Genomic DNA, 570505 nt, shown 5'->3' with positions numbered 1-570505 from the left:
AAGGTGGATTTCTGTGCAACCTACTAGGAATCGGCTGTCTGCTTCCTACTAGGAATTGACTGTATGAAGCCAGGAAGGATCTAGCAAAGGCTTGGCAGCTCTGGGGGCTTGGCCTCAGGCACTACTCCTGCCTATAGAGAAGTTTACACTCAGGAAAAAGTTTAAACATTTCCCCAGCTCTGAAACCTCCCTCACCCCCTACCACTGATCCCCAACCTTCACTCCAGACATTCTGTCGGCCATGCTCTCACTAGTTCCATATCATTCCCAACATAGGCTTCCTCTACGTCTTCATACAAGCCAAGCGCCTTCCTAGCTCAAGGTTACAGAGCATGTTCTCCCCTTTGCCCATATACAGCACTTCATGCTTGCCCCTGCAGTGTGCCTCCTCATTCGAGACATATTCCCTTCCCTTCCCCACTCCTGTCCCCTTCCCCTGCTGGCTTTGTGTGCACAGTATTTATTGCCACCTGAATATTTTCTGTAGCATAGGAGCTGGGGTATGTGTCTCTCTATGGGGGAAAACCATTCCTTTTTCCTCCTGTCTCTGGCTCCTGGGCTAGTACTTGGCATGTGGTATCCCAGGGACATTTGCAGGTCATATGGCTGGTGACAGTGTGGAGAGCAGGGTTCAGTGGGAGTGAGCTTCTTGGGTGTCAGAGTAAGTTAGGGAAGGAACATCAAGAGGTTGTCTCTGCTCACACAAGCCCTGGAGAGTGGAGAGTGGTACTCAGCTACTTCTAGACGGTTCTGACCAGGTCCAAGTTTCTGGGAAAGGATGCTATACAGAGCTTTTCCAAAGTGCTGAGAGGGAAGGAAGAACATTCTTCAAGATTAGGGTTCTTAGTCGGGCATGGTGGCATATACCTTTAATCCCAGCACTTGGGAGGCAGAGGCCAGCCTGGTCTACAGAGTGAGTTCCATCCAGGACAGCTGGGATTACACAGAGAAACCCTGTCTCAAAAGAAAAGAGAAAAGGGATTAGGGCTCTTGAGCTTTGGAAAGAGCTGTTGCTAAAGTTCTTGCCTCAGAAGGACCTAAGTTCAATACCCAGAACCCGTGTAAAACCCAGTGCAACAGTGCAATACTGTGTGATCTTATAATCCCAGCACAGGATTCCAGCAGGCAGGCGGATCCCTGGGACGTGTTAGCTCACCAGCTTAGCCTTCTTGGTGAGTGAGTTCCAGGCAAGTGAGAGGCACTGTCTCAAAATATCAAAGTGGGTGTCACCTACAGGATGACTGCTAAAGTTGTACACACAGGCGGGCACACACAAATCAGGATTTGTTTTTCATTCTCAGGACTGCTATGTCAGTGCCAAGAGTGAACTGGGTCCCCAGGGAAAGTGAGTCTGCTGGTGACAGAGGGGATAGGGGTTCTGTCACTTCACAAATACATGGCCCATGGGCTGGACCTGGTCTTGACTTTGCTGTAGGTTATCCCCTAGGGAACTCTTTGTTCTCTTTCAATGCCTCAGTTTTACCATCTCTGAAATGGGCACAATAAAACCCAAACATGACTTTGATAGTGTTGGGACTTGCAGATAAGGAAACAGAGGTCCTGGCTCCACCTTTTATCCCCTGCACCTCTGTGTTCAAGTCATCTGATCTTTTCTCATATTTAGACTTGTCTTCCCAAGTAGGCCTTGGACCCCTCAGGGCAGAATCATACATGGTTCCTGCATCTCCCAGATCTTCAAGATGAAGCAGTCAACAGATGCCAAGTGAAGGTTTGGCTAGGAAGAGGGAAAGATGGGTTGCCCGGGACTATGAACAGAGATAGAAGCAAAGGTAAGATTCTCACCAGGACTTCTTGATCCTCCAGATTCCCTGGAATCTAGGACAGAACCCACCAATTCATTTTATCATCTATTAATAAAGCTAAGCACCTACTACATGCCAGTAGCTACTGTAGTACTTGAACCAGAGTGATGATCAAGCAAACAAGTCCCTGTCCTCTCTGGGAGCTTACATTCTACAGAGAGAAGCAGCAAGCAAGCAATGGGGAACAGGGTCAATCCATGCACAAAATACCTGAGGTGAGGAAAAGCAGAGGTGGAGACTGGGGTGGCCCCTGCAGATCAGGAGCCAAGACCTGTAGAACAAAACAGGGGAAATCATCACATCAGAGCAGATAGGAGAAGAGTGTGTGCAAAGGGCCTGGGGCCACCTGGATCTTAAGTGACTCTGAGGAACCAATAGCAGGCTGGGTAGCTGAAGGTCCATGGAGTCAGAGTGAGGAGAACCAGGCTTGGAGACTGGAGAAGCAGACAGGGGCTAGACCACGGCCTCAGTGAGAAATGTGAATTTTATGAGCAGGGAGATAGGAAGTCAATGAGAAGGATCTAAGCAGGAATTAAAAGATATGATTGGCATCTTGAAGGATCACCTTGACCCTGGAGTTCTTGCTGGGACTGGCGGAGGAGCCCAGGGGATCTGTGGCCCTTGTTCAGAGGGAAGGAAACTCTACAGCCTGAGAACCAAGGCTATGTATGGGCAGCTGCCAGAGTTCAAGAGTCTTTCCAGGGCCCTGGGCCCAAGGTTCTGGTCCAGAGGAGCCCAGCCAAGCTCTCCCCCAGCCCCTCCAGCACCCCAGGGTGCTACAGAAAACCTCGCTTGCAAGATGTCTGGGCCCCCACTCCTTGATTATATTAATGCCAAAATGTATTAAAGAAGCGTGGTAGAAATGCTATTCTAATTGTTTCCTACACAGGCCACTGGGAGGGAACTGATTGGACACAGCTCACAGGCAGTATGTTAATACGCTATTTTCATATGATGATAGCTTTGCATAATCTTCCCTTCTCCCAGCTTTGCAGGGACCTGTTGTTAACCAAGCCCCAGGAGAGTAGGGGAAAGGCAATTTGACTTCAAGTCCACTCCCCGCCACATTAATTAGTCATGTGGCTGGGGAAAGGTGTGCTCAGTCAGTACAAAGTAGACTTTATAATTTATACACCAGCTGTTTCCGTCCATTCTCCTCCCTGCCTGCCTCTAATGAAATCGTGTTACCAGAGAACTGACTGGCGTGAATTGAGCCTTTAATCCCATTGACCCTGGCCTGGCTGCTGGGGCCCAGGGGAGGGGGGTGGGGCCTTTCAGCAAGGGGCTATGATGAGAAGACCCCAGCAAGCTGGACCGGTCACCCTCCCCACACCCGCTCTGCAAGCCCACACAATGGAGCAGCTTGAGGTGGGAGCCCCCCGCCTGGCTGAGCGGCCCTCTTGGGGATCCCTGAAGGCTGGGATGGCTCCCGTTTATTGCCTCATCTTCTGAGATCCAGCGAAGCACAGCATTCTCATCTAGGTTGTTCCTTTACTTAGAGAACAGGGCAGGCCAGACTGCACAACCAATGAGCTCATGCTTGCTTTGCTGGCCACGGGGGCTGCTGGGAAAACAGAAGCATGAATCCATGGAGAGAAAGGCTGCCGCCCAACCCCCCCAGCTGTAAGCTTGTGCTCCCCAGATCCACACCAAAGCCCAGCAAAGAGATGGGAACAACCCCTGAGCCTGGTTCTGTGGCCCCAGAAGGGCAGTGCTATAAAATATAGGTCAAAGGGATATGCTCCCCAACTCCCATTCCCCACAGAAGAAAATCAAGCAAGACCAGGCACCCAGAGTCATTGGAGCAAATGCCTACAGAACGGTGTGCATTTGGAGAACAGGAATAAACAGAGCAATTAGCACCATGGCAGCCTCTTAAATAAACACATGGGACCAAGTCGTGGCTGGGGAGGTTCCTGCATGTGTTAGGGGTGAGGCCACAGGGCAGGCTGATTCCAGGGAGGCTGGGAATGAGGGTGCTACGGTGCTTGTGTAGGGGCTGGAGTGCTGCTGGAGGGATGTTGGCAGGATAGGATGATATGGGGTAGCTTCTTGGCTGCCATCTTTCATTTGCTGTGAACCCCAATTCCTTCTTATGGAGGGCTCCTGAAAAGTTGCAGTGGGGTGTCTTGTGGCACCCTGGATTTCATGACACACGAGAGCCTTGTATGGGCATCACTGACCCAAGATGACACCCCAGAGACTCCTAAAGTTAGGTTTCTGGACTTTGCTGCCACCTTCCCTTGTCCCTTGAATAGAGCCTTCTCCTCTTCCACCTGCTAAGTCTTAGATCCTTCTAGATGGTCCTGGATATTTCTGCTGCCATCCCCTCTGCCTAGCCTTTTTGGATCCCTCCAGTTATTTATGCATAACTCATCACAGCCCCTCCTGGATGGTAGGAACATCTCTTGTTATCCCTTGTACCTAGCATTCACAGGACAAGAGGCTTCTGAGTGGCTCTTCTGCCTCAGCCAGTCCTCAGTTTGCCCATTTTTAAAATGGGTCAATGATCTTTAAGAGTCACTCTGTCCACCTCAGATTCCCCACAGGATCCTCTCGGCCCTGAAACCACAGGCTTTGCCCTGAAATGCAGAAGGGAAATGCTCCAAGCCCCTTGAACTTTTGGATTTATTAGCTCTGGATAGCCAAAGCTATTCTTTTGCTTAATGGCATTGGAAAAAACAAAAAGCCAACCTTACACCAGTCCTCTTTTTAATGAAAGTACAGGGAACATCGGGGGGAACCTATACAGAGAGGGAAATGAAGTTGTCATTTTTCAATGTAATTAAACTTGGTTTTTCAAAAAAAAAATCTGATCTGAAATGTGAATTAAGCTAATTACTTCTGGTGGCTGCAACATTGATTTCAGTGTTAAAGTTAATGGACTTTAATGGGTAGTGCCTTTCTTTTAGATGCAGCTGAGCCTTCTTGCTCAAGGCCAGGTTTGTCTACCAAAAAGGCCCCCCCCCAGGACCCTCTAAGTCCAACTTAGGGCTGCTGCCGCCAAGGCCCTTGCAGGGTTGAAGCATCCCAGGCAGGCATGGGTCTGGGCTCGAGGCCTTAGTTTCTGTCTTCCTCTTTGAAGTGTTCGTAGTCCAGGCACTCAGTTCACACTCTCATGGATTAATATCCTACCACAGGGCACAGAGAAGGGAAGGCAGGAGTGTAGACACTGGAGGAGCCATGCAGAAGAAAGGTCTAGGGCCTCACCCTGAGGTGTTCAACTTACCCCTGGATGGCTGTGTGTGCGTGTGCGTGTTTGTGTGCATGTGTGTGTGTACAGGAACACAGAGGAAAGAAGGAGATATGGGGGTAGGTTAGGGAGGCTGTCTCCTAGAACGGGTGGTCCAGGAACTGGCTAGCAAATAAGTGACAGGGGTGGGAAGCTAGCCCTCTGAGACCAGGACGGAGGGAGAATTGGCTTGGCTACACTACAGTCTCCTTGCAGAAGAGGGTGACAGGGTGCTTGACGGCCAAAATGGGAAAGCTGAAGTGAAGCTCATATTGACTGTTAACTTGACCAATCTAGAATCATCCTGGAGACAAGTTTGCCCATGAGAGTTTCTAGATTAGGTTAACTGGCGTGGGAAGAATGTAGGCACCATCATTCCCCAGGCTGGGTCCCAGGCTGAGTAAAATGAGGGCAGAAGATGGCACCAACATTCACTTCTCTGCTTCTTGGCTGTGAATGGCTTCTGACCAGTTTTCTCTCTGTGTCTTGTCTCTGTCTCTGTCTCTGTCTGTCTCTGTGTCTCCATCTCTGTCTCTGTCTCTCTTTCTCCTGTTTCTGAAATCTTGCCTTCCCCACCAGGAAGAAACGTGTTCTCGAACCTGTGAACCAAAATAAACTTTCTTCTCCAGGTTAATTTCTATTTTCAGGCGTTTTGTTGCTGCAATGAGAAAGTAACGAATACCTGTAGCTATGGTCTCTAACCTGTTGGGAAAAGAGACCAAGACAGCACCTGGAAGACCTTCCATCATCAGGAACGAAGGGTGACTTGTGCCCCGAGTAGGACTGACTGCCTCCCCCGAGGACTTGAGTAACCCCCTTAAAATGTCATGGTGTCTAGCTGCCTGGAGATCTTCTCCTGCAGCTCTGTCTCAGAGGTTTCCTGTCCAAAGGGTAGCAAAATATGGGCCAGGAAGTTAAAGTCCAGAGTTCACCAGCCACCTTCACAAAGGGATTCTTTGGTCATGGGTGGAGATGTTGGGGGTGGGGATCCTTCATGGTCAGTAGAGCCACTTACACATAGAGAGAGGTATTGGTCAGCCAGAGGGCATTGCTCTGAGCCTGCGACTGCTGACAAATCAGGCCCTGATATGGGGCTTGAGCTGCCCAGGGGGCAGTCCTTGAGTCACTGGCAAATGGAAGCCCTAGGGTACCAACCTGGAGGTGTACTGGGGAGGATTGCAGGACACTCGGGGAAAAGCCAGCAAACAGAAACAGAACATTAGGGATGGATCAAGAGATGGAGTGAGGTAGTGAGAGATAGCTCCCTAGTGACTGAGTACGAAGGGGCTCAGCTTCTAGATGAGAACTGGGAACCAGAGCTTTCTGGCATCCTATCAGACAGTGCTCTGAGCTCAGCAAAACACACATGCCTGAAACATACACACTCAGAAAGATGGGCTGAGACCTTGGTAGGTACAATAATACTAAGTAAGACAATTCAGAATTGTGCAGATGATGGGGAGCTGCCCAAACTAACTTCTCCACCTGTCCCTTGACTCCCCACCACACCCACTCTGCTCACACCCTCCCAGCTCTCTATTCCATCTATCCTTCTAACCCTCAGTCCAGGACATCTCTGCGTGGACACTGCATGGGCCTCTCTCTTGGTTCTCTCCCCTCCCCCAAAGCCAACCCCGAAAAACATGAGAGCAGTCAATGACCTGTTTCCCTCTCTTCTAGAATAGCAGTAGCGAATGCTTACACACCACCTGCCACGTGGGGGTGTGTTCACTGTTTTAACCCTTGTTACAGAGCTTTATCAGCCTGGTTGTATCCCTTCTCTGAGGCCCAGAGTAGATAAGGTAGTCTCTGAAGCTACTAGGTGGCTGATCAAGGATTTGAACCAGCTCACTGTGGTTCTATTTTTGGTCCCATTCAGTTTTCCCTCAGTCACATAGTCAGAAAGATCCAGACTGTATTTGAGCCTTTACAACCTAGGCCTACCCAAGCTTATCTCCATTATTGCTCTGTCTGCTCCCTGTTGCCTCCCCTGGCCTCAATGTACAGTGGTTTCATGGCTGTTCCCTGATTGTGGCTGACCTCAAGGTCTTTGTACACCCTCTTCCTTCTGCCTGGAATGTTCTCCAGAAAATCTGCTTGTTGTACTTGTCTAGCCTTCTATGTCTTGTCGCAAATATTGTGTTTCTCCAGGTCTGTTGCAGTTCAGATCCTGTTGCTTTGATAAACACCATGGCCAAAAGCAACGTGAGGAGGAAGGAGTTTATTTCTGAGTTACAGTCCACCATGGAGGGAAGTCAGGCCAGGTTCAAGGCAGGAATTTGGAGGCAGGAACTAAAGCAGAACTGTGGAGCTGCTTACTGGCTTGCTCAGCTCTCTTTCTTTTACAGCCTAGAGCTATCTGCCTAGGGAGTGCACCACCCACAGTGGGCTGAACTCTCACACATCAAGTAGCAACCAAGAAAATGTTTCACTGATACACCCAAGGGACAGTATATTGAAGAAGTTCTCCAATTCAGGTTTCATCTTCTGGATGTGCCAGGTGACCAAGACTAGCCATCACAAGGTCCCTGACTACTCTGTTTAAAATTGAGATCTCTGCTTTGCTATACTCACACCTTCTGACTTATTGTTTAGTTGGCTTATTTAATTGTATGCAGATACACAGTTTGTTTTTTTTTTTTTCACACAATTTATTTGGAGTACTTTCCCCTTCCTGGTGAGATGGAAATTTCAGGAAGGCCATGGTATCTGTCTGCTCTGTTTTCTAAAGTGATTGCACTGCCTGGTGCACAGTTGTCCCAGTCAGTACTTTCTGAATTGAATGAATGAATGAATGAATGTGTATTTGTTCTTCATAGGACATAGACATAAGAGACAGACCTCTTACTGCAGAGGCCCACAGGGAGAGGACTCACACACACCTTTGCAGGGGCCCTGGTTCCTTTGGTTTCTAACCTCCACTTCTGGGACCTTTAGCTCTTCAAGTCCCCATCTTCAAATGGTTCCGCTCCCCTCACTAGCTTGATCCCTTTAGATCTGGGCTCACCACCTTCAGTTGTAGAGACTGTATATTGCTCAGTTGCAAGAGAGGACACTCAGTTGTGGTCGGTGTTAGAATTATGTGGTGATTATGCAGTGCAAAATTAACTCAAGACAGATTTAGATAGGCTGAGGCTCTATCCGTGTGACTGCATGAAGACAGTATCAGGGTTATACCTCGGCCCTTCTCCACCGGTGACAAGAGTTTACACACTGTACTGCCCACAACGAGCTAACCAGATTCTGGGCCTTATATGTTTGCAGGAAAGATAAGAATACCTGGTGGGCAGGGTTCCTTGGGCCAGTAAAGACTTTTGATTGGGTTGAACTACACTTTGCCACGTGGGGTAGGGACAAAATGTGACCATCACCTCTCCCTTCTAGACCTCTAGCATCTTTGATTGGTCCAACTTCATCTCACCAAGCCACCCACACCAACCAAGTGTCCACAAGTTCTGCCATTTTCCTCTTGAGGCAGAACCCACTCTGATTATTATAACAATGGTATCAGTGTCCATTTATGAGTGTTAGCTAGACACTAGGTGCATGCTAACTTTGAGATGGAGACCACCAGTTTCTCCACCACATGCATGAACAAATGGAAGCTCACAAGGTTGTGCAACAGCTCACTTCCAGTCAGTGGTGAGGAAGGATCTGAATTCAATCCATCTGGCACTATGTTGGTACAGTTGACCATCGTCTCCTGCCTGCAGTGCTTCTGGATACCAAGCATCATGTGGAAACTAACTTCCTGGCAGTCAGGTGCCAGACACAGAGCTTGCAAAGAGAGCTCTCGCCGAGTAGGTGTGGCCTGCAGGTGAGGGATGACTGGGTCTGGTCTGTGTCTGCAGATGTCCTCAGGCTGAGGAGCAGAGCAGGGTAGCCTGAGTCAGCCCCTCCTGACAGAGGTAAAGGCTTGGGCAGATCTCTCTGTGAGTCGAAGTCAAGATAAATCTGCTTGCACAGAGGTATAAGGTGTCTCCCACATGCTGGAAATCAGATCGTGGTTGATTTAAAACCTGGCACCCTGTGTCCATCACCCCAGACTCTACCCTGATTATCATCCCTATAAAGTTCCTAATCCCTGTACTTATGCGGTGTCCCTACCCTCTGACAAGGCCGGACCTATGTGAGCGGGGAGGTTTGGTTATTATGTGGAAGAGTTATAATAAGAAATATGACTGCAAAAGCCAAGTCAGTTGAAATTGGACTATAATTAAATGCTTAGAAAATTCTATGCTTGGCTCATTTTAAAATCAAGTGCTTCTTTGTAGCAATTTCCTTTCTTTAATTACAATTTCCTGTCTAGTTTGACATTTACAATGCAATCTTGGGGGACATGTTTGTGATTTATTATTCCTGCTCCTATCAGGATATCACTGTGCAGAAATGAGTTTATAAAATAAGAGCTCAAATTATTATGGCCTTTGACCAATAAAGCAGGCTCATAATTTCAGGCCTGAGAGAAGATTACCATTTTTGACAACCCAAGGCAGAAATACTAGAGAGGGGGAGGGCATACTTTGGGGACTTTGCTCCATGTTTGAAAGCACTGCATTGTGTCCTCCAGGAAGGCCAGTGTTGGAGGCAGAGAGCACAGCAATAAACCCTCAAATTATGCAGGGCTTTGCAGCTTGAAACAATAATCACTCTTATTGGTTCTCATCATCCTTGGGAGTAGACAGGCATGTGACTCCCCATCACACAGATGGGGAAACTGATGACCAGGCAAATTAAGTAACTTGCAAGGTCATACAGTCTCAAACAGTGGTTGTAGATATAACACCCAGGCCCAGTTCTCTTCCTATGCTGCATAGCTGTCCTTAAGACTTGGAAAGTGATCCAAGACAGAAGAAACTCTCAGGACATCTCTGGGGAGAGGACCTGTGTTAGACAGTTTTTCATTACCATGACAACTACCTAAGCTCATCAACTTGTGAAAAGAAAAGGTTTGCTTGGCTCACAGTTTTTGAGATTCCAGTCTGCGAGTGACAGGTGGGCTTCTGATGAGGCAGCACCTTATGGTGGAAATGTATCAGAGATCAAAACTGTTCCCTGCACAGCTGAGAATCAAAATGAGGAGCAACAGGAGAGGGCTCAGATTCCCTTCGGAGCATGCTTCCAAGATCTAGAGACTTCCCCCAAGGCCCTGCCTCTCCACAATTCCACTACCTTCCAATAGCCCCACCCAGGGATTAGACTTGTAATACACAGCTTTGCTGGGACATGCAGCATGCAAATTGCAACAGAGCCCTTCTGCTTCAAAGGCCTGTGCTTTGCCCAACCCCCACAGTGACATGTGGCACATGACCCCCAAGTGAGGTGCCAGCAGTGGCCACCTTGGAGTTTTGTGCCTCCACTCATAAAGTAAGACTTACCATTTTCTCCACCCACCCCCACCCCTTTTTCACCTACCACTGGCTGCGGCATGCTGCTTTCTCCAGGGTCTGCAAAGCAAGACTTCCAAATAAATTGTAAGAGATTTGCCTTTGTAAGAACATGTGGGCATATGGTGGTTTGACAGACTGTGTGTGCAGCCTGCATGTCTACATGTGTGTGAGGGGTGCTGTGTGACACCCATGCACATACATAGTGCAATATATACAATATATGGATGCTTGTGCAAAAGTGTGTGCTGCCACCTCACCCATTCAGCTTGGCCTGAAGGGAGGCCAATGAGGACTCCAAACAACATGCTCCACATCACCGAAGATGCATTTTCAGAGCCTCTGGGAAGACTCCAAGGGAGATGGGAAGGGCAGGGCAAGGTAGGTTTCCCCTGGCAGGGGTATAGGCCTTGATCAGTCTGGTACCCAGGTAGGGGTGAGCAGTGACTTGGGTCGCCATTATTATCGGTGTCTGAGTCCCCAGTGGGTTGAAGGGAACTTGTGAAGCTATGGGCTAGTTTTGATTGAAGGCTCCTGGGCCTGGAGAAGGGTTTAGAGGTTCTCTCGCCCAGACTTCTGCAGGACCCAGGAAGGATTGCTGCAGGATTCTGCTTTGTCTCACTTCAAAGGTACCATTAGGGGAGGGAAATCCTGCTCTCTGGCTTTGGGCACCAATGAAGTCTGTGCAGAGACTCATCTGATGCCTGTGAAAATCGCTTTATTACTTCAAAACAATTTTAAAGCAGAATGCATTAGGTTTTTTTTTTTTTTTTTTTTTTTGAAGAAAGAAAGAATCATATCCCTGAGCTGAGATGAGGGTTATGAAATTCAAATGGATGGCCACAGCAATCCTCTTATGGTCCCTCCCCCAAGTCAGACTCCAGGAGATGAAGAGGGGACTTGGGCCCACTCTGCAGAGTGCTAAGGACACATCTGGTGGGGCAGCTGGGCAAATCATCACCTTGCCTAGATTCCTAGACACTTGCTTCCTTTCCTGCACACTCAGAGATGAGTACACACACAAATACTTTACACACACACACACACAAATACATACACATATGCATATGTACATACATACATACACATATACTCAAATTATCTATCTATCTATCTATCTATCTATCTATCTGTCTGTCTGTCTGTCTGTCTGTCTATCTATCTATCTATCTATCTATCTATCTATCTATCTATCTATCTATCTGTCTGTCTGTACATGGGTATGCAGATATAAAAGATATCCATATATGTATATACACACATGCAGATACATATCCACACATATACAACAGATATATCCATATACATATATCCACAGGGACATATAATATGTATGCATACATACATGCCTAAACACATATACATATACTTGTATACTTGCATATATATATACACACACAGGTGTACAGATACAGATATATCTATATACACATATACATAGACATACATGAATACATATGCATGCATACACATAAACAAGAACATATACATATGTAAGTATACAATTACACACATTTACCACACACACACACACACACACACACACACACACACACCAGTCCCATGCTGCCTAAGCTTTCTTTCTTAGCTATAATACTATTTGGGAAGAAAACCTGAACCATTGTTTGAGCCCTATTGTTTAAAGAAGAAAATCAAAGCTCAAACTGACCCTTCTGAGGTAATCAGGACCAGGTCTGTGATCTTCCCCTACCAAGGTCAGGACTCTCCTAGATTTGCTCAGACTTACAAGCAGCTCTGAGCTTGTAGGTTCTTGACTCTACCAGGCAGGCCAATCTAGGCCCAGATGATCTTAGTACCACCAAGTACCGCCCTGCTTCAGCTTGTTTAAAGTGACAGAAGTGGGACCCAGGGGAATGCTAGGTCTTGGCTCTGCCTGGTTTGCTAATCAGTTTCCCTTTGCTGTGGTGATACCTGGTGTCAGTCAAGTCAAAGCTTCATTTTGATTCCATTTTTCAGCCTGTGGTTGGTCAGCATCTATGGTGAAACAGAACATCAGGGTGGGATTATGTGTTAGGCCAAAGCTGCCCACCTCCTGGTGTTCATTAAACCAGAGGGATGTAGACAGAGGGAAGGAGTGGGGAGGGGAGGGAGAGAGAGAGAATAGAGAATGGAAAGGACCTGAGTTTCAATCTCCCCTTCAAGGGCACACCTTCAGTGACCTAACTTCCTCCCACCTTTTAAAGGTACTACTAGCTCACAATGGTGCCATAAACTAGTGACTGAACCTTTCACACATGGTCTTTGGAGAAATTTGAAGATCCAAACTGTAATACTGTCTATCCTCTACACTGATCTTTTCAAGGAGGAAGGAGGGAGGAGGGAGGAGGGGGAGATGGTTTTGAGACCCTTCCATCCTTCTTCCATCCAGCAAATTCAGCTACACCCTGCGAGGAAAGCACAGCTCTGCCCTTTAACTGGCCCTGGGCTTGATAAGACGGACAGGAAAATGATCATTGCAACCCAGCATGTTAAATGTTATGACAGAAACAGCTTGGGAGCCATGAGAACATAGATATGTCACCTCTGCCACTAGAGATGAGGTCTCCTAAGCCTTGGCAGGTAGAAAGGAGCCAACCATGACAGGACTAAAAGGAAGAAAAGGGGAGGGAAACAGTGTCTGGGGGGCAGGGAGAAGAGGAGGGAAGGAGAGGGCCATTACTGAAGAAGAAGGACATTGGACAATGTTGGACCAGGTTTTTTCAATACATCTGGTTCAGGGCCAAGGGACCTGCCTCTGGTATGTGGTCTTCAGACCTCTAGAAAATATTTGGCAGGCCAGGTCTTGAGCCTACAGGTCCCGACTCTACTCCATACTCCTTAAAATTTTATCATGGTACATCAAGATGCTGCTTAAAATTCAACCGAAAGGAGCATTCCAACAATGTGGGCCACACCTGATTCTAAGTATTTTAGGACTGCCATGTCCCTTAGGCAGAATAAAGCAGGTACTAACTGTTCTATGTCGCTTGGAGTGGAAGCAAAGTCAGGGTTTCTCATTTGCCTAACACAGATCAGATTCACCAAGGTTGGCAAAAGCCCTGAGGGGAGGGGGGCTGTCTTCCCTTCCTTTTAATTTAAAAGAATTCCAGGGGTCACACATTCCAGAAGATCCCAGAAGACCAGGTAGGACTTTGTTCTTAGATATGGGGACCTTTGTTCCCAACCATGGCCAATTTAAAGTCAGCAGTTCTGCTGAGACTCACATTCACGGTGATGGAGCCCAGGCTCTCCCTTCTAGCTTGCCTTCACCATATGGAGGAATATCACCTCTCTGATGGTTAATGCCACTGTCAATTTGACTGGCTTTAGAATCTCCTAGGTGACATAGTTCTGGGAACGGGAAGATTCACTCTGAATGTGGGACCACAAGCTGTGTCTCAAGACTGAATACAAAGAAGAAAGGGGATGTGCCAGTAACCATTGCTGCTTACTTTTCAATTGAGGGCACAATGTGTCCAGCATTCTCATGCTCTAGTCCCTCTACCATCATGGACTGTACCCTCCTCTAAAGACCTGAGCCAAAATATGTCCCTTTTCCTTTCAGTTGCTTTAGTTGGGTCACAGCAACGAGCAAAGTAATTGATACTAATACATAATGATCTCTAGGGCTCTCTTGGGCCAGGGGTAGATTGTGGGCTAGACCACCTGAGGGACTGTCCATCTGAGACTCATAATTGGGCTCATAGGCCTGATGACTCTCTGTCCATCCATGATCTTGGATTGTGGACAAGCCTGGTGCTCGGTGTCCTCACCAGCTCCCTGGGAATGGCTCAGGCTTCTTCCATTCCCTCTCCTCCCAAAGTCTCCACAGCCTCGTGGTCCCTGCAGGCTGACCCAGCGCTGTGACAATCCAGAAATTGTTCATTCAATGGGAAGATTAGGGCTGATTAAGAAATTTGTGCTAATGAACTGTGCTTAATTGGATTTGGGGAAGGACACAGAACGGGCTGTTTGACATTCCCAGGTCCCCCACAAAACCCTGGTCCTCCATGGCTCCTGCCCACAAGGCCAACTGTACCCCACGGCCCCTTCACCCACAGTGGCCCAGCCTTTGACCTCTCGGCCTAGCAACAGGGAAGTTATCTGCCTAATCAGACTAATTAGCGCAAAGTCATCATCTACAAAGAATGCAAATGCCACTTTTACGAAATGAAAACGCCATATGTGCAGTAATTAGCAAACCACGGGCACATTTTATAAATCATATTTATTAGTTTGTAAACAAATCAAGCTCTAAATGAAATGAAAGATGCCATTAAATGGGGACTATGGCCATGACAGTTCTGAGCAGGTCTCCAAACAGGGACCTAGGTGACAGAGCAGAAGCTGACCCGGGAGTCCTGCCTGGATACCACCAGTCGTTACTTCTAAGAGAGCCCTGATGTGAGCAGCAAGGCCTATATCTCAGTGACCCATGGTCCAAGGCCTGCTCGTCTTCTCCCCAGAGACCCCACCACATTGTTCAGCCTCCCATGATCCTAAGATGGTTGTTCAAACTGGGCCGTAAGCAAATGATCATGTCTATCCCGGAGGAAAGCTAGTTCCTGCCCCCACGACATAGTGCTGGGCTCTTCATTGCTTTGATCTGGAAACACTGGCTTCTTTTTCCACAGTCCTGTATCTGGAGCTAGAGGACAAATGATGAAATAACTCAATCTTGGAAACTATCGGTGGCCAAGCCACCTGCCCCACCCTCTCCTCTGTTATCCTTGGGTAGAACATGGGGGAAAGGAGAATCTCAGATTGGCTGTCTTATCTGTGGCCCTGGTATCTTGTCATCTGGCCCAGTCAAAAAAGTGCTTTCCATATAAACACAAAGACTCAAGTTCATCACCCCAGAATCATTTTAAAAACTACATGTCGTATTTCCTCCTTATATTAGTGTTGGGGAGCTGGAGACAGGCAGCTCCTGGGGCTCACTAGCCAGCTAGCCTAGCCTGCTTGGTGATTCCCAGGTCAGTGATGGATCCTGTCTCAAAATTAAAGGTAGATGGTGCCTAAGAAGTGACACCAGAAGGCCAACCTTTCTCCACATACAATTATACACACCAATGTGTTTCCCCAGTAATCCAGTGGGGCTCTCACCTTGTACCCAGTACTCTACTGGACACTGCAGAAATGGAAACACAGTAGTAGGTATGTTTCCCAGGACTAGAGACCACAAGAACCATGGCTCTCCTTGTGGCTGTGGCAGCCACTCCTGTGTTCAGCTCAGCATGTGATCCCATCTCCTTTCTAAGGGACGCTGTTTCTCCTTTATACTAGAAACTTCTCCTGGTGCTATATTGTGGCTCCCAGCCTGGATACCCAGGCTGCACCTTCAAGAGGGCATATTCTCTAAAGTGAGCTAGTGATTGCCCTGCTGAGCCCTTCATGATCTCAGCTAGGTTTGTAGGATCAAGGTGGGGGTGCTGGTATAGCTTGAGAAGTGTTGGCTCACACTTCCATTGTCTGGTTTTGGCTGTGTGAGGAACACTGATAGTACGTTAAGAGAAACTTAAATGTTCATATGCAGTTTCAAAAGCAGGATTAACATCTCCACTTACAAGAAACAGAACAGAAACTTAAAACAGTGAATCTCAGACAAAGGTGTAACTTTACAAGATTCTGGGTATGGCTTAAACAGTGAAGCAGAGAGTTCAGCCCAGGCATTTGAAGGGACTAAAATGTCCCTGAAGGATGGGAGGGTGCATCTGCAGCTTTAAAGTCAGGAATGAAAGCCAGCTGCCTCCTCTCTCTGTGACTTTGGGTAGCACATTCCACTATGACCAAAGGAAGGAACTACAAGCTACGGTTTCATGGTGTTGTGGTTTCAATGAGAAATATCCTCCCATAGACTTGTGTATTTAAATACTCCATTTCCAGATGGTGGCAGTTTGGGGAAGATATGGAACCTTTAGGAGATACAGCCTTTTTAGAGGAAGTATGCCACTGGGGGTGGGATTTTCATAGAGGCACCCTACTTCATGTTCCCTTTCTCTGCTTCCTGTGTGCAGATGAAATGTGATTAGCTAGCTTTCTGTTCCTGCCATTATAGATTCTAGCCTTCTATACGCCAAACTAAACCCTTTCCCATTCAGTTACTTTTGGTCACAGTATTTTATCATGGCAACAGAAAGTAACTGATACACAAGGGCCAAGCTACACAGACATGGGTGAAAACAGAGGAGGGAGAGGGGAGGAGGAGGAGGAAGAAGTAAATGAGGAAATAAAATGGAACAGAGAACTAAATTCCACTTGAAAACATGTCTGCAAATCAGGATTCTAATACATTGGAAGGAGAACATTACAAAAACAAATCTACTCTAGATACAAATACTTGGACAAATGAGTTGGACAGAGTTCAGGATGTTTACAAGTTTGAAGATATAATGGGTAATGTTTCCTTGAAAGGAAAATTTAAAGATTATAAAATAAAACAAGTTATAAACAAGAAGTAGATTAAAAAGAGAGAGCCAACTTAAAAATCATCAAAAAGGAAGAAAATAGCTATTGAAATCAAATGCCCACTAGAGGAAGCAATCTGCAGCCTGGCCACTCTTAGCATGTCTGGAGAGACAGAGCTGAACCAGAAACTACTTTTGGAGGAATTCATCTAAATTGCACATCAATGTGGATGTGGGTTTAATATGTTTATGTAATATTATGCACAGAGGCGGTGTACACATGGGTGTAAACAGCTAGGAAATGTAAAGGTTAGGCTGCTGAGCTATAACATGCATCTAATAAAAGTTACAAAAGAGAGTGAGTGGAGGCTACAATCCCAGCTATGAGGGAAGCTAAGGCAGAAGATTCCATGTTCAAGGACTTCTTGGGGTATAGAGCAAATTTAGGTCAAGCTGAAGTAACATTAAGAGTTGTGGTGTCAAAGTCAAAGGCATTTTAAGGGTCTGGGGATATAGTAGAGTGGTTAAAGCACTTGCCTAGCATGCACAAGGTCCTAGGTTTGATCCCCTAGACTTGAGGTTAGGGGCAGGGAGAGAAGAATTAAATAATATTAAAGGAACACATAATGCATTATGGTCAAGAATTATTTAAAATGGAAGTGTTAAAATTGAAGAAAACTGTGAGTTTTCCTGTGTGAAAATGTATCTTGTTAGAGAAATAAAAACAGAATTCTCTTTCAGAAACATAACCACATCATTTCAGAACATCAAGATCATTTGAAAAGATTATTCAAAAAGCTATTAGAAAGAAGAAACTCAGCTCAGTGAGAATACAAACTATATCAATAGAGAATCCTTTTCAGCAATTGGTGCCAGAATAATTTAAAATAATATCTTCAAGTACTGAGGAAAAATAACTGATCTGCGTTTTTGTGCTCACTAGTTTATTAACTAGGGTGAAAGCATCAGTAAAATGCCATATGGATTCATGAAGACTAAGCCAATACAGCTCCATTGCTCTTCAGTACAGTAGAGATGCCTCCAGAAAAGAGTAATGGTGGACATGGAAAGAAAGCAAGTGGGATGTGAGAAAGCGTGAGAACCAAGGGAAGCTGGCTGGACACAGTAGTTAACACAACTGGGAACTGCTTACGAAAGTTATACTAGAAGTTATACGTCACGTGCTTTTAAAAATCCAACTGATTTTTAACGAAACTAACTTCTTTGGTTTGAACAAAAATAATGAAGTGAATGAAATATTCAAGATGACAGCACACTGGAGGAGGAGGAGGAAGGGGAGGAAAAAGAGGAGGAGGGGAAGGGATGAGGAGGGAGAAAGGGAGAGAGGAAGGGAGAGAGGAAGGAGGGAGAAAGAAGGAGGGAGGGAGGAGGAGGAGAAGAGGAAGGAGAAAGAGAAGAAGGAGAAGGAGGAGGAGGAGAACAGAAGGAGAAGGGGAAGGAGGAGGAGGAAGAGGAGGAGGAGGAGGAGAGGAAGGAGAAAGAGAAGAAGGAGAAGGAGGAGGAGAACAGAAGGAGAAGGGGAAGGAGGAGGAGGAAGAGGAGGAGGAGGAGAAGGAGGAGGAGAAGAAGAAGAAGAAGAAGAAGAAGAAGAAGAAGAAGAAGAAGAAGAAGAAGAAGAAGAAGAAGAAGAAGAAGAAGAAAAGAAGAAGAAGAAGAAGAGAATGAATAGTACCATAGGCAGAGAGCATATACTGCTGAATGATGGTAGTTGTGGTAAATGAGGGAGCTCAAAGCCACCAGGGCTTTAACTCTGTAGAGAAATGGGAGACTTAGCTCTATATGACTAGGAGCATTGAAAGGCTGGCATCTATATGAAAACTGAAACAGAAAAGTTAAATTCATAAGCTCAGAGAACATCAATAAAGTATATCATATGTTCATGGCAGGGAATGGAGTGAAAAGGAGCCCATGAAAAACTGACAGCTTGGGAATGGGGATGAAGCAGGCATCAAATCCAAACGTGTTCTATGTATGGCACAGAAGTCACAAGACACAGGAGCAAAACCAGGTCTGGGGAGCCAGCCACAGCAGTGACTGACTTATAAAGAGAATGTTTTGGTAATTACAGCACACAAGACTCCAACTGGCACTGGATCTTGTAAAGGTGAGTTCCACACACCGTTACAAAGCACACGAGGGAACATGACGTCAGGAGTGAGAAATAAGATGGTTCAGATATTCCTGAATTGGTTCTAAAAGCAGAGAGCAGAAAAAGTGGGAAAAGAAAAGAATATACCTAGGAATTTCCTGGAACTGAAGAAAGAGCAAGGTCTTCAAGTTCATCCTCCCTCTTAAATCCCGAGGTAAATAAACCCACACCTAAGAGACAGGACATCAAAAAGAAGGGCAACAAGTGTGGAGAATAACTTAAAAAAACAAACAAAAAAAAAGACAGCAATCAGACTGGCTGCAGACTTTTCAGCAGGAAAATTGATTCCAGGAGACAATGGAAGATTATTCACAAAGAGAACAATGGGCAGTTTATAATTCTCTCAGAGTAAAGATCAAACATATCTCTCACATTCAGAGCATTTGTTTACCACGTGTGGCTCTTTCTGAGCAATCAACTAAGGGTATATTAAATTAATAAAAAGGAAATTCAAACCGAAAGAAAAGGACAATAAGCTAATGAATTAGAAAGCTGATCTAGTTAATCAAAATAACCGCTGGTCTCAAAATTCAAAACGAAGTTTGCAAAAGAGCCAGGAGAGGATAGAACTAAATATTTTCATAGCCACAGCCAAAAGGCAGGAGGTGTGAGAGGTAAAACAAAAGCACTTAAAAAGATATTTGTGTTTTAGGAGGTGGGTAAAAAATATTGATTACACTTAAACTTTTAATGAAACATAGGACATCCAAACCAGTAAAGATCATCAAAGAGTAATAAAAAAGAACTCAATAAACAGAAAATGAATACAGAAAAAGAGAAGTGGCCAAGAAAAATAGGTGGCAGAGTTTTAAAATATTGTATAAAAAGCCAAGGTTTCTCAGTCTCCCCAGTACATTTAAATGGATTAAAGAGAAGTTCTGAGACAGCCTCAGACATGATTTTAAAAATCCAGTTATAACTTCTTTATGAGAGGCATAATAACTAAAATGTAATTATACAGAAGCTTGAAGACTAAAGGATAAAAACATGTAAGTGCTCCCCCAAGGAAATGAGACACAGTAATATTAATAGCGGGCAAAAGAGAGTTTTAGGTAAAGAAAAAATATTTAAAGAAAGTGACTATTGACCAATTCAACAGTACCCACCAATAGTAACCTATGGTAACACTAAACCTGATGCCTCTGGGGACATCAGTTTAAAAATGACAGAAATACGAGGGAAACAGCCGAGTAAGCTAAAGAAAACACACAAAGAAAATGTCAGGAATTGCAGGAGAAACTGGAAGATGAGGTTTAATGTTCTTCTTTTAGGAAGAAAGGCAGCAGAACAAAAAAATAAAAAAATAAAATTAAATTAAAAAAATCTGTGAAATTGAGTATCCTTGATTGAACCACACAATCACCAAGAGTTTAATATGTATATGTAAGATCCTACCCTTTCTTTGTAAGTATATGGAACATCTTTTAAATGGACTAAGTAATGGCCCTCAAAGGAAGTCTAAACCGATACCAGAATTTTGCTGTAATTAATGACACATTCTGTGCCTCTCATGTAATAAAACTATAAAACAATGCAAAAGTTATGTAAAAAAATCTTTTCTTTTTTTATTGTGTTTTTCTTTCATTGTTGTAGTAAAAATACTGTGCATCATGTAGACAAAAGCATATAAGGTCAGCCCTTGGCATCTCAGAGGTAATGATTCCAAAACTGTCCTCAGATACGCAAACCCCTTGTCTAAAACGAGGTAGACTGCATTTGTATAAGGCCCATGCACATCTTACTGCATCCTTTAAAGCTCATCTAGATTATGCCTACTACCTAAAGCAATGTCAACGTTATGTAAATAGTTCTCTTGCTACATTGTTTAGGGCCTAGTTTCTGACACTGGTTTGAGATCCCATGGGATCAGGAAAAAAAACAGCAACAGCCAAAGGTTTCTCAATGCAGGATGACCAAAAGTTTATTGGAAAACAGATACATCATGAACCCAAAGGTCTTCTGGAAGTTCTTGCCTGTGTTGTTTAGGATAACTTCAGCATAGCCATACCTCTGAACACACACCAGGAGTTCTTTGAGTTCACACACCATCCCAGCACATAACAGCAACAATCACTGCCAGGAACACCTCAGCTCAGAGGCAAGACTATTGTATGTTATGAGTTGAGGTTTTACTGTGCATAGAAAGTTCTCTGCTCCTACAGAAGCACAATGGTTGGATCATTAAAACCAAAATCTTTTAATAGTGATAGTCCTCAGTATGCAAGTATTAAATTCATGTATCTTTGGATTATTATTATGCTGGAATGTTTGAGTTCTTTTACAACTGCATTTGAGTTGTTGACTTGAGTTTCACTTTAAAAAAATTGTTACACTTTTAGTTTGAAATTAGACAGAATTCTCAACAATGTCTAAAAAGATCCTAAACATATTTCTGCCATTTTGTAGCATGCATTTAAGCAAAGTGAAGTTCTCAGCATTGATGACTATATAATCAAAATAATGATTCAAAAACAGTTGAACCAGCGAATATAAGCCTAAAGATGTAGAGAGCTATGTACCTAACATACAGAATTTAATAAAGTTAACATCTGCATAACCACACCAAGATTAGGAGCACTGTCCTTCAAGAATGTCAGATATCTATCTGTACTGGCTAGTTTTGTGTCAACTTGACACAGCTGGAGTTATCACAGAAAAAGGAGCTTCAGTTGAGGAAGTGCCTCCATGAGATCCAACTGTAAGGCATTCTCTCAATTAGTGATCAAGGGGAAAAGGTCCCTTGTGGGTGGGACCATCTCTGGGCTGGTAATCTTGGTTCTATAAGAGAGCAGGCTGAGCAAGCCAGTAGGGAACATCCCTCCATGGCCTCTGCATCAGCTCCTGCTTCCTGACCTGCTTGAGTTCCAGTCCTGACTTCCTTGGTGATGAACAGCAGTATGGACGTGTAAGCCGAATAGACCCTTTCCTCCCCAACTTGCTTCTTGGTCATGATGTTTGTGCAGGAATAGAAACCCTGACTAAGACACTATCCTAATGCCAGATACACACTCGGTTACAAATGAATCTTTATGGATACACAAATAGAGAGTTGAAAGAAAATGTAGGTGTTATGTGTGACATATGTATAAAGCTGTAAGTGTCTTGGGACCATATTGCCGTGGTCTCAACAGATCAATTGAAGAAGTCTAGGACTGAGCTAGTGTGTGTTGAAGGGTGCCAAGATTCTAAAGTTCACTTTAAGGGCACACTCCTAATGACCTAACTTCCTTCCAGTGGGTGCTACTTCTTAAATGTTTCACTACTTCTCAATAATGCCAGAGACTGCTGGCTGATTTAATACATAGACCATTGGCATTCCTTCCAAACAATAGCATCTTTGCATCTATTTTTATCCATTTGTGTATATGGAATGGCTTTCTGTGTGAGTATGCACACACATGTGCATGCTTGAGCATGTGCTCTCATGCGCACGCACACACACACACACACACACACACACACACACACACACACACACACCATCTGGATATCTCCAATATCTAGTCTTCTAAGCCCAGGGATCCTAATGTCTGACTAGCTAGGTGGCTCCTCCCCTGACATCAGCATGGTGGAATTTCCTTAGGTAATCTTCTCTAAGATTTCTAGAGAACATCCTGAGAGGCTGGAGTGTCAGAACCCACACACTGGACCCTACCACCAGAGATCACACTTCAGTGAGAGACCTACCTGGTCACTGCATCATGTATCTGCAATTCTACCTCTCCACTTGCCTAACATTCTACGAGGCAGTTAATAGCTTCAATTCATAGAGGAAACAAACTCCAAGTGGCCACAATGAGTCTGTTAGTTACTTACGGTCCTTCATTGATAAGGATGCTGTCCAGGTGTGAGGTGTAATACGATCCTTGGGGGACTCACTCTTCTCACATCTGTTACCAGGAGACAGCAGCCTGACCTGGTTGGATTGTGGGCTCTTTGAAGAAGAGGAGGCAGACGTGCTTTGTAGGGCATCTGCCTTCCTTTCCATCAGAGTCTGGACTCCCAGGGGCCCATGCAGAGGATGGTGTCAGGCTAGAGAGGCTGGCAGAGATGAGATGGGGGGAACAGTGGGTGGCTGGGGTGGGTTAATGCAGCTGCCTTATGAAGGACATTTTTCAATTGAGCCAGTAACTGAAGGCCCTGAGCGTGTGTTCTGTCTCAGCAACTCTCCAATCAGAGGATATGAACTGACGGTGAGAAAGCCATCAGGGGCTGGCTATTCCCAAACTCTTGGAAGGCACAGAGTGAGATTTAATAAAACGAGAAAATGGAACATTTTCATTAGCACCAAATTTTCCATTTAATTTGGACTTTTGCAGAATAAGTGGCCTAATTACTGCTATGATTTGAGCATCTCTATAGAAAGTTCCTCTAAGAAGTCAGGCTTCATGTGAGCTCCATTTCCCAGCACTGGCCCGAGTGCCACCAATCCTCCCAGACCACCTCATCCTCTACAAGAAAGAAGGAAGGCCAGATGCCAGGAAGGGCCACTGCCTGCAGTGCCTGTCACCTGATTCTTCTCTTCCCTGGTCCCAAGATGCCAGGGGGAAGGTGCCATTTTGAGGTCTTTCTACTTCCATACTTGCTTCAACGTTGTCTAGCTCTGGCATGTTCTTCTTTCCTGCCTCAGCTTGCATCTGGAAGCTGACTGACCTGAGGGAATCCTGAATACCTTCTTCCCATGAGCCCGACTTCTGCTCTGATTCACCCCCTCCTCCCGACCCCCAACTTAGTTCTTCATTCATGAAAATGTCTGCTGCTCAGCCTCACAGGTATGCGGTCTGTTCACACTGATGTCAGACATCCTTGAGAGATGGAGAAGGGGATGCTGTCCTGGCTGTGGGCTTCATAGCTCCCATCTGCATCCCTAGAGCTCTTGCTGTCCCCACAGCTTATCAAGCCTTGGCGCTTCAGACCAGACGACTTTCTTCCATCTTTTTAAATCTCTGCCTCACCTCTACTCCTAACCTCCCACCTCGGGCTCTCTGCTTTTCCTCTGCTTTCTGCGCTTCAAAAGAATCAGGGATTAAAGAAACGAAGCAAGAAATTGCCAAAACCTAACCTAGCAGACAATCAGATAGAGTGGTGAAGGTAAGGGGCTCTTCCCTCCACCCCATCCCCAGGAGGAGTCTGCAAATCCAGACAGATAGCAGCTCTAGACAAGGTATCACAGTGGGCGGGGTTCACTTCCACTTCCTGCTGTCTCTGACCTAGACTCTAGGCTAGGGTCTATCCTTGGATCTTCATTTCCAAACACATACCTCTCCAATCCACTCTGACCGGCTAAGGACAACACCCGTATCAAACTTTATACCCTAGAACCTCTCAGTGACCAAGACCTGGCCTTGTTCTCAGCACCCCAGTCCTGGGCTCATTTCCAAGTGTGATAGAGTCCACCCCAATCTCCTGGGGAACTACAGCTGGGAGCGAGGTACCCAAAGGGTTATTATAACTGGGGTATGGTAGGAAGGTTGTTTGGTTCTGTCTTCCAGAGCCATGGGTGTCCCTTGACCATGCTCTGGGGACAGATGCTTACTACATTGTCTGTTTCTAAGGTCAGACCTTTAGGAGGAGCGAAGGAGAACACAGGGTCGAGTCATGGTTTCTATACTGTGGCATGCTCAGGCCATGTAACCTGACGGTGTATTACATCCACGTCTACCCCTGCAACCACCAGCAGCTCACAGTCTACAAGGCCTCCAACCTCCCCCCCCCCCCAAGAGGCTCCAAAGTGCTCCTTTCCACTGCCCAGTTACCTCCTAAATGGCATCTCCAAGTCTACAAAGCCTGCAGCTTTTGCTTGTAGAGTGACCATGAGGTAGCATGTGATAGCTTGGCAAGGCTCCCCCTGGTGGCCAGTGATTAACTCTTGCCGGAATATGGCCTGGTCCAGCCCTGGAAGGCTCAGTGGATGAGAAACTTCCTGGAGCAGAGAGGTGCTGCTAATGATGTCGATGGCACAAATGTTAACTGAACAAGTCCAGTCTCACTACTTTGCCCATGAACTGCCTCCCAGCCTGCAGAGAGAGAGAGAGAGAGAGAGAGAGAGAGAGAGAGAGAGAGAGAGAGAGAGAGAGAGAGCGCTCAGAAGCTAAGGAAGGCTCTTGGGGGAGCTGTGAGCAGGTGAGCTTCACCTTATTTTCCCACCATCCTCTTCTAGGGTTGTGTCCACCTTGGGACTCTGCAGGGCTCGTGCCGGAAAGAACACATTCCCGACACCTAGGTATAGAGACTGTTAGCAGAGTTCCAAACTCCCACAGAACCAGGTACTGCAGAACCTTGGTGTCCCAAGTCCCTGGGGGCCCCAGAAACACCACCAGCAGCCCCCATCCAGGCCCATGCCCACCCAATTGCACATAGACCAGATCCTCCCTGTCTTGGGACTTTGGCCTCAGCCCCAATGTGCCATGTCACTGAGCTAGGCTAGCCAGTCCTACCGTAAAGCTCCCCAAGTATCCAAGGAGACATAAAGAAAGTTTAGAGACTTTTAATTTGCCAGCACGGGCTCTCCTGCCGGCCAGCAGGTTGAATGGTTGAGGAGAAGGGCAGCCGCAATAAAGGCTTATTGTTTCTCCTGTGAGTCACTGCGTGGTGATGCCTTTCTTAAGTGAGACAAAGGGACCCGCGGCCGATAGGCATCCACAGGCTTGGAGAGCTAGACCCACAAATAGCCACTGTGTCCTCTGCTGTCTAGAGCCAGGTCTGGGAGTAGGGAGCCAATGACATTCCCATTCGGGCTGTATTCACAAGGGAGGGAAAACCTGGGTACTAGCCATTGGAAGGGACCCACATGTTAAAGAGAGTTAATGGGAGGGACCCAGAAGTCTTCCATGGGGGAGTTGGGCCTCTGGAAATCAGGTTGGAATACACAAGACAAGCCTTGTTCTCTGAGACCCATCTCTAGATATCCCATCTAGGAAAGATTCCCAACAGCAGAGTGAGGATTGCCCACAGGAGACATGTGAGCAGAGGACAGAAGCCCCTCTTCCAAAAGGGTACCCAGAAGGTCACTTCTATGACTGATAATCAGTTTTAGTGTCCCCAGACTGGCCCTTAGGTTTGACAGGAATGTGGGATGTATGGGCCTTCCCTGAGACATGGTATACACCCAAGGCAGCCAGTTGGAGCCAGGTCCCCGTCAGTGGACAGAGGAAGCTGAAAGCTAATACCATGCCCTCAGCTACCTCTTGTTGTGAGCACCCAGCACCGTGCTCCACATCAGCACTGCTCTAGGGCCTGGAAGGGAGCCACACTGTCTGTTCTGGTCCTCACCCACCACGAGGCCTAAGACCTGACAAATGCATTCTACCAGCTGGTGATAGGAGAACATCCTTTCTCACCCCCCACCATCCTCTCTAGAGACTTCCTACTTCATTGCTCAGGACATTAATGGCTTTGGAGACTTTGTTCAGCCAGTGTATCACTGAAATAATGGCATTTCAGGCCTTGAGGCTGCTGGCAGGGGATAGGGTCCTCCTGTAGAGTTGTATGGGTTGTTCGATTCACAAGGACCGAGGAAGTAAATGAGGGCAGCAATCATTGGGACTTGGTGGCACTTGTCAATCACAGGCTCTGCCTCTAAGAAGAGGCATCTTTTTCTAAGTTTAGCATACATGGAGATAATATGAGGGTGAATGGAATTCCCAAAGAGAGGTAGCAGTTTGCACCCAGGCAGCAACTATCTGGATCTGACTGGCTTTGTCAGTCAGTGTCCGGCTCTTCCTGCTCTGGGACACTGACACACGAATGACTTCCTGACATTTTTGTGGCAGGCACAGACCCAGTTCTGAGGACTCAGGGTTGGCACCCTGACCCTCCATTCCATACCATGCATGCTTTTTGCTGGGGTTGTCAGACCCAGTCTGTGCCTGTGACTTTTACATCTGCACCAGAGGCAGGGTGGGAGCTACTGCCTAGGCCTCCCGCCTCCCACCACCTCTCTGCCTTGGGTAATTGGATTGGGGCAAAGGGAGTATTATTTACTGGACACGAGGACATGTTCCTCTTAAGGCTAGCCAGCCCCAACCCCCTTTCCACTGCCTTTCTAAAGAACAAAGATTGGGGATGAAATAAATTTGATAATAACCAATAAGGACCCCCAGAGAAAATAAAATGGCTTTTATTAAACTTCTTCCAAGACCTTTTGTGCTGAGCCTCTATCTGCTCCCTTGATGGAACCCTCTCAGGCCTGCCTCCTTGCCTGGCCAGCTAGGCGAGCTCCTGGTGGTTTCCCGATGGCCAGCCATAAACACATCTCACAACAACTCAGGCCTTCCTCCTTTCTGTGGTCATCCCAAGTCACCTTCTTGAAAGACAGGATTACAAAAAAAAAAAAAAAAAAAAAAAAAAGCCTTCGAGCTGTGTTGCTGTATTCTGAGGTTCTGGTTGGACTGGCCTCCCATGCCAGGCCAGGGCTCTGGGTGGCTTGTACTGACAGGTCCCCAGCTCCAGAGGGGACCAAGTAGTGGATTGGGCCTGCTGCCATTCATCCCGGGAGCCATCTCTCCAGGTTGAGTATGGCACGATTTAATGCCCCCCATTCCTCCATTCCTGCTCTGCATGACAAATTGTTTTAATAAACATAAACCGAGTAATAATAAAGTCATAATAAGCCCGCGACTCACCTTATATCACTGCAGTTAAATCCTCCCATAAGCCGGCGCTGGTTACAATGACAATTATGGCCGGGCCAATCCGCAGGCAGGCCTGCGTGTGGACAGATTTAATATCGTTTGTAAATATGATTAGTGGGCTGTCATGTTATTGCGAGCTGCTATTTACATTTCTCTCCGGGGTTATACACTCCGCCAAATCAACATTAAGTAGTGGGTCTCTCTTTCCTCCTTAAATCATGCATTCCCTCTGCCTGTGCGGATCCTGCGTAATGAAGAAAGGGAACCCTGACAGCAGGCTGGGCAGGACGGAGCAGAGCCTGGGCATTTTCTTTAGATGGATGGGTACTGAAGCCCCTCTGAAAGCTCAGCCTGAAGACTCTGGTGGGCGCCTGGGCCTGGCCTCAGCAACCCCCTCCCCTCCCACCGCCACCCCAATCCCTGCCTGCTGGCTTATGAAAAATGTTCAAATAATGAATGGTTGTTGTTTACAGAAGTAATTTCATGCTACATTTCCATTATTGCCTGGATTTGTTTAGCTCCTCACACTACCCCATTGCCTACGATGAACTTTTAAGGAAATATTGCCTGCGCTTCCCGCTCTGCCGTTCCGCTTCTAATGGAACCCGCTTGCATTGGAGACATATCGTGACACTTCATAACTGTGTGCAAATAAGCATTCTTAAACTGCTAGGGCCGGTTAATCATTGTTGCAGAAGCTGGTGTGCCCTGGGGTGGGGCAGGGCAGTGGAATCCACCGTAGTGGAGAGCCAGGGTGGGCGGGAAGGGCTGAAAAATGGATGAAGAGGGGGGCTTGAGAGCCAGGTGGCACAGGTGTGCTTTGAGAGCCCTCCTAAGTCACAAGAGGCACCACAGGTGTGCTCTCCTGTTTCGCAGCAGCTTAGTGAGCTCCTAGGCCCAAGGGTGTAGAATATCAACAGCGAGAGCTGCCTGGAGGATTCAGATCTAAAGGGAAGACCATATGCTTTCCTAAAGACAGCTCTCTAGACAGGACTTAATCTTCGTGTGCTGGTCAAGGTCATGGAATGGCGTGTACTTGCGTTTGAGGCTGTCATGTCAACAGGGCTGTCCTAGTTAGGGTTACTATTGCTGTGGTGCTAGCAACTTGGGGAGGAAAGGATTTATTTGGCTTTCATTTCCACGTCACTGCTGATCACCAAAGGAAGTCAGGACAGGGACTCAAGCAGGGCAGGAACCTGGAGGCAGCAGTTGACACCGAGGCCATGAAGGGGTGTTTACTTACTGGCTTGCTCCCCATGACTTGCTCAGCCTCTCTCTTATAGGACCCAGGACCACCAGCCTAGGGATGGCACCACCCACGATGGACTAGGCCTTCTCACGTCAATCACTAATTAAGACAATGCCCCACAGGCTTGCCTTCAGTCTGCTCTTATGGAAACATTTTCTTAATTGAGGGTCCCACCTCTCAGATGACTTTAGCATGTATCAAGTTGACATAAAACTAGCCTGCATGAGGGTTATTTGTGTGTTCAGAGAAATGATACAGTGCGATAGTTTTTGAGCTCTGCATGTGGATGCCCACATAGCTTCTGTTTTCTTTTTAGATATATACTGGACCCCAGGCTACAGCTGCCAGGGCTTCTGCCCCTGATGACCTCATAGCTCTTCCTGATCCCCAGTGAGCTTAGAGACCAGGAAGTCAGCTTTGGAGAATGAGAACGAGAAGGGCAGAAGCTGTGATAGGGGAGGAAGTAGATTTTAGCTGACAGTGTCAGAAGGGTCCTGCAGGTAAGGCTTGAGCCATGGATTTCATTTAAAGCACTTTGTTCCCTTCTTGGCTCTTGGATGAGTTGAAGCCAGGAGAGGATCTAGACAGCTCTGTGTGTGCAGGCAATTCCTGCATTCATTCAACAAACCCTGGGTATTTTAGGCACTGCTCTGGACACTGAATCCACTCCTACTACTCAGTAGTTTAGACTTTAATGAAAGAGGGCTGTAGGGTCTTCTGTGTTTGGTCACAAGGGTTGCACACTGCACAAATCTGGGACACAGGTACAGAGCATGAAAATTGTAATACGACTAGTGCTCCCTGAAATCATTTAACACTGGAGCCCTGAATACAGATGAGACAGACATCTAGTGGTTTGAGAGCAGGGTAACCACTCTAGAAGAAGAAGGCAAGTGCACAAAAGCAGAAATCAACTGGGAGCATGGAGTTGCCTTCATTCCCGGAAGAAGGTGAGGGTTCAGCTCACATGAAAGCCCCCACAGGGCACAAGTCTGCACTGAGCCCACAGACATGCACACCTGTTCACACTTCTTCTTTATTAATGGCTCCTGAATGACAAGATTCCTCCTCCTAATGGCCCGCAGTTATCAAGCTTGGCATAATACATGTTTATTCTTTCAATAAAAAGAAATGAAGATACAGGGTTTGTGTAGGTCAAGCTAGAGTTGGAAATGTTTAGGGAAGGGTTTCATCCAAAGGGCTAGAATGATAAACAGTTTGCTCTTAGGCAGCCACACAGTCCTCTCTCTCTCTCTGATCAGTGTGGGTGAATCTGACCAAGGGTAGGATGTGCCCTACGATTAGGGGTGCCCCAGGTTACAGGCAGTACAAGACAGACCACAGACCACAGACACACATGTTAACTGAGCCTAGAGGCCCATGCAAACTAGAGCAGGGCTCATTGCCTTGACCCATGATTTTCTGGTCCTCAGCAGCAGAGAGGAGGTCTGAGCCTTCTAACTAAAGGAGTTTCTTGACCACTGGAAGTAGAACATGGTATGGATTTTCCCGTGCTTGGCTGCTCTAAATCCTGACTGGCAGGCAACTTTGCAGCTACCACTCCTTGCCTGGAGGACCCTCTAGGCCTGTAGTGTCCCCTGCCTGTTCTGCTAGGCCACTCCTCAAGGCTGTCCAAACTACCCTTGCCGCTGAGAACCCAACGAGAGGCCAGAGAACCTATGAGAGACCTTGCCTTTGGCCTGCTGACCTCCAGGAGGATCCAGAGAGTAGGACAGAAGCATTTTGGTCAGGCACAGCTTTGGGTCTGGCATGTTAGCTGAAGGCCAGTCTGCTTCCCCCTCTCAGCTCTGCATTTATACCTTGAACTAAGACAGTGGCCACCAGGTTCCAGGGGGAGCCCTAGCACCTGAGCCTAAGGGAAGAGAAGCAGGTTCTGCTTACGGGCAAGGAAGAATCACTGTGTTCAAGTGATTGAGGAGGAGAGATATATTTATATAATCAATGTCTATCCTGTTTCTTTTCTTAAACAACTTAAGAAGGCAGCCAAGGAAATGGGATGAAGACAGAACAGGTAAGCATAATCTGCTTCTATCACGATTCCCTAAAACAGTTCACCTCCAAGACCTGTGGGAAAACACACCCTAAGCAGCTGCATGGTGGGGACAGGGAGGCAGCATGAGATGCACTCCAAAAGGTACAGGTAGTCACTCTTGGTGATTGTGTTCAGAGCTGCCCTGACCCTTGCCCCACCTCTGTGTTTCATGAATACATTTATGTGGTATGTGACACAGACAGCATACGCCTGTGGCGTGTCTAGTGAGTACATGTTCACTTGTGGATGTAGCACTTGAGTGCACAATTTATACCATGTTGGTGTACACATATTGTTCTTTCTTAAAAATCACAAAGTGGATCAAGAATTCTGATGAGGAACACAAGCGGCTTGCAATGCTCTGACTGAGCATCAGAGCCCACAGCTGCTCAGTGTTGTTATGTTTCCAGGCAAGTTATCAAAGCCAAAGGCCTGTAGCAGCAAGGCCAGGAGATGCCCTCCAGCCCTTGCTGGCTTTAGAGGGCTAATTCCAAATCCCTGGCAAAGGGGAAGGCAGCAGCTGGTGAAGAACTGATGTTCCTGGCTCTGGAACTTTCTGCCCAGCATCTTACCCTGCAGCTCTTAGGGTGTCATGATGACTAATCTTGACTGTCAACTTGACTGGCTCTAAACTCAACTAAGAGACACTCTTCTGCAGGGAGGACATTTCCAGGAAGGATTGACTGGGGGGAAGAGACCTTCCCTTAGAGTAGGCAGCACCCTGGAAGTGGCTCAGATATAGCCAGTGGTCCTTGGCAAAAGCAGGGTTGCTCGCTCTTCTTCACTTCTTGCTGGTGAGTCGATCCACCCCACTGTTGCTGCTCACATCAGAAGCTTGCCTCCTTGGTCTTTCCATGTAGACTGAAGATCAGCGGATCTCCAGAAATCCTTCTATGCTCTTCTGCTTGGCTCTTCCAGGTGTCGCTGAGTTGAGTCTCTGCTGGCAGAGACAGGCTCCCATGCCAAACATCTCTATGTCTAGGTCACCAGGTAGCAAAAGACCTTTACAGTTTTCATAGGTGAGGCACAGATAAGGTACATGGGATTTCAAAATTAGGCAAGTTCTGTCCGGGCTGTCCCACTACTCATTCTCACCCTGCACTTTGCTGTGTAACTACTCATTGCTGGTTCTTACAGATGCCAGAAAGTAGTGGGACCTCTGTGGGCTCAGTTTCTGGATTTGGCATTAAGAAGGCTATAAACAGAGCTAGTGATATAGCTCAGTTGGTGGTATACTCACCCTAGTTGGCAATCTCCAGCCCCTGCAAGTAAGGGAATCAGAAGTTCAAAGTCGTTCTTAGCTACACAGTGGGTTCACGGACAGTGTGGGATACATAAGACTCATTCTTAAAGATAAAATAAGATAAAATAGAATAAAATGGCTATTGTGCCATTCTTGTGGCTTAAGTGTCTCCTGAAACAACTGAAGGTTTGGCCCCCCAGGGACCTTAGGCAAGGCATTTAGCCTTTCTGAGTTCTAACTGACAGTGGAAGGGGCTTGGTAATAGCACTAACTGCATGATATTGTTACAAGGATTAAGTTAAACCCCCAAATTTGCTTCATACAGTGTCTGACATTGATTGGACCATTGAATAATGATAATTATATAGGCAGTCTTCTGTATCCATGAGGTCCCAATCTGCAGAATCAACCAATGATGGGTGGAAATGCTTGGGAAAAACCTGCAAACCAACTACATCTGTACTGAGCAAACACAGTCTTAATTTCCCTGCATTGCTCCCTAAACAATACAGAACAACTATTTACCTAGCATCTACACTGGATCATGTGTCATAAGTAGTGTAGAGATGATTTAAAATGTTTGGGGGAATGTGTGTGGGCTATATGCAAACACTGTACTATTTCATAGAAGGGACTTGACCCTCTGGGATTTTGATATCTGTTCTAGTTTGTTCTCTATTACTGTGGTAAAACATTTGGACCAAAAGCACCTCAGGAAGGAAAGGGTTTGGCGGGTTCACATCCCCCAGGCACAGATCATCATGGGAAGAAGTCAGGTCAGATGCTCACGGCACAAACCTGGAGGTAGGAGCTGAAGCAGAGGCTGTGGAAGAATGCTGCTTACTGACTTATTCCCCATGGCTTGCTCAGCTTGTTTTCTTATACCTACAAGGACACCACCCACAGTTAGCTAGGCCCTCCCACATCTATCATTAATAACTGTCTGATGGAGGCATTTTCTCTGCTTGAAGTTCCCTTTTCTAGATGACTCTAGTTTCTTTCAAGTTGACAACAAAACAAAACAAACAAAAACATTAGCAGCTAGGAATCCAATGGGGCGGAGGAGGAAGGCCCTGGAATTAGCTTGTATAAGGATGACTGCAATGACAGCTGGTGTTGTATCATACTTTGTCCCCAGTTCTATCTTAGTAATGTAAGTGTGCATGTTTTCTGTATATGTATACACATATACAATATATATGCCAATTCATTTCATTTTTATCATTATTACAAGGTAGGCTCTTTTCTTTTTAAAAAATTTATTCTCTCTCTCTCTCTCTCTCTCTCTCTCTCTCTCTGTGTGTGTGTGTGTGTGTGTGTGTGTGTGTGTGTGTGTGTGTGAACCTGAGGTGTCCTCAGAGACCAGAAGCATCAGATCTCATGGACTTACAGGTAGCTGTACACCACCACTTGACATGGGTGCTGGGAACTGAACTCAGGTCCTCTGGAAGAGCAGCAATCACTCTCAACGGCTGAGCCATCATTCCAGCCCTGGTCCTTGTCTTAATACCCATTTTATAGATAGGAAACCGATAGCCAACAACATTCAGAACAGATCTCAATCCATAGAACTGGTAAATGGAGGAACAAGGCTCATGACCATAGGTTGTTTGGCTTTTATTTATTTATTTTGTTTTTCCTCCTACTGGGCTTGGTGGTGAATACCTATATCACATTGCTCAGGTAGGACAGGCAGGAGGATCTCTGTGTTCAAGGCCAGCCTGGTCTACATTGTGAGACCCACCCTGTCTCAAAAGAAATGTCTTTTTCTTCACATATAGGCACATGCTCTGTACTTACCACCCCTCCCTTCCTCTGTCCTCTGATGTATTCATCGTTGAGGATTTTTCTCTGAGGTGGTGGAAGACAGATCTGGGGCTCTGCAGTTATGCTAGGAAGTCACTTCTGAGAAGCAGGGAGTTAGGGAAGCTGCTACAGCCTTAGCATGCCACACCTCCCCTCTTGCCCAACCAAGGGTATAAACAAGAGCCAGGGAGTAGAGGACAGAGCCAGACATTTAGCCAAGCCCATGCAAAGAGTGAATGGTCATGGGTGTCACAGAGGCCAAACTCCAGCAGTCAAGGCTCTACTAATAAGAACTAGGTATCTGCAAGGTGTGTTACTCCATGCCTTCACTACCAATCCCAGCATGTATGCAGCAGGAGCAGGTGGATCTCTGAGTATAAGGCCAGCCTGCTCTACATAGTGAGTTCCTGGACAGCCAGGGATGTACATTCTTCTAGCTCAGAAGTCAGAGCAAGAACAACCCGAGCCCTTTATTACAATGTGGAATGATAAGGGAGAAAGCTGAGTGTAGGCTTCTGAGGAGAGAGTAAGAGACAGTAGGTGTAGAGCCCTTTCAGGGTTCCAGTTGACCTGTGTTCTGGTTACATCTCCAGTGACAGGGAACTACCACTTTCTGGAGAAACAGTGATAATGTCATTTGTCAGCCTAATGACCAATCCACTCTCCCGCTGTTATTGCCTCTGACCCGACAGGGTCCCTTCCAACCTCTCAGGGCTTTGTAGGAGCCAACTGTTGCTGCCTGGGAACTCAGTGGCTCTTCTCCTCCACCCCAAGCCAAGACCTTTCCTCTTTCTCTGGACCCCCTCAGCCAGGTCATTCCTGTAACAGGGTCTTGAAGACAGCGATCCACTGGAGTCAGCTAGTAAAATTCAGGAATTCTATAATCTGGCCATTGAATGTTTAAATCCTGAAATAAGTTACAGTGGGGATATAATGACAAAGAAATCCTTGAACAGTGCAAACCAAGGCTTTCCCCCTGAAGAGTTGGTTTAGTAGTGTACCACTGCCTGGAGAGGCCCAATTCCCATGACCTAGATGTGCAAGGGATCACATACCTATAAGTGTGTGTACATATACATTTGCTCATTTGACTTTCTCTATGTGTGTGTACATGTTTTAGTGAGGGGCTCTACACAGAGAATGTGCCCCATACCTGCAAAGGCTCACACCATTCGCAAACACAGGCCTTAACACAGCTTAACTGCAAAGGACTCAGGCACTCATGCAAAGCAGTGAATTAGTTCAGTAGCTACTTGATCTGTTTAACCATTGTGTTCTGATGCATTTAGTTGATATCTATCTATCTATCTATCTATCTGGAGCTATAAATAGGGCCTTATGCATGGTAGACAAGCACTCCACTCACATTTTTCAGTACCATGAATTGAGAGGGGAGGGGAGGGGAGGGGAGAGAGAGAGAGAGAGAGAGAGAGAGAGAGAGAGAGAGAGAGAGAGAGAGAGAGAGAGAATTAGTTTTGAGATAGTCTTGCTATGTAGCCCAGGCTGGCCTTGAACTGGTGATCAGCCTTTTGAGTGCTGAGACAGCAGGCATGTACCACCATGCCTGGTTTTTATTTTTATTTTTAACTTAATAGTCACAGGAAACAAAGTCCAGTCCCTTTGGAAAGTGTTAAGTAGGAAGCTGAAAGGGAAAGGAGACTCCTGGAAGTTAAAGGATAATCTAAACTACCAAATCCAGAGTTGATCCATGGAAAGGTGGTAAGGGACTGGTTACTATGGCAACAAGCATTTCTGCTTACTAGAAGTGCAGGTGAGAGCCAGGGCTGAGTCAGGCCAGGCACAGAGAAAGACTGCAAACTTTCCTCTGGGTCAAAACAAGTGGCCCAGACCCAGCTGGGGTGCTCAATCCAAGGGCCGAGGGAGCCTGCCATTCCACTCTCCTGCGTCAGGTAAGGTCTCAAGGAATGTGTGTGTGTGTGTTGTGTGTGAGTGTCTGTCTAAGGGTGTGTGTGCCTTTGTGGGTTGTGTATGAGTGTCTGTGTGAGGATGTGTGTGTCTTTGTATATTGTATGACTGTGTGAGGGTATAAGTGTCTGTATGTGCTGTGTGAGAATGTCTATGTGTCTGTGTTGTTGTGTGTAAGTGTCTGTGTGAAGGTATGTGTGTCTGTATATGTTGTATGACTCTCTGTGTGAGGGTATATGTGTCTGTGTATGTTGTGTGTGAATGTCTATGTGTCTGTGTATGATGTGTGTGAGTGTGTGTCTATGGGTGTTGTGCATTGTGTGAATATGTGTGTCTTGTGTGAGTTTTGTGTGTTGTGTGAGTGTCTGTGTGCCTGTGTGTGTTGTGTAAGGGTGTGTGTGTGTGTGTGCTGTGTGAGTGTCTGTGTGAGGGTTTGTGTGCCCATACGAACTCACATGGAGGTTGGAAGAGGACATCAGGTGATCTGTTCTATCATTTTCTACCTTACTCCTTTCAGACCCTGAACTTGGAGGAAGGCTAACAGGGAACCATCCTTCTGTCTTCTTCCTACAGAGCTGGGCTTGGAGGCACACATGGTCTTTTGACATGAGTGCTGGGATCTGAACTCATGTCCTCACGCCTCTCTCCAGAGGCATGAACTTATGTCCTACTGAGCCTTCTTCTCCAGACCACTGCTTTTCAAAACTTGCAAAATCTATGTAGGAGCAACAGCCTTCCAAGGGCAGCTGGTTAGTGTTCCTTAGGAACCAGGCTTGGTGTGTGTGTGTGTGTGTGTGTGTGTATGTATGTATGTGTGTGCACAGAAACATGCTCTGTAAGGGGTACTCAGGGAACTCTCATACACATTGTTTGTGAACAAACAGAGGAAGCCGAGCCAGGCGGCTCCCTTTAATGTCCTTGTCTCACGCTGCCCATCTTCCTCTGCTTGGGTTCCAGGCCTTAAGGTCTGCTCATGTGGCCTATGTTTATGTGGGGTACCAACCTGTGGCTTGGCCTAGGCCCTCCCACATTGGGGAGAGGCAACAGCTCTTCCCTTCCCTCAGGGGCGCCTTCACAGGGAGTGGCCCCAGTAGAGGATGTTCCCAGCATCCACTGACACCTCAGCCAGATATGAAAGGGAGGAAGCCTCTGAGTTGAGAATATATTCTGAATTCCCCCATCTTCCCTCTCACAGACAGGATTTGAAAACCCCAGGAAGGGGATCCCTGGGACAGAGAGAGTTAGGGATCTACTCTGGAGGAAGCTGTTTAAGGTTGCCACCAGGCCTGGAGTGGGAATGGTGAAAGGCAGGAGAGTCGGGCAGGAGGCAGGCTTGAGTGTTCTGACCCAGCTGTCCTCTCAAAACCTGTGAGTTTTATCTGCCCCCTCTCCACCTGCAGAACCTCTCCCACCAGCCCATTCCCGACAGGGATCAGGGTTTCTTTCTGTCTGCCTCTACTCCTGCCCTCTTGTCAGGGATGAGCTAATGCCAGAATCCTGTAACCTCTAGGAGGCAGCAGAGAGCACAGACTGAACAGCTAAGCAGCTATTGGGCATTCATTTCTGCCTCTGCAATGCTGGGTACCTGGGGAGAGCCCTCAGGCCTCTCTGGGTCTCTGGTTCTAGTTTTTTCTTATTGGGATGATGACTCACAGTCCTGTCTCTGCTAGATGCACAGATGGGGAGAATCTGCTGAGAATCTAAAGAAGGGGTGGGGAAGAAGGTAGGCAGCCAAGGAGAAAGGAGGACCAGCTTGGTGTGTGTGTGTGTGTGTGTGTGTGTGTGTATGTGTGTGTGTGTGTGTACAAGCATGGGCGCTGGGGCAGAGTTTCACATCGCCAAACCTGGAAAGCACAGTGGCTGTTGCGGGGGTACTAGCCTTGAACAGTGAGACCTGAGTGTCAGTCCTGAGCGAGGAGGAGGAACCTAGTACCCAGGGGCCTCGCATGCCAAGAGCCACTTTTGTACCCCTGCCTGCCCCCCTCCATCTGCCTGACTTTACCACTAATAGGTTTAGGATTTCTCTTTGTAAAGAAATATAACCCAGCAGGTGGGAACTGGGGTCCCCAGCCCACCCAGACTTCATGCCCCACCCAGATCTCCCCTGGGAGACTTGGAGTTGGGCTTCATTCTTCCCAAGAGGGCTGGGAAGTAGAAGAAGCTGGAGGGCCCCATTCTGGCCTCTGACAAGCTTCATCGGGACGCCCGGAGGGGTTTATTTGGATTTTTTAATTATCATTTTTTACTTTTTTTCCTCCTCATGAAAAAGTTTTAATATACACAGTAAATTAAGCCCAGAAAAAAAAAGGAGGGGGGCACATTTCATCTTTAATCTATTTACTTCTGAATATTTAACATACAATTCTGGCACCAATCACCAAATTTAACTGGAAAATTACTCACTAATCTGTTTGCTTATTTGGAATAATTGGGTCGGCTGCCAGCGCGAGGATTTCCCCCCCTGTTTAATATCTCAGTTAGTAGTCCAATTTCAGCTTGGCGGCATAATTACTCTGACAGAGCTGTAGCCACGGGGCCTGTGAGTGGGGCTGCTTTTAAACCGTAAATTATGAAGGATTAGCATTTATGAATTTTAAATCAGGGCTGGGGTAGGAGACACTAAAGCTGCTTAACGCTGGGGAACAGCAGCCTCCACTCAGAGGCGTCTGCCGTAACCCTTCCGCTCCCAGGACATCTGAATGATGGGGAGCCTGGAGTGGTGACCTGGTGGAACACAGAGATCGACAGGGTGGGACACAGAGGTGCAGAGGGGAGTGGCCGAGCAATGATGGAGCCCCTGAGGGTCAGGATTCCTGGCTGATGTAATGGGAGCAGGGTTCAGCCAATGCCATCTACCCCTGTGGGAGGCAACAAGACTCTACTTTTCATTGCATTAGAGGGAGGCTAGGAGTGACAACCCAGGAGCTGCGGTCAATCCCTGCATCCCCCTGCCTCCACACGGACCTCTACCCTGTGGTAGGATGGGTGTCTTTTCTTGAGACTTTTCTGGCAGCTGGTGTTAGTTTCTGGTCTACTAGCTCTGGATGACAGGAGGGCCATCTACACCTTCCCTAACAGGTCACAGCACTTCTTTTTTTTTTTTTAAAGATTTATTTATTTATTATATGTAAGTACATTGTAGCTGTCTTCAGACACTCCCGAAGAGGAAGTCAGATCTCATTACAGATGGTTGTGAGCCACCATCTGTTGCTGGGATTTGAACTCTGGACCTTCAGAAGAGCAGTCAGGTGCTCTTACCCACTGAGCCATCTCACCAGCTCCGTCACAGCACTTCTAACTATCCGTCTTCCTCTTTTTCCTTCTCCACAGGCCCCTCTCTAACACCTGGTGGAATGCGCCTAGCTGTTAAACTAGACCTAGTTAATTTGATGCGGAGCCAAATCTCTTGGTAGCTGTGTGACCTCGGATAAATTTCTTTGTCTTGCTGAGTCTCCATCCGACCTGAATGAATCAGTAGTTCCTACCTGTGGGGCTGCTGGGAGACTTGTGGGAAATTCCATGGGTGAGGTGTAGGACATTTTGATTGACACATATACGCATGGGTTCAGTTGACTCAATGCCGTTTGAGGTCTGCCTCTGGATGGGAGTCAATGTGCTATATACACTACCATCTTTTTGTCCCTCACTCATTCTTAGGGGAAACTTCAAGTTCCTGACCCCCAAGACTCCACAGGCTCTTCTCAGGAGAAGTGCAGTGGTCAGGAATCTGCCTCTCTGGCACTTGACCTGGTTGGGGCAAAGAACCTCCAGCTTCCGAGCACGGTTGAGTTGGGCTTGAGACAGTAGAGTGACCTTAATCAAGTTGTATAACTTTTCTGTGCCTCTCTTCCCTCTTCTGAAAATTTGGTATGAGAGCAGAAGCATCCCACCACAGTACTGTTGAGAGAATTAATGAGTTAATCAAGTACAAATCCAGGGTCACCTTTGGGGCACAGGAAGTGTCAGCAATGCTAGCTATTCATTATCTATACAAGGGAGAAGGGCTGGTCCTATCAGTGGAACCTGCCTATTCTGAGGCTCCAAAGTGGCTTTCCTTGGCTTTGGGGAGATTCCTTTCCCAACTTGTCTACAAAGCAAGAAGGAAAAGGACAGGACCCAAATGGGTAGGGCATGGTGGAGACCAATCTGGAACACATGGCACAGAAGGCCACACCTCTGCCTGTCCACGTGCTGATCATATTACTATAATCATCTTCCTGTAGTTCTGGTAAGGGGCTGCTGAGTGATTTGGTAAGATCACCAAGGTCCAGGAGAGAGGTAGAACTGTAGAAAGAAAAAGACATAGTCTCAGCCTAGAGACACCTGTGTGTGTGAGTTAGCACTCCTCAGGCCGGCCCAGACTTCTGTGCCTGAGGCTCCCAGGCCAGAGCTAGCATAATGCGTCCGTCAGACAGTCAGGCAAGGAAAAGAGAAGAGCCAGGCCAGGGAGCCCAGCATGAAGAATGGGCAGGCTGAGCTGCTGAACTGAGGGGCCTGGAGTCAAAGCTTGTTTGACTCTCTAAACCTCTCCTCTTTCTACTGCTGCCTCCCAGCCTCAACCAAACTGGGGTCTGGATTACAGTGTATACCCAATGTAACAGAGTAACATTGTCTTAACTCTCCTATGGCAATTCATTCCCCTTTCTGGGCCTCACCTTGCTCATGGGAAGGGCTTGTCTGTTGGTGGGCCTAGCATTCAAGTTCACACACTGCTATGTCCCAGAGTAGACTTGGCACACCATTTGCTGTCTTCAGAAGGCCTCATAGTCTCACCCCAGGACCAGATTGGACAGAGTTGAACTTCAAGATGTCACTGGATGAATCTGACTGCCTGACATCATCCATGACCTTAGGCCTAATGACTAGTCAAAGACAGTCCAAGTAGCCCCAGAATTGCTGGCATTCAGGGCTCTGGGACACAATGAACATACATATACACAATGTATATACATACAAAGTACACACATAATGCATACATACAATGTACACACAAAATGTACACACACATGCAGGCACACACACACACACAGGCACACTGGCTTCAATGAGCCTCACATGCTATGCTAATGTTTTCCTGTTTGTTTGCTTAAAGGTGGCCTCCGCAATCATTTTACTCTAGCAAATACATCTTAAGGATCTTCTCTTTGCTTCCTTATACCATGTCCCCAGGGGTTCTGGCTCTCCAGGGCCACAGGATTTGGGGGAATAAGCAGAGAGGGCAGGGGGTGGTCTCAGCAGTTACACACATGCACATCCAGGCCCAGGCGAGGCTGCACCCCCAGTGGCCACACAGGATTTCTGGCCCTGCTGGTCTTCAACCACGCTAGGATGCTTGATGGATGGGAAGTGCCCGGTTTGTCGAGTCCTTGCTGGGCTTTGTGATAACTCATTATATTTCTTTCTTTACAAATTGCCCCATTAGCACTCCTGAATTGAAGGGAATCACAAAGCCGGGAGCGTCCCATCCCGGGCTGAGCCTGGGCTATGAATTACCTGCAGAGGGAAGGCTGAGTTTCGAGGCAGGGGCTATAGGGGCAGATGGCTGAAGTGGGTCCCAAATCCTGCAAGGGAAATGGGTTTGTTTTCTTTAAACTTAAGAGAATAAAAGAGTTCTAACCAAGCCTTGCTGGATTTAAATAGCAAGCTCTGCCTCGCTGCTCATTGGCTTTCAAGCTGGGGGCGCTGATCCCTGTTTGAGGGGTTAAACTCTAACCCCATTAAGCCATTTATGGAAAGCTGACCACAGGGAAGTAGGCAGCCCCTCTTCCTGCAGCCTCCCTAAACCCCACAGATTCTGAAATTGCTTGTCACTCTCAGTCAGAGGGTTCTAAACAAGTAGGCACTAATCCTCTCTGTTAAGGAGATGCTTACTTTGTCTGAAAAACTTCAAAGAGCCCATGACAGACACTCAAAATCAAAATTAGCATTCCAATGAGGATTTAAAAAAATAATAATTCTTACAGTGCTGCAAAGGAGAGGGGGAGAGGTGAAGAGACTTGGCCTGGAGGCTGAGGAGGGGGTAGGGGGAGCAGCTTTTATCTCCCACCCCAGCCCACAAGCAAGCTAGGAGCTTGTGGGGTCAGCCCCAGCAGGCTGAGATGCTGGAGCCCCCCCACCCCCCATCCACCAAGGGGCAAAGGCTGCACCACTGGCCAAGACCTCCAGGATGGATAAGCAATGGCCAGGACCCCAGAGGATGAGAAGACCAAGGCTTAGAGGGGGCCTCAGGCATCTGTAGAAGCCTGCTATCCACCCTCAGGGTGGCTTGACTGTAGGCCACAAGAGTGTACTCTGCTCACAAGGCTTGGAGGAGTGAAGGGATGTGGACAGGTGTCCTGGGACAGCTGAGTGGCAGAGCATGAGCTCCAATTGCCTTGATAACACATACCCATGGAAGGGTTTTATCTGGGGACAGATTTAAGAGTTCTACTACTCCTTTTGAGTCCTGCAGACTCTCTATCTATACCTGATGGGTATGTAGCCTCCTTCCACCCTCAGGCTGACCCTGGCTCTTAGCTGAAGTATTTCACCCCAACTGGCCCTACAACTCATCTCCCCACCCTCTCACCAGAATCACTTGGAATTTTCATCTCTCACGGGACTCCACTCTTACAGACTGAAGCTTTCAAGGTCGTTGGGAGCTACTGGACCCCAGACAGGCTGTTTCTCCCTCCCTCTTGGTTTCTAGCGTCTTCCTTTCTGTAGCTGTTCTGATGAAGCTGAGCTTCCTGGTCCCTGCACCAGCTCCTCTGGCTCCTCTGTTGGCTCTTGCTGGGGTGGCCTGGGGTGTCATGCTCCGGGATGGGATGGTCCTGAGGATGTTTCAGGATCTCACAGATTCTGGCAGGAGTTGCCAGGCGAGGCATAGGACCATCCCAGCTAGTGGGCCAGCACAGGTGCAGAGAGGACAGATGGGCTGTGGGACCTATCTCAGCCTAGACAGCTCTGGCGTTCCTTCTTTAGCCCTAGGATGGGTTGCCAGGCCTCTTCTGGAGACCAGTTGGCCCTAGTTACCTGTTCTACCAACAGTATTTATGGTGGTTTAAGCTGGTCCTTGTAAGCTCATGTATTTGAACATTTGGTGCTCAGCCAGTGCTGTGTGGAGAGATGAGGGAACCTTTAGGGGGTGCAGCCTTTGTGGGAGAAGCATGTTACTGGGAGTGAGCTTTGAAGGTTGGTAACCTCGCCCTGCTCCCCGTTCCTTCTCCCAGCTTTCTCTGTGTGGCACTACCTGCTGTTGCCACCATGCTTGCTCTGTCTCCCCACCATTGTGAGCTCTCTCTCTCTCTCTCTTGAACTGGAAGCTCAGTTAAACCCTTTCTAAAAGTTGTTTTAGTCATGGTATTTTACCACAGCGACAGAAAAGTAATTAATACATTGTTTGTCATCACATACACCTCAAATGGAAGCACCTGGAGCTTTCCTCTTCTTACTTATGGCATCCTCTGTCACCAATGGGAGAAATCCTTTGAAGGTGTTACCTCATCCATTACATTGGCCATTGGCTCCTGGTACTAGAGAAATCTGAAGGATATTTCCACAAGGCATATCCTCAGGCATTAACCATCCTCAGGCGGGAATGTTCTCTCTTAGCCACCTGGATCTTCTCTGTGAAACGGTGTGATTCCAAGTTCTTTTATACCCACCACATATATCAAATATGCCTAGGACATTCATGATTAGAGACCTTGGAGTTCATAGTCAAGTTAAAAAAATATCCAATAGGTTTTGATAACTTATTTAGCTCATAATTTTATTATTATTACTACTAGTAGTACTATTATTATTATTAGATTTTAAAGCTCAAAACCATATCATTTTAATATATAATTTGTGTTAGTTTTTTTTTTTGTTTTTGTTTTTGTTTTGTCACTTTGACAATCACCTGAAAGAAAATTTAAAAGGTTCACAGTTTCAAAGGTTCTAATCTACTTTTGGCTAGCTCCATTGCGTTAGTCCCTTGGTAAGAGAGGGAGGGAGAACAAGAAAGAAGCCTAAGACAAGACAAATCTTTCCCAGACATATCCCAGTGGCCCTTCCTACAAGAAGGTCCCACTTCCTACTTTCTATACCACCCAAGAACTCCATCATGTCATGAAGGCATTGATGGGACATGTCAAGGGACTGATCCACTGATGAACTCAGAGATTATGCCCCAAAGGCTTCACCTCACAGCACTGCTTGCATGGGCGACCCAGCCTTCAATACAGGAGCCTCTGGAGAGTTACTTGGTATTCAAATCATAATATGGTCCAGACACATTCTTTTTGCCTTGCTGGGGATTGAATTCAGATATGTCCCCTTTTAGTAACATATTTTACATTCTTTTTGTGTATGTGTAATTATGACGTAGGAACGTTGTGTGGATTTTACACTTTCAGCTCATCTCTATGTCAACCAGCTGGGGTTAAATCCCACAGCTGGGCTGCCATACTGGGCAGAAAGTGGCATAAAGGAGACCGGGAAGGAGGATAATGGAGACAAAATGGAACTGGGCTTTGGGATAAAGTCTCCTGTTTCAGCTTCCAGCCCTGCTTCTGCTCTGGAAGACCCTTATAGGACTTTAGGTACCAAGATCGAAGAGCCCTGAGCTAAGCCACTGCCCATATGACATGAATAGCCTCTTTTTTCACCAAACACATATGACCTTGGCAGATTAGGAACTGCCTGACTCTAGCTGGTCTTGCCCTCAAGCCATGATGCTAGAAAAGGAGACCCCATGAAGATGGTAATAGCACCTGCTCTGTGAGAGGCTCTGTGCCCACCCTACAGGAGCTTGCAGTTGGAGGGTGTCAGCACAATGCCAGTGTTGAGATGCTCTGGTTGGAAGAACAACTGAGATGAGGGAATTTCTTTTGTATATGGATTTTTTTTCTAAATAGGGTCTCCTGTAGGTCAGGTGGGTCTCAAGCTCACTATGTATCTGAGAATGATCTTGAACTCCTGACCTACTTGCTAAGTGATGGGATACCAGGTATGTGCCATTGTCTCCCACCAGATGATGACCACAGAGGTATTTGAATAGAGTCTATGGGAAGGACAGAGAATCTGCCTAAGGTGGCTTTTCCCTATAGTTAGGGACTCACTCAGCTTCCTGAAATTGTCCCAGGACTCTAGCATTTCCTGTCAGGGTGGACAACCCAGCTAAAAGAGTCCCTTAGACAGTACCAAATGGATGGCCCAAAGTCTGTCTAGGCTAGAACTTGGACTTGCTGTTCCCAGTGAGTCCTGTGAGCAAAACTCAACCTACACTTACTCTGCAGAATCCTTGGGCTAAAGAAATGAACTGGGTCTACTCACGGGCGAGGCTTGGGTGGGAGAGCCAGCCTGGGTCCTGTGGGCCTATTCTGAGGAAGGAGCTTGCTTGCCTCCTGGGCTTTGAAATGTATGCTGTAAGGCCCATTCTCTGCACACAGGGCCTTGCTGTCTCTTGCCCCTACCTGGTCACTAAGCTCTGCTGTCAGTAATGAGCATCCCCTGCTCCACAGAAACTCAGAGGAGGCCTCCTGGCAGCCTGGCCTTGTTCTCATTGTCCCGCTTCAGGCCAAATGCACCAGGCCCAGGCCTCAATCGTGATCAATGGGCCGAGGATATGCTGACGCGGCACTTTCATCTTTTCTCAAGGCCGGTGTTTGAACTTCTCCGAGCTAGCAGCCTTCCCAAACGGGCTTGTCTTCTAAGAAGGCGGCCAATCTCTCTTCCCTTGCTTCCTAAGCAGGCTGATCCTGAGAGTTATTGAGGCACAAAAAGGAGACGTTCAAAGGCAAATCTAAATTACCGTCCTCTTCAAACTGGGGGAAAAGTCTTATTAAGTCGCCTGCGTGTGAATCCCGGCCTATTTCTGTCTGCAGACCTTTCTTCCTTTGTGCCACATAAATGGACACATCTTATTGATTTTCTTTCAACCTGGATCACCTCCATGGCTGTGAATATAGGCGGACAAGTGCTGTTCCTTCCTTCTCTGTGAGGATGAGAAAGGCTGGGGAGGACAGTCAGAGGGGCCCAGCCTGCTGGGCCCTGCCTTCTCCTCACCACCTGCTCCAAGCCTCTTTCCCTCGGGATTCCATAGGGCTGCCTGGGGGCCAGCACATTCCTCAGAGGAGCCAGGGCCGTCACTGTGGGCCTGTAGGGAGGCTTGGGGACCATGGAGCTGCAGGGACTTGAAGAAGCATGGAGTTTAGAGAGGAACCCTTGCCTATTCTCATTCATGTCCTGTGTCAGGGCATCTCTTCTGTGACTCACCAGCCCTCACACTTTTTTTGCTCCTCCCAGCCCTGACCTCCTTATTGCATAAACACACACAAACACACACACACACACACACACACACACATTCTCTCTCTCTCTCTCTCTCTCTCTCTCTCTCTCTCTCTCTCTCTCATGCTCCCACCTAAGGGACCTAACAGAAATCTGTTTTAAGATCCAGAAAGCCCTCCCAGGCGTGGTCCCTGGGCTCATTCTCTCACCTACTCCACATCTTCTCTCAGATGCCAACTTCTTAGTGACAGTAACACCAGCCAGCCCACTTCAAACCTCCCACATCCACTATACTCTCTAAGGGACTTGCTCTGTTTGTCTGAGCAGCTCTGATCACTGTTGTCTGAATAGCTCTAACCACACACTGTATGCCTTCTTGCTATGTTGTCTGTCTTTCTTACTTGGCTGGATGTGAGGCTCATCACTATAGTCCCCGTACTTGGGAGACTAAGGTGGGAGGATTATTATGAGCTGTAGGCTACCTGAACTACATATTGAGTTCCCAGAAGGCCTGGGCTAGAGGTGAGACCCTGTCTCAAGAAATGCAGAAAACACAAAAAAGCATTCCTATCTGCAGGATTTCTTACCCTGTTGTCATCATCAGAGCTTAGAGCAGTGTTTAGGACAAGCGGGGGCTCCATGGGCGATTTAATGAATGACTATTACCGGCCAGTACAGGGACACTGGCCACTCCTGATAGAGAGTGCAGCACAGACTGTCCAGGCTGAACTCAGCCTCCTAGAGTGTAGGTCTAGGCCCTTCCCTAGGCCTGAGGCTGGGCCCAGATATTGATTGTCATTGCATTCCATCTAGGACAGATGGCTTCTAAGTCCAGGCCAATGTCACTGATCACTGTGAAGCGAGGAGATGCCTACAGTGATAGTGTTTCATCCCATGGGACCCAGCGGGATGGACAGGATGGCATCACATAAGTGTTCTGACCCCTTAGGTGCCCTCCGTAAACTATGTCCAAGTATCTTGTACTGTGGATGGGGAATTAGGTATAGGAGTTAACATATTAACAGTCCTGCTCCCCAGCTACTCCCTCCGTGACTCTCTCCACGGCAACTCAGTTTCCCTTGTACAACAGTGAAGGGTTGGGCCTCATACCAATGACCTTTTGTATGTCCTCCCGCTGGGCTGAATCGTCTTTGCAGAACAGGACTGATTTTTCTCCTGATCCATTCCCAGGCCTGGCTCCGAGAAAAACAACGTGCTCATAGGTGTTTGTTAACAGAATGGATGGAGGAACTAAAGAAAGACCCCACAAGTGTGAAGCCCATAAAAGAATGGGCCGTTAGTCCCCAGATCAGTGTGAGGTCCCAGCCACAGAAACCCTTTGTGGAAACCCTGGTGCAGATGTTTGCTGAAGAGAAGACAGACAGATGGAAGCAAGGCCTAGGAATCCTTAAGGGAAAAAAAGCTCATTTCCAACCACAGCTATAGGCTGCGGGAAGACAAAAAAAAATTCTCAAAATTAAACCAAAGGAGGGGCTTGGGGAGCGATGGGGCTCCGCGGGATTTATTAATGCACGCCTCCGAGTGATTCTTCCTCTTGCAATCTAGCCACTGGGTTAGCACCGACTTCCAAATTATATTTAATTGGACAATTATTCAAACTGAAAAACCTGCACAGGAAACGAAGGCGGTCCTTAATAAACACCTTGTCTGCTCAGCCCCAAACAGGCAAGTCGTTTACTGACCCAAGAGGCACAATTTTGTCTTTGGTAAATTTATTTTGAAGTAATTGCCGACTCAGGGAGTAACCATTTTTCAAAGAGAAACTTGGCTCCAGCTAGCAGAATAATAAATTGTTCCCTGACCTGTGTGACGCCTTATCCCATTAGAAAGATGTGCGCTCTGAGGGCGGAGGACGGAGGGCGGAGGGTGGCACGCAGTGGACTGGGATGGACCCGTGCGCCGCCCCCTGGTGACCGCGGGAGCCTCCTGGGCTGACCTGGGAACAGTCACAGGCCAGCCAGGCTTTCTCTGCAGGAGGCGCTGCAAGACCAAGGGCTGAAACTTATAGGCCTACACTGCCCTACTCAGGGATGAAGATTTCTTCACCGGGTCCCCGCCCCTCTTTGCCCATCCCTGCACCTTAGTTCTCCGTGCTGCGCTCAAAGGCCCTGTCTGGACTTTCTAGGTTGCTGCCTGTGACTTTAGGCAAGGCAGACCTGGGCAGCCAGGCCCTTGTTAAGCAGCAGTGAGCATTAGGAAAATTTGCTCTAAGGAAAAGAAGGGTGTTTCCATATGCAAATGCGCACCTCCAACAGCGAGGGACAGGGATGGCCTCTGGTTGCTTCCTTTCAAGCAATTGATAAAAAGCTGTAAGTGGGTTTCCTCTGGAGATCAAGGTACCTTCCTTCCATGCTCAGGAACTCTCCAAAGGTCCCTAAATGTATGCTTAGCTGAAGCTGTCTCTGTGTGACAGGGCACCCTGTTCTGGTGAAGATATGTCCCAATGTCACAAGACTTGAGATGACATAAACAAATTCCTTGAACACCACCTCTGGATGAGCCAGATGTCCTTCAGCAGGGGTCCCTTCTTCAGGGAATACAGATGTTTGAGAAGCCCCTCCCCTGACTCTGCCCATTTCTTCCTTCTCCAACTAGAAAAGCCAAAGTCCCTAGAAGTGAAGGGATTGCTTCGACTTCAGGGCAGGTCAGAGAGCAAAGCAGGATGGGAAGCTGGGGCTCTAATTCCCAGGACTCTTTTCTCTATGTCAGACACCTCCCGGCACCAGCTTGCTTCCCTCAGAATTTTGTTGGGTGAGCTATGCATAACATTTTATAATCTGGGAAAACAAGGCTCCCAATCTGTCTTGCCTCAGGTCAAACTTGGATGATCTATGCGTTATGCATTTTACATAGTAGCAGAGCCAAGGCTGGGCCCTCATCGCTATCCTTGGACCCTTTGGAGGTTCTAAGACTTGGGTCCCTTGGATCTTAAGGGACTACTTTGGCTACTTTGAAGAACTTGGATCCCATGGTGTATGTTGTTATTATCCCTAATAATCTGGGCCCCCAACCATCCAGGCAATCTCTGGATAAGTAGGTGGATCTGCCCCATACTCCCCACCCCACAACTCCTGTGTCTCTCTGCAGTTATCTTGGGTCTTGCCTTGGCTTCCTAGATCAACCCTCTACAAGTCCAGTGTCATATTCCATCTGATAGCTTCCTTCAGGAGTCATTGACTCTGACTTCCCCTGAGGTATAGGAGAGCAAAGCAGCTGACACACCCTCAGTGTCCCACTACACGGCAACCATGGGAAGAACAAGAGCTATCTCATTTAGAGGAGAACAGATTCTGGGAGACTGTGACCAGAGAGGGCCAAAGGGAGAAGCAGTTTATTTGGGGCTAAGAAAGTGGATTCTAAAGTGAGGCCCAGCTATTATTGCCTCTTTGCTATTGCCATATTACTTCCCAGAGACCATTTTCATGCCTGGAAAATGGAATGAACATTAATTTGCTAAGTTGTGCTAATGAGAGCAGGGTTATTTTTAATATTTGCTAGATACCACGTGTGACTTTAAAAATCTTTGTCTACTCATTGAATTTTCACTGAAAGGCTGACGTAGGTATGAGTTCTTCACTTAAAAAATGAGGACAAGACACAGAGAGACTAAGAGACTTGCTTAAGGTCACATAGTTAGTAACCCCTCCTCCTATTAGATATAATAGGCCTGCCACACTGTAAGCTCTTGATAAATATTAGTATAGTTACTATGCAAATCTGACTCATAAGGAGCTGGGGGTATGGCTCAGTGGTAGCATACCTGCCTAACATGAGCTCTATTCCAGCACTGAAGAGAAAGGCATAGCCTAACAGATGCAACTCTCCCTGTGCCATCTAAAAAGCTGAAGAATAGCAAGTATATGGGGGATTAAGAAAGCAAGGTGTGTGTCTGGGAGAACATGATGGGACAGGAGGTGGGCAAGAGCTGCCTCTGGCACCCACTTGTGAGGTCATTTCATGTGCATTCACTGACCCAAGACCTAAGAAGATTCCTGGGGAAAAGACTGAACTTAGACCACAAGACTTCAGGGCTCTGATCTCATTCTGCAGCCCCAGAATGGAAGGGGAAGGGTGTGGCCTTCACAGCAGGTAAAGGCCACATACCAGAGGAGTGGTAGGGCTTTGGAGAATTCTATTGGGCAAAGAGGAGAAAGGAGGGCCCGGCTTGTGCACTCAGAAGATGGTCTTGTTAGAGCCAGAAGGCTGTGTTTCCTTCTTATACCTGGATACCCCTGCCTTCTGTAATCCTAAGGGTGGTCTCATAGCTAGCTTCTATGCATCTGCTCCTCTTCTCTATTTGAAAAATCACCACCTGTATTTCACCGTTCTGACCATGCCTTGACCCTGGCATTGGTCTTCTGGAAGCAGTACCTCAGGTTGGTCTCATCTCCCACAACACTACACTCGCCTTCCTTGCTGGCACCAGTCACCGCGCACCCCTCCTTATTCCCCCAGAGGACAACCTAATTACCCGCTCAAGCTGTGGCCTCCGCTTTCAATACTCTTCTCTCTCTTCCCCTCCACGGGGAATTATATTAATCCTTCAAAGCCCCAGCGCATGGCTCCTTCTTCCATGCAGCCTATTCCAATCCCCTTTCTTCTTTAGAGCTTCCAGGCAGTCATATAGAAATAAAAGGACTCATTTCTATGGCACTTAATATCTCCCAGCTCCATTGGAAAAGCTTTGTACCCTCAACTTCTCTTACCCTTACAGCTGTATGATGTAGTGGCCATATCATACCCCATTTTACAGCTCAAGCGCAGAAAGGTCATCTAGTCTGTCCAGGGCACACAGCTTCTAAGGGGAGGAAGTGATCCTCAAACCCAGAAAGCAGAACTCCAGAGCCTTAACCGTAGTAGTAGTCTCTCATTTATTCAGTTTCCCTTCCCATGGTCAGAAATTGTTACATGGAATATTCCAGAAGTACAATGTATTGATTTTTTTTTTCTTGAAAACTTTCTGTGTTTGGGTGTGTTGCCTGCATGCATGCCTGTGCCCCATATCTATTCAGTGCCCATAGAGGCCAGAAGAGGGCAGAAGATCCTCTGGAACAAGAGCCACAGTGGGTTGTGAGCCACACTGTGTTGGGCGCTGGGACCCAAGTCCCAGTTCTTAGGAAGAACAGCCACTGCTCTAACTGTTGGGCCCCCTCTCCAGCTGTAGTTCATAGGCTTTAAGCCACATGCTGTTTCAAGCAGCTCGTGAAATCATACACTTCATTACTCGCCTTTCCCTCGGTTGTGACAACACTCCTGACTTAATCAAGGAACAGTTTCTATTTTGTCTCAAGGTCTGGGAGTACTGTCCACCATGACAGAGAAGACATGACGGCTAGTGCTACTTTATCTGCAGCAACAGGAGCATGGGGCATGAGACGACTGACTGGTTACGTGGTTGTAGTCACAGGCAGGAAGCGGTTGCGTGTGGATGCTGGTACTCAGCTTGCTTTTTCCTTTCCATTCACTCCAGGACCCAATCCACGGTACAGTGCTGCTGTATTCAAGATGGGTCTTCCTTCCTCCTTTAACACGCCCCCACCCCTCTCTCTCTCTCTCTCTCACACACACACACACACACACACACACACACACTCATTGTGCTTCCACATTGAGTCTAACCCAGTCAAGAAGTCAGTAAAGATTACTCATCCGTAGCACTCTGCTGTCCCAACTAAGCTATGACTTATCTTTTTGTTCAATGTATTTTCATGGTGCACACGACCTGCCCATCAGCCATTTCCTGGCTGTATAGGTTAATAGATTGTCTGCTATCAAAAGGCCTGTATTGAAATGACCCCTGGTTACCCAACAGAGGCCCAAAGCACAAGCGTAGTGATGCAAATGAGACACCAGGCTCCAAACGTGGAAGGACAGAGTAACTCTGGGACTGTGCAGCTGTGGGACACATGGGGAAAGTAGTGCATCTATGAAGGCTTGGTACTATTCAAGGTCTTGGGTACTTGCTTGGGAGTCTTAGAACATATCCCTCACGGACGGAGGCACTATTTCACATTTGTAGGTTTGGATATGAATATATGGCCTTGTTTCTTTCTATGGTGTGGAAAGGAAACTTTGAATTGTGTCTCAGTAGAAGCAAGTTTCATGGTTGACTGCTGACCCTGGGAACAGGGGATCTGTGATAGGCTACTCCCACGCTTGTGCTGCCTCGCTAGCAGCATCCTATAAGGCCAGGCTCTCCCCAGGCACCACTTCCACCTTCCTCCAAGCTCCCAGGATCTCACAGTTCTCGCAGGCCCTGGAGCTGCCTTGTCCCTGACTGCCAAGACTGCCTTAGGTTGGACCACTTCCAAATCAGTACAAGCGGAAAGGCCCATCTAGAGACTGCCCCCGAGTAACTGCTCCCTCTCTTCACCTCTCTTTAACCCCACCCCACCCTGTACCATACCATGCTCAACCTCAAAAAAAGATGAGGTTAGAGCCCAGGAGGTATCTCCACAGAATTTCCTGGGAGGCCAAGTTTCTCGGGTCACACTTCTTCTTTCAATGGAGACATTTACATCTTAGTAGAGCCGGGATGGAGTTTTCCTCTGTGGAAAACTTCTGCTGATGCAGAAGTTCCTACACTGGGTAGATGGGCCTAAATGGAAGAGATCAGAGTTCCCTATCTAGTGCAAGAGGTCATGTGGGCTTGGTTTCTGAAGCAAAATTCCCAATATCTGTGGATAGGCTAGTCCGGGAGGCTGAGAGAAACTTGGCATCTCTCAAGTTGTAGTGTACCATCTACAGTTTCAATCCCACTGTTGCCTATCTCCATCGCCAGTCTTAACGTCCCTCAGAACTTGTGCCTAACAGCAGCATGACACTGCTATATCTACGTCAGCACTATTAAAGGCCAGGCAGCCTTCTGTAAATGGAAGACAGTATAGCTAGGGCCTGGGCCAGGGGAGAAGTTGTTCCACGTTTGTCTCTCTTGCTTCCTTGTACAAATATGTGCTGAACATTTATGCCAAGGCCTCTGATAAAGAAAACCTGCTGAAAAGACATTATTGTGGACTTCTCCAGGTTAACAGCCTGTGGGAGGCAGTCAGGAAATTCGACTCTACACTCACTTCAAGAGTATAGGCCAAGGCGAAACTAAGGGCTCTAGCTCACGGTACCACAGCAGGAGCAATCAAGGAAGGCTTGTGAGGACAGAGTCAAGAGACAGCAGGGCCTTGTGAGCTACACCGAGGAACTCTGGCTTCCCTGGGGGTTCTCTACATGGGGAGCCTCCTGGGGATTTGAGGGATATGAGTTTTAGCACAGAAAGGCTCATTCTGCAGGAGAGCAAGGGGTAAGGGTCTGAAGGCTGGACACCCAGGGAACAATGATGACTCACAGGGGAAAGATTGGAGCCCCCTCTCCGAGAAGTGGCTGCTAGGGATTGGTGTGGTGGTGCTGAGAGCTGTCTGTGTGAGGCGGCTGCTGACTACAGCTGCTGTGGCTCCCGTGGTTCTTGTGCTGGTATCTGATCTTCAGTTTGAGGTAGATACCAGCAGCCTTTGTAGAGGCTTCATGAAAGCCGGTATCTGTTCCATCCTGGCAGAGAGCAGGTGGTGTCCTCCTAAGTGCCAGGTGAGGCGTTTTGTCCCTAGACTATTTTCACAGGTGTGAACATGGTTATGGATGAGACTGGTAGGTATCGTGCCCTGGGGTTAGGAACAATAGGGAGTTGGGAACCAAAGAAGGGAGCAGCTAGTGCTACAGAGAAAGTGTGGCCCTTTCTCTGTGTCCTTTGTGGACACAGTGAGCCTGAGGACCTTGCTGGGGTGGGAAGCTAACCTGGGAGGAAGAGTAACAGAACAGTGTAGAGGCCATCTATGCTTCCCGTCTCCTGAAGACTTGACATGGTAAAAAAAAAAAAAAAAAAAAAAAAAAAGTGCTCTCTAGTTCCTAGTTCCTGAACGTGAGGGCTGTATATGGCAGGAGAAGTCAAGATTGACCTGGACTCCTGACATGGGAGATGGTGGCAGATGATGGGGTGGTATTCTGAGGCGCACACCAAGAGAAAGGAGCGTTGGCTGAGCAGACAGGCCCTGTGTTTACCCTGAGGCTCTGCATGTCCCCACTGGCTCTGTGACTCTGAAGAACTATTTCATGTCCTCCTGTCTTTGTTTCCAGAACTAAGAGCCTACCAGCCTCATAAAAGGGGTCCCTCCTGTATCTCCCACCTCCAGAGCAGCTCTCATCTCTCTTGTGTCACTTTTCTGGACCAGGCACAAAATCTCCTGAGCCCCTTCCTTCATGGGCCCAGCACTTGGCTGTATATGAGCTATCTGAGGTTTGTAAGGGACAGTCAGGAATAGATGGGAATCACACCCACCTGAGTCCAGCAGTTACAATACTGTAAGATTCTATACATCCAGTTTTGCAAATTTGTGGGTGTTTTCTATAATTCATCTCATCTTGCTCTTGGTCTTACGTATGCAAGCACTTGAGAAGAAACAGAGAAAATACTTTAACTCCTCAGTTAAGTGGTCCAAACTATCTCTTTCGGATTAACAGCATTTTGTATTTTGTGCATAAATACTGTCTTTCAGAACTCAGTCTTTCCTTGAGCACTGTTTTTTCTTGGTGTGTGTGTGTGTGTGTGTGTGTGTGTGTGTATCCTCATGTTTGTGCAGGTACATGTATGTATGCAGATTCCATGCAGGAATGTGCTTGTACATGTGGAGACCAGGGGATAATGGGATCCACTCTTGTTTGAGGCAGTGTATGGGCCAGTTTTGTGTCAACTTGACACAAGCTAAAGACATCAGAGTGGAAGGAGCCTCATTTGAGGAAATGCCTTCATGAGATTCAACTGTAAGGCATTTTCTCAATTAGCCATTAATAAGGAGGGCCTGAGCTGGTGGTCCTGGGTTCTATAAGAAAGCAGGCTGAGTAAGCCAGTAAGCGGCGGCATCCCTCCATGGCCTCTACATCAGCTCCTGCCTCCAGACTCCTAGGCTGTTTGAATTCTTCTCCTGAATTTTTTCAATGATGAACAGCAATGTGGAAGTATAAGCTGAACAAACCCTTTCCTCCCCAACTTGATTTTTGGTCATGGTGTTTCATCATAGCAGTAGAAATTATAACTAAGACAGACAGGATTTCTCACGAGCCTAGAACCTTCTAACGAGTCTCAGCTGGCTGGTCAGTGAGTCCCAGGGGTCTGTGCCTCCCCAGCCCTGAGATCTTAAGCATGTGCCCACACTCAAAGCTTTATTTATTTATTTATTTATAGCACAGATCTGGGATTGAACTCAGGTCTTTGTGCTTGCAAAGAAAATGCTTTACCAACTGAGCTATGGCCCTGTTTCTTTTATCTTACCTTTTGTGTGTGTGTGTGTGTGCGTGCATGTGATTATTTTTATTTGATTTTTTTTTTACATTTCTTTTTTTAAAAAAATTTATTAGATATTTTCTTCATTTACATTTCAAATGCTATCCCAAAAGTCCCCTATACTCTCCCCCTGCCCTGCTCCCCTACCCACCCACTCCCACTTCTTGGCCCTGGCGTTCCCCTGTACTGGGGCATATAAAGTTTGCAAGACCAAGGGGCCTCTCTTCCCAATGATGGCTGACTAGGCCATCTTCTGCTACATATGCAGCTAGAGACACGAGCTCTGGGGGTACTGTTCATCTTACTTCTTTCATTTGAAGAAGGCAGCCTATGGTCCTCATGGTACAAGGGAAAGGCTTACATGCTACCCTTTGGATTTCATTTGTGTTGCCCAGGTAACTAGGCCAGTGCCTGGTGCCCACGGAGATGCTGCTCCCCAGAACACTGCCCACACCTCTGGCTGTGAAGTTGGCGACAGCCACATGTAAGCCAGGTCATGCTGTGATGACAAACACTTGAGTTTATCATTCACAGGTTAACTTCCTGCTTGTGCTATGTACCAGTAGGAGTCAGCTTTGGGTTGACTGTGTTATTGTCTTCACCTCAGGTCTGGCTGATGAAGCCTCTCTGTTCTGCCACATTGGTAGTGGCCACGGCAAAGAGCGGTGGCAAATATGAGATATGGAGAACTCCAAGTCAGAGATTAAATGCTCCACCTGGAAGCGGTCCATGGCACTTCTGTTCACAGTGCCTGGGCCAGAGCTTATCATGTGGTCCCACTATAAAATAGGAAGCTCAGACTTGCCATATGCTAGGAGAAATAGTGAATCATAACTGTCCCCAACAAGCAGGGCTGGGGACACAGCTTCATGGCACATGGCACTAACCTGCATAAGGCTCTGGGTTCTATGCCAGGCATGGCAAAACCAAATAAAAGCAATCACAGTGGTATAAAAACCCAAGCCACACTAATACCTGTTCTGCAGCCTCTGATACCAGACCTACGCACTGGCCTCCTTGAATCCACCACCACTGTCCCCCAGGGCCTCTTCAGAGCTGTGAACACCGAGACAGCTGTGAGAATGCCCTGGGCTATTGCCTTGACCTTCTCTTCAGCCATTTCTAGGCCACTGCCTGGAGTGATACACAGGAGCACTGCAGGGTGGGAGGATCTTCGCTGGGGATCTGGTCTCATTCTTTTATCTGAGTCTCCATCCAGGCTGATAATTCATCAAGTCTTTCTGGAATGAGGGGCCCCACACCTGAATATACACCTCATCCCCAGGCTGAGCCATCTTCTCCCTTCCCCACTGAGCCATCTCATCAGTCCTTCCATCCTTACTCAGTCTTACTCAGCCCACATTCAGGGCAATCAGTTTTCCCTTCTCAGTTAAATCTTTCTGGAAACACCCAAACAGATATGCTTGGAGGTGTGTTTCTATAGTGATTCTAAATCAATGAAGATTAACATCACATCCACCCTGAGACCTGGGTCCTGATTCAAGCCTGCAATTACCAGCTGTCCAGGGCCAGGCTTCACAGCACTACCTGGCTGCTGCGAAACCACACTGACGGTTGTGTGGTCCCATTAGGGCTACAGCGGCTCTGAGTGGTTCTGGCCATCCCTGCATGGGTGATGAATGAGCTCTGGGGTTATCAGCACCCTGGGAGGGAGTCACCAATTTCCTGGCTGTCACTTCACCATAATTTCTAGGACACAGGAAGCTGATCTCATCTCTGGACACCATTTGACTGTTTCTGCCCCCCTCCCCAAAGGCTTCTGTGGCCAGGCTCAGAAGGGAGGGTCAGGAGTGTGAACATTTTTCCAGATGCTGACAAGCACTCTCAGCTGGCCTTCTGGACAGATGGCATATTAGACCCAGTGGGTCTTGGCCTCAGCATAGGCTCCTGGCTCACCTGAGACCCTGGTGTCACTGTGAGAAACAATATCTATGAAGCTGCAGGAGGCAGGTAAGGCAAAGGCCACCAGGGCCATTGACTGTGCAAGCTGCTCCCCAAGATGTGACAGAAGTCCTAAATCCTCCAAGGGACCAAGGATAGAGACCTGCCAGGACAGGAAGTCTTGTGTGGCTCATCACAGTGGTCCCAATAGACTGAATGTGAGTCACTTCTGCTTCTATCAAGGTCTGAAGGGCAGTGGGCACAGCTGGTGGGTGAGGCTCTGTAACCCCCTTTAGAGCATTGTTTGGAGGAAACATTGCCTGCCAGTAACAAAGCAGTGCGGATTGGCAGCTGGCAGGATCGGCCCCCAGGCAACCAAACAGGCAGAAGCCTAGCCCTCCTGGAAGATTAAAGCACCTGGACAGCTCATGAGTTTCAGATCCAGGCTCAGAAGCAGAACCTTGCAGGAAGAGAAGAGAAGAGAGGGGTCTCTGGGGCTAGAACCTCAGTTTCTGTTGCCTCCAGGGGGTGACAGGCTAAGTGCATGTTGGGAGTTAGAATCCAGGCCACCTCCTCAGGTCAATAACTGAGGAGACCAGGGGCTCCAGGCTGGCACAATGAGCAATCAGGGTGTGGGTGGGGAGACTTCATCTCAATACAAGATAAAAACTTCCAACTGTCAGGGCATCCAATTTAGCAGAGAGTCTAAAAGGAAGACATGCCATCAACCCTCTGATTGTCTGCGAGTGCTGAAGACTGCCTGTAAAACCTCCTCGGTAATTAAGTAGAATGACTCCATTTTGCCACGTAAGTATGGTTATTGCTCCTTGGTGGCTGCGATTAATATAAAAGCAGATTAAGGAAGCCATCATCAAGGCATAATGAGTTTTTAAATATTAATTAATATGTTAATAACCATTCTAGGTTGAGGGTGAGGTTTGGGGGCTGTTAGAGATTATTTCTGCTAGGGACCCAGGAATGCCAGCATCTGCCCCCACCTCCCACTTCTCATGGGCTCCAGAGGGAGCACTGGAAGGATGGGAAGCAGGGCTCTGTTTTATTAATAGCCACATGCATGTCCAATGTGTCCTCCTAGAGTGCTCTCCAGCTCATGGAACATGGAGCAGCGTGTGCTGAAGATCCTTGCTGGTACCCGTCACTCCTGCACACTTAACTGTAGCCGCCACACCTCCAGTGAAGTCTGGTTAAAAAAAGAGAACCCCAAGAGAGGTTCCAGGCACGCTTTTCCCCCAGTGTGGTGGTTTGAATAGGCAATGGCCCCTGTAGATTCATGTGCTTGAATGCTTGGCCCTTAGGGAGAGGCACTACTAGGAGGTGTGGCCTTGTTAGAGTAGGTGTGTCCTTGTTGGAGGAACTGTGTCACTGCGGAGCTGGGCTTTGAGGATATGTGCTCAAGCTACGCCCAGTATGAGACACAGTTCTCTTCTGCTGCCTGCGGATCAAGATGTAGAACTTTCAGCTCCTTCTCCAGCACCATGTCAGCCTGGATGCTGCCATGTTTCCCACCATGATGATAATGGACTAAACCTCTGAAACTGTAAGCCAGGCCCAACGAAATGTTTTCCTTTATAAGGTGATCGTGGTGTATCTTCACAGCAATGAAACCCTAAGATACCCAGCAACCTGGAACAAAAGTTGTAAGCAGAGGAGAGCTGAGAAAACAGCACAGAGCACATTCCCTGCCCAGGTCAGTAAGATGCCAGGAACCCAAACCGATGCCCACACAGCTATGACTATAGTGCGCACAGCATTGTGGATTCTGACTAGCAAGGTCTGGGAAGACAGTGATCAGAGGATATGTGACATAAAAAAAAAAGAAAAAAGGAATGATTTCTTCACAGGACTCTAGACATCTGGTCTTAGGACAAGCCCATGAGACAGTTCTGTTCCTAGCTGGGGAAGGCTCTCCCTAGTACCTGAAGCCAGTGAGCTGGGTTAGAACAGGACTCAGATGATCTCAAGAACGTCTACACACTTGGATCAAGATTTCACCTCCTCCCCTTCTTTCTTCTCACCTCTCTGGAGTAACAACCACACTGTTCCTGGCTAGTTCGTCGTGTGACCCACCAGGAACCCCACAGACAGCAGAAGCACAGGTGTATTCCCAGCAATAAGAAAGGCCCCTGGAATCTGACCTCTCATCCTGAGTCCACCATGATGTTTCTACAGAGAAGCTGGAAGTAAAATGGAAATCCCTTTCCACATGTTAACCTGTGTTCAAAATTCCCTCCCTGTCACTGCCGGTGTTTCAGAGAGAGTCTCTTCCTTGGAGATGCTCTAGGGGTTCGAGGGAGGCACCTCTTTGTCCTTACAGCCTGTAAAGGATTCTCCTAGGTCATTCTTGAGGCTGATTTGAGTCAGTCACATTCTCTTATCTGTGTCTTTAAACTCCATAAAGAGCACAAGCCACACCCCCAATCCAAGCCATTTGGACGCACATGCGACTGCTGTGACAGTGGCCTTTCCTTTGGCAGCGAAGGCCTCAGCTGGTGATAACAGCCCAGGCTGGAGAGTAAAAACAAAGGGGCCACATCTGGGCCCTTCCTGTGTGTAGCAACCCGAGGGCCAGGAATGTACAGTACTGCCTATTGGCCCACCAGAGTTGCGAAGAAAAACCAAAGGACTCTGCAAACTGTAGAGCGCATACCAAGATGAGGCGTGTGTAACCATGGCTCTCCCTGCTTTCTAGAGCTTGTTTCCTTCCTGGGGACCATCTACAAGGGAGAGGCTACACTGCTGAGAAGCCTTGCCAGGCCCAGGTGTTTCCAGGATATTTTCTACCCCCAGTCCAACATCCACTCACAACCTCAGGAGCCACCTTTTTGATGCCCCTCCCCCACCACTGCTATCGATTCTTGCTTCTCTGGATAATGTTTGGATCTGAACCCACATGCTCATCTCTGGGGCTAGAAACACAGGTCCCAGAAGCCTTACATTCCAGAACATGCCTGTGAAACCTCATTTGGCACATGTCCCCCCAGGTACCCACATTTTGCTTAGCCCAGCTTAGGTACATATATAGGGAGCCCTGGGGCGCGGGGAGTGGGGGGGGGTTGTGACTTCAGCATTCTGTCCCTGCCATTCTGTTCCAGGACATGATGAAATTCTGGATGTTGTGATCACAGAGCCACCTTGCATCCAGAGGGTTTCGACCTTGCCAGGACATGAGATTGAGCCCCATCCCAAGAGTGGCAACCAGGTTCAGTGGAGCCTAGAGGAGGCCAGAAAGGCCTCTGCACCTATTAGAAGGTGATCAGCAGGGAGGAGGTCAGTGGGCTTATGACTGTGCACCTGCTGTTCCCAAACTGAAGCCTCCTACCACAATGGGCAGCCTTGCCTAGCAGGTCTAGGCACTGGCTTCATGCAGAGAGGTTCTAGGCAAGCCCAGCCTGAACGCTTGCTTCTAATCTCTTCTTGCAGCACAGGGGCCATGTTGCTGAGAGGGACTGGTGCCGAAGAGTGAACAGGGCTGTCCCCTGCTAATCACAGCTTCTGAAGTACAACTGGGAGGCAGGTATAAGGGTGACCCTAAGCCACAACTTTTAAGAGCATCTCCTTCAAAACCCCCACCATGAAGTTATTACTCAGAGGTCCACTGGGTACCAACTAAAGGATCCCTAAAGGGTTTGGACTCAAAGATCTAACGGACATTGGGAGGCTCATGCGTGCTCAGTAGGAGATGGTCAATAACCTCAGAGGCTTATATTCTATGTGTGACCATTGAGCGTGGAAATGCAGCTGGTGTGAATGAGGAACCAAGCTTGCATGTTTATTTAATTCGTGTAAATACCCCAGTATGTGTGGTCATTGGCTATGAACTGGAGAGCATAGCTCTCAGCAGAAGAGAGAAAAGCTGCCCAAAATTCCCTTGGGACCCCCAGCTGCTGCCCAGTTGATAGAGACTATGAGGAAATCCATAGCTGCCCGAGAGCCTTGTCCTTTCCACCAACCGAACCAGAGGAGGGAAGAACGTTGCTCAGAAATACCGACTGATGAGGGAAGCCGAGCTTCAGAGGACAGAGGTTTTCCTGAGATCGTTTGGAGTGCAGACAGAGTAGCTGCTGCTGGAGGGGTGCATGAGAGAGATGAGAAGGTAGGTTCAAGGCAGAAGAGTGGGGGCACAGTTCTCTAGCAGGCCTGTCCAATCTGTAGGCTATAGGGTGTAAGCATCCCAGGGAAGTCACCGGCATGCCAACACATTTCTAGATGACATCATGCAAGTTGCTGTATGAAAGGTCATACACATGGAGAATGGCTGGAAGGTTTAGGTGACACACCTCAGAAATTGTGCAGCCCCATTAGCGTTCTTGCTAGGTACCCTGTTTTAAAAAAAAATGTTCGCGTGTGTTCGTTTTGTTTTGTTTTTTGTTTTTTTTGGTGTTGTTGTTTTGTTTTTGTTTTTGTTTTTGTTTTTGTTTTTTTCCGAGACAGGATTTCTCTGTGTGCGTTCTTTTGAGTCGTTTTGGAAATGCCTGGCTTGGCCCACTGTGCTAGGGGAACTATGTGGAATTGAACAGGAGCCTGGCAGGGTTAGCAGATGAGGCAGAGGAAACTGCCCCTGGGTGGGGAGGGGCCCATACAGCTGGGTGGCACCAGTACCACAGAAAAGTGGCTCTACGCTGACCCCTAGAGGCCGGGGACGAGTCCCAGAAGCTAAGCCTCCTCCCTTCCCTCCTCAGATCAGGGCTGTCATCAGACTCATTGGCTCCCAAGTTCTGAGATGAACTCTGCTCCAAGTAATTACAGCTCTTCAAGTTTCCCGTCCTCTGTTTAAAGAATTCGTCCTCTCGCCCTCAATGCCCCATCAGTTCCCTAATTAGCAGCGCGCGGCGCGATTACACATTCTCCGCAGCTCGCTGGGTCCGGCCCCCCTAATGAGTGTTTGTGGACAGCTGGGAGCCCAGTCCGCCGCCCACGAACCAGGAGTCAGGGCCCAGGAGTGTGAGCTGTCAGCTCCGTGATGGGGCTGGAGCTGGTCGCAGCCCTGCGGGCCTCCAGGAGGAAAAGCCTTGAAATATAAATGAAGATGAATATTCATATTTGGTTCAATAAGTGCCAACTATTAATATACATGTCTGTCGGGAAGAGAAGGTAGCGTGGAGCCAATTGTGCAGGGCATAATTGGGCTCCTAATTCACAATTAGCCTCGAGCTCCAAGCCTCTGCATAGCTCAGGACCCAGGAGGGTAGGGGTTGCCTGCAGGGAAGGCCAAACACCCCAGGGCCTCCCATCCTTAAAGTTCTCTAGAGAAGAGGAAGAAGAAAACGAGGCCAGGATCCCTTTCTGGAACACTTCAGGAGTTACTGGGAATGCAGCCTGCTGGTGGCCCCTGCTTCCTGGGTCACCTTTCGCCAAATACAATGCTCCTGAAAGCTGGTGGCCTGCACTTGAAGCTGTAGGCTCAAAAGTGCTGGCTCTCCACCTTCAAAAGTCCCTCACAGTGGGAACTGTGTGCAGATCCAGGGGAACTGAAGCCAGAACACCGGTGCTGGCCTGTTTGACTGTCACTCTGAAGTCTTTTTTTACTGAGCCCAGCCCTGGTAGCCAGAAAGACTCTAGTACCTCCCTCATCCAGGTTCTGCTGATACTCAGCCACTCTCCCTGGCTCCTACTCAAACTCCCCAGATTCTGCCCTCCTCCACCAGCCATGTCTGTCTTTCAAGGTCACTGCCTGGGAGTAGCCCAAGAACCATGCCTGAGCCGCCTTCCCCTGACCCGACCCGACACCAGCATTCATCAGGGTATAGAACATGAGAATCACAGCCGCAGGGGGAGGGTGTGTCCCACCTTGGGCATGAGCTAAAATCCTGGGTTGCCCACACCTGGAGAAACTGGATGTGTGTGTGTGTGTGTGTGTGTGTGTGTGTGTGTGTGTGTGCCTGAAGTTGATGTCACCCCCTGTGGAAAAACACTGATAATTGAAGATCGAAGTCTACCAATGTCCAGATAGCCTTCTGAGCTCTGCACAATATGGAGGACTCCCTTTATTGGAAGGGCTTCCCCTTCCTTCTCTGACCTTCCCTGGGGAGTTTACACACACACACACACACACACACACACACACCACCTCTACCCGCAGAATGCCATGTAGCCTTGGTTAAGATTACAGGTTAAACTTCCTTTCTCCCAATAAGAACCTGGTCAGCCAGCACCTGAGATTCCTGAAAAGCTTCTCCATGCTAATGAGGCATTTTGGTACCATAAGCCTTCATCCTACCCTGGACATCTGACCCTTGTTCTCCAAATTATATAAGCCTTGAATCACCCCAAGTAAAGTTGCTCTGCCTCCACACAGCAGGTCCCAGTGTCATCATTTAACATACATACTCACCGGGCTCCCAACCCCCTCCCCCTTCTCCCCTCCCCCATCATCGCTGCTCCCTTTGCCCTCACGGATGAATATTGGCTGATGATTTCGGAGTCAGGGAAAGTCACAACCTCTACCTTAACTTTTAACCAGGTTCTCCCACTGAACCTAGAGCTTGAAGTTCTGCTAGGTTGGGCAGCCCCAAGGTTCCTCTGTCCCTGCCTCCCCAGTGCTGAGATTATAGGCTTTATGTTTCTGTCCCCAATCTTCCCCACCAGGTTAGGCTGTATCCCCTTGGACTGTGAGCCAAAGATAAACCTCTCCTTTATGTCAGTTGCCTCTTGCCAGGCAGAAAAGTAACGAACACAGACCTTTCCTCAGGCTGCAGCCCAAGTCAGTCCTGTGATCAGGATGGTAAAGCCTGGTCTTCTGACGTGTACCATGTTGGTAAGGAGCAGGTTTGAAGGTCTGGTGTGCTAAATGCATTTTCCTCCAATGGCATCTCCATTTAGGCTGTGTTTAACAAGTTGAGGAGCCACTACAGATCCAGCTCAGGAGACAGAACAAGCATAGATGTAACATGAAGTTACAGAAAAGGCCGAAGAACTGTGCTACATGGAAGAATAAAGAAACAGGACAACCAATTGAGACACGTGAGGCATCGACAGGCTCCTTTTACTATGGAGGCCATTACTGGGGCAACCAGTACAGTTTGAATGGGAGTCGGGATCAGCCTGCAGACCTTGCAAAAGGGTGCTAAGGCATTGATGGGTGGTGGAGGTGACAGGGCCATAGTACAGCCATCTTATTTTCAAGTGGCTCAGGTAAAAACAGTTATGTGTACTGACCTGCCACTTTAAAGTTCAGGTCATTGCAAAGTAAATTATAGAATGTCAGGAGTTAGTCTTGGTCTACACTGAGGTCCAAAGTTAGGAAAACAGAGGCCTGGATACCCAAATCCCAAGGCAGGGACTCCAGGAGTACTTGCCAGGAATAGCCACTCTAACTTACCTAGGCATTTGCCCCCAGATAGAGAACAATGCCAAGAACAGTTTTATGAGTGAGGATTTCTCTGGTGAGATCTGGCCTGAGGTGTCTGTCTGTCTTTTCCTACACACACACACACACACACACACACACACACACACACCTTGGTACAGGGAATGTTTTTCTGGCAAACAGAAGGTTTGTTGGGTTTTTGTTGTTGTTTTTAAATTTTTCTTTTCTTTCTCTTTTTTCTCTCTTTTCCTCCTTTTTTCCTTTTGGCTTTTTGATATTGGGTCAACCTGGTCAAGGCCCAGGTTTGGCCTCACACTTCTTCTGCCTCGTGAGAGCTGGGACAGCAAGCATGTGTCATTAGGCCTACCTTAAGAGGGGGAGGGGAGGTTGAGGGGATGTGGTCTGGATCCTCTTCTTAGGGACAGGCACAAAATGACACGGCCAGAGGCAAAGTGGATCTGTGCAGCCTGGGCAGCAGAAAGAAAAGAAGCTGCTACCCTGGGGTGAGGGTGGGGATCAGCTCAGCAGAGTTTACCCAGGGGGAGATATATGTGTCTCCAGAAGCAAGGTGAAGATGTCAGAAACTCCAACTGTGTTGAATGAACCTCCACAAAGAGGCTGCTTGCAGCATGCATAGTGACTTCAGGTGATGGCACAGGATATCCCAAGAGGTAGTGAGGGCAGTGATGGCTTCATGCTCTAGCCCAGGATCCCTCAGTCGTCATCTTGCTGAGTTTCTCCAAGGATCTGTGGGGTGACCATCAGCTTCTCCACTGCCTCCATCTGCTGCTTGTATGAAGGTGTCTAGAAAAGTCACTAATTGTGACAAGCCACCCTAGAATCCTTGCATGGGAGACTGAGCTTTGATGCTGTTTCCAGGGCTCTAGATCACCTGGACAATTACCCCTCAGGACACAGGGTGGCTTTGTATGGCTGTATGGTTCTGCTGGGATCAAGGCTGCTCCTCTAACCCAGAAAAGAGGCCATTACTCCCTGGGTATGAGATCCTCAGACCATCATCATATAACACAAGAGGCTATGCAAAATACACAGTGCCTTGACCAGAGCTCACTGTTACTACCTCTGTCCAAAAGAAATCTCAGTGCCTATTAGTCTCCCATTCCTTCATAGTATCACCATCAACTCCGTGGCTTACAGCCTTGACCGTACACCATGCACACTCTGTAGACACCATAGCTCTCTGCCCAGGCTAGAGTCAGGTGTACTGGCTGCATCTAACTGGGATCTGGGATTCCTCATATAAGTTCATTCTTACTACTTTGGCAGCAGAAGCATCCATGCACCTGTCAGACTGAGGTCCCCATGTCCCTGCTGGCTGTCATCCAGGGGTGCTCTCAACTTCTAGAGGCTGTCTTCATTCCTAACTCCGGGTTTTCTTTGTCTTTAAGTTAATTACAGTGAAAAAAAAACCCCTATGTACTTTAAAACTTCCTGACTTCCCTTTTTGCTGCTAGTCAGAGCTTTCATTGTATAGAGCTGGGCTCACCTGATGGCTCAACCCAAGAATCTCTGTATTTTAAGGTCAACTGACTTCAATTGTAGTCATAAAATTCCTGTACAGAATAGGGTTTCACTGGATACAAAGGAGACAGCAATCTTGAGGAGGCATCTATGGGTAGGAAATCACACTACATTCCCAAGGGGAAGGGAAATAAACAGACGTGACATATCACCTTATCCATCCCAAGGCCTCTGGGACCCCTGAAAATCCATTCAGCAGCCAGCAAGCCATGACCCAAGGGAGACAGAGGACTGCAGGTTTCTGTCAGAGAATCTGTCCTGGTATCTGACCTCTATCCCAGCCCCAGAGACTCTCCTGAGCATCCTTCCTTTAGCTTCTGGGTTTCCTCACTGTGGACAACTGCCCAGGTTTCACTTCAGTTCACACTAAGTCTCTTGTTGCTGTTTGAGTGTGAAAGGCTCAAGTGTCTGAGGACTTGCTCTCCAGCTGGTGATGCTGTTGGGACCTATTGTGGAAATTTTAGGAGGTAGAGCCTTGCTAAAGGAAGTGGGTCACTAGGGGTGGACTTTGAGATTTTATAGCAAGGCCTCATTTCCTGCTCACTCTGTTTCCTGTGTGGTATGCAATGCCTATCCTCCTGCCACCATACCTCCGTCTTAGAGTTTCTATCACTGAGACTTTAAGCAGCATGGACCAAAAGCAACTTGGGGAGGGGAGAGGCTTTATTTCAATTTCTACGTCCTGATCACAAGTCATCATGAAGGGAAATCAGGGCAGAAACTTGGGGCAGGAATTGAAGCAGGGACCATGGTGGAATGCTGCTTACTGGCTTGTTCAGTTTGCTTTCTTATATACTCCCAGGACTACCCACAATGGGCTAGGCCCTCCCACATCAATCATTAATTAATAAAATGTCCCATAGGCTGTTTACAGGCCAATCTTGTGAGGGCATTTTCTCAATTGATGTTCTCTTCCCAAATGACTCTAGCTTGTGCCAAATTACATAAAACCAGCCAGTACACCTCCCCAATCAGCCTGTTGTTGTGTCCTTCCCACCATGATGGGCTATATCTTCCTAGAACTGTAAGTCCTCTCCCCCTTATGTTGCTTTTATCAGGATATTTTAGAACAGCAATTGGAAGAGAGAGTAAGACACAACCTTTCCAGGCAGCTGTCACCCCAGGCCAGACTCACTCACCCTGCCCTCAGATGTCCCAGGTCACTCTACCCAACCCTGTGCTCTTTCTCTTGCCCCCACCCTACTGTCTTCCTTCCAGCATCTCCCCTTTGCTCTATCCTCTACACCCTATCTCAAACACTTTCAAAGCGCAGGGCACCTTCTAACCCCCAGGCCTATTACACCCTGGGCTGTGGCTTCGGGGATCTTTTCTCCTGTTTGTGTCTCCAGACCTCTCGTAGCTGTTAGGGTCTGGTTAGTCTGTCTGGATCCTTCAGTCAATCTGCCACACAGGCCCCCTGGGCCCTGAGAGACCTCAGTTGAAGAGTGGGTTTATGACCGGGTGTACCATGTCTGCCTGGCACCACTCTGTTTAGCTCACCACACTGCACCTATAGACTGTACTACATACTGTGCTGCATTGTTGGGAAGTCCCCAACAATGGCTCAGAGAATGACAGTAACATCTTTTCAGAATAGTCTGTCTCCCCATAGCCCTGTAGCAGGCTCAGTGTGAGTGGAGCAGGTTGCTGGCTTCTCCAGATCCCCCCTGTAGATCCTCAGGCAGCAGAGGCTGGAGCAAGGGAGGCGGCAGAGCAGCCAAGGGGCTTCAAGAGCAAGGTCACATCTCAGCAACTGGAACCAGCCAAGCTCCCTCCATCAAGTTTTTAACTAGAAAAATAGTGTGCCCATTTCTCTGTAATACACCTCTGGGCTTTTTTATTATGACTTCATTTCCCCTTGTAATATTGGAACGCCTCTATAATTGTAAAAGTGTAATAGAATCTAATAGAATTTCATTTGGCGCCCGGACTGCTCCGTGCCATGGTCGCTCATTCGGAGTGAAATAATGACGTCTAATGCCCACACACGGCTCCCCGTGACCTTATTCAATCTTGGGGCTGATCGGGAAATATATTGATTCAATTATACACTGATGACAAATGAACTCAAAGAAAGAGGAAAAAAAGGTCAGCATATATTTGAAAATGTAAATCTTAGCAATGTCTTTGGGGTTTGCCCAAAAAGAAAAAAAAAGCCATTTCAAAATGCCATTTGTGGCTAATAGTGTGGAGTTCCAGACTCCATCAGGGAGACACAGGGTGGCTGGGAAGGCCTTAATAGGGTGTCACTTCTCTAGAGCTGGGATCAGGCCTAAATCCTCTCTGAGATCCTCCTGCCTCCAATGACTTCTAGTCCTCGCCTGGTCGTTTGAACTTCCTCTTCTTTTTACCTTCCTCTCTCCCACCTCCCTCCTTCCTCCTTTCTTCTCTTTGCCCCTCCCCTCCTTCCTACCGTCTTTCTCTCCTCCTTTCCTTCATTCACTTCCGTCCTCAGTCTTTCCCTCTTCTCCCTCCTTCCCACATCTTTTCTCTCCTTCGCTACCTTGTTTCCTACTTCCCCCAATCCTCAGCTTTTCCTCCCTCCCTTCAAACCACTGACTGCAGGCCCACAGAGCCAGGAAGGACTGTAGCCTTAAAACAGAGGCACCGTCAGATAAGGCAAGTTCAGGAGGGGACCAGTGAAGGGAGAGAAGATGAAGAAGCCAATGTAGAGTCAAAGGGTCAGCCAGTGAGACAGGAGGGGAAATAGAACTAGGCAAAGAAAAATCTAGAGGAAAAAGAATACCAACTATACCTAATGTCTGGTAGAAAGAGCAAACCCCTCAAGGCACTCTCAAAATTTTTCACTTAAAAAAAATCCTGGAGACTGGAGAGATGTCTCAGAAGAGCACTGGCTGCTCTCCCTGAGGACCTGGGTTTGATTCCCAGCACCTACATGGCATCTCACAGCTGTCCGTGATTATCCTGACACCAGCCCAAGATTATCTGACACCCTCTTGCTGGCTTTTGTGGGCACAAGAAATGAAAGTGGTGCACAGACTCATGTGCAGGCAAAACACCCATTCATGGAAAGTAAAAACAGGCCTGGTGCTCTAGCTCAGTGGTAGTGTCTTGGCCTACCACATGTGAGACCCCAGATTTCACCCTCAGCATCACACATACACACACAGACACACAGACACACAGACACACACACACAGACACACACACACAGACACATACACACACCTCTTCCTAACTCTCTCTCTCTCTCACACACACACACACACACACCACACACACACAAAGACAGACAGACACACACACACATCTCTTCCTAACTCACACACACAGACACACACAAAGACACAGACACACACACACAGACATACACACAGAGACACACACAGAGACACACACACACACACAAGTTTTACTTGGAGATCAGATCTAAAGATACAGATCTTATATACAATAAAGTACAGAAAACTCAAGTGCCTGGCTGGGCAATGTCTTCTTATAAGGCTGGAAATCACGATGTGAATTGAGATCTAGAATATTCCAACACCTCTCCCTAACCCCCACCTCCTCAGGCAGGCACTTTCTGGCTTACATGCCACTACATGCACTACCTGTTTTTGATTGTGTACATGCAGGCACCTGATTTTCTTCTCTCCAAACTGTCTCTGCTTCCTCTGTCTGTGCCACTGTGTACCAACCATCCTGGCTTGGCACACCATGTTCGGGACTGTGAAATGACTACAGAGGTTGAAGCTACACAGAACACTGTTCATGATCAGTGGGGAGGGGGGAATATAGAATTATTTTTGCAATATTTAAAAGCTTCTGCAAAAACAGGAAAACCTGTGTCGTTCATCAGAAATGAGGATTGCTCTAGCATTGCTCTAGCAACTCTGAGGTTGTTTTGTTTGTTTTTCCCATGGTTTCTGGACATCAAATCTGGGTTCGCAGGATTTCAAGACAAGCTCCTTACTTCCTGAGCTATCCCCCCTCCTCTCCCAACTCCCAGCCTCATTTCCTATCCTGTGTGTTTTCTGTGTTGTGAATTATTTCTTAGAGTCCAGTGTTTCCCCCTCGAGACATCTTCATCTTAATTGTCACAACCACACTCCCTTGTGCATGTTAGAAGTTCCTTCAGACATCTTCAGTCCAACGGTGGCAGCCTCAGCAGCACTGTGCCATGCCTCTCATAACTCCACTGACATTAACTCTTCTGTCACTTAGAGTGCTGCCACCTCTCATTCCTTTCCTGGGCTTTATGCCTTCTTTCCCCTAACCATTTTTGTAAAATATCACACAAGCTTCTGACTTGGAAATAAGGAGGTACCACAGCCTCACTCTTGGTGTCTGTGCATGAAGCAAACAGTGAATGCCTTGTCCAATCACAGGCTTTAGGAGATGTGACAAGATTGGTGACAGATCAGGATCTGCACCTGCAATCTGTGAACTGAAGAACTAGCGTGGAAATGTGTGCTTTATATTATTGCTCATGGTTAATAACGCCCCATGCTGGGATGGCGATATAGCTCAGGGGACAGTGTTTGCCGAGCATGCACAAAGCCCTGAGTTCAATGCCTAGCACAGCATTAAACAGGTGCAGGGATGGGTTTCTGTGATCTTAGCACCGGAAGGTGAGGATACCACAATTTTCTCGTCCCTTCTTGTGGTATATTGACAGCATTTCCAGTCTGACTCTGTCATGAGCAGTACCACTTTGAACTTTTCTCCACATACACACTCACCCCTGGTGGCTGAAGACTTCTCTACTCGAGTTCCCCAGTTAGTTCATGTGACCCTAAGTAAATTGCTGCTCTCAGAGTGTTAGGGGTGTCAGAGCCACCTGTGTGAAGGGAGAAGACATGATTGGTTTGAAATGGGAGGGAGAACCCAAGAGGCCATGCTCTTTCCCTGGGCCCACTTCACAGATAGGAAGACAGACTTTAGATGCAGAGGGATTTCCACTGGGTCACACAGAGTCACACTTGGCCCCTCAGCCACTGTCTCCCTCTTAAGGTCTTTAGCTGTGAAATTGGATCTTGCCTTGTTCTTAAACCATGGGCCCGGGACTCTCATTTTTCTCCAAGGGAGATAGGCTCCCCAACTCATGTGAGGACAGAGGCCAAATCAGAGGTAGACCAAGAAGTCAGGAAATTTCCTTCTCCCTGATACCCTGCTGGGTGCTTTCAGCAAAGGCTCCACTCAGCCCATTCCTTAGCCCAGGCTGGCTGCCCTATTTAATTCTCATAATTAGCTGACAGCTCATTACCAGCTCATTAGAAGCCCTGGAAATGCGGTGACAGTAACAAATTCAGTGCATCCAGGCAGTCTGGGGACATCCCCAGAAGGCCTGACCCAGGCTGGGCTTCAGGGGGCAGCTGGGGTTGGACTTGGCTGGGGGCCGCTGGCTAGATACTCAAAGCTCAAATCCCATCTTGTAAACATGATAAAAGGACCTTCTTACCTCCATCCCACCCCTACAGTAAGTACTGTTCTAGCTTCAGGGCTCTCAGCTCTCTTCTTGGGAGGACCAGATAAAATGGGGGACCCTGGTTGTAAGAGAGACTGGGGGACCCCAAAGCTTTGAGAGGAACATAGAACCCAGATTCCCAAATGTGGACACCAACCAAGCCCATGTAATAGTCCCCGTGTCCCTTGGTCATTCCCTGGCTTCTAGGCATTTGACCTGCCTGCTCTGGGTTCTTCACCTCTGTCTGCCTGCCTCAGTCTATCTATATTTATTCATTGTCTGTTAGGTAGTAGCACTTGCTTGTCCTGGCCCACGTGTAAAGCAGCTACAATGGTCAGCTAGACAAAGTCAATCCACAAAGAGCTGTGTGACACAGTGGGGAAGGAGGCATTAACTCCCACAAGAGGGGCTGGGGAGGAGCCCACACTTCAGGCATCAGAGGAGGGACTGTCTGGAAGGGAGGCTTCCTGAAGCAGGCTGCACTTGGGAGGGGCCAGAGCTCACTGTCTGTCCTCCTGAGGACACCTTTGCCTTCATCCTTCTCCCGGAAGGCCAGGCCCTCCACCTTGTGGTCTCTCAGTCTGTTGAAGACAGAGGACAGAGACTGGGAACAGAGCCAGGGAGTTGGGAGACAAGAAGGAATTGAGTGATTTTGTTCACTGAAGGTAAAGGGACTAGACTGGAGACCAGAATGGGGAGGAGGAAGGGAGGAAGAGGAGAAAGGGGATAGAGCAGGGAGGGAAGAAGGGAAAAAAGGAGAAAGGGAGGAAGGAGAGGAGGAGGAGGAAGAAGAGGAGGGAGAGGAAGAAGAAAAGCAAGAGGAGGAAGAGGAAGGTCAAATGGGAGGTGCTGTGTCCTACTTAGCCAGTGGGAACCAGTCTCTGGCAGCCCTGTGGCTAGGGGAAGTTGCTTATTGCCCTGGCTTTATATTTGCATCCCACTCTGTGCTCTGACTGCAGAGTAGACCCTCCCTGATGTGTGGAGAGAAACCAAAGGTCAGGACGCAGCAAGGGAGGCCTGGACCCAGCTCTGGAGCTCCCAGCTCTGGCCATACATCTGCCACAGGGATCGATGGAAGTCATTATCATTGCCACATGTTAATGACACCAATTAATTCTCCATCTGTGGGTCCAATGCAGCCTTCAGCACTGAAGGTTAAAGAGAGGGGACTCTCTCAGGGTGAGTTTCCCCAGGGTCGACAGTTCTGGGCTTGCATGTGTGGTTGCTGAGAGCTGGGGCCTTGCATTAGGGGCTATATGGTATGTGCACACACTGTGTACTATCCTGCCTTACCACTAATATAATTAACAAACATGTCATGTTTGTACACACATGTATTCTAAGTATGCATACATTGTGCATATACAGTGTTTGTGTCCAAGGTATAAATTCTGTATATATGTGCAAATAACGTGCTGTATGTCTAGTTTGTGTCCCTTATCTGTGTCCCTAGCATGTGCACATACAGTTTTACCTCTATTACTTATTTTTTCACAGCAAGGGGCTTATGTTAGTGTGCAGTACATGTGTACAAAAGCTGTCCTGGATGTGTGAATGCTAATGATCAAGCCTTTGCCCTCCTACAAGTGGATGGTACCTGGGTGTCTATCTTGCCCACATGCCTTGTTGCACAGGTGTGTGGAAGCCCATGTTCACGTGTTTCCCTGTCCTATGGGTCTCCTCTCTGATCTCTGCTTCTTTATATTCTCAGATCCTGCCATGGAGGCCAGGACTCCAAAAAGAGATCTCTGTGTGCTATGTCAGGGACTGGATGCTGCCCAGTCTTCAGATAGGTCGGGTCAGGGGGGGTGAATAGGTGTTTACCAAGCAAATGGAGTCAAACAGGAGGGAAGAAAGGATAGAGGTGCTGTTCAAGCAACTAACAACGGTAGGCACTTCTCTATGCTAGCTGAGTCCCGAAGCGTGCCTGTGCTGCTATGAAGTGGGTCCAATCAGTGTCCCCATTTTACAGAGGAGGAAAATGTATTACAGAGACAGGGATGGCTTGCCCAACAACCCACATCCTGAGAAGGGTACTAGCATCCACACATACTCACAGGCATGCCCCTGTACACATAACATTGTATGTATACCACATGAGTATAGTAGACCATGAGCACATATGTCACATGAGACAAAAGCTATTGCATACACCTATGCTCAGGCTGCCTCTGGTGTTTTTGTCTGTTCAGAGCACCCTAGGAAAGAACTCAAGCTCAGCCCTAGTTTCTTTGGGAGAGAGGGAAAGGGAAAAGTATAAACATGCACAGTGACAGAGGGAGGCATCTAGGGGAGCCAGCTCATCCTGCAATCCTCCCCTAGAATGGAGAAGCAAGGGGCACGCTCATCTACCCACTGCACTCAGTAAGTGGCCATACTTGGATGTCCCCAGCTCAGCCTCCATTTCTCCATTGACGGTGGGAGAGAAATGTTATTCACGTCCCCTTGGACAAGTGTGTGGGGGCACTCTGGGAAATAGAAGGCCCCAGGTTCTCACATGTGTGCAGCCTCCAGGAGGGATGGTAGCCACCAATAGTCACAGAAAGGAAGCCTAAATTTAGTTACTGTCTGTTACTGGGCAGGGAGGCTCCCTGAGGGCCAGGTTGTCCCTAGTTTGTGCCATCAAGGTCATACTGTACCCTGGTGCCCCCAGAAAGCTCAGGATAGGCAGCTTGCCAGGCCTGCCAGTGCCAGAGCGCCTGGCCGGCTGCCTCCCCTGGGCTCTAGTGCTTCTTAATTAACAGAACGCCATTATGAATACTAAAGAAGAAATTAGCACATGCCAGTCATTTCCGGATGTTTATAGATTTCTCAATCCATCTTTAATTAACCCCTCCAGTCCTGAAAGCCTGCCACTGCCCACCAGGAGCTGCAGGCTGGTTGGTCCTGTTTTCCTGCTTGCAAGTGGCTTCCCATCAATCTTAGGACCAGAGATTTCCTGACCCTAAACAGCGCCCAGCTAGCCCAAGCTGTAGGGAAGTCAAGGTGATTATAAAGATCCACACCCTTTGACCTGCAAGGCTTCATCCAGGAGCCAATGGAGAAGAGCTATTCACACACACAGGAGCAACTTGCAGAAGGTCTGACCCTGGGTGAATTATCATAGCAAATTCATGGCCATCTGTGCCACACAGACCCAGATTAGTGGGACAAGACCTGTGTGTATTGATAGAGGAGAATGGCTTTTGTGCACTGTTGGGGTAAAACTGTAGGTTACAAATACATATTTATAATGTGACACAACACAAAATCATATTCACTGAGAGGAAAAGTGTAGGGGGTGGGTGTTTGGAAGCCATCCAAATACTATGTGTCTTTCATAGTGAGCTTTTCTGTGTATGCGTACTTAGCAACATGGCTCCAGGAGACAAGTGCAGGGCTCTGAAGACCTAAGGCGACCTGGGGACTTTAGGTAGCTGCTGAGATCATGGTCCCTTCTCTGAGGACCCAAATCGTCAGGAGTGTCGGAACCTGGTGACCTGGTTGGACTTTTTCTACACATCCTGCTGGTCCTTGGGCACAGAGGGACCACTGGGCTCTGTGACACATGATTCTTCACCCCATAGAAGATGTATCTGGCTTGTTCTCACTATAAGACAGAATGGTGGGGCAAGAGGCCTCTGTTGGCTTAGGCGTTTGTGTCTCTGGCTGTCCACTGAGGCCCTTTGCTGCTATGCTAGTTGGACTGTCAGACAACCTATGCTGTTCCAGAGCTCGGCTGCTTTCTGAGTTTCCGGGCTGGCTTTCTGGTGTTTCACTTCATGTAGGCTTATCCACCCCTCACCTGCCTTAGGGTATTCTTAAACTGCCCCAGGGCCTGTCAAAGCCACCCTCCCCATACCCACAGCCCTTCCATGCTTTCTCTACAAGTCCTCTGAACCTGGATCCCTTCAGTTCATTAGATGTAGGGAACTGTTTTCATCAGCTTAGCAGCTATAATAGAAGGCCACCCTAGTGGACTAAACCATATGCATCCATTTTCTCTTAGTTCTAGAGTCTGGAAGTCTAAGGTCAAGGAGCCACAGGCTTGTGTTTCTCCAGAGCCTCCTGGTTGCCAGACAGCTGCCTTCTTGTGCTATGGATGAGGAACCCACAAGCATACAGGGGAATCCTCTCTCTAGCATCTCTTCTTTTAAAAAGCCTTCGTGTGTGTGTGTGTGTGTGTGTGTCTGTTGCATGAATACATAGTGTGAGTGTGAAGGTCAGAGGATAGCTTGCAGGAGTTGGTTCTTCCCTTGCACCACGTATATTCCAATGCTGGAACTCAGGCCATTAGTCCTGTGCCTTTATTAGCTGAGCCATCTCATGGGTCCTAGTGTCAAATCTACTGTTGGACCAGGACCTCATACTTATGACCTCACTTAAGCTTACTGACCTCTGGAGCTCCCATGTTTCTAGGCGGAGTCACATTGCAGGCTGAGGCTCCAACAAGGATATTTATAGGGGCACAAACATTTAAATCCTATCAGATTTTCACACAGAGACCTCAGTCGAAGAGAGGCATCAAACACATCCAGTTCCTCCCTGTGTCCTCTCCCACAGCAGTGGACACACTACCCCTAGCCCATGACTGTGCCTCCTCATCTCCCTCAACAGCTCTCCCTGCTGAGCCTAGGGATCCATAGATGGTATTTTGCAAGAAGTATGGTTCCTTTTGAGAAGTTTTTGTTGTTGTTGTTTATGATTTTTATTTTTAATTGTTCTTTTTTTTATGGTGCAGACATTGGGTTACATAAGGACATTTTAACATAAGTATACAACGTACTTTAAGCATATCCTCCATGCCTGCCCCCACCCTCTCCTTCATCCCCCCTTCCTCCTGTTAGTCCCCTCTGTTCCCCTACACGGTTTCCTTTCTCTGTCATGCCATATGTACATGCATGGCTTTGCATATCTATATAAAATCTAGGATCCACAAATGAGAGAAAACATGCAATATTTGTCTCTCTGAGTCTGGCTTAATTAGCTTGATATGATGGTCTCCGGTTGCATCCATTTTCCTGCAAATGATACAGCTTCATTCTTCCTTATGACTGAGATTCTAATATACTAGATGCCCTCTGTAGATGGGCACCTAGGCTGGTTCCACAATTCAGCAGTTGTGAATAGAACTGCAGAAAACACTGTTGTGCCAGTAACTCTGGGATGTGATGGATTGGAGTTCTTTGCATAAATGCCCAAGAGTAGTGCAGCTGTATCATCTGGGAGATCTAGTATTACGTTTCTGTGGAACTCTAGAAAGAATTTTGACAAATACTATTTCCATCATATAAAACAGACTAGCTGTCCTGTGTTTCCAGAGCCTGTGGAGAACTGTGATGCCAATCTTCCTAAGACATCTGGTAGCACTCGGGCACTGTGGGGCTCTCCATAAATGCTCACTTGTGGTGTTTGCAGGGTTACTATCCTGAGTGGTAATGGTTTTAATTAGCTGCCATTGCTATTCTGCCTTTTAATTAGAGACTACTATTAATTTAGCTTCATCTTTATCCATTTAGTTGTTTGTCAGTTAACCCTGTAACACACAGTGATGCTTATATGCAACAAGAGGGTTCCCAGGGGTGCACTTTTGCAACCATAACCACTGAAGGTAGGTCTTTGCACCCTAAAGTGTACAATCCTCCCTACTCCCTCCCCTACTGCGTATACAGAAACTCATTGGTAACAGACTCTGAATCTGTGTTACTTAAGAAACTAACAATACATCATCAAGGTAAAAATAATAGAACTACTAGATGATTTTCAAGTTCACAGAAAGTAGCGTTATAATGTGTTTAAGCTTCTATTCTTTAATACAATCCAAAGAGCTCATACCCACAGCCTGCAGCAAATTGTGCAGGCTTACTTCTTTGCAACTTCTTTGTTCTGAGAGATAGAAGCAGGCATGTGAGCCTTGGGCTTGTGGGGCCATCGTCAGCGAGCTGGGAGAACACAAACCCAGGCCATGCACTTGAGCTGCTTACAGATTTTCAGATTCCAGAGCAGATGCAGCTTTCCTTTTGTCCCGAGCCAGACACCTGTGGAATATTCCAGAGAGGCCGCTGGAGTGGTCTCAGTACATCCAATCCAGGAACTGAGCCAGTCCCAGAAGGGAAGGGTTCGTGGGAACAGAAACCTCAGAGGAGCCACTGAAACTGTATCCTGGGGCGGATAAGCAAGTGTCCTTGGATGTCCAAGCTCCAATCTGTCCCTTGTAGCAGTGATGGCCAGCAACTGCACAAGTATGTGCTCACGTATACCATAGGTGGAGAGCGAATGCTAGGATCTCCAGCCAGAACTAGAAGACAGGAGACTGGGAGCACTTGGGGTTCAAGGATGCTATGTGGCTCTCATCTTGGCAAGTGGAGAACAGTTGCCTTCAGCTGGGCTTTGTTTCTGCATTTCTTCCACCTAACAAGATGGTGTCTGCTGACTGCCAGCACCCACTTCTACCAGTCCTAGGGCCACCCAACAGTCTCAGGACAGAGCAGCTCCTTCCTGCTGGCTAAGGGTTATGGTTTCCTCTGCTTGTTCAGAAGGAAACGGGGAGCAGCCAGCTGCTGGGCTGTGGGAGGCTAAGTCACAGGAGACAGGATCTGCCTTCACTGTGTATGAGGTCCAGAAGACCAGCTTCCAGCCTCAAGAGACTCCCCTGGTACCCGATATCCCTTCCATTCTCGCTCTTTGCCTGGAACCACAGAAATACTTCCCTTGAGCCTTGCTGTGTGTGGTACAGACCACTGCCACCCATTCATATCTCTAAACCTTTATTACTTCCCCACGTAGGCTCTATCTTCTGAAAGACGTTGCATCTCCCAAATGAGCCAGCCATCTCAGTCAGATATGGATTTTTTGCCATGTCCCTTGGAATTTGTATTGAACCTGAAGGTTTCTGTGCTTTGGTGCCCCAATAGGAAGCAGGCCTCTTGCATAACAGAATTACTGGTGGACTTTTGGAGACCCGGTAACAGAGCTGGGAAAGCCCAAGCAGTTTCTGAGGGTCCCTCCAGCCCATGTCACATAAGACACCTCTGCCCGTGGACTTCCAACCCACAACGTACATCTCATGCACCTTGGTGTTCCCTCACCATCCACACACACACACACACACACACACACACACTACCTCACGGGGACAACCCATGTGAGGCACTCTGCCACAAAGGATTAACGAGTATCTAAGGGCTCAGGCTACTGTACCATGCCATATTGGATAGGACCTGGCTCTCATTACTTTAAACACATGGCAGCTTTGAACCTTGGTTGTATGGTTCCTGGCCCACCAGAGCCTGCACAGTAGCTTGGAAAGCTGAAGCCATGGTAGTGAAAATGAGAGACAAGGACATCAGAAAGCACACTTTGTTTAGAGGGTAACACTGGAGCTTCTGCCTCAGGCAAAGCCTAGCACAGAAAGTGAACAAGGTTGTATATGGTCACATGTGAATCTCTGGACCAACCAGTTGGGTAGGGCTCAGGATCTCCCCTTACTGCTCTTCCACTAGTAATGAGGGAGGAGGGCTTGTTACCAAATACAGGCACAGACATCAAATGCCTCCCAGTGTCTACAGATAAGGAAGCCCACATACAGAAGACACCCCACTTGTCCTGCTGGGGACCCAGGACTGGTGGACTTGGAGCTTGCAGGCCTTTTCTGTTTCTGACCACTCCTCCACAGCAGCGGGACTGCTAATGTGTTCTCTGGCAAGCTGTCCATTAATTCTGCTTGTGCCTCCTCTTTCCATATATCTCCTCGAATAATTAGCAAGACAGACACTTAAGGAAAATGAGTCTGCCTTCCTGGGCAATCTCAGGGCTCTGTGACTCAGATACAACCCAGGCAGGTCAACACTCACATGGGCACCACACTGTGAAAAGGCCCTTTAGTGGTCACAGGAAGTCTGCCACAAGGACACCGATAGGAAAAGAGGCATGCCCCAGGGCTGTGTCATCAGTAAACCTGGCTGCCACAGATTCTTGTTGATAGGATCACAAGGGTTCACTCAAGAGAGATCCGGTGGGCAGAGTACTGGGGGCCAGGCACATTTGAGCAGGCTGAAAAATGTCTGAGGGAGAGTCTGAGAGAGTGAGGGTGGCTGGGCAGAGGGGTGCAGAGGATAATCTCCTGGCTTTTGTTGAAGGTTCTACAGCAGTAGGACAGCTTCTACATAGCCCCAGAGGTCACATAAGGTGAGAGAAGGGTTTTTCTCACCTGTTTCCATGGTAGAATTCATCTGCCTCTGGAGCAAGTCCTGGAGGTGGGAATTCATAAGGCAGGAGCTGAGGTAACATCCGGTCTGTGGTGCTGTAAGTTCGGCTTAGGAGAAAAGACGAGGTCTTCTATCTTCTGATTTGTTTTACTTTTTGTGTATAGTGTTGGGTGCTCATGTTTGTGTATGTGCACATTTGTGCGCCTGCATGTTCAGGCCAGGGGTTGATATAAATTATCTTTCTTCTACCACTCTAAACCTTATTGATTGAGACAGGTCTCTCATTGAGCCCAGAGGCCACTGATTGGATAGCTGGCTGGTCCGCAAGCTCTGGTGATCCACCTGTCCTGTTTGCCTAACACTGGGGTTACAGATGTATGGCACCATCCACAGTTCTCATGTGTGTCCTGGGGATGTGAACTGGGGTCCTCATGCTTGCTTCCTAGCAATTAAATTTAAGTTAGTAAATACCATCTGTCCTTTATGTTGCTTCCACAGGGTTAGGGGGATGAGGACCTCTGAGCTGTCATCCCTTCCCCAGAGTCTAGCTCTTATGCTTGGTTCAGCTCTGGGGAGCATGGTGTCAGGGAAAGTGCCTGGGCAATGGCACCATTCATCTTCTTAGTATCCCACTTCCTGCTTTGTACTGCTGTTCAAAGTAAGGCTGACCATCGGCCGGGCAGAGCTGGGACCCACCATGCCTGGGCCCCTGGAAGGCTGCCCTGGGAAACTTAGGGAAATGCTGAGGACTGGCATAGCGAGGCACACACAAATGCAAGACAGCCACTCAATGTGGCTTTCCTTTGAAGAACAAAGGCAGAGAAAATTGGTTCACCAACGAGAATTAAGTGGTAACAATACACAGCATGGAAATCAAAATCAGTTCAAAACTGGCTTGCTCAGAAAAATATGATTCTGAAGAGGAAAGCTGAATTATGTGAGGCCTTTGAATAGTGGTGTTTTAGTTTAAAAGGCTTTTGTAAGGAGATTTTAGTGCTCAGAGAAAGAGAGGGTGGAGAAGCCCAGCCCAGGCTTCTGACTCACTGCAAGTTCCCTGGAGTTCATCTGTGCACATCTATGGAGGCTGCATGTGTGTGTGTGTGTGTGTGTGTGTGTGTGTACATTTGTGTGAGTACATGTGTATGTGTGCACATAAATATGGAAGCCAGCATCTAGGCCATTTTAGACCTGAGGTTCACTGGCCTGGCTCCAACCCCAGGAACAGCACCCCTGTGTCCCTCCTCCAATCCCTGTGGCTATCCAAGTACATCGTGTCTTCAGGAAGGACTCATCTTGGCTTTGTGCTTCTGACTTTCCTATAATTCGGTAGGAGCCTGGCAACCAGGAACAAGCTGTCTTAGGTCAAGACACCTGAGGGGTGACCGAGGGCAGAGTCTGGGTTGCACTGAATCACCGAGATCCCAGAAGGTGGTCCACCAGGATGGGAGGGAGAATGCTGGATGAAGGGCTGGCTTCTGAAGGGACTGAGGGAGTTGCTGTTCCTGGCTCATGGCACTGGCCTTTCCCTGAACGCCCCCACCAGCAGCATGCCTGCAAGAGGGTGCCATCAAAAGAGACACACACAAAGCCCAGCAGTCCCACAGGCAGGGACATGGGCAGCTGTAGGGGAGGTACCAATGTCGGGATCTCCAGTCCCAAATGATCCAGGGGCTGGGGGAGCCCAGTACTGCTGTCCCCAAAGCTCAGCAGGGGTGGCATAGCAGGGAGGACATTTTAGAAGGGCAGGTAGAGAACACCCAACTCTATTGGTGACTTTCCTCCTTATTCTGGCTTCTGGCTTACAGCTTGAGAAGAGATATACAACCATAGCAAGGGAAGACACATGGCAGAGAAAGGGCGGGGGCCTGGCTGGACCCATTACACCTGCAGTCAGGAAATGGGACCAAGTTATAAGACTCCAAGACTGCCCTGAGTGACTTCCTCCAGCAAGGCCACACAACCCCTTAAAGGTGCTACAACAGACAGCGCCACCAGCCGAGGACCAAATGTTCAAACACTTGTCACTTGCGGGATATTTCATATTCAAACCACAGCAGCAGCCCAGGGTCATTTCCCAGAGGCCACAGCTTCTTGGCCTCCAGCCAAGTGCAGCCTTTATAAGACACAACTTCTCTGGCCAATTTCAAAGCCAGGCTTCCTGCTGGGAATACCTGTTTGAACAAAGCCTTTATTGTCTGTTCCAACAGCAGGGCTGGAATTTAAAAAGCTTCATTTTCAAGACTGACTGGCTTTGGTCTGTCCAACCTGGAACTTACATTTTAGAGTCAAATAGAATTATTTAAACAAAGTATTTCTATGATAAGCACAAAGTGGCTTTTTTTTATCTGCTTCCCCCTCCTCAACATTTCTAATAAGAAATTGAGGCTCATTTTGTGGCTAACTCTTAAAACCCCAGTTTCTCTCAGCTTCTATTTGCCTGGTCTTTGTCTCTTTGGCCTGTCTGGTTTTGCTTGTGTACAGGCTGTGGAGGGGGCTCATCTGATGTCACCTGCCTGAAGAACATACTGTCCTTGAGTGGCGTTCCTACCCCTGACATCTGTTTCTGGGCTTGACACAGCCACAAGCTGGCTGGCATCTGTTTTCGTAGACCACACACTTTTCCTCTTGTTCCTTGTTCTTCTCCTTCCTTTCCTAAGGCTCTTCTCCATTCTCAGCTGCACTGGTCCCCAGCTCTAGGCCTGCATTCCTCTGTTTGCAATTCTTTGTCTCTTACCTGCCACTCAAGGTGGGGTGTTGGCCAGTCTTTGCTCTCCTTGGAGATCACACTTGTTCTGTACTGTCCTAGGTGGAGGGTTTCCCTCCAGGTAACAGCCAAATTCAGGTCTCTATGCCATGGGGCCCAGAGAGATTGGTGTCGGGCCTCAGAGGTAGCCCACTGGCCATGGGAAGAAGGTGTGCCTTGAAGAAACTGGTTTTCCATACCCATGGAGGTAAATGCAAACAGAAGAGCATTGGAGCTCAGACACTAAACAGGGGCATCAGTTAGACAGTCTGTGCTCCATGGCTTCCATGTGAATAAATAAATAGAAGTGATGCAGCCATTCTCTCTCAAGAGTGACATAAATTCCATTTAATGCTCCATCCAAGTCAGAGGAAGGTACGTTATAGGCCACCTTCTATTGTTAGAAGGCTGACAGAATGTATGCTATGACAGAAAGACACTACTACCCTTGCCTGGTGTGTGATGAGAAAAGATGCAAACACACTGGGCAGAATCAAAGCTGCTATTGTTCCTACAGGAAAACCCACAGCTGGCCCTTCAGAGCCACGCTCTGACCCCTGCTCTTTCTGTCAGGATGAAGGTGTGTAGTTCCTCCAACATCACCTTCCACCTCCTAGAGTATTCCTCTGCAGGAGAGCGCTCCCCTGAGCTGTTGGGCCAGGGTCCTCCATGGATAGATGGTCTGTATCTTCAAGGCTGCCTGACCAAACCCTTGAGGAGACATCAAGTTTAGGAGATGGACTATGAGCCCCCTGAGACCCCCAAGGCAGAAGCCCTTGAAGAGACCGTCAACTCCCAATTTAGCTTCTTCTTTTTTTTTCTTTTTCTTTTCTCTGTGTGATATGGTGTGTGGTATTTTTTGTCATGAGTGTACATATATGCTCATGTGTGCATGTGTAGACCCAAAGGTGACACTGGGTATCTTTTTTCAACTGTTCTCCACCTCGTTTTGTTGGTTTTAATTTTATTTTTCTGTGTTTGTTTGTTTGAGACAGAGTCTCTATATAGCCCTGGATGTCCTGGAACTCACTGTGTAGACCAGGCTGGCCTCAAACTCACAGAGATCCACTTGCTTCTGCCTCCCAAGTGCTGGGATTAAAAGCATGTACCTCCATGCCAGGTCACAGTTTGGCTTTTAAAATTAATTAATTTAGTGTGTGGGTATGTACGCACACATGCATGCACGTGCATGCACATATGTGTGAGACATACATGCCACATTGGTGAGGGGCTCAAAGAACAACTAGTAGCATGTAGGATGTTAAAATCAGGTCATCGATTTTGGTGCCAATGCATTTACCACTGAGCCGTCCTGCTGTCCCTCTACCTTATTTCTTGAGTCAGGGTTCCTCAGTGAACCTGGAACTCACCCTGCTTAACCTGCTGTGGCAGAGCTGTTACCCCGAGAGGACAAAGAACCCTCCCACACCAACTCATGATGTGTTTCCTGTCCAGTCTCGGTCCTTCCCCAGAGACAGAAGGCCAGCATTGGCCATCTAGGAAGCACTCAGAGGACTTGCTAAAGTCACCTCTCCTTTACATGAAATGGACGTGCATGAAGGCATTTTAGTTTATTGATGAAATCAATAAAATGAGAATATAGCAGCAAGCCAATGCAAGCAATTATAAAATCTCCTACTTTTCTATGTTTAAACTAAGTTGTCTTAAATAGTCTATAGCAACTAGAATCACAAGGACACATGAGGGGCTGCATCACTTCTGCCACAATGCCTGTGGCCATTTTATTAGTAATCCTCTAACAAAGTCTCCCAGTGCAGAGTGCACATAATTATTTAGAACCCCCATCACTGCATTTGGCCTCTTGTGTTCTCTTATAAATAACTGTGCCTAAATATAAGGATTTGAGTAGAACTGAGCAAGCACGGCCCCAGCACTTATCCCTTAAACAATCCTGGAACAACGCCTTGAGCTGGCGAGGGCAGCAGCCTGCCCCAAGCATACCCATGGCTGTCCTTTAGTGCCCTGTTCAGGCTGTGCTGCTTGGGGGTAACTAACTTCAATTTTAAACTGGTGTAAACAGGTAGGGCTCATGAGAGCCGGTGACTAAAAGCTCGGTGCTGGGCTGCTCCCTCCTGTCCCCTCCCTTCGGTGCTGGAAGAGTGGTCTGTTCTCTCAGCACTGGACAGAACCTTAGAGCCTTTTCTTGCCTCGAAACAAGGTAGTGGATTTCAGAGTGGTTTTAGCCACTGCTGCATGGCCTGCAGTCTCGGAGCTTTTCTCTGGTTCTGCTTTGATTTCAGCAGACAGGAGTTTGCTGGATGATGAGTTTGAAGAGGTCATGCCAACACTCTCTGCAGCAGGCTTCTTGGCTGCATCGGTGGGCTACGAATTAAAGAAAAAGCCTAAATTAATTTTCAGGTGTGAAAAGGTATACATACATATAGTAACTGAGGGAGCAGGAGACAACAGCATTCCACAAGACTGTGATGCAGGGGCATGGCCCAGAGCTTGGGTAATACAGATCAAAGCCTCTTTACTACTTTCCTGAGAACCAGGGTGTTTAGAGCTTGTTATGATGAAATCCTTAATTATTTAAAGTTCTGCTGTGGGAAACTCACTAAAGGCTCTTGAAGGTCTGCACAGGGACGCCCACCTGGACACAAACACACCATCGCATTCCATGTCTTCAGACTTACAGACATTACTCTTCCCAGCATGAGTGCAAAGTGGCTGCACTCGGCCGGCCCTCACACTCTCAAGCCCGCCTCTGCATTCACTCCAGGGACAGGCTTCTCTTGCCAGTCAAGTGGGCAGCTTTGTGGACGTCTGTGAGTCTCAACTCCTCACTGGTGAAAGGGGTAAAACAATATTTGAATGTTCACTTCATGGGACTGAGTAGCGCTCACTGAGAGAACTGTACAGGTTTTTCAGCAGGAAAGCATCAGGCTGAGGTGACCTTGTTCTCTCAGGTCATCCCACCCTGTGGGACAGGAAGAAGCAGGCTACAGTCCTACAGTCACAGGGAGACAAGGTTCGCTTTGACCTTAGGCTCATTTAAAGAGTGATCATTTTAATTAAGTGAGGCTGAGCGGAGAGTTCTAAAGAGCAGGGACTGTCCCAGGGGACCTGCAAAGCAGGTCAGAGCAAGCTTTCACCTACACAGAACGACACGGGAAAGGGCATGCATGCAACATTTTAGAGAGCACTGTTTTCAAAGAGTGGGAAAGATCACACAAGGCACTAGACAAATTGCTCAGGTGTTTTCTTGATCTTCCTGCCTTTTGGGATACAAAACGTATGCATTTGTCTATTGAACAGAAGTTCCTAGGGCTGCAGCAAAACTTTAGGGCATCTTCACCCAGGTACCGTATTTGAAAAGGAGGTGTGCTGACGGGTGTGTATTGTAGACACTACTGAAGTAGGGTTTCCTCAGAACATCCCTCAGGCCTGACACTACAGGACTGATTTTTGATCAGGCAACACGCTAAGATGTCCTATGTCTTGAAAAAAATTATATAAAGTTTGAAATGTAAAAGGTTGTTTACTCTTCTCAAGAAAATATGCAAATTGCCTCCATTGAATTCTTTCAGGAAACAGAAAATTGAAAAGAAAAACCCCTACCATTTAATAAGGTAGCTCCTATCACCTCACCAAAAACCCAGGCTCATTAACAGGACACAAGCACAACACCCTGAGGTGCTGCTGCCTGGCTGGGGATCGCCTGCTTTCCTGAGACATGGGAGCTGTCTGGAATTTTCAGTTCATAAAATTTAACTAACTTTACACATAAATACTACCTAAAGGTGAAGCTGAATGCAACCCTTGTCCTACTGGGCGTGCCAACTTGGATACTGAGTCGGTGAGGAACTGCTTTACTGTGTATCCACTCCAGCTAGCACTCAGAAATGGGAGCAGAGGTCCAGTCATTGGCTTTTATGTGTATATTCATGTCTCGGTGGATGTTTCTATTCTTCAGTGTTCTGTGGTTTTTTAAAAATACATTGATTGATTGATTGATTGATTGATTGATTGTAGAGGCTATGTGTGCTTGTGCCATGGTGCATGTGTGAAGCTCAGAGACAATTTGTAGAAATCAGTTCTCTCCTTCTACCACATGAGTGCGGTACTGTGAGTCCCAGTGAAACAGTGGCAACATCTGGAATGTCTGCTGTGAAGGTAATGGCCAAATGACTATGATGTATCCAAAAACCCTGACATTCCCTGCCCAACCTGAAGAGAGTACAGGCAAGAATTTGGGCAGAGTGGTCTTCAAGATAACCGCCAGTTTATTAAAAAGACGTCAGGTGTGGAGGCATGTTTGCAGTGCACTACCGTGTATGGGAAAGGGTAAAAGAAAGCTGAGGATGAGTTAGGCTGAGCCATCAGAGGTTTTCTTGCTTCCGGTGGAACTCACAAATGGGTGTGTGAGCCTCCCGCCCTGCCCGGAAGGGGACGTACACTGTGCATCCACAGCATTGGTTGTGCTTTATGATGATGCTTTTGAATTAACTAGGAGGCAAGAAAGATATTTTTATTAAACCATGAGAATGTTTTATGTATTTTTAAAGATCACTAAAAATATAAATAAATACACGTGGCTGATGGATGTAATTTTCATTTTGCTACGTAAGAAAACAAAAATATGTTTCTATGTTAATAGCAACTAGACATCTTGGTAGTTTCAGTTCCCCTACCATATTTTTTTTTTCACAAAATTCCAAGAACTACACCACAGTCATTTGGCCAGTACCTTCGCAGCAGACATTCCAGATATTGCCACCATCTCACTGGGACTCACAGTACCGCAAAGCGCAACTCCGAGGCAGCTGTACCCACCCACACTTTCACCTCAGCACTAAGGGTCTGCTTTCTTTGTCAGTTTTGTGTTCATGTGTATTAAGGTTGGTATAGGCAAAGATAAAGATTTGTTCTTATTTATGTGTATGTGTGTGTAAGTGTACGCTGCATGTGTGAGGGACTCAGAACTGGAAGGGGGCATTAGATTCCCTGCAATTGAAGTTACAGAATTCTGTGAGCCACAAGGGCACTGGGAACTCAAACATGGTCTCTTAAGTGATAAGCTGTCCCTCCAGTCCCAACAGCCATATTTTAAATAAGTCTCAGAATCTGCCATTAAGCAGGTGTACTGAAATCATGGTATCTGTCCCTTACTACCTGTTAGCCTCAGTGCAATTACACTGGCCTTTATGTGAACATTTACTGCGTAGAAGCCTCTGTGTCTATGGAAGGGATTTTCTGTGTTCTCGCCACTTCTCTTTGCTCATTGCAGTTGTATCAGGGTTAGCTCGCAATTGTTTAGAAAGCTGAATCCTAAGGGTTCGCTAGAGTCTGTGCCTCTGCCCTGCTTCATTGCTGGAACCATCTCTGATGCTAGCACATCACAGGTGCGGAACCACCATGCTGGTGCCCGCGCCCTTGGACACACTCTCTTCACAGGGCTTCTTTTCTCCTTGGAGTATAAATGGCTGAGGCCAACTTCAGCTCCCAGAGTTTTTCTAGAATTGTGCCAACCTTAATTTTTCAGGGATTTCTTTGGTTAGAGTATAGGTCATCTAAGTCTGGAATTTTCCTTTCTTCTCTCATGGCTGCCTGGGTTCCCTTGGGGATCTTTGTTGTCACTGACACAATTTTACAGTGTTATAAGTAATAGGACAGAGAAATGAAAAGTGAAATTGCCAGGGCTATGAGATCTTACAGGTCACAAAAGACAAACAGGAGAGCTGCTCCTGCAGCTTGCCCGGAGCAGGGGAAAGAGGGCAGCTTTCCCTTCATCAACTCCGGGGGAAGCTCCTACATGGCCATCTACTCACCAGCCCATGAGGGGACTGAAAAAATCACGCTGTGTACTGTAAGCAGTGGACAGCAAAGCAATGGCCAGGAAAACCTGAGAATCTGCAGAATCAGGAAGAAAGCCCTTTATCCTTATGTAAGCCACGGGGAAGCCATAGCAGCCCACACAGATAGAGTTGCTCTACCAGCTGGCTGCTAATGTGACTGCCGGTGGGGTGTCTTTAACGATTCTTCAGCCTAAAACGAAATGGAGAAGACTATATAGGAAGGAAAAATCCTCAGGGCTTGGGAGATTGCTTCATGAGCTCGAGAACCAAGGTTCTGTTGTAGAAAATATTTAACCTCAATCTGGGTTTCTACCCCGCCTTTGACCATTCAGTTCCCACATAAAAGACACGAATTTTAGATTTATAACAGTCTTGATCAGCACTAGAGCTGGGCAGATGTCTACACTCTAAGCTATTTGTTTTTACCTGTCTATCAATAGCCCCAAGTTATAACTTGCCATAGTCCACATGGGCCACTGAACTCCAAGTTAGGATAAAAGTTGAGTTAGTTACGAAACTTTAAATATATGAAGATAGGACAGATAATAGAAATTTTTCCTTAATTGCCAAATGCTATGGATTGGACATTATAAATGTATATCATACCTTATAGTTTTCATAATTGTTCCATAATTGTTATAAGTATTCAATTTATACTAGAAAGAAAAGGAGCCTTTTATTGTACTAAAAAATGGAATTGTAGAAAGAATATCTTGTGTATTGTATGAACATATCATTTGTCAATTAAAACCCATGGCCTATGGCTTAGGCAGAAAATGAGGTGAGACATCAAGAAAAGAGAAAGGACTCAGATAAAGCCAGGGATAGAGATTCTCTGGGAATATGTGAGGAGACAGGTGCATGGTACCTGAGCATAGGTAACCAGCCATGTGGCAGAATGTAGGTTAAAATAATTAGGTTATTTTAGTTATGATCTAGTCAGAGAAGAGCCTTGCTATATTGCCAAGGTATTTGTTAATATATTTTGAGTCTGAGTCTTATTTCTGGGAGCAGAGATCTGGGAGGCAGAACCAGGCATAGCTTCTACAATGTTCAAGTCTCTAGGAGCCATGTGACAGCTGAATAGCCATCTATAATCACAGAACTTTTGAGGCAGAGTCTGGGGGTCCCTGGAGCAAGCTGGCTAGCTAAATTTGCCAGGATGGGCAAGCTTTGGGCTCAACAAGAGAGGTGAGCATGATCAAGGACGGTACTTAGTATTAACTTCAGGTCCCCAGTACACCTGCACACACACATATATGGGAACACACACACACATACCACATCACATCACACTGCATATACATGCAAGAATAAAAGAAAAACAAAACTACAGTGTGGCATGAAGAAGTGGGAGACCCAGCGCTGTGGAGCTGCATCCTAGTTCTGTATGCCACTGGTCAGGGCAATCATGCCAGGGCCACTCCCAGTAGTGTCGTGATTGGTCATCTGATAAAGATTCTTAGCATTTGAGACAGCTAGAGTGCAGGTGGTCTGACTGCATACAGAAATGGGAAAGATGATCCCACAAGTTCCCTTCAGTTTTGCCTTTTTCTAATTCAGCACCCTTGGCCTGATTTCCGCCGTTCATATTATTAATCATGAAAGGGGTCCATGTGTGCGAGGAAGATATGTAACAAGAGACTGGGATGAATACACACATTTCAGTGCTCACTGGTGTAACTTCAACCTGATGAACTTATCTGGTGATAATGGATGCAAAGCCTGTGAGCTCTCAGCACATCCTGCAAGTTAATACCAAAGTGTGATTACTAGAAACTGTTACCATTCCTCTGAATTTTGAGTAAAATACATGCTATTTAAGTAAAGTGGTTTATCACCATAGCAACCTCTTCTAGAGTCACACATTCAAATTATAGGCCTGCACAAGGTCCAAATGACAAAATTCTGATACAAGTTTTCTGCTATAGTTTTGCTTACAATGGCCACCCATCTTATATCTTGTTCCTGTGGTTTTCAGAAGTCAGAAGAAAGGAGAGGGAAAGCAGGAATGTGGGAGATCAATGTGAAAATATACAGACTTTACCAGGTGACCCACACAAAGATCTGGGTCTTGCATAGAGTTAATGAAAGTAAAATTTAACTTGCAAATTAGAAAAAGATGTAAATAGCTTTCTTTTCTTTGCAGTAAGAGTATAATTTATATACAGTAGGATACAAGAATCAAAAGTATGTTCTGAGGAGTTCTGACAAACACACAGACTCAGGTAACCAATGCCACCATCAAGGCATAGCAACTCAGGGTGAGAGGCCTTGCTACACAAGAGAACACTGAGGGCACCCAAGGCCCTGGCCTCAGTCTCCTCTCTAAAAATCAATCTTGCAAAGGCCCTTCATGGTCCCACTCCATCCTCTTATTTTATTCTGGGGCCACAGTGTTCTGATATTTTTAAACATAATTAGTTTTGACTCTTAAAACATCACACAAATGAGAGAAGAGCCCAATGTGTGAATCTTTGTGTCTGATATCTTTTGCTTAAAATGTTAATTGAAATTTAACTTGAAAACATTGTGGTGCTAGAGAGATGGCTCATCAATTAGGGTGCAAATTGCTCATGTTTAAACAAAAGTTTGGGACATAATATCCATGTCAGGTGGCTCCAGAGCATGGGACACCTTTTCCTGGTCTCTGCAGATATCTGTACTCATAGTCACATAACACACACAAACTTAAAGTTAGTTTTTAAAATCCTACATTTTAAAATTGCATGCATGTGTGTGCATGTGTACAGTTTCCGCACATTTATGCAGGTGTGTGTACCTGTGTGTGCCTGTGAAGGCCACGATTTACTTTAGATGTCTATTGCTCATCATCTTAGTGTTACATGTAAATTATTTTATATATATATATGCATATATATGTGTGTGTGCGTATGTATGTTATATGTGTATATGTATATGTATATGTATATAATTTTATATGTATGTATGAGTGCCTGAACATATGTATGTATACCATATGTATATAGGTAACAAGGAAGACCAGAAAAAAGAAGATCCACTGGAATTGGAGTATAGGAAATTGTAAATTGCCATGTTGATGCTGGGAACCAAACTCAGGTCCTCTGGAAGAACAGTCGAATCATCTTTCCAGTCCCCATCTTATTTTTTGAGAAAAGGTTTCTTAGCAATTGGCACAACTGGTGGTCCAGCACTCCCCTGACATCATGCTGATTCTACCACTCAGTGCTAAGATTATAGGCATGTGCTACATTTGGTTTTCTACATAGATGCTGGGATCTGAACTCAGGGTTTTATTCTTCTTTTTTTTCTTTCTTTTTTTTTTATTACGTATTTTCCTCAATTACATTTCCAATGCTCTCCCAAAAGTCCCCCATACCCTCCCCCCCACTTCCCTACCCACCCATTCCCATTTTTGGCTCTGGCGTTCCCCTGTACTGGAGCATATAAAGTTTGTGTGTCCAATGGACCTCTCTTTCCAGTGATGGCCGACTAGGCCATCTTTTGATACATATGCAGCTAGAGTCAAGAGCTCCGGGGTACTGGTTAGTTCAGAATGTTGTTCCACCTATAGGGTTGCAGATCCCTTTAGCTCCTTGGGTACTTTCTCTAGCTCCTCCATTGGGAGCCCTGTGATACATCCAATAGCTGACTGTGAGCATCCACTTCTGTGTTTGCTAGGCCCCGGCATAGTCTCACAAGAGACAGCTATATCTGGGACCTTTCAGCAAAATCTTGCTAGTGTATGCAATGGTGTCAGCGTTTGGAAGCTGATTATGGGGTGGATCCCTGGATATGGCAGTCTCTAGATGGTCCATTCTTTCGTCACAGCTCCAAACTTTGTCTCTGTAACTCCTTCCATGGGTGTTTTGTTCCCAATTCTAAGAAGGGGCACAGTGTCCCCACTTTGGTCTTCATTCTTCATGAGTTTCATGCGTTTAGCAAATTGTATATTATATCTTGGGTATCCTAAGTTTTGGGCTAATATCCACTTATCAGTGAGTACATATTGTGAGAGTTCCTTTGTGATTGTGTTACCTCACTCAGGATGATGCCCTCCAGGTCCATCCATTTGCCTAGGAATTTCATAAATTCATTCTTTTTAATAGCTGAGTAGTACTCCATCATGTAAATGTACCACATTTTTTGTATCCATTCCTCTGTTGAGGGGCATCTGGGTTCTTTCCAGCTTCTGAATATAATAAATAAGGCTGCTATGAACATAGTGGAGCATGTGTCCTTCTTACCTGTTGGGACATCTTCTGGATATATGCCCAGGAGAGGTATTGCTGTATCCTCCGGTAGTACTATGTCCAATTTTCTAAGGAACCCCCAGACTGATTTCCAGAGTGGTTGTACAAGCTTGCAATCCCACCAAAAATGGAGGAGTGTTCCTCTTTCTCCACATCCTCGCCAGCATCTGCTGTCACCTGAATTTTTGATCTTAGCCATTCTGACTGGTATGAGGTAGAATCTCAGGGTTGTTTTGATTTGCATTTCCCTGATGATTAAGGATGTTGAACATTTTTTCAGGTGCTTCTCTGCCATTCGGTATTCCTCAGGTGAGAATTCTTTGTTCAGTTCTGAGCCCCAGTTTTTAATGGGGTTATTTGATTTTCTGGAGTCCACCTTCTTGAGTTCTTTATATATATTGGATATTAGTCCCCTATCTGATTTAGGATAGTTAAAGATCCTTTCCCAATCTGTTGGTGGTCTTTTTGTCTTATTGACGGTGTCTTTTGCCTTGCAGAAGCTTTGCAGTTTCATGAGGTCCCATTTGTCAATTCTCGATCTTACTGCGCAAGCCATTGCTGTTCTATTGCTGTTCATTGCTGTTCAGGAATTTTTCCCCTGTGCCCATATCTTCAAGGCTTTTCCCCACTTTCTCCTCTATAAGTTTCAGTGTCTCTGGTTTTATGTGAAATTCCTTGATCCACTTAGATTTGACCTTAGTACAAGGAGATAGGAATGGATCAATTCCCAATCTTCTACATGATAACAACCAGTTGTGCCAGCACCATTTGTTGAAAATGCTGTCTTTTTTCCACTGGATGGTTTTAGCTCCCTTGTCAAAGATCAAGTGACCATAGGTGTGTGGGTTCATTTCTGGGTCTTCAATTCTATTCCATTGGTCTACTTGTCTGTCACTATACCAGTACCATGCAGTTTTTATCACAATTGCTCTGTAGTAAAGCTTTAGGTCAGGCATGCATAGCATATTTTTCCAACCGAACTACCTCTCCATTCCTAGTTAAATTCTTTATTGATACATTTGCAGATTCTTATATTATTTTAAGGTTTAAAACATTCATATAGGCATTGGTAAATCATTTTTTTAGCCAAGCATTATTCTATTATAGTGACATGCTATATTCTACTATACTAATGTATCATTTACCTGTTCTTTAATTAATGGACATTTAGATTGCTCCTGCTCTTAGGCTGTATAATAATTTGTTATAAATATATCCTAAAATATATCAGATACTTTACAATCTTTCTGTAAATCTAGGATTGCTGGGTGAATGACAACTGAATGTTTAACTTTATAAGTAATACCAAACTGTATTTTGAAAGGATTCTTCAGATGGTGCATTTGAATTTTCATCAGCAATGTAGGAAAAATACACTTTTCCATGTCCTTGTCATGTCCATGGCTGACTAGCTAGCCTAGCCATTCTACTCTGTAGGTAGGATGGCTTGTTGCAGTATTGACAGTTTCCTTACATCTGTGGTGAGGAGCATCCATAAGATGCTGTTGGCTCTTGGCACTCTCTGTTCAAGCCTTGTAACATTTTTAAAACCTGAGTTGCCTTATCACTGTTTAGCAATAGCAACTTTCTTAGTTATTTTTCTATTGCTGTTAAGGGAAAGCATAGACAAGAAAACTCTTACAAAAGAAAGCATTTAATGGGGGCTTGATTATGTTTTTAAAGGGTTAGTCCATTGTCATGGTGGTGGGAAGCAGACAGGCATGGTGCTAGAGCAATACTGGAGAGCTTTAACTCACACTCTGATCAATAAGCAGGAGAGAGGGAGAAACAGAGACAGAGAGAGACAAAGAGAGGGAGAGACACACACATAGAGACAGAGGAGAGAGAGACAAAGACAGAGAGACAGAGACTGAGACTTGGCCAAACTTGGGTTTTTGAAACCTCAAGCCCACTCCCAGTGATATACTTCTTCCAACAAGGATACACCTAATCCTTCCCTAGACAGTGCACAAACTAGGGCCTAGACACTCAAATACATGAGCCTGTGGGGACCACTTTTTTTCAAATTGCCACAGTAACAGCAATCATATTTTGGATACAAGTCCTTTGCTAGATGAATTTTTGAAAATGTTTTCCCCTGCCGATTGGTCATTGTTTTCCCCTTATGCTTTCAGTGCTCAGGAGTGCTTACTTTGTATGAAGTCCATCCTATCAACTTTTAAAAATGCTCTCTGCACCCTAAGAAATCTTTGTCTACTTGTTGGATGAAAATAGTCTCTTGGAATTTATCCTAGCAATTTTATGATTATGTCTACCTATCACAAACTAATTTCATTTTCATCTAGGAGATCCAATGTCAATTTCATTATTTAGATGGCCTAACATTCTAGAACTACTTATTAAAAAGAATATTTCTTCTCCATTGAATGTTTTTAAAACTTTTAAATCAACTGGTCATGTAAGTATGGGTCTATTTATGTATGCCTACTTTTATCCATTCATCTACCTGTCTGTCATTAGACAATCACCACATGCTATTGACTATTGCAGCTGTATAGTAAGTTGAAATCAGACCATGTAAATAAGTCCTGAAAATGTAGGCTTTTCAGTTTGGTTGAGCTGATTTGGGTCTTAATGTAGCTACAAATAAGCTTTAATTAGAAAAATTTATTCTAATTTTAATAAGAAAATCACATTTTGACAATTTCAGTTGGAATTGGTTTAAAGTTATAAATCAATTCAGGAAGAACTGACACCCAAACAATACTGACTATTTCAGTCCATGAACATGGTATATCTCTCCTTTGTCAGCCTTCTTCATCTTAGCTCAAGAATATTTTGTGGACTTGGATGCAAAATAGTTTGTGAGTAGTTTGTTGCATTTATCACGTTGTTTTGTAACAGTATTCCAAACGGCATGCTAAGTTTTTGTTCAGGGTTTCTGTGTCTATTAGTGAGAGATACTGGCTAGCAACTTTCTTCTCTTATAACATCCCTGACATGTGTATATTAATATCATTCTTACTGTATAAATTTGTTGTTCAATAGTCTCAAAAGATTATATGAGTTTCCTCATTTCTATATTAAACACTTAAAGAAATTAACGATTGAGTTCTCTGGGAATGTTAACTATTTATAGGGAAGATTATAATTTAAATATTTTATTTACAAATAAATATAAAATGATTTAGGTTTACCATGTCTTCTTGTATATTTGTTTGTGGTTTTAAAATAGACATTGGTGGTTTCACTTAAATTTTCTAATCCAAGTGGTGATAGTGACGCAAGCCTTTAATCCCAGCACACAGGAGGCTGAGGCAGGCAGGTCTCTATGAATTTGAGGCCAATCTGATCTACAGGGCAAGTTCCAGGACAGTCAGAGCTATACAGAGAAAGCTGTTTCAAAACAAAACAAAAAAATGTCTAACCTGGCTGGCTGACTCACATCTGTGACCTCAGCATTCAGAAGCAGAGGGGGAGAGTCTCTTCAAGCTCGAGGGTGGTCTGCTCTACACAGCATGCTCCAGACCAGCCCGTCTCAATGATCTCACCTCTCCAAAACCCCTCAGAAACAATGAAAACAAAAAACAAAAAACCTCCTTTCTACTTGATGACATAGTTTGTGTGTCAGTAAGCCCGAAGCTTGTTGTTGGGAGCCAGGGTAAAGGACAGATGGTAAGTAACAACCTAAGTGGAGCCCGAGGGAGCTGTCAGAGCAACCGTAAGCTGCCTGGTGTGTGAGTGCCTGGAACTTGGGGGAAGTGAACAAGAATGGCAAATCCTCCCCCCAACAGCTGACAGTCAAATCTACACATTCACGATGCATAGCCAACCCCAAGAAGGATGGATGTGAAACCATGCTTAGCAATAACATAGCACTGAAGATGAAGAGAGAATCTTAAAGAGGCCAGAGAAAAGGGCCATAATGCACACAGAGAAAGAACATCTCGATCTAGCAGACTCCTAAGAAAATCTGACAGCCAGAAAACATGGAACAAGCTTTAAAGTGTGGACCAAAAAAAAATCACTAACCAACCAAGTACACAGATTAGAAACCTGTTAGACCCTAAATTTCACAAACAAGAAATCTCCTAAAACATTGAAGGCAAAGCCAGACTTTTCCAGGGAAAGAAAATGGAGAGGATTCAGCATCAGAGGAGTGGAGGGTGGCAGAGGAGCCCATGGACCTGAAGGAAAATGATGGCAGATGGAAACCCAGATCCTCGGAAGGAAGAAGCATAGCACAAATGCAAATGGCTGGCTAAATAGAAAAGACTTTTTTTGCTCTTAATTTCTGGAAAATAGACATGACAGTTTAAAATTAAAAAGATACTTTTTTCTGTGTAGTTTATAATTGTGTAGATAAAATACATCCAACAATTATAGTATAAAGGCAGAGATGAGGAGACCAGTAGAATACACGTAGAAGGGATGCATTACTCATTATAGTCAGTGTTCTTGTGGCACAGTCAAACAGCCACAAGCCCTGGGTCAGCTGAGCAAACGCTGGGCTTGGGAGGCAAGGAAACAAAGGATTTGCCAACTTGTCCTTCAGTTAAGGGACTATAGGGACTGTAGGTAAGCTGGCAGTGAAACCTTAGCCTGGTCCCAGAGGCTCCTGGGTGGGGATGGGGACCAATAGTTCCTTTGGAATAGCAGACTTGAGGTGAACAGGAGTCAAGTTTGCTTCCTCACAAGGCTTCCAGCTATTACAGCTACTACAGCGAAAAGATGCAAAGCTTGCCAGAAAAAGAAAAGGTGCACCAGGCACAGGGCAGTGCATAGCTCCAAGTGCCAGCACTCAGGAGACAGAGGCAGGGGAGCGCTGTGGATTTGAGGCCAGGCAGGACCACCTAGTGAGTCCCTCTGTCAAAAAAACAGTGGGGGAGGGAAGGGGGAGGGGAGGAGAGAGGGAAGGAGGAAGGGGAGGGGAGGGGGGAGGAGGGAGGGAAGGGGAGGAGGGGGGAGGGGAGGGGAGGAGGGGGGAGGGGAGGGGAGGGGAGGGGAGGGGAGGGGAGGGGAGGGGAGGGGAGGGGAGGGGAGGGGAGGGGAGGGGAGGGGAGGGGAGGGGAGGGGAGGGGAGGGGAGGGGAGGGGAGGGGAGGGGAGGGGAGGGGAGGGGAGGGGAGGGGAGGGGAGGGGAGGGGAGGGGAGGGGAGGGGAGGGGAGGGGAGGGGAGGGGAGGGGAGGGGAGGGGAGGGGAGGGGAGGGGAGGGGAGGGGAGGGGAGGGGAGGGGAGGGGAGGGGAGGGGAGGAGAGGAGAGGAGAGGAGAGGAGAGGAGAGGAGAGGAGAGGAGAGGAGAGGAGAGGAGAGGAGAGGAGAGGAGAGGAGAGGAGAGGAGAGGAGAGGAGAGGAGAGGAGAGGAGAGGAGAGGAGAGGAGAGGAGAGGAGAGGAGAGGAGAGGAGAGGAGAGGAGAGGAGAGGAGAGGAGAGGAGAGGAGAGGAGAGGAGAAAGGAAGGTTCTGTGCCTGGAGAAGTCTAGACACAGAAGGCCCAGGCCTCTGAGTGTCCTCTACAACCAGAGTCACTCAGTTTGCCTGCCATCTGCTGGAAGCCGGTTGTGACTGTGTGAAATAGCTATCAGCAGGCTATGTAGACATGTAGACATAAACTAGGACTTTCACCATGGGCTGATCATACATGCACACTGTTTTCACAAATAATTTAGACACAATGGTATTTTAGAAACTACCTGAAATCCAAGTTCCCAAATATCAGCTGAGAACAAACCTCAAAAATAGGCCTTTCCAGGACACCAGTTGAAGCTAGCAATCCAACTCTTACATGCATGAGCCTCTGGATCTGATCTCCAGGAGCCCAATGAAATAAACAGAACATAGCCATCTGACCTGCTATACTAACTCTACTACATAACAAGCAACTGTAAAAGTGTCCAGTTCCCTAACAACAGATATTCCTTCTTTACAAACCGCAGAGCTTGGCCTTTCTAGGCTGGACTTAAGGCTGTGGACAGAGTTCAAGTGTGTTTCAAAACCTTCATACCTCAAGTGCATGTGGCTTCCCGTGGCAGGTGGCAGCAAACCCAGAAAGCATGTTACCTCATGCAGACACTTGGGGTCTCTGCCTCCATCACACTCCTTGAGGCTTGTCCCATCAGCCAATGTACATCACACAAGCACCTGCACTAGAGGAGAGAACAGCCCTCCTCTGGTCCTGCAGGGAACCCACTACAGAGGCAAGGGCATTAGTGAGACAGCTTCCTGGTGAGGTTGGAAAGAATCAGAACAACAACAGCACAGAGCCCTGTGGCTCTCACAAAACTGAGAGGTCAGAAGTATCACTTCACCCTAACATTCCTTGGCTTACTAGCTTATTCCCATGTACTATCAAAATAAATGATATAATTAAGAAAAACTAAATTTTGATAATATTCTATGTAAAATCTCTAGTAATATGAAAATTTAGGCAACACTGTGTTTAGAGTGTCACATGACTGATTTCATTACCCCTGAGCAGAGGATGGTATACTATTCACAAATGAGAGAATGGAGGCCTAGAGATGACCCACAGCAAAATGATGGGGATGGTAAAACATGGTCTGAGACCCAGCAGCTGCCATGGAGCACCTGCACAGTTCATTATTAAGACACTCCGGGTTCTGTTATTGAACATGTCTTATCCAGGGTTCTATTGTTATGATAAAACACCAGACCAAAGCATCCTGGGGAGGAAAAGGGTTGTTTGGCTTACACATTACAGTCCACTGAGTCAGGACAGGAACTCAAATGGTGTAGGAATCTGGCAGTCAGGAGCTGATACAGAGGCCATGGAGGAGTATTGCTTAGTGGCTTGCTCCTATGGCTTGTTCAACCTGCTTTCTTGTAGAACCCAGAACCATCAGTCCAGGGAAGGTGCCACCCATAATGGGCTGAGCTTTCCCCCATTAATCACTAAGAAAATGCCTTATAGGCTTACCTACAACCTGATCTCATGGAGGAATTTTATTAATTAAAGTTCCCTCTTCTTAGAAAACTTTAACATGCGTTAAGCTGACATAAAACTAGACAGTAAGACACATATGCCCTACTGAAATGCTTCAATACTAGAATATGAAAATGAACAAAACTTTTACATTATAACTGATTCTTTTGGACGCAAGAGGCTAAAATTTAATTTTTCATGAAAGAAAATGTTTTATGATATTCAACTACAATTCAAAGAAATGATGTTTTTCATCATGAAATCATAATCAAGATGTCTGTATGATTCAGTGATTTAACTTAGGTAGTATGAAGTTGAAGCACTTTTCTCTTTGGAGAGACTCCATGAGAATACCTATCATCCATCACAATAATTTTTCAGTTTCCAAGCAACCTAGCTTTCTTAAAATAACCACTTCATATGTCACCTCCTACAACCTTGAGGCCACATTTTCAGTCTATGCAAAAAGATACCTAACAAAAGAAAATAATCATAAAACAATTTTCATTTTCATTAAACAAGTTCATTCAAGATTGTGTCCAATAAACAGTTTAACGTCAAAGAGGTTTCCTGTTATGAAGCAAGAGTTCAGGTTTGCAAAGGAACTCTGCTCCATCTAGAGTCTAGCCGTCTTTTCACTGTATGGGAAGCTACATTTTAATTACAGAGGTTTGTTCCTCTCCAGCTGCTTTATGGGATTATGAATAATAAAAGAATGATGCCCTGTATAAGGAATGGCTAAGGGCCTACTGTTGACAGTCACGCCACTGCAGTAAACAGTGATGTGCCAGTGTCCTTTCTGAAGATGAGCACCCACTGCTGCAGGAGTGAAAGCTAATGCACCTCTAGTGCAGGTACTTGTGCGATGTACATTGGCTGATGGGACAAGCCTCAAGGAGTGTGATGGAGGCAGAGACCCCAAGTGTCTGCATGAGGTAACATGCTTTCTGGGTTTGCTGCCACCTGCCACAGGAAGCTGATTAAGGCTCTGTCTCGGCAGTTAGAGGATTGCCAACAACATGTCCTCCACATATACAAAACAACATGTACACAGGAGAACAGTGCTGCACCAGACTACCATCACATAAAGGAAGTAGACATGAAGAGGGGCCTTGTTGGCTGGGGGGATAAGGGGAGGAATGACTAACACTTAGGACCATTTGAGGGGCCATAGTAAACCTACTGAAGAAACTTCCTAATATATGTGATACAGGTACAAAATAATGGGAGAGACTGTGTCCAACCAGACCTCACTAGCCACCAAGTGAAACACTCAATGCCAGAAACGGATTATACCTAGTTGAGTTATTAACCAAAGGTGCACCAAGGAAACTCAGAACATCTCAGACAATTACCAAGGCTACTGACTGCTCTCCACAAATTGATGGTATGGCCCTATTTCTGAAGACAACATATAGAAGAAGAAGTTGAGCTGGTGTTTAACTAGAGTCTTCACCACTACTGAACAGCATTCATGGTGCTGGAAGGTAACCTGCACACTATCAGTGAAGAAATTTAACTCTCAACACAGCTACAAACACTGTGATCTTGCAACCTGCCAGCAAGATGGGCTGGTGCAATAGAGGTATGAGCATTGGGGTAGTGAACAGCTCTCTGATTGGATCTGAGGACCATTCTATGAGAAAGAATTCACATCTGACAAAGCTTGAGAGATCAAGAACCTGAGACTGGATAGGGTATGGGCCTAAGGGGACAAAACCAAATACTATTGTTTTGCTAAAGGAACAAAGCAATAAAATTGCTCCTAATGATATACTGCTATCCCATAGATCCGTGCCTCACTTAGCCATCACCAGAGAAGCTACATCTTGCAGTAGATTGGAACTAACACAAGGGATCCCAAACTGGATAATATGCAGAAAGTTAGAGACTTTAGAGCACTTGGTCCTAATGGGATATCCTGATCAAACTTTCCTTTCAGAGCTCGGGTCGCTGTGCTCTGTGAAAGATGTGGACAGACTGTAAGAGCCAAAGGGGTGAATGATTACAAAGAACCAGTGTCTTCCAGACAGAATGGGACTGATGGACATATGAACTCAGGGAGACTGAACGTGCATGCACATGTCTGTACAGGTTCAAGCCAGATGGCATCTCAGTGCTGAAAGGGGGAAGTAAGCACAGGTCCCACCCTCAGCCAAAAAGCTATCTGTAGTTGATACCCACTGGCAAAAGAAAAATTACTTTTCTCCAGTGGAGTCTCATGGGTATATTAACCACACTCATGCCCAGCAGTAAATGGCTAACACAAAATAAACTCAATGGTATTTCTAGAGACTTTTGTCTTAGATTACTCTGTTTGGGCAATTTTTTTTTTCTTATTGGTCTTTTGTTTATATATTTTCATTTCCATTTTTGTGGGTTTGAGCATTTTGTGTGTGTTTTGTGTTTCTTCTTTGGTTTTTGCTTGGTTTTGTCTGTGCTTGTTTGTTTTTCAAAGAAAAAGAAAGGGTGTAGAGTTGGGTGGGTAGGGAGGATCTGGGATGAGTTTGGGGAGGGAACAGCTATGATCAGAATATATTATATTAAAAAATTTCCGTAAAAATGAAATCACTGTCAAGATACTAGGTTTACTCAAAGGAAATACTAATGCAGAAGACAACTTTCTTGCTATTTCAGTGCTGAGTTGGAGATTATTAAGATGCTTTATTTAGGAGACTTTAAGGCCTAGCTCTTACTTTCATTAGAGTTTACATACACAACTTGAATTAGAAATAATTTGCTTTCATTAAGTCTCTCATCATTGAATATACACACGATATATTAGGGCTTTGTCAGATGCCACCCATTTGAAAAGAATTTGAAGTAGTACAGGACGAGGCCTCCTCTGTCCTGCATCTTCCCACTGTGCCCGAGGAGAGTGGAGGAAGGGCATCTTTACTTAGGGAAGGAGGAAAGCTCTTAGTTCAGCTGTTCTGGTTTTAAACAAATTCTTACTTTCTCTGCTTTGCCGGGATCTTAAAGGTGTGACTACCTTGGCTTCTGAGAAAAAGAATTTGGGGACTTCTGAGACTCCATAAAAAGAAACAATGACAGAATGGAATGCAGACACACTGGGGGCCTTCCTTTTCAGCTAAAGCCAATTTTCAAATAATTTAATAAACATAAATCATATGTTTATTTCCTTAGCCTTGTTGGCACAAATTATATATATACAAAATTGCTTAAACCAAATTGTCGATAAAATCTAATCTTAGACAAGTCCCTTCCGGTCCACTCCAGTACCGGGGTGCCTTGCCCGTGGAGTCTCCAGACACCCGCAAGGACCCACACAGGATCCCCCACGGGATCCTAAGACCTCTGGTGAGTGGAACACAGCGTCTGCTCCAATCCAATCGCAAGGGACCTGAGACTGCATTAATTAGGGAAGCAAATAACCTGGTCTGAGCAGGGACACAAGTCCCTTCCGGTCCACTCCAGCACCGGGGTGCCTTGCCCGCGGAGTCTCCGGACACCCCCAAGGTCCTCACAGGACCATCCACGGGAACTTAAGACCTCTGGTGAGTGGAACACAACTTCTGCCAGGAGGCAGGTTCGAACACCAGATATCTGGGCACCTTCCCTGCAAGAAGAGTGCTTACCTGCAGAGAATACTCAGACCACTGAAACTAAGGAGAGAGCTAGCCTCCCAGGTCTGCTGATAGAGGCTAACAGAGTCACCTGAGGAACAAGCTCTAACCAGAGACAACTATAACAGCTAGCTTCAGAGATTACCAGATGGCAAAAGGCAAATGTAAGAATCCTACTAACAGAAATCAAGACCACTCACCATCATCAGAACGCAGCACTCCCACCCCAACTAGTCCTGGGCACCCCAAAACACTCGAAAAGCAAGACCCGGATTTAAAAGCATATCTCATGATGATGGTAGAGGACATCAAGAAGGACTTTAATAACTCACTTAAAGAAATAAAGGAGAACACAGCTAAACAGGTAGAAGACCTAAAAGAGGAAACACAAAAATTCCTTAAAGAATTGCAGGAAAACATGACCAAACAGGTAATGGAATTGAATAAAACCATCCAAGACATAAAAAGGGAAGTAGACACAATTAAGAAAACCCAAAGTGAGGCAACGCTGGAGATAGAAAACCTAGAAAAGAAATCTGGAACCATAGATGTGAGCATCAGCAACAGAATACAAGAGATGGAAGAGAGAATCTCAGGTGCAGAAGATTCCATAAAGAACATCAGCACAACAATCAAAGAAAATACAAAATGCAAAAAGATCCTAACTCAAAACATCCAGGAAATCCAGGACACAATGAGAAGACCAAACATACATATAATAGGAGTTGATGAGAATGAAGATTTTCAACTCAAAGGACCAGCAAACATCTTCAACAAAATTATAGAAGAAAACTTCCCAAATCTAAAGGAAGAGATGCCCATGAACATACAAGAAGCCTACAGAACTCCAAATAGACTGGACCAGAAAAGAAATTCCTCCCGACACATAATAATCAGAACAACAAATGCACTAAATAAAGAGAGAATATTAAAAGCAGTAAGGGAGAAACGCAAAGTAATATATAAAGGCAGGCCTATCAGAATTACACCAGATTTTCACCAGAGACTATGAAAGCCAGAAGATCCTGGACAGATGTTATACAGACACTAAGAGAACACAAATGACAGCCCAGGCTACTATACCCGGACAAACTCTCAATTACCATAGATGGAAAAACCAAAGTATTCCACGACAAAACCAAATTCACACATTATCTGCCACGAATCCAGCCCTTCAAAGGATAATAACAGAAAAAAACCAATAAAGGATGGAAATCACGCCCTGGAAAAAGCAAGAAAGTAATCCCTCAACAAACCAAAAAGAAGACAGCCACAAGAACAGAATGCCAACTCTAGCAACAAAAATAAAAGGAAGCAACAATTACTTTTGCTTACTATCTCTTAATATCAATGGACTCAATTCCCCAATAAAAAGACATAGACTAACAGACTGGTTTCCTGCTGCTTACAGGAAACCAATCTCAGGGAAAAAGACAGACACTACCTCAGAGTGAAAGGCTGGAAAACAATTTTCCAAGCAAATGGTATGAAGAAACAAGCTGGAGTAGCCATTCTAATATCTGATAAGATTGAATTCCAACCCAAAGTCATCAAAAAAGACAGGGAGGGGCACTTCATACTCATCAAAGGTAAAATCCTCCAAGAGGAACTATCAATCCTGAATATCTATGCTCCAAATACAAGGGCAGCATCAATGGACAGATCATGGAAACAGAAACTAAACAGGGACACAGTGAAACTAAAAGAAGTTATGAAACAAATGGACTTAACAGATATCTACAGAACATTTTATCCTAAAACAAAAGGATATACCTTCTTCGCAGCACCTCACAGGACATTCTCCAAAATTGACCACATAATTGGTCACAAAACAGGCCTCAACAGATACAATAATATTGAAATTGTCCCATGCATCCTATCAGATCACCATGGACTAAGGCTGATCTTCAATAACAAAATAAATAATAGAAAGCCAACCCTCACGTGGAAACTGAACAACACTCTTCTCAATGATACCTTGGTCAAGGAAGGAATAAAGAAAGAAATTAAGGACTTTTTAGAGTTCAATGAAAATGAAGCCACAACATACCCAAACTTATGGGACGCAATGAAAGCATTTCTAAGAGGAAAACTCATAGCTCTGAGTGCCTCCAAAAAGAAACTAGAGAAAGCACACATTACCAACTTGACAACACACATAAAAGCACTAGAACAAAAGAAAGCAAACTCACCCAAGAGGAGTAGACGGCAGGAAATAATCAAACTCAGGGGCGAAATCAACCAAGTGGAAACAAGAAGAACTATTCAAAGGATCAACCAATCAAGGAGCTGGTTCTTTGAGAAAATCAACAAGATAGATAAACCCTTAGCCAGACTCACTAGAGGGCACAGGGAAAGCATCCTAATTAACAAAATCAGAAATGAAAAAGGAGACATAACAACAGATCCTGAAGACATCCAAAACACCATCAGATCCTTCTACCAAAGGCTATACTCAACAAAACTGGAGAACCTGGATGAAATGGAGAAGTTCCTAGACAGATACAAGGTACCAAAGTTGAATCAAGATCAGGTTAATGATCTAAACAGCCCTATATCCCCCAAAGAAATAGAAGCAGTCATTAATAGTCTCCCAACCAAAAAAAGCCCAGGACCAGATGGGTTTAGTGCAGAGTTCTATCAGACCTTCAAAGAAGATCTAATCCCAGTTCTTCACAAACTATTCCACAAAATAGAAACAGAAGGTACTCTACCCAACTCATTCTATGAAGCCACAATTACTCTGATACCTAAACCACAAAAAGACCCAACAAAGATAGAAAACTTCAGACCAATATCCCTTATGAATATTGATGCAAAAATCCTCAATAAAGTTCTTGCTAACCGAATCCAAGAACACATCAAAACAATCATCCATCCTGACCAAGTAGGTTTCATCCCAGGGATGCAGGGATGGTTCAATATATGAAAATCCATCAACGTAATCCAGTATATAAACAAACTCAAAGACAAAAACCACATGGTCATCTCGTTAGATGCGGAAAAAGCATTTGACAAGATCCAACACCCATTCATGATAAAAGTCTTGGAAAGATCAGGAATTCAAGGCCCATACCTAAACATGATAAAAGCAATCTACAGCAAACCAGTAGCCAACATCAAAGTAAATGGTGAGAAGCTTGAAGCAATCCCTCTAAAATCAGGGACTAGACAAGGCTGTCCACTTTCTCCATACCTATTCAACATTGTACTGGAAGTCCTAGCCAGAGCAATTCGACAACAAAAGGAGATCAAAGGGATACAAATTGGAAAAGATGAAGTCAAAATATCACTTTTTGCAGATGATATGATAGTATATATAAGTGACCCTAAAAATTCCACCAGAGAACTCCTAAACCTGATAAACAGCTTCGGTGAAGTAGCTGGATATAAAATTAACTCAAACAAATCAATGGCCTTTCTCTACACAAAGAATAAACAGGCTGAGAAAGAAATTAGGGAAACAACACCCTTCTCAATAGTCACAAATAATATAAAATATCTTGGCGTGACTCTAACTAAGGAAGTGAAAGATCTGTATAATAAAAACTTCAAGTCTCTGAAGAAAGAAATTATAGAAGATCTCAGAAGATGGAAAGATCTCCCATGCTCATGGATTGGCAGGATCAACATTGTAAAAATGGCTATCTTGCCAAAAGCAATCTACAGATTCAATGCAATCCCCATCAAATTTCCAAATCAATTCTTCAACGAATTAGAAAGTGCAATCTGCAAATTCATCTGGAATAACAAAAAACCTAGGATAGCAAAAACACTTCTCAAGTATAAAAGAACCTCTGGTGGAATCACCATGCCTGACCTAAAGCTTTACTACAGAGCAATTGTGATAAAAACTGCATGGTACTGGTATAGTGACAGACAAATAGACCAATGGAATAGAATTGAAGACCCAGAAATGAACCCACACACCTACGGTCACTTGATCTTCGACAAGGGAGCTAAAAACTTCCAGTGGAAGAAAGACAGCATTTTCAACAAATGGTGCTGGCACAACTGGTTGTTAACATGTAGAAGAATGCGAATCGATCCATTCCTATCTCCTTGTACTAAGGTCAAGTCTAAGTGGATCAAGGAACTTCACATAAAACCAGAGACACTGAAACTTATAGAGGAGAAAGTGGGGAAAAGCCTTGAAGATATGGGCACAGGGGAAAAATTCTTGAATAGAACAACAATGGCTTGTGCTGTAAGATCGAGAATTGACAAGTGGGACCTCATGAAAGTGCAAAGCTTCTGCAAGGCAAAAGACACCATCAATAAGACAAAAAAACCACCAACAGATTGGGAAAGGATCTTTACCTATCCTAAATCAGATAAGGGACTAATATCCAATATATATAAAGAACTCAAGAAGGTGGACTCCAGAAAGTCAAATAACCCCATTAAAAAATGGGGCTCAGAACTGAACAAAGAATTCTCACCTGAGGAATACCGAATGGCAGAGAAGCACTTGAAAAAATGTTCAATATCCTTAATCATCAGGGAAATGCAAATCAAAACAACCCTGAGATTCCACCTCACACCAGTCAGAATGGCTAAGATCAAAAATTCAGGTGACAGCAGATGCTGGCGAGGATGTGGAGAAAGAGGAACACTCCCCCATTGTTGGTGGGATTGCAAGCTTGTACAACCACTCTGGAAATCAGTCTGGCGGTTCCTCAGAAAATTGGACATAGTACTACCGGAGGATCCAGCAATACCTCTCCTGGGCATATATCCAGAAGATGTCCCTACCGGTAAGAAGGACACATACTCCACTATGTTCATAGCAGCCCTATTTATAATAGCCAGAAGCTGGAAAGAACCCAGATGTCCCTCAACAGACATAGTGTGGACACTATGCCCCTTAGAATTGGGAACAAAACACCCATGGAAGGAGTTACAGAGACAAAGTTTGGAGCTGTGATGAAAGGATGGACCATCTAGAGACTGCCGTATCCAGGGATCCATCCCATAATCAGCTTCTAAACGTGGACACTATTGCATACACTAGCAAGATTTTGCTGAAAGGACCCAAATATAGCTGTCTCTTGTGAGACTATGCAGGGGCCTAGCAAACACAGGAGTGGATGCTCACAGTCAGCTATTGGATGTATCACAGGGCTCCCAATGGAGAAGCTAGAGAAAGTACCCAAGGAGCTAAAGGGATCTGCAACCCTATAGTTGGAACAACATGATGAACTAACCAGTACCCCGGAGCTCTTGTCTCTAGCTGCATATGTATCGAAAGATGGCCTAGTCGGCCATCAATGGAAAGAGAGGCCCATTGGACTTGCAAACTTTATATGCCCCAATAAAGGGGAATGCCAGGGCAAAAGATAGGGAATGGGTGGGTAGGGAAGTGGGGGGCGCTATGGGGGACTTTTGGGATAGCATTGGAAATGTAATTGAGGAAAATATGTAATAAAAAATATTAAAAATTAAAAAAAAGAATAAACAGGCAGAGAAAGAAATTAGGGAAACAACACCCTTCTCAATAGTCACAAATAATATAAAATATCTTGGCGTGACTCAACTAAGGAAGTGAAAGATCTGTATGATAAGAATTTCAAATCTCTGAAGAAAGAAATTAAAGAAGTTCTCAGAAGATGGAAAGATCTCCCATGCTCATGGACTGGCAGGATCAACATTGTAAAAATGTCTATCTTGCCAAAAGCAATCTACAGATTCAATGCAATCCCCATCAAAATTCCAACTCAATTCTTCAACGAATTAGAAAGAGCAATCTGCAAATTCATCTGGAATAACAAAAAACCTAGGATAGCAAAAACTCTTCTCAAGGATAAAAGAACCTCTGGTGGAATCACCATGCCTGACCTAAAGCTTTACTACAGAGCAATTGTGATAAAAACTGCATGGTACTGGTATAGTGACAGACAAGTAGACCAATGGAATAGAATTGAAGACCCAGAAATGAACCCACACACCTATGGCCCCTTAATCTTCGACAAGGGAGCTAAAACCATCCAGTGGAAGAAAGACAGCATTTTCAACAAATGGTGCTGGCACAACTGGTAGTTACCATGTAGAAGAATGCGAATGGATCCATTACTATCTCCTTGCACTAAGGTCAAGTCTAAGTGGATCAAGGAACTCCACATAAAACCAGAGACACTGAAACTTATAGAGGAGAAAGTGGGGAAAAGCCTTGAAGATATGGGCACAGGGGAAAAATTCCTGAATAGAACATCAATGGCTTGCGTAGTAAGATCGAGAATTGACAAATGGGACCTCATGAAACTGCAAAGCTTCTGCAAGGCAAAAGACACCATCAATAAGACAAAAAGGCCACCAACAGATTGGGAAAGGATCTTTACCTATCGTAAATCAGATAGGGGACTAATATCCAATATATATAAAGAACTCAAGAAGGTGGACTCCAGAAAATCAAATAACCCCATTAAAAAAATGGGGCTCAGAGCTAAACAAAGAATTCTCACCTGAGGAATACCGAATGGCTGAGAAGCACCTGAAAAAATGCTCAGCATCCTTAATCATCAGAGAAATGCAAATCAAAACAACCCGGAGATTCCATCTCACACCAGTCAGAATGCTAAGATCAAAAATTCAGGTGACAGCAGATGCTGGTGAGGATTTGGAGAAAGAGGAACACTCCTTCATTGTTGGTGGGATTGCAAGCTTGTACAACCACTCTGGAAATCAGTCTGGCGGTTCCTCAGAAAATTGGACATAGTACCTCCGGAGGATCCAGCAATATCTCTCCTGGGCATATATCTAGAAGATGTCCCAACCGGTAAGAAGGACACATGCTCCACTATGTTCATAGCAGCCTTATTTATAATATCCAGAAGCTGGAAAGAACCCAGATGCCCCTCAACAGAGGAATGGATACAAAAAATGTGGTACATTTACACAATGGATTACTACTCCGCTAATTAAAAAGAATGAATTTATGAAATTTCTAGGCAAATGGTTGGACCTGGAGGGCATCATCCTGAGTGAGGTAACACAATCACAAAAGAACTCAAATGATTCCCCCAATGGAGAAGCTAGAGAAAGTACCCAAGGAGCTAAAGGGATCTGCAACCCTATAGGTGGAACAACATTATGAACTAACCAGTACCCCAGAGCTCTTGACTCTAGCTGCATATGTATCAAAAGATGGCCTAGTCGGCCATCACTGGAAAGAGAGGCCCATTGGACTTGCAAACTTTATATGCCCCAGTACAGGGGAACACCAGGGCCAAAAGGTGGGAGTGGGTGGGTAGGGGAGTGGGGGCGGGGGAGTGTAGTGGGGACTTTTTGGATAGCATTGGAAATGTAAATCAGGAAAATACCTAATTAAAAAAAAAGGAAAAAAAAAGAACTCAAATGATATGTACTCACTGATAAGTGGGTATTAGCCCAGAAACTTAGTATACCCGAGAGATAAGAGACAATTTGTAAAACACATGAAACTGAAGAAGAACGAAGACCAAAGTGTGGACATTTTGCCCATTCTTAGAATTGGAAACAATCACCCATGGAAGGAGTTACAGAGACAAAGTTTGGAGCTGAGAAAAAAGGATGGACTATCTAGAGACTGCCATATCCAGGGATCCATCCCACAATTAGCCACCAAACGATGACACCATTGCATACACTAGCAAGCATTTGCTGAAAGGACCCTGATATAGCTTCCTCTTGTGAGACTAGGCCGGGGCCTAGCAAACACAGAAGTGGATGCTCACAGTCAGCTATTGGATGGATCACGGGGCCCCCAATGGAGGAGCTAGAGAAAGTATCCAAGGAGCTAAAGAGATCTGCAACCCTGAAGGTGCAACAACATTATGAACCAACCAGTACCCGGGAGCTCTTGACTCTAGCTGCATATGTATCAAAAGATGGCCTATTAGGCCATCAATGGAAAGAGAGGCCCATTGGACACGCAAACTTTATATGCCCCAGTACAGGGGAATGCCAGGGCTAAAAAGTGGGAATGGGTGTGTAGGGGAGTGGAGGGCAGGGTATGGAGGGCTTTTGGGATAGCATTGGAAATGTAATTGAGGAAAATACGTAATAAAAAAAAGAAAAAACTAACTCAGTGTTTGATTGAATTAGTGAGTAAAGAGGTATGTCTGCCTAGGGCAAAGGATTCAGTGTTTTTTCCTTTTTTGAATTCTATCAATCACGTGTATTAAGCAAATGTCTAAGTCCATGCATTTCCTCTTTCTCTAAGGGAGCACATTTTGTAATAGAAACTGTCTTAATGGGATATTGTAGTTTAAAAGACAATGATGTTGTGAGTGTAAGTCAAGGATACAGTGTGGGTAGCAATTCACATGGTAAGGGTTCAAGCTTTGTACTTGTTTCCATTTTTGATTCTCATATAATAATTGTATGTGCTTGTGTGGAAAGTGTAATACTTCAATAAAGGTGTATAATAGTTATAACTTAAATCTAATCTTAATGTGCAAAACTTTTCCCATAAAAATGTCAAATTCATAGAAACTTTTAATAAACTTAAATTCTCACTTTTAAGAATATTGATACTGCATAATCCTATATGAATGTTTCTAGTTATCATGTTTTAATTTTACTGTTTTGCACATATTTATCATGTACTATGTGATGTGCCAATTTATGACACCCTGGGTGATGATCAACTTGTGGTAATTAACCTGTCACCTTAAAGTTTTATCATTGCTTCATCTGTGTTTGTTTTCACAGTCTTCAGCTTTACTGTATCACTTTCAATTTAAGCACTTCTTCAGTCAATTAATGTATATAATTAATACATGACCATATATTAATTATATATTAATTGCATAAAACAATACATTTGATCATCAAAAAATACATACTTTGATCATAGTCACCACCCAATAACCTATCCTATCCTTCCTCCCCAATTCCTCTAATCCCCTTTTCTTTTTTCTTCTTTCTTCTTTCTAACTTTTTATTGATTCTTGGTGAGTTTCACATCATGTACCCTGATCCCTCTCATCTCCCTGCCCCCTCATATCTTTCCTTCACTCTTGCAAAGTCCTCCTCAAAATACACACACACACACACACACACACACACACATACACACACATACATAGAAAAACCTTCTCATTGTGGAAGCTATACTATGTCGCACTATATCCCACAGTATATTCATTCCTCTGTCCAAACATCTTTACTTGCAAATGTTCATTGCAATGAGTCATTGGCCTGGTTTGAGGTCTCTGGCTTCTGTGATACCCATCAATACTAGATAGATCCTTACTGGAAGTCTTCCTGATTATCCTGCTGTTGCCCTCTGTCATGGAGATTCTGTAGCTTCAGATCAGCAGGACTGGCCCTTTCACAATCCAGACTGGCCCTTTCACACACTTACAGATGATATAGATTTGGGGGTGGGTCAACTCAGAGCCCTGGATCTGGGCCTGGGTAGTAGCTGAGCTGGTCAGCATGTTGATTCTCCCTTATCCAAACCACCAGGGCAAACTCTCCAGTACTGCTCCAGCTAGGCAACCTAATGTCACCATTAAGTGGCAGGAGGCAGGTCAGGTCTCCTGCTCTCATGTCCTCAGGCAGGCTCACCTGTACCCACATCTCCAGAGCCAGCTCTACTTTGTTGCCCAGTCAAGACAAAGGGCTTACTCCCCTAAGTGTTGTAGCTGATGGACGGCTGGGCCAGCTCTCCCCCTCTCACACCCTTGGGGCTGACTCACCCATGGAAGGCCCTCTCTCTGAGTGCTACAGCCAGTGAGGTGGCAGGGCTTGCTCTCCTGCTTCCTCCCCCAACCACTGCAGGTAGCAAGTGGGGAGAGGGAGAAGCCATCACCCTGGTACCTAGGCCACTTCACAACAGATGAGTGTGGTAGGGACCAGCTCTCTAAGGCTCCTGTCCTTAGAGCTGGCTCACCAGTCCTCCTCCTGACTCCCCCCACTCCCACCCCTGTCATCAGGGTCAGTTCTGCTGTGCTGTCATCCAAATAAGGTGCAAAGGCCCACTCTCCCAGAATGTTGCATGATACATGCAGCTGGTGAGGAACAGGGCTCAGTCTCCTATGGTCTTGACCCTGTTGGCAGATTTCCCAACTGCCAGAGTCAATTCTCCCACACTCATGCCCTCTGGGCTGGCTCACTCATACCCCTGCCACCAGGGCCAGCTCCACAATTGCTGCTGGGAGTAAGAGCTGGGGTTAGCTCTCCAGAGCACCCCAGTCAGTGAGGGGAAGGGCCCAGTTCTGCACATCCCTGGACATCCATGTGATCCCAGTGGCCGCCCTGACAAGAGATGTCCCATGTTCTCTAGTGGTGATATGAGCCTCTGACATCGACATGAACCGTTACATAACCACGGACCCAGACTTGGCCCTCAGTGGCAGCTTGGGCTGGAACCTCACCATGGCCCCGAGTGGTGGGGCTGGCCACTCACTGCAGACTACTCCTCTCCCCGCTTGACTCTCAGTTCCATTTCTCTTATAACGCTCAAGCTTCTCCACTCTCCTTCCCATATTTGTCTGCCACATATTTGCACATTGTGGTGGCTCCTGTTGTAGGCTGGTCACATGGCTGGTGGGTTCTAGGTGACATCCTCCATCCATGCTGGAGGGTGTGGTGACCAGTGGGTACCTACAGCCTGCCTATGCTGTCCTCAGAAGGGCAGGTCTGTGGGTGGCATGTCAGTCTGCAGGTCTCTGACTGCATGGTAGTAGGCAGGGTTCTGTGCATCTGTGGCCTGCCTGTGCCATGGGGCAGAGGGCAGGTCTGTGGGTGCCTTTCCTAACCAGCACTGTGTGCATGGTGAAATACAGTCTCTGTCTGTCTGTCTTCTTCCTCCTGTGCTGTGCTGCCTAGATTTGATTTGATTTTTACGTGACCACCAAGCCAGCCATCAAGCTAGAATGAACAAAGGACTGTCATCTTCTCTGTCCCTGACGGGTACAACAACATCACCTACAACAAGGTGTCTCTTTGCCTGTTGCTAGGGGGAACCTTTTCTTTCTTAATAGTACACTTTTTTCTTTTACATCATTGTTGCTGTAAATTTTATATACATGAAAAAAGTTTTAATGTGTCTTTTTAAGTTTTCTTGTTTCACCTGATTATCTTGTTCAGTCTACATTTCTGAGAATCATAAGATTTCATTCTTTATGCCCGAATACTACTCTATCGTGTATAGCTTTTCTCCTTCTCCTCTTCCTCCTCCTCCTCCTCCTTTCCTTCTTCTTTTTGTTGTTTGTTTGTTTGTTTTGTTTTGTTTTCTAGATGGGGTTTCTCTGCATAGCTCTGGCTGTCCTTGAACCTGCTCTGTAGAGCAGGCTGGCCTGGAACTCACAGAGATCTGCCTGCTTTTGCCTCCAAAGTGCTAGGATTAAAGGTGTGCACCTCTACCACCTGGCTCTTGTATATATCTTATACCAGATTTTTTCTATTCAATCACTCAAAGGTAGCCACCAGCACTGATTCTGTACTTGACTTGCCATTTGTGACTAGTGCTGTGGACATGCCTACTGTGTCCTTGTCTTTCAAAACAGTGTTTCATGTATCTCAGGCTAGCTCCAAACCCCCTCTGTAGCCGAGGATGGACTTGAACTAATACTGAGAATCATAGATGTAAGCTACCATGTTGATGTAGCATGTTACGTATTACTGGGGAAGGAAAACGGGGCTCCATGCGTTCCAGGAAGGCACTCTACTGAGTGACATTCCTAGATCCACTTGTGCTATGTCTACATGTTTCCCTAGGTTTTCAACTACAAGTTTCAAGCCATACATTGAATTGATTTGCACAGGATGAGACACAGATTTAGTTTTGTTCTACATATGGATATTCAGTCTTCCCAGCCCTGCTGTCAGAGGCTGTCTATTCTCCAATGTAATTCTGGAGCCTTTGTTAGAAACCAGGTGGCTGTACCTGTATGGGGTTTTTGTCTGAAACCTTTACCTACTGAATTTGTCTACATGCCTATTTCTGTGCTGAGAACATGCTGTTTCATTCTGCATGGCTTTGTAGTATACCTAGAACCAGGTACTGTAATTCTAACACTGCTCTTTCTGTTTAGGATTCCTTTAGCTATTCTATCTTTTGGGCTTCCATGAGAATTTTAGGACTGCATTTAGTTCTGTAGAGAATGTTACTGGGATGTTGTTGGGGACTGCAGTGAGATCAGAGATTGATTTCAACCCTGAAGTCATTTAACAATATTAATTTTCCCAATACATGAAGATGAAACATATCTTTAGTGTCTTTGGTTTCTTTCTCAGTGTTGCATACTTTTCATTGTAGAAGTCTTTTGCCTCCTTGGATAGGTTCCTAGGTATTACAGATTCAGGCTATTGTGGGCAGGATGGTATCTCTACTTCCTTCTGAAATGTTTGTTATGGTGTACAGAAAAGCTACTGATTTTATATGCTGAATTTTATATCTTGTTACTTTGCTGAAATTATTAAAACTAAGTCCTTTAGGATCTTTTGGTGCAGAGTATATCAACTGCAAATAGAGATAATTTGAATCTTATCTTTCCTATTTATATCCCTTTTATTGCTGTGTTGTGCCTAATTGCTCTGGCTAAGGTTGTAAATGTTATATTGAACAAGGGTGGTGAAAGTCAACACTAGAGTCTTACTCTTGACTTCATATGAATGGTTTGTTTTTCTCTTTGCAGTAGAATGTTGACTATATATATATCTATCATATAGGGTCTTTATTTCATTGATGTATAGTCTTTCTAGTCCTAGCTTTTTCTAAGATTTCACCATGAAAGGATGTTGAATTTTATCAAAGACTTTTTTAAAAAATCTATTGGGATTATTATGTGATTCTCCACTCTGTTCGTGTGCCATATTGTATTTGTTGATTTGTACATGTTGAACAACCCTTTTACCTCTAGAATGAGACCAACTCTACCACAGATATGATCCTTTTAATGTACGGTTAAATCTGGCTAATGAGAATTTTATTGAATATTTTTAATCTATACTCATCATGGATACTGGCCTATAGTTTTCATCATTGCCATTGTTTTTCTAACATCCTTATACAGTTTTGATATGAGAGTAATATTTGCTCCATATAATGACTCTTCTAACATTCTTTGCCTTCCTGTTTTATAAAATAGCATGAAGAATATTGATGTTAATTGTTTTCTAAAGAACTGACTCAGGGCTTCTGGTTGATGGAGAACTTTATTACTTCAGCTCCATTGTTAGTTCCTGATCTATAGGGTTATATGTCTTTTTTTGTTGTTTGATCTTGGAGAATCATATTTTCCTAGAAAATTGTTCAATTTATCTAGGTGTTTCAACTGATTGGAATATAAGTTTTAAAAATAATTCTTAGCAGACATTTGGGTTTCAGTGATTTTTTTTCATTAAACATTTTTTATGTGTATGGAAGGTTTGCTTGCATGTATATCTGTGCACCATGTTCATGCCTTGTATCTATGAAAGCTAGACTATGGCATCTGATATCCTGGAACTGGAGTTATAGAGCATTGTGAGCCATCATGTCATGCAGAGAATTGAACTCTGCCCTTGTCAATCAGAAGAACATCAAGTGTTCTTAACCACTGACCTTTGAGCTCTGGTGCTCCAGAAGAACAGTGAGTGCTCTCAACCACTGAGCGACCTTTCCAGCCCCACTGTCTGTGGAGTTAACCCCTCTTCCATCCTAATTCTATTAACTCAGGCCTTCTTTTTTTGATGAGTTTGGCTAAGGGTTTGTCCTATGTTTCTCTTTGTTTACTGGTTCTTTGTGCTGGCCTATTAGTTTCCAGTCTATTAGCTTCTGAGCTTATCTTTATCAATTATTTTCTTCTACTAAATTTGGCTTTGGCTTGCTTTTATTTTTCCAAGGCCTTTGGATACATCATTACATTATTTATTTGTTACCTCTCAGATTTTTAAAAATGTAGCCACTCATATCTATAAACATCCCTTTTAGAACTGTCTTGATTTGTACAGATGCTGATGTGTTGTGTTCCTGTTTTCACTTAATTCTAGAAAATTTTCATTTTTTCCTTTGATTTCTTCAATAGCTCAATTGTCATTCCAATGCATATTGTTTAATCTTCATATGTTTGTATAATTCCTGCAATTGCTATAACAATTAGTTTCTAGTTTCATTCAATTGTGATCAAATAAGTTACTGATAACAATAAATTACTTTAGTTTGTTTGCATTTGTTCAAACTTATTTATTTTCTACAATATAATCTGCTTGCTGACAGTTCCATGAGCTTCTAAAAAGAATGTGGAACACTCCTTCATTGCTGGTGGGATTGCAAGCTTGTACAACCACTCTGGAAATCAGTCTGGCAGTTATCAGAAAATTGGACATAGTACTACCGGAAGATCCAGCAATACCTCTCCTGGGCATATACCCAGAAAATGTTCCAACTTGTAATAAGGACACATGCTCCACTATGTTCATCGCAGCCTTATTTATAATAGACAGAAGCTGGAAAGGACCCAGATGCCCCTCAACAGAGGAATGGATACAGAAAATGTGGTACATTTACACAATGGAGTACTACTCAGCTATTAAAAACTGAATTTATTAAATTCTTGGGCAAATGGATGTATCTGTAGGATATCATCCTTAGTGAGGTAACCCAATCACAAAATAAATCACTTGATATGCACTCACTGATAAGTGGATATTAGCCCAGAAACTTAGAATACCCAAGATACAATTTGCAAAACACAAGAAAATCAAGAAGAACAAAGCCAAAGTGTGGATACTTCATTCCTCCTTAGAATAGGAAACAAATACCCATGGAAGGAGTTACAGAGACAAAGTTTGGAGCTAAGACGAAAGGATGGACCATCCAGAGACTACCCCACCCGGGGGGATCGATCACATAATCAGCCCCAAAACCCGGACACTATTGCATATGCCAGCAAGATTTTGCTGAAAGGACCCTGATAAAGCTGTTTTGAGTGAGGCTATGCCAGTGCCTGGCAAATACAGAAGTGGATGCTCACAGTCATCTATTGGATGGAACACAGGGCCCCCCAATGGAGGAGCAGAGAAAGTACCCAAGGAGCTGAAGGGGTCTGCAACCCTATAAGTGGAACAACAATATGAACTAACCAGTACCCCCAGAGCTCCTGTCTCTAGCTGCATATGTAGCAGAAGATGGCCTTGTCAGTCGGCCATCATTGGGAAGAGAGGTCCTTGGTTTTGCAAACGTTATATGCCCCAGTACAGGGGAATGTCAGGGCCAAGAAGTGGGAGTGGGTGGGTAGGGGAACAGGGCGGGGGAGGGTATAGGGAACTTTTGGGATAGCATTTGAAATGTAAATAAAGAAAATATCTAATAAAAAAACCAAAAAACAAAAACCTAGAAGACCATGAAAAAAAAAAAAAACAAAAAAACAGAGTACTCTGCAGTCATTGGACTATATATGTTGTTGATGTCTAGCAAGTCCATTAGATCTATAATGTAGGTTAGCTCTGATATCAGTCTTTTTTTATTGATTATCATTCAGCTTTGATTTTTCTTTTATTCTTTGTTTTTTTTATTAGATATTTTCTTTATTTACATTTCAAATGTTATCTCCTTTCCTAGTTTCCCTCAGTATTCATGCCCCGCAAACCAATATACTGGTGAGAATGAGTAATGAGTATTATACTTTTGTTATATAAGAGTATATCTCTCTCTTTAGGTCCAATAGTATTTGTTTTATAAAAGTTGCTACATAGATATTTGGTGCATACATACTTATAATCATCATGTTCTCTTTAGTAGATTGCTTCCTTTGCCAATGTGTAATGGCTTTTTTTTTGCCTCTTTGGACTGGTCTTGGCCTGACATAGTTCTTTTAATGTATTTGTATAGCTATTTCTGTTTGCTTTGATTTGCTTGGAACATTATTTTCTCTTCTTTAACTTTCAGCCAATACATGGAATGTCCCACAAGATGGGTTTCTTGCAGACAGCAAAATGTTGGATTTCATTTTTTTTAAATCTAATCTGCTAATCTAATCCTTGTCTTTTAATTGGATAATTAAGTACATTTTGGGTTATTATTGGAAAGTATTTACTAGTTCTTGGCATTTTTTGTTCTCCTAATGTTCTATTCTTTCCTAATTCTTCTCATTTGCTTACCTATTACTCTAATGAAATTCATTATTGCCCATGTTCTCATAATGTATTTATCTTCATCTTCTATGTGTAAGATCCCAGAAATATCTACTGCAATTCTGGTCATGAATAACTTTTAGATTCCAGTTCATGCCTAGAAGGTACTTATTTTCTTTTGCATCCTGAAGGATAATTTTTCCAGATATAATAAAACAGGTTGAGTTAATATTTTGTAGAACTTGAAATAAATTATGCTATATCTTACTGACCTTTAGAGTTTCTTCTCAAATATTTGCTGTTAATTCCAACATGTTTACCTTTATAAGTAACCTTGCAGTTCTCACCTCTTGGCATTCTAAGTATAATATGGCATGAGGAAGTTCTTTTTCTGGTCATGTCCATTTAGTCTTAATGCTTTCTGTGTCTGAATATTCATATGTTGCCCTCAACTTGGAAGATTATATGTGATCATTTCACTGAATAGATTTTTCTATGTCATTATTCTGTATCTCTGTATCTGCCAAGATTCCTAAGTGTGTCTTTTAATCTTATCCCAAAGTTCTTTCATGTTCTGTTTATAATTTATTTTTCTTGTAATACTGTCTGAACGTTCTAAGCCATAAATCTTGCTTCAAGCCTTCTTCCCATTGATCCAGTCATTGGTGAGGCTTTTAACTCAGCCTTTTATTTGATTTATTGAGCTTTTCACTTCCAAGATTTCTTCTTGACTTTTCCAGAACCTCTCTTTATTGAATTTTCTTTCATATAATAAATTGTCTTATTTTATTTAGCTGTCTATTCGTATGTTCTCTGTGTAAACATCCATGTGAATTCAAAGAACAACCTTGGGTGTTATTCTAGGCTGGTTGGCTGAACAGTGAGTACCAGGGAACCATCTATCTGTCATTCCTGATGCTGGGATAACAAAAAGCACCAGGCCCGCCTGACTGGCTAGATTTCCTTCCTTCCTTCCTTCCTTCCTTCCTTCCTTCCTTCCTTCCTTCCTTCCTTCCTTCCACTCTCTCTTAATCTCCCTCCCTCCCTCCCTCACCCTCCCTCCCTACCTGCCCCCCTCCCTCCCTTCCTTCCTCCCTCCCTTCCTTCCTCCCTTTCTTTTTCTTTCTTTCCTCTCTTTCTTTCCTCTCTTTCCTCTCTTTCTTTCTTTCTTTCTTTCTTTCTTTCTTTCTTTCTTTCTTTCTTTCTAATTTGGGTTTTAGGGATTGAACTGGAAATCTTGTGCTTGCATGGTTAGCACTTTGCAAACACATTATCAATTGAACTATCCTTCTAGCCATCTCCCCACTCCCATCATATTTTCCCTGAGTTTGTTGATTTTTAAGTTCGTGTTATAAATTCTTTTTGCAGTAGTGTATCCATGTAAGTATCATTAGATTCAGTTACTGTGGATAATCAACATTGTGGAGCAAGGGAGGGCCATGTTGCCTTGCTTTTCATATTTACTATATTTTGATATTGAGGTTTGCATACCTGGGGTTAAGTCATTGTCTGAGAGCTTTAATCTACTGTAATCTTTGAATTGGAGTATTTGCCACAGTTCAGATGGAATTAAATCATAGTTGGGTTGGGGTTTGTCACACCTGGACTTGAAGTTCAGCAACAAACTCCCCTTAAAATGCTCAAGATAATAATCTCAATCAGCAGTGCCTTTTAGAAAGAAGCACACAAACTTTGGTGACAGTCATAATATATTAGCAAATTGAAAATGTAATCATCATTTAAAAATAATTATCCACAACACCAATAATAACAAATAAGAAGGGGCAAAGATAATAAAGAATACACTAAAAAGCTGCTGACTAATAAAGGGGGGAAGGAAGAATAAAGAAAGAAAAAATAAAAGGTGTATAAGGAGAAGAGAGAAAATCCACTTAAAGATGTAAAAATGAAAAAGTAGAAAAAGAAAATGAAACAACAAGGGAAAAGAAGAAAAGAGGAAGCAATCCAATTAAAGTGTTTTTAAAGGAGGGAAGGGAAAGAATTTAAGGATAGAAGAGTATTAAAATTAAATAGTGAAAAGGAAAAATAAGAGAAAAACATTAGATATAAATATTCAAAGTAAGCAGGTAAGGTAAGGCACAAAAGTCTTTTTTTGTTTTTATTTTTGTTTGTGTTTTTGTTTTTGTTTTTTTTCAAGACAGGGTTTCTCTGTATAGCTCTGGCTGTCCTGGAACTCACATTGTAGACCAGGCTGGCCTCGAACTCAGAAATCCACCTGCCTCTGCCTCCCGAGTGCTGAGATTAAAGGCATGCACCACCACACCTGGCTGGCACAAAAGTCTTAATGGTTACAAAAAATACAACCCCTACCCCCAAAGAAAATAAAAACAACCATAAGTCCCCTTGCTAGCAATGAGGCCAAGTATATGGGTGACATGAACATTCTGTCTGTGCTAAATGGACCTTTCTAAAATCTTGGGCTATATGCTCTTTGGACGGTACCTATAGGCTTAGTTCCACTTGTCTTTTTCTTCTTTGATTGAGACATTCTACACTCATCTGTCCTGGCTGAGAGCTCCACCAGCAGTAGTTCCCTTTTATTTTCTCTGTACATTCCTAAGGCTGCTCAGGAATGAAAAGGGTCTATTGGGCTTCAACCACACACATTGAATGGGGACAGTGGTGGGTCCCATATGACACCCTCATCTTCCACCTGGTGTTCTGAAACTTGTTTATCACATATAATAACTTGTAATGGTTTGTTCTGAACCTGTTCCAGCTTCCTTAATCAAATTCCCAAATAAATGGCCCTAGATGGCAAGGGATCTTTGTTTACCTTTTGTGTCTCTGTCTAGGTTCCCACTACAAAATGCTCTTAATGATTCTGAATCCGAGAATTTCTCCCTTAGCCATAATAGACCTCTAGGCCATGACTCACTGAATCAGTTTATGACTATAAGCTGGAGATAGGGAAAATATAGAAACCTTTGATTCCCAAAGCAGTAAGTTCAGACAAGAACTCAAAATGGTGTCCTAACTCAACAGGAAGCACTTCCCCTGAGCCAGTGTGCAAATAGCAAGTCCTCAGAGAATCTGTTCCTTAAAAAACTAGCCTGTTTTGTTGTTTGTTTGTGTTTTTTGTTTGTTTTTAAGATTCATTTTATGCATATGTGTCTTTTGACTGCATGTCTATATGTGTGGCATATTTGTGCCTAGTGCCAGAAGGGTACGTTGGATCTCCAGGTACAGGTAGTTGTGAGACACCCTATAGGTGCTAGAAACCAAACCTGGATCCTCTTTAAGAATAGCAAGTGTACTTAACAACTGTGCCATCTCTAGACTTTTGGCCTTCATTTCTGCACAGTGAAGAGGCTGGTGCTAACTGCATTTTGTGAGTTTCTTTCTTTTGGGGGAGGGTTATGATTTTTTATTACTTTATTTTTTTTACAGTCCCCCCCTCCCACAGTTCCTCATCCCATTCCTCCTTCCTCCTGTCTCCAAGAGAATCTCATCCCCCCTCCCCCACCAGACCTCCCCACTCCCAGGGGCCTCAAGTTCTAGAGGGTTAGAGACACTACTTTTCCTACTAAGGCCAGACCAGGTAGTCCTCTGCTGTATATGTGTCAGGGGTGGAGGAGTTGGGGAAGGGGGTGCTGGGACCAACTCCTGTATGCTGCCTGATTGATGGTTCAGGAATCTGGGTTAGTTGAGACTGCTGCTCTTCCTATGGGGTTGCCTTCCTCCTCAGCTTCTTCCAGCTTTTCCCTAGTTCAACCACAGGGGTCCCTGACTTCAGACTGTTGTTTTGGTGTAAGTATCTGCATCTGTCTCATCAGTCAGCTGTTTATTGGGCCTTTCAGAGGACAGCCATGATAGGCTCCTGTCTGTAAGCACACAGTAGCTTCAGTAATAGTGTCAGGCCTTGGAGCCTCCCCTTGAGATGGATCCCAAGTTGGGCCTGTCACTGTACCTCCCTTCCCTCAATCTCTTCTCCATTTTTGTCCCTGCAGTTCTTTTAGGCAGGAACAATTCTGGATCAGAATTTTTGACTGTGGGATGGCAACCCCATCCCTCCACTTGATGTCCTGCCTTTCTACTGGAGATGGAATAATAGATATCAGAGTTGAAAGTATTGAAAGATTAAAAGAAGATATATCTTCATCTTATCTATCTATCATCTATCTATCTATCTGTCTATCTATCTATCTATCTATCTATCTATCTATCTATCTATCTATCTATCTCAACAAGGTCCCTCTCCCCACTGTAGGGCATTTCATCTAAGGCACCTCCCTTTGAGTCCTGATAATCTCTCACTTCCCAGGTCTCTGGTACTTTCAAGAGGGTCCCTCCACCTCCCACCCTTGAGGTTGCATATTTCCATTTATTCTGCTGGCCCGCAGGGCTTCTCTCCTGTTTCCCCCGTCCCCCAGTACCTGATCATGGTCTCCATTTCCCCTTCCCCTCCCCTCTCACCCAAGTCCCTACTTCCCTCCTCCCATGATTGCTTTCTTCTTTCTCCCAAGTGGGAACATCCTTACTTGGGCCCTTTGGCTTGTTATCCTTCTTGAGTTCTGTGGATTGTATTCTAGGTATTCTGTACTTTTGGGGCTAATATCCACTTACTGTGCATGACCTTTTGGGTCTGGGTTACCTCACTCAGGATGATATTTTCTAATTCCACACATTTGCCTGTAAAACACATGATGTCCTTGTTCTTAATAGCTGAACAGTATTCCATTGTGTAAATGGACCACATTTACTGTATGCATTCTCGTTTGTGGGACATCTGGATTGTTTCCAGCTTCTGGATATCACAAAGAAGGCCACTATGAACATAGTGGAGCTTGTGTCCCTGTGGTATGTTGGGGCATCTTTTGGGTACATGCCCAAGAATGGTATAACTGGATCTTCAGGTAGATCTCAGTGGAATCTCTGGGTTGTTTTGGTTTGCATTTCCCTGATGACTAGGGACTTTGAATATTTCTTGAAGTGCTTCTCAACCATTTGAGATTCCTCTGTTGTGAGTTCTGTTTAGCTCTATACTCCTTTTTTTTTTAAATTGAGTTGTATGTTTCTTTGGAGGTTAGCTTCTTGAGTTCTTTATATATTTTGGATAGTAGCCCTCTATCAGATGTGGGGTTATTGAAGTTTTTCCCAATTTGTAGGTTGCTGATTTGTCCTATTGACAAGTAAATATGTCCTTTGCTTTACAGAAGCTTTTCAGTTTCATGAGGTCCCTTGCTGATCTTAGAGCCTGAGCCACTGGTGTTCTGTTCAGGAAATGGTCCAGAGTACCTGCTGCTGGTTTTGATTTTTAGCTTAGTTTTATTTTGTTATTGTTGGACAAGATGCTGGTAGAATGCTGATATTTTGGATTTACTAAGACTTTTTTTTCCCCTAAAGTGTAATCTAGTCCCTTTCCTTGTGAAGTTGGGAAGAATGTGTATTCTTTGGCTACTTGGTGGTTTGTTGTGTAAAGACTACTAAGTCTATATGGTCTAGAGTAGATCATATTTCTTGTTATTCTCTCTGGATCATCTGCTCACTGATAAAAGTGGAGCTTTAAAGTCTCCTACCATTACTGTACCACTGTGTCTCTCTCTCTTTTGGTCTACTGATGCTCATACTCCAAGGTTTGTGGAGTGCATATCCACTTACAATGACTAGAACATGTTGTGTTGATTTATCACTGTGTATTACCTTTTTCCTTTTTATCGGTTTGACTTGCAGTCTATTTTATCTGACAGAACTGTAGCTATTCCTGTTCTTTTGTTCCCTATATTTCTAGCAATTAAGTTGCAATTTCTGTGGGTTCCTACTAGTGAAGCAAGTCTCTTGAGCACATTTGGATCGTGTGTGTGTGTGTGTGTGTGTGTGTGTGTGTGTGTGTGTGTGTGCGTGTGTGTGTTACTTCAATCTGCCATAGGCTTTTTGTTAGAAATCTTAATTTACTTACATTCAAGGTAACGTGGTAGGAGAAACTTCTGCTATTTTACTTTTAGATCTCTACATTTTTCTATCCTGCATTTTTCTTCCTCTATCAGCTAATTCTTTTGCAGTTGAGTGATTTTTCTGTAGCACTATACTACAGTTCTTTCTTAATTTTATATTATATTTATTTTAGTTTGGTATTCTATGGTTACGATGGGGTTTGCCAAACACATCTGTAATGGCTTTGTCTGAAATATTTCCTGCAGGCTTATTTGTTCGGGCACTTACTTGGTCCCTGGGTGGTGGTGCTGTTCTAGGCAGGTACTGAGCCTTTAAGAGGTGGGCCCCACTGGTGACATTAGGCTATTAAAGGAGAAGCCTTGAGGGTTCTTTGTTATGAGTTTTGGTAGTGTCTTCTTGTGTGACATGGGAAGCTCCTCTTTGGGGTCTATTTGAGTTCAGATATGTGAGCTTCCTTTGACTGGATGCTGGCTTTTCCCCCAGATTAGGGAAATTTTTTCTTAATACTGTATCTATTTATCTTTGAGATAGAGTCTCACTATGAGACCTAGCTGGACCAAAACAAAATAATATAGACCAGGCTGGCTTTGTACTCACAGAGATCATCTGTCTCTGCTTCGTGAGTGCTGAGTTAGGATGTGCAACCATCAAACCTGTCTCATCCTATACTTATTAAATATGTTTTCTGGCTCTATTTAGCCCACTTCACTTTCTTTAATTCCTATTACACATAGATTAGGTCTCTTGGTGGTGGCCCACAGTTCCTGTAAGCTCTCTTTATAACCCGTCCCTTCTCTTTGATATTAGACTGATAATTTCAAATGTTCTGTCTTTAACCTCACTGTTCCTCATCTTTTTGTTCATTGATTTATTCACTTTGCATCCCCATCGCAGCCCCCCTCCAACCTCTCCACCCAATCCCATCCTCACACACACACACACACACACACCTGCCCCAATTCATTGCTCCCCTTCTCTGAGAAGGAAGGCTCCCCATGGGTTTCAACCTACCATGGCACATCAAATCACAGAAGGACTAGATAAGGCCAGACAAGGCAGCCCAGCTAGGGGAAAGGGATCCAAAGGGAGACATCAAAGTCAGAGACAGACCCTGCTCAAATTATTAGGGAGACCCACATGGAGACCAAGCTGCACATCTGCTACATAAGTGTATGTATGCCCATGTACGCTCTTTGGTTGGTGTTCCATACTTTGTGAGCCCAGGTTAGTTGACTCTGTAGGTCTTCTTGTGATATTCTTGACCCCTCTGACTCCATCAATCTTTTCTCCTACTCTTCCATAAGACTCTTTGAGCTCAATCCAATGTTTGACTGCATCTGTTTCCATCAGCTACTGGATGAAGCCTCTCAGAGGCTAGCTATGCTAGTTTCTGTCTACAAGCATAGCAGAACATGAATAGTGTCAGGGGTTGGCTCTATCCCACGGGATGGGTCTCAAGTTTGGCCAGTCATTCGTTGGCCACCCCCTCAATCTCTGCTTCATCTTTATCCTTGCACATTTTGTAGGAAGAACAAATTTGGTGTTAAAGATTTTGTATGTGGGTTGATGTCCCCCTACCTCCCCTAGAAGTTCTACCTGGCTATCGGAAGTGGCCACTTCATCTTAAGCTTCTATTACATTTTTTCTTCACTCATTATTTATTACTTCATTGTTTAAATCCTCTCCCTCCCTCAGCTGGTTCCCTCTTATTCCCTGCTGTCCCTCCTTTCTTGCTTTTGCAAAACTGTCCATACATTGTTTTCAAATTTCACTTAATTTTTTATGCATATATATATTCTTGGGATTCAGTGGATTTTTAAGAGGATTATTGTGAATTCTCTTTCCTGATATGGCACAGTTCTCCCTTTCTTTTGTGTCTATTATTATGGTTTTATTGGAAGTTTTGATAATCTACAGTCTTCGGTTTTTTGGTTTGTTTTTATTCTTTTAGGGTTTTTTGTTTGTTTGTTTTGGGGTTTTTGTTTTGGTTTGTTTTTTGGTTTTGAGACAGGGTTTCTTATGAAGCCCTGACTGTCCTAGAACTCATTCTGTACCCAGGCTGGCCTCAAACTCAGAGATCCACCTGCCTCTGCTTCCCAAGTACTGGGATTAAAGGCATGTCACTATCTGTCTTTGTAATCCTGTGCTCTGTCATTGGGCTTTCTTATTTGCAAAAGCAGCTATTTTGGCTTCTGTGGACACTTTGGAAACAACGGCCTTTACTTTACATTATGATGATAGCTACTCCTGCTGGCAAAATCACTGGCCAGCCAAGATCTCTAGATAGCTAGGCTGCTGCCTTTGCTTTGAATTCAACTGTGGTAACTGGCGTTATTCCGCTTTCTAGTGAGACAATTGGTTATGCCCTGTGGTTAGGCTGAGCTGCTGGGTAGGCAACTGCCACTAATGCAGCTGGGCACAGAGTGCTTTTCTTGCCATTATGGTAGCCTTGCTACTCCCTTGATGAGTGTGCTTTTGGGGTGACTAACTGCCCAGCGGCAGGCATAATAAACTTCCGTGTCCATGGTGTATTGGTCTCTGCAGTGGACTTGCCTCCTTGCTAGTTTCTCTCTGGCTGCCCTTTTTTCTCTAAGCTCCCCATGAACTGAGAATGGAGGGCGCACCCCTGCAGTGTTTCAGAATATCTAGGAGTGGCTGGTTTCCTGGTTCTCTCTTCTCTCTGGAGAAGCCTTGGATCCTGAAGACTTGGGGGTGGGGTGGGAGGGGGTGCTGCATGTCCCCTTGAAAGAGAAGAACAGTGGTAGTGGTATGGTCCTAACAAGACCACTTGCATTACCCTGCGGCTGAAAGGTTTGGCTTTGGTTTTTGGTTTTTGGGTTTTGGGTTTTGGGTTTTGGGTTTGGGGTTTTGGGTTTTTTTGTGCTTTTCAGTTCTGTGAACACAGAAGTGACAATCTTGATCCCATGCTTGGGAATTCTTCCACTTTGTTCAGGATTTTCACACTCTGCTTTTAAATGTTAATAAAAATTTGAAAGACTAGAAGTAATTTTTAGCATAAAGTTTGACACAATTAGGAAAAGAGTATATTCACTTATAAAAACCAGTGAAACAATATGTATGAGAAATATGTCTTTTTAAAGGTGTAAAACTTCAGAAAAATTCCCCAATATTAAGTTCCTCCCTATATATCACAGACAAGCCTAAGCAAGGGAAAGTTCCTTAGAAGATACTGAAGGCAAAATGCTGCCTGCATTGCAGGAACAGCCACAGAAGCAGGGCAACGAGCAAGCTTTCTAAGTCCATCCTGGGAGGTGCTGCTCCTGCGGCCCAGCCTGTTCATTGATGTTGTAAGCTATTCTTGCTAAAATGAAATGCTCTCTTCTCAAGTGTGTGACTCCTGAAATTCCTAGCATTGCAGGACAAAACTCACATTATAATCCTTGTCTCCCTTACATGAAGTATCTAAGACCAGAGCAGATCACGTTAACCAGGGATTTGCAGGATGACCGGGATAGAGAAGGAAAATGGAGAGCAGTGGTAAAGGACAGCGAGTGCATTTGAGCCACAAGGAAATTTTATGTCACATTGGTTGATAATTACAGACATAACCCAGCACTACAAAATATGTGCTGTGCAGATACTTATATGTGTGTACATATAGATGCATGTGCATATGCAATACCCAAACATGCACACATAGTGTGTTATATATGTGTATATATGTAACTATGAATATGTGCATGCTGCCATGTCAGCCAACAGAAAATCTTCAAACTATGTTCAACAAAAAAAGTAAACATTGGCTTAGGATATTATTTTTAAAGAGAATATAAAATACACATTGTGCTAGACAATGGACTAGTTATCAGAGGAGAGAGGAAGGGAATTCAATAAGGTTATGTTTACATTGTGGTAAAAGCGTGGTTCTTTCACACAATCTAAATCACAATGTCAAGCTTCTAATTCAGGCTTTTACTACTCAGTAGACACAGAACTTCCCAGCCAACAGGCTACTCTCCCAGGTGTCTTCTGCAAGGTTCTGGCAGGAATCTTGGCTAAGAGTGGATCACCCTTGTGCTCTGCCTATCTGCTGCCTACGGGGAACTGGAAGGCAACAACAAATTAAGAAATCTGGACTGCTGAGCACAGGATGCAGAGTTTAAATAAGAGTTAGCACACAAGACAGAGGAAAGAAACCCAAACTGAAAAAAAAAAACTTATACTGACATATATAAAAAGCAGAGAAGGGGTTGCTTGGGCAAACCTTTGGGATATCTGGTTAATAGACTACAACCTAGAATCAAAATGCTAACAAGACTATACTACAGACATGAAACTGTGTTCAGATCTATCCCAGTAACATGGCAAACCATGTAGTTTAGGTTTGTGTGAAATAATACACAAATACCTGGATGACATAATACTTACCTTTTGCATATAGTACATAAACCAATTATAAATTCGGTAGCTGGATAGAGTAAAAAAAATTATGAATTTGGAGCCGTGGGTCAAATCTGGCATGCTACCTGCTTCATCAGAAAAGGCTGCGCTGGACGCAGTTGTGGTCACTCATTTGCTGGCTGCGCCAGTGTCTGTGCGACAACATCAGAGCCAAGCAGCTACAACAGAGGCTAACAGACCTATAGCACTTAGTACAGTTTGTGATCTTTCATCGGAAACTGCTAGATGTTCAGGTTAGGGATGCTTAGTCTGCATGTGTTCTCTCATAGAGAAAGGTCTGACAGCTCCACTCCAAAGAGCCACTGGCCATAAGAATGAAGCCCCAATGGTAAATCTCAGGGCTTAGAAGGTAGAAGGACCTTGCCTGTTGACTAATGCAGGCCTTTGTTACCAACTCACAGTGAGATGATGGAGCTGCAACAAAACGTCCCATGAATGAAAGTGCCAGAGCCTGTGCATGTCGCAGCCATTCCTCCTACCTGCTTTGCTGTGTTTGCAGATGGACTGTAGACAGCGCTCTGCTCAGTCTCCTCATCTGTGTTGGTCTCCTCATCACTTTCTGGGTTATTTTTCCATTCTTTCATCATTTCTAATACATTGGTTGGTCTTGCTGAAGAAAGGGTATTGCCCTAAGATTAAAAACAAATATTTTCACATAAACAGTTCAGATAATTGAAAGATTCTTAAACCTCTTAATATATTCTCCCCAAATCAGGAGTAGTCATATGGAAAAGTATAATGCTGGGTAATTAGCAAAACTTTAGCCATATTTTGGAACACACTCCCTGTCCCACAGGAGCTAACTTCCACATACCATCACTTACAATGTGAACAATGTTAGGAGGCCACTCATAAGTCAGGAAGAAGTAAATGTAGCCTGCTTATGCCAAGGACACAATATGGCGATTGTGTGGCAGCTATGACCCCTTTAGCACTGTTCTTAGAAAACTGGTAAGACACTGCCCAAAAGCTAATGGGTCCAATGCTAAAGGTGAGTTTACACAACACCAGCATCTATAGAAAACATCCACACCTAATAACTATTAAGTAAACAGTACATCTACAAATATAGACTGTTGATTTAAATGCTCTTTCCTGGAATATTTCTATGTAATGTGGCTATTTGCTTATAACTGAGTCAATTTGCTGTACCTTTCCCTGTTATGACTGTATCAAACCAATATTGGCCATTTCACACTAACTCTACTTACCAAACATCCCAAATGTGCTCAGAGACAGATAGGGTCAAATGTCTCCTACTTGACTTAATTTTTTTTAATTCTAAACTTCAGTTGTTAGAGAACATTTGTACAGGATATTTAGGTCACTATCAGGTTAAAATGAGACCTTCAGGTGTGGGCACATGTATATAGAAATTCTAAATAGTCTTTGTATGTAGGTAGATTTAAGTGCTGTGCAGTAATAACACAGAAATCCATGAGACAGGGCACATTAAGGACAGCCATCTGAATACACTGTGGAGGATTTATTGAGTTTAATATAGTCATGGTTAAAAATAGATCAGCATCAAGAACAGAATGGTAATAACAAGAGGAGATCATTAGGAGACCTAGTCCCATGGCTCTTCTGCCCTCCTAGAAGGTCAGCGCCTTACTTTTTACCTAGCACCTGAGTACTCTCTACATTGGCTGTACTCGTTTCTCCTCTACCTCCCAACTTATCATCCTGTTCTGACAACCATGGCCTACACTGCCTTCAAGGTCCAGTTTAAAAGTCATCTCTATTAGGTGTCCCAGAAGTAGGAACATACACAGGGCTAAGGAAGCAGTCATGGAGGGCTAGAGCCATCTAAACTGCCAGCTTGCCTCAGAGCACCTGTCAGATTGAGTCATGATCTCTAAGGCTTGCAATTTTCATCCTGACTTCTGTCAGAATTCATAGTATGTAGGGTCCTCGACTTTGAATATTCACATCTTGGGCTCAATTTGATTCTCTCATTAGCAAAGAGACAATCTGAAATATCTGTCTGTAACCTCAGTCCTGTTCAAATAAGTGTTCTTCAGGTTAATTCTTTGGATATTGTGAATTTCAATTTTCTCCCCTCTTTGAAAAAGATGTTTATCAGAATAAACATATCACTTTTAGGTGATACATTTTTGGAGCTAGTACATAGTTCATGATGCTCCCAGTTCCTACTTGGTACCTACAAAGATCTGGAGCAGCTTAGACTCCTGCCAGGCAATTTTCAATGGGAAATACTAAGCACTGGGACCTGGAAGTCATTCTTTACCATACAACACGCAGCCTGCCCTGATAGGAAAAACAAAGGAAATGCTTGCATCCTGCAAGTCACCTCTAAGAAGCTTTAGCAAGATAAACCTGTCTACACATGACCATGCTCAAACAAACAACAATCACGGTGAAGCTCATATGCTAGCTGCACAATGTGACAGCAGCTCACTACAGCAATCTTTGTTTTTCGAAGTCTTAATCAGCATATTATGATCTAGCTATCATGATTTAACTAACAGTTTCAGTCCCTCAAGAGCACAGCTCAATCTTCACTCACTTTGCTATATTAAATGTCATTAGATAAATTGCAAACCTCACCACTGGCTTTGCAGCCCACATCAAACAGGTACCCATGATGATCAGTGACCAACTGTATCACTGCTTTCAAAGCGTGCAGGTTCTTGGGAACTACTTATCTGCTAGTCAGTTCATCCATGTGTCTCCTTCATGATGGTGTAGTCAAATTTTACTTCTTTAAGGATTTATTTTTAGGTGTGTATGTGTGTGTACATGTGTGCATGTGTACATGTGCATATGTGCATGCTTGTGTATGAGTACATATGTATACATGTGTGTGTCTGTCTGTGTGTGTGTGTGTGTGTGTGTGTGTGTGTGTAGGTTTCCAGAGTTCAAGAGTCCAGCAATGTACAGGAGAGGTTACTGAAATTCCTGGAGTTGGAGTTACAGGTGGTTGTGAACTGCCCAATGTGGGTTCTGGGAACCAAGCCATGGACTTCTCCAAAGCTGAATGAGCACTCTTAATACTGAGTACTCTCTCTAGACCCAAGGAGTTTATTTCCTTCCTTCCTATGGCAGGCAAATTATCAGTAACCTATCAAAATGCACAATGCAGTCTCTCTGACAAATAATTTTATCATTTGGAATTTATTCTATAGATATGCTATTTATGAGAACATTTGTTGTGACACTGATTGTAACAAGAAAGATCTGAAACAATTTATTTATTCCATATTCAGAGGGAGAAATTTACAAAATACTATAGAACATCCAGACTTTGAGATGTAATATTGCATTTTTTCTTAATAAAGAAATCTTCCCACTATATATTAAATGAAAAAGAGTAGTTTACAGGATATTGACCCTATTTGTGTAATGTATACACATAAAACTGCATAAAAAGCACATGTAAGATACTAAATGATAATTATCTCTACTGAAAGGGGGTAGAATATTATTTTCCTGTTTTGACCACCATTTACATTTAAATGGTGAACCATTTACCATGGGCAATCCCATGGACTTCATATGACTAAAAAGCAATGTAAGCAGCTGGAAAAGGCATGTATGAAGTGTAGAGAGCCACACAAAGATGAATGACCAATCACCTCGATGGCCTGGATGGTAACAGTGGCCCTAAGGGAAGCAGCTACTTCATTGATTTCTCACAAGTGTAGCTTCAAATGCATGGATGAGGCTAATGTCGGTAATCCTCGTCTTCAGGAAAAAAGGAGCCTGAGAAATGACTGAATTACAGAGGCACAACTGCCAGCAGAGAATTTCTAGTTAGAGGTAAAGCTGAGCCTTCAAACTCAATATATTTCAAACCAACACTCTTCAGACTGGGGTGTGCACACACCTGGATGGCTTGAGGAATCAGTTTCACACCCCCAATCTGCTTGAGCATGGAATTGTAGTAATCATTTCCATGCTTTTTCCCTTAAGTCAGCTTCTTCCACTTAACAAGAAAAAGAAAGCATAGTTTGCAGCCATCATATATATGTACATATAATATATGTATATATATACATATATTGTGTGTACATATATATGTATATATGTGTGTATACATATATATGTATATATGTGTGTATACATATATATGTATATACATATATATACACATATATGTATATGTGTGTATATATGTGTCTATACATGTGTGTATATACATATATATGTATATATATGTGTGTGTGTGTGTGTGTGTATATATATATATATATATATATATATATATATATATATATATATATTTAAATCTCTGAAGTACCAAAGACCATTCAAAATTTCTGTGTAGGTGTTTGGGAAGCAAATGAACCTAATGACTTGGTGGAAAATCTTTTAAAAGTGAGATGTTTTGTGTCTTTTCTTCCATTGAAAAATGCAGAAAGACATAATTAAATTATTCGAAGGTACAGAGTCCAATATCATTTTTGTAATTTATTTTATTATATGATTCTAAATACTTTTCCTTGGGCTCTGTGTACACTGGAACTGCATTTATATCTTTGTTGCTCAAAATGTATTTTCATCATTAATCCATCATTCGCTCATTTATAATATAATGCATTCCGAGGTGTGTCTATACAAGGTGAAATGACCATCTAAACTGTATCCATCCACTTGGTTTTTCTCTACCCTGTCTTCCTGAGGAGACTGACAGCCACTTCCTTGTTGTCTTGCTTATATTTTAATCATGTCTGTGTGTATTCAAAATAGAATGTCTCTTTAGTTGTTTTAACTTGATACAATGAGCATCAGACCTTATATTTTTTTCATTCAAAATGACACTGGATATCCCATCCTGGGGATATGAATCATGAACCTAGATTCCTACATTACAATATATGTAAAAAGAACTTCATAATATAGCAAATATATAAATGTTAGGCTAAACCTAGAAAATCTTGTGAAAGAGACTTAGGAGACCATCTTTATGACCTTAGAGTAGGTTAAAAAAATATATTGGGCAGGACATAGAGACTATTAAGTATACAAGAAAAAATAATATGTGGAATTTTTACCAAAGTTGTAACTGTATACCAAAGACAGCACTAAAAATTGGAAAAGATACATTATAGACTAGGAGGCTCCTGGATAGAAGGGTGGGCAAGCTTCATATGGTAATAGGATCTGGGCTGGCCTGGCCAATAAGTCAAGGGCAGACACAGAGGCAGGACTAGGTAGAACCACAAACTTATCCTGTAGCTGCAATAGGGGGGATTGACCAGCATCCTTTCTTACCAACTCTGTATTCTAGAGAGAGCCACAGAAGGAACAGGGCTTAGTTTCTAGGAGAGGGAGGAGCAGCCAGAGGGTCTGTGACTTAGCAGCATGTATTAAAAACATGTTGAAGGATTTACCCATGTTTGGAAAGTTCTAATAAAGCTTGGAACTGAAGCTATCTTTTCACAACCCACACAAGAGAAATAATTCTACTAATTTATACCAGTGGTTTTAAAATGTAAGCAGCCAGAAGAAATTCCTCAGACATATGTTTTTTAAGTGTAAATTCTTGGTGTTAACCTGTGTCCTAGGGAGTTGAAGAAAATAAGAGGCCACAGAAATGATCTAGTAAGAAATGTCCATTCTCTGATCCGATGCTGATGGGAAAGAGGAAGGCAAAGCAGCTAACAGAGGAAATAACCGTGTCCTGGCAGCCAGAGGGGGTCTCGCCAAACTCTGCCCTTGCTGGAACAGTCACCACAGCTGATTTTCCTCACAGCTACCACTCAGCTTGTGAAACCAGGGAGGCACTTCAAATTTATTTGAAATTCTGCTCACTTAAATGTATACAGAAAAATAATTCTTTTTCTTGGAATACTTTTAAGATATAAACCATGCTTCAAAATGCACAATACATGGGTTAAACTACAGACACTTTTTTGTCCAATAAAGCCCTTTATTGGAAATTGTTACTAAGCATTAGGTATTGAGAAAAACAGGCTCTGATATGAAGCAGTAAGGCTCTGAGGAAACCATCTTCCTCTCTTTAGACTATTTCAAACAGAGGACATGAATTGCAGGAAGGAAGACATCAAGTGTTAGGAAGAAACGAGTCACGCCTTTCAGAAGTTTGCAAAATGCCAGCATTCTAAATTTCATACACTGAACTTAAGCGAGTCCGATATAGTACACAATATCTGTCACTTCTATCCATTTGGCAAAGACTTCAGAGAGACAAATGTTAGAGGCTTGAAAATGGAGACTTCTGGAAAAATGACCAAAGCCAGAAATAAAGCTGTACTAATTAGAAAACAAATAATTAAATGGCCAAACCCGAATGTTGTGTGATGCTGGGAGGAGATAAATTCTAAGGCACACCATCTGTTTTACAACTTTTTATTTTCCTGTACCACAAATCTACCCCATACATTTTTACAATGATCTCGCAGCTAACTCATTTGCACAACTACTTTAGGCCAGAAATAATTACAGCACAGAATCCCAGAAGAGATCAAAATAGTTACAGAAGAGGGCAGATATAATACACTCTTGATTGAAAACTAGGTTTTAGCGTTTAAAAAAAAAGTAAAAGAAGAACTGTTATTCAAAGAAATAACTCAAATTTGTCAAAGGAAAATTAGAGAATTTAAAAAACTGATACCACAATATATTTATGATATTTAAAAGTATCTGGGCCTCTTCTGTCTTTGCTTGTTTCCTAACTTATCTCTTCAGCCCAGTGGTTTTACATGGCATCCACGTACTCGTGATTTTCCTGTTTATAACCCAGTTCCTGACCTCTATCTATTTATTTGTTTGACATGTCTACTTTCCTGTCACATAGCATTTCAATGCTAACATACCTAATTTGGAGCTCTTGTCTCACTACCCATGCCCCACAGGAAGAATCTACTCTTCAATAGCTGTCCACATCTTAATAAATGGAACCACTGTTCTACCAGCTGTTAGAGCAAACCCTCAATTTCATTCACTCTTCCTCCCATATCATTATTATTCATGTACTCCATCATCATATTCTATGGTTCACATTTCCCCAGCCCCTCCAACTCTCCCTCTTTTTCTTCAGTGCTCAAGATCAAACCCAGGGCTTTGGCACACTGTGCAAGCATCCTACTGCTAAGCTACATCCACTTTCAATCACATTTCTAAAGCCTCTCCCATGTATTTTTCTTTTTTTCTGTTATTGCTATGCTTTTTAGACTGCCACCTCTCAAAAATGGTTCTTCAATATTTACCAAATTCTCTGTCTCTAAGGCATTGCCCACCTCAAGGCTGGAATGACTTTTAAGAATATAACTACACAATAATTTTCAGTTCAAATATAATTGCATTTGTGTCCTTGGTGCCTAAAATAGTGCCTAGCTAAACATATACTTAATTTTTAGTGGGTGTTGTCAATAACTCTCGTACAGCACTAGTAACTTCTAGTATTAAGTCTCAGACTTTTCTGGAGATCTCTGTGGACCTATTGACTTAGTGATTTTTCAAAAAAAATCATTCAGAATTCAGTAATTCATCGCTTAGTGATAATTGTAACAAGTGGGATTAGGCTTACTTGCACATTTCAAAGTGTTCTAAAGATTAAAAAAATTGCATTCTACTAAAATAAAAAAGTCTGGAATGGGTTGGCATAGTGACTGTAAACTACAAGCCCTGGGGCCCTGTATTTTACTGTTGTTTACCAACCCCAGTTTGTAGTCCTGCTTTGTTGTCCAGCATGGCTACTCAATCAACAACCATCACATTCCAAGTCACCAGAATAGAGGAAAGACTGGAAGAAGGCCTATCCTGCTCCACTTCCTTCACATGTCATTAGGTGACAATGGTGACTAACACAGAAAGCTGGGAAATAGAGACACTCAACTGGATAGCAATGTTTCCAACTAAAGATTCAATAGCAGCCTCCCTCGAATTCTGTCTATTACTGGGTCCTGTTCGATTACAGGAATGCAGAGACCAAAGGGTCTACACCCAAGTTTTGTAGTCTACTGGTGCAACATGCAAATAAATGAAGACTAAATGTTTCAGCCCAGGTAATGAAGACCATCTGGAGACATGTTTTCCAAGGTCCCCAAAAGACTCTCTGTAACCAGAGAGCTGAGTGAACTATAATTGGTTCTAGAGCTTTACATCTGGAACCTGTTCCATATCCTTTTCTCTGCATCGATTTCATAAGACATTTCTCAGTTCCATTCTACTGGACATGAAGCATCCATGACAAAGAACAAACAAAGTTCATTTGAATGTCTATAAATACACACAAGCAACTGTGGTGACAGTCGTAACCATTTGGGAATGTCCATTTCAGAAATGTGTCAAGACTCACTACTCCTTTTAAACTTGTCAGAAGATGGAGCTAATTGACGGTTCTAAGACTAAAAGACCATGTAAAATGAATGATGTCAGAAAAAAAGATTTTTAAAAAGAGTGTCATAACTTACTGTCAACCATTGGTTATCTAGAAGTTCCTTAGCTGTGATTCTGTGAGCAGGATCTACTTTCATGAGTTGTTTCAAAGTATTTTTTGCTGCAAATAAAGGGGAGAAAATCTTGAAATCTTATTTCACTTAACCTCAGTTAATGTTACACACACCAGCTGGTCATGGTGACAAAGGCTGGTAGCCCCAGCTACTTAAAGAGGCTGAGACAGGAGGATTGTTTGAATCCAAAAATTTGAGATGAGCCAAAAAATTGAGACAACTCAGAGAAAGACATCCTACAACACAACCAACAAGGCAAAATAAAAATTATACATTTTCCTATTTACTTAGGTTATGATTGCATAATACAACAAAGTGTGCCAAGTTCCATCAACACCAGGCCTAAGAAATAAGGTGGAATGCCTTTTATTGCTGGGTAACCTGGATTAATGATCTATGGTGAAAATTGGGTTCAAAACAGCAAGTTTCCCCTTTAATTTTTTAATTGATATTTTTAGTTCAGTTTTGTTTTATTTTGTTTTCTGATGAAGATATCACTATTTCCACAAGCAAATATTGTTTAATTCTAAAGTAAATTTATGACTAACTAGAGATTTACAACAGTTTTATTAGTGAATGATTAATTGCTTTAGTAAATCATAGCAAGTCCATACTCACCAGAATCACTAACAGATTCCCAGACTGGGTTTTCAAATCGCAGTTCTCCCTTCTTTATTAATTCATAGAGCTTTTCTTCTGAATTTGCCAAAAAGGGTGGCTCTCCACACAGTCTAAAGGAAAGCAGTCATTTTGTTCAAATGTTTTTAACATAAGACCATCACAAATCAACTTCCTATAGGACTTGGAAGCAGTGATGCTTGGTAGGTAAGTAACAGATGAGAAGGAGAAAGGACTGGCTCTCTGCTGAATGTAGAAGCAATGGAGCCATCAAGGCTCATAGCTGGTCTCCTCTCAATGCTGAGAGAAATGGCACAGTAGAGGACTACCTATGAACTGAGGCCTCAGATCTACAAATGCCCCAAGGCTTCTACAGGTTGGGGAGATACTAGGATTAAGGGGTTCTAGGGCAGGAAGGTGTGAGAGGACAAAGGCACAGTAATAGTGACATGAGCAAGGAGAGATGGCTGCTTAAAGTCCGTACTGTACACCGGGTTATAGAAGAAGCACATGGGTTATTAAACTCATCAGCGTTTGATGGCCAGGCAAGCGTTTTGTCTGTGATAAATAATAAATCAAATGTTAGTAGTGGTAACAATAAAATAAAAGAATAACCCTGGAAATTTCTGTAGGTTTTGAGCCAAAGCTGAAAGGGATTAAAATGGGCACAAGTTCTCAATAGTAGTATTCAAAAGAAGTAAGTCAGGAGGAAATCATCAGTAAGAAAGGGTGGATGTTGGGTAAACAAAAAGTCAGCACCAGTACAGCCCAAGCACTCTGGCTGAAGCAAGCATGGCCTGTCTGCATCTATAACACAGGCTCTATTTGTCAGCTTCTTTTTAACAGAGCTTGGGGAAAGTCAACCAAGCCGATTCCCTTAGCTGATCTAGGCCAGAGCTGTAACAGGGTACTTCTGAGCTGAGCTCAGTGCCTCAGTCTACTCTCAGTTACCATAATCATCATCATCTCAGGACAACCTAAAGACAAACAACAGCTATGCCCAGGGACACACCAAGCAGGAGGTGAGAGAGCAATGACTCAACTCTCAGGCACATACCTTCCACCTTCACTAAAATCCAAAGGGCATTTCTCCATTACACCTACCAAGGTGTGGTCTATTTCCAGCCTAAGAAAGCCTGAGTCTTTTACACTTCATGTTCCATTGACTTTATTCAGTTGTATTTTCTAAGCTTTATTCTAAAAATCCAATTGTAAACATTTTCTGACCAAGCTAGATTTCTGTATTTTTCATAACGGTAACAAAATGAGGGAACTTCCCCAGCAGTGAGGGCCTTAGGCTGGAGCAGAGAGCTTCTCCTGCAAGAGCTTCTTGCTGGTGGATCAGTAGTTGTCAAGCTGTTGTACAAATTCTGGCTTTTATACTTTTTATTTCTCAAGCTCATTCTGACACTTCTTTCTTCTTACTTGCTTTATTATTGCTTAGTTTTAAAATGGAATTTTAAAAGCCATAGGACACAAAAAGAAAATAACCAGGGAAATGGCTGTGTGGGCAATTACTATCTATTATAACAAGCCCAGGCTGGCTAAGGCTCAGCTCATTGAGCCCGTTATCAAGCAGTGATCTGCATGGCCCCCAATTTCTTAGTGGCTTCTGCATGCAACTATAGCTTAAGGGCTACATTTTAAATTTTCCACTTTTTTCTGTCCTTTGCAATTTTATTTACGTAAAATGTATCTAATGGTTGGTCAATCAGGAGCATATGGAACTTTATGACAGCAATTTCCTAGCACATCCAGAAAAGGGAAGCCATGACATGAAAAAATGCCTCTTAAGGCTTTCTATTATTTTCTGTTGCATTCATAGGACTCAGGACAGCAGAGGGCAGGAACCATAAAGAGTATTTATTTATGTTAATTTCATGTTGTGAACGTATGTTATCATTGTCCAATTAAGTAGAAATGAATCCAAGTCAAGTGGTAAATAAGGAAACAGCCTCGTGGAGAAGGTACTGCGCTGTGCTGGGGTGAAGGGAATTGTCTACAGTGCCACAGGGCTGAAGCGCATTAGTGAGTAGGCACTCCTGAGCTAAGCGAGACTCTTCTGTGAGGAGAGGAAGATGCCTTTACTCAGATGTGCAGCTACACTCTGGAGCAGGAACATTCAAATTAGATATTTAGGAAAGAGGGAAAAATGAAAGGTATGTAATACACTTGGCTTTTCTTAACAGCAAACTCAAAAAGTAGCAAACACCATATGGATTTTGTAATGATTCCTTATAAAGATTAATGTGGACTTTTGTTGTGTGGACACTCTTAACAGTATGAAAGATTTATTTAAATAGTTACATTTTAATTAAAGATGAAACTCTGGATATTTGGACCATGATTCTAATCAGCACAAAACAACAATCAAAGCTTTATGCATCCATTCATACTTCATGCTGTCTAAGCAATGATGCATGTGGACCAACCGTCTTCCATTTCACACAACTGTGAAAATGTTACTACCCTGATGTTAGTATTTAGACATGATATGGAAGAGGTGGTGCACAGCGAAATCTCCAACATGACCATAAAACTAATGTTGCATTGACATTAAAGTGTTCAGATTCACTGAAAGACAAGAACACTAGTCACTAACTTTTCAGACTACCTCTTAGACAATTCACTTAATTCAATTTAACATGTGTATTGAGCACTGAATATGGGCTGGCTGTTGTATCAGATGCCAGAGAATGATGAATGATGATGCCAGAAGATGGATAATTTGAACTTCGACAGAACTTAAAACAAAGAAACAGATAAGGTAGAATATTATAATATTACCGTGCAATGAGTGCAATCAAAGCTACATTTGTTCAAGCATGCCTTACTGTTTAAATATTTCTCTATTCGTATTGCTATTGTTACATTGAGACAGGGTCTCATGTAGCCCAGCCTAGCCTAGCCTAGCCTAGCCTAGCCTAGCCTATGTAGCCAAGGTAACCTTGAAATTCTGATCCTCCTGCCTCCACTTCCCTAGTGCTGAAACTGTAGGCACGAACCACTACACTTAGAGTATACAATGCTAAAGATCAAACCAGGAATTCTTTTGTGCTGGGAAGGCACTTTACCAACAAAACTAACATCCCAGCCATATTGGGGGTGGGGTGGGGTGGGGTGGGGTGGGGTGTTACTATTTTGTATGATGCCTTAAATACTATGTGGAATGCAGGAAAGTTTATACATAATAAATGAACATCAGCTGTAGTAGGAGTTAGGAAAGCAGGAAGCTTTAGTGTTGGCCCACCTGGGAGAGAAGTCCAAAGAAGAAAAGAATAAGCACTCATGGCACACACATATGCGTGCACAAAGACACACAGAGACACACACACAACATAGAGTGCGCGTGATAAAGAGCAGCGGAGAGTCATCACAGAAAAGGTAAATACACGAAAACACACAGGCAGCCCAAGACTGGAAAAACAAGCTAGAGTTAGTTGTAAATGATTTGCTAAGTCATACCATGTCAAATATTCTTTAGAGCAAGGAGTATTCATCAGAATGCTTTAGTCCTGAGAGAGTGTGATACAGACAGACAACCCTGAGAGCAGTGTAAACAGCAGACGAGGTGGAGGAGGAACAGAAGCAGGAAAGACAACCAGAAAGATGAACCGATAGGGCGGAAGAGAGGTGAAGATGCTCTCACCAGGAATGGGTGCAGGCACCTCACAGGCAAACACTTCAGGATCTGGGATCTGACTGAATTGTGAGAGTGAGAGGGAAAGACAAACAAGAATTATGGAGGCTTTCACGATGCTGTGGGAACTGAGAAATACAACACCCTCCCTTAATCCTAAAGTAACCTCAGCCTAACTGGGCCCAGTCCCCACTGTGCCAGCAGCACTAGGGCCAGGCGGCCCCAGTGCCCTATTCCTGATGGGCTGCAGATGAAGCTCTAAGCTGCGGCGAGGTACCGGGGAAAACAGATTTTCACTTAGCTCAGATCATGTGGGACACTGTTGCATTTGTAGATTAGTGCAAAGCAAAACTGAACAATGTGAATGTATAAATTAAACAAATACTTAGGAGGTGATTCTGAGGCCTAGTGAGAGGGCACTCAGGATGCAGCTCGGTTGGATTTTAAACGACTCCTTTGAAAATATATTACTTAGTTTTCATTTAAAAATCTATGTCAACCTACAGCCAGAGACTTCACTTTTATTTACACTGGGCATTCAGGAAGCTACTTACAAAATGTACATTATGACACCTATGCTCCAAATGTCACACTGCTGGCTGTAGTCATGGGCATTGATGACCTCTGGTGCTGCCAAATAAGCAGAAATAAAATAATATTAATAATACAATAAATTACCTTTAAATGCTTAAACACAAAGCAAGAAAAATGTGCTGATGTGTTTTGTAATTTATTCCTCTGGAGCGAACAAAAAGAGCCAACAGCAGATGCTGAATGAATAATGCACAGGCCTTCCAACTGGTGTCACCAACTCCTCACTCCTATCAATTAGCTCCTAATGGGACAATGGCATCAACTGCTTTCCTAAGTGTGCACTTCTTTACTCCTAGGAAATGATTAAGTGATTTTTACAAATACAGTATAGTTATAGTAGAAGACAATGATGTCTTAGATTCTCCCAAAAATAGAAGGAAACACAACTTTGCTAAACATTATTTAAATCAAGGCAAATATGTGCAAATCCAAACTCAAAGAAAAGCTAATATTGTGGTTATAAATCACTTCAGCAGAATAATGATGATAATGATTATAATTTCACAGCACTATAATGACAGAATATATATTATTTCCCACATTTTCTAGGTAAGAAAACTGAGATATAAAGCACACTCACCTAAGACTGGCAAAACACTAATGAGTGCCGGCACAGGGTGAGCTTCCAAGTACGTGGGACTCAATTCTGCCCTCTCTGCTTAACAAAGGGGTTCACAACATGGCACTTGCTTTAAAGATGAAGGTTTAGGGGTTTGCGTTATAGTTGCTATGGGAAAGCTGTGTGCTTATCAAGAGAACACTCCCAATCTTCTCCACGAACATACTGGCCATGTGCTTGCATACTTGCGCACACACACACACACACACACACACACTTTTATAACAACTACTAAAAGCAAATAGAATTTTAATTTTACCATTATGATTAAAAGGAGTGGAAAACAACAAAAAGAAGCCAAAACATACACAGAACTCTAATAGTTCACAAGTTGAACAATTTGTCTTCAAATAATTGAAAATTTACAGTATTCCTTTTTTAGTATTATAGTGTGTTCTTGCAGTCCTTAATTGCACGTAAGGCTTTAAATACAGAACCATCAAAGTGCAAGTTGCTCCATGGCTGTGTCTTTTTGAAGGCAGATTCCGAGTTCAGATTCATCTCAGGCTGCTGTACTTTACTGCTGCACCACAGAGCAGGGACCTAGGACTCCTGGCCTCCACTTTTCAGAGTCTTCTTGATTATCAGGGGCATTTCAACCTGCACTGTCACCCCGGCCCTCGGGGAGGCAGGAGCCCGAGGATCTGTGCCAAGGAGCCATTTAGGAAGTCAGCAAAGCTCCACAGCCATCTGTCTTCCCTCTTGTTCTCTCGCTTGTTATCAGTGTAGACAACTAATAAGCAGGCATAAAGCTCAGGGTGCTGGATATATTTTCCCCATGTAACTACAGACCAGATGTCTTTTGCCAATGGGAGGATATGAACAGAATCTAAAGTAGCCTTTTCCCTTGTAAGATAAAACAATTTAAAAACTTTATGCATCAAGTAGGCAAAAAAAGAGCAATGAACAAAGTATACTTTTCAGCAATAAAAACAGATAAACTACTGATACAACAACAGCATGATAAAGTAGCAAAACCGTTCCGTGGAACAGAAGACACAAATGAGTGCACAGCGTACGATTCAGGCACAACTGAGTTTGGTGGTGGAGAACACTGGGAATTACTGGGAACGAGAGGGGAAATGGGGCAAAGAGGCAGGCTAATGAAAGTGCTGTGGCCCCACTGGCATGGTGAGCCTATGAATCAGAGCTCACTGTGGATGGAGCCTATGGCAACCCTCCTGTCTCAGTCTCCCACATGATGGGATCAAAGGCTGCCACACCCTTCAGGAGTTCTCCTCACTTACCCATATAGATAGGAGTACCACATGTAGTCTGCATCATGCCTTCACTCCTGGAGCCATGCTTCCGCACAGACAAGCCAAAATCAGTCACCTAAGAACAGACACATGAGCTCAGTCATCCAGTGACTTCTGTCCACTTCCTGGGGACGGGCTTTTCCTTCTATCACCAATAAAAGACTTAATTTGCCTCTCTGCCCACCCTCTCTGGGTGGAGAGGAAACTTAATACAGAGAACCCATGATGTTGACCGGTTCACACCTTTTATTAACTTCTTGGTAAAGATTTTTATAAGTTCTTGCATTGCAAAATACAGCCTAGCCTTGGATTATGTTCTCTATTTTTCTGATAATAGAGTTATGGTCCACTGAAAGCACTGTTTAAATCCAAATAATTACCCTTATCACCACTCACTAAGACTTTTAAAACTATGTATAACTCACAAATACTTGGTTTCCATTACAATTATTTTTCTTGTGAGTTAGAGTATACTAATTAAAACATTACTACACTATTTAAAATTAAGTAGATTGGCAAAGAGAAAAAGGCCCACTTCTACACAGCTTGGCTACAGATGGGCTGAAGGCCTTTGCTGTAACTTCAGTCCCCTACTCCACTCCAAAGCTCAGTAATTACACCTTCAGTTATTAAATATTTGGAGTGTACTCTTGGTTGTCTTTCAAAATAGAATGCCCTTAGACCCAACACAGAAACACAGGCTCATTTATGTATCATACAGGCAAAGCACAGGTTCTTTGTTCATACTGAATGCAAAACTGTCAGTACCTTACCAAGTGTAAGTGCCTGGAATTAATCTATGAGATTGACAAATCACATTCTACCCATCTCTCTCTCTTGCTTTTTCTTTGACCCAGGGTCTCACTCTGCAGCTCAGATGACCTAAACTCACTGTGTAACCAGTTTGCCTTAAACTCACAGCAGTCTTCCTGTTTGGGCCTCTCCTGTGCTGGGCATGCAAGTGTGCATCAGCATGCCTTGAACCAATTATTCCAGAGGTTTCCGTAAATATCCCACTTGACATATAATATCTATCTTTGTCCACACAACATCTCTACAAATACAAAATAGATTAAAGCCTTCATGATCTAGTTCCATTCTTTGGAGAGCAATGAGTCACTTGTTTACAGAAAGTAACTGAGCATATTTTGTTTCAGGCACTCGTGCACAATCTAACAAGGAATAAAATGGCCGAAATTCCTGCCTGCACAGAGTTTACAGCAGAACAAGAAAGAAAATTCACCAAGGGACAGCAGCAGTGTTGCTGAGACTGTTTATACTGCATACAGATTTAGCTTCAGCAACCGCAACTTAACAGACACATTTGAGTCTAAAGTTAACACTTGCACACATTTTGAAAGCAGCCACTATTAAAGTGCTAAGTAATAAATAATGTATTCTATCATTTATTTGACATTAAGGAACACTTAGTTTGAATAAAATCCTCAAGAATAAACACTTGGCACATTAATTGTAGTTAAGACATAAATATTAATACCCAGGAAAAATTTCAATGAGAAATTCAGACTGTAGCATTAATTTAGTATCAAAAGCACAGCCAAGGTGTGTTTTTCTCTAAATCTGTAACACATTTACATCAAATTACCAGACATAATTCTGAAATTAATTAGAATTCAGAGCATCTGTTTGCTTGCTATTAACTAATGCTTTAGAAGGAATATTCATTTTAAAAAACACATTGGGTAGCATCACTTAGCTCATGAAATTATTTTCATCAGTTAGAGCTTCTTTTGTAAATTTTTAACTTCTTAGCACAAATGGGTTAGATTTAAAAAGTCACCAAAATGTGTCTAAGATGTCTGCAGCTACTTTGTTGCCAGTCATTTTCTGGATTTTGCTGTATCTCTAGGCTCTTACCTTTATGTTTAAGTTCATTTCATTGTTATCATCTATAAAGCTGCTTTTAACCATTATGTTTTCCAGCTTTAGATCTCTGTGCACTATATCTACCAAGAAAAAAAGACAAGCAAGGTGAGCAGCAGAAGGCTAGAGAGGACACAAATAGGGCAGACAAGTAAAGAATGAGGGACGGCTATGTGGTGCTTCCCTCTTCTGTTTTTACTTACTTACTTCTCTGCATCTCTATCAGAAGCCATTTTCTCATCTCTGCATGTTCCCTGTTGTGCCAGCCTAGTGTCTCAGCCTGGTGAGTGCAGAAAGGGATCTACTCCAGGTTACATATTCCCAGGAGAATGAAGGCAATCTGGGTCACACCACAGGCCCAGACAGGTTTCCTGTATCCTTAGGTCTCTAAATAGGGATTGTGCCTGTGTCTAATGTTACTGTCAGCATAAACATTTTAACACTTTGTAACTTGTCTGTATAGAAAAACTGTATTTTTCTAAATACAGTTTTTAGAAAAACTGTATTTTTCTAAAATATCATCATACATTTTCTGACTGTTTATCGGTTAAAATAAGAAATGCGAATCTTGGAACACAAATTTCTAGTTGAACAGGTCAGAGTTGAAATGAGATTTCTATGTGCATTAAAATAATGTATCAAACATTCCTCTGCAAATAACTGGCTGAGTTCACAGCCACAACAAACATTTCTCAAGTTGTAGAAAGTGTATAACATCTAGGGAAATGCAGCTGAACTGGACCTGAACTGCCAATTGCAGCTAATCACTGATGCCTCTCATATGTGACTCCCAGGCTCTGTCTTGGAACTCTTACTGATTCTGTTACTCTATCAGTCTCTACTTACTTATACCATACCATTTTAATTGATGTTTTTTTATCATATGTTTTTATCCTTGAGAGTCAAATCACCCTAATACCCCACATTTTTATCTTGGTTATTATCACCCTTTTAGAATAATTAAACTCCCCCCCCCCCAAAAAAAATGCAGTTAGGATTTTCTAGAACTATACTGGGAAGAAAATGTATCACCTGACAAGGGAGAAGCAAGGCCTTCAGCCTTGGCAAGCCTTTTCTCCCCTAAAATCCTTCTCTTTCGATTGAGTCTGTATCCCTCAAATCTAATTCTGACACACACATGTGCTCCCCACACGTTACACAACTCTCTATTAAGAAACTGCCACACTGGATCACAAGCTGTTCTCCATCCTCCTTCTCCCCCTAAGCCTAAGACCCTGGAGGTGCAGGGCCTTGATTCTTAATTCCTTTGATTTTGTGACTCCAGGGATAAGCACAACACTGTAGGTGCAGAGGAAACTGAGATCTCAAAGCCGGTTGCTGACCTTTGTAGAATGAGTGCGTTTCTCATGTGTAAAGTGAGAACATTCTAAAGTCACACCTAAGGACCTGAGGAGAGAAGAGTATGGAACAAAGTGGCAGCGGTGATGCTGGAGACAGCAAGGCTGTTATGTTAGAGAATAAGTAGACTTCTTTTTAAATGTGTGTGTGTGTGTGTGTGTGTTTAAGAACTGGCAAATTATCCCAAATGATAAGTATCCCTTAGTGGATAGTGTTACTCTTCACTTGTCAAAATCAATTGGACTTTTTAAAAAATGGCAATAAAAAATCCTAATGTAAAATATACACAGCTTAGGGAACCATGATGTGAGTCCCTCTGCACATGTGGCCCCAGGTGTACACTGGAAACTTGTGGTACTTCTGTGTTGAACCCAAGCTGCTCTAAACTGAAGCCTACTGTTTTACAAGGCTAGAACATAAACATTTTCAATGACATTGGCATACAAATATTTTAGGAAAATTCACTTTGATTTTTCTACTTTAATTTTGATCATATTAGCCCATTTTAAACTTCTAAAATAAGAATGATCATGACATTTTCACCGACAGTCTGATTTTATGACTGCATTGTTGCTAATTAAAACGTCTATAAATACAATTAAAAGGGGAAACTATGGAAAATGTACCTGTTCTCCTCTTGCATTTCCAAGCTCTACCAATGTGATTATGAGTCCTAAAGGGCATCCCACTTAAACAACAGTGATGTATTCCTGTTACAGAGATGGTGAGGAACACAGTTCTTTTCTTACCCTTGTTATGAAGATATGCGATGGCTGATGCAAGACTTTGAATTATCAGCCTTGTCTCGTTCTCTGAGAAGTGCCCTCTTTGATCCATAACTGCTTTGAGTTCTCCATCCTCACAAAGCTCCATCACTAGATACATTTTCTGACATTACAGATTTAAAAGGCATAACAAGAGAAAGTTATGAAGTTACATGTGTTAGATATCAAAAGTATGCTCACAATTCTAATTTATTAACGTGAAAATGTCTTATCTACTCTTTATAAGCTACTGTCCTGAATGCATGAGGAACAACGGGGCAAGCGACATAGCGATGACCTCAGGAAGCTCAGCAGACTTACAATATCATGTGATATATGCTAACAGCCAGCATGCCATGGGTCTGTGGAAGAGAGGCAGCCTCTAAATAAAGAATGCTCACTGAGCGAGAAGAGTTGAGACTGAACGTGTGTGCAGTCATTTCTGGGCGTGGAAAGTGGAGGAAAACCAGGCAGAGCTGGTGGCCAGCACACAAAGCCCCTAAAGCCTGGAACGGAGCAGCATTAAAATAACATGTAGATCTGTACTAACAGTACTGGAAGCTGTGGGGTGGAAAGAGGAATGTAGTGAAGGTTAGAACAAGTTTCTACCGAGCCTTGGAAAACAAGCTCAAGACTGTGCACTCCCCAAGCCCCTTAGGAAACAAGGCACTGGAGGTGTTTTAAGTCAGAGTCCTGAGGTAGAAGTTGTATAATGTCAATTTTTCATTTCTAGGTGAACACTACAATATGAATGTACAGCAGGACTCAGCAAAATTTTTCTATAATGACCAAACCTAAGAGTAAACACCCATAGTCTCTGTGGGTGACATGGTCTCTTTTACAAGAATGCAGTCAGCAGTTGCCTTGATATCACTCATAAACAGTACAATGCTGTACTTACAGATGCAGGAAGCCAAATTTGGTGTAATTTTAATGTTACAAAATATAAGTCTTTTAAATATTGCCATTTGTTTGGAAATGTAGAAAACTTCATTTATGGGCCCTATAGAAAAAGACAGAAGGCCAGACTGAGCTCACAGGCTGCATGTGTTTACCAGGGGGCATCTGTGAGGCACAGGCTGGGCAAAAAGGGAGGTGGGTTCTCAGTTACTTTTCCTGTTGTGATAACCTATCCTGGAAAAGGTAATTTAAGGATGAAGGGTGTATTCTAGCTCACAGTTGAAGGTACAGTCTATTACGATGGAGAAGCCAGCACAGCAGAGCAGAGGTAACTGACCACATTGCATCCACAGCCAGGAGCAGAGGACAAGGAGAGCTAGTACTCAGCTTCCTTTCTCATTTTTGAATGATTTTTAATTCTTAAAACTGATGTGTGTCTGTGTATGTGTGTGTGTGTGTGTGTGCGCGCGCGCGTGTGAGCATGTATGTTCCTGTATGCCCCAGCATACCTATGGAGATCAAAGGACAATCGCTTGGTTCTCTTCTACCATGTAGATCCAACTCATGTCATTAGCCTTGGAAGCAAGCACCTTTGCCCACCAAGCCTTCTCATTAACCCCAACTGTCTTCTTTTTATTCGGTCTATGGCCCCAGCCCATAAAATAATGCTGCCCATAGTGGGTGGGTCTTCCCACTTCAATTAACCTAGTTAAGATAATCCCTCACAGGCATGACCAAAGGCTCATTTAATCTAGATAATCCCTGACAAGTATGCCTAGAGGTTTGTCTGCTACATGATTCTAGACTCTATCAGGCTTATAATATTAATCATCACAGGAGAAAGAAAAATATATGAGAAGGGCCAAAGAAGAGACACTGGGACTCAGGGAGTGAGTGGGTACAGTGACAAGGAAGCAAGGATGAAAGGCCTCCTGTGTCTGTCGTTCTTTTGAGGCATAGTAAGATGTCCCACAGTAAAGCCACTTACTGAGTCTAAGATTTCTCCTCAACTAAAAGGCATACCTTTTTTCATGGGCCTGCCATCACATACCATTACCCTCCATGTTCCCATTCTAACATATGTTCTAGAGTTTTGTTGCTCTGAAGATTTGGGGGTCTGGTTTTGTTCTTGAAACAGCTACTACCAACTTCTGTATTCATGCAGTTTGCATTAAAGCAGGAAGAGAGGTAAATATCTTTATTTAGAATTCTGGTTCACTGAATTCCAGGCTGCTTTAGGATTCTAAAGTGTCTGAAACATCTGACAAATAAGCTTTTGAATACTTTTTTCATTGACAGCGCCACAGGGTGACTAAGAACATGAAATGGCAAGTGGACTACTTAGAAGGAGAAGCTGCATTGGCAAGAGTTATGATACAAATTGACATCAATTTTAAAATGCATGAGGGGCCAGACAGACTGCTCAGTTGTTAAGAGCACTGGCTACTTTTCCAGAAGACCCAGGTTCTATTTCCAACACACACATGACAGCTCACAGGCATCTGTAACTCCAGTTCCAGGGGGACCTCTTCTAACCTCTGAGGGTTCTGCATGCAGGCAGTATACAGACACATACACATAAAATACAAAATAAATCCTTAAAAAATGTTAAATGCATGCTGATCAAAGTTATAGTATTACTCAAGTCTATTATGTGCATATTTAGAGCACAGTTAGACTTACAGGAAACCACTATACAGTCTGAGTGGCTGATCAGCAGTGTACAACCAGTTAGACATCCATCTCCTTATAATAGTTTCAGGGGAAAGTCTAGACATGTGTGTGTTTATGGGCAGATCTAGCTCATGTGAATCAAAATCAAGCAATATAGAAAGACAAGCACAGATAACCAGTTCTCTTGCCTTCAAACTCTTGAGTATTTGGGCTCCTGCTTGTACAGATGGTAGAGTAATAGACTAGTTTGCCCCTCTGCTTAAATAAGTAAAGGGAAACATTTATAAAACGTAATTTTCAGACATTAGCATTTGCCACCATAGAGTAGTGTTGTCTGAGAGAGAGAAGCCCATAAGGCAAGCCCCTGATTTTCCTAGCCTTGGAAGAGTTGCCACACTCCAGGGCAAGAATAGTTGTCATTCAGAGACGATGAGAGGATGAGAGAAGGGTATCTGTGGAATGAGGTAGCATCATAGAGTCTGCAGAGCATTGCAGCAGTTCTTCGAGGGTAGGAAGCTGCTTGCAACTGCCAAGCCAAGAGTGCAGCCCACAGCAGTACATATTGGAGAACTTGGAGACCCAGGAACCTCCAAGAGTCAGGACACGGGAGTCCAGGAAAAAACAAGACAATTAAAGTTTCCAGGGAAGAATACCAAAGAGGGAAACTCTAAACATGCAAGCATTCTCTCTTCTTCTCTTCTCTTCTCTTCTCTTCTCTTCTCTTCTCTTCTCTTCTCTTCTCTTCTCTTCTCTTCTCTTCTCTTCTCTTCTTCTCTTCTTCTCCTCTCCTCTCCTCTCCTCTCCTCTCCCCTCCCTCTCCCCTCCCCTCCCCTCCCCTCCCCTTCTCTCTCTCTCTCTCTCTCTCTCTCTCTCTCTCTCTCTCTCTCTCTCTCCCAGATGAGAGAGAGATTGATTCTTCCTCAAATCTTCAGCAGAGAAATAATAATCATAATGTTTTGTCACAAAATTGGGGAACTAAGCATGTGAAAGGCCAGACGGGTGTAGCTCAGTGACAGAAGTAGAGCATCATGGAACACGAACAAGGCCAGGGTGTGACTTTCGGGGTCACCACAAAGAACAACTGTGGCCCTGTTGCCAAGCAGCTGTGGTTAATAAAATATAGCACATAACCCAGATTGACTGTTAGTAGCTACTTTTGAGTCTGGCAAAGAAAATGAAGAACAGTAGCTAACTTCTGGTGAGGTGGATGTATCATATCCACAGACCCATTAATCTTTAATCCCTCAATAGCCAGATGACTCAGCACTTCACAGGTGAGACAGTTACTCAGAGAGAACTAGAATAACTTAGCCATGTTCTCATGGCTAACAAGTAATGGAATCAGGATTTAACGAAAAAGATAATCTGTCCACATGCCTAGTATACTGTTTCCAGGTAGTAGAAGTGATTCCCAAGTTCATAAACAACAACAACAGTATATGGAGTTGATAGTCCTGGGAGGCCTGCTCTTTTCTGAAGGGAAATGGAGGAGAAGTGGATCTGAGGGAGAAGAGATGTGAAGGAGACTAAGGGGCATGCATGGAGGGGAGACTGCAGTCAGGATATATTGTATAAAAAATAATTTAAAAAAAAAAACACTGAAAAAGCATTTGACAAAATCCAACACCCATTCATGATAAAAGTCTTGGAAAGATCAGGAATTCAAGGCCCATACCTAAACATGATAAAAGCAATATACAGCAAACCAGTAGCCAACATCAAAGTAAATGGTGAGAAGCTGGAAGCAATCCCACTAAAATCAGGGACTAGACAAGGCTGCCCACTCTCTCCCTACCTATTCAACATTGTACTTGAAGTCCTAGCCAGAGCAATTAGACAACAAAAGGAGATCAAGGGGATACAAATCGGAAAAGAAGAAGTCAAAATATCGCTTTTTGCAGATGATATGATATATACATAAGTGACCCTAAAAATTCCACCAGAGAACTCCTAAGCCTGATAAATAGCTTCGGTGAAGTAGCTGGATATAAAATTAACTCAAGCAAGTCAATGGACTTTCTGTACACAAAGGATAAACAGGCAGAGAAGGAAATTAGGGAAACAACACCCTTCTCAATAGTCACAAACAATATAAAATACCTTGGCGTGACTCTAACTAAGGAAGTGAAAGATCTGTATGACAAGAACTTCAAGTCCCTGAAGAAAGAAATTAAAGAAGATCTCAAAAGATGGAAAGACCTCCCATGCTCATGGATTGGCAGGATCAACATTGTGAAAATGGCTATCTTACCAAAAGCAATCTACAGATTCAATGCAATCCCCATCAAAATTCCAACTCAATTCTTCAACGAATTAGAAAGTGCAATCTGCAAATTCATCTGGAACAACAAAAAACCTAGGATAGCAAAAACTCTTCTCAAGGATAAAAGAACATCTGGTGGAATCACCATGCCTGACCTAAAGCTGTACTACAGAGCAATTATGATAAAAACTGCATGGTACTGGTATAACGACAGACAAGTAGACCAATGGAACAGAATTGAAGACCCTGAGATCAACCCACATACCTATGGTCACTTGATCTTTGACAAGGGAGCTAAAACCATCCAGTGGAAAAAAGACAGTATTTTCAACAAATGGTGCTGGCACAACTGGCGGTTATCATGTAGAAGAATGCGAATTGATCCATTCCTATCTCCTTGTACCAAGGTCAAATCTAAGTGGATTAAGGAACTCCACATAAAACCAGAGACACTGAAACTTATAGAGGAGAAAGTAGGGAAAAGCCTCGAAGATATGGGTACAGGGGGAAAATTCCTGAATAGAACAGCAAAGGCTTGTGCTGTAAGATCGAGAATCGATAAATGGGACCTCATAAAGTTGCAAAGCTTCTGCAAGGCAAAAGACACCGTCAATAAGACAAAAAGACCACCAACAGATTGGGAAAGGATCTTTACCTATCCTAAATCAAATAGGGGACTAATATCCAATATATATAAAGAACTCAAGAAGGTGGACTCCAGAAAATCAAATAACCCCATTAAAAAATGGGGCTCAGAACTGAACAAAGAATTCTCACCTGAGGAATACCGAATGGCAGAGAAGCACCTGAAAAAAGTTCAACATCCTTAATCATCAGGGAAATGCAACTCAAAACAACCCTGAGATTCCACCTCACACCAGTCAGAATGGCTAAGATCAAAAATTCAGGTGACAGCAGATGCTGGCGAGGATGTGGAGAAAGAGGAACACTCCTTCATTGTTGGTGGGATTGCAAGCTGGTACAACCTCTCTGGAAATCAGTTTGGTGGTTCCTCAGAAAATTGGACATAATACTACCAGAGGATCCAGCAATACCTCTCCTGGGCATATATCCAGAAGATGTTCCAACTGGTAAGAAGGACACATGCTCCACTATGTTCATAGCAGCCTTATTTATAATAGCCAGAAGCTGGAAAGAACCCAGATGCCCCTCAACAGAGGAATGGATACAGAAAATGTGGTACATTTACACAATGGAGTACTACTCAGCTATTAAAAGGAATGAATTTATGAAATTCCTAGGCAAATGGATGGATCTGGAGGGCATCATCCTGAGTGAGGTAACATATTCACAAAGGAACTCACACAATATGTACTCACTGATAAGTGGATATTAGCCCAAAAACTTAGGATACCCAAGATATAAGATACAATTTGTTAAACGCATGAAACTCAAGAAGAACGAAGACCAAAGTGTGGACACTGTGCCCCTTCTTGGAATTGGGAACAAAACATCCATGGAAAGAGTTACAAAGATAAAGTTTGGAGCTGTGAAGAAAGGATGGACCATCTAAAGACTGCCATATCCAGGGATCCATCCAATAATCAGCTTCCAAACACTGACACCATTGCATACACTAGCAAGATTTTGCTGAAAGGACCCAGATATAGCTGTCTCTTGTGAGACAATGCCGGGGCCTAGCAAACACAGAAGTGGATGCTCACAGTCAGCTATTGGATGGATCACAGGGCTCCCAATGGAGGAGCTAGAGAAAGTACCCAAGGAGCTAAAGGGATCTGCAACCCCATAGGTGTAACATTATTATGAACTAACCAGTACCCCAGAGCTCTTGACTCTAGCTGCATTTGTATCAAAAGATGGCCTAGTCGGCCATCACTGGAAAGAGAGGCCCATTGGACTTGCCAACTTTATATGCCCCAGTACAGGGGAATGCCAGGGCCAAGGGGTGGGGGTGAGTGGGTGAGGGACTGGGGGGGGGGGAGTGTATTGGGGACTTTTTGGATAGCATTGGAAATGTAATTGAGGAAAATACCTAAAAAAAAAAAAAAAAAAAAAAAAAAAAAAAGAAAAGGAAGGGAAAGAAAATATTTTCTATACTATGCCAAGTAAACCTTATCAATTTAAGCATGAAGCTAACCTTGCAGAGTCATGGCAATAGTCACACGGTCTCTAGTGTATGGAGCAAGGCAAGTAGGGAAGGATGCCATCTCTGAGGAAGTGCTACTTGCTATTTGATTTGCATGACATTTTTCTAATCTTGAACCTTTGTTTCTAATGTGCCACCCAGAACATGTAACTAAAGACATCAATCTAATCATTACACACCTAATTATACAATCAATAATAGAAGTCCTTCAGAATGTTCTCATCAATCTCTAGTGACAGATTTTTGCCAAGGACATGAGCAACTGTGCCCCAGAGGGCTACTTTGGAATGGAATGATATTCATTTTGTAATAATAACAAGCTTCCAGCTGCAGCTCCCGACGGAACTTTACCTGAGGGGACTCAAACACTTGTTCCAGGTGGATGATGTGTTGATGTTTGACAGTCTTCAGGATGCTCACCTCCCGCTCCAGTAGCTTCATCGCAGAACTTCCAGCCTAAGCGATGAACAAACAGGTTGCTTGTGGGAATCCGCTCCTACTTTCCTCATATGAAAGTTAGCTATTTTATACCCTTTCCTACAGTTTTGAATAGTGTCTTTCTTAAGGCACACTGGAAAGACAAAGATAAGAGCCTGTTACGTCATGTTGAGTTGGTATTCCTTGGAGGCCTGCTCCTTTCTGAAGAGAAATGGAGAAGTGGATCTCCCATTCCAAAATCATATCAAATTACACCCCTTCTTTTCTTAGTCCATTCTCAAGTCTTATTTCATTTGGCCTTGATCAATCTCTTGAACTGTTTCCATAAATTTGCTAAACATAGCCTCTGGCCCTCATTCCAATTTTAGCGTCCCTTTTTTGATATTGCTTTCAACCACAGTGATCCTTGTGCATCAGCATAACACAAACAAAATCTTCTTGGGATCTCAATCAGAGATGCTTTACAACAAAAATAGTTCCTCTGTTGTTGTCTTGTTTTGATTTAATTAATGTGTATAATACATATGTGATATATTATATTATACTATATTACATTATATTAACAATTAACCTAGTATTTATGTTACTTCTGGGTCTCCCTGGTTAACTGAGAAGAAAATGAGAGGCAGAGACCTTACTGTAAGACTAATCCAAGCCCAGTGTGTCTCCTAAAATCTAAGCCTTACTATGCCTGGAACAAAGGGTAAAATGAAGATATCTCCAGGGAATACCTGGATATTCTTCAGATGTCTAATCATCTAGAATATTCTAGGGTGCTCTCTATCTGTTCCAACTCTAGCCCAGACCATCATCTCCCCTCATTCTGAAATTGCCATTATCTGAAGATAAATAGTTTCCTCCTTTATGGGTCTTTTCTCAAGATAAAAATATTTTTGAATGAGGTAACAAAGAATGGATTTCAGCACACACCTTTAATTTAGCTCCAGTTTGGGAAAGTACATAATGATTCTAAAGGAAAGAGACTGATCACAAAGCAAACATATTCTAGTTAAAATTTTTACTTAGGGGCATTCTTTTTCCTGTTCAACCTTCGTTGTTTGTTTGAAGAGAATACTGACCACTCTGCTACAGCCCGCTCATGTACGATGAAGTCACATTTTAAGCTTAACCTAGAGGCTCAGAGAAATAGTGACCATGAGGCATGAACATTTCTGCAAAGAGTAGATCTGGAAAGTTAGAAATTGTTCTCCTGCTATTCATCTGTTCTCATCTCGTTCCCAAATGTCTTGACCTGTACACACTACAATATAGTGTCCAGTTCCTGTATGGAAAGGTATCATTTATTTCACCACTTCAGTATACTGTATTACCAATGTCTGTACATGAATGAGAGAGTACTTCCTAAAGGTGCAACTATAATCCCCAAACTAACCTTGAGCTCTATTGACAACAAAAAAGCAAAGAAACAGCATGCCAGGAAGCCCTGTAGTATGATTCAAAAGAATTGTAAAAGATGCTAAAAGGACTCTTAATTGCTTTATTAAAGTTGATATGTCACCTCATTTAACTCAGGAATTTAAAAAATGCATATAGGTTACTGCTCAGTTTTATAGATCCAATACTTATTATCACAAATCCAAGAAGAAAACACCACAATGGTGTCATTTTGCTTCTTTATCCAGACAGAGAAATTTTCAAAAGTTGATAATGAGCTGATGTAAAGTTTGAGGTCTTAGATTTTACCTTAAAGAGAAGCCCAGTCCTCTGCCAACTACTAATACAGAGAGCCAGCAGATGCACAGGGACAGTAGACACGACTGGAAGGAGGATTGGCCAACAGTAAGGAAACACAATTAAATGAGAAAATAGAAGAGAAGTACAGCAAACAACTCGGGGCGGGGGCGGGGGGGCAACAGGATTTACTTCCAACTAAGACTTCCATACTTATAGCCCTATATCTATACATGCTCAGCACTAGTTCTGACTTCAATTTTACTTATAAAGTTTACATATTTAGTTATAGTAGTTCTGTTGACGCTTTTGCATTTTCCAGACAGCATAAATCCACCTGAGTACAGGAATTAGTGCCTTCACAGGAGATTAGAGTAGTCCCCACACTTCTCCAACAGTTAGTCCAGTCCTGGCCCTCATGGGAAGACACAATGGGGTTAATGAGGGAAGCTGCATTGCTCACTCCTACCCCACCCTGGCACTGTACCCTGGGAATGCCACACGGGAAAGTCTTACTTTTTCTTTATTCACTTTTTTAATTGCCCACTTAGCTCCTGTTTCCTTGTCTGTAGCTTCAAAGACCATTCCAAAGCTCCCCTGTCCCAATATTCTTCCAAATGTATAGAATTCCTGGAAACAAACAAACAAATAAAAAAGTTCCTTTACATCTGTGGCATTCACCAGGCATTAAGAATGAACATACAATACTGAAAGATTTTCAAGGGAAAGGAACTCTGTTCTAGGGTAAGATCAAATAGAGACACTACGCATTTGCTTCAGTAGAACCACTGATCTAAACCAAGCATCTTTCTGATTCATCATTTAGCTTTTGTTTTCAAAGAGAGAATGAACTAGTTTGGCCAACAGCAGTGTTCTGGTTCAGAATACAAAACAAAAAACCACACAACTCCTTTTCATTTCTTGAGGATTAGCATGTGTAAGTTTCTGTGATGCAAATCATCAGCAGAGGACAGATGAGTTTCTGAACCAATCACACACAGGGCCTGGAACACATGGGACACCGGCTGGGGCAATGCCACCAGTGAAGTCTCTGTGGGGTCAAGCAGCTGAAGAAGCTCCCCTCGAGATTCCTCTCTGCTGTGGTGGTTGGCAGTGCAACTACCTTTGTCTGCACAACCAGACAGGCCTCACCTCCTGTGGCCTGCTGCTTACACTTCTCTCTTCCTCTCCCCCAGCACTGAAGCTTCAGGGGCCACTGCACCCACTTTCTATCTACACAGGAGCCGGGATCCAACTCTAATCCCCATGCTTGCCCTCAACGCACTTTACTGAATGGGCCATCTCTGCAGTCCTTACTTCATATTTTTATGTTAATTGGAACCCTAAAAAGAATGATGAGGGCATTTATCTAAACTGAAAAAATGGAGAGGTCACCAAAGCAGTGAGCAGATGAGCTATGTAAAATTGGCCTCTGAATCATCAAAAAGTCTGAACAAAGAGAGCACTACTGCCTTTAGGAAAAGATTCTTAATGCAAATACCCCTAGTTTAGGTGAAATCCCTTGGCCTTGCATGAGCAGGAAATAGTCTGCAATTCCTTTAGTTAAAACTTCAATATGCTTAAAATGTTTACAGTAGTCTTGACTTCCTTTCTTCAGGTTTACTTTTCAATTGTCTCTGTCACAAATCATTGGCTTAGAGGACACCTGAAAGTTTGGGTATGGTGTGCCTTTCCTTGAGGCGATCCATCACCTCTGGCTCTTACAATCTTTCTGCCTCTCCTTCCGCATAGATCCCTGAGCCTTAAGGGGGTGGATTTAATGAAGATATCACATTAGAATTAAATGCTCCAAGTATCTCAGCACATTGTCCAGTCATGGGCCTCTGTTAATTCCCATCTACTGGAAGAAGCCTCCCAGATACCTATGGGGATGGCACCATGCCATCAGAACTCATTTCACTGCTATGTACCTTTAGCAGAATGATAGATTTAGGTTTTTCCACAGGGTCCATGACCTTTCTAGTCTTAGGTTTACATATGAATTTACAGGCACTGTGGCAGCTCTCATAGACCTACACAGGCTCAAGCCAGTCAGTTCCCCACACTAGAGGGAAAAGTGGACACAAAGTCTAGTCTTAACCAATATGCTATTTACAATTGAAACCTGCTGGCAAAGAGAAAGTCGGTTTTCTCCAAAAGGAGTGAGTGTCACTGTGCATATATCAACTACACTCCAGGGAAGGCCCCATGCCCAGGAATACTTAGCCAACATAAAATGGACTCCATGGTTTGATTTTTGTTTTTTTACTGGTGTGTGTGTGTGTGTGTGTGTGTGTGTGTGTGTGTGTGTGTGTACATGCAGGTGTGTGTATGTGAACTTTTCATATCTTTGTCTTTTGGGTCTTTGTTTATTTTTGGTTTTGTGTTTTGTGGAAGTTTGTTTTGTTTTGAAAGACAGACACTTCTCTCTTCCTCTCCCCCAGCACTGGAGCTTCAGGGGCCGCTGCACCCACTTTCTATCTACACAGGAGCTGGAATCCAACTCTAATCCCCATGCTTGAAAGAGAAAGAACAAAGATAAAGTTGAGTGGGTAGGTGGTGATCTGGGAGTAGTTGGGGAAGGGAAACATTAAAATATATTGTGAAATGTTTTAAATTAAAATAAGTAAATTTTGTTTAAAAAAAAAAAAAGATGAAACAAAATGCTAAAGAGAAGAAACCCGAGCCTGTCCAGCAGCTTCAGCTTGCTTCCTGCATACCTCGATACCTGCTCCATCATCCATTCTTATGTGTGGGATTTTTCCTACTGTGACATTGCTCCGACTCCATTGTGCCTGAGGTTTTCTCTCCACATTTGAAGTTCTTATGGACTAGGGCCAAAAGATAATTTTGAAAAACAACTCTTAAGATGAAATATTCTTTTAATGGTGAACTCTTAAGTGGGATAAGCTTTAATGGATACCATACATATAGCATTTACTGTATACAAAATAATTGACTGTCATGTTCAAATCCAGAGTACAGTACAAGTCACTGGCCCATTAGGCTAAAGAAGACCTTCAAGTGAGGCTGCTAGTCTCAGGAGGTTCAGGTGAAGAATCGGGGTCTGACTTTTCCTAACCTTACTGTTCCTCTTCACCAAACTTACACTAGATGGACTACAGTCCCCAGCTGCGCTCTTCACACAGATGAGTGCAGTCAAACCACTTCGACTGGGAATCCACACATTATTTGAAAGTCATGTGGACCAGCCTTGTAAAGTATATTTTATATTCTAGATAGATAACTAGAACTTTATCTTAGATAATGAAGCTACAGCTTACATGTTAACTTTTGTTATAAATCTTAACTCTGTATCAGTTGAAGAAAATGATCAAAAGTCCTATTTAGTTAAACTTGGAAAAGAAGTTTTTCCTTAAAACTAAGTGTTAAGCTTTGACGAGCTGGACTAATAATCTCAACTGTCTGGGATCCTGAGAAGTCATTTGACAGTGACTGAAGTATCAATCAAACAGCATGTAACTAAGCAACTTTGCTCATCGTCTGTGGGAAACAAGTAGTTCTTTAGGAACTCTAAGAAGGCAACGGATTGGCTGCCAAGGGCTCATAGGATAAGGAGTGATTTAGATGGGAATACAGAATAAGCTGTCAATTTGTGTTGCAGAATTTTCAATATTTACCAAATCTTTTAGAGAAGATTCTCTGCTGGTATTTCTTTCTTTTTTTCTCTCTTGTGAAGCAAAAAAATCTGCACTACCAATACTCGATGTCTGTGACATTTCCACCACCAGGACTGGAGACTTGCCTGCTGGACATACACACAGTAGGCCAGCCCGAGAGGATGCACAGTGGGGGCACGCTGTAGGGTTGTCATCCAAGCTGGGGTCAGCCATTAGAACTCAAAAGAAGGTTTCCACTTTTTGAAAAAGAAAACCAGATCAAAAGGGATGTGGTGGGTTGCTGGTAAAGAATACAGCTTCCTGTTGGTGAAGTCCTTGGGTTAATGAGGTACCACACTTCACACATGGGAGCTGTGGGCAGAAAAGAAGGCACCGATTAGCAAAATCCTACCCTATCACCTCCTGACAATCTCAGGAAAACCAGCAACTAGAACCAAATTATTCCACCAAGAAAAGTTCATACTTAAAACAAAACTGGACCATAACATGGTTACTACCAACAACAATAAGACTAGATTATTTCTGAATGCGAATATAGCTAAAAATATAAAAAATATTGGTGTAGAACATATTGGTTTCATAATTTAAAGCTCTAACCTACAAGCAAATATCTCAGCCAATATCTCTAATACACTTCACTAAAGGAAAAGAATAATTTGACTTTATAAAAATATTTAATTGTAAAAGTTCAAAGGAAATTATTAAAAGTAGCCTTACTTTTAGAGGGGAATAAATGGGTATATGGCTTTCTTTTTTATTAGATATTTTCTTCATTTATATTTCAAATGCTATCCCCAAAGCCCCCTATACCCTCTCCCCGCCCTGCTTCCCAACCCACCCACTCCTGCTTCCTGGCCCTGGCATTCCCCTGTACTGGGGCATATAATCTTCACAATATCAAGGGCCTCTCCTCCCAGTGATGGCCGGCTAAGCCATCCTCTGCTACATATGCAGCTAGAGACACAGCTCTGGGGGATACTGGTGAGTTCATATCATGGTACACGGTCTTCTTAAGTTTAGTATTGGTATTTACAGAATTCTACAAAGCTGGGTCTACTGCTTTCATGGAAGCAAGCTGGAGAAGTAGGAGCTGAAGAGGAAACAAGAATGAGCCCCATGACACATATTGAAGAATGCCTTGGGAAACTTGCAGAAGCAAAAAGGGGCGCATTGTTGTGGCTTTATGTCACCCTAGTTCAGATATTCTTTTAAAGTATATTTTATAGGCAGCTTCACCTGCTTGGGAGATATAAAATATACTTTTATCCTTTGAAGTGGAAAAAAACTTGCTAGCATAAGAAATTAAATATTCTTAATTTACTAAAGAACTATAATTCTAGTCTCAGATACTTAGGGCTAGCTATTTCTTTTTATTAATTACATTTGTTCTTTGACAATTTCATACAGGTACAAACGCATGATCACTCTAACCCCCTACTTTCTCCCTCTTCCTACAACCTGCCTCCCATCACTCCTTCCCCTATACATTTCTTCTCTAGTTCATGTGCCGTGTGGTATGCATTCTGGGGTTCAGCTGTGGTTCTGCATCCTCTGTTTGATGCCACTGCACACTAGAATAGAAGGATGAAGCAAAGTCTAGAACAAGTGGGTTCTACAGGATCCTGGTCAAACTTTATTTAGGGTGGGCTTGAATGCATACACTTTATTTGGGGCAAACCAGGGTTACATATGGACCTTACAGAGTGGGAAGGAGTTCTTGGGGTCAATGAAAATAATTGGCTGGAGTTTTAAAATTCTGTAAATGCCTTGTTTGCATGGAGAGGCATTCCAGCAATCCTAGGTACTTGCTAGGCATGTTCTTGAGGGTTGGGGTGAAGGAGGGAAGGGGAAAAGAGGAATTTGAACTTGGAGTCTGCCAATCACTACTCCATCTTTCCCACGTATAGGATGTTGGGGGTTGGGATCCCCAGACAAGGTCAGAGAAGAAGCCCTGCTGGTAAAGGGAAGTCATCCATTTTGTGCAGAGCTCAAAACTGTCTGGACAATAATAGACTGTGACCTTATTTAGCAAGGTTTCCACACATTCATGCCTATCCATTTTGTTCTGTGATCCTGTCCTTCCCTTGAGTTTATCCAGGGTTGTCTGTATGACCATGTATTTGGAGCTGACAAGCTTAGGGGTGGCTACACAACTGAAGACAGGGTTTCTCCCTCCCAGAATCTAGCAACAGCCAACAGTTCAGCAGTAAGGGTGGGTTCCATTCGCTCTCCTATGACTGATTGATAGGGCCAGTCATGTGCAGGTTCACTACTGTGAACTGATGATGACAATGTTTGCACGGAGTCTAGCAGATGGCATTCACAGCTCCTTCACCCTCTTTCAGCTCTTACATCCTATGTCCACCCCCTCCTCTGCAATCTTCCCTGAACCTGAGAGGGAGTGGTGTAAAAATCTTATTTAGGGCTGAACCCACAACTGTTGCTTATTCTCAGTACCTTGGACTAAAAAGTGATGTTTCTGTGATTAGGGTTGATGGGAGTTTTTATCTGTGGGCATGAACAGAGGTTTAAAAGGCAAGGTGATGCTATGTAAGATGATTTTTAACCAGAACTAAGTGCTGACCTCTGTCAAGTCCTTTATCAATTTTGCTTATCATATTTTTTATTACTGGGACTTTGATATATAATATTATATTTGGATTTATATTTTAATTTTCCCAATATTAAAAGCATTTCTGATTTTATTACCATTATACTACAGATCCTAAGTGATCCTGATGAATTTTTTTTTAGGATACTGGAAAAATGACATGTTTGTATTTTGAGTTTTCAGTTACATTAAAAAGTTTAACTTTTTTTTCCTTTTAGACATATTTATTAGTTTTTGAGATGAGATGCTGAGTCATTTCATAAAACAAATTGGGACTCTTTCGATTTTGCTGTACTTGATATAAAAGCACTCTGTATAGTATGGGAGTCACCAGGCCCACAGGATTTTATAAAAGGTACTGGTAACTGTTTATCCAATATTTATTGTCCCATTCTTCCTTACTAACAGAATCCTGGTTTTGTTAGAGGCAGCAATGTGCTCCTTAACATCATTCATATACACACACACACACACACATTTCTTGGCCTTATGAATAGCTATGTGACTTATATAATATCATCACTACTGCTCTCAAAAAGAGATGTGTGTTCTGAAGTGTGGAGAGATGGCTTAGTAGGTAAAGCACTTGCCATGCAGGTGTAAATATCCAGGTTTAGAGCCCAGAACCCACATAAATCCAGACATGGTAACACACATCTATAATCCCCATAATCCTACATCCAAATGGGAAGTGGAGAAAGAAGAATCCATGCAAGCCTTCATGGAAGCCAGAGAAAGAAAATACTAAGCAAGCAGTCGATAGAAAACTTTGGTTAAAGGAACAAACTTTAAACTCTGTTGAATCAAATAAATAGGCCCATTCCTACCTCTCAGGCCTGATCTTATAGCTCACTTTGCTGCTCTAATTATACTCAGGCTTTTGCTTTCTGCTTCCTCAGTAAGGATATGCTCCCTCAAACAGTCACTAGCTTCACTGCAGCTTCTACTCATGTGAGGGGCTTTCCTATCCATCTCACTGAAACAGAAGGCCTGTGCCCTCAATCCCCTCACCTCACTTTAACTTCTTCAAAGTATTAATCACCCCACTCAGAGAGTGTCACAGCAGAGTTCATTCCCACACTAAGTGGGTGTGGTGATCTAAGCAGGTTTGGTTCCTATAGATTCATGTGTTTGAATGCTTGGCCATATGGAGTGTGTGGCCTTACTGGAGGAGGTGTGGCCTTGTTGGAGGAAGTACATCACTGTGTAGGCAGCTATTGTGGACTCCTCTGCTCAGGGTCTGCCCAGCTCAGAAGATAGCCCTTCTTCCTGGCCGCCTGTGGAAGACAGTTGCTGCCTTCAGATCACCATGTAGAACATTTTGGCTTCCCCAGAACCATGTCCGCCTGCATGATGCTGTGCTTCCCACCATCATGATAATGGACTGGGTCTCCGAAACTGTAAGACAGCCCCAATTAAATGGTTTCCTTTATAAGAATTGCCTTGGTCATGGCGTCTCTTCACAGCAAGTAAACCCTAACTGAGACAGCGAGTGAGTGATTTTCATACAAACTTTGGAGCCCAGGATAGCCATCTAGCTCCATTCTACCCAGGTCACATAACCAAACTCTTACCATGGCAATGGCCCTCCCAAGAAGGAAGGGATCCTATTAGTCAATCTCATTTGTGAATGAAAGCAAAAACTTTTCAAGTGCTATACTTGTTTTTACACAATGTAATATGTACTGTATATTTTAAAATCATTTAGAAATAATAAACAAGTCAGTCCAGCAAGTGTAGCCTTTCATCAAAGCAGCAGAAACAACTCTTGTTTGAACTGACAATGGCAAGTGTGAGGAACAGCACATGTAAAGTACCCTCCAGAGGGGCAACGAGACGGCGCCCTGGTAAAGCCACTGCTGCACCAGCCTGTGGACCTGAGTTTGATCCGAAGCACTCACATAAAAACCCATATGTGGTGGTGCACACTTGTAATTGCAGCTTTGGGGAGCAGAAACAGGAGTATCCTGGGCTAGGTAGTCCAGACAGTCTAACCTAATCAGAGAGCCCCAAGAGCCAGTGAGAGACAGTATCTTATAACATAAACAAAAAAGTCGATGGCTCCTGAGAACGACATCTAAGGTTAACTTCTGGTGCATATACATGTAAGCCTATTTACTTGTACAAACACACAAAGAAAGAGAGAGAGAGAGAGAGAGAGAAAAAAAGAGAGAGACAGAGAGACAGAGAGACAGAGAGGCAGAGACAGACAGACAAAAAAAAAGAGAGAGCAATCTTACAAATGCTTGACTTCATTTTCAAGTACATAAAGCAAGACAAAGATAATTTGGAATGTTCCTGCATACATTTTATGAAGTGATTTTACTTCAGACCTAGAAGAAATTGTTTTGCATTACAGGATAAATATAAATCCTGTAACCATCAATGACTCAGAGCAATGGAATAGATCGTCAAATAACAGCTTTTATGTTCAAGCAAATAGTGCTTTTTCTTGGCAGGTGTAGAAAGTCCCATGTCAAATGCATAAGACATCACTCTATGGATGTGGTAATGATGACAATGCTGCTATGGGTTTTATTTTTTAACAATGAGAAGCAGAAAATTTTTACAGAAATCTATAAAATGATTTACAATGAAAAGACTACTTAAACTGTAGCTGAGTTTCTTCTCATTAAACCCTGTTCTAACAGCATGTTTACAAAGGGTAAGGGGCTTTGGGGATAGCACTGGAGATGTGAATGAAGAAAGTAGCTAATATAAATAAATAAATAAATAAATAAATAAATAAATAAATAAATAAATCAAAAAAAACAAAGGGTAAGGAGATCGCTTGGTGGGTAAAGCACTTGCCGTGCAGGAATGAGGGCCTCAGGTCAGATCCTCAGCACCCAAAGCCAGGTGCAGTTCCATGTATCTGTAGCCCTGGTGCCGGGGCCAGCTGAGGCTGGGGTAGGGAGGGAATTAAGAGTCAGGTGGATCCACAGAGCTCATTGGCCCAACAGCCTATTCCAATGAGTAAGGGCTCACCAGGTTCTCAAACCATAAAGTGAAAAGCAACTGAGGAAAATACTCTACGTTAAACTCTGGCCTTCACATGTGCAGGCACAGGCAAACATACCCCCATACTCAGGAATATACCACATACAACACACACATACACACTCACTCACACAACATACAACATGCACACTCACTCACATACACACTCACACACACATACATTCACATACACATAATATATACACATGCACACTCAGACACATACCACACATTCGCACACAATACACACTCGGAACATACTCTCACACACACTCACACAACACACTTCACACAATACACACACACACACACACAAGCTTCTGCTTTTTTGGTTGGTTGGTTGGTTGGTTCTTGTGGGTATTTTCAGGACTATGTTGAACAGAAATGGTGAGAGAGGGCTGGTTAGGTGGCTCAGCCAGGAAATCCTGATGATCTGAGTTTGGTTCCCGAGACCCATGTAAAGATAAAAGGACATGTGCATCCCGTGTACCTCTCCCATCATGCTCCTCTCTCTCTCTCTCTGTCTCTCTCTCTCACACACACACACACACACTAATAAAATAAAACTTAATTTAAAAAATAATGAGAGTGAATTTGAGAATTGCTCTTTCTAACTCTATGAAGAATTGAGTTGAAATTTTGATGGGGAGTGCATTGAATCTGTAGATTGCTTTCCGCATGTAGCCATTTTTACTACATTAATCCTGCCAAACAATGAGCATGGGAAATCTTTCCATCTTTGATTGCTTTCTTCAGAGACTTGAAGTTCTTGTTGTATAGATCTTTCACTTGTTTGGTTAGAGTCACAACAAGATATTTTATATTGTTTGTGACTATTATGAATGGTGTCATTTCTCTAATTTCTTTTTCAGCCTGTTTGTCCTTTGTGTATAGGAAGGCTACTGATTTGTTTGAGTTAATTTTATATCCGGCCACTTTGCTGAAGTTGTTTATCGGGTTTAGGAGTTCTCTGGTGGAATTTGTGGGGTCACTTAAGTATACTATCATATCATCTGCAAATAGTGATATTTTTACTTCTTCCTTTCTAATTTGTACACCTTTGACCTCCTTTTGTTGTCTAATTGCTCTAGCTAGAACTTCAAGTACTATATTGAATAGATAGGGAGAAAGTAGGCAGCCTTGTCTAGTCCCTGATTTTAGTGGGTTTGCTTCAAGTTTCTCTCCATTTAGTTTGCTGTTGGCTACTGGTTTGCTGTATATTGCTTTTACTATGTTTAGGTATGAGCCTTGAATTCTTGATCTTTCCAAGACTTTTAACATGAAGGATGTTGAATTTTGTCAAATGCTTTTTTAGCATCCAATGGAATGATCACGTGGTTTTTTTTCTTTGAGTTTATTTGGTGGATTACGCTGATGGATTTCTGTATATTAAACCATCCCTGCATCCCTGGGATGAAGCCTACTTGATCGTGGTGAATGATTTTGATGTGTTCTTATGTTCTCAAATTCATTTGGAATAACAAAAAAAAAAAAAAAAAAAACCACAGGATAGCAAAAACTATTCTCAACAATAAAAGAACTTCTGGTGGAATCACTATCCCTGACCTCAAGCTGTATTATAGAGCAATAGTGATAAAAGCTGCATGGTATTGGTACAGCACCAGGCAGGTAGACCAATGGAATAGAATAGAAGAACCAGAAATGAACCCACACACCTATGGTCACTTGATCTTTTAGGTATGAAGTTATCTGGTCATAGGCTTATCTTTTTGGAATGGCTTAAATTACTTGTTTAATTTCTTTATTCAATAACTTAGTAAAAGGCCTGAAGAAGTATTTATTCAAAACAAGACATTAAAAGTTGCCAACAGGAATATGAAAAGATCCAACATCAGTAATTAAAAAAGAAAAGAAGTAAAAACACAACAAGCTATCATTCTACACCTATGTGAAATTTAAGTTTGAACATGTAATGTCTCCTACAGGCTCCTCATTTGAATACCTGGCTTCCAAATGGTACTATTTTGGTAGTTGAGGAAACATATAAGAAGAGACTAAAAGAAGGTGGTCAAAGAGAATGGATCCTGGTTCATTCTCTGCTGTCCATCTATTATATAATATTATATTATATTATATTATATTATATTATATTATATTATACACAGCTGTCTTCCATAACATAATGCTTTTCCCAAACACATGGAGATGAAAAAACTATAGACCAAACCCTCTGAAACCATGAGCTAAAATAAATGTTTCTTCCCCTATGTTGTCCTGCCAGATATGTTTGTCATAGCAACACAAAGCAAACATAATACAATCCATAAAGAGAACCATTACGTAAACAAACAGACAGACAGATAAACAGACAAAAGTTTGGTTAAGGAAATCACCCAGTTAGTAAACCTGAATTGGGGACTTGAGTTCAAATTCTCAGAACCCAAGTAAAAATACTAGGCATGGTGGTTCAGGCTTGTGATCACCGTGCTGGGGAGGCAGAGACAAGAGGATCCCAGGGATCACTGACCAGCCAGTCTGGACAAACTGGTAAGTTCAAGGTCATTGAAAGTTCCTGTCTAAAAGGAAGAGAATTATGTCCCCAGGATGACAGCTGAGAGTGTCTTCTGGCCTTCACACTCATGCAAACACACACAGCCACTAGAAAGTCCCAGACACCAGGGAAGCAAGAGGCTGCCAGGACCCATCATTGATGACTTTAGCCAAAATACCCACCAAAGGGGAGAGAGAACCTGTAGAAACCACCTCCAGTAGATAGGCATGACTACCAGTTGAGGAATGGCACCACCCACCCATCTCAAACTTTTTAATCCAGAAATGTTTCTGCCCAAGGGAAAGACAGGGACAAAAAATAGAACAGAGACTGAAGGAAAGATCATCCAGAGACCGCCCCACCTATGGATCCAAGAAGCGTTTGCTGACAAAAGCCTGATAAAGCTGTCCCCTGAGAGGTTCTGCTAGCACTAACCAATACAGATGCAGATACTCACAGCCAACCATTGCACTGAGCCTAGGGACCCCAATGGAAGAGCTAGGGGAAGGGCTGAAGGAGCTGAGGGGGTTTCAATCCCACAGGAAGAACAATATCAACTAACTGGACCACCCAGAGCTCCCAGGAACTAAACCACCAACAAAAGAATATATATATTTCCCTTCTCTTCAATAAGCTCTCCAAAAAAGAAAAAAAGAACAAGAGAAAACCCATGAGGAAATAAACAGTAGAAAAAGAAAAGAAAAAGGAAAACATAACCCTCTGTATAAAAGTCATATATTAATTGGATATTTTATTTATTTACACTTCAAATGTTATCTCCTTTCCTGGTTTCCCCTCTGTAAACCCCCAATTCCATCCCTCCTTCTATGAGGGTGCTCCCCCACCCACCTACCCACTCCTGCCTCACCACCCTCTACACTGAGACATCAAGCCTTCACAGTACCTTTGATGCTGGATAAGGACCCTTCAGCTTCTTCAGTCCTTCCCCTAACTCCTCCATTGAGGACCCTATGCTCATTCTGATGGTTGGCTGTGAGCATCTCCATCTGTATTAATCAGGATCTGCCAGAGCCTCTCAGGAGACAGCTGTATCAGGCTCCTATCAGCAAGCACTTCTTGGCATCAGTAATAGTATCTGGGTTTGGTGTCTGCATGTGGGGTGGATCCCCAGGTGGGGCAGTCTCTGGATGGACTTTCCTTCAGTCTCTGCTCCACTCTGTCCCTATATTTCCTTTAGGCAGGAGCAATTCTGGGTTAAAATTTTGAAGATAGGTGGGTGGGTCCATCCCTCAACTGGGGGGCCATGCCTAACCTCTGGATATGGTCTCAACAGGTTCTCCCTCCCCTTTGTGGGGTATTTCAGCTAATGTCATCCCCGAGGGGTCCTGGGAGGCTCTTGTTTTCTTGGCATCTGAGAGTTTCTGGATGATACCTCTAGTTCCCCAACTTTGGGTCTTCTATTCCATTCCATTGATCAACCTTTCTGTTTTTATGCCAATAACGTGTGTTATTATTACTGTTGCTCTGTAGTACAGCTTGAAATTGAGGATAGTGATAACTCCAGAAGTTCTTTTATTGTACAGGATTGTTTAGTTATCCTGGGCTTTTTATTTTTCCATATGAAATTGAGTATTGTTCTTTCAAGGTCTGTAAAGAATTGTGCTGGAATTTTTATGGGAATTGCATTGAATTTGTAGATAATTTTTCAGTAAGATGGCCATATTTACTGTTAATCCTAGCAATCCATGAGGCTGCCCTGTCTAGCCTCAATAGGAGAAGACACACCATGTCTTATTGCAGTTCGATCTGCCAAGGATGGTTCTTATCCATGGGAGGTCTCCTCTTCGCTGAAGAGCAAGGGAGGAGAAGCAGATGGGGTTAGGGATGGAAGGAGAGGAAGGAGGGAAAACTACAGTAAGGATTTAAAGTAAATAAATTCATTTTAAAAAGAAGGAAACCCTGCCATTTGACACAATTTGGATGGATCTAGAAGATGGTATACTAGATGAAATAAGCCAAACATAAATACGCCCCATATACATGGAGGGAGAAGCAGAAAGATCTCAAATATACAGATAGAATGGAATGCTTATCATCACAGTGTCAGGAGAGAGAAAATAGGCAAATAAAGTTAAAGGATATGAAGCAGATGTGCAGAATAAACAAGTCTGGAGATCTAATGCACAGTGGGATCTAAAGATAATAAAACTGTTGTATTAGAGAATCCTGTTAAAATAAGTCGCTTTTAGTTGCTTCTTTCACAAAACAACTACACAAGATAAGAAATATGTTAATCTGCTTCACAAGGGTATATGAGTGTGTGTGTGTTACCATTATGTTGTATTCCTCAAATATATACAATATATGTTAAATAAGTAAGCAAATAATTTTTCATCTTAAGATGGATGTGGAGTATCTAACAGCCGTTGTTACCCTAGCTTTATTCAGACAGCATTTCCTTTGTGTCCACCTGTCCTCAGTAAGTCAGCTTCACAGTGTCACCCACAATGACATCAGCTTCGCAGTTCTTTCTTGCTCCAGCTTTCTGATTTGCCTGTTAACAAAGAAGTATCCAGTAGCTGCATCCAGAACGTGGAGAGCTTCTATGAGTCACCCAGGAGCTTCATTTCTGTTCTCCAACAAAACAGCCAATACATTTGTCAAAGGGAGGCTCTGCTTTTCACCACAGCAGGGTCTGTTCTGAAACAATAGATTGAATGGATACAGGCAGAATTTCTGGACAAGAACTAGATTTCAAAGTTAGCTTTTTGGATTGGAGGGGGTAGCTAAATTCAAAATGCATTAGATTAACAAGAGCCAAAGTAGGACAAATGTTTATTCACATGGATTTCTTTCTCATCTATAAACTGATCTGACATGTTTATTTACAGAGTAAGTCCTAGTCTAACCAGTCAATGTTTCTCTTATTTTAGAAGCATAAAATTAAGCATCACAAACCTTCTTTATGTAAACAAGAAGACTAATAGCTCTTTCCTATAGAATCATGAAATTATGTTCAAATGAACATAAATATAAAAAGATCTATTAGAAGCCAAAGATGCTCCTGATATAATGTTTCCTTGTGTCCCCCAAAACTGGACATATCTAAGAATAAAACCAAGCAAGTAAAATAAGTTCAAATCCTGTCAGCATTGACTAATGATGAGCTTTCGTTGGCTAAAGATATTCCCTTCATTTTCAGAACCAAGCCAAGTCAATGGAACATTTCTGATACTAAAAATCTCTGAGTTTTTATTCAATCATAAAAAAGGTTTCTTACATATTGGTCCTAGAAAATGCACTTACAGCAATTTCCTCAAGAAAATGAACACAAGAATGGTTTTATGAGATATAACTAGCTGCAATTTTCTTTGCCAAAAGCAATTTTTTAGTTTTCTTTGCTAGGACTGTGTCTACAAGAAACCTAAATAGTCAGTCAATTCAGTCAAAAATACGTTCTATTCACATCAAGAAGAAGCGCCTTATAGGCTGCACCTCGACTGACTGACTGACTGGATACTCACTGTTCACTCTGTACATGTTCATTCGCCTAGAGAGGAAGCAAATGAGCTTTCCAGGGCATGCTCTTAGATTTACAGACACCAGCTTGACCACCATCCCACTGAGGGCATGGCTACAGAAATTATGCCTTATAAAATTATTTGTAATATATTAAAATTTTTCATTATTTCAGAGATTTTTTTAAGTTACTGGAGGACTGGAGAGAGCTCAACAGTGCTTGCTATTATTCCAGAGGACATGGGTTCAGTTCCCAGCACCCACATCAGGCAGCACACATGACTATAACTCTAGTTTGGAGATCCAATACTCTCTTCTGAACTCTGCAGACAACTGCATGTATATGGTGCACATACATGCACTGAGGCACACATAGATACACATAAGTCATTTTTAGATTGTAACTGGGTGAGGTGAGCTACTAGTTGTGTTGTGTTGTGTTTATTTGTTTGTTTCTATTTTGAGTCCTATAACACCCCCAACTGATTAAGCTACAGAACGGAGAACAGTCTCAAGTGTGGTCTCTGACTGGTAGTTAAAGGTAAGAACAGAGAGTTATTAAAGATAGCTTGGTGGGGCTGGAGTGATGGTCCACACTGCTTTTCCAGAGAATACAAGTTCAAGTTACAGCATCCGTGTCAAACAACCACCATAACTCCAGCCTCAGAGGATTTGAAACCTTCTTCTAGACTCTGTGGGCACTCATAAATGTGCATTTACCTACACAGATATAATTTAAAATAAATAAATCTTAAAGTTATGACTAAAAAAAAGAAAGGTTGGCTTAAAGAGCTGGATAAAATCAGAATTCTCCTCTCTCTCTCTCTCTCTCTTTCTCTCTCTCTCTCTCTCTCTCTCTCTCTCTCTCTCTCTCTCTCTCTCTCTCTCTCTCTCTCTCTCTCTCTCTCCTGTTATCTAATGTCTTTCTTCCTATAACACCAGTACTGGGAAATGTCATATACACACAGGCCCTTCTTTGCACACACTAGGCACTCAGTGAAAATCTGAGTGTCAATTTATGAGAAAGGGCTAGAATTACAATTCACCCATGTGAAAACATGGCAAAAGCCATCAGGGAAATGGGGTGTGTGTGTGTGTGTGTGTGTGTGTGTGTGTGTGTGTGTGATATAAGGTAAGGCTTCTCAAAGTAAATGCTGAGGGCTTCCTTGTGAGGCTGAAAAAGACTGGATTAGACCTCCCTGTGGCTTGGGTGGGGTGAGGATGTATGAGAAGCTTCAACATAGCATAAAGGGCTTCCTAACATTCAAGGTTGTCACCCATGCAAGCAGGATATCTCAGCCAACAGAACTGTTAGAGGTGAGGCAAGAAGGCCAAGTGGTTGGGAAGCTAGAAAGGAGTTCCTAACATCTTGATGTTTCCTATATATATCCCTAAAATGAATTATCCCTTCTAAGAGTCACCTGAGATGTAGCAACCTGTGAGAAGAGCAGAAGGCAGTGGACCTCACCTCTGCAGAAGTCAGTACTCCAATGGAGATCTTGCTGTCCTGCCACAGACCAAAGCAGTTACAAGCCCTAACGTTTACCTCAGCCAGTTTGAATTCTCTGTAACAAAGCAATGGCTTTAAATTTACCGTGTGGGTCTGGTGGAGAAGGGATGAATTGAAAGCTTGGTGTCCTGAGAAATGACCTTGCTAGAAAAGAAATGGAGAAAGAGTAGAAGAAACTGTAAAGAAAAGGAAATCAGCCCACTTTTTCTTGTCAAATTGAAGAACAATCAGTTTAAAAGTAAGAGTGACTCGGGAAGGAGAGGCACCTGATGCCAAGTCTGGTGACCTGGTTTTAACCCCAGCACCCACGTGGTGGAAGGCAAGAACCCATCTCTTGACCTCCACATTCATGCTGTGGCATGCCCACATCTACCCACACATAAATATATACACATATGGAATAAATATAATTTTAATCTTATTATATTGAAAATGTAAGTCCAAGTATTATTATTATTAGAGAGATAGATAACTATTAATATAAATATACACTATAACATTTTGTGGTTTCTGCCTGTCATCTGTATCTTGAATGTTCTCTGGAGCACTACAAGAGAGGAACTTCCAAATGGCAACAATTTTCCATGAAATTACTTTGTTGGCTAAGAAAATGTGTGATGTGAGCCCCCAACTCAGATGTGGGAAATAAATTCTGACCCTCAATATCATCATCAAATCTGAGAAGCATAGCTCAGAGGGGTGAGAGTCACAACCCGGGCAACACCTAACTGCCTACAAGACACCTACAGACGCCACAACCAGTTTTAAGGAAAATAACATTAATAAAATGCAACCAAAAGCAAACACTACTCTGAACTATCAGCCCTTCCAAGACAGAAACCACTTCCTCTCTAACACATTGTCTAATGGTCAGCAGGACACTTCCCATTAAATAAAGATAACTTGCAGTGAGTCGCTGGTAGGAATCGGGGTCAGAGCTTACAAACACAGTATACATTATGACATACATAACACTGCTTTATGACCGCAAAGTCAGAACCCGTGAAACCCGTCACCAAGAGCACTGCACCGTAATCCAGCCTCTGCTTCACTTTTTCCTTGTATTCCAAAGAAAAATGACCCAAACCTACAGAAGCCAGGCTGCAATCAGGTTGAATTTCCACCTGATTCTGAGGTTTCCTCTCACACTACATTCTCACAATAACTGTAAGAGTTTGCTCAAGACTCGTTTTTCAGGCATCTAGAAGAACATAAGGGAGAGATTTCTTGACATTTTTTCTTGCTTTTTGCTTGGTTTGTTTGTTAGAAAGACAGCGAAAGAACATAAAGTTGGGTAGAGAGGTGAGGAGAATCTGAGAGGAACCAGGCAAACAGAAAACATGATTAAAATACAGTGTATAAAAATTTGTCAATTAAAAAAAATAAAACCTCTATATCAGGGTCCTTTCAGCAAATGCTTGGGGGACTTTTGGGATAGCATTGGAAATGTAATTGAGGAAAATACGTAATAAAATAAAATAAATAAATAAATAAATAAATAAATAAAACAAGTGTGACATGGAAAAAAATAAAACCTCAAAGGGAGGGGCTTTGATATGTGGCAATGGGTACAACTGTGGCATGGCTGTGGGGGTGAAGTAGAGGGTGAGGTAGGGGGTGAGGAGAGAGGTGAGGTGGGAGGTAAGGTGGGGGTAAAGTGGGGGTGAGGTGGGAGTGAGGTGGGTTGAGGTGGAGGTAAGGTGGGGATGAGGTGGGGGTGAGGTGGGTTGAGGTGGAGGTAAGGTGGGGATGAGGTGGGGGTGAGGTGGGGTGAGGTGGGTTGAGGTGGAGGTAAGGTGGGGATGAGGTGGGGGTGAGGTGGGGTGAGGTGGGAGGTGAGATGGGAGGTAAGGTGGGAGGTGAGGTGGGGTGAGGTGGGGTGAGGTGGGGTGAGGTGGGAGGTAAGGTGGGGGTAAAGTGGGGGTGAGGTGGGAGTGAGGTGGGTTGAGGTGGAGGTAAGGTGGGGATGAGGTGGGGGTGAGGTGGGGTGAGGTGGGAGGTGAGATGGGAGGTAAGGTGGGAGGTGAGGTGGGGGTGAGGTGGAGGTGAGGTGGGGGTGAGGTGGGAGGTGAGGTGGGAGATGAGGTGGAGGTGAGGTGGGGATGAAGTGGGGGTGAGGTGGGGGTGAGGTGGGGGTGAGGTAGGGGAGAGGTGAGAGTGAGGTGGGAGGTGAGATGGGAGGTGAGGTGGGAGATGAGGTAGGGGGTGAGGTAAAGGTGAGGTGAGAGATGAGGTGGGGGTGAGGTAGGGGTTAGGTGGGAGATGAGGTGAGGGTGAGGTGGTGGGATCCAATGTTTTCTGACTGGATTTCAGGTCTGCTCAACAGGAAGGACTTCATGCTTGGTACACTAAACCTGTCCAAAGCTCATGGATGGTGGCATGACTTGAATGAGAAATGTCTTCATGTGCTCATATAGTTGAACACTTGGTCCCCTGTTGATGGTGTTCTTTGAGAAGTCTGTGGAACCTCTAGGAGGTAGAACCTCACTGGGGGAGGAGTCTGGGGATTTTCAACCAGATCCCACTTCCTGTTCTGTTTCCTGTGTGAGAATGAAATGTGACCAGCCCACTCTCTGATGTCAGCTGGCTTCATGCTCCTGCTGCCATGCCTTTTCCGCCACGATGAACTATACCCCCCTGGAATTGTAAGCCAAACAATGCTTTTGCTTCCTAAACTTGGTTTTTGTCAAGGTATTTTATCAAAGTAACATCAAAGCAAGGACCACAGAAGCAGAGGTCATAGTCCTTAGGCACAGAGCCTACTGTTGTTTTTGCTAAGCAGACATGTTATCAACTGCCTTCTACATATTTCTGTCTCTACTTATAGATTCTCTCAGTGTGGATCAGAGAAAAGTCTTTTTGCAGTGGGCAGCAGTCAATGCAGACTTATAACTGGTCAAAGTGCTGAAAATTAGTGACTGTTGAATGTCCATCCCTAAAAGAGACATCTATAGTAACCCACGAGTCAGGGAACATTGCAGAAGCAGAGAAAGAATGTAAGATAGCTGTGACATGTCTTCTGCATATCATAGGGCTGTTGCACTCATGAACTCACAGCAGCTGTAGTCATCAGTACAGGGCATACACAAGATCAAACTAGTTAATAATTACAGCATGGATTGGGGGGCACGATTCATGAGACCCCCCTAGCTGAGGAGCCACTGGCAATTATAATAGCTGCTGGGAAAGAGCAGTCATTTTTTCTTCAGAGGTGTAACCACTCTCATACAGGCAGCACTAATTGGACTCAATAGGTTACTTAAAAACTGAGGACATGAAGATTAAAGGGGCAAATTTAGGGGGTCAGAAGGGTGGGAGAAGGAATTATGGGTTGAGTACAATCAAGATACACCCATTGTATATACATATAAAAGCTATAAAAAGGAATAAAAATATTTTAAATGTGCCCTACTAAGAATGACTCAGATAATGAAAGTAAGTATTGCAAAGTACACACAAAAGAGGAAGAGGACGTGACTAAGAATCAACTGCTAGAATGAGAGAGACGAGGTTTTAATTCAACCTCTGTCATTAGCTCAGTTCTCCATTTATAGTGGAGATAATAATCCCAACCAGTTTATGTAATTCTTGTAAGGATTAACTAAGTAACATTTGAAATGCCTCACATTTTTGACCATTTTATTGCTTTAAGAGATCATTATTACTTACACTACCACAGCAGATTTCATGAGGCACATCATATGTGTGTGTGTGTGTGTGTGTGTGTGTGTGTGTGTGTATACATCTTTTTCATTTATTCTTCTCTCATATATTACATCCTGACTGCAGTTTTCTCTCCCTCCAAGTTTCTCCTCTCCCCTACCTCCCCTTTTCCCTCAGACACATCCCCCTTATCACCTCACCTCAGGCCTTCCGAGGACAGCCATTAAATCCAACATAACAAGCTACAATAAGACCAGGCACATATTTTTATGTCAAGGCTGGACGAGGCAACCCAGAAGGAAGAAGAGTCCCAAAGGCAGGCAAAAGAGTTAGAGACAACCTCTGCTACCACTGTAAGGAATCTCACAAGAACACTGAGCTACACAACCATAACATATATGCAGAGGACCTAGGTCAGACCCATACAGTCTCTTTGATCTCTGTGAGCCCACTTGAGTCCAGGCCAGTTGATTCTGTGGACCATGTTCTTGTGCTGTCCTTGATCCCTCTGGTTCCTCCAGTCTTCCTCCTCCCCCCTCCACAGGACTCCCCAAGTTCCACCTAATGACGACTGTGGGACACTGCATGTTTCCATCAGTTTCTGGATAAAGTCTCTGGTCTCTGAGGAGGATTATGCTAGGCTCCAGTCCCAACACATCCTATGGGCATGACAAACTGTAGGTTAAATGTTTTTTGACTGGGTTTGTATCCAATCCCTGTGAGGCACGTCTTTAATCATGGGTTAGAGGTCACAAGATGAACAAATCAAGGAGAGGCTCCCAGTCAGACAATAGAGCACACAAGGGGCAGAGTAGTAAAAGAAGATGGCTTTCATTTGAAAGCGTGATCAAAAGGAGAGCGAAATCCATGTCTTGGTTGAAATAAAAAGGAAGAAGCATTTCTAGGAAAGATTAAACAATGGTGCCTTCACTGACAAAAATCGTACTGGGCACAGAAAGGAGGTATGATAGTGAAGCCGCAAGCATAGGGGATAGCTTAGCCACCTGGAACTCCACCTAACTTGGGCTATCCACACACCTGTCTCCTTACACTGCATCTATTCATCTAGGACCTCAGCTCTAAACATTAAGTTCCTCCTTCCTCTAACAATTGTCAAAAACACCCCCTTTGTGGAGAGTTTCGATTCAAATGTATTCTACTATGTCTGGGTATGAAAGTAAGGGGGCTGATACAGCCTATGCTATTTTGGGACACATTAATAATAAGGTAAGCTATGTTCTCTGGGTGAATATTTAAGAGCAATTCTCTATTTACCATCTTAAGCCTGTGCATAATTGGATATTCATATGACTAAAATCATACACATTATGGGAAGGATATACAAAGAAAGCACAAGCTCTATAACCCCAACCTGTCAATCAAAATACAGAAGTGCCCTACTATACCTCTTAACAAGCAAAGCCCTCCTTCCTTTAGACCCTATTTAAAAAAAAAAAAAAAAACTCTACAATAGCCCTAGCCTTTGCAGAATCTCTTGCTCAAGTGGCCAGATATCCTCTTGACAATATATCTGATCAGTACTATGGCTTTGCTTTAGAACAGTGTTTCTTTGTAACTTTGTAATTTGTGTGCACTTTTCTTTCAATTCTTTGGATAAGATGCCAAGAACCTGGAAACACGCAGCCACTGTCAACCACTGTTAATAGAGGAACTGGATATATGGCTCTTGTTCTGAGAGAGCTGCCATGAAAAAAATGGTTGCAAGAGCTTAATTTTGAGGCAGTGTGTCCAGCTCTGGCATTAATCAATCAGACTTGAGTGAACAGAGTGGCTACAGATTGCCTACAGTAACCTTCAGCAAACAGAAGCTCAGCCGTAGAGCGCCTTCTGAAAATACAGACATTCAAAAGTGCAGAGACTAGGCTCTAGCTAACACATCAGTCCAAATCTATTGCCATATGAATACATTATTATTCAGTGACAAGTTCACTAGAGCCAGTGTTTCAGTGCCATAAAATACATGGCTTATTTCTAATTTGTGTCAAAATAACAAAAAAAATACCAAAGGAAGAATTCCCCTGTAACTTTCATGATAAAATATTAACTTTGTTGTTTTATACACATCTCTATTTCAAATCCAGCATCATTGTCAATAAAGACACATCAATCCTAAGCAATGTACTGTCATTTGGGAGTAAAAACTCCCCAACCCTTAAACCAAACATGAACATTAAACACCACAAGTTGTCAGAGGCAATGATTCCCTGTCACATGTACAGAAGTCGAAAAGCGTTTGCTGTTGTTAATGGAAGAAGAAACCAAGCTTCAGTATTAGGCTGACCAAGACTCAGATTGCTCATGGGCCCTTAACCCACACACTCTCAGCTGCCTCATTTGCAGCATACACAGGTAGTGCCTATATGCCTGCACAGCAGAACTGTTTCAAAGGCATAATGCAGGTAAGACTCTGACACCGTTTGCACTCTCAATAAATGGAGGCATTTAGTGCTACCATACATCTTTACCAAAACCCAATGGATGCTAGCAGCAGAAAAATATTGTACCAGTTTTAATCTCTAAACCTATGCTCTACATGTATTCTAGCATACAAACCACCATCTAATGAGATCATAGCAAGTTTAGAATACAACTTTAGGGACGTCTGCTCTGGCTGTGTGCAGCTGAGCTGCAGAGGAAATGTTTTGGTAAAATAACCCACAAGCAACTTGTCTTATGCTAAATTAAAAATGCACAAGGCACTCAAATCTCACATTTATAAGAATTTTGTTTAAAATATGTAAATGTTCAATACGAAGGGTAAAATTTTAGCTTAGCTAAGACCACAGATTAGGCAATAAAAAATTTTGCTAGTGTATATTGTAACTTAACCACTGATTGAGAAGGAGCACTATGCAAATGATTGGGTTTTCAGGGAAAGAAGTCATCAATCCACAGATTTATTTACCTGATTAGTTTCTGAAGCCCCGCAATGGTACTGAAAACCATGTGGTTGAAATCAATAGAGCACACCATTTGCAGACACTGTCGCCCAAGGAAAGGCAATGAGCCTTGGGCATGCTATTAGTAGATTGTATGATTTTACTGACAGCTTCAATTTTTTTTTAAAGGCAACTGAAAATAGAGAGGATTTCTCTTTTGGAGCCAAAGGATTTTTCTCTTCAATTAAAAGGAAATAATTACTGCCCTTTGATTGTGATGATTCAAATGTCCTCTTGTAGCATTTCAAGGGTAATATTGACATTACACTTCTTTTTATCCATTAACGTATTTATTCACTTTACATCCCTCACACAACCCTCCCTCCCCTCTATCCTTTCTCCTCTGAGAAGTAGGAGGTCCCACTTGGGCACCAACCCACTCTGGCACCTCAAGTCACTGCAGGACCAGACACTTCCTTTCTCACTGAGGCCAGACAAGACAGCCCAGCTAGCAGAACAGAACCCACAGGCAGACAACAGAGTCAGGGTAAGTCCCCATTCCAGTTGTTGGGGTGGGGACACCTACATAAAGATCAAGCTGCACATCTGCTACATATGTGCAGGGGAGCCTAGGTCCAGCCCATGTATGCTCTTCGGTTGGTGGTTCAGTCTCTGGAAGCCCCCAAAGGTCCAGGCTAGTTGATTTTCTTTTACTTCCTGAAATAACTGTTAAGTATATTTACAACTGTCTATAGTCCCTGTGGTTTGGGAGGCTGAGACAGGAGAATCATTTGAGCCAGTCATTTGAGGTCAGTCTGGGGAACAACGCAGAAAGTCTTTATCTCAAAACAAACAAACAAAAAATCCTCATTAAAATTAGAGCTGAAAGCCACTTTTGTTTGGCATATCTTTATCTAATTCAATATCCTTTTTAACAAATACAATGATTCTTTAGTAAACAATGATTACAGGTTTATTTATAAAAGGCCCATATAAATTAATATAAAAATCCAAACTCTGAGCTCCTAGATCTCTCCTCAAAAACTAACCAATCTCATGCTTTCCATGTGCTGATGATGGAATGATATACTTTGAATAAGCTCTTCACATTCAAAGCATTTGGTAGCTTTCCCCAAATGCACAGTGGTTGTGCTGAAGTGGAACTTCATAGATACTTTTTAAAAAGGAAACTACAGGGCTGGTCATAGTATTGCACACCTTTAATATCAACACTCAGGAAGCAGAGGCAGGCAAATGCATCTCTATGGGTCCAATGCCAGCCTGTTCTATATAACAAATCTAGGTCGGGGCTGTATAATATAATTTTGTCTCAAAAAATCAAACCAAACAAACAACAACTTCAAAAAACAAAGAGGAAACTACAAAATATCATCTAGTTTCTTGTCCCTGACGTATATATTTATTTACAGTACAATCCAGAACACTTCAGCATCTAAATAGACAACTGCCAAGATAGCTTTATAAATGGAATAATGCAAATAATTTTCTCTCTCATTTAGTCTCCACATTCAAGACAGATCCACTGTATTTCCAAACCCTTCTCAAACCCACGAGCTGGTTATTTGGGTATTTTGTGTTGTGTTGTTGTTGTTGTTGTTGTTGTTGTTGTTGTTGTTGTTGTTGTTGTTTTGTTGCTTCTATACCTTGCTATACCATCTTGTAGCTCTCTTGAAAGGGCTTTCTAATTGGTCATCATGACTCCACCTCAGGCCTGTCATGCCTTCCCATACTCTATCCAGGGAACAATGGTGATATGCAAAGCTCGTAGTGTTCCTTCACTCCCATCAAAACCAACAATACTAAAGCAAATACTTCAACAGGGAATGAAAGAGCCTATAAGGTGTGCTTTTCATTCTTGACACAGAGTTGCAGAATTTAATGACTGCCCTGAGGGACTGAAGTCTTGCTTTGATCCAATATTTTCCTGCTAGGTTCCATTTCTCCATCTTAGAATGAGAATGTTACTTCTTTATGTTAGAGGTAAGCAACTTTCTTTTTGATTTTGCAAAGGTTCACAATTAAGAGTATGTCTTGAGTCTTGGAAAAGACTTGAGACTATATATTTTTGATTGTCTGAGACTTCTAGGGTTATATAGACGCTGAAAGGTGAACTAAAAGCAGTTTGCATTATGAGGTGGTGACGAGCCTTCTCTGCTGCCATACCAGGAGCATGGCCACAGAAACACTCCAAGTCACCCTCCCCACCATGAGCAGAGATCTCTCTGAAATCATGAGCCTAAACAAACCTTCCTCTCTGAAGTTCTGAAGTTGTCTCTGTAAGGTTACTTTGTCACAGCAATGAGAAAAGTAACCAACAGATACAATAAAGTATCCAAATATATGCATCATGAGAGAGTCTGCCTTTAAACTATATACACACAAAAAACAAAATGGATTCAGCAGGTTGTAGTGTGTGTGTGTGTGTGTGTGTGTGTGTGTGTGTGTGTGTGTGTAACAAACAAAGAAAATGAGGGTATCAATTTAAACATAGAAAGGCATGGGAGGGGGTTGAGAGAGAGAGAGTTGCTGGGAGGAGCTCGAGGGAGGAAAGGAGGGGAGTGATATAATCTTTTTCAACTAAGAACATTCAAAGAAAAACAAATGCAATTATCACTCAAAGATGAAAGATTGCTAGTATACTATAAGTCAAAGATATCATACATAAATACACACAATTCATGCACACATGTACACATATCCTTTTATTAATTAAAAAAGAAAGCTCAAACTCCTATATACATATAAGCCAAACTGTCAAATTTAAGACAAAAAATGTAAAAGCAGCAGGAGAGAAGCAACTCGCCATATAGAAGGGCTTCTCAATAGCTTAGTAAGATTCTCAATAGCAACTGAAAAGGTCAAAAGGAAATGATATGACATATTAAAAGTTCTGAAAGGAAAAAACAAAGAAATCTGCCAACAAAGAATTGTAAATGCAATTATCACTCAAAAATGAAAGATTGCTAGTATACTAATAAGTCAAAGATATACACAGACACAAACACACACATTCATGCACACTTGTACACATATTCCTTTATTAATTAAAAAGAAGAAAACTCAAACTGAATTGAGCAGGATTTTAAAGTGATTATATACTGTGATGAAATGAAGATGTATTTGGGAATGCAGACTTGATTCAATATATAAAGCTCAATGTAACAAACATATTAAATAAACATGTGTAAAATGATCATGGCCATATTGACACATGCAGAAAAACACTTGATAAAACTAATATCCTCTCATGACAGGAACATTGAATACAGTGGGTGTTTTCTCAAACTGACACAGGCAGCTGTGCACCTCACTCGGCTGTGTGCCTCACAGCTAGCATGCTCAGTGCTGAAAGACTGGCCTCTACCCTTACAGTCAGGAATGAGACAAGCCTATCTACCCTCACCACTTCTATTTACCACTGTGCCAAGATCTACATCACTGGGTAGACATCTAGATTATAAAGGAATAAGCAAAGAGTCATCTCTATCTTTAAAAAAGGACATGATCTTGTATATACTAACCTAAGGAATATACATATACAAGCTAGTAAATGGCATTAGGTTACAGGTCAGAAGATCACTATACAAAAATGCTTGTATTTCTAAATACTAGCAATAAACAAGGTGAAAGTAAAGTTAGAAAACAATCTAATCTAACAGTATTGAAAAGCAAGAATGAGCAAATAAATCTAAGTCTAGAATGCTGAAAATTATAAACTCTGCCAAAAAATTGAATAAACAAATGAAAAGGTGTTTTCTCTTAATATACTGGAAAATTTAGTATTTCCCAAATTGATCTATCAATTACTTGTGATCCAAATTTTCAAATGTCTTTTTGCAGAAATTGATGAAGTAATCTTAAAAATTCATTAAAAATGTAAGAAAGCCAGAATAGCCAAACAAATCTTAAAAATAAACAGGATAAAATGGGTGGGGTAACTTTAAGGCCAGCCTGGGCAACATAATGAGATTCTCTTTTAAAATATGAATTTGGAGAGCCATATTTTATGATGTCAAAACTGTAATAATTAAACCTGGAACAGTGGTGCACACCTATAATCCCACTTACTTGGGAGCTTAAGGAAAAGAATCAATGGTGCTCACCTCTTCCAAAAAGAAAAAACTAAAAGTTCAAGCAGTGGTGTGGTGCTAATCATTGGCACAGGCAGACCTATCAATCCACAGAATAGAACTGGAATTCCAGAATACACCTATACATCTATAATGAATTGATTTTCAACATGGTACCAATTCCATAAGGAAAGAACAGATGATTAAACAATTAGTACTGAGATAACTGGATATGAATCTCAACCTTAAACCACACTTACAATGCAAAAACAAGTCAAAAACCTAACGTAATAAATAAATATGGATAATATTTATTATTGTCTGTGTGTTGTTTGTGTGTGCATGTGCTTGTGTGTGCATGTTTAAGTGTATGAGAGAGAGAGAGAGAGAGAGAGAGAGAGAGAGAGAAAGAGAGAGAGAGAGAGAGAGAGAGAGATTGTAAAAATGGAGGCCAAAAGGCTGATACTGAATATCTTCTACAATTGCTCTCCACCTTTTTAGTTTAAGATATGGTCTTATTCTGCCCCACTTGGGGATCCATTCCATAAACAACTACCAAACCCAGACACTATGGCAGATGCCAACAAGAACCTGCTGACAGGAGCCTGAAATAGCTGTCTCCTGCAAGGCTCTGCCAGTGCCTGGCAAATACAGAAGTAGATGCTCACAATCATCCACTGGACGGAGCACAAGATCCCCAATGAAGGAGCTAGAGAAAGGACCCAAGTAGCTGAAGGGGTTTGTAGCCCTATAGGAGGAACAACAATATGAACTAACCAGTACCCCCAGAGCTCCTTGGAACTAAACCACCAATCAAAGAAAACACATGGTGGAACTTGTGGCTCTAGCTGTATATATAACAGAGGATGGCCTAGTCGGTCATCAATGGGAGGAGAGGCCCTAGGTCCTGTGAAGGTTCTATGCCCCAGTATAGGGAAATGCCAGGACCAAGCATGGGAGTGGGTGGGTTGAGGAGCAGGGGGAGGGGAGAGGGGAGAGGGGATTTTCAGAGGGGAAACTAGGAAAGGGGATAACATTTGAAATGTAAATAAAGAAAAATATATATATATATAATGATATGGTCTTATTCTGAAATTGAAACTTATAACTCAGCTAGACTATCTGGCCACTGAACTCTAGGGATCCTCCTGCCTCTACTTCCCCCGTGGAGAGATTACAGGCACACATCACTACACTTGACTTTTTTTTTTTTTTTTTTTTTTGCATAGGTGTTGGGCATCAAACCCAGGTCCTTGTGAGCAAGCACTTTACCAACAGAGCCATTTTCCCAGTCCCAGTAAGTCTTTTTGACTTTGGTTAGTCAACCATTTTTAGATATGACACTTAAAACATAAACAACTAGAGGGGAGAAATAGATAAATGGAGTTTATCAAAACTTAAAACATCTGTGCTCTGAAGAGCACTATCTAGAAAATGAGAAACTAACCCAAGAATTGAAGGAAATATTTGTAAATCCTACAGTGAATTAAGGTCTAGTATACCACATGGCTCAGCAATTTCATGCCTAAAGCAGACAGAACTGGAAATCTTCTTTTGTTTGTTTGGTTGGTTTTTTTTGTTTGTTTGTTTTTCAAGACAGGGTTTCTCTGTAGCCCTGGCTGTCCTGGAACTCACTTTGTAGACCAGGCTGGCCTCGAACTCAGAAATCTGCCTGCCCCGTGTCTCTAGCTGCATTTGTATCAGAAGATGGCCTAGTCGGCCATCAGTGGAAAGAGAGGCCCATTGGTCGTGCAAACTTTATATGCCTCAGTACACGGGAACGCCAGGGCCAAGAAGTGGGAGTGGGTGGGTGGGGGAGTGGGTGGGGGAGCGTGTGGGGGACTTTTAGGATAGCATTGGAAATGTAAATGAAATAAATACCTAATTTAAAAAAAAAGAAATCCGCCTGCCTCTGCCTCCCAAGTGCTGGGATTAAAGGCGTGTGCCACCACGCCCAGCAGAACTGGAAATCTTATTCACATATATACTTACACAGGAATGTTCATAGTAGCAGTTTGTAATTGCCAGAAAGTTAGGAACATCACCAGTGACTGCCAGCTGATGAATAGATAAAAGAAATATAATCTCATACAACAGAATATTATTTAGCCACTGATATAGGTACAAACCTTCCAAACAGCCATGTACAGTCTGAGTCTACAAGTATATGTAAGTGAATTCACAAGGACAAAGAGTTGATGAAAGACTATAGCACAACATTGTGGCATGCCCCACTCTGCTCCCTGAAGCTACTTCTGTAAGGTACAAGGGGAGCAGTAGATATGTCAGAGGGGAAGTGACTGTCAATGGAGGAGGACAGAAATATTATTTGTTAGAACATAGTAAAAACTGTATTAATATGACCATAGAATTGCACACTTAAAAGGATAAGGTTTCACCTAAAATTTTAAAATTTAAGGTGTTCCTAAAAATTCACAGAGATTAGCATAAGCAAAGTGGTGAGGATTGGAATGGCTCAAGGATCCAGTGGGAAATAAATCTCAACAAGATTGGCCTTAAAGGAAGGAACAGAACAAGAGCCATGCCCGACACTGATGGAAAACTTCTTATGTAATGACGTGTGCACACGCATAAACTGAGCACTGAACAGCAGAAATGGTAACTTGTCCTAGACACAAAGAAAAAGGAAGGAAGGAGAGCATGAGGAATTGCACACTTAAAAGGATAAGGTTTCACCTAAAATTTTAAAATTTAAGGTGTTCCTAAAAATTGGAATGGAAGAAGGATGGAAACAAGCATTTCCCTTAAGGCCAGGGTATTCCTTGGAGCTATCTCCTCCTGGGTTCACTTTCTAGTGTCTCTGGATTCATCTTAACGGAATCAAGTTGGGTCTCTAGGCCTTCCTGAAACCATCACTCAAACAAAATCAAGAAAACACCCAGTTTGTCAAGCCCTTGTCATTTGCCTATCTTCCAATTGACCACTTTGATAAGTAGATCCAGTACTCGATGCTAAGGTATGAGTTGTATGTTCTACTTCTGAGGTGAGTTTTGTTAACTTACAAGGAAAAGGTGGCTCCCCTAATGGAAATCAGAAACCGTTAACAGAAAAAGAAAAATTCTAGGCAGGCATAAACAATAAAGGTAGTCTCAGTTTCTGCCTGTGTTAAATATGATGACATTTCACTACTTATGGAAAGAAAATTATACCAGATTTCTCCTTATAGGAATCAATACTATAGAAACACTCATAAATGCAGACATTTACTGAACTGTTGTTTCAAATAGTAACATGTGGGGGTAGAAACTAAACTTCTACCTACAGGAGATGGGTGAATTAATGTTAGTAATTTATTCGTGCTGTGGAATAAAATTATTTAAAATATGGGCATATCAAAAGATCTCTAAGATATTGGTTTTTATCTTAGTATTATTTTTAAGTTAGCATACAATATAACGAATTCCATTATGACAGTTTCATGTGTATCTTGTTCTTATTCATCCACGTTCCCTTTTCCCCATGATCCTGACTTTGTCTGCTGCCCCTGCCTCTCCTTAAGGAGCCCTTCCCGCTGCCCTCCTGTCGCATCTCCCTCTTACTTTGGATATCTTCTTCCCCCTCTCATCGTTTGTGTCTTTCTGACATATTTTACTTAATATAATGATTTCCTGTTCCATCCATCTTCCTGTAACTGTCATGATTTCATTTTTATTTGTCTTTAAATTTGTATTAATTTACTAGGTCAGGATATGCCATGGGCAAATGTGGAGGCCAAAGGATAACTTATGAAAAGTGGTTCTCAAGATGTGAGTCTTGAGCATCAAACTCAGATGTTCTGGCTTGGCAGCAAGTGTCTTTCTTTACCTGCAGAGCCATCTCACTGGACCATGCTTCCATTTTCCCATATGGCTATATGAATGTGTGTGAGTGTGTGTGTGTGTGTGTGTGCGCACACGCATATATCCTTAATCCATTAATCTGTTAATAGGCATCTAGAATGGCTCCATGTCTTAGTTATTGTGAAAAATACAAAAATAAACATGAATGTGCCAGTACAAGACACTAATTTTAAGAGAAAAAAAAACATTCTCAAGGGAATAAGGTGGAAAGCAATAAAGGATACCTGACATCGCCACCCATCTGGCCTCTGCATATGTACAGACCCTACAGCAACACACGCACATGTACAAATGCAACACACAAATACACAAAAAAAAGTAAATTAAAATTTTAAAATATTTCTCATTTAAAAAATTATTATTTGGTTATTACATCTTATCTTTTGGAGAAATCCATAGAAAGAGATATTTTAGTTGAAACCTCCTATGTAACTCTACTTCATTTTTTTATAACTGTACAAATAGCATTGCTTCTTTCCAAAATCTGTGATGAATCAACACTTTGAACAACACTTAGACCCATGTTTATCCAAATAACACAGGGACATATGATTTTTTTGAGACATGATATCATTCTATAGTTCAAGTTGGTCTGGAAATCACTATATAGCCCAGACTAATCTCAAACTCACAATAATTCTCTTACCTCCACCTCCTTAGTGCCAAGATTATGATTGCATGCACTGTGCCTAGATTTAGAAGTAGAATTTAATAGTGACTTTCCAGTAGATTCAGAGACTTATAATGATCATGTCTTAATGCTCTCATAATCTTCAATTATTATAAAATAGTAATATTTTGAACAGTTTCCTCAATATAAGAGAATATATAACTTTATAAAATATAATTCCACAAAAGTTACCAAAGCAAGTTGCTTATATGGAATGCAATATGCACATTTGTTTTTGAATCATCTATTGTTTCAAATAAAGATTGAGGGTAAAGGTAAAGAACAGTCTCTCCTGAGTAGCTGATCATCACAGATCAACAAGCTAATGGATTTATAATAAAAAAGCCTCCTGTTCAGCCCAAAGCCTATAGATTGCCTCCTTTATTTCTAGTGACGTCTCATGTTTTCCTTATACTCATACTTTCTTCCAAAACACAAAGATTAATACAGCAGTATGTATGTTCATTTCTTCATAGTTCAAACTTATTTGACATCTATTTTATGTAAGCATCTGCTCTTGGCCTTGCAGAAATAGAGGGCACAGATATAGAAACCCTGGCCAACATCCCCATAACTACAATGCAAGGTAAAGGCTGAGAAGTAGGCAAAGTTACCATGTTACCATTTTCTCAAGAAAGGAGAGATGATTTTTCAATAATGTGTAAATTAAAAGTTCTTAAGAGGCCAGGCACAGTGGCAGACACCTTTAATCTAAGCACTTGAAAAGCAGAGACAGGAGGATGTTTGTGAATTAGAAGCCAGACCAGTCTACATAGTGAGTTTCAGGACAGCCAGGGAGACACAGTAAGACACTGTCTCAAATAAGCAAACAACAGCAGAAAAGAGTTCATACAGGAAGTAATATTTGGCCTAAATCTTGAAGGATGGTGTAGGTTCACTGGCAAAGGCTAGAAGGAAACACATTTTCTAAATAGCCACAAAGGGCCTTCAAAATGTTGTTGGACACTCACTTAAGACTTCCTTAATCTTCTGTTTTTTTTGGTTTTTTTTTTTTTTTTGACAAGGTTTCTCTGTGTAACCCTGGCTGTCCTGGAACTCACTCTGTAGACCAGGCTGGCTCTGAACTCACAGAGATCCAGCTGCCTCTGCCTCCTGAGTGCTATAATTAAAGGTGTGCGCCACCGCCACCTGGCAAAGCTTTCTCTCTTTCGGATTGCTTCCTAGATGAGAATTTCTAGCTCAAAGTGTATATCCTCCATTACCGTGCTTATGGGATACTTACTAAGCAACTGTTAGGTGTTAGGTACCATCGGGGTCTGCTAGTGAACCAATCTTCTGGTTTTTAAATGTATAGTCTTCCATCTAACATATAAGATACTTGCTAAACATGGGCTGGGGAGGTAACTGAACTGGTAAGGGTTCTTGCTGCTGTTGCAGAGAACCCTAGTTCAGTTCCCAACACATGTATTTGACCATCTCAAAACCAACTGTAAATCTAGATCCAGAGAATCTGACCCCCTCTTCTAACTTCCAAGCCCACCCCCCCATACATCCGTGACCCTCATATCTGATGCATTAAACCTGAGGCATTATTACATCTGATACTGAAGCTCTCCCTTCTATATGTTTGCTTGTGGTCACCCTAACTTATCTATAGTGCTACTCACACTGCCAACCAAGATGAAGTTGGTAATCTAACTAGAATCCCATTCCAATAGCCACAGTGCTACCAGACTCTACAAGTGCCTGTAGACCAAATTATCCCTTCAAAATCCTGGTGACATCTCCAATTAGGTTTTTTCTGTATCCTAAAATCATGATTGCGTTTTAAAAATCACAGATACTCAAGATTTTGAAATCTTACTTCAGTTGTGATGCTTCTTTTTATAAATTATTATAATCACTACTAACACATTTTTCACAACTTTTTAACATTTCATTTTTAGCTTAATGGTAGATTGAGTTTTCTTTGAGGGTTAACTCAGAAACTTAACCATCAATAAAAACAGGCTGGGATGGGAGTTGGGGGATTTAGTTAGAAACATTGTATTAAAACAAATACAAATTGATTCTATTTGAAAATGTGGAATTATCTATAAACTAAAATAATAGCCTCATGACTTGCAAGCCCCCCTAAAAAAGGTTTGGAATACCTTTTGTAATATGAAATTCAACTAAGAAGATCACAATCTTGAAAGGTTGTTTACAGCGGCAGGAGAATAGAGGAAGTATAAATAAAATATAACACACACATTACTTGTAATAAATACTATACAATTCCCATAAGACTGTGGGGAGAGTGATTAATTCTACCTGGGGGGGGTGTCAAAATATTTCACAAGGACAGTGACATTTGGGCTGTGCATTACAGTGTAGTTCAGACTAACCAGTGTGCTGAGACCAACTAAAAAGGCAGCCCGAGAGGGAATCTGTGAAGGCACAAAAGAGCCGGCAAGGAAAACAAAATCACCAGGCCACAAGTGGGAAAGGATGGCAGTCCGGGGAGAAGAGCACCATGACTTTCTGAAGATACAGCTGGGAGACAGAGATGTTTTTGATATCCTCCTGGGGTCCAAGAATTAAACGCATGCTAAAGCCTACAAAGGCTGAAAGCTCCAGGAAGCCCCACATCACTGAGGTAGATCTCAGAAGGATTTGTAACCTACAGTAGTAGGCATCAAATCCTCTCAGTCCATAAAATTGGTCCTCGATTGGTAGTGTCCTCAGGAGACATCAAACATGAATATGATCTGCCTCTAGGGGAACGTGACCTCCCTTGAATTGTTTCTCCAATTTTGCAAAGTATATCTGACACACAGCTGACATTAAAATAAGAAACCAAGTACAAAATCAAACAAGAATAAAACCTAGAATAAAAACTCAACTGAGACTTCAGACATTAAATTATGAAGCAGACCTTGACTCAAGGAGATAAAAAGAAAGAAATTTGGTTGGTAATAGAACAGTTACAAAAATTAGCAAAAAAATACTCTTTAATGAAAAGCACTGCTCTTATCTCAAAGGAATATGGAATAATTATTCAGTAAATATGATTGACAGTGACCCTAATAACATGTTCAATCATGGAAACAGTTTTCTGAAGATTTTATAGTTATAGAATGAAAGAAGGTCATAAGTCAAGAGATTTTTCCCAGTACACTGGTGGGAGCTGCAGGCAGGCAGGAAGTCTCTGCTACAGGTCTCTGCTAGTTGAGAGCCTTGCTGGTTCAGGGTGGGAAGAACTAAGTGGTCTAACAATGCATTCCAAAGACTTTGCACGAGAGTCAAAGGCTGTAAGTAAGGCACCAAGGTAAGGTGAGCAATTAAGGGAACCATACATAACACAAAATAATCTTTTGTTCTGGATTTACAACATTAACTCTCTACAATCTTCAAGTTCTATCAGCATTGTGGAATCTTGAACTTGGGTGTGGCTTTTTTCCTTCTAGAAACTTTAGTTCACAAAAGAATGCAGGATCTGAGAATTTCAATTGCAAACCCTAAAAAGGAATGAGCCTACCTGCCAGAGAAACTCAGCTGGGTTGTAATTAGGAAATTGACCAATCAAAAAAGGTCATCCAGGAACATCAAGATGTCTCAGTGGATAAAGGCACTTGCCACCCAATCCTAACATCTTAAGCTTGATCCCCAGAAGGCAAGGAGAGAACTGATTCCATAACGTGGTCCTCTGAACTTCAGATGCATAGCACAGCATGTGTGGACCCATATTCTCTCTGTGTGTCTCTCTGTCTCTGTCTGTCTCTGTCTGTCTCCTTCTCTCTCTCTTTCTCTCTCTCTTTCTCTTATACACACATACACACACACATACACAGAGAGAGAGAGAGAGATTTGACTCTTAATAAACTAAGAAAAGCGAACATTTAAATAAAATAAGAATGCCACTAAACTGAAGAGAAGCCTAAAAGACCAATGTGAATATTCATGCCAACAAACAAAACTCCCAGGAAAAAAAAAACCGGGAAAATTATTAGTAACCCGTAACTTACCAATACTAAATATTGAGGAAACAAAAAGCTGAAGCTAAAATAACTGAAAGTCACCTCTGAACAACAGAAGTTCAGAATCAGGCTTCATGGAGAATTCTGCCAAATGTTTAAATCATCAATCCCAGCCTCTTCATCAATCCCAACCCTTCCAAAGTGCAGCAAAAGGGAGACTTCCAAACTCATTTGGGGATGGCAACATTATTCCAAAAATAAAGCCAAATACACCACAACAAAACTATACCCCAACACCCAGATAAAAATAGGTACAAAACCTCAACTACAAAATACTATCATATTGAGTTCAAGAGTACATTGGGTTGGAGAGACAGCTCAGCGGTTGATAGTGTGTACTGCTCTTGCAAAGGACCCAAGTTCGATTCCTAGAAACTCACAGCTTCCTGTAATTCCAGCTCCAGGGTATCCAAAGCCTCTGGCCTTCAAGAGCACTTACACACACACACACACACACACACACACACACACACACACACACACACACTTTTAAAATAATACAAAGAAACAAATAATAAAAGGTAACATAACACAACCAAGTGAATTTTTCTTTGGAATACAAGAATGGTTCAACACATAAAAAGAAACTCACGGGGGGGGGTGGGGGGGGGGGCTGTGGAGGGAAGGATCAGAGGTTAAGAGCACTGGCTCTTCTTCCAGAAGACCCAGGTTCAATTCCCAACACCTACATGGCAGTTCACAAGTATCTGTAACTCCTGTTCCAGGGGATCTGACACCCTTACACATACATACATACATACATACATACATACAGTCAAAATACCAATGTACATAAAATATAGAAATAAATAATTAAATAAAAATCAACTCACGTGATATAGCATATTAACAAAAGTAAGAATAAAAATCACATGGATAACTCAATAGATGCCAAGTACAGGATAAAGATATATGATACAACTTATATAAAGAATCCAAAATAAGCAAATCATAGGAAAAAATAATAGAATATTGGGGTGAGAGAGAATCAAGGAGGTATGAGTTAAAGCATACAAGTACTGGTCTGTCTGTCTTACATATGAGTTTCTTAGGAGCTTAGTATTATATCTATCTATAAGCTTGAATCCAAACTACCCTAGGCTACAGATAATATTATATTTATGAGCATTCACAACTAAAGCCAGAGCCTAAAACCTAAGTGCCAAGCACCAGCCTCGGCTTGGAGAGGGGTTCTGAGGAAGGGTCTCTGGGAGCAGCAAAGAGAATGACCAAAGTCAAGTGGTGGGTTACAAGCTGAAGCCTGTGCTGTGCTCACGACAGCTTTCCTTTCCTAATTGCTCTGTCTTTGTTCTGTTCAAGACAGCTTTTTCTTGCTATTCTAAAAACTCTCTGGATAGCTCATCTTTTGCAGATCAAAAGGCCAGTCTTTTAATTACATATCAATTCAGTCATTACTCCTTTGATTATCCCATGAATCAGCATCCCATGACCCCAGTAGCTAGAAAAAGACATCAAGCACATTTTTTTTTAACAACAAAAAAAAAAAAAAGAATTCAGAGATAAGCCTGCCTCAGGTAATCAAACATTAACCTAGGTGGGTGGGGTCCTGCCCTGAAGTTATCATTCCTATCATGCCTGGGCATGGACATAAACCCCTCTGTCCCAGGATGACCTTAACCCAGGGATCTGCCAGCCTTTGCAAGTGCAAACAAACAAACAAATAAAAAACTTAGCTGGATGGGATCTTGCCCTGAGATCACCACTCCTAAATCCCCTATCTCCTTCCTTAGCATCTTTCGAACAAGCAGGCTCATAGTGCATGTAGCTGCCTCTGTTCTTTTAGATCTGTGAAGTTCCTCATAAAATTCATATTGCATCCTTATATTTTGCATAGCTGAAATTATATATTTTTGAACTCGTGTTTTCAGAGTTCTTTCCCATAGCCTTAAGGGCTGTCCTGAAGGTCTCAGCATTTACCATTTTGCTCCTAGATTCCTGCTGTCATGGAGTCATTAACCTTGGCAGGGAGAACAATCCCTGAGAACCTCTGCAGGGAGAATATGAAGTAACAAGCCTTATACCCACAGCAGCCATCAACACTCGGGGAGGCCCATGCCCTGCTGGTTCTATTCCAGGGATGGGAGCTATGTCACACTGTCCCTTACATGGCAAGGCTGGACTCAGCAACTAAGTCCATCACCAAGATAATGAATAAGGCATCTTATCTATTTGGTCATATCACTCTGAGTTACCCTATGATAGATACTTAATTCAACTCAAAACATCTCTAGGAAGTTCTGTGGGACAGTAAAACCATGCCAGGAAGCTTGGCAAGGTAAAGTGGGTTTGAGTCCCAGAGACTCAATGGGCACACACCTGAGACTTAGGTGACTCCCCATTCCCTGCCAAGTTCCTGGCCTGGAACTTGTGCCGCACTCCCCAGGTAAGGGCCAGAATAGAGTTCTCCATGCTAAAGAGATACCTAGAGGCCCTGAGGGTTTAGTCAATAAGCTTCCCTTCCCAGACATTACTCCCTGCAAAAGTTATTTAATCTCAGGTCCTCCCTGAGAAGTACGAATGCACCCATTTTCCATAATGAACAGCCAATAAAAAATATAGATAAACATAGATTGTCTCTTTTATCTACCTCCACCATGGGGAACATGTAGAAGGTCTTAGCCTACAGAGCCACAGCTTAATTCTCTGGTAGAAGGCCTCTCTGTTCCCACACAAGGCCGGCTGCCAAGCTAAGGACAATCACCTCACTGCTGAGCTAAGTCAGAGCTCCACACTCCCACTCCTACCCCACCCCACACCACCACCCAGCCCAGCCCTGGTCCCAGGCTAGATGCCAGTCTCCACTCCAAGGGCCCCTGACTCTTTGTCAGCTCCTCCAAGACTCCCAGTGGCTCCTGGATGTCCAACAGTCTGAGACCCCCTCCCCTCCCCCCCCCAGCCCTGGCCTCATCACAAGCACAGTGACCCCAGAAACCAGCTCCAACTTTCCACATCTCAGACTGCATTTCCCAGCCCCTGGAGTGTTGATAAGCGCAGTCAAACTCCCTGAATTTCATCTCCCCAGTCGGGCCCAGAGCAGGCAGAATTCAAAACTCTGTGATACGGCTACCACAGAGTGGTAGATACACACAAACTAGGTGTTTGTGGTATATGCCTGTAAAAGGAACATGAGTTTGAGGCCAGTGAGATGCTGGCTCTATCTCACATCCAAAAACACATGGGGAAAAGAGCTGAATCTTTTGTGCATAATCCCATTTTAGTCTACTTATAGAAATAACACATATCAGACAGTTGTCTGAATACTCATTATATGTAATCTTGGCCAGGAGTAGGATGGCTTTGAGGGGTAAAGGTGCCTGCTGTCAAATCTCAGGGCAGGAGTTCAGTTCCCTGGGGCTCATTTAATATAAAGAGAGAATCAGTTCTCTCAATTCATCTTCTAGTCCCCAGGAGCAGCACCCCATGGCACACATGTGCCCCATCCCATACAGACTAATAAATAAGGAAATTCATGAAAAATTGTCTACTATGATCTTTATAATATTATTTAGAATTAATATTATTAACCCCCATTATTTAGAAAAGGAAATTGAGTCACTGTGGCTATGTGACTTGCCCAAAGTCGCAACTAGTAGAAAATGAACTGGGATTTGAACACCAACAATCTCTGTCCAGAGTTCTTGTGCTTAGCCACCAAACTGAATTTTCTGCTAAAGCCTCAAGTTACTTTGCACAAAATGTCCTTGATTCAGTAAATACTTTTTACTGTGTAGAGAGAACATTTTCAAGAAAATGGCCACTGGAAAATTAAGTGTAGTCTTTTTGCCTAACTTCAGCCCAATTATTTCTCTTAGTTTCTAGAGCCCATAGGCAAATAGGACCTAGAGAACATGAGCAGGCATTGTATCTGCTCTCACATATGCATCAGAGGAAGCTAGAACCGGACTTTTTCCTAAACCAAAGTGTAACTAGAGCATCAGTGACAAAGAGCCATGGATAAAGTTCAGTATTAATGCTTCCTAGAAAATCTTGGCCTTGAGAGATCTGTGATTCATTACTGTTGAAAAATGGACCCTCAAAATATCCATGCTGTAGTCCCCAGAACCTGGGAGTATGAATTTTGATGATTGGATTGCATTGCAAATTACAAGATGATTATCCTAGAGCCTAGAGGATCTAGGTAGGTACTGGGGAACCCCAGGGGTCTTTAGAAGAAGTTATGTAAGAAAACAGTGTCAGAGTGATACAGGGGCAGAGCTGTTAAAGATCTAGAAAAGAGGCTCTGGCCTCAGGAATTATGTCACTTCAGAAGCTGCAAACGCTAAGGCAGTTGATTTGTCCGGAGAGCCTCCAGAAGGAACCTGGACTTTGCTGACACCTTGTCTTTAGCCCAATAAAATTGATTTCAGATTTCTGACCTCCAAAACTGTATGATAATAAGTTCATATTGATTTAAGTTTGTGGTAATTTGTTATAATGGCAAGGAGGGTAAGCTAGTACATTAATCAAGGAGAGTGGCAGAGCTGGGAGATTCTCTGTGGACATGCTGCTCTCCTGGCCACAGATAAACTGGTGAGAGTGGGGCTGAAAATGTGCTAAGCCCCCTTGCCTAGAACTGAAGAAAGACTGCACCATAGCAACAAGAACATGGGGAACGCCCCACAGTGCCTGGAAATGGAATAAAAGTATTTGCATACTAGTTCCATGTGTGAAAAAAATGCTCATAGACTGAAACAAGGAATTGCTAAGCTATTTTTCCTTACACTTAAACGTTAGGAAACAGATCATAAGTATTAAGATCAGGCATGGGAAAACAGTAAGTGCAAAAATACTTAAAGGTCACATGGTGGAAAGTCAAAGTCCCCTAATGTAAAATAAAATTTACTAGTAAGGAAAGAAAAGAAAGTCTTGATAGGAAAATAATTGGAATTTTATTATTGAATAATAGTAGACAAATGCATACTAGTTTTACTTGTTTAAAAGTTGGAAGACCCTCATAACCCACTTCCAAGAAAAAAAAAAAAAGAAGATTTACTATTTGAAAACTTGGAAATACTTTCCAAAATGTTTTGATAAAAATAAAATTAAAATTGAAATAGAAATTATCAATGGTGAAAAAGTCAATGAAGAACACATGTCTAAGAAACATATGGGACACATGTGAGCTATCCCCAGGGGAAACTTACTGCTTCAAGAGCATTTCTGGTAAAGAGAGCTGAAAACCAAAATAGCCTAGTGTTCATCTCTGGCAATGGGATGAGAAGGAGTCAACAGCAGAAAGTAGAAGGGAGAACGAATAAAGGTAAAGCTCCCTTAGTGAGCCTAAAGTCTCAGAAGGTAAAGTGAATACACCTAAAGACTGATTCTTTGAAAGGTTGTTCCTTCTTCCTCCCCACCCCCCACCCCCACCCCTTAGGCAACAGGTTTATTGGCTCATAGCCCAAACTGATGGCAAGAGCAGAAAGCTCAGGGACAGCCCCAGAAGCCCACAGCCCTGCATCCCTACCAGGAACCCCGAGGCCAGCCTGCTGCTACCAGGAGCTGAAGTCCCCAAAGCCCCGACTGGGCCTTTTCTTGGCCATGGGGGTGGCCGTGCTGGTCCATGGTTCTTCCGCTGCTGATGGGTTCCTGGCTGCAGGGTGGATGTACTTGCCCACCCCATAGCGGTATGTCTGGGGTCCCTGGTTTCCAGGCTGGGGATGATTCATCTTGACCTTGGCCTCTGGATCCACCTGATGCTGTGTCTGGGCAATCTGGGCATCGGCCTCCTCATAGGGGTCCACAAACACTGTGGTTGTACATATGCGCACTTCCTCCTTAGGGCTCTCCACATTCTCCATGGCTGTCAGCGTGTCAAAGCCCCCAACAACCCGTCCAAAGATGGTATGCTTCTTATCCAGGTAAGCACAGGATCAGAATGTGATGAAGAACTGAGACTTGTTGGTGTTGGGCCCCGAATTGGCCATGCTGAGCATCCCACGGCCCGTGTGTGAAAGGTTGGGACGGAACTCATCTTGAAAGGCTTGCCCCAGTATGACTGTCCACCTGTGCCTGTACCTGTGGGGTCACCGCCCTGGATCACAAAGTTCCTGATGGACCTGTGAAAGATAATACTGTTTCTTGCAGAGCTTGATGAAGTTTTCACAGGTTTTTGGTGTCAGGTCACAGTGCAGCTCTAAGTTAAGGTCGCCCTTGTTGGTGTGAAGCCTTACATAGCCCTTTTTCTTCACAAATTGGTAGCGCAGTACATCTTCATCAATGACAGCTTCTTCATGCGTGGTCTCAGGTACCATGGCAGTAGAGGTGAAGGATGCACTGACCTTCCCTGTGGCTTAATGGGCCGCATTCAGTTGGTCCACCTTCTCCTTCTCAGGTGGCCTCATGGTAGCTACTAAAATCTCATCTCCTTTGAACTCTTTGTAGAGCTCCTGTAGCATCTCTCTTGTCTCCGCATTTGTATTTTTCAAATAATAAGATGGGTCTTGTTTGGCCTTTTCCTCATCTGGGTCTATTATTCTCATGTTATTCTTCACATGGAAGAAGTTGCTAACACTGAATTTGTCCAAATTGGTGGGGTCCTACAGGGTGATGATGTCTTGCCTGGAAAAGGGCTCATCGGTCAACAGATCCCTCAAGTTCTTGGCCTTGATGTTTACCTGCTCCACTGCCTCATAGGTGTAGACATTGCCAGTTGTCCTGATGGCCACTATATGGGTGTTGTCAGTGAACACGGGATACAGCACTGGACAGTGGTACTGCCCTTCGCTGTTCTTTGCAAAGTTCAGCTTGATCAAGGACTTCCCATCAAGTTTCTCTCCAGTGCTGGGATTCGTCCCATACTTCTTAAGCCAGGGAACAATGTTCAGCAAGTCAAAGACGACACCTTCTGGGGTGCAGACTGGGTAGACAAAAGGCTGGAGAGAGAGACTGCAGTGGTCAAAAGGTAAGCGGTGAAAACTTGTCTGTGAGATACCTGGCTTCCTGCCACCCTAGAAATGAGTGTGCTTAGCACAAGTGAGATACATCTTGTCCTTCTGGTGCTGTTGCTTCCGCATAGTGGCAACGAACAGAAGAGACCACAGCAGACACTGACTATGACTCCTCTGCTTTCTCAGCTACTTCGGTTGTTCCTTCTTTAACTCTGATAAAAGAATACTGAGAACAAGTGCCTAAAATACTAGAGAGGGTGAAGGAAAGTGACACATACATAGAAAAACATGAAGACAATTAAAAAAAAAAAACAACAAAAAACAAACCAATACTTGGAATTGGGTCCCAGTTACAGCTATGCTTAAAAGAGGCTTAAGGCAGCCACTGCTCCTCTCTTTCACCCAGGATGCTGTGTGTCAGGCATCCTGGAGAAGGTATCCTCCTAGGCATCCTCCTAGGCTCAGGTCTCCAACATGGCTGCAGAGTTAACAGCTGCCCTGCAGTTATCTGAAGATGCAGGGTAAAGGCCTAGCCCAGATGGCTGAGAGAAGCAAAAAGCAAAACAAAGGAAAGAGCCAAAGCTGCTCACTAGCAGCAGCGACCAACAAGATGCTTTTCTCAGGGTTGCAGCACAGTGACCTCAGGTAAATCTCTGCTAAGGCCGCACAGCCTTCTCCACAGTCAGCACCCCCAAGTTGGGTAAAAGCCTGCATGGCTTTGGGAGTCACACAGCATCGTTCTGTCATATTTTATTAGGAGCTTACATTCAAGAAGAATGGCCAAAACTCTGTTTTGATATAAAGAGTTCACAGTTTTACAGAAATGTGAAAACACCTCAGAAATAAGATTGATGCTGACAGCAAATAATTCTCTTCCTTTTTTAAGCTACAGAAGTTATTTATTTATTTATGAACTAGAAAAATGACTGTGAAATTATTTTAATTATTAGTATGTACCCATGATACATAGTATTATAAATAATCTTTATAAATAATTTTGTAGCAAAACTTAAATTTCCAAATGTGACCCACAGAAAACTTAGGATAGGAAAAATGACTCAAGCTCAACTATAAGAGAAAGAACTCAGCAGTTTCACAGATGAGCTCTGTGAGTTTCAGCACTAGGAAGACATTGCTCTCTCTGACTTCATTGGGCACCAGCGTCATCGGATCAGCTAGTGACGATGAAGAACCACAGACTGCACTCCCAGACTCTGGAACTGTATAGTCTGGGACAAGAATCCATATTTGTAAGCATATGAGTAATTTTGCTAACATTGGTCTTAGAAGATGTTTTTTTTTTTTGAGTAACAGTGATTTACTCCAAGAATTAAACCGAGTGCTCACAAACTATGGTCCAGGAGACAAGTCTGACCTTACAAGTCCATGCTTACAAACCAGATTTTAAGTTACAGAGCCATGCTCATTCATGCAATGCTAACTTTTACAGTGGTAAAGCAGCTACAACAGAGACTGAACAGCCCATAGAACCTAGAGTGTTTACCATCAGGCCTTCACCAAAAGAAGGCTACCATCCCCTGCCTCAGCTACCACCTTATTCTGTCATTCTGTCTTCCAAAGTCTTTGCATCTTCTACTGATACTCTCTCTCTCTCTCTCTCTCTCTCTCTCTCTCTCTCTCTCTCTCTCTCTCTCTCTCTCTCTCTTCTAATGGTTAAAGTTTAAACATCAAGTAGCTTTCATCTAGAATCTATGCTCAGTTTTAGCAATTAACCTGGACCGCTATGTTGAAGAGAGTGTGAGGTTGCCATAAATTAAAGGTGTCTCCCATCAACATTGAAAAGGTGACTGGCAGCATGGAGTCTGTAGACTCACTGAGCCACCTGTAAAATATACAAGGTTTCAGGTTTGTTTTTCAAAAGATGGCTAGATAATTCCCACAAAATATGGAAGTACTGCATCCATTTTTAACTGCACCATTAACAATATATAGCTTTTGTTTCAATGGCTGTGCAAGCTATTGTAATAATATGCAAATGTTACACATTCATAAAAATGTAGAGAAAATAAAACCACTTTGTGATTTTTATCAAAGTGTAAGACAGACCAATTTTGTCATGTTTGTACACAAGATTTCTGAGATTGATGTCTGCTCTTGAAAGAACACTAATAGCATTTTGAATGCATGAGCCTATATTTTATCCATTGAAATTGTCCCCATTATTAAGACATCTTTCAAAGATCCTAAGTCTAAACTTTGGGGTGATTTTTGAACATTAACACTATTTTCCTATGATTCTAGCTCCAAAACAGTGGCCCAAACATATCAACAGCATAAATTGTACTTTATGATTTACATATTTATATGATTACTTAAGAAGAAAAAAATGGTTGTTCCAGGCAAAAGAAAAATTACACAAGAAAATTTATGTTTGTGATTGTTCTTCTGGGCAGAAGAAAAACTGCAGACGATCATTTCAAAGGTGGATAACAAACAGTTAACATTAAAACCTAGAAGAATCAGAAACAGTAGCAGGGATGCTGCTGAGGGCACTGGTGCTGCCACAGCATAGGGAGGCACCTCTAGAGGAAGGTCCTAGAAGAATCAGGGTCAACTGCACATAGTCAGACATGAAAGCTTTTTCCACCAGTGTGTTCCCTACATGAACAAAACCTGACTCACAGAAAGAACTTAATTAGTATTTATGGAAGTAAAGATGAAAAGCACAAGGGGACAAAGGAAGGGAATGCTGAAGTTCACACTGAAAGTCAGAGTATTGTAAGCCCTCCCAACAAGGCTGTGGCTTGGGTCTCACTACCAGGTGGCATTTGTACAGAACAGTAGGGCAAGGTAACTAGGAAAATAAGGCTCTCTACTGGAAATGGAGGTGGCCAAAGCATCAGCTGCTGCTAATGGACTAACTTGTTAGGGACTGTGCCAGCTCTGTGAATGACAATGGCTCCTTATACACCAGAAGCAAATCCATTTCTCCCAGTCCCAGATAGGCAGACTATAAACACAACTACCCAGCCAAGAAGAACCAAGAATCCTGATAATTGTAACCTTAACAATCACTGATTTATTTCGTGTGTGCATGTGCGTGTGTGTGTGTGTGCGTGTGTGTGTGTGTGCCACAGCGCACATGTAGAAGTCTACACCCTAGCAACTTTTGGGGTTTCTTTCTCACATTCCACTATGTGGGTTCAGGATTCAGACTCAAATTATCAGGCTTGGCAGCTACTCTTTCACCTGCTGAGCCATCTTGCCACCCCCTACTCTCAAGACTTTTAACCCCGATACACAAGATGAGGGTTGTATTTATTTCACAGTTTTGTTTATGGCTTTATTTATGGGTTTTATTTATTACATGCTTTTTCTAGCAACCCTTTATCAATTCTACTTATCAAGACGAAGAGCAGAATATCTGCTGTGCAGCTGATGATATTTGTCCGAGCATGCTGAGTGAAATATGTCAGCAAAGCAAGATAATTCTAAGGAGAGAAGCTTTAGAACTAGGGAAATGTTTCTGCCTAGAAACTGCGAATCTCCTAAAAATGTATATAAATGTGGACATCCTTATGGAGAGAGACTCTAATACTGTTCTTAGAATCTACAAAGGGTTCAAACTACACCAGCTGTCCCAGAGTATAAAGAATCACACGGTAGTGTCTTATAAACATTAGGCTATTTGTGGGGAATATGGTTTAAAATTAAATAGAAATTTAAGAGTATAACACCAGCCATAGGATGCTATTTCTTCAAACTTGCTTAAGGTAGGTGTGTGTGTGTGTGTGTGTGTGTGTGTGTGTGTGTGTGTGTGTGTGTGTATGTGTGTGTGTGTAACAATGTAATTTTTCACATTGTTATGTCTGGATGGAAAAATTTGGAAATCTCTGCTCTAAAGTATAAAAATGGCTATATTCAATGAGTTTCCAAGAATTCAACTTTCTGACAAATGAAATTATCATCCATCAAGAACAATTAGATAATTGAGGTTCCAGGGGCATTACACTGTGCTGCTCTAAGAGACATACGATCTTCCAAAATGAAGTTGCTATTATTAGAGAACAACTGTCTACAGTCATCAGAAACAAAAGAGCATCTCTGTGAAATCATGTTCAACAACTGAAGACCAGGTTCTGTGCAGAGGCTGCCATGGAAAAGATGTTACACACTCAAGTTTCTCTGGGAAATGGAAAATACCAGGTAAATGTTTAGGAGTTAAAAGAGGATAAATACTTCCTGAGAGCAATGAATTGAGTTTCCCTAAGCACCTTTGAGGGAAAAGAAAACATGAAAACTCATTCCTGAACCTGGACAACCATGAGCTTTAGGAAAAGGAACATTTTCTTTACCCTTTCCATAGAGAGAGAGTCGAGCATGGGAATTCTGCCATGACTACTTCATAGGGGTGTCATCCCAGTGCATGGTAAGGCAGTGTTTTGTACTGTCATGTACTCCACACAAGAAACATACAAGGACCAGGTACTGAGTTATTGGGCCTTGCTACAGTTCAAATCTGAACTGCCCTCCCACAGGCTCACGTTTTCCATGTTTATTCCTTGACTAGCAGCCCTGGAGGTTTGGAATCCTCTGGGTGTCAGGAGCGGTCACTGCGGATGAACATTTGAACCTAACACTCTCTTTTGTGCCTGCCCTAATTGTTTTCTGCCTTCTAGTCCACACCACATGAACAAGACCACCTCTCTTGACACCGTGCCTTCCCCTCCACTATCATGGACTGAAATCACCCTGAAACTATGAGCCAAAATCAACCTTCTTCCATGCAGGTCAGGATTCTAGTCATAGCAACACAGTAAACAGACTTGCTGTGTAAAGTATTATAAAAGCAATCATTACCCTTCCCTACTTTTTTTTGAATCATCCTTCCAGATAGGTCCAACTTGGGGTTCAAGGATATCTACAATCAAAAGCAAAGCCTTTGTGGCTCTTCCTCTTTTCATTTCCCAAAGCACTCATGGGGGAAACTATCCCAGGGAGACAGATGTGCCCCCAGGAGCCTTATCTTGTTTTCTGGTCCCTGCACTATTTGATACTATTTCTGGTGAAATTTTAATACTCAAATCCTAAAATAGAAAAGATAATCAAGGGTAAATCAATGTTTTAAGAAAGACTCAAAAGTGAGAAAGAACAAGACAAGTACAATAAATAGATATTAACACAACACACCCAGGACTACACAACCATGGGCTATCCTCCGGGAGATAAACAAGGCCCCATCGTCCGTGAAATAAAAAACACAACAAAAAATTTCAAAAACTAGAAAAACAACTTTAAAAGTTTCATTTAATTTTTGATTAACTCATAAAACTGAACACTGTTATTGGACACTAAGTGATATTCAATATATGTATATATGCCATTCAAATCCACTTAAATACATCTATCTCAGCCAATATCCTTTCTTCTTGCTCCTTTGAAATATGCAGCACATTATGATTAACTATACCCACCTTATATGCTGTAGACTACTGATGTTCACTTCTTTTAAGTGTAGTGAGACCTTAAACTTAAAACCAGAAGGCTAAAGAGTTAAGAGATAAGTTCAGAGACCTGGGAGGTGAGAGACTCCCACAATTCAAAGGGAGGGACCTTAGATGAAATGCCTGACAGTAGGGAGAGGGGACTTATAGAGCCCACCTCCAGCAAGAAGACAGGACATCAAGTGAGGGATGGGATTGCCATGCCACAGTCACAACTCTGACCCATAATTGTTCCCTCTGAAAGAATTACAGGGATGGAAATGGAGAGGGGCCTGAGGAAAAGAAGGTCCAGCGACAGGCCCAAAGTAGGATCCTGCTCAAGGGGAGGTCCCAATGTCTGACACTATTACTGAGGCTATGGAGTGCTCACAAAAAGGGATCTATCATGACTGCCCTCCGAAAAACCCAACAAGCAACTGAAAGAGTCAGATGCAGATATTTGCACTCAACCAATGGACAGAGCAGCTGACCCCTGTTATTGAACTAGGGAAGGCTGAAAGAAGCTGAGGAGAAGGGTGACCCTGTAGGAGGACCAGCAGTCTTAATTAATTTGGACCCCCGAGATCTTTCAAACACTGGACCACCAGACAGCATACACCAGCTGATATGAAGCCCCCCAACACACATACAGTAGAGGACTGCCAGGTCTGTGTTCACTCAGAGATGATGCACCTAACCCTCAAGAGACTGGAGGCTCCATAGAGTTTAGAGGTCAGGTGGGGTGTGGGTGGGGCATCCAAGTGGAGATGGGGTGGGGAGGAGGTGTGGGATATAGAGCAGTCGGAGGATGATGGGAGTCAGGGAATGGAATATGGAGTGTAAAAGATGAATTAAAAATAAAATAAAAATTTTAAAAGATGTTTCAAGAATAGAATAAATGACAAAAAGATAGAAAATTGGAGTGAACACATGAGAAAAGTTAAAGAATTGGTCCAGATGGTCTAACATTTACCTTATTAGAGTTGAAGTAAACAGAAAAAATGAGATGGAAAAAATATGAAAAAAATACAACTAGACCTTTCTGAGCATAAAGAACATGAATTTACAAGTAGAAAAGACCCACTGATCTGATGGCATATTAATTAAAATGGGTACATATCAATAACAATTTATAGTTGTAGAACAACAGGAAAAAAGAGACAAAGGTCACAAAATTAGGGAAGGCATTGTTCTGTGCTCAGGATGTAACTCAAGAAGAAACATAGCACACGAGCAATAAAGTGCTGCTGCTTAACTACTGAGCTAGAATCAAATCAAGCCTGACTACATACTTGACTTTACTGATTGGGTCATCACTCAGGATCTCAACTCCATGTGTATCTTCCTTACATTTCTCTGCTGAGACATTTGGAGGTCTTCTTTTGTTTCGAGTGTACTCTGAATTACTCACTGAAGCATTTTATCTTGGCTTCCTAAAAATTACCATCAGTAATTCCAACACCTATGTAATCAAGTGTTGTTGTCTGCTGCTGTCTTCTTTCATAGAACCTAAGTTTTCTTGACTTTTGGTACAATGAGTTACTTTCAATTGTATACTGAATATTACTGTTTAGTGAGAAAAATGGACATGAAGCTGATGAGCATGTAGTTGATGAGTGGATATACAACTGATGGGGAGTCGTGCAACTGATGAATTAGGACAGTTTTGTCTATTTTTCAGCTTTTTGATATGGGGTCTTCTGTAGCCCAGGCTGGCATCAAACCCACAATTTGCATTGAACTATCGTCCTGTCTCTACCCCAACTGCTGGGATAACAGACATGTGTCACATGTCCTATTTATACAGTACTGTGGGTTGAACTAGAATTTTGTACATGCTAGGCAAATACTTTATTAACTGAGCTACAGCCCTGGCCTCAGAAATTGCTTTAATGAATAAAAAAGTACATATGTATGCATTACATGTTTAATGTATACCTATTAAGGCAAATAATAAGAAAGCAAATAATAGGCATGCAATTGATGAATTAGGTGTAGTTTTCATAAGTAATACATATTATATATAAGGGATATACATATATATTAGTATAATAATGACAAAAGTAATACTAACAAATTGCTTCCTATGAACCAGGCAATACAATAAGAATCTTATATGTGTTAACTAACTTAATTAGGCAATCCTATGAAGTAGACACTATAATTACCTGAATTTTACAAAGAACATGTTGTCAATATCACACAATCAGTAAATGGCAAACATCAGTTGTTCTAGATTATGAACCCATCAATTTGCTGAACCCCATCCTCTTGAAATTGGTATGTCATAATGTCTGCAGGCATTTACCACTTGTTTCCCTGCATACAGTAATAATAAGTAAGGGTGAATCTTGTCATTTCAGTACAGTCATAAGTATGAACTATATTGTGACAACCAACCAAAGAAAACAGCTAAAAACAGACATTTTTCTAGAAAACTGGCAGTTTCCTGTAATTTTTACAATGAGCTGCCTGATATGTTTCCTCCCACAGCAGTTTCTGGTGCCCGAAAGAGGGAGTAAGAGAGCAAGTGAGTGAGTGAACACACATTTGCCTGTCTCTGCAGACTTTAAAAGAGGGACAAGGTCTACTCCTTATAAAGATACCAAGAGGATGAGTAGAGAGCACTAACCCTTCAGGAAGAGTTCCTCAAACACCGGGGCTCAGGAGTTTGCTGTCTCAGATAATCTCTGACCTGTGAAGCACCAGTATCTGGCCAAGTTACTATCTGACCACAGCATGACATCTAAGCCCTAAGAAGGAAATACTCAAGTACGCTGATGGATAAATGGGTGTACTTGCTAAGGGTCTCTTCTCCCTCCATATGTAAATACACTCAGGATGAATCAGGTCTAGACAGAAGGATTTTACTACTCAATAACTTAGTTTACAGAAAGGCCTTGAGGGGGAAAAATCAGAAATGACATCTGAACAAATAAAGTTTTAGATAGCTTGGTTAATAATACAAATGTAAATCTAAGTAAAAGCTCAGACCACCCAGCCCTTCCCATAGAGACTGGCACTGCTATCAAGCCCAGCTCTGTGATGGGAGCCTGCTGGCATCGTGCTGCATCTCAGGGCTTCTTCTCTCAAGAGAAGTGATGGGCTCACTAGTGCTGGTCTGGCAAGGCCCTGAGTATCACTTGAGTGACGGTGTAAGGGAACCAACGTGGAAATGAAAAACAGACCTGCAGTCTTATGGTGACTCACTTGATACTGAGGGCTACAGAGTGAGAGCCTTTCTCAAACAAATACCAGCATAAAAACAAAAGAAACAAAGAAACAAAAAACAACTGACCTGGAAACTCACTTCAAACACAAACTCAGCAAAACAGTTTACACCCTGAACCAAGAGCCTTTTCACTGTCAGCCTAGAGCAGTGGAGCACCCGAAATCACCAACAGCAGTAAGAGCAAGCTATTGAATAATTTTCCTACACAACAGGAAGAGCTTTGGGTAGTATACCCATAATTCTTAATTTTATTTCATTTTGGTTTGAGATAGGGTTTCTCTATATATAACCCTGGCTGGCCTGGAACCCATTCTATAGGTCAAGCTGGCCTTAGACCAACAGAGATCCACCAGCCTCTGCCTCCTCCTAACTGCTAGAACTAAAGACATGAGCATCTGGACGCTACTTCTTTATTATTATCCTGTGTTATTTCACTTTATTATGTGTATGGGTATTTTGCACACACAGCTGCAAGTATGTGTACCACATGCATGCAGTGCACATAGAGACCAGGGACAGCATCAGAACTCTTGGAACTGAAGTTATGGACATGTATGAGGTCCCATATGTGTTCTCTGGAAGAGAAGCCAGTGCTCATGACCTGAGCCATCTTCTAGCCCCTACAATTGCTTCCTTATGTTAAAGAATTCCTCTTAACAGCTCAGACAAGAGCTATTTGGGATTAAAACAGACTTAAAACTGAGTTCAGTTCCCAGTGATGGCATGGTTGCTCACAACCATCTATAACAGAACACCCTCTTCTAGCATGCAGGCACATATGCAAATAAAACACTCATATACATAAAATACAATACATTTTTAAAAGACAGACATCTGACTTTGCTGGATTTTAACTACCATGTAAAAGAAACTGCTAAAGTTATTATATGACCTTAATAGCTAACTCATAACTACAGTGATATATAATCACATGCTAATTAAAAGTTAACATTTTCCCAATTTGTTGGTTGCCTTTATATCTTATTAACAGTGTCCTTTGTCTTACAGAAGCTTTGCAATTATATGAGGCCCTATTTGTCGATTCTTGATCTTACAACACAAGCCACTGGTGTTCCTTTTAGGAATTTTTCCCCTGTGCCCATATCTTCAAGGCTTTTCCCCACTTTCTCCTCTATAAGTTTCAGTGTATCTGGTTTTATGTGGATGTCCTTGATCCACTTGAACTTGAGCTTTATGCAAGGAGATAAGAATGAATCAATTCTCATTCTTCTCTCACCGCCAGTTGAGCCAGCACCATTTGTTGAAAATGCCATCTTTTTTCCAATGGATGGTTTTAGCTCTTTTGTCAAAGATCAAGTGACCATAGGTGTGTGGGTTCATTTCTGGGTCTTCAGTTCTATTCCATTGGTCTACCTGACTGTCACTGTACCAATACCATGCAGTTTTTATCACAATTGCTCTGTAGTACAGCTTGAGGTCAGGGATGGTGATTCCACCAGAAGTTGTTTTATTGTTGAGAATACTTTTCACTATCCTAGGTTTTTTGTTATTCCAGATGAATTTGCAAATTGCCCTTTCTAACTCTGTGAAGAATTGAGTTGAAATTTTGATGGGGATTGCATTGAATCTGTAGATTGCTTTCGGCAAGATGTTCATTTTTACTATATTAATCCTGCCAATCCATGAGCATGGGAGATCTTTCCATTTTCTGAGATCTCCTTTGATTTCTTTCTTCAGAGACTTGAAGTTCTTATCATACAGATTTTTCACTTTATTCGTTAGAGTCACACCAAGACTAATCCTAAATCTGATGGAAGGCTAATATCCAATATATACAAAGAACTCAAGAAGTTAGACTCCAGAGAACCAAATAACCCTATTTTAAAAATGGGGTACAGAGCTAAACAAAGAATTCTCAACTGAGGAATACCTAATGGCTGAGAAGCACCTAAAAAAATGTTCAACATCCTTAGTCATCAGGGAAATGTAAATCAAAACAAACCTAAGATTCTACCTCATACCAGTCAGAATGTCTAAGATCAAAAACTCAGGTGACAGCAGATACTGGAGAGAATGTGAAGAAAGAGGAACATTCCTCCATTGCTGTTGGGACTGCAAGCTGGTACAACCACTCTGGAAATCAGTTTGGTGGTTCCTCAGAAAATTGGATATAGTTCTACCGGAAGATCCAGCAATACCACTCCTGGGCATATACCCAGAAGAGGCTCCAACATGTAATAAGGACACATGGTCCATTATGTTTATAGCAGCCTTATTTATAATAGCAAGAAGCTGAAAAGAACCCAGATGTCCCTCAACAGAAGAATGAATACAGAAAATGTGGTACATTTACATAAGGAGTACTACTCAACTATTAAAAACAATGAATTTATGAAATTCTTAGGCAAATGGATGGAGCTGGAGGATATCATCCTAAATGAGGTAACCCAATCACAAAAGAACACACATAGTATGCACTCACTGATAAGTGGATATTAGCCCAGAAGCTCAGAATACTCAAAATACAATTCACAAACCACATGAAACTCAAGAAGAAAGAAGACCAAAGTGTGGATACTTCCATCCTTCTTAGAATGAGGGAACAAAATACCCATGGGAGGAGATAGAGACAAAGTGTGAAGCAGAGACTGAAGGAAAGGTCATCCAGAGACTGCTACACCTGGGGATCCATCCCATATACAGTCACCAAACCCAGACACTATTGTGGATGCCAACAAGTGTTTGCTAACAGGAGCCTGATATAGCTCTCTCCTGAGAGGCTCTGCCAGTGCCTGACAAATATAGAAGTGGATGCTCATAGCCATCCATTGAATGGAGCACAGCGTCCCCAATGAAGGAGCTAGAGAAAGGACCCAAGGAGCTGAAGGGGTTTGCAGCCTCATAGAAGGAACAACAATATGAACTAACCAGTATCCCCAGAGTTCCCAGGGACTAAACCACCAACCAAAGAATGCACATGGTGCGAATCATGGCTCCAGCTGCATATGTAACATAGGATGGCCTAGTCAGTCATCAATAGGAAGAGAGACCCTTGGTCCTGTGAAGGTTCTATGCCTCAGTGTAGGGGAATGCCAGGGCCAGAAAACAGGAGTGAGTGGGTTGGTGAGCAGGGGGAGGGGGAAGGGAGAGGGGGTTTTCGGAGAGGAGAATCAGGAAAGGGGATAACATTTGAAATGTAAATAAAGAAAATATCTAATAAAAAGTTAAAATTTTGTAGATTAATAATATTTGATGTATCATCCTTCCATGAACCTTAAACTAAAAGAGTATATGATTAATTTAGGTTCTAAACATTTTACAGTAGAAAAAGATGAATTCCCTAAAGAATTCAATTCTGTTATTATACCTTTAAGTTATTAATTGGATTAAATTCTATCGATTACTTCAAAAATGTGTACATTTCAATGAACACACTATTTTTAAATTGACCCAATTTACTAATGACAGAACAAAACAGATTTTCATCACTGCCTTTACATGGCAGTGTGTGTGTGTGTGTGTGTGTGTGTGTGTGTGTCCATGTTCATGTGTGCATGGGATATTTATATGTGTGTGCATTTGTGTGTGTGTGTTTCATGCATGGGTACAACCATGAACATGTGTGTGTGTGCATGTGTGTGTGTGTGTGATATCAGAAGACAACCTTCATGTCATTCCTTGGGTACCACCCATCTTTTGTTTAAAACAGGGTTTTTCATTGGCTTGGAATTTTGCTTTGTAGGCTACACTAGCCTAGCCAGCAAGCTGCAGGAATGCGCTTTGTTTTCACCTCCTTCCACCTTCAAGCACACTCCACCATGCCCAGATTTTTATATAGGTTCTGGAGACCCTCACATTTGCAAAGCAAGCACTTACTGAGCCATCTCCCTAACCCCAGTTATAGATACGGTCATGGTTTCCATATTCAGTGTTTTAATGCAGTGCCATACCTTGTGCTTTATCTGCTAAGGCAAGATAACTCCGCACCTCTTGTCCAGGGAGTGATTCAGTTCACCTAAACCACAGCTTTATACAAAGGAAATTTCCTAACACAGAGAAGTTCACAACTACTTCTAATCAGAAAATCTTCAGCAGCTCCAAAAGAACCCAATGAAAGAAGACGTTGTGTGCAGCATAAGAAACCCCTGATGAAATAGCTTTTCTCACCAACCAAGTGTGTTTCATGCATATCGTTATATCATCAGATACTTTCAACTTAAAAACACACAATTCTAAGTCCTGAGTCAGTTGCTATTTTACTTTTCATTTGTTTCAAATGTTTCACAACTAAAGTCTGTGATATTACAAGCCCCTTCAACAAACTTAAATAGTATTAAAACACTACTTTCAATTTAAAGGGCAAAATATCTGGAAAATTAAGGTCATGGTGTTAGAGAGCCTAATGGAGTATGGATTTCTGCTTGAGGTACTTCAACCAGAAACCTCAGCAATCTTCAATCTGTCTCTCCTGGATATAATAAGTTTTAAAGCTGGGAATGAATTTTCAGAATATGTTTCACATCTCTCATAACTTCAGGAAAGGATGCAGCAGAGGCGCAAAGAGAACATACTCTACAATAATGGAATTTTTATGCAGTGCCAATAAGTTACAGAGCCTTTAAAACAAAAGATGAATAGGATCATCCCTAAAGGAGAAAAATAACATTCATTGAAAGGATTCTTTGTAAGAATTTCTTCTTAGGTACAAAGACCTTTCAAAAGATCACGGAATAGTAAGTCTTTGATTCAAAATGCTATTATTGTTATTGGATCATGCTTAAATCAATTATTAATTTCAGTATGTCTGTGGTAAATATGGCAGGTTTCATATGCCATTATAAACTGAAGTCACTTTCAGAGGGGTGATTCACAGGAAATATTGATAGAAGTCACAAGAATATGTCCAAATCTGAAACAGGAAAACAATGCAAAATACACTTCAATTCTCTCTTTTCAAATGTGTATCGTCTGTGGAAGTGGAAAGGGGGACAGAAGGGCATCAGCGGGAAGCAGGCAGGGAAATGTGGGAGAGGAGTGAAAACAGGAGGGGGAGTGTGAAAACGCCATAAGGAATCCTTGTTACTTTGCATGATTTCTAAAACAGTAAATAAATAAAGTGTGCCATCTACAACAGGGTTACAAATAGAGGTGCTTTTGTCTTCCAGGGGACATTTGGGAATGTCTGAGGACATTTTTAGCTATCGCAACTGGGGAAATAATACTATCATCCAAATGATAAAGATCAAGGGCATTGTTCAATACCTGCAATATACAGGACAACCTTGTAACAAAGAATTATCCAGTCCAGAATACAGATAGTACCAAGGTCAAGAGAGTCCAGCCTAACATGCTACAAGCACATCACTGAGAATGCTTAAACAATGAGCAAATATTTTTGAGGAATTTTAACAAATAAAACCTGTGGTTTCCACCTGCTATAGGACCTTACTACTCACGTCCTTTTGAAGCTGCTTAATGAAGACTACTTGTATTCTCAAGGTTCTAAGTTGTCACCCACCAATTCTCCTATGATGATAAGTAGGGCCAAACAGGTAGAAAGTCACATGGACAGTAGCCACATGCTTCTACATGATTCCAAGGAATCCAGAACAAAGACAGGATGTTGGCCATTTAAATGCCATTCAGATTATCAGATGAAAATATTTTGAATGCCTTCAGTGATTAAAAGCTCAAAATATATGATTTTTAACAAGCTCTTTGTTTGGTGTGTGTGTGTGTGTGTGTGTGTGTGTGTGTGTGTGTATGCCTGAGTCACAATGTGATTTCAAATTTGCAGTTCTTCTGCCTCAGTCTCTTAAGTGCTTGAATTATGGTCATGTGCCATTATGCCTTGCTAAAGATATATACTTCTTAAATAATAATTAAAATGCTATAATTTTATTTGGACTCATATGTTGATAAGAGAGGGGGGTTCAAATTCACAAGTTAAGACCAAATAACTAAAATTGAAATATGCTAAAAATATATATATTAATTGTGTGTACATCGAACCAGAAAGTCTTTCTATTATTCTCTAAAATAACTTGCAATTTTCTGTTCAACATTTTTTTAAATTCCAATGTTCCCAAATTACTCTTATCTGAAATTTCACCCATAATAAAGTCTAATTTTGCTATCTTTTTATCCATACTTTTTATTTTTATTTTTCCTTTACAGTTTCTTTAATTTTTCAATTGTTTTACTATATGCATTATGATAATTTTCAAAGGAAAGTTAAGTATTTACAGAGAAAAGCCTCTTATAATTTAATTCATTCATTAACTTATGTAGAACTATATGTTATTTTAGGACTAATTTTAAGAACAGCTGAGAGTCCTAAGCTGGTACTGACCTGAAAGCATCCTCCATGAGGATTCGCTTTCATGATACCAGAAGCACCATGCAAGCTTCCAAAGGAGGGAAGCAACATCTATCAACCACAAGACCAGCATCACAACTATTGCCTAGGGGCGCAATAGTAGTACACATATCTTGGAGGTAACTAACAGCTCTCTAGTTAGAGTTAAGACCTACTCAACCACAGGGAAATCATGCCTGATACTGGAAACCTAGGCAACCACCTAGGGCTAGTGAAGTCATGGACCACGGAGAAGCTTTTACAACCACTACTTTACTGAGCCAGACTAATCTCTAACTACATCCTAAACATCTATGCTAATACCCACAGATAAGGGTAGTTATTGCCTTTAACTGAAGGCTTTAACATCTTTTTCACAGAAGAAGCCATTACATAAAACCACAACCAACCAAAATTCAGAATTGTAGAGCCCAGTTCAAAAAATACATCTACAATCCCACACCTAAGGCTCAAGTATTATTGTGGAAAAGAGAGAGAGAAGATTGTAAGAGACGGTGGAACCGGGAGTTTACTGTAGGAGCGTCTCTTCTAAGAATGTCAGAAGCTACACCCATAAAGTCTCACTAATATGACTACCTAAACATGAGCTGAACAAGAACAAAAACAATAGGTGTGCAAATGTGTGGGCAAGGAAAAGTTTACTAACCTCGACCATACACACACAAAAAGAACAAACAAACAAACACAACAAAATAAAACAAACAAACAAAAACTACAAACAATTAAAGAATACTGAAAACAGGAGAAACAGTCTTCCCCAGGGGAAGACAGCACGTCCATTGATCATCTACTAACAAATGGTGAGTCCTGAAAACATACATTTAAGTAACATTATACCAACTGAGAAGATCATATTTAGGAACATATTATATAGATACATGTAAGCATTTAACAATAATTAATGAAAAATGAGGCCATAGATTTTGAAAAAGAGTAACGATGGGTGTATGGAAGTATTGGGCAGGGGAGACAGAAGAGCAACAATGTAATTATAGTACTACCTCAAGAAATAAATAATTTTTAAAAAGAACAGAGCCAATCATAAAGATAAAGAAATTCCTGAGAAATTTCCTTTTTAACAATTCTATTACTTACACAATGGGAAAACAATGTAGCTAAAAGAGACTTACAAAGAAAGGCTTCTAGACAAAACAGAAATGTTACATGAATTACAAAGAATAAATCCATCACAAATGTTTATGCATTGTTTAGCTGTATACTTCAGTTTAGTTATTCTTAGAGAAAACTACTTCCATGAAAAGCATATTATTGCCCTGTATGGTTAAATACTATCTGAGATAACATTATTTCAATAAGAAATATCCCAAGTAGTACATTATCTGAAGCCACAGCCTGGTCCTACCTATCTCTTTTAAACTGAAGAGCAATCTAAAAGCCATTCAAATGTTTATTCAGACAGAAGGAAAGGGCACAACTTGTAATGGGAAACAGTTTTTAATAAAAACTTACAAATAAGAAGTTGTCTACCTGAAACACAAGTCCAAATGAACCACTGAATAAGGAAATTCACTGTGGGGTTATTCTAAGCCCATCTAGACTACATGCACAGAAAAGCCAAAACAATCAGAGTAATACATTACCAAGATGTGCTTTCAAATCTATTTCTACCCACAGGGAATCAACTGGCAGAGAGGACACTGATTTGTTCCTGTCATTCTCTTTACAGCTAAATGAGCATGTAAACCTTCCAAAGAGAGGCAACAGTGGAGATGACGGCACCATATGCAAATCAAAAGTGACCTAGAAAAAGGGGGCACAGAAATGGGCCAAAAAGACCATGGATTCCCAATGAAGGATATATTCTAAAATAGTAATTTCTAATCATTAATATTACATTAATATTAATATTACAAAGAAGCCATGTACATAATCAAGCTCTTGATGCATTTGTTAAAATTGATTTTGTTTAAAAATCAGCAACTATTTTAGAAGAACAATCTAGCCATGGATAATCAGCTTATAAATTCACCCCACATATTTTTATTTAGAGCCTACCACCTGCAAGAAACTGCTTTAAGCACAGTGAGAGAAGCAAAGTTTCAGCCAGGGCTTTGGCCTTAAGCATTAATCTAGTTATAAGTATACAACATGTTAATGATAATGTCAAAACAGGGAGAAAGAAAAAACAATGTAAGTGAAGGGGAAGATAAAAGCCAGATAAAACATAATCTTTATTTCAAAATACATTATAAAGTTATTGTAACTGAAAAAGCATGAGCCTGCTTAACTAAAAAGTTATTGACAGTTGACAGCTCTGGTAATGGGAGAATGGGTTTTTTAAGTCCTTGTAGGTTAACTACATTTCAATGGATGGCCATACACCCAAGAAATTTGGAAAGCACAAACTGGATTAACAAGACTGGCACCTTTAGTCAAATTAAACATGAGATATGGGGGACTTAAATTAATAAACTAAAGATGAATAGGAAGACAATATGGTAGACATTGAGGAAATGCTGCATAAGGATATACTTCAAAAATCTATAGTCCACCAAGCTGGAAATCAAAAGATATGTATTAATTTCTAGATGTATATGACCTACCAAAATTAAATCAAGATGAATTAAGTAATTTTAAACAGATCCATGACCGCTAATAAGATAGAAACAGTAATTAAAAATCTTCCAACTAAAAAATGCCCAAGGCCAAAAGGACTCACCTCAGATTCTAAATAGAGTTTCAAAGAACTAACACTAATCCTCCTCAATTCATTCCATAAAATGATAAAGGGAGGAACACTGTCAAATACTTTTTATGGGGCCAGCATTACCCTGATAAAGACTCAACAGCAAAAAAGAACATTATAGGCCAGTGTCTCTGATAAACACGTAGACAGACAGACAAACACACAAACACACACACACACACACACACACACACATCTCAATAAAATATTTGCAAATCAAATTCATGAACATATCAGAAAGATCACACACCATGGGTAAGTTGGCGTTACCCCAGAATTCAGGGTTAGTTCAATACATCTACATCAACAAATGTAACCCACAGCATAAACAAATTCAAGACACATGATCAACTTATTAGATGCAGAAAAAAACTTTTGACAAAATTCAATATCACTCCATGATAAAAACCTTAGATAACCTAGGAATATAGACAACACATTTCAACATAATAAAGGCAATACACAGCAAGCCCACAGTCAACATCATGAAAATGAAGAAAAACACAAAGCATTTCAACTGAAATCATGAACAAGATAAGGAAATCCACTCTGCACTCCTCTTCAATATTATACTTGAAATCTTAGCTAGAGCACTAAGACAGATAAAGGAGATAAAGTGGATACAAATAAAAAAGGAAGGCATCAATATGTCCTTATCTGCATAGAAACCCCATCTCAAATAACAGGTGAAAGATACCTAAGGATGGACAACCAAGGTTGTCCTTCTGGCATGCACACATGCATTAACTCCAACATGTGCACCTATACATAAACACACACACACACACAAATGTAGAACACAGACAGTTCATCTGCTAGCTAGTTTTATGTCAACACAAACTAGAGTCATTTGGGAAGATGAAGGGTCAGCTGAGAAAATGCCTCTATTTGATTGGCCTGTGGGCAAGACTTTGGGGCATCTTCTTGATTGATTATTAATATGGAAGGGCCCAGCTCACTCTCGATTGTGCCATTCCTGGACTGCTGGTCCTGGATACTATAATAAAGTGGACTGCAAAGTCATGAAGAACGAACCAGCAAGTGGCGCTCCATCTATGCCTCTGCTTCTTCAGCTCCTGCCCCTCCCAGGCTCCTACCTTGACTTTTTGATAATGTATTATGACCTCAGAGTTGTAAGCTAGATAAACCCTTTCCTCCTCAAGTCGCTTTTGGTCATGCTGTTTAACCACAGCAAGAAAAACCCTAAAAAAGACAATGCTTCATAGATCCAGTGTATCAAATGCATTTTCAATGCTCAGTGATTTCAACTGTCATCCCAAGTCAAGGAACACCTGTATACTCACAATGAAATATTATTTAAACCTTGAACAAATGCTGTCATTTACAACATTGATATATTAGGGGGACATTATACTAAGTGAAATAAGCAATTCAGAGAAATACAAAGACTGCATGATCTCTCAAGGCCAGCAAGATGGCTCAGCAGATAAATGCACTCGCTGCCAAGCCTGATAACCTATGAAGAAAACTGACAGGTGCATGTTGTCCTCGTCTAGCCACTCTATGCAGTTGGCACATGTGCAATGCACACACACACACACACACACACACACACACACACAAACCTGGTTTTTAAACCTAAATAATCTTGCTAAATTATGAGTTTGAAAAAGTCCAACCCACAGAAATAGAAATTAAAATGATGGGTAGCAGAGACTGCGGGGTAAGATGGAAGAAGGTAACAGCAAGTTAGTTATTGGTCAAAGTGTATTAAAGTGTCAAGCAAGAGTAAGTTTAGAGGTGTATTGCATTCAGGGTAACTACAGGAAGTAATAGTGTAGTGTAGTCTTCAATATTGGGATAAATCTCATTGTTTCACACACACACAAAAATAAAAGATAGGTAAGGGTAGCCAATTTCTTTATTAGCTTGATTTTGCCATTCCACGCTATATCAAAACAAGCACTACTCTTTAAATGTATAAGATTATGATTTATCAGTTTAACAAATCCAGGAAGAAGTACTTAAAAGCACTGAAAATAAAATGATTCAATGAGAAGGAAAAGGTGATTTCTAGCTGAGTGATGAGATGGGACCTGGAGATGGAGTGGCAACGGGGGAGGTGGCCTGGGAATAAACACAGGATTTGGACATTCTTACAAGGGAAGTGAACTGGAAGGGCAGTGAGCAAAGGCGGGCATGGGAAAGTGGCCCTCCTCATTCAGAAGTTATGCAGCTGAAACAGGAGTAATTAAAGCTGAAGCCGGCCACAGAGACCAGGGCCAATTTAGGAGAACTTGACCAGGAGCTGAGAAGTCTAGATTCTATTGGGTAATTGGGGAGCTGGTAAAGATTTCTAAGCAAGAAAAAGCATCATCAAAGTTGTGCTTTAGAAAGATCAATCTAGCAGTAATTGAAGTAACTGAACATCAATCAAATGCAGATGATACAGCACAGTGAACATAATCTAAGCCTGCAGGAATTCAGGAATTCATTTATAAAAATGTAATTTATATGCATCTTTTCAGTAACACAGCTCTATAAACTGTCTCACTCATAGACTAGTACCTAATTATATAAGCATCTAAAAAGGTCATAAGTACTATAAAATGATATCACAAAGCCTCTTGCCTCTGCCTGGAAATCCTTCCACCCCCTTTCCCTTCCGGTAAACCCTTCATCCTGTAGGTCTCGGCTTGAAATGTCACTTCCTCAGAAAGGCCTTTTTTAAATCATTTATCCAAACCAAGTCCCTGTTTCTCTCTTCCAAAGAAGCTTTCACTTCTCTTCAAGGCACTTATACAATTTGTAGTTAGATAATTTAGTCACTAATTAATTGAAGTCTGTGTCCTTTGCTAGATTATAGAGAGGACTGTGATTTTGCACATCATGGTTCTCTCCAGAGTCTAAAATGATGGAACTTAGAGCAGGAACTTAATAAATATTTGTTCTACTAACAATGAATAAATGGCTGGAAATGGAGGAAGATCATGATGGCCAGCCTTGACCTTAAATCGTGAGATCCTCCTGGGAGAGGGATTAATGAAGAAGAGCTATGGCTCCCCTTTGCTGTATGTGCTTGAGTGGAGATACTTTATTTCAAAGTGAAAATTTACAGAAATCTTGCATTTCAACTCAAAGCCAAACTCCTATGTGCAAAACTGAGAGTGAAACCCTGAGCTTCTACAAAGGAAACAGTAAAGCAAATGTTCATGTCACAGTGTGCTTTTCTATCACCCAAGTCTTAGTGGAGATGGCTCACAGTGCAACCAGCATGTGCTAGAATAAGGAACAGACTGGGGTAGAAAGCAAGCATTGTGGGTTTGCTATAAAGACAGTGATTATAGACTTATGGATCCTTGATCCAAGAATACCATGTCAGAACCGCTACAAGAACTTCAACATTCAATGTGATTCTGTTTAACCTAAGTCGTCACTAGAAGAAAGGGTGAGAGGAAGTGGGGGCTGACTCAGACCCAGCTTTTTCACAAAGAATTCAAATGAATCAGTTTCCATCACATGGTACTTATGTAGCATGTGCCACAAACCTAGTGTGAGACTTCCCTTGTGTGGTAAGCATGGAGAAGACTAGCAACATGATGTACTTTAAGTCAAGAAGTCTAGAAGAGTTCACCAAGTTCAGCCTGAGCCATCTGGGACCTTATTTCAAGGTGCTGCCCTTCACAAAACTGTAATTTAGAAAAATCACTCAATTTGCTGGTGCACATGAACTTGGAAAGCTAAACCAGCTGTCAGTAAGGATCTAGAGAAGTTGGTATAAAATTGGAAATGCTGAACTAACTTGGCACAACAGAGTGCCTACACCAAAGGGAAAATGCAATTTCCATCACTCATTTAAGGTTGTTTATGCAATTGGATTTTATACATCAGGTTGAATACATAAACTTCAATTGAAAGGGGAAAAAGACCAACAGAAAATTGTTCAAGGAAATAGCCAGCTTTGCTGAAACAGATACCAGGTTTCAAAGATCATTACACTGTGAAAAACTCACACAACAGAAATCTAGGACTCCTGGCAGGAGCAGTTAGGAACACAGGCTAGTGTTAGGAGCACACATACTACATAGGAAGTGAATCAATATATACCACAGCTTTAAACATATTAAATGGTTAGGAAACAAACAAAAATACACAGCTCCTTTCCTTTAAAAGGATATGAAGTTTATGTTGGGTGTGGGGTGACTTTATTGCGAGATGCTAGAAGGAACTCAAGCCATTTGAAATCAAAGGGAAAGGCCTAATACCAGAGAGGAGAGCACATGGCTTACAATGTGCAGTGGTGAACTGAAACCCCTTGTAGATACTACATATGTCCTTGTAGGTGAGGGTCTTCTTTTCTGGCTGTTGGGTCCTACTGGGCCCAGCACTGTGTGTTCAGCTAGGGTAGCTGTGTCCCAGCAAAGTTACCATTTTTAAAAATGTTTCAAGGGTTTCAGACTCAAACTGATGATTGTAAGCAGATCCTTTACACGCTTGTGTTCTGGTGTTGTCCCCAATGGAATCACATTGTAAGTAGATCCCTTACACGCTTGTGTTCTGATGCTGTCCCCATGGAATCACCAAGCTTTGAAAAATAAGAGGCCTCAAAATGGAAAAAAGTCAAATTCCTAAATATATATATATATATATATATATATATATATATATATAAATTATGTGTGCAAATTCTAGAAAATGCTGAGGTCTGCATGGACACAAGCACATTCTTCATAAGGTCACTGCCTTGACTGTGGCCAAGTACATAGCCACATCACAAGGAAACAGCATTTGATCAACGCTGACTACTGCTTAGGAAGACTGATCTTTCCCTGGCGCTATCTGTACCATCACCAACATACCTGGTCAACTATTTCCAAGACTTTCAGCAACCAGTGTCATGATAAACCAAGCACATAGCCAAAAAGTAGTAAGGCCAAACTCACAAACCTTAGCACCAGCTTTTTCCTGCCCTTGGTGGTAGTTGCTGATGTAGTATCACAACAGTGGACAAGCAGTGAATATACTGCTCACTAGATCTCACTTTATCTGATTTTAATTAGGAAGGCTAACCTCCAAGGAGACGTGCCTACACCGACTTACAGAATTATGAGATATGATCTGTAGCACAAGTATTAAGAGCTTTTATCTGAGTGTGTCATACAATATAGGGTCTTATTCAATTGACTTATTTTGATATTTAAATAATTTTATTCCCTAAATATTAAATTCAATCTTCAAAGTCAGCACAGATACCACCAACTGCAATATTATTTTTGTTTGATTTGGGCTACCTTAAAATTAGAATTCATATAATAAAAGTTAGAATAGTCAGGACTGAGAAGATGGCTCAGTAGATAAAGTGCTTGTTATGAAACTATGAGGACCAGGGTTTGATCCCAAACACCCACATAAAAGAAAAGAAAAGGCCAAGTGTGGCAGCACATGTCTGAAATGCCAGAGCTGCGGAGGGAGAGACAGATGGATCCCTAGAGCTCCTTAGCCAACCAGCCTAGCTGAGTTGGTGGGCTCGATTCAGTAAGGATCAGGTCTCAAAATGTAAGATGGGAAGTGACTGACAAAGACACCAGACATCAATTTCTGACTTCACCCTGCACACTCACACTAGCGACTAAACACATGTACACACACACAGAGACGAGAGAGAGAGAGAGAGAGAGAGAGAGAGAGAGAGAGAGAGAGAGAGAGAGAGAGAGAGAGAGAGAGAATTAGAAAAGTCCAGAGCACGTCAAATGAAAATGGGAGTCCACATCTCCACTCCTTCCATGCCTCAGAGGCCACTACTTTCTCTGGTACTCATATAACATTCTAGAAATGTTCTATGCAGCATAAACATATAAATTATGTATTCATTTTAGTGAATAAGTCCATGTTGTACCTAACTTCATATAACTTTTCTCCTAGGCATTAGAGACTAACATTTTACTGTTACCAATATCATTAGTATCCATGAAGAATCCCGTATAACAAAAATCTATGACTGCTCAAGTCCCTTATAGAAAATGATGCAGTATTTGTATCCCCCAATATACTTTTTCTACTGGCTATCTGTAATACCTAACACAATGTAATTCTACTAATGGTTGGTACACTGTGTTGATCAGAGAATAATGACAAAGTCTCAATGTAGTCACTACAAATGTGACTTTTCTCAAATACATTCCATCCATATTTGATTAAATCCATAGATGGAAGATTCACAGAAATATAAGACACAAAGAGGGCCAACTGAATATATTTACACATGTTTTAGGGTATACAAGATTTCTAACAAGTCATCTCAATGCTCAAGTAAATTGTTTCCAATTTGCTTTTGTTACTAATGACCCTTTACCTACACATTTGTACATTAAGATAAATGTAGTTGGAGGATTTATTCCTAGCAGTAGCATTGCAGAAATAGAAGAAAATAACAAGCACTCACAACTTTGGCAAATGCAAAGTTGCCCTCCACAAAGGCTAGTGGTGCAGGCACGCAGTAGCATCTGCTTGGGAGTCTGAAGCAGAGAGAATTCAAAGCCAGCTTGGACAACTTAGTGATAGCCTGCCTCAAAATAAAAAGGAAGACTGCTAGGCCTACGAACCAGCAGTAGAGCATTTACCAAGCATGCATGAGACCTTGGGTTTAATCCATACCTCCATTTTTAAATAGAGGAAAGAATGGATACAAGTGTCTCTTTCATAGCACCATTAGACATACCCAAGCATGTTCATACTTACCAACGTGAGGAATAAAAATTAGCACCTCCTTAATTTTACCCTTCTTAAATTTCTATCTTCTTCATTATAAGTGGGCCTATGTTTTCAACTTTTCACTTTCTGTAAAACATCTGTTCCCATTGTTTTTGCTCTTCTTCTTGTCAACTTATCAGTGACCCCTCAGGATTAATGATACCGATTGCTACTCTGTCAAATACATTGCAACTGTTCCTCCCCACTGGACTACTTGCTCATTGATTTTTATCATGGTGATTTTACCATGTAAAAGCTTTGCATTTTTATGAAGCCAAATTATTAATCTTCCATTCTATTTCTTCCTTACTGGGTTTAGTGTTACACTTACCAAGGTCTTCTCTGTCCCAAGATTACAAAACTATTAGTCCGTGTTTTATTCTTAAAATGAAAATACTAAGCAATAATTTGTTATTGACTGGTTACTGTGAGCACAGTTCTAAGTACCTCACATATGTTTCTGCATCTAATCCTCCAAACAACTCTACAAGGTTCAGAGTCTGTAATTACACAAACCTCACAGGATTCACAGCCTCGTCTGTGTCCAGGCCATGATTTCCACACAAGCAAAGTCACCATAATTGGGCTGTATCTACTGACTCCAAAGAGTCACCATAACCAAATCTTAACCTGTCCTGTTTCCCCCACTTTTTATCCAGTTGTATAAACCCTTTTCTCATTGTTAAGCTTGGAGTTTTTGCATTTTCTGTTTTCAGTAAGGGTAATTTTTCTTAAATTAGACAACATCTGACTAGATTCCATATGCCCTGACAGTCCTTTCACACTTCTGCTTCTGCATTTCCCTTAGACTGTGCCTTTTATTCAAGAAGGTGGTTTTCTCCAGGATCAGTCTCTGAATGCTTGGGAACAGTGCTTGCTACTTTTGTGCAAAACAACAGATTGACTACCAAATAGATTGATATCAAATCTGTGAGACATCTCCTTGCCCATACACCCCACCTACACACACACACACACACACACACACACACACACACACACCGAGGAAAGAGGAGAGAGGGAGAGAATGAGAGAGTAACACTGGACACACTACTTCATTGACTCATTGACTCCTGGCTTTGTCAAAATGATGTACAAAGCCATCATTTTCCTCTATTTTTCTGCTGCACATCCACTGTTTACTTCATCAAAATGTAGTTTTTCTAGAGCACTCTGTCCTTTTGCCCTGGACACTATTTCTTTAATTTCTGAAGATTTTTTTCCTCCATCATGTCTGAAACCTTGCTGTCCATTTGCTCTGCTCTTTGTTCTTGGCTGCTCTAGCAGTGTCAGGTATGGGTTTCATAGCACATACATTGGCTTTTCTCTGCCTGTGTTTATCTTTATGCTATATATCTATGACCTACTATATATAATGTTCTATTACATATAAGTAGAACTCTTAGTTATACCCATGGCAGAAGCTTAGCTTAAACTGAGTGCCTCATATGTCTAGGAAATACAAAAGGACTGCTGGGCCTTGGGGGTAATGAGAGGTTCAACTTGTAGATCAACAAGCAGGAGCATTTAGCTCTGGTGCCTGCACCACTATGTTGATTTGGCTCTCACTACTGCAGAAGGACTACCTTCCTCTGTGATGCACGGCTTTGTCTCTCCTATTACTAGGTGACTCATTTAAACTCCTTTCATATATGCATATATTTGAGGAAGCTTCTACAGTGAAAGGTTTCTGTGTGGTTTATCAAATAGGCTTTAGTGGTAGCTGTCCGTCCCCACATTCCCTCCTTCACCCCTCACTATCATCCCCCTCTGTAGTTAATGCTTCATGCCAGTTTTTAATTAATTCATTTTCTAATTAATTCATTTATTAAAATCTTATGTTTCTTTTCAATTTCTTTAAATGAATATTGTTTCTGAAATATTTTCTAAAATAATTTGTAATCTGTTTTTATTATTTTATTATTGGTAGTGGTGGTTGTAGGGTTTGTTTTGTTTGAGTGCATTTTTTATTGGTTGGTTTTATTTTGCTTTTTGTTTTAGTTTGGTTAGGTTTAATTTGGTTTCTTTACAGCAGAGTCTCTAATTCATGGTGACCTCCAAGTCTTTACATACTAAGGTGGACTTTAAACACTCTGCCTCCTTTGTGTTAATATTGCAGGCATGCACCATCATGCCTGGTTTTAGGAAGTGCTAGAGATCAAATCATGGGCTTTGTGCACTCTAGGCAACTATGCTATATTCCCAGAATTTGGGGGGGGTTAATGGTTTTTTCTTTTCTTTTTGTTTTGGTTTGGTTTGTATGTGTGGTGTGTGTGTGTGTGTGTGTGTGTGTGTGTGAGAGAGAGAGAGAGAGAGAGAGAGAGAGAGAGAGAGAGAGAGAGAGTCTAATTTATCCTAAAATAGCCTCAAACTCATTATGTAGACAAAAATGACCTTGCACTGTTGGCCATCCTGCCTCTACCTCCTGCTGCTGAGATTACAGGATATGTCACTTCCAGTCCAGGAGGATTCTTAGTCTGAAGTGTATATCATCTTCTTGCTTAGAATAATAGGTTATCCAACTTGGGTGTGGTAAGTTCTTGTTCTCTCTTTTCTGTTCATCTGAGTATGGACAAATTGTGCAATGCTCATTGTCATATTTTCTTCTTTCTTTCTCTTCTAAGTTAGAAGAGAAGTTTAGAAGTTTAGAAGTTAGTTTTCCCTGAGACCTGCCTTCAATCCATACGTCACAGGATGAGAGTCTTCTCACTTGGTTTTAGTAGAATTTGCACTGTTTAAAATGTAAAGAAGCAAATACATGAAACTCAAGGAGAAGGAAGACCAAAGTGTAGATACTTCAATCCTTTTTAGAAGGAGGAACAAAATACCCATGGAAGGAGTTACAGAGATGAAGTTCAGAGCAGAGACTAAAGGAACAACCATCCAGAGACTGCCCCAACTAGGATGGCCTAGTTGGTCATCAATGGGAGGAGAGGCCCTAGGTCCTGTGAAGGTTCTATGCCCCAGTATAGGGGAATGCCAGGAACAGGAATGGGAGTGGGAGGGTTGGGGAGCAGGGGGAGGGGATAGGGGACTTTCAGAGGGAAACTAGGAAAGGGAATAACATTTGAAATGTAAATAAAGAAAATATCTAATAAAAAATGAAATAAAACGTAAAGAAGCATCACCTTCTAGCCTCTTCCATGGATTTGATCTGAATTTTATAGACTCCTAACGTACCAGTCCATAGTTTGAATTGAACTACTTCCTAGTTTCATGGATTATTTTTTCTTTGAAATGAAATGAAATATGTGCTCATCCTATCTGCTGATTTCGTGTTAGTTTCATAACAGAAAATATGACAGGCCTACCTTTACTTTTCTGAGTATCTTCTGAAACCTTAGATTATCTACTCTGAAACTTAGAACCTTCTCATTATCAAATACACCTGTCATGCCAACTCTGCACAAGACACACTGAGATGCATCGAAGATACAACAATGGAGATTAGTCCCTGTATTCTGAGATATTGTATTGTGATGGTGGATACAGAATGCCCTTATAGGCCTTATAGGCCTGATCACAAGGGTATCCGGACAGGGATTAGAAGGCGGTGGTTTAAGCAGAGATTACAGTACTAAAGAGGTGGAGATGAGATGATTTGGGTGGAAAATCTCTGAACTGCTTTTCTCAGTTCCAGGAGAGGAAAGTCTTCCTAAAACTAGTTTATTTTGTAAAGAGTCACTTAAATGACTTCTACATCTTGAGTGACGGACTGCAAAATGAGAAAGGACCCTGTCTCTGAAAGTCACAGGACTTGTCCTGGGTGTCTAACCCATAATAACTACATTCATTCTTGGGATCCATGACCAATTAGCCTTTCTGAGAATGTTCTTGGGATTCAAAGGTAAAGAATCCTGCTCAGATAAACCTGACATGGCCCAGATTCAGGGCACGAGACACAAATGGCATGAGAGTCTCACTAAGACTGAGTTTAAACCAACCCAACTGGTCATAAGGAAAAGGAACTCTAAGAATGCAACTCCCATGACCAGGTTATACCTTAGAAAATGGCTAAGTATGTTAATGTAAATATGTATAAATATGAATGCAAGATGTAAATTCTACATCTCAGAAAGGTCACCAGAAACAGTACATAAGTGGCAGTGTGGCAGTTTGAAAGAAAATAGTCCCCATAGGCTCATAGGTAGTAGCACTATTAGAAGGTATGGCCTTGTTGGAGTAGGTGTGGCATTGTTAGAGGACATGAGTCTCAGTTCTTTTCCTGCTGCCTTCAGATCAATATGTAGACCTCTTAGTTCCTTCTCCAGCACTATGATTGCTTGCATGCCATCATGCTTCCTGGCATGATGATAATGGACTAAGCCTCTGAAACTTTAAGCCAGCCCCAATTAAATGTTTTCCTTCATAAGAGTTGCTGTGATTATAGTGTCTCTTCACAGCATTAGAAACTCTAAGACAGCAGCAACCTTCCCTAGCACGTCAATTGAATCCACCATGTTTCTAATTCACTCTCCACATGGCACACAAACTTGACCTTTCTTGGCATCTCCAGGTTCTTACACAGCACACAGAGTAAGAGTTCTCAAAAGATAAATACTGAACTGCTATCAATAAAAGCATGTGAGACAAATGGTACTGGCCAAATTGGGTAGCTCCATGTAGAACAATCCAAACAGATCCATATATATATTGCACAAAAGTCAACTCCAAATTGACTAAAGGCCTAAGCATAGAAACAGATACACTGGCTATTATAAATAAAGCTACTATGGTCCCTGTGGTATGGTGGAGCATCTTTGGGATATATGCCCAGGAGTGGTATAGCTGGGTCCTGAGGCAGAACTATTCCCAGTTTTCTGAGAAACGGACAAGTTGATTTCCAAAGTGGTTGTACAAGTTTGCACTCCCACCAGCAATGAAGGAATATTCCCTTCACTCCACATCCTCACCAGCATGTGCTATCACTTGAGGTTTTTGTCTTAGCCATTCTGATAGGTATAAGATGGAATCTCAGACTCAAAAAATTGAAACAACATAGATGTCTCTCAACTGAAGAGTGGATAAAGAAAATATGGTACATCTACACAGTGGAATACTATTCAGCTATTAAAAACAAAGACATAATGAATTTTGCAGGCAAATGTATGGAACATGAGAATATCATCCTGAGTAAGGTAACCCAAAATGACATGCATGGTATGTACTCACTTATAACTGGATATTAGCCATAAAATACAGGATACCACAGACCCAAAGAAGATAAGCAAGAAGAAGACCCAAGCAAGGATGCTTGAATTTCATTCAAAATGGGGAATAAAATAGTTGTAGGAAGCAGAAGGAAGGAGGGAACTGGGTGGGAGGGGGAGGGGGGTCTGGATCAGGTGTGGGGAGAGATAGGGGGAAAGGCCAGATGACCATGAGAATGAATAGAAATCTGCAGTTGGTGAGGGTGGGGGCATCTCAAGGACATGCCAGAGATCTAGGATAAGGGAGGCTCCCAAGAATCAATGGAGGTTATGTATCAGAAGATGGCCTAGTCGACCATCATTGGAAAGAGAGGCCCATCGGTCTTGCAAACTTTATATGCCTCGGTACAGGGGAACGCCAGGGCCAAGAAGTGGGAGTGGGGTGGGAGGGGAGTTGGGGGGAGGGTATGGGGGGGACTTTTGGGATAGCATTGGAAATGTAAATGAAGAAAATACCTAATTAAAAATATTCATTAAAAAAAAAAAAGAATCAATGGAGGTGACCTTAGCTGAGACTCACAACAGTGAGAACCTGGGACCTGAAGAGGCCAAATCCTGTAGCCAGTCAGGAACCCCAATGGAGGTGATAAGGATGCCAACCTACCCACAAAACTTTTGACTCAAAACTTATACTGCCTACAAGAAATGCATGAACAAGGAATGGAGCAGAAACTGAGGGAATGGCCAGCCAATAACCAGCCCAACTAGAGACCCATCCCATGAGCAAGTACCAGTCCCTGACACAACTAATTATACTCTGTTATGCTTGCTGAGAGGAGCTTAGAAAGGCTACCCTCTGAGAGACTCTACCCAGCAGCTGACTCAGACAGATACAGACACCCACGGCCAAACAGTGGATGGAGCCTGGGGACCCTTATGGAAGAGTTGGGGGAAGGATTGAGATCTGTAAAGGGGATAGAAACAAACAAACAAAAAAAAAAACTTTTATTAACTACACATGTGATAGAGGATTAATATCCAAAATATATAAAGAACTCAAAAAGTAGCTATCAAGAAAACAACCCAATTAAAAATGGGGTACAGATCTAAACAGAATTCTCAAAAGAGAAACTCAAATGGCTGAGAAATACTAAACACTTAAAGAAATGTTCAACATCCTTAGTCACCAATGAAATGTAACTCAAAACTACTTTGAGATTTCATCTTACACCCATCAGAATGGCTGAGATCAATAAAACAAATGACAGATCCTGCTGTCAAGGATGTGGAGTAAAGGAAACATTCATGTATTGCTGGTGGGACTGCAAACTTGCCACTATGTAAATCCACATGGCGGTGCCTCAGGAAGATGGGAACCAATCTACTTCAAGGTCCCGCTATGCCACCAGGCTGTGGTGACAGGCCTTGGGAGGCAAAGGCAGGTGGATCTTGGTGGATTTAAGGCCAGTCTGATCTACAGAGCTAGTTCCAAGATAGCTAGGGATATACAAAGAAATCCTGTCTTGAAAAACAAAGCAACAAATAACAAGAAAAAAATCCAGCTATATCACTCTTGGGCATATGTGCAAAGGAAGCTTTATCCTACCACAGAGATAGTTGATCAACCATGTTCACCGTTAATCTACTCAGAATAGACAAAAACTGGAAACAACCTAGATGTCCCTCAACAGATGAAAGGATTTGTAAAATGTGGTACACTTATACAATGAAATATTAATCAGTCATTGAAAAAAATCATGAAATTCACTGGTAAACAGATGGAACTAGAAAAAAATCATCCTCAGTGAGGTAAACAGACCCAAAAATACAAATTACATGTGTATTCACTTATATGTGGGTATTAGCTGTTAAGTCAATGATAACCAAGCTACAGTACATAGAACCATAGAACTTAGGTATAGAATAAGGGACTAGAGGGAGAGAGCAGGTGTCAGAGCTCCCTAGGAAAGGGAAATAAGATAGTTATAGGTAGATAAGGGGATGACTGGAACAGGATTACCAAGTGGGGCAGGGAAGAGGACGACAGGGGAGGAAATACAGGGAAAGGAAGCTAAAACTAAAGGTTAGTTGAGGAGTATATATATATATATATATATATATATATATATATATATATATATGATCTAAATGAAATCATCAGATAACAATGTAGACAGAGCCCCAACTAGACCTCTCTTGCCACCAAATAAGTCTTCCAGTACCAGGATTGGGTTACATCTAAGTAAATTGTTGGCCAAAGGGACCCCAAACAACCCAGAATGTTGCCGAGAGTATCAGTTGCTCCCCACAAGCTGAAGCAAGGTCCCATTGCTAAAAACAACACGTACATAAATCATTGAACATAGAGAAGGCCACCTGAGATCTACATAGAGCCTTCACCTCAGTGGGCTAGCGTCTTTGGTACAGAAAGGTGCTCTGCATGCTAACAAAGGAGAAATGTAAACACCAACATACCCACAAATGATGTATTTGATCTACAGTGGTGTATTAGTGGCACACAAGGCTGTGGGAGTAACCAACCACTATCTGATTTGACTTAAGGCTGACTCCATGAGATGGAAACTATAATCAACACTGCTTAGATAACCAAGAACCTGAGACTAGATAGCCCAGGGTCCTAGTGTAAAACCAAATGCTACTGTTTAAAAAAAAATGTGTGAAGAAAAAGGCTATTTTTATTGGATATTTTCTTTATTTACATTTCAAATGTTATCCCCTTTCTAGCTTCCCCTCCAAAAATCTCCTATCCCTTCCCCCCTCCCCCTGCTCCCCAACTCTTCCACTCCCATTCCTGGTCCTGGAATTCCCCTTTACTGGGGTATAGAACCTTCACAAGAACTAGAGCTTCTCCTCCCATTGATGAGCGACTAGGCCATCCTCTGCTACATATACAGCTAGAGCCACAAGTTCCATCATGTGTTTTCTTTGATTGGTGGTTTAGTTCCAAGGAACTCTGGGGGTACTGGTTAGTTCATATTGATGTTCCTCCTAGGAAAGTGCAAACCCCTTCAGCTACTTGGGTCCTTTCTCTAGCTCCTTCATTGGGAACCTTGTGCACCATCCAATGCATGATTGTGAGCATCTACTTCTGTATTTGCCAGGCACTGGCAGAGCCCCTCTGGAGACAGCTATATCAGGCTCCTGTTAGCAAACACTTGTTGGCATCCACAATAGTGTCTGGGTTTGGTAGTTGTTTATGAGATGGATCCCAGGTGGGGCAGTCTCTGGATGGTCATTCCTTCAGTCTCTGCTCCAAAGTTAGTCTCTGTAACTCCTTCCCTGGGTATTTTGTTCCCCCTTCTAAGAAGGATTCTGAACTTCTGGGCTAATATCCACTTATCAGTGAGTGCATACCATGTGTGTTCTTTTGTGACTGGGTTACCTCACTTAGGATGATATCCTCCAGATCCATCCATTTGCCTAAGAATTTCATGAATTCATTGTTTTTAATAGCTGAGTAGTACTCCATTATGTAAATGTACCACATTTTCTGTATCCATTCTTCTGTTGAGGGACATCTGGGTTCTTTCCAGCTTCTGGCTATTATAAATAAGGTTGCTATGAACATAATGGACCATGTGTCATTATTATATGTTGGAGCCTCTTCTGGGTATATGCCCAGGAGTGGTATTGCTGGATCTTCCAGTAGAACTATGTCCAATTTTCTGAAGAACCACCAAACTGATTTCCAGAGTGGTTGTACCAGCTTGCAGTCCCAACAGCAATGGAGGAATGTTCCTCTTTCTCCACATCCTCACCAGCATCTGCTGTCACCTGAGTTTTTGCTCGTAGCCATTCTGACTGGTGTGAGGTGGAATCTCAGGGTTGTTTTGATTTGCATTTCCCTGATGATTAAGGTTGTTGAACATTTTTTTAGGTGCTTCTCAGCCATTAGGTATTCCTCAGTTGAGAATTCTTTGTTTAGCCCTGTACCCCATTTTTAATAGGGTTGTTTGGTTTTCTGGAGTAAAGGTTCTTGAGTTCTTTATATATATTGGATATTAAACCCCTATCAGATTTAGCATTGGTAAAGATCTTTTCCCAATCTGTTGGTTGGAAAAAGGCTATTTTTAATAAAAGGAAAAAAAAAATAAAAGCACCTAAGAATAACTCAATGAACCTGATAATTTAAGATATGATTACACTAGAATTTACAAAAAAAAGCTATCCAAGCAGTCATGCAAAGGACAGTAATATGTTCTCTTCAGAAAAGAAAAACATGTTGTAAAAGAGTGTGGATCTGAGGAAGTCAGAGTTCCTATTTGGCCTATGAAGAGGCACTAGAGACTGCACCATTGTCCGTAAGTCAGAAGGACCAGATCTTTAGGGCTCATAAACTAAAGATGTGCAGCTCTACTGTAAGAGCAATGTAAAATGGCAACTCAGTCTGGGTAATGAGTGGTGTGATTATATTTATGTTTGTGATATGGCCTTAGCGGCATGTAAAGAAAGTAAAGAAAGCATGAAAGCAACTAGAAAGCTTGTTAAGGAGCAAGGCTGCTGATGGAAGCCAGCTGCCAGTCAGGGGTAGATGCTTAGGTACTCCATATCTAACTGCCTCTTTCTCTACTAAATGGCAAAGAGGTAAAACAAAACAAAACAGGCATGCTTGGACACTTGCAGACTAGATTAAGAACAGATACAAGTCATTTCATCCCCAGCTCCTTCCGGAAGCAAGCAGGCACTCTGGCCTTGAAGCAACATCTGGGCCTTTTCTGCAGAGTAGCTCTGGCATGTGGGGATCTGGTGCTAGCTTATATTTCGAGGTTAAGAATTTTGTGCTATTTTGTCAAAACAAATCAAAGTTTTGCCCAAGAGAGTAAAATCCATTTAAAGAGAAGAGCTTTCCATTTGCTTGCCCTGGTGTAACCCAGATGTATTCCTTCTAGTATCATCTTTAAGCAACTTCAGGAGCAAAAAGTGGAAAGGAAAAAAAAAAAAAAAAACTTGGGAAAGACTTTTTGCAGTTGACCGAAGATAGACCTTAACTCAACCTCAAAAAAGAAAAAGGAAAAGAAAAAGAAAAGAAAAAAGAAAAGAAAAGAGGCCCTGATTAAAGCATTCTCAGCTGATGGACCTTTTACCATTAACCAGTCACTTGGGTCAAAAAACAAAAGATCAATGCTATTCGCCAGGTCTAGTGTAACCATCAACATGGAGGGAATGATGAAAGTCCTGGATTACAGGGGAAATTCAGCAACCAGTGCCTTTGGGAGAAGAAAGCTGACATTCTGTCCTCACCTCTTCAAAAACATATGCCAAGCAGAAAGAGATCTAGGATCAAAGCTATCTTTAAAAGACGGAAAGGTCTCAGAAGCACTGCTGCCTGCAGGTGTAAAAGTAAAGCGACAAAAGTCCATGCAGCCCAACCCGTGATCCTGCAACCGCCCTGGTGGCTGGCCCACTACGCTGGCTGGCCCACTGCGCTGCCTATTAAGACTCTGCCAAGTCCTTGAGAGCCACCTCCAAGAGTGTCATTTTTGAAAAACGAAGCCAACAGAGGGAACACCTAGTAAGATAATTAGCGGATTTCAGGAGAAGAGGAAACAACAAAGTAGGGAGAAGTGCAGGCAACGGGTCCATCACCAGCCATCTAATCAGAGCACGGAGGTCCTTGTGGTGAGAAACTTCCAATTTTTAACAAAAATATCCCCAATCTGCCTCCCGGCAGAAGTTATAACCCTCTACTTTTGTTGTAATTGAGGTTTACCTATGGGGTTAATTTCACACTGGATGTAAGCCCCTACAGCTATCCTTACTGCAGACAGGATGGGGGGAAATGGGAGCAAACTAAAAAGGAGACAAGGAGACAAGAGTTTCATAGCTGGGTCACAAGCCCTGGGTTCAAATCTCAATTTAGTTAAGTTCTTGAAACTCTTTGAGCCTCGTCCATCTTGTCTGTAAAGGGGAATTTGCCAAGCATATGGTTACCGCAAGGAGAAAAGGGGAGTGCGGTAATTCAGTAGTTACAGAGCGGGGGTAAGACTGCTGAGAAATCACTAGCTCTTGTCTTCCTCTTCGTGTGTTCCTGCTGCCTCTGGAGACTTCTTGGTCTTAGAGGCAACTTGTTTGTCTATAATTCTACTATCCTGTCTGATCTGCAGACCTCTGTGTATAAGACCTCCTCATTCCTCACTCCACTCAAGATGCCATGGCTTTAACTCACTGACCATCCAGTACTACAACCTGGGCCAACCCACCCTCCTGTGTGTAGCTCTCCTCCTTGTTCTAGCCTCTTCTGCATGATGTCATTCATTCTCAGTGTGACAAATCTGGAGCCAAGTGAGATTGTTTCAGTTAGTTTGAAGGCTGACTAAAAGGCTTTATTTAACCTACAGTACCCAGAACCATTGCGTACATCAAGAGCAAGTGGGTAATTACTGTGTACCAACTAGACCTTACAAATGACTATGTGTAATGCCTCCACAACAAAACACTGCTTTCACAAGCACAGAGGTAGGCTCAAAAATATTGCTTCCAAAAAACTTCTTAATCCAAACACCATGTTACTTTTTTAAAAATAGGTGCTGAGAAATAAAATTCTACTTTTTAAGAAAAAAAGAATATATTCATATTGCCCTAAAATTCTCAGAGTATCTTTTAGTGAGCACCAAATAATCTCATTGCTTCATTACCCTCTGGGAATGTCCTACAGCCTTGACTGATTAAATGAGTCAAGAAAAAGGAATTTGAAACACTAGTAATGAAAAAACTGGTTTAATATTTAATGTGAGTAATTTATAGAAAACAAAGATCAAGGTCAATACGTAGTCTTTCTATCCCAGATGTCATTTCACCAGGGTATCTTGATTGAATTCTGCAAATATAATCTATTGAGCCAATATTGGGTGTTATAATAGTCATGCATGCTTTTGCTTCTGTAAAGATGACTCCGAGGACTCAGGGCACAGCTCAGTGGCAGAGTGACTGATCCCCAGCACCACACATGAAAAAGGATTCTTTGACTATGTTTATAATTCAAATTCTATTCAGCTACATTAGTCTCTTCCATAACACACTGCTTAAATAAACAAAAATTTCACTTTGAAGAAGAGAAAGCAACAATATTCATATTCCCAGGTAATAGACTGACCTCTAGTGGAATTTTTAAAAATTACTGAACAAGCTGTCTTGTTAACAGTCACGGCTGTGTGTAACCTTTACAACATTGTTGAAACCAAGTTTGCAGCCCTGAAAACACTGGGTCTGGTGGCTCGGGCCTGCAATCCATGCTATTCCTATTCTAGGACTGAGGCAAGAGGACTTAAAGGTCAAGGCCTGTCTGGGCTACAGAGTGAAGTAAAGCCAGGCTGGGTAACTTACTGAGACTGCCTCAAAATGCAAAGTGAAAGGGTGGCAGGGAGGTGCATACACCTTAGCTCCTCTGGTATGCATGAGGCTCCAGATTCAATCCTCAGCAGTAAAACAAACAAACACAAAACCATTGATAACAACAATTTTTAACTCTTTAATCTCAAACAAGGTAACAGAGAATAGAGTTAAAGCAGTGGATCTGGTCCGTTACTTACTTCCCTCCATCATTGTCTAGCTGTGTAACGTTAGTTAGGCAACTGTCTATAAAATATGGAAACTTGTATGACCAACTTCATGAGATCTGCGTGAAGATCTAATGAGTCCAAACATGAAAAGTGTCCTTAACACCATATGGCACAGACATCAGCTTTAAAAAACCATTATTACTTCTGGCTGTAAGAAACTATGGCCAGAGGAAGAAGATATTCAGAAGATATTGGGAATAACAATAGTAGGAATACAGTTCTTAGAGGTTTAGCTATAGCAAACCCAGACAGAACCAGTTCAGTTAGCTTTCCCATCTCCAAAAGTATGTATGAGCTATACCTATGTGTAACAGAACAGGGCCCTTTATCTGAGTGGTGATTTGTGGGAAACACGGGGAAGTTTATGTGCTGCCCCAGTATGAGCATGGTGAATTCCTCCAAATACTGCCTCCTAAGCCAAAACAGAACAAGCTCACAGCCCCATCCTTCCAGGTTCGGAACTCTTCCTGTAGCTCCCGCTGACAGCAGACACAGTTAGCCCTCGCTATGTGGCACACCATCTCTTGTGTGAGCCATGCGATATAGATTTTACTTTTTCTACAATTAACTTATCTCTCTGGAGCTTTTTGTTTTGTCTTAGTTTGGAGTTTAGTATTCGGAATGTCTGTCTGTCTGTTTTTTTGTTGAAATATAGCCCAGGCTAGCCCCAAATCCCCAATGTTCCTACCTCCAATGCCCAAGCATGGGAACACTAGACTTGCACTACCACACCCGGCACTTTACAATTATTTATCTCTTGCCTGAGCTTATATTATAGGATTTAAACTTTATAATATTCTACTGCTTCTAAGCAATATATCTGATTAATGACCTAAAAACGGTTTCTTACAAAGTTAATAATGTAATTGTCACCTCTTTTCCCAGGGAAAGTCCAAATCAGCAATTATTTTAAACTGACAAAAATGAATATAAAATTGAAAAACGACCTATAATTTCAAGATATTTCTTCACTACAAAATAATTGTCACTTAGAGTAAAACAGTCTGTTTTTTACCATAAAACAATATGATCACTCAAATAAAATGAGCAGCGTTTAATTCTGTCCTAACACATCACTGTCCTGACACATCCTGATTCATTTCACTATTTCAAATTCTTTATTCCAAGCTGAAATTAAAAGTTGCAATTCAGCTATCCAATATATGCATAAGCCCATTAAAATGACATAAAAGTTCCTCTCAAATCTTATTCATAACGTTTACACATATTCAGTGCAAGAAAAAAGAGAGATTTATGTAAATGCAATTGTAAATTGTGGATAAAATGCTATATTTATTAAACTACAACTCAAAAATAATTACAAAAATACTACAATATGGTGAGATAGATTCCAGAGGATATACAGACTATAATATAATTCTCTCTGCCATTAATATCCACTAACAAATATAGTATTACTCAAACATGTATTTCAACCTAATAGCAGAAAATATCCTTAATAATCATTTATATTTGGAAATATAAAAACAATAAACCTATTATTATGGGATTTAGCATTTTGCTAAGTGCCATTAAACCATACCCATCAATACTTTCCTAATGCCTATCTAGGAACTCCAGTCAGCAGAAGCAGGGCAGATGTGACACCACAGAGGAAAAATGTTCTCCTATGCATCATTTGCAGGCAGACTTAATCAATTATGTGTAATGACCTTGTTGTTTTTCTTGTACTAAATCAACACTTAGATCCTACCAGTTGTATAGCCTACAACTGGGACAATAATTCAGTTCTACCAAAGATATGTAAATGAGTTAATGAAAAGGCAAAGATCTGAAAAGCATTTGCTAGTCTGATTCTTTCTGAGAAGTACATGGTAGCATGTATCTATAAACCCAGCAACACAAAAGGCTGAAGCAAGAGGACTGCAAGTCTAAGGCAGTCGTCCCAAGCCATTTAGCAAGACCCTCTGTCAAAATAAAAAAGAAAAGTCTAGGGATTTAGATCACTGACAGAATGCTTACCCAGCATTCAGGTGCAACACCAGTACCAAAATAAAATAATAAATAAAACCTGGATAGATAAATACAATGGTTTCAAGCATTACATGGCAGGCAACAGGGAGAAAGGGAAAAGAATATGCAGAATCCTATCATACCAGCTTAATTAACACCAAGAAGCAGTTTCCTGTAAGTCTTGGATCCTCCCCCCCACCCCCACCCGAGAAGTCTAGCCTATTTGAGGGAAGAGAGCACAGAAACTAAGATCTACACAAATAAGGTCCACATGAGCCTCTGGCTGATGGGCATTTGGTTAAGACCAAAATCACAGTACGAAAAATAGTCTAGGTACAGAAGAATGGATGCTGTAAGGTTTCAATGATGTAAACTGTCGAGAATAGGCAAACTTATAGAGAAGGAGATGGGCACTTGGCAAAGATGGAGCACTGGTCCTCTTCTTCTACCACGTGGGTCCCTGGAATCCAACTCAGACTACCGGGGCTTGGCAGCAAGTGCCTTCACCCACTAAGCCATCTATCTCATCAGACCAAGTGTAAAGATTTTCAAAATGGAAAGTAAATAGCATTATAATCAACATAAACATCAAAAACTTTAGAAAAACAATCAAAGAGGCGCAGAATCTAATCATGACAACTGTCCAGCAGCCAGGTCAGCTTCCCTCAGAAATGGGCAAGCAGGAAGAAAGATAGAGAAGCTTCTGTTACTAACGGAGGAGAGGCCGTGAGCAATGGCATCTCCATCTAAGCCTCTGGAGGCAAACATACAAAACTTATCTGAAGAGATCCTTTAAAGATAACAAATGATATTGCAAACTCCCAAATGGCTACAAGTTGTACCACACTGCAATGAAAAATCAATGCCCAAAATGCATACAGTCTGACAAGCACCAAATTATTAATTAAATATTAAATTCCACCTGCATCTTAATAGTCAATTCCCAGCTCCCTTATTTCTCCGGCCTCATACACGAATCAGTTCCTCTGTTCCTCTGGGTTGGTAGTACTCTATGTGACTCTGATACCATGCTTGACCGTAATTACTTAGTACCTTTCTCCCCTCACCTGACTCTTGGGACAATGCATGCAAGTAGGTGATCAGTGTTTGCTGTTTGCTGAAAGGGAAAAAGGGAAGGGAAAACCGAGTATAATCTAATGATACAAATTAGTCAGAACTGAGCAGGTAAGCACATGGAAAGTTCCTACCCCAGCCCTCTGAATAAAGAGTAACTAAGGCTAAAACAGGGCTCCCATACGGGACAAAAAGAAATCTAACTAAAAGCAAAATTGCCGAAGATAAGGTAACTCAAGAACTTTGCAATAATATGAGTTGGTAACAGAGATAACGGGCACCCAGCCCATCCTCACCCCCACACTCTGAGTAAGCCCACAAGGCAAGGAGCTCTGGAAATTTTGCATACAATCTGTGGAGAAGAAGAGGCCACTAAGTCGTTGGAGGAATGGGATTGGTTCCATACCCTAGCTAGGTGCCTAAGCCACAAATATGCAAAAACTATTGCTCCAGAGTCAATCTTACTATATTTTCAGAAAAATATGTGAAAGAAAGAAAAGATCTTGTATATTTTCAACAAAAACTCTTTGTCATGTTTTTACTCCACACTGTTATTGAAATGTTTAGGCGTAAAGTGAGAAAATCCTCTGCTCAGTATTCACATCAGATATCCAAATTTGGGGGAAAATCATTATTTCAACATTTTAAGATTACTATTTACATTGCACAATATTCAGGCTGGAATTTGAAGATCATCCATGAAATTTTAAAATTATTTTTAGCAGAGATGAAGAATGAATGAATGAATGAATGAATGAACCAAGGTAGACAAGTATTTGCCTCACTCTCCAGTGAACTTAAAGATATTTCTCATATTCTCTAATACCAATAGCCTGGGCTATGTAGGTATTCAAGAAAAACTGATCCATCATAATGTCTCAAGTTCTTTGAGTAGAAAATAATAAAGAATTCTAAAGATGTCTATAAAACTTATATCCTTGTCACTAGGGAACATCTTCCAGTTTGTGATCTTCTTCTTCACAATATCAAAGCAAAACATTAATTTAAAAACAAAAATAGGGCTTCAACTAGTCCAGACTGGCCACATGTGCTGTGTAGCCAAAGCTGGCCTTGAACTCTGTATCTTCCAGCCTCCACCCAGCACACCAAATGCTGGATTGCAAGCTTCTGTCATCACTTCTAGTCATCATCTTAAACCTTTAATAGCACTCATGCTGAGCTCAGGCTCAGTTCAGAAAACAGGGTTTTCCACTGATTTAGAAGAGGACCAAAGATTTAGACAGAGGCTTACCACTTAAAAAGGAAGAGAGAGACCTCTCTGTCCCTGAAGTCTGGGTCCTTACTAAAGAGAAAATAGAAATCTTCCCTGCTTTATTAATCTAATGGCTTGATAACTTGAATCAATATAAAGGCATTCATCTACAGGGAGAAACTGTTTGAAAGCTAAATGCACTAAATCTTCTTTCCTGGGGCCCTAAGTATTTTTTGAAACCTTACTGGTTTCACTTACTGCTTTATTTTAAAATCAGATTGAATCATTTTGTAACCAGTCATTCTTCATGAAGATGGATTTCATCTTACCTGCACATATATTACCCCTGGTCAGCACTGCAATGAATTGTGGTGCCATTTAAAGCTCTAATACAGTACTCTACAATCCAATTAGTAACTGACTCTGAAAACACAATTTCAAAAATGACTGTAGCTCTCCCGCTCTCTACTCTTGAATATCAAAGACACTAATTGAATGTCCATACTATTTCAGTTATAGATCTTCCTGAAATCACCTCATAGTAAACTAGCAGTTTTCAATTGCTACTCCTACCAGAGCTATTTGAGAGCTCCGTTTTGAAGACTTAGCAAACATGTATTTTTTAAGGAAATCAATGTGATCAATAAAATAAAAAGCATTTTCTGTGATAGAGAGCTCAGTAGCCTATCAATATCCCTTTATAACAATAGGAATAGATGACAAAACTAAAAACATAAGTCAATATATTAAACATATATACACATATATACATATATGTGTGTGTATGTTATATATATGTGACTATATATATATAGTCACATGTGCAGCACCAGGGCTTGGCTACCTACAAATCAGGCATATATTTGTGTTTCTCTCTCTCTCTCTCTCTCTCTCCTCTCTCTCTCTCTCTCTCTCTCTCTCTCTCTCTCTCTCTCTCTCTCTCTCTCTCTCTCTCTCTGTTTCTCGTCTTTTAATTCCACAGATAAAATTCAATTTGTCAATACAGTCACTGAAAACTGGCACCTAGCACTAGATGTTACGTCTACAAACTGATCAACATTTACTCACTAGTGAATAGTCACATGGAAGGGTCTCAAACTCAGGAATCCCCTGCTTCCAACATGGTAGGGTGTAATAAGCACTGTGAAAAGTGCCAGGAGACTAAAAAAAATATAAATCAATACTAGGCAATTCATTTCTTTAAATAAGTTCTTTTGAACTCATCTAAAAAATCAACTATAATAAAAATACTAGATGTAATTAAGGTTTTAGTTCCCCTGAAGATTCTAGCAATCAGCCATTTTAAACATTCTGGTAATAAAACATCCAATAGAATTTAGGGAAATTCTACTAAAAACAAATTAGCCTGTAAACCAGAGATAACATGGGACCAAGGAAAGGCTTATTAATAACTCATTCGGAACTGAGTATAATAAATACAGCTATTACAATTTCAATTCACTGATGGCTGAACTCAAAAAGCTACCACGCTGCTACTCAATCTGCTCAGCATCCAGATCTCATCAGTACAGGCGCCGCATGCTAGGTTTCTGACGACACAATTATTTTAGGCTGAAAGGAATGTGGATTAAAAAAAACAAAACAAAACAAAACAAAAAAACAGGTACTCAGTAGCAGAGCCAGAACATAAGACATATTGGCCTCTGTCGAGTGTATTTGAACAACTCTTCAAATGTTATAATAAAACAGCTGTCTTCCCCTCTCTTCCCACAGCTAACCAATCTCATCACTTTCCCTGTCCTCCTCAGCCTCTCATTGGTCCTGTTCCCCCTCCCCCCAGTAGTCTTGCCTCTATTGCCATGTCAATATCAGTGATTCTTTTAAAAGGTAATTCTATGTAGTCTTCAACACTTAGAAAGGGTATTTTAATTAGTTATTAAAATTATTACTGTCACTTTATAAATGTTTTTAAAAGCAGCATTGAGCCATTAAAACCACAAAGACTTAGGAGGTGGTTCATTTCTTATGCACTGTACAATTTAGTTAGTAAATTTAGAGCAGATATATTAATATAGTTTAACAACAGTGTGCCCATTATTCACATTCTAGAACCCTAAAGATAAATCCAAGCAAAACATAATTAGGCTCACTAATATGCAGTGGCAGTCAGAGGGGGGAGGAACACCTCCTATAAGCACACCAGAAAGGCAGCAATTAATTTGGTCACAGTTTCCATATTTAAGCGTCTATTTTAAAATAGACATTATTTCTCAGTATGTAGCAACTGTGAGTGTGTGAAACACTATGAAGAATCATCACATTGATAAAAGTAGAAAATATCTCTGGGATTATATCTTCTCTTTCAGAAGCCACTTCTCAGAGTCTCACAGATAAGAAACAATTCTACAGGTTTACAGTATCTGGCAGCCACTTCAGGAAGCCGTCCTTATCCTCCCTATACAGCCCAGCTGGTCCCTTCCCTCTTCAGTCAAACACAAAGATGACCTGAGCACCAGCCTTTGGAGCTCATTTTTTTAAGAAAAATTTTTTATGGGGAAGTATACTGTTAACTCTGTTTGTGTTGGAGGTGTGGGTAGGTGTGGAGTGTGTGCGCACTCCATCTATGTGTGCCTGCTAGCACAGTCACAGAGGCCAGAGGAGGACATCAGGTGCCCTCTCTAGTTTTTCTTTGAGCCAGGGTCAGTCACTGAACCTGGAGCTGGGCTAGCAGCTAGCAGTTATCCTGTCTTAGCACACATACTCCAACTCTGTGACGTTACAGATACTCCATTGGCTACACACAGCCTTTTAGGTAGGTGCTGGTATCTGAACCCAGGACTTCATGCTTGTATGAAACTGTTGTTACCCTCTGTACCTTCTCCCTAGGCTCTCTGTCATTACCTCTTGACTTACCAGTGTCAGAAAATAAAAAATTTAAAGAAAATATGGTTGTTGATTAGTCTCTACATAAGAACGTTCTAAGAGATATGGAGTATATAATATGAAGCCCTGCGTTCACTTCTCAAGATTCCCCAGAACAAAAAAAAAAAATTGTGTGTGGGGGGAACCTTGTATGAAAAGCAAACTGTTAATTTAATATTCTTACTGTACCAACAGTTCTCACATAGTGGCCACATCACCCCTTTTCTTCCACAGATGAATCTGCAATGTTCCTATGGAAAGGCAATGAAGTTTCTACCTGCTTGAGCCACGCACAGCCCCAGTCATCTCCCTTGGGCCTCTGCTTCCCACCTGGATGTCTTCTCTCTTCCCACTCCTGTTGTACTGAAGGTCCACATTGCCTACATTTCAGATTTCACCCGAGACTTAACCTCTGAAACATTGCTTTCTACCTTACTCAGTAGCTGTCTTAGCTGGGATTTACATTGCTACAGCAAACCACTATGACCAAAAAACAGCTTATACGTCCACACTGCTGTTCAGCACTGAAGGAAGTCAGGGTAGGAACTCAAACAGGGTAGGATTCTGGCGGCAGGAGCTGATATAGAGGAGTGCTGCTTACTGGTTTGCACCCTCTGGCTTGCTCAACCTCTTTCTTATAGAACCCAGGACCACCAGCACCATCACCCACAATGGGCTGGACTCTCCCTTACAGATTGCTAGAGAAAGTGCCTTATAGCTATATCTCATAAAAGCATTTCCTCAAACGAGGCTCCTTCCTCTCTGATGACTCTAGCTTGTGTCAAGTTGACACAAAACTGAGTAGTACAGTAGCCAACAGGCAAGTAACAACCTGCCCTGGGCCCACACGTTAATTCCTGCCAAAGCCCAGGATACAGGGTCCTGCATAGGCCAAGGAGGACAGACAAGGTAAAGAAACCAAACAAACAATGGTTTAAAAAAAAAAAAAACCTGACGGTATAGTAAGTGGGTCGGGGGTGAAGCTGGATGGCAGGAATGACTCCAAATTTTCCCAGCTCAATCAGACAGCTCTATTCAGTGACAAAGAACTTAAAATTGTGAGATTGAAATGATACATGCTTGAAGTGACAAATATGTCAGTTGCCCTGATCTGATCATTACATGCTATGTGCATGTATTCAAGTATCACACAGTAGCACATGAATGTGTACAATCACTATATCTAGAAAATCTTTCAAAGAGCTTGTATAGTCAATTTGGATGAAAGAAATAGCTAATAGCTAATAATGATATTTTTAATCTTTAAACAAATAAATAATAAAAATATGAGTTAAAATAAGGAGGAACTTTTATCTGAAGTGGACAAAGGTTTGTTTGGTTTGGTTTTGTTTTGTTAAGTAATGCTAACATGAGCATCACATAGCTGATAGTGGGACTGAAGACTGTACAGTCTTTTTGGAGAGCAGAGCAGACCTGCAATTCAAGAACACTACAGCATCCCTGTTCCTTTGTAATTCCATTTTTGAGAAACTGATTTTAAGCAACAAGGACACAATGAAAAGATTAAATTATGAAGACATTCATCATTACATTTGGTAGTTCACATATAAATATCCACTAATAATAGCTAATAAAGCTTCATTCCTGTGTGATTGTGGAGCTAAGAAGACGGTATAAGGGCAGATCCTTACACGTTACTAATCACCATTCACTGTCCCAAGTAGTTCACATGGAGTAATTCACTCACTTCTCAAAGCAATTTGGCATTCAACGATAGGCAGACCAGTGCTATTGTCATGTCTGACTTCCCAGTGAGGAATCTGAGGCACTGAGAAGATGACTGAACTAAGGTTACACTGAAACTAACTCTGACACTCTAGGCTGAAATTCAAAAACTCAATTGCTATGGAAACAAAACGGTATCATAAATTTTTGGTAAGTTATTCGTTGCTAAACCTTGCCATAACCTGATATCAACCTATATATCACCTTTATCCCAAGTAAGAGTGGATTCAGTTCACCATAGAAAGGTTAATGTACTTGATGACACTCAGGGTTCACTTAGCTGGTGTTCTACTGCTACGAGGAGTCACCATGACCACTGCAAATCTCAGTGAGGAAAGCACTGAATTGTGGCTGGCTTACAGTTTCAGAGGTTTAGCTCATTACCATGGTGGTGGGGAGTGTGGCAGGGAGCAAGAGCGGTGACACAAAGGCACACATGGTGCTAGAGGAATAGCTGAGAGACACATTGGGCCTGGCTTGAGCTTTTGAAACCCCAAATCCCACCCACAAGCATTCAAAGATATAAGCCTATGGGTGCCATTTTTATTCAGACCATAAGGGTACAATATATACACACTCTGGATCCCAGAGGTACACTACATACACCATATCACCCTTCAATAAAATGAAACATCAGCCCCCACAGGTTTCAGGCATGGAACTGTGATAGAACTAGAATGAACATGTAAACCATCTGTCTGGTTCTGTAGTCTGTGCTTCTAGGCACAGCATGATATTTTCATATACGACTGAATGCCATGGGGAAACAGTTGTAACTCAAGCATCCAGCTCGTTATTAACGCCCCTAGCCCCCGTGTGCAAGACACACAAATACTACTGAAGAGAGATAACTGTGCCGGAAGGGCCAATGTTGAGGAGGTTTGTTCCAGATAAATTAATCAAATATAGTGATCACTTTGAGGAAACATTTGGCCTTGGGATATTAAGGGTGACCAAGAATTAATTAAAGAGAACAACAATGGCAGGGACAGGAACATGTGCAAAGGTCCTGAAGTGAGACAAAAAGTCATGATGGAAAACTGAAGAAGAGTCTACATATCCCCACGCACAGAGGCGCATGCTTGTAATCCCAGCTACCTGAGACTACATCAGGAAAAAAACAAGTAGAAGCTAGCCATAAGGCCTGGCCTAAATTTATTTGCTTATTTATGTATTTATTTATTTAGAGTGCTAGGATTGAATTCAGGGCCCCCCTGTGTGCTATGTGTGTATGTATGTATTTGTTTATTTATTTATTCATTTATTTATTTTGTGTACAACTTATGGAGTCTGTTCTCTCCTTCCACCACGTGGATCCTGGGGATCAAATTCATGTCATTGGGCTTGGTGGTAAGCACATTTATTTACCTAAGGAGCCATTTTTCTGGTTCAGCATAATCAATTTGTAAATTTTAAATATTGTTCCTGCTGTAGAGCAGGAGAGAAAAAATAGATAGGAATACTTTAAAATGGGATGCTGACTTCAGACCAATTAAGAGGTAACTTCAAGAGACACAGTAAGAGCATGGTAGCCCAGACTAGGGTGATAGAAGAAGAAACAGAAGTGGTTAGATCTGATATTTGGTTTGAAGACAAAATGAACAAAAAGTCATGGCAGTATGGACATAGGAGAAAGGGAAATGGATACTGATGAAGGCAAGGTTCCTGGCTTGAAAACGAAATAGATATATGATTCACTAGGAAAAGAACACTGGTGACTTACACAGACTAGAATTTTACATATGTAGTATCTCGGTGTGGTGCTCACAATTTGAAGACATGACCTGGAGAACAAGGAGAGCAAGCTTAAGTTCAAAATCTGTTGCTTTGGCATTCCATTCGAAGATCCTTCCTCCTACATAGGCTGGCTGGATCTTGCTCTGATGTTGAAGGTGGGTGGTTAGACCAAAAAACAGCAGGGGGTGGGGGCGGGGAGCACCCCGAATGTGCAATTATCCCCTACAACTAACTTAACCACTTTCTATTTGTCATTCACAGGGCAATACCACATACAGGCTCATTTCACCCCACAACGGTGTGTGAGAAATTCTAACGTGAGTCTAGGAAACAGAGGCAGCAGGTTTAAATTCCCTGTCCTCAGAACCATCTGGAGACTGCTCTTAACATCACCCTGCCTCCTGAGCATCCACTCTGTGCAAGGAAAAGACTTAAGAGGCTACCACATAACGAGGTCCTAGTAGATGTCAGGCTCTTAGGAAATTAAAAAGACACCAAGCCCTTACAACTCCACGGCTTTTAAGGACTTTTTCCACACACACACACTTACCCTGAGTGAGATCACATTAAACTTTCAAAAATGTTTCCTGTAGCGAACATGGGATGGGAGTGAGGAAGTGAAGATGGACCCAAGAAGCAAGGGACCACCCCAAACACCAGACCAGGGAAAAATGAGGTCCCAGCTGCTAAAAGGGTCCGTGGTCATCCCCAGGACCCTCCTCCGCGCAGGATGCCTGGCCGACCGCTGGCTGGAGCCCTGAGGCCCGTTTGCCTGCGGTTGCCATAGCAACAGAGCTCGAAGGCTGCCTAACCCTCCCGCGCACCTTTTCCCTCAGGGTAGGGCGAGTCGGCGGCGTTGCGAGGCCACTCACCACACCGGCCGGCGGGCTGCCCCTGACAGAGGCACACACTTGGACCCGAGTGGTCCCCCAGCCCCGAACGCCACACCTAAAGAAGCTGAACTTTTCTAAGGCCCGGGATGCCGACCCAGGAGGTGGACGGGGTCTGCACCGGGACAAAGCGCGACAGCAAACGCGAAGCCCCAGCTTTCCGCGCGCAAGTGAGGCCTTTGAGAACAGCGCGGGGGCCGCACAACGGCGCCCGCGTGCCCGGGAGCCTGGTCTCCGCGGGCCGCACCCCAGACACGGAGCGGGGAAGCCTGCCTCGAGCACGGTGTCAAGTAAAACGCTTTTCAACAGCCCTGTCGCTATCGTGACGGGATGTTCCGACTTAATCTCAGCCATGGCCCAGGCGGCCGGTGCTCGTGCGGCGAGGCTCGCCCGTCCAGGGGGCCTCATACCATGTGAACGTGGTCAGGGCGTCTCTGCTGAGAGCTGGGTGTGGATCCTCACAGAAAGGCTGAAGTGGCCCGTGACGAGTCAAATAACATATCTCTAGACTTGTCCCAAGCCTCTGTGGGACCATCTCCAATGTATGTCGCAAGCAATGGAGCCGTGAAAAGCTGGCTACAGCTGTATGCTAATGTTCTCTTATTGACCTGAACTAGGAATGGCTTCTGTGGGCGGATCCTGCTCTCCAGCAGCTGTCGGGAAGAAATTCAACTCTACTTGGACTAGCATAATTATTCAAGGCAGATGTCTTCTAAAATTAAGGTGATTGATAGCCAGTAACAGTACAGCAGAGCAATTAATTTTATTGCTTACAGGTGTACATTTGGCAACTACTTAATCCTGTTGCTTTCATAGGAGGGGGAAAAAAGTGCTCAAAATGGGCACAAATAGTTGGTAACTTCGTTTTGGAAACCATTTTTCAACCACAAATACTCCCTGCCATGTACTATATTAATAGAACTTTGGGATCTTGGCCAAGCAATGTTCTGGAAAATTACAGAACTGTCGTCTAACAAGAGTCTGGAAGAGATGTGAGAATTTGCACTCTGTATGTCCCCCTTGCCTGTATAGAAAGATGGCATGATTGCCCATCCAAGCCTAAGTCCGAGCATGAGTTTGAGGAGATAAACTAGTATCTACTTCACTGAACTGTGACGTGCATGGATCCGCCTTTAACAAACCCCTACGAAGGCTTTTAGACTCCGGACCCTTCCAAAAAACAACTTCAAACATCTGACAAAGCCTAGTTAAGGGACAACACTGGTAGGAAGAATTGTTGGAAAGGCATGCTGGCGAGTCCTCCCCTGCAGTCTGTCAGTGATGCCCAAACTTGCTCAACACCAGACATCTGCCAGGAATTTTTGTTTTGCTTTATTTTGTGTTTAAGTTTAGATTCACAAATTATACACTCAGAGGTTCTGATTAAATAGGTCCCAGTTTTGAAGGGGTGGGTAGGGGTGTGTGTGTGTGTGTGTGTGTGTGTTTCTAGCACTGGTTAGGAACCAGTAGGCTAGGTTTTTTGTTTTTGTTTTTGTTTTCTGAGTTGGGTCAGACCATCAAAACACACTGTGTTTGTAGTCTGGGAAGATAGTTCAGTTGATAAAATACTGACTTCAAGCATGAGTACCTGAGGTTGATCCCCAGAACCCAAGTTAAAAAAATAAATTGAAAACTGGGCACAGAGGCACATGCTAATAATCCCAGCACTAAGGAGGTAGAGACAGGAGGTTTCCTGAGGCTTACTGGCCAGCTATCATAGACTAATTGGTAAGTTTCAGACCAGTGAGCAGTGAGGGACCCTGGGTCAAAAACCAAAGTTGACAGTTCCTTGGAACAACACCACCTAAAGCTGACTTCTAGCCTAAACACACACACACAGGCACACATACACACAGGTCCATTTATTTGGGTGCATATGAACATGTATCTCTGCCGTGTTTATATGGAGATCAGAGGACAACTCTTGGGGCTCAGTTCTCTCCTGCCACCTTGTGGGATTTGCAGTTCAAACAAGTTCAGGCCTGCATATGTGCAACCTCTACCCACTGAGCTGTCTCACTGATACCCTCCAAAATGTTTAAAGCTGAATGTACCACCCTATCTTCCCCTTGGAACTCTGCCTATTTCAAGTCTTTAGCATCAGCCTTGCTCCATTTGCTTATATTAAGAAATGCTATCAGTGGCTTGCAAGCCTGGCTTAGTAGATAAAGATACCAACCCTGACAACCTGTCCCATTCCCAGAACACATGCAAAGGTAAGAGAAAGCCAACACCTGTATGTTGTCCTCTGACCTCCATACATGCTTCGTGGCACAAGCACATGTGCACACATGTGCAGACACAATAATAAAAATAAGTTTTAAATAAGAATGGAGCTTTTTCCTTGACAGTAAGTAAAATATTTGTGACATCTCTGCATTTGTTAGAGGGTTTGTTTTGTTTGAGACAGGGCTCACTATACAACTCTAGGCGTCCTAGAACTCAATGTGTAGACCAGGCTGGCCACAAACTCACAGAGACCCACTTGCCTGCTGGGTGCTGGAATATAAGGCATGCACCACTCTGCCTGACTTTAAAGCGGTTTTAAGAATGTCCCAACCCTGTAGCAGAATCTTTCCAGCTTATCTAAGCCAGGGTTTCTCCTTTTTTTTGGTTCATAAGCCACTAAAAAGAAATATGTTTTATATTGCCACCCACTGTATATGTATTTAATAACAGAAACACTTCTGAGATTTAGTTGGCCTCTAATTCCATCTGGAGAAGGTTCTAGGCTCTACAGGACCAGAGTGAGTGCTGGGGATGTAACTCAGCAATAGAGGACTCACCTAGCATGTGTACCGCCCTGGGTTTGACAGGACTACAAAATAAATGAACAACCCATATGATTAGATTAGGCCCATCCAAATATTCAGGATAGTCCCCCACTTCTATAAAGAAATAGCTGTGGGTATAGAGCCCTTGCCAACTAATATAATTACTTTATGCCCACATAGGACAGTCCACGCAAGAAACTTTCAATTCTGTTAGGAAAAATAGCCATGCCTTATCCGTATGAAGGGAGAAATCCATGAGATCAACTTCATTTCCCTTCTTAGCATGGATTCCAGGAGATGATGGGGCTCAGATTTGCAGTTCAGTTTTAATAACTTGGCTAAACTTAGCAGCTCACATGTCTACAGCTTTTATCCTCTTTTATCCTCTTCCATGTTCCCCTCATTCTGACTTTGATTTTTTATTGACTACTATATTGATGTTTATCTTATGCTGCCCCACATGCTTTGCACTTGCTGTTTTTTCTGCTTCTAAAGCTCTGCTCTCATAGCTCCCCCCAAGGCTGCTGCTTTCTCATAATTCAGACTGTACAGTTGCCCCCTCCTCAGAAAGCCCACCCCGACCTCCTCTCTAAAGGATTCCCCCACACACATACCCCCAGTCTATTATCTTATCTTGTTTCATCTACAAACACCATATAAAGTGGTAGACCCCAACAGAAATTAAAACCTCCTTAGGAAGAAGTTAAATTTTGAATTATATACTTTTCAAATAAGCCCCCCTTCTAAAAAAAATCTTAATACAACATAATCTAAACACCTCTGCAGTTGTCTTCAAGAATAGAAAAACTTAGTAGTATTTTGTGTGTGTGTAATATAGAACCTTTAAACTATTTTTTTCTGTTTGTTCAATGCTGGGGTATTTAGCACTTTGCTAAAATACTTTTTAAATAATAGATAAAATTTAATATATAAATCAGTAGGCCTGGTAGCATAGGTTTGCAGTCTCAGGAGGGTCAGGAGTTCAAGGCCAGTCTCAATTTCTGCCCTTACTAGAAGTAGCAAGATATTAAGAACCTGACCTCGTCATTCTTTATAATGGAAGGAAGGGGGAAAGGGAAGGGGTATTTTATAGAGTATGGTAAAATGTAGATGGATAGGTAAATATGTAAATTGATTGATAGACAAATATTAATTTCTAATGTGCAAATGTCACTAACATTTATAGAGAGAAACCAATGAAGCTACCCAGGAAGGTGATGCACTCGGAAGTCTGTGAAACCCACACAGAGACATCCTGGATCTTCTTAGGAAATCTTGGTGTTGTGCCAGACAAAAAACATTTTTCAGAGTATTCAAGTTGCTCAAAGCAGCCACATTAAATATTATGGCTAGTTACCAGAGCCCAGGTCCTCAGAAAAGAATTGCAGCACCATAACCATTAACACAACAAACTCTAGACACTGCCAAGGACCTCGCTCTATTCCAGGGGTCACCTCAGCACTACAATATGCGCTCCTGTTCCTGAAATTATTAACGTCACCATTGGCAGCAAGTATGATATGCCATTTACGTAAACACTTCAGGGTAATGCCAGGTACTGTAGAGTATCAAATTGCTGACATTTAAGAGAGAGTGGTCAGAACTGAAGCGTGGTGAGAGAACAAACACAAGAGTAACTAGCACAGCTTGTTCCAGCTTTTGTTGACCCTGTTGATAAAGCCCAGAGTTTGGGCTTGGGCAGAGAGGTAGATTTCTTAAGTCAAGGAACGGTTGATTTGTGTTATTGTTTTAGAAGTCTCTCTCTCTCCTCTTCTCTCTTCTCTTCCTCTCTCTCTCTCTCTCTCTCTCTCTCTCTCTCTCTCTCTCTCTCTCTCTCTCTCTCTCTCTCTCTCTCTCTCTCGCTCTCTGTGTGGTGTGTGTGTGTGTGTGTGTAGTTTTTGATTTATTTGAAATAGATATCTCCTATAGCCCAGATTGGCCTCACACTATGTCATTGAGGCTGGCCTTTAACTCTTCCCAGTGCTCCTGCCTCAGCCATCCAAGAGCTGAGACTATAAAGCTGTGTGTGTGCCACCAATCCCAGCTAATTTATGCATTAATTAAATTTCATGTTTTATTCAAAATATCTTAGCACATTGCTAAAGTACTTTTCTATACCCTGCACTGCGCAAAAACAAACACAACAACAAATGCTTAAGCCTTCATGTTACAACAAACCACTCAATTTCTCTGATGTAACAAAGTCAGAGATATGTAGATTATTGCATGCTCTATTAAGGTTTTCCACCCATGGCACTTGTATTTGGAAAATGTGTAATTCAAAATGTAAGATTTTCGTAATGGGACTTTTTTTTCTAGTAGGCTCTAGCAGTCTGTGTGAGTCTTTGCATTTTTATTTTATAAATAGAATCCTCACTGTTCAATTGACAGAAATATCTGTCCATAAACTCTGTGTCCCTGATGAGTTTTTGAATGTTGGGCCTAGCCTTCTTCATCAGATAAAACTTATTAGAGTTCAAGTTGGTACACACTAAGTCCTCTTCCTGGACATTTAGGGTGGTTAAAATGGCAGTGCTCCCTGAGTAGTTTATAAAGACAATGCTACTGCTAGCTAAAGCTTTAGTCTCTTGTTATTGAAATTAATATCTCATACTAAAATCCATATGAAAGTGAAATGATATCAGAGCAGCCAGTCTTAAGAGGAGAAAAAGGAAGAGGAGGAAGAGGAAAAAGAGGAAGAGGAGGAAGCTGGAGGATTCACACTTCTCAAATTCGCAGCTAACTATAATCAGGACTGAGTCATGTTGTCACAAAGCCAGACATACAGATCAGTGAGAGAGAACACAGAGGTCAGTCGAAGCATTTTTGTTGAGTGGTCAAGGTGCTAAGACAATGGAGAGAAGAATCATTTTTTCATCAATTGCCCCAAGGATAATTTTCCTCCTCCATTACAGGACCCAGTCTGGAGTCAGACATTACACTTAGTTGTTATATTAATTTGCTTTCTACTGCTGTGAGAAAACACTGACCAAAACCAATCTGAGGAGAAAAGGGTTTCTTTGGCTTATATTTCCCTGTCCCAGTCCATCACTGAGGGCAGTCAGGGCAGGAGCCAAAGCAGAGGTTACAGGGGAGTGCTGTTTGCCAGCTTGCTCTCCATTGCTTAAACATCCATTCCTTGATTTCTTATACAACCCAGGACCACCTGCCAAAGGGTGGTACCGCCCACAATAGGCTGGGCTTTCTCACATCAATCATTAATCAAGAAAATCCCCTTGGCACTAAGGCCATTCTGATAAGAAGCAATTCCTCAATTAAGGTTCCATGTTCCCTGGGTGACTCTAGTTTATGTCAAGTTGACAAAAACTATCAGTCATGTCTCTCTACCTTCCATTAGGCTGGAACATTTTCCCAACTTTTCTCTGACCCTAGCAACAGGAATTATTTGACTAAAAGAGATGACTCGGCAGTTAAAGCATGTTCTGCTCTTCCAGAGGAGCAGAGTTCAGTTTCCAGCCTGTATCAGCAGTTCCAGGGAGATCCAGCACCTCTGGCCGCCTCAAGGATGTGCACACAAATCACATAGCCACACGTAGATGCACACATACAAGATTAAACATTGTAAAAATAAAACAATTTACAAAAGAGTCCTGCCTCCTGCCTTCATGTGATATACAATTTCTTTTTCTGATGTTTCTCTGTGGTCAAATTCAGGTCATTTATTCTCAGCCACAAGACATCCTACATTCCTGTGTGAGAAACACATCTGGATGCACAGTGTGTCCACCTGTTACTGCTTGGCAATGCAATTCTGAGCACACAGTCAAGGTGTTATCTGATTTATCCACTCTGTAATTTTTCCTTCCTCGAAACTAATGAAGAATCGTGGGGAGCCAACTTTAGACTATGCTCATCAGGCTCTCCCTAGAACCACCCTACCAGTCTTTGCCTTCCAGGGAAGTGAAGAAAGTGCCTCAGGCGCCATCTACAGGGCTGTCGTCACACTACAACAGGGCCAAGAACCAAGAACTTTATGACACCTGCCTGATGCTTTTAGTCTGAGGCTCAGGAACAATTTCAGTCTCAGACATTTTGAAAGAAGAAACTACAGACTCCTGTGTAATGTGGCTGAATTCTAGTCCAACATTACCATGAAGCTTAGGAAACTTACGATTTTCCATTTTAAAATTACATTTATTTAGTGTGTGGGGGTATGTATGTGGATGGGTACATACATGTCATAGCATGCATGTGGGAGCCAGAAGACAACTTTGGGACTAGTTCTTTCCACCACGTGAGTCCGGAGGACTGAACTCATGACGAGCCTTTTTACTCACTGAGCCATTTCACCTAACTGTTACTGGTTTTCAGGGTTTTTGGTGCCTGAAAAGCTCTCTCTCCAGCCGGAATACTATGTTTATTACAGAACATGTTGCAAGCCTGTGTGCTGGGGCAGGAGAGGAGACAGAAGCTTGCAGTGGAACCAAGAATCAGCACACAAAGGCTCAGTGTCCTAGGGACCTAGAGAAATAACCCTGAAATGAATGAGAACAAACAGACAACAGAACAGGAAAGGGGGAAGTGTCAGGCACTTGCACAGGGCTGGGAGAGAAAGGGCTGAGATTTCCAGGCCTCACTTGGAGCATTAAAACCATTAAAAGCATGATCTCTCTCACCTGACACCACCTACCTTCCATCCCCTTGCCTGGCTGCTATGGCAAGATGAGAGGAAGAATATGTTGAGGGCTCCTGTGTTAGGTGACATTGGGACATATGAGTGTGCAACTGTCATAGGATGTATAGGTCTGGAGCACAGAAAAGTTGGTCTATGCCTTTTATCGGACTCTCGGGATTTATGTGAAATGGAAGTTTCTGATAGGTCAGGTGACTCATGTGGTGTTTTACTGATACTGACTCACATGACGTTTTGCTAAGGTAAGATCCATGGGAGGACACGTGATGTTTGGAGGGTCCTGGTTCATCCTGGTCGCTCTTACTGACGTGTGCTGATTTGGCAGAGACCTGGCAGTTTCTGCTACATCATGCCACCCCTGCTAATTCGTGTTTGGTATCCTGACAAACAGATTAAAATCACCCCCAAGGAACTACTTCTGAACAGGTGCACACCCCCTTGTCCTGTTTACCACCTTTTCTCCCTACCTGTGGGTGATGGGCTAGAAGGGTATTAGTAAACTCTTATTAAAAGTAGGCTTCAAAAAAAATCTAAGCCTACATTTCTGCACCAGGATGGTTAGTCGCAAGGCATAGAATCCAATTCTTACTAGTTTAGACAGAAAAGGGATTTATTAAAAGGGCTTTTAGGTGATTTCAAAGATCAAGCTTGTTGGAAAGTTAGGCTTAGAGCTCCACTAAGGCCAGGAACAACTCCTGGAGTCATCCATAGAACTGCTCTGCTGAAGGAACCATCTCCACAACCAGAACCTAGTCTTCATCCACTGCTGCTGCCGTGGGAACTCCACGGCCTCCAGCCACATGCCCACCCTGGATATGCAGTTTCCGGATTGTGACCGGCTGAATGTGGGTTCTGGGAGCTGGAACTCAGTCCTATGGAAGAGCAGTATGAACTCTTAACCACTGAACCATATGTCCAGACCCTTATTTACTTCTTCAATTATGACCAGTGGCTGGAAGGGATGCTTGGAAATCAAGATTCTAAAGTGTTTAGTGTGCCCTCTTCCTCTCTCTCTCTCTCTCTCTCTCTCTCTCTCTCTCTCTCTCTCTCTCGTGTGTGTGTGTGTGTGTGTGTGTGTGTGTGTGTGTGTGTGTGTTATGCTTGTATGTGTTTATGTGGGTGTGGATGTGTGAAGGCCAAACCAACAGCTTGGGTCTTCCTTAATCTTTTTTTTTTTTTTTTAAGACAGGGTCTCTCAGTGAACCTGGAGCTCACCAATTCTGGAAGGCTGGCTGAGCAATAAGTTCCAGCAATCCTCCTGTATCCACTCCACCCACTCTCAGCACTGAGATAACAGACACAGCCTACCACACCCAGCCTTTGCATGGGTGCTGGGATTCAAACTCTGGTCCTTGCGCTTGCACAGCAAGCGCTTTACCTCGTGAGACATCTCCTGGTCCCTGTATTAGCTTTCACAGTGAAGAGTAAGCTGCGCCATCCAAGATTCCTGAGGTGGGGAGTCCATAAATAGGAATGAAGTTGCCTCAATTTGTGTTCTGTTGCTGTGATAAAACACTGACCAAAACCAACACTTACACTTGCCCTGTCTCAGTCTATCCGTGAGGGGAGTCAGGGCAGGAACTCCAGCAGGAATCGAGGTAGACATCATGATGGAATGCTTCTTACCATCTTGTTCAATTGGCTTGCTCAGCTTGAATTCTTATACAACCCAGTACCAGTTGCCCAGGGGTGGCACTGCCCACTGTGGGCTAGGCCCCTCCCAATTCAATCATCAATCAAGAAAATGGCCCATAGACTCATGGGCTAATTTGATGGAGAAAATTTCAACTCAGGTTCCTCTTCCCAGGTGACTCCAGTTTGTGTCAAGGTAACAAAAACTAACCGGGGGGAGGGGGGGTAGTTCAAAGGTCAAGGTAACAATAGCTAGCACAAGGTAACAATAGCTAGCACAGGGAGTCAGAGGTCAAGGTAACAATAACTAGCACAGGGGTTCAGAGGTCACTCCAAATGAATAAAAACCTTTACATTCACCAGAAACGATCCCCACCAAAATGTGTGTGCAGGAAGACAATGAAGAGCTGAAGAGCGTCACTGTATCAAAAAGCTTAACTTTGTTTCTTGTTTTTTCCTTTTTTTGTTTGTTTGTTTGGTTTTTTGTTTTTGTTTTTGTTTTTTGTTTTTCCTTCAAGACAGGGTTTCTCTGTATAGCCCTGGCTGTCCTAGAACTTACTCTGTAGACCAGGCTGGTCTTGAACTCAGAAATCCACCTGCCGCTGCCTCCTAAGCGCTGGGATTAAAGGCATACACCACCACTGCCCGGCTTAACTTTGTTTCTGTTTACATATTTATTCAGTTTAGGAAGGTTGCTTGGGGTGGGGGGGGGGAATGTTGCTTGATTTCTTGTTTTGAAACAAGGTCTCATTATGTTGCCCAAGCTGGATTAGGCAATCCCCCTGCCTCAGCTTTCCTGGTGCTGTAATTACAGGTGTGCACCACCACACCAGACACAAGGAACTTTGAGGTGTTTTTGCCTGGCAATGAGAAGCGGGTTCTCATAAGTATGTTTTTCCTAAATCTACCTCAGGCCTATTTTGAAGAGCAGGCTGTGCTCATGCAGACCCCTTCCACAAGGTCTTCTGTAGTCCATGTTCTTACCGACGTTGAAACCCAGGTTCCAAAGGGCTATGAAGCAGGTCTCAACAGTTTTCACTAAAAAAACACTCTAGGACATGGTTGCTGGTAAAGGAAAGTGCTATTTTTTTATTTAATTTTGAATGTGTAGGTCTATTTAAAATCAATTATGCTTCCCCTTAAATCCTTTCCTTGTGCCTCTAGCCACTTTGGATCACATGACCACGTCTAGGAGGAACGTGTGCAGACACCAAGAAGTGTCCAGCTTGAGGTATGGGCATATGGCTCAATGAAGCAGCGCAATTTGGCCTGTAGAGTTTGTTACCCTCCCTGGTTTGGACTTCTCTAGCTGTGTCCCCACTCTCAGGGTTCCTCTGACCCTATGTGGTCTGGGCTTCAGAGTTAGAATCATAGTTATCATCTTTAGAACTACAGATCTCTGAGAGACCCCTAACTTTATAAATGAAAGAACTATACCCAAGGTCATACTTCCCATCATTGACAATGCCAAAACAGATTCCAAAACTCAAGCCAGATGTCCTTCTACAGTACCTCCAAGAAAGCAGCTACCATGTGCCTCCAGCTCTGTAACATCTAAAGCAAGCAGATGTGGAATGATCAGCACAGGTGGGAAAAACCTGTGGGAGGAGTCAAGCTGAGCCAGGCTCAGCTCAGGTGAGGAACCACAACACTGCTCAGTCTCCTGCTCCCTCAGGAAGGTCATAGGAACAGACCCCACCCTGCCGGGACTGTCCTAGCTGCAGCACTGAACCATGCATGGAAGCATGCCTTCCCATGATCCTCAGCTCCCTGATGACTGAGGCAGGTACCAACTGGTACAGATCATAATGGTGAGCTGTCCACCAGTGTGGATTCCCAGCTGAGCCAGACAGCAGGTTGCATGCTACAAAATCCAGCTCCCACATAGGCTGACTGACATGGGGGCTCTTAACACACTGGTGTGTCTCTCTGTGTCTCCTGGGAACAACAGAGGGAAGGATTCACTGACGTAGAACAAGCTCACCAGAGGAGAACCAAATCCAGGAAGAAGGGATTCATGAAAAACAGAGAGGAAGAATCAGGAGCAACTATGATTCTTCTTGCTCACCCAGGCCCTGAGGAGGAGAAAATGATGACAGCCAGGCACATCCCTCTGTCTAGGTTTCCAGCAAGCACAGCCTCTGCGGCTGAGATAGAGCTAATGTAACAACATCGGATACCCTAAAAGACGGTGAAGAGAGAGCTGCACAGGGGAATGATGGGCTAGGGAGATGCTGTGAGGAGCTCGAGGCAGCAGAGAAGTGAAAGGCATGTCATTTGGTAGCTGGTGGTCACTCTCGTGAAAACCTACAGAGGACCGAAAAGGAAGAAGAATCAAAGAAAAGTATTCTCTCTTGTCCGAGCCAGGGTCTTACCGTGTAGCCCTGGGTGATCTACTCACATGTAGACCAACCTGGCCTTGAACTCCCAAGTGCTAAGATTAAAGATGTACGCCATCACACTCAGTCAAATAGTTTATTTTAAATGAAGAATAATGGGCAGGGGAAAAGGTCTATGACACAGATGTGACAGTTTTGCTTTAATCTTGAGAGACCTTTGTTAGGCTGTGTGGAGAGGGGTAAGCAATGGAGAGAGCCTACAGAGTCCTGGGAGTGAAAAACAGAGCCTTAGAGAACATAGCCCGGATCAGAAAACACAGAACCAGAAGAGCAGGGAAGGAAAGGAGGTGGCATACACACACAGGACAGTAGGAAGAACGGCAGGGGCCAGGAAGCCCTTGCCTGCAAGCTCTCTTCAGTGAAACAGATGGTGAGTTGTCATTGGCTAACAACAAAGACAAGGGACATAGATCCGAAGCACATAATACCAAGTTCAAGAATTTCCCATCAATACTGAGGCTGCAGCTCCAAACCTGCCATGCTTAGAAGCAAAACAAAAACAAACAAAAACAAAAAGCAGAAATCAGGCTAATATGGAAAATGGAGAAACTGGAAGTTGGGGAGGTTAGGAAAGTTCGAGATGCTAATAAGAACCATGTGGTGGGGCCTGGGTTCAGGCTGGGAAGAGGAGGGGATCCTAGATAAGACTGAAAGTCTGGGAGACAGGGGAGGGATATAGCCATGGGATGGGCAAAGGGAGAGGGCAGGTGCTCAGGAGTGAGTGGACTGGAGAAGAGGGGCCACAGGGACAACTCCTCAGCTCAGAAGTGCTTCAGTAGGTGACCAGTGCAGTAGGGATGGAAGTGGAGCACAACCCAGCAAAAAGGGGGACCTAGATATTACAAGGCACACAAAGACCTGTGGCTAAACTAGGAACAGGAGCCAACATTCTCTGACTTTCCAACCATGTCTCCCATGGAGCAATGTGCAAGGAGGGCCCAGTAGCTGCCATTCTGTAAGACTCCTGAAGCAGGCATGTACCTGTTGCTAGAATTCCGGAGGATCAAAATACCCATATTTTGTATCAATCTTTGTACTAAAATCCCCTTGGTGTCCCCCAAAGCCACCCTACCATTGCATTTCTCAGCACAGCCAGAAACAAGTTTCTTATCTTCTACGGCTGCACAGGACAATATAATAACCAGAACTCAGTTCATTCCCATTGCCTGACTTTGACTTAGCTGACTTTACAATGGGACCATATGGAAATGAGTCACTGCAGGATCCAATGAAAATGAGCACAAGTCACTTAGTGAACAGGTGATTGCTTTTGTTGTTAGTTTTTTTTTTTTTTTTAACTTTTAGTTTTGTTTTCTGCATGCAAAAAAAAAAAAAAAAAAAAAAAAAAACCCAAAAATTTAACATGACTTAAAACTTGGTCCCAGGAGAAATCCCATAGGCTAACCAGTACAGGAAAGGAATGATAGACCAGAGCTTCACAGCCTTAAAGAAAAAAAGGCATCCCTCTTCTCTGTCTGCCCTGCTCAGATGCCCAGAGGGAGTGTCTCGCCACAGAGGGGCCCTATCATAGCAAGGGAACAGAGACGTGTCTGCTGCATTTCTAACATCTCTGGGCCCAGAAGCTGGTCCTTGCTCTAATAGGACACACTCAAGCTATGAGCTGTACCAAGAGAGGAGAACCCATGCTTTGAACCAGGCATTTCCATTTTATGGTCACTGTCTCCAGCTGGTCCAGGAAATGCTGTTAGGTTTCAAGCTATCACAGTGTTCGGTGGCTTTCCAGTGCCAAACACCATGAAGACTATAGTAGGAATATAGGCCACAATAAGGAAAGATGCCCATAGACAGGAATTAGGAAGGTAAGAACAGAAGGAACCTCATCAGACCAATCAGAGAGAAAGATGCAAAAATCAAAAGAGAAGCAGCCTAAGCCCCAACCCAAAAACTTTGTGAACACAAGGAGCGAAGACTGCTTTCAGGGGTTACCTGGCTAAGAGTGAAGTAAAGATTCTGCTGCCTGGAACTAGACAGCAGGATATGGAAGCCCATCTACTGCGGAGAGCTTGGCAGCAGCACTGCTGAATGACAAGACAGTGGGCAGGGCTTGCTTCAAAGGGAAGTAGCTCCCTCAGCCCAATGGAGAAGGGATCGGGTGCTCTTACTGACTCACGGGCAAAGAAGACGTTTTTGGTAAAAAGAAAATTGCTTCCTAGCAAAGGCTCTACGAAAAATCACTTCCTTAAACTGCACCTCTTCACAAAAACAAAGCCACGACCCAAGCGTCCCCTGAAATCAGCCATGCCATGCCTCAGGACCAAGCCACTGAAATGCCAGGCCCATCGCTCGATCAGCAGTACAGTCGACAGGTCCTTCCTCAGCCAAGCCCTTGCTTGGGAAGAAGCCTGTCCCTGTATGTGTCTCAGAGGCATCCTCACAAATGCCCTGCCTATACTGTAGTGATCCTTCCACTATGTGGCCTGTAGCTCTGTTGCCACCACCCCATTCCCATGATGGGCCTTTCTGCATTCTGTGAGGACTACAACCCTGATGTAACCTCAGAGTCACCTAAGGCTTCTCACCTCCCAATTTTCCCCTTCTCCACCCTTAGCCTACTAACACCTCAGCAGACTTCTACCAGTCACTGTAGCCTTCTCCAAGTTCCAACACTAAAGGGTGACAGTGTTTGCCTGCTTCCAGGCTGTGAGCATCATGGCCACAGTTCTGATCTTTGGCTGAGTGAAAAAAGCAGAGACCTAGAATCGTAGGCAGGAGAGGCCTGACACTCTGCACTGGCTGTGGGTCATCCTTGCCAGGGACCTCAGTTCCTGCAGCAGACATCATGTCACATTAGTCCCAAGTGGAACTCAAGATGCAGATGTCTGAAATCGAGGAAGAACCACTGACACACATACCAGTGACTTCTGGGAAGGCAGGCTCTGAAGTGCTATTATCCTAGAGTTAGGACACAGAGGGACAGACTCTGAAGCTGGCATCTCCTGGGTGTGAGTGGAAACTGATCTTTACACTGCCACCCAGCTCAGCCAAGAGTGCCAAACCACACACAGCATTTCACAGTGACCACCTAAGTCCTACTCAGGAAAGGGGACACAAAAAGCCAATACCCTGAAAACCTTTAGAACCCAAATAGGCACTGATTGAGACCTAGGGCCTCGAGAAGCCTCCATTATTCTGCCAGTGGCAGACACCTCTGTCCCAACAGGACGAGCAAAGGCAAACAGTGACAATCTTTGGCTGTGCTGGGACAGGGACCACAGGCCTGCCATATATCCAAACCTCACTTCCTTTCTTGTACCCGTGTCTAAGCCAGGAGTTCAGAGACACAAGGTGTTCCTGAGCCCTGGCTGCAGAGAGGTGAGCCGAGTGTGCTCCACTCAGCTGAGAGAGCTCAGCAAGAAAGCCAGGTCCTCCTGAGCCCGAAGAGGCACAGAACCTCTATGTCCGGTTACTCTGGCAATGAGGAACACCTCCCTCTTCCCTGTTTTACTGAAGTCTTCTTTATGGTGGATGCACTATGGCTCCCAAATAAACACTGGAGATGCTAATGATGAAGGGAGCGCTGCACGCTCAACAAGACTCATCTCACAGCCACATTCTGAAGAGGATAAGCTGAAGGATGGGGAGGGATGGTCTCAAGGACAGGGACATCAGCCACCAGCGTGCCCCATCTCCTCCCAGCTCTCACACCTGCGAGATGCTGTTGGCCAGACGAAACGACACTCTCTTTGTCTTCTCATTCTCCTGAGATAAAAGAAAAATCGGAACACTCAAATCTGGGTTTATTAAACTAGAGGGGATCAGGGTCAGGATTGGGGTTCCCCAGAGCTAATTAAATGCATTCTACCCTGGAAATGCAACCACAGAGCTCACTATGTACTATGCACAGAGTGTTGCAAATAATCAGGGGCTGATGGCCAGACCTTGGCACACAGGAGGCCAGCAGCGCATCTCAGTGGAATTTAACAGAATGGCTGCACGGAGTAGCACATGTCTATAATCCTAGCACTTGGGAGGAAGAAGTTTAAGGCCATCCTGATCTCTATAGTTAGTTCCAATCAGCCTTGGCTACATAGTAAGAGCTTATTTTAAAAGGGGGGGGGGAGGGAGGAAAGAAGAAGGAAGGAAGGAAGAAAGGAAGGAAGGAAGGAGGGAAGGAAGGAAGGAAGGAAGGAAGGAAGGAAGGAAGGAAGGAAGGAAGGAAGGAAGGAAGGAAGGAAGGAAGGAAGGAAGGAAGGAAATTGATCTTTCAAGTCCACACAGGTGAGACCAACCAGAAAGTGCTAAGGTTCTCTCTATTGTGAGCAACCTCCCTGCTCCCTTTTTTATATCAAGAAGCTAAAAGGGTCCCTTTCTGATCCCCCTCTAGCCACGGTAGGCACTGATACCAGGTAATTCTTTCTATGGGTATACAATCATAGAGTAGTCTAACCAGTACTGAGCTGGGTGTCAGAACACTTCTTCACCCGAGATCTGTGAACTTGCTAGAGGACCCTGGGCAGGAGCATAGGCCCCCTCAGGATTTTGAGCTTCACTGACAACTGGAGTTGGTGACCTCTGTACCGCCATAAAGGGATGAGAGGGAAGTTTCGTCAGTACCACTCTGTCCTGTGCTCTCCATATCCTCCCAGGTGCCCCTTTGTCAGTGCCCTCACCCATCCACCTTACCCACTGGCTGGCAGAAGCTCTTTACCATATGCCTCCGTCGCCTCTTGGGCTGGATGCCTTCCTGCATGTAGGGAGGCCATGGGAAGCCCTGAGGAGTGGAACAGCCACTCTCGCCAGATACGTCCTCAGAGTCTGAATCCTCTTGCTGGGGCTGGGCAAAGCATTTGTCTGGGTAGATCTCCTTTAGCCAGCCTTCAAAGAACACTTCCAGACAGCGGCCAGCCTCTGCAACCTCCGAGTCAGGCTAATGCAGAGAGACAGTGCTGTTCTAGCCTGCTTCTACCAGGCCATCTCCTCTTGTGCCCTCCATCAGGAGGGACACGGGAAGTACAAGCCTGACTGGCCTATCCTGAAATATCATCCTGAGAGACCTGGAGCTTGGCACATTCTCCTTGGACTCAAGACAACCCATTTGGCAGCTGTCTTGGTAGCTACCCACAGTTGACCAGTTATGAGCGCCTCCCAGACTCCCCCATCCTTCTGAGTCCATGCTTAGGGCCCACATTTGGGACAGGGCTTTTAATCCATAGCAAACTCCAGAGCTCTGCTTCCAGACTCTCTTACCCACCCCACGCCCATCTAGGACAGTCTTGGGGTCACTGTGAAATAATAAAAATAAACCCAACATACATAGTTGAACTTAGCACAGTTCCAGAACATGAGGCGTACATCTGACACCACTTCCTCTGGAGTGGTGTAATGAGCCGGGTCTTTCTTTTGCAGTTTCCTCCGGATGATTGACAGGTCCATGGGCCTCTTGATAATCTGGTAATAATGCCTGGCCTTGGGGAAGGAGAGAAAGGGAGAAGCTGAAGAGGAGAAAATTAGTGTAGGAACAGACAGAAAAGAAGAGGAGGTGGGGAGTGAGTTGGGATGTAAGTGGAGGTGATGAAGAAATGAGGAACAAAAGTGGGGGAAGAGGGAGAGATGTCTCCCGCTAGGTCAGGTCTGATGCAGTAGCAGTGAGGGAGAGGAAGAAGCAGGAATGGCCCCTTGGTGTCCCCTCAGCAGAAAGGAGAGCAGCAGGCAGGACCGGCAGGGGCCTCCTTACCAGGGGGCTGACTGGTTCATGGAAGGGCAGGCTGAGGCTGTTGCAGCACAGGGACAGGACCAGCTTCTCACACTTCTGCAGAAACCACAAGGGGCACCTCAGTGAGAACTAAGGGTGGTAACCCTGGATAACTGTCTGGCTCTGACCTCAAGGATGCCAGCCACCCTAAGAAGGCAGTTTGGACTCCCACGTCAGAGGAAAACTGTTTGGAAAGGGGCACTCACATACATTCCCACAGGCCGAGTCAGCAGGCTTAGCTCACAGCAGAGCTTTAAACACCATGCACACGCACGCACTCACGCATGCACGCACACACACACACACACACATGCACGCACACACACTCACGCATGCGTGAAACTCTTGTGTTAAAGGTTTGGTCCCAGGGCAGCAGTTCGGAGGCAGAGCTTTTGGAAGGTGACTTAACCAGGGCTCTGGCCTTGCAAGGGGATTAATCCACTTCTGGACTGGTGAGAGCTGGGGGAACTTTTAAGAGGTGATGGCGAGTAAGAGGAAGTGGGTCATCTGGGCCATATCCTTACAGGGTATAGTTTGCCCCTGGAGCCCCTTACCCCTTCCTGCCCTCTAACAGATATGAGGTAAGCGCTGCTCTCCCACATGCTCCTCACTGTAATGTCTCTGCCCTACCACAGACCTGGGAACAATAAAGCCACGTAACCATGAATTGAAACCCTGAGTCACAATAAACCTGTTATGCTTTATGTTGGTTTTCTTGATTATTTTGTCACAGTGATGGAAAGATGACCAACAGCCCCACCCCCAAAAGGCTTGCCATCCCCTTGGGAAAAACCTCAGTCTCTGTAGGCACAAGGGTACTGCCTCACATAGAAAAACACTATTTCCCCAAGCCCTCCCTACCTTCTGGTCATACATGCTCAGGCCGGGAAGTACCCGCACTCCAGGGTGACTGTAGCGCGCGTTCTCACAGTCGTACTCCATCTCAGGCTGCGTCAGGCTGCGGCACAGGGTGCACACCCATTCTCCCCTGCACAGCAGGTGGGGTCATATTAGAACTCAGCATCCTTCCCTGACCCTCTGCCCAGAACAGACACAAAGAAGTGGGGTGGTGAAGGAAGAAACCATGTCCCCAGCCCTGCATCAACCTTCTAGCCACAGGCTCAAAAGAAGTGAAAGAAGTAAAAAGGCCATGACTACAGAAAGGATAAGTGGGGAGCTAGGGCCAGCTATGGGGCAAATCTGTTATAGAAGCCGTGCAGGGCCACAGCCTCACAGAACTGGTCTCGGTTTGGGCCCAGTAAGCCCATCCTGGAGTGCTGTGGGCCCGGTCAGAATCATGATATGGCCCTGGAGTTGATGCTGCTAGTCAGGTGATGGCATGACTCACCCTGGGAAGCTGAGCAAGGCTGGCACGTGGCAGGAAAGGTGATACACTTTGGGGCAGCGGTCACAGCATAGCAGCTCCCCACCATTGATGCACACCGCACAGAAGTCCTCATTCTCTATGGGGGCTGGGGTCATCTTCTTGGCTCCTGGAGCTCGGGGGATGAGTCTGTGTTCCTCAGATGTGCTCTCCACCTCTTGTGGCCGCTGTCCAGTCAGAGATGTGACAGTGACCTTTCTTCCCCCAAGACCTGGGCCCTGGGTGGCATCAGGCTGGCTGTTCTGGCTGACCTTGGGGAAGAAGAGAGTCTGAGCAGTTGGAACACAGTATAGGAAAGTGGTTGTCAGGGCTGGGGACGGGGAAGACTGACAGAGACTGAGCACTTGCTACGGAGATCTCTTACTCCAGGGCCACAAACCAGCCAAGTCCCAGCTCAACTGTGCTGTATCTCACAGAATCCACACAACAGAGAACAGTCCCACTGGGGATCACAAAAGGCCCTAAAGCAAGTATTCCAGCAAAGAAAAAGGCTCCTAGCCTGGACTGAGCACATCTGAGAGGTACCTTAATGGACATGCTGGAGGACTCAGAGCCACACTCAATCACCAGGAGGAAGCTTCCATCCTGGCTATTTTTCTGGGGCTTCAGCTTAAACACAGGCATCTCTCCTGATGAGGCAGCACAGATCTTGAGCCGCTCCAGTCGCACGTAGGGGATCTTGGGCTCACTACTGATAGCTCTGTGGTGAGAGAGACACCCTGGGTCTCAGCAGGAGCTGCAGTGAGCCTAGATCCCTAAGTAGGTCTCCTAAGTTAACCCCTTCCAGATCCACATTCTGCCTCCTGCCAAGCCCCGCCCTGCCAATCCTGTCAGACACGGGAAAGATCTTTCCATCTGTAGTTAGAAGAGGGCTCCGTGAAGAGTGAGGACGATTACCCAGAGTGCATGCCTAGTCATGCCTGGAACTGTCCCACCCCCATTCTAGGCACCCAACCCTGTTCTAGGCACCCACCCCCATTCTAGGCACCCAACCCTGTTCTAGGCACCCACCCCCATTCTAGGTACCCAACCCTGTTCTAGACACTCACCCCCATTCTAGGTACCCAACCACAGCCACCCACTTGAGGCCCTGCAGGAGGTGACAATAGGTATAGACAAAATTCTGCTTCTAGTTCATATACAGGATTACTTCCTGTGCCAACCTCTCAGGACAGGAAGCTGAGGGTGAGAAAGTTGGCCAAAAGCCATTACCTGATGTCTGAATTCTCCTTTGTATCCAGCTCTAGGGCTCCTTGTTCAAAATTCTCATATTCTAAGACAAAAGACAAATGAAATAGCTGTGACATACATTTGTGACAAGACTCTCTCTCTCTCTCTTAGACCTTCCATTCCTGTTATTTGAACTTTTGGCCATACACTTGCCACACAATTGTTATCAACTGTGTGTTCATTCATAGTGGTAACAACAGTCCTACCGTGGGTCTCCTTCCTGAGACAGGATGAAGGCCATTATCTTTTTGGCAAAGAGGAGTACAGATGATTCTCAGAGGCTGCCGACAGGTAACAGCCAAGAGCTTAGAAATCACCTGTTTCCCAGGCACTCGTGTCATCTCCTGTCATTCTCTGCAGTCTCTGCAAGAGCACCACCCCGGAGGCCGGAGCACGGCAGCGTCAACACAGATGAGCAGAGAACAGAGGTGAGGCACACACAGGAGCTCCCGTTTATCAGCACTGTCCTGTTCACTTTTCTTGGGCAAAGCTGGGTCTAAAATGTTAATTTAGTTGCATAGCATATAGGGTTATTCCTATATGTAAAAAGGACCAATAGTCTTCCAGTTGGACTGTCAGTATAAAGAGAAAAAATAATCCAGTTTAGTGGAATTGTTGTTCTTGTATGTATTAAGGGCCTACAAAATAGACTGATCCATTTCCAAATAAGTCATATTTGGACCACACATGGAAAAGTCCTAAGTGGCCAGTATTTCACTCAGTATTTCAGTATTTCTTGACTCGCCCTGATCAGATGAAACAAACCACTGAACCACTTGAAGAAAGGGCTGTTGGTGGGCTGGCTAGACAGCTCACAGGTATAGGTGCTTGTTGCCAAGTCTGACAGCCTGAGTTTGATCCCCAGGAACCACATGATGGAAGAAAAGACACTAACTCCCTGGGAAGAAATGCAGAGCCTATTTCCAGTGGTCCAGTAAGGCATTGCTCAAATGAACATGACTTCTGAGTACTTGGAAAATACTTGCCATTGTTACAGAGTAAGAGGCTGAACGATTTTACTGTGGTTGTTTGTCCCCCTACCCTAGGCAGTAGTTTAATGAGTCCCATTTACTGAAGCCGATGGCATTCCACAAACCACATCCATCAGACACACCTTTTCACTCAACATTTTGCCAAGGCTAGCTCTTTTGGAGTGATTTCTTCCATGGTGCCTACATACAAAACTGGACTCCCTAGGATGTGTTCTGTGGGGAAGGTTGCAAGGAGGTCACACACAGATCAGTGCTGCCCATGGTTAGGATAGCAGAAGCACGTGCACCACTTCTGAAGGACAGAAGCAAATTCGGCCTTCTAAGCAGCATTCCCCCAGGCTGAGCCCATCCCCCTGCCTCCACCACACCTGGAGGTACTGAGTGGCCCGCTCAGGTCTATGGCCAACAGGAAAGTTTACTCAAGTCTCACCTTTTGGATTCCGGTACTGTTGCAGAGCAGTGGATGTGTTGATCACTGGTGCCAGGAAAGGTTTTTTCACAGAGAGGTTAATTGGTTCCTCCAGTTCTGAGGGAATAGCCAAATCCTTGGGACCATCCAGACTGGAGGCTGTAGGGCCTTGTCCTACTGAGTCTGAGAAACGGGTACAATCCTCACTTTCCATCTGTCAAAGGTAAAACATCAAGAAGAATCAAACCTGACATTGTGGCCATCACCAAAACTGGTAAGTTAAGGCTAAGGTGAGAGGCTGTCAGTGGCCAACCTTTGGCTTCATAATAGGCAAAAGTTGAATGCCTAAGACCTACCTTACACAAGGCATTCCCCAGGGAGGACTCAGCCCCATCCCTGGTGCCCAGGCTTTCTGCAGCTGGGCAAGTCCCAGGACTGGATACGGATCTTGGCTCCACATGCACATCAGAAACCGGTGGCATTCCCTGCAGAGGACAAGTGGCCAGACTCGGCGCAGCCTGGGTGTGCCCAGACATTAGACTGGGCCCAGCTTGTGAGTGATTACTTGCCAGGCCTGTGATGGCTTGAGAGGAATCACCCCTCAGGTTGGGTGTGGACTGGAATGTGCCACGCACAAGGTTTGGCACGGGCTGCAGGTGACTGGCTGTCAGGCTTGGCATGGCATGGTTTGAAACACTCATCATGCTGGACACAGTTTGTGGTGGGCCACTCAGCAAGCTTGGAATTGTGTGGGTGGGGGCAGCTGTCAGGCTGCTCACCCTGTGGATCTGTGGCTCTATGGTCCTCGCCAGCCTGGTAGATGACAACTCCATCTCCACAGTGTTGGAAAAGCCCATGATGCTCACTGAGGTGGCATGCTGCAGAAAGGGACATAGGTGGAGTTGGGTTGTCAACTGGAAATGTAGGAAGAGGGGGGACCCATCCCCCGAGAGCTCTGAGCTTCCATTTGCCTGCATTTAGGGGCTGCCCCTGGGAACTGAAGCAGCACATAAAGGCCTGTCCCCATTCTCACCACCAAGGAGGCCACCGGGTCATGACATGGAGAGAGGCGCAAGCTAAGGGGTGTGTGTGTGTGTGTGTGTGTGTGTGTGTGTGTGTGCGTGTGTGTGTGTGTAAAAGCAAGAGAGATGAAGAAAAGGAGAGAACCTACCATCTGACCTGGGGTACATACATGACGCATGACCTATATCTCCCAACCCTAGTCCTGTACTTAAGCAAAGGTGTCATAGGACTTTCTAATTTCGCATTTCCAGTCTTGACTAATACTATGTGTGGCTTCTCTTCCTTCCCTTTAAGGGGTCTCATGAATCACTCTGTACTTGGCTTCAGAGCTGCTCTTTGGAAAGCCCTCCCAAGGTTCCAGAGGATCTCATTCTGTCCAGGGGAACCCAGGTCAACCCCAGAACTTGCAGGAAGCTTCAGCTCGTACTAGCATTGGATAACAGATTTCATCAAGGCAGTGGAAGGTCTTTTCTAGCCTGGGTATACCGGCCAATGTCGCTCCAAACCACAGGAAGAGAACTTCAGGGTGACTCCTAACATGGCGCCAGCTATGCAGCCATCAGATGGGGTGAGACTGTTCCAATCAGAAATCTAACTACGGGGGAGCCTAAGCAGGGGTGACTTAAAATGTTAATGAGAAGCAGTTGAAGATGTGAATGATTTCAGTAGCTGATTGTATATGGGTTTTCAGAGTTGAAGAAACAGATTTGATGGAGGTGAGAAGGCAGGAGACCAGTTTTAAATGTAACTTTCATGATTTCAGGACTTTAACAAGCCTGTACTTGAAAAAAGTAAAGATTGAATCTACACCAGTTTGCCTGCTTTGGAAAATCAAAGTGAAAACACCAGAGCCAGCAGCTCTAGCCTTTCAAGATCAATGTCCCAAATCTGTCTTTCTTCCCCATGTGTGAAGTGCTCACATTTCCTGAGGGCGGTAAACACTTCAATACGTTCTCAGGTTTCAATATAAAGGTAAAAAAGCTTTTCCCCAGTAAAGAAAGAATGTCTTCCTCCCATGAATGTCATGCCTGGTCACCCAGCTAGGAAGCAGCATCATAGGGGCACCCCTCCTCGCTCCCAAACTAACACCAGGCCCTGTAATTCAGATATACCCATTACTTCCCTCTCTACTGACAGTGCCAACCCCTAACCTACTTTCCTGTCTTCCTAGACAACAGGAGTGGCCTCCGTGGTGCAGACACACTTGGAAACACATCAGGCCGCACCATGCCTTTTCATTAAGCTCTGCAGTGCACTCAGTCCCCTCAGGATGAATACAAACATGCTCAAGAGACTCCCAAGACCCAGGTGACCTGTGTGCCTCATCCTTAGCAGCCACCAGTCAAACAACAACCCACCCAATGCTGTGCTCTGTGATCCAGGCCTTCAGACACAGTCTTTAAGCTTCTTAAACAGGAGCAGCAGCCCTTGCCCCCTCCAGAGAGACTGCCTTCTCTGCACAGAACATTTCCCTTGCTCCAGCCCCATGTCCTCTTGCCCAATAGAGCTCAGCACCACAGCCAGGGTGTTGTTGTTGTTGTTGTTGTTGTAACAAAGGTTCTCTCATTCTCAAGTGTAGACCATATCCCCACCCCCTGATGCTCCCATAGTACTGGTCCTTTCAGCCTCCCGGTCCATTTGTGATATATTGACCAGTTGCAGTTCCCTGTGAAACTAAACCCCATCAAAGCATAGACTTGGGTCTATTTTGTTTATCCACTTTATCCCTAGACCTTAAAGCAGTGTCTGAGTGAATACATGACATGATGAGCTAATCAAAATTTCAAAATAATGTCCTGGGACTACTGTTGAGTCTAGAAATACCAAGCCAAGTAAACACCAGTTTTGTTCCGCTCACAACTGACTCTGTGCAACTTCCCTAAAATCAGGGTTGGCTTTGGAGAGCTGAAGTTTAGTGATTCATTTATTATTTATTTTTTTTATTATTACATGCAAGGTAACTGGCTAGGGGTTTTGCACACTCTGCCTCAGCTAAGCCTTACAATTGCCATTAAGAGGTGAAAGATAAAAGACAAAACTTTATGTAACACATAGAACAGTGTTTGGTCTACTACTGCAGCACTAGGAACCTTGCTTTCCACCACTGTATTTTCCTGCAGAGGCCTTAGTTGAATACAAATGGGGCTCAGAAAGCTGTCTTCATGTTTTCCGTCTTACTCTTTTATATACACTGATTTTTGTTTTGATTTTGTACCCAGATCCCTTAATACTCTCACTTTGGATTTTCTCAGCACAAATGTTAGGTGGTTTATTATGCATAGTTCCTTTTTTCTCTTCTTTTGTGCTTTTCTAGCTTTTTGTCAATAACTGGGCCCTTCTGGATGAACTTACGTCATCCTGGTAACATTCTGACACACAGGAGTCCTTCAGAGCTTCACCTAAGATGCTGAAGTGAGATCCAGATCGCTGGCATTCAGAGCCACACTCAGTCATGGCCTGACGGGGCCTGATGGCTCTTCCTCTGCAGCAACACCTTCATCCTTCCCTCATCTGCCCTCACTCTCCTTTCCTTCCCCTTCCCGTCTCTCATGGCCTTCACCTTTTCTTTGGTGTTTTAACTTTTTTCTCTTCTCTACTTATCCTGTTCCCTTATTAGTTAATAGTTTTAAAAGTATGTTTTCTTATTTTTAATTCTCAGTTTTATAAATACATGATTTAGCCAGTTGGTGGTGACTCACACACCTGTATCTCTGAGTTTGAGGCCTGCCTGGTCTATAGAGTGAGTTCCAAGATATCCAAGACTACACAGAGAAACCAGAGAAACCATGTCTCAAAAAAAATGATTTAAACATTTTTTATTTATCTTTCCATATAAAAGTATTCTTTTGTGTGTGTGTGTGTGTTGCTTGGTAATTCTATAGTCTTTGGGGAAAAAAAAAACTTTCCAATTCACTAAGTAGTTTACATCCCCCACCACCAAAAAACTATAGAACAAGAATGAAAAGATGCTCCAACCAAAGTGAGTTAGGCATGGAACCCCAGGGAAAGTGACCAAGACCAGAATGCAGTGACTTTCTGGTTGGTGACTGAGTGGCTGAGTCTTGCAGTGTGTCCCTTGGCTCTGCCTTTCTTCTTCTTCTTCTTCTTCTTCTTCTTCTTCTTCTTCTTCTTCTTCTTCTTCTTCTTCTTCTTCTTCTTCTTCTTCTTCTTCCTCTTCTTCTTCTTCTTCTCTCTCTCTCTCTCTCCCTCTCTCTCTCTCTCTCCTCCTCCTCTTCTTCTTCCTCTCTCTCTCTCTCTCTCTCTCTCTCTCTCTCTCTCTCTCTCTCTCTCTCTCTCCTCCTCCTCCTCCTCCTCTTCTTCTTCCTCTCTCTCTCTCTCTCTCTCTCTCTCTCTCTCTCTCTCTCTCTCCTACTGCCAGAATACAGAATATTCTTTTTAGGGTCTTTTGTGAGCCTCTCAGCAAGACTAGGGTTAGCCTTGTCCTCTGCTGTGAGGGACCAGTGAGATGCTGCAAAGCAAGCTGTCCCTTGGTGGTCCTGCTTGTACACTACCATAGCTTTCTAATAACGTGAACTTCCTTGTCTACAGACAAGGATAGCTGGTGATTAATGCATTGCACTTTATAATATAGGGATCCTTACAACGGCAGTATTCCTCTGCACTTTATAGAACAAATCCTTTCAACTGCAGTATTCCTCCTTTCTCCCCACATGACGTTATATTTAATGTAGTTCTGGTGTTCGTTCTATCTCTCCACAACAGACACTGAGAATTACTTAAACATGAAGCTGCTGCTGACCTTGAACATCTGATCCTCCTGCTTCCTCAAGTGTTAGGATTAAATCATGTGCCTTTAGGCCCAATTTTATAAGGTAGTACAGATTAGATTCAGGGTTCCATGCATGCTCCAGCAAGCCCTTCGTGAGATCCTTGATGCTAATCCAGAATCTACTTAGATCAACTACCGAATCACTTGTGTTGGGCACAAAGCCAAATCTCAAAGAACAAACCTTTCAGAGGATATCAACTCCCTCTTTCCAATTTCTTACTTCATGTAGTGACATGAGTTCACACAGTGACAGAGTAAGAAGGGGACAGGCAGACAGAGCCACGAAAGGACTGTGTTTATTTGGAAACAAGTCTGCTGATGATCTGTTTCTATAACTTATCTCTTTCATCTCCACATCTATGGCCAATCATGGACCAGTGCTAGAAAGAGTAAAGCTGGGAAACTTCCATGGGGGAAGGAACTCAGAAACAGTTGTGAAAATCTAACACTGGCCCATGTCTATAGGATGTAAAAACAATAGCAGCTGGGAAGATGGCTCAGCAGCTAAGAGTACTACTGGCTCCTCTTCCAGATGGCCTGGGTTTCAATCCTAGCACCCACATGGCTGTTCACAACTATCTGTAACTCCAGTCCCAAGGGATCCCATGCCCTCTTCTGGCCTCCATGAGCACCAAGAATGCACATGGTACAAAGACTATAAATATATGTATATATGCAAAACACTATATACTATATACAAAATAAATTCCATACACACATTCACACGCACATGCACATATGCATATACATGGCATTTCTGGGACCTATCTACACCATGTTAATTACTTTTGATACTTTTCTGTCTCTATGAAATGTAGTGCCACCAACTACTACACTCAAATGTACTCATTTCAATGGAGGAAGAAAGTGGAGAATCAAGAGCTCTCACTGCTCTCTGCCAGTGCCACACATGAGCAGAGCTGCAGCAGGACCTTGCGGGCAAGTAGAGCCAGGGAGGAGAGCAGGGCTTCTAACGAGCATGCCAGGGTTGGGCTTGGGAATACAGCCACACAGTGGCCAAGGTTTCACTCACAGAAAGAGCTTCTGCCAGGAAGGAAGGAGACCTGACCTTTGCAGTACCCAGTGCGGTTGAGAGGTCAAGCAAGAAAAAGCAAAAGTGGATTCCTGCCATAAAGTCTCACAAGAATATGACTTACTGCTAACTAATTTGAACTGCCAACAGGAAACTGACACCTCAACTTCATCACACACATAAAACCTTCAGACTTCATAAAGTGTGTACTTTGAAGTTTGCAAGTGAAAGTCGACTATTTTCTAGTTCAGAAAGGAAGAATCAAAATACCAAGAACCCTTTGCTCTGTTACTGAACTCGGGTCTTTAGAGGATGAGGGGAGACCACCCTGAGACTGAGAACCCATTCTTAACCCTTAGTTAGCGCCAGCTCACCTGCTCCTAACTGCTCCTCCACAGGACCCAAGTGTTAGGGACTCTTGCCCTCCTCCTCATCTCAGTTCATCTGTTTGTTGAGACAGGGTCTTGCTATGTAGCTCAGGAAGACATTGAACTTCTGATCTTCCTGCCTCCTCCTTTCAAGTGCTGCCCTACTACACCCAATTCTATGAGGCAGTAAGGATGGCACTCAGGGTGCTGTGCACGCTAAGCAAGCAACTGAGCTCCATTCATTCCAGACCCATCTCCTTTTTGTCTGCCTGTGTGAGCACACCACTGGCTTTTCATCTGTCCTTACCACCTGACTTGCCATCTTGCCTGAGAGCTCCCTGTCTTTTCTGACAATCGCCCTGCAGCTTTTTACTCAGTCTCTGACCTGTCTAGTAGCTTTCCTGTAACCTGCTGAGCACCCTCTCCCACTACACCACCCACGTCTCCTTCTGGAGTTCAATGTATTGATATTACTGTTCTAGTGTTTGCCACACGGTATTCTCAAAATTCAGAGAAAGCTTTGTTTTTTCACTGAAACAAGGAGGAAAGTTGAGACACAGTGACTACCCAGATTTCCCAAGTCCATCTAAGCCCAAGGATAGGAATCTTGGTCTAGCCTGTGAAACCTGCTAGATGATCTTAATTTTTTGCCATTGGCTAGAAATCCAGTATCCTAGTGAGAAGTAATTATAAAATAACAAACAGACACATAGTATACATGTCCTGAGTTTATTATATCTCTGGTTCTTCCAGCAAGATAACATTTCTGCAGATAAAGCAGGAAGATGACATGCTGTCCCTCATCAATTCACCTCAGATATCTGAAACATACTGTGTTTTTAACAACAAAACGAGTTAGTTTAAGAACATTATTTTGGCTGGGCAGTGGTGGCCCATGCCTTTAATCCCAGCACTCAGGAGGCAGAGACAGGTCAATCTCTGAGTTTGAGGCCAGCCTTCCCTACAGAGAGGGTTTCAAGACAGTCAGGGCTACACAGAGAAACCTTGTCTCAAAACAAAACATAACAAAACAACCATTATTTTGGGTGGGATGACTTCTCAAACCGTAACTAGGACATAGTCTCACAAAGCAGAACTAACGGAAGCTAGCACATAAATGCCCGGCTGAAATGCGGCAGAGTCCAGTATCGCTTCCAGAGTCTCTTCAGAGTGGAAGGCTTAGTGCGTCCCTTCGGCAGCCTCACATGTGGCCTTTCTTCAGGTGAGGTTGCCGTCTTCCTTCTGGCAGTTTCCATTATACAAATCCTAACGCCTCACTTCTAATCTCATCGCTTGAATGTAGAAAGTGAGCAGCTCCTTACGCTGGTCGTGGTGGGGCACGCCTTTAATCCCAGCACTCAGGAGGCAGAGGCAGGAGGATCCCTGAGCCCTGAGTGTGAGCCAGTCTGGTGTACAGAAAGTTCCAGGAGAGCCAGGGCTATGCAGAGAAACCCTGTCTCACAACTGCACACGCCATGCTTCCCACCCCACCCCCAGAAAAGAGAGAGAGAGAGAGAGAGAGAGAGAGAGAGAGAGAGAGAGAGAGAGAGAAGCAACCTTAAAGAAAACCATGTTTCTAAACTTGCTTGCTCAAGCTATATCCCATGTGTGGGCTTATTATGATGTCACACATGCTAGAATGGCCACATGGCTGTGTACCATCTGTCTCTGTTGTTGTTCCAAAGCTCTTTCTGCTCACTGCTGGTTTCAGGTTGCTCCACAGTGGTTAACATCACCAGAGAGCACTGGGCTGATATACAGCAGGAAAGGGGATCATACACTGAAAGTTCCTTCTCTCTCTCTGGCTGGGGATGCAGATAAGGAGAGGTAATTTACCATACAGAGGTAAACGGACTGATGAATATAAGGGCTCAGAATATCTGAGTGTTTTAACAGCTTCAGATAGGCAGACTGGTTTTTTTTAACAGTAGAAGTTCACAGAACAGCCAAACGAGGCAGGTGAAGAAGCACCTAACCTAGCTAGTAGCTGGTGTCACATATCGGTTTTTTACATGTTGATTTTTAATAGTAGTGTTGTTGCTATCACTGGCAGTGAGCGCTCAACCTCCTCAAGAGGCTCCTGTGTTAATTAAAGCTACTCTGAGGGGGCACTCCCACTGACCAGAGTCAAATGGGGTCATAGGAGATGAAAGAGTTGGAAAGTACCCAGGGCCTTGATGATCTGAGACAATGAGGACCCTAGAGACTGAAGTGGGAGGAAGAGGAAAGGCGTGAGTGGAATTCAGTAAGTCTGCAATGAAAGCCAGCAGAGTGAAACTCACAAAAACCTTAGAGGCTCGAATGAGTCTGCTCAGGCTACTGGAGGAGACTCTCAGTCTATGTGTGAGTAAGTGCCTGTTTCCTTGTGGACCAGGTGATGTGGGCAAGAGTCTTAGGCTTGGTCTATGAAGGACTTCACAAGAGAACTAAAGGGAGAGAGCTTCTTAAAGAGATAGACTCGTATGCAACCGACAAGGGTTTGGCTTGACTCCGAAAGAAGAGAGCAGATTGTAGCACAGTCCTGCAGCTGCCAACCAGGACCTGGGACACACCCTCGGAAAGCTTTACCAGACCCAGGGAACAACATTCTGACTACTTTCAGGACCATCTTTTATGACTAAGAGATCACTTCTGAGGTTGAATATCCAGGATCTGGTCCACAACAATTGATTCAGGGATGTGAAGACAAGATGTATTTTCTCTCATATATGCCCGGCTTACAGTTCTGTTTAAGTGAGTCAGTTCTCATCTCTGGGCTAGAATGTCCTCTTCCACAGGCTGATGTAAATCTCATGGAGCCGTTATAAGAGGTGTTAAGAGTTAGGTGTCTGGGACTGGAGAGACAGTGACAACTGGAGTGGTGTCAGCAACTAAGAGCACTGACTGCTCTTCCAGAGATCCTGAGTTCAATTCCTAGCAACCACATGGTGGCTCACAACCATCTGTAATGGGATCTGATGCCTTCTTTTGGTGTGTCTGAAGACAGCGACAGTGTACTCATATACATAAAATAAATAAACCTTTTTAAAAAAGAGTTCAGGTGTCAACATGCTTTGGTAATGGTATACCTGCTCTCTACCTCAGCCATTATCCTTCATTCATCTGCAAATCTCAATAATCTGGTCACAGGAAATACAACCTAGACTCCACTTGAGCCATGAGCAGCACCCCCAGTGACCTCAAAGTCCTTTACAGAAGAACTGGGGCTGCACTCTATGCAGCAGAGAGCTCACTGGCAGGCAATGGGAGACTCGGCTTAACTCTCTGTGATGCCTATGGCCCACTGCAAGTGCTCTAAAGATAAGCTCATATGTGTTCTTCCTGGAGTGATTAGTTCAGAAGTATGAAAAGAAGCCAATGAAAATGCCTTCCAGATTCACCAGAATTGTAGGGGGTTGTGTTGTAGAGTTGAGACCGTGGCACTTTTCAGAGTAGCTGAACTAAGACTAGGGAGCTTAGGCAACAGCCAGTGCCTGGGAATCAAAGTCCTGCTGGGTGCATGGAAGGTAGCAGGGCAGGATGAGAGTGCAAGCGTCTCCTTCTAGATGACTTGTTCTAGAACTTTCATATCTCATCTTCAGCTGCAACGTCTTCACTGTGAGGTCAGTTAGCAGCAGCAGGTGCACTGCTCTAATCAAAGTCCTAGTGACAACAGAGCTGGCATGGAATGCACACAGGAAAGCCTGGTGCCACAGGTCTCTCTGCTCTAGAGTCTTCAGAGGGACATTTCACTTTCCTGGAACCCATGGGCCAGCACAAGCTGAGGAGTGGCTGCAGACCCAAACATTGGTACCAACGGCAACAAAAGCCAAGGAAGGCTGTGTCCTAAGGACTCTCCAGCAAAGCCCCCGGCTACTTCGAAGACAAAATCCAGTAGTGAGAGGCCAAAATGGAGTCCTCTTTCTCCCACTGAAGTGCACAGAGAAGTCATTGAACCCAGTCAGTGAGAACAGCTTGAGTCAGGAGCCTGTGTTCTGATCCTAACATTGCCCATAGACACTGTATAACTCTTAGGTGGGTCACTTAATCTCTCTGTGTCTCAGTTTCCACATCTTTCAAAGGGAAATAAGAAAGTGGCTTCCTCATAGTATTGCTAGGATAAACAAAGACATAAAGTGGAATTATGTAAAAAAAAAAAAAAAAAACTGTGGAAAATTGTTTTTAAACTCATGTAAACTATCATTCAGTAATGAGGAGTTCAAAATATTTGGTATCTTCAAGTTTATATCTCTTATTCACTCAGCCCCAGCTTAAAAGCAATAAATCCCAAGCAGGCAGTGGTGGTGCACACCTTTAATCCCAGTGCTCAGGGAGTTCAAGGTCAGCCTAGTCTACAGAGTGAGTTCTAGGACAGCCAAGGCTATACAGAGAAACCCTGTCTTGAAACAACAACAAATCAAACACACACACTCACATACACACACACACCAAAACAAAGCACACCAAAACAAAACAAAATAATCCCTTCAAATTAGATCACCTTTCCTTATGGTGGCCTCTTTGCCAAACCCAAAGCTCCCTCTGGGCCACAGTAACAGCCCTTTACTGGGAGCCTCAGACATGAAGCCTTATAAAAAGCATCTTCAACAGGACCACCCCACCTGCCTGCCCCTTACCCAAACCATAACATGGGCCCAGGCCAGTTATGAGGACCAAGAACAGTTCAGAACAAGATGTTACAGAGCTGACTAACTCCACTGCCAACCTGCAGCCACCCAGAATGACCCTCTGTTACTCAGAGAGTCCTAGAGTCACTCACACAGGCAGCATAGTCTCTGTGCTTGACTGTGGTTTCCTCCCTTCTTTCATACTACATGTAAGAACACAGCTGCACACCTCACTTCCAAATGAGAGCAGTGTTTCCTGCATGGTTCGCCCACCACTTAAGCACCAGCAGGTCCCAGGCTTCCTGATGAATTCTGGGCACTAATAATGCCAGCTTTGGCTCGTCTTCTAATGTGTTTGCCATGGGGGAGCATCAGCAATTCAAAACAACATCCCTCCTTCCTGCCAGGATGCTCTTTATCCCATGCTCCCATTCCCTAGACCAAGACAGACCAGGGTTTTGAGCCAAAGGACTTTGTCTCACTTCCTGTCATTGATCAGACACTGGATTCAAAGCTCTTGTCATCTGATAGTCCTTGAAACCTTGGCTTCCTCTTCCTTCCCACAGCTACTAACTTCATTTGACTTCTCTCCTCCGTACTATTCTGGTCTTTTGTACCACTGATCTCTATTTGAAGTGACCTTTCAAATATCCCTCCTAGCTGAAAATCCTTCAGTCAATACCCCAGCCCCAGCACTGAACCCCAAATCCAAGCATAATAGGCAGGGTCTTCCAGCCACTCCCCTTCCCAAGTGCAGTTCCCATTTCTGCTGAGCCCATTTGTCTAAAACCCCTAAGAGAGCCCTGGCTTTCTCTCAGCTTTGACCTTCCAAGGCCACCATTTCTTTTCACTGTAACCTTTCTCCCTCAACTTCTTCACATTCTAGTGTAATAGTGTAAATAAACTTCCAGGAGGTGTCTGGTGGGCAGCCTCCTCTCTCCGAGGTAAATGCTCCAGTCAGGTACACCTCAATGACTGCTGTGGCTCACCATCATAATTTACTGTTGGTGGTGGTTTATCTGTCACCAGACAGCAAATCCACAGTGAGATGGACCACTTTACACAGCAGTATGTGCTGAGCACCTACAACATTCGAAATTCTAGTACATAGCTCTTGCGTACATCTGTGCGAATGCATGTAAAATTTGTTAACATCAAATGAATAAACAAATGGATGGGTGAGATGGTTACTAACTACTAAGACCTACAAACAGCCTATTTGCAGCACATGTAGACCAAACCATTTTCAACAGAGTAGGTAAGACAAGACAACCATAGACTAAAAGCCGCTAGAATCAGAGGTCTTCCCAGTCTTTGAGAGTCACTAGAAGTTTCCAGCCAACTTTCATTTCTACCATTGCTTCCTTTTCCAAGCTCTCTTCTTGAGCACAGTGAAGCCTGAGAAAATGAGGGGCTGTACATCGAGGAACTGGCAGAAGTAGGCTACAAACCAGAGGATGCTAAGGGGCAGATGGGCAAGCTTGGAGCTGTACAGTCTAGCCAACAGGCCTTTAGAGCCAGGACTTGGGGGAAGACCAGGAAGATTGAGGGTACTGGCCCCGGAAGGTCTCTGGGACACAGGCTAGGGTGGGGAACATGCCATAGTGCTAGCAACAGTCCAGCTAGAAGGAGGATAGAGTGGAGAGAAAAAAAGAAAAGAAAAAAAAAAAAAAACAGAGAAAGACAACTCAGAGTTGTTGGGGCTGGGTTACTGCTAAGGCCAGTGAGTGCCTGCAAATGAGAGGGCGACTAGACCAGAGGCCTCTGATGGCTCATCTTCAAGTGATCTCCATGTCTGTAGGTCCTCAACTGTCTCTGCAAGGACATCTCTGCCAACCATGCACCTAACCAATTTGCTGGCTCTAATTCTAAGGCCAATAGCTCTGGGTGGTGTGGAGCCATATAAAATACCTTCTCTCGCTTACATTGCAGAAAGGATAAAGGCTGTACCTTGGGTTCTTAAGTAAAGCTTAGCTCTTCTGACAGCCATGGAGCCGGAAGGTCTCAGCTCCCTTAGCTGCTTGGTGGCGATGTCCACCTCAGACAGCCATTAGGAAGGCAAAGTCAGATCGTAAAGGACCACACACCATTCTGAGCATAGAATAAATCGACTCCTTCCCCTTCCACTCTAAATGAAGCCCAGTGAGCCCATATGGGAGTGTAAGTGGGAATGGGGAAAGACCAACATTGCTTCATTGCCTACTTAGGGAAAAGGCACAAGTCAGAGCTGGGTAGCATCCAGGGATGGAACAGGGACACACCTCCCTGCATCCCGTCACCCGTATCCAGGTGGCTGGTGTCAGGGCCGAGTTACCTTTCTCACCACATTTGGAGAAGAGTGCTGGGAGGTGCCATCCACTGGAGGGACACTGTGAGGGGTTTCCTCCCCAGATGTCTGGGGCAAGGGAGCAGCAGTATTCTTGTCAACAGGTAGAGCTGGCTTTGGGCCCTCAGGTGCTGGTGGCTCCTCTGTAACCTAGAAAAGAAATAACAACCCTGGATGGGTTTCCCCAGAGAGCATACCAGCGGGGACTAATGGGCCCTGTCCCTTGTAGCTGTTTACACACCATGAATGGCTTAAATTTTCTCAAAAAGAAAAATAGTCTGGGTTAGAGAAATGGCACAGCCAGGAAAGTACCTGGAATATGAGTTCAGATCCCAGAACCCACATAAAACTTGGGGGTAAACCCCAGAGCTGAGTTATAGTGGGTAGAAAAAGGCTCCTAGGCCAGTCAGCCTAGCCAGTCTGTGGTGGTGTATGCCTTTAATTCCTGCAGAGGCTGGCAGATCTCTGTGAGCTTCAGACCAGCCTGGTCTATGGAGTAAGTTCCAGGACAGCCAGAGCTATACAAAGAAACCATTTCTCTGGGAGAGAGAGGAAGAGAGACAGAGACACATACAGAGAGAGAGAAGAGAGAGAGAGAGAGAGAGAGAGAGAGAGAGAGAGAGAGAGAGAGAGAGAGAGAGAGAGAGAATATCTCAAACACTAAATCAGAAGGCTGGAGAGATGGCTCAGTGGTTAAGAGCACTGACTGCTCTTCTAGAGGTCCTGAGTTCAATTCCTAGCAGCTACATGGTGGCTCACAACCTGTAATGGGATCTGATGCCCTCTTCTAGTGTGTCTGAAGACAGTGACAGTGTACTCAGATACATAAAATAAATAAATCTTAAAAAAAAAACACTAAAGCAGAGTCAACCTCTGGCACATATATAAACACATGCACAGAAATGCACGTGAACCCCTCATGTACACCCCCAGACATGCATGCACACACTCGCACACATCTTATCTAAACTCTTACTAAAATTGTATCCTAATACAATAGAACCTATATCCTAATACCATAGTCTTAGAATTTTGAGATAACTTTGTGATATTCACTTTAGCAATTATAATGTGGTTTTGGGGTTTTTTGTTTTGTTTTGTTTTGTTTTTTGTTGTTGTTGTTCTGTTTTGTTTTGATTTTTTTGTTTTTTTGGGGTTTTTTTGTTGTTGTTTTTGGTTGGTTGGTTGGCTAGTTGGTTAGTTGGTTAGCTGGTTGGTTAGTTTGGTTTGGATCTGGATTTATTTCATTGTCAATTGTTACAGTGCTAGGATTCAAGCCCAGGGTCTTATGCATGATAGCAAGCACTCCACAACCTACCACTGAGAAACCGTCCAGTCTGCCCCACAGTGTGTACTTATATTTAGCCTGTGGCCCTCTGTGACTCCTGAAGCCCACTATGCCATCTCAGGGACTACTTTACACCTCTTCCCAGGAACCAGGCCTCAGGAGTTGACAATTGAGACATTATCTATGAAGCATGAATGTGAAGTCTCTGGAGTCTCTCTGAAGATGTGTAAGCATAGATCTTAAGGAGACAGCATTGTGGGAAACGTGGCAAGGGATGGGGAAGCAGGAGGGTAGGGAGATCAAGAAAAAAAAAATCAGGAACTAAGAATTCAGATGTGGAATGGCAAAGATCCCAAAGCTATAACCATGCCCAATCATCTTAAGTGAGAAAACAGAGGATCGGTGTTCAGTACTCCAGTGTTCCCGAAAGAGAGACCGGAGCCTCTCCTGTGGCATTAAAGGCAAATTGGCAGACCCAGATCCCAGGCTTAGTGCCTCTTCTCAACACTGTATTGTCTCTAAGCAAACTGCTGGCCCTCGCCAACCCCACTCCTCATCTACAAGCTACAGCTGGCACCACCCACAGGACACAGCTGTTGATGTGGTATTCTGCATGTGTACAAAAGACATACCTAGCTTTGCAGATATGAAATAAAGTCTAAACTGTCCTCGGGATGTTGTAAAAGTGCCACCCACTAAGGTCTGATGCCACCCTCGCTCTACTCCTTGAGCTCCCCGCTTCCCCACTAGGCATGCCTAAGCTCCCAGCAAGAGAGTTTTAAAAGCTGCATGGACACAGGAGAGATCTCTGCCCTTTCCCCTGGCTCTGGCAGGGCCCCAGCACCACTCTGACGGTACCATGTGTTGGGCTTGAGTAACATTGGTGCTCTCCATGGATACATGAGAATCTGAGTTCAAGCCTCCAGAACCCACATAAAAAGAAGTCAAGAAAGGTCAGTGGGTGCCAATAATCCCAGTGCTGGGAAACTGGGGACACATGAATCCCTGGGGCTTGCTGGCCAACCACTTGAGCCAAATTGGCAAGCTCCAGGTTTGGTAAGATGTTGTTTTAACAACAACAACAACAATAGGTAAAAAGCAATAGAGGAAGATGCCCAATATTAAACCCTAGCTTCTACATAAACTGACTCACTTTGCTCTACTTCCCCCCTTCCCCCACTCTCCTTCCTTCTTCTCCCCTCTCCCCCTCTCCCCTCCCTTTCTCCCCTTCTCCTTCTCTCTCCTTCCCTCTACCGCTCTCCCTCTTTCCTTCTCACCTTTCTCCCTTCTCCCCTTTTCTTTCTCTCTTTCTCTCCCCACCCTGACAAGTATCTTTTTGTTTTAAAGGTACTATCTATGGACAAAATTCCCAATGTCATCCCAGGGTATAGCTAAGCCAGGCCACTGTAAAGAATACTGAGCCCAGACCTCTATAGAGATCATGCACTATGTCTGCCACAACTTTGCTCAGCAGAGAGTTTCAGGTAGCTTTCAGATGTGAGGGCTAAAGACCACTCTGATGAAGGAACCTGGATGCTGCATGCCATGGGAAGTCCCGGGAAGACAGCTCACCTGCAGGGTCTCCTCCTGGCTCTGGGACTGCACGGGTGCTGGCTGCCTCACGATGTAGTTGATCTGCCCCACGATGGTTTGCTGAAGATGCTGAGGAGACTTGGTCTGACTCAATTGCAGGCTAGGCTGCTGGGCCTGCAGGAGAAGTTCCAAGTCCTTCTGCATCTCCTCCAGCTCAAACTTGTGGTGCATAATGTCCACATTCTGCGAACAGGCAGGCCCAGGAGGGCTCTCGTGCTGACTGGAAGCCAGGTGCTGGGATGGAGGCAAGGGTGGAGGTGCATGCTGGGGGGGTGGGGGAGGTGGCGGTGGTGGGGGTGGCTGCTGCTGCGGCTGCTGCTGAAAGTGGCTGAGCTTTAGCTTCTGATGGTGGCCCAGCTGAACTTGGATGGAGGGTGTCTGTATGGTGGGCTGGGCATGGGCTCCTGGCTGCACATCTTGCGGAGGGACGATGCACACAGGCTGGGAAACCAGTTGCGGTCCTGGCCGCTGGGATGTACTCTCCTGTTCTGCAGGAGGTTGTGGTTCCAACCAGGGCTGCATCAGTTTGGGTGGATGAGGACTGCAGGCCAGCTCTTTCTCCCTGGGCAGCAGGGTAGAACACTGCAGTGACCCCAGCTGGTGGGGCACCATTTCAGAAGGCTGTCGGAAACTGTGAGCGGGGTGGATGCTGGGTGGGGGGACTTGACCTTTGAGGGAAGGCGAGACTGGAGAGCAGTGGGAACAGCAGACGGACGAGGAACACAGTGCTGGAGACTGGAACTTGTGTGAGGGGTGGCTGAGTGCCTCCTGCTGAGCCATGGGGGCCTGGTGGCTCTGATAAAAAGATGGCTGCCCCTGTAAACTCCCATAAGAGGCAGCTGCAGCATCTGCCCGGGTCAGCTGTCCACCTTCAGTGGATATGCAGCCTGGGGGTTCAGAATAGAATTGCCAAAGGTAAGACCCAACTGCTCCCCTTTGCTATTTTCTATTCCTCCTGGTCTCCAAGACTCCATGTCAACAAGGCTGCCAGGGTTACTTGTAGGAGCCTGCTTTAGGGGAACACAGGTATTTGAAGAATTGGGTCAGCTTTTTACTAAATGATCAGCCTTTCTACCCCACTGGGAAATCCACTTGCTCTTTAGTCTAACAGCCCAATGGAGACTCACTAAAAGAATCCACGTGGGGTTGGGGAGGAAGTATATTGGAAAATAGCAAAGGGTACACAGAGAGCCTCTAGGCACACATCTGGGAAACTATTGGGCAGTGCAATACAAGATCCCATGCCAGGTTGGTGGCAGGCACCAGCACTGCCCTTGGGGTTTCTGAGCCTGTGTGAGAACATCAGATCTAGTGTTCTCTCTGTCTACCGCTCCTTCATCCCATTGTTTTGATGAGGCTTGTTAAGAAAAAGGCAAGAGGATCTGTCTGATTTACCTTTGGTCCTTTATGCTCACCACCAGGCCTCATCTAGGGCAAAAGTCGAATTAAATCAAATGGGAGAAGGCAACAAAAATTAAATCTGGGGGGGCTGGAGAGATGGCTCAGCGGTTAAGAGCACTGACTGCCCTTCTGAAGATTGTGAGTTCAAATCCCAGCAACCACATGGTGGCTCACAACCATCTGTAATGAGATCTAACGCCTTCCTCTGGTGTATCTGAAGACAGCTACAGTGTACTTTCATATAATAATAAATAAATCTTTTGGCTGGAGTGAACGGGGCCAGAGCAGATAGAGCTGAAGCAAGCAGAGGTCCTGAGTTCAATTCCCAGCAACCACATGTAGGCTCACAACCATCTGTTCAGCTACAGTGTACTCATATACATAAAATTAATTAATTATTTAAAAAAAAACTAAATCTGGGGCTGGGAATATAATTCACTTGGTGGAGTGCTGGCCCAGCATGTGCAAAGACTAGATTCGATCCCCAGAGCCATTAACTGGGTATGGTGGTGCACACCTGTAACCCTGGCACTCAAGAGGAGAGGTGGAGCCAAGAGAGCTACAAATTCAATGCCACCCTCAGTCAGCCTAAGCTACGTGAGACCTGTCCAGGAAAACAAACAAAACCAAAGCTAGTATTCAGCCCCAAATCAAAGTGGTAGTGGTGGTTAGTTTAAGAAGTCATTAGGCTGTCAACACAAGTACATCTTCATATTGTCTACACTCTGCCTAGAGACTGATTGACAGAAATTGCAACAGAAAAAAATGCACAGACCATTATTTTTCTGTTTGCATGTCAACCCCAAAGGAGGAGTGTGTAGCTTATACTACACACGTGCCCCGGTGTTAGCACAGAGACATGTTCACCTGAACTGCCATACAGTCCCATCCCCACCCCCACCCCTACCCCCACCCCACCAGCAATAAAACCGCCAAGATAAAAGGAACAACATTCATGCAGAGCAAGAAGCTAAGAATTCAGGTGATGTTGCAGAGTCCCATGATGCCATTATTTACCTAACCCTACCCCTCCAAACACACACACACACTTCTACTGAAGAAAAGGCTTGACTGGCTCCATGATCAATGGCAGTCTGAGAGCACTTTCTCTTAGGCATGTGCTGACCCACCTAGAAACCACAGCAGATTGCCTATGCTTATAGTAGGCAGGCTAAAGGCTACAGCTCACCAAGGGAAGCCAGCTGCTTGGTCCAGAAGTTGGGCTCCCAGGTGAATCTGATACTCCAAGGAGAGCCAGGATCTGTGTTACATCTCGTCTCCAGCAACCGCTGCATCTGAAACACAATCTGGAGACAGAGCCAAGGTCACTGATGACACACCTGTGCCTGCATAACAACTCCTACTTTCTCCTGCTTTGGACAGGTTAAAGGGCCCCAGGTCATGTCCCTCTAGCCTCTAGTCCTCCTCCATAGTCTGACTTCCATGTCCCCAGGATCTTCCAGTCTTCCCAGACAGTGCTCTTTCTCTTCCCAAAGCTCTGGAACCCTACACTCATATCTCTTCCTGGCCACAAGTGATTTATACTTGCCGGGCAGCTCCATCCATCCCACCGTCACCCACTTTCAAAACTGCAGACCCTCTCTGAGCTGGCCACTGCTCTGCTTCTGCCAGCATGCAAAGCAACCTTCATCCCACCCCACTGCCATCTTCCTCTGCAATGGCTCTCAGCTACTGGCCTTCAGTACTCTCCTGTTACTTAGGGCTTTGGCAAGTATCCAATTACACCCTGCCAACATCTGCTTCTAGATATGGCCCAATCAACATCTTGACCTCTTATGTCTTTGGTGGTTTTTTTTTTAAGATTTATTTATTGATTATATGTAAGTACACTGTAGCTGTCTTCAGACACTCCAGAAGAGGGAGCCAGATCTTGTTACGGATGGTTGTGAGCCACCATGTGGTTACTGGGATTTGAACTAAGGACCTTTGGAAGAGCAGTCAGGTGCTCTTACCTGCTGAGCCATCTCACCAGCCCAGTCTTTGGTGTTTTTTAAGGTTTATTTTCTTTTTGAGACAGAGTCTCACATATTCCAGGCCATCTTCAAATCTATTATGTATCTAATAAAGACCTTGACCTTCTCACCTCCTGCACATACTACCACATCTAGATTATGGAGTGCTAGGTGTCAAACCTAGAGCTTTGTACATTCTAGGCAAATACTCTACAATTAGCTCTATTCCCAGTTCATATTCTTGATTTCTTTTGTTTCTGAGATTATATTTTAATCACAAAATTTCTTCCTTTCCTTTCCTCCCTCCAAATCCTCACATGTACCTCTCCCTGCTCTCCTTTAAATGTACAGCTTCTTTTTTTTTGTTTTGTTTTTGTTTTTGTTTTGTTTTGTTTTTCTGGTTTTTGAGACAGGGTTTCTCTACATTGCCTTGGCTTTCCTGGAGCTCGCTCTATAGACCAAGCTGGCCTCGAGTTCAGAGAGATCAGCCTGCCCCTGCCTCCTAAGTGTGCTGGGTTCAAGGAGTGCACCACCACCACTCACCATAGCTTCTTTTTTCACCATTGTTATTGCATGCATATATGTATCTGTATGCATCAATATACTCCGTAATGCAACCAGTTGAGTCCATATAAAGTTTCCTGTATCATTCTTGATTTTTCTAATGTCAATCAACTTCCATCTGTTTCAGCTCAGTCACTATACCTACACGGATCCCATTCATCACCTGAACTCGTTCTACCTATGAAGATACAAACTCCTACAAGCTACTTCCTGATTCTAGGACATTCCTACTCCCTTGAGATATACTCTTCAATCTCACTGATCTCTGCGAGTGCCACTCCTACAATCCACAGCCTTCCCAGTTTCCCATTATCTTCAGGTCCCATATCAATAGCCCTAAGTCTCTCCCCACTACCAAAGCTAACCTCAGGCCAATCCAGGCATCCTAAAGCCTGTCATCTAGGGCTATGTAAGTGAACATTAGTTTCCGGGGCTCCCTTGGAGGGTTCCGTCAGACTCCCTCTTGGGAATTTCCTTCATCAGCTTCCTCTTTTGTGCTAGGTCATTCACACCCTTTCACCGGATCTCTAACCCTCTTATTATCTACTACCTTGTAGCTCGGAGAAATGAGACCACAAAAGGCGAGTGCTTCCAGGAGCTGAGATGTAGCTCAGTTAGTAATTTGCCTAGCATACAGGAAACCCGAGGTTTCCATATATACATACTCAGTATCCCATAAATCCAGCATGGTGGTGCATGCCCATAATACAATTCAGGAGACTCAAAAGTTCAAGTCATCCTGAGCTACAAAGTGTGTTTGAAGCCTGCCTGGACCCTGTCTCAGAAATGACAAAAATCCAAATTCTCCAAAACACAGATCCCTCCACTTTATGCCCTGAACTATGTGTACTACTGCCCTTGTCTGAGGCCAACCAGACTCACATTCTGCCAGCTTTCCCAGAATGCACTCCACCCACCTGTGTTTTACTGTCAGCCTCTCTCCCATATAGAAGTGCAAAAGTCTGCCAGGTTGACAAAAGGAAGAGAGCTTTGCATTCTTCCCAGGTTACCTGTCTCCTTCCCCTTCCCTCTTGACCCCCACTGCCCACACACAAACTCCTCGTCTGACTCCTGACTCTACTTTGCTGGAACTTCCTTATAAGATCGCCAGACAGGGCTGGAGTGATGGCTCATTGTTTAGGAGCACTGAATGCTCTTTCCAAAGACCAGGGTTCAATTCCCAGCACCCACAGTGGCAGCTCACAACTGTCTGTAACTCCAAAATCTCACACCCTCACCCAGTCATACATGCAGGCAAAACACCAGTGTACATTTTTAAAAGAAATCCCCAGGGGCCTTGGGACTGCACCTTTTGGGCAGCTCATCCCTGTCCATCCTGTCTCACTTTGGTAATATGGCCAGCACAGACTTCAGGTAGAGCTCTTCTGCCGTCTGTGCACTGTGCTTCCTTGCCTGCCCTCTACACTCTAGCTGTGCTCCTCAGCCTTCTCCTATCTGTAGAAATGATGGCACTCCCTAGTTTTGGATTTTCTCTCCTCTTCTCCTCCATGATGCTGCCATGGTGATCGTTCCAGTAAACAACATCTTAATCTCCAGTCCCGATCTCCTTTTGACTTCCAGACCCCTCCATCAGACCAGCTCTTTCCACATCCCTTTTCAAATACCTTCCAGGCTCCTTAGCGTCCACACAACCCCCTCTCAGAACTCATCCTCCTCCAGCCTGGAGTGTGGCACTCAGGGAAAAGAGACAGGAGGATCTCAAGTTTGAGGACTGCACAAGCTACCTAGCAGGACCCTGTCCAAAAATAATAATAATAATAAAATAACCAAACGAAACACCTCCTTCTTCTCCAGGGTCACCATACTCCCAAGCCTAAGACTTTAAATCTTCAACACCTGCTTTTTTCTCATTCCTCAGCTTAGACCTAGTAAACTTCCGTGAGATCTCTGCACACTTCCCAGGACAGTATCTGACTCCATGAGAACTACAGGCCTTCCTTGCTGGGTTATCTGGAAGAAATGGAGATCATTTCAGCAGCTGGGTCCCTCATGCTTTGGAACTTGGTAGAAAATGGCACTGTCTTACTAACCCCAAACCATGGTGTGACAGGTTACTCCTCTTTCCTCCCAAAACTTCCAAGGATGGCCCCTCCCCTTGTGACACAAGCACCATTCTGCTCTGCTTTCAGGGTTCCTCTTACCAGCTCTTTGCTGAAAAGGAAAGGGACGCTGCTTTTGCTGCAGACAGCCCAGTTGATGAAATTCTGCACGTGCTCAAACTGCCGGTTGAGAACCATGATGCTCTGCAGCTGCTGCTCCAGCTTTCGCTTTCTCTCGTTAGTGATGCCCTGGCGCACAGAGAAAAGACAGAGTCCCTGGGTTGGTTGTTCATGGACCTGTTTGGGAAGCCTAGTGGCCACTGTGTGTCAGTATGAGCACTGATGGCATCAGACAAGAGAGATTCTGAAAACAGCCTGCAACTGTTTGCTGATGGAGAAAGGGTAAGAGACTTTTAGGAACAAATTTGGAATGGTGATAAATAGAAAAATATGAATGAATGAATGAATGAATGTCTACATCTCTTGCATACAACCTTCTAAAGAAGGTGAATTAATCTCTGTTTTAAGACTTCAAACAGGGGGGCTGATGAGATGGCTCAGTGGGTCAGAGCACTGGCTGCTCTTCCAATGGTCCTGAGTTCAAATCCCAGCAACAACATGGTGGCTCACAATCACCCATAATGAGATCTGATGCCCTCTTTTGGTGCGTCTGAAGACAGTGTACTTATTTATAATAATAAATAAATCTTTGGGCCAGAGCAGGGTTGACCGGAGCAAGCTAAAATTCAATTCCCAACAACTACATGAAGGCTCACAACCATCTGTATAGCTACAGTGTACTCATATACATTAAATAAATAAATAAATCTTTAAAAAAAAAAAAGACTACAAACTGGCATAGTTAAGATGGCAGCTACCTGAGAGACTTTGCATAGGTGAGAAGCTGAACTGGTTTTCCAGCCTTAACAAGCCACTCTCTCAGAATTAGACCAGAAAGTTTAAAATAGAGTGTGCATCCAAGTTGCTACAAAGACTGGATATCTGCATGCTAGCCCTGGCTTCTGACCTGGCCCAGGTGTTAGCCCTGGCTTCTGACTTGGCCCTGGCTTCTGACCTGGCCCGGGAACACACATACCTCAAGCTCCTCTATGAGCCCGTTGGCCTGCTTGTTCAACTCGTTCATGAGGACCATCTTGGCCATTTTAATCTGGTTCTCCACCTTCCGGTGCTGATGCTTCACTTCAAAAATCCTGGGAACATAATGGGACAGAACACACGGATCCTGTTCCTGCTTGCTAGGGGACAACAAGCACTTGGGGTGCCTTGAGATCAGGGCCAAGCAGGCACTAAGGAAAAGGAGACTTTTCCTCAGCTCTATTTGGTGTCCCTCCCAGCCCCCTTGATCTAACTGGGCTTTGTCTGGGTAAACCTGAAGGCCACAGCCAGGCTCACTCAGTAGCTCACCAGGTAGCACAGTACTATGGGATATATGTGTATGGTGTCACATGACAGATTGTCCAAAAGGAAGATGCTCCAAGAAGTGGGAGAGAATGAGCCCAAGGGCGGGGCACAGAGACTCGTGGCCTCTGAGAACTGAGGAGAGTAGGAGCTGAGGGCAGTGATCAATAACATAGTTGGTATTTCTTTTAGGGGTGATGAAAATGTTCAATTGTACAGTTCTGTGAAGTGCTGAGACTAACGAATCATACATCTTTAAGGGCCTCATTTATTATCTCATTAAAAATATTTAAAAGATAAAGGTTACCACAGTCCTAGCTTCAAAACTGATTAGCCATGTTAGCTCAGGTAAGTTCCCTAACCCTGAGCCTCTGGCTTTCATTGGTAAAATGGAGAGAAGCCTTGACTGAGAGAATTATAATAACCCAACCAAATAATATATGTTCTTCCCCAACCCAGTGGTTCCCAACCCCTACTCTTCCTAATATCAGTGACAGCATACAGTGATAGTATGACGCGTCTTTACATAGGAAACAAGCGTGGACAGGTCATAACTTGTTGCTGTCCCACAATAAATAGCATTTCCTTCTCCAGAGTATATGTACTGTGCACTCTTGTTCTCAGGTTCCCATTTCTAGCTGATTCATCAAGCACAGAACTGTGGCCCATACTCATTCTGATCGTCCTGAACTAGCCTGGCCCCAGTCACTGCCAGCTCACAGACACCTCCCTGGCATTGAGACCTCTGAGTAAAGGGACACATGCATTCCTCTGCCAGAGGTGAAAAAGCAGATCGTTTCCAGCACTAGCAAGGTCTGGCCTGGGCTACCTGTCCTCGATTTGCTTTGCAGATGTCTGTAGGCTGGATTTCTTATGTGCCACCTGGGTAGTCACACTTTCCAGGAGCATCCTCTGGTTTTGTAGAACTTCTTCAACGTGCCTGCATCTAAGAGAGGAGAGAAAGCAAGAGCTGAGGGAGGAGTGATGGCTCCTCCCCTGAGCATCCAACACACAGGAATCCCATGGTGCACTCTCAGCCTCAGAGGTCAGGACCACAGACTGAGCCAAAGACACTGAAATCTCTTGAGCCATCAGACTTTATGGACTTTAGATAAGTCCCACAGAGAAGAGAGACATCTCAGCCCGGTGCTACAAGTTGGGTTGAGCAGCCAGTTTTGTGTTTTGTTTTGTTTTGTTTTGTTTTTTGTTTTGTTTCTTGAGACAGAGTTTCCCTATGTAATCAAATTATCCTCTGACTCACTATGTAGCCTGGACTGTCTCGTGAACTCACCTCCATCCTGCCTCAACCTTCCAAGTACTAGGATTACAGACGAATGTCACCATACCCTCCCCGCTTCAGGGAGAGGGTTTTGATACCTCACAAAGGGACAGAGCTCTCACGAAAAGCACTGCAGAGCCTCCCAAGCCCACCCTGGCAGCCCAGCACCCCACCTGTGCTCTTTGTGCTCCACCATTAGGCAGCTGTGGCAGGTGAGTACATCGCACGTCTCGCAGAAAAGCTTGAGCACTTCGTGTGTGTGCAGAGGGCAGTACAAGGCAAAGTCCCCAGAGCCACCATTCACCCCTGTCAGAGAAGACAGAAGATGTAGGCTTCTGTTCACACAGACCTTTCTGTAAGTTTGGTTGAGCAGCCCTCAGCCCCTGAGGGACAAGGCACAGGCACAGAGCTTGGGGGAGGAGAGGCGAATAGGAAGGGATCTCTTGGAACTGATGACACTCAGGGCACAGGGAAGAATTCAAGCTTAGCCTGGATAGATTTGCTCAGCTACCCAGAAACCTCCCACTCTCAGGCCCTGGTGTCCCACTGCCTGCCAGAGGTGAAGAGAGCGCTTGTACCTGCTCTCTGCACGATGGGAAACCCTCCCAAACCAACCTAAGCCTCTTCACTAACCAGGATTTTGTGCTGATGGAGCTAAAGCCAGCTACTCAGCCTTGCTGGGCTTCAGGCTAGTTCGTATGACCAACTCTGCTTCCTGTGGGCCTGACAAACATAGAACCTCTCCCTCAAGGCAAAGACGACTTCCTAAAAGATTGCTGCTTAAAACAGAGCATGCAGGAGGGACAAAGGGGCAAGAGTGGACAGGACTGTTAAGTCTCTGTGTGGGGGACATATCTCTCTAAATAGAAGTAGAAGGTAGGAGCTGGGCTAGCTTCCATGATTCAAGACCACACTCCCAGCACCAGCTCACCCACATTTCCCCCCACCCCCGGCCCTACAGTGAGAGGCTGCAGTGAGTCACCCCTCTGACTCCGAGGAAGGCATTCTTCCTTTACAAAAGACTCAGAAACCATGCCCACTGTCTGGGAAAGGAGGTCAGAGAGCTACTCTCTAGGCACTTGAGGGTTCCACACAGAAGCAGGGTAGGGAGCTGGTACCTGAGGATCCCTTCTGTGCCCGTGCAAAGAGTGGGCCCCCCGGGGCTGGGACATGCCGGTGCTCCTCTGTGCAGGAGCTGCACAGCCAGCGGTTGCAGTATGTGCAGAGGATGTGTGCTGCCCGCTTCTCCTTGCACTCAGAGCAGTTCTGGAAGCAGAGAGTCCAAAATTGGTGACTTGTGACCGTCTCACCACTGAGGCTTGCATCTGCATGCAGCAAATGCTCTAGGGAACAGGGTCCTGATGGACTGTTTCATCAGGACTGAGGAGTGGAGTCTACAGGAGGGCTGCCAGGGTCGGTCTGTGCAGAAAAGCGCCCTCTGTGACTAAATGGGACAGTAGCTCTCCTCTACTAAAGCTAAGCAAACACAGTAAGACAGTAAGCCAAGGTTCTCCATCAAGGCATGCACAGAATGGGCAGAGTGATCCCCTTTACATGGGTAATGCTGGGACAAAAGCTAAGGACATTTGCAGAAGGTTTCCAAGAATGAGGCCTAAGAGTGGCTGGGCACTTTCTCACCAATAGGAAACAGCTATGTTTTGCTGAGTGGCGAGGAGGTAGATGAGGGGAAGTTACAGCAGAGGAAGAAGTCAAACGAAAGCAGAGCACTCAACTTCTTCAAAGGGGAGAAGCCTAAGATGTCAGAGTACCGAGGGAGATGGACATGCTAAGCTGGCTTCAGGACCGTGCCTCACGCCTAGCATCTACCTGACCTAACACTTCCTCCTCACCTCGTCCAATGTGTGGTCATTTCATCGGTGATGTAATGCTAGGTCTGGTGGGAATATCATGAAATGAGGAGATGTGGATCAACATTCTATCTAGTCCATGCCCAACTCATACAAGCCACTAAGCCAGAAGGTGTGACAACTCTTCCTATGAACGTCTCAGAAGTAGCATGCAGTAGTCTATCTTCCTAGTTCCATAAGCCCCGGAGTATAAGACAGTCAGTAGGAATTAGATGCAGGAACAAGTAAGTTAGCCAATAAATGGAATGTAGTGATAAGGACATCCCACGAGAGAGAGAAGGCATGCCAGTCCGTAAGAAATGTGAAGTTCAAAAACAGGGGCGAAAGGTTGAGCTGTTACAGACAAGATTAAGAGCCCATTACATCTAAGCTGGTATGTGAATTTTCAACTTAGCAGGGAAGATAAAGAAAAAGAAAGGCCCAGTACTGATGTTTCCAGTAAGAGCCAAGAAAAAACACTGAAATATATTTATGTGCCTTAAGATACCTTCACCTTCCACTCAAAGCATGTAATTTTACCTAGGAGAAAATTACTTTGCTTCTTCCAATTTGAACATTTTTTATTTCTTCCTGAGTGGATGGATGGATGGGTGATGGATGGATGATGGACAGATAAGAAAAGCTGGTGGTGGAGTCACAAGTCAGTGATAGATGCTAGACCTATAGACAGGGATGTCATCAATTTCTGTAAACCATCGCCTGCAAATGCCCTTGTCCTGACTTACCCTGGCCATAGTGGGTTTCACAGGAGAAAAGCACTGAAGAAAAATATGTTCAGTTACATCTCTGGTAAGATAGACACGCTGACATCCAGGACAGGAGATGAGCTCTAGCAGAGAAAGACAGACAATGGAGTCAAGGCAACAGAGCAGATTATGATAAGGCCTAGAAGGGGACTTTCTAATACCCAGCACCCAGATATGGGCACACCCCCTGTGGCAAAGTGATCCCTGCTCAGTAACACAGCCTGCAGTTACCATGAACATGACCACCCCATCAGAGGCCTGCCCTCAAGACCACCGGTCTAGTCTCTTCCCATCCCTGTCTTTGCCTAATCTATCTTTCTCTCCTCTGTAGGTGCCAGGCTAATGCAAACTCAGGCCTTTTCTACTGTTGACAATCAGGTGCCTCCTGCTGCTCCAGTTCCTCATTCTACAGCCCCAGTTCCCAATTCCTGGGCTTGGAAGGGTTAGTGTAGGCCAGAAGACAGCAGCAGTCATTAAGGTTACCATGTTACCAAGATTGCTTCAGAGATCTCAAAGCTAGAGCTTCCAGGAGTTCTCCAGCAAGAGAAAGAGCCACGTCCATCTGCTATGCCTGCTCACACAGGAGGTACTTAGTTCTTGGTTTAACCAACAAGTCTGCTCCTGGGGCTTAGAAGCCTGTTGCTGGGCTGTCTCCACCTACAATCCTAGACCAGGTAGATACACTACATGCATCACTTGTGAACAGCCTGACTCACTCCCTCTCCCAGAGGAATACAACAGTTCCCAGCACATTCCTTAGCCTAGTGTGCATCTGAATTACATAAGCACCAGGAGATTGCCACCCTGGAGACCACCATGACTCTTCAGACCCATTCTAAAAACAGCCAAAGCTTTGGGAATGGGTATCTTGGAGAGAGGAAGGTATCTGTGATCATGGATGAGGCTGATGTAAAAAGGAACTGGTGGTAACAGGGCTTGTGATAACACTCTCACAGTCTTCTCTGCCTCGTCCCATTACCACAGTAATGAATGCCACCAAGGCAATGCTCTACAATGCACCCAGAAAAATGCAAGCCCAAATACCAAATTTGCTACCCAGTGACCTTGGGCAAGGTGCTTCATCTCAACTGACTCACCTATTCCTATTTCATTATATGTAAAAGAATAAATGAGAGTCCCTTTGATAGATAGGAATGGTGGCGTACATCTATGCTCTCCAGCACTTAGGGAATCTGAGACACAAGACTACAAACGTTCAAGGGCAGTGAGGGCTTCATAGCAAGACCCTGTGGCAAAAAGACAGGATTTTAGATAGCTCAGTGGGTAAAGATGCTTGCTACCAAGCCCGACAACCTTCATGCTAACCTCTGAACCCACAGGTGAAAAGAGAGAACCAATTATTTCAGGTTGTCCTCTGACCTCTCTCTACATGTGTGCTATAGCAAGGTACACACACACACACGTTGCTGTGAGAATTAAATTAAATAATATTTGAGAAAACATAGTTCTCTTTAAATGCTGGCTTTGAATTCAGAATATCTCTCACATCTTCTCCATGGTATGAGGAAAAGCAAATAAAGAATGGGACACTTTGAGAAACTACCACAAACTCTTCATCTACCGGAAAGAATTCCTTGTGATCCATTTTTTTTTTTAAGACACACTTTCATTATGTAGCCCTGGCTGGTCTGGAACTCACTATGCAGCCAAGGTAGGCCTTGAGCTCACAGAGGTCCACCTGCCTCTGCCCCCCGAGTCCTGGGATTGAAGGCGTTTACCTCTGGGCCTGGCCTCTCTTGTGATCCTATCATCAAAATGGATTCTTGGGGATGTGGAGATGGCTAAGTGGGGGATAAGCAGGGGCAAAGACAAGCAAATTGTTGGAGCTCTCTGGCCAGCTAGCCTAACCAAACTGAGTTAGATTCAGGTTCAGTGAGAAATCCTGTCTCAATTCATAAGATAGAGGAGAGCTGAGGTAGATACTTCATGTCGACCTGTGATCTTCACATGTATGTACCACCCACACATACATGAATACTGAACACATGTACACACACACACACACACACCCCAAGGAGATATTGGAGATAGAGGACTCTCCATCTCCACCCACTGAATCTGTGACTAGACCTCAGGGGCCTGTGCAGTTCTGTTCTTGCTCCTAGAACTCTCCAGCTGCTCTGTGAAAGGTTGAACCTGGGACTCAGATTGCTCAAAGACATCAGGCCTTGAGGAAGAGGCCATGGTTGTCTCAAGCATTCCCTGTAAGGCCACCCTAAACCAGTCAGACCAAGTGCTCCACCAACCTAATAAAGGCACAAAAGTACAGCCAAGATTGGCCAAACTCAGCCCAGACTACCCAGAGAACTCCAATTCACATCACCAACCTGGAGAGCCACACACTAAAGAAAGTTGGTTTAACCACCAGAAAAAGCTCATTATGACCATCTGGGAAATCCACAAAATCACAGAAAACAGTAAGATTTGAATGGCAGGATTACATCCAAATCCCCTGGGCATTTTCCTGTTGGTCAACACTCTCCACAAGTGACATCATCTGGCTGTCAGGTGACTGTCTCTCCCATCTACTAGGTGTATCCACCTTCAGAACAGAAGTCGACTCTAAGTGTTGAATGTTACTTTCATAAGACTCCCAACTCCTGATACCAAGTCCTCAAACATTAGAAACACTAACCCAGCAGAGTGGAAAGGGATGAACCAGATGATTCAAATAAGGCCTCACCGCACAGCATCTGCTTTTCTTGGCCCTAAAGTGGAAACCTTTGTTTGGTATTTATTTTCAACCTGGCCTTGCCTCCCTCCAACCTCATCTCTAGCTTCATCTGCCTGATGCTGTGTGTCTTTGGCCTGCCAAGTATCTCTGCTATCTCTGGAACAGCCAAACTTTTGCATGGCTCTGTCTGGGAAGATGCTGTTTCTTCTTGAAATACTCATTCTTGCTTCTGTCCTTTTCAGATAAACTCCTATGCATCCTTTCAAACCTGCTCAAATGTTCTACATTGGAAGAACAGGGCTGATTTCCCCTAGGGCCAGTTAATTAGTAACTCCAGTATAATAAGCATCACAGTGCATTTTAACTACCTGTTCATATGTCTGCACACAGAAATATCCACATTTGGCCTTAAAGGATGATTCGTGGTTTTCACAAGGTTGACTAATTGGGTTTCCTTTGCTGGTATGTTCCATGAGCACTCCTTGCACTTTTAAAAGAAGAAGCCACCTGCAAGTTTGTGAATGGTGGGAGAAAGCCATCCTGAGATGACAGTCACACAGTGTGTAGATGAGGCTCTGCTGCTATTACCTGACTGTCAGCATGAGTCACCCCCTTTCTCTGTTACTAAGTTGTCATAGGGAGGAGCTAGGCACAGCAGGAGCCTACCCAGCCCTTCTCATGTGTCCTTCACAGTACAGCATCAGGAAAACTCCCCTAGGCAGGACAAGAGAGGACAGTCAGCCAAATGGCAACTAGATGATCTACCATCCTTGTCAGAAAGTCAGGGTGGGCCAGGCACCATGGCGCACACCTGCAATCCTTGCACTTGAGAAATCAAGGCAGGACAGTTGCCAGTTTGAATCCAGCCTCGGCTACCCAGTAAGAAACTGTGTCAAACAAACAAAACAAAAACCAGAGAGTTGAATGGCAGGCTATGGCTGAGGGGAGGCTGGAGTTAGGGGCTGCTAACTAGCAGGGCTGGAAGATAGATGCACTGCTCATAAGACTCACTATTTACATATTTAAATTGTATCATATGTAAAATGTTATTTACTTATAGTGTTTATATTGAAAAGGACTTCTCCTCCTCCCCTCTCATTTGTGTTTGTTTGTTTGTTTGTTTAGAGAAAATGGTCTCATGTAGCCTAGGCTGGTTTTGAACTCAAAATAAAGCCAAGAGTTACCCTGAAGTGACAGGTGTATGATACTGACGTATGCAGTGCTAAAGAGATTAAATCCAGGGCGTCATGCATGCTATGGAAACACTCTACCAACTGAACTGCATGAGGGTATGGAGCTTTTAAAGACAGGGCCTCACTATGTAGCCTCAGTCTACCTGATTTCTCTGTGTAAAGCAGGCTGGCCTTGAACTTGCCATCGATTCTCCTGCCACTGACCCCTGAGTGCTGGGGTTAGAGTGGTGCATCACCAAGCCCACCTATTTTTACTGTGTATTTCTATTTGAATTATTCAGTTCACAGGCTCAGCTATTTATTTCATAACCAGAAACATTATTCTTGAGACACAGGGAACCATGACACAAAGAGGCGGGGCTTCTGTCTCTAGAAACAAATAGGTACCTGAGGTCTCCCTGTGGAGCTAGTGGCCTGAAAGGACAGCTCTGAAAGCCAGTCATGCACTCAGTCTAGTAAGAGATTCAAGGCCATGATGCAAGTCTGTAATTGTAGCACTTGGGAGACTGAGGAAGGGGAATCTCAAGTTCAAGACCACATTAAGCTACATGGAGAGTTTCAGAATGGACTGTCTCAAAACTAAATAAATATGTTTCTTGCCCCTAGGAGGTGTGATCCAAATTGGCAACTGCTTAGCACTACTCTCTGACCAGCCACCGCACACAATCTCTCATTCAATCATCAAGTCAACTCTCAGGAATAGGTCTTGTCTCCATTTTATTGGGGAAATGGAGGCTCCAAGAAGTTAAATTATACAGCCTGTGGTGAACAGAAACCCTAGTCCATTTGCCTTTAACGCTGTGTCCTCAAGGCCAGGGAGAGGGAAAGCACCCATCATGCAAACATGAGGACCTAGTTTACATTCCCAGGACTCACAGAACACTGGGTATGCTGTCGAGCACCTGTGTCCTCGGAACAGCATCAGGCAGGTGGAAGGTGGAGACAATAGCATCCCCAGAACCCACAGAGCAGCTCGTCTGCACCATATAGCACAGCCACAGACAACAGTGACACCCTGCCTCACACAAGCTGGGAAGCGAGGGCCACCATGCAAAGTGTTCTCTGACCTTCCCACGTGTGTGCCGCACGTGCGTGCGCACACACACAAATAAAACCATGTCCCTTTCATTATACTATATTCTTTCCTAACTCAATAATAAACAAAGGATGTATTTTTATTTTAATTAACTAGACAGTTTCACCATATACAAAATAGTTCATAATAATGATCAGACCACAGTTATGATCCTACTATACCAATAGCCTATACCCAGTTCTGGAAATCTAAAATTCTCCAGCTGTGCTTAAGGGTTCAAGAAATACAATATTTGAGGCAAAGCAAATGGTATGAAGCTTTTGTGCCTAAAGAAAACAAATGTAAACACAGGTGCATTCTTTGCTATAAATCCATACTACAAGGGGGACTTTTAACTATCCTGCTATGGACTACAGAAGTGGCTCATGGGTAGAACGTTAGAGTTTCAGGAGATCCAGGCAGCAACATTCAAAACTAATTCTTCAGGTGATTACAATGCATATCTTGTTGAGGAGCAACACCCTGGACAGTCCTCTTCCTCTGAGAACTCTGTCCCCTCTGTCATGAAGCTGAGAAAGGCAGAAAGTCCAAAAATCTCTGGATGTAGCTCTGGTGGGTCTCCCCTCTGACAGACCAACGGATAGATAGATTCCCAACACACAGAAGGAAGTCCTGGTACCCAGGAACCCTATGGCTGGCACTGAATTGGAGGCTACATTTTACCTCCTCTGACTCACAACTCAACTAAAAGACCAAGATGTAGTCAGGCATGCTACTGGGGCGAGAGCATGTGCTGAGCCCAGAAAAGGAAGGAGGCCTAGTGTGGGTAACTACCCTTCAGCACAAACAGCAGGAGCAAGGCAACCTTGACACCAGATGAGAATAGGAGAGACATCCCAGAAACCAGGCATGGGTCAGCTCAGGCCACCAGCTGAGCATGGCCACCTTGAGCCCAGTGCTTAGCAACCTGCATGGCTTGTGAAGCCTTTTACTCTTCCTCTCTTGTCCAGGGCTCCATGAAACTGCCACTGGAGCCCCAGACCTCTCCGGCCTAGCAGTGGGATCCACCAAGGCAGCCTGAAGGGCCTCTGCCAGTGTCCAAAGCTGGATAGACCTGCTCTGTTCCCAACTGTCAATCACATGGAAGATGACACAAAGGCCTCGAGAGAAACAGGGACACACAGCTTCAAAACTTCATTCATTGCCCTTGTGAAACCTCAAACCACTGAGCAGCTCTGGATAGCCTCTGTAGCCACAGGTAAGACATGCTGCCTCACTATGCCTCTGCCAGACAGCAGCTAAGGAAAGAAAGCATTCCACACTCAGGCAGGCTGGCCAGCCTCACTGATCATTTGTACCCTCCCACCCTCCGCAATCTCGGGATGCTGAGCACCGAGGAAGGAGGAAGGCCCCCACGGAAGCCCTTGAAACCTTCCACTGCCCCGCGGCTCAGAGCAGCACTGCCTTCAAGATACACAGCACACTCACTCTTCAGATGTCAGTACCTGTTAGAAAGACAGATTTTGATCCGAGACACACCTAGGTTCACTGCCGATTTCGCCCCTGGCGGCCACCAGGCTTACCTGTCACCCTGTTGCTCTGTAATTAGAGCAACACCTGGGAGAGAAGTCAGAGGAGGAGCGACAGGTGAGACCACCACCAGCCCTGGAGGACGGTGCTCCCGAGGAGCCCAGGAGCACCCACCCTGCATGCAGCAAGCCAACTGGGCCACAGGGCCTAAGGCTCAGGGAGCTGGGTTTGGGGTGGGGTTTGAGGAGCGGCCTGGAGCCTCTCTCTCCTTGTTGTGATGCGTCCTCAGCCAGGGCTCCTTTTCTCCAGCTCACCTGAGATGCTCCTGCAAGAAGGAGCGAGGTTGACTCCTCCTGTTCCTGTTTATCTCCAAGTCTCTGCAGCAATTTTCCCAAACTGAGCAGCAAGAGGGAGACCTCAAAGAGGCGCCTCTCCTCCTAGCTGCATCTCCTTCCTAATCCTCTGGGTGCCTCTGAATAGAAGCTCAGAGGGAAGAAAACGAGATTTTTCAACTTTCAGGAACTAGCTCTGCCGCCCTCTGCTCAGCTCGGGAGGCCGTCACCCTCAGCCTTTGAGGACTCGGTCCATAAAAATCCTTCAGCCCTCCATGTTCCCCAAAATGACAGTGCTCATATGTGGCTGGAACCTGCCCCGATCCGGCAGCTCATTTAAATAGAGCTCATCACAACAACAGTGTTGGTGGAGAAGTGAGTAGCTGCAGGGCCCTGGGGACCCCCTGTTTATACGTAGGAAGAATGATGCAATCTGGGTATCAAAATAGCAATCCAGAATGGAATAACAGGCTCCCGCAGCAGCGGTGCCTGCACAGCCGGAGCTCAAGTTGACACACTCTGTCAGCCCCACACTGCTGCAGCACGCAGATGCCAGGCACACAGTCTCACCGCATCCTTTTCAAAAACAGCAGGGGCCGGAGAGATCCCTCCAAGCCCCCTGTACTGCAGGAGAGTGCAGGGGGTGGGGATCTGCCAACAGGCACTAAATTCTGTCTCCTAAACACTCACCTGCTCCTGCTACTTCACCTGAAGTCCTTATCTTGTGACGTCACAGTCAGTTGCCATAGTGACCGATTGTCCGTCACAAGCAGAGGATTAGGACTTCAGATGGAAAAGTCACATATTTTATGAAGCACAAAGGTCCTGGCAGGTGTCCCCTGGCAGCTCTCTCTGTTCCCCGGGGAGACACAGTCACACACAAGCCAGAGTAGGAGGGAAGGAAAATAGGGGTGAGTTGGAGGGAAGACTTCAGGATAGGACAATACTGTAAGTAACAGGATGATTACAGCAGCACAGAGCAATCAGAGGTGGGGAGTGGCAGGGAACGCAGGAACAGATGCTCCTGAAGGGCCCTGAATGCTAAACAAAAGATCCAGACCTTGATCTTAAGAACAGGCAGCCCAAAATGGCTCTGAGTGACACTCTATAACCAGGGACAGGGAAGTCCGAAAGGAAGTTTATCCAGTTGAAGGTTAAACGAGATCCTGAATGTGAGAGGACATGTCACCATGGGTCAAAAGAGTTGCTCTAAAGAGAGCATTAGTGCATGAGTGAAATAAGACATGGAAGGTAGCCGCAGTGTGTGAGGAGTCAAGAGAATGGGCTGTTCTGACAGAGACATGAATGGGAAGATTAAGAGCATCTCTTCCAAATCCTTTTGTAAACCCTCTGTTTTCTCTGCCAGCCACACCTCTGAAGATCAAGCAGCATCCTGCCTTACCTGGCTTCCAAATCTGAAATGCTTTCTAGAAATCCTGAATTTCCCAAACTCAAATCTCCTGGGTTCAGATCAGAGCCTAGCATTCCAGCAAAGTTCCCAAATCATTCCTAGGCTCCCAGTCTGCCTTACTGGGAAGCTTGGCTTGGGCAGTCATTAGTTGCCTCAGTAACCTTTCTGCATACAATAAGCGGCCCTTGCTCTACAGTTTCAGGAATTGTTTAGATAGGGGTGGGGGGAGTGTGTGCTTTGTGACAGGTCCTCAAGTAACCCAGGCTAGCCTCAAACTCACAACTGTACCAGAGATTGACCTTGAACGCCAGATCACCCTGCTTCTACTTCCCTAGTGCCAAGATTAAAGACTGTGACAGCAAACTTGTCACACCAGAATAAATTTGTTGGTTTGTTGATTGGTTGGTTGGTTGGTTTTGAGACAGAGTCTCTCTATGTAAACCTCTGTCTTAGAACTTGCTATATAAACCAGATTGGCCTCAAACTCACAGAGACCCACCTGCCTCTGCCTCTTGAGTACTGAGGTTAAAGGAGTGTGCCCACACCACACTCAGCTCTGAACGACTTTTTAAAATAGAGATCCGATCACGCCTCAGTGAACACTCCCACTCTGCAGGAAAGTATGAACCTGCCAAGACCCCTCAGAAAAATTTCCATCCAGAGTCCCATTTCTCCCCTTCAAGGTTTCTTTATCCTAGACAAAGTTAAGTCTCTCAGGTCCTGTGTGCTTCTCTGTGGGCCTCAATCTAACATTAGTTCCAACCTCGAATTGTCATCCATGTTTTTCTGTCCTGAGTGGCTCCTGCATAGCAGTTTCTACTTAATGTCACCAAAGCATTCAAACTACCAACGCCTAAAACAATGGTCATAATTGCAGCCTGCCTGGTTTGTTTGTTTGTTTGTTTGTTTGTTTGTTTGTTTTGGGGTTTTGTTTGCAGGAGTTCTTTGGCTGGTTGGTTGGTTCTTGGGTTTTTTTTTTTTTTTTCAAGACAAGGTTTAAATACAGTCAATAAAACAGCTTCTTGAAGAGAGAAATGTAGATCAGTACTTGCCTAACATGCAATTGTCCCTGGGTTCAGTTCCTAGCACTAGGTAAGCACTTGGTAAGGCAGTGCTGCAATCCCAGCACTTTAGGTGGAAGCAGGAAGATCAGAAGTTCAAAGTCATCTTCAGCTACTTAGGGAGTTCAAGGATAGCCTCAGTTACAGAGATCCTATTTCAAAAAGAAGGGTTGAGGGAAGTAGGAAGAAAGGAAGGGAGAGGGAGGGAGGGAGGGAGGGAGGGAGGGAGGGAGGGAGGGAGGAATTTCTTTTTTTTTTTTTTTTTTTTTTGGTTTTTCGAGACAGGGTTTCTCTGTATAGCCCTGGCTGTCCTGGAACTCACTTTGTAGACCAGGCTGGCCTCGAACTCAGAAATCCGCCTGCCTCTGCCTCCCGAGTGCTGGGATTAAAGGCGTGCGCCACCACGCCCGGCGAGGAATTTCTTAGAACACAGACAGAGCCATTGGATTCCATACTGACCATGGCTGCTTTTCTGCTACAGTGTCAGAGTTGAGCGACTGTGAAAGAAATTTTATGACTGGCAAAACCAAAACCACCATCTGTCCCTTTTCGATGAATAGAAGCTTACCCCTAGCTCACAACATCTGCTCCATCCTCCACACTGGGATACAATCCTGATTATGGGGTCTGCTTCTTGCTAAACCCACCAAGTGAGCTCTGGTTCACATAGGAGCCAAGCCTTCAAACATGAGTAAGATGTTACTGACATGGAAGGAAGACTTCACACACAGAGGGTTATAAGTATGAAAATGAGGGGCCTCTAGGACATGCAGAGGAATATAGGAAATGAGGCTACAAGCTTAATATGAGGGAAAACTAGGAAGAGCCTTGAAGGCCCAGAGCCTTCTATTCTGACCTGTAACCAACGCTGAGTCTCTGTTCTCTTTCTCCTTCTAGTTCTTTTCGTGGTCCTGGGATTGAGTCTGGGGCCTTGCGCATGCTAAGACTGTTCCTTTACTGGGCTAGATACCTAACTTTCTTTTCACTTTTCATTTTCCAACAGAGTTTCACCAGCCTTGAATTCCCCTTGTGATCCATTCAAGACTTTGAATCTTCAAGACTTTTTGCCTGGGTCTCCTGAGTAGCTAAGATTACAGGCCTGGGCCACTAGGCCCAGCTTCCATTTCAGAGTCTTTAAGTAGCCAATAGTATAGGCCTAGAGTTAGAAGGTGTGATCAAGTTCAAAGTAGAGGGTTTGGAAGCATAACTCCTAATATGGCAGGGTAAATAGCATTGCAGGAAAGAATAATGTAAGCCAGGACTACCCAGGAGCTAGGAGGCAAGGACAGCAGCTGATTTGAAGCAAGATCCACAGTCTGAGGCTGATGGCCAGGTGGCCGGCTGAGGGCAGAGGTGAATGTACCATGTGTCTGGCTCTTGGCCTTCACCACCTCACCCTCTGATGAAACACCTGGTGATGACGCCTGTTTTCTGTACCGAGAAAATATCCACAGAAGATGCAAATGCAGGCTGAGGCTGGGCTCACTCATTTGGTACAATCTCGCTGACCTCTCTCTGTCTCTTTTCACACAAAACTCTAGGACTTGACATAAAGGAGGGCTATGCAGATGCACTCCCTGCCAGGCCCCTGAACCCACTGACCGGGCTTTGAAAGGGGTTCCGTAGGGAGTTCAAGGCAGCACCCTGCTCTAGATCTGCAGCTCCTGCAGCCTGCAAGCCCAAACAAGCCCAGGGTTATCAGGTAAGGGAGCTGGATCTGACTCTCTGGCTCTGCAAATGACCAAGCATGTGAGCCTCAGCAGTTTTCCAGGCCCTTCCTGTTCTCCTGATGCCCCATCTGTGCAGTAGCCAGGTAGAGATGAACTCTTAGGGCTTTTCTTGATGTTTGGCCTCCATGGCACTTAGGCACAACTAGTCCCCAGTTCAATGGAAGATCCAGTGACAAGCAGTCCCTCCAAAAACTGCCTGTCCACCACCACTGCTACCTTGAACTTCCTCCGTCTGCAAATCTTTCCAGCCATGGTTTCTCAGGTGCAGCAAGCACATCCCCCCAAACACGACCTACCTCTTTCCAACCACCAGGGGAATTGCTCTCCCAGTAACAGGGACTATTCAGAGGTGCCAACGCTACTCCTAGGGCCCCAGAGAGCCAATTAAGGTGAGGAAGCTGTTCTTGAACTAAAAAGCCATCCTGCTGACAGGGCTCCAGAGCTCTAGCTTCTGCACCTGCTACACACCATGGCTCCATTCAAGTCAGCAGCCCACCCTCCACCTGGGAGACCTGGGTACTGTCTGCCTCAGACCCCATCCGTTTGGACATGCTGTTTAACACGCCTACTGGAAAAAGCAAGCAGCAGTCAGCTGCCTCCCAGGCTCCTGCAGCCAGTTCTGCTGTCTGCCATCCTCACCAAGGGCCATTAGAGCCCCTCCAGCTGAGCTGCTCATTAAGATTAGAGTCATTTCCCTCTCTGACTCTGAGGTTGTAGCATCTTGCATCACTCCCCTTTCTCTCTGTCCTCCCAAAGCCCCCAAGGCCTGCCCACCAAGGGACAGGGATTACTCCCCCTTTCAGCATTAGCAGCATACAAGGAATATGTTACCCTAAACTCGCTTCAGGAACTATGGGGCTAGCTGCAGTGGCTATCTGGAGTTCAAAGAGTTTATCAGGCTCAAACTTGAAAGCCAGAGAGGACCTGGGACTGCCCAGTCTATCAGTGCTAGAGTCTGAATGAGCTCCAGAGATGTGAGTTCCAGGCCAGGGACCTTCTTACATCTCATGCTGTCTTCGACTTTGAAAATCAGAAAAGTAAGATTCTAAACAGGTAACTTCTAAAATCTGGATATGAAAACCAGTCTCTCAGTCACAAATTACTTAGTTTCTTTGAACAGGAAAAAAAAAAAAAGCAATGTTCCTTTTACTCATGTGGGGAAGGAATCGCCAGTTAGTTACCCTCCCTGGCCTAAAGCATTAACTAAAACCAGCAGAACCGACAGCATATCGAAGTTAGAGCTAGGACTTGGTAAATGTCAGCTGTGGCAATATTTCTGCAGAGCCAGCTGAGCTTACCCTAAGTGCTCAGTAGACAACTTTCCAGGCAGAGTTTGACCCTGGACTATTTTCAATGAGAGACTTAGAGGAAGCATGAAGGCTCTTCCACTCGGGACAGACTTATAGTCTAATAACTCATTGTAAGTTGAAAACATCATACATGAACCCAGGTGGTGGTGTGCACCTTTAATCTCAGCACTGGGGAAGCAGAGGGAATTCTCTGAGTTCGAGGCCAGCCTGGTCTACAGAGTGAGTTCCAGGATAGCCAGGAATACACAGAGAAACCCTGTCTCAAAAAGAAAAGGAAAGAAAGAAAGAAAGAAAGAAAGAAAGAAAGAAAGAAAGAAAGAAAGGGAGAGAGAGAGAGGAGAGAGAGAGAAAGGAAGGAAGGAAAGAAGGAAGGAAGGAAGGAAGGAAGGAAGGAAGGAAGGAAGGAAGAAAGGAAGAAAAAGGAAGAAAAGAAGAAGGAAAGGAAAGGAAAGGAGAGGAGAGGAGAGGAGAGGAGAGGAGAGGAGAGGAGAGGAGAGGAGAGGAGAGGAGAGGAGAGGAGAGGAGAGGAAAGGAAGTAAACAACACAAAAGGAAATGGGAAAATTCATCCAGCTCTTTTAGCCTAGTGAACATCATAGCTTGGCTCAGCCAACCTCAAACAAGCTCGAGATACTGGCATGGACCATGAGTTGGGCAATCTCACCTAACACTAACACTGTTTTTATAAGTATTCAGTGTCTTGTGAAGATAAAGAGCTTTCTGACTCTGGGCTGGAGAGATGGCTCAGTGGTTAGGAGTGCTGACTACTCTTCCAAAGGCCCCGAGTTCAAATCCCAGCAACCACATGGTGGCTCACAACAATCTCTAATGAGATCTAACACCCTCTTCTGGAGTGTCTGAAGACAACTAAAATGTACTTACATATAATAAATAAATAAATCTTTAAAAAAAATAAAAAAGAGCTTTCTGACTCCCGGCATGGTCCACAATGTATGAGTAGATACCTTCCCAGTATCCAGTCTGTCTGCAGTCTACAGCACCAGTCACCACACCGCATAGCCTAGTCATTATGCACACATCAATTCCTGCCTTTACTCTGGTCTCAATTAGTTAGCCTTTATCCAGCAGTGAAGGAAGGTAGAGACAGGAGTATCAGAGGTCCAAGGTCATCCTTAGCTACATAGCTCAAGAGCAGCCTGAGTTGTCCCTCCCTGCCCCAACCTGTCTCAACAAAGAAAAATATACACTTCTTAGTCTGCAGGTGTTTTTAACTACCTTATAAAACGTTAGATTTAGAACAGGTAATGTAGGCACAAGAGCTCAGTATTGTATGTACGAGGGTGTTTGATGCTCTGTTCCTGCAGAAAGGAACAGGGTCAAAAGTGAAGAGAATGTGCCTTTGCAGGCTGGAGTCGCAGGAGGTCACGTTACTCAGGTAATGAGTGTTCATTTAAGTCCAGGGCCTATTGCACATTTTGCTGGCCATGGTGTAGCAGAAATCAGAACAATCCACTGGATGAGAACATGCCCACCAGATACAGGGCCCGAAGAAGTGTCACTAAAGGGCCAGAGTAGAATAACAGCTGAACAGACCCCAAAGTCCAGGCAAAGACCTTTTTTCATTCAACAAGATGATTCCTTGCTCTGCTCAGCAATGGGAGAAATACTCACTAAGATGGACTTGTCCCTGTACAATGTGACACCATCTGGCTGGAGGCAGAGACTCTGGGAACCTTATCCATGGCCTCTGTTCATCGCCCTACCATCCCACTAGCTGTTACCACAGTTTCCTTAAAAACAAACCTGGCAGAAGGGGATGAACCTCCTAGAGTGCTAGAGAGCCTGTAGGATAAAATGGCAGTGCTATGAGCTCTTCCCAAAGAACTGGACACCAAGGGCTGGAGAGATGGCTCAGTGGTTAAGAGCACTGACTGCTCTTCCAGAGGTCCTGAGTTCAAATCCCAACAACCACATGGTGGCTCACAACCACCTGTAATGGGGTCTGATGCTCTCCTCTGGTGTGTCTGAAGACAGCTACAGTGTTCCCACATACATTAAATAAATAAGTAAATAATTTTTTTTTTAAAAAAGGGGGGGCTGGAGATATGGCTCAGCAGGTAAGAGCACTGACTGCTCTTCCAAAGGTCTTGAGTTCAAATCCCAGCAACCACATGGTGGCTTACAACCATCCATAATGAGATATGATGCCCTCTTCTGGTGTGTCTGAAGACAGCTACAGTGTACTTACATATAAAAAATAAATAAATCTTTAAAAAAAAAAAGGGGGGGACCAGGAACCAAGCACAATTTCGCAAACCACGCAATTTCACAAACCAGGGGTTCAGGTTCAAATACGGCATTTCTTACAAGGATTACCAGAGAGGGGATGTCAGCCCTACCTTTCCCCCATCCAGATTGCTTGGATGACATTCTTTTAGTCCTTACAAGATATTTAGTGATCAACTTAACGCCCATCAGTCCCAAGCACACAGTAAGCCTCCCGATTTACTGCTCCCAAGCTCGAACATTAAGCAATCTGTTTACTGATTCATTTTCAATTAGGACAGCCGCTCCTTTTCATCTCTCTACTGCAAATGGCACAGGGCCTGGCACACAGCAGTCAGTGCACACCTGCGGAGGAGATCCATATAAACCAACCAACCAACAGTGCAGCACACAGTCTTAGTAACTCAAAGTAATAAAGAGAAAACGGATCCCATCCGTTACCCACAAATGCAAATATGGAAGGTAACAACGACCATATCATAAGAATATAAGATGCAGGCTGGAGAGATGACTTGGGGATTAAGAGCATTGGCTGCTCTTACAGAAGACCCAGGTTCAGTTCCCAACGCCCTCACTAGATGGCTCACAACTGCTTGTAATTCCACTCCCAGGACATCTGACACCCTCTTCTGACCCCTGCAGGCCCCTGAACACATGTAGAATACACACATATACTCAGGCATACAAGCATACACATAATTTCTAGTTATTTTTAAAATAATAAAGAAACCACATCTATAATCAATTGCCCTTCTATTTCTGAATCAAGTGTCCTTATAGCTATAGGCCTTTGCCCTCCATTTTAGTTTAGCTCAGCCTAGATATCAGCATTTAGTTTTATGTACATGTTCTCATTTAATTTTGATTCATCAGGGCCCTCTAGAGTCACAGAACATATGGACTGTCCTTCTCTATTGAGGGAATTTATTATGATGACTTATAGTCTGTAGTTCAACTAACTCAACAGTGGACCGCTGTGAATGGGAAGTCCAAGGATCTAGTAGTTGCTCAGTACCACAAGGCTAGTTGTTTCAGCTGGTCTTCTGTAGAAGTAGATTACAACAGATGTGCTGGCAAGTAAGTGTAAGCAGGTGAAGAGGGAATCTTCCTTCTTCTGATGTCCATATGTAGGTCTCCAGCAGAAGGTGTAGCCCAGATTAAAGGTGTGTGCCACCACGCCTGGATCTGGGACTTGTTTTATCCAAGGCTGACCTTGAACTCAGAGATCTCTCTGCTTTAGACTCTTGGGTTTAAGGCCTGTACTACCTTGCCTGGGTCTAAGCTTTTCATAGCCACTATGCCTCAAGATCTCTATGCTAAGATCCAGGTCTGAAACTTGTATCTTCCAGCCTCAAGATCTGGATCACAGGTGAGCCCTCCAATTCTGGATTGTAGTTCATTTCCAGATATAGTCAAGTTGACAACCAGGAATTGCCATTACAGTAACATTCACATGGGCTATTTTCTACTGTCATCATATAGGCAAAACCAACCAAACAAAAAACTTCAAGCACAGAGAACCCCTCATTCAAGAAATGTCTCTCTACAACAGTGGAGACCATTACAGAAAACCACAACCCATGAAAATGCAGTGAACACATGACTGTGTGGTACCCAGCCCCAGCTGATACACCTACAACTCACTCCTGCACCTAAGGCTCAGGAACCATAGCAGAAAAGAAGGTGGAAAGATTGTAAGAGGCAGAGGAACAGGAAGCTTGCTGGGAGATTTCATCGCCTAAAAATTGTCAGAGAAGCTACACCCAGGAAACCTCACCAATGCCACACCTAAACAAGGCCTGAACAAAGACTACACTAACAGACCCCAACCCTAGAAAAAGAACTACAGGCAACCAAAGGGTGCTAAGAGCAGGAGAAACAGTCTCCCCCAGGGATGAAATCCCCAATATTATTCAATAGTGCAATGGTCAACCTTGAAAATATATACATATAAGTAACATATGGACTAGTCAGGTTATATTTATATGTTTAGGAATTATAGATAGAAAGAAATAGGAAAGAACAATAATTAAAGAAATTAATGACTAATTACATTATATTTCTATATTTAGGAATTAGAGATAGATGATAGATACACAGATAGAGAGACAGATAGGCAGATGGACAGACAGGTAGCAAGATAGCAATAATTAAAACGAGGCCATGGATTTGAGAAGAAGCAAATAAAGTAGGCAGGAGTGGTTGGAGGGGAGAAATTATGTAATTCTATTTTAATTTCAAAAAATTTTAAAAATACTTAAGAACATTAAGGCTGAGAGATGACTCAGTAGTTGAGAGCACTGGCTGCTCTTCCAGAGAACCTGGGTTCAATTCTCACATGGCAGCTCACAACTATCTGTAACTCCAGTTCCAGGGGATCCGACACCCTTACATAGACTACATGCAGGTAAAACACTGCATGATGCACATAAAATAAAAATAAACAAATAATTTTAAAAAGGAAAAGAAATGAAATCCAGAATTAAGAAGAATAAATGAAGACAGAGGAGGAGGGAGGGGAGGAGGGAGAGGAGGAGGAGGAGGGTAAAAAGAAATGGAGTATGTTTCCCAAGTCATACAATCAGTAAGAGGCAGGCAGATCCAGATGGGCATTCAGAGACCCACACATATGCTGATGTTAACTCTTACAGTTTGATTCTCCACAGCACTTAGAATAATTAGGAAAACAACATTATGATTGTAATAATTGTTGTTAATTTGAATTAATGTGCTAATTTTATAATTTCTGGGTTTTTTTTTAAATCAGGGTCACACTTTGTAACTACGACTGGCTTGGAGCTCCCTATGTAGCCCAGGCTGTCCTCAAACTCCCAAAGATCCACCTGTTTCTGCCTCCAAAGTGCTGGGATGAAAGGCATGTACCATTGTTCCTGGCCAATGTTCTAATTTTAATTTTAAAAAGTCATTGAGACAAAAAAAAATAATAATGTTATTGAGACATGTCAGTTCACACTGAAAACCTTAAATAAAATCAAAGACCCAAGAAATAAAACTCTAAAATTCTTAGAAGAAAAATAAAAAGCTCTATCATATTGGATATGGTAATGATTTCTTGGAAATGAAAAAAAAAAGGCACAAGCAGCAAAAGATAGTAAGTCATATTTCATCATAACCAAAAACTGTGCCTCAGTCCCACTTGGGAAGAAGAAGAAAGCAATCACAGCGGGGGAGGGGTGTGAGGAGGGGGGATCTAGGTAGGAGAAGAGACAGGGAGGGGAAAAGGGGAACATGATCAGGTACTGTGGAGGTTGGTGGGGGGAACAGGACTGAAGCCCTGAGGGCCAGCAAAAAGAATGGAAACAGGCAACCTCAGGAGGTAGGAGGTGGGGGGGACCCTCTAGAATGTATCAGAGACCTGGGAGGTGAGAGACTGTCAGGTTTCAGAGGGTGGGACCTTAGATGAAATGCCCTACAATGGGGAGAGGGAACTTTTAGAGTCCACCTCCAGTAGAAAGACAGGACATAGAGTGGAGGGATGGATGCCATCATCCCACAGTCACATCCCTGACCCAGATTGTTCCTGTCTAAAAGAATCACAGAGACAAAATAGAAAAGAGCATGAGAAAAAGGAGGCCCAGTGACAGGCCCAAAGTGGGATCCAGCTCAAGGGGAGGCCCCATGGCCTGACACTATTACAGATGCTATGGTGTGCTTACAAACAGGAGCCTAGCATGGCTGCCCTCCGAGAGGCCCAGCAAGCAGCTGAAGGGACCCAACCAATGGAAGGAAGCCGGGGACCCCTGTGGTTGAATTGGCGAAAAGTTGTAAGAAGCTGAAGCGACCCATAGGAAGACCAGCAATCTCAATTAACCTATACCTCCAAGATCTCTCAGACACTGAGCTACCAACCAGACAGCATACACCAGCTGATCTGAGGCCCCTGACAGACTGCCTGGTCTGGCCACAGTGAGAGAAGATGCACCTAACCCTCAAGAGACTTGAGACCCCAGGGAGTGGGGAGGCCTAGGGGTGTGGATCTTCTTGGAGACCAGATGGGGAAGGAGGGACAGGGGCAAGTAGCAGATGAGGAACAGTCAGAGGGCTAACTGGTAGAGGGATAATGACTGGACTGTAAAGAAAGATTGAAGAATAAAACAAACAAACAAAACAAAAACAAAAAACTGGTGCATCAGCAAGATGAAAAGCAACCTACAGGATGGAAGGAAATATTTGCAAACTGTGTACTTGAGAAGGGACTGATCACCAGACTGCATACTGAACTGTGGTACTCAATGGCAGAAAGACCCAGTTAACAAAGGCAAGCCTGTCACACTGCATCCATTAAACAGCAACTTCCTGTGCCCGTTGTCCTTCTGGGAATCACCATTCTATTTTCTGTCACCATGAATCTGGCTCGAGGTGCCACCTTCAACAGCCCCTGGCCTTGCGAGGAGTTCTTTATATATAGCCTAGGTAGTAACACACTTTCCAGGATCACCCTCTACACATTTACTGTATTTCCAGAATTGTTTAAGTGAGGACATCTTCAACTCCTTCCATTTGCAACCTCTTTTTTCTGAGAAACCTTATGTAACCCCAGATATGTGAGGGTACAAAGTGGGCATATAAATCAAACATTTACTGGTAATTAATTATAAAGGAAATAATTTTAAAACAATTCTTTGGCATACATATAATTTTACCATTTATTACACATGAAAGCAAGTATTAAAGATGCACACGAGCACCCACATAAAATGCTGAGCATGGCAGTACACACCTGTAACCCTTGCTTTGGGGATGGAGACAGGAGGGTCCCTGGGGCTTGCTGGTCAGCCAGTCTAGCTAATCAGTAGCTCCAGGTTCACTGAGAGAAGACCCTCTCCCAAAAAACTAAGGTGGAGAGAAAAGAAGAAATATATCAATCTTTTGCCTCTACACAAGTTCACACACAAGAACTGGCACACACACACACACACACACACACACACACATTTCCATTCACACAAACAATACATACACTAAGATGGGTGTGGCCGCGCACGCCTTTAATCCCAGCACTTGGGAGGCAGAGGCTGGCAGATTTCTGAGTTCCAGGCCAGCCTGGTCTACAAAGTGAGTTCTAGGACAGCCAGGGCTATACAGAGAAACCCTGTCTCGAAAAAAACAAAATAAGGGGCTGGCGAGATGGCTCAGTGGTTAAGAGTGCCGACTGCTCTTCTGAAGGTCCCAAGTTCAAATCCCAGCAACCACATGGCTCACAACCATCCGTAACAAAATCTGATGCCCTCTTCTGGAGTGTCTGAAGACAGCTACAGTGTACTTATATATAATAAACAAATAAATCTTTAAACAAAACAAAACAAAACAAAAAAAACCAAAACAACAATACATACACTATGTATATGTATGTATTTATGTATGTATATACTTATGTATGTTTATACAAACATACAAAGTGGTTTGTTTTTGAGACATCATCTCACCATATAACTCTGGCTGTCCTAGAAACTTCCTATGTAGACCAGGCTGGCCTCAAATTCACAGAGATCTACCTATGCCTCCCAAGTGGTAGGATTAATAGCATGTACCTGATATGATGTTTGTAATGTTTAATGAACAAAGTCTAATTTCAAAATCCATATGTTGGTTTTTAAAATGAAAGTACACAGCCAGGCGTGGTAGCACTCTCTTATAATCCCAACATTTGGGAATCTGGGGCCAGAGGATAACCATGAGTTTGAGACTATCCTGACCTCCATATTAAATTCCAGGCCAGCATTGCCACAACACTATAAACTGTGTGTCCAACAGGAATGAAAATATTCTGAGTAGTCTTGTGCCAGACTACTGAAAGAGTGAACCCTCAGAAACTATAATTTCCTTAGGAATTTCCAGCTTCAAGAGAAAATGACTGAAGTCTTGGGGTACCCAGGGGGAATTGTCTATTGGAGGAGATATTGCAGAAGAAACAAGAGCTGAGACCATGATGGACAGAAGCCTACATCTTGACCAGACTGCTTAGTTCTGTATATCCCTGGCCTTGCATTTAAACCTTAAGCTCCTGTCAGGACCCAGAAGATAGACTTAGAAGATGGCTGGATCTCTACCCCTCTTCCCAATGAGGCCACAGTGAATAAATCTCCCTTTCTGCTCTTCGGTATTAATTGGGAGTATGGGAGATAGGTGAACAAGCCTGACTTTTGGGGGCCCAGGTCTAACCCTAGGTCTAACAGCGTAAGACTCTGACTCGAAAAAAGGAAAAATTAAAAATATACCCTATTTCCTCTGTACTCTAAACTCACAGCAGACTAAAAGAGATTGCCTTCTTGCCACAGGTTCAGAGAATCAAAATCCAGACTTAAAGTTCACTTTTAGCCCAGATAACTCAAATAATACCTCAATTTATGCTACAAATTGTTTTGGATACACTGTAGAAAACAAACTAAACAGTAAAGATGAAGGACGATGCCCGAGCCGGCCCGCTCCTGTTTTGACTCCCACTGTACACTTCCACACTGCCTTAGCCTCAGGCCCCTGCCAGGAACACTGAAAGGAGGGGACCTGCTTCTGGTCCCTGGGGACTTCACAGCTTTCAGTGCGACTGTTTCCTAGGAAACCTGACAGTCAGGAGTAAGGTACTAGCTCCCCCCTGCCGGGCAGCAATTTCAACAGTTCAGCACGGTTCCTGTTCAAACTCTGTCCCTGACCAGCACTGGGAGGCCAGCTTTTCTCTCTGCCCCGAAGGCTGTGGACTCCAGGCCACACCCTCTCAATCTTTGGATGGAGGCAGTCAAATCCTGAACCGAAATCTTCAAAGACTTCTTAGTCTGCCACTGACTTGAGGAAACCCCAGAGATGAAAGGTCTCCAGCTCACAAACCCCAGAGGGTTTGCTGTGTCTCTTAGATCCCCTAGAGATGCTTTCAGCAATGAATACCCCTTGGGCATTTAGATTCTGATTCTCTCTTTACCTGCAAGCTTGGTTCTTATGAAACAGGTAGAGGCCTAACCTGTAGACTGAGGCGAGCCATGAGGCTTTTTATACTTACCACCTGGGTAAGCCCTGGTAGCATGCCCTAGCTCCTGCATGAAGCCCTGGAAGCAATCCTTACAGAGCAGATGTTGGCACGGTAAAAGCTGGGAGCCCTCAGCTCGTAGGTCCCGTCCACACATAGAGCAGGTCTGTGCCAGAGCCTCCACGCGTTCATCTGTAGAGCAGTGTGGCTGACTTGGAATGCTCAGGCCCAGGCCTGGGCTCATGTTTGCACCTGAGTCTGGGGCTTCAGCTTTTCCGCTGACATCTCCTGGGATGAGGCATCGTGTAGCGCGAGCAAGCTCCTCTCCCTGCAAGTGAGGCACAAAGCAGAAGGACTTCACTTATTCTTTGGGATGGGAGCAGTTCTTGAACAGGTAAGGAGAGCCTCCGAGGTCCAAGTCATGACCCGCAGTCTCAACCCTGTACCCGAGCTCAGAGAGAGTCCAGCATCTCCACTGCGACAACCAATCCTGGGGGTGTCTGCTAGGTTCTGTGTTTCTAAAGAAGCTTGATGGACTTCAGAGGTGCCCCAAACCACTTGCGCCTCTCCTTCCTGGTGAACAAGGTGATCCAAGTTCACTTTTGGAAAAGGGTTGAAAAATTATAAAGTGCCAAGTTTACATACCTAGATTAATCCTCACAAATTCCCCTTGGAGACAGAGATTATGGCACTTTTACAGATTAAATAAACCAGGAGGTACCAGCTGAGGAAGATGAGGCTCTCAGAAGCAGGATAATGCACCAAGATAAGATTCAAATTCAAACACAGATCAGCCTGATTCTAGACACCACAGTCGGAATTGCAGTCGAAATTGCTGGAATGTTCTCAGGCTCAGATCTTTTCGTGAGTTTGTTTGTTTGTTTGTTTGTTTGATTTTCCTCATGAGGTTTTTTTTGTTTGTTTGTGTTTTGGGTTTTGTTTTGTTTTTTTTGTTTTTGGTTTTTCGAGACAGGGTTTCTCTGTATAGCCCTGGCTGTCCTGGAACTCACTTTGTAGACCAGGCTGGCCTTGAACTCAGAAATCTGCCTGCCTCTGCCTCCCGAGTGCTGGGATTAAAGGCGTGCGCCACCACACCCAGCTTTTTCCATGAGTTCTAATAATCTTTTTAATGTTTTATTTTTAAATTGTGTGTGTTGGGTGTGGGGGAGTGTATTTACATGTGCACATAAGTGCAGTTGCTTGCAAAAGCCAGAAGAGGACAACAGCTGCCTGATGTGGGTACTGGGAACCAAACCCCAGGTCCTCTGTAAGAGCAACCTCTCCAGCCCCATTTTTTTTGTTTGTTTATTTTAGGGTTTTAAAAGTTTTATTGTATAAATCTATGTATATAGATGTTTTGTCTACATGTGTGTCTGTGCACCAGGTGTGTACCCGGTACCTATAGAGCCCAAAAGAGGGTGTCTAATTCCTGGGACTGAAGTTGCAAAGGGTTATGAGCTGCCATTGTGGGTGACAGGAAATGAACCCATGTCCTCTGGAAGAGCAGCCATTGATCTTAGCAATTGAGCCATTGCTCTGGCCCTCTAATAATTTGCTTAAATACTGCTTCTCTCAAACAGCGTTTTAAAGGCATAGCTATTCTATATCATTTACATGTTCACCTTAAGATTTTAGGGACAGTACTGAACCTGTGAGCTCGCTCACAGCAAACAGTATTACCTACCTGAGATTACTAAGGAGAAGGAAAGGCGTGACAACCATCCATCCATCCTTGCCACATGGAGCTTAAATGGCACTGTAGGACATTGATGTTCAAACAGCCACACACATGAGAAGCATGTTTAAATTGCAGTGGCAAATTCTGTTTGACAAAACCTTACCTGCATATGAAATTAATATTGCTATCTGGTTGCTTAGGTTTTGCAGGTTTTATCATGTTTGAATACTGGTTCTACGATCTTATGAGTTACGGCCAAAAGGAGCCTGTGTCTACTTTTATATTTGTATTTAATAACTATGCCATTCAGTCTGCCTGGGACTCTGCAATTATGCAAGTCTAGATCTTTAAGAACTAAGTCCACTAAGGAAAAACAGTGCTGAGGCTTGGGGAGGCCAGGCGTCTGGAGACCGGGAAGGTACCACCACGTAGATGGATGGATGTTGGGAGAGGTCTCTGCAAACCCTGGGCCCCACAGAGCAGTGATCTACATGAGGTGAGAAGGCAATCCTGTTCAACACAACTCGGCAGCTGGTGTTGGTTCAAACTTCTAGAATCTGAAACTAAGCAGTTCTTAAAGGTATATTTAAGAAAACAGTACAATTTGAAAAAAATTTTCCTGGTATAACACAATCCCATGTACATAAGGAGGCAATAATTACATTGAATCTTATCTCAAAGTACATGTCACTTCTTCCATAAAGATTGGTTCTAGATATAGGCTACATGTGTTATCTTAAGGGCCTAAAGCAACGGTTGGTTCTCAACCATCCCAAAGCTTCGACCCTTTAATATAGCTCTTCATATAATTATTTCATTGTTGCTACATCATAACGGTAACTTTGATACTGTTGTGAATTGTAGTGTAAATATCTGATATGCAGGATATCTGATACGTTATCCCTGTGATAGGGTTGTTCTACCCCCCAAAAGGGGTTATGAACTCTATTGAAAGCCTTGGGCCTAGAGGGAAGATCTGGGGTTGTCTCTGTCATACAGAAAGCCTTAAGGTCATCTAAACTATTGAGTGTTTCCAGTCCTCCTTGTGGGAGCCCAGAAGATCCCCTGGACATGCAGATAGCACAAGGATCATCTAGGCTTTAGCTACCTCCATTCCCAGCCTTCTGGGTGGAAAACAGATTATACTTTTTTTCCCTTGAAACATCCCCGGTTCCCCCAGTGCTATCTGTGAGCCAAGGCTTCTTTGTGCTCCCAATAGGATGGACTTTCACTCCCAGTCCTGTGGGCCCCATCCAGGCAGTTCTTTCCTAAAAGTAGCCAGAGAGACTCCAGTAGAGGCAAGGGGGTCTCTTAGCAGGTTTAAATGTGTGCATGAGTTGACAACATTAGATCAATGGTTCTCCAACTTTGTGGCTTGAAATCCACTTTTTCCCCTTAAGATAGTGCCTCATTTTATAGCTCTGGCTGGCCTAGAACTCACTATGTAGATCAGGCTAGCCTCAAACAAATAAGAACTGCCTGCCTCTGTCTTCAGGGGGGTGGGATTAAAAACATGCTCCACCATTCCCAGCTGCTCAATACAACTGTCCAGGGACTTCCCTTTCCAGAATCAGCACGCTGAGGCACCAGTGCAACTGTGGTTTTTAAGGTGGCTTAATCTGGCAGCAGAATCTGGCAGCTCTGTCTACGTGATACTGACTTTGCAGTCATGAAGGATGCCAGAGCAAAGAGCTGTGGAGGTTTGTGTCAGGGTAACTGAAGGACAGAGACCAAGGAGTCCCTGAGAGACCAGTGCATGAAGCTGTAAGGTGAAGTCTAATTTGTAATGGAAATCCCAGTATGTTGCCGATTCCAGAACCCTGGGAGTTTGCCCAGGAAAGCTACAGCCGTGAAGAGGAGTGTGTGCTACTGCAGGTAGCAGAGTTGGAGAGACAGGACTACCCAAGCCCTCTGGAGTCAAGGTGATTCCAACAGAGGTTGGACACAGAGCTGCAGAATGAGAGGTTTGTCCTGCTGGGTTTCAGCTTTGGTCTGACCTTTTCTTGGTATGTTCCACTTCAGCCTTCTGGAATGGAAATGTGTAGTCTGTGTCACCATACCCAGACATTATATGTTCATAGAATGCATTTGTTTTCATTTTCTAGAGGCTCACATTTAAGGATTCGTCCTGGGTTTCAGCAGAGACTTTGTTCTTTGAACTACTGAATGATGTTGAGACTGCTAAAGACCATGGGGACATTTGAAGATAGTGTCACTGTTGCATTATGAGATGAAAATGAAATTTCAAAGGCTGTGGTTGAGGATCAAGAGGACAGGGTGTGGGAGTGTTGTGTTAAGTTTCACTGTCCACTTGAGAAGATTTAGAATCACCAAGGAAACACACCTCTGCAGTGAGGGTGTTTGCAGAATGGTTTCCTGAGCAGAGAAGACTTCCTGAACATGGGTTACACCATACCATGTGGCCCTGGACTGGAGAAGAGACAATATGACCTATGCATCAGACTCACCTGTCTGACTCCTGACTACAGGTGAAATGTGACTGATAGCGTTATCTATGTTAATCCAGGAAAAAGATCATGTTAGTACTGTTAGGAAAAATTTTTGAACTTATGAACATAAGGGGTCCCCTCAGGGTCTACAGGGCACACTTAGAGAAGCTGCTACATCAGACTTCACATGATAAGCCTGGACTCTGGGAGGTGAGACCATCGCCAGTGAGCACTGTGCAAGCTGTGGAAAGAGATAGCTTCTTCGCTCTTGTTTTCAGAGGGTGAGAGGTTTAAGGCATAGCTAGGCAGGGCATTTCTGAGGCTAGGAATGGTGAGGAGAGCCTTCTTATCCCTCTCCTCTGTTGCTCTTCCCTGTAGCTTGGGAAGTTTCTTCCTGACTAAGGAGTTAGTTTGGAAGATTATACCTTAGCCAGGGATGCCATATTCTAACTTCTACAAGAAGCACGGCTTCCTACATAAAGTTTCCACATATATGAATCTGTGTCCAGTGTTACCAAATCTTAATTTTTTTTATTTTTTATTTTTGGATTTTTCTAGGCAAGGTATCTCTGTGTAGTCCTGGCTGTCCTGAAACTTGCTCTGTAAACTAGGCTGGACTTGAACTCAAAGCTCTGCCTGCTTCTGCCTCTCGAGTACTGGGATCAAAGGCATGTGCCACCACTGCCTGGCTGTCTTTTTTCAAAACACCAGAATCTAGGTTTTTATTTGCACTTTAAAATGTTGAGACTGGGGAGATGGCTCAGTAGGTAAAGTCACTCCTAAGCAGGCATGAGGGCCTGAGTTCAAATCTCCAGAGCCCATGTAAAAGCTGGGTAGAGAAATCTGTGCCTATAACTACAAGGCTGGGAGATAGAGACCAGCAGACCTGGGGAGATCACTGCCAAACTAAAAAAATGAGGCGAGGAAGCCATTGAGGAAACACACATGTCCACATACATGCATATAACACAGACAAACAGACAGACGGACACACACACAGAGAAACGTCAGCTATTTCAGTCATCTCTTATCATTGTAACCTGAAATAATCTCATTACATATGGAAAGGGTCTGCTTTGACTCAGCATTAGCAGCAATCCCAGAGTGTGGTCAGGTGCACTGGAGTCTGGGAGGACTACACCTTGAATGACCTAAAGGCCCCCCACGAGGCTCCATGCCTCACAGGTCCCATCACACCCCCAACTGCACAAGCTGGGGAACATTTAGTGCTGGGTACGATGGTGCAAACCTTTAATCTCAGCATTAGAGAGGGCAGGGCATCCTGGTCTCTAAGGCAAGTTCCAGGCCAACCACAGCTACATGATGAGATTCTGTCTCAAAAAAGCAAAACAAGTGGCCAGAGAGATGGCTCAGCACTTAAGAGCATTGGCTGCTTTTCCAAAGGTTCTGAGTTCAATTCCCAGCAACTACATGGTGGCTCACCACCATCTGTAATGGGATCTGATGCCCTCTTGCGGCACAGGTGTGCATGCAGATAGAGCACTTATACATAAAATAAATAATAAATATTTTTTTAAATTAAAAAATAAATCCTAAAAAAAGAAACAAACAAAACAATAGCAACAACAAAGATCCGAGATATAGAAATAATGAATTAAGTTTTAAAAGAATAAGAAAACACCCTGGCTCAACACATACCAGCAGCATTCCACCATGGGGAACCCTAAGCTAAACAAAACTCCAGCTAAACAGTGTGGCAGGAGGGGAACCCTCGCATGCAGCACTGCCTTGCCACAGGCCACCTGCCTTAACATCACAGTGCATCTGGAGATCTGTGGTAAGGGAACAGTTGCTGGACGTCTTTAACCTTCTGAGGAATGATGTGGCAAGCCACTCCACATCATACTGGGGTGAGAATCCCAAAGACTGCTTGCTTGGGTAAGTTCGAATTATCATCAAAAATAGTGTTTATGTCTGTGGGAAAGTGAGTGAGAAACGCTGGCGGGAATACACACTCTGCCAGACTGACTAACACACATTTTCTGTTTGTTTGCTGGATGTCTTAGATACAATCCTGTGGCCACAGCTCTATCGTATGGCTTTCTCGTCTCTGATTACTATTCTCTCTTGCCCTAAGCCCTGGCATGTATGTATAGTGTCAGTACTGAGTGCATACACCAAATCACTCGTGTGCTATCAGTTTGTGAAGAGAATGACTGAGTGATACTTTTTCATTCAAAGATTAAAAAAAAAAAAAAAAAGATTCAAGGCAGCCATGCTCTTTCTTCCTAGAATTCACAGAGCAGGAAAATGAACTCACGCTTCTGTGTTCTCAGGTACTGAATACTGTGAAATTAAATTTAAAACATGGAGACTTAAGCCTGTCTTGTTTGTACTGTTTGATAAGCTGGTTTCTTAGACATGAGAATTCTTTCCTTCGTGTTTCACTATATTGGACTTGAATGGCAGGACTTTCTATCTCCCTGTCCCACAAACGTGTCGGAAACCGTGCTGGAGTGTAAAGTCAGTACAGTTACAGTAAATGTCAGGCGGTCCGGGAAGATTTAAAACAAACACATTCCAACATAGGAAAGAAACGTGACTAGAAATCCCAACCCCCAAATCCTGTTTGTTTGTCTTTTGCTTTGTGCTTTAGAAAACTCCACCTGCCAGGTGTGGTGGCACAGGACTCAGGAGGCAGAGGCAGGCAATCTCTGAATTCTAGGCCAGCCTGGTCCACAGCGTGAATTTCAAGACAGCAAGGGCTACACAGAGAAACCCTGTCTCAGAAATGAAAAGAAGAAGGAAAGAAAGGAAGGAAGGAAGGAAGGAAGGAAGGAAGTCAGTCCTTTCGCCTATGGATTTCCCTGCACCCTAAATGCTATAATCAAAACCTACTTAAAGAGCTGACAAAGCTCTGAGCATTGGGAAGCTGAGATGGAATTAGAAATTGTACACACTGTTGGCATACAAATTGGTTCAACCTATCTGAAAAAAAAATAGAATCATAAAATGAATCATAAAAATGTTCATACCCTATAATCCAGGAATCTCTCTCCTGGGATTTTATTCTAGACAAGTTATTGATCAAAAGAAAAAAGTCCATTATACAAAATGCTCACTGTACCTTTGTCTCTAACAACAAAGAACTAAAACACAAGAACAAAATACACAAGATGGCTTAGTATGTTATAGCACATGCCGAAGGCAAATTACACTTCAGCTGTGGAAAATAACCTGAAGCTGAGATTACAGCTCAGTGACAGTGCTTACCTAGAATGCTCAAGGTGCCAGGTTCGATTCCCAGCACCACAAGAAATAAAATGAGCCAATCCTTATTCCTGGGCAATGATACAGAAAATGATGTGGGGATCTGGAGATGGCTCAGTGGTTAGAGTCCTGGCTGTGAAAGCCTGCAGATGACTCCTAGCACCCACATATTAAAAAAAATCCATAAACAGCCGTGTATGACTGTAATCTCTGGGGGGATGAACATGGGTGAATCCCAGGCACTTGATGGCCAACCAAGCCTAGTCAAAACTGTGAGAGACCTTGTCTCAAGGGAATAAGGCAGAGAGCAAAAGATGACACCTAAAAACAAACTATTCCTCTGGCCTCCATGTATATACATACATACATGCATACTCTCCATACACACACAGAGATTAACATACTGTCATCATTAACTCTGCATATAGTCCGTTACCATCTAAACATGATCTGAAAATTGACATAAAGTTTTGTGAGACTATGATTTGAGATGTTTATCCTCCTTTTTTCAGAACTTCTTTTCATGTTGTTTTTTTTGTTTTAAAAGATTTGTTTATTGTATTTATATGAGTGCACTGTAGCTGTGTTCAGACACAACAGAAGAAGGCATCAGATCTCATTATGAATGGTTGTGAGCCACCATGTGGTTGCTGGTAATTGAACTCAGGAACTCTGGCAGAGCAGTCAGTGGTCTCACTGAGCTATCTCTCCAGCCCCTCATGGTGTATTTTTGTCCCATCATATGTGTACACACACACATATATAATGTATATACATTTAAAAACACTTGTAGACTAAATATGGACTTCCAAGTTTTTGTACTTCTCACTATGTAGCCTTGGTTGGCCCCAAATGCATAAAGATCCACCTGGTCTTGCCTCCCCAGTACTTAGACTAAAGACCTGTGGTATGACAGGCCAGTAGTCTCCTTTTAGAAGGAGAGCAACATAAGCTTTTCTAATATCCAATTAAAGATGAGAGCAAGAAGATAAGGCATGGGGCTGGAGAGATGCCTCAGTGCTTAGGAGAACTGGATGCCCTTCATCCAGAGGACCCAAGTTCGCTTGTCAGTGACCTCACTGGGTGGCTCACACACCTGTAACTCCAGTTGGATCCCGAGGATCCAACATCATCTGACTTCTCAACAGCACACATACATATAAATGAAAATATATCCCTTAAAAAAAAAGGAAGAAGGCCAGACAGTGGTGGCGCACGCCTTTAATCCCAGCACTTGGGAGACAAGAGGCAGGCGGATTTCTGAGTTCGAGGCCAGGCTGGTCTACAGAGTGAGTTCCAGGACAGCCCTGAGAACACAGAGAAACCCTGTCACGACAAAATTAAAAAAGAAGAAGAAGAAGAAGAAGAAGAAGAAGAAGAAGAAGAAGAAGAAGAAGAAGAAGAAGAAGAAGAAGAAGAAGAAGACAACGAAGATGATGACAATGATGGGTCTGGAAGTGTTCATACTTCCAAGAACAGCTGCTGTCTGAAGTCCTAAGGAAAATCAGGAACCCTGAGAGAAAAGGAAAGAGTGTGTTGCCAGGACCAGAGGAGAGATCTGAGATTTACCTGCCTCCCCAGGCGGCCGCTGCCTGGCACCATCTCTCTTTGCCTCATTCCACAAGTGTCGTCTGAGCCCTGAACCTCCAAAGTAAGTAGCTCAAATGCCTGTGATGTCACAAGGCTGTGATATACTTCATAGAATTGTCACAAGGGACAGTTCTCATGTATCACGTTCAAGGTTGTGTCCAGTGGCGAGGGAGAGGTGACCTAATGTCTTAACATCTGGCTACTATTCAACTTTTCAGATAAAGAGCTGAGCCTTCTCTGTTTTGTCGGGGCTGGTAGACCTGAAGAAGCTGACTTTGCTGAACGAGCACAGGAACCATGAATCAATGGGCTGGCTGCCTAGAGAGGAAGAAAGGGAGCTGTCTAGAAAACCCCAGCTGGACAAATTCCCCAAACATTCCCTCTACTCTAGAGATCAGACTATCACTAAGACTACTGGGTAAGGTTCAGACAGGTGTCCCAAGGAGAGGATGTAGCTCATCTATAACCAAAGCACTTGGCAAACTATTCAGAAACAGGATTCTAGTTCTGCCCTTTGCCCTGACTTGATACTTGCTCCAGGTCCCATTAAAATTCACTTAATGTTACCCTCTATTCCCAAGGCTCTTCCTAGCTAGCTTCCTAATGGCAGTTTCTCCCTAATGGCAGTTTCTCCCTAATGGCAGTTTCTAAGTAATTTGGCTCATTCCTTGAACATACGGGACAGGAGCAGGTCTCTTCTTAAATTTTGATCCCAACTCTCAAACCTCTCTTTCTGCTAGACTTAGGCAGTATATGATTAATGCCTGTGAGGTGAAGGAGAGATGAAGATCATAGTGTTGTGAGGTTAAAAAGGGAGTGGTCACTGAGATTAAAACCGGGGAAATCTGGAGAGGGAAGGGTAAGGCTAGGTCCTGGCTCTGTACCCTACCAACTTTATAACCTAGGACAAGTCACACAGTTCTGCTGTGTCTTTTGTCTCATGGAAAAATGAAGCTAGATTTTGTAAATTTCAAGGCACTCTGAAGATGTTGGGGGGTCTTACCATTGTGGCCTGGAGTGCTATTGGAAGTAGTAGAATATTAAGGTAGTTCCTCTACTCTTTAGAGTTCAGAAAGAGTTGGTCATGATGGTACATGCTTAAAAGCTCAGAACATGGGAAGCTAAGACTGGAAGATCAAAAGCTTAAGGTTAGGGAAATCAAGAGTGGTACTGGGATACTAGCAGTGAAGACACATGGGTAGTTCTAATATTTGTCCTTATAACAGAAAATGATAGTCCTCAGCCCTCATCAAGGAAACCTCTCTTTGCAACAGGCAGAAAGAAACTGATACAGAAAGCTATAACCAATCAAAATGGAGAGGTGTGAAGTCCAGTCCCACTGGATAAATCTGTAAAACAACCCCTCCACCTAAGGCTTAGGGACCATCTCGAGGGAAAGACTGTAAGAGCCAGAGATCAGAGGCTTTACTGTGAAATTGTTTGTCCTAGGAGTGTCAGAAGCCACACCCATAGTCTAACCAACAGGACTGCCTGAATAGGAGCTGAACAAGGACAGCCATAGATATGCCCACACGTGAAAGTTCGAGACCATCATGCCTAGCCAACCGATTAGGAGTGTAACTCCAGCAGTCAGGAGGTACAAGGCCAGCCTTGGCTTCAGAGTAAGACCCTGTCTCAAAACAAGCAAATAAAAAATCTTGAGGAAATGGTGTGGCTAAAGCCAAACTGCCCAGATTGTAATGGACTAAACACTGAACAAGAAGCTAGCAGACAGACAGGATTTGCCCACTCTGCTTTCTGGGAGTTTGGCCTATGAAAGGAAAAGGAACGGGTCCTAATAGAGATGAGAACTTACAGTATTTTGACTAGAATATTCTTTAGTTTAACGGATCAAGTCAGAAAATATAAAACAGATTAAGGGGTTAGAATCTTGTGCACAAGTGGACCACTTTTGTTAGCAAGCAGGCTACACGCCAGGAACTCATGGATTTAAAGAGAAAACACAAGAAAAATTGCCCAGTCCTGAACCCTTAGAGAATCTGGGCTCTATCGGGAAGAAAAATGTAATTTAGCAATTAGAATTACAAGTGTGATGGTTCGAGTAGACAAGTAACAAAACAGGTCCAAGAAGGTCCATATGGGAAATGCTTGTATGAGGAGCACGCTGGGCTGGGAACCTCGGGTCCAGAGGACTAAAAGCGTACCAGCCAGAGTCTGGAGAAAATTCAAATGTGATGTTTATACAGAATAGTTACAGAATCTAGATCCCTGAAACACAGAACCTGTTCAAATTTGACAGGACATGAAGAGAGGACAAGAGCAAAAGAGAAGGGCAGTGTCCCTTTAAGGGACGTCAGAGGCCCTGCGGAAGTCTTGCAGATGCTGAGCCACCGCCATTGCTGCCCGGAGACAAAAACCAACAGCACCAGAAAAAGAGCAGTGCACTCCGGCCGGACCCGCAGCGGCACTCGAATAGGACGGAGCTACCCGGGCTTCCGGGGGCGGGTGTCACCGGTTCACCCCGCCCACCCACACAGAAAGGAAGAGGCGGGCGCCGGGAGCCGTGACGTCAGGAGCCCTTTCCCCAAGCCGGCCTCCTGGCCGGAAATGAAGCATTGGTCCCGCCCCCGCGCCTGCTACCTCGCGAGACTTCGTGAGCTCCTCCCTTTTCCCTTTCTGCCATCGCCATGGTAGGTCTTCTCTTGGCCTCCGCTCCATCGCGGAGGGTCGGGGCTCTGTTTCCCAGCCTTTCGGCTGCTTGCTCTGGTCCTAGTGGATTTCCATGGCTGGGCGTAGCCTGCGGGGCGGGATGACCCACTCGGGTGTGGGGCGAGGAACGTGGGCCCGCGTGTTCCGATCGCAGCTAGGATCGCGTGGACGCGCGGGCCCGGGCGGCTGAGCACGCTCCGAGTCCCGGCCTCGGCTTGGCCGATGCTCCAGAAGGCAAGTCCTCGTGTGCAGGCCTGATCCGGGCATGCAGGCGTTGCTGCGCTCTCCCCGGCCTCCTCATCCTCTAAGCAGGCCTAACCACTTTACTGTTTTCCCCACGCAGCCATCCAGACTGAGGAAGACCCGGAAACTCCGGGGCCACGTGAGTCACGGCCACGGCCGCATCGGTAAGTGTGCGCCTCCTCGGCGTTTGGCCTTTGGAGTTTTGTTGGAAAGTAGACAGCCGTGAGTGGAAGGAAACACTTTTTGCAGTTCCCCTACTTTATGTTGGTAGCGGGGTGAGAATTAAACACATACCGCTGGGATGTGAAATGCCGAAAATGTTCCTTCTATCCCCGAGTCTTGATAAATCAGGCTTAGAAACGGCTGGTAAACTTAGAGCAGGAACAAGGGCGTGTGAGCAGCTAGAAGTCACGTTGCTTTGTCTGCCGACAGGTAAGCACCGCAAGCACCCAGGTGGCCGCGGGAATGCTGGAGGCATGCATCACCACAGGATCAACTTTGACAAATAGTGAGTGTTTTGGAAGTGGGGGCGGAAGGGGTGAATTAGGACAGTTTCTCCCTGGAAGCGGGCTCCTTACCATTTGGTATGACTAGCTTTAGCAAGTGAACGCTGCACGTGAACTGAGGGGACCTGTCCGAGGCTAGAGTCACGCTCAGGTATTGCTTGTTGCCTTAGTGTGCTTAAGTCCTCGAAGAATAACTGCTGACCTTATTCACTGGCTGTGTGGACTTTCTGGCACAGTCAGTCACCAGGTTAGTGACATGTCAAGTTAACCCATTCAGAGTTACGTTGGACCCTATTTAGGGAACCCTTTAAGGAGTGGGGGTGCTAGTGAGTGACCTGACTTTTAGTTCAAAAACTGTATCTGGTGCCTGCTGTGTCAGTGTTTACAATAGTGAACACTTAACAACTACAAAGATAAGTTTTCTCAGTGAGGCTCTGAAGATGGCTGCCTTCCCTCCCCAGTCACCCAGGTTACTTTGGGAAAGTTGGTATGCGGCATTACCACTTGAAAAGGAACCAGAGTTTCTGCCCAACAGTCAACCTGGATAAACTGTGGACGTTGGTCAGCGAGCAGACGCGGGTCAATGCAGCAAAAAACAAGACTGGAGTTGCTCCCATCATTGATGTTGTTCGATCAGTGAGTAAACTGACTTGCCATTCGTTTTAAAAGATTTTATGTATATGAGTACATTGTCTTCAGAGAAAAACAACAGAAAAGGGCATTGGATCCCATTATGTATGGATGGTTGTGAGCTGCCATGTGGTTGCTGGGAATTGAACAAAGGCTCTTAGAGTTGTTGCAGGTAATTGAATTGGCCACATGCTAATAAGTCTTCCTCTGTTTGGTCCCCACTTGTTGAGTGAGAATTCAGAAAACACATCCAGCAAATAATTGTTTCCATTTCTAACAGGTTTGTTTTTTTTTTTTAATTTAAAAACTTAAGTTTTAGGTATATAGTTGGTCCAGAATGGTCTTAAGGCACAGCCTGGCTTTTGCAGGTTAAAGTGTTGATTATTTAAGGCCCTATATTGTTTTTTAAAGTACACCCACCCCTATCCCTCTGCGCCCCCCCAAAAACACCAGCCTAAGTGCAGAGACTCAAACCACAGGGAGGCTTTCATGAGCCCATCATTCCTAACCTATATTTTACCATATTTGGTAGGGTGTAGCTGGTCAGGAGTGGCGGGTATGTATTTGGCCGAGGCTAGAGTCACATCCTGACATGGTACTTGTCCTGGTGTGCTACAGTTCTCGAAGAGAATCTACTGGTCTTGATTCATTGGCAGGGGCCTTCAGTGTCCCTTCTAGTACCCAGATCAGAAACATGGCCTATCTGGGATAGCATATGCTATACTCTCAGAACTATGGAGGTGCAGTTGGTGAATCTCTATGATGCCATATTGATCTACATTTGAGTTAGAGGCCAGGCTTTACATATCTGAAAAGGGGGAATAAGTCAAGTCCTACCTGAATCTTGGGGTGTTAGGTGTCTGATATATGTTGTGAATCTTTCTATTCTAGGGCTACTACAAAGTTCTGGGCAAGGGAAAGCTCCCTAAGCAACCTGTCATCGTGAAGGCCAAATTCTTCAGCAGAAGAGCTGAAGAGAAGATTAAGGGTGTTGGAGGTGCCTGTGTTCTGGTGGCTTAAAAGCCACGCCGGAGGTTAATTAAATGCTAACGTTTTCCATGTGGTCTTTGCATCCTTCCTTGTCTGCATGTTGGGAATCTGCCTAACATTCTAGGAAGATATGAGGTGTGGGCCCTCGAGAGTCACTCAGTCTGTGGGAATAAATGTAGCCCAACTTTACACAGATGTAAATTCCTACATCCCTGTGTGCTCTATGTATGGGTCTTGATAATCAAAGAATTGATGAATGCCATTATTTTCAGTCCGAAGTGAAGAAACCTGATCTCATAAAATCCCAAGGACCAGAAATGAGATGGGTTTTCCTGAAAATCTAAAGTTCTTGAAAAACCTTGCCATCCAGATTGCTAGCAGCTGCCTGGCTTTGTAAGCTTACTGTGATGGACAGGTAGCTCAGGATGACTGGTCACTTAATACTGGACAGATTAGCATGGAAAACTTAAGGGAGGAGGTAGTAGGTTCCATCCAGCTTCACTTGGTTGGTGGCATCTAGGTGTTGTTCCAAGGGAGCATGCCTACCTGCAACAGGACATCACTGGTTGGGAATACTGTAGAACCAGAGCTGTGACCTTTTTAACTATTAGAAAGATGAAACTTTATGTAAAGAGTACCTTGGAGTAAATAAATAAAACCCAAGATCCTGATTATCTACATCTTTAAATCTGGAACATTAGACCAAAGTTAACTTGAGTTTCTAGGGAGTAGATTGTGCGTGCTTAGTACTGGTGCTGCTTTAGTAGACAAGTACATATTAAGAGGCAATAGAAGTTGGGTCACTTAATACTGAAAAATTCATTTTGAGATGTTTTTTGGGGGAAAAGCTTCTGGCTCTAGAGATAATACTGTATGTCACCCGTAGTGCTACTACCCCTAGTCCAGATGATGTATCTTGTTTATGGGTGGAGGATGATTGACATGCAATGTGGCAGTCAGGACAATTACAGGGTCTGTAACGTGACAGTTGTATATGTAACCACAGTAATTCTATGTAAAGGTTTAGGCATGTGGCTGCATTGTTATTTCCTAAAGCATGTATTTAGACAGGTTTTTTTAATACTTATTATACTAAGATGTAAGTTATTTTGGCTGTTGAAGAGTTGGATGTGATAGGCTTGAGAATTAGGGAGTTCAGATCTTGTGTGAAGGAACCTGGAGAGCCTTTAATACATTCTGCCAGCCACACCCCAGGCTTGCACTGCCCACACCACCCAAGCCTGTATACTCAAGGATGTTCCTGCCTGCATGTATGTCAGGAGCTCTTGGAGGCCAGAAGGGCACTAGATGCTCTGGAGATGGAGTTACAGGTGCTTGTGGGTGCTCGGAACTGAACCTGAATCTTCGGAAGAACAGCCAGTGTTCGCTGACTTCTTCAGTCCTTAGGTGCACTATTGTAAAATTCATGAAAGTTTTAAAACATGTTTACACTCCAGTCTGCAGTCGGGAGTGGGGACAGGCAGAAAGGAGAAGCACCTTTAGGGAACTGGGTGTTTTTCCTAAGGCGTCTACTCTTGTCAGGAAGCCCAGGCTGAAGGCAACAGCACCCAAGTCATGGATTTTCTGGTAATCTCAAGAAAATCTTGCCTTCCCAGGAGACAAAGCCTCCACCATGGGCATCAGTGGAAAAGAAAAGGATAGGAAGAAAACTCAGGATGAGACCCTCATTCAAATACGTTAGGGTGCTGCAAGGACAACAAATGTTATAGTTCCGCATCCTGCCAAACTATGTTCTGTGAAGGCCTTGGTAGGAAACCTAAGTAAAGCCCTTGTTCTCTCTCCTCCTCCTTCCCTAGAATGTAGTTGAACTTCTGGATACACTTCAGTGTAAAAGAAACCTGAGGGTGACATGGAGGAGTCATTGGCAGTGGAGCAGGGAGTCTAGGCCTAGTGAGAGCAAGGGGCAGGGGCAAAGAGCATCCTTCCCATCACTGGAAACACCCTAATCAGTGGCTACCAGAGAAGGAAGCTAAATGGGAACTGACAGGTCCTGTACCTTGAGAACTCATGTTCAGGGATGGCCAGGAACCCAGCCCCTTTGTCATGGCGTCGCATCTAGATTCACCTGGGTTGGAGAGAACTGTAGAAAGTGAAAGGAACACAATAGGACTCTTCAGCCAAAATGAATGTACAGTTTATTGAGAACATCTGTGAATGGTGGAAGGAGAAATGCCCTGTACCGCATCATGGCCACCACTGACGGGAGCTCCACTTCCCATGACTCACTGACCATGTCAGAGGATGGAAGGAACAAGGACCAGGCCCAAGTGCCTGGTTCTACATTGCAAAAAAGGGCAAAGTGATCCTTGCCTTTCAGAAACAAGAGGCTGGGGAACTACTAAGAAGAAAAAACTCTAGATTTAAAAACAACCAAAAAAAAAAAAAAACCCAGTCCTCTTATACGTAATTAAGACAGCACCTGCTCTCCAGGGCCCATGACTGGCAGCAGGGCCTCAGGCAGACAGGCCAGAAGTCTCGAGGAAACGAGTGGTTTGGCTGAGACAGTCAGCTGCACATAATTGGCCAGTCACCAGCACCCAGCAAGACTCCATCCAAGCTCAGACAAGGCAAGAAAGCACCTGGCCCTTTGGGAAATATACAAATATTTACCAGATTCTCTTTGCTTGTTACAAAAACAGGAAAGCTTACAGCAGATTATTTACAAACAGTATCCTGGACTATGGTGAAGGCGGAGGTGGGCTCTGTAGAAGCAAAGTAGCCGCAGCATCCCACAGGGTCCCAGGCTGGGCCTCTCCCTGGGCTCTGCAAAGCACTAAACTCTGCTACCGGAAAAGGCATTTAATTCTTCTTGTGGAGGAACTTCATCTTGTTGCCTGTGGGACGGAGAGGGCAAAGGTGAGGCTGTCTCATGATCCCCTTTCAACACCCATGTTCTCTCCTAGCCTCTCTTTTCCTTGCAAAAAGCATCAGTTTGACAGACAGGAATGACAGCTCTGATAAGGTAGGGAAAACATAACTTAGGACACAGAGATCAGCCACTGTGTGACTTTGGGCAACACCCCACATCTGTGGCTTGTTGCCTTTAAAAAACAACAAAAAACCCCTGCTATGATTCTGCAATTACACTAGCTGAGGTCCCTGAAGGACTGAGGTTTTACAGAACTGGCATTAAACACTTGTGTATATTACAGCTAACAAGGATGAGTGGCACTCAACTCATGAACTTAAGAGATGTACAGTGAAAACAACAACAAAACAAATTATGGTCGAATCTGTGGCTCCCTTTTGTGAATCTTGTGCCAAATGCTCTTAGAGCAGTAGCTGCTTACAGGATTTCCTCTTGCTCTGTCTACAGCCTCTATCATATTGCTGGCCTAGATTCACAGTATTTTAGGGAACAGCACCCCCCTGGCTACCTTCATTAGTAACAAATAACTTACCCAGGCCACGGAGAAACTTGTTCATCCCGCTCTGCTCAGTGTCAGGGAGCTCTTCTAGATACTGTTCCACTCTCTGCTCAAAGAGGCCTGAGAAAGATGAACGGCAGGTACGAGAGAGAGAAAAATGGTGACATGAGTGTTTGATGGACCACACAGTGTAGATACAAAAGGGATAAGGCAGACATCTAGTCTACTAGTTGGCAGTTCATTACAATGACCTAGTTATACTGAGTCTAGAGAAGCCCCCAGCTCCCATCCCAGTGCCTGGGACCTTACCCTTGGCTCGACACTTCCTTAGCTCCCTGTCTTGGATGAAGCCAGCAAACATCTGAGATTCCATAAAAACTTCAAGAAAACGGCGGATACTTTTGGAGGCCACAGACTTGCGGAAGGCCTCTCGCTGAAAAGCCCTTTCCCCCTTCTCACTGTGTGTCAGGAAGAGGGAGTAGTGACCCACAGTCTCCACAAAGAACCGGATAAACACCTCTGACACAAGTCCATTGAGGGTATTACATTCTAGAAGGGAAAAGAACAGTCACATTCAGCCCAAGATTCTAGGAGGCCGACCTCCCAACAGCTTCTAACCAGCACTCACAACTGTCTTTGTGCTTAAGAGCTGTCACCTAGCTATGAGCTCCTGGAGGTCAGAAGCTGCTCTAAGCACAGAAGTTGGCAAATACTTCCCAGAAATTGGAGACCAAAGCATCACCTTTCCCACATCCCTCACAAGTGAGGGCAGTGGCTTGAAACAAGGCCTAAGAGGGAGGACTGATTCATTTCCTGTCACCGAGAAATCTGTGGTGACATGTTTCGGGGCAGAAAAGGCACTAGGCCTAACTAGAGTGACCCAGCTCCTACACCTAGGCTTCATCAGCCAGAAAGGGCCCAGTGCACAGTACAGATTTCAAGGTCTGTGAAGTCCAGACTCAAAGCAGGAAGAGTCTACCCTCACCATCATCAGAGTCACTGTCAGAGTCCTGGGAGATCAGCTCATTCTTCCTCTCCAGAGCCTGCTCCAGAGCCGCTTGTAACTTTCTAGGTAACAGTGTGTCCTCATCATCCATCTGCAGAAGGAGAAGACAGCAGGGGTGACGGCACTGACGGGGTGCCAGGCCCCAGCTCAGAGAGCTTCTAACAGCATTGACACTATTATCACCCTTGCATAATGAGCGAGCACAGGAAGGTTTGAAACTTGCCCAAGTTACAGATTAAAGAGCAGCAGCTAATTCTTTGGACACTGTGGCCTGGACCATGCAGGATCTCCTACCCCATCTCCCTTATCATCCTACTTTCACTCAGGTGGGAAGTACAGTGAGCTTGGCGCAGGGAGACCGGCCTAACCTATACTGAGAATGCTATTCCCAATCCATACTCTGGTGCAGGGGCTGCATCCTGGTGCTTTAACCTGGGGAGTCCTTAGTTATAGCAGTGGTTTGTAATAGGCTGTCTGTTCCCAAAGGGGACCTGCTAGGTCATGCTCCTTTATGGGAAGCCAAGAAGACTCCATGATTAACGAGGGCTTTTTGCAGCAATGACTGTGAGCCTTTATATTACGAAGCACATTCAGTGGTGTTTATAATCCCTAGAATATCTCTAGAGAGGTGTTATCTGATGGGAGCACTGGCTCAGAGAAAATTTCAGGTCCATTTTCTGTTTTTAGATTATATGCTCAAACACATCTCTTTGAGACTATCTCAAAAGAAAACAAACAAAAACAAAACAAACAAACACACACGTATCACTCAGACAGAGCCCAAAGGTGAGTATTCAAACTTCCAGGTCTTATTCTTTCACACTGCTACCCAGAAAAGCTGGGTGTGGTGATACACGTCTATAATCCCAGCACCCAAGAGAACTATCACAGGCTCCAGGTCAGCCAGAGCTGGATAGTGAGACCCTAGATCCAAGAAAAACCAACAACAAAGGCTAGAAAGGCAGATCTCACTGAGGCTAAGGGTTCTGAAATCAGCTTTTTCCACCCCTGTCTATTCTGTGAGTTTGAAATTCAAAAATCAGAAAGCAGGCCGGGTGGTTACTGAGTGCCCACTCCCTTCCCTAGGGCAGATTCAGGTTCTGTGATATGCGGCTCTTACCTGTCGGATGAATCGGTCAGATCCCAGATTCACCATCAGGGCCTGGGAAAGGGTCAGAAGCAGTGATCAGGGACTGAGTCTTGCAATGCCTTTGACAGGTGTCCAGACCTCCCATGTTCCCAGGGACAGATCACAGGAAAGAGTCAGCCAGATAAACCTCCCAGGAGAAAGTACAGAAGCTGTTTGAAGGCCAGGGCTGAGGTAAGATCCCCACAGCCTTTCTCTCTTCCTCCCCCATCCCCCGGCTGGTTGCCCCGGGCAGCTTACCTCTTCCACAGGCAGCTCCTTCAGTTTGGGAAGGGAGCTGGAGAGCAGGCCAACCAGGAAAGGGGTGGGACAGCAGACAATGTCAATCATGGAGGCTGGGAGGACAGGAATGAATGTGTGCTGCCAGGAGAAGGGGTAGAGCAAGGCCACCACCGCATGAGAGCAGCTGGACAGGGTACTGATGGACAGACAGAGAGACAGGGCAACTGAGCCCAGGGCCAACACCCTCAGGGAAGGATAATTAGAAACTACAGGGGCTCAGGGTATCCTTTGATGAGCTGCACTTTTAGGGACTCTACAAGACACAGCCACAAAGGTATGTGACCAGCACACTTGTGACATACAGAGGATTCTGCATGCATATGCATGTCTGCCTAACAAAACACACACACACACACACACACACACACACACACACACACACACACACACCACCCAGATAGAGCCCAAAGGTGAGTATTCAAACTTCCAGGTCTTATTCTTTCACACTGCTACCCAGAAAAGCTGGGTGTGGTGATACACGTCTATAATCCCAGCACCCAAGAGAACTATCACAGGTTCCTTCACACATATATGCTTGCACACTCACCCCCAGATGAGATGGTGGGAGTATTAGCTCAGGCTAAGAAGCACAACGGAACTTATCACAAAGCTCCAGTGTGCAGGAGCTGGAAAACCCTGCAGAAGTCCCTCAGGCTGTTCCACCTTTCACAGCTGTGTTCTGTGGGATGCCCAGTTTGTCATAAGAGGCAGCCAAGACGACAACCAGTTTTGCCATCTTCTAGCCCAGTACTGCTCTGCCCTCTGGCTTTCTATTTCTTTCTCCTTAGCTGGTAACAGTGATCTGACTGAAGGGAGAGTGCAGAAATCAGGAGGTGTGCGGTGGCCTATATCATTCTCAGGTCTCATTGGGGTCATCCCTTTCTTGTCCTGGAGGGGGCTCCAGGCCTCCACACCATGGAATCCACAGGGCTGGCTACAGGAGCCCGATGACCAAAGGGAAACCAGGAGGACAAGCACAGTGGGGCAGACCTGAAGTTCACAGGCAAAATGGAGTGCACACACCCAGCTTCTGGTGTGTGGCACCAGCAGACACAGGCACAGCTAGCCTGCCAGGAGACAAGCCAAAGCACCTCCAGACAAGCCAAGTGCTGTGACAAGCACTGCAGAAGCGGCTAGCTAGAGGCTTATAACCGATGATCATCTGAACCCTGCCTGGACAGCACAGCAAGGCCTACATTTAAGAAAAGACCTTCCACTTAGGGACCACATCACAGATGAAGATACAAAAGGCCTAGAGCCAAGCTCACTTTAAACCTCATTTTCTTTTGCATTAGTGGACCTCACTCATCACCCAGAAAAACTCTGGGTCCCCTGGGCCCATTGATACATAACTAGCATTTAGGAGACTGAGATTCGTGAGTTCCTAGCCAGCCTGTGTGCTACAAAGCATAGCAAGTTTGGGATCATTCTTGGTTATGTTGTGAAGTCTACCCCATGCCCAAAAAGTATCTGGGCTCTCCCTGGGATGCTGTAGCATGGACTCACACATTTACACCTAATCCCCTGATGGAGACAAAAAGTAAGACCTATCTATTACAAAAAGCAATCCCTGCTCCTTTTCTCTAAGGCAATGACAGTCAGCCAGGCCCTTGTGTGACTAACTTGTCACCTAATGGGCACCAAAAATACTGCTGTGCCTGGAGACCTAGGTGCCCAGACCCTGAAAGCCATTCTCCTGAGGACAGCAAGAAAGTAATTTGGGAAAGATCGGGTAAAGATCTGCTTCAATCCAAGGGACACACTGATCTTCAAAAACTACAAAAACATCTCTAGTCTTAGCTGCCAGACTGGGCCCCTTTACAAAGGCAAGATAGGCCTTGAAATACCTAGAGAAGTAATTCTCAACCTTCTTAATGCTATAACCCTTTAATACAGTTCCTCATGTTCTGGTGACCCCAAACCATCAAGTTATTTTCACTGCTACTTCATGATTGTAATTCTGCTGTCATGAATCATAATGTAAATATGTGTGTTTCCTGTGGTCTTCGACAACCTCTGTGAGAAGGCTTTTTGAATTCCCAAAGGAGTTGCGACCCAAGGTTGAAAACAGCTGACCTAGAATTCGAGAGCTCCACAGCTATGAAAGGAGTATGAGAGAGGCAGCCTTCATTTCCTAACTCTCATCGTCCTTGGAAAAGTGGGCAGCTCAGCAAGGGGTAGTGGCACCCACTTCTAATATCAAAGTCAGGAATGGAGCCCAAGGACTGCAAGGTCAAGGCCTGCCTGGGCTACACAGTGAGCTCCTGTCTCCAAACAGCAACCACCATTTCTGCCCATTGCCTGAGAGCAATTGGGAGAGTTCCTCTTTTCAGCTACCTCCTTGTGCATACAGAAGTAAGTACACCAGGGATTTGGTACCCACCAGAGGAGAAGCCAGCAAGAGCTTGTACTGCCCTCCTCTTAGCACCTGACACAAGACACAACACAGCATGCAGCTTAATGACTAAGCTAAGTGGCAGCACACATACAATGCTAGAAAAACTACTGCCTTGACTTCTTTGATCAGAGTGACACGTTATCCCCAGCTTTCCATCCTCTCCCTGCATGCACCCTATACGCTCTTAAACAAAACACCTCAGCTGCTGGGAACTCATTCCTCTCTTCCTAGATGTCTCAGGTCTGTGATCATCTCTTTTACACCCTATGGTCACCAACAGATCTCTACCTCTAAAAGTGCCCATCTGTTGGACCAAGTCTTATGGACCCATCCAGCTCTTCTTCCTCAAACTGTCCTAAGCTCTCTAGACCTCCAGTATCTGAATCTCCTTCTTCCCTCCCCCCTCCCTCCCCCGTCCATCTGTCTGTCTGTCTGTCTGTCTCTCTCTCTCAACTGTAACCTCTGTCCTACACATCTCTCAAGGCCCCATCTTGTCCTTCTCCACAGCTCCCTGGAACTCGGATTATTTCTACCCACCACTTCTGCATGTTTCCCTCAGCCAGTCCCTACAGAATAACTTAGCAGCAACCCTTCCTGGAATCCATGACCCCTGAAACTCTGCATTCTGCACAGGCAGCTTGGCTGGAGTTGCTTGCCACTTACCGTCTCCATACAATTGTTCCCGCACCTGTACATACATGGCCATTGCACAGGAAGTGTCCCTCTTCCAAGGGACAAGTCCTCAACAGGGTTCTCAATCCTACTATCCAACCCCTTTCCACAGGTCTGCTAACCCTTCTCTATGTCATATTTACCGTGACAATGCACACACAGAAGTGGGTACTCTAATACCACAATGTGTGGGATATACGAAGACTTGTAAAAATTTGCCGAATTCATTAATGGATATGCCACCCGCTCCCTCCTTCCTTGCCTCCTGAGCCCTACCTGAGCTTATCTGCTACAAAAATGACTCTGCGTTCCAACAGCAATGAGGCAAAGATTCGGATAAGCTGACGCACACTGAGGCAGGTGAAGAGACACTCAAAGTCCACGTGCTCCAGGCGGGAGTCCATAGGCCGACGCAGCTCTAACACCTGGAGGGAAGTAAAGGCAGGGCAGAAGCAGGCTAGGAGAGAGCCCAGACTGCACACACAGTGTCTGCTGGCTACTCTTCCTTTCAGCCTTCTCCTTCCAAGGCTTCCAATCCTCTTACGATGCAGGAGACCCAGGCTCCCCTTCCTTCTGATTCTAGCTCTGCTCCTAGCAAACGCCCAGCCTTTGGGCAGGAGGGCTAAGTGTGAAGATGGGAAGGCACTAGGGACCAACATAAGCTCTGAGGAAAGTAGGGAAAGCTAACTGCTCCCATGGATATGAAGAACCAGGGAGTCACACAGCCCCATTTGCACGAGTCTCCTGCCTTCTTTCCCATCTCCTTCAGCACACTGACCAGACCCACAATCGACCACTGCTTTCTAGACCACAGGAAGAATCCAGTACTTAGGAGTGCTGGCCTCTACCATGTCTGGAGAGACAATGCTGTTGTCCTTGTTGCCATGTCCCCTCCGTTTCCTATGACAGTTTCCTTCCGATGGCTGTCCTGCCATCCTGCCCCTTATCTCTACCACCATAAGCCCTGTGCTAAGGATAGGAAAGGTCTGGCTATTCCAAGGACATAGGACTACCTTTATGAAGCCAGGCCTACCTGTATTCTCGAAGGACTACTCACTCAGAGGTCTATGTAACAGCTCCCAAAGCCCCTTCCCTGGAGGCATGGGTGTGTGTGTGTGTGGGGGGGGCTACAAGTGACCTCCGCAGTGAGAGGAAGACTTGCTAACTCTTCATCATCTGTAGAGCAGCAGTGATACGCAGGCTTCCTGAGAGCTGCGGGTAAAAAACTATCCCGTGCGGCCATGTGGTGTCAGCTAACCCCCTCAAGGGGCTTGCACCAGGTGTCTCAACTGGTCTTGCTTCAGATCTGCTCCAGCCACTTACAGAGCCTCATTTCTCATCTCTAACTTGGGTTACTTCCAGTCCCCTAAGCACTGTTTGATTTTGCAAGTGAAGGAATTCTTAGCTCAGTATTCACCCTGGGTTCTGAAAAACATCAACAGGGATGAAGGGGGCTGCAAGAGCTGTGTGCACTGTTCTCCTTGACAGGTATAAACCCCAGGAAGATCAGAACAATGAAGAGGAAAGCCTAAGTGCTTGATGGGCACAGGCTGAAGACATGCCATAGCAGCTAAGTCAGAACCCTGTACCTTACCTAATATCTGTCCCCATCCTAAAACAAGACAAAACAACTCTGTAGCCCTGCCTCCTGGGAGCCCTGCAAGCAGCCAATAAGTGCTACTCTTCAGCTTCCAGCCTCTAGCCCCCAACCCCATGCTCCCCCTGCCTCTAGGGGCTGAGAATCTGACAGCAGCATAGTGGGACAGCCCACAGATAGCAGTAGGAAAGAAGGGCATAGTGAGATCTGCAGAGAAGGCAGGCGCTGCATCTAGGGTGAGAAGCTGGCACCTATCCACTTCTGGGCAGTTTCTGAAAGTCTGAGGTGTCTTACAGTACGAGTGACTTGGATTCTGTAAGAAGGAAATGTCTTTAAAGCAAAACCAAGAAGACTCAGGGGATAGGAAGTAGCCCTGGTCAGAGAGAAGTAGCCAGGCCTAGGAGGTGACCTAGGAGGAGTAGGAACTGAAAAACTCCAGCTGTCAAGGCAGGGTCAGCTATCCTGCCAATCATCAAACTCCAAGTCTCACTAACCCCAGGATATGTAGAGACTCTCAGGGAGATGCCAACAGGCATGTGTCACTGCCTGCACAGCTCTGTGACTCTGAGGTCGGTCCTCCCACTCTGTGGCAGCTGTTTTCATCTTCCCACCTCTTACTCTGAGACGCCCCCTTCTTCTCTACTCTCAGCCATCTCCTGAGAATCCAAGTCTACAAGCCACCATCTTCCCCTTCCTCTCCTAACAGAAGAAGGCCTCCATGAAGATCCCTGCCTGCACCTTCTGGTGACAGTTGGCTGCTTCTGGGGACAGTTGGCTGTCCTTCCCTCTTCTGCATTGCTAATGTCTTCACCCAGGGCCAATTCCAGCAGCATGCAAACAGCCATCTTCTATAACACCTTCCTACCCCTCTCACCCTGGCCCCCGCCCTCAGCCCCACTTACTTTCTCCTCCACCCACCTCCTTGGTCTCCTCAAAGCCACGCCCCAGAAGAGCAGTCTACCTGAGTTGTCTGAAACCGTTACTTCTCCACTCCCCCAGGCACCCCAGGCTTCATCTAGAGTCTGTTCTTTGTCAGTGCGCCTTGCTGCACCCCTGTGGTACCTGCCTGGTACATTACTCCTTATTCCTCATGGCTCCCTTTCTTTGGCTTCTCAGCCACTGCCTCTCCTTATTTCCTATTTTCCAGCCTTAGAGTTGCTACCTCTCTATCACGGGGCCTCTACTTGGGGTTTTCTCAAAACTTGGCTTTCATTTCATCCCTATCCATATACTTTGTTACTATTGTCTCATGGGTACCTCAAACTTAAATTAAAAGACAGAACTCTCCTTCTTGTCCTTCATAAGCTCTCACATTAAGATATGGCGCCATTACCCACCCTGTTCCCTCAGACAGAAAGCTGGAGGTTGGACTTAAGAACCACTGTCATGCCGGGCGGTGGTGGCGCACGCCTTTAATCCCAGCACTTGGGAGGCAGAGGCAGGCGGATTTCTGAGTTCGAGGCCAGCCTGGTCTACAAAGTGAGTTCCAGGACAGCCAGGGCTACACAGAGAAACCCTGTCTCGAAAAACCAAAAAAAAAAAAAAAAAAAAAAAAAAGAACCACTGTCATGCTTTCTACTTCCAGGAAAACTCCAAGTGTTACTGCTTCAAAATCAGTCTTTCTCTTCATTTTCCCTACCATACTCTAGCCCAGACTTACCTCCTGCCTGTGTTACTGCAATTGTAGTCTAGCTGCCTCGCTGTTTTCACTCCTGCCCATTCTCTGCACAGCAGGCAGACACATCAGAGTGAATCTTAATCGTCTTTTGGATAAACCCCCAGATTCAGTGTGTGCAGGCACAAACAACGGGCTTGGGCCCCTGCCTGCCCACCTACGTCTCCTCACGCCCTCTGGGCCTCTGCACCCCGTTTCAAGTGCTTGAGTGGCACCTGCTCCGCTCTGGCTCCTGCCCTGCACCTGCTGTTCCCTCCCTTGCAATCATCTTCCTCCAGCTCGATCTCCTGTGCATTGCTTAAGCCCCTGGAAAAATGGCACTTTCTTGGGGGAAGGTCTTCTCTGGCCCCCTAAACTAAAACAGATTCCCTGTTCTACATTCTCATAGGATCCGTTCTTTCTTTTTATAGACACTTAGGAATTGGCTATTTATAAATATAACTATTCAACAGCAGGTCCCCTTCTAGAAAAAAATGTCCTGGAGGACAGAGCTGTGTCGCTCTTTATCCTCATGACTACATCCAAAGTTTGGTATAATCGCCAGTTGTGAATGCCCATTATTATTATTATTAATCAATATTAATCCAGGGTACGAGTCAACTGAAGTCCCTAGCAGAGATAACTGGGCAACACTTACTCCTGGGTTCACATTTTTGTTCTTACTGACTAGGAGTACAGACACAGTGAGTGAGGAAGGGCTGTGTTCTACACCCTCAGAGACTGCACTCAGGCTGGCCAGGCTCTTCTCTAGACCCAGCCCAAGGCCAGAAAAGATAGCTGCAGCAATTGCCTACCTCATTGCCAGCGCCGGGAAGGAATGTCTTCACTTTGATGGTTTTCCCTGGGGCTGGAAAGGGCGATTCCATGAGACTTCTCATGAAGGGGTAGACCAGTGCAGCTGAGATCCCACGCCGGCGCTCCACCTCATCTAGGACCTGTGCCCACCACCAGCAGCCCAAAGAGAAAGAGTGTCGGGAGCTGCTTTCTCCACCTCTCTGACAGAGAAGAGGGCAACCCGGTCTCTGACCAAGCTGGACCAGAAGCCTGGAGACACAAAAGCTGTCCTGCCAGGATCTTGTACCCTTCCTGTTTCTCTTGGCCCTCAGTGACCATTCAGTTCCCTTGGTGGCCTGCTTTAGTCCCCAAGAAGGAAACAGCGGGGCAAAAGAAATAGCACCATGAAACACCTTCCTGAGCACTCCTGGCTTCTCCAAGGACTCCAGCTCTGTCCATGGACCAGGCTGGGCTACCACAGAGCAGTCAGCATCAACCCAGGAGTTGGGGAAATGCCAGGCAGCTAGGTAGTAAGCCAGGCTTGGGAACACAGGATTCTGAGAGCCCACCTGTACTTGCTCTGTACATCCTTTCTCTCACATAGGCATTTTTCTTATCTAGGCTATCTGCAGACTTCTATGAGCACTGTCACGGGGATGGGGAGAAAGTCAGCATCTCTTACCTTGGAAAACAAACCGAAGCAGCCTAGGCGGCTGATGACACAGTACACCTCTGGCAACCGAGGCCCTTTCCCACTTGGCTGGAGAGGAGGAGAGAAGGAGAGACAAGGTCTGTGTGAATACCACAACTGTCTCATTTTCTCTGGACCCGATCATTAAGTATAGTCCTTCTAGTAAGGATGACTCCAAACATCTAAACTCAACCAGATTCCCAAAGAAAGGCCACTATCCCCAGAGGGCACACTCAATCTCCTGCCAAGTTCCAGGTCGGCTCTATCCTTTATCCCAGGAAAACACAGACAGTGGCTGGCAGAGGACACAGCAGCATCACAGAGATTACAGGGTGATTTGTGAATTTACACCCCTAAGGATGCTACCCAAAAGGATGTGCTGTCAAGAAGGACTCATGACTTCTTTTTTAAATGTAATCTTTTTTGATTAATTCATTTTATTTTATGTATAAATGTTTGCTGCATGTTTGTATGTGTATCACAGGTATGCCCTGTGCCCATGGAGCCAAAGGAGGGCACTGGATCCCCTGGAACTGGGGTTTCAGACATTTGTAAACCACCATGTAGGTACTGAGAATCTAATCAGAGTCCTCTGCAAGAGCAACCAGGGCTCTTAACCACTGAGCCATCTCTCCAGCCCCTAAGAAGGGACTGTGGACACTTTTAGGAACAGGACATGTGGCCTTATCTCCTCCCTCCCCATCATCATGAGGAAAACTGCAAAATACCTCTTTTCTCCCTTTGATCCAAGCCCAAGGAAGGCAAAAGCAAAACAAGAGAAGGGAATGACTTTTTATGAAATGTTTCCTAAAACAGAGTCCTAGCCCTGGTACTATATACAGAATATGAGAGCGGCATTATCACCCAGTTTTATAGAGAAGACAGCTGAGTTCATGAAGATTAAGCCATTGCCTAAGCTTGCATAAGTAGAAGGCTGTAGCCAGGAGTCTGTGCAGCCTTTCATCTTGCTGTCTTACCTCCAAAGCATGCTGTTTTCTGATAGGAAGGAGGGAAAGGAACACAGAGACACAGGGTAGAGGTATGCTATGAAGTGAAAGAGAACAAAAAAGGGAAGGGGTTTAAAAGGTTCGTAGCTGAAGAAAGAGAAACACTGTGAGCACCCCAGGCAGGCGGGTGCGACCCTGCTAGACTTGAGTGAGTTCATTCTCCAGCAAGGAGCTGGCAGGACCCCACGGCTGCCTCTGGGTTCAGAGGCCTGGAGTGCCTGGCAAGGCCTAGTGGGGAGGGAGCAAAACAGCAGGTGCTGGCCCCTCATGCAGGCTGCTAAGCAAATACAGATGGGGCTATTTCAGTCTCCAAACCTGCTGGCCACAGTCACAGATCTAAAGAGAAGGCAGAATCTGTTTTGTCCATATTAGGCTTGAAACTTACTCCTCTCTCTTTCCCTTCCCCACTCCCCACCTCCCCTAAAGCCCCAAGTGATTAAATCAAGTATGTGGGATTTGGGTTAGAATCATTGTGTCCAATCTGCAGGAATGCCGAGCCAGTGCCAGCCCCCTTGGCAGGGACCCAGCCCAGGCCCTCTCTGAGTGCGCCAGGACAAACATGCTCTTCCCTAGGGGCAGCAGGCCCACTGCAAAAGAGCACAGCTCTGTTCCATCCCTGTGCTGTCAAAGGCAGCCTTTACGATGTTCTCCAATGCCCTGGGGATCCAGGCACATGCTGGTCTTTGCCTGGCTCCCAGCCTGGCATCTGGACCCCTTCCCTGTCCCTCAGCACACACGGCATTCAATATCCAAATATCATTTTCTCCCTAGATCATCCTCTGGGGGTTGGGGTAGGGATTCAAGAATGCCAGACTGGTGATAAAGGATTTGGAAGTCAGTTCTGGCTCGCACCTCACAGTTGTGTGACCTTGGGCAAGTCATTCCATCTTGGAGTTTTAATTTCTTAATTTACAGGTCAGAGATAATAGTGCTCCACAGGCTATCATAAAGATGTTTAAAAATAAGAGACATAAATCCAGTGAAGCATCTCTCCTGGAACATGACAAATTCTAAGCAAAATTTTACTTCCACAGCCCTTCCATTCAATACTAAAAGTTGACGTCCTCTACTAGACTGGCTACTGTACACCGAGGGTAGGACACGTGCTGGACTTTTGTGTATATACTTTTAGGATATGGCCTGACCTACAACAGGTGTAAAATGAATGCTTGTGGATGAATGGTTGGATGGATGCCCCCAAACCCTTCTTTTAGGACTCTTAGGCTCCTGTCTAGGATCTCTCTCTAGACTGGTAGCTGACACAGCCTTCTCCTACTAATACCTGGAAACCAAAGAACATTGTCAACAACCCAATGACTGACCTTTGAGGAGAATAAAAGGGAAGACAGGCCCTGGGCTCTGTTCTCCCACTAGTTCTTTGTAGATCTACAGAAACCTCCTTCCCCAGAATGATAGAAACAGAGATTGCTCTTTGGGGAGAAAAAAGTTTTTATTTTCAAAAGCAACATCTTTCCCCTAAGTTCAAAATTTTTCTCCAAGAACCCCAGAGGAGGTGTGCCTCTCAGTCCCTGCTCAGACTACAGCCCTACCAGAGCATAGATAGAGCTTCTCCCAACATCATGGCCAGGCGTGGAGTGAATAAATATAAACTGTGGGGTGACATGATCATATCTAAAGGTCAGCAATCTAAGATGCCAATCCAAGGAAGACGAATACAGAGAAAAGTCAAGAAAGCTAAAATGATTTACAACCAAGCAGAAGGTGATCTGTCCTTTCCATCATTGCATATAATCTTAGATCCCAGGGTCTGATCTGATAGGCGACTCTGAACCCTGCTATCCCAGAGTCCCTCAACTGTGCAAGTACATGTACTAGGGACAGGTTTAAAAGATCACAGGCTTTCACACAGGCTAATGCTGCAGAAGGATCTAGAGAGATATACAAATGTCCTGGCCCTCCCCTCCCCACCAACCTCTGAGAGCTGAATAGTCTTACTCACCAGTAAGCGCCTACAATAGCCAAAGCGCCTGCTACCATCTTCCCCAGTCAGCATGAAAGAAAAGGTTTCACTGAAACAGGAAAGAGGGAGAGGTCTGGTATCAAAGAAGTTATGAAGAAGACTCAGGATGTGCCTCCTAAAATAGGGATTGTCACTTCAGGTTACTTTAAGAAAGTAGGGGGAGGGCTGGAGAGATGCCTCAGCAGTTAAGAGACACTGACTGCTCTTCCACATGTCCTGAGTTCAATTCCCAGCAACCACATGGTGACTCATAACCATGTGTAATGGGATCCAATGCCCTCTTCTGGTGTGTCTGAAACAGTGACAGTGTACTCACATACATGAAATAAATAAATAAATAAATAAATCTTAAAACAACAACAACAAAAAACAATAAAACAATCTAACTTAAAAAAAAGTAGTGTGAAAGAAATGGAAAAAAAAAAAAAAGGAAAGAAAGGCAGAGACTAGGGCATGCTCCACTTAGCTGTACCACTATGGAGACTCAGTCTGCACCCTCTTCCCTCCTATAGCTAGACCGAGTCAGGTCTTACCTGCTGTATTCTGACACAGGGAGCCAGTCCTTGGCATCTGGAAAGCAAAACTGGGGGATAGCTTTGAGCCTTTCTTCTGCCTCCCGCATCTGCTTGGTGGGACGGTCCAGCTGCCAGGAAGAGGATATGAGGATAGGTAACTGAGATGACAAGGAGCCTGGGGCAGTAGGGGTAGAGGGACTGAAAGGCATCTCCTCCTGTGCTGGGGCTGCGGATGACACAAAATGGACAAGATCTACCCCTGACCCTGCATTCTGGTCAGGCAGATGGAGTAACCAGCACTTCAAAGGTGCCTCACATGAGACAAGCAGGGTGAAGAGAAAGAGAGTGGGAAGCCGCACCAGGCTTCTGAGGAGACCTCAGACAGGCTCACTTCTGTTCCTCAAAATGTGAGGAAGCCAGCAGTTAGGAAAACAGCAGGAGAGAGAACAATATAGACAAGCAAGGTCAGAGCTACCTGTGGAAGCCAGATTGGCTGCTGAGCTGAGGGGTGCTAAGACACAAGGTCGTGGGCAGGGACTGCCTGCTAGTGAGTAGGGGGATTTCTTTAGGTGAGATGATGCTTTAAAATGAAGTATAGTGGTGACTGTGTGACTCTGAAAACACACTGAAGGATACTGAACTATAAACCTGAATGGGTGAATCATCTACTAATAAAGTGTCGAGGAGCACACGACCTAGGGCGTGGCAGAGGCGCATCTGGGGATGGCACACTCACCTTGGGAAACTGATAGGAGACTTCAGGGAGGTAGGTGTTCCGAGATGGCTTCTTCTTGAGGGACACAACCACAAAGTACTCAAAAAGCTCCCGCTCCTGCCACTCGAGCAGCTCCAGCTCTAGCGTCCGATAGCTGGGTGCTCGCTTCAGCATCGACTGGATGTGGACCAAGCGCTGGGTGTGGGCTGGGGGCAGGTCTCACATTAGGAGGCAACCAGACTGGCTACTCAAAGACCTCCCATCGGCCCCATCACCTGACTCAGCTCCACCTCTGCATAACATCTATGTACATAAGTCTTACCTGACTTTTTAGTCTCCTCTCTAGACACAGGAGACACAGGTGGCCTTAAGGGAGCCAGAGGACAATTTTCTCAGTTTATGGCATAACTCTTGCAGCCAAAAGAGTTGATTATAATCTGAACTCACCACTGGGCCTCCAGATTTACAATATTTATAAAGCACATCTAGTAGCCAGTGTCCAGGAGCAATGGCTCTGGAAGGATGGACAGTTAATAGCTTTAAAGTTGGCACAGGGAAACCAATTTTTGGACTCAACACTGAAGGGCTGAACTCAAAGAAGGAATTTCTCAATAGCCTCCTGCTCTGGTGGTCTGCTAGCTGGTGTTCCTGTTGACATTTCCCCACACCTTAGGGCCATTCTGGGACCCTGGCCCATGCATATGGAAGAGCAAGCTGATTCCCTGGGGATGGGGAGGAATGTCACCTTACCTTTGAACCTGTCATCAGAGTCACTCTCGCTTTCACTGTTCTCATCTGGAAAAGTAACAACAGGCAGACACATTGGCCTATAGCAAATATTTTTGGAGTCTATTTCCCAAATTGTAAAAAATAGTTTTTTTTATATTTATCGTGTGTGTGTGTGTGTGTGTGTGTGAGCGAGAGAGAGAGAGAGAGAGAGAGAGAGCGCAAATGAATGTAATGAATATGGGCTTACGCGTGCAGCCACGTGTATATGGAGATCAGAAGGCAGTTTGTAGGAGTTGATTCTCTCCTTCTAACACATAGGTTTTGTGGCTCAAACTTAGGTGGCCAGGCTTGTCAGCAAGTGCATTTATCTGCTAAGCTATCTTGCTGACCTGTGAGCTTTCCAACATTACGAATGACGAATAGACCTAAACCTAGTCTGAGCTACTCTGGGCCACTATGGGCCAATGATAGGCACCTAAGGGCAGGAGGCAAATGGCTCAGAACAAGGATACCTCAGAGATTAGGCCTCCAGTGCTAACTTATAGGCAAACACCTACTGGGTGGGTGAAGCTGAGGGCCTAAATTGAAGGCTGAGCCACAGAGAGGCCTAGATGCCTGGAATACAAAGGACCTGCCTCAGTCCAAGATTTGAAGTGGAAAACAGACCAGAATGCTCAGTAATTCTGGCCTTTCCTTTTGCCCAAAGCAGATTCCCACATGTCCTAACTCAGGGCCTCATAGCCCAAAGTCTGAAGGAAAACATCACAGAGCTAATATCCTCTTAGACCCTCCCACTTATGTGGCCATTTTGTGGAAGGGTGCTACCTTCCTACAAAGCAGAAGGATCCCATTACTACCTCAGGTGAGATAAATTGAAGTCAATCTCTCCCCATCCCTGATATTCATGGACCTGCAAAGGTGACACAACTTAGACACCAATACCTACCTCTCAATGATGCTGTCTCAAGGCTGGACATAGACAGCTTTTTCAACCTCTTCTTTCCTCTCTTGGCATTATAGATAGAGTTAATTCTTTGGACAAGCTAGTTTAAAAAAAAAGCAGAGAAGGTGAGGTTATTCTATCACCAGCTGTCCCTAATTCTATGAAGATAAATTAGGAACCCATCCTTTCCCTTATAGGTATGCAAGAGCTCTGTGCACTGGTCCAGCTGGGTCTAGCACTGGTCTTCCGATTAAAACGACCACAGTGGAGGCTTACCAGCCACCCTTGGTAGCTCTCCATCTACCCTGTGCCCCAGGAATAGGTTCCTGCCCCAAGACAAGGACACTAAACTTAGCTCCCCAAAGGAAGGAACTGTGATCAAACTAGACAGGATGGGAGCTCCTGGGTCCCAAGAGTCATTGAACCAACGGAGACAAAGAGTTTCTCAGATATAAAAACAGGAACAAGGATTCTAGCCTTTCCTCTCTGGGCCATAACCTGGGGCCTGACAGGAAGAAGCTAAATTCTCACTATGCCCAAGCATTGTTTGCAAGCTAAAAATACCATTTAGCTAAGTCCTGTAGCGCAGCATGTGCAGGGCTGAGGAGCGGGCACATGGACACATGTGCAAGTCATTGCTGAAAGCTCTTTGATTTTGAGACATAGGAAGAGATGGTCTGAATCTTTAGGTCTCTGAAAGGCCAAAGATGTTTCTGTGCACAAGAACCCAAATTCACCTGTCATACTGGGTAAGAGAGTCTCAGCTCAGCTAGTCTTTTCCCTCTAACCCTCAGTACTGGGAAGGGCTAGTGCAATCTTATTGGTAAAGAAGGGACCGGGGAAAGGAGGTCCTCAATCTATTCAAGGGGAACTAAAAAAGCAGCCCAGATTAGAGGAGGGAGGAAGGAAGGAAGGAAGGAAGGAAGGAAGGAAGGAAGGAAGGAAGGAAGGAAGGCAGGCAGGCCAGAGCATAGCTGTTTGCCTACCCACCCATCTGCCTAATGCCCTGGGCTCAATGCGGGAAGGATACCTTGGGAATGCGGCGGGACCTGCGGCTGGACAGCAGCTCACTTGTGGTGCTGAGGCTGTCCTCATTGAGGCTGGAGGGTGAAGATGGCAGGCTCAGCTGAGCCAACAGCATCATGTCATCATGGCTATGCCTCTTGGGTAATCGTGGCAAACGATGGCTCTTCCTTTCTGACCAGTTCCCACTGCGCAGGGACTGGCTGCTGGGCTTCAGGGACAGCTGGCATGGGGGACAGGATATGAGGGGAGTTCACCACAAGTGTTTTATCAGTATCTGTCTTCTGCTATCTGTGCGTCCTCAGCTCTCACCAGAGTTCCCTGTTAGAATTCAATAACCTAGAGTTTCCTCCTTAAAGACCTTAGCTGTTCAGTGGCCAGGTAAGCACTAGATTAAATGCTTGCTTCCTCAAAGAAAGTTTTACTTCTTCTGCCAGAAAAGAATAAAGAAAAAAGATCCTCTATTGAGCTGAAAGAGGAGACAGAGCAGAAATCTCCAGGCACTGTCTGAACTTTGACAGAGGGTTAGTGACTGTGGATGAGGGAACCACTCCTTCTACCTCCTCAGTTCTGAAGCCTTTTGTGCGAGAGGCCAGAGCCTACCTGCTAACCTGCTCTGCTGTGTGAGCCTGACAGCCTGGTCATGCTTACTTCCTCCAGAGAATAGGGGTATTGGGCTGTGGCCACCACAGTTGAGTAAGACAGACCTCGCATTCACGTGGCTCCCTCTCACCATGCCATTCTGGCTGCCTCGTTCTCTGGCCCTGTATATCCTTAATGAACAGCTGATGTTCTTCAGTAGAGAACACCTAGTTGGCTAATTGATAGTGGAACTGCTGGGAAAGCAGGCATCTCCTGGGAGCCCTCAGGTTTTTGTCTCACTCTGCCTCGTCTCAATTTTCAGCAAGTCCTTTTCTTTCCACTGCCAATATCCTTTCCAAGCTAATTAATCTAGCAACACAGAGTCAATGGATGCCCATCTGAAAAGGGCACATCAGAAGGACAGATGCATCATCAAAGCCACCACATGACTTCAAAGCCAGAAAAAATTATGTGTTTTTCTGTCCAACATTATAACATCCAGGTCCTTGCATTTGTCCAGTTAAAGAGTTACATGGGGCAGTCAGAACAGCTTGCTTCTCTACTCTCCTGGCTTTCCTACATCCTGGGACTCTGGATAAAACCAGAATGAGCTTGTCTAAAGTTTCTTTGGGCCTTTTGGCTTTCTCCTCTCCCTTCCTTCACTCCATTCCTCAAACACTTCTTTACTGTTCTTTTAAAAAAAGTATATTTTATGTACATTGAGTCTTTTGCCTGCATGTACATGTATACACCACATGTGTCTATCTGTGGAGGTCAGAAGAGGGCATCAAATTCCCCCAAACTGGAGTTACAGATAGTTGTGAACTGCGTTGTGTGTGCTGAGAACTAAATGTGGGTCCTCTGAAAGATTATTAAGGGCTCATAACTGCTCTCCAGCCCATTTTTATTTTGTTTTGAGTGTGTATGTGTGTGTGTTTGTGGTTATACAGACGCAGGGCTGAGTACAGCTTTAGGTGTTGATCTTCACCTTCCAATTTGTTTGTTCCACATTGTTTGCTTATGTATCTATCAGGCTAGGTGACCCACTAACTTCTTCAGATTCTCCACTTTGTCTTGCTATAGGAACATTGGGATTACAGACCATTGCTAATGCATTTGGCTTTACTTGGGTTCTGGGGAATCTGTGCTCAGGAGTTCACATTGTACAGTAGCATTTTACATACTGTGCTATCTCCCCATTCTAAATACTCCTTAATCTCTCCTGCCAGTCTGCTCTGCTATGTGACTCTGGAAGGCTGGTCATGCTCACTTCTTCCAGGGAAAGAACAAGGCTCTGGACTCTGGCCACCAGGGCTCAGCAACATAGGCCTCATACTCAACTAGCTCCCTCACTACAATGTCCTGGGCTGCCTTTCTCTCAGCCCTAATCTATATACCCACCCTATAAACACTGATGCTTTTCAGTACAGAGCCTACATGACAGTGGATCCCACACATTGCCAGGAAGGCAAGCATCCCTGAGGATATCCTACCTGCCTGCCTATAGGGTTTTCAACATGGTAGAAGTCTCTAGGTACACAACTCTTTCCTGAGGCAACCCCTCTGCTAAGTGCTAGTGAGAACAGAGACTAAGAAAAGCTTGATAGCACCTTGAGGGCACAGGCCCTCACTAGCTGGCTCTCCCAAGTCCTGCCATTAACCCTCAAATTCCACAACTAAGATAATTTGGGGCAGAGCTGCAGAATGTCAAGTCTCTAAGAAAGCCCTTATTTACTGCTAATAGGAGTTTGTAAGAGCTCCTGGTTTAGTTTTCTTGCTAGAACACAAATAGTTAGGGGGGGGGGGGGGAGGGCAAGACAGGATGCCCTGGAGGCACATCTCAATTGTCCACGGCAGTTTCAACATCGCAGAAGGTCCTGAGTGCACAGCCCTCTCCTGAGGCAAAGACCTCTGCCAATTGCTAGCCAGGACAATATCGTCAGTAAAAGCTTGGGGACAGGCCCCCACACTGCCTAGGCCAGAACTGCATTACCTGCATGGGTGGGTGGTTGTACTTCCTGTCTTGGGGACTCCACATCCTGTGCAAAGAGTCCAAGGAGTTCTCAGACAGTTGCTGGGACTTTCGTCCAGCTCTCCGGTTCTTTAAGTCCACATCCTCGTAGGGATTCTCCTTGGGAAGCCCTCCTGCAGAGGAGGCAAAGTTAGAGAAGAGAAGGAAAGAATGAGAGAGTGAGAGATATACACACAATTCCTGTGAAGCACAGAGAATATCTTCAGCCTGGCCCTTCAGCTCATGAGTCACGCAGCTGCCTGTCTGCAGTGGGGAGGCTACAAACAGATCTTGGCTCCAAGAGCAGAAGCTGAGGCCCCCACTCCCCACCTCCAGTTCAGCTCAGCTCAGCTCAACTCAGCCCTGTCTGGCCACTGCTTTATAAATTAGGGATTGCACAAGACTGGCAGAGGACAACGCTGACACTACAAGCTCCAGCCTTCTGCTGGTAAAGCCCCCGAGATCGGCTTCTGGAAAGGCTTTCTGAGATCCCATAGGCGCCCCTTTACTCAGCTCTCTGTGGGTCTCCTGGGTCCAGTTTCAGGGGTAAGTATGAAAGAACTCAAAGAAGTCGAGGGAGCAGAGATTTGCTAGATCCTCCTCTGACCTACTCCTAGGTCTCCAAGTCTTGCAGGAAGAGATACTGTCTTGGGCAACCAGAGGGCCGAGCAGCCCTAGTGAGTGCTCAGTGAGACTTTGTTCATCCCTCTTTCTGAGCATGTCAGCTACCGCCTCTATGGGTAAGCTCAGCAGAGAGAGGATCCTCACTGTTCCCCATTTGGCAGAGACTTTTCCACAGTGACATGGGAGTGTGAAAGGCTTGGAAGAAGTCCAAGCCAAAAGAAAGGAAGAGAGTTCTTACATCTCAGGACCAGTTTCTAAAATCTCTGGCAGTATGCTCTATATTGACACTACCAGAAAATCTTAGGAAAGCCCCAAACATAGTCCCTGCCCAAGACTATAAGATTTTTGAGATTCATCCTTTCCTAAGTTACACCTTCCTATGCCATTCCCTCTCCCATGAAGATTTTTCTTTCTTTCCTTCCTCCCTTCCTCCCTCCCTCCCTCCCTTCCTTCCTTCCTTCCTTCCTTCCTTCCTTCCTTCCTTCCTTCCTTCCTTCCTTCCTTCCTTCCTCGTAAGTACACTTGCTCTCTTCAGACACAACAGAAGAGGGCATCAGATCCCATTATAAATGGTTGTGAGCCACCATGTGGTTGCTGGGAATTGAACTCAGGACCTCTGAAAGAGCAGTCAGTGTTCTTAACCTCTGAGCCATCTCACCAGCCCTAATGAGGCTTTTCTAACACAAAGTAAAACCAAGGAGTCATGTTGCTTCATCAGTCTAAGCTTAATCCCAGCAGTGAAACCATGGTGGTAACAAGATCCAGAGACTCCTTACCAATACAATCCTCACTTTCCCTCTGTTGTCTTGCCCTAGACTCGATGCTACTGTCTGGGACCTCTGTGGCAGATAGCATGCCCAGGGAAGGATTTGCTCCTACAGCGTGAACAGGACTGAGTTTGGGCAAATGCTGAACCCCATGCCTACCCTTGCAGATGCCTGCATGTATCTTACCTCCACTCCTACCAGACTGGAAAAGGAGGCTGCTGGGATTGCAACTCACTTAACAGGGTACAGTAGAAAATGCAAGTCCAGCATGCTTAGCAATTCTTCATGAAGCTGAGGTTCTCCTAAACTCTAGCATCTATTTATTAAATAAGAAACCACAATGACTTTAGGAAATGCCTTTGTGGAGGTGGGGGAGTGAGGATACAGACGGCAGCAGGAGCAACACAAATCTCTGTAAACTTATGAGTCAAGGATGAGTCAAGGAAAGAGCGGGGGGTTGGATTAAGTGATTGCCAACACAACACGCTCCCCAGCAATGGAGCACGGCTTTTCCTGGAACTGCCATGCCATTAAAATGACTCAAACCCAGCATCCCCTGCACAGTTTTCCAGCCCACTTCATGGGAGGTATATTTCTGGAGGAGCGGGTGGATTTCTACTTCTTGGTTCCTACCTGACAAGTATCTTACATGGTTGAGAGGTGAAGGGATGCAGACTAGAAGAATGCTAGGACATAATTATTCTTCTGATCTGTACAATAGGGCCTGTATCTGACTTTCCAGATTGGGACTAGAGAAGTGTTTGCTATATTCATTTCACACTCATTCAGATTGCCTTGGACTAAGTGACTGGCCAGAATCCTCATTATCTCCAACCTAGAAGAAGATCCGTCTCAATCCCTTTCCATCAGAGGTTCTTGAAGAAGTGACATTTTGGGTTGATGAGCTGACCTGGCCATTTATAGGACATTTCCCGCAATTCTGGCCTTTCAATACTAGCCTGACATTACTCTCCCTTGGTTATAACCAAAAATGCTTCTGCATTATCAAATGCCCCATCGGATAGGGAGGAAAGATGGAAGAAAAGAGGAAGGGAGGGGGGACAGAAGGAAGATGGGCACAGCAAAGAGATGAATGGAACTGCTCCCTAACTCCTGTATCCCATGCTTCCTAATCATGTCTGAGGGCCATGCTGTGAGTTCTAAGTCTAATTTCTTTCCTTCATCCTCTTCTCTTTTTCCTTCTTCCTTTCCCCAGAATCAGAGCTTTGACAATTGTCATAGAATCTAAAGCTGTAAGTAGAAAGTGTAAGAAGAATTCCAGAAAAGCAGCAGGAGCAAAGCATAGCTGCATGTTGATGACAGCCTTGGGAAGGGCAGCTGCAAGACCAACTTGTGTATGCTGGAACTGCCTCTGTGGGACGGCCTTGAGGACTGACTCTTCCTGCCCAGCCCTAGTGCCAGCTTCTCTCTCCTCTAACCTAAGAGACCCACTAACTGCCATGCTTCCCAGCCTTAGATGATCTCTGATCAGTCCAAGTCCACTCCCGTCTGCTCCTGGGGACTCCAATCATCTCTGCAGGTAGGAAAGATGCCTACAAGTATGGATGGGCAAAGAGCAAAAAGATCACCGGTGAGTTCTAGAGCCAATAAACTGAATTTGCCAAGAAATAAACCAAGAGTGTGACACAGTGCTCAGAGCACCCCACAGTGAAAGCTGGGGAGGCCAGAGCTGAATGGAGAGATCAGGTGACAATTTGCCAGGTACTTTTGTGAGACTGGGATTTAGACAGACTGCATACCTTTCACTTTCAACCCTGCCCATATGGTTTCCTCACGACAGTCTGCACAGCATTAGAGGGTGATAGAGTGGTAAGCCAAGGCTGTCTCTGTCCAGCCCCATCTCATCAAGCTTGGCTTGGGAAACCAGAGGTCTCAACCTTTCCCAGCTTTGCTGACAAGATAAGGACCAATTATGTCTGCTTTGCACTCTTCTGAATGACGCTTTTCAGAGCCCAGTCTCAGCACACTGACTCTCCTAGAAGGCTCCCAGTCCATCAGGTCCTAGTTCCACCCCTTCCTACAGCTCTTTTGGCTGCCACACGGGAAAACTGACTACTTTATTCCCCACTCATTCAATAACTAGAATAATAGTTTAGAAAGGAGTGCATCTATCTCAGGTACCCACAGCATTCCAAGCTTCCTGGGCTGTACAGATAACTAAAGCCTTTGGTCTCTAGCTTCCCTTCCTAGCAATCCTCTGGCTCCAATTCTCCTGGCCCTCTGCCTTTCTCACTTCTTTATACAGGAGGGAAAGGGGCCAGGCTGGGGACTACTTCCCTTGGGGGACTGCTGTTACCCTTATTTCCAACAGCCCTGGGCACCTGTCCCTACGTCACAGTTCTTGGTTGCTTTGCTAGGTTCCTACTTGTTCCTACTTCACCCATGCTTGTAGGTCCCCTCTGTTCCTGGCTGTTGCCCAGCCTGGGGTGAAATAGAAACCGAAAAGGCTTTAGTGGCAAGACCTGTTCTGACTTGTTCCCACTGATGTTCCTATATCCAGGAAGCTCTCACTGGGCCTCAGCTAACTGATAGGAGTGGGATCAGAGCAGGAATGTAGCCCAGGCTCCTTGGTCAGGCAGATGCCACTCTACAGAATCCCTCAGCCAGCGGCTTCCTAAGGTGCATTTTCATTGTCAGGCTCAATTCAGATGCCTCCACAGAACAGCAGCATCTTCTAAGTCAGCAAGCAAAAATTAACAGCTTTAGAAGGCAGCAAGGCAACAACTTTCTTTTTGAGCCTTACTATTGCAAATTAGCAGGCGTTGAAATCTCAGCCTTTCTGGAGTATCCCACCCTATACCCTTCAGGCTACATGCCTTATATGTGCAGGAGGCCAGTAAATCCTCCAAAGTACCTTGCTCCTGTTTGCTATTAGCCTCTGGGACAATGGGCTACAATCTCTAACAGTCCAGGAACACCAGCCCAAAGGAATGTACCCAAGATGGAGATGCAGCATGGGTACTCTCTGCTTCCCTTATAAGATCCATGATCATAGGCCCAGAACAGAGCTTATTTTATTCCAGTTGACCTGACAAAGCTGGGTAATCCTGTTGGAACCAGAAACAGTCTTAATCCCATAAGGCAGAGGCTGGGTAAGGTCTAGAAGTCAGAGCCACTGATCAATCCTAGGCAAGAAAATGAAAATGATCTTCAAAGTTGAACAACAAGAGAGCTCTGGAAGTCTTTATTAAGAGTTAATTTTTTTAATAAGATTTATTGATTTATTATATGTAAGTTCACTGTAGCTGTCTTCAGACACCCCAGAAGAGGGCATTGGATCCCATTACAGATGGTTGCGAGCCACCATGAAGTTGCTGGGAATTGAACTCAGGACCTTTGGAAGAGCAGTCAGTGCTCTTAACTGTTGAGCCATCTCACCAGCCCAAGAGTTCATATTCTTGAATCTCTGAGGAAAGTAGAGGGAAAACCAACCAGAACCTAACAGAACTATCCTCCTTGTATTTTTTCTTCTAGCCTCTCTGGATAGGTCATAAGATTCAGACTGAGATTCTGTGGAAGACACAAAGCAAAAAATACACCCAAGCCATTGTTCTAACAGACTCTCAGAGCTACCTCCACCCCAACTTGCAAACCACAAGCACCCAAATCAGCGCCTGCTCACTGTCTTACCCACTTCCTTCTTCCCGAGGACCCAAGAATCCAAACGTTAGGTGAGTGATCCGGAAGATGCCCAGCCCCGACCTTACCATGTGTAGCACTACCCCTAGTTTCACCTCATCCATCCAATCAAGCTGCTCTCATATTTCTTGTCTCTTCATATAATATCCCAAAGTAGAAAAAACTCTCCTTAACACATGAGAGGAAGACACCCTTTCCTTCCTAAGGAGGCCCAGGAAATAGCTCTGTGCCAGGATAGTGCCACTAAAAATTTCTCCTCCAAACAGAGTATTGAATCATAAACTGGTGTGTGTGTGTGTGGGGTGGGGTGGCTTTTTCAGTTGCTATAAAAATATATCTACCCCTGGAATCCTTGGACAACACAGAATGGTCTCCTAAGCCTTGTAAGAAAACGTTAATGATTACAACTCTTCCTTCCAGTTTTGCTACCAGGATAATAGAAAAACTACAGCTTTCTGCCATCATATTGCAATCCTAGTGGATAGTCCCAGAGTCCTGAGCAGTAATGATAACATTACAATTTCTGCCAAGTGGAAAAGACCCTGTAATAGGGATAAGGCTAAAAAGATGAAGCAACAGAGCTGTCTTCTTACTCAGTAGAAGTTTTCTTCCACTCTGGGATATTGTATCTGTATGAGAAGGTGAGAAAACACAGAGCAGGATGGACGAGTGTCTGGTAGATTAGCTGGAGATGAAAGTTGTACAAAACAGAGTGTACCCTGAAGCATCCTTTTTAACTGTTCACCTTGATTCTATATCTTTGGCTCTGATCCCCACAGCTCCGTGTCAGCTCTAAATAGTGTTATCATTTCATGAGCAGCTAGAGAAAGGCTTCTCTCCCAGTCTCCTGTTGTCAGAGGCCTATGCTCCCGCAGGCTGACTACTGCAGTACATTTTCCATGGGCACATGCTATACGGCCCATACCTAGGACAGCAGTGTGTCTGTGGATCTGAATGTGGCTACCACATACCATAAAGCACCAGCCCAGTAACTGGTAGAGGAAACTACGCAGGTTAGTGAAATAGCTCGGTGGTTAAGAGCTCTTGCTGCTCTTGCAGAGAACAAGGGTTCAAGTTGTCAGCAGGGAATCTGATGCCCTATTCAGACTTCCACAAGCTCCAGGCATGCACATGGTGTGTAAAGGCAGAACATTCAGACACATAAAATAAAGCTAAAAATTTTAAGGAGAAAAAAATTAAGGAGAAAATTATGAAGAGATGGCACAGATTAAGTGGGGAAGCAGATGACTCTTGCTTCATAAGGTTCTCTCAGCCTAAGAATCTGAAAAGTTCTCTCTACTGTGGCCACTACTCTCTCTCATGTTAAGACCATGTTCTCCTAATTCAAGGCTGGAGACAGAACAAGATGACGTGAAAATGAGGACAGCACAATGCATCTCCCTGCTTTGCTGATCTATTCAAAGACACATTTTGTACAGAATCAGAGGCTCTCTGCAGAAGACAAGGATAAAACTAAAATGAATATCAAAAATAGCCAGATGATAGCCCATACCTATAATCCTGGTACTTGAAAGGCTAAGGCAGAAGAATTTAGAGTTCTAGGCTAACCTGAGCTGCATAGCAAAAGACTTGTTTCAAAAACAAACCAAAATATCCAAAATAAATGGAACACAGGATTGTGTACTGTATCCCTTTGTAGATTTTGAAATCAAGCCTGCTAACAAGGTGCTTACTCCCTTGCTAGACAGCAACGGTAACAGTACTGCTCTTCTTCAGGGCAGGAGGAATGAATGCCACCAAACTATACTCTTCAGGTGTTTATATAGAATATAGTCCTGGAAGGTAAAGATAGCATCTATGGCCCACCCAAAGGCAATCTGTTTTCTAACCAGAAACTGTTTTTGTAGAGCATATCTACTAGAAGTCCTTGAAAAAAATAGTATCTCTTAAATGTGAGGACACAGTCTCAGTGTTTGAAGCCTATACTGAGGTCTTCTTCACAAAACCTCATGTCTTTTTCTAGAATCTATGAAACTAGGCTATACATCTGAATATCTGTGTCTTCTCAAAATTAATATCAGAAAGCCTTGTGATCTGGGATGTAATTAGGTCAAGAAGGCAGAGTTCTCATAAAGAATTAGTGACCCCATAAATGGAATCCCATTGACCTCCCTCACCTCTTCAGCCATGTGAGGACACTGGGAAATTATAGAAAAGGTTTATATTACATACCAAATCTGCCAGTGTCATATCCTTAGCTCACTTCAGCCTAACAACAATTTTTCTGAGATTTTATTTATATTTATTTTATGTGTTTAAGTGCTTGTCTGAATGCATATCCATGCACCATGTGAGTACAGTGCTCCTGGAGGCCAGAAGAAAGCATAAAATCCCTTAGGGCTGAAGATATAGACAGTCGTGGGCTATTATATGGTTGCTGGGAATTGAATTTGAGTCCTCTAGAAGGTGTCCAGTATTCTTAACCATTGAGCCATCTCTCCAGTCCCCCTGACAACAATCTTAAGAAGTATTACTATCAGTGTTATTGTTCATATTCTCACATTGCTATGATTTTACAGAAAAACAGAACCCTGCAACAGTTAAGTGGTACACAGCTAAGGAAGAGTATTTGTTAGGCTCTCAAGCCTTCCAAAAGCATAAGAAAGGGATGGTGTCATTCGTCCCTTCCTGTGGCCCCACAGGCCCTGTGGATTTCAGCTCACTCAGGAATTACCTAAGGTGGAACCATGGTGTTCCACATCAGATGAGCCTACGAACATCTCTTCTAGTAGCTGTTTTACAGCCCCCAGGGAAGGCCTGCCCTGACCACCTCCACCACCGCTTACCCACAATATCTTCATAGGCATTCTCTTCTAAAGTGCTTTTGGATCCAAACTTGGGTTGACTCTCAGTACCATTCTCAGTAGGAGAAGAGGGATACAGGGATTGGAGACTGGATGCATCCTCAAACTCGAAGGATTTTCTGTGGACAACAAGAGCAAGATTCAGTTGGCTGAACCAGATCCCTCTGTGTTGCTGAGAGTGGCTATGGGAAACAGTGAAGACCAGAGGCCCTGCTCCTTTAGCCGGTTACTGTATCCCTGAGTAAGAAAACAGATAGTCTGAAGGGTCCCATGAGTGACTGTAGTGTGCTTATCCTTATAATACCCGTAAGAGGTAATAATTTCCACAATTAAAAAACATCCTTTCTTCCCTTCCCTTCTCTCTCTCTCTCCCTCCCCTTTCTCCCCCCTCTTTTCTTTCTTTTTTTTTTTTAACTGAAACAAGGTTTCTCTATGTAGTCCTGACTGTCCTGGAACTCTCTCTGAAGACCAGGTTGGCCTCAAATTCAGAGATCCACCTGTTTCTGCCTCTGGAGTGCTGGGGTGAAAGGTGTGTGTGCTATGCCCAGCTAAGAACCAACTCTTATAAGTTGTCCTCTGTCCTCCACATGCATGCCTAAAATAAAAATGCAATACAAAAACATGGTCAGATGCCATGTCAATATACCTGTCCTGTGTCTCTTATTGACCCTCACAGTAGTGCTGGCACATTTTGTGTCATTTACAAAGAAGGAGACTGAAGTGAGAGAGGCAGGATTTCCCAAGGCTGCCTCTTTCAGGGTCTAAGCTTCCAACCACAACCCTGGCCCCTCAGACCTAGAAGCATCATTTCTTGAGAAGAGTCTACAAGTCCTCAAGGAATAGAGTTCAGTCTCCTGAAGGGGCTCTGAGCAGGCCATAAGGGTTTGACACTGGAAGGTCACTTCCAGGGCTGTCAGAGGAAATGGTACAGGGTGGTTTGCTGACACGAGAAGGGCTGAACCCTCAGAAAAAAAGGTCAGCCCTCTTCTTCAGTAAAGCCAGTCCTCTGTCCCTTTCTATGCCCCAGAAAACCTACACTGCCGAATGGCAACCATAGCTTCTTGGACCCTGAGATGTCGTGAGGCCACAGCACTTCTTCCTCTCCCCTCATGTGAGTTGGGATGCTGGCTGATGCATTTCTCTCTCCAAGGCATGGCCCTCCCAGTAAAGCCAACTAGGTGAGCAGGGCAATCTGACACATTTTGTTGTTTTATTGTGTTTACTTATTTGAGGCATGCATGTGCAAGTCAGAGAACAGCTTGTTGGTTCCTCTCTACCACATAAGTCCTCTGAATTGCCCCTTCATGTCCCTCGGGGAAAGAGGAGCATGACTGAGCCTTCTTATCCACGAGTGTCTCTCCCTTCCAGTGACATCTCCTCTTTCTTGTTTATTGAACACTTACCTTCAGAGCCCTGGGTTGCAAGTCAAGGACTGACTACACCCCCCTCTTCAGCTCAGCTGACCCCTTTCAACATGACACAACACTTCTTATCCTGGCACTCTCTTGCGGGTAATTATTTTTTACGCTCTAATGAAAGATTCTTTTTTAAAAGACTGGTCTTATATTTATTATTTCCAGACAGTGTTTCTCTATGTAGCCAAGCTGGCCTAAAACTTGATATACAGACCATGATGCCACACGCACAGAGACTGCCTGCCTATAGCTTTCTGATTGCTAGGACTGAAGGCATGTGCCACTGTGCCCAGCTCTAAAAGGCCTTCACATGCCAGGGTTTCTTAGAATTCTGTCTGTAGGTATCCTGTCCTGATATGTACAAATATCCACAGTCAAGTACTTTATTCCTGATACCTCATAAATTTCTGTCTTAGCCAAGATTTCCCAACTAAACAGTCAAATACTGTATAAATGAGATCAAGTCTTCATTGGAGTAAGAGCAGATTTGACATCTTATTCAGGTACCACAATGAAGGTTAACATATTACCTCTCATCAAAATAAATACTGTCTATTTCCAGGACATATGAGATTGTATACATGTATGCACATGTTCATGTAGATGTGGAAGTCAGACGTGGTTAACTTCTTTGATTATTCTCCACTTTGTTTTTTGAGGTTTGTTATGCTTTGTTTTGTTTTTTGAGATAAGGTCTCACTCTGTAGCTTGGCTGGCCTGAAACTCACTATGTAGATCAGGCTGGCCTCAAACTCATAGAGATCTGCCTGCCTTCCAAGTGCTGGGATTAATTAAAGGTGTGTGCCGTTCTTGTGTGCCTTGTTTCTTTGAGACACAGTCTCTAGAGCTCATAGCTTCAGCCGGGTATCATACCAGAAAATTCCCAGAAGGAAAGCAAGCTGAATGCCCAACCAATCTTGGGATATATAGGATAAAGGTAGGAATTCCAAAGATTACCTGCTTCCAGACTGTGCCACAGAATCAGGTTAACAGGGATCTTTCAACTGAACAGGAACCAACTGTTCTTCAACTGGAAGCTCCCACAAAAGGTTGTTCTTGGATTTGGCCAAGAAGCTGGTGAAATATTTTTGCATATGCCTCTCTTTCAAGACCCAAGACCCACCCTCTGAAACAGAACCAGGCCATCTGTACAGGCTGGAGGCCTCGAGAGACAGGAATCACTGCCAGCATCCCTATTGTAGTGATAAAGTCCAACCCTCTGAGAAAGCTTCACTTAAGGAATTAATTTGGGGGGGGGGTTTATTTCAGCTCACAGGTTACATCATTAAGGGAAGTCAAGACAAAAACTCAAGTAGGAATCTGGAGTTAGGACCTAAAGCCTGGACCATGAAATAATGCTGCTTGCTGGCTTTTCCATAGCTTACTATCAGCTCTCTCCCTCCCCACCAGTCTCTTACTTCCTTCCTTTCTCATTCTTTGTTTCTTTCTAAATAATTTTTTCAGATTTACTTATCTTATATATATGAGTGTTTTGCCTATATGTATTTAGTGTACCATGTGCACTCCTGGTGCCTGTAGTGCCCACAAGAGGATGTTGGATGCCCTAGAAGTGGAGTTATGAATGGTTGGGTGCCACCATAAGGAGTTAATTTTTAGTGCAGGCACTTCATGTGGTTGTGAGGCTAATATCCTATCAGTCCTTCAACAGACTGTTTTCTCTAGAAGACCTAAAATGACGGCAGTTTTGACCTTCCAGTGATGGGCTAAGGAATTGTTAGCATAGCTGGCTCTACACTAACAAAACCTCCCAGCACTGGCAAGAGTGGCTTTCATCCTTTCTTCCACTCAAGAGCTGGAGGACAGGCCTGGTGGTGATACATGACTTTAAACCCAGCACTGAGGCCAAGGCAAGAGTTTAAGGCCAGCCTGATCTATAGCAGGTTCCAGTTCAGGTACAAAAATGAAAGGAGGTATGTGTGTGGTAGTGGGGAGCAGGAGAACCATTTCTCTGCCAAAACTGGCAAACTAGCAATTAATTACTCAGCGCTTCAGAGCTTGTAGCATACGCCTGTGACCCAAGCACACGCTGCTCTTGCTTTTTCCATTTAAAAGAATGCCATTAGGTCCTGCTTCCTGACACAGGAGCACATGCCTTACCTGTTCTGTGACTTCCGGTGACCATGCATGTCCTTCTTGGGCCTCCGGGTGACTGGTGGGGCTGGGGTAGAAGGCAACGGGGGTGGAGCAGCAGGTTCGGGTGAAGGAGGTAGACCATTGCTTGGCTTAGTCTTAGGATTCTTGTCAGCCTCGTACTCAAAGGTACGCTTGGGTTTGGGAACAGGGTTCACAGCTGGATCAGGGGAGCTCTTCGGAGGCAGCAGCTGGGGACTGGAGCTATTTCCAGGGGTCTCTGACTTCATGGAAGCACTGCCTTCCCTGTCCAGGGGTGGGCCTGCCTCCCCAGCAACTCCGGCCACTCCTCCTGCCCTGCTGCTGGGGCTTACACTTGCAGTTCCTGTTGGCTCCTCCAAAGTGCCCAAAGTTCCAGTCTTCCTCCTCCCTTGGTCTACACTGTAGCAGCTGCTAGGGAGCTGGGGGAGACCCCGACCAGGCTGCTCCTTTAGGGCTTGTTCGATCTTCTGGATCCGGCTCAGCACTGCTGAGCTCTCTTTCCTGATGCCATGCCCCCTGAGCAAGGCACTGGGCTCAGTCCGGCCTGGACGCTTCTCCAGCCGGTATAAAGAGTCCCGTACAGGAAGTGCCTCTGCCTCCTCCTCTGTCTCGGGGTAGGAGCACTCAGAGAAGGTCCTGCTCATCCTCCGGAGGCCTTTGAAATCAAAGGTCTTTTCTGAGCTGCAGGGGGATGGCACCACACTGGGGCAGCCCTCACTGACCGACCACTCGCTCCCAGGGCCCTCCCGCTTCTCTCCACACAGACTCATCCTGGGTGAAGCCTCTCGGCGACCTTCCCATGCTGAAATCTTCTCTCGGATACCCAGGCTATGGGCTCGGGTACCAGTGCAACTCAGCAAGACACTCCGAGACCCGGCCCCTAGGAATGGGGTGCTCTGGGCAAGCGGGAGGCCAGCAGCCACACCTTCTACATCCTGGACTGCACCCTGGACAGTCTCCTTCTGGTCCTCTCTTTTGCGTAATGAAGGGGTTCTGTCCAAATAGCTGAAGCTGGTAGCCTTGAGGGGACAAATGGGTGGTGAGGTCTCTGGGGAGGGATCTTGACCTAGGAGTGAAGGATTTCGAGAATGCCGGTCCTTGAGGAGCACCTGGGATTTAGAGTGGCTGGGGTACCTGCAGGCTGAGGTTTCACTGTCACTGAGTGGGTAGATGGGACTTCTTGGTGGGTATAAAACTGGAGGTGGAGAGACTGACTGAGACCTAAGAGCAAAAAGAAAAAAAAAAGGAAAAGGAAAAGGGTGAGTGGTCTAAAAACCAGGGGGTCTGTGTTTCATTCTGATGTTTTGTTCCTGCAGAAGTCTCAAAAATACTCTAAGCGCCCCCCCCCCCCATACCAATCCCATCACTTGGGAGATGAAGGCAAGAGGATTGTGAGTTCAAGGTCATCACTGGCTACACAGTGAGTCTGAGGCCAGCCTGAATTAGTATGTACAAAACAAAGAAAAAAATCCTTCATTTAATATGTATCTTTAAGGCTGTCCTCAAGTAAAGAATAGCTCTTTAGTCACGGCAGGCCAACCTCCACGAGCCTTTCTGTCCAGCTCATTCTCAGAGTCCTGAGTAATATAGAGAGCAGAAGCCTATTCTTTAATAAAGCAGAGAATCTGTCAACTAGAGACAGTAAGAACATGTACTGCTACATGGCCAACTGGCCCTCTTAGAAGAAAGCACACAGTGCTTTTTACATTATAAATATTCCTGAATATGGTATCAGTGAATGCAGATAAGAAGAGATGCTAATGAACAACTCTCATGAACTGCAGCAAAACAACCCCAACATATTACTTTCTAAAGTATTCCCAAATATATATGCCAAAACTGTTTGCTCTTTAAACCCTTGGATATCTCCCCTAAGACTGTGTTACTACTACAAGATCCTACTATCCTGACCAGAATTAGGCTCCCCAATGGATTTATAAGGGTTAGTCAGGCCCCTCAAGAAAGAGTCCTTTCCACTCTCTCATAAGGTTTTTACGTAGCTCTCCCCTATGAGAGTGGCTTCATATCCAACAAGCCATCTTGAAATCCATACACAGATCTCAGCTAATGTTCCTAAGGACATGAACTCAATTTACCTTCATGAAAACTCTATTAGGTCATTACTACACATTATTATTTTCATGATGGAAATAAAAAGACAAGAAGACTTAGAGAAATTACATATCTCACCCAAGGTCCCTTACATGTTAAGTAGTGAAGCCACAATATGAGTTTACACTACACCAAGTTTTTCTCTAAAGAGAAGACAGTACCAAAGGACTCTAAGTCCTAGCACAGAGATACTTGTACACCCATGCTTACTGCTGTGCTGTCTATAATAACTAAAAAGTGGAAGTAACCTAGATCTCCATCAACAGATGAATCGTCTAAGGCAATGTGATACATACACACAACGGGATTTTACTCGAGCCTTAAAGAAAAATGAGATCATGGTATCTGCAGGAAAACAGACGGAATTAGAAATTTGTTGTTCTTGTTGTTGTTTTTGTTTTGCTTGTTTTTCGAGATGGGGTTTCTCTGTTAAAAGATCCCTGGCTCTCATAAAACTCACTCTATAGACCAGGATGGCCTCAAACTCACAAAGATCCACCTGCTTCTGCCTCCCAAGTGTTGGAATCAAAGGCGTTGAGCCACCACATCTGGCTTAATATTTTGTTGTTTGAAGTTTTTATATTAGCAAAGTGACCCAGGTACAGAACTACATGTTTTCTCTTCATATACAGATCCAAGATTACACATACATTCATACATAACACATGTACTATGGGGGTCACGAAAGTAGAAAAGGGACTCTGAAAGTAAAAGAAGAGGTTTAGGGTAGAAAGAAAGGGTGATAGAAAACATGTATGTATTCAAAGTCTATAATCAAATTATATGTTAATTTTAAAACTTTTTAATGGAGAAATAAAAAAAAAAAAAAACAACAACCAGTAAACAGTAACTTCTTCCACCAAACATAGCTCACCAGAAACCCCTATGGCACTGGACACAGCCCAGTCTAGAACACAATATTTATAAGGATCAGGGGACTTCTCTGCTAGAGATCTTGTCTAAGGCATGTGGTCTGTATCTATAAAGCCCTGTATGAATGTTAAGCAAGAATGAGAGGAAAAGGTAGAGGTGAGTGAGCTTACTGAAGAGAGCGAGCAAGCATCCTCTCAGTGCATTTTCTGGTGTCTACTATGATAATCACTGTCAACCCTTAAGAACTCTTCTTAAACAGTATTAGCTCAAAGGTGGTAGGAATTTGCTAACAGTGAACCCACAGAAGGTTTGACTGATCAAAAACTGGGCTGTCCAGCTTCACAGCCTCCAAAGTGTCATGCCATCTCTAGGACAGCAGCCAGCTGCTCCTGAGCCAGTGGCTGTCACCACTTGCTCACATACAAAACTGGAGCTCTGGTGAGTCACGGATTGGCTGACAATTCCCTGTTAGGTCACAGCCTTTACTGACCTGACCAACAGGAAACCTCGTATGCTTAAGTTGTTTTTAAAAGGGCAAGTCAAACAAGAGCCACCCGCACATGTACATAGGCATAGAGAAGAGAACTGCAGTGCACAGCCAAGCTCATGAACAAAGAGCCTGCTCAGCGAGTAAGTGGGGACAGAAACCTCAATTCTCTGTAGTGGGCACTGGCAGAGCAGTGAGCTTAAGGAGACCCCAGCCTGTGCACAATGGTCAGGGGTTCCCAGTCTCTCTTGTTTTAAAAAGGCACAGATTAAAAAAGGGGGGATTAATCCAGGCCCCTATAAAGATAAGTCACTGGGTTCCACAGAGAACTCTGTTCTGGTGATTCTCAGTGGAGGTGGGAGAAGGGCCTCCACAGGTCGCTGCTCTCAGGTCAGGGACAGGCTCAGAAGAATCTCCATTTCAAACAGAAGGCTTAAGGAAAGATACAACACTGTGGACAGATGTCTGGATGCTTGAATCTTTGTAAAAGGTGTCTACACATCACTGGCATAAGATAACACTCAGTCTTGATCTTCTGGTTCATTTTGTTGTCTTTTATCCCTAAACAGATTGAGAGAGAAAGTAAGGCAATTCCTTGCCTATCAGGTGAGAGAAAATGATGGCTAAGCTAACCAGTACCTGGATCCAGAGGTACTCACAAGGGCAAACCCTTCCTTGGTGTCTGGTCTCCCACTCCGGTGCTTTCATTCTCTAGACACACTGCAACTAGTGGCCCCTTGGTTCCAATTCAGAGGTTAACAAGCAGCTTCCTAGTGACTCCGTGTGCATCTATACACACCTCAAGTGTGAGGCACAGCTTGGCTCTTCACTCACACAGTATACTCTATAGCAGGTACACTCCAGGCACTATCGTAGGCATTCAGACTCAGCAGAGAGCAGAAAGACAATGCCCACTCCCTTCTCTTTCTTTTTCTGTGTGTGCCACCTAACAAAGTTGGCTTTCCTTGGCCATCCATCTGAGCTATCCCTATGCCATTTTGTGCTTCCTTATCTCTGGTTTTACCATTATAGATAAAGAAGGGCCAAAAGGTCTATGTTTCTCTCCTCCTCCTCACATCCCGACCCATCCAGCTCCCCAACACACCTACATTGTCCATCCCATCAATTCTGCTCCCCACACCTCTCACAGCCCCTACCCCCACCCCACTGCTGCTGATACTTCCTCTGTTCAGCTCTTTTCTTCCCACCAGGGCTGAAAACATTCTCTTGATTTCACGTTGCCTTAGTCTGAACCTTGTTCTGGTCCATCTTCTCATCTTGCTGAAATCCCCCACTATCTGCAGACTAAAAGCAAAGCTGACAGGGTCCCCATGATTTGGTTTTTACTCAGTTTGCTTTCCTCTCCTCACACTGTATATCCTTCCACACCAATCCTGCATTCCAGCCAAAGGTACATCAAGCCTCTAGATTTCTTTAACGCTACACTCTTCACCCAGGTGGAACTGGCCAATTTTTAATCCCTCCACTGTGGCTAGAAAAAATATCTATTATGATATAATACTTACAAGGGTATCCAACCTTGACATTACAACGTGATGTCATTTATAAATATACTAGACCACATTCATAAGTATCCTGGGATATATGTGGATCATAAGCTGCAGGCTAGACATGTCTATATCAGACTGTTTACCAACATATCTCCTTAACTAGTCACAAATAGACTTATTTGAAAGTATGACACTATCCTATTAGATCTTGTTATCCCCTGCACCTAAATGTAATAATCTTTTATATTGAGTAAGTGATTGAATGAATGAATGAATGAATGAAAAGATAAGCAGTGAAAACCTTGGTTTCCTTTATGCCTGCTCTAGCCTTTGTCTATAAATGTCCCTGATCAACACAGAAAGATATACAAAACATCGAGTGTACTACTAAGGCTGTCAGTCCAAATCCCTCCCCCACACAGCAACAATTGAATAGCAGACCAGCCGCCTAGACATCTGAATCTGGTTCTGTCAAGTTCCTTGTTTTGCTTACTGCAGGTCACTTATATTCTCTAAATCTTGAGTTCTTTATAAAACATTTTCTCTAATTATCTCCAGGCACTAATTATATGACTAAGATGGTAACAAGTCATGAAAATGAACACTATGAATAATTCCCAAACATCAAGAGAAGTACAGACAAAAGCAAATACAAAGCCACTAATACACACCCACGATGTTGCTCTCTGACAGCTTACTGTGTTCTCAGTCCCAGAGCCTGCCCTGGGGAGGCAGCCACTGTGGAGCTAGGTACCTTACGTGCCACAGCTTGTCAGCAGCAGCCAGTTCTATTGCTTGACACGGACACAGATGCCAACACCATGGCAAACAACTTGCCAAAATAAACATTTTCAGGAGACAGGGAGTTAGAAAAACAGATAAAAGCAAAGGGGGTGGGGAATGTACACAGGAAATTGAAAAGAATGTAAGAATATAAACACACATGCATGGAGATAAATATTTAAGACAAGTAAGTCATTTTTTTTAAAGTGTATGAACTGAGGTATGGAAATAGAACATATTTAAAGAGAAAGCAATGTGTGTGTATGCTTCCACACATGCAGACAGAAGTTGTGCTTTAAAATGCAAACTAGTCCCTTTGCTGCAAATATTACCCAGCCCTAGTGTGGGCCCTCTTTCCTTCCTTCTTTTGCTTTCTTTCTCTTTTTCCTCCTTTCTCTCTCCTGAGGACAGGGTCTCGTGTGTGCCTGGCTGACCCTGAACTCCCTATGTGGTTGAGGTTGACCTTCAATGACCTTCAATTCCTGATCCTCCCGACTCTGCTTCCAAGTGCTTGGATTACAGGCATGCACACCTGAGTCTCTTAACGGCAGGAAGCATTTGTGTCAAAAAATGGCCTACATATTACTAAGTACACCCAGAACTTTTCTGGAGAAGGCTGCCAGTGCACTTCTAAACTCTGCTCCCTTGAAGTTGCAGGTAGACTTGGAGTGGGGAGATTGAGGGGATAACCAGAGGGACTACTATAAGAAAGGAAAAGGTCACGTTGGAAGGAAGCATTTGGGAAAAAGTCCTAGGTGCCACGTCCCAGCAGAGGCATCAGGATGTGTTGTGAACACTAGAAAGTGAGCCTTCTTTGGGGGTAGGGGCCACTCAATTGGTGTTCAGTGTGCTTCAAACAAAGATGCCTTGGAGTTAGGCATTAACCATTCTAAGGCTGCTAATCCGAGATGGGCTGTTGCCTCCCCGAGTATGAGCATTCTCCTACAACTCAATGATGGCCTCAACTCTGGGAATGGCATTCTCAGTGTGGTCCCTGTACTGTGAACACAGGAAGAAAAAAAAAAAGGAGGAACATAGCCTGAGTCCTATCAGCAAGACGAGTATTTTGTTTCTTGGCCTAAAAGCTCAAAAACTTCCATTGACAACCCACTCCAAAAGAGTTCCAATAGAGAGGTAAGCATGGGGTAACATATTGGCTTTACTGCTCCCCAGTCAATCTCAAATGACTAAGAACCCGTAAGGGTACAGAAGGCCTCAGGCCTCCATTGAAGCTACAGGCAGGCCGTGGTCTACAGAGACTTACAAGAAATCTAAGAAAGAGGTTGCTGTGGGTCTATGAGTAAACTGTCCTTTTTACTCCCACAAAACAACATCTGAGCCCTATCTGTGCCCCACTTGGTCTTGGAAGGAAGACAGGAAGTTTTTAAAGGAAGTTCATGAGCTTGGACTGCAAAGAGCAGATGACACTACACAATGAAAAGAAGACTTTGAATCTCTGAGATATAATAAAGCAGACGGAGGAAAGTAATCATCTGTAAGAGTGAGATACTTCTTATTTTATACGTGTGTGTGTGTGTTCATGTATGCTTGCGTGCAGAGGTCCAGAGGACAATGTGCAGGAGTTATTTCTCTCCTTCCACCCTGCGGGGCCCAGGAATGATCAAACTCAGGTCATTCAGCTCTGAGCTTGTGGCAAGTTCCTTTACTCTCTGAGGTCCCTTGCTGGCCAGAATGAGCTATCTTTTCATAGAAAAGTATAGGTAAGGTAACTTGTATGCATTCTGTCATATCCCATGCCCACTGACTTCTCTCAGCACACTCCACCCCCTCTGGACCCCTTCTGCCTTACAAGTTACCCTCCTACTTTCATTAAAAAAAAGAATCCACTGAGGTTAATTAGGGCTGCCTGCATCAGCATGGGTATAGGATTATTTATAGGAGCATGGGTTACACAGCAGAAGAAAAATAACTCCCTACCCCAGCTGCCACCAACTACCATAGCTCCTAGGGGAGTGGGGACTCCTCAGTGCCATCCTTTCCATGATGCGGTGTTAATAGCTCAGGTCTTGGGCAGGGAACCACAGATGGTGTGAGCTCCTGAGTGCAATGGCCACTCACGTCTAGAAGACAGCATTTCCCAGTGCTATTTCTGGTCCTCTAGCTCTTACATATTTTCCACCCGCTCCTACACTATGTTCCTTGAGCCTTCGAGGAAGTAATAAAGTGGGCCACTTAGGGCTGAACACACAATGAGCTTTTTTTTTTTTTTTTTAAAAGCTACTAAGACCTGGTAGTACATGCTTTTAATCCCAGCACCAGGAAGGCAAAGGCAGGCAGATCCCTGTAAGTTCCAGGATGGCCTGGTCTACAGAGTGAGTTCCAGGATGGCCAGGGCTAGACAGAGAAACCCTGTCACAAACAAACAAACAAACAAACACAGTTTTTGTTTTAAAAAAGGTAACTTAGAGGGCAGAATCAAAAGGCCAAGGGGCTGAGGTAGAAATAAGATGCCCAGGCAACAGGACAAGATCTAATCAAGGACTCACAACAGGAATGACCACAGCAACTCTTATGAAAAAGAAAGCGTGTAATTGTGTCTTGCTTACAGTTTCAGAGGTGTCATCAGTTTCAGCATGGCATGGAGCATGGTGGCACACAGGCAGACAGGTGCTGAGAGGTCCATAGCCTGATCCTCAGGCATCAGGAAGAATGTGCTATGGGGCCTGGCTCCAGCTATTGAAAGCTCAAAGCCCATCCAGTGACAAACTTACTCCAATAAAGCCACACCTCCTAACCCTTCTCAACTAGTGCCACTCCCTGATGACTAAAGCATTCAAATACATGAGCCTCTGGGGACATTCTTACTCAAACCATCACACCTTGTACATACATGGCCCTGTGTTCTATCCCCAGGACTATGAGGGGGAAAAAAACCAACCAATCAAACAAACAAACAAACAAACAAACACATAAAATCCCGTAGCTTATCAGCCTCCAAACGCTAACACCATTGCATACACTAGCAAGATTGTGCTGATAGGACCCTGATATAGCTGTCTCTAGTGAGACTACACCGGGGCCTAGCAAACACATAAGTGGATGCTCACAGTCAGCTATTGGATGGATCACAGGGCCCCCAATGGAGGAGGCTTGAGAAAATACCCAAGAAGCTAAAGGGATCTGCAACCCTATAGGTGGAACAACATTATGAACTAACCAGTACCCTGGAGCTCTTGACTCTAGCTGCATATGTATCAAAAGATGGCCTAGTCGGCCATCACTGGAAAGAGAGGCCCATTGGACATGCAAACTTTATATGCCCCAGTACAGGGGAACGCCAGGGCCAAAAAGTGGGAGTGGGTGGGTAGGGGGATGGGGGGAGGGTATGGGGGACTTTTGGGATAGCATTGGAAATGTAAATGAGAATTAATTAATTATAATAAAAAAAATCCCGTAGCTTCTTAGGCTAAAGACATAAAGTATCACATATATCCTTGCCTTGCTCTTTTAGGATTCTTACTCTTGGTACTCCGGCATCATGACATAAAAATCATGGGCTTATTCTCTACCTGAGGTCCCACTGACTGCTAATGCTGTCATTTCAGATCATTCTAAGCCTAACCATTTTGTTATCTTAAAAAAAAAAAAAAAAAAAAAGAAGAAGAAGATTTATTTATTTATTTCATGCATGTGAGTACTGTCGCTCTCTTCAGACATGCCAGAAGAGGGCATCAGACCCCATTACAGATGGTTGTGAGCCACTATGTGGTTGCTGGGAATTGCTCTCAGGACATCTGGAAGAGCAGTCGGTGCTCTTAACCACTGAGCCATCTCTCCAGCACCCCATTTCATCATCTTTAACCTTTAGGCTACCCTAGCTGATGCTGCACTAGGGATAAACTTTATGGGATGAGCCCTATGCAATTTACAATTTATGAACAAAATAAATGACATACTGTTTCAAGCCACTAAGTCTGTGGTCATTTGTTACACATCAATCAATAAATGGACCGTCTCAGTTAGGTTCTGGGAGAGCATCTCAAGCAGCAGAGTGGCTGAGGTGGCAGGTCCCTCTGTGTGGTAGTCTATCATGGCTTTGCCAGGCTTTGCAACACTTTTACCCTATTATCCTCAGCTGTGGTGTTTGTTTGTTTGTTTGTTTGTTGTAATATGTATGAGTGTTTTGCCTGTATGCATGTGCACCATATGTCTGAATGCTCGGCGACCACGGAGATCAGAGGAGGCACTAGAGCACCTAGAACTGGAATTACAGATGACTGTGAATCATCCTGATATTAGAAACTGAACTCAGGTCCTTTGCAAGAGCAGCAAGTGCTCCTAACCACTGAGCCATCTCTCCAGTCCAGCGTCGCAGAGGACACATCTTCCTCTTCTCTGTGCCTCAGTTTTCCAGTGTATAAGTCAAGTAGGGGTCTGAGTGAACTCCAAGCCTCTCTTTCAGCTCTGACTTCCTGAAAATCTACAGAGTGGATAGGAAAAGTGACCAAAGTAGAGAAGGACCATTAAGACCTTACCAGCAGACTAGGCCCCATAAAGGAGGCTACCCTACCTAAGAGAGTGACCAACAAATAAGCAATGCCTTTATAAGCCAGGAGATGTTCTAAGCTCTGGGAACCTAGATGGAAGTCAAAGTCTTTGTCCTCAAGAAATTAACATTTCTTACAGACACCCAGGTTTCTTATAACCTGCAACCAGAATCAAGGATACCAAACACCAGACTTAACTTCTACAGGGCTACGACCCACGTGCTAGAATTTTTAGTAGAAAAACTCAGGTCCTACTGCACAAGTGAAATTTGAGAGCAACAAGTGGCCAAACTGACCTCTAACTAGAGCCCTTTTAGTCAGAAGTGTCACTTATTTGCAAGCCACCAAGCTTCTGATCCCACCCCAGGACATGAGCACTAACATGATACAACCTCTGCACTTCAGAGGGCCTTTGAGAACCTCTAGCTCCTCCTGCTGAGCTGGGCATCAGACTGTAGAGACCAGAGTGCAAACAACCTGTCAGGTGATGGGAGGCAGTGTGCTCACTGGCCTCCCTCACACAGAAAAGGAAATCTGTTCCAGTAAGTCAGGACACAGCAAAGGGCAAAGCTTATGTTTTCTTTATCCTATAGGCTCCTGCTAAATCAAGCCTGGGCTTCAAAGGTGAGAAAAGGGAATAAATTTGCAGAAGACCTAATTAAAACCTTGGTAATGGGATCTAAGATCTTTACCACAGAGTGGTTGGGGGCAACATCAGGTCCAGCCTTTAGCAAGCCGTGAAAAACAGATCAGAACAGTAGCATTGAGGCCCAGCCCCATTAGTTTTCTATTTCCAAAAATCTAGTCCCTCACCCCTCACCCTGACCCCTCACCCCATACAAACGCTTCTTAGTACTACCAGGTTCTACTGTATTCATGTTTTCCAAAACAGCCAGGGTCTCAACACTCAGGTTGGAAAGGCACTGTATCCCTGCCCTCTCCAATCAAACTTCTGCCTACAGCAACATGTTGCCTTCACTGGACTCTTGAGCTGGCAACAATAAAAGGGCCCCAACTCACTGCCAACAATTTATCAAAAAGTCACACTACTGTACCCAAACGTCGAGATCATCACATTGTAAACACCTTGTCGGGAGAGTGGATCATCCCTTCTTCGCCAGAACCTGGCACCCAAGAGATCCCTGAGTTCACTGGCAGTCATTTCCTAAGTGAACCAGTGACCTCCGGTTTCATCCAGTCCAAACACACGGTAGTGGCTAAGGTGAAGCCAATCACAGAAACCACCAGATCACAATGTCCGAGTAACACCTACAGCCCCAGAGTGACCTCTGAGTGAAGGACACAGCTAGCCACGGGGTCTGTGATTCCATGGTAAAAGCCAGGTTCCCAGAAATGGAGGGAGGGAGGGAGGGAGGGAGGGAGGGAGGGAGGGAGGGAGGGAGGGAGGGAGGGAAGGAGGGGATCGGAAATGTGGCAGGACGGAAGTGAAGCCACAGAGGGAGGCTGGTGAGATGTTTCTTTAAAGGTACATCTCAAGCTCAGATGTTTACAAACACTGCTCTCATGTTTGGATAGCAACCATGCTACGACACTAAAGGAAAAAGCCTCCTGAGAACATTTAGAAATATGTAGGCATGTATTCCAAATGGAAACTGGAGAATGTGTCAGCGATCCTGGCTTGGCTTTGCAGCTGAATGTAAATACTACACATCCTGCACCGCTGGGACCCTAACAGAGAAAACAGAAAGAAAAGGCTGGGCAGAAGTCTGGCTTAGTGGTTAAGAGCACTTGGTCTTCCTGCAGACCAGAGTTTCGTTCCCTGCACCCATCTCTGGGCTCACAACCTCCTGTAACTCAAATTCCGTGAGGTCCAACGTCCTCTTCTGGCCTCCATAGACACCCACACCATGTGTACGCCTAACACAGAGATACATATACATAGGAGGCTGCATATATAGCACGTGGTTAGAGCACTGGATGCTCTTGTAGAGGGCTGGGATTTAGTTCCTTGCACTTATGAGTTCACAACTGTCGATAACTCTAGTTCCAGGGACTCTAATGTCCTTCTCTGGTTTTGTGTGTACCAGGCGTGCACACAGTACAAACACATGTAAGAATAGTACTATAGAGTTATAGGTGCTTACTTCATTCCTATCGTCAATGACATTTTTTTTTTTTTTAAAAGTAGGTTCATGTGTAGTGGTGCAAGCCAGTAATCCTAGCACTCAAGGGGACTGCACATGCAAATGTGTGTTTTGTGTGTAAGGGGAGGGACTGGGGGCTGTATATCAAGACTACAACCATGTGCTCACACGCAGAGAAGTAAGACTTGCCATCAGTGTTTGAGCCTAACAAAGTGGTTCCCAGAGGCAGAATGTCTCAGTCACCTAATGCTCTAGAAGAGTTTAGTTCACAGAGTTCTAGAGTTCCTACTGGTCTTGCTATAAGTTCTCAACTTTTGACTAATTCCAAAGCTCTTACATGCTTAAGAAGACACAGCCTACCAAGTCCTATGTGATTGACACAGCCCATTAGATTGAACCAGGACCAAATCCTGTACAATGTGGGGAAACACCTGTCTCATTCATATCAGTCACCCCCACATGTACATTTGGGTCTTATCCAAGTAGCCACATCTGGACACCAGCTCTGAGTGAACTAAACATCTACTACCATCTCAGTCCAAACCCGAGGTACCACACCTTACTGGGCTCAGCCCAGACATTAGGAAAGGGCTAGTCCTACCCCAAGCACACCTTAACATTCTCACACCTAGTGACTAAGAGCCTACCAGACAAATCTGTCACATCATAGAAGAGGCTGTGAAAACATTTGTAGCTTTATTAAAAGTATGAAAGTACTTCCAGGGCAACATCATGCAGCCTTAGCCCAGTCCTGACAAGTGCTGGAGAGAGCTACCCATCAGTATGTCAGTTCTGGAAGCTATACAGTAGCCCCCATGCTAAGAACTGCCATACCCCTCCATTTCAGCCTCACAGCAGTTCCTGGCAGTCAGGTACCACTATCACTGTGATTTCACAGCTGAGGCAGCAGAGACTTTAGAGAACACCAGAAAATGTTCTGAGACCTCTCTATATGGTTAAGTAATTTAGAGCTTGCCAGGCACAGGTGGTGCAAGCCTTTAATCCCAGCATTTGGGAGGCAAGGCCAGGTGGACCTCTGTGAGTTCAAGGTCAGCCTCGTCTACAGAGTAAGTTCCACTACAGCCAGGGGGTACACAGAGAAACACTGTCTCAAAAAAACAAAAGCAAAACAAAGATTAAATCTGAACACAGTTCTGTAAAGATTCCAAATTCTTTCATTTTTCTAATATTCTTACCTTTGCAAAAAGAGGATGAAAAGAACAGAAGGGTGGGTAATAGCAGACACTGACTGACTAAGATTCATCCAAGTTGTTTTCTTTGCAGACAGACCTAAGTTGTTAGAGAACCTAGGCTTCTGCTTGGAGCTTATGCTAATACATGTGACTGCCTACCTACCTCTACCCCAATGTGGTCCGTTTCCTCACAACACTGCAGCCTGGCTCCAAGACGTACCCATCTTCTCTAAGCTGCTCATTACTGTCCTGTTCCTGGAGTGCCAGGGCTTCATAGGACAAGGCAGAACTTGTCTTAATGCTTCTAGTTGCCATCCCGAATAGGGAATTTTTATGTATGTCAGACAAGACTTCCTCCTAATCACCAGCACAAGCTGGGCCCAAATAAGCAAGCAGGATGATCAACAGTCATGGTAATTATTTATACTTTGGTGGAGATCCTACCTGGGTCCCAGACCATTTGACTGGCTCTTGATGCCATCTCCCAGAAATATGCCTCTACCCACCTGCTCAGCGTCTCCCGAGGGGCCTTAGTGCCTCCGGTTCCATGAGTGATGCTGGAGTTCTTGTTGGCAGTCATGGTCATTTCGGCTCTCTGCAAACCCAGAGCCCTGAAAAGAAGACACGCCTGTAAACCAAGTTTCCCCACAGCCAGCCAGAAGCACTTCAAATATCTCCCAGAGAGTCCCACCATGACCACAGGGTTTCTGTGGCAAGTGGCAAAACCTCTGGTATGGAAGTCTGTGAGCTAGCAGATAATTTGTTGCCTCACAGAAAATGATTTCCATTAAAAGAGGGAGGTGGAACGGACCTCCATTTCCATCCAGCCCTCATCTACTGAATTTCCCATCATTCTCATCGCACTCAGAATTTCTGCCACATTTTTTTGCCTCTTGTCCTATTATTCATTCATTATCCATGGGTAAAATTGAAATATTTCTTTTCCTTTAAAAAAATAAGTTAGCTCTGTTCTAAGCAATAAACCATTCATTCATTCATACAGAAATTTGCTGAGCAATTCTGCCCAAAGCAAATCCAGTAAAGAAATAGTTTGTGCTCATGAGCTCACAGCCAGTGGGCAGCACAGAAAAGAATCCTGTAGGTACAGCCTGGTCTACAGAGCAAGTCCCAGGTCTACAGAGCAAGTCCCAGGACAGCCAGAGCTATACAGAGAAACCCTGTCTCAAAAAACAAGACAAGACAGAAGAATGGCATTAGGCTGGTGTCCTGTGCCGAACACTAAGTATACATTACCATGTGAGATGAGTAGTATTATGCCTCGGTAAAGACAGGAGAATGAAAAGTACCTGACTTATCATGAAAGGCTAGTCTGATAATGTGACACCTAAAAGGCATCATACAATTAGGGGTTAGAAATAATAATAATCATGTTTTCCTAATAGCCTCTAGTATACAAAACAACCTAATCCCTAATAAAATACACATAAGGTATTTAGATAAATACCTTAGGTTTGATCCCAGGACACACACATAGTGGAAGGAGAGAATTGACTCCTCCAAAGTAATACTTCAGGGGCTTTGCTGGCAAGGTGACTCCTCCTCGGGTACGGATGCTTACCACCAAGCCTGGGACCCGCACAGTAGAAGGAGAGAACTAGCTCCAGAAGACTATTCTCTGACCATATATGATCCACAGCACAAGTGAGCACACACCTACACCCACAACTCATCAGTGCAGTAAAAAGAGTTAAAAAGTGAAACGGAACCTCACGCCCATCCTTTAGAAAGCAAGGAAAATACTGTTGAAGGAAAATAACTTTGTAAATTGCCACTGATGTGCCTATGCACACCGGCTCTACTGATGGCCCAGGGCCCTGCTAAGTGCTTGCTTACTGCTCTGTGCAAACGGAAGGGAAAAGAGGCAGCCTCAGGGGCTCTGTCAGGCCAGGGTCCTCGGGAAGCTCAGCGGTGGAGGAATCAACTTGCTACATGTCTCTTCTGAGTGGCTATGGCTGCTAGGGTCACAGTAACTGTCACCACCCATCAGCAAATTCTCAGCACGCTCTGCTGCTTTCTTCCAGGGCAGGCGGTCATGGAAGGGCAGATGTGTGCGGAAGGACTAGACACTCAATTATATTTAAAAATAGGATGGAAGACATGTTTCTTTCCTTTATGAATCTCTAGTGCTGGGAGAGATGGCTCCACTGCTCTGGACTGCTAGTCTGTCACTAACACGAATAGAGAGACAACTAGTGAGGAGGGAAGATGAAGCTAACCCTAAAATTTGGCTGAAAGAAAATCCTGTAACAAAGGAAGAAGCAGGTGCAAGCTCTTCTCCATCCTTTTTTTTTTTTTTTTTTTTTTTTTTAAGATACATTTTCTTGAGCTGGGTGTGGTGGCACATGCCTTTAATCCCAGCACTCGGGAGGCAGAGGCAGGCGAATTTCTGAGTTTGAGGCCAGTCTGGTCTACAGAGCGAGTTCCAGGACAGCCAGGGCTACACGGAGAAACCCTGTCTCGAAAAACCAAAAAAAAAAAAAAAAAAAAAAAAAAAAAAAGATACATTTTCTTGTGTGTGTGTGTGTGTGTGTGTGTGTGCTGGGATGGGACACATGTGCCGTGGAGGACTTGTAGAGACTGTTGTCTCCTTCTGCCATGTGGTCAATAGTGCTTGGTCACAAGCACCTTAAGCCACTGAGCCATCTTGCTGGCCCTCCTCTACACTGTTAGTTGAATACCTCAACTACTTGGGTTAAGGAGAAAAATGTACTTGGTGAAAATTCCCAACAGAAACAAACAGATGAGAAGCTGGTTTGGTGTCGCAAGGTTCATCCATAAATGGCAAAGCCCAGGCAGAAACAACATATTTGGAAAAGGAAATTCTTTAATTAGCATCAACCACCAATTGCCAATTTCTCAAAATCCTAGCTCTAATAAACTTCAGACAACTCTGTGAAGAGTTCTAAGTCAGAGAAACAACACAGTGAACGCTGCAGAAACGTCCTAGGCACATGAGAAACAGTGGGAGTACACCTGGCACACTCAGGAAACTGCACCCAACCCTGCCCATCAGCCATTGGTTGTGTGAGCGTGTATAACTGAGTTCGAGGCTGGTTTTCTCAACAAACCAGCCATGATTCCAGTACACCCTTTTCCCAGACACAGAGATGTTTAACAAAAGCCTTTTCTTCAAGATCATACGTCTCCCAGTTTCTGAGCCTGAGTCACTTTTCATTCTCTGGGATTGCCATTCAGTTCACTTTACCTATGCCAGGCACTGTGCAAATGCCTACGATATAAAAATGGTAAGATGTTTCTGTCTTGGCAGAGTTTTTAAGGGGGAAAAATTGGTAAAAATTGGACATGAGAAAGGCCTCTCTCTATGCTGGCAAGTTTTATTGTCAACTTGTCTCAAGCTAGAGTCATTTTGGAAGAGGGAACTTCAATTGAGAAAATGCTTCTACCAGCTTGGCCTATGGGCAAACCAGATGTATTTTCTTGATCAATGATTGATGTGGGAGGGTACAGTCCACCATGGGCAGTGCCATCTCTAGGCTGGTGGTTGTGAGTACTGTAAGAAAGCAGACTGACAAAGAAGCCATAGGAACAAGCAAGCCAGTTAGCAGCTCTCTTCCATGGCCTCTGCATCAGCTCCTATCTCCAGGTTCTTGCCCTGTTTGAGTTCCTCCCCTGATGGCCTGATTAAACCGTGATTTACAAGTATAAGAAAAATAAGATTTTCCTCCCTAAGTTGCTTTTTGTCATGATGTTTCATCACGGCAACAGAAACCCTAACTACACTTCTACACCTCATAAGCCTAAATTTGTTTGTTATGTGCAGGAAACAGATCCAGGGAGGCGGGGGGTGGGGGTGGGGACACCTAAGATGTGTTTACTAGGATACATGCTGCCAGATTTCTTCTGCAATTATAATAGCTACAGCTTTACATACATGAAACCTTTCATCCTTTAGACATCCCTGTGAAGTAGGTACTACTATTTTTATAATCATTTACACGTTATAAAGGACACCAAGATACAGAACAGGGAACAAGCCACCCAAGTCATACAGCTAGAAAGTGGAAATCAGAAATTGGGGCCTATGTGACCTATACTGGGGCCCAGCTCCAAGCCAGGGCTCCATTTTGCCTCTAGTGATCTCTAAGTCTCTTCTTACCACTCTATGAGGCAGGGTTAATATAGCTTTATACTGTCAAAATAAGTGAGTCCCAAATAGCTAGATCTCTGTTTTTACTGTTCACTTTCTTTAAGACTGATGAGGGGCTTATTAAATAAACCCACAGGGCCCTCAGTTCCATCTCCACCACCTAAGTGGGAACCTGCAGGGATGGGACCAGGAAAGTGTATTCCTAATATGCATTTTAAGCTAGTCTTATATATCTTAAATGTGAAAACCTGTGTCAAAACATAGTGAGGTCTTAGAAAGATCTGAGGTCACTACTCACTGTTCCAAAGCATTTACTCAGCTGTGATCAAATATAATGTGGGCAGGGATTTTCTCTTCACAGAACCCATAGCTTTTTCTGAAGTGGAAACTTAAGGGTTCTTTGGAAAGTCGTTTGGACAGGGCTTTGCTGGGGGCAAACACGTGAAGGAACATTTTGTTGAAGTGGGCACAGGTGTGAAAGGCTAATGAAGACTCATGAGGGAATGTTTCCCGAAAGCAGACACAGGAGAGGATGTTCTGCTAAAGCAAGCGTCTGAATGGACATGTGAGGAAAGATTCTTTGCTAACAACACACATGTATTGGTCTGCCTTACACTATGTAGTTGAGCTGCACTTGTTGGGACACCAAACAGAAACACACCAAAAAAACTTCTGGTGGTGTACTGCAGTTTGTTGCTGCTTCCAAGGATTCCGGTTTGGATGTACTTGCTGAGGCAAGATGTGCCTGGCACGTGGAGGACACGTGATGTTTGGAGGGTATAAATAGGACTCTGTGGAGTGACGGAGAGAGCTTGGCTTGCTGGTACAGCTAGCTGTGCAACGCTTGTGGGTCTCATATCTTCACTGATCTTCGCTTCCCTGAGAGAGGCACAGCAGAGAACTTCTGGTGTTCCTATTGGTCCCTCCTGCTGACTTGAGATACAGACAGACTCATAACCCGCAAGGGATAAGCTCGGTCTCATCCAGACTTCCCGTTATTTTTAAATAATTCAAATTAATTGTTAAGAACTAATTTGATGTTAAGTTCAACAAAAATTGAGGTTCTAGCTTCTCTTGAAAATTAGGCCGGGCGTGGTGGCACACGCCTTTAATCCCAGCACTTGGGAGGCAGAAGCAGGCGGATTTCTGAGTTTGAGGCCAGCCTGGTCTACAGAGTGAGTTCCAGGACAGCCAGGGCTATACAGAGAAACCCTGTCTCGAAAAAACAAACAAACAAACAAACAAGAAAATTAGAAAATCTGCCCAAACAATGGGCACTCTGAGTAGCTGGCAGAGCTGAGTGAAAGTGGTCCATCTGAACTGTTCCCCATGCCAGCATGGGTACCCCTAGCCTTCTGCCTTTACCTGGCCAGCCTTTCCAGCCAGGAAGTGAGTGTACAGCTCTGGCCCTGCATCTTAGCAGGAAGCACTAAGCCATAGGAAACTTCCTAGATGGTAGGACGCATGGTTCAGGGAGGAGACAGACAGGGAGCTACACAGCACAGCCTCTTGGCTGTTTGAACTCCCAAACCTTCTGGAAGGCTCCTGCTTTCACCCAGCTGGGCCTTTAACAAGTAATACAATTTAACCTGACCCATAAACCAAGAGGAATCTCAAAAGTTCAAGGGGGAGCCAGTGAGATAACTTAGTAGGTAACTGCACTTGCTATCCAGGCCTGATGACTGACGTTCAATCCCTGGAACCCACAAAAGATGGAAGGGGAAAACCAGTTCCTGGAAGTTATCATCTGACTTCCACACACAGGAACACACACACACACCTGTACATGCACACTAATGATGATAATGATGTTGCTCATGACGACCTTTGAAGGGAGATCTTTCTCAGGGATGCTCAGCTTCTGAGAACAAACAAGAAAGCCTGTGTTCCCCACTAGGCTGATGTCCTTGGTATCTTTCTGCAGACACAACTGTACATGCAGCATCACTTGCAGAACCCTGAGAACGTGAGGAAAAGAGGTGAGCATGTGCAGGCGAGCCTCCCCTCCTGCTGGTGTTAGAACACCACTAACAGCAAACAGGATTACCCATCATCCTTTTCTTCTTACTAGTGAGAAGTCAAGACACCTAACAAAGAGAAGAGATAGTTCAGTGGGTAAGATGCTTGCTGCACAGGCATGAGGCCCTGATCTTCTGACCTCTGGCTCTATTTTAAATACGCACATACACACCCATATATACACACACACACAAATTTAAAAAGGCATATAATAAAGAAAGCTTCCTAACAATGAGGGGAGTTTTACTGACACATCTACTTCTCTAATGTCACACTGTCACACTATCAGTTTGTGTGAAGGTTATAGCTTAAGAAGCAGCCCAAAGAGACAGAAAAGATGGCAAAAGAACCTGAGCTTTCACCTGTGGTAGGAGAACCTGTTTACAGGCAAGACACTGCAACCAACACACAGATAAGTCACCAGACAACAAGGATTTCTCAAACCTGAAACCACCCCTTCCAAACCAAAAGACCCTTTCCTCCTTCACTATCCACACACCTGTGCCTTGCATCTCTTCCAAAGTGCAGAGAGCCCCTCAAAATAGAAAAGGTCCAGGGTTTGTTGACTAGAAGATTAAATAATTGCCAGGGTTTGTTTTTTGTTTTTTGTTTTTTGTTTTTACAGGATTCAAAGGGGCTGAAATGGGAAAAGCTATGGGAAAAGATATTTTGTTGTTCTTGTTGTTGAATGAGAAAGAGAAAAGGACTCTTCACAATCCACTCCTACACTGCTTTCCCAGCCTCAGGCTCAAAGGTCCTAGCTTCAAGCTCAAAATAAGCTCTTTACATTTAGATTTCCAATCTCAACCAATTTTCAATCCCCCTTCCTGCAAGATGGCTCTTTTTCACTGGTGCATTGATTCTGTAGATTTTAAGCTGAAGTTAAATACTTACCAAAAGCCTGAACTGGGCTGAGCAACCATGAGGCAGTTCTGGGCCAAAAAGAAATCTGTTTGGTGCCAAGATAGTTTCAAATCCCTTCATACAGCTGTTGCTGCCAGGCTGGACTCTCAGCCTCTCGCTCAGCAGCTTTGCCCAGTACTGGCAAGACAACTGAGCCCACACTGTCTCGTGGCTTGTCACCACTTTGGAAAAGAAAATAGAGTGGAGGGTTGTAGTGCAAGCTCTGCTCCGAGGGACTAACCACTGTCTCCCTCAGTTGGGCAGTCAAGACAGTGGCCACAATCCTAACTAAGTCCGTGTCTTTCCTAGAGCACCAGCCACATCAGACTACAGAAAATGCCATTCCCTGTCTATGCCAGGAATGTGGATGCCTCCAAGCTTCCAGTCAGCCAAGGCTTTCTTTCTGGCATGTCCTCTACCCACATTCTTTCTTAAACAGCCAGGCCAGATGTCAGTTTCTTTCCGAAGCCTTTCCTTCCCTCAAGTCCTGACCTCATGCTCACCCTTCCCATGCTCTCCCGTCTAGCTGGGCTTCAGCTGACGACGATGATAAGAGGCCTCCTCTGCCTTGGAAAAGCATCAGAATCCCTATTATGCCTGTGGCCTCATTTCAGTTACCCTTTCCCTCCCATTTTCTCCCTCTAGTCACATTGTGTCCTTATTATATCCAAAATCGTGTCCAGGACATTCCTATGGTAAGACCTTCACAGCTTTGCTAACTATATTATATTCTCCAACAAGCCTGCTCTCCCCACTCCTTCAAGTCTTTGGTTAGACGCCATCTTCTCAATGAAGCATCCCTGATGATACTGCACAGAATTAAAGCCTTTCCCCAACCCGCTACCCATCAGCACTCTGCACTGTCTTTTCTATTTTCCTCAACAGCTTTCATCATCAGCCTACACACTCATTTTTATGGATATGAAATCCCATGACGCCAGGCTTTTGTTCAGTTTTGTCTTTGTTTACCATTCCTCCCTCCAGTGTCTAGAGCAGTTCTTAGCAAGTGTTTTAAACTGATGGGTACTATTGTTTCAGCGTGACTCTGCTTGGATAATGTAGGCAGCTTTGGGCTTCACTACTCATGTCCATCTCTAAGGGTAGGACACCTATTCCAACCTTCCAATGAAGGATATTTACCTACCTGTACCAATCAGACCTATAAAGATCACTCATAAGAGGCCCAAGCTTTCTGAACACCCCACACACTGCTTGCAGGGGAGGATTTACTCAAGAACTTAAGCACACTTGCTCTTTGCAAAGACTTCCCAACTATAAAGTACACAGGACCTTTTTCTGAGCATTCTTCCTAATGTCTTGGGTTTGAACACTACTGGTCTGTCCTCTATGCAGCTCTGTGACTCTCACACTTATCAAAAAGAAGTACAGACTGAAATGCCTTTTAGAAATGCTGTAGAAGCAGGAAAAGGCATGAACATGGAAGCCTTCACTGCCCCTACTCAAACCTGTGAAGGTGTCTTTCCAATTCCTATACAATGCTCTGCTTCCTGCACTTGAGTTCCTCATCCTGCCGGAGCCGGGCAAGTATGGATGCTATAAAAGGTAGGCCTGCAACAGAGTGCTTCAGAAGATAGGGCGTAAGAAGAATTGCAAGGGGAAGAACCAGGACAAATAGAAGCCAAGGAGACCTTGGAGGAAGCATAGAGTTCTTAAACGGGACAAGAGTGAGAGCCACAACAGAAAACACTGACGAGCTAGACTGCATTAAACAAGAGCTCTGTTCATTTAAAAGCTGCCATTTAGAGAGTGGCAAAGAAAGCCACAGATTAGGAGGTAGGTGTGTGTGTGTGTGTGTGTGTGTGTGTTTTTATATGTTTGTTTGTATGTTCCAGAGACCTAACTAGAGCAACTGGACTCATGAAGAACATTCAAAGGAGACCATACTTTCCAAACATCAAAATGTGTATATGTGTATTCATCAAAGGACTCATATTTAGGATATATAAAGAACTCCAACAAATCAACTAAGAAAACAAAAAAGAAAGAAAAACATAAACAGGAAAAAATAGAAACAAACATCAAACAAACAAACTAGCCCAGATGTTTCAGATTACATACAACTGACTAAGAGATATATTGAAAGGTAGCCAATTTCTTTAATCAACAAGGAATGCAAAGTATAATCACAATGTAATATGATCAACATACTATACTCATGAGCAAGGATACAATAAAATGCTTGCACATGTGGATGCACAAGCTCTTGCAACAGATCTACTGCTTTGCGCTTGGATTCTTGATGTTATAACAACGTTTTTCTTTAACCTATCTAGTTTAGAAGACTTTCAATCAATACAAAATCAATGAGAGGTACTCGTCATTTTTCCTCAACTAAGTACCAAACAGCTCACAAACACAGACTCTGGTCAAAGCTAGCCTATTCCTTACAACAGTCAGTCCTTCAAGAGCTGAGAAAGAAGATAAAAGGAGCCTGTCCCCCTACCTGCCCAACTTCTGAATGCAGATGCTACTCAGTAGCTATGCGTCTTTCATTCTCAAACTGTATGCTGAGGTACCCCAAAACAATCTGGAAAACTCAGAGGGGCACTGACACATATTATAAATTTGGAAAGAAATCCTGAACATCTGTCAGACACCACACAAGTCTGAGCATCTGACTGCGCTGCATTCTTTTCAATGATGTCATGTCTTTGTGAAACTGCTTTTCAACAGTTGCTATGATAAAAAGCAAGTACCACGTGGGGAGCAGCAAGGAACAGGAAATGTGGGTGGCAATGTTGAATCCAGCAGCCAGCAGATCCCATTGTAAGTAACTGGTTATTTAAGAATGAAAGAAAAAATACTTTCATTTCAATTTATGTAGTTTTTTTTTTTCCTAGACAGCTACTCACTGTTAGAATGAATATATAGCAAAACAAAATTGTTTAAACCTAAATGTTAATAAAGTGAAACCTAGCTAGTTCTTTGGGCCTGTGAGTACTATTTAAAAAAAAAAGTTATGGAAACACTAAGACCCACAAACTGAGGAAGTTTGGAATTCTCTGTGGCAGGTGTTTCTAAGTCTCAGTGTTAAGGGACCATGAAGGAGTTCCTGGGCAAGCCTCAACGTGCCTCCAAAGCAGCATGCAGCAGCACTCAGGTCTATGAGCAGCATGTTCCAAGAATGAACAGCCAGCTCCACAGCTCAAGAAAACTGGCTGTGCCCAGGGCCCATGCACATCTGCCTCAGGCTCATCCCAGGCTCCCGGGCTGCCCTCTGGACCCCATCCCTGAATAGCTCAATTCAGCACATGTCTCATAAATAAAACCCAAACACAGCCCAGAAGCCAACCAATCATCAGGAGAGTTCTACACACTCAGATGTGGGCATTGCAATGTCTACAAGCCAATCCATTAATCCATAGAGACAGGGTGCAACGGAAACCAAAGAGAGGGCAGTCAGGCACTGAAAGGCCAATCAGGCTTTTTGGGTAAAGATTAGCATAAAAATGCCCTTTTATTGGGATGCAGCTACAGACTCCTTTCCATTCTTCCCTAAAATCAAAATCCTCCCTTGCTGACATCACAGTTGTTGATATAATAGCCAACTGTTGTGATGTCACAGGATTCAACATGTGTCATTTTGGGTTTGGGGGTAAGAGGGACTGAAGTAGAGAATGTGACAAAAGACAAGAATAGAATACACTTATACTGGAATTTCATTTTCCATGCTAATTTCCCTAGGAATGAAAAGCAATTACTCAGAAAGGGAAAGGCAGGCCCCAGGCAGCAAGTCTGGATTTAGGGATGGCTGAAGCCCAACAAGTAACTGAACAGTCTGTTAAAGCATTATGAAGTGTGTGTGTGTGTGTGTGTGTGTGTGTGAGAGAGAGAGAGAGAGAGAGAGAGAGAGAGAGAGAGAGAGAGAGAGAGAATGGGGGGAGGGAGATTTCTCTTTTTGTACTGCTGCACAGTTCTTGAGTGTGAGCTCTGTAGACAACATCTTTTTCAGTTTCGAAAGGTTGCACATGCCTGGATACCAATCAGGCTGTGAGGACAAGAGGACAAAGATAAAAGACAGGAGGTTTATTTTGTTTTGATTTGTTTTTTAAATTTTTTTTAAATCCATATGGGACAACTACCAAGACATTCTTGGTCTGACCTAGCTTACAACCCTCTCTTTCCATCCTCCTCTCCCTGGGTGGGGAAAGCAGAGAAAGGCGGAAACATGGGAGCGTCCCTGGAAATCAATGTTTGGGACATCTCATTGTGTTGTGGGCACCTCACTGGCAGAGGGGCAGGCTTTATTTGTTTGGGCTGCATCCTACAGATAGTGACCAGGATGGAAAGGGGACTGGGGCCCACCATAGGGGAAATGACTAAAGGAACCAAGAATGTTTACCCTGGAGAAGAGAAGGCTGGGATGAGGAAGGGTAGGAACGGCCTTGAGAACTCAGGACCTCATGCGCAGAAGGGATCCCAGGTACCTTCTATGTTCACCAAAGGGGTCTTAGACAACACAAGGACATAGGAGCTAAAAAGAGGAAAACTTCATATCCCTAGAGTCCCAAGGACTATAATTTGTTTTAGTCCCTTATTTCTCAGTTACAAACTGTACTTTTGAAGATAAGGATCTTAGAATTTAGACTAAGCAGCATAGAACAAGGACCAATTGATACAAATCAAAGAAATTATTAAATGCAGTGATAGCAACAATTTGTGCAAGCTTTTTGGAGTTTTTTCTTTGTTTTTTGTTTTTTTAACCAGAACTCCATAAGTTTTTTTAAAGGTTAATTTGATTTTTATTTTGTGTATATGGGTATTTTTTTTCCTGCATGTATGTTTGTGCACCACGACACATGTATGGCTCCCATGGTTCTGCTTTTCTCTGCACCTAGGAAATAGATGATGGGAAGAGAAGGCCCTGGCATTTGTCAGACAAAGAGTCTCGATAGTTGGTTCACCCTGGAATCAAAAGGCAATGCAGAAGAAGGCACTGGAGGCACGGTGGTGCTGCACGCCTATAATCCCAGCATTTAAGGGCAGAGACACATAGATCTCAATGAGTTTGAGGCCAGCCTGGTCTAAAGAGTGAGTTCCAAATCAGCCTAGGCCACACACAGAAGCCCTATCTTACAAAACCAAAAAATAAAATTAATTAACTAATTAATTAATTAAAATAAGGCATTACATTTCTTGGATCTGGCATTACAGACAGTTGTGAAATACCACATGGGTGCTGGAATGGACCCCAGATCTTCTGTAAAAGCAACCTTTGACAGTTTAGTCATTTCTCTAGCCCATCCATCATCTATGATCATCATCTTATCATCATCATCAATATCATCATTATCAATATAATCGTCGTCATCACCATTTTTGTTTTTCAAGACAGGGTTTCTCTGTCTAGCCCTGGCTGTCCTGGAACTCACTTGGTAAACAAGGCTAGCCTCGAACTCACAAAGATCTTCCTGCTTCTGACTTCCAAGTGCTGAAATTAAAGACATGTGCCACCACCACCCAGCCATAATTATTTTTTAACCCCCACTTTTACTAAAATCTGTGCCTCAGACTGCCTTCTGCTCTACCAGAAATCAAGGTGACAGAAGTTGGTAGAAAGATGCAGGTTTACTGGAAGCTGCTCTGAAGAAAGACACTGTCTGCTGGTCGGTGGTGGCGCACGCCTTTAATCCCAGTACTTGGGAGGCAGAGGCAGGCGGATTTCTGAGTTCGAGGCCAGCCTGGTCTACAAAATGAGTTTCAGGACAGCCAGGGCTATTCAGAGAAACCCTGTCTCGAAAAACCAAAAAAAAAAAAAAAAAAAAAAAAAAGATAATGTCTGTCTGAAGTCTTGGGGAGCACAAAGGAGGCCCAGTGAAACAGTAGGCAGGAAGGTGACTCGCAGAGAGTCTGTCTGCTCTCCGGGGTGGAGGTGTGTCTTCTTCCCTCTTCTCTGGAGGAAATGCAATGGAGCAGGACTCCTGTAGCCAGATCTGGGAGCTGTAAAGACGGACTTTCTAAGGGAGAAGAGGGCAGGTGAGCAGGGGCAGGTCAGGAGCATCCCTGCTTCACCAGCACGTGCTCTGGTCTCAGCTTTTCTGGGAACACTCAACGAAAGCAGATAGAGATTAGCCTGTCTCCTTCCCCACTGCAGGTTGGCAAAGGTGGCACCAAATATCCCTTCCACTAGAAATCCTTTGATCTCACAGTGAACTAAGAAAACTTAAACTGAGAGAAATAAGGACACCCTCCCACATGAAGATGGAGACCTAGCTCTGGCTTTCTCCTCAGCCAAGGCAGCAACAACAACAACAAAAAAGCCAAAGCACAAAGAGCAGGCTATACACACACACCGGAGGTGACAGCCACTGCAGCCATCCTGCTTCTCTTAGGGTACTTAAATATTCCCCATCATTCTAAAAGCCATTTGAACATGAACTTAATTGCTATGGAGCCAATTTTTTAAAATTAAACAACAGAAACTTAGTTCCCCATAGTTCTGAACAACAGAAAGATAGTATCAAAGTGTTAGAATGGTCAGGTTGGTGAGGGCTTGCTTTCTGACCCAGTGGAGTGAGAATTTACAGAGAAATTTTCAAAGAAATAATCTCAGCTTAGACTAGAGTCATCGGCCTGGCTGTAACTGCTGAGCTTGAGTCTGACAGAAAGAAATAAAACATCAACAAATACAGCAATAAGGTGGTCCTCAGTAGCCTGCACATTTATTCTAATATATCCTCAAAATATGTCCTTCTGAAATTCCTGTTTTAAAAAAAAATGCCCTCAGAGATTTTGGAACCTTATCAGAATTCTCCCTGAAGGAAAAATCTGCATCTTTCTTTTACAGGTGACAATTCATTCTGAGCTAAATCACACACACACACACACACACACACACACACACACACACACACACACACAAACTTGAGAAGTCCATATTAGGTTAAAATGTGCAATAACCATCAAATACACTTAAGAGTTCCAAAGAGGAGACACACACCACCACCAATCTCCATACCTTAGGGTATAGTAACTAGATAGTTACCTTCTAGCTACAGAGCTGTTTTGACATCTGTTAAACCCTAAAAACCTTCACAGGAAACATCTATGCACTTAGGTTCTTGCTACTGTTTTAGAGTGTCCATATGCTTCCTAAGTTCTTCCATCCATTCATTCTGAGACTCCTCAGCATGCTCAACAGATATACCATGCTGAGCACCAAAGAAAGCGCACTTGAGTTTCAGACTTCACTGTCAATGATTAAAAAAACTACCATATGTTATCATGGGCTCCCAAAAGCACTTGAAATAGTTCATCTAGAAATATTAGACTTGGGCTTGCCTCCTATTACAAAGGCAAGGGTTTGATCCCCCAGCACCATACAAACCAAGTATGGTAGGCAGAACACCTTATATATAGGAGGAGCTGAGGACAGATGAGCCAAAGAATCCTGATTCAAAACACATACAGATACACACACACAAGCGCACACCCCTACACCTCACAAGTGTCCATGCAAATGTGTTACTTTTCCAACAAGGTTTATAAACTCTTCTAGACCTTCAGGAACTATATTCAGTAGCTGAAGAGCTGCAGCCAACGGCCAAAGCTTGTGTTCTCCCAATATTCCTAGTCTCTCTGTGGGAAACCTGAGGAATGGGACTCCTCCCCTCTTCTGCACTGGCTCGGATGCTCACCAAGCTCCTTCTAACATACTGAAAGCCACCCAAGTCATAGCTGACTCATGTCATTGCTCTTCGAATTAAGGTATGGGCATGTATCTAAGCTCCTGTATATTTTCATTGTTGCACCCTACAATTAGGCATTCTTGAGGGATGTAGCTGACTAGTAGTTCTGCTCAGTGACCTATAATTATTCACACAGACATTATGGTCAACTCCGACAACTCTCAGGCCTGGAGGCACTATACAGACTTCATGTGAGAGACTATTTGAAAGCTCTACAAAGGTCCAAAGAAGTCTGAAGGACCTTAATGTCCTTTCTTGGCTGCTCATTCTTGGCTGCTCATACAGGCACATCCCTCACCCCACCCTTGCTTCTCCAGCCCACCACAGATCACTCCCCACAGCCAAGTGTGGGCACAGCTGTGTGCCAGGGCTAGCAGTGGACCACTCTGTTGGACACAACCTCCAAATCAAGGAAGTACTAATGCAATGCAACTTGTTAAACCTACAAGTTTTTCACCCAAGAAAAAACTTTTATCACACCCAACAACCCATAAAATCTGCAGCCAGCTGTGTGCAGCTGGGATATGGGACGGTTCTCCTGAGACAGACTTTCTGCCACTGGTTAGAGTGGCCTTATTGTTCCCAAGGGCCAAGAGAACAAAGCCCTCATCCAACCTTCCCCTATCTTACAACCTCCCTGGCTATGAGGTAAAGGCTGGTTTAATAAAAAAAAAAAAAAAAAAAAAAATCCTCAAATAACATTCCACATATTTTGACTCCAACTAAAATTCATGTCTTAATTATTTTTAAATGACAGCTCAAATCCTGATTTTTTAAATGCCAGCAAAGATTCTGCCATGAGCCAGCCCAGAGCAGCTGTTAAGTACAGGACAGCCCACACCACAGAGTAGCAGACACTGAGCACAAGTCGGTATCTATGAAAGTTTCCCTTTGCTGATGTTGGCTCTAAAGGACTGCAGGGTACTGTGGCTGTCTGGCAGGAGACAGGTATTAAGAAAGAAAGAAAGAAAGAAAGAAAGAAAGAAAGAAAGAAAGAAAGAAAGAAAGAAAGAAAGAAAGAAAGAAAGAAAGAAAGAAAGAGAGAGAGAGAGAGAGAGAAAGAGAGAGAGAGAGAAAAAGGGAGAAAGAGAGAGGGAGGGAGGGAGGGAGAGGGAGAGAGAGAGAGAGAGAGAGAGAGAGAGAGAGAGAGAGAGAGAAGGAAAGAGACGAAAAGGAAAGAAAAGAAAAGAAAGCCTACTTGTGCTATCAAACTACTGAAACAATGGTCCTCTGAGACTTAAAATTTCCCCAGGAATACTATAATAAAGGCAGAAGTCCTGGTGCCAGGCAGAGAAGTTGTTGTATAGCCCTGACAGTTTACCTGACCTCCTAGGACAGGCAGAAATAGGGAAGAGACAAGAATGGATCCAAGAAAAGAGACATGGAAGGATCCATGATGGGTGGGGCCATGCCCCATCCAGAACTGTCTAATTATGCCTATCTACTGTCCTCTCTTTGAACCTAACCCTTGTTTCAGTAGCCCTAAGATAGCCATTGTATCCTTTGTTTCTCTTTCCAGTGGCCAAATGAGACAATTCTCCTTTCTCTGCTTGTAATTATTACCAGTCTCCTTAATGAGCACACTGCGGATAGGTAGCTAAGCCTATTTTGTTGGGACTAAAACAGCCTAAGCTTTGATCCTGAAACTACTCATAGTACTATATTATTTTCAAAAACACGTTCACATGCTCTTTCATGTGGGTCTACCAACAAGCCCCGGAGGTTAGACATAGCAGGTTATTTCAGGAAGGAGGCTGGGGCTCTGGAAGGCTCAGTATCTTGCCTTAAAGCTTATTCAACTATATACGGAACCGGGCTTAGAACTGTCAAGTAGCTCTGTGGCATCAGTTTCTTCCTTCAACAACAAATTAATAGTAGGCATTCCATAGGCTAACCTACGAGCAGATGAGTTGTCATACAGAAGGTAATGGTATCTGCTTCTTAGGAAGGGCTATATGGTTACTACACAATTGTTACTAGTAAGCTACTACCACCACCTCCACCGGAATCCAATTCTTCTCCAACCCTGAAGCTTTAGCAAGGATGCTTGGCAAGCAGTTTTATTTAACCTTGTGTGAATACAGGCCTAGCTCTTAGAATCTGCCTATGAAACAAAGAACCCATTGGGTTCTTTGTCTTACTACTCTACAAACTTCCCTTTGCTGTATACCAGGAGAAGTATACACCTACCATCTTTTCTGGCCTCAGAAATCACACTACATTAGCCACCTATGTAGTGCCTAATAGGCTGGAATGACTATTATACACGACTGTAGTATGTTAACTCTACCTTCAACAGCCATTTCGTAGGTACTTTCTAAGCCCCGTGCTAGGCACTATTAGGGAAAACAGTCTTTTTAAAAATTAAATTACCATTACTATTGTGTGTGTTTATGAAGTACGCAGTGGGCATGTGTGTGCTATAAAGAACATGTAGTGACCAGAGGACAACCTTGTGGAGTCGGCTCCCATTCTTTCTGTGGGTTCTAGGGATTGAACTCAGGTCATCAGGCTTGCATAGCAAGCTATGCCCCTGCTGGGCCATCTCCTTAGCCCTGAAAACAGTTTTTGTCCTCTAAACCACAAGTTAAGGAATAGCTGGATGCACAAAGGACAACAAGAGCACACTAGCAGCAGAAAAGAACTGAAAAGATCCTCCAGCCTGAGGGGAGAGGAGAGAGCTGAGGGTGGGACTCATCACCAGTACTTATCAGTAATTATGTTACCACATAATCCATCAGTACGGATATAACAAACTCCATAGAGCCCCTATTGACATAATATATCATGCCTATATAATAGAAAACCCTCCATAGAACCCCTGACCATGAGAATTCAAAAAGCTTTGGTTTGGTAAACAGATTACAGTACTGGAGGGCAACTCAAGGGGAAGTTGACTAAACAAGTCTCTCACCCCCAATCATCCTGCCCTGCGCAGGTCTTTTGATTGATCATTCCTGAGCTGGGCGCTGAATAATAAACTGGTAACAAGTAAGTACACTTGGAAAGGACCAGAGTAGGCACAGGATACATCAAGACCAAGTTCTCATCACAAAAGAGATTGCCCAGAGGGACAGAGGGCAAGGAGTAAGAGACGAAGATGGGAGGCAGAGGACGAGGGAGGAAGAAGGGAAAAGCAACGGGGGGGGGGGGGGGGCGGGGGCTATCTGCCTCAGAGGGACAAAGGACTACTTCTGGACAGAGAGGAGATAGATGTGGCTCATAGGCAAATGGTAGTTTAGGGAAAGGAAGATGAGGCTGAAACTTCAACCTCCATAGTCTTTCTGTTCATTGGTCCACTGATCACCTCATTAGCATAATAAACCAAGGTGCTGCTGAAAGGGCCTATCACCACCACCACCACCACCACCACCACCACCACCACCACCCCGCTGTCACTTAGATGTATCTTTGAAAAAATTACCAGGAATTCTCTGTCAGAAATCAGGAAGAAAACCAATTCTAAGTTTTCCCTGTTAGGATGAATTGGTTTGCTTTGATAGGGCATGCTAATTAGGGCAGTCAAAAGAGGGGCTTTGATTCCTGGACTTCAATACTTTGATAGCTAGACCTTGGTAGTCAGCATCAGGAGAAGGAAGTGAATAAGGGAATAGTCTTTGGTGGCTAGCTTTAGGGGTGTAATCATCAGTTAAGCAAGAAGGAGGGGATAGGAGAGAGTAAGACTTGCCAGAGTCATGTTTGTCATGCTCTGAGCCCTTCACTTTTTCTGAATTCTGCCTGTGAGCCATTCCAGCAAATTATCAAACCCATGGGAGAGGGGTGTGAGAGGAAGCCCTCAAAATGTCCAGAAATATGGGTGACTGAGACTAGTGAGTTGAGGCAGTCATAAGAGACTAAGCCCTTAAACTGTATGTAGGGTTTATACTAACTCCAAGCAGTCAGTGTCAAAATGAAACTGGATTATAGACTTCTAAGTTGGAGTCCAGAGCTACAGACCTGGCTGCTGTGGATTGGGTGGGATGAGGGAGCACGGTATGTCTGGTACCACAAGGTGTGAGCAGAAACAGACCATAGTGGTAGGAAACAGAGAAAGTGGGGGTTGGGAGGGCAGAGGTGGAAGATGAGCTGCAGGAAGGTGGGCCAGTAGGTGAGAACAGCATCTTCTTACTAGCCCTTTCTGAGCTCAAGTTGCCTGGGGTGGCAGGCAGCTGGGACAACACAACTCAAGCCTCCCTTCCCCGGGCTGAGTGGCTATTTCATTTCCTGGGTAAGCTCATAGTGTACTATCCTGAATCCAATCCTCACCCCACCCCACCGTACCCTACCAAGACTTGCTTGTCCCTCTCTCATCTGGCCTTCTCCAAGCTCTGTGTGTTAGTGCCAGTGCCTTTACACACATCTAGTTTCATGTCTTGAGTAAAATATAATTTCATAGGAATGCAATTGTGGAATGATCTCACTGAAAAAGCACATCTAGCCCCCTTATACCCACACCCAGGCCAGCCCCCTCACACCCACACTCAGGCCAGCCCACTCACACCCACACCCAGGCCAGCCCACTCACACCCATAGCTAAGACATCTGCAGACCCCTTTCCCTTAAATGGAGAATGTGCCTGGGCCCCAAGCGAAGCACAGAAGCTGCCATACACATCACTGTCTGCCTTCCACTGAGTAGCGACCACCTTGGACTACCCTGGCACCATACAAGGTTAGACTGGAGGCATCAAGCAAATAGGTTTCATCATATCACCCAGATGTTCCCTCCACCCCTCCAATTAGAAGGCAAAGCCGGGTCCAGCCCAGTTCAGCTGAGACAGACTGGATCCTAGGGGAAAAAAAAAAAAAAACCAAACAAAACACTATAACCTAGTGGACTCTCAAGAACTGTAGCTCAAAAACTACCAGGCTGGAAAAAAATGTCCTCACTCCAAATCTGCTTCCCCACTCCCTCATAAATAGGCCAGAAAAAGAGAGAGGAAAATATTAATGGTTTACAGGATCCATGGGAACTTTTAGTGCCCTCTCTGCAACTTTTCTATAAATCTGAAACTACTCTAAAATGAAAAGCTTACTTAAAATAATAGCTTGTAAGCCGGGCGTGGTGGCGCACGCCTTTAATCCCAGCACTCGGGAGGCAGAGGCAGGCAGATTTCTGAGCTTGAGGCCAGCCTGGTCTACAAAGTGAGTGCCAGGACAGCCAGGGCTACACAGAGAAACCCTGTCTCGAAAAACCAAAAAAAAAAAAAAATAATAATAATAATGATAATAATAATAGCTTGTTGTGGATTCCTCTACAAGGAATAATGGGGAAAGAGTAGTCTTGAGTAATTCCAAGTAGTTAATGAAATCTGGATATAAAACTCCTCCAAGTGCTACAAAGCTTTGATGCAAGGCTACTCTAAGTGACACTCCCCTCATCTATAAGGAGGAGGCAGTACAGGTGCAAAGGGTTTGTGTATGGGTTGGGTGACACTGCTGCACGGGAAGGCCTTCCCGCTAGGACAGTACTTTTTTGGTGTGTAGCAGTAGTTTTCAGTCAGTCAGCCTTCTCTCTGACTTCTGGAGGACAGACAGCAAGGGGGCCTCCTCATTTCACGCCTAGGCTCTTCCAGTCTTCAAGCCTCCTTGGCATGACTCTTTGATCCCAAAGCTTTCCCCCAGAGGGCTGAGAGGTTGCTTCAGCAAGTTCCAACTGGAACTTAGTTGACTGCCTCTCCCCCTGCACTAGGACCCTGTGTCTGTCACTAGTGATCACTTCCCTTGCCTTCCCTCCTGCACTAGGCCCCTGTATCTCTGTCACTAGTGATCACTTCCCTTGGGCCCGCAGGAAACAATCAAAAGACAGCCAGAGGTAAACAGAGCTGCCCAGTCTGCCAGAGGGGAAAGTGTGCTCTCAGAGCCCCACAAAACTTCTTCACCCTTGGTAGCACCACTACCTCCCATATCCCTGCCTGCACCTTTCTCCTGGTATCTTTGGCCCAGATGAGGTCAAGCTGATGGGCACAGCAAGTTCCCCAAAGCACAAAAATGTTCTCTCAGGTGTTTCTAGTACCAGACACAAAGCAATCTGCTCACAATCTCTGGAGCTAGACTCATGTTTCTACTGTCTCTGTCTCTATGGTGGGGGGTTCCACTCGTCCCCAGGGAGGCCAATGAGCATGCAGAACATGGGAACCTCATTCTGGTTTCATAAACCAGAGTCAGGTGGAGAAAAGTAAATGCTCTGCTGTTATGTTGATCTCTTTAAAAAAAAAAATCACTCACAAGGATGTCAGATACTCTAAAAACTCAAAACAAAGTCGAACTGCAACCTCACCCAGAAAATTTAGTGTCCAAATAAGGGAGTGCAATACCAGTTAGCTGGTCCAAGTGTGAAAGGCCTTGTGAGAGAAGCGGTTCCCAGGCTTAGGACTCCACTAACAGGTTGTAACCCCTCCAAGAGCTAATGGGTATATTCTACTGGCTAATAACTCTGACCTTCCAGATGGCTGGATTGGGGACATACCCCAGCTGAGGCCCAAGGACATTAATTCCTGGCAAGGAGTATGCAAAAATGCTCAGCAGCTCCCACCAAGCCAGATAACAGCCCCAGAGGCTTCAAGGACAAGTTTAGGAAGCAGAGCGCAAAGAAGAAGATGTCCTTGAAGTCATTTTTTACTTAAGTGAGTAAGAGCCAAATATAGAGAACTATTTTAAAAAGTTAACTGTGCTGTGTTCTTGCAATTTCTCCTCCATCACTGACTCCTAACCTCTTGCTTCAGGGAGTAGCCTCAAGTGGCACCCAGAGGAGATACCAGAATGCAAGGCAGAATTAATATATCAATATTTCCCTTTACCCTTTAGTCTCTAGTTCTCCACACTCATCAATGACACTATCCTGCCACTCAAGGCTGCTAACTGTCCAGCACCAAGACCAATTCAGCCAATTTTTTATCACCCTCTTCTTTCTCTTGTCTTCACTACAACCTCTCCACCTTCTTACCCCAACCGCTTACACACACACACACACACACACACACACACACACACACACACCTGCTCCAATATGCCCATTTCTGCCTCTACTCCTTTACACTTAAGCCCTTGACAGCTAGAGTGTGCTTCTCCTCCCTCTTGTTACTCAAACCCCACTTACACTCCAAGGTGTGTGGTTCCAGCCCCAGTCAGCCATGCCTCCTCCTTACAGCTTCCATATCCTAAGAGCCCAGTCACCTGGAATGGAGATCATTGTTTCTAAGAGACTAGAATATATTCCTTAGATCTATCATACATGGTCCAAGAAAACCATGGTAAGGCAAGAGTCCAACCACATGTTGCTTCAGCTACCCTCACTCTAAGTGTCAGACACTATGAGACTGGTGCTCAATGTGATGCACTAAAGGAATGCTCTCGAATTCCAATCCATTTATTACCCCAGACCTAGAATATCCTCTCTGCACATAATCACAGATACCTATTGACCGAGACCATCTATCTGAACCTCAAGTCCCTGAGCACTAAATGTCCAGCCTCCTGCTATTAGGACCACCGTTCCAGAGAGGTCTTAGTCCACATGTGGGGAGCCCAGTCCTTCCAGGAACTTATTCACAGCACTATTTGCATAGTTAGGGGTACAGATCCACATGGCTTTCCAGATCTGTTCAGAAATCAAGACCACTGTTACTGATTCCAGCATGTCATGTGAGCACTAACAGGGACCAGTGAGTGAAGTCTTAAAGGAAGGGGAGAGGAAAGAAGCCGCCATCTAGCCTAGGATCACCAGCATCTAGTGTTCAAGAGTATCAGCCTGAGCAAAGCATATCTACTTATACCAATCACCTCATCTTTGAAAGCTGTCATCTAGATCTCTCCTGCTCCACAGCAGTGGAGTGGCTCCCACAGAACAGCTTATGATAGGCCCACAGTCCCGGGTAGAGAGAGGATGTAGTGCACACAGCACCTTCAGACACTCAACCCTGGATCTTTAGTCCCTAGCCACTTCAGCCCTTCCCCCTCAGTTCTGTCTCCCTGTGTCCCTGTGCCTATGAGTCTGTGTTTTATTTACACTACCCATGTCTGTTGTTAGCAACAGAAACAAAGTAGTTTAAAGCAGAAAAGGCAAGTCTGCCAACTGGCTTGCTGCTCTTCACCCTGCCTCCAACTCAGGAAAGGAGCTGGTGGAAGATCCTTCCAGACATAATCAATGGTTTGTGCCCTTCGCTTCCACATCCCAGAGAAGGAGGTATGGCTAACTCCCCGCTGGTTATTGTTGCTGGAATCCCTCTCTTCTTCCCTGGACCCTTCACTGATTCCTTCTCCACAGAAAAAGCCTCTCGTCTTCAGGACTGATGGCCAAAGACTGCCTCTGCCCACAGTGTCATAGAGACCACAGGAACCTGGGACAACTGTCTAAGTAATAGACTATGGACTAGCCTCTGTCATTTTAATAGATACATATGCCATTTAGATTATAATTTATCCTTCTCAGATCTTTGATAACATTGACAGCTAAACTAACTGTAGCTTAACAGCTAGGAACAACAGGCAACTAGCTTCTTACCCCAAGGTAATCCGCCACCATGTTAGTTCATAAGTAAATTCATTAGTTAAAACTACTACCAAGCCTCTTATTTAAAAAGGCAAACAGGTTTGCTTTGCTCACAAGCTTCATGCCAAACGATAAACAGGTTTCAGAAGTAAGTTTTTACTGTTCCTTTATCTAAAGTGATCAGCCATGGTGAATAATTGCACAGGAAAAAGTGTAAAGTGTACGTAAGGTCTGAGGATGTGAAAGCTTAAGCTGTAGAAGCTAAGAAAGTATATTTAAGGGTCTAGGGCATTTTAAGGATGGTAAATGCTAGTGAAAGCTTAAATGGGGATAAGAAAGTGACTTAAGGGATATAAAAGGAATGAAGAATGCTTCAGATCTCTTCCCATCACTGTGCTACTGTCGTATGAAGATGTCAACGTTGAGAGCTTTAACATTAACCAGTGGTGTTCTGCTAAGTTATTAGCTTAGCTCTGGTAAAGCCTCCCACTATACGAACCCACACCATAGTCACAAGCTCAAGATTTTAATTTTCCTTTGGTTGTCTTTTACATATAGACATAAAGGTGTTTCTCATTGTGCTAAATCTATACACATCCAGTCTTCTAGGTAGGGAAGAAGTCCCTCTCCGTAGTCAGACTGAAAACCAAGATCAAGTGAGCTTTTGCCCCTGCTGCTCTATGGAAGACTTGGTCTTCCCTGAGCTCACCTGGAGAAGAGTTCATGCTTTTAACCCAAATCTGTTTCCCAAGCTTCTTCTATGACACAAAGGTGTGAATCTATTGCCTTCTCTACAATGTAGGTTTCAATACAGATTGTAATGATAATGCACATCTAAGGACAACCATTTCTCCCTAAACTCCTTAACTTTTCTTCTGTTCTAGCATCCTGCCAAGTCCAGATGTTTCCTCAAAATCTGTATCCAGGAGAGCTCCAAGATGGCTTGCCCCAAGTGCGCTAGGCCATCCTCACAGGCTGCTTCAACTGGGCCTGTACTCTCCTAGCCCCAGGTTGTCCCACAGAATCTGGACAGCAGTGACACAGCCAGTTCTCCCAGGACTTGGCCAGAATTTTCTTAGGTGACTTCGTGGCCAGTCAGCACAGCAGGAAGTAGTTTAGAGAATACAACACCCTCACTCCTAACCCACCATCACCACTTCCTCAATCTTAATTAAACAAAAGGAGGAATGTGAGCATACAGGAGATCCCGCTGACCTGCCCTCAAGGACCTAGCAACTGCTTACTTACATCATAACCTGCTGCAGCCACCAGCTATGACAGGTGTGTGCTGTGGATAAGAAGGACCCATCTGTCTGTCTGTCTGTCTGTCTGTCTCAGTCTGATCCAGCATCTCCTCTATCTGTTCTCTGCACACTGCCCCCACCCTTTTCTATCTGCCCTCATGGCTCTGTTCCCATCTGTCTACATGTCCACCTGCCTGCCTCTAAACTTTTTCCCAGGCCCTTACTCTTCTCCCCTCCCCGAGTAAACCTCTTTCAAACCAGGTCTTTTTGCATGGCATAATTTCTCAGGGGCACATCTGGGCATGGGCCTGCCATCTCCGCATTATATTTCATAGTAGTGTGTATTCAATTAACACCTACCAAACAGCAGCCAAGTATACAGCAATGTGCTTCATTTCTGATGGAGCACCAAGATATAAGAGACACAAGTCCATCCTCAGGAGCGTATGTTTCTAATATGGTGGATATAGACACAAGAATTTTAAATGCTAGTAGTTGAATCAAGTGGCCCAGTCAACAGTGCAAGAATAAGGAGACTGCTGGGCACATGGAACTTGATGAGCAAAGCTTGAAGGCAGACAAGTAGAAGACATGAACAGCAGAGAGATGTTCAAGCTGATGGCTGCTGAATTGAAAGGGGCATAGGGAAGGGGACAGATGGAAATACAGGAGAAATACCACGTCTCAGAAGACAAGTTAAAGATCTCAACTAACTCTAGGGAACCACAAAAATACCTACGAAAGAAACAATGGACCACGTTCTGGGCTTTTGGTGAAAGATGAATCCATTCTCAGGTCTGGAGGCTATAGCAGAAGAATCTGATCATGACCAGCAAAGACACAGAAGGGACCTGAGTTAATCAGAAATGCTTGTTTGAGATTTAGACTGAAGAGAAAAATCAAGCGGACAGTCCTTGGGGCAGCTATGAATCTTATGAGCAAAGAAGAAAGGCTGGAGGTGTTGAGAGGGAGAATGAGGGATATATACATAGTAGTAAGAGATACAATAGAAGACGCTTTCCAGAGTTTGGAATCTAGAAAGCAGAACTAACTACTCCAAGTGATGGTGCCCAAAGTACAGCCATGTTACTGCATGTTAAGAGGAGTGGAGATGAAACTGGGTGTAGTGGTGCAAGCACAAGCAGATAGATCGCTTATGAGTTCAAGGCCAGCCTGGTCCAAAAGCAAATTCCAGGCCAGCCAGGGCTACGCATTTGAGACCCTGTCTAAAGAAAGAAAAGGTGAAGATGAAGTGTAATCCTTCAAACCATGTCAAGGAGCACAGGTAACAACGGTCAAGAGCATTGGCTGCTCTTCCAGAGGATCTGGATTCAATTCCCAGCACCCACGTAGCAGCTCACAGCTGTCTGCAACCCTGATTCCAATGGATCTGACAATTTCTTCAAGGGCAGTACATGGTGCACAGACATGTATGCAAGCAAAACATCCATTATATGTATGGACACATAAACTAAAGTAAACAATATTTTAAAAGGAGCACAGCATAAGAGAGGAAGAGATGAGTGGCTTCATTGGAGAGGGTCACAAGGGAAGTGAGGCATCAGGTAAAGCAGGCGCTCAGCTACAAAGAGGCAGTAAGCAAGCTCAAGAAAAGTTAAAATCAAAGGCATTACTTCTTTTGTCTATTACATCTGGCAAAATGACTGCCAAACTCAGGCAAAGTGCATCAAAATGGCACTCCATGCATCACGATTGCCCTGTAAGCCAATGCCATTCTTATGAAAGAAATTTAGGAATATAATTTTCCTACACACACACACACACACACACACACACATATATATATATATATATATATATATAAAAAACGGCACATTTCAAAAACTCTGAAAAGTGTATACATGATACTAATTCTCACTACAAAGTTAAAAGACAAGCTACACATCAAAATAACTGCAAATCAGCTACACACCAAAATAACAAAGCAGTTGCAAATCACATAAGTGTTAATGACTAAAGATTAAGACTGTGCCAAGAACTTCTACAACCATTAAGGAAAAAATAACTAAAAAAGAGGAAAATGTATGTAACAAATGTCAAAAAAGAATGAAACAATGCTTAACTTCTTCGAAATAGCAAAAAACCACAAATGTTAAGTGTTGAGATATCATTTCACAATCATCAGACTGGAAAATACTGAGAAGGTGGAATCTCTTAAGTATTAGCAAAAGTGAGGGGACGTGAGCTCTGTCGGCATTGTGATAAACACTGTAGACAGAGCCTTGTAATTAATTCTCAAGGTGAAAAAGTATATCCTCCTTTAGAGCAACTCATTTTTCTAGGTACTAGTGGATATAAGCCCATGCATATTCACTGTACATAAATGTTCATTACAACAATGCCAGCAGTACACAAGACAGAAAGACAGCAACCCCTGTCATTATACATTATACAATGACATATTATTACCAATTCAGTTGAACTACTTTATACATCTATTACCTTTCTTATATTAACCTTTTATCCATATTCTTATCCAAACTTCAAAAGATACTGTTTTTAAAAAGCAAAAGATATTATTATTAAATAACTTATGCATGCTACATACCTTTTAGACTAACAATTCTATTTTCTTATAGAAATGTATAGAAATAATTATCCAGAAATTATAGCAGGCAAATTTACCACTGTAAATAAAAACATAAAAATTGCCAATTCCTTTTTGTTAAAATCTATTTATTCACTTTACATTCCAATCACAGCCTCCTCCTCCCAATCCCCACCCTTCACATGACCCCTCCCCCATTCCCTCTCCTCTTCTCCTCTGAGAAAGGAGAGGAACCCCTTGGTGCCAACTCACCCTGGCATCACAAGTCACTGCAGGACGAGGCACATCTTCTCTCACTGAGGCCAGACAAGACAGCCCAGTTAGGGGAACAGGATCCACAGGCAGGCAACAGAGCCAGGATCACCCCTACTCCAGTTGTTGGGGGAACCAAATGAAGACCAAGCTGCACATCTCCTATAGATGTGCCCATGAATGACCTCTGGTTGGTGGTTCAGTCTCTGGGAGCCCACTAGGGTCCAGGTTAGTTGGCTCTGTTGGTCTTCCTGTGGAGTGCCTATCCCCTCTGGGTAAAACTGCCAAATTTTAAACAACCCCAAAGTCTATCATCAAATACAATGAAATACTATGCAGGATTAAATATTACAAAATAGTTTTAAGCAGTATTTGTAGATATACCACATCAAAATCAGTAGGAAAAAAGTAGGTTACAAAGTCTTAAGTATAAGATTTATACATAGATGATAACATAAGAAAAAACAAATATGTATGTGAATAAGCTACCCAAAGGACAATATGTACCAAATATTAATAAATTGTTTTTACTTTCTCCCTAATGCATTTATTAATATTTCACAAAACAATAGAAAAAGAGGAGAGAAAGAGGAAGAGAGAGAGAGAGAGAGAGAGAGAGAGAGAGAGAGAGAGAGAGAGAGAGAGAGAGAAAAGCTGGTCTTGCCAGTGGTAAGTGTGGTTCAGCTGGAATGGCAACACACTTAAGCAGAGAAAGAGGAAGACACAGTGGTGTAAAAAGAATTTAACAAAATGAGAATTTGAAGACAGAGTTGGGCTTAGAGGTTCTAATGCAGGTTGAGAACTGCCTTCCTGGCAACCTTACCACCCACTATTGTTTGAAACCTGGTCTCATGACTAGTACGTGTTGAATTCACTTCTACATCAGTTACCACAGTCAACCACTGGACTTAAGTCTTGTCCTTGGGTAGACCGTATGGATCAGCAAATTTATCATAAAGGTCTTTGGAGAATCCTCTCTATAATGCTAGTGGTTAGAAATGTATGATGCCTGGGATTTGCTTCAAAAATCTGGTAGTGGAGTGGTAAAAAGGCATAGAAAGAAAGCCGGCTAGTCTATGTGTTGACAGTAGTTGATGCTGAATGGTGGTTATGGGGCTATTCATCTTCAACTCTACTTCTGGGTACACTTGACATTTTCCATAGTACAAAGTTTAAAAAATTAAACCTCTTAAGTGAAAAATTAAAGAGGAGCAGTGCCAAAGGTCACCCAAAGGCGACCTTCACAAAATGAAAACTATAATTTTACAATGAAGACATGTGGCTGGTCTACTTATCAGTAATCATGGGATATGCAGATTTATTTCCTTGTGACCCTCTGCACTTCTTATAAAGGGCCCCCTCCCGAATGCTTACCCTAGTCTAACCTATATATCTTATTTACAGTTCACAGAAAATACACAGGACAGACAATAACACAAATAATGCTCCATAGAAACAACCAGATACATCTCTTAAGTACAAACGGAATTCCTGTCAGAAAATAAAAAAGTATGTCTAAACTGAACTCTGTCCATCCATCACCCCTGATAAAACACAGAGAGAGACATACAACTTGCTGTTCCACAGAGTCCTGCAAGTTCTTAGAAACGATCCCTGACTTTCACATTCCAGCCTATCATCAAGACTTGCATACTCTGCCTGCTCTAAGACTCTCCTCCTCACTTCCCTGCCCCACTTTACCTGTGACCTTACTAGCAATCACCTGGTTTATTGCAACTACTAAAACCATGCCCAAGCCTCAGCAGATTCTTCAGGTCTAGTCTACTCGTCTCCCTTTGCACATCACTCTTGCTCCTCCACAGGTCCAGAGTCCTTTCCAAACCACGAAGAAGAACAAAGAATCCCAGTTCTAACACGGCGCCCAACCCAATGTAGCACTCGCTGGCAGCAATCAACAGCGCAGTAAGACTTCCAACTCTTCTCAGACTAAGGAACAAGTTTCTATTTGCTGTGTTACCTCCAAACACCCGATCTGCCCCTCAACCTGTGAGTGTGAGTGTGTGTGTGTGTGTGTGTGTGTGTATGGTACATGCGCTGTGCAAATCCTTGTAATGCTAAGGTAACAGACCCCACTGCAGCCTCATCCAGCAAGCTAAGTTCCTTCAGAGCACCACTGTTGGTGGCAATTGGCCCTGCAGAGGCCTGATATATGCTTATCTGAAGGCTTTCCCACTTCCACTAACATTTCTGCCTAAGCTCCTGGCTGACAGAACAGAAACCATGCTAGCCCATTCCTGCTCTCAAGTCTCCTAAACCCTAATGTCTAGCTTTAAGGTTCGATTTACACTCCGATCCTTGAAGGAGGTGATCTTTCCTGGGTTTAGGACGCTAGATTAGCAACCCTAGGCTGACCCTGCACTGAAAGCTGCCTTAAAAGTACAGTTAAGGTGAATCCGTTTAGTTTGGTATCTGGGACAGAGTGAATCTTCAATAAACAACATTCTTCCTCCAAATGAATCCTCAATAAACAGCATTCTCTCACTCTCCAGGAGTTCACTAGGCTGCTGGCCAGTGAACCCCAAAGATATGCCCTGACTTCACCTCCCCAGCATTTCATCATTTGAATAATAAGCATCTGCAACCATGTCCTCCCTCCCCCCACCTTTTTTTTTAACATGTGTGGTAAGACTGAACTAGCTCATTACTTTTTCTTTTTTTGGAGACAAGTCAGGCTGGCCTTGATCTTGTGGCCCTACCCCCTCAGCTGCCTCTGTCTCTGAAGCGTTAGGTGTACATGCTTGGGCCACAACCCCCAGCTCTTTATTAGTCCCTGAAGAAGACACATTTGCTCATGTTTTATTGCTGCTCCCTTGCCAAGCCACACCCTTTCTGGAGCCTAATGCTTTCTGGAACTTTGGCCCATTTACTCTGCCACTATGTCACTGATGTCAATACCCACCTTTGGCCATCTCAGCCAGAATGAGATCATTCAACTACATCTGAAGTAAGGGAGCAGCTTTGTGTCACAATATCTAGGTCACTGACAGTCACACAGTTGCACTTGGGATTCATTCTGAAGGTTTTCCAAGGGGGCAGATGTGATTATCCCCCAATCACACAGAAAAGGAATGTTTCAGTACAGCATCTAGGATAACAGAAAATAAACAGGGCCCAGAACTGGGGAGACTTGTGGTTTGTGAATGTGGTTGTCAATCTGCCACTCTCACTGACTGGATTGAAAGTGTTCCTTTGTTAGTGTTGCAAAATGCTTTTAATTGCTAAGGTACACCATAAATAGCAGATACTATGAGAACGTGAATGTTGGGGCCTCAACTCACTAAAAAAAAACAAGAGTAAAATAAACGTTACTAATTTTATGTAAAGAATCTGTTCAACAGGAGAAAGGAGGGGAAAGGAGAAAAAATAATACATGTGGTCCACACCTGATATATGTGTGTAACTTCTTAACAAATCAACATAAGGGGCCAATTTAAAAAGTGAACATATTTAAGCATATAATTCACAGAAAAATAGAAGAAACTGGCAGTAGACATAAAAAGTGCTCAGTTCTGCAGTAATGACAAAAGCCTAAAGAAAGCTTCAGGAAAAAAGTATTTTCAGAGGTTAGAGGTCACTCAGTGGCCAAGACATCCAATGTTTTCTTCTGGACTCCACTGGCTCTTCATTCACACACAGTTACACATAACAAAAATAAAATCACTTTTAAAAGAGAAATTTTGTTTTACCTATCAGAACGGCAAACATTAAAATCTGCTAACACCATTTTGGCAAAGGTATGTGGAAACAGGTGCCTTTCTATATTACTCATGAGACTTAAGCTAATGGAACTTCTTTGGAAAGCAGTTTCGCAGTATTTATTAACTTTTTTTAATATGCATACCCTTTGATCAGCTAATCTTCCCTTCTGGTAATTTTGTCTAAGGAAACACAAGTATTAGAACACATGGTCAAAGACAGCTGAATGCTGCTGCTTACTACAGGAGTCTAGAACAGGGGGGACTCAGAGCAACTCAAAGGTCAAAACTTAGGGCCTTGGTTAAGTAAATTATGAGAGTCCATCTGAAAAGGCACAGTGTGCTGTCAGGAGGGCTGGACTAGCATAGGAAAGCATTCTTGGTAAGGATTAGGAAGACAGTGTTTACTAGAGTGTACTAGTTTCTGGTGGTAAAACATACAATTTAAAAATTTCAATTACGTATTAGTTGTACAATTCATTGGCATCAAATCGCATCACAAGATACTGTACAAACATCACCAGCTTCCCCAGAAACATCCAACACTAAGCATTGGCTTCCTATATGTCACCTCTCCCCAAACTCCAGTGAGTGATGGTGTCTATTAATTTGTCATGTCACTTGCTGCTGTTACAGTGTGTAAACAGAGTCACTAAAAAACAAAGAGTCTAAGTCTTTAAAATAAAAATTAATAAGAAAAGAGAGAGGGAGAGAAGAGAAGTCCCAGACCTCTCCTCAAAGGGAAGAGCAAGCCAGAGAAGGTTTTAGGAGACATGGATGACAAAGAATCGAGAGGGGCAGCTTTATGCCCTGTCTCACCTGAAGCCTCTGGTGTCGAAACATGATGGTGATGGCGCTTGGAGCCATGCTGCCTTAGAGGAAAAAACCTGACCTCTGTGGGAACACACCAAGGGCTGGGCAAGTGAAAGCCTCTCTGCCAGGTGTTCTCAACTTTTCAACCGCCAACTGTGGACTTTGCCCTTGAAATTCAACTCCTGGGCTGAAGAGATAATCTCCCTGTGTAAACTTGGCTAATAAACAGAGCACACTCATGCTCAGCCTGCTTGCCAGCCCAGCCAACCGAGGGGCTGTGCTCAAGGACACACAGAAGCACTTCCTGACAGGAATCTCACCTGTCCTAGTGAAATAAAGGGCATAGGACAGGCGTGTTCCAGAAAGCAGACAAGCAGCAATTTAGAGCCAGCCAAGCACACCACCTGACACCTCACCTGGAAGTGATTTGGATCCCATGAGAAAGTGAGGGGAAGGGCGCAGACCTTTACCCATCTCTGTTGGTATTACAGGGGGAAGCAGCCAGGAACTGCTGAAGGACAGCCTTAGAAACATGAAGTCTAGGCTAGTCAGAAAGAGTAAGCCAACTAGCATCTTGCCTCAAAGCCTTATTGTATCTCAACCATCAAACCTCTTATTAAATAGTGTTTCTCAGAGTGAGGTTCCAAAACCACCACCGCCGCCACCTCCACCACCACACACACAACCATCACCACCACATATAACCATTACACATCCATTACACTACCACATATACCACCATCAACCCACACCATCACCACTATACACTACCACACATCACCAGTACCACACACATCACCAACAACAACTACAGCAGGTGTATGTATAAACTTGCCCCAAACATAAACTCTCAGCCCCACCTTGCCCTTACTGAACTTGAAATAGGCTTTGGGTGAATCTGGTGTATGTTCAAGTCTCAGAACCACCTATCCGAGGCTCCTAAGAGCTCTGCAAGGGGAGTTCAGACTCTGCCCCCTGGACTTCCTGACTTTCTACTACTCTAAATCAATCTTGATGGGAAGGAAGATTGCTATCCATGATAATACACTCAGTGAAATGGGCAAGATTTCTGTCACTCCAGCTGTGTCTTCTACACGGCCTCATAGGCTGCTTTTCCACAAGGGCAGTGATTTCCTGGCTCTTGGTGGTCCAGCTCTTCAAACTCTCACCTTAGCCCATCTTCTCGGCCTCATCCTGGAACTCATCTCTGCTCAAGGTAAATGAGGACTAAAGTTTTGTCCAGTGAATTGGTGCTAAACACAATCTGAGGGGGAAAAAAAAAAAAAACCACCCTCACACAACCACGAAATCTTTTCTTCAGAAGCAAGGCCATCAGACAGAAATAGAAACCAGGAAATAGAAGCCATTGCTCACAAAGGAGACTTCTCTAAGAAAACTACACTTACCTGAAACTCACTCTCACCCTGATCTATCTGCCCTCCACAAACTTCCATTCCAGTATGGCAGGTAGTGGAACACGGATCACTTGAACTCTAAGAATAAGAGCTCACAAGCACCCCATACACCTTCATTTCTGAACCCTGCAGGTTCAATCCCTTCACAAAAAGAAGTATCTACAAATTCAATGGAGTCAATGCTCACTTTCTAAGAAGCCAAAGTTGTGACTGATACATTTCTTTTCTCAAACATTTCCAACAAATTCAGAGATCTGAAGAGACTGGTAAACAACAGAGTTAAGGTTTATTTACTGCAACTACTCAGTGGCTGATACATTACTGTTTCCAAACAATAAACTCCATCCTCTTACTATAACAACCCAAGAAGTCATAACTGAAAGAATGTGAAGGAACCACACTGCAGAACTGCATAAATTGGGTATGGTGGGTACAGTACGGTATGGTATGGTATGGTATGGTATGGTATGGTATGGTACGTAATCCCAGCACTTTAGAAGTAGAAGGAAGAGCAGATGGATGTTCAAGGTCACTTGAGACCAGGAAGGGAGGGTAGGCAGCAGGTCAGGGGAAATGGATCCAAGGTTAAGAGTGTCAACCTAAATTGATAGCTCTCAACTCCAGCTCAAGTGAATCTGATGTCTTCTTCTGGCCTCCAATGGCACCTACATTCAGGCATACATACCCCCTGCCCCCAATATACCCATATTTTGTTTTGTTTTGTTGTTTTTCAAGATAGGATTTCTCTGTGTAACAGAGCCCTGGCTGTCCTGGAACTTTCTTCTTAAACCAGGCTGGCCTCAAATTCACAGAGATCTGCCTGCCTCTGCCTTGAAAATGCTGGGATTAAAGGCATATGCATATATATATATATATATATATATATATACACACACATATACATATATGTGTGTATGTGTGTATGTATATATGTGTATATATACATATATATGTGTATATATATGTGTGTGTGTGTGTGTGTACATACACACACACACACACACACACTCACCCGGAGGAGGGAGAGAGAGAAAAAGAAAAGTAATTCAGGTTATTTGTGTACCAGTCTTGCCACACATCTCAACCCCCAATCCCATTCTTTTCTCCCCCCCTCCCACCCCATTCTTTATTCTAATTGGCAGTATAGGTAATTGGCATTGTGATCATTTCAGAGAAAGTTGCAAATATTCCATTAAATCCCACAAACATTCAGAACTCATCCTAGTTTCCAGTGGACTGAAAGGAGATCACAGTCATCAATGAAACATGACAACTTGAGCAGGGACTCATTAAATCCTTCTGGTAACTTGAGAGGAACACAGTTTTGGTATGTCAATCAGAATAGGGGTGTAGTGAGAACAATGCTTCAGTTCACATAGACTGAGATCCAAAATTTAAGCAACTTAGTGGCTCCAAGTTCCTGAAGACACCAGTATATCAACAAATTCACCCAAAGATTGTCATGAGTGTTTACTAAAATGCCAAATAAAATTGCAAATACAAGGTCTGGTATAATAATACATCTACTAGTGAAATACTGTCCTAAACCTTGCAGAACATTGTGAACACATATTGCTCCATGTATCCATCCAACAAATGTATCCATCCAACTTCTGCTAGCTGAGCCTGTTGATGTCCATCCCTACTCCCGCTTCTGCTTCTCCTAGACTTTTTCTGGATTCCTCTTCATTAAACCCAATGCTGCTCTTAGCTAGCCATGTCTGTCAGATTTCCACACCTCACTCCAAAGCAGGGGACAGACCTAGAATGTGTCCCCCACACACTGAGTTTTTAAGCCCCTGACAATCTCAACTGGCTCAGGCCAGCATCTCACAGTCTGAATCACTTGCTCCTATATTCCAACCATACTTGCTCTGCATATCAGGTTCTCTCCACCTCTAGGCTTTGTCTTTTCTGTTTCCTACTTTAGGAAGGTACTTTCCCTGGCTTCTCCTTACCCTAGAGATCACAGCTCAAACCCATTCTCTGAGAGACCTTTTCTAACTCTCCAATCCATATTACCCTCTCTCATATCCCCACTGTCTCCTTTGAACCATCAGTACCTTTATACCATGTATTGATCTGTTTATTTACCGAACCCTCTCTACAATACGCTCCATGAAAAGACTTTGCTATCTTTGTTATCTCCACATCCCTAATATATAATAGTAGCTACAACAAAATGTAAATATCTATTAAGGCTTGGAAGAGGGTTTAGTGGGTAAAGCACCTACCATACATCTGTGAGAACCTGAACTCAAATCTCTAGAACCCGTGTAAAAAGTCAGAAACAATAGTGTGCACCTATAATCCACTCCTTACATCAAGACAGGAGGTAGAGATAAGAGAATGCCCAGGAGCTTCTGGGCTGCTTAGCCTGGCATATGCAGGGGCAAATAGAGGACACTGGCTCAACTAAAACATTCTCATGTTCTCTCTCTCTTCTCCCACCCTCTCCACCCCACCCTGACACAAATCTACATAATTAACAGAACAGTTATTAAATGAATCAAGTATGTTGACACAAACTTACTCCCAGGACTGGGGAGACTCAGACAGGAGAATCTCAAGTTCCATGCCAGCCTTAGTTCTATAGTAAGACTTTGTCTCACATAAATACTCATTGGATGGATAGATAGATAGACAGACAGACAGACAGACAAGACAGCAATAGAGAGATAGATAGGCAGACAGGCAGATATGTGAGGCAACGTGAGGAACGTGAGGCAGAGGTATGGCCACCCTCTTCTCTCTCTTGATTGATAATTAATAAATAGGAGAGATGGCCCCTAAGGAAGAGATGTGGATGAAGAAAATAAAATGCTGAAGACCAACCCTTGGAAAACATCAATAATAAAGTCACGCCAGCTCCCGTGCTGAAGAACATTAAATACTGCGAGGGGTTCAGGAGGTTCCTAAGTGCTCAGGTCTCCAGAGTCTTCTGCTTTCACTGCTTTCGGGAGCCACACCCACTTCTGACCTTAAGTTTTGCAGCTGAAGACAAGTCTAGACAGCACTGCTTTTGAAACTCACTAAGATTTGCCCAACAGTTGTAGGTTATAAGATAAGGGTGGGCGAGACTTTTAAAATTCCACTAAATGAGACTTAAGTACAACAAAAATTCCCAGTTGTTTTCTTTTTAACCTGATTCCTATCCACTTTGGAAACTAATTTAGAATTAACCAAACCCCTCTTCCCCAACTATGCTCACAGCTGGCTCCCTCGGGAACTGTCAAGAGTAACAGCTGGGCAGTAACATCCCTGGGCACCAACAAATACTCACACCAGAAGGGTCAATGTTGTCCAGTCCATTTAGGTCTGAACTATAGTGGGGAAAATAGGCAGGGGAGGGGTGGGATAGAAAAGGGCAAAGAGAATGAGGCAGTTCTGCACTTTCTACCCAGAATTCAAAGCCTTAATCCTCTGAACGCTACAGTTGAGTTAGTCAAGCCAAGGCTGAAACCAAGGTCACTGCCACTGCCAAGGTCATGTCAACTCTTCTAAGCACTTCCCAGTCACTTTTGTGTATCCACTTCTTTACAGCTGCCAGGAGCAGTCACATTCTTGAATTTCCTTTCTCTATCTTCATTTCTTTTTCTCAGGAATCAAAACCTTTGAAAATGTGTGGCTCCAACACCCCACAGGCTTCATCTTTTAATTATTCCAACAGAAAAAAAGATAGGTCATAAGTATATGGAGAAGGGGAAGCTCTGGTGTTAAATTTGTGTTAAGGAAAATTTCTACCAACAAGAAGCAGGGAGCATAATTTTGTTGAGTATCAAGAGACTGAGGTTCTAAGAATATAATGGACTAACTACCAGACACTGAGCCTTGCCTGAGAGAGCCTTCAGAGGTAAACTGCAAAAAAAGTCTGGCTTTCTAGAGGGGGAAAAACCACCTTGCATTCTAAGTCTTAGAGATGCCATAAATTGGCACCGTTGAGATGACCTTTCCAGGCGATATTTCAGCAGCAGATAACAACAAAGCCGAGAGCTTTGGTAGCACTCAAAGGAGATTTGAGGGACTTAAAACACTGCTAAATTTGGCAGCACAAGTTCCTGTTTCTTGCAGCTGGAGAAGGAAATCTCTTTATAATTACTCTGTAGATAAGGGGCTGCTCATTTGTTAGACACGGATTAGAACCTCCCCATCCAGATCTCCCTCTCCTCCAGGCAAGTGGCACCTGGGAATGCAAAAAGTGCCAGGGCTGGTCCTGATGCCACTTACCATCTCAGCCACAGCCACTCCCTCAGATATCTGGCGATGCTTAGCTCTCACTGTCCCTGTCTCCACTCTCCTTCACCTCCTACCAGCTCTCCTACTTCCCTCCTCCTCTTCCTCCTCCATACAGGGTTATGTATGACCCCACCCAGACATCACATGAGTGCTAGTTCTCACAGAGGGTCCTCTCAGCCTGGACTGTTCTTTGGTTTGGCTAGATTCCCCCTCTGACTACTCTGGTTGATTGGTTGGTTGGTTTGATTTAAAGGAGGGTCTTACAATACAGACCCCTATCTTCAAACCCCTATCTCAGCTTCCCAATCTGAGATTACATGCCCCATCAGCCACCATACCTTGATGTTGGTCTACACATTTCTCTTTTCTTAAGCCAGGGTCTCACTGTGTAGCCCTTGGCTGGCCTGGAATATTCTATGTAGACAAGGCTGGTCTCAAAGCCACAAAATCTGCCTGCTTATGTCTCCTTCAGTCACAGTGATGGGACTAAAGGCTTGCACCACCACACCAGACAAAGCAGAGTAGAGTTCTGATCTGTTGCTCACCAGGTGATTCATAAAAACTGCCATGATGCAAATAAAGCAAGGGACATCACAACCCCACAGATTAGCCACAAATATTGCTTGGTTTGAAAGAGAGTAATGAATACAAAAATAGCTAACATTCTGTCCAGCAACAAGGTAGGAAGTACTAGCCTTTACACGTAGGCTTCCCTACACCACTCTCAGAAACATCGTTCACTGCCTTGGTTAGAGAGCTTTCTGGGTAGTGGACAAGCCAGGCAGCACAGGCAGCACTCAGAACCATGTATGTGGCTGAATCACCAGGTAGCTGGAATTCAGGCTGACTGCTGGCCAGCTCCAAATGTCATCCCGGTTGTGTGACTCTTTCTCTAACATCCTTTGTCTTTACCCATCAACTGGTCACTCAAACACTGACTGGAGTCCTTCAGACAGTGTTGCAACTTTTCCTAGAGTGGTGGAGGCAGCATTTATCCAGTCTTCAGAAAAAAAAAAAATGTCAGTGCCCCAAAACACTCACTGATGGAAATATTACCAGCAGCACCAAGTAAACCCACTTCTTTCTCACTGACTGGCAGGCTTCCGACTTCCTCCTGTAGCTGCTGTAAACATCTATGCACCTTTCGCACCTGAGAACAAGTTTCATGTCTCCGCGTTTTAGGAACTAAGTAAAAATGCTTCCTAGACTCCAACTGATGGGCTTAATATATATTCAAATACTTTAAAAGTACAAACTATACATATGTTGTCATTTATGAAAATGTATACTTAATTCCAATTGTATACTTAATTTCAGAGAACTAGGCTGGAAAGTTAACACTGACATGTGATAAGTCAAAGTGCCAATGAGAACTCCTAATCCATCTGTTTTTTAGGAGAAACTGAGAGCCGGCAGTCAGATAGGGCCAGAACTAAAAGTCAGACATGCTAACTACCTGGCTCATGTATTCTTCCGCCATGTGTCAGTGGGATTGATCACAAGGTCACCAGCACTTACTGACAGTGAGCAACAGCTGACATTTATCAGCAGCATATGTGAGGGCAGAACTGCGACTCTCACCAAAATGCCTCCAGATGAGTAAAATGACCCCAATTTACATATGAATATAAAGATCCCTTTCCAAGAGTACAAAGATGTGAGAAGTCAGACTACAACCCAACCCCCTCACTTCATCTCAGCTTATCCCTCACAGAGTGCCACACTATTCCCTCACTCGCTCCACCTCACCCAAGCGGGCTGCAAAGCCTTCCCTACAAGCAGGGTTTTGTAGAATACACAGATTAGTGTTTGTAAAGGTAAGGCGGGCTGGGCTGATCCTGTGTGTGCATGACAACAGGGAGTGCAGTCTGCAAAGGGACTCCAATAGGAAGTCAAGGAAGACCTCAAGAGCTCTGCCTGGGCAGGCCAGCAAAAAGGGGGAAAGGCAACAAGTAGCCCTTGAAAGAGCATTCCTGCATACAAAGCAGGCAGGGGTCACCAGAACTGCTTAAGACAGAGCACATGCTCGCTGAACATCTAATTGTCACCAATGAGCACACACTCCACAGGTTTACTTGCTTTTAAAAGGATCTACAGAAGCTAGGAAGATAGCTGAGCAGCTAAGAGTGTTTTCTACATAAGCAAGAGGACCCGAGTTCAAATCCCCGTATTCTACATAGAATGTCAAACATGGCTGAATGCTTGTTAAACCTAGTACTGTGGGTAGGTAAGAAGACAGAAGGATGACCCTATAACAGGGACTAAGGCAGGGGCTGCAGCGATGACTTAACAGTTACGAGGACTTACTGCTTTGGCAGATGACCTGAATTTGGTTCCAAGAACCCAGATTGAACAACTCACAGAGAAGACAATGCCCTCTCTTGACTTCTGGGGGTACCTGCACTCTCATGCACACACACACACAATTAAATATAAAATAAACCTTTAAAAGGAGGGGGTAGAATAAGGCAGAGTGATAGAGCAAGCAAGCCAACCTCTTCCTCTGGCCTTCACATAATAGACACGTACACACACACACACCACGCCACCACGCCACCACGCCACCCCACACACTCAATTGTATAACTAGGGATGTGGCTGAGTTAGAAGGCTTGCCCGGCTGCAATGAATGGAGCTCTGGGTTTGACCCCCAAACAACACATAAAACCAGTCACGGTGGCATATGCCTTTAATTCCAGCACTCTGGAGGTAGAAACAGGAAGATCTCAAGATCAGGGTCAACTCTGGCTATACGGTGAGTTCAAGGCCAACCCAGGTTACAAAAGACCATAACTCAAACAAAGAAGCAAAAATAACAATAAATGTCAGAACTTCATGAAGCAGGCTGTGTTCCAAGACACAGGTCACAGCTAAGAACACCAAAATGTAGTTCCTTCAATAAATCTAGAATTCTAAAGTGTGGTGACTTCATGGTATTTTTCTGAGTGTCCCCGTTCCTACACCACTCCCTACCTTACCATTCAACAATTGCAAAGAAGCTTCACTGGCGGTCCAGAAGCGCCCCCGCCCTCATACCTGCCACCCTCTCCTCGACTTTAACTCTGACTCCAAGAGAAGCACCGTGTTCACTTTCCCAGCCTATGAATTCCAGACGGTAATCAACCTGACTTCCGAACCCCCAGGCTTCAGGTCTGTGCTTCTCTCTTAATCACACCAGCAGAAGCTCTTGTAGGGGGAGATGAAGCAGGAAGGAAATCAGAACAATATAACATCAACGGAAGTCCCACAATTCATACCTTTTTGGATCCTCCCCAGCTCTTAGCCCACATAATCTGCGTTCCTTGACTTAATTGGTAAACTAATTAAGAAGGCATACCATCAGGCACCAGAGATACCTCTGAGCCCAGGAGCAAGTGAAAAAGCGTATTGACCCCAGTGTTAAGTGCTTGCTAGGTCTTTCATAAGTATAACCCTGGATCCCTCAGAAGCAGGCTAGCTATATGGACTATATATGGACTACAATAGGAAGTCAAGGAAAACCTCAGGGGTCCTGCCTGGGCTTATCATTAGAAGGGGCAGACAGTTCTAGAAAGAGCATGTCCACCTTACAAGCAGGCACGGTTCTACCAGAGGTGCTTTCAGATAGAACCATAAGCTCACTGAACAAGGTGTGCATGCATACACACACATACACATACACTTCACATATACAATGATATGTTATATATCATATATAGCATAGCATAGCACACATAGGAAGTTCTCCTAGGCCAGGCTTTCTCTTAATCCACTGTTGCTGCTGAGAACTACTTTCTTCTTAGCCCTCTTAGCCAGGACCTCTCTCCTGTCACGTCTAGATCTTTCTATCATAATGCTTAGTTTAATCTCCTTTTATCATATTCAGACAGCCCTCACTCACTGTATTGATTCCCAAAGGCAATCTCTAATTCACAGACAAACTTTCAGCTACAGCAGGCCTCACAGGAGAAGAAACTGACGTGGTTTCAAGACAAGCACATAGAAACAGGCCTATCGTGGTTGAAGCAGCTTCATACCCTAATTGCATTAATTTGCCCTTTTACAGGGGCAGTCTTAGAGAAGCCTAAATATTCAGTCATTGCAATTGTTTCAACAGGCCCCACAACAGTGTACTCATTATGTCAGAGCTAGAGAGCCAGAGGGGCGGGGGAGGATCATTAGAGAAAATCTTCAATAAGGTAGTCTAAACTCATAAAACCTCTTCTCTCAAAAAATCAAAACAAAAACAAAAACCACCACCAGCAACAACAACAAACAAACCAAACCAAAAAAAAAAAAAAAAACTACATAGACATTTTTAGGGCTTCAGGCTAGAAACAGACAGCAGTAGTTCTCTAACTGTCTCAGTGTAACATAGGACGACAACATACTCTCCTAACTCACACAGAAGATCACTGTACTACCCCTCTGGCAGAAAGAGATGCCCCCCTCTCCTTTCCTTTAACAGAAGTCACATTAATGCAAGCTTTCCCACAGGCTTTGAAGAGAAATCTGCCTGTTCTATTATGCCAGATGGCCAGTGTTTTTTGGTTTTTTCCTTTCGTGTCTTCTAAGCCATGGTCCCTCCAACTCAAAGAACTCAATTATCTGCAGCCTTCCCCCCCTAGCCCCCAAGTCAACACAGAGGCACAAAAGGGAAGTGGAGCCAGGCTCTGAGGGGCTGCTGCCTAGCCTCCTCTGGCCAGAGAAATGTGTGGCCTTTGCTCGGCTGCCTTAGCAAACTCTCTTGGACCCAACAGTGGAAAGCTGGAGTTGCTAACCTGGATGGTGACAGCTAACAACCCAGTCCATAGGATACTCAAGGTCCACTCTCCTTAGGAGCCAGTCCATCCACACACCCACAGCAGGTCTTGGTGTCAGATGCAGTGGGAGACCGGGCTTCCCTCTCCTAGCTGCAGATGAGCAGTGAGGTCATACATGATACCTAGAGTCTGATGCCCCTCAAAGCTGTTCTCTCAGCCCAGGGGAGACAGCATGCCCTTGGCCTTTTTCTCCAAAGATTTCCAGGATCCATCTTCCTTGGGTGACTTGACTGTTCTTTTTGGAGATTGGGAGTGAGGAGGGAAAGAGCGCATGAGGGGGAGCAGGGGAAGGGAGGGAAGGGAGTGGGTCCGGGAATGTTACTTTTTAATCCTTGAGGAACACAGAGGGATCCAAGCTGTGACTCAGCTCTGGGAAGCTGAAGGACTGGGGAGTGAGGAACAGTGCGGTAATCTAAGTTTTGCACAACTTCTTTGGGCCTGAGCAGCCACAGAGATGGGTCCAATCTAAACTATTCAAAACTTCTCCAAGCCTAAGTGGCCACAGAGAAATCACCTCCGAGGGAGAGCTGCTTTGTTTGATTCAAGGAAGGGAGACAAACAAAACTTGTTCTGTACCTGCTCTCTGCAGATGCCACTCCAGGTCACAGCTGGCAGGTTTCCCCCGTCCTATGGTAGAGGCTGAGGGCATGGGTGGGATGCTCTAGTAGGTCCTATACCCTATAGGGTCACTGAGGACAGAGAACAGATCTAGGACGCCCTAGCTTGGAGTTTCCCCTCCCCCGTTACTCCATTCCTTGGCATTGTTCCAGGACATATCAAGTATCTGCCCCTGGAATTCCCACTTCCTTGTTTTTCTTTTTGGTTTTCCCCTTACAAGTTCTTCAAAAAGCTGCCTGGCTCCTGAGAGGCTTCCAGAGCAGGAACACTTCTTATCAGTTATCAGCCTGCCTTTCATACTTAGAGCTGAGGAGCCCGGCCCCACTGCCCACTCGGGGCAGGTTCCCCAGAGGACCCCGGGACAGGCCTGTCTTACAGGCATTAAAACATGTGATTCAAGCCGGGTGTGGTGGTGCACGCCTTTAATCCCAGCACTCGGGAGGCAGAGGCAGGCGGATTTCTGAATTCAAGGCCAGACTGGTATACAGAGTGAGTTCCAGGACAGCCAGGACTATACAGAGAAACCCTGTCTCAAAAAACAAAAAAACGAAAAACAAAAAATAAAAAATAAAAAAAAACAAACAAAAAAAACCCCAAAAAACAAAAAAACATGTGATTCGACACTGCATGGAGCTATGAACACTGGCAAAGAAAAAGATCTCTTGGCACTCCCCTCCACACTAAAACATGAGCTCCATAACCTACAGGAAAGCTTTGTCTTTCAAGTGTCTCTGAAGGATCATTTATGAGGCTCAACGTCTACAGTGAATATCCATCCTATCTGGCTTTCCAACCGAAAAAAAGCACCATTGGTTTCCTTAAATATCTCAAAGAAGGCTTGTGAGGTTTATAAAGCATCTGAGTAGAAGGTGCTTTATAAATGAGGGAACCAGAAGAAAGAGGCAAAGTGACTTTGTAGAGAAGTCAGGACATTCCTTAAGCCTCATGCTCTAACATATTATATTATGTAGATTTGTTGATTTGTTTACAACTGTTTCACGGCAACCATCCCACTGGCTTCCTCTCAATAGTACATGATAATAACTATTACCATCATCTCCATCTCACAGCTGATAATCCGAGGGACTTCCCAGCATGCAGCAGAACCTCACAGACATTTCTTCCTCAGAACTCCACCTTCAATCCTGACCCATAGCCCAGATTCCCCCCAAGCAGAGGACTCTGAGAGTGTGGTAGAAAGAGGAATTAACTGTGAAAGAAGGTTATCTGAGGTCCAGAGGCCATGTAGTTCACACTGGCAGACCCTCGGGCCAAAAAACTGATGCATACAGTATACATTCAGGCTGCCAGAATCAGTGGTAGAGCCAGCGCTTGTACTGGCAAGCTGACCCGAAGTTAATCAGAAGGCCCCCTTATTGTTTGCTCGGACACAAAAGACACACTGTTCAGAAAGTTCAAGAAGGAAAAACCAAAGAGCCAGGAACAACAGCTGTTCCCTGCCCCACTGAGAAACTAAAAGCTTCCACAAAGTTCCTTGAGGCCAGGAGTAAGTGGAAGATGTAAGATGGCTGAAGTGGAAGTGCATTTCTTAAGGGGCTTTCCTGCAGGAGAGTCCGCAACTCTCATCTTTCTCTTAACATTATGGATGGCCTGGCTACTTTATCACCTATAAAACTACCTTTCTGGAAGACTTTCCTTTCCTAGACATGCTGCGTTTACCACAAATCACTCCTCTGAAATTTAGGACAAGGCATGCATGACTGGACACTGTGTGTGCTGGGATTGGTTAAAATAGGAGCAAAAGGGATCACACAGCATAGTCCTTCAAGTTCCCAGCTCCCAGTAGCTGCGGTGTTAAGACAGCTCTCTGCAATATCTGGATGAGACAGATATTTGCAAGTCCCCCAAACCCAAGAAAGTCCCCTCACAACTCAAGAAACCCTGTGATGGGCATCACTAATGGGAAGGGGGTTATTTCCTATTTCCAAAGCTACTTCATAGAGAGTGCAAGGCCCCCCGCTCAGATATTGCTGTGCCAGTCCCTCTGCCCTGTCAAGTGTCCCAGATGGACTTGAAACTCACTGCAGGCTCCTCTCTGAGCTTCATTAGCTACTTTGATTGTTGTTACAAGTCAGACATAGCAGCATGGAGATAAGAGAGCATGAGGTAAAACCGACCAAGCTGCTCAAAAGTTTCCACATAAGAACTTCAACAGTGCTAGAGCGATGAGAACTCATTTTCCTATAAAAGAACCTTCCTGTGAAAATATCCAGTGGCTTTGTGCTAAATAAAAGCAGAGTGAAGCCTAAACATCTCCGATTCAGCCAGAGTGAGATTAGCTAGATTTGCAAAGTCAAGAAAATTGGCAGTTTCCCTCCTCCTCCCGGAGCTAATAGAATCCAACTGTTGGAGTATGACATCATTCTCGACCCCCAAACTCTGAAGTGAAGAGCACAGACACTGGCCTGCCATAAACAGCCCGACTCAAAGCAAGGGGCTCAGAGGTGCCCTTACCTGGTAGTCCGGGTGATTTCTTGCCCACTCCATTTTCCACAGAGGCTGGCTCACACCACAGTCGCTTAGGGAGCCCAGGGCCCCCAGATCCACTGGCTTAAGCTTCAGTACCTGCTGCGAACTTCCCACAGCTCCTTCCTCTGACCTTTCAAGACACTCCTTCCAGCCAAGTGAGCAGAGCTAGAGCAGCTAGCCAGTCAGGCTGGTTGTCATGGAGACCTGTCCTAGGCTGCACACACGCTTGATGGCTTGCTCTCACTCAGCTAGGCGCTCTCCCTCAACCCAGTGTCCCAGGAGCAAGCTAGCGCGCGCACGCATAAACGTGCGCGTGCTTCCACACATTCTCTGAGTTCTAGCCGGCTTTGAAACAGCACGGCCTTTTGATCGGCTCAGTTTATGCATGCATTCCACTCCTCCTACCTCCCTTCCAGTCAACCAGGAGCCCAGGACTGTTCCTGGGAACTTGCTGCAACAACCCAGAGGGGAGAAGGGTGAGGACAGTGAGTGGACTTGTTTTCCTCCCCTCTAGTGTCTCAGCTTTTATAACTTGGAAGAATCCCTGCCAAAGGGGAGGGAGCTAGCTGAATTCAGGCTTGGAGGGGAAGCAAGCACTTCCTCTGGGTCCTGCAGCAGCAGCGGAACGAGGAGGGACCCTGATGCGTGCTGCCTCGACTTGTTTGTTCGCTTGAGATTTTTCAGGAGCATTTGGGGCAGAAACACAGTTCACATCCTAGAAGCTGGCCTAGACTGGCCTCTCAGGTTACCTTGTTGACTGTTCAGGTCCTGGAGACAGCTTTTAGCCAGTACAGGGTCCCATGGTACTAGTGCCAGAGCCTAAGCAGTCTCTTGTCTTCCTGCAAAGGAGAAGAAACAAACTAGATCAGGACTAGGAGGAACCCTGGATAAGTCTACAGTCAGAGCCAGGGCATCAAACACAATGAAAACAGTCTCCTCTCTGAACAAAAGATCCACAGCCCAGGCCTCCAATGAGAAACTGTACAAGTGCCAGGGCCGTACCTGGGACACAGAAGGCCCTTTTAGTAGCCCTATGTATACTTTTGCTTGGATGCTGCCTAACCCTCTCAAAATAGATGTACTAGTTTGTTTGATGCTCTTAACACACTGGTCAGATAGGTTTGCTGCCATTTTATAGATGGGATCACTGAGGCCCAGAGAGATCAGATACTTAATCCACACTCACCTAACTAGTTAGGAACTGAGAGTAGAGACAAGTCTAGGGTCTCCTAATCCTTTATGTTTTGCTATAAAGTACACAGAAGCCTGATCTTGAAAACCAGCTCATTTTCTAAGAACCACAAGTGTGGGCCTCCATGGGAAAGTGAACACTCTAAGTCCTGTTAAGGTAAATCTATCTGCCACCCTTCTAGCCCAAAGATTTAATGACAGATAGCATCTATGACATGCACAATATCCGCTGCAAACTAGAGAGAAAATGCCCTGCCCTACCCCCAAGTACTATCTTACATCTTCCCAAAATAACCTCCCAAATCCTGGTTCATTTGTTTTTTCTCCGACAGAGTAGTCCTAAAAGTTACGACTGGTGTTATATTAATTTAACACATTTAAAAAGTGTATCTAAAGTAAAGTTAAATTACTTGCTCCCATTTACTGAACCAGGAAATAAGAGATCCAAAACCAGTGTCCAAGCCTTTCAACTTTCTGGCATACATTAAGCAGAACAGTTGCCAAGAATACCAGAGCTAGAATCACAAGACCTTAGCAGTGCCTGACCTCATCGCCAACTGGCCACCTGTCACTGAGCCAGCCTCCTGACTTTCTACTTTCTATGAATATATCTCATACTGGGGTGGTAGAGGACTGGAGTAAGGGGTGTGGGGTGCAGTGTCAAGGTGCTATTAGTCAAAAACACTTCAAATTAGGCACTCAGCTCTCATCCACCACCACCCAATTGTTAGTACCTCTCCTCCACCAATCTAGTAAATATATTTTTCAAGTAGAACTCTTTGGGGTTGGTAAATGGATTGACTGCATGTGGGAAGGCAGAGGCTGATGAGGATGAAGACAATGAGGCTCAAGGAGGCCATTCTCCAATGCTGCTCCTCAAAATAATGCTGGGGGGGTGGGGCCCTGATGGAATCTGTAACACTTATCCCTTGCAGAATTCCTTGTGATGTTGACTCACCTTCAGTATGCTATAAAATTCCCAAAGCCAGACTTTGGTTGACTTGAATTTAACTCACAAATATATGCTGACGATAATATACAAAAACACAACATAAAACCCAAGTAGAAATGGCAGACTACTACAGATCCTTAAGTAGTGATAAGCCCAGAATCCCCACATCTGCATAAGAATTCAGTATCACTAAAGCTCTGTTTCTCTTTCCTCTTAAACACAGCAAATTCTGCTCTTTATCTGAACCCAAGGAACGCACACCTGCCTAGTCTCCAAGCCCAGATGAGGCAAGTCCACCCCTTTCTACAATAAGATAAAATTCACTGGGGTTGACAATATCAACTAAAATTTTCTGGGACCCTTCCAGTCAAACAATGTGAGTCAGGCTACCAAAGCAGAAAGTCAGTCACTAAAGTAATCTAAATGTTAAAAGCCCTAAGACCAGACACACAGCGCAGGCCATGCTCCCCCTAGCGGCACACTGGAGTTAGAGATTCTTTGGTATCTTGTCCTTAGAAAGAATAAAGTTGGGGCCTGAATTGGGGGGACCAGAACCCTTCTGTTGCATATGAGCTCCTGGAAGTTGAAAGAAGCAAGGCCAGCCAACTTCCTCTGTTGCCTCTGCAGGACTGGATCCAGATCACACCTGACTGGCTTTTTCTGAAGGAGGATTGTACAGACCCACGTTGTCTGCCAGCGGGTCAGTCAAGCTTATAATACCAATTTCTCAGGAGGCTGAAGTAAACAGCAATGTCACCAACTGCCTTGGCTACAGAGGGCAGTCTGGGTAATTCAATGAAATCTTGTCTCAAAATTAAAAATAAGGGCTATAGGGTTAGAGAGATTGCTCAATGGTTAAGAACATAGTTACTTTTGCAGAGGAACCAGGTTTGGTTCCTAGCACCCACATGATGACTTACAACCATCCATAACTCCAGTTCCAGGAGATCCGATACCCTCTTCCAACCTCCATGGCACACGAATTTCACACAAACACACACACACAGGCAAAATACTAATATACATAAATAAATCTTTAAAAATAAACAAACAAAATAAGGATGTGGTTTGAATATGCTTGGACCATGGGAAGTGGGACTATTAAAGGTGTGGCCTTGTTGAAGGAAGTGTGTCACCGTGTAGGCAGGCTTTGAGAATTCCTAGTGCTCATGCTCCACCCAGTGTGGAAGTAAGAGTGTCCTTCTGCTGCCTGTGAGCCAAGCTGTAGAACCCTCAGCTCCTCCAGCACCATGTCTGCCTGCGTGGTGCCCTGCTTCCCACCATGGTGATAATGGACTGAACCTCTGGAACTGTAAGCCAGCCCCAATGAAATGTTTACCTTTCTATGAGTCGCCTTGGTGATGGTGTCTCTTCACAGCAATGAAACCCTAACTAAGACAGAGGACCAGTGAGATTGTTCAACAGGTAAAGGGACTTCCTACCAAATCTGCGAACCTTAGCTCAATCTCTGGGATTCATACAGTGGAAAGAGAAAACTGAAGTTGTCTTGGACTTCCATATGCATATCATGGCATGCATTTACTCATATACATACCCAAATAAATAAATGCAATATTTTCAATAAAATGCAAATAAATAAATAAAGTGCTTGGGAGAAAGCTCAAAGAGACAGCATTGACAGACACACAAAAGGCTCTCGATTTCACCCTACCACTACAGCGAAAAAAGAAAGAACCACAAGTACATACACATACTTGGGCCAGAAACCCGGGTGACATCTCCAGATCTCTTTCCCTTCCCACTGCAATCCACTTACCAAGTCCAAATAATTCTACTTGAAAAATATATTTAGGGCTCCCAATGGAGGAGCTAGAGAAAGTGCCCAAGGAGCTAAAGGGATCTGCAACCCTATAGATGGAACAACATGATGAACTAACCAGTACCCCCCGGAGCTCGTGTCTCTAGCTGCATATGTATCAAACGATGGCCTAGTTGGCCATCACTGGAAAGAGAGGCCCATTGGACACACAAACTTTATATGCCCCAGTACAGGGGAACGCCAGGGCCAAAAAGTGGGAGTGGGTGGGTAGGGGAGTTGGGGCGGGGAGGGTATGGGGAACTTTTGGATAGCATTGGAAATGTGAATGAGGAAAATACCTAATAAAAAATATTTTTAAAAAAAGAAAGAAAAATATATGTAATATATGTCCCCTTTTCTCCACTTCTATCACTGCCTATCCATTCAGTAATTACTGCAGAAACCTAACTATCCTAGTTTCACCTCTTGGCCTCAAGGAAAATAATGAAAAATCAAACTCAGCTTCTCATACACTGCCACACAACAATAAACACAGAGGCCTTCTGTTGCCAACTGGGTAGAGGTTTCTCCAAACACACCGAGCAAACCATCAGTCTAACAGTAGATGTATGCCCTCTGGTATAATTCTGACACTGTTTCCCTGGAAACTGAACCCAAACTCATGAGGCTCAGTCCTCAGTGCTGTCTCCCCATCTCTTTAGATGCCCATTGCTAGGATCAGACTGTTTTATCTGTGCTTCTGACCAAGCATATATACATCTAAATCAGAATTTCCACAATTACATCCTTGACTTTAATACTTTTAATACATTTGCTATTAATAGGTTGGCCCATAAATCACTTAGATCTCCTAGTCTATTATAAACAGTATTATAGATGAAAGAGATTCATATGGCTGGTATGGGGAAGGCACAGAGCTTCCAAGTCCTCTCTACAAAAGTCACATGTTTGGCTCCACTATAGCTCTCAAAACCCAGTCCTCTGAGGTTTTATGGAAGATTCGGTGTATAAGCACAACAGATTGTATCATTAGTCATTTTAACCAACTTAACTTTCACCCCCCTCTCTTCCCCAGGAGTAATGGAGTAAGACTAAAGTTACAATCTTCTAAACACAAGCTGCCCCCATCTTGAGGACATGCAGGAGCCCACAGGCACCAGGCAAATACAAATAGACACATCCTGCTTTGGAGATTCCAAAGGATTTTAGGAGTTGTCTGCCAGGAAACAGGAGGAAGACCAAATATACATTCCACAGCATCATAGCCTCACAAATCCATTCTCCACACGGCTGTCTGAAGCCCCTTTTGACACAGGATCATGTCATTTCCTGCTTAACACTTCAATGCTTCCCAGAGCTCTTAGGATGAGCTCTAAGTTCTTAGCAAGACCTCTAAAGACCCAGCACGACCTCCTCTTCCCTCCTCTCAGCATACTTCCTTCCCTTCCCTACTCTGAGCACATGGTAGTTTAGCTCACCAAAAGTATAAGATTCTTTTTTTCCAGGCTATCTAGCTTAGCCTGGGACTCCACCCCAAATCTTTGCCCAGATGACTCTAATCTTGCCTCAACTTGACTCTCATCTCCTGATTTCCAGTCCTCCAAATCTAGCTCTCTGTACTTAGCCTTCAAATCACTCACAAGGATTTGTAAGTGTGCTTTAATGCAGTTATTTTCTTAATGTGAGTCCTCCCCACGTGAGAGCAGGAACGTTGACTATTCTGTTACCACAGTCCCTGTACTTGAAAAAGGGCCCAGCGTAGAACAGGCACTAAAAAAATATCTGCAGAAAAACTGTGTAAAAACCCTTCCTTTAGGAAGGAGACACCCATAACAACTATTCCATGTCACTCATTGCATCTTTTCATAGATTTACAAACTGTAATTACATTCTCCCCTCCCACATATGTCTTGCCTATGGGTTTAACCAAAAATTCCTGTCAAGTCTCCCTGTGGTTTGTTTCCCAGCACTTTCCTGGTAAGGTCACTCTCCTAGGGATGCATTCTAGAGTTTTATTGCCTCTCTCATTACTGGAATGCCCACTTGTAGGCCCTCCATTAGTACTGTATCTTTGCCAAACCCAGTAAGCTGAGGAATAGCCCAGTTCTCACGATGGCAATATTCTCTAGGGTCAGCTCTATCCAGAGATTAAACACTGTCTTCTCCATTCCACTGTGTAGCACAGGTTACCATGCTGACAAAAATGTCATTTTGCAATGCAATGCTGGCTGCAGAATACATGCAGCCAAGGATAACTATGAATGTGTTCCAACACAAAATTACAAACATGCTTAAAACACAAGGGTTTTGTTGTTATTGCGTTGTTTTTGTAACTTGATTGCACAATTCTCAAGCTTGAACTTTGTTACCTAAACTCATGCCAGGATGACAAAAAATTGGATGCTGAAAAAAATATGTACATGCATGTGTGTGTGTGTGTGTGTGTGTGTGTGGTTATAATTTGAAGACATGTAACCCATACCTCCCCTGATGCACTATCCTAGTGTAGGCATAACCACAGCACACCATGACACTGCATATAACCTAGTGCTTTGAGAACTGCCCGCACCTTTCTCTCCCACTCTCTGTTGCTGTTACAGCATCAGGCTGCCTCTCCTTCCCACACTCAAAACCCTACAGCCTTCAAGGTCCACCTCAAGGACACCTCCTTTGAGAAATGCTTGTGGACCCACAGCCGGCTAGGGCTGCATGTCTTATGTTGTATGTAACACTTTATCATGACTTGCACACCCTGGCCTCACAGAGGCCCAAGCGTCTCTCAGTGCAAGGACCTTAGCGGCTCACTCATCCTAGCAATCAACATGTGTGGGATAAATGGAAAAATGGAAAGACTTGCAAGATAAGCAAACAGCTTATCTTCAGAGCTTCAGAACAGAAGCAGCTGTTCTTCAGAGCAATGAGTTTTAGACAGGCTCTCACTGTACAAAGAGAATACATACCCATCTATACTTTATAGAAGATATGATTAGCAGAATCTAGACTGGGTCACTAAAAAAGTGTGTGGTGGCTAGGCAGTGGTGGCACACAACTTAATCTCACACTCAGAAGGCAGAGGCAAATAGATCTCTGTGAGTTTGAGGCTAGCCTTGTCTACAGAGTGAGCGCCAAGACACCCAAGCCTATATAGAGAAACTGTGTCTCAAAAAACAACAACAAACAAACAAAAAACAAAAAAAACCAGAAATTTCTGTCTTTTAGCATTTATTCATTTTTATAATGTTCTTTTAAAACTTATTTATTTTTATGTGTATGAGTGTTTTGTACGCACCTTGTGCCTGTAAGATGCCAGAAGAGGGTATCACATGCCCCATGAGCAACCTGTGAGTGCTAGGAATAGAACTCTCCTCACCATCATTCTTAAATCTGCCTTATGACCTCTGACTTAAGGAACAGTGAGCTGTCATCTCAAAGTCCTCTTGGATGGCAATCTATTTATGCAAATCGAACACAGGCTCTACTAGGTCCTTCAGATCACAGGATGGCAATTCCAACCCTCCTCTGCCTGGAAGTCACATCTGGCTGGACCCTAGAAGGCTGCCTACTGCTACGTATATTTTGCTTGCACAGCCTTTTAAGAAGGCTCAAAAGTCTGTTATTTTTTGTTTGTTTGTTTTAATTTTATTTCATTTTTTTTTTTCGAGACAGAGCTTCTCTGTGTAGCCCTGGCTGTCCTGGAACTCACTTTGTAGACCAGGCTGGCCTCGAACTCAGAAATCTGCCTGCCTCTGCCTCCCGAGTGCTGGGATTAAAGGCGTGCGCCACCATGCCTGGCTTTATTTAATTTTTTATGTATTCACTTTATATCCCGATCGTTGCCCACTCCCGGTTATCCCCTCCCACAATCCTTCCTCTCTGCCCATCCCCTTCTCTGGGCCCCTGAGTATCGTCCCCACTCTGACACTTCAAGTCTCTGCGAGGCTAGGTAGACATTTCCTCTCCCACTGAGGCCAGACAAGGCAGCCCAGCTAGTAGAACATATCCCATGTACAGATAACAGTTTCTGGGATAGCCCCCGCCTCCAGTTATTCAGGGCCCACATGAAGGTCAAGCCAGAACCTGCTACATTTGAGTAGGGAGGCCTAGGTCCAGCCCATGTATATTCTTTGGTTGGTCATTCAGACTCTGAGAGCCCCAAGGGTTCAGGTGGTCTTCCTGTGGAGTTCTTATCCCCTTCAGGAAAGACCTGTTATTTTATAGTGGGAAATTCTCCCACGTCCTCCATTCTGCCCTAGTCCTCTGGCCATTTGTTCTTCACCTCAGCCTAAGACTCGTGGAACTCAGCTTATAATGACTTGTAGATGTCACAGATGTGAAGCAGCTACACAGCTCTGTGTAAAGCTGAGCCCACCTTCCCTCAGTCTCCTCCACTGTGGAGAGCCAGCTTTCTAGCCCCATGGGATTCACCTCTACCGAGCTCACAATCCTCAATACAAATGAAGCTCTGGTGTAGATCCTCAGAGAACAAGGTGTACAGTGGCTTGATCTTAGGATATAAGTCACAATGTTCATATATAAGTTAAGGTAAGGAGAGCTCTCAAGTCTCCAACCCCTGCCCCTCACTCGGTCTCAGCATTTTAACACTAGAACACAGAAGTATAGGTTCAGGATCAGACAAGACTGGACCATAGAAGCAATATTCCAGACCCTTCCAAAGATACCATGTTTTTCATCCCAGAATAGGCTTTTCAGGCTAACCTAGCCTAGAACTGAGTTCAACCAGGAGCTTAACTCATCATGATTAAGCTTCAGGGGGAAGCAAAGTACAAAAGTGAGTGTGTGCACGTGCATGCCTGTGTGTATGTATTTGTGTGTCTATGCATGTAAGGACAGGCATGCATGTAGAAGTCACAAGACAATCTTAGATGTTGGTTGTCTAAGACAACCTAGCAAATAAAAAAAATAAATAAAACTTATTATAAAAATAAAATCTTAGTAAATAATAAAAATATTGCACACCAAAATTAATCAGACCCAAAGTCTATATATCTTACAGAATTGCATACTGAAAGTGTAAATTTTAAGCCCTCTTAGAACTAACAATGTTTCAAATATTATCTTTATTCCTTTAAAACAGGGATTGGTTCCCAACTTCTACCTTATTTGAGACAGGGTCTCTTTTTTGTTGTTTGCCCTTGCATACACCAGGCTAGCTGGGCCGAGCTTCTCAGGCCCCTTAGCTCCATCTCTCACCTCACAATGAAAGCAGTAGGATTAGAGGTGTGCACTACAGTGCCTAGCTTTACATAGGCTCCAGGGATCTGAACTCAGATCCTCAGGTTTGTGTACCCAGTGCTTTACCCACTGAGCCTTCTCAGTCTTTAAAGGGCATCCTTAACCAAGAAAGCATGTGGAACCTGGGGAAGAAGTGTTCCCCAAAATATCTGGTCAAGGCTGTCGGAGAGTAACCCCACAGTGCCACGTCCTCTATCCTATCTTGCTGAGTTTCCTAGCAGCACTGGGTTCTCAACTCAGTACTCTGGGGACCAGCAGTCTGCCTATGTAAACTGTCTCACTGCCTTGTGGTTTAGGGTACTGAGGCCTGCTTGGCTTCATTCTCCCACCAGCTAATAGTACTCTGTAGAGCAAGAACAGTATCTTAACTCTCAATCCCAGCTTCAAAAATGTCAGCCTCCTCTCAGTAACTTGCCTCCTTGATCGCAAATGCTGGGAAGTATTCTTAACAAGGACCTGGGAGAGAATTTAAAACCATCAAGTCAGTTGCATAGTCTCTATCTCTGTGACGAGATCTAGACATGGACTAGATTACCATGACAGCCTCTAGAATCTCCCACTTGGAACCTGGCAGGGGAGCAAATTAACTCTCCCACCCACTCGAGGACTCGTCTTCTGAGTTCTCTGACTACCTTTCTTCCCACAAAGCTAGTGTTCATTTCTTTCACATTTTTAATTATATGTAAGCTCTTCTGAAAGGGCTGCCTCTTACTCATTTTTGAGTGCTTGCGTTTGATTTGCAAGTACACAGTTCTCAAGATTTGACTTCTAGTATACATGTCAGCTCACAATTCCATGCAACACCAGGCTAAGGACCTCTGACACTCTCTTCTAGCCTACTCAGGCATGACATACATGTAGTGCACACACATAAACTCAGGCAAGCATACATATAAAATAAAGATAAATAATCCCAGCATGGTGGCGCACAGCTTTAATCCTAGCACTTGGGAGGTAGAGGAGGACAGATCTCTTGAGTTTGAAGCCAATCTTGTCTACATGATAAGTTCTAGACCAGCCAGGAATATGCATTGTTTTTAAAGGAAAGAAAAATGACCTGCATATATATGTACATATGTACATTCATCTACGGTATATACTACATTATATAAATTATGCACATATTCAAATACACAGAGACCAAAGAATTCCAGAAATAAAATTCATATGGGTTTTAATTTCTCTTATCTTGTGAATAAAACTGAAAAATACAGATGTATAGGCAGCTGATAGACTGGAAACTCAGGACAGTTGGGCCTGCACAGGGCTGCAAGGGTATGTATCAATCAGGAAGAAGAAGACTGAACTCCTAAAAGTCTGAATACTTGAAACAGCTTTATCCTATGTATTTGTCTGCATACACTACAACACTCTTGAACAACCCCAGGGATAGCCCCACTTAATGACTGTGTATGGTCCTCTCCACATGCTATTACATTCAGTTCACTAGTATTTTAACTGAGGACTTCAGCTTCTGTGTTCATCTGGAATTTGGCCTGTAATACTCTTTTCTTGTTCTAGACCGCATGGCACTCATCATTTTTAGTGAATTATTTAGACAAGACACACTAAATATATGTCAAAGTACATAGGATAAAATACTTAAGATAGTTTTTTTTTAAATCCTTTATAAACTAACTACATATTATATATAACAGGAGGAAATACATAATGTATAGTTTTATGCTTATACTTTCTAAAGCTTGCAGCTGAGCATGATGGTGCACCCCTCTAACCCAAGCACTCCGGGTGGGCACAGGCAGAAAGATAAGAATCTCAGGAATCCTCAGGTACACAGAGTTTGAGGCCAGCTGTGTTATATGAGCCTCTGACTAAAAAAAAAAAGGAGAAAAACTTTTTAACTCACCTGACAGTAAGATGAAGATGGTACAAATAAAAAGATGAGAAAAGGTTTAACAGAAGTCAGCTGATGCGCTGGAGTTTAAAAGGCTAAATACAGAGATTAAATGCAATCTAGGACAGACAACATAAAAGTTTCCTGGGGCTGAGGAGTAAGTGCTTGGCTAGCAAGCCCAAGGCCTTAGGTCTCATCACCACACAAAACAAGCAAATAAACAAACACAAGGGTTTCATGAGCTGGGCCCAAGCCTAGCAGTGTACATGTACAGCCTTGGGAGGCTGAGGCCAGGTCTCAAGGTCTAGACTGGCCTAGATTACATTTATAAGCCTTTCGCAAAAAATAAATAAATAAATAAATAAAGTGTTTCTATGCTGCCAAGAGAACTCTGAGTGAGTGACATGGAACCCACAGTACAAGAAAAACACGGACTCCCACAAATTATTCTCTGACCTCTACAGACAGGCAGTCGTACAACGTGTACACACACATGCATGCATATACATACACACATTTATCTTTTTTTTATGTGTAAGAGTGTTTTGCCCACATGTATATCTGCAAATACATGCATGTCTGATGCCTTTAGAAGCCAGAATTGGGTGTTGGATCCCTTGGGACTGTTATTACAGAAGATGTGGGATGCCATGTAAATCGAACCTGGGTCCTCTAAAACAAAACAAAACAAAACAAAACAAAACAGCTTTTAACTGTTATGCCATCTCTCCAGCCCTCAGTAAATGTAATTCTTAAAAAGTGTTTCTAGGGCTGGAGAGATGGCTCAATGGTTAAGAGCACTGACTGCTCTTCCAGAGGTCCTGAGTTCAATTCCCAGCAACCACACGGTGGCTCACACCCATCTGCAATGGGGTATAGTTTTATGCTTATCCTTTCTGCCCTCTTTTGGTATGTCTGAAGAGAGCAATGGTGTACTTATATACATAAAATAAATAAATAAATAAAATCTTTCTTGTTGTTTTTGTTTTGTTTTGTTTTTCAAGACAGGGTTTCTCTGTAGCTCTGGCTGTCCTGGAACTCACTCTGTAGACCAGGCTGGCTTCAAACTCAGAAATCCGCCTGCCTCTGCCTCCCAAGTGCTGGGATTACAGGCACGCACCACCACTGCCGGGCAATAAATCATTTTTTAAAAACGTTTTTCTAAGATACACCATGGATTAAGTCCCAGAGATAACTGGAATTTTGAGCAACCTAGATGCAAGTATATAACAAAAGAGGAAATCAAGATGACAAAACCCCTCAGACTGAGAGGTACGATGATGACATGTCAGGCCTGAGAGTTTGTAGGTCCTGAAAAGCACGAAGGCAGAGAACCACTTCCGTCCCTGAGCAGCTGTCTTAGGAGAAACTCGAGGCCTGATGAGATAAAGACCTCTTCCGGAAAGCAGGGACAGCTGAGCCCTGCTGCTGGGTCAACTGTCCATTCTGCTACGCCTGTGCCTCCCAACTGGGGCTCTGACCTCCCAAGCGTTATCAAGGGCATTGGACTGTTCAAGAATCTAAACAATTCATACCAGTCTCTTCAAACCATGGTTCAGCATGGTCTGAAGCACACAGTGGTATTTGTAACTATCAGAGTGGATCCTTAGGGGTCTCTAACCTTCTATACTAAGCTGCCATCTGATAGCTGTCTGTGAGGAGGACGGGGTTTAAATGTGCTGTCTGAAATGTTCCGAGGCAGGAATGCAGAACTGCAGCCTCTTTGAGCATTGTTTGGATATGTACAAACAAACTTATCTCCCAGAGGCAAAGTTCACACGCTTGTAAAGACTCAGGAAGACAGAGGGGCAAAGGGATCTCAAAGGCCAGGTCTTATCCTGGGAAGATGGTGGAAGGCAGGCCTGGAATGTAGATACATGTTGTTCTAATTAAATGTCACTGTTCTATAGAAAAAGATAATACACTTTATTTTGGCTTTTGTTATTTTTGATTTGAGACAGGGGCTCACTGTGTAGACCAGGCTAACCTGGAACTCTCTATGTAGACAAAGCTGGCCTTGAACTCACAGAGATTCACCTGCTTTGTTTGTGTGCTAGGACTAAAGCATACCCAGCTCCAAAGATGGAATTTTTAAAGTCATTCTTCTCCTCGCCTCAAAGTTAGAAACTAGAAGTTTCTCAGCAAAACATTAGCTCTTATCATTGTAGATACTGGATTTATTCTATTTTTATTTTTTATCCTTATTTACATGTATGTGTCTGTATCTGTAGTGCGACTGTAAGGATGTATATTGGTGTCTGCTGAGATCACAAGTGTCTTATCCTCTTGAGCTGTAATTACAGGCTACCTGACATTGGTTCTGGGAAGTGAACTGTTTCTCTGGAAGAGCGGCAAGCATTCTTAACCACTGAGTCATCTCTCTAGCTCCATACAGCCTACTTTTGAACACAGCACAGAACTGGTTTGGCTTTGCGTAAAAGATGCCTGTAAATATGTCTACTCACTCAGAGTTCAACACAGAGATACCTATGCAACAGAAGAGAAAAGGGAGACTCCCCAGGATGCCAGGAGAGGAATTTGGGTGAGAAGATGAGTGAAGAAGGGATGGGTGTGGAGACAGAGGGACAACAAGAAACCAGCCCATGATTCTGAAGGACAAAAACAGGTGGGAACTTGTTCGACTGTCAGAATGGCTAATCTGGGGGAATTCCTAGGTTTTACTCCGAAAGTGGTGAAAGAACGTCTATGAGTACCACTTAGCCTACCGAAAGTTAAGAAAGGACTCGGGAAGCCTTCATTCCCCCAGTGTCTGGGTTTTTCTTTCTTTAGGGACACAGCTGCTATACCTAGCCCAGCAGACGCCACACCAGACTTCTCTGTCCCAAGCCATGTCACTTCATAGCATACACATGAGACACTGGCTTACTTCAAACATCACCAGACAAGGAAGTCAACCATTTCAGTCCTAAAGGTGATGAAAGACTATAGCCTGCCATCAGTCATGCACGGTACACGTCATCTGAGGAAAAGGCCACAGGGGCTGAGGAAGAAAGTGTTCTCATGAAAATTCAGCAAGGTTCATGTGAGGCTTTACTCTGTGCACACCTAAGAATGACCAGATGAGGGCTGGTGAGATGGCTCAGTGGGTCGGAGCACCCGACGGCTCTTCCGAAGGTCCAGAGTTCAAATCCCAGCAACCACATGGTGGCTCACAACCATCCGCGACGAGATCTGACTCCCTCTTCTGGAGTGTCTGAAGACAGCTACAGTTAACTTACATATAATCAATAAATAAATCTTTAAAAAAAAAAGAATGACCAGATGACCACAGACTTAATTAAGTTACATTCCCTCCCATAATCTAGGTTTCTCCAAACATATCCAGGAGAAGCAAATCCCGCAGCAATGTGAGCATCAGAGACCCAGAAATAACTGAAAGTCTGGAAGAGGCAAGGATGGAAATTTGCCGTGGGGAATCTGGAGGACTGAAGAGGTTTCAGGATTTTGTTACTGTTTTAATAAACGGGACTACCTGTTTCAATTTATCCAAGAAAGTCTTGTGATGGTTCTGCCACAGTTGACTTCACCTGCTATCTGAAGGCCAGAAGAGATTAGATATACCTTCCAGATAAGACCCTTCCACAAACCTAACTTCTTCCCTATACTACATATATACCCCACCCCCATAACTTAAACCTTTAGGACACATGACTAGGAAAAGAAATTCAAAGACACAGATGGACAGCAGCCATACAGAGGAGATAAAGAGGAAAAATAAAGTAACATGATACAGAACTTAGGACAGTAACCAAGGGTAAGGTCATTCTGGCTAAACTCTGTGGAGTCAGCCTCTTTGAGAAACTTTAGGAACTGGGTCAGAAACTGAAAGCAAATGACTGACCAGATGAACTGAGAGCCTAGACAGAGCATACAGAACCTCTCTTCAGTCTGGCGACTTTAACCTCTCTCTTACAAGAACCTGGCCATACAGCTGTCTCCACGGAGCTCCAGCAGCGTGACTCAGTAACCATGGTTGTACATTAGACACGCAGGAGCCAGGACCCCACACTCCCAAAGCAGAAAAGATTCCCTAGTCTGCAGGATAACATAGCACTTCTCTGGTCTGTCTTCAGGGGCTCCAATGCAGTGGTGTCTATGGGGAAACTAAGGGTCAGGACACAGACCATGATAGCTTTATGAAAAGGCATATTCCTCAAAAGTGCTTTCAAGATGACCTTCAATTCTGTTTTCCATTCTCCAACGGTGCTGGCTAACATCACCAAACCAGTTATCACATCAAAGAACACAAACAAAGCACTATTCCAAAGGTGCTTATCTATGGTCAGGTTCTATGGCCAGCACAAGTGCGAGTGGGGGTTTCTCCAACAAAGGAGGTTATCTAGACAAGACAGACAGGCACAGAGGGGTAAGGATAGATGGGAAACGAGGTGTACAGGTATACCTTACAGAGAGAGGAAGAAGCTCCCTACGTGCTGTTGATCATTTGGCCAAAGCCTTCCAAGGCAAGGTAGTGCCCTCAAGAGTCAGGTTTTATGGACACAAGCAGGAAATTACATGGAGTCAAATAACCCTTGTAATTCCTTTAAAAAAGAGACTATCCACAGTCTCTTAAGAGATATTCAATTATATATTATTCATACATGTAATATCTGTGCACTTAAGACTCTCAGAATTAGAAAGACCCAAGAGGTCTATAGTTCTCACAAAACATTTCTTAGTAGGAAACTCAATAATATTTTCCAAATGCTTTTGCCCAGAGATTAGGAGTTACCTAGTATCACCTTGCTTGTGTATGGACTTGTTCTAATCCCTCAATCATTCCTCCCAACTGCTTCTATTACAAAACTGCCCTAAAAGAAGGAGAGCTGAGAGCAGAGGTGCCACTCCACCACTAAGGGTGAGCTGGGAACAGTCCCTTCTGTTTTCTTGGCTCCCATCTTTTCCCACTGTGAAAAGAAACGAAACTAGATGAACTCTAAAGACTCCAGAAAACTGAATTGCTGAATGAAAATCACTTTGCAAGGCTTCACAGACATGTCAGATGGGGATGGATCAGCCCTCACGAGTCAGAGACTTTATTGAGCACATTCCTTGTCCTCAATTTCATCCTTAGTCTCCCACATCTAAGACCTGCCTATCTCACACTGGGGCACTCTCCAGAATGCACCCCCTTCTTTGTTATGGTTCCAGCTCTCTCTATACCTTTAGCAAGTGACTTAACCAAGTGTCTGCTCTCTCCAGAACGTCCCTGATTTCTTCTGCCAGAAACATTTCCAGGAGCTGGAGTTGGCTTGGCAGCTAAGCATAGCTACATCGGGCAGCTCACAACCACCTTTAACTCCAGCTCCAGGGATCCAGTGGTGTCCTCTGCCCTCTGTGGGACATCCACACATATGCACACATACAGGTATACATACTTTAAATTTTAAATTAAACTAAACAAGATTTCTATAGACCTCTACACTCACTGCCTCACTTCCCATCTCCTGTGCACCAAAGCCAAACTCACAGAGTAAAAACCTTGGCTCTGCCTTATGAGACATACTGGTTCAGGACAGCTCAGTACAGTGAGCCTTGGATAGATACTATGTTCTTTCTACATGGCTGCTGTTCTCCACATACAGAACACATTTGGCCTCTCTTTTACTTATAAAGTCAGCCCAACTTTCAAAGACCCAGAAAAAAAATAAACCCTGCCTCTTTCAAGAAAGCTTTCCTAGAGTTTTAAGACACAACTTTCTTGTTGCCCAACTGCAAAGGTATGTGTAGTTAACAGCCAACAGATTAAAAGCTCGGATATTCTTTATTCACAACTTTCATTCCTCTAGATAGATAATAACTCTTACTTGCCAAAGCCCAAGCTTTATAAAAGATCTGCATGATGCTGCTGGTTAGCTGAGAACGTCAGCAATGCTGGATGACCACATAGAAAGGCCTTGCTTTCCTCCTGACAAGCAACAAACACGTTGCAGGAAGCGCGGGCGGGAGGCAAGAACACGGACTCGGTGCTATCCTGACCCTGAAGTACTTTACCTTTTCATCCCTGCTTTCATCAGCTTTGGGGAGGAAAGGCCCCACCCCAGCTTACACCCAGGGCTGTACAGGTGAGCCCAGGCACTCCGAGCAAAGTGCAGACAGTTATGCTTAGCTCCACTCCTACCATCCCGATGGGCCCACTTACAGTGGCAGCTGCTCACAGTTCTAACCGCGGTGGGAAGATAAATGGAAGGAGTGACAGGAAGAAGAGCCAACACTAGTAGGAGTCTTCCGATACACATTTCAGATGTAGGCCCTTCAGCTAGTTCTGTTTCAAATTAAGCCCCTTCCTCAAGGTCTGTTTCAAATTAAACCCCTTACTACAAGGTTTTAGGTAGCTCAGGATGACCTCAAACTCACTATAAAGCCGGGGATGACCGTGACCTTTTGATCCTACTTCCACATTTTTAGCACTGAGATTACAGGCATACTCAACTCTGGTTTATACGGTACTGGGGAGCCAACCCAAGACTATACATGCTAGGCCAGCACTCTACTAACTGAGATATACCAACAGCCAGCCTCATCTTTTTTTTTTTTTAATTTCATTTACTAGTTTTATTTATGTGTGAGTGTTTTGCCTACATTGTATGTATTGCAACGCATATGTGCTTGGTGCCAGCAGAGATCAGAAGAAGTCATCAGATCTCCTGGAAGTTACAAGACAGTTGTGAACTACCACGTGGGCACTGGTTATAGAACCTATAAAACCTGGTTATAGAACCTCAGCAAGTGTGTTGTTTTTTTTTTTAAGATTTCTTTGTTTATTAGATGTAAGTACACTGTAGCTATCTTCAGACACACCAGAAGAGGGCATCAGATCTCATTACAGATGGTTGTGAGACACCATGTGGTTGCTGGGAATTGAACTCAGGACCTCCAGAAGAACAGTCAGTGCTCTTAACTGCTGAGCCATCTCTCCAGCCCCCATTTGTTTGTTTGTTTGTTTTTAATTTATTTATTTTTACTTATTCACTTTACATCACACTCATTACCCTCTCCCAGTCACTCCCTCCCCACAATCCTTTCTCCATCCCCCCTCCCCTTCTCCTTTGAGCAAATGGGGGACCCCTTGGTATGCCCCAACCTTGCCCCTCAAGTCTCTCAGCAAGTATTCTTAACTATTGAGCAATCTCTTCAGTTTTTTTTTTTTTTTTAAATAAAAAGGACAAGCTCTTCCTATGTAGTTCATGTTGGTCTAGTACTTGATGCTGTCTTGTCCAGCCAGCCTTGGGCTTTTCCTGTCTGAGTACCATTAAGTGCTGGGTTATAGGCATGCACCATCACACCTGGCTGTACCTCTGTCTTTTTAAACCTCAAAGACACAGGGCATGTGTGAGAAGACATATATACCTTACCAAGGCAAGAGACCATCACAAGCCAAGTCATCAAGGACTAACAGCTACCAAGAAGCTTTTCATCATTAGAGCAGCCAAAAATCTGGGAGGCAGATTCATGCTGACCAGTCTACTCTCAAATACAGGAGCTCTGTCTCATGACACTCTGCCAAGACTTCCCTGACAGGCCAGAACCATACAGGTATATGGTGGGTACAGGACAAGAAAGCCAGGCAATGGATCAACTCCAGTCCTAGAGGAAGTGCCTCATACCCAAGGCACTCAGCTGTGTAGGCACAAGCAAGCATTCCCAAACCCACGTCCCCACTGCTTCTGGCCTCAGTTCACTCTGGGACAATCCTACTTTCCCATTCTCTACAGCCAAAATCTACCATTCTCTCCAGACTCGCTATCCTTTCTGGGTCTTTAGAAGTGCTCATTTCCTCTCTCCACATTCAGGCTCATCCCCCTAGTTATTCATGTTCTTAATGTCTTCTTGGGCCCTTCCTACTTTACAGGGGCAAATGCTGCTGCCCTCCAAAAATTTTGAAGCCAGGTGAAAATGGCATCTGCCTGCAGGGGAAGGGGATACTTAAACTTTCAGAGTGCCGCCAGCACCGACTGATGAAACATCAGTTATGTGAGAGCCAGAGACAGCCTCACACTTGCATCTCAGCTTCCTCCTCATAAAATGGGTATGTACAACTCATCTTAACTTCATAAGATCACAGGAAACTGAGCACTGGCCTTGCTCCCCACCCATCCCTTTCAGAAAGGCAGGCAAGTTGGAAATGTTTTAGAAAGAATTAATACTAAGTCCCAATATGGCGTCACACTCCTTTAATCCCAGCACTCAGGACCTTAAAGCAGGAATATCACTTTGAGTACAGACTGAGTACTTAGCAAGACCCTCTCCCTAAAAGAAGACTGAATATTATAATCCCATGAAGATAGTTCTTAGATTCAGGATCCCAAGAAAAGGCCATTCCACCTTCAACTGCTCTGGTCACCTTTGGTAGTCTTCACAGATCTGTTTTAACATTCCACATCACAGAAGCAGCAAACAGTTGTGTCCCGCACTGGGCAGAGACAGGATTGGGCAGAAAGGAATGTAGGCAGCTTCCAAGAAGTGCCTGACTAAAGGAGGAAACCAAGAGCCCACCCACAGTTTCCCAGGTCCTAAAGTGGAGGCAAAAGGCTTAGAACAAGCACTCTGGTACCTCAGAAGCTGTGATGGAAAGGTCCTCAGATATGAAAGGCCAAAGAAAGAGAAAAAAGACACCAGACAGAATGAATACACCTGAGCTTCTCCCCACAGTGCCTTTGAGTGATTGGTGGCTACACTTGAATGTGAGCCAGAGTCTTAGAGACATCCATAGCTACTTAGGCACAGAGAAGCCCACATAAGCCAGAAGTTGGAAGTTCTACCCTAGTATAAGCCCTAGTATCATCTGCGTTCTGTGCAACGTGCAGGCTTCTTTTCTAACATTTTCAAGGGAACAGGTGAAACCAGAAGGAGACCCCAACATCTGACAGGAAGCCAAAACTGGTAAGTACTTGGGCGTTGCTGATGCCAACTCTGTTCTTGCCTCTTTCTTGCCACAGGGATTATAATACTTCTTGCAGTTCTACAACAAGCTGTAGGCTTCCCAGAATCTCCACTCCAGTTCCTAGAAGCCTGCACACAGGCAGGCTGAGTAGAGAAATCATCCTGCAGACATGCCTTTTCAGTTTATCACCCAGCATACGGCTCTCAGAGGGTATGTTGGAAGATAAGCAGGGGGACAGGTGAACATCACAGAAAGGAAGTCATTAGATACGTCTTCTTCTTCTGTGCTAAATATCTATATTAAGCCACTGAATAATATTAATTTAGAGATGATTCAAACCAAGCCTGGGAAGGTGGCTTAGTTGGTAAAGTACTTGCTATTCCAGCCTGAACACCCAAGTTCAGATCCCAGCACCCGTGTGAAAAAACAGAGTGTGTCTTTCTCCCAGAGCTGGGAGTCAGAGACAGGCAGACTGGGAGCTCACTAGTTGGTCTAGCCAAATCAGTGCACTCTAGGATCCATGAGAGACCTTGTCTCAAAAAATTAGGTGGAAAACGACTGAGGAAGATACCAAATGCCAACCTCCGGCCTCCACACACACATGTGCACACAGGTGCCCAGCATCCTAGCCCCAAGATACATACATACATACACACACACACACACACACACACACACACACACACACACAGAGAGAGAGAGAGAGAGAGAGAGAGAGAGAGAGAGAAAGAGAGAATTAAATTTTAAAAAACAAATCAAATCTAAGACAGCTCTCCTTTCCTAGGAAAAGGCAGTTCCTAATTGGGACTCCAGACAACACTTCCCCTTCCAAACTACCCCTTTGTACTTCATATAAGATACATTCACAAGGCTTGCAAACCTTAAAAAGGTCTTATTATCACCACAAGAAGCATACAAGATCACACTAGTCTGTCCAGTCCTCAAAGGTTTGTACTCACCACCAAAGTTTCCATTTCAGGTCCCACGGAGACAACAGGAGGCAAGAATTAGACAAAGCTTTCTCCAGGGCCTTGACTGCTGACAGAATTAGTGGTGGCTCCAGACACCCTACAAGCAGGAAAGTGGCTAAGCACCTGGAATCTCCCTTCTGAGCACCGGCAAACTAGCTGATGTCATCTCTCTAGCCGACACATGTCTGCCTCCTGGGTCCTGGGATTTTATCCATCCTCACCTCAAAATTGCACAATAAAAATCTGCAGCTGCCTACTTCAGTCTCTGACTGCCTGTGGCCAGTGGAGCCTTTTGACGGAAGGACTTGTGACGGAGAAAAGGTATTAGTTTCACGCTGGACTCCGGCCACATAGTTTACTCATAACTCTAGCCCAAAATACCTGCTGCTCTTCCTCAAACAGACAAAGCTACAAAGGAATTCAAAAAGAACATCCTGGGCCCTGCAAAAAGAAGGACGAGGAGATAAAATCAGCCGAGTTGTATTTCTCTGGAACAACAGATAGGACACAGGCCAATCCCCAGGCAGAAACATCTGGACAAACTTTCCTCGTCCTAACAGGGAAATTTTGGCCACCTGGAGCCCAGTAAATTTGGAGTCTTATTCAAAAGTAGTTCTCTTTTCCTGAATCTTCACTCCACAAGGAGATGCTGCAGGTTACACACAGGGCACCAGGTCATCCCCAGTTTGCCTCAGTGGGCAGCTTGAGTAAGTCACGTACACAGCTTCAGGCTGTGAGCCCTGCATGCAAGCACTGCTCATCTCCTAGTCAGAAACAGGAGGGAGAAGCTCACCCTCTCCACCGAGCATGTCTGAAGAACGTGCTCCTACCCTAGTCACATCACAACTTCCAAAGGGGAGCTTTCAGCTATAGCTTGTCCTAACAAGGCACACTGGGAGAGAAGGAAGAGGGAGACTTCGGCTCACAGAAAGGTCACGCTTTCCTTATCTTGCTCTCAGAATCCTTTGAAAGTACTTTTCTTCCTCGCTAACCAACAGAAGTAGAGTCAAGAGTCAGTCACTCGATTTTATAAAATGACAACAGACACATTAGACATGACAAATGGATCCACAGATAAACTCATTACTAAAAAACATGACTGAAATTTGACTTACATGTGGTAAAGAAACAAAACCTCTCTGAAAATACTAGCAAAAAGATATACAATTACATAATATTTACAGCGTGTGTGATAGTTCAGGAAGAAGAGGTTAATTAAAAGATAGAGCAGTGTGCTTGTTACTGCAGCACAAATTCTAAATCTAGAAAGATACACAGAAGCTTAGCAAATCTGTACATCCCCTGTATATGGATGTCAGCAGATTAAAAAAAAGCAGAGCCAAGCATGATGGTACATGCCTATAATCCCAGTACTCAGAAGATGGAGGGCAGAGGATCAGAAGTTCAAGGTCAACCTCAGCTACATACCTAATTAGCGGCCAGCATGAGACTTGAAGATTTTTAATTTAAAAAAAAAAAAAATGGACCCTTTCAGGTATTTTCAAGGGTATTTTCCAGGGCAATACACCATCTTAAAAAAATTGACTTTTGAGACAGGATCTCTTTACATAGTCCTGGCTGTCCTGGAACTCATTCTGTAGACCAGACTAGCCCCAAACTCACAGAGTTCTACTTGCCTCTGCCTCCTCCTCCCAAGTGCTGGGATTAAAGACACACACTAGCACACCAGGTTACCATTTAAAAAATTTTTTGTTTTGTTTTTTGTTTTTCAAGGCAGTGTTTCTCTGTGTAGACGTGGATGTCCTGGGTATGTATGTGCCCATCAGTGTAGGTGCCCTCAGAGATCAGAGGCATTGGATCCCCTGGAGCTACAGCCATCCAACATAGGTTCTGAGAACAAAACTCCAGTGATACAAAAACTCAGTATTTGTCCTTACCTGCCAAACCATATTTCCTGCCCCATGCCATCTAATTTTAAGTTTCTTTTTAATTTAATTTTGTGAGACTTTCACACAAGAGAACTATATTTATACCATTTCCATCCCTTCTTATCCCCACTCCAACTCCTCCTGTCTCCCCAGCACTCCTCCCATTCATGACCTCCTCTTCTTTAACTGTCATTCACTCTCATAGAGATACAGCTCTCAGAGCCCACTAGTGTTGCTTGTATGTAACTGTGTTTAGGGCCGATCACTTGGGACTGCATAACTTATCAGGGGCTTGTCACTGAACAAGGCTGATTCTCTCCTCAGCAGCCATTAATTACCTGTAGTTCTTCATCTAGGGATAGGGTCTTATGAGGTTTCCCCTATGTCAACTGATGGTGTCACTGTGCTGTTTTGAGATTTCATGAGTGCAGCTTACCTGTAATTCATTCATATGGATATATAGATGCACACATATATTCACTATACACAGCTTTGGTCTCGTGGAGTCCATTTCTTTCAAGTATACCACACATTTGACCATATTCACCCCTACCTTCCCCATTCTTCCCCTTCTTTAATCCCCTCCTGTTTCCTCCTTTCTTCCCATAGCAGTTTTTCTACTTTCATGTTATATTTATACATGAGTCTTGTGTGTCTATAAAAATACACAAGATACACAAATGAGAGAAAACATGCAGCATTTGTCTTTCTAAGTTTGGCTTTATTTCACTTAATATGACAATCTCTAACTGAATCCATTTTCCAGCAACCAACATAATTTCATTTTCTTTAGGGTACCACACTGTCCATCCCCAAATGTCTTTCTTTTCAGAAGTGTTCCCAAAATAAAGCTTATCAGCCAGGATTATGATAATTAATCACAATGGTAACCAAGAGGAATAGAGAGGAAGGTCTTTCCTGAATTAACTATCAAAATAAGTAGATGAGAGATCAAAGATAAGAGCAGGACTAAAGGCAACATAAACAGAAGCTGGAGAGGTGGCTTGATGGCTCACAGCACTGCGTGCTCTTCCAAAGGGCCAGGGTTCAATTCCTAGCACCTACATGATGATTCACAACTGTCTGGGGAATTCCAGTCCTGGGGAATCTGACCTCTGAAGGCACCAGGTACATAAATATACATACATACATACATACATACATACATACATACATACATGCAATACACACATACTAAAAACAAACAAACAAAAGCTGTGAGTAGTGTCAGAAAAATAAATACTGAATTACCTATGGCTGATGAATTAGCAGGTTCACAGGTAGCCACAGGGAACATCTGGGGTTATTTGGCAATTACCCGTTGGGTCATCAGCTTAGAACAACTTAAATGGAATGGGAGCAAATAAGCTCACAGTCTCTTACCAAGCCCCAAATCAAACCATTATTTCAGCCAGATGTTGTTAGTGTCCACAATGAACACAGAACCCACATTAGCATTCACTTCCTAGTTTTCTAGGGCTGCCTAGATAACAGTGCCCACTCCTTAAAGAATAGGGTCAATGTCACCTAGTCCTAACAATTCCAGCAGACCAGAAGACACCCTCATTGGTGAAATAGCATCAGTATCGAATCAGGGTTTATAGAATACAACTGTATATGAATATAGTCTGAAGAACACTATGGTAACTGTCCTAGGGAAAAGAGATAATAAAGATTGTGGAATATCAGAGAGGGCCTGCTTGAAAGTATACACAGCCCAGTAGCTCTTCTTTCCAGAACTATCCTGGAGTTCCCTGGCTTTTTCTAGCAGGAGCCGCTGAGTGATGAGGGCCTCAGCCTCATCACTAACCACATAGAGACTGCTGTCCCTTACGCCATTTACAACTTACAAAGAAGACTGGGTAGAAAAGACCTCCGGGATCCAGCTCTTTCTACAGAGATGGAAACTGAGGTAAATCTTTAAAGGGAAAGGAACTGAGGCAAGACCTGACTAAATCTCAATGCATTTCAGAAGGGAACAAGACAAAGAAGCAGCAGGCTTCTGCTTCTGTCATCATATGGAGAAGGAGAGCTAGGGTTTGTGTGTGCAGAAGCTAAAGCACGGTGATCTTCGGAGCATATCTCAGCTCTTTCATCTACTCTTATTTCATAGCTCTTGGTAAAAGGATCCCCAAACATTCTGCCTTTCCTTGCTAGAACCAAATCCTGCCTCATCCAAAGCCTAAGATTTGGAACAGAGCCATGTACAGCACAGAAGGAACCATCGAAAAACATTGGGCTTGTTATTAAACATTTTAAGGTTTCCTGAAACTCCAACTTCCAAGGAACAGTATCCACAGGATGGGAAAATCAAAGCCAGGTGAAGATCCAGGTTGAGTCTGTGAAGGAGGTGAAATGTGGGAAGAGGCATTCTGGAACTGGATACACAGGAGGACAAGCTTTTCCCATCCCAAGGTAACAGCAAACAGATGCATGCCCCAGGGCAACCCCAGGGGTGGTTTGTCAGAGAGTGTCCATCATTTTATTCCACTTTCTCACGATGACTCCCCAGACCAGCTTTGTTGTCCCATAGGTCATTCAAGTTACTTTCTGGTTCTACTAAGGAAGAGCTGCACTTGCAGCAATGGTCCTGTTTCTGTGTCCTCACTCCTCGGTGCCCAGGCTTATTCTCTGGGTTTGCACACTCATCAAGTCTCATCTGTATCATGAAATAAGGTCACTTTTGACAAAAGAAAATTTAAGCACAAAAAAGTGACCAGTACAAGATCAAATCACAAATCAGTAGTGCAGCCAAGATCAGAATCTAATTCTCCAAACATGGTCGGTCCATCAGTCCTCCCAACTGACCACAACACCTCTGTTATGGGATAACATCTGCCTAGAGCAGAGACCAAGAAGCAAAACAATTTATCTGAAAGTCATTTTAAGGGAAACAGCACAGCTAGAATGCTTGGCAGAGACTAACCAAATATTTCTTCTGTGACCTCTGACAGTAAGAAGACTGGAAGACTGTGGGAGAGTAGGCAGAGCACACAAGGAAATGGGAGAAAGACCACTGCAGACACAGGCACTGGGTGACTAGACAAGAAAAAAATGTGATGCTAATCTGAGGGCATGCTGAGTCATGGTTTTTGAAAGGTGGCAGAGATTTAAATAGTGGGTTCCAGATTTATGAATAAAGTGCTATGAACACAGATAGGGTCTAGAAGAAAATTTAGCAGAATTGTTTTTGAGGAAGAATTATTAAAGAAAGCACAAAAAGTTCTAACCAAGAGATAAGAACTGATAAAAAGTCTATGCAACTAAAAATTTCAGGGCAACAAAGAAGCAAAAACCATTCTTCTGGCTAAAACACAAAATCTGGAAGCAGCAAACATGGAAACAAGGCCCAAGGTCTCCACGGAAACCTAGATAGAAACCAAAGGTTAGGAAAGGAAGAAGAGAAAAGCTGGGAAAGACCTTATTGTCTAATTGACAAGACTCCACGAGTGTGGTATGGAGCCTGGGACACGTCAGAGCTCATTTGCAGGGCACCATGACTGAAACTGGAGGCAGCTCAAGGGACCTCATGAAGGCTCTTCCAAAAGGAGCAAAAGCACCAAGATCAGCCCACTGTGAAGAAACTACTGCACAGAACCAGGCCTTACATGAGGGCTGGAGAACTGGCTCCATGGTTACCAGCACTTACTGCTCTTGCAGAGGACCCAGGTTCAGTTCCTAGTACCCACGTGGTAACTCACAATCAGCTCTAATTCTAGCTCCAAGGAAGACCATGCCCTCTCTTCTGGCCTACAATGACAGCACGTGTCCATGGTGCATTTACATCAATGCAAGCAAAACACCTATACACACAAAATACAAATAAATAAGTCTTTTAAAACTGAGATAGGTAATAATAACTGAGATAGATAGATAGATAGATAGAAAACAGGTTAGAGAGCCAAGCTTCTCAAGTTTGCACCCACATGATGACTAATAACTATCTGGAACTCCAGTTACAAGGGTAGGCACCAGGCAGGAATACAGTGTATACACATACATGCAGGCAAAACACTCATATACATAAAGTAAATCTATGAATAATTCTCAAATTGAAAATATAGCAACACCTACACACTACAATTTTAATTTTAATTAACTCGAAATGATTTTGCCTAATTGATAAGCATAAGGTCTTTATTCTATTAGCCTACTTTTGTTTTTTTCCATATTTTTGTTGTTTGTATTTTGAAACAAGGTATCATTATGTAGCCCTCCCTCCTACTTCTCCCAGCCCCCCAGCCTCCACTAGCCTCAAATCCTCCTGCTTCAGCCCTCCAAGTGCTGGAATTCCAGGCATGAGCTACCATACCCAGCTCCAACTTGTTATTTAGTTTGTTCTGTCTGTTTAGTTTTTTGAGAGAGAGCCACTAGATTTTTTTTTCTTTTTTCTTTCTTTTTTTTTCTTTTTGCTATTTGTATATCATGACATTCACCAAAAATTTATCAAAGTGAAAATAACACCACACACAGCACACCACAGCACACAGAGAGACAAATCCCCCCTATGAAAAAGGAGAATCTAAAGCTAGAGTCTTCAATGATTTGTTTTATTTATTATTTTGTTCTCCAAAAGTCCCATTTTATACGAGGCAAAGATAACATATTTGAGGCCAAAATCTGCTTATTTTTTAGAAAAGCTTAAAACCTAGGAAATGTATTTGGTCTGCGAATAAGAAACAAGCAAACAAAAGCTGTGTTCTGTGATATCTCATACCCTCAGTGTGCCACCCGTCCCCCTGGGAGAACTGGTGGCAGTTAAATTCAGGACCCACTTTTTCCACACCATCATATTTCTTCTCCAAAAACACCCTCAAAAGCTCCTGGCACCCCCTCCTCTATTTCTCTTTTAGCCAGCATTTTTCCCCCCAACGGCTCCAGATAGTGAACGGCTGCTGCTTCTTAGCCCAGTTGCTAGTGTTCCCTCTTGATTTTAAAATATCCCATTGGCTCTTGTTTGAAATGATTGTTCCTTTCCTGGATTTTGAGAGGCTGTGGAACCTTTAAGAGGTGAGGCCTACATAGCAGTAGGTCACTGGGCCTTAAAGGTCATATCAGGCCTCTGGTTGTCACACTCTCTCTACCTCTTTCTCTGTTGGGATGTCAACAGACTCAACCACTTTGTTCCTGCCACCAAACCTGAGTCTCTGTCCCTCAGAAACTAGAAGGTGTTCTGGGCACAGTGACCGGAAGGTAACTAACACAACCTAACAGCACGAGTCCCAACCCACTGCACATAATGCTGGCAGGAGGAGGGATCCAGGTGGGAGGGCTTGGGAGTCAAATGAACCAATGTTCTAATTCCAGATCAAAAGGAAAGGAAGAGAAGTAGGTAGGCAGGCAAAGCCGGAGCTACTGCTCAGCATTTCAAATGTTTGTCTAGATAGAAGCCCTAGAGGTTTGAAGCCCAGGACTGCATAAACCAACTGTTGTGGTGCACGCAATCCCAACATTGGGAAGTGGAACAGAAAGATCAGAAGTTCAAGATCAGCCTTGGGTACGTAGACCTCTTCTAAAATAAATAATTTTTGTAAAAGGCAGTATATCACAGCGCACACAGTAGCGCTTCTGTGCTGACTCAATACTTACTTGAGAGTCAACAGTAGTATTTTTGGAGACTCTTTTGAAATAGTGCTGGGGGGGAGGGGCGTGCGCATGTGTACACACACACACACACACGCACACAAAAGCTCTCAAATACATTTTCCCACAACAAATCAAAGTGGCACAATGTTCTTCAGCATGCTGATCACATCTCTATGGCTGCTCTCAGTTCCTTTTGTGTTCCTCCTCACATCTACTTAGTGGTAAAATTCGGCACTTCCCCCTTGCAAACTGGAACAGTGTTAGGTGGCTCGGGGTTCTCTAAAGGCAAGGCTGACAGTGTCACCCTGGAAAGTGTGACAGTATGGAAAAGGTGCTCATCTAACTGCCCCGTGCTCTTGTGTGGTACTGAATCAGCTCGCTGGAGGCTTCCTCCTGGGTTTGGTTCAATGTGCTCTACACAAGCACTGTTCAGGCTCATCACGCTACTTGAGCAAGTGTTCAAATGCATAGAGCAAAGTGGCATCCATTGTCTCTGGGTCACAAACACCTTACCTTATAACACTTCTGCATCATAACAGGGAAACTGAGTGTCACAGACAGGCCAGGGCAGTTCAACTACATAGCCTACCTGTTCTAGGATCTCCAAGAACTTACGAGTGGAATTGTTTTACAAATACACTGAGTTAAATTTGATTCCAGTTTTATAATTCTGTTAAGGCTTCTCATGTAAATAAATATGCAAACTGAAATAAAAAGTCCTTTACTAGGGGCTAGAGAGATGACTTAGTAGGAACCAACATCCTCTTCTGGCCTCCATGAGCACTGCATGTGCATGATAAACAGACATACATGCAGGCAAAACACTCATACACATAACATTTATGATAATAATAATAATTTTAAAGTCCTTTACTGGCACAGAGTAAAATTGATTTCAAAATTGTAACCACTTTTCTTTAATGACAACCATGTCACCAGAGAGAATTCCTTTGCCCTATAGTACTAAGCTCAGATCGCCCATAACTACTAGGCACAGCGCTGCAAAGGAACAGATGCACTCACTAGTCTCATGTTCCTCCTTTAGCTAAATGTAAACAAGAATCTCTGCATTTGTAATAATGCCCAAAGGAATATTAATATGGAAAATAGCCCCTGGGAAGGAAACACCCTCAACGGGCTGCTAACATTTTCTCAAGTACAGTCCTTGGCACGCGCTCCTTCCAGACCTCCAGCATCTTTACAAGTCATGCAGGGTCCTGCCATGCCACTACCCACTAAGTGTCCTGCCTTTTTTGACCTCCAGGCCTTTTTCAGATATGGCCCCCTCTCAGGAATTCCTTCCCATCCCTAATTTGCTTAGATGACTATGATTACCCTGATTACCCCTCAAAATTCATTTCCCACAGCATCTCCTTTGTTGACTGTCCCTGATTCTGGAATTTTTGCTTTCCTCTGGTTGATCACCTGTATCACAGTCCATTGTAAATGTTTATCATGTACCCTAAAAGATTTAACAAAACACACCATCCTCCATATATACATATATATTCACATCGGTGTACACACACATATGTAAATTTGCAATATAGTCCCATATATACACATATACATATGTTAGTATTTAAACTTCTGCATCATAAACAGAAGTCGAGATGTACTTTCTGGTATGATATACATTGCAGATGTTAGATTTCTGGGCGGAGGATCTAATTTAGAGTTGGGTGGTAAAGTGGATGCTTAGTACATGTAAGGCACTGGGTTCAATCCCCAGCAGCAACAAAAGGAGGAAAAGGAGGATAAGGAAGAGGGAGAAAAAAGAAAGAAGAAAAAGAAAAGAGAGGAAGGAAGGAAGGAAGGAAGGAAGGAAGGAAGGAAGGAAGGAAGGAAGGAAGGAAAGGAAGGAAATAAGGGAGACAGTGAGATGGCTCAACAACCAAGAGATTTGTCATGTAAACCTGGTGACCCAAGTTCAATTCCCAGAGCCCCTTTCCCAGAATCCACATAAAGGTAGAAGGGTGAATCAGCATGAGCTGTAGCAATGCACCCCCGCCCAGCCCCACTTTAAATATTATTTTATTATTTCTTCTGGATTAAATTTTCTTTTCCTTTATTAACATGCAGCTGGTAAAAAACATAAAATTACATTATAACTTGATACTACTAAGCAAAAAAGGTAAATTTTTATTTGAAGTTCATTATATTTCATAGTTAGGTACAAGTGCTAAGAAATCCTGTTTACCTAGGTAACTAGACAGTAATAATAGAATATTTGTTATTACCAATATCTGTCATTATACTCAAAGTTACACCAAAACCACACATGGTTGAACATCACAGGCTATTTTTTATTATCTTCAAACTGACAACTCAAATTTTTGTTGAAAGCATGAATTATAAATCATTTATAATGGTACACATCTTTAATCTTACGACTTGAAAGGCAGAAGCAGAGGCACAGGCAGGCAGATCTCTGAGTTTCAGGCCAGCCAGCCATATTTGTTCCTGTATCAAGAAAAGAAAGGAAAGAAATTAGGAAAGAAGAAGGAGAGGGAGGGGAAGGAAGATGGGGAATTTTACCCAGCCACTGTTTCTGACTGTGCCTTTGCTTATTAACCCAAAGGCTTTCACACGCTAGGCAAACAGTGACACAAGATAAGAAACAGCTATGGCTTCTTCCTCTCATAAAGCAGGAGGAGAGTGACTGGGGGAAGGAGCACGTGGATCCAGCTGCGTCCTCAGACAGACTGACTTCTGAAAGAAGACACAGGAAATCAAGGAGCTCAGAAAATTTCTCCAGTTTGAAGACCAGTAGTCTGTCTATTTTGGACAGGTTTCCCAATCTCTCTTCTTTTAAACATTTGTTATTATGTAATGTATGTGTGTGTCTGTGTGTATACGCTTGTCACATGGGGGTAGGGGAATGGTGGCATCCAATCCCCTGGAGCCGGTTGTGAACTGTCTGACTTGGGTGCTAAGAACGAAAGTTGAGTCCTCTGGAAGAGCATCAAGTGCTCTAAACTGTCCGGCTATCTCTCCTGCTCTTCCATCTCTCCGAGGCATGGTTATTTTTCCTCCCTCTTAGACCAAATACCTTCTCCCACCAGAATAGCAGCATTAAAAAAGCTAAAAATACTGACTTGTTTAAACATGGTTAATTATTTTAATATCTTAGCAGAGAGAATGAAAACAACTTAAATGCTTCAACAAAAATCATATTAAATATTAAAAAAATATCTGGCACCCCCAAACAAAAAATACTATGGTTCTCCTTGAGAAAAAAATCAATTCCCTCCAAAATTATAACCCACATTTTGTATTTCCAGCCTTGATTCTTACTACATCTAATATTAATAGACCACCCATCATAAATCATGCCCCATCCCTTGCCCCCAAATGAGAGGGTTTCTAGACTCCAGCACAGGAGGTCACGGCCAACAGAGGACCAAAGACCAAGAAATATCATAGGACATATAGACAACAGACCCAAAGTGTACTGCAAGGGCCAACATTAACATTTATGGATTTCTAACCTAGAAGCCTGCATCTAGAGAAATGAGGGCTGGGTAGTTCCCAAGCTGAGCTGGCAAGTCCAAGGACCAAAGGCTCAGAATTGAGCACAGTATGGGTGACTGAAGTTACTGATTCTGATCAGTGAGGTTGGTGGAGAGGGCTCCACAAGGGGCTGTCATGGAGGCCATGCCTCTCCTTGGATGGAGACAAGCACTAGGCAGTGTTCTTGAATCCCCCAAACAACAGCAGACTGATGGGCCCCTGGACTCTAGAGCACCACTCCTTGAGACTCACAGTCATCACTGTTGAAAGTGAAGCGGAATCTACATATGGTAAAATATTTCCCACTTTGTGTCTCAGAATGTCCTTCACCTTTTCCTTTCTCTCGCCATGTCAAATTTTGTCAGTCTTCCAAAAAGTGACCTCCAAAGGCTAAGATCAGTACCCTTGTACTCCACCTTTACATCAGCCTTCCTCCACCATTACATTCCCAGCCAATTCTTCTATAGCCTCATAATGGTCTCCACTGTATATACAGCATGAGCTCTTCAGTATGCCGCATGAATCTACCCACTTCCTTTTCATCTATAGCTCTTACTGTAGGCACTGAGGCAGGGTCTATGTCCTCCACGTCTCCCTGTAACACAGAGTTAGTCTTAATACACTTACTGTGCAGGATAACCAAGAGCTTGCAGTTCTAGGGGACTGCTATCTCCTCCTAAATGCTCACCTCTCTTACATACTTTAGGGTTCACACCCAAGTCTCTGTGCCCTTCACAGTGCTTGGAGTTTCACTTTTGTTAAGCACTCTTTAGATTGCCAAAACAATTTCCTGAATGTTGTTCTACATGAAGGTTGTATGCCAGCCAACTCTGCAGAGAGAAAGCCAGTACTGTGGCCCTTAGAGGCAAGCAGCAACCTAGAAGAAGTCATTGTGGGAGGGCTTTTCTTTCATGCTAATTGAGTGTGGATATGTGTACACATGTATGCATGGCCTTGTTTGGGTATGTATGAGAGTGTGTGAGTATATGTGTAAATGTACTTGTTTGTATGTGCATATGTATGTGGGAGTGTGGGGGTACAGGTCTATGTGTACACGGGGGATTGCACCCTTGTTTACATGTGGAAGCCAGAGGAGGATGCTATGTGTTCTGCTCTATCATTCCCCCCACCCCCACTTGTTCCTTTGAAACAGGGTCTTTCACTTGGGGCAAGTAGAACCATATCACAAAAACTGGGAAGGTTGAATGGATTCTGAAATTCCTGTAAATTCTCACATCTGAGAATGACAGGCATTTCATCTACTCCTGACAGCAGTTCGTGTCCTGGAGCACATGACCACAACACCCCACATGCAGATCCTGACCACTAGTCACGTAGCTCGGAGCACAGAGTTCTCTGTGATAATGAGGTATCTAGATGGGCCCGCCTGAGGGTTTAGACAATAAGCTTCCCTTCCTGGACATTCCTTCCTGCAAAAGGTATTTAATCTCTGGTCCACCCTGAGTAAGTCGTATGCATCTATTTTCACTACCAATAAACATTTTGGACAAGTAAGGACTGTCAAGAAATCTTCATCACACAGAGCAGCACTGCCTAAGTTTCCCACAGAAGGCCCCTCTGCCCTCTGGACATGGACACTCACCCATGAGCTAAGCCAGAGTTAGCCCTCCCCTGGCTCATCACTGGCCCACAGGCCCCTCCCTCTGTTCTGACTCCTTGAGCTTCCCAGCAGCGGCACATTTATAGCCTTGTGACTCCCATTGTGTCTGCCAGAGCAGCATTCACACACCCCAGCAACAAGGCAGACCGTGGACCCATACTCACTGAACCCAGAGCTAAGCTGGCAGACAGTAAACCCCAGAAATTGTTCTTTTTCTGCCACCCACAATGCTGAAGTAATAAATAGGTTAGCATAGTCACACAGCTTTTTACACAGGTACCAACTAAATATTTGAACTCAGCTCCTCATGATTATATAGCTAGCATTCTTACTTGTTGAGTCACCTCGCCAGCTCCAGCCCCCCTGCTAAACTTAACAAAAACAAAATATGATTCAGGATTTTATTTCCCTTACACAGTTATTTCTCCAAATAGGGAGAATATTTATTGCAATTAGAAGTTCACTAATTAAATTCACCATCATGAGCCAATGGTGGCTCCTGCCTGTAATGCCAGCAGAAATATTAGGAGTTCAAGGCCAGCCTAAAATATATACCAAATTTGAGGACAACCCTGGGCAACACAAGACCCTGTCTTTCCAGGGGTCGGGGAAGAGCTCTACCATTGGAGATAAGAGCACCGTAACTCCTTAACCCTTTATACTGAGCCTGAGTGGCTGGAGAGCTGGCTTTGCAGTTAGCTGCTAAGAGCATTTGCTCTGACAGAGGACGTGCACTACGTTCCCCATATCTATACGGTGGCAGCTTACAACTATCCACAACTTCAGTTCCAAGAGACCTAGCACTTTCTTCTGGCCTCCAGGGGCAATGGGCATTGACTCTACTTACACACATGAAAGCAAAACACTCACACATCTAAAATAAAAATAAGTATGTGTCTAAATATAGTGAGCCTGATAAAGTATCTCAATACAGAACAAATAAAAGTCTTCAACTATGAAAGGAGGGTCAAATGGTAAAATTAGAAGAATGAATAAATGCCAAAAAGATCTAAGCAGTTAGAGAAAAACAAAACATGTTTATTGTAGAAGTGAAGTGGCAAGTTAATCTCTAAAACAGAGTGCCTTCCTCACCCCACCACCCCCCAAAAAGTGATAAATACTATCAATTCACAGAATGGCTGATTACCAAGTCTTAAGGGGATGAAACAGACTATGGAAATGGTAGAAACATTAGATCCATAGTCAATCAATGAGCAGATGCTACAAATGAGGTAGTCAGGAACATTATGGCTACAGAGATGGATTTTCAATGGAAAAACAAAACAGATTAAAGGAATAATGCACAGGATGACAAACAAGAAAAGGAATGAGGTTCTGTGAACTGCCCCACAGACAAAAGATGTTTTTGGACAAGCGGCCTCAAATCTATAATTAAAAGTTTAATGGATAAAAACTGTCTAGAAATGATAAAAGAGTTTGGTCTGAATACAAAAGACTTTTAAGAGATGCCTGAAAAAAATGACAACCATGAACCACTATATGGCAACATAATTATGATTTATATATGCATGTTCCAATATTCCCAATCCAAATTTATTCAAGCTCTGCAGGTGTATGTATGGGCTACATTTGTATATAAAACTCAAGAGGAATTATTTTTACTATAAATTGTTTAACAAGGGATCCTTGCAGATCATTAAGATGCAGATGCAGATGTCTGTCACCAAGCCTGACCACCTCAGTTCAATCCCTGAGAAGCACAGGGTAGAAGGAAAGAACTGCTCCCTCAAGTTGTCCTCTGATTTTCACCAAGTACACTCCTGTACCACACTCCCTGCATAAATAAATTAAAATATAATGAAAAATTATATAAAAAGAGTTTTGATTTTAGCTGGGCACAGAGTCTCACACCTATAATTACAGTGTGAAGGAAGATAGCTGTAGGCTTGAATTTGGCTTGGTATATGTAGTGAGTTCCAGGATAGGCAAGACTACATAGGAGACTGTGTATCAAAAGAGTGAGGAGTAGGAAAGAGACAGAGAGATGGGAACAGAAACAGAGGAAGGCAGAGATAGAGGTGGAGGGGCTTTGATGTTAAGAAATATGACTCCGGGCATGGTGGCGCACGCCTTTAATCCCAGCACTCGGGAGGCAGAGGCAGGTGGATTTCTGAGTTCGAGGCCAGCCTGGTCTACAGAGTGAGTTCCAGGACAACCAGGGCTACACAGAGAAATCCTGTCTCAAAAAAACCAAAAGAAAAAAAAAAAAAAGAAATATAACTTTCCACTCTTACTCTTGGTTTCAAATTGAACTGCAGTTAGGAGAAGAAAGCCTAATCCCTAGAGGAAGGTAAAATTGTGACCAGAAGCTCCCAGTCTGACTCCTGCCAAAGTCATCAGAGCTGGGGGAGGAGGGCATGATTCAAAGAAACCACAGAAGGTGAGAAAGCTGTTTGTTGGTGGTCTGAGCTTTAAAACTATAGACAAGACAGGGTCTTACAAAGACTGCAAGAGACATATATGGATCGAATTAATCCTAAACTTGATTATATTCTGGTCATTCAACTGGACTCATTATGGAAAGGGAAGATAGTATTATGGAATGGATTTCCTTAGTTCATAAACAAAGTAAAAAGTTGAAGACATATATAGAAAAGATATCTGAATTAATTATAAAAGGCAGAATAAGACTATGTCAATTGTCAGGAACAGATACAGTTGAAATTGTCATATCTCTTACAATGCTAAGATTACATCACTATAGGTAATTAGTGAGGATTGGCAAAATGCTTGTAGTAACTTCTTGGGCAAAACTAATAACAAATATTCAAAAAGCAAACATATACAGTTTATTAAAGAATTAATTGGATTCTTCCTCATATAGTAAAGAGAACACAAATTGCAGAGCCACCAATATTTTATACTGATGCAAACAGATGGGGATGGCAAGTTATAAGTCAGATAAAATAAGCAAGGTGATCAAAAGTCCACATACATTGGTTCAAAAATCAAAATTGTATGCAGTCCTTCAGGCATTATTAGATTATCCTGAATCTCATAACATAATTACTGATACTTTATATGCAGAGTCATTTTGCAGATAGAGGCTGCTGACTGTACCTAGTAACTCAGAATTAACTTTATTCATACAATTACAACAGGCCATCAGTAGAAATTGTCCATTACATAGTACTCATATTCAGTCTCACACTGATTTGCCAGGTCCATTAGCTCTAGAAAATGAGAAATCTGACCAGTTACTAATAGGAAATGTATATGAAGCCTCAAATTTTCATGAGAAACATAATGTTGTTAATGCAAAAGGTGTAAAGAAAAAAACTTTCCATCACTTGGCAACAAGCCAAAGAAATAATAAAAAAAAAAAATCCTACATGTTTTCTGTACAACCAAACTCCATTACCTGCTGGTAGTAACCCTAGGGGGCACCAAAAGAAATGACACCTGGCAGATGGATGGTTCCCATTTTGCAGAATTTGGAAAACAAAGGTATAGACACCAAGCCACTGACACGTACTCAGGGTTTCAGTGGGCACTGCTCTAAGTTCTGGAAAGGCTAACTGTGTCATTACACACTTACTGGAAATAATGGCAATTATGTGGATACCTGCACAAATTAAAACTGACAGTGTTCCCGCATATGTATCCAATAAGATAAAGCAATTCTTTGCATATTATAATATAAAGCATGTTACTGGTATACCACACAGTCCCACAGGACAAGCAGTTATAGAAAGATCCAATCATACCTTAAAAAAGATGTTCATGGGGGGGGGGAAGATGTTCATTAAACAAAAAAGGAGTGTTAAAAACAGGAACAGACTAAATAATGCTTTGTTTACTCTAAATTTTCTTAGTGTTGGTGAAAATGGGAAACAGAGAGACATTGGGTTATTGAAAAAACTAGAGAGTAAGCCAACCAATGTACTATAAGGATTTGTTGACATTAGAATGGAAACCTGTATAGTTTTACAATGGGACCATGGCTAGGCTTATGTATTTATAGGGAATAAAAAAATATGGTTACCAACAAAACGTAAAAAGATTAGATCAGACCAGGGAAAACCTCTTATCAGCTGAGACCATTCATGTCTCAGGGGGACACAAAGCAGATAGCCCAGGTAATTCACAGACTGTCTCAGTTACTGATTTCTCCAAAATATGCATGCACATCAACTTCAAAAGGGTTAGTCCAAATGACTGATCACACAGAGACTGGATAAACACAGAGACTGAAGGATACATAGACTGTACAGACAATACAGAGACTGGCTAAATACAGAAACTGGGTAATAAATGCTACTATAGCTAGTTTTTTTCAGACTAACCATTTTTCTCCCTTAGGGCCTAGAGAAGAATTTTTCACCCTAGTTCAGCAAGAAAGGAAGACGATTATCCCAATCCCGTACGTTGGGATGGGTGGTTTGGGCTACTTTATGTGTTATTGTTGTTATCATCTAGGGTAGAAGGTTGTTTTGCTTAATTATTGTATACTGATAGAAATTTAAAGTCATTGTGTTTTAATTATTGTATATTAATAGAAATTTAAGATCTTTGTTTAATTATTGTGTATTGACAGAAATTTAAGGGGTTTTTTGTTTAATTACTCTATACTGATAAAAAATTTAAGGTTTTTGTTTAAAATTTAAGGGTTTTGTTTAATTATTCTATATTGATAGAAATTTAAGGGTGTTTTTTTAATTGTTGTAAATTGATAAAAATATAAAATCATTTTGTTTGAACTATTATATATTAATAGAAGTTTTAATAAACTTTAAGCTTGTGTTTAATTATTGGAATATTGATAGAAATTTAAGGTTGTTTTGTTAGACTATTGTTTGGCTATATTGTACATAAAGCCATTTATTGAAAATGTAATGGTTTTTATAATTATTTCTATTGTGTGTAGATTATTAATTTGTCATGACTTCATAGAGAGACAGGAACCAAAAAACTTCTAGTGAGGTTCCTGAGGCTTCTTTTCTTTTCTTTTTTTTTTTAAGATTTATTTATTTATTTTATGTATATGAGTACACTGTAGCTGTACAGAGGGTTGTGAGCCTTCATGTGGTTGTTGGGAATTGAATTTAGGACTGACCTCTGCTTGCTCCGGTCAACCCCACTCGCTCAGTCACTGCTTACTCCAGCCCAAAGATTTATTTATTATTATACATAAAGTACACTGTAGCTGTCTTTGGACACATCAGAAGAGGGCGTCAGATCTCATTACTGGTGGTTGTGAGCCACCACTATGTGGTTGCTGGAATTTGAACTCAGGACCTTCAGAAGAGCAGTCAGTGCTCTTACCTGCTGAGCCATCTTGCTAGCCCTCCTGAGGCATCTTGTTTCCACAGACTCAGGCTGATTGGTAGAGTGCTATCAGCTGATACAGACTCACGTGCTAAGGCAAGACCCATGGAGGACATGTGATGTTTGGAGGGAGTATAAATAGTGTTCAACGATCAGTGAAGGGAGCTTGCTTACGTAGCTAGCCTGGCAATGCTTCTTAGTCTTGCATCTTCGCTGGTCTTTGCTGAGAGAGGCACAGCTAAGAACTTCTCCTGGTCTCCCTGCTGGTCCTAACCTCTCCTGCTGAGTCATGCACATTAGTCATGCTGAGTTGTCCACCACTGCAGATTTGTGTTGCTTTCCGGACACTACTGAACTTGATTGCTGGTAAATTCATTGAAGTATTTGCGAGATGATTGAGCTGCCATGCTGACTTCTGATTTCCTGTCCATGTAAATGAGATTTGCTCCAAAGAACAATTTCTCAACAGGTTCACTTGCCTGAATCCTTTCTTTTCCACTACCTCTGGTGGGTGGTGGGCTAGAAGGGAGGTTAAAGCATTTAAGAACAATTATTAAAAGTGAGGTCGGGAAAAATCTAAAACTACACACTACTAATGGGCAGAAATGGGAAATAAAAAAAGGCCCTTCTAAACAAGAGATGCCATTGGCTAGATCACAGAAAGATCACAGAAGTGGATCTGGCAACTTTAAGGGTGGTGGGGAAAAAACAGTAAAAGATGAGGCTGAGGTGGTGAAGGCAGTGGCAGCAGAGGTAGTGGATATAATAAATTCGCAAGTGATGGCGGTGGCAACTATGGCGGTAGTCCTGGTTATAGAGGAAGGCACGGTGATGATCCTGGTGACAGTCGTAGAAGAGGTTATGGTGGTGGTCCTGGTTATAGTATTAGAGGGGTTAAGGTGGTGGTCTTGGTTACAGTAGTGAAGGGGGTTATGATAGTGGAAGTGTTACATAGAGGTAGTTATAAAGGCACTGATGATGAATAAAAAGGATTTGGAGGTGATGTAGTGGCTATGGTGCTGGTCCTGGTTATAGCAGCAGAAGAGGTCATGATGCTGGTCCTGGTTATAGTCATAGAGTTTGATGGTGATGACATAGAAACCAAGGATATAGAAACCAAGGTAGTGAATATGGTGGTGGAGAAGATGGTGGTTACAATTAAGGGGGAATTTTGGCTGGAGGTAACTATAGAGGTTGTGGGAAATATACTGATTTTGGAAATTATAGTAGACAACAACAATCAAATTGTGGATCCATGAGGGAGATCAGTATAGGCAGAGGATGCTTAGGCAGTCCCTATCACTGTAGCTATGGATCTAGTGATGAAGTGGTATATATGACAGCAGAAAAGGGCTACAGTTTCTATCAGGAGAGAGGGGGAAATTGCTGGGAAAACTGCAGGTTACTTTGAGATAATAGTTTCAAATGCCTTATAAAAATTATAAAACTCTGCCAATAAAGGAATAATAATCCACAGTCAGAAAAGTTACTACAACTTAAACAGAAAATCTTCCTTGTTCATGACTGTCATAGACACAGTTTGCTATATGTGCAGCTATTTATTAATGGAACGTAATATCAACTGGATGCAAATTCCTTTTCTTTTTCTTTTTTTTTTATATTTTTTATTACATCTTTTCATCACATCAAGTATATTGCCAGCTCCAGGAGATCTGACATCTTCTTGTGGCCTCTGAAGACACCAATACACATGTGGCACATATAATTTGAGGGCACACATACCCACACTCACTCATACACACTGCAAATTAAAAAAAACAAAACAAACCCATGAACACATAAATCACCAAAGAAATAGTGTACAAATTAAATGACCATTAAACATGTAAGAGAATATTCTATCCAAGTTAAAAAAAAAAAAAAACAAAGAAATTCAAATTAAAAGAATGCAGCACCATTTATATTATCAACAAATATTTCTTATGTGGATCATTTTCAGTTTGGTAAAGACAGCCGGAAACGAACGAGCACTCTCATTCAACCTAGCAGAAGGACACATCATTAGTAAAAGACTTTCTGGAGACCAATATAGCCAAGCACGGCTCACAAAGAACTCTAAAAATATCCATCCTTTTTGTCCATTCACTTTCTTCCTAGAAATGTAACCCACTCCCCAAATACATGAGAAACAGTATTAAAATACAAAGGCACAAGGGTGCTATTCCAAGTGTTTCCAAACAAGTACTCAACCACTGGTCTGTATCTCTAGCCATTACAGTATCTCCACAGCAAGATGTATGCTGAGGTATAGGGAGAGTTTCTAAAACGTGAATGAGGAGATTAAATAACGTAGGAAAACAGTTAGCATTTTGTGAATGCTTACTTGTTTTGGTAAATAGGTAAGCAATGATTATCTCTGTATAGTGATTGTTGTATATTGATGGATTGGGTTTTTGTTTTCAGTCTTAATTTTCTAATTTTTCTAGGAAGAATAAACTACTTATGTAAAATCTAACCAACTAGAGGCTGGAGAGGTCTATCAGAAATTAAAGTTAAGAGCTCTTTTTTTTAAGCTTTATTTATTTATTATATGTAAGTACACTGTAGCTGTTTTCAGACACTCCAGAAGAGGGTGTCAGATTTTGTTATGGATGGTTGTGAGTCACCATGTGGTTGCTGGGATTTGAACTCAGGACCTTTAGAAGAGCAGTCTGTACTCTTAACCACTGAGCCATCTCTCCAGCCCCTAAGAACTCTTAAAAAGGACCTAGGTTCCTTTCCCAGCACCCACTTGACAGCTCACAACCATCTGTAACTCCAACTCCACGAGATCCAATACCTCCCTTTGGCCTCCTCCAGACACCAGACGTACACATGGGATGCATACAAACATGCAATTAAGACATTCATACACATAGAATAAAAATAAACAAATCTTTTTTGTTTTTAATTCAGACAACTAGTTATAAAGGCTAGTCTTTTAGGCATAAATCACCCACCATAAGGAAGCAATGAAGAAAGGGAAAGGATGTGTAACCTATAACTACCTAACCAACTCTGCTTCCGAGTGCCGAGAAGGGCTCCATTTCGCCTGGAGCAGAAGCATGGACTTAAGAGGTAAGGAAGTCAGCAAACAAGTATCAAATGCAGAAGTAATGGGAGGGGGAAGTCAACCACATTGATTCTACACACGAGCCAGTACCAGGACAGCCAGGGCTACACAAAGAAACCCTGTCTCGGAAAAAATAAACAAAGCAAAACTAGACAGTGACACTGACACTGACCTCTGGCCTCTATGAGAACAAGCACGTGCACACACACTCATCAAAATAAGACAGTGATGTACTGCCACAAAGGCAGGCTGGACAGATAAGGGAAGGAACATACCTAAGAAGCCAGAAACAAAGTCCTAAAACAAACAAACAACAAAATAAAACAAGCCAATACCAGAGGCATAACGTGTGACTCGAGGGAGTTTGACCAGTCTGACGAGACAAGCCTCCTGAGGTTGTGTCCTCAAGCCCACACCTGAATGAACTGAGGGTACAAACTAACAATATCTGGGACTAAGAGCATCCCAGGTAATGGACAAAGGCTCAGAGGTCGAAGGAAATAGAAAACAGGTAGAGGGCATGGGTTTAGACCACATGAGAACTAGTAGTAAATCTTAACTCTATTCCTAAGTATACTGATTCCATGAGGCTTACATTCTAATGCTCTCATTGCTCCTGGGAAAAGTCAGGAAAGGGACAGGAAGAATACAGGAGCCACGCCTAGTGAAAGGGCTCCCCAGAACCAGTCAGAGGAGAACATTAAGGAAGCCTCACATCATGGCTCTCCAGCTCCTGAGCTGAGTGATCTCAAGTTTCTCCCTGTACCTCAGTTTCTTCACCTTCAAGTAAGGATGCTCATTTGAAGAGATGCTCACGGTACTTATGCTGAAAGGCTATCTGGAAGGTTCAGTTAGTTCACATATAAACTTTATGACAGAATCTAACAGAATAAATACTCTGTAAATCCTAGCACTTTAAAGACATGAAACTATGTTGGGGTTGATGGCAAATGCTTATATTCTCAGCACTCAGTAGGCACACACAAGAGGATACTGTCCATTCAAAGCTAGACTTTTGTATGTAGTAAAGTCCAGGCCAGTCAGGATTGTCGGTATTTTATAAAAAAGACTTTCTCTAAAACAAACAAAACAAAATAAAAAGCCAAGGCTAGGAAGATAGCTAATAAAGCGCTTGCCTTGCAAACCCAAAGACCTGAGTTTGAGCTCTGAAATCTACATTTAACAGAACAAAAAGCAAAGCAAGTGTTTATAATCCTAGCACTGGGGAGACAGAGACAGGTAAATCCTGGGGGCTCACTAGGAAGCTAGACTAGCCTATTATATGAACTGTAGGTCAGTTAGAGATCATGTCTTCAAAATAATCGTGAATGGAGTCTGGGAAATGACACCCAAAGTTGTCTTCTGGAATGCACATGAACATGGACACACTCACACATCCATAGAACCACCAAAGAGGAAAGTGCTTATGACTGGCTCCTGGGACACTCCCACACTTCCAAATGTCACACAAGGCCCAAGACTTGCTATCTATCGCCTGTGCATCCTAAGGGTTTTTGTTGTGGTGTTTGTGTTGTTTTATAATGGTGGTGAATGGGATTCTATGAATATCACAGGGGTTCTGGAAATGTTACTAGAATGGGTTTGGACTTCTACAGTTTGCAGAAATACGAATGTGCTGAGCCCTGTCTGAATGTTCGCAGGGTCAGCTGGGTATAAAAGAGTCAGCCTACAGAGTTAGGAGATCTGAACTGTCACCTGCTTTTTTCTGTGTCAATTTGTTGTAGTTTGGGCATAGTGTAACAATAAGATGTTCTATATTTAGGTTACTATTTTCTTTAAAATTTGCTTCCATAGATACAACTTTACTTGACATACACACGTGTTCAAGTATCTACAAATACTTATTCATGGATAATATCTTGAGATTTTAAAAGAAATCATTGTAATGCTTTATTTTTAAAGACTTCCAAAACTGTATCTATATGTGCACACGAATGCAGGTGCCAGTGGAGACAAAGAGGGCCTCAGATGCCCTGAAGCTGGAATTGCAATCCGTTGTGGGTGCTAGGAACCTAACTCTAGTCCTTTGCAAGAGCAGTTTGTGCTATTAACTGCTGAGCCTCACTGTGCTTTCTTAAGGAAAAAAAGAATAATCACCATCTTCCTCTTAAAGGAATGAAAAGTTTTAAGTTATATCCTCAACACTAGCATCCAGTATCTCCTGGCAGAGATAACCACTTGTCATATTACTTTCCCAACAAGCTTCTGAATTCCTAAACTCTGTATTACTCTCTTCTAGGTACAAAAACCTCCTATACCAAGTGAGTTCCAGGACAGTAAGGCTATAGAGAGAAACCCTGCCTCCAAATCAAAATAAAGCAAAACAAAACCCAACAAACAAAATGACACAACACCCACCCCCCCTCTACCCAACAAGTCACAGTCACTCAAGAGCTCTAAATTCCCATGGCCTTAAAGAATCTTCATCCAAAGGCTAGCAAGAGGGCTCACTGAGTAAAGGCACTTTCTGACAGGTCTGATGATCTGATTCTATCCCCATGTCCCACATGCAGAAGGAGAGAACAATTCTTACAAGTTGTCTGTCTTCTGACACAATGGCCCACCTGCATGCATGCACATGACACACATACTAAATTTAATAAAAAATTCAAAAAATAAAAAGTATCTGAGTCAACATATAAAACATTTTTTAAAAAGACAACTGGAGAGATAGTTCAGCTGCTGAGCAGTTACGGGCACTGTGATGGTTTGTAGGTGCTTGGCCCAGGGAGTGGCACCATTTGGAGGTGTGGGCTTGTTGGAGTAGGTGTGTCACTGTGGGCATGGGCTTTCAGACCCTCATCCTAGCTGCCTGGAAGCCAATCTTCTCCTGTCTGCCTTCAGGTGAAGATGCAGAATTCTCAGCTCCTCCTGCACCATGCCTGTCTGGATGTTGCCATCTCCCGCCTTGACGATAATGGACTGAACCTCTGAACCTGCCAGCCCCAACTAAATGTTGTCCTTATAAAAGTTGTTCTGTTCACAGCAGTAAAACCCTGACTAAGACAAGCACTTACTGTTCTTGCAGGGACCTGAATTCAGTTCCCAGCACCCACAGTGGGTGACTTCCGTCTCCCTGTAACTTGAGTTCCAGGAGCACCTGAAGCCTCCAACCTTCACAGCCACCTGCATTCACATACACACACTCACATACAGACACAGTGTATACATAACCAATAATCATAATTTTTTTGAGATAGGATTTCTCTGTGCAACAGCCCTGGTTGCCTTAGAACTGTTTGTAGACCAGGCTGACCTCGAACTCTCAGAGATCTGGCTGCCTCTGCCTCCTGAATGTTGGCATTAAAGGCATGCACTACCACACCCAGCAAAATAAATCCATTTTTAACTGGGGTGGGGGGTGGGGGGGAACCAGGAGAAAAGAGTGGGGAAAGCAGATATAAGCCAGATATACACTAAGAAAATTGCCTCAAAGGGTTCTTCCACCAATGCATAGAATCACAATGTCTTCAACCAGTGAAGACTCACACTACACTCAATTGGTAACCATTTCTCACAGCTAGAGGTCCAGTTTAATAAGGAAATAAAGGCTTGTAACTTACTTTTAAAATTGAACTTCCATAGAACTATCTGTCCTTGCTTATTTCTTCACCAACAATGATAAGCCACAGAAAATAATGCTTCACAAAGACCAGGCCTTGATATGGCTTTAACCAAGACTGGGTTTCATATCTGTGTTATCCAGGGACCATTAGTGGTAACAACACATGGGAACTAAGTAGATAACTTTAATGTGGACATGATATTGCTTCCTGAACAAACTGAAAATGGAATAAAAATGTTGTTTTAGCAACTAATCTTGTATCGCATACCAACCACTAAATTACTTATGGGATTTAAAGACAAACAAACTAAGACGTGGTCTAGGGACCAACAAGATAACTCAGCAGACAAAGAGAGTATGGACAAGCCTGATGACCTAAGTTCAATCCCGGGGACTCGTGTGGTGAAAAGAGAGCCAACTGCCATATACTGATCTCCGTACTCACTCCACGACACATGCATTATCTCTTGGGGTGGGAGGGAGAGAGAGAATTTTCTTAAAAAAAAACAACAAAAAAAAAACCCAAAACAAAACAAAAAAAGGGTCCCATCTCCCATGACACTTCTTTTACAGAGTTGGGAATCAAAGCCAGGACCCTGTACAAGGTGAGTAAACACTTTGCCACTGTGCCCCACCCCTAGACCTTTCCCATAACTTGTATGGCTCTTTCTGTACAAACACTGTGGACTTAAACATTATTCCAATGCAAGGCAGTAGCCTGTCAAAACAGAGATGGAGCAAAAATAGCAAAAACAAAACCATCACAATGAGTACCCACTTTTCCATGCCAACACAAAGCACTTCCCCTCTGGAAGTCAGCTTCTCTTTACCTCTAAGTCACTATGGACAGATGCTCGTCTCTCTTCAAGCAAGAGCTTTAGATGCCCACTCCCCACCATACAAGAACAGAATTGTTTAGTTTTAGTTTTGTTTCTTTTAAGGGATTGCTTTGTAACCTGAGCCAGCCTTATATATATTCTCCCCCCTCCCTCTCTCCCTCTCTCTGAGTGTATGTGTACAGGGTGCAAATGTATACACATGCACATGAAATCCAGAAGACAACCTTGGATGTCATTCTTCAAGCACCATGTACCATTTTTCAGAGACAGGATTTCTCGGTAGCCTAGATGTCAGTAAGTTGGCTAGTCTTGCTGGCCAGTGAACCCCAAAGGTCTGCCTATCTCCTTCTCCTCCGTGCTGGGGTTACAAGTGCACACCCCTACAACTAGCTCTTTCTAATAGCAGATGGTTCTGGTAATCAAAGTCAGGTCTTCATACTAGGTGAGGTATATAGTCCCAGTTCAAGGACACAATTTTTAAAAGAATTGATACTCCCCTTGGCCTTGAACCCAGTATATATGGAAGCTGGAGAAAAAGAACAAACGTTATTTTTTTTAAAGATTTATATATTTAATGTACAAGTACAATATCACTGTATTTAGACACACCAGAAGGGGCATCAGATTCCATTACAGATGATTGTGAGCCATCATGTGGTTACTGGGAATTGAACTCAGGACCTCTGAAAGAATAGCCAGGGCTCTTAACCGCTGAGCCATCTCTCCAGCCCCAAGAACAAACTTTCAAAGTAAGCTTTCCCAGACAGTCCTCCTACTACCCACAGTGTGGTGCTCTCCTGAAAGAATAACCACTAACCGCAGCTCCCAGCAACAGTACATGTAACCTAATGTATAATAGGAAAAATAACTAACTTGGTCTTGTTTGTAACCAGAAAATACAATCCACCTGTTCAGTCTCCTTATCAGGAGCCCAGAAAAGTGATTTTACCACAAGCAGCATTTAAGTAAGGACATGTATGTCCCACATAATTTTTCCATGTGTGGTACTAGGTACTGACCTAGAACACTACACTTGCTGAGCAAGTACTCTACCATCTTGTTTTTAAGTTTTTCATAGTTGTGTGCAGTCTTCTTGTGTATATATGTGTTCTCATGCACATGTGTGTGAGTATGTGTGCAGACCTGAAGCTGATGTTAGGAGTTTATTGCTCTCCATCTTATACATTGAGATAGGGTCCCTGACATGAACCCAGAGCTCTATAATACTTCTAGTCTAGAGTGGAATTCTCATCTCCATTTTCTTTCTTAGCACTAGAATTAGTTGAGGCCTTCACATCCACCTGGCATTTACACGGTTTCTGGGGACACCAACTCCAATTCTCACCAAATGCTTTAATATCTAAGCCAAGTCTCCAACTTCCTCTCGTTTTTATATTTTTAGTTTTTGGGATAGGATATCAACTACGTTTCCCAGGCTAGTCTTGAACTTGCCCTCCTCCTGCTTCAGCCTCCTGAGATGACAGGCCTGAAACCCTAGGCCAGCTCCCACTTCATTTATTAACTTTGCCTATTTGTTTATTCATTAAACCCCTAAAACTAAGCAAGTTCAGAAGAGAAGCAAAAAGATAATAATAAACTGGGAAAAATGCAGTTAAGAGTATTGGCTGCTCTTTCAGAGGCTCGGGGTTTAATTCCCAGCACCAACATGACAGCTCACACCTACCTGTAACTCTAGGTCCAGGGGATCCGATACTCTCAGACAGACAGACATGCAGACAAAACACCAATGCACACAAAATAAAAATAAATTAAGTCTTTGAAAAAATACTAAACAGATGCCTAGACACCCAGTGCTTTCCCCAGAGCATAGCTAGTACAGGGTAGACCTGAGGAAGAACTGTAAACGTAACAGTAACAGAACCTCTCAATGTGCTAACAATGACTCCTTGATGAAGGGCTCCATCTCCCTACTCCAGCTGACCTCCCTCCCACTTGACCTTCCCCAAAAGGAGAATAGGGGGAAGAGAGAGGCAGATTCACAAGTTTTTAGATTCAAATTTGTCTTAGCTAAATTAACATCCAAGATCTCAACTTTACATCAAAGACAGACAAACGCCACCAAAATGGACTGTTCCTGCTCAGAGCAGTTTGCAGAGAACTAACAGGGATACAGACATAGCACAGTCAAGTCATGATGGTTCTTTATCAGCAGAGGCCCATGAAAGAGAGCTTTAGTCTTGGCTGTTAAATGGGGTTAAGCACATTACTTCCATCGTATTTGCTCTGAAGTAGTAAGTTCTAGTTTAAACAAACGAGCCCCACAACTATAGAAAGGACTTAGTTGGGCTAATCTGGTACTTTCAGTGAATCTTACAAAAACTAGAGTCTTTTTGAGCCTTTAAAAGACTTGGGCAAAAGTCTTTAACTATGATTTTTTAAAAGGCCATCTCCAGAGTTTACATGTGCTCCCAGTTGCTTATGCTAATGGAGAGGGGATGTTGTATTCCAAAAGGCTCCTTCCAAACTGAAAGTTCTAATCATCGACACATCTGATCTAGATTCTGTATAAAACAAAAACACAAAGTCACATGTGTATTACATAATCATAGGTTTAACTCACAAAGGCAAAAACATAGTGCTCCCTCAGCTTGTGTACTCAGAAAGTGACAGAGAAGGGACGCGTACAATGGTACATTTGGTGATGGCCATCTGTGCATATGAGAGGGATGGGAGAAGTATGAAAATAAAAAACTAGCTAATTTCAAGGAGATAATCTATCTGCCAATCTGGAAACCTTAACCCCTGCCCAGGGAGGCTAGGAAATCACCTGAGAACAAGTGGTTTTACATCAAAAGGACAGTCCAGCCCTATTTTTCAGAAAACTTAAGTCACTCCTCCAATAAGTAATAAAACTGACACATGCTCACCAAATACAAAAATGTTAACTGTGTAAGCAAGTATCACGCTGGGCATGAAAGTGTGCACCTCGAATCCCAGCACTTGGGAGGCAGAGGCAGAAGGAGAGGCAGGTGGGTTTCTGAGTTTCAGGCCAGCCTGGTCCACAGAGTGAATTCCAGAACACACAGAGCTACACAGAGAAACCCTGGCTCAAAAAAGCAAAAAGAAAAGAAGCATCAAAACATCGACCCAAATACACCTGACTTTCACATCACAGCACTGCAAAAGCTTCTGAGACTCTCCAACTCTCAGAACTAAGTCTGACAGCATTCTTAATGGAATTCCTAAGAAAAGCTCACCGACTGACTCACAATGAGTACCACCAACCTCTGAGGAAACCTAGACAGGGTCTCCTCCTAGCCTGTAAACAAAGGCTACAGATAAAACAAAAACAGCTCTCAAAAGATTCAAGACACAAAATGGGAGAATGAACCCAGGAGCCCCTTTGGACATAACTTCCTCTGTCTAGTCCTAAAGGATAACCATAGCCTAGGGGCCAAAAATCTGAGCTATCGATGACTGGTGCACACATTCAATCACAGTGTCCATGAGACAGATGACCCCAGAGTTCAATTACAGTTTACAGAGCAAGCTCCAAGCCAACCAGGGCATAGAGAGACCCTGTCTCAACAAAACAAAATTGAGCTATCCCTCAGACATCCAGTTCCAAAAATCTGTAAATAAATGGCAAAGCTGGAACTTTAACTCATGATTTTTCATTTCAAATGATCTGCCCTGAGAGCAATATCTTTCTTTAGAGGCCCAGATCCCAAAATGAGTTGTGACTGTAGATGTATTGGTCTTTTCAAATCTCAATTCAACAATTTAAATCTCCAGCGCTCTTAATGATAAAGTGGTAAGGACAGCTGGAAGCACCTTTTTAAAAAATGACTTTCACACTCTCTGGCCAGGGAAACACATAGGCTAATTGCAGCCCCGTCTTCTCTCCAAATCCAATCCCTCAGAGTCATCCCCAGCTCTGCAGAGCACCTGTTGAGGCCTCCCCTCCCCACTGCCTCCATCGTGAGCAGATTAGCTGCTTTTTCCTTCAAACCTTCCTTCCCCTGCACTTATCTCTCTATCCAACCTCCCACTCCAACGCGCATTACCTTCGGGAACCCAACAGACAAACCTGCCAGAGAACCAACAAGGCCATCCAGACAAGTGACTTCAGATCTTTATTCTCCTCTCCCCACTCCTCCAAATCTAACCCCCCAGTCTCATCCCCAGTCCTGTAGCACACTACCTGTTGTGGCCTCTCCTTATTCTCTGCTGCTATTCCCAGGAGACTAAGCAGATCCCGGTAGACACTCTGTTTCTACCTCCCTTCTGTGGATCCCCTCAACCTTCCACCCATCCTAATCCCATCCCCATTCCTAGGTGTCATCTCCCAAAAACCAGAGACACATTTTACCTGAAACTCCCATACCTATCAGAATGCCAGAAGAATTTCCTACCAGGCAACACATAGCCAGGACACCCTCCTAAGAACCACAGATAGTAACAGAAACCAAGGAACAAAACACCTACCTAACAAGGACCAGCTATCAGCCCCTAGACTTACAATCTTTCCATATGCAGATGCCCAGACACCTACATAAAAACACAATCAACGACAGCCAGGACAGTATGTCTCCTCTAGAGCCCACAACCCTACCACAGCAGGCCCTGAGTATTCCAGCATAGCTGAAGCACAAGAAAAAGACCTTAAAATAGCCTTTATGAATATAATAGAGGACTTTAAAGAGGAAGTCAATGAATCTCTTTTTTAAAAAAATCTATGAAAACACAATTAGTGAAAGGAAATGAATAAACAAGTTCACGACCTGGAAGTAGAAATAGAATCAATAAAGAAAACCCAAACTGAGGGAAATAGAAATGAAAAATGTAGGATCTTGAACAGGAACTTCAGAGGCAATAATAGAATAACAGAGATGAAAGAGAGTTTCAGGCACTAAAGACACAATAGAAGAAATGGATATATCAGTCAAAAAAAATAGTTAAATCTAAAAACCTCCTGGCACAAAACATCCACGGGAAAAAAATCCAGAAAATCTGAGACACTATGAAAAGACCAAATCTAATAATAATAATAGAAGAAGAAGAAATCTAGGTCAAAGGAAATATTTTCAACAAAGTCATAGGAAAAAAAATCCCCTAACATAAAAAAGGAAACCCCTATCAAGACACAAGAAGCTGCCGGGCATGGTGGCGCACGCCTTTAATCCCAGCACTCGGGAGGCAGAGGCAGGAGGATTTCCGAGTTCGAGGCCAGCCTGGTCTACAAAGTGAGTTCCAGGACAGCCAGGGCTATACAGAGAAACCCTGTCTCAAAAAACCAAAAAAAAAAAAAAAAAAAAAGAGTATTAAAAGCTGCAAGGGAGACTTCAAAAGCTAGAAGGGACTAGGTAGATATTCTACACTCTGGGACCACAAATGTCAGCCCAGCTCAGACTAATATACTCAGCAAGACTGTCAGTCAGAATAGATGGAAAAAAATAAGACCAAGTACAAATCTAGCACTACAGAGGCCCTAAAAGAAATCCATAAACCTTAAGAGGTTAATCACCACCCCTCCCCACAAACACAAGGAATAATCCTAGACCAGCAAGTCAAAGACATCATAAACGAAATAGACCTAACATATTTACAGAACATTTCACCCAAACACAAAAGAATATATAGAACAAATACTTGGACACAAAACAAGTTTTAACAGATACAAGAAAACTGAAATAACACCCTGCATCCTATCTGACCCACCACAGCTAAATATCAGCAACAAAAACAAGAAAGCTTACAAAACCCAGAGAACCTGAACAACTCTCTTCTGAATGATACAGCCCGACTTTGGCTACTTTGTGGGTTCTTCTTTCTTCCACCCTTTTCCCACCCTTTCAACCCCTAACACTAGGTAGGAGAGCAAAAAGGATAGAAAGGAAAGGGGGTGACATTATCCTCAGGCTACTTCCTGCTGTTTAGGTGTCCCTTGGGGCTTAGCTCTCAGGATACCTAATTTCTTCTTGTTTCTTCTTTGCACACAACTATTGGACATGACCATGACCACCAACAACCAATCAACAACCCACCCTGTCTCTCCAGGCCCTAGCATTACAATACCCTCTGAAAAGTCCCCAGAATTCCAAACATCACACAGTTGCAGAAACTATCTGCAGCTGGCAAAATCATGTCCCTGCTAAAGCATGAGGCAAATCATAGTCAGCTGCTGTGGACAGTCTGAAGCAGCCCCATCTCCCACATCTAGGATTAAAACAAAATCATATTCCCATAATATTTCTGTTTTTTAAAGAAAACAGAAAAACTGTCACTCCAAAACTGTCACTCCAAATGAAAAATAGATCAAGAAAGAAATTAAAGACTTTCTAGAACTGAATGAAGGCAGCTCTAAAAAGCGAGTTCATAGCACTATGTCTACATAAAGAGTCCCCTTTCCTGAGGAACCACCACACTGATTTCCACAGTGGTTGCACAATTTTGTACTCCTACCAACAAAGGATGAGATTCAATTCCCCTTCCTCCACATCCTCCCCAGCATGAGCTGTCCTTTGCTTTATTGATCTTAGCCACTCAGCCGAGTAGAAGATGGAATCTCAGGGTGGTTTTGATTTGCACTTCCCTGATGACTAAGGATGTTGAACATTTAAGTGCTTTTTATCCACTTGAGCTTCCTCTTTTGAGAATTCTGTTTAGACCTATACCCCATTTTTAAATTGGGTTATTTGTTTTCCTAATGTCTTGTTTTTTCACTTCTTTATATATTTTGGATACTCTTTTCTCTTTTTTTCTTTTTCTTTTTCTTTATTTTATTATTGTTATTTTTTAACCTTTATGTTTCTATTTTATACTCCCCTTTATACAACCATCCAATTTTGTTTACATGCTGTTTTCATTATTGGGCAATCATTTTTAAAAAATATTTATTTACTTATATGTCTATGAGTAATCTGTCTTCATACACACCCAGAAGAGGAAATCAGATCCCATTACAGATGTTTGTGAGCCACCATATGGTTTCTGAGAATTGAACTTAAGACCTCTGGAACAGCAGTCAGTACTCAACCCCTGAGCCATCTCTCCAGCCCCCTACTTTATTATTTAGAATACATTTTATCATAGTATTTTATGGGGTTTTTTTAAGGTTTTTATTTATTCTTCTCTCATACAATACATCCCGAGAAGTTCACCCCCCCACCCTCCTCTCTCCTCCAGATCCCCTCTCCCCACACCACCCTCAAGAAAAGAGCAGCAAGTTAGGGTTGGGGAGATGGATCAGTGAGTAAATGATGCTTTATGATGGTGTTTAGATACACATATTGGAAGAAATACATAAGCAGAAATCACTAAATAAAAAATAATAAAAATTGGGAACATATTTGGCAAGTTGATGAAATGAAGAAAAATGAGACAATCATATTAGTAAGGTTCTAATCCTTAGGTATGTTCATGAATAATTATTATTAATAGACATAGAATAAACATATAAGAATATTCATTTACACCAGGCAGTGGTGGTGCACGCCTTTAATCCCAGCACTTGGGAGGCAGAGGCAGGCGAATTTCTGAGTTCGAGGCCAGCCTGGTCTACAGAGTGAGTTCCAGGACAGCCAGGACTATACAGAGAAACTCTGTCTCGAAAAACAAAACAAAACAAAGCAAAACAAAAAGAGCAGGCCTCTCTTGTTTGTCAAACAAACAAGGCACAACAAGATACAATAAGACCAGGCACAAACCCTCACATCAAGTCTAAGCAAGGAAACCCACTAGGAGGAAAAGGGTCTGTCTCATAAGCATGCTCAAAGGGTCAGAGACACTCCCCCTCCCACTGTCAGGAGTCCCCCCAAACCATCAAACCAACAAACATAACACATATGCAGGCCACATGACTGCCACCTTAGTCTCTGTGAGCCCCACGGGCCCCACTTTACTTAATTACATATTAATGTGCTCTCCAAGTGTGCTTAGACCTCTCTGGGTTCCACAGTTCCACCTCCCCCTGTTCTATGGGGTTCCTGGGGAGAGACCCAGTGGAGATCTCCAACCTGGTCTCCCTTCCTGCCCAATGTTTGGCTTTGGGTCTAAGCATCTGCTCCCATCAGCTGCTCTCTAAGTATTGCAGAACATCATTTTTAGGATTTTTTTTCCAGTGTGCTTCTTGGTTCTACTCTTGATCTCTGAGCTATCCAGCCTGTGGTTCCTGGTCATCTAGGTAGTGTTGGGCATGGACCTCAACTTAGACCAGTCACAAGTTGACCACTCCCAGAAATTCTGCACTACCACTGCCCCAGCACATCTTGCAGACAGGACAGATTCTAATCAAAAGTTTTTGTGGCTGACAGCCTTGCCTGATATAGAGGATGGATGGTTCAGTCTCTGTGTCCACCATTATTAGGAGTCCCCACTAGGGTTACCCTCACAGATTCCAGGGAGTTTCCACCTTTTCTGTGCCACCTCTTACTATCTAATAACTCTTTGGCATACCAAGTCTTCATAACACTAAACAAGTTCAGAGGAAAACCCCTACGTCTACAAAGGGAATAGTCCAGGCTATTCAAGAGCTCTAATGAGATAGCTTCACCAACAGCTGCCCTGACTGTGCCCAGTATCTGTGGAGAATCAAAGAGCCTTGTTATAAATTTGGGGATTCGAGGACCCTTTATGTCCCCTAGCAGTACATACAAACACAATTCCTTGGTAAAGGGATAGGAAGGACTGTCTACATCTCTAAATCCTTTCTACAATACAATGCAATAATATTCCCAAGACTTCTTATTGTTCCACCAGTTACAAAAGGTGAAAAAAGTTGGTCTCATTTAGAAAGATATCTCAGTTCATTTTTGTCTTATTTTAAAATTAAGCATTTCTAATTAGAAGCAAGAAAATGTATTCAGGCAGAGCATCTCAAAACATTGAGGGGAGGCAAGGAAAGGCTCTTAAATTACAGCACTGAACTCTGCCTCTCAGGGTAGTTGTCCAAAACACTGTCACTGGAGTATTGCAAAATGTGGGCAGAACATACAGGACAGGCCACCAGTGGTATTCCATTTCAGGGTTGTCAGCTAACATTTGCTCCTTCATATTCCCAGCAACCTTGTGGTTAATGCAAGCTTCTTCCCAGTTATCTAGCTACTTCCTGCAGGGTACATACTGTCAACGGGGCAGAACCTGAAACACCTATACCTTGCTTACATCTCCTTTTTATCCTCCTGATTACAAAGTATATATGACATCACTCACATTCTCATACACCTATGTCACATGACTTCTAAAACCACGTTTCTGGCCATCATTGCCTTTCTTAAAAACCTTTAGAAGCTGATCATGTGAGTGGGATAAAATTCCAGCCCTCGAGCCAGAATTCAAGCTGACCACAGTCCCTGCAGCTGGACCTCCCACCACTCACTGTGGAAGTAACAGTGAACACACAGTCAGTCAGCAAACTGGGCATCTAAATACCAGCTCGGCCATGACTGCTGTGCCATCCTGAGCAGGCGGCCTATCCTATGGCTCTGGTCTTCTCTCCTAAAAACAAGAGCAGTGAAGAATGAGAGCATCCAGCAGCCCATGGCTCAGAGCACTGCTGCATTTGACTCTTCTCCCTAGTCCCTATCTAAATAGCTCGCTCTGCTCTCTTGAAAACCATCAACTGCACCATTCATTTGCACAACCACACTTCCAGGCCCAACTCAAACAGCCTTCTGGGAAGTGTTCCTGCCTCGTTACCATCTTCTACTTGTTGATGTGTAATTCTTACATTATAAATCAATCAACAAGATATTTACTCGTGTCAATCCTTTTTTCTGAAAGTACACAAATTGAGGGGCAAGCACTTTACCAAACTAATCACAATAGAAAATACATTGATGATAAAGGTTTTCTTGAAACTGCCAGAAAAGGGTTTCTTTCTGGCCCAATTAAGGAATAAAAAGAACCCTCCAACATGTATCTTTCTCCAAGTATTTATATGAACCACTCTCTTCCCCAGAATTTGCACAGTCTTTCCAAAGTCTCCTAGAGACTCTTACGCAGGCCAGGGGAATACACACACCTTTTGCTTCATTTACTAGACTATACATTCAATAGACTCTGAGCCTCAGAGTCTTCCTTAATTCAGCATGGGATACAGAGAGCATGGACAATTCAGTCCTTCTGATTATGTTTTCTAAAATTTACACCATTTCTGGTCCTTTAGGCATCTCTTACATCTGAAAAGGGAAAAAAAATCCACGAAGGGAGCAGGGCACGGTATTTTCACACCTCTAATCCCAGGATTTGGGTAGTGACGGCAGAAAAAGCTCAAGAGTTTAGGGTCAGCCTGAGATACATGCGACCTTGTCCTCCGCAACCCCACCCCCCCACCCCAAAAAAATTAACGAAGGCATCTACCTTCTGAAAAACACCCTATGTACAAAACAAAACTACTATGTAGTCAGTTGGGGGTTTTCCTTGTGGCCCTTACCATCTTGGACATGAACTAATGACTTCTTTACCACTCTCCAGACTCTGCAATGAAAAAGCAGAAACATCTGGGTGGAAATGAGATAAAGAGCTGGTCTGAGACTGCATTATGGCAAATTCTTTCATTCAGCTAGGCAGCTAAACTATTGTAAGCTATGCTCATACAAAATTTCCCACAACACTGCAATATTCCTTTAAAAACACTAGAAAATGTTCAGTCCTCTCACCTTTACTTGGAACTAGATTTTCAGACCTTGAAAGTATGGCAAATGTTGAAGTGAGCTCCTTCAATGCTAGGTCACTTCATTACCACCAGTAAGCTATAAGCGTAAGGAGGTAGCAAGCCAACAAACCCTGTTTAACTGATCCAAGTGATAGAAGACAAAGTTAATTTCCTTTGTTCGAGTTAGAAGCTAGTCTGTGTGGGTGCTGTGTCTGAGCGTACACGCATGTTCCTCACCCAGCCGCACTCCAACAGCATAGGCTCAGGTAAATGCAGTTTAACTCTGTCTCGGTCCGAGGCTACTTGCATCCCGCTGTTCTACACAATTCCAGACTCGGATCTGCGCTTCATACCCCACACAGCGTAGCCCGGGCCAGACCGGAAGGCAGGGCTGGCCACGACCGCCCAGGAGGGCAGTCCCCACCAACTTTGAAAGCCATGGCCCGCACCTAGTACTCACGCAGCAGGATCCCCTGCCTGGGCCGGGAATAAAGAAAATGGAAGGGCTCGGTGAGCGGCAGAACTGGAATCTGAGTCCTATGCGCCCGCCACCGGGAGGGGAACAGAAGCAGAGACTCCTGAGAGCGACCGGGACCACTTACCTCCGCCGCCCGAGCCGGCCGGGAGCTCCGCACAGCCCCAGGAGGGGGACTGCTCCCGCAGAGAGGGCGGGCGGCGGGAGGGCTGCAGGGCCAGGGGAGGCGTGCCTCTACCGAGTCCTAAAGGGTGGGTTGCTGCAGCCTGGAGGAGGGTTGTGCTCCCGGGTGTTGGGTGCGGGGGGAGTGGGGAGAGGACGTTGCGGTGGGCGGGGGGGGGAGCTATGACCAGAGTAGGGTGGGAAGTCGGACCCCCAGACCGCACCGCCCTCACCTCGGCACCATCCGACCAAGGATTGTCTGGATCTGGAGCAGAAGGACAAGGGGATCAGAAACTTTATGTCATTTTCTCATACACACGTGACCCCCCTGCAGTCCAGATGGTTTCAATCACCAGAGGAAAAAAGCCGCTCTGCTGGTATGCAGGAAAAGCCGGAGCTGGGAAAGTCTGGGAAAGCTGCCTGTACAGCCGGCTTGCCTTCAAACAAACCCAAGTACTCTTTCCGTTCTGCTGGCTTTGGGCCCAGGAGCCCTAAGAAACCGAAAAGACATTAAAAGAAGCTACCCTGGGTCTGCAGCCAGTAGCAGAACTAAATAAAGCTCTAGGGTTGTAAGGATCAGGTCTGAAGTCAAAGCTCCACAGGAATTGTGAGAATTGTAAAAATTTCACGTGCAGGCAAAATCAAAAGGTAAATGAGAATGCTATTCAATGAAGAAACAAGTTACGGAGGACAGTCTTATTTACCAGTGAAATTCGAAGGAAAAATCATAAACCTAGTAGAACAATCCGTTTCAATCCAGGCCCACACTTACTTGGTAGAATGCTATGTAACTTGAATTCTCTTCCCATAAATTGTTTACAAATAGACCATGGAACTGGAATGAGAAATAGTGAAAACTGACTTTCAAAATTTAGAATTGAAAATTGAAATTTTGGCGGAGTGATAGCACACAGCTTTAATCCCAGCACTAGAGAAGCAGAGGCAAAAAGGTCTCTTTTTTTGAGTTCAAGGCCAGCCTGGTCTACACAGCCAGTTCCAGGGTAGCCAGGTCTACAAAGAAAGACCTTGTCTCCAAACAGAACAAAATTTACAATTTTAGGGCTGGGGGTATAGCACACGGGAGCCTCTGGGTTTACTCTGTGATCACACTTTATAATTTTACATACAGTAGTTGCATTTCAAAAGTATGTAGATGAATATAAGCAGGCTCTAAAGCTAAGGCCAGTTTCAAAGCCCAAGCCAATTGAATTGTCACATATCCTAAAGAGATATTTACTCAGCTGCAAGAAGATAAGCACTAAAAATAATACGTTTAAGATTTATCCTGGAAATAATTCAACTTGCTCATGATTGAGCACAACTAGTGACAAGAACCAAAGTAATATAAAACTACTGTTCCTCTTCCAAAAGAGGATATCAGAGATGAATTGTAGTATCATGTCATTAGCTCTTTATCATCATCATATTGACATCAGAGAGGACGTCTGCACTGTTGAGGAGACTTTACCGTTGATAAGTTGGACTGGCTCTGTCTACACTGGGAAAAACCCGACTTTTAGCTGCTGTAGAGACACTTTGGAAAACAAAGGTGTTGCCTGGAACTGAGCAAGTCAGTATAGGTTTATTCCAAACTCACAATCAGGTTCACTGGCCTGTGGATCCTCCAAGAGAACTGGGCTACACTTGGATGGATTTGCCTCTCTAAATCTCCAGCCTTAAATTAGGGTGATTATTCCCCCAACACAGAAAGAGAGAATGCCTGTATGGCAACAGGGAGGAGGACCAGGGACACGGGAAATGGGCAATGACAAGCCAAGCCTCATAGCTTAACAGTCCTGGCAAATGCCCATCTCTAAGGACCTGTAGCGGGTGAAGGGGTGGGAGAGAGAATTCAGAGGCCTCAAGCATGCATGCTAAGCACAAGCTGTACCACTGACTACACCACCAGCCCTGTAAGGAGGCTCACAGGTCTCTCACTTCTAAAACTAATGCATTAACACCTCATTTTCTCCATGGGTGACCTCTAGAGAGAAAGCCAACTGAACAGAAGGCATCAAGATTTTCTTCCACAGAGATCCAGGACATTAGTTATTCTCATCTCTAGCTACTGAGAATTCTTGTGTGCTGAAGCAATTGCAAGAGGCAATAATGAAGTACAAATCATTCTTTTTATCTGAAACTTCAATTATAAATTATACAAAGAGCTCCACGTGTGTGTGTGTGTGTGTGTATCCACAATTGTATGCATACTACAGAGCATATGTAAAGATCAGAGAACAATGTTCAGTAGTTGTTTCTCTCCTTCCACTTATCAATGCAAGGTCTATCTCTTTCTTCCATATTGTACTCCAAGCTAGCTGACCTTTGACCTTTCTTTGAGTCTCCTGTCTCTGCCTCCCAGCTCACAGGCTGGGATTGCAGACACATATCGCCACTGTACCTGGTGCTTTAAAAATTACTCTATTATTTAAATCACATAGATATGTATGTTCGATGTGTGGTTATGTGCATCAGTGAGTACAGGTACTATGACGTCTAGAAGAGGGTACTGGATCCCCTGGAACTAGGTTTACTGCTATTTTTCTGTACCCTACATGGGTACTGGGAATTGAACTGCAGTCCTCTGCAAGAGCAGCAAGCACTATGAACAGCTGGCCGTCTATTCAGCCCCTATGTCCAGAAATGAACTTAGGGCAATCACTTTTATCCACTGAGACATCTTGCCTGCTCATGTGTGGAATTGTTTTTAGTCCTGAGAAAAACTTTTACTAGATCTGTTCTTTCAGGAAGAAAATTAGCATATCTTAAAAGTTTCTAAACATAGTCTTAATCTTAATTCCACTTATGTGAGCATTACTGAGAGACTACTATTGGCTAAATATTTATTAGAAACATTGACATCTGGAATTTCTTTTAATTTTCATTAACCAAATATTCATCTTGTTGGAAGAACAAGGCCAATTATGAATAATGTTCTTAAGAAGATAGTATGCTCTGAAAACAGGAGTCAAGTCTAGTTTGCTCACAATTACATCCTATATACTTACCATGAAATAAGTCTACAATGCTATTTCAATACTCATGCTATTTGAGTGAATAAAAAATGAGCTGAGCACAGTGAAACGCCTGTGGTTCCAGCTTCCCAAGACTCTGAGACACACCTGGGCAACAGGGAGACGTCATAGGAAAAGGAAGAGGGTAGTAAGTATACTCTCAGTAGGCTGCTGTCCTGTGGAGCATGTCACTTATAAACAACAGAATAAAATAATAGCTGTGGGGAAGAGCTAGCAGAGGAAAGAGAAGGAGTGGTTAGCACTAGCCAGCTGTGCACTTTAATCACAATGTATGTTCAGAAACAGCCTGCTGAAAATAGGAAGCATTTGTGGAAGGAATTTGGTCTGTTTAGTGCCTAAATTAGGGACTTCAGAGATACACTTTCCCATGTCCCCGTTGTTCAGTGCCCTCAATGAGAGCCAAGACAAGATTTGAGCATAAACATCCTGACTCTAATTTGGATAGCATGAATACAGTCCTTTCATCCTCTCTCCTACTTCTCCTCTGCCTCCAAGTCATTTCCTCTGTACTGTCTTCTGTCAGACAAATGCAAGTCTCCTAATTTTCAGATGTAGAAGCTTTGGCTCTCTTTGTGTAGAGACGTACAATACAGCCTGATTACATGGTCATATTCCATACAGATGCCTGGCAACACATCTTATAGCTAAGTGTCTGTATATTTTAACTCCGAGAGACTTAAAATCCAACTATTTTACCACACACCAAAACAGAACTTGACATCACAAAGATGGGCTTTAGTTCCTTTTGCTGTTTTAAGTCCTGCACTTAAGCAGGGTAAGCTGTTTGGGGTTTGGGTTGACATACTTTTTTTTCCTTCAGGGAAAGATTTTTGGGCCTACAGCTCCAGTACTCACGAAGCAGAATTCCCCATAGCACACGTGCCCATTAGCCTGGCTATGGTGCTGTGCTTCCTGGTCCATCCAACCCGGTTTCTCCGTAGCAGGAAAACGGGAGACATGGTTGGCCTAGATGACTCAGCTTTCCAAGACAGATGTTCCAAACATCCTTTCTTAGTCTTCGTTTTTTGTTTAGATTTTAGGGTATTCTGGGTTAGGGGACGGTGGTATTTGGTTGGTTGGTTTGGAGACAGGGCCTCATTGTAGCCCAGGTTAGCCTTCAATCTGCTCTATAACTAAGAATGACCTTAAGCTCCTGATCCTCCTGCCTTCACCGCCAAAGTCCTTTTCTATTATTTAAGAACATTGTGTTTTAGTTAAACTGCCAAACTTGAGTGTTACTTTAAATAATCTGGAAATGGTTTTTAAAAACATTAATCACAGCCGGGCGTGGTGGCGCACGCCTTTAATCCCAGCACTAGTGAGGCAGAGGCAGGTGGATTTCTGAGTTTGAGGCCAGCCTGGTCTACAAAGTGAGCTCCAGAACAGCCAGGGCTATACAGAGAAACCCTGTCTCGAAAAACCAAAAAAAAAAAAAAAAAAAAAAATTAATCACAAATAAATAATTACAAAGCTGGGTGGAATGGTGAACACCTTTAATACCAGTACTAGGTACTAGCAAGGGGATCTATGAGGTCAACCTGGTGTACACTGCAAGTTCTAGTCTAGCCAGAGCTATATTGTAAGACCTTGCCTCAAAAATAAAGAAATGAATAAATAAGCAGAAAAATAAACACAAATATTAACCAGACTCCATAACCTTCACAAGTGATATTTCTGCTTTCCATTCACCCAGATGTGAATGGAATGTCATTTGTTTGTTTATGTTTGTTTGTTTATGTTTTTCAGAACAGGGTTTCTCTGAGAAACCCTTGAGTCCTGGAACTCACTCTGTAGACCAGGCTGGCCTCAATTTCACTGAGAACCACCTGTGTCTGGCTCCCAGGTGCTGGAATTAAAGGCGTAAGCTACCACTACCTGAGTTAAAAGCTCATTTCTAAAGCAGCTGGGTGTGCTAAGGCATGCTTGTAATTTCAACACTTAGAAAGCTAAGGCTGGAGAATTCCTGCAAGTAGAAAGCCAGCATAAGATATACAGGGAAATCTTGTCCAAGCACAAAACACAGGATTGGGGATATTACTCAGTTGGTAGAGGGTTTGCCTAGAATCCAGAAGCCCTAGATTTTATTCCCACTGCTGCATAAAAATTGGGTATGGTGGTATTCATACCTGTAATCCTAGCATATGGAAAGTGGAAACAGGAAGGTCAGTTCTTGAGCTATATAGTGAACTCAAGGCTAATCTGAGCTCTACATGAGACTCTGTCTCAAGATAAAACAAACAACTTATGGTCATGGAGACTTTCACATGAGCTTTAAGACTCTGAAGCAAGGGGTTGGTGAGTTGGCTCAATGGCTAAGACCACTAGTTGCTCTGGCAGAGGACCCATGTTCAATTCTTAGCACCCATGTGGTGGTTCACAACCACCAATAACTTCAATTCCAGGAGATTCAAGTTTCTCTTCTGACCCATGGGCCCCAAGCACATATGTGGACATAGACACACACGCTGTGTAACTAACTGTTCAGCAAGTTAAAGCACTAGCCATACAAATCTCACAACCCAAACTCAATCCCCAGAACCCAAATAAAAAGTCAGATGCATCTGTAATCACATCACTAACGGGAGAGGAGAGCTGCTCTTGAGTGGAAGCTAGTCTTCACAGCAGCCAGAGCCCTTCCTCGAAAAGGGTGGGGGGGATGAGAACTGACCCCTGAAAAATGTTCTCTGACCTCTACATGTTCACCATAGCACATGCACATCCATACTCACATTTTAAAAATAAAAAGACACAGCTCTGACAAGTAGAAAGGGAACCAGATATGGTAATGCATGCATGTAACCCGAAGGCTGAGAGAAGAAGGAATAACCATGAGTGGTATGGAAGGTCTTGTTTGTCTTCTCATTCACTCTGTGTTTGATTTCCAAGCCCCTCAAGCACCGTGGCATGTGCAAAGTCACTGGGTTCTCACTTAGATCTAAAATGTCTTCACAGGTAGGCATCAGTCTAGACCTGCTGACTTAGAATCCCCAAGGCCAATCAGTAATAGGCTAACGGATAAGGTCTTTGCTTTGTTAGTTGTACAGAGCATAACTTTCTTTCTAGGAGAGCCCTACCATTACTACACACTCACCCACACAGGCTTCCCCAAAGGAACTGAGAAAATATTACATAAACTGAAATAGAGCACAGTTCTTTCCTTCACAATAATACTTGGACACAACTACCTTAACAGCCTATCTTTAAAAAAAATCCATTAACTAAACTCTTAAGAATTAATTCCCACCAAATAAAGATTATGCTTAATAAAACATAAAAAAATTACCGAGGAATCAGCAAGATTTTGTTAAACAAGGAACACTAAAAGGTCACCTTTGATACTATTCCTGGGGAGACCTGAACAAACATCTCACTCACCCCAGAGAAGAAAAAATCAATAGATCCAAGTTAAGGATACCACCAAAATCTAACCTGATGAATCAATGAGTTTTATTGGTATTACTTACAAGAATACGGGTGAGGGTTTACTTAGAGGAGCAGAAATGACTCAAAGACAGCCACATCACCAAAACCCCACACCATCATGAATCATGGCTGACAAAATCTGGAAACCTGGGGCTCACCATACAATTTGCAGGTAGCTCCACAGACTGAAGGGTGTCTTTTGTAGGTGGTTCCGTTAGTCTGAGCCTTTTCTAGCTTGTTTGAAAATGTCTTTGTGGTCCTTATAGCTTATATGCTTGTAGAGGGAGAAACCTAGTATATCTCATCAGTTTCAGGAACTTCCTGAGCTTAAAGAGCTTGCCTGAAGGATAGACTGTTTTCACCTCCTCTTAGAGCATTCAATGTTTAAGACATTTTAAATGTCTCTGAAAAATTACTATACCACTCCATTGAAACTACTGATTTCATACTAACCTTTCAAGATATCTGATTAAAGAATGCTTAATTAAAATTTTTTAAATATTGACTTATTTTTGTGGATGTATGTGGATGTATACAACTGCCGCAGTGTATACATGAAGGTCAGAAGACAATTTGTAGAAGTCTCTTTGCATTATTTGGGTTTTAGGGATTTAACTCAGGTCATCAGGCATGGCAGCAACAACTTTATCATTAGCTGAGCAATCTCACCACTTCCAAGACTGCTTAACCTTTTAAATTGTAAAAAACAGGAAATTCAGAACACTGACATGAATTATATGTAAAACTTTTTTGACATTGTGACTTAAAAAAGCATTTTACATATAATAATATGTAAATATAGGTAAGACATAACTAAATGTAAATTTTAAATACAAAATAAAATAATATACAAGAAAAATAAGCTCCCCCTAATATTGTTTGCATGTTCACGTTCATTTGTGTTCAAGTGTGCATGTGCCACAGTGCTTTTGTGGAGGTCATGGGATAAATTCATGTGTGGTCCTTTCTTTCCACCTTGTTTGAGGCAGAGTCTCTTTGTTGTTCAACTGCTGCTGCTGCATATGTCAAGCTAGCTGCCCTTCAAAGATTTTCCTGTGTCAGCTGTCAGCCTTCTGTCTCCTCATAGGAGACTTGGACAGCAGATGTATGCCACAGCACCCAGCTTTATGTGGGCTCTCGGAGTTTGAACGAAGACCCTCACACTTGTTATTTTACTCACCGAGCCATCTCCCCACCCAAAACTTTCTTCTCATTCTCACTATCAGTTCCCCTCACTGGGAAATCACTGCAGATTATGTATTCGTTTAGAGCAAATTTGAAGGGCTCTACCCCAATCCATTAATTGGATTAGCAGAATGGCAACTTGCACATGGAGGTTTGACTAAGAATGGCACCCAGAGGCTCTTACATTTAAATGTGTAGTCATTAGAAAGTGGCACTATTTTAGAAGAATTAGGAGATAGGCCTTGTTTGGGGAAGTGTGTCACTGGGGACACCCACACCAGGCCCAGTCTCACTCTGCCTACAGATCAGGATAAAGCTCTCAGCTACTTCTCCTGCCTTCATGGTCCCCACTGTGATGATAATGGATAGAGTCTCTGAAACTGTAAGCAAGCCCCAATTAAAAGGTTTCCTTTATAAGAGTTGCATGTCGGGCTGGTGAGATGGCTTAGTGGGTAAGAGCACCCGACTGCTCTTCCGAAGGTCAGGAGTTCAAATCCCAGCAACCACATGGTGGCTCACAACCATCCTTAAGGAGATCTGGCGCCCTCTTCTGGAGTGTCTGAGGACAGCTACAGTGTACTTACATATAATAAATAAATAAATAAAATTATTAAAAAAAAAAAAAGAGTTGCATGTCATAGCATCTCTTCATAGCAATAGAGCAATGATTAAAACAATGTACTTACTTATTAGTTTTTCTCTGTATAATTCCAGACAACAAAATTGCAGCAAGCAGTATTGGTTAGCATGCAGATGTGGTTATAAAAACATTCCATCTGCTTGCTAATAATTTCCTGATTTTTATTTCTAACTCACACAATCCTTCCAAATAATGTTAGTGTGTTGACTGACAAAGAATGGAAATCTGTAGGAAATTTTTGGTATATGAATATTCACAAATAGTACACATTCTTCTCTCATAACCTAAAAATTTTCTACACAATAAAGGAAAGATTTTATTTAACTCTACAAGGAGTTCAAAAGAAATACTGACTGGTAATGCTGGATAATTAAAAAGTTGTAGGATGGGCTGGAGAGATAGCTCAGTGGTTAAGAGCACTGACTGCTCTTCCACAGGTCCTGAGTTCAATTCCCAGCAACCACACGGTGGCTCACAACCATCTGTAAGGGGATCTCATGCCCTCTTATGGCCTGCAGGTGTATATGCAGCAGAGCACTCATACAATAAATTAATTTTTTTTAAAGTTATAGGATTATTAATAAAGAAAATAGAAAAACTGTAGTACTTGGAGAGAAATAATGAGAAGTGTAATCCTGTCTAGTAAATATCTTTTCGATTTCAGTGATTATTTTCAAGTATTACTACTGAGATTTTTACAGAAAATTAGGACAAGTTATTATTTTCTTCTACTGTTAGAAAATAGCTGTGATGCTTTCCCGAGCTGCACTTCCACAGCAAAAGCAGTTTCCATGCCTTAAATTCCACAACATGCCTTTCACTCTCCCCTTTCAATATGTACCAAAGATGTAATATAAAAAAAAAAAAAAAATCAAAGTTCTCTTCCAATAATCAGTCATGAAAAGGTTGCATTATACCTAGGTCCGTATGTTTTTGTGTTATAGCATTTGGTATTTTATTCTAATACTAGGATAAAAATAACAATAGTCCACTTAAGGAAGGCTTTGGGGTAACTTCAGTGATTCGCCAGCTAGGAGAACAGGATCAGTGATTGGTCTGCTAGGAGAACAGGATCAGTGATTGGTCAGCTAGGAGAACAGGATCAGTGATTGGCCAGCTAGGAGAACAGGATCAGTGATTGGCCAGCTAGGAGAACAGGATCAGTGATTGGCCAGCTAGGAGAACAGGATCAGTGATTGGCCAGCTAGGAGAACAGGATCAGTGATTGGCCAGCTAGGAGAACAGGATCAGTGATTGGCCAGCTAGGAGAACAGGATCAGTGATTGGCCAGTTAGGAGAACAGGATCAGTGATTGGCCAGCTAGAACAGGATCAGTGATTGGCTAGCTAGGAGAACAGGATCAGTGATTGGCCAGCTAGGAGAACAGGATCAGTGATTGGCCAGCTAGGAGAACAGGATCAGTGATTCGCCAGCTAGGAGAACAGGATCAGTGATTGGCCAGCTAGGAGAACAGGATCAGTGATTGGCCAGCTAGGAGAACAGGAGCGCTGAGATGCCAGGTGCTCTGGATGCACAGGAAATGAAAGCAGGCTCAGCGAGGTTCATTAAGTGTGCTGGATAGTTTGGTTTTCGTTTTGATTTTTTTGAGACAGAGTTTTTCTGTGTAGCCCTGGCTGTTCTGGAACTTGCTCTGTAGACCAGGCTGGCCTTGAACTCAGAGATGTGCCTGGCTGTGGGATCCAGCTCTGTGCTTGATAGTTTTGTCAACCTGACACAAGCTCAAGTCATTTGAGGAGAAAAAACCCTCATTTAAGAAAATGCCTCAAGCCGCACGCCTTTAATCCCAGCACTCAGGAGGCAGAGGCAGGCGGATTTCTGAGTTCGAGGCCAGCCTGGTCTACAAAGTGAGTGCCAGGACAGCCAGGGCTACACAGAGAAACCCTGTCTCGAAAAACAAAAAAAAAAAAGAAAGAAAGAAAATGCCTCTATAGCACTGGACTCTAGGCTAGCCTGCAGGGTGTGTTTTTTGTTTTGTTTTGTTTTAATTAGTGATTGATAGGGGAGGATCTGGCCTATTGTGGGTGGGGCTATTATTTGTTTGTGATCCTAGGATAGACAACAAAGCAGGCTGAGCAAGCTGTGGGGAGCAAGTTAGGAGCACCCTCCATGGCCCCTGCATGAGCTCCTGCCTCCAGGCTCTGCTCTGTTTGAGGTCCTGTCCTGACTTCCCTGGATGGTGCACAATAACAAGAAGTATAAGGCAAATAAACCCTTTCCCAAGCTGCTTTGGTCACGGTGTTTCATCATAGCAATAGTATCCCAAATTAAGACTTAAGGCTGAACAGTCTTCATCTACCTACAACTTTCAGTTTTTCGGCATTCAGTATGATGTAGGCCAGAGGTTTGTCATATATAGCTCTTATTATATTGAAGCACTTCTCTTAAACTTAGATAGTTCTTGGTTTTTGTAGTGTTAGTTTTCTTGGGGGATTTGGGTGTGTGTGTGTGTGTGTGGTAGTGGTTTTTAAATCATGTAAGAATGTTAAATTTTTAATCCTTTCTGTGTCTATTGGCATAATCATATGGTTTTCTATTTTCTTCTATCAATATGAGATATTACATTTACTGATTTTTGTATATTGGATAATGAATTTCTGGCACAAATACTGCTGTATAAAGGTATTTTATATGCTGTTGAATTTGACATTTGAATTACTAGTATTTTATTGATAACTGACTGAATAATAAAAAGTCCTATCTGGTAAAAAAAAAAAAAAAAAAAAAAAAAAAACCATGAGCTAATATTAAGGAATTTAAATTTCATTATAGAGAACATGTCAGTCTTGGAAACAGTAATGTGATGTGCACTTTGCGAAAACAACTCCAGATATAATGTAAGGCTCCCGGTTGAGGGATTGGGGCCACCCACCCATTTCCAAAATTTTAACCCAGAATTGCTCCTGTCTAAAGGAAATACAGGGACAAAGAGTGGAGCAGAGACTGAAGGAAAGGCCATCCAGAGACTGCCCCACCTGGGGATCCATCCCATATGCAGACACCAAACCCAGACACTATTGCTGATGTCAAGAAGTGCTTGCTGACAGGAGCCTGATACAGCTATCTCCTGAGAGGCTCTGCCAGATCCTGATCAATACATATGGAGATGCTCAAAGCCAACCATCAGACTGAGCACAGGGACCCCAATGGAGGAGTTAGAAGTACTAAAGGAGCTGAAGGGGCCCTATCTGGCATCAATGGGAGAGGAGGCCCTTGGTCCTGTGAGGGTTTGATGCCCAAGTGTAGAGGAATGCTAGGGCAGTGGGGCAGGAGTGGGTGGGTGAGGGAGCACCCTCATAGAAGTAGGGTAACAGGATGGGATAGGGGGTTTGCAGAGGGGAAGCCATGAAAGGACATAACATTTGAAGTGTAAATAAATAAAATATCCAATTTGAAAAAAAAAAAAAGATTTAGGGCTGGAGAGACAGCTCAGCAATAAAGAGTGTAAACTCTCAGAATTCCCAGCACCCGCCTTCCGTGACTTAAAACTGCCTGCAACTGCAGCTCTAGGAGATCTACCGGCCTTGGAGGGTACATATAAAGACATGAGGACACACACATAAATAAAAATTAGATTTACATACGTAGTTTAAGGTTTTATTTTGTGTTTAATTATGGGTATGTGCATGTGAGTGGGAAGGGTGTCGATCCCGGAGCTGGAGTGACAAGCTGAGTGACATGGGTGCTGGAAACAGAACAAGGTTCTCAGCAAGTGTGGCCTCCCTTCCCCCAGCCTGGAACCTGCCTGCTCAAGGGTGGAGCTACCGGCTCATTCGTCCTGCCACGCCTACCTACTGCTGGAACCTGCCTTTGCTGTCTGGAGGCACACACGTGTTCGTCCTGCTACTGGACCCCGAGTTACTTGGCGGGAAATTGGGTTCCCTCCCCCTTCCTTTATTAACTGAGTGTCTGGAATTAATAAAATTGAGTCTTGATCAGAATGTTTGTTGTCTTGACTCCATTGTTTCTTCCGCCCCGTCTAGTTACCTCTCTTTCAGCCTGAACTGCCATTTTCAGTTGAACCGTTCGTGTTGTGGACTGCGGGCGGCAACAGTTGGCGCCCGAACAGGGACCTGAAGAATGGCAGAGAGATGTTAAGAGAAACGACTGCTGTGTGGAGCTCCACAAGAAAGGAAAGAATCTTCGTATCGGAGGAGCATCGGAGCAACGGACAGGTACACATGCTAGCGCTAGCCTAAAAAATTTCAGTTTTGTAAAGTGTTGCTGAGGATGCGGTAGGATACGAATCAAGTTTGAAGCAGTGCTAACCCAACACTGTTTCTGCTTGGGGTCAGCAGTTCGTTAATCGGAACTAGATACGGAGACAGGCAGTGTGCCGCAGTTTTTTAGAAAACTGCTTAGGTGGAAGAAAGAAGGGTTCAAAATCATGGATCAGGCTATTGTTTTTAGTTTTCAGGAGTTGCTTAAGGAAAAAGGAGTAAGGCTTGAAGTACAATTAGTAAGAAATTTTTTAGATAAGATAGATAGCTGTTGTCCATGGTTCAAAGAAGAAGAAACGATAGATTGTGGAACCTGGGAGAAAGTTGGTGAGGCCCTGAATATCGCTCAGACAGATAATTTTACCCTAGGTCTCTGGGCGCTTGTAAATGATGCTATAATAGATGCAACTTCTCCAGGGCTAAATTGCCCTCAGGCGGAGCTTGTGGTATCTCAGGAGGAGTGCCTATCAGAGAAGGCCTCCTCAGAAAAAGATCTTCTTAACTCAAAAATTGATAAATGTGGAAACTCTGATGATGGACTGAATTTTAACAAAAATCACTCAGATAGAGGAATTGCCCATTACCCTAATGAGAATTGGTCCTCTTGCGAATCTCCCGCTTCACCCATAGTCACCACTTCGGGAGGTGCTACGCATAGGGACACACGGCTAAGCGAGTTAGAATTTGAGATTAAGCTTCAGAGGCTGGCTAATGAGCTTCGGGAACTAAAAAAGATCTCAGAAGCGGAGAAGAGTAACTCTTCTGTAGTTCACCAAGTGCCGCTAAAAAGAGTTGTGAGTCAGACTCATGGGAAAGGACAGAATTCGTCTAATACGCTGGCCTTTCCTGTGGTCGAGGTAGTTGATCAGCAAGATGCTAGGACCAGACATTACCAGACCTTGGATTTCAAGTTGTTAAAAGAGTTAAAGGCAGCTGTTGTGCAATATGGTCCTTCAGCCCCATTCACTCAAGCATTACTGGACACAGTTGCGGAGTCAAACTTAACCCCCTCAGATTGGAAGACTCTGTCCAAGGCTACCCTGTCAGGAGGAGATTTTTTGCTTTGGGATTCTGAATGGCGAGACGCCAGTAAGAAAACTGCTGCTTCTAATGCTCAGGCTGGTAACCCAGACTGGGATAGCAACATGCTTTTAGGAGAGGGTCCATATGAGGGACAGACAAATCAGATTGATTTTCCCGTTGCAGTGTACGTGCAAGTTGCGACAGCCGCACGCCGTGCTTGGGGAAGGTTGCCAGTTAAAGGAGATACTAGTGGAAGTTTAGCTAGCATTCGGCAGGGTTCTGATGAACCATATCAGGACTTTGTGGACAGGCTGTTGATTTCCGCTAGTAGAATCCTTGGAAGTCCAGACACAGGTAGTCCCTTTGTTATGCAGCTGGCTTATGAGAATGCTAACACAACTTGCCGAGCTGCAATTCAACCGCATAAGGGACAGACAGATTTGGCGGGATATGTCCGTCTTTGCGCAGACATCGGGCCTTCCTGCGAGTTCTCGCAGGGAACCCACGCGCAAGCAATGTTCTCAAGGAAACGAGAAAATAATGCATGCTTTAATTGTGGAAGTTTGGATCATTTTAGAAGTAATTGTCCTAAGAACAAGGGCGCCAAGGGTAGACAAACAGGCCGTACCCCAGGAATATGTCCCCAGTGTGGGAAGGGCCGCCACTGGGCAAAAGATTGTAAGCATAAACCAAGGGTTTTGAGCCGCCCGGTGCCGGGAAACGAGGAAAGGGGTCAGCCCCAGGCCCCGAGTTACTCAAAGAGGACAGCTTATGGGGCCATAAATCTGCTGCCCAGCCAACAAGATCAGTTCTTGAACTTGTCAGGTCAAACCCAGGAAATGCAAGACTGGACCTCTGTTCCACTGTCCACGCAGTATTAACCCCAGAAATGGGAGTCCAAACTCTGCCTACCGGAGTCTTCGGACCACTGCCCACAGAAACCTGTGGCTTTCTCTTGGGACGTAGCAGTTCTATTGTAGAAGGCCTGCAGATTTTTCCAGGTGTTATAAATAATGATTATGAGGGAGAACTTAAAATCATAGCCGCTTGCCCTCGTGGTGTTATAACTATACCTGCTAATCAAAAAATTGCTCAACTTACTTTGATCCCTTTACGCCAGTCACTGTATAGATTCTTTGAAAGTGAGGAAGGACAAAATAATTTTGACTCCTCGGGCGTAAATTGGGTGAAATCTATCACAAATCAGAGACCTAACCTTAAATTGACTCTTGATGGAAAAGGCTTTGAAGGATTAATAGATACCGGGGCCGACGTAACAATTATTAGAGGGCAGGACTGGCCCTCAAACTGGCCCTTGACTGCTTCCTTGACTCACCTTCAAGGAATTGGGTACGCCAGTAACCCAAAACGTAGTTCCAAATTGCTAACCTGGAGAGATGAGGAAGGGAAATCAGGAAAGATTCAGCCGTATGTTATGTCAAATTTGCCTGTGACCCTGTGGGGAAGAGATCTGTTGTCACAGATGGGCGTTATTCTGTGCAGTTCTAAGGAGAAGGTGACTGGACAGACATTCAGGCAGGGACTCCTGCCTGGTCGTGAACTAGTAAAAAAAGGACAGGGAATTAAGACCTTTAAGGATCTTAAACCCCACTCTAACATGAGAGGTTTAAAGTATTTTCAATAGTGACCACTATCTTGCCTGCATCCCACGCGGAAAAAATTCAATGGCGTAATGATATTCCGGTGTGGGTAGATCAGTGGTCTTTACCTAAAGAGAAAATAGAGGCCGCTTCTTTGCTAGTGCAGGAGCAGTTAGAAGCAGGACATTTGGTGGAGTCTCACTCTCCCTGGAATACACCCATTTTCATTATCAGAAAGAAATCTGGAAAATGGAGACTGTTACAAGATTTAAGAAAAGTTAATGAGACCATGGTACTTATGGGAACCTTACAACCGGGGCTCCCCTCCCCAGTGGCCATTCCTAAGGGATATTATAAGATTGTTATAGATTTGAAAGATTGTTTCTTTACCATCCCTTTGCATCCAAAGGATTGTGAGAGATTTGCTTTTAGTGTTCCTTCTGTAAATTTCAAGGAACCCATGAAAAGATATCAATGGACAGTCCTCCCACAGGGGATGGCTAATAGTCCCACATTATGTCAAAGGTTTGTGGCGAAAGCAATTCAGCCTGTTAGGCAACAATGGCCAAATATTTACATCGTTCATTTCACAGATGATGTCTTGATGGCGGGAAAGGACCCCCAAGAATTGCTTTTGTGTTATAAAGGTTTACAAAAAGCCCTAGCTGATAAGGGATTGCAAATTGCTTCTGAAAAGGTACAAACTCAGGATCCTTATAATTATTTGGGTTTTAGACTCACTGATCAAGCTGTTTTTCCCCAAAATTCGTAGAGATAACTTAAAGACCTTAAATGATTTTCAAAAATTGTTGGGTGATATTAATTGGCTTCGCCCCTATTTAAAGCTTACTACAGGGGAGTTAAAACCTTTATTTGATATTCTTAAAGGGAGTTCTGATCCCACTTCCCCTAGATCCCTAACCTCAGAAGGATTGCTGGCCTTACAACTAGTGGAAAAGTCTATTGAAGAGCAATTCGTTACCTATATAGATTACTCCCTGCCGCTGCACCTGTTAATTTTTAATACGACTCATGTGCCTACGGGACTGCTATGGCAAAAATTTCCTATAATGTGGATACATTCAAGGATTTCTCCCAAACGTAATATCTTGCCATATCACGAAGCAGTGGCTCAGATGATTATCACTGGAAGAAGGCAGGCATTGACTTATTTCGGAAAAGAGCCAGATATCATTGTTCAGCCTTACAGCATAAGTCAAGACACTTGGCTGAAACAGCATAGTACAGATTGGTTGCTTGCACAAATAGGGTTTAATGGAATTATAGACAACCACTACCCTCAAGATAGGTTAATAAAATTTTTAAATGTACATGATATGATATTTCCTAAGATGACTTCTTTACAGCCTTTAAATAATGCTCTATTGATTTTTACTGATGGCTCCTCTAAAGGGCGAGCTGGATATCTTATTAATGATCAACAGGTTATCGTAGAGACTCCTGGTCTCTCGGCTCAGCTAGCCGAATTAACAGCAGTGCTAAAGATCTTTCAGTCTGTACATGAGGTTTTTAATATTTTTACTGACAGTTTATATGTTGCTCAATCAGTACCCTTATTGGAAACCTGTGGCACGTTTAACTTCAATACGCCATCAGGATCCTTATTTTCAGAATTGCAAAACATCATTCTTGCCCGGAAAAATCCGTTTTATATTGGCCACATACGGTCTCACTCTGGTCTTCCTGGGCCTCTGGCCGAGGGTAATGATCGCATTGACAGGGCTCTAATAGGAGAAGCTTTAGTTTCAAATCCTGTGGCTCTGGCCCAACGTGATCATGAAAGGTTTCACCTCTCTAGCCACACCCTAAGGCTCCGCCATAAAATCACCAAGGAGCAAGCAAGAATGATTGTAAAACAATGTCCTAAATGTATTACATTATCTCCAGTGCCACATCTAGGAGTCAATCCTAGAGGCCTTATGCCTAATCATATTTGGCAAATGGATATAACCCATTATGCAGAATTTGGAAAACTAAAATATATACATGTTTGCATTGATACCTGTTCAGGATTTCTCTTTGCTTCCCTGCATACAGGGGAGGCTTCAAAAAACGTAATTGATCATTGCCTACAAGCCTTTAATACCATGGGGTTGCCTAAGCTTATTAAGACAGATAACGGGCCATCTTATTCTAGTAAAAACTTTATTACATTCTGTAAAGAATTCGGTATCAAACATAAAACTGGAATTCCTTACAACCCCATGGGACAAGGAATAGTTGAACGTGCTCATAGCACCTTAAAAAATTGGCTTTTTAAAACAAAAGAGGGGCATCTATATCCCCCAAGGTCACCAAAGGCTCACCTTGCCTTTACCTTATTTGTCCTAAACTTTTTGCAAACTGACATTAAAGGTCAGTCTGCAGCGGAACACCACTGGCACCCAGTTACTTCTAATTCTTATGCATTGGTAAAATGGAAGGACGCCCTGACTAATAAATGGAAGGGTCCAGATCCAGTTCTAATCTGGGGAAGAGGCTCGGTTTGTGTTTTTTCACGAGATGAAGATGAAGCACGGTGGCTACCAGAGAGATTAATTCGTCAGGTAAACACAGATTCTGTCTCTCCTCGTAAGTATCATTCTAAAGACTAAAATTCCTCTTGTGCTGAGAGTGGAAGCTCTCAGAAAAAATTGTTTTCCTCTGAGCCAAATCCCCTACAGGAGGCTGGAGACTAGCTTTAGCTTTACAATTTGCATCTAAATAAAGTACCTTGACTTCTCCGAACAGAAAATTTACATTACTACACTCTCATTGTTTAGAATTCTTCCTTCTCTCAAGCAGGTCAATCTACATTCTCCGGTTCTCCACCCCTACAAGCAAACAGGTGGTATTGCTAATCTCCCTTCCAAAGACATCCCAGCATGTGGCTTTTCAGTCTAAGATAGGATTTGGATTTAACAGGAGAGCTAGGGAAGTAGAAATTTCATATATATTTACAAAGATTAGTTCTTATTTTGATAAAGATAGGCTTAGTCCCTTAGCTGGCCTCTGGCTTTTCACCCTTGCTGTTACTGCAAGGTGTCCTTAGTTCCTCAGGCTACTGGGAATAACAGGGATGAAGAGGAAAGACTTTCAGCTCCTATTTTAACCAAAAATTAATGGTGTTAATACTGACATAATTCTTGTCTAGGCCTTGCTAAATCTGAGGTTGACAAGTCTCATATAGAGACCTCGCAATAACTCAGAATTGCGCTACTGATTCATAATCATATGAATACGGTATGGGTACCGCTTGGCGCAGGAGATTACTGCGGAGGGAAGGTCCAGTTTGACCGTTTCTGAGTTCCCTGTGCGACACACCTGATTTGAAGGAGGTTGGTATCCGATTCCAGCTAAAAACCAAAAATACTTAAGGCTCTGCCTCCCCTCCCCAAAAGATACCAAGAGCCACAGATGTGAGTTGTTACAATGCTCACGGGAGGAATCAGGCCAATGTCCACCCAAGTCAAGGTTAAAGGCCCACTCATCTACGGATGAGAAAATCATTTGATCACCTCTGTTAAGCATTGCCTATTTAAACTTAATTAATAGGGGGGAGAGAGGTTGGAGACCTTGCTGTTGTAAGAGCAGGCCCTTCACTGCCTCCCACCCAAAAAAATAAAAAAGCCAATTGGCCTTGTACTAGGAGCCAGCCAGTCTTAACCCCTTCTCCCTGTCCCCCTGCCTTTCACCCAAAATTGTGGATAATTATCAGCTCAGTGTTATTCTAAATCGTTTAGTTAAACTCAGCCAGGGTTTCAACGCCCTACTTAAAATGCAAACAGGTAGCTACCTATTCAGCACTAATTAGCATTATAAAGTCAGAGCCTACAGCCCAGCGCTGCTATTCAGTCAGTGCCTTAAAGACAGTCTTAGCCAGATACAGTTTACCATTAGAAAAGTTAGGGAACCCCACGGAAACAAGTTTTTTCTTTAGCCCTAGGAACTCAGGCAGAACTATTGAACATAGATAATTTTTCTGCCACAGACCACCCCCTTTTTATTTTTGTTTTGTTATCTAATGGGGGGAAATGTGGCCTCCCTTCCCCCAGCCTGGAACCTGCCTGCTCAAGGGTGGAGCTACCGGCTCATTCGTCCTGCCACGCCTACCTACTGCTGGAACCTGCCTTTGCCGTCTGGAGGCACACACGTGTTCGTCCTGCTACTGGACCCCGAGTTACTTGGCGGGAAATTGGGTTCCCTCCCCCTTCCTTTATTAACTGAGTGTCTGGAATTAATAAAATTGAGTCTTGATCAGAATGTTTGTTGTCTTGACTCCATTGTTTCTTCCGCCCCGTCTAGTTACCTCTCTTTCAGCCTGAACTGCCATTTTCAGTTGAACCATTCGTGTTGTGGACCGCGGGCGGGCCGCAACAAGCAAGAGCAGTGCGTGCTTTTACACGATGAGACATCACTCCAGCGCTAGTTTAATAATTATCCTCCTATCAGCTGGGATGACAGATGCTAAGGGAGCTTCTATTAAATAACAAATAAATAAATAAAGTAATAAAATTACACCAGTGAAGGGAAGAGCAGTTGTCTGCATCTATCATGCCATTTCAGGGTAGCCTTTTCCCAAAGTTCTGCTATTCTGTGAAACAAGGTTGACCCCACAAAGCCAGAAGAGAGTCCTTCTCAGTTCTGGAAGGCTCCCCCTTTCGTTCCTTACTATTGATAGTTACTCTCATATTCATCAATCCTCTTTAACTATAGAAGCCTTGGACAGCTGAGAGATAAATGTCCAAAAAGTCCAAGCTGTAGGCATCTAGGCATCTGTCATTCTAAGTCTCCTCTGTATGTGTGTATATGTATTTTACTACCAAGTGCTATTTACTATAATATATGCCTCAGATTTCCTATATAGATAACTCCAGTACTGTGAAGAAATAAAACCTTTGCTGATAATGAATCAATTTGTGTGGCTGAAGCATATCTTCAAAGCATCTCAAGAGAAAGAATTCTTACTGAATAGCACAGGAGCAATCTACCTGACAAAGGAAGAACCTCCATCATTCCTGCAACTTCATAGTAAGATGCAAAAGACACTGGCAGGCAAACCTCCCAGCTCTGAATGAGGTTCCATAATCCTTTTATTCCTAGTGATTTGAATGCTTCTAGCTCTGCACAGCAACTGTTCTGTCTAGTCTCAAAACTTCTAACTAGGGTACTGGAGAGATGGCTCCTAGCACCAACACTGAGGTTCACAACTATCAGTAACTCCGGGTATAGGTGAGCTGATGCCCTCTTCTGACCTCTACAGGCACTGTATCCACATGATGTACATACATGAAAAAATTAAAATGAGGGCTGGAGAGATGGCTCAGCAGTGAAGAGCACTGACTGCTCTTCTAGGGGTCCTGAATTCAACTCCCAGCAACCACATGGTGGCTCACAACCATCTGTACAGTGTACTCATATACAAAAAAAAATAAATAATTCCTAAAAAAATTTTTTTAATTAAAATGAAATAAATATAAAAAAAAACAGTATCTCCTTAATGTCGATGGGAACTTGACTTCACACTGTGAAAACAGAGGTGTATGCTCCCTCAGCTTTCCCCGCCACATCAAAACAGCCCTTCGTTCTTCCACTCCTAACACGGCCTATTCTCTTGGGTAGAAGACCTTTTCAACCTCCTGTATCTTGTACCTCCTGTCTTCCTCTTTCTTGCTTGAGCCTCTCATTTCTGTGGGTACCTTTCTCTGTGGTCTTTCTGAGAAGGGTGATCAGTGGTAACTTTTTGTTCTTTTGCAGGCTGAGAGAAGTTTCGATCTATTCCCCCGCTGGGTTGATAGTCTGGTTGAGAAAGTTTACAATAGAGAAAACTACAATGTCCCAGCAGATTGCAGAAGATATCTTTTACTGATTATACTCATGCTTTCACACACTGCAGTTGGGAATAAAATATACACTTGTCTTTGGAAACATGTCTGGTCTCCAGGATGATGTAGTGTGGGTACTTCATACACTGGCCTAAAACATGGTAATCTGGATACTCAGGTCCTTGTTTTTGTTTTATAATTTTGGTTTTGTTTGTTTTGTTATTGTTTGCTTTGAAACAGAGTCACATGTATCAAGGGTTGGTCTCAAAGTCTGTATGTAGCCAGGACAACCTTGAACTTCTGATCTTCTTCCCTCTGCCTCCAAAGCACTGGGATTACAGGCTTGCACCATGTCTTAGGGTTTTTACTGCTGTGAACAGACACATGATCAAGGCAACTCTTATAAGGACAACATTGAATTGGGGCTGGCTTACAGATCCCCTTCAGAGGTTCAGTCCCTTATCATCAAGGTGGGAACATGGCAGCATCCAGGCAAGCATGGTGCAGGAGAAACTGAGAGTTCTACATCTTCATCTAAGGGCTGCTGGGAGAAGACTGGCACCCAGGCAGTTAGGACAAGGGTCTAAATGCCCGTGCCCACAGTGACACACCTACTCCAACAAGGCCGCACCTCCTAATGGTGCCATACCCTGTTCCAAGCATATACAAACCATCACACACCAAAATGCTGGACTTCAACTATTCTAGTTTTTATTTTCCAAATGCTCTGCTTATTCATTTTCCCTGTAGCACCCTGAGCTCTTTTCTTGATCTCTATGCTCTCAGCCTCTCTATCAACTCCTTTTCCCATCTCTATGACCCCCTTGGCAGTGTCTTGACTACCTTCTTTTCTGTGTAGTTTCCAAGTAGACTTTTCCTCTTGGCGTCTTCCTGCATACTGACAATCATAGCTTCAGTTAAATACACTGACCTTGTCAAATTATTATGTCTAGAGTTTTAACTTCTCCCCCAGCCCTGAACTCCCAATTTACTTGTGAGGTATCTGTACCTGGTATCCAAGATTCTGTGAATTTTACATCTCAGTTCTAGCTCCCAGCACTCTATGCTCCAATCTCATAACAATCAACTTGTTACCAGAAGATATCAAAAAGGTTAGCATCTTAATAGGCTCAAAACAAAAGTCATCTGTTTAGTCAAACTTCTCTGATTTCCTCCTGTCCTAAACAGAGTGGATAAATCATTCTCGGAGGCAGTTCATAGCATCATAGTTCATGATGCTGTCTCACCGTGACCCAATCTATGAACTGAGCCGACACTGGGAGCCTCTTGAAAGAGTGGGTTACCTTCTGTTAATATCAACTCCACCTTCAACACCTACTTAACATTCACTAAATAGCTACAGCTGTCAATTTGTCATTTCTGGTATGACTGTAAAAATTACTTTTAACTTTGTGTATGTGTGTTCATTTCTGGGGTGGAAGTGCCCAGACAAGTACGGTGCTCCAGGAGGCTAGAGGTGTCAGATCCCAGGGAGCAGGAATTACAGGCAGTTGTGAACCACCTGACATGGATGCTGGGAACTAAACTCGGGTTCTCTGGAAGAGCAGTACATGTTCCTAGCAAGCCCTAAATTATAGGCATTTCAAATGAACATATAATATAAACATCTGACAATGCAATCCATCATTACACACACAATGTAACTGGAAACCTAACCCATTAGAAAAACACATAAAAACACTTCAAAAATACACCTGTGGTTATTTTAAAATCATAAAGGTTTTTATATTAAATCAAGTTTTCTAGTCTAATATAAAGAAACACCTTTCATAGTCACTTGCACATATATCAATCAGAACTTAGAAAGATTATTCAGTTTTCAAATCACTTGCTCTTCCAAGCAAATAACCAAAAAATTTCCTTAGAACACTGAACATTTGGTTTTTGAAAAGATCAAAAACAAGACAACAATAACACCACCAACAAAAAGACAAACAGAAATCTTTTTAGAAAGTCTCCCCCATACAAAAATGTCAGCGGTGGATAATGCCCAAGCACCAAAGGCCTGCCAACTCCGGACCATTTTTTTCCAGAGATGTTAAGTGATTACGGAGTAAAGAAAAGACACCCTGCCTCTGGACTGGAGCCTCGCTGCTATGGGCACTGTAAAGCTGAATAAAGAATATCATTCATATTCACGGGGTAGGCCTTTGTTTACTTTAGTTTTTATTCTTTTTTTTTTTTTTAACCAAGCCCTAATGCCAACTCTTACTCCCCCACCCCTTTTCCTGTTGAACTGATGCTATGTTAGATACAAGCACAAACATCTCGTGGTTTAAATCCATCCAATTGTTTGAGAAGGCATACGTGCTGGGCCATCGAAACCAAAACATTAGAGCTAGGAATTTTGATGAAGATAATAATTGCTTACAGACCATCTTGTTTTAACTTGCTCCACAAAGAGCACAGTTCTCTGCCACACTTTCATCACAGGCTTTTTTCACTGCAGAATCGCCAATATAATTAACCCTTTTAGAAGGGAGATTAGCTGTAGGTTAGGTCATAAGGAAGTTATCAATTAGATTCCATCATCTTCAAAATTTCACTTACCTACACTTTTGATTGTTTCATGGCTGACTTGAGCGTACTTTTTACTGCTCATTTCTCCTCTGTACAGTTCATTTCCAGAAGCCTTAGCTGGGTCAGTAATTTCCTTGTATCTTAGGTCACTTCTAGGGCCTTTTGTAGGTCCACAGAGTTGTGTTGCATCTGAAAGCTATGCCAGGACACTGTGTCTCAGTTTGGAGTGGTTCTTTTACTCCTTCCTGCTCCAGTTCAATTGTTTTATTTTTATCACCCGTGAACCTAATACAATGGTGTTCTGTTTTGTTTTGTTGAGAAAGGGTCTCATACAGCCCAGGCTGGCCTCACTATATATTAAAAATGACCTTGACCTACAATTCTCCTGCCTTGACCTAAGTGCTGGGATTATAGATGCATGCCACTCTATGCAGTACTAGGGAACTGAACTCAGGGGTTCATGTATGCCTCACAAGTACTCTACTAACTGAGCCACATCTTCAGACACAGACACACAGACACACGCACACAAGCAGTTATTTTTAGACAAATCTTACTAGGTAGCCCTGGCTGGTCTCAAACTCACAGTGCTCTGCCTCCTGAGTGCTGGGATTAAAGGCATGCATCACTGTGAGGCAGTGGACCATGCCAGGAAACTTGGTAAGGTTAAATGGGTTCAGAGACCCTGGGATCTATCTGAGGACAGTAGGCATCTCCCTGCTCCTCACCTGATTCTTGGTCCAGAACACATAACCACACTCCCCACAAAGGAATGTGACCAATGGTCACGTAGATCAGAACAGAGTTCTTCATGCTAATGAGGTATCTAGATGGACCCTGAGGTAAGTTTAACCAATAAGCTTCCCGTCCCAGACAATCCTTTCTGAAAAAGGTATTTAATCTCTGGTCCACCCAGAGGAAGTAGTATGCACCCAATTTCCATGAAGAACAGTCAATAAACGGTATAGATAAGCCTGGACTGTCTCTTTCGTCAAGAACCTCTGTGGGGAACATGGAGAAGGCCTTTATCTACAGGCCACGCCATCTAAAAAGCCTCCCTCAGAAGCACCCTCTGCCAGAGTTCCCCTTCTCCACTCCCAGACTCCCCAACTCCCTCCCCCACCACAGGCCCACTTTGTTCCCAACTCCCCTCCACTCCAGAGGCATCTGGATGCCCCTGGCCCCAGGCTCTTCCTTGCAGGCCCATGGGCCCCCTCTGTTCCAACTGTGCAAGGTATCCAGCGGCAACTGGATGCCCAGGAATCGGGGAACTCCAGCTTTGGCCTACACAGTTTCTCACTCCGGCTGAGGCCCCCCCACCCAAGGCTGCATTCTCTGACCTGCTAGGCGGGGCATTGGCGATTCCCACAAACCCAGCACCCAATGGCAGCACGGGGTAAATACAGTCTATCCACTCCTGCCCAAGCGGAATTTCCACACCCCAGCAGCAAAGCGAAATGCGGAACTACATACCACCATGCCCAGCTTCAATCATATTGTTTAAGGGCCCTTCCATGACAGGACTTTAGGGAGGCTGGGGTGAGTTCAGTGCCTGAGAGGATGCTAATAGTAGTTTGTCGACTGAGAAAAAGAACCAAGGTCAGTTATCTGCGGGTGTCCTCCTGCTTCTTTGGGTTTCCTAGTCTCCATTTTCTCTATGCAGCTAGAAGTCCTAGAAATTGAGGTACATTAAGAATTGTGGGGCTGAGTGGGCGGTGGTGGCACACGCCTTTAATCCCAGCACTCGGGAAGCAGAGGCAGGCAGATTTCTGAGTTTGAGGCCAGCCAGGTCTACAAAGTGAGTTCCAGGACAGCCAGAGAAACCCTGTCTCAAAAAAACCAAAAAAAAAAAAAAAAAAAAAAAAAAGAAAGAAAAAAGAAAAGAATTGTTGGGTTGAGCTAAATCATTCTTCATGATCAAATGGCTGTAGAATCAAGCAGTCCAGAAGTCAACAGGGCTTCGAAGCAAAGGTAAAAAGTCATGAACAGTCTAGGCAGTCACCCACAAGATTAAGGGGAACTAGGGAGAACCCAGGATTTGCTAAACCCTTGGGAGAATTCTGGAGACCTCACTCAGAAACTATGCTGACTTTTGTTTCTCTCAAGAGCAGAGGGCCCTCTATCTCAGAAGTCTTCCATTTCAGAGTGTGACAGCAAAGGCTATAACTACCACCTAAGCCCCTCAAAAGGAGAAAGATGAAAGAGACCTATGTTGTTCAGAAGAACTAAGGGGTTGCCTGGACACTGTGGTACATGCTTTTAATCCCAGCACTCAGGAGGAAGTAGCAAGCAGGTCTCTGTGAATTCAAGACCAGTCTGTTCCAGGACAAAGCAAGTTCCAGCACAGCTAACAGAGAAACTCTGTCTTAACACCCACCCCCAACACCTCTGTGTGTTTGAGTGTACATATACATCACACACACACATATGCACAAATGTAGGTCAGAGGACAGCCTACTGGAACCTCCTTCCACATGTGGGTCCTAGAGACTGAACTCAGGTCACCAGGCTTGCTTGGCAGCCAAGTATTTTACCTGCTGAGTCTTTTTTTTTTTTTTTTTTTTTTTTTTTTTTTTTTTGAGACGTGTAGCCCTGGAGGTCCTGGAACTCACCCTGCCAGGCTGGCCTCAAACTCAGAAGCCTGCCTCTGCCTTCCAAGTGCTGGGATTAGAGGTATGCGCCACCACTGCCCGGCTCTGCTGAATCATCTTTTAGGACCCAAGTTACTTATTATATTTTAAATTTTTTTTTATTTATTTTAGGTATATGAGTACACTGTAGCCCTGCTTCATATGTTTAAACCTTTAGTTTCTCATTAATGAAGTCTATCTGTGTAACTGCAGAAACCTAAATCCTTCCTACTTTTGGTCTTCTAAATAGGCTTAGTTAGTCATGTCCGTTTGCATGTACATGTTCCGCATCAATGCTAAAGTCAGGGTAGGAGAAGGTGCTGCCTGGCTGAGGTTGTTCCATGGCCAAGGTCTAATGGTAGAAATTAAGTCTGAGCCTCTAACCTGTATATATTCTTCCCATTCTCCTCCCACTGGGAATTGTGTTTCCTCCTCTACTTTGTTTTCCCCTGAAAATCTGCTGTTTGCACTGCTTCTTGCCATTTGGAGGCCTCTGGATGTTCTAATCTATGGCCTTGTTCTGAGATTGGACCAGAGATGTAGTCTTAGTCTGAAGCATTTGTGTGGCATCAGAGCTCCGGTCTGAGCCACACCATGAATTCCTTCTCTTGCCACTGGTCCCACACTGATCACTTCCAGGTCTATCTTCTGTCCCTCATCCCAGCCACTGCTGCCTGCAGTTCTGGTGCTTAACCAGCAGGATAAAGGAATTAAGTATTGTCAGGTTTATCTAGCAATACTAGGGAGAGAAGATGGAAACCTGTTCACAACTAACAGTAATATTAAGTGGTTGTTTCTTTTTGTGTCTCAAGATCATTGCCTTTTTAAAAAAGATTTATTTATTTTGATTTTATGAGTGAGTGTTTTGCCTGCATGTATGCTTGTGTATCATGTGCATGCAGTGCCCATAGAGGCCATAGAGGGCATCAGATCCCCTGGAACTGGAGTTACCATGTGAGTTAACATGTGGTGCTAGGATCCTTAGTTTTTGTTTTGTTTTTGAGAGAAGGTCTCACTGTGTTTGGCCTGGAACCTGCTATGTAGACCAGGCTACCTTTAAACCCACTAAGATTCACCTGCCTCTGCATCTGGAGTACTGAGATTAAAGACATATGCCATCATGTCTGCCTCCTTTATAAATTTTTAATTACATTAGCTGTATGCACGTGTGTGCATTCTCTCCTTCCACGTGTCACTGAGGATTGAACTTGGGTCATCAAGCTTGGTGGCAAGGACCTTACCGACTGAACCATCTCTCCAGCCCCTAAATTGAGCTGCCGGACGCTTATCTCAAAGTCTGACAAAAGACTATTTCAAGTGCATTTTACTGAATTAACTATCACTTTCTCCTAGGCTATTACTAATGCAGACATCTCTCCCCTCACAGATGAGGTTCCTGACTCATGACACAGTACTTTGGTGTCCCATGAAGAAGTTCTAAGTGTGAAGGAGTTCAAGAAGACCCTCATCCCAGTTCCTAGGGAAGCTGGATCTAGACAGGGTAAACAGGAGCAAACAGTTTCCTGAAGCCGTGCCAAAGCTCTATGTCAACTGCCCGGCAGGAAATGCTTTCAGAGGATGGAGATAAACAGACTATCATATTTTGGGGTGAAAATATTCTCTCTGGCTCCTCACAAAACAAATGCACTGGATTTAATGGTGAACAGAAAAGGGCACCAAGAACATCTGAACGACAGACCCTGTGGGGGAGGTGGCAGCAGGGAGGTGGCAGCCACACAGGCTGCCCTTCACGTCTAGCTTCCCATGACTCTCACGGCTCCACAGGCATGTAGACTACATGTCTTCTGGAAATGTCATGCTTAAGTAAATCTTGTTTTTCTAGTAGTTTCCATCATAGTTTTACGAGAAATTTCTATTTTAGAAGCAGCATTAAATACTTTTATTTTTTTATAAGATCTTACTCTGTAACCAAGTCTGGCCTGGAACCTACTACGCGGCCTGAGCTAGATTTGAAATCACAGTTATCCTCCTGCCTCAGTTTCTTCCTTCCTTCCTTTCTTTTTTTTTTTTTTTTAAGATTTATTTATTTATTATATGTAAGTACACTGTAGCTGTTTTCAGATGCACCAGAAGAGGGCGTCAGATCTCATTACAGATGATTGTGAGCCACCATGTGGTTACTGGGATTTGAACTCAGGACCTTCGGAAGAGCAGTCAGTGCTCTTAACCACTAAGTCATTTCTCCAGCCCCCTACCTCAGTTTCTTACATGCTGAGATTACAAGCATAAGCCATAACACCTGTCTTTAAAAATGAACAAACAAGTTTATTTTTCTTCAACTAGAGGAGAAAGTTGATTCAATTCCCAGCACCCACATGATAGATTCACAACGGTCTGTAACTCCAGTCCCAAAAGATCTGACACACTTTTCTTCCCTTCAAAGGCAACAGGCATGCATGTGGTGCACACGCATGTATGTAGGCAAAACATCCATATACATAAATATAAAACAACTTTTTGTTTCTTGGTTTGTTTGGGGTTTTTGTTTGTTTGTTTGTTTGTTTTCATACTTTGAGAGTTTCTCTGTGAACCCTGGCTGCTCTGGAACTCGATCTGTAGACTAGGCTGGTCTTGAACTCAAAGATCCACTTGCATTTGCCTCCTGTGTACTGGGATTAAAGGTATTTGCCACCACTGCCCAATACAACATAAAACTTTTTTCAAGAAATTTATTTTCTTCTTTTGTGGGGAAAAGAGGTATTGTCACTGACCCAGGCTGGCCTTGAACTCTCAATACAGACATCGATGACCTTGAGTTGGTCTTCTGCCTTCGCTTACTGGATGCTGACATTACTGGCATGTGCACCACACTCAGTATGGTGCTGGGGCTCAAACCCAGGTCTTCCTGCATCCTAGGCAAGCACTCTACCCAGTTGAGCCTAATCCCCTGCCTTATTGGATTTTTCTTTCGTTTCCCTTCCATCTGTATCTTCTACAGTCTCTACATGGTTCTCCTGTCTTTGACTCTTGAATACTGGGGTTAGATATATGCCACCACACCTAGTTCTTAATAAACCTTAGCACTTTTTTTCTTTCTTACACTTTTTACATAACCATAAAAATTCCAAAACCTGCTGGATCCATTATCTCAGTTTTTCCTACCATCCAGTTTTCTAAGGGTTTGAACAGCAGGTAAGCTGGTTTAGTAATATGGTTGTAGCCTAAGATAAAGAAATTCATAGGGTTGGGTCTAGAGCAAATCACTCCAAAATCTCTTTCAGTACATTTGCATCTACCCCCACTGTGTCTCAGAAAGAATATCCAACAATTACACCTTTACTAACGCTGCAGAAAGATTATGACTGAAAAGGCGACTACCAACCAAAGAAATCTGCTGTCCTCCATAAGTCCACCTGGCCTTTTTCTGTCTCCTTTCTCTGCTGGCCATCAGTGCTATTCAGTTCCAATCCCAACCACTTATGGTCACTTTCCCCTTCCTAACGTTAGGAGTTTCCTCTGTCCCAACCCACTTCATGTTCAATCTTGCCCAGAAACAATAAGGAACAAAACTCTCATAGTCCAAGAAACAACTCACATACAAGGGATCCATTTCTGTACCTGCTGTGCCTCAGCCTACTCAGGCACCTCTGAGACATCTGGGGTCCTTCCCTACATCCCATGTTCATGTTCCACCAGGGTTACTTCCAATACAGGGCATCTCTGCCTTACTTATTATAGAGGAGCAGCAGAAAAATTAAAGAAACTTTGTGTGGAACCTTTCATGTTTGCTCCTCAACATGAGAAAGAGGAGGATTCTGGTATGATGGAGGAATAGGAAACAACAGGAGCCCTTCTCCTACTTAGACAATAATTGCATAAGCAGAACCTGTTAGATATAACTGCTTTGGAACTCTGGGATTTACTGAAGGGCTGCAGCTTCCACAGTGACTCTTGGTCAGTAAATTCCAATGAACGAGTCGATCTGAGCTCTTAGCATGGCAGAGGCTACCCATTGCCCCAACCCATGTCAGACAGCCATGACTATGCTCCTTACACGAAGCTTATGGCAGACAGTTTGGACAAAAAGAACTTTCCTCAAATCACTGGGATGTGTGCTCAGACTATTGACTGTATCTTCTAAGCACAAAAGTGTAAGCACTGGGGCCCTGCAGAAGACAAACACGTCCAGAAGCCAGTTTGAACCAGGTTCGTCCCCCAAAGGCCTGTGTTTTGGTTTAGTTGCCAACTTGGCGCTATCATGAGGTGCTATAGGTCACAGAGGTTTTCCCTAGTTTTTCCTTCATAACCCACTCATAAACAACGGTGTTCCTTTGCATATTCCCTGTCAGGATGTTCCCCATCTTGCCACAGGCCCAAGAGCAAGGGAGCTCACTTCTTATATACTGAACTAAGTAAAAGACATCTTTTATCTTTATAAACTGATTATCTCTGGTATTTTTTTATAGTAATGGAAAATGGCTTATGTAATTCAGGCAAGTAGCCATTGTTGTTCCAAGAATGAACTTAGACTCTTATCTAATTCCATATACAAAAAAATTAATTCAATATGAATCAAAGACCTAAGCATAAGGCCCAAAACAATAAATAACTCCTAGAAGAAAACCTAAGACAAACGTGTCAAAACACTGAATTTGGCAGTGATTTTTTTTTAACATAACCAAAGCACAGGAACAGAAGGAAAGATAAACTAGATTTCACAAGAATCTTAAATTTCACACATCAAATAATACTCCAACAGAGAATAAAAGTAAACCCACAGAATGTGAGAAACCACCTTTACAGCCTTTTGCTAATAAGGAATTTATATCCAATATTTAGATACTAAAATTCAGTATCTGAAATAATCAAAAATCAAAACAAAGAACTTGAATAGACACTAGGGAAAAAAAGATTTACATAAGGATGATGAGCCCACCCTAAATTTCATCCCATTCCCAAAACATCCAAGGTAGAAGAGGAGAAAAGACTGGCAAGATCCCATTACAAAATGAATAGGCGCTGGAGTTAGTGGCGCATGCCTTTTTTGTAATCCTAGCATTTGAGAGGCAGAGGCAGGTGGATCTGAGTTCAGGGCCAGCCTGATCTACAGAGCAAGTTCTAGGAGAGCCAGGGCTACACAGAGAAACCCTGTGGAGTTGATGGAGGAGGAAAGAAAGAGAGAAGTGGGTGTGGTAGTATACCCCCTTTTGCTGGGCTGTGGGTATAGGGGAAGACGGGGGTGGGAGAGAGCCCACGTCGGGCCAGAGTTCCTGTGCTCTGGGCAGGCAGACACAGGAGGACTGCCAGACGCGTTCCACTGGGTCCCGGGTGGATATCTGGCTGTGTGAAGCCACTGACCCCACTCAGCAGGGGGTGGACAAGGGGCAGCCCCCGTACCAGGTTCTCAGTCTCCAGCATCCCACACTGGATATAGCAGAGGAGCTGAGAACAGAATAGGGCCCCAGGGCAGCACCAGGCCCTGGAGATACAGGAAGGGAGGGCAGGGGGAAAGAAGATCCCATGCAGGTGAGAGTCCTGAGTCCAGTCCGTGGCTGGAGCACAGGAAGGCCTTCCATCAGGAGGTTAGAAATGGCTCATTAGAAGAAAGCCTATCCCATCGTCCAAGCACAGCAGGCCTTGATGAACAGAGACAGTCTATGGTTTTAGAGCTTTATTGTAGAAAGGCAGGGGGAAGAGAGAACGTAGAAAGAGAGAGAGACTAACCATGGCCAAGAGAAGAGAAGGGGGAAAGAGAAAGAGAGAGAGAGGAAAGACTAGAGAGTAAGAGGTTAGAGAGTAAGGGAAAACGAGTAGAGAGATAAGAGGGAGAGAATGAGGTGGGGCCAAGCGGCCCCTCTTATAGTGGGCTTGTCATCTTGTTGTTGCTAGGTAACTGGGAGTCTAGCCTGAAGGTCAGAAGCTTAGGACATTGTGTACATGACTAAAAGCCACGCTTCTCCTGTGGGGGCCGTGGGGGCGGTAACTTCTACAGGAGCCAGGGGTCCAGGAGACATGAGGGAACGCCTTCCATCCCATGTAGGTGAAAATTATCTCCACTGGATCCTACCGGGGTTCACGACTTCAGCTCGACTGGAGACAAAGCTGTCTTTTTTGCCCCACACCCTTTAATCCAGAGGCAGGTGGCAGGTAAATCTCTCCAAGTTTAAGGCCAGCCTAATCTACATAGCAAGTTCTAGGACAGCCAAAGCTACATAGAGACCTTTCTTAGAGAGAGAAAGAGAGAGAGAGAGAGAAATGGACACACTAATCAGCCCCCACTCAGACCTTAAAGAAATGAAAAAGATTAGTGTCATACTGTAAATTTCTATCCACAGATTAGACAGTTTAAATGAAATAGACAAGCCGGGCGTGGTGGCGCACGCCTTTAGTCCCAGCACTCGGGAGGCAGAGGCAGGCGGATTTCTGAGTTCGAGGCCAGCCTGGTCTACAAAGTGAGTGCCAGGACAGCCAGGGCTACACAGAGAAACCCTGTCTCGAAAAAAAAACCAAAAAAAAAAAAAAAAAAAAAAAAGAAATAGACAAATTCTTAGACAGAAAGTATGAGAATTGACTCAAAAAGGAAGAGAAAATATAGGTAGATCTAAAAGAAATTGAGTTAATTAAAAATCTCCTCACAAAGAAAAAGCTCAGGCACTGATGTTTTCAATCAGATAAGAATGGTACCATTCCTACAGAGACTCTTCCAGAAAATCAAACATTTCCTAAATCACTCTACAAGGTCAAAATCTTGTACCAATTCAAAGAAACAAAGCAAAAACAGACAAATAAAACAAAAAACAAAAACAAAAAAAACCCTAGAGATCAGAATCTCTCGTGAAAATACAAATAAATATTTTCAATAAAATATCAGCAAGCCAAATCCAGCAACATGTAAGAGGATTATACACAGTGTTGTGGGATTCATCCTAGAAATGAGAAATTGGCTTAATATCTAAACATAAACTAATATAACACTGATTAAAATAAAACCACATGGTCAGATCAACTAATGCACAGAAAAGCATTTGACAAAATCCAGCAATCTTTCATGATCAAAAAAAAGTCAACAAAACTAGTTGACCAGGACTAAACTAAAACTAGGTAGGACTAGAGGGGAATTTTCCCCAACCTAACTAAGAGCATCTAGCATCTACCAAGTTCCAAACACCAAACAGTGTGGTGATATAACTCTATAAACCCAGAACCAGAGAGGCAGTAGCAGGAAGGTTGTATGTTAAAACTAGTCTGATCTACACAGCAAACTCAAGGTCAAACTGACCCACCTAAGGCTCAAAGGGCAAGGGCCTGGAGATGTAGTATGGTGGGAGGGCTCGCACTAGCATACACTGGCCCTGTGTTTAGGATCTCTAGCACTGAGGAAATTCCAACCACTACATAGTAAATAACAGAAGATTCCAAACCAGGAACCAAGGTTTTCTTGTCATTTTTATTTAACGCTGTGTTGATAGCCAGTATTCAGAGGCAGAAATCCAGACTAAAATATTATGATTGAGGCAGGCATGGTGGCCTACACTTTTAATACCAGCAGGAGTCTGCATAAGGATTTCCAGGACTTCTCTACGTACCAGGGCTACATAGAGAGACTCTTAAAAAAAAAAAAAAAAAAAAAAAAGTTAAGATTGGCTAGTTGTCTCTTTTTTGTGGTGGGACCTAGCAATGTAGTTCATGGCCTTTAATTTCTGCTCCTCCTGTTTCAGACTCCTAAACAGCTGGACTTTAAAGGTGTGTAGCACCAAGCCCTCAGGTCAAATGTCTTCATGTATAGATGATCTGTAGAAAATACCAAAAGATCCACAAAAAGCCCCCCACTAGGATTAATAAATTCATTAATGTCCAGGAGAAAAGGCCAACTATATTCCTATACTCTAGCAATAAGTAACCTGAAAGTCAAAGATAAAACTATTATGTTCATAATAGCATAAAATATTTAATATATTTGTGACAAGAAATGCAGGACTGAACTGGGCCTGGTGTTATACAGTTGTAATTGCAGTACTTAGGAGATGTAGGTGAGAGAATCTTGAATTCAAAGTCATCCTCAGCTATGCTTCAAGATTGGAGTTAGCTGGGTGTGGTGGTAGATGCCTTTCATCCCAGCACTTGGAAAGCAGAGGTAGGCAAAGACTGAGTTCCAGACCAGTCAGGTCTATATTGTACAAAATGAGACCTTGTCTAAAACAACTAAATAAATAAAATTAAAACTATGTTGTATGTGTGTGTGCATGTGTGTGTGTGTGTCCTATTTCAAAAACAAATAAAAAATGGAGGGGAAGGGAGGAGGCAGGAAGGAGGAAGGGAGGGAGAAAAGGAAGAACAACTATCATGATAAGTTAATATTGATTGCCACCATGTCAGAATATAAACACCCAGGATATATATCACCTAAGAGACAAGCCTGTGGGTACACCTGTGACAGATTGTCTTGATTAGGTTAACTGAGGCAGGAAGACCAAGAGTGAATGGCACCATTCCCTGGGCTTGGGTCCTGGACTCCATAAAGAATGAGAAAGCTAGCTGAACACCAGCAATCACTGACAAAGAGAATATACCTGGAAACATTAAATCAGGTACTGAGCAGCCTTTTATTAAATCCTCTAAACTGCACTCAGGATGGGAAGGGAGTGTAGCCCCAGGGAGCATTATGTGAACTTTATAGGGGACAGGACAGAAGTAAGAGTGACATTAGCCGGTCAAGCCCTGATTACCAGCAGAACATTTTCCAAATAAGGGTATGGGAGCATGGTATCTAATGCAGCCTGGTACAACATTTCAGCTGCAGATCCCATCACTGTCTTGTAAGGAACTCACTGAAGGACCGAGACAAAACAGTGTCACCAGTGTTACTCCCTATCCATCATTCATCTCCACTTCCTGGTTGTGGATGCAACATGAACGGCAGTTTCAATCGCCGGCTGGCAAGACCTCCCAGTACCCTGAAGCTGTGAGGCACAGTGATCTACCTTTCTAGATTTTGCCAGAGTATTTTATCACAGCAATAGGAAAAGAAAGATACAAACAATAATCACTCTACAACATTGATAAAACTCAAGAAAACTGAAGTAAATGTACAGGTATTCTATGTCCATGAGTTCAAAAGTCCAATGTGTTCTTAAGATTTACTTATGTATATTTGTATGTGCCTGTGTGTGCATGCGTGTGCGTGTGTCACAGGTGTGTATGAGTGACTATGGAGACCCAGAGAGGACAGTAGCGAGGTGCTCATTGTAGGTGCTAGGACACAAACACAGGTCCTCCAGAGGAGCAGTGAACCCTCTTAGTCACTGGGCCATCTCCCTAGCCATCCAATACTATTTAGATTGCAGTTCTTCCCAAACTCACCTGAAAATTCAACTCAATCCCTGTCAGAACCCCAAAAGTCTTTATGTAGGGGTGGTTCTGATGTAGGTCCTGTTCCCCAATTGGCTCCTTTTTTTTTAAGATTTATTTATTATAAATAAGTACACTGTAGCTGGCTTCAGATGCACCAGAAGAGGGTATCAGATCTCATTATGGGTGGTTGTGAGCCACCATGTGGTTGCTGGGATTTGAACTCAGGACCTTTGAAAGAGCAGTCAGTGCTCTTACCCACTGAGCCATCTCGCCAGCGCCCCCCTCCCCCATTGGTTCTTGATAGTGAAGATGCCACAGGCCAATTGCTAGGAGGAAGGAATAGGCAGGACTTTCAGGTCCATCCTCCCCTCCCCCCCAACCCTGCAGGCAAGCAAACAGACAGAAGAGAGAGCATACCCCCACCATGCTTTGTATGTAAAAAAGCCAACCAGTCATGTGAGATGTTGGGTAGAGCAACCACAGGCCTCTCCCGGCGGCAGAAGGACGGGATGCTGAGCTGAGACTAAAGGTAACTGAGTGGCTAAAGTTGAGGACGGATTTAGAATGCTGAGCTAAGAGTATTCGGGAGGGCATGCTAGCCTGGGAAGATTAATAATGCCCAGAAACTGAGCTAATAAGGCAAGCTGAAATTGAACAACAGTGTGTTTTACAATTGCAGATCCAATTTTCTCTGGGTTAGGGCAGGCGGAGCGGTCCATTCCTAGAGTTTAGGCGAGGTAGCAAAAGCTACCACACAACATCTTTATGTGGAACTTAACATATCTTTTAAAATATAAATGACCTAGAAAATCAAAACAACTTTGAAAAGTACAGAACACAGTTTGTATACTATGTTCTATACTTGATGTCTCAATTTCTAGACTTACCATAAACCTACGGCAATCAAGAGAGAATGGCTTACATGCATATGATCAATAGAACAGAGCAGAAATTAACTCCTGTATACTTATAGTCAGCTGACTTTTGACAAAAGTACAAATGCCACCCAATAAAGAGAGAATAGTCTTTTTGACAAACGGTATCTAAAGAGATGAGTTTATACCTTATTTAGCATATATACAAATTAAACTCAAATATTAAAACTTTAGAAGAAGAAAAAAATGCTTAATTAGGCAAAAATTACATATGATAGCAAAAGCACAACCCATAGAAGAAAATAGTAAAACTGGCCTCATCATAATTTAAGACTTAGTGCTTCAAAAAGACATCATTAATAAAATGAAAGGAGAGGGTGTGGAGAGATGGTTGAGTGGTTAAGAATACTTCCTGCCCTTCCAGAGGACCCAGATTCTATTCCCAGGACCCACATGGAGGCTCACAACTGTCAGTAACTCCAGTCCTAAGGAATCTGATGCCCCCTTCTGGCTTCCATGGGCACTACACGCACATGATGTACATACATACAAGCAGAAGAAACATCCATGTCTTCTACTGGCCTCCATGGGCACTGCAGGCTTTTGATGCATGTGCATACAAACAGGCAAAAGACTCATACACATAAAATAAATCTTGAAAGAAGAAATATATTTTAAATAAAATGAAAGTGCAGCTGGAGAGAGTGAGCAGTTAAAAGCACTTGCTGTTCTTGTTAAGGACTGGGGTTTAGTTCCCATCATCCACATGGCAGCTCACAACCACTATACCTCCAGTTCCAGGTGATAGTATGTCCTTTTCTAGTCTCTGTGGTCACCAGCACACACATTGTGCACATGCATCCACGCAGGTAAACACTCAAATACATATAAAATAAATCTTTTTTTTTAAAGAAAACAAATTAAATGGAGATGAGAAGCTTAATAGGTAAAATGCTTGCCATGCAAACATAGGGACCTGAGTTGGGACCACCCCAGATGCACCGCACCAACATAAAAGCTAAACATGGCAGTGTGCTATTCATTAACTGGTGCAGGGGAATCAGAGACAAGAGGATTTCTGGAGCTTGCAAGCCAGCTATTCTAGCCAAATTGGTGAGTTCCAGGCTCATTAAGAGATGCTGTTTCAAAACTTAAGATGGAACTCAATTGAGGACATCTAGTATCAAACCATAACCTACACACAGAGAGAGAGAGAGAGAGAGAGAGAGAGAGAGACTGTGTAATAATGGGAAAGACCTCTTCATAACGTCCCAACAACCAAACCAAAATATGATTCTGTTGAAGTTCACTCTGGGAAATTAAGAGTTTGTGAGGCTTACAGGGGGGACTGGGGAAGTTATAAGTAGCTTCCTGACCCACAAGCTATCACACAGGAAGGCCTGGATGTTGGCCCTTCCATTTGTCTTTCCCAGCTTATACACTCTAGCCTCTCTCTGAGACCTAGGCCTGCATACAAATTGCTTGAAGACTCAGGTAAAGAAAGGCACAATGATCCCCCCTACCTCTTCCTTCTATGAGGGAATGTCAACAGTCCACAGACACGGCGCACGCACATTTGCAAGCAAGAGCTGATGAAGATGGTGGCTGTTTTGCTCAGAGGACCACACTTTACCACACTCCCAACCCCACCCACCACAAAGAAAATGAAGGGCTCGGGGATATAGCTCAGTAGTAAAGCTACTTGACTAGTATGCAAAGGGCCCTGGGCATTTTAAACCCCAACAACGAAAAACTGAAAAAGAAAATGAAAAACAGAATATACTGTGATGGTATATTATATATTATTAAGTACATTGTATACATTTATATATTATTATATATTAATATATCATATTATTTGTATAATCTATAATTATTACAAACTGTAAATCTAATAAAGGGGGCTATATTCAGAATTTGAACTCTTATTGCCCAATAATAATTTTTAAAAACTACAGACAAACCATATTAAAACAGACAAAGGATTTTACCAGGTATTTCAGCAAAGGGCACACAGGAACAGCTAGAAATAACAAGAAACAGTCTACAGCAGCACCGGTCATTATGGAAATCCTAACTGAAGCCCCAAGAGACTGTCACTTCATACTCACACCAGCAGGAGGACTGCAACACAAAAAGGCAACAAACGCTAGAGTGGATACGGAAAAGCGGCCAGTTGTGGGAATATAAAACTGTGCAGCAACTTTGAATAACAGCCTGGCAGTTTCATATCATGTAAATATAAATTTATAATACTCTCAAAATTTTTACTTCAAAGTTTCTGCTCAAGAGAAATGAAAATGTCTAAAGTCTTAGAATGGATTATCAGAATAGGCCTCCAGGATGAAAATAGTTCCAAGTGATGAATAAACAAAATACAGTATATTCATATAATGGAATATTATTTATCCATAAAAAGGGATGACAATGTACTGAAATATACTATAACTCAGACAAGCCTCAAAGTAATCTAAATGAAAGAGACTGCTCCAAAGGGCCACATACCATATGATTTAATTTGTATGAATTGCCAGAAAAAGGCAAACTTATGGAGATGTCAATCAGAATAGAGGTTAACCTAGATCCTGAAGCAGAAGTGAGAATCATTCATCAATGGAAACTAGACTACTTTTTACTCATTTTTTATGTGTGTGAATATGGTACATGTGTGCCAAAGAAAGTGTATATAGGTCAGAGGACAACTTTTGGGAGTCCGTTCTCACCTTCCGCCATGTTAAAGGCAGGGTCTTGCTTGTTGCTACTGCTAGACTATATAATTCAAGGTGGCTAGTCCAGGAGTTCTAGCCAATTTCCTGTCCTCACCTCTTATGTCACTGTTGCAGAGTAGGGCTGACAGATGCACACTACAGATCCTGGCTTCTGGCATGGATTCCAAGGAATCTCAGGTAGCTAGGTTTGTGGGCAAATGTTTCTCTATTCACACTACTTCAGGACTGAGAATTCCTTTGTGTCCTGTGAGGGACCCACCCCCCACTGAGCAATGGTCCTTAAAGTGGAACTTTCTTCCCATTCACGCCCTGCTGCTCACCAGGGGGTGTCACTCCCGCTGAGACCCTGGGCTTTCACCATAGCCCCATGGTGTTCTGAAAGATATCTGATCCATTTCTTACTTTAAAAAGTGATGGGGGGCTGGTGAGATGGCTCAGTGGGTAAAAGCACCCGACTGCTCTTCCAAAGGTCCAGAGTTCAAATCCCAGCAACCACATGGTGGCTCACAACCACCCGAAATGAGATCTGACACCCTCTTCTGGTGTGTCTGAAGACAGCTACAGTGTACTTACATATAATAAATAAATAAATCTTAAAAAAAAAAAAAAGTGATGGGATTGATGCTTGAATGGTAGGTCCAGATCCCAGGACCAAAGAGACTGAAAGCCAGCCTGGTCTACATAGTAAGGGTTTGCACAGTGACACTGTCAAAAACAAACAAACAAATAAACCTCCAACAAAATTGTGTGACTCTGTTCTTCCAAGGGAGGAATGAGGAAGCTGCAGGAAGGGAATGACGGGATTCCCCACTCACCACTCCACTACATCCTCTATCAACCTGCCAAGAAATACCTGCCATCCCCTGGAGTCTTACCAGTCCCCTCACCCACAGTTCCAAGGCCTCCATCCCCTGCCTTGAGAGTTCTTCTGACAGAATACCCTTTCCCCAGCACTACCTCCTCAGTCGCGTTGGTCCGCTAGCCTCATCACCTCCTCACACAAAAGTGGTTCTGGAGTGGCGAGACCCCTGAATACGGTCCGAAAGAGCCGCTGCATGCACCTACTCTCACAAACGTTTTTAGCGCAACGAGCCACGGGATCCAGACTGACCTGTCGCGGCGAGAAAGCCCTCGAACGACAACAAGCGCCCGCTTCGCGTCTGAAGCTGATTAAGGCTGGGCCCACGTGCCCCTCGACCCGGCCCCGCCCACACCGGCTCCGCCCATCGCCAGGCCCCGCCCACGGCGCGCTGCAGTTAGCTTGGCAACTGGCGCGAAAGAAGGGCCGCGGGAACACGGAAGGCGTGTCCGTGTGAGCGCTGTGCGCGTGCGCCCGGAGAAGCAGGCCGGGTGAGGGGCTGTACCCAGGGTCTGAGAGGCGGAAGTGCAAGGGGCAGGGGTCCTGCCTGCTAGTCCCTCCCTACTTGGAGTGCGCGATGCAGGCGAAGGGGGAGTTGGGGTCGCGGGGAAGCTGCCGCCCGGATCCGGGCCTAGTTGACTTGTCTGTGTATGTGTCCAGGGAGACATGGAATACTGTCTGGCGGCCGCGGCGCTGAACAGAGTGGACCGGCGCTCGCTCCAGCGCTCTGCTCGGCTGGGGAGGGAAGTATTGGAGCGCGCCAAGAGGAGGGCAGTGTACTGGCATTCTCCAGAGCAATCCAGAGGCAACGTGGGGGTCCTTTACCGCCAGGGCCCCTACCGGGAAAGATGGTCGGTCCCTGGTTCCCAGCGCCTCCTAGGAGAGGTGAGGGCGGGAGCTGGGGGACTGTCTAGTCATTCTCCGCCGCCACTGGGCGGGAGGAAGCCACCCATGTCCAGAAGAGGCAACGCATCCTAGCAAAAAGTGAAAACGTTGTTTGGAAACTGCTTTTAGCCCAGGCCGGCCTTGAACTCTTGCCTACGATTTAGGTACTAGTATTAAAGAGGTTGTGTACAAGCACGGTGTGACCCAATTCTTTTTGAGTAACAAAAGAATAGTAGTATTCTGTTTACTTGTAACATAAAATTTCTTACCGGGTGTGGTGGTGCACACCATTAATCTCAGCATTCAGGAGGCAGAAGCAGACAGATCTCTTGAGTTCGAGATTAGCCTGTTCTACATAGCAAGTTTCAAGCCATCGAGTGTTACCTAGTGAGACCCTGTCTAAAGTAAATAAATACAATTCTGAGTGTAGTGCCAGAACTTGGGAGGTCGGGGCTAAGGATCAAGTACAAAGTCTTCCTAGTGTACATGTGAGCTTGTCTCAAAAAATCATAAACAACAATAACAGTTCTTTCCCATTACTCAATAGTGAGTAAAGCCAGCCAACCAGTTATTTTAGTTCTTGGATAAATTGCTCATCTAGTTTACAGAGTTGGATTTTTTTTTTCTCAGCAAGATCCTTCTTACCAGTTTCAGCTTGCAGAAGCTGTCCTAAAAGTGAAAAGGGCTATTTCTCAAATGATGTCCTTCTCCAGTAGGGATTTGTAGGTCTCACCTATGACTTGCCATTTATTAAAACAGAGAGAAGAAAGGTGCCCATCCCTTAGCTCTTCCTTCAGAACAATGGCTGAATTCATGGACTATACTTCAAGTCAGTGTGGGGTAAGTTGGTGTGATCTGGACTTGGGAAGAATCAGTCCTCTATCCCAGGACCTATAGTCCTTCATGGAAGCAGATTATAATCACTTAAGTAAGCCAGGTGGTAATGCAAGCACATTGACGCATTTCCTAAATCTAGTTGTTGAGGATACGGCCATAAACAAACCACAAATGTTCTTCCTCCTTTTCTGAGTTTTCAGTCCTGTGAAGGAGTATTGCGCTTCTTTGCTGAATCCCACAGTTATTTGATTTGAGGGTGTTTCCTTTTTCCTTTGAAATGAAGTTAAAATCTCCAGGATCACACCTGAATTGTTTTCAAAATGTGCTGAATCAAAACCTTCAAGTCTATTTGTTAGGGTTTGTTTTTTGTTGTTGTTGTTTTTCTAGACAGGGTTTCTTTGTGTAGCCTTCCTTATACTGGACCTTGCTCTGTAGACCGGGCCAGCCTCAAACTCACCTAGATCTACCTGCCCCTCCCTCCGGATTAAAGGCCTATGCTACCACTACCTGTATGTTAGTATGTTAGGTCTTAACCGTCAGTGTTTGTTTCAGTTTCCCATTGGTATATATTGGATTATGGGTTCATAAACAGTTGGTGATAGAGATGGCCATGTGAAACAGGTACAGGGATGTGGTTTTCTTGTGGCAGGACCAGCTTCCCATGGATCAAATTGTGTTCTGTAACGTTCAGCTATCCCGATGGTCACTCCTAAGTCTGACCTAAGGTGTGTGACCAAGCAGTGAGAAGTCGGTGCTGCACTCCAGGCCGTGAAACTTCCTTCATCGTGTTCTCTGGCCTTTAGTAAAGTTCACATTTCTAAAGCCCCAGGCTTTATTATCGACTTTTCTTGGTTTAAACTGAAAGATGGATGCTAAATTATCACAACACCATGACATCAGGAACACCAGGCTTTCCTGAGAGTGGCCTGGCTTTAAGGATATGGGTGTCTAAGCTGGATGGAAAGAAATTGTTTTCGCTATGCTTGTAGGCTTCAGATGTTAAGATCAGTAAACTGCCAGTTTTTCTGTTTTGTTGGAAATAAGCTCTGGAGTCGCTCAGACTTGCTCCTTAAGAAAGCCTTCCTTGCCTTGAACTCTTGGTCTCCCTGCTTCCCCTTTCTGAGGATACGGATCATGGACATCCACCACCATGACCTTTCTATGTTTTACATACTTCAAACAAAACATACACATACATACAAAACTTCTATGTTTTACAAATATTCTTTAGCTTCCAAGAATGGGATTTCAACCAATGAGATACAGTTCAGAGATTTTTTTTTTTTTTGGTTGTTTTTGAGACAGGGTTTCTCTGTGTAGCTCTGCCTGTCCTGGAACTCACTCTGTAGATCAGGCTGCAGAGAATATTTTTAATGTTCATATTTATCCTAGGGTTGTTATAGGACAATCTGTACCCTCAGCTCTACTACAAAATGGTTAACTTAGACACTTGCTACATGGTCCAGTCAAAGGAATCGTAGTTGGCTTTGAGGCTTAGCAAGCTGGTGTTCATGTTCCACTTCAATCCTGCTATGGAATGGCACTTCAGAACATGGTGGCTTTTTTGAAGACTTAGAAAAGTATTCTGGGTTTGGCCCCACAATTTTAAAGCAGACCTTAAAATGTCATAGGTCCATGTCCTGAGTTCTCTCCCCAGCTTCTCAGTCCTCTCATCACATTCCTTCGACACTGTCTCTACAGTATGTTCCAAACAGACTTAAGATGTCTTTATTACTCATGGTCCAGGGCAAATCTAAGGTTAACTTGGAAGAGGAGGAAGGAACTAAACAAGAAGAATGTAGCTTTTCTGATCTTTTGGAGTATTCCTAAATTAGAGATCTCTCTCCTTCCACTCCACTGTGGGAAATCCTGGGGGGAAAGGCTGTGTGGCTTTTAGGTTTATGTTTTGTAGGCTTCTGTGTTTCTTCAACTTAAGGAAATCACTCAGTTCTTCCTGCATCCTTGTCTGAGTACCAGGAAAGTAAACACAGAATTGTTGATCTGACTGCATCAGACGAGGAAGTGAAAGGGTGTGTGTACTTGACATTGAAGCAAAGATGTGAAAACCTTTACCCTAGCAGAGAAAAAACATGGTCCCGGCTTACCTTTATTTAGTTGGTCAGAGTTCTTGCCCTATAGAGGCAGCAGATGGCAGCAAAGCCATGCCAAATGCAATGTCCTTGTCTTCTCAGGCTTAGGCTTGTGGAAAGGACAGGTAATTTAACTTTTTTCTCATGCGTCCTTCCTCTTACTGTGCACAAGTATCATAGTCTGAAATTTTGGCCAGAATATTTAAATGTTTTTTCACTTCTCTAGAAATACTACTCGTCTAAACCAGAGGAAGGAGGAGCAACCCACGTCTACCGTTACCACAGAAGGAAGTCTCCAGAGATGCACGTGTACTCAGACACTGGGCACAGTCAGGAACAAGTGCGTGTCTCTGCCCTTCCACACAGCCCCTGCATGGTCTCAAGGTTGATACCTTGGTTTGGAAGTCCCTGTGGGATTTTGTGTTATCAGCTGCCTGTGTGACTCAGCATTAGACGTGTCACTTGACAGCCTTGGGGAACTTCCAGAAATAGGAGTTTGTCTGAAACATGAGATTATTTATTTCACTCTAGGATCTTCAGTTGAACCTGTTCTCCTGGACTGTGGAGTTCTTAGGCAGGCTTAAGAACCACATATTTTTTATATGCATCTGGGAATACAAAAGAGGGTTATTTTAAAGGTTTTATTTTTGAGCTAGGCGTGGTAGAGCATGCCTTTTATCCTAGCACTTGGGGGACAGAGGCAGGTGGCTCTCTTGAGCTTGAGGTCAGGCTGGTCTACATAGAGAATTTTAGGACAGCCAGGTTGACACTGACTGCCTGAACAACTTTATTTTCAACTACATGTGTGCATGTGTGTCTGTGTGTGGGTATGTACACAAATGCAGGTGCCCAACAAATCTAGAAGAGGGTGGGTCCACCGGAGCTGAAGTTAACCAATGGTTATGAGCCACCCAGTATGAGCACAGAGAACCAAACATGAGTGCTCTGCTCTTAAAGAGCTAGAGGCCCTTCATCATCTGCTCTGTCTTTTAATATGCATTGCCATTTGAAAGCCAACGGTTCTGTTTGTTCAATGGAAGTAGGCTTTTTGGTTTTGACTTTTCTTAAACTCCTTTAGTTATAACTTAAGTCCAGATTCAAATCCCTAAGTTAACCTCCTGATGTTTCTGACCTGTTAGTCATCTCAAGGTAGTAGAGTGGAGGGGTTTACCAAAATTGGCAGGAGTGAGCATGGGTACATGAGTAGGCTCATTGCAGGCTCTAGAACCCTTTAAGTGCCTCTCTGGGATGTGAAGGATCACCAGAGTCTGTGTCCTGCAATTCCCTTTCTGCCCTGACCTGAGCTCTCCTAGGAGAGCTCTATTAAGTGAGGTGTATATGCGGCTGAGTGTCATTGCTCTTTCCTGTGATGTGCAAAAGGGGCTCCCTGCTGATAACGGTTCTTAGAAAACTGTTGCTGAGAGTCTGTTGAGTTTCATGACTTTAGCACTGCAATCTTCCCTTCTGTCCAGGAGCCCCATGTTACAGTCCAGAAACAAGGGTGTGAGTTTAGAGAATCCTGCTAGTAAGCAGCAGGCATGGGAATGGGTCTTAGATTTGCCAGACTCCAAAGCCCACATAAAAAAAAAAAATGACTAAAAATGGTTCTAAGTATTCAAACAGATCACTAGTAACAAGTGACAGATGAGAAAGGGCATACAAAATAGTCCTAATAAGATAAAAGAGATGGCTTTGCTTTCTGGAGGTCAAAGCTCATCTTAGCCCTCATCAATATTTGTCTTGACAGAGAAACTGCAGAGGCGAGACATCTGTTGGACAAGAAAGCATCTACCAAACATCAGAGCATTCTCTAGAGTCCTCTTGGCCTGTGAGTACAGAGCTCAGTGTGCTGGGCTTCACCCCCTTTCCATAAGCCTGCTGGCCCACTGCTCACTGGGTTCTAGAGTGTCTTCAGACTGGGAGGTTTACACTGGAGGAGCCACAAGATTTTGGTTTGGTACAAAGTGCTGTTTTCTCGGTGTCCTTTCCTTCCCTGGAGGTTTGAGGGGTGCTCTGGGTGCCTTAGCTCATAGTCGTGGTTGGAAAGAATGTGAAGTATTCACAGCTCTCTTCCTAGACTCAGCTGGGCTGGCCTTGGCTCCTGCTAGAATTCCACCATCTGTTAAAGCAGCTGCAGGGCCTGACCCTCTGCTTGTAAAATGTAGCCATTGCTGAAATTCCAGAATGTGAACATGTTGTGATACCAAGTTCCACATCATTTGAAATGTTTCTGGAGGGGGGGGGAGAAAGAACGAAATAGGTAGGAGTTGTATCACTTTCAGGACCAAGGGGTAAGTGGTATAGATTCTAGCGAGTTTGGTACTTAGAAGAGCTGGAATTCTGAGGAAAGGAACTTGGACACATCGCTGCAATAAATCCCTTTTTGTTTGTATACAGTTTGTTACTAGCCAGGATTCAGATTATTCTAGAGTTATTAGCAACTAAAAAATTCTGCTTCTAGTAAAAAAGCAAGCTGTCAGGCATGGGAGTCTCCATTGGTGCTGCGTTTGGTAACTCTGATTGGCCTGTTGTTCCAGTGTGAGAGATAGATTTTGTTTGTTTGTTTGTTTATGTGTATGTGTGAGTACTTGCATGTCTGTGTACCACATGTGTGCCTGGCATCCTCAGAGATCAGAAGAGGGTGGCAGGATCCCTAGAACTGGATTTATAGGCTTTGTAAGCCACCACCTGGGTTCTAGGATCCAAACCTACATCCTCTATAAGAGCAGCAAACAAGTGCTCTTTACTGCTGTCTTATCTTAGGGTTTTACTGCTGTGAACAGACACCATGACCAGTGCAAGTCTCATAAAGACAACATTTCATTGGGGCTGGCTTACAGATTCAGAGGTTCAGTCTCTGATCATCAAGGTGGGAGCATGGCAGCATCCAGGCCGGCATGGTGCTGACAGAGCTAAGATTTTGACATATTCATCTGAAGGCTGCTAGTGGAAGACTATTGGGCCCCTTAGGACAAGGATATTAAAGCCCACTCCCACAGTGACACACCTACTCTAACCAGTGCCACTCCCTGGGCCAAGCATATACAACCCATCACAGCTGGTGAGCCATCTCTCCAGCCCCCGACACAAGTGCACACTTTCTCACAGCTGCCATATATGGAGCAGAGCAGAGCATGTCTTTGGCTGCCGACTCTGAGGCCCCTGGGTATTTTCACAGTTGACCTCTGGTAAAGAGTGCCAATACTTCCTAAGTCAGCTAAGTGGTGTTAGACCTTTAGTTTTTCAGAAGTGGTAAGAACAAAGGTGGGATGAAAGTACAAATATTTTCACTTAATCCTGCTATAAAATTTGCTAGCCACCTTTGGTTCCTTCCAAGCTTTGAGTAGATATGACGTAGCCATAGCGATCCAGATGCATTTTTTTCCTTTGAGACAGGCCCTGGCTAGCCTGAAACTCTGAGTAGACCAGGCTAGCCTTGAACTCAGAGTTCACTTTCTTCCAAGTGCTGCAATTAAAAGTATGTACCACCGGCACTTGGGAGGCAGAGGCAGGTGGATTTCTGAGTTTGAGGCCAGCCTGGTCTACAAAGTGAGTTCTAGGACAGCCAAGGCTACACAGAGAAATCCTGTCTTGAAAAACAAAACAAAACAAAAAGTGTGTAGCACCATGCCTGGCTCAACCCAGATGCACTTGGACTCTTCCCTGCGCTCTCCTGGTTTGTGACTTTGCTTTTTTGCCATGTGAACAAAGGCAAGTTCCACATCCCAGCCAGGTGTGGTCTAGCCTGGACGATGGTTTGTGCTCAGTTCAGCTCCGAATACTGTCTCACAAACTCCAACTTTCAGGGCTTTGCAACATAAAAAGCCCATCTTCCAAGTAAGTGCTTCAGTGTCAGAGGGCATCCATTCATATTATTAGCTTTATGCCTCTTCTCAAGGGAGTCTAGACAAAGTGTGACTGACAAGAGTCGTTCTTATTGTTCCGGCAGACCTTGCCAGTCTCTACTCATACCTGTCATCTTCTGCTTCAGATCCCCACACAGCCCTCTCCCTGCGCCTAACCCTGCTTCAACTAGGGTCCTCGGACGGTTTTGGGGTTTTGGTTTTTGTTTTTTTCTTTGGTTCGGTTTGTTTGTTTGTTTGTTGTTGTTTAGGGTTTGTTTGTTTGTTTGTTTGTTTAAGACAGGGTCTTCTTTTTTTTATGTAACCCTGGCTGTCCTATAAAGTAGGCTGGCCTCAAACTCACAGAGATCCCACTGCCTCTGCCTCCAGAGGGTGTAAGCAGCCACACCTGTGGTATTATAGTTCAGCATGGCCCTATAACACTTTGTCATGTACAGAGTTCTCACATACTTGCTTGTCGGGTAGGTATTCTCACAGATTTAGAAAGAAGGCAGAGAGTCACCCAAACAAGCTTTTTTTTATCACGTGACCAAGATGGGCCTTGAAAGCAGGACCCCTTTTCTGTACATTTGCCCCACTTCTCTCATGCAGAGGCAGCCTGATGGAAATGCTAAAATGGCTCTAAGATCTGTCTTTAAATCACCTTACCTCTTTTCCTTCCAGACTGAGAACATCTCTAAGGACCTCTACATCGAAGTCTCCCCAGGGACCTATTCTGTCACTGTGGGCTCCAGTGCCTTATCCAAGAAGACGCACGTGGTTGCAGTTGACCCCGGGCAAAGTGTGGACTTGGTCTTCCCCGTGTGATGTTGACCGTCACTACCAACATTTCACTCTCTAAGTAGCAAGAAGAATAAAACCACCCTATAATTGCCTTAATAATGATGCATCAATCTTGATTTTAATGCTGGCTGTAGTGGGGCAGCCTTTCTGAACTGGAGTCGATCTCTTTCAAGCTCATTTTAGCCTGAAATCATAGAAGCCCCCTATCCTGTGTGCCTGAAAACAGTAATGTAATGGTGCTGTCTGAGCAGCTTTTACTGCTGGCTCCCCAAGTAAGTGTTAATTATCGTAATAAAGGGAGAGACTGGAAATAAAAAGAGTTCATTTTATTGCTATTAAAAAGATAAAAAGACAATGTTTCCCACATTGTAGGCTTTCTGAGAAGACAGTACAAATGGGATGCATTTGCCCAATGCAGTGGGCACACCCGTCCCTTCCGTGAATAGGTGTCCTCCGCAGTTCATCAGGCCACTGGCAGGGAGTTTCAGTGCAGACCCACCAGCTCTATGCCCCTCACACAGGTGCTTCTGAATGCCGCTCCCTGCAGGTCTCAGGAGAGCAGCTGCTCTTAGGCACTCTTGTCCGCTACCGCTCAGCCTCCTCCTGTTCCGTTGTCAACTACTCATTGTAAGCCCTTTTCCAGTGTTTTACCTCATGATCCTTTAACTTCCTGTAAGAGAAAAATCTTCATTCATATATGCTGACTGTAATTTTAAAGATTTGGGTTTTGGTTTTTAAGATGAGACAGTCTCACAGTGTCACCTAGGCTGCCTGCAGACTTGAAACAATCCTGTATCCGCTTCCCAAATCTTGGATTTACAGGCATGAGCCACAACGTCTGGCTTGCTTTTTAAGATTATTTTTATGTGTGTGAGTATTTTGCCTGAATGTATGTATGTGTACCACTTGTACTCCTGTTACCTGTGGTGGCCAGGAGATGGTTGTAAGTTGCCATATGGGTGCTGGAACCAAACCTGGGTCCTCTGCAAGAGCAACAAATGCTCTTAACCAACGAGTCATCTTCATTTTTAAAGTTACGTGTGTATGTGAGGATTTGCACCTGCGGCTATAGGTACTCTCAAGAGTCCAGAAGACGGGACCTGATCCCATGGAGCTGGAGTATGCAGGTGGCTGTGAACTGCTTGACTTGGGTGTTGGGAACATTTAGGGATCCTTGCACATACTCCTGGAAGCCTGGATGAACTTTGTGGGTCCTATGCACCTTCTGACATAGGCAAGACAGTGGGTATGTGTGGATTTCTGGAAAGGAGCCAGAGCTTCACCATTCTCAAACAGGAATAGAGCCCAGAGAGAGCTACTTAAGGGTTCCTTCTGTGCTTTACCCAGATGTTTAAGGCTTTCTTCTAAGGAAGTTGTTCCCCTGCTTGTCCAAATGCCCTGACTTCATTGTAATTCAGCTTCTGGTTGAGTTTGCCATGGTTTTAGGTTGGTAGCTTTCAGAGCTAGCTCCTGGGTATCTTATTATGACATCTTATTCCTAAACCCAAGATCAGTTTGTGGGATCTGTGTTGGAGACAACAGTAGGTAGCAGCTTTCCCTGGAGGGCAGAGGACCTACAAACCAGTGGCTCTTTGGAACTTGACAGACTTGTATCAAGTACTGTCTGGTGGAGTACTAGTACTTAGTACTGATAAAATACCAATTATATTTAGAAGTCAGGCATTACATTTCCTTACAAGGACACAAAGCTGGAAAGGAAAAGGCTCTGTCACCTGCTGTTGTTTGTCTCCACCTCCAGCTCATACATGGCTTTATACACATGAGTCATCTTTGCCACTTGACTATGACAGACAGTACTGTAATCTGCATGGTAGCTTCCATCTATAATCCTAGAACCAGGCTTGTCTGGGCTACATAACCAGACTGTCAAAACTGCTGAAACAGCAAAATCAGCAGGGGGTGGGACTTCTCAGGACTAGATCTAAAAAGGAAGAAAGATCTGGGGATGGCCCTTTCCCCAAACCCCATCTAGAATAGTCTCTATGTAGATTTAGAATATTCCTGATGATGTTCCATGGGCCAGCTCCAGAAATTAATATTCCTAGGATGCAACAAAACACCCAGGACCCAAAAGAAACATTTCTCTTTTTATTTATTTATATGTTTTTTGAAGATTTATTTTATCCTGGCAGTGATTGGCATCAGCCTTTAATCCCAGCACTTGGGAGGCAGAGGCAGATGGCTCTCTAAATTTGAGAACAGCCTGGTCTACCTTGTAAGTTCTAGAAGAGCCAGAACCACACACAAAGAGATCCTGTCTTGAAAAACAAAACAACAACAAAAAGATTCATTTTTATTTATATGTGTGTATATCTGTATGGGTATATGCCCTGTGTATGTAGGTGCCTGTAGAGGCCAGAACCCGGTATTGGATCCCCTGGAGCTAGAGTTAGCAGGTGATTGTGAGCTGCCCTATGCAGGCTGGGCACAGAACTCTGCTTCTCAGAAAGAGCAATAAGCACAGGGCTCCTTTGTAGTCCTGGAACTCAACTCTAGACCAGGCTAGCCTCGAACTCAGAGCGACCTGCCTCTGCCTCCCAGGAGCTGGGATTAAAGGCATCGGCACCACTATCCAGCTTTTTATTGTTGTTGTTAAAAGAAATAATATATAGCGAATAGACTAGACTTGCCCTAACTTGTCCCCAATCCTGGGGTCTAAGGGAGTTACCCAAGAAAGTGGAAACAAGATCTCGACTTCCTGGAACTGAAGACTTACTCCTGTGGTGAGAATGAATTGCTCATAGGCTAAATAGTCCTTTTGGCTAAGTAGCTGTTTTAGGAACAACTTCAAATAGGTTTCAAATGGCATCAAATAAGGACTTGCAGTGGATCTCAGTTTGCACAGCGCTTAATGGCCCTTAAGCCTGTAACTCTGGTGTTCTTAACTCTTAGAGCATAGTATGCCTACCACAAATCCCTCCTCAGTGGACCAGTGACAACAGGACTCCAAAGTCAAACCCAGGCCATGCTTTTCCAGGCCACCTCCCTCATGCAGCTCTGCCGTCTTAACTAGACTTCTGCTCTTCATGCAGTCTGATAGGGATTTAGAAAGGATAGGTTCGAGGCAGAAAATAACACACATCTCCAACCCTCCAAGGTGTGCTCCATAGTCCTTAGCTCAAGGTGAAGCTAGGGGTAGCCACGGTATCTGTTAGGTGTAAAATAAGCAGCAAAATGCGGTGCTCCCCCCACTCTTACTGAGGGGCCCATGTGGACAGTACAACCTAATTCTCAACATTTAAGTAAGGTCCAGTTTCTACACTTGCTTGGGTCTTGACTGTCATCAACATCTGGAAGCAGTGCCCTGTTAGCAGATGTGAAGACAGAAAAGCAAAGATGTCGAGGGATGTCGGTAGAGTGCTCGCCTAGTACTCATGATGGCCTGGGTTCTACCCAAAACCATGTAGACCTGACATGCCTGTAATCCCTACTTAAGAGGTAAAGGTCGGAGGATCAGGAGTTCAAAGTCATCTTTGGCTATTTTAGTAAGTTCAATGGCAGCTTGCACTACAGGAGACCTTGTCTAAAACGGAGGGCGATATTAAATAGAGGTATAAATCAGAGCACAAAGATCAACTGACCAGTCCATTCTTTGGTTTTGGTTTTGGTTTTGGTTTTTTGGTTTTTTCAAGACGGATTTCTCTGTGTAGCCCTGGCAGTCCTAGAACTTGCTTTGTAGACCAGGCTGGCCTCAAACTCAGAAATCCGCCTGTCTCTGCCTCCCAAGTGCTGGGATTAAAGGCGTGTGCCACCACCACCCGGGGACCAGTCCTTTCTTATTCAGATAACTACTATGTCTCTCTTCTAACAGTCTCTCCCCACAGCTTGCATTCTATACATTAATTACACCCGAGCCCACTAGGGTGTACCTGACTCTCAAAAGACCCATGCAGTCCCTAGCCCCTCCCTGGGAAGCTAGCACCACACCCCAGGTATAACATACCTGGCTTTCCAGGGGGTGGTTCAGGCCCATTTCTCCTCCAGTACCTCCACCCGGGCTTGTGGGGGCTGCACTGCCGCAGAGATGCCGTCTCAGAAAGGATGGGGTCAGTGTTGACTGCCCTGCTTACCATCTGTCTCAGAGGCAGTCCCATCTCCAGATGACTCTCTGAATTTTCTTCCTCATAAGAAGAGGAGGAGGACATATTGTAGCTGAGCTCTGCCACTGGCTCCTCCTTAGGACCTTGTAGGGGCAAAAGCTGATCTGTGGGCTTCACCTCTGGCTCCGGGAGTTTTCTGGTTGTGAGCTCTGAAGTCCTAGTTAGAGGCCACCAGCTCGGCCCCACCAAAGGGCAGCTGCTCTGGCACTGAAGCTGGCAGCAGGCACAGGAGAGGCAGGGAGGGCATAAGTAGGAAGAGTCCAGAGGAGGCCCGTGTGTGATGCATCCAGCACTGGGTCCCAGCTGAGAGCAGTGAGGTACCCAGAGACAAGAACTGTGGCAGTCCCTGGTATGAGGTGTTTGTAGTCTTTCCACAGCCTTCTTCCAGACTGTGGGGGGCACCCACCTGACCCTGCCTAGAGGCACCTTAGTTATCTTGCCATTCCAGAAGTGAACAGTGATTTCTTTTTCTTTAGATGCTATGAATAGAAAAGGGAGACATTTCTTTTTGAATTCCTGGTTCTTCGGAATCCCCAAATCCAAAACCTCAGCCCCACCCCACTCCTCTTTCTTGATCGCCATGTGCCACAGTGCCCAGAGAGCCTGTGGGAATGTCTCCCTCTCCTGTACCTCACTGACCATCAGTTCTGGGTGATTTACAGGTGTCTTTTTTCCTTCCTCAGCTAAAAGTGACCTGGAGGGGCCTGGTTTTCACGCAGAACCAAAATGTAGCCTCAGCAGAAGCTGTGCTGTTTAGCTGGCTCAAGAGGACTGTCAGTCCCTGGAGGACTTGGTGAGTCTCCCATGATTCTAGAACACCTTCACCACCACTTCCACACATAGCAATGTTATCATTCCATTTATTGGTTTGAGTTTCTGAGACAGGTCTCATTATGTAGCCCTAGCTGACTTCAGATTCGTTATCCTCCTGCTTCAGACTACAGAATGCTGGAATCACACACACACACACACACACACACACACACACACACACACACACACACACACGACATCACACATAGCTCATGCTATGGTTTAGGCGACTGACATAGACATGACATGGTAATTTTAGGTTGTTTCCCTGGATTTTATTTTATACTTTTTGGTTTCTTGATTTGTTTCTTAAATATTGTTATTAATTTTTACCGTGTGTGTACAAGTGCTTTGCCTTGATGTATGTAGGTGTACACAATCGTACATGGCACTCAGGGAGGCCAGAAGAGGGCATTGGATCCACTGGAATTGGAGTTACAGAAGGATGTGAGCTTCCATGTGGGTGCTGGGAATTGAATATGGGTCCTTTGCAAAGACAGCAAGTGTTGTTAACTACTGAACCATCTCTGCAGGCCCCACTTTTTGTGTGTGTGTGTGTGTGTGTCTGTGTGTGTTTTGGTTGGGGGGGATTGTTTGGTTGGTTTGGTTTTTTGGGTTTTGTTTTGTTATGTTTTGTTGAGAAACTCTTTTTTTTTTTGTGGTGGTGGTGGGGTTGAAACAGGATTTCTCTGTGTAGCCCTGGCTGTCCTGGAACTCACTCTGTAGACCAGGCTGGGCTCGAACTCAGAAATCCTCCTGCCTCAGCCTCCCGAGTGCTGGGATTAAAGGCGAGTGCCACCACTGTTGAGAAACTCTTACTCTATAGCCTTCAAATTTACAGCAATCCTCCTGGCTCAGCTTCTAAGTGCTAGGCTAGCATTTCGGCATAAACCACCAGTGTCTGTCCTCCCTGATGCTAAGCATATCATAGAGCCTAGAAGATAGGACTGGCTTAGCCACCACTGCAGGTGAAGGCCGCCAGGTATGGTACAAGGGTTCTTTTTGCTGTGGTTCTAAGACCCCTGAACTCTGACCACCAACAGTGCTCCTTCCCCCTACCCCCTCATGTGTGCCTCATGACACACCTCCCCCAGGGCCATGGCAGCTTCCTTACCTCTTTGTCCTTTTTGCTTCTTCAAGCCCACTAGAACAGTGCCGGGGCCATACCGCTGCTGCCCCGGTTCCCAAGGTGCCAACACCTTGTCACCCAGCTGCAGTGAGTGTGGCACAGATGGTGAAAACTGAATAACATCCTCTGGAAATACCACCCTCTGCTGCTGAGCTGGCAGCTTTAGGCCTGTGACAAGGGGAGCCTCAAATTCCACAACCAGGGCCCCCCGCTTCTCCAGCTATAGGAAAGACAACAGAATGGGATTTAACATTAGGGGCTAGAGAGATGATTCATAAACAAAGCCCCGGCTGCCCGTGAAGAAGACTAGAGTTTGGTTCCCAGCACCCACATGGATGCTCACAACTAACTAAAATTCCAGTCCCAGGGTCTCTGACACCCTCTTCTGGCCTCTGTAGTCACGAGGCACATACATGCTGCACATACATACATGTAGTCTTAGTTAAGCCATGCATGTCTTAGTTACTTTTATATTGCTTTGATAAAATACCATGACCAAGACAAATTAGAAAGGATTTATTTCGGACTTAGTTTCAGAGGGTTAGAGCCCTTGGCCATCACAGTGCGGAGCATGGCAGCAGGCAGGCAAGCAGACATGGTACACAGGTACAGGTCGGAAAATGCTGAGTTTGAGAGTGCATTGCCTTTTGAAATCTCTATCCCAACCCCACCAACATCGACACCTCCAACAAGGCCACACCTTCTAATCTTTCCCAAACCATTCCGCTGACTAAGGACCAAGCATTCAAATATGCAAGCCTAGAGGGGCCATTCTCACTCAAACCATTACACAAAGCACTCATACACATAAAATCTTAAAAAGGAAAAAGAGGGATCTGAAATACAACAGAGGAATTGAGTATGGTGACACATACTTTTAATCTCAACACAAGGGAGGTTGAGGCAGGAGAATTGCTTTTGAGTTTGGGGACAGCTTAGGGTTTGTACTAGGTTCCAGGCCATTCTGAGCTACATATCAAGTGTCAGGGCAGTTGAGACTACAGACTGAGACCCTGTTTTGTTTTGTTTTTTAAAAAAAAGATAGGGCAAGCAAGATGACTCTGTAGGGAAAGGTGCTTGCAGCCAAACCTGACTACCTGAGTTTGATTCCCAGGACCCACAACTCCCCCAATTGTCCCACCCATATGTCATGACACACATATATATATATACACACATGAGCACACACACACACACACACACACACACATATTCACAAAGTCTAGCTCTTGAAAAAAAAAAAAGTACTGGAGCTAGGAACTTAGCAGAGAGCATACCTAGTATGTGCAAGACCCCAGCTTCCATCCCCAGCACTACATAAACCAAGCATGGTGGAAACAAGAGGATCAGAGGTTCCAAGGTCAGGGCATCCTGGGGTACATGAGGTCCCATGACAAAATTTAGAACTCGGGATCCGAGAGATGGCTCAGTGGCTCTAAGAACACTTGCTACTCTTGCAGAGATCCCAGGTTTGGGTTCCAGCTCTCACTCCAGTTAAGGAGGGATTTGATGACCTCTCCTGGCCTCCATTGGCATTACATGCACATAATACATTCACGCAGACAAAACACTCACATAAAATTAAAATAAAACTGATTTTAAGCCGGGCGTGGTGGCGCACGCCTTTAATCCCAGCACTTGGGAGGCAGAGGCAGGCGGATTTCTGAGTTCGAGGCCAGCCTGGTCTACAGAGTGAGTTCCAGGACAGCCAGGGCTATACAGAGAAACCCTGTCTCGAAAAACCAAAAAAAAAAAAAAACTGATTTTAGAAAGAGAAGTCCAAAAGAAGTAAGTTGCCACTGAAGTAGCGCCTAGGCCTGGCTCCTGGCATTTTCGGGAACAAGATGCTGTGTATGAGAGCCAACGGGCTCACATATGGGAAGTGCATTCTCGTTCTTCTTTCTCTGAGGCTCAGGCCCGTAATTCAACACACCAGATCTTCCTGAACAACAAATGTATATTTTTCTTGCTGTTAGGAGATGAATTGTGTTTCTCCTTCTGTAAGTTAATGTATTCAGTCTTGGTCCCAGAACCCCAGCCTGTGATCTCTTTTTAGGAATCAAGCCATTACAGGTATAATTAGTTAAGATGAGGTCACGGTGATCTCACTGATGTCTTTATACCCAGAGGAAATTTGAGGAGCTGGAGGGGTGGTTCAGTGGTTAAGCACACTTGTTGTTCTTGTAGAGGGCCTGGGTTCAGATCCCAGCACCCACATCAGGGTGCTCACAACTTAACCGCCTGTAGGTCCAGCTTCGGGAGAGCCAGTACCTCCTTCTGGCCTCTGCACATACAAGTACACACAGACACATAAATAAAAATACTTGGGAAAAAGAGGAAATCTGAATGAATACTATTCAGAGGGAAAGAAGCCCGTGTTAGGTGGAGGCAGAGTCAGGGTGATTCTTCTGAAAGCTAAGGGAACCCCAAGATTCTGAGCAAATACTGGAAATTATAAGACTGGCAGGAAACAGACTCATCCTTGTATGTAGCCTTTAGAAAGAACCCACCTTGAAACACCTGATTTACAGCCTCAAGAAACGAGAGAGAATAGGTTTCTGTCATTCAAGCTGCTCATTTTGTGTGGCACTTCGCCACATAGCTGTAGCAACTTAGCCAAAAAACTAAACTTGCGAACTTACACAGCCAAGGCAAGCCAGGTGCGAGAAGGCCACCAGGGGAGTGAGGAGTGAGCTGATGGGGAGAGGTACTTGCCTCTGGAGCAGCCTTTATCTGAGCCAGATAATAAAAGCCATCTGGTTCCTTTCTAGCCAGGACCCAGGAGCCGCCCGCAGCTCCGACTCTTCCCAGCCAGCGGAGCCCCGGCCATGGCCGATCAACAGTGTGAAGACATGGGCAACAGGCAGTGCACCTGGGAAAGGCAAGTGAGATCAGGGGCGAGCACAAAACCTAAAGACATCAGGAGGACCGCAGAGATGGCTCAGCGTAAATGCGCCTGCCGCCAAGTCTGACGATCTGAGTTCAACCCCCAGATTCCACATAATGGAAGGAGAGCACTGCCCCACAGGTTGTCCTCTGAGCCCCACATGTGAGCTATCGTGTGTGTCCTCACCTGGACAAATACATGGATGTAAAAGAAGGTAAAGACAGTAAGAAACACGCCTCTGGAGCAGATCGGAGGGGTCTTACCGCGTGAGGATGGTAAGGGTGTGCGCAAAAGAAACACAGGGAGAATGTAGCCATCTTTGGCTTCCTGTAAAATCAGCTAAGCTTCTGCAGTTAGCAGAAACTGAAGGCCATAGAAGGCAGTTTTTGGACTGGACATTGTTTCATGTGGCCCAAAATGAAATCAGCTTGTATACTTGTGTTAACGCTTGAAAGGGGAGCTGCTGCGAGATGAGTCCCAAGGCATTATGGGATACCGGGATGAGGCTAACATCGTGACCAGGGAGCCAAACTTTAAGAAACTTGGCTCGAGGGGTGTCAAGGTTTGAATGTGCTTGGCCCAAGGAGTGGCACTATTTGGAGGTGTGGCCTTGTTGGAGTAAGTGTGTCACTGTGGGTGTGGGTTTTGAGACCCTCCATCCTAGCTGCCTGAAAGTCAGTATTCTGCTAGCAGCCTTCAGTTGAAGATGTAGAACTCTCAGCTCCTCCTGCACCATGACTGCCTGGATGCTGCCATGCTCTCACCTCAACGATAACGGACTGAACCTCTGAACCTGTAAGCCAGCCCCAATTAAATGTTGTCCTTATAAGCGTTGCCTTGGTTATGGTGTCTGTTCGCATCAGTAAAACGATAACTATGGCAAGGGGTCAGAGGGGTATGGAAGCACAGAGGAGCTCATGAAGGGACTGTGGAGTGGTGGAAGGTGAAACCAGTTCTGGGGACTCCAACGGCAGGGCTCTCTGGCCTAGGGCAGTAGCAGAATGAGGGATCCGACCTTTGTGGTTTGGTTTGGTTTGGTCTTTCAAGACAGGGTTTTTCTGTATAGCCCTGGCTAACCTGGGACTCGCTGTGTAGACAAGGCTGGCCACAAACTCAAAGAAGTGCATGCTTCTGCCAGAATTGAAGTGCTGGGACTAAAGGTGTGTGCCACCAAAGCCTGGCTTGTTTCTTTCTTTGTTTTTCGAGACAAGGTTTCTCTGTATAGCCCTGGCTGTCCTGAAACTCACTCTGTAGACCAGGCTGGCCTCGAACTCAGAAATCCCCCTGCCTCTGCCTCCCAAGTGCTGGGATTAAAGGTGTACGCCACCATGCCTGGCTCTGGCTTTTTTTTTTTTTTAATTCAAAGTTACTTTTTGGAGTGGTGTGTTTATATTCCCTGGAGCTGGAGTTACAGGCATTTGTGAACCACCTGATACGGGTGCTAGGGATTGAGGCCAGGTCATCTGTGACAGCAGTATGCACTCTTAACTGCTGAGGAATCTCTCCAGCCCAAGAGGATCTGGGTTTTGAAAAAGTTGTTTTGTACAAAAACCTGAATATAAAGATGCTTAACTTGGTCATGAACAAGGCGATCCAAACAAGTAAATTAAGAACTTGAGCAATGTATTGGAGAGATGGTTCTGTGGTTGAGAACAATTACTCTTGTTAGGACCAAGATTTAGTTTCCAGTACCCACATGGCTGCTAACAATCTTCTGTCTGTAACTCTAGTTCTAGCAGATCCACTGCCCTCTTCTGGTCTCCTCGGGTACTGCATGCATGTAGTGCATAGACTTAGGCAAGCGAAACACCCATACATTTAAATAAAAAATTTAAGTTGAACATTTGGACTAGCGAGTCCCTATTCCAGGCAGTCTGGTTCCTAGGACTTGCTACAGGCTGAAGTTCCTTTGTCCCCTCATAGTCACACTTTATAGAGAGCTGACTGAAGATGCTGTTCTATAAAGTCCCAGGCAATAGAGGTCATCCAAATGCCATTAGGAGGACCAGGAAAAGAGGAGAAAAGAAGGACGAGGGACAGAGATTGGTACCTGGTGAATGTGCAGTGCGTGGGCAGCCAGGGTGCTTGCGTGGCAAAGGGACAGGTGAAGGACATGTCCCAGGGCGGCACAGCACCATGCAGGTCAGGGGCTTTCACGGTTGTGGCCACACTGCAGTATTGGGGCAGTGGCAGCCCAGGACTGGCAGAGGGCTGCATGACTTTCAGCACGCCCACCTGGAGCAAACACAGGTAGCACAGCTGTAGCCTCAGCCCAGCAGAGGTCACACCCAAGGGTTCCCACACACACCCAGAGTTTCCCCTTTGGAATACTTACCTTAGAATGTCCCTGGGGGACTAGGGAGGGCTGAAGAACTTAAGCTAGGAGCTTAGAGAGCCCTCTTTAATCCTCCTTCAGAAGCTGCACGCCCACTGTTACCTCTCCAAAGATGAGCCACGGAAATACCTGGCAGCTCGGCTCCCGTTGGTGTTACCTCCTTCCTCCTCCCCAGTGGCTGGGACTCCTTGGAGCATGCTTATTCTCTTTACACACCCTGCCCTGACCAACTGACCCTCAGCAGAAGCCACCAACTCCCCTCCTAACCTGGTCACCTACAGGACTCAGGATCATCCCATTTGTGGACGACTTCAGAGGCAGCAGCGGCCGCCTAAGACTTGTTAGGGTCTACCCCTGCCCAAAGCCGCAGGTCGAACACCAAAGGGACTTACCTAAAAGTGCAAATCCAGTCTAGACCTCAGCCTTGCCCCAGTCTCTGTCCCACCTGACAGTTGGAGCTCATGGCCTTGGTCTAACAACTCTTGGTTGCTAGGCAAGTTGCCAAGCAGGTTGCTATGGTTGTGAGCCAGCAGGCTACAACAGGGCTCAGGAAGGTACTGAGCATGTGCAGAGGGTGACCGGAAGCATCGGGAAACTTAAAGTTGTGGGTAAGGTGGAGAAATAAAGGCAAATTGTGTATACTCCCTCTATCTCCAGGGACTCTAGGGGAGCCCTATGACTGTGTGCTGAGCTCTCCAAGGGCTGAGGGCTGTCGGCATCTACCTAGTGAAGGCAAGAGGCTAGAAAGATAGTTCCATGGATAGATAAGCTGCTTGCTGTGAAAGCATGAAGCTTGTATTTGGATCAGCAGCAGCCACTTGGCTGAGTTTATAATCCTAGCATCGAAAGAACTTAATGGCTGACTAGTTAACCAAAAATAGAGAGCTCTAGGTTCAATGAGAGATCCTACCACTAATCCAATAATAATAATAATAATAATAATAATAATAATAATAATGAGAGCAACTGAGAAAGACACCTTCCAACCTCCTCAGGTCCATGCATACACACACACACACACACACACACACACACACACAGAGCAAAGGTCTCCCAGGAACCGATGCTCTTAAGGAGTAGAAGTATGTGAGCTGCAGAAATTCGAGGAACAGTCTGGTGACCAAAGGAATAGGAGTCCAGCTTCTGTGGGGCTGGAGAGATGATTCCGTGATTAAGAGCACTGACTGCTCTTCCAGAGGACCTGGGTCCAATTCCCACCACTCACGTGACAGCTCACACTGTCTGTAACTCCAGTTCCGAGGGATCTGACACCCTTGCATAGACACGCATGCAGACAAAATACCAATACACATTAAATAAATAAATCATTACCCAAAGAAGACTGGTATTTTGAGACAGTCGTGGTGCCCTGAAGAAATGCCTGGCACTGTGTTCAATAGAGAAGACCCAAAAAATGCACAGGGACATGTATGGGGGGTCTCTCCTTCAGTCATTCACCCCTGGGCACAGGGACATGTATGGGGAGTCTCTCCTTCAGCCATTTGCCCCTGGGCACAGGGACATGTATGGGAGTCTCTCCTTCAGCCATTCGCCCCTGGGCACAGGGACATGTATGGGAGTCTCTCCTTCAGCCAGCCATTCGCCCCTCCCACCAGTTCCTGTTTTGAACCATGGATCCATGTGCACATCGGCCAAATGTACCCCAGCTCCCAGGCGCGTAGTGTCATTTGGGACACCCTTTTCCCCTGCAGGCAGGGTTCAGTAGTCCCGAGCCACTCCCTTAGAATGAGTCTCAAGACTGCCCCGAGAATCTTGTGTACAGACTTTCTTCTTCCTGTGCAGGAATAAGGAGGCATTCAATTCTAGAAGATTCTAGGAGCTATTTCCTGAGAAAGTTATCAGACAGACTTAGGGTCTTAGGCATTGGAGCTCAAGAAGCCCGCTGCTCTCTCACAGTGCATCCTACACTGATGTAAGAAGTTAGTCTTTTATTTTTATTGCATGTGTATGACTCTTCTCCCTGCATGGATGGATGTGCACTGCAGGCATGCCTGGTGCCTGCAGGGGCCAGAGGAGGGCTTTGGATCCATTCCCCTGGAACTGGATTTATACAGTTGTGAATCTGTAGAACCTGGGAATCAAACCCGGGTCCTCTGAAAGAGCAGCAAGTGCTCTCAACCACTTAGCTATCTCCTCAGCTCTGCGTTCTTTCTGTTCACATAAAACTTCTTGGTGGAGACACACACACATTCAAAGAGACAGAGACAGACAGACAGACAGACAGACAGACACACACACACACACACACACACACACACACACAAAGAGAGATTTAAAAATGGCCAGTTGTTGGAGTGTTGAGGCCTTCGGTTACACGAGGAATACATCCTCCGGATTGGTTGTGACACTTTGGGTTGAGTTTTCTCTGGCCTTGATGATGAGTACCTTGATGATGCTCTCAAAGCTAGTTTTGTAATCACCAGAATGACTGTGGTCCAGACACGTGCCTTGAATACGAATCTAAGAAAGACTAACGAAGTCTGCCAGCCAGAAAGGATTACTGATTGAGAACGGGGGATGTCAGTGGTGGAAGAAGGGAAAATATTCCAGGTTAGAATGGGAGAGTAAAGAGAGAAGGATGTGTTTGCTAGATTGTGCTCTCCTATGGGGACATCAGAGTACAGGGAGTTCTAAAGCCAAGTGGAGCCAGGCACTGTGGCATGTGTCTTTAATACTAGGCCTCTGGAGGCACAGGCAGGTGAGTTAGAATCCAGCCAGAGCTATGTAATGAGAGCAACAAAACAAAACAAAAATCCACAAAGTAAGTGAGGACATTTAAAGGTAGTCATCCAAAGGAAGTCATCAGATAGTGTGAGCAAAGGTGCTTTAAGAATTTCACACACGCGTACACACATTGACTTACACACACACACACACACACACCACACCATTCACAGAGAGATAAAGAAATGACTTCAAAATGAGGGTAGAGCCCTCTCAGAGCAGAGTCCAGGATAAGAGTTAATGGTGGTCCTGACACAGCTGACAGGACTGCAACAGGAAAATAATATTGATAAATATTTCTAGCACTTTCAGGATTGAAAGACTATGGGCTAAATAAGACTGGTAGCTATCTCTCAGAAAACAGAGTTGGGTGTGTGTGGTGTAAAAGACAGCAGGCTAGGAACCCAAAGACAGACTTGTGAGCACAATCTAGCAGCAGTAATGGCTGGGACAGGAAGTTGAGATACATGACAGCAGAGATCAGTATGACAGACAGAGGGAGGGAAGTCTCAGCATCCTGACTGGGCTTAGTGACAGTTGGACCCCCTAGGGGCTGGGGGAGGAGGGCTGAAGGTAGTTATGAAGACAGAGGCCCAGATGCTCCTTCCAGGAGTGAAGGAAGGTCCCACAGAGCAGCCGAAGATGCCCTGACATGGACAAGACTGGACAGTGGCGATGCTGCGCACTACACAAGGGCAAGGACAATAACAAGCAACGGTCATGAATCCTGATTAGGTCTCAGGCACGGTTATTCCCTGAATAAACTCATAGGAAATTGCTGACCTTATTTTCTTCATTTCGTGGATGAAGAACCCAACATGGAGAGGAAGTGAAACTTCAAACTGATCAATTAGACTCCAGAACCTTGTTTTGTTTTGTTTTGCCCCCTCCATTTTCATGAGCATGTGGTACCCACATGTGTATAGGTATGTTCGCATATGTATGGTCACACATGGGGAGTGTGTATGTTCACGCTGTGCATGTGCATACAGAGGCTTGAATCACCCTTGATCAATCTTCTACCTTATTCACTGAGTTAAGGTCTCTCAGTCAAACCCAGAACTTGCCCAAATGACTAGCCTTGGTAACCTGCCTGCTCTGGAGACGCCCCCCCCCCTCGACTGTCAGAGGCTGGATTTACAGGTAGGCTGTCACACCCACCTGGCGTTTATTTACACGGAATGCGGAGGATCTGAACTCCAGGCCTTAAGTTTGCCTGCCTGCTGAGTGAGTGTTTAATCTCTGAGTCACCTCCTCAGCCACCCCCAGAGGCTTGGAAAGCAGTGTGCTAAACTGCTTAGGGAAGTCTATCTGCAAGAAAAAGATGTGTCTAAACTGATTGCAAATCAAGGGAAGTGTGTGGTGATCACTTAGCACAAAGTGGTTACCAAGAGCGGGACAATCTCTGAGTAGTCACTCTTCAGCTTGGAGAGAACTTTCCGCCAAGGCTGTGGGAAGGGCAGGGTGGATGGTAGTGCAGAGAACCTGGGGACTCCTCTACCCTCAGAGTTCTTAAAGCAGAGAGACCAGCATGGGACTCTTGGTATGTCTGAAACCCAGGCAAGCAACATTTAATGAAGGTTGGTATTGGGAGGTACTGTTGTGTCCTCCAAACCATGTGTGTGAGAATGTACTAGCTGCGGCAGCAGAAGTCCCCCATCCGAGGAAGAACTGATTCAAATGACTCTCGGGTCCAGGGAGCCGCAGCTGGTTGTTCGAAGGTTCTTCTTGGTCTCAGACTCATCCGGGTACAAGAGAGACTGCAGGTAGCTGATATATTTGATGGCAGCTCTGAGGGTCTCCACTTTGCTGAGTCGTTTCTCCAGGTAGTCCTCTGGCAGGTGCCGCCGCAGCCGGGCGTAGCCTTCGTTCACACACTTGACTCGTTGCCTCTCTCGCTCGTTCCTCTTGCGGATGAAGGCCGGCCCGTAGGTGTAGTCACAGCGCCTGTAGTTGGTGTAAGGCATGGGGAAGGGAAAAGGGTATGGATCCCCATAATTGTTCATGATCAGGGTGTCGCTGGAGAAGGGCAGCAGAGGCAGCTCATCTGTGTAAGGGGCCGGCACCGGGGTCTCGGGGCATAGGTGGACAGTGACCATGGGGTCCAGGTAGAAGGGCCTGGACAGTGGTAAGTGGGCCGACTCAGCGAAGACCGAGAGCCTGTCTGGAGGACTGGGGTAGCTTCTGGTGTCCATGGTATCCTTTCACCTAGAAACACAGGAGTGCTTATCAGTTTGACCAGATTAAAAGAGCAGTTTTGATCCACTTTCTTCGAGATCCAGGTCTTATAGACTTCTGCTTAGGACTCATATAGAAAAGTAGACAGGGTTATAGTCATTTGTGTAGAGGCACTGGGGTGGTGGGGACTTTGTAAATCCAGCACTCAAGGGAATGAAGCAGGAGGATAGCTGTGAGTTCAGGGGCAGCCTGGTCTACAGGGTAAGTTCAAGGGTAGTCTGGGCTATATAGTGAAACTGTCTCAAAACAGTAACACTAACAACAAGAAAGAAAAAAAAGGGAGAGAGAGAGAGAGAGAGAGAGAGAGAGAGAGAGAGAGAGAGAGAAAGGAAGAAAGGAAGAAAGAGATGGGGAAGGAAGGAAGGAAGAGAGAGGGGGGAAGGAAGGAAGGAAGGAAGGAAGAAAGAAAGAAAGAAAGAAAGAAAGAAAGAAAGAAAGAAAGAAAGAAAGAAAGAAAGAAAGAAAGAAAAAAAAAGAGAGAAAGAGAGAAAGGAAGAGAAAGAAAGGTGAGGACTTCTTTTATCTTTTCTTCATCAAAAATGTTATTACATCTCTGTGTCTCTGTTTCTGTTTCTGACTCTGTCTCTCTGTCTCTGTCTCTGTCTCTGTCTCTGTCTCTCTCTCTCTCTCTCTGTCTCTCTCTCTCTCTCTCTCTCTCTCTCTCTGTGTGTGTCTGTGTGTGTGTGTGTGTTGCTGTGGGCACTAGACCCAGAGCCTTGCACATGATCAGCACAGTACTTTGAGCTACATGGCCATCTTTTTGGCCTCTGGCTGGGTAAAGTAGCTTCAGTGGATTTTCCAGGCACGCTGCGGTTACCCTGTCACCTGGAACTCAGGGAAGGAGTGCTTGTGTGCTTTCATTGTAACCCCTTTAGGGCTCAATCCTGACTGTCCCCTGCTCTGTGTCCTCAGGCCAGTTCCTTAAGCCTCTCTGGGCCTCACTTGCTTCCTATACCCACTTGAGATATTGACTATCTGCAGTGGCTTAAAGAGTTTACATTTTAAAAGTCCAAGTGATGCATTCATCAAGTCCTGGAATTAGGTCTTTCCCTTTTTCTTCACAGATGGACATTTATGGTGCCTCTTTCTCTGCACTTCATAGAAAAAACTGGAGCTCCCGGGCTGCTTCTCGGGGAGCAATTTTCCAGTGTCTTTCAGAGTCACAGACTTGGCAATACTAAACAAAAAAGAAGTGCAGTCAAAGCGAACAAGCTAAGTGTTTATATGCAAGATTAGATAACACTGCCTCTCTCTCTCTCTCTCTCTCTCTTTCTCTCTTTATCTCTCATTTGTATTTTTTGAGACTAGGTCTTGCTGTGTATTTGCTGGCCTACTATTTGTTAGCTAGCTGAGGCAGGATCCTAGTAGGCATGTGCCACTACACCTAACTTGGCTCTGAATCCTCTTTACCTGAGCACAGCAGGAACCCTACAGACCTTGCCACGTGAGGGAAAGAACAGGCTTTAAGACCAGATTCTAATGTGTTTCCATCTGTGAAAAGGCCAGGGTATGGCCTCTGAAAAGATAAGAATCAGAAAGGGCTGTGGGGGCTGGAGGGGCTGGGAGGCCACAGGGGTGCTGGGGGACTGGACTTTGGGTGAAGGAGGAAGGGGTTGTAAGAAGTCACAGTGGCACTGGCTGGAAACAGAGTGAGTGCCTGGAAAGATGTGTGCTAAAGAGTCTGGAGAGGATAAGTTGATGTGGTGCCAACTAAAAACTAAAACGGAGGAACGGGAAATGGGAGAGTCCAAATTACTGACCAAATGACCCACAATAACTAACACAAGACAAATGTCTCTGGAAGATTAAAGAGGAGCCAAAATTCTGTCAAAAAGGAAAATGTTGCTGAGAGAAGAAACTAGTTAGGAAATTCCCAAGTCAGGAATTCAAGAGGCTAAGAAAAAAGGGCAGGTATGCCTAAGCCAACAAAGCCAGCAAATGGGGGCAGAGGAGGCAGCTCAGCTGATAGGTTCTTGCCTGGCGTGCACTAAGCCCTGGGTGCAATCCCAGCACCAAATAAACTAGAAGCTTAAGGTTATCCTAGATCGGCCTGGGATCAGACAGGCCTGCTATCCACATGCTGCGCGCGCACCTGCGAGAGAGAGAGAGAGAGAGAGAGAGAGAGAGAGAGAGAGAGAGAGAGAGAGAGAGAGAGAGAGAGAGAGAGAGCGCTGTGTCAGATCCTCTGATCTGGAGTTACAGCCCCCCAGGGTATTGTCTTGTGTCTTGTGGACAGTGCCCCCCCCCCCCACTGTCCTTGCATCCTTTCCTGGGCAGGTGACCCTGGGCTGCAGAAGAAAGCCAGCAAGCCAGAGAGTGCGCCAGCAAGCCAGGTTCCTCCATGGTCTCTCTCCTGCTCCTTGAGCCTCTGCCTTGCTCCCCGTGATGACAGACTGTCACTTGTAAGCTGAAACAGACTTTTTCTTTCTGCCCCTAAGGTGCTTTTGGTCAGAGTACTTTCTCACAGCAACAGACAGGAGACTAGAACAGCCAGGTTCCTCCAAAGTCAAGCAGATATTGTCAAAGCCAACATAAAAATAAAAAGAATTTTATTTTAAGTCATGCTTTTTAACCCTGAAAAATAACTTAAATAATATCTTAACTCTTGACCGAGATGAAACCTGAGTAATCTGTTTACACCACAGGTAATTAAGATTCTACACTTTAATGAGATTTTGACTCATTCTTAAAGCATGGCATGTCTGAAGACACATTGATGGCCAGGTTTTTCTAGTGTGCATTTCCAAGGACGCCACCCATCAGGGAGCATTGAAGTGGGATTCCCTTAATGCACATAGGGGAATTTAACCAAACAACTTAAGAAAATGAAAACACAAGAGAAGGAGACGGGAGCCCGGTGGGGTCTGGGTGTGTGTGTGGATTACTTTTGCTGTCATTCCAGGCTTCCACATGCACGCATGGCTCACACGCACACCTACCTCGGGACCATCTCAGGTTTCTGTCTGAGAGCTCTTCTGGGAAACAGACAATGAAGTCTTAATGATGAAATCCTAAGAGATTCTCGATGCTCCACTGAGCATAAAAACATCAACTTTCATAATTAAAGAAAAATCTAGAATTTAAAAAATAAAAAAAAACACCATTGTGTATACAATTGAATTATGGGATGGGAGAGCTGGGGGGAGCTTGGAGCTACCTCCTTCCCTCCCTCCTCAGAGACTATGGTAAATTGCTAAGGTTTCAAAGTCAGCAGCAATGCTGGCGCCAGATGCCAGAAGCTAAGTTCATCAGATTTCATCAGGGGGACAATCTGAGCCTTGCATTGTAGGGGCAGTCATCAATTTCTTAAGACAATAACATAATCCTATCGATGACAAACTTTTTTCACTGTGCCTGGAGCCTTTCTTAGGAATCATTGTCTCCCCGTGGGTCATTGTGGAGCAGTGTCTCTTACCTGTTTTGTAGTTCAAGATGCTGTATTTGGGGCTGAGTCTGACTGAACCTGATTTATAGGTGGTCATTTAGTGAAAATATGCAAAGTAGCTTATAGTTAAACAGAACTGGCTGGCTCTGGTTTAGCTGATTTTTTTTTTTTTCTTTTCTGCCTACTATGGAGCTATGACAATCTAAGCCAAAAGGTTTGCTTATGAAACTAGACACGTGGAACAGATTCTTTTGTTTAGAGGGTACTCCCATTCATCCGGTTTATATGGTTTTATATAAAATTATTTTCAAAAATACAGTAGTCTCATAATATGCAAATGTTGGTCAATTTTTTTTAGAGAGTAAGAGCAGTACTGAGAAGGCCCACGTGACCTTTGCAGAGTGGAGTCTCTTGGGTAGTGCAGTACAGCAACACCTGGAGAGCTGGTGCTTTTATTTATTTTTTAAAATGATTTATTTATTTATCTAATGTACATGAGTACACTGTTGCTGTCTTCAGACACACCAGAAGAGGGCATCAGATCCCATTACAGATAGTTGTGAGCCACCATGTGGTTGCTGGGAATTGAACTCAGGACTTCTGGAAGAGCAGTCAGTGCTCTTAACCACTGAGCCATCTCTCCAGCCTTCTGATTTAGTGTTTGAGATTCTCATTCTCTCTCTCTCTCTCTCTCTCTCTCTCTCTCTCTCTCTCTCTCTCTCTCTCTCTCTCTCTCTCCTATCTCTCTCTCCCCCTGTCTCTATATGTGATTGATGTAAAAGAAGACTTAGCTCAAATTTTTAATCTAGAGGAGGATAGAGTCTAAATTTGGTTCCAAAATCTATGTGCAAAGCTGAAAGGTCTCATCATAAGCTCTCATGTAGCCCAGGCTGCCCTCACACTCAATAAACAGCTGAGGATAACTCAAAACTTCTGATCCTCTTGCCAATGCTTCCCGACTGTTAGGGTTCCAGGAGTGTGTTGTCATTCCCAGTTCTGTGTGGTGCTGAGGATCAGACCCAGGGCTTCTTGCATGCTAGGCAAGTGCTCTACTAACTAACTGAGCCACATCCCCAGCCCAAGACTCAGAATGTCAGCACAACTCGTGGAATATGCAGAGAAGTAAATATGACATTACCTTTCCATTGCAGAACATGAGTTAACGGCAAAATCAAATGTTTTCAAATGTTATGTTGGGCTGGGCATGGTGGTACACACCCTTAATCCCAGGACTCAGCGGAGGCAGGTGGATTTCCATGAATTTGAGGTCAGCCTGTTCTACTTAGTGAATTCCAGGCCAGCCACGGCTACACAGTCTCAATAAAAGGATAAATGTTCTGTGTTGGGGTTGTGTCTTAGGATTGCTATTGTTGTAATGAAACACCACGACCAAAAGCACATTGGGGAGGAAGGGTTTATTTGGCTTACACTTCCATATCATTGTTCATCACCAAAGGAAGTCAGGACAGGGACTCAAACCTGGAGGTAAGAGCTGATACAGAGGCCATAGAGAATTGCTGCTTACTGGCTTGCTCCTCCTGGCTTGCTCAGCCTGCCTTCTTAGAGAGTCCAGGATGATCACCCACAATGTGCTGGGTCCTCTCCCATCAATCACAAATTAAGAAAATGCCTTAGAGCCAAATCTTACAGAGGGATTTTCTCAACTGAGGTTCTCTTCTTTGCAGCGATTCTAGCTTGTGCTAAGTTGACATTCAAACTATCTAGCATGAGCTCGTTAGATGGCTCAGCAATTAGAGCTCTTGTTGCTCTTGCAGAAGACCCAAGTTCAGCTCCCAGCACCCACAAGAGGGAAGAGTGCTGCCTTTGCAGCAGCTGTAGCTACACTACCCATAGTCCGTGAGTTTCCTTGACGGAATACAATGTCTCTTCTGGTCCAGGTGGAAGATGACTAGTTTAACTACAGAAGCAAGACGGAGGCTTGCTTTCTTTAGGAAGCCTGAAGAGCTGGGCAGTGGTGGCGCACGCCTTTAACCCCAGCACTTGGGAGGCAAAGGCAGGTGGATTTCTGAGTTCAAGGCCAGCCTGGTCTACAGAGTGAGTTCCAGGACAGACAGGGCTACACAGAAAAATCCTGTCTCAACCCCCCCAATAAATACATACATACATACATACATACATACATACATACATACATACATACATACATACATAAAAAAGCCTGAAGAACACCCCTTTCTGGGTTGCACAGAGAGAATTCTGACTTTTCTCTTTGCTTCTGTCCCATGTGAAACTAAAATTATGTCATTTTAAATGTTAATTTTTCTTTTGTTTCACAAGACAGTATTTTTAAAGAAGAACATACAATCAAAGATATTTCAGAACTTTTTTCCCTTTTGTGCTTTTTTAAAGATTTGTGTGTGTGTGTGTGTGTGTGCATGGTCTTCTGCCTGCATACATCTCTGAGCATCATATAAGCTGTGGAGGACAGAGTAGGGCACTGGAGCCCCTGGAGCTGGAGTTTCAGGGTGTCTTGAGCTGCCATGTGGGTTCTAGGGAGTATACTCAGATCCTCTCCAAGGGCAGCCAGCGCTCTTAGCACAGGGCCATCTCACCAGCCCTTCTTTTTGTTTTTGAGATGGGGAAACTTGACCAGTAGCTGAGGATGACCCTGGACTTTTGGTCCTTCTGGATATACCTACCAAGTGCTGAGATCACAACCACGTGCTACCACATCTGATTTTTACTCTAAGGATCAGACCTGCGGCTTCATGCACTCTAAATAAGCACTCTACCCCAGCCATTTTCTCTTTTTAAGAACTTTATGAACGTGTGTGTGTGTTCACTTGTGGAACTCAGAGGACAGCTTGCAGGGTTAGGTTCATTCTTCAATCCAGTAGGTCCCAGGGATTCTCAGGTCACTGAGCTTGATAGCAAGCACCTTTACCTGCTCAGTCATCTCCCTGGCCCAGTTGTACTTGTAAATTCTCCCTGACCTGTTCACTGCTTGTACATAGGAAAGCACCCGATTCTTACATTCTGAAATCTTCAAACTTTGCTGGAATTGCTTACGAGTTCCAGAGGGTTTTGTTGTTTGGTTTTCTAGAAGCCAGTGTCATCCTTAAGCAGTCTCTTTCCCCTCTTACTATGAATCTTTCTTCTTTTATGGCATGAGCTAGGACTTATAGGTTGACGTTAAAAAGTGTCACAAGAGGACATCCTTGTCTCCTCCATCTCAAGGGAGAGGACTCATAGGGTGAGGTTAAAGTATCACACGAGGACATCTGTGCCGCCTCCATCTCAAGGGGAAGGCTCTAACTTGTCGCCAGTAAATAGAACTTACTATTACATAAATCTAATTGTTGCAGTTTTTCTTGAGATACTGGTCTCGTTCTGTAGACTATGCTGGCCTTGAACCCCTGGCAATTCTCCAGCTTGTTTCCCAAATGCTGGGCTTACAGGAAAAGTCACTAAATTCAGTTTGTAATTCTTTATCTGGTTGGGGAAATTCCTCTTAGTCCCAGTTTTGCAAGAGTCTTTCTTTCCTGTGTAGGCAGGCCCACATGCATGTGGAGAACAGAGGGCAACCCGTGGGGTCACCCTTACCTCTCCACCTTGAGACAAGATGCATAAGAGAGATAGCTGGTCCACTCACACTACTGCATGCAGCTTTTTTATGAGGGTCCTGGGGATTTGAACTCAAGTTTGTGTGACTAGTTTTTTTACCCACTGAGCAATCACTGAAGTCTGTCATATATATGCATGTTTTTCATGTATGTGTATACGTATGTGTATATGTATGTGTATGTGTATGGGTCTCATTACACAGCCCAGAATGACTCTGAATTCCAAGCAACTCTCCTGTCTCAGCCCTCTGAGTGCTAGGACTATGGGCATGTACTCCCATGCTTGATTGGTGACATTAGAGGGCCGCAGATTGTCTGACTACTTGTGTACCTAGGAATACATTGTCTTTCTCTCTGCACCTACATACCCTTAACACAGTCAAGTGTCTTACGATTGGGTTGCATAACATGTTTTCAAACAATATACCAATGTCTTTGTATCACATGCTTGTCACACAGCACAAGAGAAAGGAGAAAGGCTGGAGAACAGAAACATTGATTGGGTTTTGTAAATTATTTTATTGTTACATTCCAAAGAGGATGTAGGAAGAAAAAAGCCAGTTATCCAATAACTGTTAGACTTCTCAGAGAGAGGCTATCTGAACTCTAGTCCTTGTTCAAAGCTGCCCACATTAGTTCAAAGAACTGCCTCTCAGCAAGACAGAAAAGGCTGATCAGTATTTGTACATCAATCATCCAGGGAGGCTTGGGCTTAAGAGAAAATGTCTTTATTCTAAATGTTCAAGTCCTTAGAGCTACTAGAAGAAGATGAGGAAGACCACACACGCTGAGACTGCGTTTAGGTATCAGTGTAAACTAACAGATGGCCAGTCTGTTCTAGAACATGTTGCGTCAGACATCACAGTGCATGAAACAAATCTTCATTTCGTGAGGAGCCCCCAGGCATTTCAGATCCAACTGGTCATGAAATGCAGCCACAGGCCAACCAGAATCTTAGGTAATGTAGTCAGTGCAAAAGTCAAGTGGGGAGGCCAGCACGCTGACAAGCCAGCTACACTGGGACATTAACAAGTGTGAAGTAGAGGGCCTGATGTATTCACAAGTCTGTCTGGAAAAGACACTTGAGAGAAGCTACTCAAGCACTCCCAAGGCATCCCTTCCTTCTCTCTCCCACCACAAGAAAGAGAAGCAAAAACACACCTGGAAGTTATCTTGAACACCAAGTTAGAACTGTGTGGCAAGAAAGAGAGAGCTTGTTCCAGGCACAGGGCTTCAAGGTAACTCACAGGCAGCTTAATTTTATTAGTAAAAGTCACAAGTAGGAAAAGACTTACTGGTTGACTTGGAACTGTGTGCTGTAAAAATGTCTCTATTAATATATTAACAGGAAAATACCAAGCATGGGGTTTGCTTCCAGTTAGGAGTCTTCCTCCATCCAGCAAGGATTTGTAAAAACAAACAGGGCATTAAAACGCACGGACACCCAGACAATTCTTTCCAGTTGTCTGCGTGTTCTTCCTAGTCACCTGATTCCAGTTCCCAGTTAGCTGAGGACAACGTGTCGGTCGAAGACAGACTTTCGCTGCTCCTGGACCTGGAGCTTCCAGCGCTGCTGTGCGTACTCCACCTTGTTTAGAACATTGGCTCGGCTGCGAGAGCGGGCCAGCACATCATGGGCATTTGCAAAAGGCTGGTGATCCTAGGAGTCAAGGCAGAAGATGTTAGAGATGGCAGGGCCAGCATTAAACATTCGAGAATAGCCTGTGAGCGAGACCTAGGGCAGGGTGTTCTAGCCCTTCAACAATTGGAAGCAGGACAAACTCAGCTACAGAAGCAGAGGATTCCAGAGACAGGAGGAATACAGGATATGTGAGACATATGGTCAGCATCTTCCTTAAGGAACAGAAACCAAGACAAGGATGGTGGTTGGTCATTTGCCTTAAAGAGAAGTCTTTCATGGTTAGTGGGGGAATAGTTTCTTGGGCCAAGCCTGACCTGAGTTTGATCCCTGGACCCACACAGTGGAAAGAGAGCTAACTCCTGCAAGTTTTCTTGTGACTTTCACATACCCCGCAAGGCATGCATGTGCCCACATTCCCACTCCTACCCCCCAAAACAAATTAATTAATTAATGCAATTAAACATTTTTTTTAAAGGATAAAAGAAATGCTAGAGAAATGGTTTAGCAGTTAAGGATGCTGCTGTTCTGGAAGACCTGAGGACAGTTTCCAGCATCCTCTAAGGAGGTTCGCATTTGCCTACACTCTAGCTCCAAGGGACCTAACACCCTTTCTTGGCCACACAAGGCATCTGCAAAAATGTACACATATGACACATAAAACTTTTAAAGTCTTTTTTAAAATTTTAGTCATTTTCTTGTGCCTTTCTTTCCCTTAAGATATGGTCTTTCAATGTCACCCAGGCTAGCCTGGACAACTATACTGTCCAGACTGACCACAAACTAATGGTCCTCCAATTTCCTGCTCCCAAAAGCTAGAAGGCATATACCACCTACCACTGGTTTAAGAAGTCTGTTTTCTTATTACTATCTCCATGCCAGGTATTAATGTAGAACTTTCCTGTTTGGATCAATATTTCATCGCTCATCTATAACAAAGGAGAACTCTGTCTTCCTATTTCCCAACTCCCATTGATACCAGAACTGTTTACATGTCAGTCTAGGGCCACTACAGCAAGCAGGAGCTCTCAGGGCCATTATCTTGCCTGGTCTTAATGTCTCTCTGGCCCTCGGCATGCGCTGATGGGCTGTAGTCTAATATCTCCGAGTTTTTCCTCTTCCCCACTGTGCAGTGAGAGAAGCTCGTGTGCCTTAGTACGGTCTGTTATCGAGGAGAACGAGGACTGACTTACTTCAGCATGTCTAATCAACAAAACCATCTTTCATCGCAGTGTTTCATGGCTTCCATGTTAATTCTATCTTAGGAAAGAGGCTCATGAAGGTTACCCTGGTTTGTGTACAAAGCCAGACTCTCCTGTCAAAATAAACTAATGCAACTGGATGTTTGTAGTCATCACAGAGGAAACCGTCCCAGTAATCCACCCATGGATGAGATGTCAACACAGCTGCCCACATGACAAACAGGTTCGAGTGTAATTTACTGTTTTTGTTTTGCCTTTTCCTTAAGTTTTTTCCTCAACCCCATGTCAGCAAAGTTCCTAAATGTTCCAGCACAGGCCTGGCCTCTTAAAACTAGGTTTGCCTACTTGAGAGAATCGACACCATTCTGCTGCATGTAGGCAGCCGGGGCAGGAGGAGGCAGGAGGGGGCATGGCTGGAAAGCTATGCACGACACCCTAACTATATTACAGCCGCCACTTGGGGCTTTATTGGTTGTGTTTCTACAGCAAGACATTTCTACCATGTTTACTACCCCAAGAATTTTCTTTCTTTTTATTTAAAGATCTATTTATGTGTTTTATATATAGGTTATATATATTTAGGTTTTTCCTGCATGTATGTCTGTGAACCATGTTCATTCCTGCTGCCCATTTAGGGCATAAGAGTGTCAGAACCTCTGGGTCTAAAGTTAAAGATGGCTGAGAGGCATCAAGTAGGCACTGGGAATATAACCCACATCCTCTGCAAAAGTAACAATTTATTCATTCATTCATTCATTCATTCATTCATTCATTTATTCATAAATAAATGTGCAAGAGAGAGAGAGAGAGAGAGAGAGAGAGAGAATGAGAATATGTGAAAACTCTGTAGAGTCCTTTCTCGTTGCATCAGGCTATCAGGCTGCTGGGCTTGCTCCTGTACTAAGTACCTTTACCCTCTCAGCCAGGTTTCTGGACCTCAAAGGTGCTTTTTGTCTGTTTTACTTGTAGAGATTTTCTCTGTCTCTAAGATGTATATGTGGGTAGGTGTGTGCACATGAGTGCAGGTGTCTATGGAGGCCAGATGAGGATATTAGATCCCCTAGTGTTGGAGTCACAATTGATTGTGAGTCACTGTCATGGGTTCTGACAACTGAACTCGGTTTGTCTGCAGGAATAGTGGGTGCTTTTAACTGCTGACCCCACTCCAAAGACTTTTCTTTACCAAGTCATTCTTTATCGGAATGGCCTCTACCTTTTCTCTAACTTAGACAACGTCTTCTGCAAATCTCATTATTTGTTTTTAACTCTATAGATGAAAATGACAAAGACAATGTGTGAATCTATGATGTTCCACAGATACGGAAGGAAAGATGAAGCCTAGCATGGTGGTGCGCACTTAGACTCCTAGCTCATGGGAGGACTGCTGCAGGCCTGAGGCCAGCCTGGTGTATATAGCAAGTTCTAGGTTAGCCAGGGCTATAAGCAAGAACTTGTTGACAGGAAGAGAGAGAGAGACTGAGGTGGGTCATAGGAGAGAAGGAAGGAGGAAAAAGATAGAAAAAAGAAAGACAGAAGGCTAGATTAGCATTACTTGATTTCCAACAACGAAACAAAGTAGCCCAAGGTCATTTAACAAATTAGCTCAAACACTAACACTCAGTGTGCCTAACCCTAAGTTGGTGTCATATCTTTCCAACACACCAGATTGTTTCGGGTAGATTAGTATGGGAAAATGGTGCATCGGTGATGTTGTATATAAAATATTACTACTATTGGTTTATTTGGACAGAAACAATACTGGCAAGAAGGAAGTACTTTATCAGGGAGCCTGTCATCTACTCCTCAAGGAACAAACTCAATGACTAAACAAACCAGTTCAACAAGAGTGGACTCGCTGCTCACAGGCACCAGGAGAATGCAAACAGAGATTTTCACTTTTGCGTGTTTGTTCTTTTTACACCTGATAAAATTACAATGAATACAAAGCATGCTTTAGCAGAATGTTTAGATAACAGAGACTATGTGTCCTGATATATGATAGGACAAATACTACCATTGTCTAAAGGGAACCTCTTGGCTAAGTGTACTCTTTTACCTGCCCTAAAATGTAATAAAAATGGGAAAGAATTTAAATTCTTAATGCCTTAAAAATGAACCCCAAAAGTACATACTGAAGAACTCCCATGTGAGTTAAGCAGTTAATAGGAACAGAAACTTGACTTCTGTTTGTTCAGTTAATCAGTCTGACAAATATCAGAGTCGGCTGGGGCTCTTGGTGACAGTGTTTCCAATGGTCAATGTGTAGGCAGAATTAATCACTGATGGGCGAAGTGCTTACTAAGCATACAAGCCCATCAGTTAATGTCATCCGTCCTCCATGTTTACACCTATGTATTTCTGCACCAGCTTACATTTTGTGTGTATTAAACTAACATTTTGTCTGAGTGAGCAGTAGGTAACTAATGCTGTAAGGATGTATTAAAGAAAGCATAAACCTTTGTGCTAGGAACAGAACACTGTGAGGCCTTTGATAGACATTTTATGCCAGTAGTTCTCAACTGGTGGCGATTTTGTCCTCCTGCCAGGATTCTTAAAGGCAAGGTTTCTCCACAACAAAGGATAATTTAACCCTAGTATCTATACAGTCAGGGTTGAGAATATATAAATGGAAATTACCATGGAAACAATATTTGAGATTCTACTGCTTTGCTATACAAGTTCTCTAGGCATTAATCCTACTATCTGATTTATGTGTGTACTATGTTTAAGATTTATTATTGTTAATTATGTTGTATGTGTGTGCATGTGCCTACCGAGACTGGAGGCCAGAGGCACCAGAGCCCCTGGAGCTGGAGTCACAGGCAGTTGTGAGCCATCTGATGTAGGGGCTGGGATTGAAACTCAGATCCTCTGCAAGAACAATGTGCGTTCTTAACCACTAAGCTATCTCTTAAGCCCTTTGGGGTTTTGTTTGTTTGTTTGTTTGTTTGTTTGAATTTGTTTTATACTGAGACAGGTTCTCAAGTTGCCCAGGCCGTCACTGAACTCCCTATGTGACCAAGAATGATCTTTAACTTTTAATCATCCTGCTTCTACCTCCTAAATTTCAGGGTTACACAGACATACCACAACATCCTGCCTGTCTGTGCTTAGTTTTGTTTTTAAATTTTAATTTGTTTTATTACATCAGATCTCCAGACTCACCTTTTGCTCAGCCTACCAATATACTTCTGAAATCAATTGTTCTTAATTAAAATGTTTGTTTTGTGTATGTATGATGTGTATTATATGCTTATGTGTGTGTGTTGGGGGGTGGGGGAGTATAGGTCCATGGGAAGGCCAAGGCAGCTGTATGGAGGTCAGAGAACAGCTTCAAGTATCAACCTTGCTGGAGGCAGGGCCTTTGATTGCTCACTGCTGCATGCATGAGGCAAGTGACCCCTGCATTTCTGAGAATTCTTCTGCGTCTGCCTCCCATCTTGTAGGAGCACTGGGGTTGCAGGCAGACAGGTGCTACTGTACCCAGCTTTTACATGGACTTTGAGATTCAAACTCTGGTCTTTATGCTTGCATACCAAGTACTTTATCTACTAAGCCATCTCCCCACACCTCCTCCTGATATTCTTTAAAAATTTCTCCGTGTTTTAGAAAAGCTAGGTGTGGAGCTGTATGCCTGTAGATACCTGTAATCCGAGGCTCTGCAGGAGGTGCTATGTGCTACCCTTAGTGGTTACACTATAAGACACTGCGAATTAAATAACAAGAAATAAGTGAATTAAATAAAATGTTTCTCTTTTCTTTCCTTTCTTTTTGGGGTGGTTTCTATTGTTGTTGAGTTTCTTCATGTAGATGAAGCTACCCTCAAACTTGTGAATCTCCTGTCTTAGCCTCTCGAGTACTAAGGCTACAAGTCCCTATCCCCAGCCATAATGTTTTATTGAATCAAGGGCTTGCTAAGCTTCTCTAGCTTCCCTTGACCTTGTGATCCTATCCTCCTGCCTCTGCCTCCTGAACACCTAGGATTTCCTGCACTAAAAATACTTTTGATGGTGGTTAGCAAGTTTACTCCAGGCTTGGCTTTTACACTTGACTCTTGAAATTACACTGAGTTTTACCCACTTTTAGGAATGTAGTAAATAAAATGAAAAGAAAAAAAATCATTATAAATAGTAGTTATATATGATAATGGAATATTTGGAAATATTCTACATATGACATTAATAGGATTAATAATCAATTCTCTAAACTACGCTTAACAAGCTTATGGATTGTGTCAATTCCTAGACATTTTTTTACATGTGTCTCTGTGTGTGGCATGTACACATGCATGCATGTCTGTTTACATGTATGTGCACACACAAGGGTCAGTGCATGTGCACATGTATGAACACGTGTGTCTGAAGGCCTGAAGTTGATGCCTGGGGTCTTCCTCTCATGCTCTCTGCCTTACTCACTGAGGCAGGTCTATCAGTTAACAGAGCTTCCTTGTGTGGTTAGTATAGCTAGGCAGCTGGCTCTTGGATACTCTGTCTCCACCTTCTGCGTGCTGGAGTTACAGGCAGGCCACTTTGTCCACACATTGTCTCTGTGAGCCCCAAGGATCCAAACTCTGGTCCTCACATGTGCACAAGCAGTGCTTTATCCACCAAGCTGTCTTCCTAGCTCCCTTTTAATGAACACTTTTAATGAAGTAATGTTAAAGCCAAAAGGAAACCATCACACAGTTTACACACTGGCAATAACAATCTATGGGCCAACATGTTTTAATGATAGGAGAATCTCTAGAGTGATGGCTAGATTTCTTTTCTAAAGTTAAAGAAAAGAACCATTGCTTTCTTCTTTAAGCAAAACGATGAAAGAACATACAGAACAGTAGGTTACCTGTACAGGAGGAAGACAAGAATGTCATGGCCGCCATCTTCCCCTTTCAATGGGCATGCTTGCCTTTTTTTCTTTTGTGTTTTTGGAGACATGGTCTTACTGTTTAGCACTGGTTTTCCTGGATCTCACTATATAGACCAGGCTGGCATCCAATTTACAGAGATCTACCAGCCATGACATCCCAAGTGTTGGAACCAAAGGCATGAGCCACAGCTTGCCTTCAAAAGTATCAGGTGATAGAGGCAAAATGTTTTGCAGGGGCCTGAGGAAAAGGCCTGCCCCAGATGTTTTCCCGAGCATGGACAGGGCAGGCTCCTGGATAAACCCTCACCAAGGACCACCAGATCTACCGCTTGCTAGAACAACTTCTTCATCGAGAGATACACACTAGTTAGAACATGCATCAGTGTCTAAGTGAGGACCTGCAGTCGCATGAAAACATCTACCTACGACCACTTCCACCACACCTTATGAGGGCAGAGGCTGGCAATGAGCAGCTACTGCAGAGTCAGAACTTACCCCAACGTCATCATCGCTCTGCAGCAGCTGGGAGTGTCCAAAGAGGCGCCTCTTCAGGATGGGCTCAACTAAGGTAAGATATACCATGTACAGAAGCAGAAGGCCCAAAATAGAGAGATAAATTATAATGGTAACCTAAAGGAAAAAGAAAAGATGCCACACCTCAGTGCACGGCAAGATAGCAAAGTTTGTTCAGTAACAGTGACATCTTGGGAAGCCTGACACATCTACTTGGAGCACAGGGCCAGAGCCCAGCAAAACAGGCAATCTGAATCCACCAAGGCAGGAAAAGAGGGAACAAAGTGGTGCCTCTGGATCTTTTTATGGGTCCCCACCACCCCATCATTCGCCACAATGGCCTGCTGTTGTTTTCCTCTTCAGCTGAACACAGCATCCTGCATTCAGCATCACTGTGGAAACCACCCACAGGAATCCTAGCCGAACTATGATTCAGGCGGGTTTCAACAGAGCATCCCTTCAGATTGATGTAGGTCAGCAGAAGCAGCTGTCAGGACGGTGATTGGGGTATTACATCATGCGCTGCCACTAGACATCCCCTCAGTTGGCTGTAATAACACAGAACACGCACTGGCAAAGGCAGGGAAAGGCGGAACCCTCACACACTGCCACCGCTTTGGAAAACTGTCCAGCCATCTCTTCACAAGCCAATTTACCACTCTGCGGAATTTTCCCACGAGAAAAAAAACCACATCTATACAAGAACACTCAAGACAGTATTATGGAAATAATCCAAATATTCATGAACTGAGAAGCAGGCAGTCAGTGGAATACTATTTAACATGAAGTCCTATGCATACTACAACTCAGACAGAGTAAAAAGACACAAATGACTTTACTTACATAAAATATTAAAATGGGTACAGGCCCTAAGTTAAAAATAGTGGCTACTTGGAACCAGAGACAATAGATCTTTAAAGCCTTTATCTTTTTTTTTTAATTTTTTTTAAAATTTTGTTTGTTTTGTTTGAGATAAGATCTCTCAACAGAGCATTGTCTCTGTCCTAAAATTTACTATGTAGACCTGGCTGGCCTCAAACTCAGAGATCCTCCTGAGTTATGAGGCCTGCGGACTGCTTTTTTTAGGAACAGAATGGAAAGTTTTGGTTTTTTTTTTTTTTTTTTTTTTTTTTGGTTTTTGGTTTTTCGAGACAGGGTTTCTCTGTGTAGCCCTGGCTGTCCTGGTACTCACTCTGTAGACCAGGCTGGCCTTGAACTCAGAAATCCGCCTGCCTCTGCCTCCCAAGTGGCTAGGATCAAAGGCCTGTGCCACCACCACCCAGCTGGAAAGCAAGATCATAAAACAAACAAAACCCTAGAACCACTCACTATCAGAATAAAGTAACTGAGCTCATTAGAGGTCATGGTGATGAGCTGTCCATATCCCAGTCCCTTCAGGGACCGAAGACCTGGAGTTACCATAGTGACTAAAGGCATCCTTCAGTCCTAGGGTTGGGAGCAGATGAGGAGGAGGAGGGCCTGATAATGTTGTCTCACTGGCTTTCAGTATGTATGATAAACTACCATGTATTTCAGAATGTGCTAACCAGACGTAGCACATAGTTTCAGAGCCATTTCACTTTCAGTTTACTATGTCCTAACAAATCCAGAAAGCAAGAGCAGGGCCATTATTACTTTCTGGGAAACTCAAACGTTTCTGTCTTTTCTGGGGAGCATGTGGGAATGTGTGTGCACGCGTGTGCATGTGTACACACTCATGTTTCACCTTGATTGTGACAGAGCTTCTTTCTTCGTATTTACATTCACAGCGTAGACAGTATGCTTCTACATCAGGTCCCCGTACAGGCATGGGCTCCACAACATGAAGGCAATCACTGGAAAAAAGGGAAAGTACTGAGGAGACCTGGCTTGATGCTCTCCTGGCTCGGATCAAAACTAGTTCTGAAACCCAGAACAGATACAGCCTACTCACAGAAATAAGGACCAAATGATCAATAAATCAAAGCAAAATAATTTCCTTTCTCAGCATTGGCATTTTGGCAAGGTTTAACAGTGTAAAAAGCTAGATTGGAGAGATGGTTCAGCATTTAAGAGCACTGACTGCTCTTCTAGAGGTCCTGAGTTCAATTCCCAGCAACCACATGGTGGCTCACAGCCATCTGTCATGAGATCCAATGCCCTCTTCTGGTGTGTCTCAGGACAGCAACAGTGTACTAACATATAAAATAAATAATGTTTTTTTTTTTTTTTAAGTATAAAAAGCCAAAGACATTGTAAGAAGCCAAAGGCAATGGCTATCTATGTCCAAGTTTTAAATTACTTGTTATAGATACTGAACTTTTTATCACTTTTACCATTTTGAGTTTTATTTGTTTCTAATGCTATAGTTCAGAGCAACAGAATGTGGAAAGGTAGGTTTTGATGGGTCAAAGAAGGAATCATCTCAGAACACTGAGCACCCCCAAGAAGACTGGCTGGGAGAAGAGAATGCTGCCAAAGCATCTTGAGGCAGCCAGAGATGACAAGTGAAGACATACCAAACTGGAAGCCAGGGCTGGGAGACTGCTCAGTGGGTTAAGTATCTGAGAAGCATGAGCACACATATCACATACACAATTGCAAAATGGAAAGTAACCAATCATTTTTCAGAAATGACAGACTTTGAGAAAAAGATATTTTTGGTAGCATTGCTTTTTAAAAAAAAATAATAAATGCTGCCCTGCACCTCCCCTACCATCTCCCATTTTTCAAGATAGGGCTTCTCTGTGTAACATCCCTGGCCGTCATGGACCTTGCTTTGTAGACCAGGCTGGCCTCAAACTCACAGAGATTAACCTGCCTCTACCTCCAGAGTACTAGGATTAAAGGCATGCACCATCATACCTGGCCATCTCTCTTATTTTTGTATACTTCATTTTTCATTTAAAAATGCTTTAAATTTTACATTTTAGTTTATATGTATATACATGTGCCTACATGTGTTTATGTGTACCATATGCATGCAGGTGTCCTTGGAGGTCAAAGGGCATCAGATCTCCTAAAACAGGAGTTATAGGCGGCTGTGAGCTGCCTGATAACAAAGCTAGGAACCAAAGCCAGATCCTCTGTAAGATCTTTAAATACTCAACTGCTGGGCCAGCTCTCCAGCCCCTGCCTGCCCTGGAACTTGCTCTGTAGACCAGGCTGTCCTGGAACTCACCAAGATCCACCTGTCTGTGCCTCCCAAGTGCTGAGACTAGAAACATGTGCCAATATAACTGGCCCAAGGATGTAATTATTTCTCACTGTGGCTTTAGGGGTCCACTTTTCAGCATTTTGTAATTTACTCTTCTGTTAAATGCGATAAGTCATTCATCTGCCACACTGGAGCAATTAAAAATGTTAACTGGAAACCAGGTGGGGTGGCAAACACCAAAACAGCCAGAACAGCCAGAACAGCCAGGGCTGCATAGAGAAACTTTGTCTCAGAAAAAAAAAGAAGTTGGACATGGTGGCATAGACTTGTAATCAGAGCGCCTGGAAGCTGAGGCAGGATGACTCAGAATTCTGGGGGGGCCTGGACTACACAGAGACAAGAGACCCTGTTTCTAAACAGAATGGTAGGTAGGTAGATAGATAGGTAGGAAGGAAGGAAGGAAGGAAGAAAGGAAGGAAGGAAGGAAGGAAGGAAGGAAGGAAGGAAGGAAGGAAGGAAGGAAGGCAGGCAGGCAGGCAGGCAGGCAGGCAGGCAGGCAGGCAAAAGGAAAGAAGAGAGGAAGGGAGAAGCATGGGCAGTGTAGGACTGAAACAGCAGGAAAGGTTTTTAACTAACCAATAATAAACAAGATGTGGCTAACCAGTCTTAGCAACTAGGAAACACCTCCATCTAGTGCTCAAAGGAAGAACCAGCTTTGACCCAAATCTTAAAGACAAACCAGAGAACTGCTCTAACTTTCCTTGTTTTTAACCAGCTATTCCAAGTCAGTGAAGCACTAAAGCTAACAACTGGACAAGAGGCCTAGAGACTAGAAGGTGAAACTGTATTTGGGACTTTGAATACCCAGGTCTTCAGGGAGTCACAGCATCCTGACCTACCACCATCTGCTGTCTGTCCAAACAAGTTAAACATTCTGTCAATTGGGAACGTATATCAGCAAAAGACTTACAAGCAAGGGAAAGTAGAAAAGATGGAAGAAAATTTCCAGTAAGTCTTGTTTTCAACTATTTATTTTCAAAGCTTCTAGTTTTAATTTATAAACAGGGATGAAGACATGGCCCTTTCTCAGCACAGAATAACAAGCAAGCAAGCAAACAAACAAACATCAGTGTTAAACACTTTAAAAGTGAGCTTGGTTGCCACTCCACTAATACGTATCACATTCTGTTACCAATGAGAAAACAAACTGGTTATACATGTTCAATTTAGCTTTGGGAAGCTATAGAAATAACTTAAAGATGGATTTGAGGGCTGGGGATCCTGCCCAGTGGGAGAATGTTTATTCAGCATTTACAAGGCCCTGGATCTGAACTCCAGCATAAAAAAAAAGAGCTTGCATGTATTATATAAAGTGACTTGCTGGTACAAAACCCACTAAAAATACACCCCAATTGCCTTGTAATATAAAAATGCCTTAAAATGATACACAGATGTTCACAAGATCACAAGAACACACCAAACAGACTGAATCTAAATGCATATTTGTAGGAAGATTAAACAACGGCACCAGAGAAAGCCAGTGTGCTCAAAGTCATTTGGAAACTTGTGATGGAACAAATTTACTCTTGCTTTCCAATCACTGCTGCCTACAGAGCCTTGAAATCAAGCACACACAAAAGTACTTCTCATTTAGGGCTATTCCCATCAATCTTCCACTGTGGCTGTAACATAACAGTCCCACCTGAAGGATATCCATCCTGCTGTATAACCTGCTGCCTCCTGTTTCAAGGCACACACAGGAAAACCTGCATTCCTAGTCCACTGGGATAAACTGAGAAGGCTTCTCCTGGTCAACTAGTCAATCAGGACCCCAGTCGTCACAGGCCTGCCTCATTGCCTAAGGCCGGAAAGATCAAGGTCTCAGCCTATCTGAACTACTTGAACTACCTGACACACCCAATGAGCTACCTGACACACCCCAAAGCAGGAACGCAGACGCACAGCCTTTATTCTCCTTCATCCGACGAGTCTCTGAAACTTAAATAGAGCCTCCAATATTTGGCACTCTGTCGTCAAAACTTACAAACTGTGCCTGGGGAGTAGAGGCAAGAGGAGCAGAAGCTTGAAGCCAACAGGTGAACAAAACAGTGCCAGGCTGATCTGGGCTACATAGTAAGATCTTGTCTCAAAACACAAAGCAAAAGCAAACCCCAAACCAAACAACCCCCCACTCCCATACACAGTAGGAGCTGTAAAATTATAGACCAGGAGCTGGAGAGATGGCTTGGTAGTTAAGTGTGCTAACTACTGCTGCAGAGGACAGGAGTTCAGTTCCCAGCACCGGAGTTGGTCATCTTACAAGCAGCTATCACACTGGCTCCAGAGAATTCAATATCCTCTTCTGGCCTCCACAGATACCCATTGTGGACATGACCACACACAAATATTTTAAGTAATTAAAAAAATTTATACATCAGATAAAGAAGGCTCAATTTGCCTTTCACTGAAAAGAGGGAGAAAGATCCCTGACTAAAGTTTAAGAGGGCACAAGAGAGTAGCTATTGGTAGTTAGTACAATAAACTCAGTCCCATCTGAAATGAAACCTCCCCGGCCTAGAGCTTTCTGTTTAGGCTACAGTATTCCTTTAGACTTGTATCAGCCACTCAGGACCCCAGGCTAAGATCTGACACTTCTGCTTAGGAACAAAATGAGACATCATAAGAACAGTCTGAGTTAACAGCAGGAGCCACAGATTATGTAGCAGGTGACCCCTTGGTCCGAGCTACTTACCAATCTTTCTGAGATATATTCTTATTATAAATGTGCCCAGGGTTCTCTTTATAGGGAGGGCAGATGCATTTACATCTCACATCTTCAAAATTCTGCAATAAAAGTGAAAACAGTATAACTTGTTTATAGTTTATCGTCAATATATTTTTTTAAATCTACACATGTACATTTTGCTAAGTATCCCTGTCAGATATTCTAGAACCATTACAAAGATCTAGGTTTGAGAGATTCAAGTTCCTAAAATCTGTAAGACACTATCTGTGCCTTATTAAACTCATTTATGAATTG

The 570505-nt window shown here is 43.9% G+C and overlaps 8 protein-coding genes, 2 non-coding genes and 1 pseudogene across 24 annotated transcripts in view; 4 read left to right on the top strand and 7 right to left on the bottom strand.

The window, feature by feature from the left end:
- Positions 1–84360: 84360 nt before the first annotated feature.
- Stk33 (serine/threonine kinase 33) lies at positions 84361–161770 on the bottom strand. 2 transcript variants are annotated; one of them, XM_021168465.3, is made up of 12 exons: positions 161501–161770; positions 160580–160690; positions 158376–158489; positions 156081–156185; positions 148750–148888; positions 146636–146724; positions 144746–144833; positions 142840–142915; positions 138646–138758; positions 137989–138074; positions 130066–130215; positions 84361–85003 (listed from the first exon to the last, which is right to left on the bottom strand). In XM_021168465.3, exons 1-12 carry the CDS (start codon positions 161711–161713, stop codon positions 84812–84814), a joined length of 1476 nt encoding a protein of 491 aa, XP_021024124.1. In that variant the 5' UTR covers positions 161714–161770; the 3' UTR covers positions 84361–84811. The 2 variants fall into 2 exon arrangements, with proteins under 2 accessions (XP_021024124.1, XP_085697546.1); XM_085841420.1 differs by lacking the exons at positions 158376–158489; positions 160580–160690; positions 161501–161770 and adding an exon at positions 157190–158324.
- Positions 161714–328389, bottom strand: Trim66 (tripartite motif containing 66). Of its 5 annotated transcripts, none has more exons than XM_021168449.3 (21): positions 304660–305125; positions 297871–297974; positions 296396–296543; positions 295451–295583; positions 294828–294944; positions 293676–293790; positions 292682–292828; positions 289172–289289; positions 286561–287468; positions 283689–283850; positions 270910–271431; positions 270575–270767; positions 269135–269195; positions 268448–268622; positions 267887–268173; positions 267400–267526; positions 266521–266595; positions 266100–266252; positions 265495–265713; positions 264492–264545; positions 161714–161851 (listed from the first exon to the last, which is right to left on the bottom strand). In XM_021168449.3, the coding sequence occupies exons 2-21, from the start codon at positions 297877–297879 to the stop codon at positions 161759–161761; spliced, it is 3816 nt and encodes a 1271-aa protein (XP_021024108.2). In that variant the 5' UTR covers positions 297880–297974; positions 304660–305125; the 3' UTR covers positions 161714–161758. The 5 variants fall into 5 exon arrangements, with proteins under 5 accessions (XP_021024108.2, XP_085697543.1, XP_085697544.1 ...); XM_085841417.1 differs by lacking the exon at positions 304660–305125 and adding an exon at positions 304399–304647; XM_085841418.1 differs by lacking the exon at positions 304660–305125 and adding an exon at positions 304321–304363.
- Positions 199288–200843, bottom strand: LOC110298920 (RING-type E3 ubiquitin-protein ligase PPIL2 pseudogene; annotated as a pseudogene).
- A 2503-nt stretch (positions 328390–330892) lies between the features above and the next one.
- Rpl27a (ribosomal protein L27a) lies at positions 330893–333475 on the top strand. The gene is made up of 5 exons (XM_021167417.3): positions 330893–331014; positions 331377–331440; positions 331709–331784; positions 332244–332418; positions 333304–333475. The coding sequence occupies exons 1-5, from the start codon at positions 331012–331014 to the stop codon at positions 333430–333432; spliced, it is 447 nt and encodes a 148-aa protein (XP_021023076.2). The 5' UTR covers positions 330893–331011; the 3' UTR covers positions 333433–333475.
- On the top strand, positions 331911–332042 carry LOC115031618 (small nucleolar RNA SNORA3/SNORA45 family). The gene has a single exon (XR_003837293.1). It is a non-coding gene; the product is annotated as a small nucleolar RNA SNORA3/SNORA45 family (small nucleolar RNA).
- On the top strand, positions 332980–333110 carry LOC115031617 (small nucleolar RNA SNORA3/SNORA45 family). Its single transcript, XR_003837292.1, has one exon. It is a non-coding gene; the product is annotated as a small nucleolar RNA SNORA3/SNORA45 family (small nucleolar RNA).
- A 2066-nt stretch (positions 333476–335541) lies between the features above and the next one.
- Positions 335542–484746, bottom strand: Dennd2b (DENN domain containing 2B). 5 transcript variants are annotated; one of them, XM_085841414.1, is made up of 21 exons: positions 484732–484746; positions 427690–427779; positions 382042–382146; positions 367949–369184; positions 364398–364534; positions 356522–356673; positions 353954–354169; positions 352927–353023; positions 352002–352046; positions 351273–351457; positions 350555–350664; positions 350001–350070; positions 347025–347102; positions 346363–346503; positions 342573–342721; positions 339185–339362; positions 338918–338959; positions 337777–337888; positions 337101–337340; positions 336825–336911; positions 335542–336257 (listed from the first exon to the last, which is right to left on the bottom strand). In XM_085841414.1, the coding sequence occupies exons 3-21, from the start codon at positions 382119–382121 to the stop codon at positions 336223–336225; spliced, it is 3390 nt and encodes a 1129-aa protein (XP_085697540.1). In that variant the 5' UTR covers positions 382122–382146; positions 427690–427779; positions 484732–484746; the 3' UTR covers positions 335542–336222. The 5 variants fall into 5 exon arrangements, with proteins under 5 accessions (XP_085697540.1, XP_085697539.1, XP_085697538.1 ...); XM_085841413.1 differs by lacking the exon at positions 484732–484746 and adding an exon at positions 484464–484539; XM_085841412.1 differs by lacking the exons at positions 427690–427779; positions 484732–484746 and adding an exon at positions 426926–427597.
- Positions 484747–524826: 40080 nt separating this feature from the next.
- Positions 524827–533189, top strand: Akip1 (A-kinase interacting protein 1). 4 transcript variants are annotated; one of them, XM_021167522.3, is made up of 6 exons: positions 524830–524905; positions 525075–525299; positions 526059–526139; positions 528453–528566; positions 529974–530054; positions 532753–533189. In XM_021167522.3, exons 2-6 carry the CDS (start codon positions 525081–525083, stop codon positions 532894–532896), a joined length of 639 nt encoding a protein of 212 aa, XP_021023181.1. In that variant the 5' UTR covers positions 524830–524905; positions 525075–525080; the 3' UTR covers positions 532897–533189. The 4 variants fall into 4 exon arrangements, with proteins under 4 accessions (XP_085697537.1, XP_021023181.1, XP_085697534.1 ...); XM_085841411.1 differs by lacking the exon at positions 525075–525299 and having other exon boundaries at positions 524827–524905; XM_085841408.1 differs by lacking the exon at positions 524830–524905 and having other exon boundaries at positions 525075–525157.
- CUNH11orf16 (chromosome unknown C11orf16 homolog) lies at positions 533184–544708 on the bottom strand. 3 transcript variants are annotated; one of them, XM_085841407.1, is made up of 6 exons: positions 544550–544708; positions 543873–544057; positions 541651–541807; positions 538921–539155; positions 536837–537472; positions 533184–533542 (listed from the first exon to the last, which is right to left on the bottom strand). In XM_085841407.1, the coding sequence occupies exons 2-6, from the start codon at positions 544037–544039 to the stop codon at positions 533535–533537; spliced, it is 1203 nt and encodes a 400-aa protein (XP_085697533.1). In that variant the 5' UTR covers positions 544040–544057; positions 544550–544708; the 3' UTR covers positions 533184–533534. The 3 variants fall into 3 exon arrangements, with proteins under 3 accessions (XP_085697533.1, XP_029335442.2, XP_085697532.1); XM_029479582.2 differs by lacking the exon at positions 533184–533542 and having other exon boundaries at positions 536790–537472; XM_085841406.1 differs by lacking the exons at positions 533184–533542; positions 544550–544708 and adding an exon at positions 544158–544495 and having other exon boundaries at positions 536790–537472.
- A 3674-nt stretch (positions 544709–548382) lies between these two features.
- Positions 548383–552573, bottom strand: Ascl3 (achaete-scute family bHLH transcription factor 3). The gene is made up of 2 exons (XM_021169115.2): positions 552556–552573; positions 548383–549110 (listed from the first exon to the last, which is right to left on the bottom strand). The coding sequence occupies exon 2, from the start codon at positions 549095–549097 to the stop codon at positions 548579–548581; it is 519 nt and encodes a 172-aa protein (XP_021024774.1). The 5' UTR covers positions 549098–549110; positions 552556–552573; the 3' UTR covers positions 548383–548578.
- Positions 552574–556604: 4031 nt separating this feature from the next.
- Tmem9b (TMEM9 domain family member B) overlaps positions 556605–570505 on the bottom strand; it is a 15887-nt gene continuing 1986 nt past the window's right edge. Inside the window, exons 2-5 of the mRNA XM_021167137.3 lie at positions 570218–570309; positions 566056–566164; positions 564312–564446; positions 556605–557769 (exon numbers count right to left, since the gene is read on the bottom strand). Of these exons, the coding sequence (XP_021022796.1) occupies positions 557614–557769; positions 564312–564446; positions 566056–566164; positions 570218–570309 (492 nt within the window). The 3' untranslated portion in view covers positions 556605–557613. The remainder of the gene's footprint in view (positions 557770–564311; positions 564447–566055; positions 566165–570217; positions 570310–570505) is intronic.

The sequence above is a fragment of the Mus caroli genome, unplaced genomic scaffold (assembly GCF_978045245.1).
Source record: "Mus caroli unplaced genomic scaffold, Mus_caroli_1 scaffold_8, whole genome shotgun sequence".
NCBI lineage: Eukaryota > Metazoa > Chordata > Mammalia > Rodentia > Muridae > Mus > Mus caroli.
This window is presented reverse-complemented; position numbering and strand designations above follow the sequence as displayed.

Excerpts from the sequence above, each read along its gene's own strand:
- Stk33 (XM_021168465.3), bottom strand. The coding sequence starts at position 161,713 with ATGGCTGACCCCAGCTTGGATGACAACCCTACAGCGTGCCCCCACTGT. Across the intron at positions 148,889-156,080 it reads AAGTGTTTGAGTCCCCTCAG|AAAATGTATCTAGTGATGGA; the intron begins GTAAAGTTCCGT and ends CTGTAATGTCAG. Across the intron at positions 138,075-138,645 it reads GGAATCTGTTAGTGATTCTG|CAAAAAATACTTTGAAACAA; the intron begins GTGAGTATGGAC and ends CTTTATTTGCAG.
- Trim66 (XM_021168448.3), bottom strand. The coding sequence starts at position 328,375 with ATGGTGCCAGGCAGCGGCCGCCTGGGGAGGCAG. Across the intron at positions 267,527-267,886 it reads GCCTTGCTCAGCTTCCCAGG|GGGAGAATGGGTGTGCACCC; the intron begins GTGAGTCATGCC and ends CCTGCTGTGCAG. Across the intron at positions 266,596-267,399 it reads TGAGCATGTATGACCAGAAG|AAGTGTGAGAAGCTGGTCCT; the intron begins GTAGGGAGGGCT and ends TGGTTTCTGCAG.
- Rpl27a (XM_021167417.3), top strand. Across the intron at positions 331,441-331,708 it reads TCACGGCCACGGCCGCATCG|GTAAGCACCGCAAGCACCCA; the intron begins GTAAGTGTGCGC and ends GTCTGCCGACAG. Across the intron at positions 331,785-332,243 it reads AGGATCAACTTTGACAAATA|TCACCCAGGTTACTTTGGGA; the intron begins GTGAGTGTTTTG and ends TTCCCTCCCCAG.
- Dennd2b (XM_085841414.1), bottom strand. The coding sequence starts at position 382,121 with ATGACCATGACTGCCAACAAGAACTCCAGCATCACTCATGGAACCGGA. Across the intron at positions 337,889-338,917 it reads CTGACCGATTCATCCGACAG|ATGGATGATGAGGACACACT; the intron begins GTAAGAGCCGCA and ends CTCCTTCTGCAG. Across the intron at positions 337,341-337,776 it reads TGACAGTGACTCTGATGATG|AATGTAATACCCTCAATGGA; the intron begins GTGAGGGTAGAC and ends TTTCCCTTCTAG.
- Akip1 (XM_021167522.3), top strand. The coding sequence starts at position 525,081 with ATGGAATACTGTCTGGCGGCCGCGGCGCTGAACAGAGTGGACCGGCGC. Across the intron at positions 525,300-526,058 it reads CCCAGCGCCTCCTAGGAGAG|AGAGAAGAAAGGTGCCCATC; the intron begins GTGAGGGCGGGA and ends TTATTAAAACAG. Across the intron at positions 526,140-528,452 it reads ATACTTCAAGTCAGTGTGGG|AAATACTACTCGTCTAAACC; the intron begins GTAAGTTGGTGT and ends TCACTTCTCTAG.
- CUNH11orf16 (XM_029479582.2), bottom strand. The coding sequence starts at position 544,039 with ATGCAGCCCTCTGCCAGTCCTGGGCTGCCACTGCCCCAATACTGCAGT. Across the intron at positions 541,808-543,872 it reads ACGCACTGCACATTCACCAG|GTGCACTGCCTGTTGCCCAT; the intron begins GTACCAATCTCT and ends TGCCTTTCCCAG. Across the intron at positions 537,473-538,920 it reads GAAGCAAAAAGGACAAAGAG|CATCTAAAGAAAAAGAAATC; the intron begins GTAAGGAAGCTG and ends TTCTATTCATAG.
- Ascl3 (XM_021169115.2), bottom strand. The coding sequence starts at position 549,097 with ATGGACACCAGAAGCTACCCCAGTCCTCCAGACAGGCTCTCGGTCTTC.